The sequence below is a fragment of the Pantherophis guttatus genome, chromosome 1 (genome assembly GCF_059756535.1).
Source record: "Pantherophis guttatus breed Tessera chromosome 1, ASM5975653v1, whole genome shotgun sequence".
Classification (NCBI taxonomy): domain Eukaryota; kingdom Metazoa; phylum Chordata; class Lepidosauria; order Squamata; family Colubridae; genus Pantherophis; species Pantherophis guttatus.
In genome coordinates this window covers 163,949,313-164,526,028 of record NC_142063.1, presented here as the reverse complement: position 1 = coordinate 164,526,028, position 576,716 = coordinate 163,949,313, and the positions used below count along the sequence as shown (strand labels likewise).

Below are 576,716 nucleotides of genomic sequence, written 5' to 3'. Positions count from 1 at the left end.
GGTGCCCCTCCAGCACACACACAAGAGGCAGCTAGCACACAGAGACCAACGGTATCCAGCAGCAGTTGCAGTCTACCAGTCCCTTGGTCAGCACACTCTGGGGCTGCACATCATGCACAGAGCAGGTGAGTTAATTACCTGTCCAAGCAGCAAGTGGAGGTAGAGGTGCGGAGAGGAAGGCAGGTGATCTGGACACGCTGTGTGGGAAAGCTGAGAGACGTGAAGATGAGCTTCCCACAGCTGGCCAGCCACTCCAGCCCACTGACTCTCGGCTTCCCCATGGCCCGCACAGCGCATCCAGATCACCTGCCTTCCCCCTTCCCTGAACCTCTGCCTCCATCTGCTGCCGGTGCTGCTACATGAAGAGGAGCCTCCCATGGCTGCCCACCGCTCTGGCCCACTGATTCTCAGCTTCCCCGTGGCCCATGTAGTGTGTCCGGATCATGCGCCTCCCGCCCACTTTTGCCTCTACCTGCTGCTTGGACAGGTAATCAACTCACCTGTGCTGAGCAGGCTGTGGCTGCTGCCGGAAACCATCGGCCCATGCATTCTCACCACCTCCTGTGCTGGCCACCCCCACCCCCACCCCCTTCACTTAGGGCTTATTTTTTTGGCTAGGGCTTATATTAGGCACACACTTCAAAATCAGACTAGGTCTTATTTTCGGGGTAGGTCTTATTTTCTGGGAAACACGATACAGGTAATTCAGTTTCCTATATATACTTAATAGTCAATCCCCCAGACTTTGGGAATATTAATCTCCCAAAGTCCAGAAAACCTGACTTCTAAACTGATGTTGTCTCTCTCCTCTTTGGCCAATATTAATCTGAATTTTTGGTCAGAGGAAATGTCTCAGATGTTTGGAAGAAATGGAGATACTATTGCTTACCACTGTAAAGGCTACATACACACATCCTGTAAAATCCAACTGCTAATTTGCCAAATATTTATGTGTGCATGGATGTATTTCTGTATGTGTGTGTGAGAGAGAGTATTGATGAACAATCTCAGTAGTTGAGAAGCAGTGAAGGACATATGTTACATATGGGGGAGGCCTAACCAAGATCTGGAATAAAAACGAGAGAGAGATAATTTAAATAATTACTTCCTTCAGTGTAGTATGATCACCTCCTATATACTTTAAGATATTAGCCTTGTGTCTGACCACAACCCATTTGAAAGCATTTGAAGATCACACATGGCCCTGAACTGACTGACTGACTGACTGACTGACTGACTTGTTTGTTTGTTTGTTTGTTTGTTTGTTTGTTTGTTTGTTTGTTCATTCATTCATTCATTCATTCATTTATTTGTTCCGGAACTCAAAGAGTCATTGAGAGCAATCATTTCTCCTATTTTGCTCCACTACTTTAGAAGCCGATTTTACAACCCTGTGATGTAGTTGATGAGGATGAATTTGAACCTGAGATTCCCCACTCTTAGTTCAACTCCACATGAATGGGTGTGCATGCAAAAGGAAGTATAAAAGTGTGTGTGTGTGTGTGTGTGTGTGTGTGTGTGTGTGTGTGTGAGAGAGAGAGAGAGAGAGAGAGAGAGAGAAAGATTATTTGGAATAAAAACATAATATTTTCCCAATAAAATTACTTTATACCCTCACCAGACCCCACAATACTGTAATTCTATCACTTTTGTTGTGTTTGGAGATATCTTATCCTTCCCTTCCTTCCTCCCTTTCTTACTTCCTTTTTGCTAGGTAGAAAGCAAGCTGATGATGATAATTAATATAATAGTGATAGTATACTACTGACTTTTGCCTCCGTTGCTGCATATTTTTGGCCAAGTAATTGAAATAGATATTTCATTTGCATACAAAAAAAATTAATAAAGAAACTCCAACCGTCTCTGATTTTGCATATTATATGCGTAGAACTGTCAGAAATCCTGAATTTTTTTTCTCCCATTCCCACTTTGCCCACCTCCCCCAGCCATTTCTCTAGATGACGTCCAATGATAATAGCTATAACATGATGGGAAATTAATTGAGAGAACATTTGTACTGTGCCATAATTTTATAATCCATTTTACTGCCTGCTATTAGCAGGAATCCAAACCCCCATGGGTGCTTCAAGTGAATATCTCTCTCTTAGCAGAAGTTACAGTCTAGAGGTCAGAATGTTAGCTCCTTCCATCAGCCAGGTGTCAAATCACTGTCAAAAGTAAATTATTGGCTTTTTTTATTATTATTTTACCTTCCAGCCTTGTACTTTGGCATAGGAGTTGATTTGTAGTTAGCCACTGGGGACAAGAGAGTGCTGGTGGCCATTTGAGGCCTCTTTCACATAGGTACTTAGTGGGATCATTATGTGTTAACTTGAATCCATGCAGCTGTGTTTGTGATTGAGTGCCCCATTATAAACATTAAAATGGCATTATGAAATCATGGATTCTGAGTCATCTGTAGCTGTAGCAATAACTTACTATAACACCATATGTTTTCAAAAGGGAGAAAAGCAGGGCAGGGGGAAAAGAGCTGTTTGGAGTCAAAGGAAGCTTTTGCGAAAGCAAAACAAATATATCAATCACTTTATTGTCACTAAGATCACAATCACAGATTGACAAACATTCTTACATAGAGCTTCGGCATTAATAATATTACTGGTGCTGTAATGTTTGATCTTATATACTTGTGGTTGCCCTTTCTTCCTTGCCCAAGGATGTTTAAATCCATGCTGCAAGTTGTTTTAAGAGTGCTTGTCAGGTGGGATGAAAAGGCTGATATAAATATTTTCTCCAGATGTACTAAGATAATAGCTGTCTGATAGTACCATTATGAAAAACAGCTAGAGCTCCTTACAAAATTCTCTGGTACATTAATTTCAGTGTAGCATATATGAAGTTTCTCAAGAACTATAGGAGATAACAATGCAGACTTTCTTTGCAACAGCCATTATCAACGCAATGCAGATATATTTGACTACAATTTTTCTATGTTCCCTATGGCAGAGATAGGAAACTGATATCTTTCCAGATGTTGATGAACTAAAATTCCCAGTGTCCTTTACCATTGACAACCAGGTGAAGCATTTCTGGAATATTTGTTCAGCAACATTTTGGCGATACTTGGTGATTTTTCTGAAGCTGTTGTCTAATACATAGACAAGGTAGGGAATACAACAGCAAAAGCTATATTACAGGATTAGTGTGCATGTAAACTCTAGATACAATTTGAAAAGCTCTAAATTGTTGCTATGATTTTTTGTTCTTCTTAAGAGCTTTGTTTCTGACACCATCCTTGATTTATGTTTTCTTTCACCACATATAATATGATACTTGATGGCCAGTTCATTTATCCGACCATATGTTATAAATTACTTATAGCTGAATAGCTGTTTCCTGACTTCACTTTGAAAACCTTGAATCTTAACATTATATCATAGAATCATAGGGCTGGTGATAGGAAAGTATGTATTCTTGAGGCTGCTGGTGGTTTTAAAGAAAATAAAGGTGAGTTTTATTTAGTAAGTAAAGAAAGCGATGGAGAAGTTCAGCAGTTCAAATCTCACCAGGCTCAAGGTTGACTCAACCTTCCATCCTTCCGAGGTGGGTAAAATGAGGAACCAAATTGTTGGGGGCAATATGCTGACTCTGTAAACCGCTTAGAGATGGTTGTAAAGCACTATGAAGCGGTATATAATTCTAAGTGCTATTGGTATTGCTATTTAGATCTATCTACAACTAAGAGCCAATAGGGAGAAAAAGTACCTGAACCATGTAAATCCTAGTCAAAAGAGAAAGAGAACTGAATTGAAATAGGGAGGATGTAAGTCAGGGATCACCCAGTCTGTAGACAGGCACCAGAAACTGGGCAGTGTAAACAAGCAAAGCCCCATCCACGGGATGCAGGATGCACGCAAAACCACACCCAGTCTGGTCCGCAGAAAAACCTCTCTCCACAGAACCAGTCCCTGGTGACCCAAAGGTTAGGGAGCACTGATGTAAGTGATGAAAATACTATGTTTTCCCGAAAATAAGACCTTGTCTTATTTTTTTGAACCCCGGAATAAACGCTTGGCCTTATTTTCTGGGAGGTCTGATTTGCAGCTCTGCGCTTAAATATTTTCGGGGAGGGCTTATTTTTTGGGGGGGCTTATTTTAGCACATGCGCTCAAAAGGCCGATTGGGCTTATTATCAGGGAATGTCTTATTTTCAGGGAAACAGGGTATGTGTCTATTCTAGGGGAAGCATGTTACACAAAGACATACAAAGGAAGTTTTTAGACAAGGAATAGGTACTTAATACAAAAACAGAGTCCTGATCGTATTCATAATGTTCAATAGGTTTATCGATTGCATGAAACATTGAATTACAATCTCAAGTGCCAAATAAAATCTGGGACTCCAAGCTGTAACCAGCAAAATGTAAGACCCAGTAGCATTAGAAGTTAGGCAGTTCTTCTCTATCCTTGTGGATTTTCAAAGAATGACATATTTGATATTAATATATGCTTGGTATTAATTATGAAGGATGATGCAAAAAATACAGTATCTGCAAGTTGGATAAAGTTCTGCAGCGTCAGAATACAGTTTTAAAATGTAGCCATAATCAAGCTCAATCTCCCATCCACCTTTTTAGCATTACTAAGCACTATGGTCATTCTTCTTTGCAAAAAAAAGTGTCTATGAGGAAGGTCTGAAAGAAGGCTTCTAGAGTACATCTCAGGTTCTTACTTTGAAGCACATTTATTACAGTAGATATCTTTTTTAAAATGTGTTATTTTCCATTTGTTCTCTTCTTTGCCAATTTGTTATACCATGTCTTCAGAGAGGAAATAGAACTTTTGATGTATTCTTGATAGAACACAGCTTGAATGTAACTTCCTCTATGCCAGTTGGCAGGCAAAGACTATCATGAATGACAACAGACACACAATTAGCTGAAAACATCTTCAGAGCAAATGATCTTAAACAATAGGGGAAATATATGTTATTGCACGCAAGAAATCACTTAAATCCCTAGATTTTTCAACTAAATTTGGAAGCTGATTGGATTGGCCATCTGATTCAGTGGGTCAGGATAAAACAATCTTGCTGACAGAAAAGACATGGGGCATACAATTTGGTGCCCTCTAGAAGTTTTCCGTTGCAATCCCAATTAACATTTATTATTAGCTAGATTGATTTGGATCAAAGGCAGTTGCAGTACAAAACATTTGATTGGCTGCTTGACCTTAAATTTAATCAAACAAACAGAATAGAGCTGGAAGGGACAGAATAGAGTTGGAGGTCTTCTATTCCAACCCCCTGCTCAAGCAAGAGACCCTATACCATTTTAAACAAGTGACTGTTCAGTCTCTTCTTAAAACCCTTCAGTGATGAAGCATCTACAACTTCTGATGGCAAGATGTTCCATTGGTTAATTGTCCTCACTGTTGGGAAGTTTTTCCTTAGTTCCAGGTTGCTTCTCTCCTTGATTAGCTTCCATCCATTGTTTCTTGTCCTGCTTACAAGAGCTTTGGTAAATAAGTTGACCCCTTCCTCTTTGTGGCAATTCTCAAATACTGGAATACTACTATCATGTCAGCTCTGGTCCTTCTGTTCTTCATATGTTTTTGTCTCCAGGCCTTGAATCATCTTAGTTGCTCTTCTTTGCACTTTTTCCAAAGTCTCAACATCTTTTTTGTAATGTGGTTACCAAAACTGAATATTGCATCCACCTGTAAAACACCCCGTAAACAGGACAAGAAACATTAAACCTTGGAAAACTTCCAGATCTGATATAGGAAGACATAGTAAAGATAACCTGAATCTCATCTTTAAAGCAGCCTCTGGGACTCTTGAAAGCTAGACAAAGAATAGATTGATTAAGATGCAATGGTAATTACCTTAGGTACGTTTTTATTAATTTTAATCCCACTTTTTCATAGAATAGTTATGAACAGGTATCAATTTTAGGTTTTCCACTTAACCTCACTGTACCAAATTAATGAGACCACTCTTTTTCTCTTTTCTTTTCTTTTTTCATTATCCTACATTCTCCTTGCTCTGATGCCAGGCAATGAACTAAGAGCAACTGAACTTGATATTTCTCCTTTTCCTGTCATAGTGTTTCCCCATACCATTGTTTGGCTTCAGTCTTCCTTGTATAACCCTCTCCCAGTAGTAAATGGTTAACAAACTCATTCTTCCTAGCAGGGTCACCTGAACAACTTACTTCAGAATTATTTTGGAAACTGTCATTAGGCAGTATGCCTTCAGTATTCAGCTTTCCTATTAACTGCATTGCCAATTTTATTTCAAAATCAAAATTCACACAGAAAGAGTCTTCAGGAATATTGTTCTTTTCATCTTATGATGCGTAGCTATTTCAGACTATGTTTTTCTATCAGATAGCTATGCTAGCTTGGGATACAGAAAGCATATCCTGGACTTAATTAGCTGGTCCAATGTGATTCTATCTCCTTGCTCCATCTTCAAATAGGCATCACTAGTAATTTCCCAGCTCATTGGGTACACATTCATCTTAATGCAGCATCAACATTTTAAATGATGATACATTCCACTCATTTAATCCTCCAGAGACTGTACATATTAAGCACATGAAAGCAGAATGGAACTTTATTTCCGGAACTTCACTGGCAGGTGTTTCCTTCTTATTAAGAAGAGAAAGAGAGAAAGAAAGAGAGGGAGGGAGGAATGATTATTATAAAGTAGAATCTATCAATATATAATTCTATCTTCCTCTTTGGCTTTTCACTAAAGCAAAGAGCTGAGGGACTATTTCTTTGGGAGGGAATTTAGTTCAAAAGTTTAAGTCAGCTAAAAGAAAATATTTCTGCAAAAAAAGAAATTATCAAAAGGACAGCCCTGGTGGATCAAGGCAAGTAATTCATTATGCCTGCTTCTCACAGTGGCCAACTGGATGCTTCTTTGAGACCTTCAAATCTACCAGAAAGATGATATCCTCCCTTGTTGCTGCTTCTAGCGACTGCTTTCAATTACTTACTGAAGTTGCCATAAAGTGGTTGTGGCTAACAACCGTTCTCAGATTTATGACCCATAACATTTTTTTTAAAAAGGCACCTAATCTATTGACCATCAACACCTTTTTGTGCAATGAATTATTCCATACAAGGCAAATTTTCTTTGGCATATCCTGATTTTCATCAAATTCAACACGTTGTCCCTAGTTCAGGCTGCATCATGCTAGAGCAAAGAGAGAAAACACCATTAAACCATGCCGCGTTTCATTAACTTTCCTATGCTAAAAAGTCACGTCTGCTTTAGCTTTCACTTAAAAGGGAAGATATCCTTTGATCATTTAGCTTATCTTTTCCAATCCACATTTTAACGCTACTGTAGATAAGGTAGATGTTAATCAGAACACTGTACAATATTTTCAACATGATCACACTATAGATAACAATTTACTATCTTATATTATTAAAACTGGTATTTTGTAAAGGTTTAATTAATGCTAATGTTTACTACAAAAGTCATATTACCGACCACATTTTGAATCCTTTTTCTAGAAAATAAATCAGTATCCCAAAAAATTTCTCAACGCAGTGAGTTGATATTTTCAATTATCCATACATGGCCCTGAGTTTGCTTTTCTTTATTATGCAGTATCTGTTACTTATGAGTTAAGACGTTATCCCTCTGGATTTTACAAATGGTTTGGTTGCCTATTGATTGGAACTGGGATCAAGAATAGCTGTTTTATACTGAGAGACATTTACATCCTAAAATGTTCAACTAATGAAGACTGAAGATCCTACTATTCTGTCTCTCACAGTCACAGCCAAGATGTCAGAAACATTGATGACTCCGAGTTAAAGCTCAAATTAGAAGCTGTAGTGTTTATTAGACAATATAGGATTTCCTGACTCCCATTTGACAGTTATTAATTTTCTGTATCTACAAGGCTCTATTTTAGAACAACTTAATATCTACATCCCATCCTTTCCTCTTTTTTTTTTATTTTTTTATTTGATTTATATGCCGCCCTTCTCCGGAGACTCAGGGCGGCTTACAATGCGTTAAGCAATAGCCTTCATACTTTTGTATATTTATACAAAGTCAGTTTATTGCCCCCACAAACTGGGTCCTCATTTAACCTACCTTAGAAAGGATGGAAGGCTGAGTCAGCCTTGAGCCTGGTGAGATTCGAATTTACAGTAATTGCAGACAGCTGGTGTTAATCACAATGCTTTTAGTCTGCTGAGCCACCAGGCCCTCTTATTAGCAACATGCCTACAATCCATGAATGTGTATCCCTTCTACTTCTTATGCTTTTGAAGCTGGTTTGCCTTTGGCTATAACTCCATATTGACCTCTTTTTTTGTACATAATATACACAAGAAACACCCAGTCAGAGAAGCAACATGTTCTGAGGCAAGGTGTTAAAAGACCTCTATATTAAGTGCACCAAGTGAAAATATTGGAGTCAAACTCAGCAAACTCAGGTTTATGAATTATCACAGGATCACCCATCATTTAGGATGTCTGTAAGTAGAAGCAGTTATTACCTGAGCTGAACTGAGACATGGACGAAATGGACTTAATTTTCTCACCCATTGAAGAACTTCCCAACCAAAAAAAAAAACCTCTAGGTCTTTTGTTTGTGGCACAATTATTGCTATTCTACTAAGGAAAACTAAAAATGCCTTACTATTGCTATTGAGCAAAACAGTATATGGATGAGCATATTTGGTAGTCAAAATAATATCATTCATATTAAACATTAACTCCAAATTACAACATTTCTCATGGAATATTTCAATACAGCATTATCTTAAAACAGCTGTATATCGATGAGAATTTTGATCTACAGTACTGAATTGGATTATTCTCACACTCCTCCCTCCCCCCCCCAAAAAATTAAAAGAATATAGATCATATGGGTGGAAATTATTCATTCCATATGCCATTTGTGTTATTTTTGTGTTTCTATTCACAAGTGTCCTAATATACCATTCCTTAAGTAGCTACTCAATGGAAGGTTTCCCATTCCTCCACGACCATGTTTGGTCCCATCAACAAACATCTGTATTGCTTATTACTCTTCTTTGTTCTGTTTCACCAACCACCCAAAACTTGCACTTTTTGTGGACCTGAAACTGTTTTGAATACTTAATGAATAAATAAATTAAATTGTGTGATTGATTATATCCCATCAGGTCAGTGCTGACTCTTAGCAACCACATAGTTAGATTTTTCTCCAGGAAATTAGTTAAATTACAAATGGTAAATTGCTTTGGATGCTGAATAAATATTGTTAATTGCAAACTGTTCCTCTTAACACTTGAACCATAGTTATCTGCCAGTATCCAAAGTATTGAGAAGAGCTTTTGTTTAAAATCAGAAAGTGATGCATCAGGATGGAGTTCTCATTCCCATTTTATTTCTTAATCTTCATTGCAGGCAATACTACATACCCCACCCCACCCCCACAAAAAAACATGCCAATTTGAAGACAGGGTCCAATGTTTGCAAACTGCACTGGAATTTACAAAGTTCTTCATCCCATATTTCTGGGGTGATTACCACCCTAACCCATATATTTTGTTTCTGCAAAGCCCTCAACATTGCAAAATAGAACAATTTGTAGCCTCTAGAGAGCTTTCGTGTCAACTGGTGCTATATCATGTAGCCCATGGGAAATGGAACGGAGGTATTGCTGAGCAATAATAATAAAAATACAGCTACTGTTTAAAAGAGTTATTCTGATAAGCTATTCACATCATATTGTGACTCCATGCTCAAAATGTACCATGCACTCAGTGGCTATTGAATATATTGACCTATTTAAATGGTGGTCCATGCAACAAAAATCTACTGAGATTATTACAGTATTTCCAGAACCAAGGAAGTTGTGGGTGGGGTGGGAAAAGCATGGAGCATGTTACCCAGTGTATCAACAATCATCATTTATCATTCATGAGCTAACTCCCTCCCACAATATTGCAGCGGGTGCTACAATTTCTGCTTACTGCCTTCCCTGTCCTAAAGGATTTAAAAAAAAGCATCTTGTTCTTCTTTCCCCTGGAGATGTATTGCAGCATGCATCAATAAGCATGAGATTGCTTTCAAGCAATATCTGAGTCCCACCTACTGCCTACAGACATTATCCCTTTTTTTCATCCTTGTAGATACACTGTGTGAAATTCTAGGAACATTAGCTGTGTAACTTCTTCTCACATATATAGCTATTTGGAATACAACAAGATACTGTCCCTTAATGTCATCCTTTGGTTCTTCCATTCATGATGCCTAGAATCAACAGTTATGGCTCTACCAATTAATACAAGAACTCTTCCCATTAGAAGATTTAGATCATTCTTTTCATGTGGCAGTAGACAACATTAATAGCAATAGCACTTAAAAGATGTGGAGACTCTAGAAAGAGTGCAGAGAAGATCCAAAGATGATTAGGGGACTGGCGGCTAAAACATATGAAGAACAGTTGCAGGAACTGGGTATGTCAAGTTTAATGAAGAGAAGGACTAGGAGAGACATGATAACAGTGTTCCAATATCTCAGGGGCTGCCACAAAGAAGAGGGAGTCAAACTATTCTCCAAAGCACCTGAGGGTAGGACAAGAAGCAATGGGTGGAAACTAATCAAGAAGAGAGGCAACTTGGAACTAAGGAGGAATTTCCTGACAGGTAGAACAATTAATCAGTGGAACAACTTGCCTGCAGAAATTGTGAATGCCCCAACACTGGAAGTTTTTAAGAAGATGTTGGATAACTATTTGTCTGAAGTGGTGTAGGGTTTCCTGCCTAAGCAGGGGGTTGGACTAGGAGACCTCCAAGATCCCTTCCAACTCTGTTATTCTATTCTATTCTATTCTATTCTATTCTATTCTATTCTATTCTATTCTATTCTATTCTATTCTATTCTATTCTATTCTATTCTATTCCACTCCACAGAGCTTTACAGTGCTCTCTAAGCAGTTTACAGAGTCAGCATTTTGCCCCAACAATCCAGATTCTCTTTTTACCAAGCTCAGAAGGATGGATGGCTGAGTCAACCTTGAGGCTGAGTCAACCTTGATGTTGATTAATGTGGGAATACACAAATTTTTGCAGGCTGAAAGCAGACCTGCTCTTTGAAAAGTATGTTGGGGCCCACATTCTTAAAAATAAGTTAGTCCAGGAGCAAAATGTTTTTAATTAAATTATATTAATTAAATATAGCATGTACAATTATTAATCCCACATATTTAATAGTTTTTCACCTCTATCATTTTATAAAATTGAAACTTGGTGACAATTTAAAGAATAAAGAAAGAATGCTTTGAGGTGCAATGTTAAACCAAGAAAAAGCAGAGCTGTAGATATTGATGGGCCCCCATGACACAGGTGACCCTCAAATAAACTATTGGATCTAAAAATTAAAATTAAAATTAAAATTATCCTGTTTTGGGGTTTAAATGGCCAAAATATCACAACAGCTCCAAAATTCACTAACTGAAAATATCCATTTTGGGCAAGCACACCAAGTTCACACTGAATTTCAGGCCAGAATGTCAAAATCATTGCTAGTGCACGATACCGTCAAATAAGAGTCTGTTTTACTTGCTAATGGCAGTGGCAATTGAATATCTTTCCTTTGACCCAGTTCTACCTCATCTAGATCAGGAGATCTAGGGCAACTTGAGCCCTGCAAATTGAAATTGCAAATCCCATTATCCCACAGCACTAGCCTTATCAATTAACTCCTGTGGAAGAGCACTTTAGAAATACATAACGTTAACTAGGACTGATGGGATTTGAATGTCAACAAAGGTGACAGATTATCTAGATGGAGATTGGAACTCTGTACAGTAACAGGGAGACAGTTTTTTTGCCACTCCACCTGGGTCTAAGGTATCCATCTGGGTAGCCACAGATATATTGAACTATAACTCAACTGTGCTGGAGCTGATGGGAGCCAATATATCTTGCCATTCCTGGACTAGATATCGCTAATGTGATATGGAATTAGCCTTTGAGAAGTGAATTTAAACCTCTGAGTTACTTGTTTCTTTTTTTTTTTAAATGTATTTATTTACAAATCATGCCTTGCAAAATGTTCTGTATCGTGTAGATCAGTCAGAAATTTGCTGACCTTGTTATTTTTTTAATATACTTTACCTACATCCAATATTTCTATCACTTATTAATATTTGTTTTACAATGGTAGTCTTTGCACATAAAAAGGACATTTCCCAGAAGATTATACCAACCCATTTGGGGGAATTAAAATCTTCCCAGACCTTTAGAGTCTCTTGCCCAGTTTATAAAGTCACCTTTATTTCCATCACAGAAGAATCTTAAAAATAAAATGCATACTATAAAATGCCTTATTTAAATAATGCTCCAGTATGAGCTGTGAAATTCAGGAAACCTTCCTATATGCAGCCTAAAATCATTTTACAGAAACACGTACTGGAGTCACAGTTAATTCCTTCACAATTCAAGTTTACTATAATTTTTCGAGTTTTTTTAATTTTAAAGAATGCAATGGAGAGGAAGGTTTGCATTAGATAACAAAGCACTTTACAACAGGGATATCTGAAGAACTATATTACAGAGATTGTGTGCACAAAATAAGTGGAAATTTAAATTTTAAAGAGCAAGATTTCTGTAGCTGTTCACTAATGTCACATCTGAAACAATGATGTGAGGAGGGATTTACATTTCTTCAAATGTGAACTTAATTAATGCACTCCCCCCAAAAAAAAATTATATACAATCTGAAAAGCAACTATATATTGATAGTTGCAAGACACTCCTTGCCCAATAGCCTGAATCTGAACACTACAAGGATAGAAGACTTTAAACAGCTAAATGTTTAACAATCAATCAATCCAAGAATATCCAATCCAATTGGCAATCAATCCAAGAATATCCTCTAAAAGTACTGTCTTAGAAAGCTGCAGGTTGGACAATTAAATCCACAAATCCAGACTTCCATCATTTACTTCAAGGTATTCTGATGTTGCAGAACACTTGGATCTTGGCAAATCTGACATTGATGATTCCTAGTTTTGTCTTAATATGATCTTCCCAGGCTAAAGAGTGATAGAGCTAAGGTTTCTCTTTCTGTTTCTGTTTCATCCCTAGTCCCAGCTAATGTAGTCCAACTCCCTTTCATGCTGAGTGGGTGGCAGCTAACTTTGTAAATCTTAATCAACATGGAACACTGTGTACAAATCTGTTCTTACTTCCCTTATACCTGCAGAAAAACATTAAAACATTTTCCAGTGAGGCAGATGTATGTATTACCTATTGCATAGATCAATATCCACAGGCATATGTAACACTTGGAAGGAATATAATGATCACCTGGGAACCGATAAAGTTGACCTATGTGGTCACTTCCATCCATGGCCTGATGATCAAATGGGTTGCCCTGGACTCTCTGTGTAATTCAGCAGGCCTCTGTTTGGGGCAAATTTTCTTTAAACAAGTTTTCTGTCTATTAAATGATGTTGTTCTTGGATATCTCCTTACATTCTGGTCAGGGTCTAAATCAGTGATGGCTAACCTTTTTGCCATCGCGTGCCAAAAGTGGGGGGAGTGCAGAGGGGTCACACACATGTGTGCCCACACCCTTAATTCTATGCACCCTGCTCCCCCGTGCATGCGCGCACGACCCCCCTGCACTTCCCCCGCTTTTGGCACACAATGGCACTGTGGGCCCGGTAGGCCCATTTATCACTCTCCCCAGGCTCCAGAGCCTTTCTAGGAGCCTGGGGAGGGTGAAAACGGCCTTCCCCACACCCCTGGAGGCCCTCCAGAGGCCGAAAACAGCATGTTTCCTGACTTCTGGTGGGCCCAGAAGACCCGAAAATCAGCTGGCCAGAGCTGAGCTCGCGTGCCCACCAATATGGCTCTGCGTGCCACCTGTGTCACGCGTGCCATAGGTTCGCCATCACGGGTCTAAATCCTCATCATAGTTTGGCCATTTAACCATTTTGAAATGTTACCAAGAATAGCAAGGGACTACCTATATCTTAGCTTTTCCTATTTTATATAAATTTTATATTTGGCATGGTCTTGCCAAATCCTCCAAGATACTCCTTAGTTTTTACTAGTGCTGGGAAGCTGAGGTTTAAATGGAATAGACACGTGAGTCAGAAAATTACCAGCTGGCATGGCTCACAAAAACGCAACCACCTAAAGGAAGCTACCTTGCAGAACCCTATAGATCTCCACTGCATAGAAGCAGAGTTCTTAAAAGCATACGCCAGTTTAGTCTATGCCAGACCCTCTTAGTTAACTATTATAGAACAATCTTCCATCATGGGTACTTTACCCATGACTGTATTAGGGCCCAAAAGGGTATTTATTGATCATAAGAAGAACCCAACATTTACTTTCAGTCATATATTTATACACTCTAAAATAAATATTAAAACTTTCTATAGAAAAAAATAATGAGGATCTATGGAATCTATGGAAGAAACCTGACACCAATTGATACAGGTAGTGAAATTTAAGAATGCTCCTCATTTGGGGGGTGTCTGATTAGCACCCATTCAATTATGGGTTCACCTAGGAGTCCATGCTATATCCAAAAAGAGCTATGGGAGCTCCCATAGCAGTTCCTTATTCTATTCTCCAAAATATAGCCATATTGAAATGATTTGTTCTTTGCTGAGCAATGAGGAAGGAGTAAGACGATAAACCCAATGGTGGTTCAGTGGCTAAGACACTGAGCTTGTCGATCAGAAATGTCGGTGGTTTGAATCCCTAATATAGGTCTGCGTGAGCAGGGGGTTGGACTAGATGACCTCCAAGGTCCCTTCCAACTCTGTTACTGTTACTGTTCCCTGGTATTGTTATTATTACATGCTCCCCAACTCCCAACAACTCTAGGCAAGTACAAATAAAACCATTAAGTACAAGAAAAAAAAATACAAGAATAAAAATGAAGAGTAAAGAGGGCAAGAATGATAAATACACAACAGGAACAAAAAGAAACAAATCTACATCATAAGTGCAAGTACTGGGAGATGGGGCTGACAAAAATAATTCAGATAACAGGCAGGACCAGGACAAAGAAGGGATGGGAACCAATGACTTAATTGCCATGTTTCTTTTCTTTTATATGAACAAATATATTGTGTTTTTACCTCCATATCAGGTTTACCTTGTCTTCCAAAGTGAGCAGCAAAATTTAACAGGCTTTCCTGGGAAGGACTGGAAGAATAGGAACAGATATACAGTATTTGGGACACTGGTCCTGAAGAGCTCGTTGCCTGATTTATGAAACAGCCTTCATTTTTTCCCAAGGCCAAAAAAGAATAGAATAGAATAGAATAGAATAGAATAGAATAGAATAGAATAGAATAGAATAGAATAGAATAGAATAGAATAGAATAGAATAGAATAGAATAGAATACTGTACCGTACAATACAATACAGAGTTGGAAGGCACCTTGGAGGTCTTCTAGTCCAACCCCCTGCTTAGGCAGAAAACCCTACACCACTTCAGACAAATGGTTATCTAATCTTTTCTTTAAAACTTCCAGTGTTGGAGCATTCACAACCTCTGGAGACAAGTTGTTCCACTGATTACTGGTAATTGTTCTAATTGTCAGAAAATTTTTCCTTAGTTCTCGGTTGCTTCTCTTGTTGATTAGTTTCCACCCATTGTTTCTTGTCCTGCCTTCAGGTGCTTTGGAGAATAGCTTGACTCAGTGGTGGGTTTCCCCTGGTTCGCACCGGTTCTATAGTAAAACCGGGGGGACACTCTGCCCACCGACCTCGATGTCATCAAAATGCTTCTGTGCATGCAGCCCCGTTGCGAACCAGTAGTAAAGGTAAGTAGAACCCACCCCTGGCTTGACTCCCTCTTCTCCCTTGCGCTGTTTAGAGAGTCCATTGACTGGGTATATTGTGTCCGATTGGTCCATGACTGAGCAATAATTTGAATAAACACGCCTCCTCTTCCTGCTTGTCCCCAGTTCTTTGCTCAGTCTGATCCATGAAACTTGTCTTTCTTTCGCTCTTCATTTCTGGACTCTCTAAACCTTGCTAATTTCTCTAACCTTTCCCCTGCTGGCTAATTTTTCCTTTTTAGGATATTTTTAGACCATTTAGGGGAAAACTGAGAAGCCGATTCTACCGCTGCTCAGCTGAGCCGCGGTCTTCGCACTTACAATCGCCGGAACGCTTTGAATTTCAAGCCTTTTTACTGTGAATTGTTGGGCTGCACAGGGGGGGACCGTTTCGTTGGTCCTTGCGCTGCGGGGATAGAGGGGAGGCTTCGTTCCGACGTAGCCCAGCTCTCCCACACTTCATCCAAGCCGCCATTAACTGGGACTATTCCGTTAGCCCCTATAACTGAGGTGGAGCTGAGGGGAGCTCTCAACAGAACAGTTCGTCTGTTCCGGAGCTGATTACTGCCCTTATTATTATATTGAACTTGGCTGCTGAAGGTTGCAACATGGGATGTTCACTGATTATTTTTCTCTGCCACTACAGCCGCTTTCTCTATCGCCTCAATAGCGGCTGCCATTTTGAATCGCTCCACTGCTGACTCATAGTGGCACCATTTTGTTGCCTGTGGTGGGGTAGGTGGCTCCCTCATCCCTTGAGGCTATTTTTTATCAAGGAATCACCGCATGACCACTATTCCTTTGGTGCATTTGTTTCTCGCTTCTGATGTTACAAGCAGTATCACCTTTTAATTAAACTTCATATTTTTTTGTCTTCAGGCAGTATTCCAGAATGCCTAATCGCAGCCGTTCTAAAAAGTGCTCTCAGTCCTCCTCTCAGCAGAAGGGAAGCTCCAGGGGGAAGCTCTAAGAGACCAGCTTCCCAGCTTGCCTCCACTTCTTCTGCAGCTGCAGAGAGGGATGCAAAGCGAAGGCACCTGGCCTTAGACAAGCAATTTGACAAGGCCATAAGACAAACAGAGGCCATTGTTCATCCTCCACCCGCCATCATGCCCATTCAGTCTGCTTCCCCTCAGAACAGTCCATTTCTGTCCAACCACCTCAGGAGGTTTCTTCCTGGTCTCCCTACAGGTCTACCACTGCTATGGATGGCCAGTCCATTGTTAGAGAGGTCTTTGCTCAGGGAACTGATGTCACTCCACCTGTGCAAGCTCAAGTTTCTTCTTCTCCATCTCCAGCCACTTTCACTCCCACCTCTGCAGGTCTCCGCCCTGAAGACAGACCTCCATCATCCATTCCTCAAGAGATGTGTGACCTTATTGCTCAGACCGTAGCCAGAAGCATTGATTCTGCCCTCACTCAGAGAGGTATTTTGGCTCCTTCATCGGCTCCAGCTCAGCCACACCGTTCTTCCAGGGCATCTTCCCATCTGGACAGCGAGGTGTCTTCTGTCACCAGTTCTCCATCCCATTCTCACCACAGTGAACAGTCCATCCTCGAGGAGGAGGAGACCATTGACTATGATCTCTCTGAGGAGGAGGAGGAGTCCTTTCCTGAAAAAACCCACCCATTGGGTCTCTTTAAACATGAACTTTTCAAGACCTTGCTACACAAAGCCAGAGTCACTGCAAACATGGATGTTTCCTCCTCCTGTTCCAAGACAGCTTCGGATCAACAGGATTCCAACACTCACCTATTTTCAGAAGCAGTGACAGAGCAGGAAGTTGTTCCTTCACCCAAATTATTTCTTGACACAGTACAACGCCAATGGGCCCAACCTGGCTCCATTTCCACCCAAGCGGTTTAGACAAGAAGCTTTACTCCACTGAACAGGAATTCGAGGAACTGCTTAAGTTACATTCGATTGATGCCCCGATGGCCAGTCTCACCTCTTCCAGTCTCCTTCCATCGGATGCAGCTGAGGGTCTACATGCAGAGGATAAGCGGGAAGAAACTTCCACTCACAAGACCCATCAAGCCACCGCTTGGGCTATCAAGTCGTCCACTGCAGCTTCCTTCTTTGCACGTACATCACTCATTTGGCTTCGCCAAATGCAAAGTAGAGCATCCCCTGAGGACACACGGCTGCACCAAGATATCAACAAGATCATTGCCGCCACGGAATGCATGGCAGATGCCACCCTTTATTCTGCCAAGTTCGCCTCTAGAGCCATGGCTTCCAACATAATATCTCGTTGTCTCCTTTGGCTCCGCCACTGGCAAGCAGACATGAAGGCGAAGTGGCGCCTCGCAGCGGCCCCCTTCAAGGGTGGCAATCTTTTTGGCGAAGCATTGGACCCCATATTGGTGGAAGGTAGGGACAAGAAAAAGATTCTCCCCTTTTCTTCCAGGTGCTCAGACAGATGCTCTGCCTTCCCTTACTGTAGGCAGACCTTTCAGCCAACAGACCCAGGTTTCCATTCTCCAGCCCCCTCCCATTCATTCAACTCTACGGCCGACAGATTTCAGGACAGACAACAATTCAGGGACCGCAACCATCAGGCCCAATCCAAGCGGCCCTTTCAGGGTTCCACTTTTCGCCTCTATCGCAGAAAGTGAAACTCATAGCTCTCCGGACTGCATTGGTGGTGGTCTGGCCCTCTTTGCCCATAACTGGGGTTCCACGACCACCGATGCTTGGGCCATACAGTTTCCCTAGGTGTCACCTTAGAATTTGTTTACACACCCCCTCGACGATTTATCAGGAGTTCTACTTCTTCTGACCCGGCCAAAAGGTCTGCCATGGACACCGAGATCCAACACCTCCTTTCAATTCGAGCCATTGAACCAGTTCCTCCAGAACATTGCGGAACTGGTTTTTATTCTATTCTATTCTTAGTTCAGAAAAAATTGGGGGGTAACAGGGCCATTTTGGATTTGAAGCGCCTGAATGTTCACATCAAATATAGGCATTTCAAGATGCATTTCCAACATTCTATCCTGGCAGGCATTAGAATTGGAGACTATCTGGCATCCATAGACCTGCGGGAAGCCTATCTAAATGTTCCCATTCGACCATCCCACAGACGGTTCCTCAGGTTTTGTTACGGGGGGGGCCATTTCCAATACAGGGCTCTTCCCTTTGTACTCTCCTCCACCCCCCGCCCCCCCACCCCCGTATTTTTACTAAGCTTCTCGATGTGGTGTCAGCACATTTGCGGGCCTCACCCATCAGAGTTCAATGCTATCTCGATGATATTCTTATCCAGTCTTCATCATTTCAACAGGCTCATTTGGATCTTCAAGCCATCATCAATGCCCTTCACCTTCACGGGTTCACCATGAATTGGGAAAAGGGCCAGCTGCTACCGTCCACTGATCTGGTTCATCTGGGAGCGCTCATAGACACAAAGCGGGCCTCATGTTTCTATCACAGGAACGCCAAGACAACATCAGGGCCACAGTGTCACAGGTCAGATCACTCCACAAAGTTCCTCTTCTCCTCTCCCAACTGCTCAGCCAAATGATTTCCTGCCTCTCAATCGTCCCTTGGGCAAGGTTCCACTCCCATCCACTCCAGTGGCTCCTCCTTCCCAGCCAGAAGGCAGGCATCAGCAATTCCACCTTCCGCATCAGGGTTCCTCGGAAGATTGTCTCTTCTCTCCAATGGTGGACATCCATGGCCCTAAAAAAAGGGGGGTCCTCCTTCCTCGATCCACAGCGACTGATCCTGACAACGGATGCCAGCCTGTTCAGCTGGTGTGCGCACTTCAACAGTCGGAACACCCATGGTCATTGGATGCAGTGGACCTTCGACACGACAATAACTAGCTGGAACTACGAGCAGCCCATTTAGCCCTACGGCACTTCCATCACCAACTCTCCGGTCAGCACGTCCTACTCAGGATGGACAATGTCACCACCAAGGCCCATGTCAGCTGTCAGAGCGGGACATGGTCCAGGGCCCTCATGACCAAGGCCGCAGAGCTGGGAACCTGGGCAGAGAGGCCCCTTCTTTCCCTACAGGCGGAACATATTGCGGGCTCCTCGAACCTTCAAGCGGACTGGCTGAGCAGGACAGCCATCAACCCAGCAGAGTGGCAATTACATCCCGATCTATTCCGTCAGCTGGTACTCTGTTTTGGCCAACCTCAAATGGATCTGTTTGCCACTCCAACCAATACCCAGGTGCCTCGATTTATCTCCAGGTACTGGAATCCACAGGCAGAGGAAACCAACGCCCTCCGCTGCAAATGGCTGCCTGGCCTTCTCTACCCTTTTCCTCCAATTTCTCTCATTCCTCAGGTCATCTGGAAGATCCTGGAGGAGGAAGCAGAGGTCATCCTCATCGCCCCGTATTGGCCCCGTCGCCCCTGGTTCACAGATCTCAGGTCGGGCCTTGGCGAATTCCCTCGGATCAGGTATGTCTCATTCAAGGGGCAGTCCACCATCCAGAACCCCAGTGGTTACAACTAACCGCCTGGCTGTTGAACGGCAGATCCTGAAGGACGAACTTTTCTTCCGAGGTGATTTCCACTATGCTCGTTTCCTGCAGAAAATTTACCATTCAGATTTATGATGCTACCTGGTCTTCTTTTTGTAGATGGTGTGCCTCTTCTAACACAGAACCGGCTCACGCTTCCGTTCCACACATATTGGAATTCCTCCAGGCGGGTCTCAAGGGCGGCCTTACAGTCAACACTCTGCGACTGCAGGTTTCAGCCTTGACGACAATTCCACAGAACTCAGGAGATTGTACTACCCGATTTTTGCCCTAACCCGGTCCACGTTGGCACTCCCTGGATGTATGATGGGCTCTCAAAAGGTATCTACACAGGACAGCCTCCTTCCACAAAACGGAATTGTTGTTCATGTCTTTCCAACTCTCCTCTTCCACCATCTCCCGTTGGCTTAAAGTGTGCATCGCATTGGCCTATGAATGCAGGAACAAGGCGCTTCCTGGCCGTATCACAGCGCATTTGACACACAGCACTGCTACCACCATGGCTTGGGCCACACAGGCATCTCTTCTGGAGATCTGCAAGGCCAGAACATGGAGTTCCCCAACATCCTTCATCCGGCATTACAAAATAGATAAATTTGTCTCGGCCAAGGCCACCTTTGGTCGTAGAGTCCTTCAGCAGGTCCTCGATCCTGTAGATACGTCTGCCTCCTCTTCTTCTTCCCGCCCTAGGGATAGTTAGCTTGGTATATCCCAGTCAATGGACTCTCTAAACAGTGCAAGGGAGAATGAACATTGGACTTACCTGAAGGTTCCTTCTCCTTGCGCTGTGTGAGAGTCCATACCCTCCCTATTGTCATTCCTTCTTTGTCTATCCTTTTTTCTCTCTTCCCCTTTCGCTCAAGTCATTTGGTTCTTAGGATCCGGACTTCGCCGGCGAACTAGGGACAAGCAGGAAGAGGAGGCATGTTTATTCAAATTATTGCTCAGTCATGGACCAATCGGACAAGATATAGCCCAGTCAATGGACTCTCACACAGCGCAAGGAGAAGGAACCTTCAGGTAAGTCCAATGTTCATTCTTTGGGGCAGCCCCTGAGATATTGGAAGACTGCTAACATGTTTTCCCTCATTCTTCTTTTTCATTAAACTAGACATACCCAGTCCTGCAACCGTTCTTCATATGTTTTAGCCTCCGATCCCCTAATCATCTTTTTTGCTCTTCTCTACAATTTACGTACAGACACAGCCTCTTGCCCATTGATCCATTCTCTGAAAATGGAAACCTTATATTATTGTTTGGGAGCAGTGCATTAAATGCAGATGTGGGCAACTGAAAAAGAATTCACATCATGAATGAAGGCAAATATACGTGTCCCAGGATAATGTTGCAGGATTCAACCGGGACCAGAGGTTTAGCCTTCTGAGTGTTTGGACTCATGCTGGAGCCCATCTTCAGGGAATTTCTCTCTGACAAGGAAAACTAAAACTTCATTGCCTGAAGAAAGCTCAGAAGACTGAATGTCTGGTCCCAGTGACTGACCCAGATTGGACCCTGCAAGAATTTACATCACCAACAAAAGAGGAAAATTCAACTGAAAGGAACAGACAGAGAATACAGCATTTGTGGTTTCCCAGGGACCTGAATCCCATTTTATTCTTACCCTGGAGCCACAAATGCAGGAATCCTGTAGTCTACCATCCAGAGCTTTCTGTCCACAATTTCCAATAGATATCCAGTACATCCAGGACTTATGGGTAATCCTGAGGGAACCATTCTGTGTCTTTTATGGAATGTTATTATTTTGGTTTCGGAAGATTTGTTGGGATATTGCTTTTCTACACATCTCCCATTTGGCACATCACTTCCTTCTGTAATAAAGCAACTTTATTTAAGCGCCTGCCTTTCATTATTACTTTAGACTCATTAATTTCCTTTACAATAAAAAAAAAAGCACAGAAATGCAGTTATCAGAATCTTCTACTTGTCTTGGTTGGGTTATTGTCTTATTTCGTGTGCATGTCACTACAGTAATCTTCTTCTAATTAAAATTCATTTTATTTTTCCCAAGTTGTTTAAGACAAAAGATAAGCTAAACTGAATTAAAACAAAAACAACCCCCACTTCCAAACAGACTTATTTTTGATCTGACAGGTTTTATCTCCCTGTTTTGTATAATCATTCTCATTAGAAAACTCGATCTTCTATAATAACAGAGCTTTTTACCAGAACCCTTAGCAATCTCAAGGCCCTTGTCACGCAGCATTGAAAGCAAACGCTTCTTAGTAGTTGCAAAGCATATTTATTTGGCACTGTAACCTTTATTTGGAGTGAGTCATTTGTTAAGTCAGGCACAAATTCCGTGGACTAGACCTGAATAGATATGGCACAGACAATTGTTGTGTACAACAGATTTTCTTCCTTTTTTAGATCTGTTCTAAAACAAAGATTTCTGCTATTATTAAAGATGAACAAAAGCTCACAAGATGTTATTTTCATTACAGTTTGGGTACAATACATTTTTAGCACTGAAAGAGGGCTCTGTCAATAAGGAGAAAGTAGGCTGCGCATAGAGAATTTCCAGTACTGGAAAATATATGCCTATCTGTCTATAAACATGTCTGCTTCGTTTTGTCTAGAACTGGTTCAATACGTCTAAAGAAAAAGGATTGTGGTTGCCATAGCTGACAGCCTTTAGTACAGATTGAAAGGAACTTGTGGCTTCAGAAAGGACAGATTCTATAGCAACATACCACCCTCGGTCAAAGTTAAAGGAATAGATGGAACAAAACCTATCAAGAGCTATTGAGACATTTAAGAGAGTCAGAGAAAGGCACATAACTGACTGGTGTAACAGCTTTTTTTTTAAGTTCTTTATTTTTATGTTTAAACAAACAATACATCATTAATTATTCAGTGTGTTATCTAAGTACATATTTTTGTGTCATCATATTCCTTCTTCACCATCATTTTCTTACTACATTTCTATCTTACTTTTACATTTTAATTTAATTTATTACATTTTTCCAAGTTTCTTGCATTTATATTAATTTTTATTATATCTCATCTCTATCCATTGATAGAATTGCCCCCATATCCTGTAATACTCTAATTCTTCCTTTCCTTTAGTGTTAGTCTATTCATTTCTGTACATTCCAATATGTTCTTAATTACTTCTCCCTCTATAGGGATTTTTTCTGCTTTCCAATTTTGTGCAAATACAATCCTCGCTGCAGTTATTACATGTATAATCAGATATATATATTCTTTACTATATTTCTCTGGTAAGATACTCAATAGGAACAGTTCAGGTTTTAAATCAATATGTTGTTGTATCATTTCCTCTAACCATGTTCAAATTTTTACCCAATAGCTTCTCGCTTCTGGACATGTCCACCACATATGATTATATGATCCCTGGTGTAACAGTTTCTTGACTGTCATTTTTTTTTCCTGGAAAAGCTTCTAAGTCTATGGTGCATCATCAGTTAGTCATTCATACAAAGTGTTGTACAGTACAGTACCCAGGATATGCAGAGTTTAATATAAATATATATATCGAGTTCGGCTCTGTTCTACCAGGTCCATGGAAATTGGTTCAGCAACAAAATGAACAATGGATTCCTTTAAATATTAGTAACCTTTGGTTTTCCAAGGAATGCAGTAGATGTGGAAGGAATCCTCTTTCATGTAAGCTAGTCTCCAACATGGACAGCCTCCAGGCATTTTTATTATTTATTTACTAAATTTATATAGCACCCACATCACTATCCAAAGCAAGTTCTGGGCTACGTATCAGTACGGACTTCCAATTTCTCCAAAATTTTCAACCAAGGCCCAGCTAACTGGGAAATTCTTGCTTTGTTATGTCTGGGCAGTGCCCAGATTGGGAAAAAAAGCTGTTCTAAGCAACAGCAATTAATGTTCTTCCAAGAAACGGGGAGAATAATGAAAGCAATGTTGTATGATGCAAGTCCCAACCTCATGTCAATTTGCATAATGATATTACATGCACATGTACAGCGATGGTCCAATACTATTTGCAACATTTTGGACAAAAGCAGCCAATTCCTGTAGGCATCCTTAAATATGGACCATTTACATCTACTTCACAAGACAGACATTGTTCTCTGCACCATTTCACAAAGAACAGAAGAGATGTCTGAAAAAGAAAATGTAGAAATGTAAACAATATAAAGTAGAAACTGTGCTCGCACTCTGCATGCATAATCCAGATTTAATAATAACTTCTATCTTAAAATAATGCTAATGAGTACTGTTCCATGTCTTACACTGAAACATGATAAGAGTTAGTTAGACCTAAAGGTGCTTTTGCAAGAGGCAATGGGACATTTTGGTTTTTCTTTGAAGACGTTTCGCTTCTCATCCAAGAAACTTCTTCAGCTCTGACTGGATGGTGGGGAAGAGCTGAGGAAGCTTCTTGGATAAAAAGCGAAACATCTTCAAAAGAAAAACCAGAAAGTCCAGTTGCCTCTTGAAAAAGCACCTTTGGAACAGCCATGATATGAATGACTCTTATCTCTTATCTCCATATTATTTATTTATTTATTTATATATTAGTTCGGTTTATATGCCACCTTTCTCCGGAGACTCAGGGCATCTTACAATGCATTAAGCAATAGCCTCCATACTTTTGTATATACCTGCTTAGTAGGTCTTTCGCCCCCCTCCCCAGCAGTGTCCTTTTTTATACAAAGTCAGCTTATTGCCCCCACAATCCGGGTCCTCATTTTACCTACCTCAAAAGGATGGAAGGCTGAGTCAACCTTGAGCCTGGTGAGATTTGAATTTGCAGTAATTGCAGGCAGCTGGCAACTAAGTGCTACTTTAACAGCACTTAGTCCACTGCGCCACCAAGGCTCCATAGAGACTCCATAGATAAGAGTTAGAGCTACTCTTACAAACGTTATCTTTACATAAAGGCATTTCTTATAAACAGGCTGTGATGTAAAATGCGCAAAAACAGTGTTTCATATTATATTAGCGGTTAACTATAACTTTCAACAATGTAGACTCTGAAAGCTTTTATTTTTCAATAATCATTTCTCCTTAACTGCAGCTTTGGGGATGGAGATTTGTGTTTCTACTTTGGTATATATATAAATGAGATAACATGAAGGGGGGAATAACATTGAAAATGAGTTTAATTACAAAGCCAATTGGCTTCAATAGCATAAAAATTAATATTAAATAAATTTAAAGCATGTGGCTGCTAAGCTAAGTCCCAAGGAAACAGGGTGTCAAAAGCATGAGATGGACTGATTCTTCTCCCACAGGCAAGTGTCTCAAGAAAAGATCTTACAGCACTTAGTGCACTAAGCACTGTAAAATGTTCATAGAGATGCCTGGCAGCTTTGGGGAACAAGACGATTTGTGGCTGGTCACCCCTCTGGCTGCCCAGCAGGCAGTTTAGGGCAGGCAATGGCCGCAATGACTTCACTCCCCTGCAATGTGAGGAGCTGCCGCCTAAGCCCTCTGCGCCCAGGAGCCGAGCGAGCCGAACGAGAGCTCATAAAGAAAAACGCCCCTCCTTTCCAGCCACTGCTACCCGGATTCCCCAACACAATAATCAGAGCCACATTTCAGCTCCAATCCAGGAGCCCTCAAGCAGTCGCATTCACGACAAACCATTTTATATCAAATTTATATTTTGCTGATAAAGAAAAAAAGGGAGACTAGTATAGATCTATTTCAAGCTTTTTAGCTTTCATCAGCTAGCCATTTCTTTATCAGCAAAATATAAATTTGGTATAAAATGGTTTGTCCTGAATGGGCCTGCTTGAGGGCTCCTGGATTGGAGCTGCAAGGCGAAAGGGAGCAGAATGCCCCCTCCCATATGTTGGGGTAGACCAGGTGTCTCAATAGAAAAACACTTAATCTTTCCCCTGTCTCAAGCTGATGAAGGGAGGAGAACTGGTGGCTCAGGTTAATTCAACTGCCTAACATGCAAGTTTGAATCCGAGTAAGAGTATGGCTAGCTGATGAAAACTAAAAAGCTTGAAATAGATCTATACTAGTCTTCCTTTATTTCTTTATCAGCAAAATATAATTTTTTTTATTTTAGTTTTTTAATTTGATTTATATGCCGCCCTTCTCCGGAGACTCAGGGCGGCTTACAATGTGTTAAGCAATAGCCTTCATACTTTTGTATATTTATACAAAGTCAGCTTATTGCCCCCACAAACTGGGTCCTCAATTTACCTACCTTAGAAAGGATGGAAGGCTGAGTCAACCTTGAGCCTGGGGAGATTCGAACTAGCAGTAATTGCAGGCAGCTGAATGATAATAACAGGCTATTAGTCTGCTGCGCCACCAGGCTTTCATATATACACATACACACACACACGTGTGTGTGTGTGTGTGTGTATATATGTATGTATGTATGTATGTATGTATGTATATGTATGTATATATAAAGTTAAGTCTGTATTTCTATAAAATGGTTCTGTTTCTCCAGTCTGTATCTAGTAGCCCTAATGAAACAGGTTTTCCCATCCCATCCAAACAGATGCATTATTAACAATTACTGAAGCGAGGCTGGGAAGATACATGTAGTGATATTTTAAAATGATAAAAGAAAGCCAACCAGTAGGAGGAATGGGCAACGTTTGAGGCACAAAATGTGAATCAGTAATATCCTGAATATTAAAATAAAAGCTCTCTGTCATTCCTTCACATCAAGCTTTGTTTTGTGCATTGGATTTTCTGGATAAAAAAATAAATCCTCCAGAGATATCTTTGTGAGATAATTTGAATGAATTACCTAAACCTACTCCATTGCGGCACAGCAGGAGTATGAACACAATCTAATAGAACAGGGTCCAGTTTTCTTCCATTGAAAATCCACAGAAAATGCATATCTTTCTGAAAGATGTAATCAACCTGCCCTGCCCCCAATATATACATATGAGATTCAATTTAGAAATAAGGAGAAATTTTATGACAGTGAGAACAATCAACCAATGGAACAGCTTGCCTTCAGAAGTTGTGGGAGCTTCATCACTGGAAGCTTTCAAGAAGAGACTGGACTGTCATTTGTCATTTGTGTAGGGTTTCCTGCTTGGGCAGGGGGTTGGACTAGAAGACCTACAAGGTCCCTTCCAGATCTGCTAATCTATTAATCTGTTAATATTTAAAATTCCAAAGAACATTTGGGGCGTTTACATCTGTAAAGGGTAGTGTCATAACAATAAAATCCTTGTCCAGTGGTAGCCATAGCTATAGGATGGGAACTGGAAGTTTCAAGTTACTTCTCTCAGAAACTTTCTAGGTCTACCCAGTACTCTTGTCTTCTAACCGGTACCCTTATCTTCTAACCATCTCCTACCCTTTATCTTCTGGGGGAAATTCACCTGGTATTCTCCCCTTAACCCCAGTATGTGAGCAACAGAGATCTTACAAACTGTGTTGACTAATTAAAAAGGGGGGGGGTTGGGGAAAATGGAGAAAACCCCTCTAAACTACCTCCATGGTCCTGTCCCATTGTGATGTGTAACTAAGGGTTTTGGTGTTAAAACAGAATTTTTACAGTCATGAAAGTATGGTACAAAGTACAACCGAAAGAGCTTGGCAAACAAACCTTTGTCAATGCCAAAAGAAAATAGTTGTACTAGCTCACTTTTTGTGAATTCATTTCAAAAGCCAGTCAGTTGCAGACAATCTTATTTCACATAACTAAAGTGGAGCAGTCTTGAAGAAGGGACTCCAAGAATGATCTAAGCATCTACGCAAGTTCATGGAAGTACAAGCAGTCTTACGGAATTCTTAAATGATTTCGGAAGTCTTTCAAAAAATAGGACAGAAGCTGTATAGCTGTTCTGCAGCTGGTGAGAAATGATCAAAACACCAAATCTTATTTCAGTGCTGGGTACCAAAAGAAACTTCAGAACAATTTTAAAAAGAATTAAGCAACTGGTGTGTTTGTTCATCCATAGTTATCATTCAAAGACTCCAGTATCAAATGGTGACTCTTCCTGCTGTTTCAGGCCAGGATCCCAGATCACCTGGCAGAGCTCTCATATGTGGTCAAACCAAATACATTTGGCTATGATAAATCAGGAATGTTTTACAAACAATTGCTCTGAATTTTATTACTTATGGATTATACTACAGATTTTAGGACATGCTCCATATATGTACAAAAAAAGAAAGGCTGCTCTACAGCCTCAGGAAACCAATATTTTTCCACTCTCCCAACATCTCCACCATCCTGCTCCCTGCTGAAATCTACATAACGTTCTGTTTCTCCTGTACTTTTTTTTTTTACTATTATTGTTGAAGTGACTGTACTATGCCCCTGTCTTAGATTTCACAGACATGCAGTTGGTGGGGAAACAGCACTTGAAAGTACTTGTGAATTTTAGCCTGTAAAAGAAAAGCCGGCAAAAAGGGGTTGAGTTTATAATGCATTGGGAATGGTTTGAAATTGAACAAGTTGAGATGGGACAAAACTTGATGGTACTTATGGCAAAAATAAAATGGGTGGGGGGAAAATAAACTACAATGTCCAGAATGTTTGGAGAAGATGACACACATGTTTCTGTGTGTAATTTTCTCTCAAGCAGTCTTCCTCTAAATAAATAAATGCATTTTAGAATTAGAATAGAATCAAGCTGGAAGGGACCTTGGAGGTTTTTTAGTCCAACTCCCTGCTCAAGCAGGAGAATTTATACAATCTCAGACAAGTGACTGTCCAGTCTCTTCTTAAAAACTCCAGTGATGGAATGCCCACAATTCTGAAGGCAATCTATTCCATTGGTTAATTGTCCTTACTGTTAGAAAGTTTCTCCTTGATTCCAGGTTGCTTCTCTCTTTGATCAATTTCCAACCATTATTTCTTGTCCTGCCCTCTAGTGCTTTGGAGAACAATTTGACACCTTCTTCTTTGTGGCAGCCCCTCAAATACTGAAATACTGCTATTATGTCACCCCTAATTCTTCTTTTCTTTAGACTAGCCAGACCCAAAACCTGCAGCTGTTCTTCATATATGGTTTAGTCTCCAAACCTTTATGAAATTTTATGGCACACTAATTACTGTAACAATAAAATTATATTTTCTTGCCAGGATAGATTGATAGATAGATAGATAGATAGATAGATAGATAGATAGATAGATAGATAGATAGATAGAATTCTTTATTGGCCAAGTGTGATTGGACACACAAGGAATTTGTCTTTGGTGCATATGCTCTCATTGTACATAAAAATAAAAGATACATTCGTTAAGAATCATAAGGTACAACATTTAATGATAGCTATAGGGTACAAATAAGCAATCAAATCATACTAGGAAACAATCAATATAAATCGTAAGGATACAAGCAACAAAGTTACAGTCATACAATCAAAAGTGGGAGGAGATGGGTGATAGGAATGATGAGGAGGTTAATAGTAATGCAGACTTAGTAACTAGTTTGACAGTGTTGAGGGAATTATTTGTTTAGCAGAGTGATGGCGTTCAGGAAAAAACTATTCTTGTGTCTAGTTGTTTTGGTGTGCAGTGCTCTATAGCGTCACTTTGAGGGTAGGAGTTGAAACAATTTATGTCCAGGATGCGAGGGGTCTGTAGATATTTTCACAGTCCTCTTTTTGACTTGTGCAGTATACAGATCCTCAATGGAAGGCAGATTGGTAGTAATTGTTCTTTCTGCAGTTCTAATTATCCTCTGAAATCTGTGTCTGTCTTGTTGGGTTGCAGAACCAAACCAGACAGTTATAGAGGTGCATCATCTTATAGAGGGTCAGTCATCAAACGGGGGCTTTAGTAATGGTTAATTGTCTTAAATCTCAAAAAGCTCTACAAAAGAAGGTGAAGACAAGCAAACCAGATTTCCCAATATTGACATGTATGATCAGCTAAAATCTGAGTCTTTATAATATGGAAAGATATTTTTTTTGAAAAATGCAGTTTATGTGGAATATTGACATTCAGTGTTCAAATGTTTAGGACTGCATATTTTTAAACAGATTTAATGTTCACACTATAAGGATGATCATATTAAGACGGCTACATACAACAGCTTCAACGTTCCCTTTCCTATGCTGCATTTATCTAGAGATAAAGTAGACAAAATATGTTTATCCATTTCATCTCTACAGGAAGAACAGCAGGAAAAAAGTCAGACTTACTTATACATATATACTTTTATTTTGCCATAAAACTTCGCACATATCACAATCTTAGTAAAAGGCTCTGTTGGAAGAAATGTCCATCTGGTTTCAGTTCCAAGTGGGGAGAAAGATACTGGAAACATGGTGGCTGATTGGAAAGATGGTTTTTAATGGTGGGTAGGACCACGTGGTTTGAGGTCCTGGGCAAAAAAGGCACATGGAGTGGAGAGAAAGAGAGATTTACACCCTGTGTTGGGATTTGAATTTGAGCTTGTATTCTGATTGGTTGTCAGAGTCCCATGGGGCCATGCAGGAGTAACTTTGTAGGCTGTGTTTTTGAGTCCCAAGCTTGGTTGAGCCTTGCTGGGTGATGATGTAATGAAAGGGCATTGGGATTCCTATTATGATTCTGCCTGTAAAGAGGTAGATCTTTGTTATGTAGAATAGACTGGCCCAGGCATTAATGGCCCATTGACAAAGGTGCCGGGGGGGGGGGTGTCTCCCTTTTATGGGAAATATTCTGCCCTTTTAATATTTCCTAAAATATTTCATTTTTCTAGGAGAGGGGTGGGTGCTAACTTCCTACAGCTCTATGAAGCTTAGTTCCCACAGTTTGATCCAGATTAGAAGGAAAAAATGTTGGTAGATATTTCCACATTTGAGAGTGGTGGTGTTTGTCATGGAAGAGGAAGCAATCTGACAAAAATTCCATTGACCGACACCCCCCCATCAAGAAGTGTGGAAAATTCTATCAACATACAGCTGGCTCCAGATCCATCTTATGACCGTACTCAATAATAATAGCACTCACCCAACATTGAAGCAGTTCTGGATGAGACTCTCTGGAGAACTAATTTGAAATTTGAACGTGAGGCCTGGGATCCAAAGTTTATTTTATATGCCCAAGTGACATCTACAGGATGAAGTTTCACCTGCCTGACATCATCACCAAGACTGAATTATTCATTTCCCATTCCCAACTTTCTGTGAAATTTTTCTTTTATAAAATCAGAAATGTTTACAGAGTTGGTTGTGTTGTGCCAGTCCTGATCAGTAAAAAGTGTCAGAGATTATTAAGTGTTAATAGTGAGGAAACCACTCCAGCAGACAATAGGCTTTCTATTCGCACTGTTAATGGTGTGAAGAATTCATTTCAGCAGTAAAATGTCACTTCTATTAGGGAGTGAGATTACACTCATGAAAATAGAATGAATACAGTTGCCACTCATTTTCTCTGGGTAATATTTTGAGTCAGTCTATATAGACTGAGGCAAGGAAGAGGCAAGAACTGAAAACCACAGTGTTCTTCTTGTTTAAAGAAGCCTTGTTGATTTTTGTTGAATATAAAAGCTGTTCAAATCCAACCAAGCAAACCTTTCTAGAAATCCCCACTGCATACTCTTAAAATAGGATTCATAATTTTCTAGTGATTTCAGAAACGGGTTTGGTTTTGTTTCCTAAAGGAAATACTGGAGATCATTTCTACAAACCTCAGAATTTCTGCCTTCAAATGAGGGCTATGATAAAGAAATCGTCTAAAATGGATGTTTTTGTTCTAGCTTTTAAACCTTTTGTTTGGCATTTGTGCCTTTGCTAAAACTTTCTCTCTCTCTCTCTCTCCCTGCCTTTGAGACTTGGCTTTTGGCCTCTCTCTTCTTTTATGACTTCTGTCTCAAGTTAGCAATTCTATTCTTCCACATGCCAACTGGTAGCAAATTATATTGGGGGATTAAAGTGCTGGCACACACACACCCCCTCAAAAAAAGTATATTCTAAATTTACACTGCAGCAACGGGTTAAAAGTAAATAGCATCCTTTTGAAAATGGAGGCTTTGTAAATGATTTCAGCCTCAGCAGTGGCAACTTACACACTGACAATTGACTGGATGTGAATTTTATACTCTTATTTGCTTCCCTCTTAGAAGAGGGAAAGCACTGTTACCATAGCAACTGTCACATCAAAAAGAATTTGGACAGGAGATATATACACTTCTTAAAGTAAAGGTACGCACCAATATAGAGTGAGTTTTCCATGATTTCTTTATAGAAGTCAGCTTTCTCTAATAGAAATAATCTCCTTCATTTCTTCAGATCAGGTTCACCTTTAGCTTGTATAGACTTAAGCTTGGGATCCAATTAACCATCATTCCTCCTCCAGTGTAGCTTCTCAGAGGCATAGGAATGATATAGAAATTGATCACATCTTTCAGGACATAATATTTAATTCTAGTTAGCAATAACTGTGGTTCATTTCAGCTACAGTTAATTAATCTGAAATACAATAGAATCTGCTGTTTACCTTTTGCTGAGCTATGCTCTTTTCTGGAAATGTACAAAAAAATCAAATATTTTTTTTAACCAAGCCCTTGAGAAGTTACAGTAGTGGTGGAGGGAGATTTCTGAAAGGATGGTAGGAAGTTTTAGAAATGAATGCCCATAGGGTCTTCCTCACAGCCCAATGAAAGTGTTATTCACCAGTTCTTGAGTTGACAGATTAAACTATATGGGTATAAAATCTGCTGCTTCCATTGGTTAACACCTACTCTACCAGATCTGATAAAGTTTTGTTCTTCTTTATAATGTACAAGGCTAAGAACAGGAATTAATAAATTCCCCCTGCTTTGTTTCCCTACTCACCTATCAAATGTCAACAACTAGTAGGAAAGTCCCTCTCCTTAATATGAGATGGGGCTAGGATCAAGTTCAGACAGATGCATAGACCAGTAGATTAGTCACCCATCAAAACTGGCTGTTTTAATACAAGGGCTAAACAGATGCTTTTAAAGGGAGTCTGACTCTGCGGAAAGGAGTTGGTCACTGAATTTTGAAGGCACCTGTATAAAAAAATTCATGCCAAAGCAGGGTTGGTCATTGAGTTCCACTCACACACAAGCTTAGCACAATTCCAGGAGAGAGTTAAACCCATTGTCAAAAGCAGCCAAAAGACCAGTTGAAGGCATGGAAATAATTGCATCTGAAGCTGCTAAGATAGTTAGAGTTGAGGAGAGAGGGAGAGGGAGAGGGAGAGGGAGAGAGAATAAGAATAACACAACAATTACAGTGAGCAGAAAGGAGAGGGGTCATGTCTTCACACCAGTGATGGGTTGCCCCCAGTTCGCACTGGTTCTATAGAACCGGTAGTAAAACCGGTGAGAGGCTCCGCCCACCGACCCTGAGATCATCAAAATACTTCTGCGCATGCGCAGAAGAGTGTGCGCGCGCATGAGCGAAGCGAGAGCACACACATGGCCCCGTTGCGAACCGGTAGTAAAGATAAGTAGAACCCACCCCTGCTTTACACCATCCTAAATCCCCCAATAGGAGCTGGGCATTTCTGTTTTCTGAAGCCACCTCATTGCAACCCCAGTTGAATACTGTGAAGTGCAGTATGTCATCTTATAATCACACCTATGGTATGTTACTCTTAATAATGCCACCTTAACAGCTAAGGATATATTAAAGGTGCTTCAGGTGTATGTTAGAAATGACACACGGCAACTTCATGGAGAGATGGAGTAGAATAAACTGTGCAGTGATTTGATTCAAGTGGGAAAATGCCCTTAATCTGGAAAGTCCCAAACCATTGCAACACAAGCCAAATATTTCTCCAAATTTCAGCTGAACCTGGTACTTGTCCTCTTTTTCTTTCCCTCATTTTTCCAAGACAAATGGGGAGGGGAAAGAATGGAATTTTTGGGGAAGTATTTTTCCTTCCTTAGCCAACAGTGAAAATACTTCTTTAAGTCTTCTGAGTATGCTCAGTGTATCAGTGATGCCTTTGCTTATGGAGTTGCTACTATTAATTTGAAAATTTATTTTTATGAACACATTGGAGATATATGGAGAGAAAAAGTTAATCCATTCAATTTTGGGAACTCGGGAGATTAGTGTATTTGAAACTTACATTAAAACACAAAACTGTAAATATAGTTCAGTGACTTTGTCTAATTGTAAATGACCCCTAGATATTACTGTATAAGTTACCATTGTGTAATAGCCCATTGTGAGAATAAACACTTCGCTTTTTCAACAGGACATAAACTAGGACTACTTGATTTAAGTTGCAAAAATTCAGATGATCTTTACATGGCACCAAAGAGATCCCGGAAACATTAAGTCTTAGCTTCTGCCTAGTGATCTTCCAGAATTTCTTAACACACACTGATAGCCCTAACCTAAACAATTAGTTTTATCTAGCAATGCTTCCTAAACAGAACTAGGGTTTATCCAAGGCAAGTGTTTTAAATGATTAATGGGAAAATGATTTCCTATGGTCATTTTGAATGTTTACTTTAATTCAGTGTCCCATATGACACAACAGAATATAAAACCCCTGAACCTTTCAAAGAGATCCACCAAAGAGTAATGGGCAATTAGAGTTCTTTGTGTCTCTTTGCTACCTGTTGACTGGACCTTTGGAGCCCAGATCCCACAGCAATAGTTTTACAGGAGTGTTAAATCAGTTAGACTCCTGGATGGGTTCAAGAAGTCTTTGTGGGTTTATATCCATTATTGGGGTCTGACAGCAAAACTGTCCCTGAAACAGATTTCATTGTGACAGAAAAAAATAATCATGCCATACAGGGGTGGGTTCTACTTACCTTTACTACCGGTTCACAACAGGAGCGCTTGTGCGAGCTCGCTTCTACTCACTTTGTTCTCTCTCTCACGCACACTTCTGCACATGCGCAGATCATCCATTATGACGTCCGGGTGGGTGGGTGGAGCCTCTCGCTGCTTTTACTACCGGTTCGCAAGAACTGGACAGAACCGGGAGCAACCCACCACTGATGCCATCTTCAAATGGGGAAAAAAGCGATGGATGACATTTGTTACTTCTCAGAAAATATCAACATATAGGAAAAAGAGAGTAATGGAGAAGCTCCTTTAAGAGCTGAAATACATCTTTGCAGTGTTTGTTTAGATTGCTTTTGGTTTTTCTTTTCCATTTCCAAATCATATTTGAAAATGGACCTTTTGGCAGGCTCCTAGAAGAAGGCTTGTTTTGAGTCTAGGAAATGATTCTCAACATGCCGGTTCTTAGACAAAGGAATAGTTCATAGAGGGATAGTTTGCCAAGTACAAATGCAATTTTCATAAATTAAATTCTCAGAAAACACAACAGGATGTACTTCAGCTCATGAGAATTCAGTCAGAATATTATTTCTAAAGAGCAAACAATGATTATTTTATAAAAATGAAGCAGACTTTATGGAGAGTGTATGTGATGTATTAAAATCAAGTTGAGACAGATGCCAAGTGACCCTGGGATTAACTGAAATCACAGTGTTTTCAGGCTGCATTCACAACTTCAGTCCCAAAGTTGTTTTGTCTTTTGAATTATGATACTCTTCACAGCTTGACAACTTTGATGAGGTTCCAGATCAGTGACTTGAGATTTTTCATATGACCCATCACTGCATTTGGTCCAGAAATGATATTTAAACACATGAGAGTCTCATAGAATCAATGAAATTTTTTAAATGTTAGGAAATGGAAGTCTCAATGCATGAAAATGTTATTTGGAACATTGGAAAATGCTATTTGATAGTGTTTGAAGAGCCATTGGGCACAAGTAATTTTGTGGAGGATCTCCTCCAAAGGGACACTCCAAAGCAGGGTTTCTCAAACTGTGTAATATAAAAACTTCACTTGAACAAAGGCAATTTTTGGTCACTAGAACTTGTCCCTTTATCTTAATCAGAGTTTTTTAAAGAGGTTCCATGGCCTGTGAAAATGTGAAAAGTCATGCTGTAAAGTTCTCCCATATTATGTTAGATGGCCCTAACTCTTCTTCAAGGCTCCTTCATGGTATAGTATGGTATAACCCATCGGCACCAAAGCCAATAAGAGGTTTTTTATTATATACTAAAATAGGCCTGAAGGATATTTTTTCCCAACCTATTCTTTACTGGGTGAGCTGAGCATCTATATAGAGGAGATATGGATGCTCTTAATTTCAGATCTGTCATTATACTATAGGGAAGTTTATGTAAAGTTATAAATCATTTAAGAATTCCAAGAGTTGCTGAAAAGCCAAGAGAATTCCAGAAACTTGCCAACAAGACTGTGATACTCAGAGTCAAGGAAATCTTTGGGGGGCCAAATTTTAGTTTATGAGGCTTAGGAAAGTCAGGACACCATTGGCCACCAGGTGTAGTGAAGTAGATGCAGTCAGTTGGTTCATTGTTCCCAAATCTGGAATAGCATTCATTAGCACATATTTTTGAAGATACCCAATGTTTTGTAAACCGAGTAACTTTTTCTTTTTTTTTTACTTTATCCCAAGATTTCTTCATCCAAGCTATTATATTATCCCCAGATTGGGATGGCTGAGTCTCAGTGATACAAGGAAACATGATAGCTACACAATTAATTCTCTTGCAGACTTCTTATGTATGACTGAATAAAATTGTGATCCTTAAATTCTCATTTTTTGTGCCTTACCTTTTTTTTCTTCCTGCATTGTAACTGCAGAATGCCTAACTATACATGTGACATGAAGGTCTTAGCACCCCATCTTCTCTACAGCAGAACTCCATCCTACTTCCTGCCCCATGAAATCAATTTCCCATTAAGAGATGTGGGTTATCTACCAAAGATATAATGGGAGAAAGGTAAGAAGCATAAAGATTTTATCATTTTGATTCTCTCCTGTATCACTCACAACACACCTAAACCATGTTTGTGAGCCACAAGCTAAGTGATTTGCTGTTCTCCAAACTCTAGCCTGAATCAGCCTGAAGCCTTCCTAATTGGACAATAATAAGCTGAGTCATAGCCACATATGTCGTTTAGAGCGACACCTTTCAAATGAATATCATGGGCCAAATATATAATAAAAACAATAAAACTGGGAAATGCAATAAAAACAATACCTGATAGAAATTAGAAGAGGAGACACAGGAAAGAAAAGATAGATGGTGATTCTTTATCTGTAATGCTTGTCTTGTTAACTCTAAAGAACAGAATGTGTGTCAGTATAGGAAATCTTAGAACTGAAACAGCATTATAGCCCGCTATTTAAAAAAAAACCATTCTAACTTTATGGCAAGAAAGAAGTACCTTTTTCAAGCAGTTTGCCATCTACTTAAGTAATAAATTGTCAATGACGACCACAAGCAATTTTTCATCTAATAACTTCCATAATTTTCTTTTGATACGTTTATAAGCCATCTTCATAAGGACATTTGCCGCTAAAATTAATTAGCTGCCTTTTAAAATGTTGTATTATTCCCAAAGAATGTCCCACTCTTTAGATGTCCATAGTAGTGCATTCTTCTTGTAAGAAAGAATGTTAAATGATTCATTGACAATATTGAATTGTTAACTGGAGATTTGAAAATGTGACTCTTTAAGAAGCTCGAAGTTACAACTATATGGTCTATGTTTAAGGACTATGGATCACAATGCCATTGTAAACATTTTGGGCATGTTTTCCATTTAAAACATTTACTTTCCCATCTAAAATCAATCAACAAAAGCAGCCCAACACTGGGCTGCTTTTGTTGATTGTAGTGATGTAGTTACAGCAGAAATCACCAAATCTATATCTTGTCAGTGAAATGTAAAATAGGAAACCAAATGAATAGAAAGATCCAAGGAAATAAATCCTTCATTCATGTTTTTAGTGAATTTGTCACTTTAACTATTGTTTTTGTTTTGGTGCTTTGGGTGTTCTAAACTCAAATGATACTTTTGTAATTATTGACTTTTGAAAAGTCACTTTGAGCTCTATAGAGATAAGTTTTGATTATTTTTTGTTATGATTGTCTCTGGGTGTCTGGTGCATGGTTAGGTATGCATAATGTCACATATGATTATATTAATCTTTTTATGCAGACCCACTTTAGATTTTCTTTAGAAGTTGCTCCAGTAGAAGAGGTACAGCGATTCTGTGGAAATATAGCATCCTTGCAGTTAAACATTATATGTCTTCTCTCTGGCAGTCTGCAACATTCCTGACCTGGGTTCCAAGACACCAAGAGAAGACCTCAAAAGGAATTTCTCCTATGATTTTTCCCCACAAATGCAGAGGTGGGTTTCAGCAGGTTCTGACCAGTTCTGAAGAACCAGTAGTGGAAATTTTGAGTAGTTTGGACAACCGGTAGTAAAAATTCTGACTGGCCCCGCCTCCATCTATTCTCTGCCTCCCAAGTCCCAGCTGATCGGGAGGAAATGGGAATTTTGCAGTAACCTTTCCCTGGATTGGGGTGGGAATGGAGATTTTACAATATCCTTCCCCTGCCACACCCACAAGCTACACCCACCAAGCCATGCCACGCCCACCAAGCCACGCCCACAGAACCGGTAGTAAAAAAATGTGAAATCCACAACTGCACTAGTGGTATTATTGCTACCACTTATGACATTCCTCTCTTTGAGAAATTGTTGGAGAATTTCTCCTTTCCCTTCTTCCTCCATGACCAAAAGAGTTGATCTGGAGGCAGATGGCATCATAATAAATTAAATAAACAAGCAAACAAATAAATAAAATTAAATAAATATTTCTTATTAATTTTTAGAGGAAAAATCCATTTCTACAACCCATCCACTGTTATATAGCTACCCATTAAAATAAGAAAAACAAAGGAGAGCTAAAACTGGTTAATTTTTATTGTGAACATTTAGAATAGCTTCACAATAAAGCTATCTGCATACTGAAATTAACTTTTTAAATTATTAATGGCCCTGAACTTTCTCTTACATTAATTTTAGTTGTTTGACTGTATGTAATCATCTTGTTCATTAGCAGGTGGCTCAATAGGCTTTGATCTTTATCTAATGCTTCATCCAATAAACAAAAGTAAAAGAAAATAAAATTGTGGTCTTTTAATAGATCCAAATGCACTGTTTGACTTAAGACTTGTAAGAGCCACCACATGCAATCAAAAAAAGAGATTAAAAGCAGTGAAAGAGATGCTACTGTATGAAAACACCTCAGGAGTCTTGATGCTTGAATTCATTTAATCAGAATTCATAGAAAGTTACTGGAGGGAGAAAAGAGCATTAATCAGCATGGTGTAACACAGAGAGGTTTAGTCCCAGTTAGTGGTGGGAGCAGCAACCTGTTTAAGGTGCTGCACACTGAGAAAAACAGGGGATTTTGCTGTGAAATAAATGAGGTTTGAGACTCTCAGCTTGTAAGGTGAGTGTGCTATGGCTCTGCAGAAGTACATTCTTAAGAGCCAGATTGAATCTATTTATTGTGGCAACATTTAAAAAGCTTCTTATTCTTAAACAGAAATGCCTTCCATGTAGAAGTAGATAATGCCACCTTCACCCAGAATGTTTTAAAAGGAACCAATAGATTATCTACATGTTTGCCAATAGCAACCATAAATCACTGAGGCTGATACATTTTTCCATTTAGAAACATTGTTCTCTAATTACTGTGTTCTGACTCCTTAGTTTAGCACTTTTTTTTATTTATTAAGAAAAATTATAAGGCCACCCAACTTACTGACAGTGTCTTTGGGTGGCTTAGAGAAGTAAAACCCCAAATACCAAACTCAATAATAAACATTTATTTCATAATAAACTCTGGCAGCAACGATCAAAGAAACCATTTGATGAGTTCCCTATCACCCTGGGGGCTCCAAGCCCACTGGCAAAACAATGTCTTCAGGGCCTTTCGAAAGAGTATCAAAATGGAGACCAATTTTTAGCATGATATAGGAATTCCAAGAAAGTTTTATCATACAATACATTTGAACTACTCTCTTGCTTTGATACAAATGAAAGATTTAGACAAATCTTCCTTTTAATACTGGAAAGAAGATAAATGTAATTAAGATGAATTTAGCTCCAAGTTTGATTTACATTTTGAGAGGATGTCTTATGTTTATTCCATTCTGTTATTTAAAATGAATTTATAGGGTACTCTGCAAGTGTTTCACTGTGTAAATTGCAAGTGTCAATGGAAAAGCATATTTAACTTTCCACACTTTTGGATTTATTATTTGGAACTTACTGGTCACTGGCTGGAATACAAAAAATAAAAAACCAGCCCCTTTTCAGATGCAATTTCAGAAATATTAAATTCCTAGAGCTTTTCAAATGAGATTCCTATTTGTGCAGGATTTTCCCCTAATGTCATTATATATGTATGGAAAATATTGGACCACAAATATAATTTGGATCCTTTTATCCATGAAAATCTTACAGAATAATTCAATCTGAAATAAAAAAGATGAGAAAACCATTATTAAAATTTTTGCAGAATTAGTAAAATAAAAATATTTAGCTTGATTACACTTAAGGAATGCTTTTTCATCCTTTAGTCCACTCAGATACTTGTTATTTTTATTATTTGGTTGAGCTGCTTTTCAAGTTTGTCAGAGTTTGTTGCAGAAATTCAAATCCAGAAAGCACACATGGGTAAACTGATTCAGCAGGATTCATTAACTTCTTTATATACATAATAACACATGAAGTAAATTTACAATACCAACAGCAGATTCTTCCAATGTGGTAGAGAGGAGAAATGGTAAATTCTTAGTTTCAGTTCAGCAGACAGACAAGTTCAGACTTGTTTCAGTTCTCAGCACAGACTCAGATCTGCAGAGCCATGCCCAGGCTCCTTCCAGTTTCAGTTTCCAATTCAGCTCCCATTGGATGATCTGTTCTGTTGCCATGCCTATTCATTGGCTGACCTTGTTACTATGTCTTCCCAGTCATGAATATTTCTGACAAAGTTCCATAGTACTCTACATGGGACTGCTCAGAACTGAAGAAACTTCTTGGATGAGAAGCAAAATGTTTTCAAAGAAAAAAAAATTTTCTGAAATGCAACTTTGGGACAATCATGACCTGGATGATTGGCAATCTCCATACTCATTTGCCCTTGAAGTGAAGATTCAGCTGGTGCAGAATGTGATAGCAGAGGCAATTAGCAAGGGCTGTGCCTTGGTACATTTGACGCTACTGCTTTACATGCTGCATTGTTACTGGTGTGCTTCTGGATACAATTCAATGTGCCCAGTATCACCTTCATGGTTTTGAAGGGAACATCTCTTCCCACAGAGATGACCTTAAGAACTTCATCCAGTCTGGTAGAAGGAGCATACTCGGAATCCAACTAAGGAACGTTGGCTAGCAGGGCCAGGAGAAGAGCCTTTTTTAATTGTAGTACCCACCCTCTGGAATAGCATCCCTCCATAAATTAGATTGGCTCTGCCTCAGTTGGCCTTCTATAAGGCCTTAAAGATATAACTCTGTGTTCAAGCCTAGGTCTGGGTGTGGAACAGAGCCCATTTCTGAATGTTTGTTTATGATTTTTTTCCCAACTGCTATGATTTTAAAAAATGTACATGTTAGTTATCATTTTTAATATTGCTAGCTGCCCAGACTTATGTATGTGAGATGGGCAGCCATGTATATCTACCAAATAAATACATGTGTCAACCCCAAAGCTGTTCTGGCTGTGTGAGTTTTTTCTTTTTCTGTAGTTCAATAGGGGTTCTTTCACGTGGATTCCAGCCTGACGAAGCTTGGAGCTGAAGCGGGGTGGGGGGAGATTTCAACTGCTGGCTGGCTGGAGGTAGAGGATGGAGTTGCCAGGTAACCAGCCAGTGCATGGATTGGACAATGTGATTTATTGTTTTGGGAGAAAGTGAAACTTTCGGTTTTACTGAGGTGGGAAAGCCCGGGAAAACTCAGAGTTGGCTTTCCACCATTTGATGCCAAGATGATGTCTCCAAAATAAAAACTGTTCTTTGAGAATCTACCTCGGAGTTCTATTTTAAAATGTGGTCATTTCTTGGAACCTTGACAACATGAATACCGTATAAAAGAATTCACTATGACTCCTAAACAGTAGGCTTCATTCAAAGGAAATTGAAGGAAATAGATATTAGTTATTAATATGACCTCTGGAATAATGAGGTTGATAGCCTTAACCTGTTGTTAAACCAGTGGAAGTTTTCTTGAACTAATGTTAAAGATTTAAAATGGGGTTAACATCACAAAATATTTTTTGTACTTATTGAATGAATCTGATGTTTAATAAGAGTTTTTGCAATACATATGAGTGGATATTAATTCTTACAATCTGGTCTTTGTGAATAACATGCCCATTGGTTAATGTCCCATCCTTTGAATGAACTACCTTTTTTTAATCTAAAGATAGGGTAGACTTAGTAAATCTCTGCAAGGTGTGATGGACTGCCCAAGGGAACACACAGAGCAATGAAGCACAGTATAATCTTTTGTCAGGGATGAACTGCACCATTAAAGCAATCTGGGAATCTTTAATTCCCAGTTGCTCAGCTCCTACCCAAGGTTGAATCCTCAGCATCTCTGGGCTGATTAGGAACATCACATGTCAACCCCCCTCCCCCAGAAATGCTACTATCTGGTCAATCAAGGGATTTACTTAGCATAAAACAGTGTATGCCTCTCCAGATAGTTCATTCTCACAATTTCCACAGATTTAGTGAACCATGGTATGCAGTCTTAAATCATTCTAATCAGAAGCTGGTTGATAATAACTCCTCACTGTCAGCCAACCAACCAACAGAATGTTTAGACAGACAAACAAGTGATGCTCAAACTAGTCATATTAACAGATGTGTCAACCTAGCTGTTTGTCATAGTTTAATGTTTGAAAAAAGGCATCGCATTGCCACCCCACTATCTCACGATGTACAGAAAAAGAAGATGCTGAATCACTCACTAGGTTCTCCTTTTCTGTTTAATTCCTTGTCGGCATTGGGAAGGGAGGATGAAAAGAAAGACTGAACTCCAGTGTTTTCCCTCTCTGCAGGGAGCTTCGTTTCTGCTGAACCACTGAGACAGTTTAATAAGCTGTCATTCAGATTGTGATGAAATGGAACAATCAAATCAATACTTAAGTAAATGATCCCTGACATGTGGATGGAGAACAGTCAGGAGTTTAATATGATTGGCGATGACAATTGGCAAGGAGTTACTTTTAAAAAAAGAAATATGTCATTTTATTTCCAAGACACATGAATTTCTGCTGGTATGATTTCAAGTGTGAGAACATACGGCCCTTCAGGTATTGCTCAGTTATAATCCTGATAAGTCTCAGTCGGAAAATCCAGTATTGAGAGATGTTCAAACCAGTCTCTCAATATCAAAAGATTTAATTCCACAAATAAAGTTTTGAAAATGAACAGAACATTAATTAGTACAATATATCTAGAGTTATAGTAAATTCCAAATTGCCATGAAGTCCCACAAATTACATTTTGTTACAACTCAGCTTACAAATTCTGAGCTAGTCCAAAGGAAAAAAACCAGACCCTAAAACAGTGTATGCATTTCAGGGTTTTACTGAGAAGAAAAGAAACTTCTAAAACCATTTCATCCACTATGATTCCCAGTCTCTCACTATGGCAACCCTCTTATTTAGTAAAGTGCAATTCTGAAATATGTTGTGTGGGTGTATTAAAGATGTTAAAGACTAGCCTTTGAGCTTCTACTCAATAGGACATTCAACCTTCCAAAGCAGCATATCTTGCTTTGACATCCTTAATTGTATTCTCCAAGGCCCAGGGTGGTTATGTTTTGGGTGGTTATATTCTAGACATAGATTTTTTTTCTTTACCTTGAGTGAAGTGGCAACAAACCTATAGTCAATAACTCATTACTGCTAACAGACCAATTTGGAAACTAAAAAAATCCTCCTGAAATAGACGACACAGTTGTTGATTTTGCACCAATTTCCCAAAGAGAGTTTGAAGCGTCACCTTCTGCCTTCTGACAACTTTCTCTCACTGTTTTTCAGTTCCAAGATTGAAATGGTAAAACTTTTCTTTCTTTTCCTCCCACAAACTTTGAGAGGTGTTAGATCTCAAAAGCCAGAGCCACCAAGGAATATCCAGCCATTTTAATTTTTTTTTAAATCATCTCTCAACTTTATTGGGCAAAATAATCACCATAGGCACAGTTGGTACAGGTAGTCAAAATACTTTACCCATCAGAAGTAGAATTGAACTCAGAGACTTTCACACTTTAGATGACCACATACAATGCATTAGCTTCAGGAACTATCCAGATCCTCACACTCATTGGTTGTCAGAAGGAATATTTAGAAGATTGGTATGTATACTTCCATCTTCCTTCAGGAACTCATAGCACAGAGATACAGATGTTACATTATGGCTTCGCCTAATTATAGGGTGTTACACAACTTTCATACCTATTGGGCTATCTGCGACTGAGGAGTCCAAATAAGAACAAAATTGATCACAAAGTATCTCCAGCCAGTCTGAAAATACATTGTATGAAAAATAGAGAAATTCTACCCCCTCCCAAAGAAGTGAAAGTCTTATAAAACCCCACATGTGGAGGCATGACATAATGTAACATCTGCATCTCTCCACTATGAGAGCTCAAGGAAAACAGGATGAATACATCATTCTGAAAGTGGATCAAAAACAGGGCAGTTTCAAATCCAGCCTACTGAGATGTTGTTTTCCTAAAACATTCAACAAGACCTGAATTAGAAAGCTCATTACATGGTCTTCCTCTTCTCTGGTAAGTGTGCATGCTTGGCATATGCCTACATGCTTATTTGCTAGTACTTTTCACTGAGTTGCCCCCCCCCCCAATTTATCTGGAATGAAGGGAAAAGTACAGAATTCTGAGTGGGTTGGGGGGGGAATGCCACCTTCCTCATCTGCATGATGCTATTCAAGGCTGATGGTCTGAGACTACTGCATTCTGGAATCACCCTTTCCACCAAAGATTCATCTAGACAGCTATTTGATGAGTAGGTCGCTAAGTGATTGCCATGAGATACAGAAAATGTCATACCATTTTGCCACTGAGATAAAACCACATTACATCCTCAGATTGTTTTGTAAAGACAAAATAGGCAGATCTCTCCTGTGAACATATTTGCCAGGTGACATATGTCTACAATGAAATCATTAAAAGGTAATTTGCAAATTTAATAGGAATTACTCTGTCAAACATTAAGTTTTAATACATAGATTTCTAATTGCAATGTTTAGAATATAGATTTCAGCCTCACATAATTTATTGCATTTATATTATTTTCTAGAATCTTTATTTGCTTGCTTCATATTCTGCCTTTCCTCCAAAACCACAAGTTTACTTCCACAAGGATCCTATTCCATTTTTTCCCACCCAACATCAATCCTGTGAGGAAGGTTGGATTAAGAGATATGACTGGCCAATGAGTTGTCAAATTGGCTTAAAGCAGATGAATTAAAGTCTCCTGGCCCCTTCTCTGATTATTCTCATATTTGACTTGTAATCTACCAGAAGGTATTCCAGAACTGTTTGGGCCTAGTAACCCTGATTAAAAGATGAAAATGGAACTATTTATTTAAAACATATATTATTGGGGAGGATGGAGTTCCTATAATGCCCCATCCAGATCTCGGGTGAGAAGAGGCTTATCCTAATTGAGAATGAGTGATGGCAGCATAATTCTACCCAAGTAGAACTCTTTCATTGGAGAAATTAAACCTAGTCAGAACCCAGAGAATTAGGGTGGGAGGCGAGAGATCCTGGGAAAAAGACTGACAGACTAGCATGGGTATCAATGATAGACTATCCTTGCCTCCTTCTTCCTTGCTCCAAGGTAGATATTAAGATAGTTTAATTAATAGTGTCTTAGATACACATATCAAAGGGAAGCATGGTTAATGTGTAAGACTAGAGGGAGAAAGACCCAACTTTAAGTCCACTCTCAGTCACAGGCATTCTTTGGGTGATTTGGGGCCAGTCACTCCTTCCTTCACACCAGACTACCTCACAGGACAGGCATTAGAAGTTGGGGGAGATTGGAGGAGGATTATATACATCAACCAGAGCTCTTGAAGAAAGATAACAGTAACAGAGCTGGAAGGGACCTTGGAGGTCATCTAATCCAACCCCCTGCTCACGCAGGAGACCTGTACTAGATATTCGAACCACCGAACTGCCGACCTTTCTGATCGACAAGCTCAGTGTCTTAGCCACTGAGCCAGCTAGTCAGATAGGTCATAACTCTAACAAGGAAACAAAAAACACCAGGACTCTCAGATTGCATCTGGAGAACCATCTGCCCTGCGTCACAAATAAAGTTTTTGAATGAACAATAATAACAGTCAGCCCAAAACAGGAGATTAGTGGGTGAAGAGACATCATCATTTGGTCACTGTTAAGATCGTGCTTATACTTAAAGCAATCCACCCACCGAAGTCTCTCAAAATAAATGATACAAAATTGGCAGGAGGACTAAACAATTTAATGTTGTGTTGTTTTCAACTGCATAGACATTTGTCACCATATTCTGCATGAAGAACACATGCTGTGACAATATTTATTAATGCCTTCCATCACTTTTGGTGCAAAATGCTGTTGCTAGGGGTCCTCCCACCTTTTGTGTGCCTTTCTGTAAAGCACAGTGGCAGTCAGTGCATATTCTTACACTAACTGCAGTCACATATGTAAAACCTTAATCATTAAGATATTCCCCTATCTGTTGCAGCTTCTTCAACATTTTGTTTTACATCTGAATTACCTCACCTTGACCTCTTCACAAGGAACAGACAATATGTGTTCCTTAGAAGATAGTAACACAGTGAAAAGAATAAGAAGGCAGAGACAAAGGCCTTCCACTTGCTATTTAACAGACCCTATGAAGAATATTTATTTATCACATTTAGAGACTGTCCATTTAACTCACAGAATGACTCTGGGCAGTATACTACATTCAAGTGAATTGTTTTTCAAAGGCATGTCTGTCAAGATAGGAACAATCACTGTGTATTTTAATTATTCTTGAGTTTCTTGTAAAGAATAAGGCTGCTTTATTCTAGGAAGCTCAGTAACAGACTGAAGGAGAAAATGTATATATTTCTGCACTACAACTGAAATCCACAGTCTCTATTTTTGCCTTAAAAATATTCAACCACTCCTGAAGCAACTTACTGTATACTGGATCTGGAAGATTTCAACAACTATAATTGAATGATTAACATCTCTTGTTTTGACATCTCTTGTGGTATAAAGTATTTGAGAGAGCAGTGGCTGATTTCAATCAAACTTCACAGCTGACTTTGGGGCAGAAATTGGGGACACACTGTAAGAATGTGTATCAACTCTACAAGAGAGATGAGAATCAATGGCCAAGCCCCTTTTATCTGACCGTTGCCTTGGTAGCAGCTTTTCAGCTTGCCCTTCAAGGCCATTCCCTTTACCCTTTACAGCCTACATGTTTGGACAAGGTTGGTACTTGGCCTTTAAAAGCTCTGCAAGGGCCAGACTCTTTAAAAAAAAGTTATACACAGTTGCTATATGGCTAAGGACAACAAAACAGAGCCTTGGTACTACAGTGGTTTAAAGCACCCTGTTATTAACACAGCTGCCTGCAATTTACTGCTGGTTCGAATCTCTCCAAGGCTCAAGGTTGACTCAGCCTTCCATCCTTTCTAAGGTAGGTGAAATGAGGACCCAGTTTGTGGGGGCAATAAGCTGACTTTGTATAAATATACAAAAGTATGAAGGCTATTGCTTAACGCACTGTAAGCCGCCCTGAGTCTCCGGAGAAGGGCGGCATATAAATCAAATTAAATAAATAAATAAATAAATAAATAAATAAAATGTTGAAACCAGGTCAGAAGTCAAAATTGATTTCGTTTAATTTAGTTCTAATCCAACATAGTCAATATTATTATTTACTATGCAAATAATAGTCTTCTTAAGTCAGTGTTTCTTTATCTCAGCAACTTTAAGAAGTGTGGATTTCAACTCCCAATTCCCCAGCAGGTTGGCTGGGGAATTCTGGCAATTGAAGTCCACCCAAATTAAACTTATTGAGGTTGAGAAACATTGTCTTAGGTCATATTTAGAATTATAATTCTGTTGCAACTTTTAGCAGAACTCTACTTTGGGGAGCAATTTATGACATGGAGAACACTTTATGGGATGAGCTCCCATAAAGCAAGAGGGATGTTAATTTTTTTTCTTAACATGGACTTCTCAGCAGTTTTCATTGCTTGACCTTCTGATAGAATTTCCAAGTTGAGTATAGGAGATGGAGTTCCTGTCCAGTAGTGGGTTCCACTTACCTTCACTACCAGTTCGGAACTGTGAGCACTTGCGTGTGTGTGCTTGCTTTGCTCGCGTGCAGCGCTTCTGCGCATGCACAGAACCTTCTGCGCATGTGCATAAGTCTGTGATGATATCCAGGTGAGTGGGTGGAGCCTTCTGCCACTGCCACTATCCGGGGTGAACTGGTAGAAATCCACCACTGTTCCTGTCCTACCAAAAAGGGTAATTTCAGAAAGCGGCTGTGTGGAACTGGTGTTTTGCAGTTATGTTTTGAAGCTCTGAAGAGTTCTTGTTTGTCAAGTATCTCTTAATAAATAAATTGAACCTAGGGAGTGAAGGTTTTGGCAAATTAATTCAGTCCAGAACCAAGACAAGCTTGCCATATTGACAGTAAAAGAAGCATTTTAAAAGAACATAGAGTATATTGTGCATATTGCTGTACATACAAGAAGAAGCCTAATGCAAACTTCCTGATTTCCCCCTAGTTGCTATGCAACAGGTATGCAGAGCAACTAATTAGACTTGCATCAATTCCTGACACTAACTCTGTCTGAGGCTTGAAGGAGGAGCAGCCTTTGGGCATAATCCTCAGCCATCAACCATTCCAGGGTTCCCCTTGCTTCCATGTAGTTTTACCTCTAAACAAAACTGCACAATCATTCTGAGATGTTGCTTCATGTGGCCAGAATGCACACAAACCCCTGTTTTTCTTACACAGTTCGATGTTGGTAAATATAGAACTATGCCAAAATGAATCTATCTTCGCTCACAAGGCAAACTGTTTGCGTCCAATAGAATTTATGCTCAGTTAAGGGAGCATGGAATTGCAGCTTAAAAGGAATAGCTTGTAGGACTGCACAATAAATAATTTCATCCAACGTAGCTGCCGGAGGTATAAATCAGCTCCATTGGCTGGTAAATGTGGATTGGCTGGTAAATGTGACAATCCAAGCCCTTCCCTCACTGTTTATAAAAAATGTTTCTCAAATAAGGATTTGCCCAGACATTAGTAGTCCTCAGTTTCATATTATTTTGTATTTGAAACTAGATTCTTCTTTATTATGATTCAGCTTTGTTAAAACCAAGCATTCTAGAATCACCTCAAAAGGAGTATGTGTTCTAGTGGACAAATAAACAAAAGAAATAAAAAAAATCATTATCAATATGTTTCAGTTTATGTTCAAGATGGACTGTGCCTTTGAAAAGAGCCTTATTTTATCTTGTAATATTTTTAGGTTTTGTCTGAGCTATCCCTGCCTAAGATGTTATGAAGCATTTACTGCTCAGACCAGACCAATGCTGTTAACAGAAACAAAACCTACTGTTTGAAAGCTGTTCTTCCCAGACCTAAATAGAATTCCTTGCAAGTGCCGCACTCTTTTACCAGTGTTTAATAGGATTTAATGAATGTGGCTCAGTTTAAATTAATTAGCATATGTTACCCCAAAAAGCTATGAAAATTTATTGGGGCTCAAAAAAAAAAACAAAAAAAAAGCAGAAATAAGCCAGGGAATACTTTTACAAATAATAATACCAATTACCTAATATATGGTGTTAAATAATACTGAATTATGAAATGATTTAATGCACAATATCAATGCCACATGACCTGGTGGGAACTCTGACCACCTTGCCACCATACCTCTGCCTTTTACTATAGACAACCTTTCGCAGCTGTTTCAAAAGCTTAGCCTGGAGAGATAAGCAAGGATGAGGAAGAAATTCAAGATTGGCCTACCATGACATTCTTTGGTTTAAGAGAGAGGGAAGGAGAAACTCTGTTAAGCTTTCAAGGTTCTGTTATTATAGCCTACATCAATAAAGTAGAATTCTAAGTCTTTCTTCGTCTATCTCAGAGGGCTGACAACAATATTTGTGGCAGTTCCTCAGTTGTTCGCTTTTTCCTCCAGAGGGAAATGCCAAACTCCACTTTTTATGACATTTAGAGTTCTCCTGTGCTGCAGCCTTCAGCTGCTTGTTTCCCATGAATAAACCAGAATTGGAAATGAATCCTGCTTAAGCAATCCTTTTCTGGGATTTTATCCCCTATTTGTTTTTACTGGTTGTGATGAAGATTGAAAATCACTTCTTTCTAAATTTCTTTTCTAGAACATAGAAAACTGATGGCAGAAAACAATCCAGTGGTCCATCAAGTCAGTGCTTTGAGCTTTTGCTTGTTTGTTTCTGTTTTCTTTTTAATTAATTTAATTAATTAATTAATTGTTTTTAATTATTAACTATTCTTTTATTGATTTATTCTGTATTTATTTATTATTTTATTGTTGGGTGATGGACATGTGTTTATCCCAAGCATGCTTAAACTCAGTTACTGATGACTAATCTACTACCTCCGCTGGAAGTTGTTTCCAAGCTTCCACTATTCTTTCTGTGAAGTAATACTTAACATTACTTTTGAACTTCCCTTCTGTCTGTTTGAGATTATGCTCCATGTTCTTGATTTTTGCTTAATCTTGAAAATACTGCCTTCTAGAACCTTATTCACACCCTTAATATATTTAAAAGTTTCAGTCACATTCCCCCTTTCTCTTCTGTCCTCTAGGCTGCATATATTCAGTTCTTCTAATCTCTCCTGATATGTTTTGTCCCTCAGATCTTTTGTTGCCCATGTATGGACTCGCTCAATCTTACCAATATCTTTTTTTAAGTAAGATCTCCAGAACTGAGCACAGTATTCCAAGTGGGGTCTGACTGGAGTCCTATATAATGGAATTATGACCTCCTTTTTCCTGCGGATGATCCCTCTAGTAATGCACCCCAGAATTTTGTTTGCCTTCACAACTGTCCGGCCACACTGTTTATTCATTTTATAGTCATCTGCTATGAGCACACCTAAATCCTTTTCTTTTGCTATTGTGTCTAACACGGTACCCCCAACACTCTACTCTGTCAGAAGATTCCTTTGTGCTTGATTTTACATTTAGAAACTTTGAACTGCAGTTTCTGCATTTTTGATCCATTTTCCAGCAATGCCAAATCATTTTCCATGTTAAGAACACCCTCAGGAACATCAACACTATTACACACCTTTGTGTTATCATCAGCATTTCTTTTTATTATTTTCATTCTTTTTCTGCAGTTTTTCTCTATTCTCTTCTCCTAATCTAAGTTTAGTTTGTATGAGTTTTTACTATTGTAATCATAATTCTTAATAATAATTTTAAAGAATTTAATATTTCTTAAAAATTACATTAAAAAAATAAAACCACAGTAAATTCTCCATTCATATCATATGTGCCATCTTTACATCTCCAAGGAAGCATCTGATTGGTTTGTTTTAATGATAGGGACTTCTTGGCTTTCGCACTGCCTTAAGCAAATTGCAGGATGTAGTTGTGAAACAAAACATTTCCCATCACACCTTAATCCATGCTGACTCATTACTGCTGCCTACTTTGGGAACCTTAAATTGGCCAAAAGTGGGTTGGCACATATCTAGCAGCAACCCATTAGAAGAAAACAGATGACAGCTTCAAGTTTTCTTTTTCTCAATCGCAACAGGAAAAAAATGGTTTCTTTCTTGTTCTATGTATATCTAACAATGGTAAAAGAGATAGAGTTCCTCTCAGATCTCTGTCTTGTGCCAAGAAAGAAAAAGAGAAAAATGAAGGGCAGAGGGAGGTGGGAGTACATTCTTTCCTAGATGTTAACTGGGTTAACAACCCCAATTATCTCCCTTTCCTATCACACTGTCCTTGGAAATGGCTGGGATGCAAAATGATGCTAAGGCTACTGATACCTATCCAACTCCTTGAATGATACCCAGTTTTGCCTGAATAGGAAAAACAGTTATCAATGCTACACCTATACTCTGCATAAGTGATGGCTTTGGATCAGTTAACTATTTGCAAAATAAAAAGAACTGTTCCTTTCTTGATTGCTGTTTTTATTTCTCAGATGAGTAGTTATTTGAGTCAAGTCCCCACAGATTCTGTCCCTCCAATCTATTATCACCCACCAAACTGGGTTTTCATCTTACTCAGAGTGAAGTCTGCTTCAGACTTTCATTGGGGATCATGTACATTTTCAAATACAAGTTATTAAATGACTAAAAAACCTCAGCTCCTAGATATATACATGAACCAAATACCAACAGAATGAGAAGAGAGAGATTCCTCCCCCCCCCCATCATTATAAAGGTATGAAAAGAGCAGGGGTGAAATCCAGCAGGTTCTGACAGGTTCTGGAGAACTGGTAGGGGAAATTTTGAGTAGTTCGGAGAACCAGCAAATACCACCTCTGGCTGGCCCCAGAATGAGGTGGGAATGGAGATTTTGCAATATCCTTTCCCCAAGAGTGGGGAATCCTTCCCCTGCCATGCCCACCAAGCCCACCAAGCCACGCCCACAGAACCGGTAGTAAAAAAAAATTGGATTTCACCACTGGAAAAGAGAAAGGTTTCACTTTTGCATTTGGTTTGCAATTGGAAGACCTTCAAGTACATTATCCACCTAAATACCTTATAAAAATTCATAAACCAATCAGCAGTATTCTTACTTCAAACAGCAAATTTGGTGGCGTTAATGACGATGTGACTTTGATGCAACCCCTTGTATTGGAAGGGGTTTACTCAGCTTTGCTCAGTTCATGGCAAAGGTATATATAGAAAAGGGACTGTGCACACAATGCTAAACAGGTGACACCTTGAGCAGCAGACATATCTGGCAGGATAGAAAAGGAAGTCCAGTTCCAAAATGCAAGGGTTGCCCACAAGTGATGAGAGTAGTGATAGCTGAAGCCATTACTTAAGTAACAGTAACAGAGTTGGAAAGTCCTTGGAGTTCATTTACTCCAACCCCCTGCTCATGCAGGAGACCTGTACTAGGGATTCGAACCGCCAAACTGCCGACCTTTCTGATAGACAAGCTCAGTGTCTTAGCCACTGAGCCACCTAGCCAGGCACTTGTTTCATTTGAAATGCAACAGATTTTCAGATCCTGGATGATGGTTCAGTTCTTGTTTTTCTTCTTCTTCTTCTTCTTCTTCTTCTTCTTCTTCTTCTTCTTCTTCTTCTTCTTCTTCTTCTTCTTCTTTTGGCTTCTTCTTATAACCTTAATCCCATAGCCAGGCCTTGCTCACCCTCAACTCTATTCTACATTTTAAATAGGGGCTCGCCTTCGAGAAAATAATGACTTACATGCCCTTTATTTGAGTTCACTTTGTACATTGTGAGATCCACAAAATTCCATTTTCCTTGAGATAATGGCGTCTGAAATCCTGGTGCTTTCATCCCCCATAGACAAAGCTTTCTCTAGACTAATGATCCTCTATTTTTTAAAAAAATGTATGTTTTATATTTCTGGTTGTTCCCACTTTTATTTAATGGTACACATGGAAACCAAACCCTTTGATTGTTTTTCCCTTTCATGTTACCTCTACTTGTAACAAGTCAGATTCTTTTAATCTTTAACTTTCCTTCAGTGCAATTTCTGTGACTCGGGCACAAACTCACCCACTTCAGTCTGCTGAACCCTCTTCTCTGGTATTTTCTTTATAATGTTCCCTCTTTGATAGTCTTATTTACTGACTCCCTTTTCCGTGGCATAATATTTATCCCCATCTTGGATGAGTGAAATAAAAAATGTTTCAAGACTTAAGTCTACTGTTAACTGGTAAATCTGAACCCAGAGTTTTATATGTTTTAAATGTACATTTGTTCTTTTAAAACTTTTTCAGCTACTCATTAAAGAAGCAATATGATACTATTATCCCGCTAGTGTCTGTATGTGTCTATGTGAATGCATTTATGTCCATTTCTATACATCGCTTTTCCAGGTTGTTAATGACCTAATGGTATTTGATACATTTTTTTCACATTTCTTCTTTTCTTTCTTCTTTTTTCCTATCTATGGATCCCTATACAGTATTTTTACTACCTAGAGCTGATTCTTTCATTTATACAATGGTAAGCTCATACGACCAAGCTCAGGTTAAACTTTACGTGAATATATTGTACTTTTCAAAATGACAAAATAGTTTTTCAGAGTAAAGAACATTTCTCATTTTCTTAATTAACTTTTTTAATTGAAGCTTTAATGTCTGCTCATTTCATCAGCCTGCAGCTCTGCTTGGAACAGTGGCTGTAAAAAACTGGCAACATGGGATCTTGTGTTTACCATCTCTCCATGATTTTTGGATCAAATGTTCCCAATTCTGTGCTAAAGAGGTGATTTCCTGATATATGTGAGAGGCAGTCTTGCAAAGTCTGTCATCAACCCTAAACCAAACTGGCTGCTTAATTAATTTTTTTTCTCCTGATTAGATCTGTCTATTGTGAGTAACACACTTTTGTTGGAGTTAATGTGGCAGATAGGTGCTGTGTTGGTGAGATCAAGTGGAAGATGTGTATAATATTATCAAGTCAGCAGTGCAGTTTCTGTTTTGTTTTGCTTTAATTGGCTCACCAATGACATAGGAGAATATGAACTTCTACTTCTTGCTGCCTAGAGTAAGATGCATTATTTCTGTATTAGGAGTGGTGTGTGTATGTGTATGTACATGTATGTGCATGTATGTGTATATATACACATACATATGCGTGTGTGTATTCGCAATCATTCATATTTGGGCATTTTGCAGTGGTCTGTGGGAAAGATGTTCACTGACCTATCAGAAGTGCATATGGTTAGATCCTGCTCAACTTAACAAAATTTCCTACAACATTAAGAACATTTTGTTAACAGGGCAATCGGTAAAAGATCCATTGCTTTTATATGATGATGATAATTAAGGTGTTGGTGGCCAGAGAACTCACTTAAAATATTTTGGGGAGCATTAGAATCAGAGCACTAGTTGCCCAATCCTGATTTCAGTATCCTTCTTTCAGTGTGTCATTTGGAGGGAGGCATTATTCTAGGTTTTGTGCACATTTTCTACAGCTTTTACATTAGTCATAAACATCCAAGAAATCAGTTATTTAATCCAGCTGTTGTGGCACTGCTGCCATAGCTGTGACACTGTAGTGGCACCGTGCCATAGCTGTAGTAGCATAGTGGTTAGAATACAGTATTGCAGGCTGACTCTGTCCATAACCAACAGTTTGGAATTGATTGGCTCAAGGTTGACTCAGCCTTCCATCCGTCCGAGGTTGGTAAAATGAGGACCCAGATGTTGGGAACAATATGCTGACTCTATAAATCACTTAGAGGAGGCTGTAAAGCACCATGAAGCAGCATATAAGTCTAAATGCTATTGCTATATTCCAAAAATATAGCAAAAGCCCTTGAAAAGTACAATGTCTAAAAAGTCCTTTAAAGAATTGGTATTGAATTTCAGGGGGTGGGGGAGTGGGTGTCTTTAACACTTATCATCTGTGCCTGTCACACTTCATTCACTTTGTTTCCCTTTCCATAACACATTTTCAAAGATATACATTCTATTAGCTTGCAGCTCCATTAAACTTCATTATGTATGCCATATTGTCATAATACCTACATATTACAAGAGCAGTGAAAAACGGTTGTGTTTTAATTAAAGTGGGATATTTTTAATCTAACTAAATGACAAAAAAAAGTATCCTTTTGGTAAACAGAAAGACTCACATGAAAACATCAAAATTTTAATGAGTAAGTCACTTTCCCAATTCATAAGAAAAGTTTTGTTCATTTTTGTTACTTCAGTCAAGGGAGAATGTGAACTGATTAAGAAATTACTGAGTAATATCCAGTTTAGTTTACACCCAGCATTCACTCAACTAATCCTTAGGTCCAGATCAGAGTACACAGGCCATTCAGTTCAGGAACAAAAAAAATATAATGATCCTTATTTATTAAATATTGCTTAATGCATTGTAAACCGCCCTGAGTCTCTGGAGAAGGGTGGCATATAAATCGAACTAATAAATAAATAAAATAAAATAAAATAAAATAAATATCCATGAAACATCAAAAACATTTAAGTGGCAAAACTGAGATAAAGGGCAAGCGTGAGTGAGTGAGTAAGTGAGACAGAGAGAGAGAGAGAGAGAGAGGAAGGGAGGGAGGGAGGGACAGAGGGACAGAGGGAAAGAGGGAGAGAGAGAGAGAATAAAGTTGAGATTTACATTATCTACTGTATATATCCATATAGTGACTTTTAGTTATTCTAGCTTTAACTTTTTTAAAAATATATTTTTATTAAAGTTTTTTTAAAACAATGTTTTTTAGTTTTCTTCTTTACAACATTTCCACATCAGTAATCATTTCTTATATATCCATTTTTCTCCCTTACTTCAATTTACTATTTATACATATGTATACAAATAACAATGTACTAAATTTCAATCATACATTGTCAATTTCATTTCCATTTGTTTGTTACTATGTTTCAACTCCTGTATCTTCCTCATTTAATCTTTCCTTGCCTTTTATACCTCTCCTCTAACCATTTATACCATTTCTCCCATACCATGTAGTATTCCATTTCCTCATTATCTCGTATTTCTTTTGTGAGTTTGTCCATCTCTGCGCACTCCAAAACTTTTCTGATCAAATTTTCTTCTGTTGGTATATTATTATTTTTCCAATTTTGTGCATATATTATTCTTGCTGCTGTTGTAATATGTATGAGTAAGTATTGTATTATTTTTTTTTTGTCATATGTCCCTGGAAGTATTCCTAACCAAAATATGACAAAAAAAATTATACTTTAAACTTTTTATATACATAATTGTAGCATAGAGATGGAAAGCAGGACACCAGGTGAGGCCTCCTCTTTTCTGCACCATGAAGAAACTGGATGCTGCTAATTCCAACTCAATCATGATGGTCTTTTAGAATAATAAGCAGCTCTTATTTCTTTTTTACCCACCAAAATGTTTTTGCCTATGAGTGAGTTTTGTACACTGACCAGTTACATCATTATTTATTTTGGCTGTCTTGCACTTTTTTCCCCCCAATCACATGAGTTAGGGTTCCTTGGTGGCCCTATGAACCCATGCCATGATCACAAGGATATTGCACTGAGCAATTAAGTCTGCCGTAGGCAAATACTTTTTAACAGTACTGCTGAAAGGATACAGATAATCCCAAAGGTGCTTTTTTCAAGAGGCAACTGGTTTTTCTTTGAAGATGTTTCGCTTCTCATCCGAGAAGCTTCTTCAGCTCGAGCTGAGCTGAAGAAGCTTCTTGGATGAGAAGCAAAATATCTTCAAAGAAAACTTGGAAAATCCAGTTGTCTCTTGAAAAAAGCACCTTTGGGACAACCATGACCTGGATGACTGAGAATCTCCATAGACAGATACAGATAATCCATATTCTCAAAGTCCTCTGAAACTGCATTCTGATCATCTGCGCCAAAACTTTCCCTAAAAAGGGAACATTGGAAACTGGATGAATATCTCCCAGTTTCATTGGGTCCAGCAATGGTTTCTTGGGAAGGAGTGGACCAGCATCTCCTTTAATTGAAGATAGAGCCAATCATTTGATCAACAATAAATTAACCATTAATTGGACCCAGCCACAGGTGATCTCCTGGGCAACCTTGACCAACAGAAGAGACATGGATAATACTCAAAAACCACAATTCCAGGGATTCTGTTCACTTCCTCAAATAACACAGTTTTTCCTAGATAACACAGACAGAAATCCTTTGATCAAGAATTTCTCATTCAGCTTCATGGATATGCACAGGTCCTAGAATATTCCTCATAGTGTAGGGGTATCAAACTCACAACAACATGTTGTCATCACATGATATATTACAATTTTTCCCCATTCGCTAAAATGGGGGTGGGCGTAGCCAGCATGTGACACATCCAGCCCACACGCCACAGGTTTGACACTCCTGTCATAGGGCTTTGCAAATTGTCCTCCAGGCCATCCCTTCACAGAAGTGTCTGGGTTATCCTAAACAGAACTTCTAGCCAGTTACCACAACAAGAGCATTAAAACATTGTTTTTATGGCTCAAAATAATCTCTAATCAGAGCTGTTGCCTGTATTCAGTCAATTTCTTCATTTTTAGAAGAAGAAAATGCTGCTTCTATCATTTCATCTCTCAAATCTCCTTTAAAAACCACAAGTCAGTCCAGGATTCATGTACCAAGAGAAGCCACCTAGAGGTAATCCAATCTTAGGCTGTCATCAATACTGTCAGCTTTGGAAGCCATATTAGGCCGGAAGCTTCCACACTGCCACCTTCTCATGTGTGGGAAAGTAGTAGGGGGGAATTAGTAGAGGGATTGCCTTTAGACAAAATAGCATTCTTCCTTTCGATCAAGGTCAGGACGATCCTGCATCTGGAGAAGGAGTGGTTGGAGTGCTGTCTCGAGATGGGACAGATAGTGATTGGAGCATGTGATCGACTGATGAGTGAGGGGATGGTTTGGGGGGTTTTGATTTACTGAGGGAAAACCCGGAACTCTCAAACATCAGGGTTTTCCCCAGATGTGCCAGTATACCTACTCTAATAGAACTTTGAGAAATGCTTGCTTCAGCGTTTTTAAGTGGAGTTGGGGTTTTTCTGGAACGCTGATAAATACTTTATTCCAAGGCCAGTCAAGGCCTCTATTGAACTGCACATCAAAACTTCAGGAATAACCCTGAAATGCCTCTAAAACTCAACAGGATCCATCAGGCACCTTGAATAAACTGGTTAAAAAAACTCAGCAGAAAGAGGCAGCTCTCTCCCCAAAAATAAAATCCTTAGCTTTAAAAGGTCTTATAATTTCTGAAATCATAAGACACCTTTGAAACAAATGCAGTCTGTATATCCATCCTTTCAATGAAAGCAATTACACATCCAATAATCAGGGAGTTTAGGTTTTGAAATAACCTTTTTATCCCTACAATCCTATGGAACCCTTGCTAAAATGCTTGTGCCTAGAAGACTGTATTGACTAATTGGTATAAGTTTATTATGGCTATTTTTTGCTGCATTATGCACATTACCTTTCAAATAATTTTACTGCATATTATTTAAGTATTAATAAACTGAGTTTTCTAAAATTGTGGGATATTATCTCAATAGATTATTTATACCTTAATTAGAATATTTCTTGGCTAGGAACATTCCTATAGAAGGTCACTTGTGGAACTCTAAGCCTCTATGCATAGACTGTACCTCAGGTATTAGCTTTCAAGAAAGAGAGAGTAGAGAGTACGCACAAAGCAAAAAAAATGTTTTGCTTCGAATCTACAAAACATATCACTCTAAAAATTCTGCCCAACTGTTCAATCAGTTTGGCAGGACTAAACTCTGCACAGATTGAGTGTTCCGGGTTTTAGGGAAACAACGTCTGGAGAAATCCTATAGTAATTTAGATAGTGAGTAGAACATTGTACATTGCCACACCCTCAGCAACCTTCAGCATAATTTACTATATGTTAACTTTACTCTCATCCCTCCAGATTCTTCCTTCATCCACTGTACTAAATCTATGCCTAAATTAGTGCAGATGAAAATATATTCTCTCCCATTGAATCTTCTCACCATTTGTGGACTCCTCCAAGTTGAATTTTAAGTCCATGAAGCAGTGAATTATTGCTCTGTAAGGAAAGAGTGAATAATCTTTAGCCCCACTATTGCTTACACTCTACCATCACACAGCTCCCACAGACCAAAACTCCAAAATTGGCCATTAATGTGTGATTTTTTTTAAATGTGACAGTAAGAGATGATAATTGAACAAAATGGGAACAAATATATTGATAATTCCATTTTAGGTAAGTTAATTTAAATGTTAATGAATGTAAATTTAAATTAAACCCAATTTAATTCATCCTGACCAGATCACATTTTTGGAGCGCAGATCTCATATGATTTAAAAGTCAAGGGCAGCCCTTAGCCTGAAAAAGGTTGTGTTTCCTTACTGTTATGTAACTTAATTGTGGTTTAACGACAACAGACTTCACTGAAATTGTCTCCAAAGGAGGCAGCGAGTTCAGAATTATTGTCCTAAACATTTTTCTCAAAAGTTTCACAAAACTGAATGGATTTGTGTTTTTTTTTCCCCTCCCAAGATAAATGTATATTTTTCAGGCAAAGAAGCTGCTTTCCTGGTAAAGTTATTGCCCAATGCATTTTTCAGACAATCAAACACATTTTTATTTGAACCTTTAAAATCACCTCTTGTTTTTCTGCTCCGTAGCATCATTGCGCTTTGGGAACACAAGTGGGTCAGGAACAAAATGTCACACTATGAAGTACTGCTGCTTTTCAGAGCTTCAGCTAGGCCCATTCCAGGATATTCTGCTTTAATATCCATTCCTTAATATCAGCTTTTCTTAACAGCAAAATACAATCATTTCTCAAAAGGTTGTTTAGAAAAAAAATAAATCTAAGAATAAAGACAAGCCTTGAAATTTCTGCGACTCTATTAATACCCTCTTTTGCCTGGATGGCATTGCTTCTTAGTTACCAGAGAGGCAGTGGTGAAATCAATTTTTTTTACTACCGGTTCTGTGGGTGTGGCTTGGTGGGCGTGGCAGGGGAAGGATGCTGCAAAATCTCCATTCCCACCCCACTCGAGGGGAAAGATACTACAAAATCTCCATTCCTACCCTATTCCCAGGGAAGGATACTGCAAAATCCCATTCCTCCCCACTCCTGGGGGAAGGATATTGCAAAATCTCCATTCCCACCCCACTCTGGAGGTGGTATTTGCCGGTTCCCTGAACTACTCAAAATTTCCACTACTGTTCTCCAGATCCTGTCAGAACCTGCTGGATTTCACCCCTGCAGAGAGGTATCAGAGGGAGGGAGGGAGAGAGGAAGGAAGGAGGAAGGAAGGAAGGAAGGAAGGAAGGAAGGAAGGAAGGAAGGAAGGAAGGAAGGAAGGAAGGAAGGAAGGAAGACAGGCTTTAACCAGTGTTAGGATAAATCAGGAATGCTCCAAAAAATTTCCTCTGGATGAATTCTTTAAATGCTCCCTTCAGCTTGTCTATCAATACTGCAATGGATATATTCCAGTTCTGATAGCATTAATACCATCTCAGCTTTTTGTTTTGCTTGGGGTTGGAAATGATATTCTGATTTTTCATCTTTAGGAAACTTAAAATAAAGATTGAGCTTATACCTTGCAAATGGATTCCTTTAGCTCTAATGACAGCCAAGCCGAAGGAAAAATTTACCTAGCCTCAATTGTCCCTGGAAAAAGAAAGATCGCACAATATACATATTAGCAATATAGATGATGCATTAAGCAGAGACAAAAGTGCTATTTTGATATTTTTTATTTTAAAAAAGAGTGAAAAGCAATATAAAAAAGTAGAACCTTTTCCTTTTTTAAAAAAAAAACTTTCTTGTGCTATGAAGCAAATATGCTCAGCAGCATGCAGTCATTTTCTAAAAAGCTTTTTACTCATCGTTGTTCTAATTAGCCAAAAATTGACGGCATGCTCTCTAGTCATATTATTAAGTTGTAATGGAACAAAAGAGGTAACTGTGGGTAACTGTAAAGTCATTATCAGCTCAAAAGACTTTGCATAAAAGACTTTTAGTTAGTGGATTCTGTTCTATAGGTGGTGTTTTATTATCTAATAAGCAGAATATTGTAAAGCCAATAGAACAGTCAACTGTGTATACTTAGGAGACTTTAAGAAAGGGGATGAAGGTACATCACAAGGGGGGAAAGAGCTCCTGATGGCAGAAATTAAAAGTGAATGAGATTTCTGCCCACCAGTTGATTTTTAAGCGTTTCTGAATTAGGCTTACTAGTTTCAAACACCATTAAGCCCGAAAAATCATTTTCAAAACTCTGTTTGGAAACACAGTCATGTTCCTTTTTGAAAAAAAAAATTCACAAGCATTTTAAAAATAACCGGTTCTACAACCACAAGATCAAAGTATTCAAAATAGCTTCAAAATAAGAACATTGTACACCGTGAAGCATTCACATATTAATGCAACATGCTAAGGCCGTGATGGCGAACCTATGGCATGCATGCCAGAAGTGGCAGGCAGAGCCATCTCTCCAGGCATGGGAACCATCACCTATTGCTCTTCCGGCATGCTGGCCAGCTGGTCTTCACGCATGTGGGAGCACCAGAAACTGTAAGAGCAGCTACCTGGTACACATGCACGAACCGGGAAAATTATCTTCCAGTTTCCGGTGCGTGCATGCGCACCTGACAGCTGGTCTTTGTGCGTGCATGCACATCAGAAACCGGAAGACCAGGTGGCTGGTGTGCATGCGTGTGCCAAAAACCAAAAGAGCAGCTGCCAGTTTCCAGCGTGCACCCTCCCGTTTCAGCACTCAGTGCCGAAAAGGTTGACCAACACTGTGCTAAGGGTAAGTTTAAAACCAACTTATCTTTTTGTAGATTGATTGATTGATTGATAAAATGTATCTACCGTCCAGCTCACTGTCTAAATGACCCTCAGCTGTCACTTAGCTATATTAAGTTGTACAAGTCCATTCTGAACCATTTATGGTTCAACACATTGTATGAACCTGGAATATTTAGAGGTTCAGTATTTATACTGCATGGTTTTATATATGTCCTATTTCCATTAGACTTAACAAGATTGAAGATGCAAGATCTTTTTTCCTTCTTTCCCGCTTTTCATAACCCAGCCTTCATTAGAGAAAAAAAGGTTAACAGCAATATAAAATAATGATGTTTCCATTAGAATAAGTATATTAATGCCCCAAACTATCCAGTCACATCAATAAGAGGTTAAATAAAAAGCCACAAATAATATTGAATTTATTCTTTCAATGCCCCCTTTCAGCAACTAATTGCTGCAAACTGCCTACTGCAACAGATGATTTTAGGCAAGAGCCAAAGAGTCAATAAAGAGGGTTCTTCCATATTCCTTGGCTGAGGACATTCCAAATTTAGGACATTACCATGAAGAAGGTCCTATCTAGGTCATCAACTGGCAAGGATATCACCAGTGAGCAGTGGATTGAATTAGTAGTGGTATTCACTTACCTTCGCTACCGGTTCACAAATGTGAGCATGCGCATCACCTATACACATGCGCAGAGCCTTCTGCGCATGTGCAGAGCATCCGTAATGACGTCTGGGTGGTTGGGCGGAGCCTCCTGCTGCTGCTACCGATTTCCCCGAACCGGGTAGACCTGGTAGAATCCCACAACTGGATTGAATCCCTGAAATATTTTCCACTCTGCCCTCTGAGTGGAAATTTTCAGCAAAGGCTCAGAAAATCTACTTCTGGGATATCTCTGTTTGATAAGCACACTTTTTTACCCAAACCTATAGACATAGTATCAGATTGCTGAAGGCTAGGATCATATTTTGCCTTCTTGTCAAACTCCCAGAAATGGTTTTGGTAGACCATGTTTGAGAGTACAGGGTCTTCATCTCTTCAGATTTCTCTTGATCTGTTACTGGTCTCCCTACCCCATAGCCTAGACAGGAAGAGGCAAACATTTACATTTATTACATTATATACAATTATATAAATCCAGAGTAACCAAATCTTCACAGTAACTCTTGCAGACTGATAAACTGTAAACAGCCTAGAAAAGTTAGGTCAAAGCATTACATATATTTCATAAACAAAATTCAGATTCAGCCTCCAGGCCACAAGTGCTACCTGGATTAGATCCATAGGCACAGGTCCAGGACCCAGAATTATGGAGGTGCTCAGATTTCAGTTCTACACCTATAGCTTGTGTTTTGAATCAAGTAAAGGACTTCTCTTGTCTCTTTCTACTCCTGTCCACACCGAGTCTCCTGGGAAGGAAGGGAGAGGAAGAAGTGAAAGAAAGACAGATGGGGGATGCGGGGGGGAGAAATGAAAATATTCCAGAATAAAAAAAGGAAAGAGAAAGAGGAATGTATATGGGTGGGAATTTTGTCCACGGCAGAGGTGAGTTTCAACAGGTTCTGACCAGTTCTGGAGAACCAGTAGCGGAAATGTTGAGTAGTTCAGAGAACTGGTCCATACCACCTCTGACTGGCGCCGCCCCCATCTATTCTCTGCCTCCCGAGTCCCAGCTGATCAGGAGGAAATAGGGATTTTACAGTATCCTTCTCTTGCCATGCCCACCAAGCCACACCCACCAAACCATGCCACGCCCACCAAGCCACACCACAGAACCGGTAGTAAAAAAATTTGAATCCCAACACTGGTCCAGGGTCTCCTAAATCCCAACAGAGCTAGGAGTCCTCTGTCCCCAACATGCACTTCAATCTCTAATCCATTAAAAGGAAGGGAATAGAGCCGCAGTGTCCCTCAGCATTCAGGTACCCTGGTTTTTCTCTTATATTCCTGCCTGCTGGGAGGCTACCCAACCAATGATGTGGCAGGAACTTTGAGGTAAGAGTTTCACACTATGAACTGGAGAAAGGGAGGCTGAGCCAAAAATGAGAAATGAGACATCATAATGACAGAGGTTATTTCGTCATGACAAGCTCCTTGAAGTCCTTTGTTAATCTTTTAGACAAGTCTGCCATGTTAATGCACCACCTAAGAATAATAAAATGCCTTTTAGCAAGGAATAGAAGGAAAATTGATGCTTTCAAAATTTACAGCACAAGTTTCATTGTATACATGAATGGGAGATGTGTCTCATGGTAAATACAGATGTTTTAAAAAGCAGGGATAGGAAATAAGAATATACCTTTTGAGCTTTTTATTATAAAGGAGGAGGACTCTGATAATTTAGCATTAGTGTTAAATGCAGACACAGACTTCAACATATTTTTCTAAACGTATCACCCTTTTTAATCCCCAACTGGCAAAACTAAAATCCTGCTGAATATCAGTACAGTAGTAATAATAAGAATTCTCTCTGTTCCCCTTAACTTTTCCATCTCACATCCTTTCTGTTCTTCTCTTGTAGTGCCACAGCACTGGGATGCAGTCTTTAAATTTTTGAGGAATGCCTGTAGGGCCTATGTGTTGCCTCAAGGCATACTTGTAAATAAAAATATTGCTAGAAGCTGACACTTTCCAGCTTCCCATTAATGTCTTTAATTAAAAGAATCAGAAAAATATCATATACAAACATGGCACAGGAACATTTTATGGACACCATGGTGTCCATGGATACCAGCTAGGTGACTCATGTTCAGAGTTGCCCACTTGCAATTTCTTGATTGGTAAGTTGTGAAAATATCCACTTATAAATTACTTTTTCTTAAACCCATATTTGATCATTTTGTGGTGGTTGATGAAAAGCTCTTTCTTCACATGATGAGGGAAGCTCTTCTGTCTCTCAGAGCATCATTTGGGTTCATGTGGTTCAAAAAACACATGAAAGTAATTGCCTGGTGTTCAGCAACAACTGACAATGCTTTGCTCAGCCACAAGGTTTTCTGAGCGATCCTGAATAACTCCCCCTCTCTCATCCTAGGAAAGTGAATATTCACGATGGGATAAAATTCTAGAGCTTCCTTTGAGATCAAAACTGGGGAATGTAAAAAAAATGATAATTTTTAACTCTTGAATTAGACCTAACCTGTTGAACAGTCTCATGATGATTTTCTTTGCTCCCCCCCACAAAAAAACCCCAACTCTAAGTTTAAAACAGGACTAACAATTTCATTCTTTAAAAACGTGTCCTCTATATTTTAATTGCTTTTCCAGCATATAGAAGAGGAAAAATAGAGAAAGATTTCTGGTAGATATTCTGCAGGTAGGTTTTCGAGCAGTAAGAAATACTTGCTGGATATTCTGAACATCTTGTTGCTGTTGTTTATTTGATTGTTTATTTCTAATCCCCTTGAGGATTTATTTCAGAGTGCTTCTCATTGGCAAGGGCTATCAGGCACTTTGAAGCTGTGTACTGTTTCATTGGGATCTATTCAGTGACAGCACTCTCTTGGGAATCAACACTGAGAAAGCCATGATAGTGTTGAAGCCATTTGGTTCGTAGGTAATAACAATAAATCCTGGAGTTTGCTCAAGACAGCCTGAGATCTCCTGGGATAACCGAGCCACAACCAAAGTATACTAAAATACAGTAGAATACATCTTGTTGTCTGGATTGATGCTTACAGTCACTGGTGAACACCAAAATGCTATTTTTAAAAAAAGCAAGTAGAGGGGGGTTTTTTTTCTCTCTTAAAATTCTAACCATAAAGCTTCTTCAGTTCAGTATTCACATAGATGTTTTTAGTTTACCCTTCCCTCAGCTTCCTTGGGTTTTTAAAATTTGCTTTTGATGATTGTTCTTGCCTAAGTGTAAAACCTTACTTTTTTCTACATTGGATTTCATTTTGTTAGATAGGGCCCAATGTTCAAGTCTGTCGAGCTCAATCTGAATTTTGAGCCTATCTTCTGGACTGTTGGCTATTCCTGCCAGTTTAATGTTGTCTGCAAATTTGATGACTTTCCCTTCTATTCCCTCATCTAAATTGCTTATGAAGATGTTGAAGAGTACTGGGCCTAAAACGGAACCTTGGGGTATTCCACTGCTTCCTTCCTTCCATGTAGATGTAGTTCCATTGAAGACCACACATTGAGTGTGATTTGTCAGCCAGTTACAAATCCATCTGTGGAGGATTTTTTAACTTACCCACATTTTTTAGCTTACCCCAAAGTAGGTTGTTACATTGTATGTCCACCCACCCACAAACACAAACAATTGTTACCTGATTTTAAACTATGATCAATTTTGCATGCCATTTCACTTACCGATTATTGAGTCTTTGTAGATGATATAACACAGTGTTTCTCAATCTTATTAACTTTAAGATTTGTGGACTTCAGTTCCCAGAATTTCCCATTCAACATTCTGGGAAACATTGATATACAGCATATCAATTTGTTTAAACCTGGAACACATGTCCCTTCAGATATTGTTCAAATCTGAATTCAGCTAAATTGTGCACGGTTCAAAGCTAAATATAAAAAACCAGTGTTCTAGCATTTACACTTTAGATTATACAAATCAAATTTTGGTCAGGAGTAAATTCCTTGGAAATTAATAGTGTGAAACCTACGGGCGTTTACTCAGAAGGGTGTGTAAGATTTATTCCTGAGTAAAAATACCCAAGGTTCCTTTGTAATTCATGCTAGGATGCTGCAATAAAAAGTGCTTGAATATTGACAATGCAAATTATTTAGCCAAAGGTGATTGCCCAGGGCATATATCCCTAAAAATCATGACTTTCCTCCACTCCATTTTCCAAAAGAAAATTTGATTAATCTGGAGAGCAGGAGAAATCACAATATGTCTTACAAAAACTGAATGAGTAAGAATGTGTTTGTTCTGTTGCTCTAGAGATCAGGTAGGAAAAGGAACTTGTCAATCTGATTTGTTCAGGCAAAGAAAGTTCAGCATGTCTTGTCATATTGTCAAGATTTTCCTGTTATTCTTTCAGCAATATGGCTTTTTGTTGTTGTTTTCTTTTTATATCAGAGTCATTCAAGCCATGTATTCCCTATACATAAGAACTCTTTTTGCAGACTAAATATAAAATGGCAAATGACATGATAGCACTGCAAGGCATGTCATATAGTGAGAAAAATGCTGAAACTAAAATGTTGGCTGTGATCCAAAGATCATCTGCTGCTGCTGCTGCTGCTGCTGCTGCTGCTGCTGCTGTTGTTCTTTACCTTATGGAAGAGTGCAGCAAAAGTAATATTAAGAAAATTTGGTCTGAGATTCTATTCCAGATGAGCAATATACACTGTTACAATACACACAGTAACTGTTTCTACTACATTATTTCCATTTTTGTCAATGGAAATAATGTTGAAGAAATAGTGGCCAATCATATTTATCATGTTGAGTTATCCTGCATGGAATTGTCCCGTGGTGAGTTGTTCCATCGTGAGTTTTCCCATGGTGAGTTGGTTGCCATGAGATGGCCACAGTGTGATGGCTGCAGCGAGATAGCCATGGCAAGTGGTCCCATTCTGTCCAAAAAAGCTGTATGATCTCCAAGGCATGAGGATGCCCACTCAACGCATCATTCTTCCTTCTTTCTGCAGGTCATCCAAGCATGAACAAAATGAATCACCAGCCACATTTCTTTTCTGAAAAATAACATGTGTTGCCTACAAATCCTCATTTTTTTTCAATCTGACAACTATCTTCATGGGAATCAAGATGAGAGGAGATTTCTGGAACCCCATCATGTTCCATCATTTAAAATAATTGAAAAGAAAATGTCATCATTAAACTTCAGGTTTAAGAGTAAAATAAAAAATAACCACAGCTGATCCATTGAGGAAGAAAACGTTCCCCCTCTAGAACCACCAGTATGGTGTTGTATTAAGGAAAAAAAATGATGGGAGGGATGCATTCCTGGAATAAGAGGTAGAAACATACTACCTCTGAGAATGCTGAACATTCCCACATGTGCCCAACCTTTAGGCCAGCTTCCATTAGAAGAGCCCTGGGCATAATTTAGAATGCACAATAGGACAATACCAGCAAAGTTCACTATTAAACAATGTGGAGGCAAACTCACTATCTCAATCCTCACACATGTGGCATTAAAAGTGGATCAGTGGTTAAGGCACTGGGCTTGTTGGCCGGAAAATCGACAGCCCAAGTTCAAGACCCAAGCATCACATGACGGAGTGAGCTCCAGTCCTTGCCCCAGCTCCTGCCAACTTAGGAGTTTGAAAGCATGCCAGTTCAAGTAGATAAATAGGCACCACTTCTATGGGAAGGTAACAGTACTGCCTTGCTGGCCACATGACAGCGGAAATGTCTTTGGACAGCACTGACTCAATGGCCTTAAAACAGAGATGAGTACTGCCACCTATAGTCGGCAACAACGAACGGAATAAAATTTGCAGGGACTCCTTTCTCTTACCTTTTTTACACCACTCATTAGAGATATCACACTGAGCATCCTATGGGCATAGTTTTTTTGATTATCCTTCCAATAGGTTCCCAGTTGACTTGTCACAATAAATATATTGATCTGTCACTAAATTAAGGAGGATTTGAGCACTAGCTGGAATGAGAATTTGTAGTAGTAGGTGATGATGATGATGATGATGATGATGATGATGATGATGATGATGATGCATTTCATCCACTTTTCAAGGAGATGCTAAAATGGGATCCATGTTACAGGTTGAGCCCAACATACAAAAAACTGACAGCCACTTCCTTAGATTATTAGATGTGATTAATGTAATGTGAAAATACTGCTATAATCTATTTCTAAATAAGAAATAATGAGCAGCTTCAAAAAGCTTTGTCAATAAGAATCTTCAAAAAATGTAAAACATAACAGAAAATATTATCTCCTTACCAAGAAGACATTCTTCTTTGGCAATGAGCAAAACAAAAACAATTCATTTAGAATAAGAGGCATATCAATCTACTGGTAATTACAAAAGGCAACAGCAAAATTAAGCAAATACCTCAGAGGCTGTTGCTATGGGAAGAATTTTCCAGTAGAAACATGCTAGGAGAATAAAATATATATTGTTTCTGTCCACAGGCCTGATTAGTTGCCACATAAATGTATGTTTATGCACTCCTGCTAATCACATCGCAAGCACTTGTGAAGTAAATAAAATCTCATTCTGCTCCAGCTACCAGAACAAAGCATGGTACTAATCAAGCGAGATATTGGTTTAATTGGAGAGCAGGAATTGTCAGAGACATCGTGCATTAAGATTTGTGACTACTTTATTTTTAAAAGCCTGGGATGCAAATGGCTAATAAATTTCACTTAGGAATAACTTCCTTTTTTATTTTATGCTTAAATTAAGACAAGGTGCACTCGCGGCTTTGCTAGCAATTCTTTGCTATGTCTTGTATAACGTTGCACTCAAGCACTTCATCTGACACTTGCCACAAAAAAAGAGGAAGTGTTTGTGTCTGTTTGTGCCTTATTTAGATGCACATGGAACATGGCAGACATACCAACTTGATTCCTCAACAATAATTGTGGAGTTTGGCGACTGGTGACTACACACATCCACATAATTTTCTTGCTTAAGAATATGAAATTACCTTCATTGGGGATAGTTTTCTTTTTGTTTTCATTTCCCAGTTGAGCTAACAAGTTTACTATTCTCTGAAGGTCCCTCATTCAAATATTAACTAGATCCATCTTTGTTTAATCCATACGAGTTTTTTAAAAGGTTATTATTTCACTGCATTCGCTGAAATAATGGTCCTTATTGGCAGATTTTATGAATGACAGAAGTTAAACTGATTTTGACCCACATAATTAAAGTGAAATGAACCACTTACTTTAAATGATTTCTTTCTTATGTAAATGCCTGTGGGTATCCATAAATGAAGTTAAACCTTAATACCAAAACAGTATCTTCTTATTAATGATCTCTTGAAGCTGTTTAAATCACTGTCTTCAAAGAGTAGGATGAATCATTTGTTTAAGAAAGTAATGATCCAACTAATGGTGTGTTATACCATAGGAAAATTAGGCATTTGCCTAGCATCCCCTCAAAAGAGGACCCACCCACCCCCACCCCCGATCACAATTTTTGGAAAATTGGTTCCTCTGTTCCAGCAGCATCTTTCCCTGGTGAAATGGATGCTTCTTGCAGATGTCTTTTGACTTTTCAGAATCCACAGGGATTTCTGAAAGCAACTTCTGGGGCCTTGGATTTGAACAGCCTTCGTATAAATATGCCAGCTTTGTCCTCTGATGTTCCACAGCCACAGTGAATTTTTTAATAGACTGAGGACCAGTGGTGGAATTCAATTTTTTTTTACTACCGGTTCTGCGGGTGTGGCTTGGTGGGTGTGGTGTGGCTTGATGGGCATGGCTTGGTGGGCATGGCAGGGAAAGGATACTGCAAAATCCCCATTCCCTCCCCACTCCTGGTGGAAGGATATTGCAAAATCTCTATTCCCACCCCACTTTGGGGCCAGCCAGAGATGGTATTTGCCAGTTCTCTGAACTACTCAAAATTTCCGCTATCGGTTCTTCAGAACCTGTGAGAACCTGCTGAATAGCACCCCTGCTGATGACCAATTGAAAATTCACTTGCATGTGAGATCAGACTGTACCATTTTGTGAAAACTGAAAGGGGAGTTTAAATGCAAAGCCATACTGATGTATTTACATGCTAAATATTAAATATCGATGCCCATAAAGTAATAGAATTATATTTCTTCATGATTTCCTACGAAAACATGTTGTGCGCCAGTTGCAGCCTATCCTGGACCAGGATCCCCTGCGCTCAGTCATTCAGTCCCTAGTCATCTTATGATTGAACTACTGTAATGTGCTCTACATGGACCTACCCTTGAAGAGCATTCAGAAGCTACAGCTGGTGCCAAGTGCAGCAAGAATGGCCACCACTGCTCCACGAGCTTCATTGATTACCAGTCTACTTCTAGGTGCAATTCAAGGTGTTGATGGTCACTTTTAAAGCCCTTCATGGCATGAGTCCAGGTTACTTGAGGGAGTGTCTCACCCCACTGAGATTGGCCCATACCACTCGTGCCGGCAGAGGAGGCATGCTGCAGGTCCCATCAGCGTGATTATTCTGGCTGGCGGGGTCCAAGAGGAGGTTCTTCTCTGCTGTTGTTCCTGCATCCTGGAACATTTTATTAATAATTATATTTATTGATAATTTTATCAATTATCAATTCAGTATTCATTATTAGTAACTGTGAGAGATATCTAGGTGTCCACCACTTAAGTATGAGCCAGCAAGCTGCCAAAAGAGCCAATGCAGTCCTGAGCTGCATCAACAGAGGGATAGCATCAAGATTACGAGAAGTAATACCACTTTATACTACATTGGTGAAACCACACATGGAATACTGTGTCCACTTCTGGTCACTACAATACAAAAAAGATGTTGATACTCTGGAAAGTTGCAGAGAAGAACAATAAAGGTGAGAAGAGGTCTGGAGATTAAATTGTATGATGAACGGTTGAGGCAGCTAGATATATCTAGCCCAGGGCTGCCAAATTCACGGCCCGCAGGCCGGATGTGTCACACGCTGGCCATGTCCAGTTTAGCGAAGGGAGGGAAACAGGAATGAAATGTAAAATTTGTTACTACCGGTTCTGTGGATGTGGCTTGGTGGGGGGGTAATGTGACTGGGGTGGGCGTGGCCAAAAAGTTTTTTAAAAAAACTTTTCAAAGCATTTTTTCTAATGCTTTGAAAAGCCTCTGCCGATCAGGCAACTCAGTTGGGATCGTCAGAGAGGCTTTTTTAAAAATACCTCTCTGCTGATCAGGCAACTCAGCTGGGATCGTCAGAGACTTTTCAAAGCATTTTTTTTTACTACCTCTTCGGCCAAGAGGTTGCAGAAAAAAAATGCTTTGAAAAGCCTTTGACGATCCCAGCTGAGCCACGCGATCATCAGAGGCTTTTTTCTTTTACTTTTAAAAGCATTTTTTCGTCGGAAGAGGTTGTAGAAAAAATGCTTTTAAAAGTTAAAAAAAAAAAACCTCTGATGATCGTGAGGCTGAGGTGGGCATGGTGGGGTGGGGGGCGCAGGGATTTTTGCTACCGGTTCTCAGAATCACCCACCGCCATCGCTACCAGATCGAGCGATCCGGTCTGAACTGGGAGCATTTCACTCCTGGGAGGAAAGTCCTGATATGTCACATGACACCACTGTGACGACACAAGTTTTACACCCCTGGTCTAGCCTATCAAAGAGAAGGATTAGGGGTGACATGATAGCTATTTTCCAGTAATTCCAGCTGTCACAGAGAAGAGGGGATTGACTTATTCTCCAAACCACCAGAGGGCAGAACAAGAAGTAATAGATGGAAATTTATTAAAGGGAGATCCAAGCTAGAAGTAAGGAATTTTCTGACAGTGAAAACAATTAATCAATGGCATAGTTTGCCTCCCAAAGTTGTTGGTGCTCCATCACTAGAGTTTTTTCAAAAATAGACCAGATAACCATTTCACTGGGATGATATAAGACTCCTGCTTTGAGCAGGAAGTTGTATTAGAAGACCGCTAAGTCTCTTCCAGCCCTATGATTCTATGTTCATTACCTATAAACAAAGATTTACAACAAGAATAATATGAATATGTGCATGCATTTAACCAGGTGTTATTATTATTAGTTAACATTATTATTAAGCAAAAGCAACCTAGCTCTAAGTGTTAATTATTTTTTTAACCACTCTCTCTTACTACATTTGTCCATTTTGAATTAGGCCATGTTGGTTATCATTTGATGGCTTATGTGCCAAACAGATCCAAACAGCATGCTTCCTAGTTCCTTTCTTGCAATCTTTGGTATCCCATTGTTCCTTTGAAGCATCATTTCTGGACATTTCATGGTAGAAAACATGAAATTGTTGTATATGCTATAAAACAGGGTTATCACCATTTAAAAAGAGAGAAAGAGAAACCTCAAATATCACAGTCCTTTCCATATGTGAGATGTGATTCCATACATTTTGCAGGCCCAAGCAAAAAGCAAAATGTGGTCCCTGACCACTAAAATATTGCCCATCATGCTTTAATGGTCAATCAATTAAGACTTGGCAATTAGTAAACTAATTGATAAAGAAAGAAAAGACAATGCAGAACACACAGTTACTACACCTCACATCTCCCTCTAAATAAGGTGGAGACATTTCTGTAATGGAATGTGAGAGTGACCTTGGAAGGTAGGGAGAAGAGACGCTGCCTTGGAGACGATCAGGTAAAGGGGAGAGGAGCCCACAACTGAATAACAGGCAGAAAAAGAAACTTAGAAAGTACTTGCCCTACATTATCAGTCAGTAAGGGGAGACAGCAGGAGATCTGTACTTTCAGACTTCCAGAATTCTATTACTGTAGCCTTACAATAAAGTGGGATTAGCTCATCTTGTTGTGTTTCCTGTCTGGTCTACTTGGGAGCCTGAAAATCTCCAATTCTGGTCAAGCAACAGGAGAGAGAGGCTAACTTACTGATTTGGGTGAGATTCTCTCAAGGAGAAAATAAAACTCCACAGGCATCAGTCCATATTTTATCAGAGGGTGCCACCAAAACTAATTGGTTTCCCTCTATTGACACAATGAGAAGCTTTCATCAGCAGGATAAAGAGAAAAAGAATGGTTTGTGTATGTTATTTCTCCTCCTTCTTTAATTTGTTTGCTTTCTTCCTGTCAGGATAGTTGAGGGACCCTTTCAAACTGAGGAGACTGCTATGAAAGAAGGGATTGCCAAAAATAGCCAGCCTTCCTGTTACATTGACAAAAGCTTCAAAAAGCATTCAATCAACAGAGTGACATCAGCCCAATGTGATCCATTGATTTTTCTCTTTCAGTTCAAGGGAAGAGAAATTGCTTCCTTTCTTTCTTTTTTTTCCCCTCAAAAGAGGTGAACATTTTGGTTAAATCCTCATAGGTGGGTGTCAGATTCTGACAATTTAGTGTTCAGAAGTGTGATACAATCGTATGGATTGCTGATTAGAAAATATGTGTCTAAAGTATAGAAGATTGGTTTTTATCATCTAGATCCAGTGTTACAAATTGGAAGCAAGATCATGCCGTTTGGATGCATCTGTTCAGATATTTGTTCTTCCTATCTCAACCCTCTTCATTTGACTTTGGTAGGTACTTAGAAGTGTTTTGCAGAACATCCTGGGCACAGTTGGTACTTCCATTGATTAACGTTTTGTTCAATACGCAAAGCAGCAGTTTAAAATGCAGAGCTCATTCCCCGGTGAGAATGGACTGCCAAGAAATAAAAATATGCGCAGGCCACAAGATTCAGTGATTCAGAAAATAGTCAAATTAACCTCAGAATGATTAGGAGAGATCAGATGTAGATTCAGTCTGCTTCAGAGGAAGCATCCTCAATTGTCTGGACGAGCCCATTTCAGTATTTGGAATTCTGCTGAATCCAATATACTCTCTCAACCAGAAATCCAGTGGAGTAATCCTGCTACTGGGATTAATTTGGTTTACCCTTAAGCCTGTTAAAGTGGTGGACTAAAAGTTAGGATTCTCGTGCATCTGTCCTTCCCTAAGCCTGTTACTCCATAGACAATGTCATCGCCATGCTGGCTTCATGAATATTCAAACAAAAGTCATTCCAATATCCATATCCTTCTGTGTTTTCACTATAAAAGAAGTATGAAATGTTGCATTAGTTTTTGTATGTCAAAAAGGCATAAGAAAATGCCAAGAACGAGAGTTGCATAGCATTTTTCATAGTAATTTTATTAGCTTTACAAATCAAAAAATAAAAACTAATACAACCTAAAAATAAAAGAATAAGAAGAAATGTAGAAAAAATAGATAGAAAGAAAACTGGAGAAAAACAGAAAATAATATAGTAAAGAAAAAGAAAAGAACTATATAACTATATAAAGAAATAATTTCCCTTCATCACAAGTATAAACAATTTTAGTAAATTATCACCTCTTAAAATACAATAAATAATCTCTTCTTCCCATATCTGTTATCCATATACAAATCTTTAAAACCTCATCTTTAGTCCTAAAAAGTAAAAGTCCATTTAGAGTTACCAGAGATATTTATTTTAACTTCGATCAAATAAACACACTTTACATTCCTGCCTTTTACTTTTAACACACTTGATCCTTAATCTCTTCAAATAATTCCTAGAACTTTCATTTTTTTTTCTTTGTCCCTCCTCACAATGTTCTTCAAAACTCTAACAAATAAAAGAATGTAAATAAAATACAGGATGATTATCCAACTCATTATTTTATTTGTATACCCTTTTAATTATTAAGACATTTTAATTATTAGGCCAGTTTCTTTTGTATGGCCATTGTAGCATCTTTTTCCATGTCATTCTTGTTGCCTGTCATTTTTTAATCCACTTTCAAATCTCTCACCATCTTGTCTGGTAAAACATGTTCCTCTTATATAGCATCTTTTAAACACAGTCTATAAAGGCAAACATTCTTAAAATTAACTTCTGGGTCCATTGTCCAAAAATATCCTTCAATATGTCTAATCTTCAAATATTTTATTCCAGTGTGGATTAGCAAGTCAAATTTAAGCATTCTTCTCCTTTAATTAAATCTTCAGTTCCATCTGGTTCCCCCTAATGTCCAATTTTCAAAATCTCATCTTATCAAATTTTTTTAAGAGAATTCAAAACAAAAGCATTTTCCCAAGGGAAGGATTCTCATAATTAATTCTAAATCTTATTTCAAATTCATCTAGACCCTAGTCCATTGGTAATTTTCCAAAATCAAAGTTCTAATCACCCTTTTGCTGTTTATTCGCCAAAAAAAAAAATCTTTTTAAGTTTTAAAATTTATACTTAAACTTTTTTCTTAATGATTGAAGGAAACTCACCTGATACCATAAAAATTCTATCTATCTATCTATCTATCTATCTATCTATCATCTATCTATCTAAGATATTTGTATATCAGTGATTGCATGACCATTGTAGTTGCCAAATGCTAAATAAATAAATAAATCAGTATAGAGTAAATTAAAATTGCATGAGAGCCAGACCAAATGCAATTCTCCCATTAATTTTAGTGGGAAAAGTTCTGCCTCGTGTAAAATAGTGTACAAGAGTATTATCCAGGAGTGGGTTCTACTTATCTTTACTACTGGTTTGCAATGGGGCCCCACACATGCGTGCTTGCTTCACTCATATGCATGTGTGCTCTTCTGCGCATGCGCAAAAACTTTTGTGCATGCGCAGAAGCATTCTGATGACGTGGGGTCGGTGGGCAGAGCCTCCCACTGGTTTTACTACCGGTTCTATAGAACCGGTACAACCCTACAGGATCATAAAACTAAAGCCAGAGTCTGTCCTTTTTGTAGCCTGTCAGAAAAGTACTATGTAATAAAGAGTTTTCAGATGGCTTCCTAACAGTATTCTCTGTAAGGCGGTTGGATCATGTTATTATCCCTGCATCATTGGTGGAAAGCTTGGGGCTGATGGTGATGGCTTAGCTAAGGCCCCTGTTCAATCCATGACTGACAAGCGATGTGAATTGATGATACCCTAGTTCACATCTCAGTCGCACAACTCAGCATAGTACTTACAGTATGCTGTTGTATGCCTGCATTTACTTTGTTCCCATCCGAACCCATGACTGGGAGAGTCCAGTTTTAGTAGCTGCCAGAGCCTCAGCATTCCACAAAGGCCAGTCAGCTTTAACACCACTTTCTGAGACACCATTTGAAATGATCTCTTGGTATATCACTATTTTTAATTTTCTGTAGATGCTATTAGTTCTTGGCAATAAAAGAAAAGGTTTGCTAGGGAGCCTTTGATTGAAGCCAAACCTCTTCAAACAAAGCTAGCCTTGTTTGACAAACCTATAAATATATAGCTATATATTTACAACTTTGGGGAAGGGTATGGTTCTCTGTTATGAAACATCCTAGATGGATAAATATCCATTTAATTCAAATGTGAAGACTTAATTACTTCAGAAAGTATTGTTTTGACTGTAGCAAGGTTGTTTAATGTGTTGATAATTTACTCCTGCTTATTAGATGTTTCTGTGCTGTGTCGTGATGGTGAGTTACTTTTGTTGTTTATGGGTAAATAGTAAAAAGCAGAATACAGATCATAATCATCTAAAAGGGATGCTTGTATAAAATAACAGCAGTTTAATAATTATAATAATTTATTAAACTTTCATGTTGCCCAACTCTCAATAACTATGTGTGGCTCCCAACAATTGAAGAAATTACAATAATATCAATAAAAGTAGCAGTAAACAGTAGCAAGCATGAAGAAGCAAGAGGGCAGGTTCACCCTCACTCACATACATGCATACATACAACTATGTAGTTCATGAATATGATTTTTAAAAAGTCTGGACTGATGTCTAGAATAATATCTCTGTTGCTTTTGCCATCTCTTCCGTTCTTTCTGCATTTTGCTTATCTACCCTTAGTTTTGTAGATAACCATCACATTTGAGCATATTTGCTTTGTAACAAATCTTTACATTGCAAAGCAGTGACATTTTCACCACACTGTTCCATCTCTTTTTGAAAAGTCACTTCAACACACAAATTCTTAGGTCATTGTTTTCCAGAGAAGACGACAACAAAATAAATAAATCGAATAAGTCAGAGGATGTGATTGGCTTACAAGTCATATGGCACCGCAGCAGGAAATTCAATTGATAGGTGTGATGATTCACAAAGGGATTTTTTTTTATCTTACCCTTTTCCCACCCATAATAGAAATATTCAAGGCATCTCTCATAACAAAGCAGGAAGCAAAAAGAAACATCAACAGATATGTATCGCCATATATAAAATAAAAGGGTAAAATAAATAAAAATAATATTTTGTAAAAGCTAGTCCATAAACTGCCAATTTAAAAATAATAAATCTCTATATATTATAACTAAGAGTCAACACTAACTTGATGGCACATGATCAATCAATTTAAAAATAATAATTTACAGAACAGGAGGAAAATATATACCTACTACTTTCCCTACTACTGCCTACAAGGCAGAAGAAGAAATCATTGGGGGTTGGGGGGAAGCAGAGCATAAACACTGAAGGTTTATGAACTGTGGTTTCTTTAATTTAAGGAATAACTACTTATGGCTCACAAAAGGAGATTAATTAGCTCAAACTGCCATTCAAACACACAAATAGTGATTCATTATTGGGTGATTCTCATATGCAACAAAGAACAATGAACTCAAATAAGAAATTCAAAAGATTTATAACTATCTGAAACACCCAAGCCCACCAAAAGCATAAAAAAGCAATAAATGGCTTAATGAAGATGCCCTCTGTGTATTGAATGAACTAATGCTAACTAACTTGTGGGGTGAAGGAGGAAATAAAGAAGAATATTGAAGGGAAATTGAGCTCAATATAAGAACAGGAGCCTGGATAGCTCAGCAGACTAATGCATTGTAATTTAACTCCAGCTGTCTACAATTAGTAAGTTCGAATCTTGCCACGCTCAAGGTTGACTCAGCCTTCCATCCTTTCTAAGGTAGGTAAATTGAGGACCCAGTTTGTGGGGGCAATAAGCTGACTTTGTAAAATATACAAAAGGATGAAGGCTATTGCTTAACGCCTTGTAAGCCGCCCTGAGTCTCCGGAGAAAGGCGGCATATAAATCAAATTAAAAACAAAAAACAAAAACAGCTGATTGAAGGTAATCTAGAAGCAGGTGTCCAGGCAGAAGAAATCAGGAGTTAGGAAAGAATCCAAAAGTACTGAGAGTTTATTTCATGCTACCTATATGCAAGTTTCTGTTTGCTAGTGGTCAAGGTAAGCTAGCACTAGATAAGACTCAACTAAATTCAAGGGGAAGGCTGGACTTAGGTCTCCTGTGGGGGCGTAGTCAGTCCAAACTGATGATGCATTTGATCCCACCCTTGGGCTCAGCCTGGTTATCTCTTACATCAGTATGTAGAAGAAGAACAGAACATAGAACATAGAATAACAGAGTTGGAAGGGACCTTGGAGGTTATCTAGTCCAATGGTCCCCAACGTTTGCAACTTGGCTGCCCAGCTGTGTGGGAGGGGGGAACTGGGCTGCATGAGCATGCATGTACATGACTCTTGCGCAAGTGAGAGGCTGGCATGCACGCATGCAGCTTGACTTGCACGAGCAGCAAACCAGCCCTCACACATGTGAGTCCCCGCCAGCCCACCTCTCACACAAATTGAGCTGTACACGTGCACTCCAGCCTGCCATTTGTGCAATCCAAATCCAAAGAGCCCTGGTAGCGCAGCAGACTAAAGCACTGTTATTAACATCAGCTGCCTGCAATTACTGCAAGTTCAAATCTCACCAGGCTCAAGGTTGACTCAGCCTTCCATCCTTTCTAAGGTAGATAAAATGAGGACCCAGATTGTGGGGGCAATAAGCTGACTTTGTATAAAATATACAAAAGTATGAAGGCTATTGCTTAACGCACTGTAAGCTGCCCTGAGTCTCCAGAGAAGGGCGGCATATAAATCAAATAAAAAAAAAAAAGGCCATGGCCGAGTGGTGAGCTGCAGCCCAGGGGTTGGGGTCCCCTGATCTAGTCCAAATATCTTGCTCAAGAAGGAGAGTCTGTACCATTTCAGAGGAATGGCTGTCCAGTCTCTTCATGAAAGTCTCCAGTGATGGGGCACTCACAACTTCTGAAGGCAAGCCATTCCAATGGTTGATTGTTCTCACTGTTAAGAAATTTCTCCTAAGATGGGAGAAAATAATCAGAAAAATAGAAACCCAGATGATGCATAGGTAAAAGGAGAAAGTGGGTGGGGGAGGGAAAAAGTGAGGTTATTATAAAAATGTACACAAATGATCAAATAGATATAAATATTAATCAAATAAGAAATTGAAATGAGAATAGTGATAAATAGAAAATCGGGGCAGCTTGAATACCATTCTAGATTGAACTGAAAAGGGAAACAACAAGAGAGAGGGGAAGGCGTAGAGAGAGGAAGGGAGAAGAGTGGAGAGGAGAGGGAGAGAAAGAAGAAAGGGGAAAGGAGAGGAAGAAAAGGGAGGGGAAAGAGGAGTAGGAGAGAAGGTTAGAAGGGGGAAGAAGAGAGGGGAAGTAGGAAAGAGAAGGAGAGGAAGAACGAAGAAAGTAGGAGGCGATAGAGGAAGGAAGAGAAAGGGAGGAGAAGAAGAAAGGTTGTGGCAAAATAAAGAAGGGTAAATGGTAAAAGAGCAGCCCCAAATAAGTAAAAATTAAAAATGAAAGTTAAAAGATAAGATGAATGAAAAATGGTGGATAAATGACTGTATATGTAAATATGTTTATGAGAAATAAAAATAAAAACTTTTTCGAAAAGAAATTTCTCCTTAGTTCTAGTTTGCTTTTTCTCCTTGATTAGTTTCCATCCATTGATTCTTGTCTTGCCTTCTGGTGCTTTGGAAAATATTTTGTTCCCCTCATCTTTGTGGCAGCCCCTCAAAGACTGGAACAGGCACAGCCTGGGGGTGGAATCAAGATAGGACTCAGCCTAGAATCATTACATTCCCTCAAGTGATCCAAGTCCAGCCCCTTTTGGATTCTGTTAACTCTTATCTAGAGCCAATTTAGTGCTGACCATTAGCTGACCAAATTCTTGTGTATAGGCTTCAGCAATGAAGCATTTGGAACTTTGTGTGACCCTGATTCTTTGTGCCTGATAGAGTGATGATTAATTAAAGGATTTATTTCAGATGATTTGATGGGAAATAATTTGGCTTAATTTTCATGAAATGTATCTCAAATAATTATTTCTCATTTTAAATCTATATATCTATAAATCTGCATCCATGGCAGCACATGAAAAGTGGCTAGCATTTGATAGCTTTCTGTTTTACTCTGTTTGCTATGTACACCAATAGTTCTGGTATCAAAGCAAACTGTTAGGTTGTAATATATTCTCCAAAAACTAAGGATCATTAGTTTAACATTGCTCTAGGAGTTCAAAATATTAATATGATAATAGCACTAATCATAAAATTATTTGTGATTAAAGCAGAATGAAGTACCATCTAAGTATAATTATGTGAATGGGAAGTTCATTTGCTGCAGGGCCGAGATAATAGGAATCAAACAAAAAAGGTGGGAATAGATCAGAAAAATGTTTGCTATACTAGGAAATAGACCTGCACTCTTGAAATCTTGTTTTTGATAAAGTTTGTGTTTGAGTCACACTTCCAATTCATTTGAACAGAAAGTAAAAATATGTTTATTTTTGCTCTGGATCTTTTTAGAATTCTGCTGCCTGTGTGCTGACAGGAGACAAATGCAATTGGAAAAGAGTTTAGTGATAAATTAAAAGGATATTGAAATGCTGGAGATTTCACTATCAGATCCCTTCCTTACCCTTGTAGATGTGAAGCAATTTTGCACACGAAAAATAATTTTTCTATCTCAAAAACAATCATGTTTTTCACCGGAGACTTTTTTTTTTCACTATTGAAAAGATTTGAATCAAATAATCGTATAAAGTTCAGGAAAAGCATGTTATGACGTTTAAGCTCAATCCAGAGAAGATAACATGAAAGGTTTTCCTGTCAATCCATTTAGAAAGCTTAAATATTCTTTAGGGCCCAACTTTTACAACTTTCACTTTTGTAACAGAATTCATAAACCATTTAGACATAAAAATAGGTGTAACAAGAAAATAGAATATAATGGATAGAAAAAGGAAGAAGAACTGAGTTCGGCAATTGACAGGCCAGTCCTGAAATCACGGCTCTTTGTTATCAGACTCCATTTACAGCTTCTTTACCTGTGTGATCAAATTATGGGACCAGAACACGATTGGCCAGCATCTGATAGCTCTCTAGATGATAGATCAGCACAGAGTCAGATGTGCCAGATGAGAGGAATGGGCAATTTTCAGTTTAAATGGCAACTTCATAAGATTACTGTGAATGTTCAGGATGTTACAGAAGACATCTGAGCAAACAGCTGCTAAGATCTGGAGATGAAAGCCAGTTCAGTAGCACAGGGATTCTCACTCTGAGTCATGATCTCCCAGAGGATCACAAGCAACTTGGCAGGTTACAGATCTTTTAAAAATCAGGCTTGCACAGAGACCAAAGCAACTTTTACAGGACCTCTACTTTGCCTTGCACAAGCAAGATCCAGAGGGCAGAATAGAAGACTCTGTCCAAGCCAGGAAAAATCTCAAGGATGCTTAGGAGTTGGCTTGGAGTTGACACAGTCAAATTATGATGGAAATCGTTCCAACTCCTAATTGTTTTCAGGTAAAGGCTTTCAAACCGGGAATTTGTGCCACTGCTGGTCAGTTGTGATCACTGTAGGTAGACTGCTCAGGAGTAAGAACATGTTCTTAAGTAGATCATCACTGTCCAAGGTGTCTCCCCATAAAAAAATAATAATAATAACATTTTGCCAATGTTCTGCCCTTTGCCTTTTGATAGGGTTGCAGATTTGTGTGGAGTTTCATGAGCAAGGGGCAAAGTGTTTTCCTGTGCTTATACTGCTAGACTTGATTCCTTAGAGACCAGGTCTGTGAGGTAGTCCATTCAACATTTCCTCTGAGGAGATTCACATCATGAGGGCACAATGTACAACCATCAGCCTTTTTTTATATTTGATGGATTACAATGGGCTCTGCTGGAATTCTTGGAAAGAAAAGATGATAGAAGTGGGAGCTTTGCAGATAACCAGCTTCGCACATAATCATTGTATGTTTTTTGAATTAAAACTAAACTCATGTGTGATGTGCGCCAAGACAGATATCAAGGCAAATGACTATGGATACACTGAAGCCATAGAGAAGCCTAGAGCTGGAAAAGACCAATTAGCCCAAGTGCCAAAAAGGGAGTGCATGTGTGTGCTCGTCAGGGCCGCGACCAGGAAGAGGAGCTGCCCAGGGGGTATGCGTGTGCTGGATAAGGTACTTCTGGTTTCTTGCATGCCCATGCACACTGGCCAGCAAGTCTTCCAGTTACTGCCATGCATGCACATGTGCCGATCAGCTGGCCGGAGCGCATGCTGACACCGGAAAACAGAAGAACAGCTCTTCCGGTTTCTGGTACTTCCACATGCACAAAGGCCAGCTGATCATCAGGTGCGCATGTCCAAAACCCGGAAGAAGAACAGGCGACACCGCATGTGCCAGGTGACATGGCTCCGTGTGCCTCTTCGGGCACGCGTGCCATAGGTTCGCCATCCCCGAATTAGCCCATCAAAACTAATCTACTGCACGTTGTAAGAATTAAAACCTTCCTGATAGCTATCTAATCTTGTCTTGAATATTTCCAATGAACAGAAGTGCACTCCCCCTCCCTCTTTCTCTGGGTCATTGGTTTCGCTACAAAGTTGTTACTATTGACTGGCTCTAATCTACAGCAATTCCGTTTTGCTATGAAAGGAGAAGCATTTAAAGATAGGGGTTTGCCATATCCAGAACCTGCCAGGCTTACATCAGCAGGATGAAAATAAGAGAGGAATGATCCAGGGGTGGGTTCTAAAAATTTTTTACTACCAGTTCTGTGGGCATGGCTTGGTGGGGGTAATGTGAGGCGTGGGTGGGCGTGGCCAACTTTTTTTTTTTACTTTTAAAAGCATTTTTTCTACAACCTTAAGAGATTGCAGAAAAAATGCTTTTAAAAGCCTTTGATGATCAGGCAACTCAGCTGGGATCGCCTGAGGCTTTTAAAGGCATTTTTTTCTGCAATCTCTTAAGGTTGTAGAAAAAATGCTTTTAAAAGTAAAAAAAAAAAGCCTCTGATGAGGTGGGTGGGGTAAGCAAGCGGCGAGCGGGCTGGGGACCGGTTCAGGGGCGTGGCCAGCCAATGTTATGTCTCCGAACTACTACAAATTTTTACTACCGGTTTTTGCGAACCGGTGCGAACCGGGAGCAACCCACCACTGGAATGATGCTTTGCTTAGTTTTCTTCCTTTTATGAGTTTTTGCCCCTTGCCTCTCCACTTCTTTCCAGTTATATTATTAATAATTGTATTGCAGTTATTAAAAATTAATTCACCAATGATTGGTCTAGATTTGCTAGCAATTTAGGATCATATGAGAAAATGGAAATTGTTCCTTCTGCCAAACTACATCTTACTTCCTCTAAATGTTCTCTGACATATCCATGGAATGTCACCAGCCTTTCCCTTCTTCATCCTTCTTCTTTTAATTGCACGTCTGTTAAGCTCTATCATTGAGGAATGAACATCAGAAATTTCTGTGGTTATTTTCTATTATCATCACCACTTTCTGAGAGATTCTGAAAATCTCTCACTGCTTGCAGAGAGGGTGATCCAAAACACATTATGACTCCTTTCTGAGGATCACAGGATTATAGTCTTGTGAGATACCAACTGCCACATTTCTTGCTTTGTTATGAAATTCTTTCTTGCCCTATTTATATTGAAATAGAATGTATTTTATGGGATTTTTTTTGTTGCTACATCATGCTACATAAATATGGACCTTTAAAATGCAGAACATTTTAAAGGTCCATATTTAATTGATCCAAATTGATTTTTATTTTTATTTTTTTTGGTGTGGTATATTTGCATAGCTAGGGATATTGAAACCACTGGAGTAAATTAATATCTCATTTGTACTCCATTTTTGCACCCATATCTGCTTTACTAAGATAGCTCTTGTCTTGCAAGAGATCCTTAAATCTCATAACATTGCAATTATTTCAAATAAAACAATTACCATCTAACTGAACTTTATCATCAGTAATAAAAGATATAAAATATCTGGGTTTTCTGCTCTGCAATGTACAGATAGAATATGGGCAAAAAGAGAAGGGAGAAATGAGATTTTTAAAATCATTTCTTACTGCAAATAATATATAAGGATACAATAGAAGAAAATATAAGTAGGTCAGAGTCAAACTGTGGTTTCATAGTGCTGTCTGAGGTTGCTTAGGTTTAGGGCTAGATCTGATTATTTAAAAAAAGATGAAATTATATTTCATTCACTGTCACAGCATTCTTCATATCCATAGTTCCAGAATTAGTGAAGCAATCAATTGCAGTACTACACCACACATCTGACTTAACCAAATATACTAAGACCTAAATACCCCGACTTGTGTATATAATTTTATTAAGGATTTCAATTATAATAGTAAAATATAATACAAACTAAACTTAAAGAATAAAAATAAAGAATAGTAAAAAATACATAAGAAAGAAGAAAAAGAATCTGATAGAGAAAAAGAAATGAAATATATAAAGAAGTGATTCCCAACCTTAATTATAACAAGTATAGACAAATTTAGTAATTCTTCACCCCCAATATGGTGAACATTCACTCTTCATTTACTATCCCATCTCTTATATATAAGCAAACGCATAAAACATCAATTTTCAATCCTTTGGTATCTGCAAAAAGTCTGTTAACTGTTGCCAGAACTTTGCAAAAAGAAAAAGAAAAGAAAAGAAAAGAAAAGAAAAGAAGTCTTATTTTAACCTTGATCAAATCAAAGCAATTTTATATTCCTTCTTTATACTTCTAACAGACTCCTTAGTTCACTCAAATATTGTTATAGGATTTGATTTATCTTCAATTCTTCTTCATCCCCTCTCAAAAAACTTCAAGGGTTTAACAAGCCTCTTTTGTACATCCAATAAGAAAACATTTTCCAAGTTATTTTCTTAATTTGTCATTTATATTTCCTCCTTAATTTTTAAAATTTCCAGACAGTTTCTTTTGTATATCCAATAAGATAACTTTTTCCAAATCTTTCTCTTGACCTGTAATCTAAGGTTCCACTTTCAGGAAAGAAAATTGGCTCTCACACTTGCAAATTGGTAGCAAAGGTAAGTAAATACCACCCCTGATGTTTATACTTTTTCAGAATAATATTGCAATATATATATTGGTGAAAGGGAAAGAAAAATGTTTGTTTGTTTTTTAAACCTTGGAAAAATGACATGGATAGAAAATAGGTTATTTTTCCCTCCCCCTGTCTTGTAGCCAAAGTCTTATAGAGAAACAAAATTTTAAAAGGTTTTTTTAAAAAAACTTTTTGTCCCCATTTAGTAAGGCTTGAAACTGGATTTCTCTGCTGAACAGTGCTTATCTTGACAAAGAGAAGTGAAAAATGAGATTTGCACTGCCCTGACAGCTGCTTCTATCTGAAAAAAACCATTGTTGTAGTTTGTATTTGATACAACTCAGAACTAAAATCTTGGTTTGGAAGGAAAGCTGCCCATAAATAGGTCTCAAAAAGGAAAGGAAATTCACTGCTGACTCTGTTCAGCTACAGTTGTTTCCATAGATCCTCTGGTTAGTTGCAACCTATCAAATGCTGTGTTAATGAGCCAAATGTTTTCCCCATATATAATGCATTCATTGCAAACAACTTTAAATAGGAATCTCACAACTGCAGAGTGTCTACTAGCAGGGTGTTATGTGCTTTTGGTGATTAGTAGTTTGGATGTCTTAATTATGCAGTTGAATAATACCCACAAAATTGCAGTTCTTGCCAAAGCTAGCCACAACAGATGTCTCATTTCATGTCACCATAGGGGGCAAAACTATCTTCTTTAGATGGAAATTGTCCTCATGGAAATCTTACAGAAATGCAGAACATTTTCAATTAGATGGTGTCCATGTGGCAAAAAGTCATAGGGTAAAATGCAAACTTAATCATGCTTCGAATACAGCCATGGATATTACTGGATGTAACTCATTTTGCTAGGAGGAGATGATTTGCCAGAATATAAGAGCAAAACAAGAGGCAGAAATAAGTCCGCACACACTTCATTAACCAAATCTAACCATATATTTGCCATAAAAATGGTTTTCAGTCCCATTCCAGTTCCTTCCTCTTGCTGCAGAAGGAAATCAAAGAAAAGATACAAGATAGGAAGGGAAGCTGAGGAGGGTGGAAAATAGAAGATGCAACAGTCTGAATCCTTCAGACATTGCAACAGTCAATCCCAGAGTCAAGGCAGTTCCGTTACTCCCATTTGGAACCTTTTCCCATTTAGCCAAAAGTAAACATGCCAGGCTATCAGTAATTCAGTGCATGGGACTGTAATCATGTCATCTCATAGGATTTTTTTTCTCTCTGCTAAGTATTCACAATGTTTTAAAAATGCTCCAAAAATCCATGTTATTGTTTAGAACTGTTGGTAGTATAAGGATACATAGTTTCGTTTGCTGTGAATAGTTTCATGTTGTATATTGAGAGGCATATTGAGAGGTAAATATGGAGCCAGATCCTGGTGTTCTATTGGGTAAAAGTAATGTTTTAAAACCATTAAAACTCCGCCAAATACTGATGTTCTTCCACCCTTGTCACAATATATGTATTTTTATGAAGCCCAGTAACAAGCATTAACAGAAATGAGGCCACAGTAAGCCAGATCACCGGTTACAGCTCTTTTTCTAAGAAAAAAAATAAACTTGTCAGCAAGAATTTAAAATACAGTCAGATCCAGAAATATTGGGACATCGACACAATTCTAACATATTTGGCTCTATACACCACCACAATGGAGTTGGAACGAAACAAACACAATGTGCGTTAACTGCAGATTGTCAGCTTTAATTTGAGGGTATGTACATCCAACTCAGGTGAATGGTGTAGGACTTACAGCAGTTTGTATATGTGCCTCCCACTTGTTAAGGGACCAAAAGTAATGGGACAATTGGCTTCTCAGCTGTTCCATGGCCAGGTGTGTGATATTCCCTCATTACCCCAATTACAATGTGCAGATAAAAGGCCCAGAGTTCATTTCAAGTGTGCTATTTACATTTGGAATCTGTTGGTGTCAACTCTCAAGATGAGATCCAAACAGCTGTCACTATCAGTGAAGCAAGCCATCATTAGGCTGAAGAAACAAAACAAACCCATCAGAGAGATAGCAAGAACATTAGGCGTGGCCAAAACAACTGTTTGAAACATTCTCAAAAAGAAGGAATGCACCAGTGAGCTCAGCAACACCAAAAGACCTGGGAGACCATGGAAAACAAGTGTGGTGGATGACCGAAGAATTCTTTCCCTGGTGAAGAAAACACCCTTCACAACAGTTGGCCAGATCAAGAACACTCTCCAGAAGGTAGGTGTATGTATGTCAAAGTCAACAATCAAGAGAAGACTTCACCAGAGTGAATACAGAGGGTTCACCACAAGATGTAAACCATTGGTGAGCTTCAAAAACAGGAAGGCCAGATTAGAGTTTGCCAAACAACATCTAACAAAGCCTTCACAGTTCTGGAACAAGATCCTATGGACAGATGAGACCAAGATCAACTTGTACCAGAGTGATGGGAAGAGAAGAGTATGGAGAAGGAAAGGAATTGCTCATGATCCTAAGCATACCACCTCATCAGTGAAGCATGGTGGTGGTAGTGTCATGGCGTGGGCATGTATGGCTGCCAATGGAACTGGTTCTCTTGTATTTATTGATGATGTGACTGCTGATAAAAGCAGCAGAATGAATTCTGAAGTGTTTTGGGCAATATTATCTGCTCACATTCAGCCAAATGCTGCAGAACTCATTGGACGGCACTTCACAGTGCAGATGGACAATGACCCAAAGCATACTGCAAAAGCAACCAAAGAGTTTTTGAAGGGACAGAAGTGGAATGTTATGCAATGGCCAAGTCAATCACCTGACCTGAATCCCATTGAGCATGCATTTCACTTGCTGAAGACAAAACTGAAGGGAAAATGCCCCAAGAACAAGCAGGAACTGAAGACAGTTGCAGTAGAGGCCTGGCAGAGCATCACCAGGGATGAAACCCAGCATCTGGTGATGTCTATGCGTTCCAGACTTCAGGCTGTGATTGACTGCAAAGGATTTGCAACCAAGTATTAAGAAGGGAAAGTTTGATTTATGATTATTATTCTGTCCCATTACTTTTGGTCCCTTAACAAGTGGGAGGCACATATGCAAACTGCTGTAAGTCCTACACCGTTCACCTGAGTTGGATGTACATACCCTCAAATTAAAGCTGACAGTCTGCAGTTAACGCACATTGTGTTTGTTTCATTCCAACTCCATTGTGGTGGTGTATAGAGCCAAAGATGTTAGAATTGTGTCGATGTCCCAATATTTCTGGACCTGACTGTATCAGTTATACCACTTTGATATTTTAAAAGTGGAAATTTCTGGTGTCTTTCCATATTTACCCTAAACATGATCTATGCCAGGGTCACTTTCAAGTATTTGCAAGCCATTGGCACATGTATCATACAGACACTAGTGGAGGCAGGAAGTGCCCCCACCCCTATGTGGAGAGGAGGGGCTTACACTGAGTATAAAACCCCCTCTAACCTTTCCACCATGCTCTCTTTTACGTTTGTTCTCCATGAGACATGATCTTTGATAAGGGTAGTCACACACGCTGTGTGCCCCCTATCCTAATGGATATTAAGACAGCCTTTGTATATAGTTAATATGTTTTGTTATATGAATAAATACATTTATCACATTTATTCAGGCATCTGCCTTTGGACTCTTCTATGCTCCTGGGTGTTTCTACGATCCCAATTTCCACAGAATGGTAGCAGAGGATGGTTGCAGAACTCCTCTCCAGGAGCTGTTGAAAAGGCGAGCTGCCCTCCAAAATAACCTGTGAGAGAAGCTCCCCTGTTGTGACCAGAGGCCTTCAACGGAGGAGAACTTCACAGCAGCCCCAGTCTGAATCAACAATGGAAAACATTGAAGGGGGTTTCCATCCAGCTACACCCTGGCAGCCAGAGGCCACCCAGATGCAGCAAGAGATCCCAGGGGCTGAGCCAGGCAATGTTGGAGAATTGCTTCTTCAGCACTGACGAAGAGGGGGCAGAAGGACCAGATGAAAGCCTGGACAGGCAAGTGGCTGAGATGTCAGAAGAGGAGTGCCGAGCAGCGCTCGCCTTCCTCCTGAAGACAAGGGCAGCAGCCAGAAAGAGGCCTGGGGAGGCAGCACCAGAGATGCCTGCCATCCCGGTAAGGACTCCCCTGCCTGATCTCTCCAAGATGGCGCCTGCCGCCAGAGAGACTCCCCCCCACCCAGTTTCCCGCCAAACAAAATGGCCACCAGGCCACTTCCGGAGGCAACTTCCTCCAAGATGGCTGCTCCCCTGGGCACTTTGCGAGAACCACAAGCCAGGCCCTCCCCAGCTCCACAGCCCAGGCCTACAACACCAGCCAGTCAGTTCAGCATTCCAGCGGCCCAGAGGACCACTCTGAACCCACAAGCCCCTTGCCAGGCCCTGCCTGCCAAGGCAAACATCAAAGAGGCCATAGAGGCCCTGGTCGCTGCCCTGCAACTTATGGAGCAACCACCCACTGGCCGCCCCGAGGTCCCAGACCCAGCTGCCCACTTAAGGAGGGCCCCAGATCCAACCTCCCACCCCCGGAGGAACCCAGATGGACCTGCAGCCTCCCACCCCCCACTGCAGAGGCGCTCACCATTCACTGAATGCTCCACGGAGGCCCAGGCTGAGGCCCCCACACCTTTCCGGTCCTGCTGGGATGATCCGGAGCTGCAATCCTGCTCCTCTGATGGAGAAGAGGAGATCCAGAGACATTTCCAGGCCTACCCAGCCCATGGACCTCATCTGATGGGCCTCCAGTTTCCAGAAAGATCTCCAGGCCTTCTTCCCACTCCTCCAAGGTTTCCCCGCCACACAGATGATGCTTGGGCCTATGCTGAAGCTCCAGCCAGACCTGACTTCAGAGCTCAGAGAGGGAGATTGGAGCTCCAACAAGAAAAGGCTTTGGAGCATGCTCCATTTCCTGCACGTGCCCAGTTGCTTCAAACTACAGAAGGACTACAAAAAGGAGCCAGACCTAAGCAATCGATCCCAGGCTTAGGGATCCCAATGCCATTCACAACAGGCTCTTTTCAGCCATTTGAACAACTCTCCATGCAGTTTAATGGCAATAATTTTGTAACTTTGCCAAATAATTTTGAAAAATTACATTTAAGTGGTCAGAATTTTAAAAAATGGTGTAAAGAGATTCAGATAATTCTCTTAAGAGAAAATACTCTGGACATGATCAAAAGACCACCCCCTTTACCTTGGAGCCCTGAAATTGAGTTCCTGCATAAAAGAGCTTACACAACCCTGTTAAGTTCTATAGACACAGCTCTGTATGCCAGTCTTTCAGATGGCCTCACAGCTCAGGAAGTTTGGACTGCCCTATATAATTTGTTCCATAGTGACAATATGGCTGCAACCAGCAGATTGTCAAGAATTTTCCACAACTATAAACTCAAACCTGGTGTCAAAATGGGGGAACATTTGGCAACGCTTAAAGCCATGAGGGATGAGCTTATACAGAGCGGGGAGCCTGTTTCTGAATCCACTTTAATTAGTGTGATGTTGAACTCCCTAGACAAATCCTGGAGTCCCTTTATTATTTCTCTAGAAGGGGTTTCTAGGGAACAAAGAAATATAGAATACTTTTCTGGCCACTTTATTGAGGAAGATTTAAGGCGCAGAGATGAGGAACAACAAGAAATGAAGGAGGCATATCACAGGCCTAGGCCTCAGAGGAGGCGCCAGGACACAAGTGAAAGGATTAATACCCTTCCCACCTGCTTTGACTGTGGCATACAAGGTCACTTTAAAAGGGAGTGCCCTCACTCTAGGGCCAACACGGCTGGACTCAAGCACAATAAAAATAAAAGAGGCCGTGGAAGAGGGGGAGGTAGTCATAAAGGATACCAATTCTGTAGTGTCACTAGTGACAATCACACCTCCCAGGTAAAGGATGCTGAGGGGCTGTGGCTTCTTGATTCAGGTGCATCAACGCATATAGCCAACACGAAGCAACGATTTAAGGTTTTACACCCACTCAAGTCCTCAGTAAAAGTTGCCGCTGGAGACAAGGCAGAGGTAACTGGGGAAGGCGTGATCAATGTGCCTGGTATAGTAGATGTCACAGGGGCACTGTATGTTCCCTCAATCAAGAACAACCTTTTAAGCATCTTAAAATTGACTGAGGATAAAAATGTAAAACTGGTTTTTGAGAAGGGTGGAGGTTATGTTTTCGAAAATGGGAGTGTTGTTGGCGATATTGTAAAAATCAACAATTTGCCTTATTTTTCTCCAAAAGCAAAGGTCAAAAGGCACAAGAAACCTAACAAGAGGGCTCAGGGAGCTAACGCCCAGATAGAGCAGAAAGCTTCTGTGCCAGCCCCCAGGTTGTCTAAACTCAAGGACCCTGGACCTAAAACCAATTAAGCTTTTAAACCAGCTCCTAGGACATCCAAAGCCATTAAGGCTGAGCCCATTAAGGTCACAACTCCTCAGCCAACCCTGAGGAACTCTAAGGTGACCATTAACCTAGTGCCTACTCTCATTACTGAACAGACCAAGGCTTATAATGGTAAGATACATAAGGTTGACAAAGTATGCATGGATAAACCTTTACATTTGGATTGTGCTCATATATTACACCGCAGGCTCGGCCATGCCAGCTTCCCGGTTATTAAGAAAATGCAAGATTTTTCTGATGGGCTTAAGATAAAGAATTGTAATACCTATTTGGAATGTGCCATCTGTAAGGCAGCAAAATCTAAAACTGCTGCTATACCTAAGGTCTCTTCCCGTCATGCAAGGTACCCTTATCAGCTGGTACACATGGATTTGGTTGGTCCTTTTAGACCCTCCCTTGGTAGGGGGCGTTATTTTTTAACAGTAATAGATGATTACTCTTGTTATGGCCATGTATTTATTTTAAAGGACAAAACTGAAGTCTTTACCAACTTCAAATATCTTTACAACCAGATCCAAATGCAACACAAGGTGTGCATCGCTCAGGTGCAGAGTGATAGGGGGACTGAGTTTACATCCAAGACTTTTGAAAAGTGGATGAAGGAGAGAGGTATCCTCCATTTTAAATCATCCCCTCGAACTCCGTCCAAGAATGGCATTTCAGAAAGGAGAAATGGCATGCTGCAGAATGTCATGAACTGCCTACTTGCAGATGCTGACATGAGCCAAGTTTTTTGGGCAGATCAAAATGGCGGTCAAAATGGCTAATTATCTAGTCAACAGGACGTGGAGTAGTGCCATTAACCAAACCCCATACTTCCTGGTCCATGGAAGGAAACCTAGCCTCTCACACCTGAGAATTTTTGGTTCCTATGCCTGGGTCCATATTCCCAAGCACCTCAGAAGAAAGGCGGGCAAGGCATCAAGGAGGCTCAGATTTATAGGTTATGCAACCGGCAGCAAGGCCTCTAGGTTTGTAGACAAAAATAACCTTGTCATTGTCTCTAGATCAGCTTCCTTTGAGGAGGGGTCAAATTGGTCAAAAATTCATTCCAATGAACCCGGTTATTCCCCTATTAGAAGCGACACTGAACAAGCAGCACCAGCTGAAGAGGATGAACCAACAAACTCCAAACAACTGACCAGCGAAGATCCGGATGGTGATGAATCCCTACCTGACTCTGACAATTCAGACAAGGAATCCCTGGGTGACTTCACACCTCCTGCCTCACCTAAACGACCATACCTTCGCAGCGCCTGGGACAGAGGCCCGCCCCATTTTGATTGGAAAGATACCTCTGGCAGCTCCAATTCTGACACCGATGCTCCGGATGACAATGATGATGGTGAGTGGCAATTTCCCAGACGGTCAAAACGCTCCAATAAAGGGATGCCACCCAAAAGGTTGGACATTGGCTGTGTTGCCTTGGTCAACAGCGTTACCATGGCCCCTAAAACATACTCAGATGTCCTCCAGCTTCCTGAGGAAGAACAGCACAGGTGGGGGGTGGCAATGGAGCGGGAAATGGACAGTCTCAAAAAATTGAAAGTCTTCATCCCCATGGAAGTCCCCAAAAAGAGGAAAGCAATTGGCACCCGTTGGGTCTACAAGGTCAAGCCAATGCCCAACAACAAACTCCTCTATAAGGCCCGGCTGGTAGCACAAGGCTACGCACAGTGCTACTTGCAGGACTTTGATGAAACATACTCCCCCACCGTGAGAGCGGAAAGTGTGAGGGCTGCTTTGGTCACCGCAGCAGCACATGGGGAACACATTTTTCAATTTGATGTGCAAACTGCTTATTTACACGCACATCTAAAACAAGAAATTTATGTCAGAGGTGCCCCCGGATTTCAACGGCAGGAAGGCCACACCTGGCTTCTGAAGAAAAGTTTGTACGGCCTCAAACAATCAGGCAGACTGTGGTACAAATGCCTGACTAAAACTCTCAAATCACTGGGTTTCCATCCATCTCCAGCTGATAAATGTACCTTCACAAGGGATACCAAAGGGGGGCTGGAGAAAGTCCTGGTGTATGTCGATGACCTTTTATATATAGGGCCTGACAAGGGGGGATGTATTATATTTGCCAGGACCCTACAAAAAAAGTTCATTCTAAAGTCTTTAGGATATGTGGACAAGTACCTAGGCGTACAAATCATCACTACACCAAAAGGTTTTGCTCTCTCCCAAAAGGAAAAGATAGAGGAACTCTTGGTGAAATGTAAAATGGAAGATAGCAAACCAACGGCTATCCCAATGCAGACCGACTATTATGGATTGGCACACAAGGATAGCCCAGAGTTCCAAAATAATACTCTATTTAGGTCAGTGATCGGCTCATTACTATATATAAGTAACTGGAGCCGTCCAGATATTGCCCTGGCCGTAAACCTGCTATCTAGACAAGTGGAACATCCTACCCAGTTCCACTGGTTGGCCATTAAAAAGCTATTAAGGTATCTCAAGACCACAGCAGATTACGTGCTTCGCTTGGAACCTGAGAATAGAGACAAGGCCCAATTAAAATGCTTCGCGGATGCGGACTGGGCCGGAGATACCAAGACACGTAGGAGTACTTCGGGCTTCTTGGTACTATTAAATGAGGCACCCATCCATTGGCATGTGGGGCAACAGAAATTTGTTTCGTGCTCCACCGCTGAGGCCGAATATGCATGCTTATCAGAGGCAGGGAACGATCTGATATGGTTTGATGCCTTAATTTCTAGCATCTGGACACCACCGACTTTGCCCATCCAAATTATAGAAGACAACATCGGGGCCATAGGCATTGCCAAAGCCTATGCAGTGGGAAAAAGGTCCAGACATATCGATATCCGCTATCAAAATGTTAGGCAACTAGTAGAGATGGGGTTTATATCTTTATCACATTGTCAGACCAAATATCAAACAGCTGATATTTTCACAAAACCTCTACCAGCAGATAGGCACAAAGGTCTGTGTAAAAAGTTATGTCTCACAGGGTAAAATCTGTTGTGCATTGCATTTGTATGTTTGCATGCCATTGGCTCGCAAGGAGGGGAACTGTCAAGTATTTGCAAGCCATTGGCACATGTATCATACAGACACTAGTGGAGGCAGGAAGTGCCCCCACCCCTATGTGGAGAGGAGGGGCTTACACTGAGTATAAAACCCCCTCTAACCTTTCCACCATGCTCTCTTTTACGTTTGTTCTCCATGAGACATGATCTTTGATAAGGGTAGTCACACACGCTGTGTGCCCCCTATCCTAATGGATATTAAGACAGCCTTTGTATATAGTTAATATGTTTTGTTATATGAATAAATACATTTATCACATTTATTCATGCATCTGCCTTTGGACTCTTCTATGCTCCTGGGTGTTTCTACAATCCCAATTTCCACAGTCACCAACCTTTCAGACCTCAGGGACCACTAAGTTCATAATTTTAAATCCCGCGGACCACTAATACGAATCCAGCGTGCCTCTTGCTGAAGCGCCTGGACTCCCAGGGATGGGATGAGTCCTTCAGGCACTTAGCTTGGCTGCCTGTTTCTGCAACCTTAAACACTCAAAGAGTCATTTGGACCTGTTTCCCACAGAAAACAAAACACCGGGATCTCTCATCTCTCTCCCCACCCCCTTGTCTGTCTGTCTGTCTGTCTGTCTGTCTGTCTGTCTCTCTCTCTCTCTCTCTCTCTCTCTCTCTCTCTCTCTCTCTCATCTCTCTCCCCCTCTATCACTCTCTCCCCCCTTTGTCTGTCTCTCATCTCTCTCTCTCTTTCTCACACACGCATGCATGCACACACACACACAACTAACAAACATATATTCTTGCTCTAAGTATATTATATATAGTATGCAACTTTTTAAAAAGAAAAATGAAAGGTTCTATATGGGACAGAATACATTCCCCCCCGCCCGCCCCCGTACTTTCCTGTGCAAATTTTGGAATACAAAATAATGGATAGCAACTGCCAATTCACTCAACAACCAGAGTCTCCTTGGGAGATCTTACCAATGCTTTTCTTTTGGAATCCATGGTATATTTCTTTCCCGCTCCTAGGTTTAAGTGCACAGTTAACTCTCCATCACAGAGATCAATAAAAATTCAAGGTTGCAATCCTAGACACACATGGGATTAAGGTGCATTGAATTTAATGGGATTGACTGATGCATAAATAGGTATAAGATTACCCTGCAAATGATCTGAATTTGTAAGAAACTGGTACAAAAGAGAAGAGCAGCTGTGGAGAATTCTGGGTTTCTTTTTCGGATTCTGTCAAAACCGTAGCATTTGTAGCAAAGCAGAAAAATGCAACCTGGCCAGAATTCCTGTTTTAAAAAGACCCACTGCTAGTAACATTTACATATTGTACAGTTAGGATTTAGGTCTTCTACTTAGCAGAATAAAAACACACTGTTTCTTATTTTTTTTTATTATTGTAATAGATGATTATAATTTCTGATGTTTTTATGTCGTGCCTGCAGGCTTCCCGCTGGCATCAAGCTGGTCACTATGGAATAAAATGATGTGCTAGATGAGCCTTCAGGCTGGCTCAGTAGGGTACTTCTTATCTTCTTATGTTCAGATTGATTCCAGTGACCTTAGTTACTTGATTAACTTCCAGTGCAGTTGCTGAAAGTAATAATGCTCAAATCGCCTATTTGGTTAAACAGAAAATCTAATGCAATTCTTAACTTAGAAGGAATTACTTACTCACCAGGATTCTTTTTTTTTCCCCAAGTTTTTTTATTTTTTAAAAAAACATACCAATGCGTGAACAGTGTGGCACCTGAGTGTCAGACATTTTGGTACAAATAAAACAATATTGATTACATTTAACACATTTAACAAGCTTATATAGTTCTGATGCCTTTCAATTTTTTAAAAAATCTCTATCTTCTTTTTCTCTAAACCGAGAGGCTTCTTAGCTGTTTGCATCTGCACAGAATTTATGGGTAAACATCTACAACATGTTAAAATAGATTTTTTTTTTCGCCCTCAAGTGTTTAAGCCAGAAGTTCTCAAACTCTGTAATACTGCGATCTTCCACAATGATAAATAAATGAATGTGTCTAAGCATCCCAAGAAGATCAATGATTTAACTGCTATTAGGATCGAGCAAGGAAGAAATAGGAAGCATGTTTCAAATATCTACATTTTAATCTATTAATTTTAGATTAATTTTAATCTAAAATTCAATTAAATTGAATTTTATAAAGTAAAACCACTTCATTAGAAATTAAAAAAACAATAAAATGAAAAAAAACATGCTTTTAAGGGGGGAAATGGACCTGCTTACTTTAGCATATTCCTGAAATATGGGTTATATAGTAAAACTCCTATGTACCAAAATCAGGATATGAGGAGTGCAGTGGTGGGTTTCAAATTTTTTACTACCGGTTCTGTGGGTGTGGCTTAGTGGGCATGGCATTGTGTGGTGGGCGTGGCTTGGTGGGCGTGGCAAGGAAAGGATACTGTAAAATCTCCATTCCCACCCCACTCCAGGGAAAGGTTACTGCAAAATCCCCATTTCCTCCCAATCAGTTGGGACTTGGGAGGCAGAGAATAAATGGGGGCGGGGCCAATCAGAATGTTTACTACCGGTTCTCTGAACTACTCAAAATTTCTGCTACCAGTTCTCCAGAACTGGTCTGAACTTGCTGAAACCCACCTCTGGAGGAGTGAGAGAAAAATATGTTGCTTTGTCTTAAATTGGCTTCTTTTAAATGGCTCTTAAAGGATTGCTGCTTGCAGATCTCTGTCAGGGTACAAGTTACTTTGCTGTTCTTTCTCCCTGCCCAACTTCTTTTTTTCTCCAGTTGTTCCGGTGTCTTGCTCTTTCTATGAAAAACAAGTTTATTAAAAACAACCAAAACACACAAGTTTCACAGAGAGATTTAGGACATTATTTTGCATTCAACATATTTCCAATTGGGAAGTCTGAATGCAGAGAAGTGAGAGGATGACACTCTCCTTTAACCCTCTATCCCACCCCAAACATTGAGCATCTTACCCCTAATTTTAAAAAATAGTTAAAGAATTTTTTTTTGTTTTGCTGTTTATCTGGGAAAATTAGTCTTCTTAAATTAAATCTGAGTTGTTTTATACTACTGTACGTGATAGCAGAAATGAGCTCCTGAAACTATTATTGTAGTGTTAATTTATTATAGTGTGGTCATTGACCAAATACCTATGTAAAAAGATACATCATGCTGCACTCAGTTAAAAAAAAACAGGAGCACAACTATTCATGCCTACATAAGAAACACCTAGAAAAAAGGGGGCATTCTTCTTAAAGGGATAATGCTGGCTAGTTTTTTCAAGGCAAACATGTAAACAGGCAATGCAGTAACTGGTATCAGCTGAAGCTATGAATTTCATGAATGATTTACTGGAAAGCAAATTAAATAGTAACATCAGCCCAGATACAAGGCTATATATTGTTCTTGTTCCAAGCATGCAGATGGGTAATTCACCAGGAAAATGTCTTTTGCAGCCAGAATTTCAGCAACCTTGTTTGCCTTCAATTAATTTCTTCAGATAGGACTTTAAAAACAAAAAACCACCATTCTTTTCCTTCCCTCACCACACACACACACCCAATAATATGGGTGTTGTGGGAAAGAAATCAAGTACTCCTTTTGCACATGCTTCTTCTGTAATTCAAAATCACAGATTAGAATAGGCTATAGACCAGCGGTCCCAACCTTTCTGGCTCTGCAGATCGGCAATGGCGGTGGCAGCAGTGGCATGGGGGTGGAGGTGATGTGCATGCCCACTGGTTGCACAAATGGAGCTTCGCACACTCACCCGCCGTGGTACCAGTCTGTGGACCAGGGGTTGGGGATTCCTGCTGTAGACAAATATCAAAGTGCAAGGGGAAACAGCCAGCTGTAATCAGGTGAAGATTCTTCCCTGTCTAAAACCTAGCTTGTGATGTCTTTGATCAGGTAACAGAAAATGATCTTTCCTCCAAAGAGACTACCATTTTCAATCATTGTAAACAAGCAGAGGTCACAGCTCAGTAGGTGTGGTGGAATCTCCAGGTAGAGGAGTTAAGAGGGGTCTGAGTTTGCAGTCATATCACTGCAAGAAGCTGCTCAGGCCTGACCTTCCGTAGAATCCTTAAAGCCTTATCTTACCGATCTGAAGGGAATGCAGTAAAACAGACAAGATCCTTGTAACTGATTAGCAATAAAAGGACTGTTGAGGCTCTTCACTAGTGTTTCTGGTTGCTTTCGCCTGACAATAGGATGTCTAACCACTAATAATGGTGTTTCTGGAAAGATGATTAAGCAGGTTTTCTTAGAATTCCTGTAGAGAGCACTTTTGTGTACTTTCAAGAAGCAAATTGTATTATTTTCTATAGAAAGAACTATTGAGAGAAATTCAAATCATGATCACCTCTGACAGCTGACTTTTGTATACTGTGCTCTCGGAATAAACTTTACCTCTTATTCAAGCAACTGTCTGCACTCTTTATTTCCAGCTCAGAAATGAACCTGCTAAGATTCCTTTTTAACTGTGTAAAATAGGAGCAAGAAGAAACCTTTATACCCTTGTGCTTTATTCTGAGGGCAAGCAGTCAGCTGAAATTTGACCTACTCTTCCAAGTCAAGGCCGGCCCTAATGTAAGATAGGGGTACCTAAGGCATATACTGTACCTTGTTGTCTCCATCTTGCATAGTGTCAAAGCTCCATTAATTCAATGTGTTATTATTGCTTTTTTTACTGGAACATATGAAGAGAGGCACTTCTGGGGGTTTTTTTTTCTGCTGTCTTTGCCAAAAAAGGATTTGGCTGGTTTACAATAGTAGAGAGTATGCCTTATTTACCTGGAAATGATGGGAGTTGAGGGTGAAGACATTTGGAGGTTCCTGATTGCCCCCCTTGTCTTCCTCTAAAGCAACAAATGAAAATTCAAATCTTTGACCAGCTTACAAGACCTAAAAAGAAGCTGTCAGCCCTGGAGGCCATCTTTTTCTTTGGATCTTTAGGGCTGCCACACTTAGAGCTGTGGGAAATTGGGAGGCGGGATTGCATGGAGTTGCAGGGATCTCTATTTATTTATTTATTTATTTTATTTGTTGGGACTTGTATACCGCCCTATCTCCACAGGACTCAGGGCGGCTCACAACAATTAAAACAGAACAGACAAACCATTAAAAACAAAAGTCCAAGTTAAAATTAAGAAATTCAATAAAACCCAGATTAAAACCCCCATCAGTCCAAGGCGGCCAGGTGAAATAGCCAAGTTTTCAGCCCACGGCGGAAACAGCGAAGGTCAGGGGCCACCCGGAGCTCCAGAGGGAGTTGATTCCAAAGAGCGGGTGCACCCACAGAGAAAGCTCTCTCCCTGGGGGTCGCCAGCCGACACTGTCTGGCTGACGGCACCCTGAGTAGGCCCTCCCTGTGGGAGCGCACCAGGCGATGGGAAGCTGTTGCTGGCTGCAGATGGTCCGCCAAATATCCCGGGCCTAGGCCATGTAGGGCTTTATAGGTAATATATAGGGACTCCTCAGGGTGCCGTCGGCCAGGCAATGTTGGCTGGCGACCTCCAGGGGGAGGGCCTTCAGCACCTGTCCTTTGGAACAACCTGTCCCCGGAGATACGTAGGATCCCAGATCTCCGTGCTTTTCGCCATGCCCTTAAAACTTTTTTATTTCATCAAGCTGGGCTGGCTTGACCACCACCCCCTTAGATATTTTTAGATATTTTTAATTATAAATTGATTTTAGTTGGGGTGTTTTAAATTTTATATTGGGCCAAAACTTGTTTAATTCTTTTAAAATTAATCTTAAATTTTGCATGTGATGTTTTTATTCTTGGCTGTTCACCGCCCTGAATCCAGTAGGAGAAGGGCAGTATAAAAATCTAATTAATTAAATAAATAAATAAATAAATAAATAAATAAATAAATAAATAAATAATCAACAGCACCTTGAATCTCACCCGGAGGGCAACCGGCAGCCAATGCAAGTCACGCAGGAGAGGTGTAACATGGGAGTGTCGGGAGTGTCAGCTGGGCGATAGGTACGTAATCAGCAGGCCCAACTGACCTTGCAGGCCCCATCTCATGATGAGGAACTCACACCCGTCTATCTGTGGAACAGGGACCTCCCGTTAGCCATAATAACATTCTTTTCTCTGAGAGTCAAGGACATCCAGCCTGCACCTGGCATGGCACGATTGGGAGTCATCTCCAGTTGGGACGGTGCATTGATTGAACCATGTGATGGGCATGTGAGTACAGGAGGAAGGAATTTGGACTTTCTTTTGGGTGGGGAAAACCTAGAAGCTTTCAGATTCGGGGTTTCCCAGATGTGCCAATATGACATCTCTAATAAAACGGAACTTTGAGGAACTTCTGGCTTGGAGTCTTCTTTCATTGGGGGTGTTACTTGGAACCCTGACACAAGCTTTTCCTGGGTTTTGCAATTAATACCAACTCTATAACAATCTGTTTCCTGATGTTAGCTTTATAATAAAAATCTCTAAATCAGTGTTTCCCAACCTCTGCAGTTTTAAGTGGTGCAGACTTCAAGTCCCAAAATTCCATGCTGCTGAGGGAATTCTGGAAGTTGAAGTCTGATCTGAGAGATTGGGAAACACTGCTCTAAATTATCATCAGTATGAAACAAGTTCGTTCTTTAATTGTATACATTTAATAGCATTTTGATGTTGTCAGCAATCTTTTGAATTTGGTGCCTTTAGCATAATCTACACCCAACGTACAAAGATGAGTTTAGAAACCTGATCCCAAATTTCCAATTATACTAAAAAGAACAGGTAAGACTTGGCTGTATTTTTATTTTCCTTCAGGACATTATGGACACTTTTTTGAGCTGACCTACTCCTTTACCTGGGCCTCAAAATACCCAGACAAGAACCATTACTATGGCAACGTATTGCTCCTGCTGACCATGGAAATACTGATTAGTTGCCAGGGAGAATATCTTATATTTAACTTGAACTCATTGGGTCAGTAGTCAATTCTTGGTGAACAAAGGATAGCATAGTAGTCCATTAAGATAGACCAAGCCAAGCACAATCATAGTTAGCATTAACCAATTTGCTAAAATAAACATTCTAACACGGCCATGTACACTCTTCACTCTTCCCCTTTGGTGAAATTTGTTTTTTTGGCTTCTGATCTGGAGGAATGCACGTGGTTAATTAATCATTCACTGGACTTTTTCTGTAATAATTTCAATTAGATCCCTGTTTTCTAAGAATGGCATGACTCTTTAATAACACTAAAACAAATATCTTTCTTTGTTTATTTATTTCATGTATGAAATAAGTGGATAACAAAAGTAAAAGTATATAAAAGCACAGGATGCTGTGGTACACTTTTGATGGAAATAGGCAGGCAATTTTGTAAGGTATGAGGAATTTAAGAAGTTATAGATTACATTTTGAAATATGTTGGTTCATGAGAATGGAATAACTACTGTATATATTAATATCTAGGCCATTTAGCTAATTAAGCATATTAAGTTAGTTGAAGAAAATCTGCTTTTCCTCCTGTATAAGCTCTCAAATGGCAGCTGGTCACTATATGATCCAGTATCTGGCAAAGACCACCGCAGTCACATTCAGGGGAGGATACTCTGTCCCATTTAGATGAGATGCCATGCCAGGTGCAAATCCTATTCAGAGTTTTTTAGAGTTTTGATATCTCTATTTTTTCACTAAACGCCATCAACCAACTTATGTGGAGCTAGTTTGCCCCCTGTGGTGCACCCTGGATAGTGTGGAAGCGTGAACTAAACAAACTTGCAATTTCATGGAACCAAACTAATAAATGAGACTTCCTCTGTAGACTTCCTGGCTTCCAGACATGTGGATATGAACCCCTATGGTCCTTCTCAGATCCAAATGACAAGGAAGTTTGGAAACACAATTCGTGTCTTTTTCTTCAAATTATCATATATAGATTTGTGATTTCTAGATTCAGTGGCATTCCCACTGAACACCAGAAAATAGATAGGTCCATATAGGAATTAGTACATTATATCTATCATTGCCCCTCTAAGGTATTGCTTCATTAATGAATTTTCTTTGGCCATTTTGTCAACCAAAGTTGATCCAGTAATGATGTTTGGCTTTTCTGTTTTCAGACCTAAACAACATTAACAAATTGAACCTTGGCTGCCTGGAATGTCCCAAAGAAAGATGATCTAAGTAGGAAAAGAAGAAGATACGGTGAAGAGAAAGAATATCCTTGTTTTTGACTTTGCAGGTGAAGAATTAATTGAAGCCTGTTTGTTCAGGCCACTATTGGTAGATTTAAGAGTTGGAAGCAATTATCAATTTTCTTTGTGGCATCAAGAGGCTCAGACTGACAGAATCTGTCAGAGAATGACTTGTGTTTTGTTAGCTGTCTTCTAAATGTCCACAATGGGCATTGTAAGCATCAGTGAGATTTTCCCTTGTGCAGAGGTCATTATACACATATACATTAATGAGTGTGATCAATATAAGGGCAATGTTGCTTATTTTACTATCCCTAATTTTTCATCAAATTTTCTTAATGTGCAACATGAGCATCTTTAAAAAAATCTATTAACGATCTGGGTGGTACCAACACAGACCAAGTCTTAAAGGAACAAATTCCCATGTTTTCCTATCGAACATATCTTTAAATAGGATATTTTCTGGGCCATTCACTCACTCAGAAAACTGTAGATGTAGACTAAAAAGCTCCTCTGACATTTCCAAGACCATGTGTAGTAAAATGGTTAGTATGTTGTACTGGTGTTGGCTCGTAGTTATAAGAGCAAATTGGATAACTTTTTGCCAATAAAGGGGAGTATTTGTAGCCCAGGATTGAAATGAGGGGACCTTAGTGCTTTCTGAGTTCGGTTGGTTTTTTTGCAGATGTTTCATTACTCTAACTATATTAACAACTCTTGCACTGATGATGTTACCTAGTTTGGGTAATAAAATATCTACAAGAAAACAACCAAGCTCAGGGAGCACCAAAGACCCCTAACTTTAGCGACAGTGCCTCTTCTTCAGCCCAACATGATAGGGTTGTTGTAGTAAGGAAAAAGAGGGGCATTAGGTTCATCATCTTGAGCTCCTGAAGGAAAGACAACAAATATGTCCTTAAGCATTATTAAATAAATGTAGTTACTCATATGAGCCTAGGAATGGAAAATATTTCCAACTGTGGCAACTGGTTTTTGCTTTTTTGTTTTGTTTTGTTTTACATTGGGGAAACACAAGAAAATTTGAAGGGGCATTATGTTTTTGTAGTTGTCCCCCATTCACCATTTTCTGATACCTGCTATTTTGTTCATTTGTTCAAATGTACAATAATAACAAACATTCAGACTTGCCATTTGCATGCAGTTTTCCCAATCTGCTCGACTTCACTTAATGGCAGAATATCTATTTAGTCATTAAGCAGCCAAAATATTAGGGAAAGCATATAGCCAATCCGTTAAGGATTTTCCCAATTCAAATATTTACAGTTTATTTGCAGTTATAAGAACTAAATAATGGCTTTGTTTAAAAAAGAAACCACAACCTTTTAAGTCGTGCTAATGCCTCAAATGTGTGCCTAATGATCATTCTCTTCCTCATAATTTTGCAGCTACAGAAAGCATTAATGAGTGGTGCTCTCTGTACTATGAGTTCTCTGGATATTAGGATATAAGAGTTCACATCTGTGTTTCAAGTGTGTGTGAGGGAATCGCTTCTGAGTAATATTGCTCTACAGTTGGTGATCCCAATCTCCTCTTTGTTTTCAATCTGTGGTTTCAAGAAAAAAGGTGTCAACAAAGTGTAGCAGGACTGACGCATGTCAGGGAAGATCAACCTGTTAGAAAATTGATCTTCAAGATGTTATGCAGCAATAAAGGGCTCAAGAAAAACAGCATTGCCAAGACTCTCTGTTAACTTCTGGATTTATTGGTAGATTTTCACAAGCACCACACACTCACACATTCCTATCCACCAAGACCCGTTACAGTATTGGCCAGGTAATACAAGGGGTGTTGGAGAACAGAGAATGCCTGATAGATGATTGCATGCATGGATGGATTCTTCTGACTAATCCTTGTACCGCCCTTCTTTTTATCTTGTGCACACAACCCTCTATCTACCACATATCATCTCAGCTATCATTAGGCTGTTATTGGATAAACTATGACTTGCTGCTTGTGGTTATTTTAACTGCTTTATTCCTTATTGGTTGCTATAGTTTTGTCTAGTGGTGGGATTCAGCCGATTTGGGCAAACCAGTTGTTAAATTGCTGGCTGGTCCCTCCTCTCCCCGTCCCTTCCAGGAGTCCCCACGTGCCCCATTTTGGCTCCCAGGTAAGTGCAGGGAGGCCTACTAGGCCCAAAATGAGGTGCAGGGTGGTGGCATGGCCCCCCTGTGGCCTGTTTTTGCTCCCAGGAGGCTGCAGTGAGGCCTACTAGGCCCAAAACAGGGTGCGGGGTGGTGGTGCACCTCCCCACGGCCAGGGGTGAAATGTAAAATTTGTTACTACCGGTTCTGTGGGCATGGCTTGGTGGGGGCGGGGGTTAATGTGACTGGGTGGGCATGGCCAACTTTTTTTTTTTTTAACTTTTCAAAGCATTTTTTCTAATGCTTTGAAAAGCTTCTGCCAATCAGGCAACTCAGCTGGGATCGTCAGAGAGGCATTCAGCTGGGAGTTTTCAAAGCATTTTTTTAACCACCTCTTCGGCCAAGAGGTTACAGAAAAAAATGCTTTGAAAAGCCTCTGATGATCCCAACTGAGCCGCACAATCATTAGAGGCTTTTTTTTTTTAACTTTTAAAAGCATTTTTTCTTCGGAAGAGGTTGTAGAAAAAATACTTTTAAAAGTAAAAAAAAAAGCCTCTGATGATCATGCGGCTCAGCTGGGCATGGTGGTGGTGGGGGGGTGCAGGGATTTTTGCTACCGGTTCTCAGAACCACCCGCCACCATCACTACCAGATCGGGCGATCCAGTCCGAACCGGGAGCATTTCACCCCTGCCCACGGCCCATTTCTGCTCCAAGGGGGTGCAGGAGGCAAAGTGCTGCTTGTCACACCCTCTGGCCACGCCTACTATGGCCATGCCCACCAGCCGGTCATTAGGGCAGAGAACCAGTTAAATTATTTGAATCCCACCATTGGTTTGGTTTTTTTTTTTTTTTGTAAATATTTTATTATTTTTCATTATTATTTTATTTATTTATTTTTTGTCTGGTTTCAATTGATTTCAGGTTGCTTGCTTGGGTGCACGTATGCCACTCTTGCTGAGTTATTTTTGGTTACTGTTACTTCTCTGGACATGGCTTCCCTTTGGGTCTTATAACAAACATAGGATCATGGAGGAAGGGGAGAACAGTAAAAGCTGCTATTGCTTTACCCTTGCATATGATTCAGCAACAACTTCAAATCTACATGGTTGTCATTTAACGGCTGCTGTACAGATGGAACATTCTTCAAATAAACAAGGACAATGTAGGATGCTAATTAAGTGAATGAGTCATTCGATGGCTTTAGGTAAGTCCTGTTTTTCCTTGAACTCATCTGTTGTTTTAATATTATAAATCTCAGGAACGGAGAAAAGGATTATTCTGTCTAATTCTGCTCCTGCCCCACATGGTATACTAACACCTTGCATTGTAAGATAATTATTTAAATTCAGAATAGAGCTGGAAGGGACCTTGGAGGTCTTCTAGTCCAGCCCCCCTGCTTAAGCAGGAGATCATATACCATTTCAGACAAGTGGCTGTCCAATCTCTTCTTAAAAGCCTCCAGTGATAAAGTACCCACAACTTCTGAAGGCAAACTGTTCCACTGATTAATTGTTCTCTCACACACACACACACATGCAGAGAGAGAGGGGGGGAGAGAGGGAGAGAGGGAGGGAGGGAGGGAGGGAGGAGTGGGAGAGAGAGAGAATGAATAACTTTATTTTCACTTTGAATGTACACTAATCGGCATACATTAAAATGAAATTTCGTTGCATACAGCTCTTAAAGAGACTCCACTTCCAGTATACACTAGGAAGTTTCTTAGGAAGTTTCTCCTTAATTACAGGTTGCTTCTCTTCTTGATTAGTTTCCATCCATTGTTTCTTGTCCTGCCCTCTGGTGCTTTGGAAAATAAGTTGACCCTCTCTTCTTTGTGGCAACCCCTTAAGGTTCCCACTGTCCAGTCGTGTCTGACTCTAAGGGGCAGTGCTCAATTCCATTTCTTAGTGGAGGTTTTGTATTTCCCAAGTCTCCACACTTAGGTTCACACCTTTGAGCAAAAGGAATGCAGCTCTAATGTGACATTGCTGCATTGTGGATGCATTCACAAAAGAGGCTCTAACCCATTTTTCTGATGCGAACATAAACTCATTGAACAGGCCGGATTAGTACAATACACCAAAGCATCAATAAACTAGCCAAGGTTAACACAAGTTAGCATATTACACAAATCTAGCGAGAAAATGTGTAATTGGCCTGGTCTACCACATTATGTGAAAGGCTGTAAGTATCAAGTGCCATTTATCCATTACTAGTAATTAAATCTTTGTTTGGCCCATCTCTTTTTGATAGCAATAGCACTTAGACTTATATACCACTTCATAGTGCTTTTACAGCCCTTTCTAAGCAGTTTACAGAGTCAGCCTATTGCCCCCAATAATTTGGGTCCTCATTTTACCCACCTCGGAAGGATGGAAGGCTGAGTTAACCTTGAGCCAGTCAGGATTGAGGGAATCAAACTCCTGGCAATGTGAGCAGAATTAGCCTGCAATATTGCATTCTAACCACTGCAGCACCACGGCTCTGAAGTCAAAATGCATCTTTCCTTCTGCTGCCTGGTCTTTTGACCTCATCTTAAGTTGAGAACCCAGGGCTTGCTCTATTTGCAGCTCTCTAGCTTCCAATATATCTAATTCCAGAGTTAATCTAATACAGAGCTATCACAAAGGAAGGCTGTAAGGAACATACATCAAATAACTGTAATGCTTGGCCCAAATATGCCGTACAGATCAAACACTACGCTACTACTATGCTGCTTTAAAATCTACCTATATTCATCAAATTGTCTGCAGCTGCACCTTACATAAGGACAGAAAGTGATGGCAGCAGATTCTGCAATTCGCCAAAGTCAAGAGCAGAGATTTAATAACCAGAAAGGGCTTTTTTATTGTATCTGTCTATGCTTCAGTGTTCCTTAGATTATGTAGTGCTTCTTCACTTTGCACTATAACCAAAGGGTGAAAAGAAAAAAGGAAAAAAGGAAAGCTCTTCCTCAGAAATAGATAGGATAGGAAACATAAACCCTAAGAAACAAGTAATAATTTATATTTCTCAATTTATTATTACTTATAATAATTTATACATTTTAAGAGTTGAGCATTGTTTTTTTTAAAAAAAACCACACACACACCATGCAGCCAAGGATGGGGATGCTAAACCCCATGTTTTACACATCTAAAGCTGCCCAAAATTAATTTTTAATTAAGTTCAGAAATGCTGCCCTTTAAAATAAGAGGATCTATTCAAAGGCATTGCAGGGCATTACTGGGAGAATATGGTGAAGCAACAGAGACACAACAGTAGCGGTTAATATTTTGCCTATACCTGAACTTTAAGGTTGTTAATACATCTTCTGTGCCACAGAAAGATAAATGTACAATGTTAATAGTTTCATATGCCAGAACAATATACAACTGTGCTAGCAACTGCACATTTTTAAAAAGAAAAATGGGTTTTGTGTTTAGATCCGATTGAATGGCAAATTGCAGGATGAAAGGGTCATTAACAAAAATTAAATCAAATGCAAATTGGTAAGAAAAATGAGATCTGGGGTGGAAAACAGTTTGTTAAATTGATGTACCTATCTACTGGCTTTAATTTTCTGAACATTCTGAGTTGTTCATCACTCTATTTCATTTGGGACACGGAAAGTTATTCCTTACTAATCACACTAGTGTCTTAAATAAAACTTAAGAAGGGCAGAGCTATATAATGGAGAAAAGTCCATGCTCTGGTTGGCAAACTCTAGCGATTATGCATATTAATGACTCAGCCTTCCATCCTTCCGAGGTAGGTAAAATGAGGACCCGGTTTGTGGGGGCAATAAGCTGACTTTGTACAAAAAAGAACACCGCTCAGGGGGCCCCCGAAAGCCCTACTAAGCAGGTACTGTATATACAAAAGTATGAAGGCTATTGCTTAAAAGCATTGTAAGCCGCCCTGAGTCTCCGGAGAGGGGCGGCATATAAATCAAACCAATAAATAAATAAATAAATAAATATTCCCCAACCATTGTGTAAATTGTGCATGATACAGCAATATCTTTATTCATCCTTTTATGTGCCCCTGGAAATCCTCCGCCAATTGTCATAAACATGAACTGAAATATAAATGTTACCACTTCTAAAATATCTTCCCTCTCCTGCATAAACCTATCTAATTTGCTGGTGTTATATCTCATGTTATTTGTCTATAATCTGTGCTACAATCATGCTTTTATAGTTTTATTATAAGCTTTTCTGAGAGTTTTGACTGAAAAGTAGCCAATAAGTACAAATTAATATTAATATGCACCAAGGCAGCTAATTTTATTTAATTGTATTTTCACTTGAAGCCAATGGATAGGTTTATTTGCACAGATATACATCTGTATCAAGGGCTATGAGTCACTGCAACTGCTGATTCCAGAAGTAGCCATTAAGGCAGAGTAGGTGTCTAGTGTGTGTGCTGGCCTTCTCACTGAAAAGCTCTGGAGGTGGAGCTGAAGGAGGAGCTATCCAAGCATATAAGAATCAAATTATTCAAACACTTGGTAACTTGTATTTAGGGCAAATTTATTGCGCTTTTTAATGAGTAGATAAATAGAAGCGGTGCAATATGATTAGTGTTATGTCCTTATAAGAACACCCGCCGGGGATTGGCTAATCCTCCGGCGGGAAATTCAAAATGCTGTCTCTGGGCGGTGCGACTTGCCAGGAGCGCTTAAAAGGAGAGCTCCGGCAGCACAGCCGCCAGTCTTGTTCTCACTCAATAAAAGTGCTGAATGGACCACGCTGGTCGCGTCTTCTTTTCCTGCGCCTGATCTAACACTGGCGACGAAGGTGGATTAGCATGCAGAGAAAATTCCAGTCCTGTTTTGAGTTGTTTTTTTTAAACTCACTGGGTTTTAAATTTTTTAAATTACCTTGTAATATTTGTTAATCATCTCAATCCCCACCCTTTCTCACCATCAATCACAGAAACTGCTAACACCTTTGCTTGTGTACACTACATTTAATCTGATAGATGCCCTCTCTGATTTTATGAACAAAAATAAAGATCCTTTGAAATTCCAAGCAACAAAATCCAATTTTTGGAACAGTAATAGCATTATCCTACAGTTCAATTTATTTTTCTTTTAGCATCCTTAAACACAAAACACCCAATAGTCTGTTCATTATAAACAGAAACATGTTCTACAATATAGAAAGACACACACAATACTGTAAAGCCTCCTTCATTCTTAAGGGTTACTTTTTATATTGTCTTTTGAAAAACATAGTTGGCTGAAGAACATGCCAGATCCTTGAGGTGTCACATTTTGTTAGCAACCTTCATCCTAATTCAGTCATGAGTCTCCCTGCTCAAGTGGAGCTTTAGAGCATATAGTTTCTTTTGACACTTTTCATAAATCAGTCTTATTTCAATACTACTTCCATGAGCAGAATTATATAACAACTGGCCCAGACATGTATATTCTTTTTCTGTAGCCTAACAAACAGGGGTGAAATCCAGCAGGTTCTGACAGGTTCTGGAGAAGTGGTAGTGGAAATTTTGAGCAGTTCGGAGAACCGGCAGCGGAAATTTTGAGTAGTTAATACCACCTCTGGCTGGCTCCAGAGTGGGCTGGGAGTGGAGATTTTGCAATATCCTTCCCCCAGGAGTGGGGAGGCAATGGGGATTTTGCAGTATCCTTCCCGTGCAGTAGGGTGGGAATGGAGATTTTGCAGTATCCTTCCCCTGCCATGCCCACCAAGCCACACCACATCCACCAAGCCATGCCCACAGAACCGGTAGTAAAAAAAAAATTGGATTTCACCACTGCTAACAAGTATACAAATAGAGCAGGTATCTGTTAATAAACCTTTTCCTCATGTTTAACAATCTAACAAGACAGTTACGTACTGCAAATCTCAAGTATTGTTCAGAACTGCACCAAAAGAGCAATTGTCCAGAAAAGGATCAGTGCACCAGTACTTGAACTAAACTGGACACTGTAATCACATTTATTCTAAATGTTCTGGGAGAACCAAGTTGACCTCCATAATTTCCTAACTGAGGTGTGGCTTCAAGTGGTTTCTCCATCAACTGAGGTCATAGTACCCAATCAAATTATTTTGACACACAAATCAGAAACATCTCAAAGATACCTCTCCCCTTTTCAGTATAAGCAGTAACCATGAATTGAAGGACAATAGCTATGGGGTTGTGTTTTTTTTAACGGCAACCCAAAATATACTCCCTGAAGCAAATATTTCACTCTGCCAACCAATATAATCAGAATCCAAAAAACAAGACAAGCATAAATACAACTCCTTGCAGGAAGCATTAGACTATCCAACTGCAAGGAAGAACAGTCTATGATCCCAAATCCAATATTCACCTTCTTCAGCTCCTGGACCTCCATCTGACCATGATGGAAATAATGTAAGTTTTAAAATAGCTACAATGTTGTTAAAAATAAAAACAAGCCCCCAATTTCCACCCCAAAACATTAACCCTCTTTACTTAGTGACTTCAATATCCCTCCATTTAAAAAAGTTAACTCTGGCTATTAAATATTTTTCCATACTTATGAACAGGAACAAATGTCTTTTGTATTTAAGTGGCTTGCAATATTCACAGTTGAGTTGTCTGAAGCAAGGTCCCAAATGAAAGAAAGAAGTGAATTACACAGAACCAAAATATAAGTAACCTACAATGAGAGATATGCAGGTGAGTTAAAATCCAATTCTCATCTGCGTTCCCCTTTTTACATGCCATTTCACTGCAATTCCACCTTTTTACACACTCTCAAAGAGGCTGGAGAATCAGACCAAACTACTCCTGGCTACCAGCTGATACACAGGGCTCAGAAACATTTTCATATCTCACCTTGTCTCACATCAATTGTCTTGGAGATCACCCTCATTCTGTTCCCTACACTGTAGGGAAACAACGATGCATTTAATCTCATGCTCTCAAACATCTGAAATATAATAATACATAAAAGCTATGGACCATATTTTTTTAACTGATCTGCATACTTTTTCATGTTTCTCTCAAAGACACAGGTGATGTCTATGCTGAATAGAAAATAGAGTTTGGCAGCTGCGCTTCATCTTTTCTGACTGCACTAAATCAGGAGTCTGATCTGGGATAAATCCCTGGTGCACTGACATAAATACTCATACTGTTGCAGGGGATATATTAATTTCATACTTAATTAGCTTAGAGTAGAGACTATATAATTAAAGAAAACAGTGAAACAAATAAAGAAATCTTCATTTTGAAGATGTCTCGATTACTGAATACGCTGAGTTCTGTTAAGGAAAAATAACAATAAGGAAAGTATGAGGAAATCGGGGACTTGATTAACCTCTCAGCGGCAATGTTTCCAACACATTTTCTTTTTTATTTGCATTAGTAAGAGAAGTCTCCTGGCTTATAATGTGAAACCAGGATGTCTTAGTTTCCTAGGAACTGTCATGCATCCATTCCTGTGCTGACATTATTTTTAAAAAGTGTAGTTTTCATGAGAATCCACCAGAGTCTGAACATTTGCAGTTTACCTAGAGCAGCACTGATTAGTTTAGGGAAAGGCAATGACACATTTTGAATTCTGGAAATAGACTTCATTTATTTACTTACTTATTAATTTATGGAATCTGTAGGTCACCCCATTCCTGACAATCCTGTGCAAACCTCACAAAATTGACACAACAATGAATGCCAAATGACTCCACCAAGAAAAGCAGTACTGATTCAGGAAGCAACATACATGTCCCCATCATATTCTGCACAATTTCTGGCTTCCATGTGAAACGCAGTAACAGTCAACATTTTTATTGAATTATAAAGTATTATAAAATACAAAATACAAAGTAAATAGAAAAGCAGTGAGGAGCGAAGGAAAGGAGAAGTAAGGAAAGATAAGAAAAAAAGAAGAAAAAGAAGCATTGACTTCTGACTCTCTCAGTAAAATAAGGCATTAAAATTAATATATATCAGCTGGGCGCTAATGATGACTCCACGACAAGTTAGTAACGCCTGAGGCAACTTCTTTATTTAACTCATGACAGGAGACACGGAACACATTCTCCTCAGAACAGAACAGGGAACACCCGCTGACAGCTCTTATATACTGGCTGTCAGCCCTGCTTAACCAATCACAATGCTACAACCATTCCATACACTCCAACAGGGGGCACAACCCTCGCTGGCTCCTCGCCGCCACGGATACAGCGATTCCTGGGCTTGGATGGTCTTCAGCGGCTGCAGGTAAGGACCTCATTTGCTCGTCCATTTGGGTAGCAGTAGTTTCCGCTAGCGACTTTCCGGAACTTTGTAGGGTCGTGTTTTGGCCTTCGTCGGTTGGTTGTTGTGACCCGGCCTGCACGCGTGTATGGGGCTGTGCCACAGTCTGATGTTCTGGAGTATCAGGTGTCATGTTGTATGTGTTTGCGTCAGTTAACTCCCTTTCTCTCTCGACGCCGCTGATTCCAGCGGCCCGCCTACTTCGTAATTGGTCTTGGTGCCGTCTCCAGACCCTCCCACATCCCATGTCTATCTTGTAGGAGCACGGGCCCGTAACAGCTAAGATAACTCCTGGCACCCATAGTGGCTGGCCGGCATAGTTACGGGCATATACTAAGTCCCCTTGCTTAAAGCTGCGGTGGGTACTGGATGAGTCTAATGGTTTGCAAGGGATATAGCAGGGATGTATTCTGTTGAGCACCATTCGCAGCTGGCAGCCCATAAGGAGCTCCGCCGGGCTGCGGTTAGTCAGAGGGCAGGGGGTCAAATGTTGGATAAGTAAGTATTCTGCAACCCGGGTGGCCCAATTCCCTGTGCCCATTCGGCCCAGTGCGTCCTTTGTGGACCTCACGGCCCTTTCAGCCAAATCATTACTGGCCAGGTGGTAAGGCAAAATAAGGCAGTGCCGGATCCCCAACCCCGCCAAAAATATCTCAAAAACGGACGCAGTTAATTGAGACCCATTGTCTGACACAATTACGTCAGGCAACCCATGTGTAGCAAATAGCATATGTAGGGCCCGTATTACCACTTCAACAGAGGTTGAGTGCATAGGAACTACTTTGACCCATTTAGAAATGCATCAACAAGAATCAAGAACATCTGGCCCTGGAGCGGTCCCGAAAAATCAATATGCAGGCAGGACCAAGGCCCCCTTGGGTCCTCCCACACCCTGGGTGTTCCTTTAGGCAGCATCAGCCGGGTTTCTTGGAACTGAGGGCAGGTGGCCACCCAGCTATTTATGCATTCATCCAACTTAGGCCACCATAGGTAAGCACGTGCGAGGGCTTTCATCCACACTATGCCCGGATGGCCCACGTGCAGGGTTGCCAGGATGGATTTCCTCAATGGGGCGGGGATCACCACCCGATGTTCCCACAGTAAACACCCCTCTTGGACCTCCAATTCTGTTTTGCGGATAGCAAATGCTTTCCATTCGGGGCCCACCTCCCCCATAGGCCACCCCCGCAAGACCCAATCCTGGACCGTAGCAATTTCGTGGTCCCGACCAGAGGCCAAAGCAATGTCGGTGGCAGTTGTAGGCAGGGGAGAGTCGTCAATCAGGAGAACTGCAGATGCGGGCGCCGGATCACAGAGAAATGTTTTAAGGGGGCAGCAGCTCAAGGCATCCGCATGGGCCAAATGTTTGCCCGGTATGTAGGTCAGTGTGTAGTTATAGGCAGAGAGGAAAACTGACCAACGGGTAAGCCACGGAGGCAATATGTGAGGTGTTTGGCGGTCCCCAGACAAGATACCCAGCAGAGGCTTATGGTCGGTTACTAAAGAAAAATGCCGACCATACAAGTAATTGTGAAACCTCTTAACCCTTGAGATTAAGGCCAAAGCCTCCTTATCGAGCTGCGAGTAATTCCTCTCCGCCGGGGCTAGCGTGCGGGGAAAAAATGCCACGGGAGCCTCCCTGCCATTAGGAAAAGAGTGACTAAGGGCAGCACCTACCCCATAGGGGGAGGTGTCACAAGCAATGACCAAAGGGAGGGTCTAGGAATATTGGACAAGTACAGAGTTTGAAACAAGTAAGCGTTTGACAGCAGCAAAAGCGGCAGACGCCCAAGCATCCCAGGTCCAGGTGGCCCCACAATCAAGTAGCCGATGGAGAGGCTCTGCGACAGATGCCTTATGAGGCAAGAAAACAGCGTAGAAGTTAAGCAAGCCAAGAAAAGCTTGCAGTTCCACCTTGGAGGTTGGGGGGGGCGCTTCCAGGATCGCCTTGGTCTTCGCGGGGGTCGGGTGGATGCCCTGGCCGTCGATCAGAAAACCCAGGAATTCCACCTCCAGGACAGCTACCAGGCACTTATCCTTCTTGACAGTGAGGCCGGCATGTTGAAAGGCAGTTAGAACGCGGCGGAGGCATGACAGCAATTGTGGGACATTATCGGCGGAGACAAGGATGTCATTGAAGTACGGGGTGAACTCGGGGATGCCATGGAGTAACCACTCCATCAAACTTTGAAAAATCCCCGGGGCTACGGAGACCCCAAATTGCAGACGGCGGCAGCGGAAAGCCCTGCGATGTGTAACGATGGTCTGTGCGTCTGCTGTCATGTCATCCACAGGCAGCTGCTGATATGCCTGGGATAAGTCCAGTTTCGCAAAAACAGACCCCTGTCCCAGAGAGTGCAGTAAATGTTGAACAACTGGGATGGGGTAAGCATGGCTTTGGAGGGCGTGGTTTATGGCTGCCCAGTAGTCAGCGCAAATTCAAATTGATCCATTTGCCTTGATGGCAATTACTGTGGGGGTCTCCCACTGGGCGTGATCAACCGGTTCCAAGATACCCTGTTGAATGAGCTTGTCCAGCTCAGCGTCCACCTGGGGCCGCAAAGCAAACAGCACCCTGCGCGGCTTGAGGTGTCTTGGCGGTATGGCAGGGTCAAGACTGAATGACACTGGTGTCCCTGTGTACTTTCCTAATGTATCTGTGAAAACTGAGGGAAATTCTTTTGTCACGGCATCCAGTTCAGAGGAGTGGATAGCATTGATGCCGTGGATTGTAAGGCCCAAAGCAGCAAACCAATTTAAACCGAAAAGGCTCGGAAGAGGGCCATCCACAATCACAAGAGACAGCCGGCCATTAAAATCGTGGAACTTTACTCTAAATGTTCCAGTTCTCACTACCGGGATGAGAGTGCCCTGATAATCCTTCAACAGGAGTGAACAAGGCTCCAATTGTCGCTTGGAAAGCTTAGGCATGAGACGTTTGATAGTGCTCCAGGAGACAATAGAGGTGGCAGAGCCCGTGTCCACTTCCATTTGACACGGGCAGCCCTCAATATGGACAGTCAAGGTAACTTTCCGATTTTCCGCGTCTCTAGGCGGTGTTACTTGGTTGACAGCGGAAAACCCCCTCTGCGGCCGCGCATGCATGGCTGGCGGGCCGGACCGATGTTGCTTATTTCTCTCAGTTGGGAACTTGGAGTTCGTCTGCAGCTGCGCTGATCGGCACACTCTGGCAATGTGTCCTCGGCGTCCGCAACGCCTGCATACGGCCTCATTAAACTTACAAGACGCCCGTACATGGTCACCCCCACAACTGAGACACTCCAGATGCCTGTTAGGCAAGTTCCTAGAGTCAGGGATCTTATTTTTAGTCTCTCTAATGCGGCAAATTTCAATCTCTTCCTCCGAGTCAGAATAAGGCTCTGCTGTGATTTCGTTAGCGCAGTTTATCCCCTTCTCAGTCTTGGGCGAGCTCTGACCTCAGGGTAGTTCGGTATAGACAAGGCGGCTAATTCAGCAGCGTATGCCTCGTCCAACACCGCCTGGAAAGTTAATTCATGGTTGGCAATTAACCGCTGTTTCAATTTTTTTTTTATTAAAAAGTTTTACAAAGAAAATTTTTCCCCCAATATTCCCCCCACCCTTTTCCCCCCTTCCCATCCCACCCTCCCCCCCAGACTTCCCAGAGCAAAATACAGGGTATTTCAATTAACAATCATAAGCTAAATTAGCCAAACTATTCTTAAACTACCTAATCCTCCCCTGAAACCTTAACTCCACTATAGATAACATAATACTTCTAAAAAAAAGTTTAACATTCATTCATAAGCTATTTGATATTTTCTTGTCTGATACTTATTTTGAATATAATCAATCCATCTTCTCCATTCTGATATGTATCTTTCTTGTATATAGTCCTTCATATATGCTGAAATTTTCACCATTTCCGCTAAGTTCGCTACTTTCAATGTCCATTCTTCAATAATAGGCAAAGAGTCCTTCTTCCAATATTGCGCTACCAACAGCCTAGCTGCTGATATTAAATTCAAGATCAGTTTAGTCTCTAATACTGTACAATCCATCATTATACCCAATAAAAACAATTGAGGAGTAAATTTCAACCTTTTTTTCAGAATGTTCTGCATCACCCACCAAATTTTTATCCAAAATGCCTTGATTTTCTTACAAGTCCACCATATATGATAATAAGTTGCATCATCACATTCACATCTAAAACATTTAGCTTGCAAATTCGGGTACATACGTGATAATTTTTTAGGATCTAAGTGCCATCTGTAAAACATTTTATAAAAATTCTCTCTCAAATTTTGTGCTTGCGTAAATTTAACATTTCTAACCCAAATCTTTTCCCATGTTTCCATCATCACTGGTTCCTGAAAGTTTTGTGCCCATTTTATCATACAATCCTTGACCAATTCCGTTTCTGAATCTATTTCCAATAAAGCATTATACAACCTTTTAATATGCATCTGACTTTGATCTCTAATCAGTTTTACCAGGTTTTCCTCATTTTGCATGACACCAATTTTTTGATCTTCCCTCCATTTAGCTCAGTGGTTCTCAACCTTCCTAATGCCGCGACCCTTTATTCCTCATGTTGTGGTGACCCCCAACCAGGCGTGGCTTATTTTGTGGGCATGGCTTGGAGGTCATGTGACTCAGTGGGCATGGCTAGCTGGTCATGTGACCATGTGGCCATGGCTATGTGTATAGGGACAACTCAGAGGGCTGAAAAAAGTCATGTCTGACAGGTCCTTGGACTTTTGACTGGTCCTCACACTTATGATCATCCTCACATTTATGCCTGTGCAGCATTCTTAACAACCATGTCACTCATTTCACAACTGCTTCTCTTCAACATGGTGATAAGATAGGGCAAAAAACGTAAAATGTGAGGACAGTCGTAAATTCGAGGACTGGTCAAAAGTGCGAGGACCAGTCAAAAATAACTTTTTCAGCCCTCTGAGTAATCCCTGTGCACAAAAGGACTACCCAGAGGGCTGAAAAAAGTGATTTCTGACAGGTCCTCGCACTTTTGACCGGTCCTCACACTTATGACCATCCTCACATTTATGCCCGTGCAGCATTCTTAACAACCATGTCACTCATTTCACAATTACTTCTCTTCACCATGGTGACAAGATAGGGAGAAAAATGTAAAATGTGAAGTAGGGAGAAGAAGAAGATGGGGGGGAGAGAAAGTAAGAAGGAAAGAAAAGACAGAGGTGGTAGGTTTGAGGAGAAAGATTGCTGTACAATAAAAAAGATGAAAGGGAAGAAAGCCAACCCCAAACAAATATAAAGATATTAAAATAAAGAATGAATTGTTAAACTTTAAAGAATAAAAGAGAACAAATAGCAATAAATAGCAATAATTAGAAACACACATACAAACATACAATGTATTTTCTTTGAACAGAGTATTTGGCCAGTTCACAAATTTAAACAGTTGTAGGAGGTAGCACCTACCCCTTTCCTAGAAGAATGAAATACTAAAAAGGCAGAATATTATATTTCCCTGGATGAGAAATGGAGAAGCATATTTTATAGACAAAGCAGCTCCCACCTTCCTACCCCCACCACCCTTTGTTAATGGGCCAGAGGCAGAAAGTCAATCCTTTGTCAAAGGACATTTGCAACACAATAGCAACAGAAACTAACACAATGGGCCCCATCTAGCAACCGAAACTCACCACACGTGACCTGGGAAGCATGTGACCTGGGAAGCACATGTGACCATCAGCCAGCAAGGCTAGCTAAGACCCCCACCCCCTGGGAGTCTGACAACCAATCAGGATACTCTTTCGGGGCCCCAAGAAATGCAAAGCCAGAGAGAGCATAAAAACCCGAGGATTTACTGTATCTGCCCCTTTTCTGTTCAGGAACTCAAGCCATGTGATCCTGTCCACCATTAAACCATCTTTCCAAGCAGTCTCCATGTTTCCAGTGTCTTTTTCCCCACTTGGAGCAGAACCCAGAAGGAGATTTCTTCCAACACAGTGTTTAGTCATTTCAATTAAATTTACAATTTCTATATTTCCTTTTTACCATATTTATTCCTCTTCTATTTTTTAAAAAAACCAATATTACCCTTCATCCTCATCTCTAATCTTAATCAAATTCAATTTTTCCCTTCTATTCTATATTATACCCCTTCACATTGTCATCTATTTTTATATCCATCCTCACATTGGTTAATTATGTAATTATGTAATACAGTTGTTTAATACAAATTCAACATTTTAATATAAATCAATTAGTTATAAAACTATCTGTTTTGTATATTAATCAATATGAACATGAATATTCCAATTATTTCCATGCAATCCAATTTCTTACAAATTAATTATATTCACCAATAATAATAAACCAAATAATTTCCCCCATATATTCCTCTAAACCGCAACTTAATCATTTCTGTTTTCAACACAATATACAATTAATAGTATCTCAATTATTACAATTCCCTAGTTAAATAGAGCTTTTTTTCTTTTGTGTTTTAAAATCTTGAACCTCCTCTTTTGCCCTAAATTTCCCATTGTTTGCAGTTTTGCACCTACCTTTTTTGGTGAGGAAAAAGAAAAAGAAATCTCTCTGCCTCATTTTGTCACATTGCAGCAAAAACCCTGCTTACTTTCAATTTCACTTTTTCAGCATAGCTAGGGGAAAAAAAATCTGCTCCAGGAATTTACCTCTTTGCAGCTAGCTAGCAACAGAGCCCTCTGCAAAACAGCTGAGAGTAGGGCGGTTCTTTGAACCCCCGCAGCAAGATTTAAAGTTTTTTTCCCTCTAGCCATCAGCTGGGACTCTGGAGGCAGCAATAGATTGGGAGTGGGTGGGGAAAGCGAATGGCAACCGGTGATCCAACAGAGGCAGAGTGTGAGGGTGAGTGAAGGCGTGGGGGGGTGGGCGAGGGAGGGCTTTGCCGACCCCTGTGAAATGGCCGTTCGACCCCCAAAGGGGTCATGACCCCCAGGTTGAGAACCGCTGATCTAGCTTGAAGCTGACCATACTGAAACCAAGTATAAATTATCCCTTCTTCTTTCAGTACATTTAAAAATTTCAATTGCAGTTTACCCCTTTCCATAAAAAGAAGCTCTTTATAAGTAATCACCTCCATTTTCTGTATACTTATACCTATACCTATACTTGTTTTTGTTAAATCGTGGGCGATTGAAGGAAGACTCGAAACAATGTAACTGTAACGCTTTTATTTAACTCCAGAAACAGCAATGGCAATTCAAACCCCGGGCAACCCTTTATATAGGAAGAGGCTGTCCCCGGCTGCAACCACTGACGTGCCTTCTAATTTCCCGCTCTCAGGACTAATTCCTGATTGGCTCATTTGAACTGTACTTGATATCTAACACTCCTCCCCCCTAGTTCAGTGTCCGCCCGTCCGGGGTCTCTATGCTACGTAGTCGTGTAAGTAGGCGGGTCGCTTGGAGGTTCAACTGGACCTGCGCAGTTCAGTCGTTCTGGTGCCTTCGGGTTGAGAGGTTGAGGTCCGCTGCTCCTTCTGTGTGGGCTCCGGAACTCTCTCGAACTCGGTCTCCGGCGTGGATTCGCCTCCTTCTCCCACTTTACTTGGCTGTCCCCGCCGGCTCCTTTCGGCGCCTGTCACCTCCTCTGTGGACTCAGGTACATGCTCGCTGTTATCTTCTTCCGGGCTGGTGTTAGGCGTGTCCAGAACTGGCGTTTGTGTATTGGCCCGCTCTGGTACCGCTTGCGTGTCTTTTCCTTCCCCCTGGTTGTTGTGCTGGGTTTCCCTCTCGACTCTCGTTAATCTTCCCCTGAGCTGGTCGATGTGCCTTTTCCAGTGCTGGCCGTCTGTTGTCTGGACCCGGTAGGACAGGGGCCCCGTCACCTGGGTTATTGTTGCTGGTACCCAGAGTGGGTTTCCGCTCAGGTTTTTTGCGTAGACTCTGTCCCCTGGCTGGAACTCTCGGATTCTGCTCGTGGAGTCGGTTGGCTTCTCTGTGCTGTACTGCGGGTGCAGTCTGTCCAGAGGGGATCTCAGCTTACGGCCCATTAATAATTCTGCTGGGCTTCGGTGGGTCGTGGCGCTTGGTGTAATGTGCTGGATGGCTAATAGTTTATCTAATTTGGCCTGAATGTCCCCTGGGCCTAATCTCATAAGCGTCTCCTTTGTAGATCTCACCATCCGTTCCGCCAAACCGTTCGTCGAAGGTTTTTTTGGGGGCCGATAAGGCGTGCCTTATTCCTTGGTCAGCGAGGAACATCTCGAAGGTGTTTGATGTGAACGGCGGCCCGTTGTCGGAGACTATGAGGTCGGGAATCCCATGTGTGGCAAATAGGCGTCTCAATACTTTAATCACTGCGTCTGCTGTGGTCGTCGACATGAGCACTACTTCGAGCCACTTTGAATATGCGTCCACGATGACTAGGAACGTATTCCCTTTGCGCGGCCCTGCGAAGTCGATATGCAATCTGGCCCATGGTGTTCCCGGGTTTTCCCAGTCGTGGACGGGGGCTGAGTTTGGTGCCGCCCTCGACTCTTGGCAGTTTGCGCAGGAGGACACCCACGTCTCGATTTCCTTGTCCATCCCGGGCCACCACACGTAGCTTCTGGCCAGGGCTTTCATCCTCACGATCCCCGGGTGCCCGTCGTGGAGTAATCTGAGTGTCTGTTGTCTTAGTGTGTTTGGAACACTGACTCTATCCCCCCACAACACGCACCCCCTTAGTCCTGACAGTTCATTTTGCCTCCGTTTGTATGGCAGAAACTCTGTGCTTATGTCTTTTTCCTCCGGCCACCCCTTCCAGATCCAATTTAAAATTCGCGCCAGTATTTTGTCCTTTGCGGTGGCCCTCGCGATGTCGGCTGCAGAAATTCGGGCTTCCTCCATCGTCTCGATTAGCAGCGTGGTCATCGCTGGCGCTGGATCCTCCCCCGTTTCTGGAAGTGGGCACCTGCTGAGGGCGTCTGCATGGTCGATTGATTTTCCCGGGTGGTGGAGCAGTGTGTAGTTGTAGGCCGCCAGAAACTCCACCCATCTTAGCATTCTGGGCGACAAAACGGGGGGTGTTGGTTTGTCCCCTGCTATGATGCCTAACAATGGCTTGTGGTCGGTTATTAGTTCAAAACTCCGACCGTAGAGATACTCATGGAACCTTTTTATTCCGGCTACTGCGGCTAACGCCTCTTTGTCCAATTGGCTATAGTTCCGTTCAGGTTTTGACAAAGTCCGGGAGAAAAATGCAATGGGGGCCTCTGTTCCATTAGGCATCTTGTGGCTCAATACAGCTCCGATGCCGAAGGGGGATGCATCGCAAGTTAGTCTTATGGGTAATGTCCCGCTGTATTGCACTAAAACTCTGTCTGACGTTAAAAGGTTCTTTATGTCTTCGAACGCTTTCCTCTCTCGCTCCCCCCATTTCCATTCTGCCTTCCTGTCCAGTAGCCGGTGGAGTGGTTCAGCAGTGGTAGCTTTCTGCGGTAGGAAGATATTATAAAAGTTAAGCAACCCCAAAAATGCCTGCAGTTCGGTTTTATTTTTGGGGGGGGTGCTTCCTTGATCGCTCTCAGCTTCCCGGGGGTGGGTCTAATTCCCGACTCATCTATCAAGTATCCCAGGAACTCGACCTGAGTCTCTGCTAGTTGGCACTTGTCCCTTTTAACTTTGAGTCCCACTTTCTGGAACCTTGTCAGCACCTCCCTCAGTCGCTGCTTCAATTGAGTCGTGTCCCTTGCTGATATTAATACATCGTCGAAATATGGGACAACTCCCTCGATTCCCTGTAGGAGTCGTTCCATCAGGCTTTGGAAAAGCCCGGGCGCTACACTCACCCCAAATTGCAGTCTCTTACATTTGAATGCGCCCCTGTGTGTAACGATGGTTTGTGCTTCCGCGGTGGCTTCATCTACGGGCAGCTGCTGGTATGCTTGTGCTAAATCCAATTTTGCGAAGATTCTTCCCCTCCCCAAGGAATGCAAGAGGTGTTGGACTACTGGTACAGGGTATGCGCTTTGTTGGAGCGCCTTATTTAATGTACTTTTATAGTCTCCGCACAAGTGTACTGACCCGTCCGGTTTAATCAGTGTCACGATGGGGGTTTCCCATCTCGCGTGGTCTATTGGCTCTAACACTCCCTGCGCGACCAGTTTATCTAATTGTTCGTCTATTTTTGGCCGTAGCGCAAAAGGGACTCTCTGGGGTTTGATTTGGATTGGGGCTACCTGGGGGTCTAAATTGAATGAGATTGGGGACCCTTTGTACTTGCCTAGTTCGTTGTTAAAGACCTCTGCGAACTCCCTCATCAGGTCCTCCTCCCAGGTGTCGTTTCCGATGTGATCGACGCCGGTGATGGCTAGCCCCAATGGCTCGAACCACTCCATGCCCAGCAGGCTGGGCCGGTCTCTGTCCACAATCGTGAGGGGTAGCGTGGCTTTGAATGTCTTGTAGGCTACGTTGAACTTGCCAATGCCTACCACAGGAATTCGGTTCCCTTGGTAGTCGATGAGGGTGAGGCGCTGTCGTCTGAGGTCGCGGGCTGTGATGTGTGGCAGGAGCTTCTTGATTGTTCTCCAGGATACCATCGATAGGCTGGATCCCAAGTCCACCTCCATTCTGCAGGGTCTCCCCTCGATCAAGACTGTTGCCGCCATCTTATTTGCCCTTCCCGCGCTGGCATGGCCGATCACGATGGTTTGATGGGTCTCGCCTCGATCCGCCCGATGGTCATCGTTTCTTTGTCCTCGCCCAAACGGTTGTCTCTTCCCACTTGTCTGGAATTTTCTGTTGTTTGTTGGCGATCGGGGGCGGTTAAGAGGGTTAGGAATAGGGGGCACCGTTCTGCGGTGGTTCTCCTCCTTCCTCTCCGACCGCTCGCAGTTCGTGTTGGCAGGGGGGCAGAGGTCGACCTCGAGGCATCTCGTATGGGGAGTGCCACAAGGGTCGGTCCTCTCGCCCCTTCTGTTCAACATTTATGTGAAGCCACTGGGTGAGATCATCCGTGGTTTTGGGGTGAAGTGTCATCTGTACGCTGATGATACTCAGCTGTACATCTCCACCCCAGACCACCCCAACGATGCCCTTGATGTGATGTCTCGCTGCCTGGAGGCCGTACGGGCCTGGATGGGGAGGAACAGGCTCAGACTCAACCCTTCCAAGACCGAGTGGCTGTGGCTGCCGGCGTCCCGATATAGTCAGCAGGTGCCATCGCTGACTATTGGGGGTGAATCTTTGCCCCCCACAGAGAGGGCTCGCAATCTGGGTGTCCTCCTGGACGCACGGCTGTCTTTAGAAGAGCATATGACGGCCGTGGCCAGGGGGGCCTTTTATCAGGTTCGCCTGATCCGCCAGTTGCAGCCCTTTCTGGACCGGGACGCCTTGCGCACGGTCACTCATGCCCTTGTCACCTCCCGGCTGGACTATTGTAATGCTCTCTACATGGGGCTCCCCTTGAAGAGCACTCGGAGGCTCCAACTGGTCCAGAATGCAGCCGCGCGGGTGGTTATGGGCGCAACTCGTTGTGCCCGCGTGACACCCCTCCTGCGCGAGCTGCACTGGCTCCCAGTGGTCTTCCGGGTGCGATTCAAGGTGTTGGTTACCACCTTTAAAGCGCTCCATGGCATAGGACCCGGGTACCTTCGAGACCGTCTTCTGCCACCAATAGCCTCCCACCGACCAGTCCGCTCCCACAGAGAGGGTCTCCTCAGGGTGCCATCAGCCAAGTTATGTCGGCTGGCGACACCCAGGGGGAGGGCCTTTTCTGTGGGAGCCCCAGCCCTGTGGAATGAACTGCCCCCGGAAATACGCAAGATCTCCGACCTCCGAGTGTTTCGTTGCGCACTGAAGACCCTGTTGTTCCGCCAGGCCGGGCTATCAACTTAATAATTTTAATTGGGGTATTTTAAATGTTTGGGGTTTTAAATCGGCCAAATTTATGTAATTATTTTAATTTTTAATTATTGTTGTGTGTTGTGTTTTTAAATTGGCTGTACACCGCCCTGAGTCCTTCGGGAGAAGGGCGGTATAGAAATAAAATTATTTATTTATTTATTTATTTATTTAGTTATCATCTTTGTCTTATGTTGATTTACTTTAAATCCAGACACCTTACCGTATTGACCTATTATGTCCAACATATGTGGAACCGATTCTATAGGTTGAGATAAAGTAACAACCAAGTCATCTGCAAACGCTCTTAATCTATAATCTTGCTGTCTAATTACAATTCCTTTTATTTTATCAGAGTCACGTATCTTATTCAACAAAACCTCTAAAGTTAAAATAAACAACAATGGAGACAAAGGACAGCCCTGCCTTGTACCTTTCTCAATTTTAAAAGCATCTGTTAAGCCTCCATTAACTATTATTTGTGCTGTTTGCTCCTGATATATTGCTCTAATTGATTGTATAAAATACTCTCCAAAATGCATTTTTTCTATTATCTTAAACAAAAATTGCCAATTCAATTGATCAAATGCCTTCTCTGCATCCAAAAATATAAACGCTGCAGGGACCTGGTTGTTTTTTTCCAAATATTCCAATAAATTTACAATTTGTCTAACATTATATTTCATTTGCCTCCCTTTTATAAAACCTAATTGATCATTATGAATTGTTTGTTGCATAACTGGCATTAACCTATTCGCTAATATCTTGGCAAAAACTTTGTAGTCAGTATTCAAAAGTGATATTGGCCTAAAGTTTTCAGGTTTGGTGCAGTTTTGATCTTCCTTCAGGATCAGTGACACAAAAGCTGTTCTCCAAGAGGGTGGAACCCCTCCCCCTGATTGAATTTTACAAAATAATGCTCTAAGCGGTTCTACCATTTCAGACTGTAAATTCTTGTAATAAACAGCTGTTAATCCATCTGTTCCCGGAGCTTTTCCTGTTTTTAACTGTTTAATTGTTGCAATAATCTCCTCAGAGTTTATTGGCTGATTCAACCCTTCCCAACCCTAATATTCCTGTTAATTCAGGAATATTCTCTTCCTTTAAGTATCTATCTATATCTATACCTTGTATTGAATCACTAGCATATAACTTTGTATAAAATTCTAAGAAAGCCTTTTTGATCATATTCTGTTGATAAACTTCCTTACCTCTAAATTCTATCTTACCAATAACTCGTGATTTCTGTTTTTTCCTCAATACATAAGTCAACCACCTGCCTGGTTTATTAGCATTACAAAATGTATTGTGTTTAGCATATTGTAAACTAGTTGCCACTTGATCAGCTATTAACATATTGAATTGCTCTCGTAGTATATTTATTGTTTCTTTTACTTTCTTATCTCCTGGATTAAGTATGAGTAATTGTTCTTTCTTTTTTATTTCCTCCTCTATCTCTTTCCGTTTCTTTTGTTGTTTTGATCTATATTTATTATTCATATGTATTAAAGTTCCCCTCATATAAGCCTTACTTGATCCCAAACCATTTCCATAGAAGTACCCTTATGCATGTTAATAGCAAAAAAAAATTTCATTTGTTTTTTAAGCTCATTCACATTTTCTTCATATCTAAATAAATTTTCATTTAGCCTCCAAGACCTCCTTTCTCCCCTCTCCTGCTCCAGTTCCACCCAAACTGGACTATGATCAGTTAAAGTTCTTGGACATATCTTCGTCTTCTTCACCCTAGAAATAAAATCATTTGTAATTAGTATAAAATCAATCCTAGAAAAGGATTGATGTCTATCGGAAAAAAATGTGAAATCTCTCTCCTCAACATTGTGTTCTCTCCAAATATCTCTCAATTCCATATCTTCCATCATATCAAAAAAGGATTTAAGTAATTTTGCACGTGTTGAAATCTTTGATAAAGTTTTTTTATCTTTCTGTGTATCTATTACTCCATTCCAATCACCCATTAAGATAAAAGATTTATAGTCCCATTGTATTATTTTAGTGTGTAAAAGTTTATAAAACTTATCTTGTTGTTGATTTGGGGCATATTTTTATGTTTTTAATTCTGGCTGTGCACTGCCCTGAGTCCTCAGGGAGAAGGGCAGTATATAAATTGAAAATAAATAAATAAAAATAAATAAATAAATAATATATTCCAATTAAAAGCATTTTTCCAGTCTGAGTTAATAATTCAATTGCAATATATCTTCCTTGAATATCTGCCTCAATTAAATTAGCTGATAATCCTTTCTTTACATATATAACTAGCCCATTTTTCTTCTCTGGCGCTGATGCCACAAAGTGTGTACCTAATCTTGAATTTATCAAGTATTTTTGGTCTGATAGTCTAATATGTGTTTCTTGCAGACAAATAATATCATTCTTAAATTGTTTCAAATAATGAAATACTTTCTTTCTTTTTTGTGATGAATTTAAACCATTAACATTCCAAGATAGGAGTTTAGTTGCCATCTTTGGCCTTTCGAGCATCAGCTGAACATCCTCCTCTACCTTACTCTTTGGCCTAGCGCCCCCCCCCCCGCTTCTGTTTTTTGAACTTCTTGAGGTAAATCTTGAAGTTGTTGCACTTTTAGTTGTTGTTCTTGACGTTTATAAGTTGCTCAGGTCAATCGTTGTTCTCTTGGTTCTCCCTTCTTAAGTGGTTCCAGAGTTGGGGGTGGGCCCTCAAGATCCAAATCTTCCTCCATGGTGGTTCCTCCAGCTGCAACTTCAGCATACGTTTGTATCTGCTTTCCATCTTTTTCTTGTTGTAACATCTCCATTTTCTTTCTACCCCCTCCTGGTGAGGGTGGATGTCCAGCCTTTAAAACATTAACATAAAAATCTTTTGCCTTCCAAACTGTGTTTAACCGGTATCTTTCTCCATTATAATTCACTATTAGTCCAATTGGGACATCCCATCTGTACTGCACTTGTTGGTTTCTCAGTTCATTTACCAAAAAGCCAAAATCCTTTCTGCTTCTTAGCATTTTTGGAGGGATCTCTTTCAGAATCACCACTTCCTGTCCAGCCACTTGAACCTTATTCTTGTAGGAAGCTTGTAAAATGTCATTTCTGATCCTCCTGGTTGTAAAATAAATCACCACATCTCTTGGCAACTGCCTTTGTCTTGCCACCCAAGAATTAACCCTGTAGATTTTATCAATTCGACTTGCCACATCATCTGAACTTTCTTTGATTAGCCCTGCAAGTGCTTCTGCACAAATGTCCTTTAAATTTTCCCAGTTATTTTCTTTTAACCCTCTCAGTCTCAGAGCAAATTCCATAGATCTGTATTGTAACATTACCAGTTCATCATCCACCTTCTCTGTTTTAGTCATAATGTCTCCTACTTTGTTTTCCAGGTTCAGATTGGCTTCATTAATTTCTTCCACTCTCTCTTCCACCTGGATAATAAGTTTTGACAATCCTGAGACTGCAAAAACAATGTCATCTCTTATTTCATCATGCTTTACTTCAACAACTTCTTTAATTGACTTTATATCCTCCTCAAATTTCTTTAATTTCCCTTCCATAATTACTGTTAGGTTATTCATAGCTGCAGCTTGATTATTCATGGCTTCCTTTATAAATTCTTTGAGTTCATTAAAAGAAGCCTCCTGACTCTGTGAATCAGCCGGAAGTTGTGCTTTCTGTGTCACTACTGACACTACTGGAGAACTCCCTCCGCCTCTAGGAGCTCCTGGCTTAACTTGTTTAGAAGCCATTTTTTTTAAAAAAAATCTTTTTTTCCTTTAACAGCCACAAAATCCCTTGAACAGTTTTCAAAAGCTTGTAATTTATAGTCTATGATTTATCAAGCAAAATAGTCTTTTCTCCACAAGCTCTCAATTCCCAGCAGCTTTAATCCACTCTCAAAGTGCAAAGTTCTCAATAAACACTTTCGTTTCTGACTTTCACTTTCACACCCATAACAAAGGCACCATCTTCAGCCTCCAGCTCAAAGAGATTCAATTAGAAACAATGTAAATCCGGAGTTAAGCACAGTTACTTTTAAAGCTTGTTTTCCTGTTTCCGCTCTGCCTGCGCTTGTATTCAATCAGACTCACTTTTGACAGCAGGATCGGTTGCGGCGTCTGGCTCTGTTTAAAACAGAGTTGTCCCAGATCCAGAGCTTCTTAGTGGGCTGACCGAGGAGCTCTCACCCTCCAAGCCTCTGGAATCCTTCCAGAGGACTTTCAGAGAGTTCTACTCGTACCCACCGGCTCTCCTCTCCTTCTTCTCCCGATGGAGAGGTTTTTAAGCCTCCAGACAGCCGATTAGCACTGTCAAAGCGGCTTTTACGAGATCGCGGGGCTGGCGGTCTGAAGAGACTGTCCACGACACCTGCTGTGCCAACCGGAAGTCCCCTCCGCTGTTTCAAATTTTGATCTCGCACCCCGCTGACAAGGCGGTCGAGTAAGTAATCGTACAGGTTTATGAATTCACAGTGGCGGGCAGCCCTACGCAACGCCGTAACATATTGATTAATGGACTCCCGTGGAGCTTGGTCACAGTGATAAAAATGTTGGCGTCGGGCTATTCTGGATGGAGCTGGCATGTAGTGTCACTTAAGCTTGCCCATGAATTCCTCCCAAGTCCCGGAATGTATACATTGAGGGGCCATTAGTGTCATAGCCGTGTCGAATATCTCCGTGCCACAAAAGCTCAGGAAGTAAGCCCTCTTCCTCTCCGGCGACAAATTAGTGTAATCGTTGGCTATCAGGAAACAATCGAATCGGGCTATATAGGCATCCCACATTTCCTTTCCTTGATTGAACGGAGGGAAATTGTGCGACGCCACCATGGTATGTCTAGTTTTACAATTACCTTCGGTTTAGTTCATACGCTGCCGTTTAGTCAGTCAGGTTCGGCAATCCCATCCTTCGTTGCCAATAATATATATCAGCTGGGCACTAATGACGACTCCACGACAAGTTGGTAACGCCTGAGGCAACTTCTTTATTAAACTCATGACAGGAGACACGGAACACATTCTCCTCAGAACAGAACAGGGAACACCCACTGACAGCTCTTATATACTGGCTGTCAGCCCTGCTTAACCAATCACAATGCTACAACCATTCCATACACTCCAATAGGGGGCACAACCTAGGGAACCTGCTCAGTACACAACAAAAATCAAACCACAACTTCTTGCTTTTTCATAATAATATGAACAACCCATTTCTATAAAGATCTCTCAATCTAATCGGTAAAACCCAAACTCAAATTTTCATTCTTTTCCACAACAAGCACGAAGTTCAGAAGCGCAGTGGTGGGTTGCTACCGGTTCGGTCCGGATCTTGCGAACTGGTAGTAATGGCAGTGGGAGGCTCTGCCCACCCGCCCGGACATCATAACGGATGATCTGCGCATGTGCAGAAGCGCTGTGCGTGAGCAAAGCAAACACAAGCATGTGCGCGCTCCCATTGCAAACCAGTAGCGAAGGTAAGTGGAACCCACCCCTGCAGAAGCGGTCGTGTGGAAACAAATGTACTGATGTTCTTTTCTTTAATCAAAATAGTCAATTTTGCCATTTCAGCCAACTCCATCAACTTCTGCAACCATTTGTCCATAGTAGGAATTTTTGTGCATACAGTAGTCTTGCTGCAGTCAACATATATAATAACAAAATTCCATTTTTTCCCCCAATTCTTTTTCCATTAAACCCAAGAGAAAAAGTTCTGGTTTCATTTTTATCTCCGTTTTCAAGCACAGTAACAAAATAGTTACTTCTTTGAAGGCAAATGGTTAAAATATCCTCCTTTCTTGGTGCTCATTATTTTGTCAGCTGACTTATTTCCTTTTTTTTTTTTTTTTGGTAGGCATGCTCACTTCCTAACAAATATGGAAGCCACATGCCATGCCTATTTCCTAAGAATGTTGATACAGGGCTGATACAGAAATAAGGAAGATGTTGAAAACATGTCGGTTTTCCATTTAATCTTTTTTTTAAAAAAAAAATGTTTAAAATAAAATAAGCTCAGGTGAGTCAAAGAATTTGGCAGATGCTAATCATGGGCACCATGTTGCTTATCCTTGGCCTGCACTGATGTATTCTGGCTGTTAACAGTTATAGACAGGATTTTTCAGATGGCAAATTGAACCTTTGCATGCAAAGCATGAGTTCTGACCTTCTATACAGTCTTTTGTGAAACAAACAAATAATAACAAAATTGAACTGGCTAGAAATATAAAAAGGACAATCCAAAACTCAAAAACAAACCCCCTTAATCATGCAACATAAAAACAACAGACGCACAGAATGGCTAACAGTTGGTCCTTCTTTGCTAGACACATGGGCCCAAAGAATATAGTCATGGTTATTTTGAGTTAGGACTAATGTGACAATAATGCACGTTCACTAATATAGCTGAAGGTATTGGAAGGATATACATGTCCTTGCTGTCAAAATAAGGTTAGTTTTTGATGATGCAAGTTTTGTTTAACAATTCAGATTTTTAAAGGTCTCGGGTTACTTTTTCTTTTTCTCCTCCTCCTCCTCCTCCTCCTCCTCCTCCTCCTCCTCCTCCTCCCTTTTTCTTTCTCCATCTATAATTCTTAACGTATCCATGATTGTTCCTATGGTCAATGATCTTAGCCAAATGCAAGCATGTGCCAGTTAATGGCCAATTCAGCATCGACATAGCGCTTTAACCATTTCCCAGAACGAAGGATCTGAATTCAAAATTCAAGTGTATTTTATGCTCACATAAATTCAAAGTGAACATCACATATTTTCAAATTTCTGTAGAATCATATTCTGATCATTTCATAATATAGTGATATCACTGGCTAGAGTTCCATTGACCAGAAGAGCAGTTCTATAAATGTGTTTAATAAACAAGTATTTTAATGAAAGCCTTTTGTTGAGGTCTACAGGGTGAGCTCCAGATAATCCTTATAAGGAATAAAGGTTATTTCACTTCTATTTAATTGACATTTTTTCTAAGTTCAAAGGCAGAAAGACTTCATCTAGTCCCGTGATGGCGAACCTATGGTACTCGTGCCGGAAGTGGCACACAGAGCCATTTCTCTGGGCACATGAGCCATCACCCATTGCTCTTCCGGGTTCTGGCGCACTGGTCTTCATGTGTGTGGGAGCAACGGAAACTGGAAGAGCAGCTGCTGGGTACGCATACGCATACTGGGAAGATGATCTTCTGGTTGCCGGCATGCACATGCACACCGGCCAGCTGGTCTTTGTGCATGCATGTGCGCCAGAAACTGGAAGACCAGGTGGCTGGTGCGCATGTGTGTACCGGAAGAGCAGCCGGCTGGCATGCACATGCCAGCCAGCTGCTCTTCCTGTTTCCGGCACATGCACGCTCCCGTTTCGGGAGCCGAAAAGGTTCGCCAACACTGATTTCTAGTCCAACAACTGAACCACTAATTTATTTATTTAGCATATGGAAAAATGTTAAAAAACACATCACAATTACATTCTCAATGGGCAAATATAAAACTATTTACTCTATTTGCAAATTCAAAGGTAGATTAGTTATATAGTCAATACAAAGTGAAGTTGCATACAGAAAGTCCCTGGGATTCCCTATGTGCTCAGAGGGCCCTGTTCCACAATATGTCACACTGCCTGCTTTGGAACACCCCAGCTACGTGTCATAAAATTGAATTCAAGCCACTCAAAATAGAGTTTTCCAATAGTTGTTTTATTGTGTTATTCAGACAAAAAGCAAGGTAAGCGGGAAATTAAACTTAATTAGTTCCTTTATATTTCTATATATATATATACTTGTCTAATTCCAAAGTTATCCTAGTACAAAAAGTTATGTCCAATTTTTTTTTACTACCAGTTCTGTGGGCGTGGTGTGGCTTGGTGGGCATGGCTTGGTGGGCGTGGCAGGGGAAGGATACTCAAAATCTCCATTCCCACCCCTGTCCAGGGGAAGGAAACTACAAAATCCCCATTCCCTCCCCACTCCTGGGGGAAAGATATTGTAAAATCTCCATTTCCACCCTACTCTGGGGCCAGCCAGAGGTGGCATTTGCTGGTTCTCCAAACTGCTCAAAATTTCCGCTACTGGTTCTCCAGTACCTGCTGGATTTCACCCCTGCCAACAAGGCTATTCAGGTTACTATGCCCAACAAGGCTATTCAAATAACTGTGCCCAGCAAGGCTACTCAAGTTGCTGTAAGTATTGCTGCCCACGTAGGCTACTCAATCACAAAATGGTCACATACACTCTCAAGAAAGGTGATCAGGCTACATTAGAGTGGTCTGAGAAGCAGACTCAGGGTATCCGCTGCTCCAACAAGAGTTGCCTCGAACTTCAGGAATCTGGATTCATTCCAGTATTCACTTTATACTCAGTTTGTTTACTCTGAATCCATGTGTACCATACATATTGCCCCAGTCTTGTCCAGAACTTCACATTCTTACTCCATTGCATGAATCTACTACATTCCTTACGCCCACTAATGTTCTACCTGGTATCACCAACAATAAATCATTCACACATGCACTCAGAATCTTTCCTTATCCACATTCCAGCAAAGTGAGTTCATGAAAAAGCTAACTATGGTGGTATTACAGGCCTTCTTATTCATAACTTATATTTGTGATATATTCATATAACATCTAACATAAAATATGTAACACACACATTCCAAGGACAAGAACTTTCCCTGTTTACAGAGGAGGCTAGCACACCTGCCATGTTGACTCCGAATCCTATTGAGGCTTGACCAGGTCTTGCAGGATAGATTGAATCCTTTTGGTTCAGCTGTAAAGCAGGGAATGTTGTGACACTCCACAGTAGAGGGCCATTCTTGCAACCAGGCCTGAAGCAGGTTGAAGTTGTTATCCAGCAAGTTTCTGGCTGTCCCAGTAGGTGGATATCTGGAGTGAAGCCTATTATATATAGCATTAGTAATATCTGCATTGATTGGCAGGTGAATATTACTAATTATATTCTTATATTCTCGCAGTAAAACATTTTCTCTTCATAGATATGGTGGAAGAATATATCTGAAAGCTGGTAATAAAGAAGTGGGGGTAGATCTTATTGCACCCAATATAACGTGCATAGTGTGATTCAGCTGTGTGTCGATCAGGCTGGTATGGCTACTATTTATGCAGACTGGGAAACAATATTCTCCCATTGAAAAAACAAGGCCAAGAGCTGAAGGTGGAAGCTGAGGAACCCCAGACAGAACAACACAGCTTTTGCAAGATGCTAGTCCTTGGTCGCAGTTTGGCTGCAGTCTTTTTGAGATGAACTACTGAATTCCACAACAACATAGAAAACAGTAAAACTGTGCAGAGATTTGTGTAAAACTTTCCCTTTATTTTCTCCATCACCATAATTCTCTTGAGATCCCATTGCTTAATTAATTGCATTGAACAGTTGAGCTAAGAATCCAAAAACCCACAATACAGCTTTATAGACAGAAGAAAGAACATTAAAATGTTGTTGTTGTTGTTGTTTCAGGCTTATTTAGCTTCAATGAGTTTTTGTAGCACTTTCCAACACACATTTTTTTTAACAAACAAGCAAAATGAAGATAAGGGGATATTCATCAACAATAAAAAGCTAATTCCAGCAGGAAGCAAAGCTTCAAATTGATTAAGATGTGGGTGGAAAATAGAAGTTTATCAATAAATTGCAGGAACTTCTGCTTTAGCCAAAAGCTAGAAATAATTAGCTGCTAGCAGTAATTACAGCTAAAATAGGCAGATGCTTTAAAAGAAGGAAAGGCAACCTTTGCTCATCTAAGTGTCTTGCTGATACTGCTTAGAGATAAATTGTTATAAAACACGCCTTTGACATAAATGCAAATCAAATGTCAGGAATCTCTGGCCTGCTGGTGAGGGAACTAATGTGCTCCGGTATTTCTATGTAGAATTTAGGGGAATTCAGTCTTCTCATTTTTAAATCTTATATTAATTCCCTTTCTCTTCAGAAGAGTGAGCCATTTCAGAATTGATTTGTCTATCTTGCCCTTCATCTAAAAAGGCATATTTTCCATTGAACTGAATATGAATCTTGCAATTGCAATGCTCTGGGTGGCCCTCTGCAACTTGATGCCACTAGCTCAGGGCAGCTTCAACTTTTTGAATTCCCAATTTGCATAGTCAAAGGAGGCGCCAGAATAATAAATCTTGTTACAGACTTTAAAACTTCCAATGTATCTTATATTTTGCTTCTTCCTTAACAACTTATGTTTCATCATTCACAGTGGAATTATACCTTTTTTATTGGTTTCCCTGCCCTCAATTTGCATCCATGACTTTTCTTATTGGGAAGGCGACATCTCTGCTCACTCAGTTGTTCTGTCCCCTTTAAGACACTTTGGTTTCATCTGAAGGTCACTGCTTAGTATGCCTACACACTTGTGTATGTCCCCCCCCCAAAAAAATTGGATAGCAATAAGATAAAGACTCAAGTTGAATTTGAATCTAGTTGACCACATTGGGGCATTTATGCTGTTATCTTGAGGAGTTCTTGGTGCTTTCTGAGTTTGCTTGTTTTCTTGCAGATGTTTCATTACCCTAACTAGGTAACATAATTCCCCTGGATGGTGGGGAATGGAGCTGAAGTCAGAGCTGAAGAAGCTTCTTGGAGAAGCAAAACATCTTCAAAGAAAAAGCAAGAAAGTCCAGTTGCCTCCTGAAAAAGAACCTTTGGGACAACCATGACCTGGATGACTGAGAATCTCTATAATAGACTATCATCAGTGCTAGTAAGAAGTGCTGTTGCTGTCAGTTTATATTCTGGTGTTTTGTCTGTCTGTGTGGGTGGAGGCAGTGTTTGGGATTCTTTGTTTGGGCTGTTTACTGATAGCTCTTTGGCAGTTTCTTGATTGGAATACTGTTTACTTGATTGTTGGTCTGAAGTTGACCTCGGAGTTAATCTATGCTGATCTGAGTGATTACTAGTGGAGAGGTGCTGGAGTCTCTCTTTTGGGCTGGTTGATTGCCTCTTTTGCAACCTCTATAGATATTATTGTCTATGTGTCTATTGATGGCTAATTTGCCAGAGTGCCAGGCTTCTTGAAATTCCTTAGCATTTTTGGACTTGGCCTGGTCTAGGATTGTCACATTTTCCCAATTGAAAATGTGGGTAAATCTGTCTGTATGTTGTGCAATTAAAGAATTTTTGTCATGCCTCTGACTGCCAGTTGGTGTTCATGGATCAGTGGTGGGTTGCTCCCGGTTCTGTCCAGTTCTTTAGAACTGGTAATAAAAGCAGTGGGAGACTCCGTCCATCTGCCCGGACGTCATAATTGACGATCTGCACATGCGCAGAAGCGGTCTCTCTCGTTGCGAACTGGTAGTAAAGGTAAGTAGAACCCACCCCTGTCATGGATGCTTTCTGTCAGTCTTCTGCCAGTTTGTCCAACATAATAGTTGTTGCAGCTTTTCTGCAAGAAAACAAGCAAGCTCAGAGAGCACCAAGGACCCTTCATTTCAACCCTGAGCTACAAATATTCTCCTTTATTGGTTGTTTTCTTGGCAACATTGCTTCTCAATGCCATATACTAAGGTTTTTTGTTTTTGTTTACTTACCAGCCCACCCTATAATCTTGGGAGGACTTTGAGAAAAAACTATCATTTCCCCTGATGGTCTTCTCTCAAAGTACTAAAGAGCTTTGAGTTGGCTCAGTTTCTTGAGTTTCACTGAAGTCAATTGGGCTGTGCACACCTCCTGAGATTTTGTAAGATTGTGAAAATCAATTAGAAACAGCAATGAAGATCTCTTTCTAGCTTTATAGTGCTTCATAGAATATATGATGGATTGTTCTGTAAATTCTCTTTCTATTGATATTGTCCCCCCCTAAAAGCATGACCATACTTTCTTGGATGCATCACTAAAATCAATGGAATGTACTTCTATTTAGGAATAGATTACAGAATCAAATAGTTGGCAAGTAATAATTCCAATGTTCCCATAATGCACCCATGAAGGATTGGGTTAGAGAAGGGAAGGAGGGAGAGGAGAAGGGAAAGTTGCCTTTTTTTTAAAACTCTGACTAGATTTTGCCTTTGCTATTTCTGCCATGATGTCATATATCAGTCTATCCTTAAGAGCACGGGTGTCAAACTCATGGCGTCAGAGGACGTTTCGTGACTTTTTTTCCATTTGTGGAGCTGGGTGGGTGTGGCCTGCACATGACTCATCCGGCCTACAGGCTTCCAGTTTGACACCTTCTCAAGAGCATGATATCTTTACTAGAGAAAGAAATGACATTCCTTTTTCACAAGTGGACTACAGTTTCGCATTTGATGTCAAAGATCATTTCAAAGTATGTCTATTGTGATTATTAGATGTTAGAAGAGCCATGATGGCACAGTTAGAATACTGGTTAGAATGCAGTATTGCAGGCTATTTCTGCCAACTGCCAGCAGTTTGATCCTGACCATCTCAAAATTGTCTCAGCCTTCCATCCTTCCGAGGTCAGTAAAATGAGGACCCAGATTGTTGTGGGAAATATGCTGACTCTGTAAATTGGACATAGGCCACTTTCAGAATATATGCTTTTTCCAGATGTTGTAGGGCAATTCTCAGTTCAAAAAACATGCAGACAGGTGATTATATTTCAGTGGAGCTGAAATATCAATGATCCTTTTTGTTAAATTGCAATAAGAGACAAACTGAATTAATATTGAAATCCTGTGCACTTGGCATCTTAGAAATAGACTTCTCTGTCTAGCTTTTCTTGTGTGGTTCACAATCCACCTTTAAGCTCAATCAACCTGGTATTCCACTGCAAAGACATGAGCTGTAGTGGCATAGTGATTATAATGCAGTATTGCAGGCTATTTCTGCAAACTGCCAACAGTTCGATTCTCACTGGCTCAAGGTTGACTCAGCATTCCATCCTTCCAGGATCAGTAAAATGAGAACCCAGATTGTTGGAGGCTGACTCTGTAAACCACTTAGAGAGGTCTGTAAAGCACTATGAAGCGATATATAAGTAAGTACTATTGCTATCAGTCTCTTCCGTATATTCTAATTTCTTAGCAAAAGTTTATTGGTTTCTGTTACTCCCACACTGTTGTCCACAGACATATGTTAGTACTTTATTCCATATCCACTTACCCGCTACACATTCAAAGAATTAAAAGATAATTTTCAAATGTTTTCTCTGGTACTGCTTTGTGCCTTTGTCACAGTGATTGTCACCTTCACTAGGTAGAGCAGACCAGGAAATCAACTCTATAAGACAGCAAAAACCATTTTTATTGAGCTTGGCTATAATAGCACACTTGCAAGTCTGATTGTGCCGTACCTCTTCCTCCTCCTTATAAATCACTAAATTAGCCAGGTGTCTGCCTCAGCTGCTTATGACTGTTACCTTCTTGCTTTGACCTGAAAAATATTTCAATTCTTGTGCCTTGCCAACAGTTTCTGCATATTTCTATCAAGGTTATCTTCCTTACTCTTTAATATCAATATAATATTTGGTTCTGGGCTAAAATGTTTAACTTATCCTAATAGGGTGAAAAAAATTGCCTGAAATCCTTAAGAATCATTGCCATAAAACAGATAAGAATGATGGGCTGACTTAGTTTAAGGCCCCTTCCCATATTTTAAAGACAGATTTCTGTCTCTCAATCTTTCTATAACATCAGAAATCCAAAGATTTACAAGGGATCACAGGGGAATGTCCTTGTCCAATTCACTACTTAATGTACGCAGGGCTCAGCTACAGCTTTTGCAAGAGATGGGCCCTTTCTGTTTGCAAAAGAGGCATTCTTCTGAGATTTAGGCTGTCTTTGTATCTTTGCAACGTAATGTTGGATTTCTTGTCTTCTTAGAAAGCTCAGCCATATGTTCAGTTTACGTAAGTTTAATTTGTGTTCATACTTAATATTGTCACACAAGCAATTTAGAACAGTTACAACTGCATTCTTAAATGCCCTATAAGATTAAGTGTGTTTGAACGTATGTAAAGTACTATAATTCAATAGAGCTGAACCTGCCAGGACTCACAGCAGTTTACAACTGATTATTAAAACATTCATGAGACAAATGCAATTAAAATATCCACAGTAAATACACTCAGATTAAAATAATTAAATCTAAACATAGTTACAATCATTTGATGGAACATGATCAACAAATCTAGCAAAACAACCATAACAAGAAAAACAATGATGGCAAAAAAAAAAATCCCTTTGGAAAAGTTTTATCTTTGTTGTGTTTATAATAAATTCTTCACAATTTGAGAAAGGAAACCATAGTGTTTTATACAAAACGAATCAATTTCTACATTTAAACCATAGCAGTGAAGGACAAAATATAGATGTATAGCCTGGAATGTAATATAAACAATGCTTTCCATGCATTGTTATTTCTCCCATTCAATTAAGCCAGTTGTCTCTACCTTGTTGCCATTCAGATGTATTGGACTACAACTTTCATTTGCTATGCTTTGTATTCACCAACCATGAAAATATTCTATTGAGAAAGCTTGCTTTCAGCCAAACACTGGAGGTACTTGAAACTAACACCCCAACCCACCAAAAAAGCTGAAAATTCAACATATCTGGAGAACATTATAAAGTTGCATATTACAGTTGCACATCTTGCTTCCTTTAGTTGACTTTTGTGGCAATCTTCTGTTACTCCAACATTGATTTCATGCACAACAAGTGATCATGTTTAGTAATTCTTGAATGCATTGAGTCAGGTTTCAATAGTGGGGGGAAATCAGACAGAATTGACTCTTGATCACATGGAGCTAATCAATTGCTTAGATAGAGTTGATCAGCTTTAAGACAGCTCTTTAAATCTGAAGGTCCCCAGTCACTGCTCTCATTAAATGTTAATGTTACTTCCTAATTTCTCCATCACTTATGGCTTACAATGTAGTTGTACAATTAAACAACTGTAGGGACTATTCATACAAAATCAAAGAATTGTCTGAAGGCAAATGAGACAATTCTGTTGCTAGAATAAGGTATATCTGTCCCAGCAAGCTGCCCACATAAGCGACAATTCTGCAATGAATCTGATTTTTTAAAAAGACGTTACAAATTAAGATTTCTAATTCTGTAAGACTTTGCAACATGTTAATATCTTGCTATGGGTAGAGCCAATTCTTAGCTTGTAGACCACATTTTGACAAGAATCTATGTGTCAAAAAAGAAACCAGTAAATTTATTAAGTCCTGCCTTACATCAGAAGTCACCAATCCAAGCTATAAGTCCCAGCTTTCCTACTTAAACTGGGCTGACAGTGATGACAGCTGAAAAAAAAGTATCTGGATATTTACAGTTTTTCTCATCCCATCTTATGTTCTCATTCATACAAATTGTTCACATACCTGAAAAAGGTGGGGCGTAAAAATAAAAACAAGACAAGCATATCATGTTAATTGAATATGCTATACAAAATGTTTAAAACAGTTTTTTCCAGGTACTTAAAAGTAATTAAACTGAAATAACAAGAAACACTTTACAAAGCATTCATAAATTGAAATTGAAACCTATATTTGAAGATGCTTTTTATAGTGCCATATCCCTAGTCTAAAGATGCCCCCTGAATAATTTTTAATGCATTGAGAAAGGTGAACTGGAATAAAATTTATTATCCCATCCTGCATGAATGAAAATGGCTATTAAAAATGACACAATTATTGTTCAATACAACTTACTAATTTTAGTAGGCCCAAAGAATCTGTTGCAATATTTTCTGGATCAGACTCAATAAAGATGTTAAGAAGTAAAGGTTTAAATATATTTTCTTTTATTTACAATAGGCATTCTATATTCACTGAATATTCACAGATAGAAGCAAGGAAAAGGGTGAAGATGGCTCCTTATATATACAATGGGTGGAGCTATATGTGGGAGTGGTGAGTCATGAATACATTAAGGATTGAAGAATAAGTTAACCCCTGATATCCCATTCATATACTATTTACACATTAGAGAATAAGGCATTTACATCTGACAAATCCCCCTCTAAATGCCGATTCGTTATACAACACCAATTACATTCAGATTCAGGACAATATAAAATATGCAGTTTAGAAGTCAGATATTTGTGCTGTTTAGAAGGTAAGGGCTTTGTTAATATGTCAGCTAATTGTTCTGAAGTATCACAGTGTATTGCTTTAATAAATCCATCCTGAGACAACTGTCTCACATGTTTAAATTTTATATCTATATGTCTGGACCTTTGTCCAATGGCATCAGATCTAGATATTTCAATAGCTGCTTTATTGTCTTCATGCATGACAAAAGGCAAAGCAGGTTTTTTCCAAACATCTGAAATTAAATCGTTAAACCATACAAGGTTATTTGCAGCTTTGGATAAACAAACATATTCTGCTTCTGTCGTTGAAGTGGCTACTAGTTCTTGTTTACCAGTGTACCAGTAAACTGGACAGTCATTTAAGAGAAAAATATATCCAGATGTACTTTTTCTGCATGACGTGTCTCCAGCCCAATCTGCATCTGCGTAACATACAAGCTTTGGTTCTTTATTATCACTAGGTTCTAATACTAAGCAGAAATCTAGAGTACTTTTCAGATATCTTAAAATTCTTTTAACAGCTTCCCAGTGATACATTGTTGGTTTGCTGACGTGTCTGGATAATAAGTTGAGTGGTAAGGCGATATCTGGCCTAGTCCAATTAGATATATAGAGAAGTGAACCTATGATTGATCTATAAAATGTGTTATCCTTGAATTCAGGGGAGGATTCATCAGTATTTCTAAGAAAATCAGTTTGCATAGGAGTATCACAGGGTTTGGCATTGATAAGATTACATTTATTCAAAAGTTCTATAATTTTATCTCTTTGAGTAAGTTTGAATCCCCTTCTAGTCTTATTAATTTGGACACCAAGATATTTGTTCACTTTACCTAGGGATTTCAACGAGAAATGTTCATTTAACTTATTTACAAAAGTTTCTCTTCTCTCTTTGTGTTTTCCTATATACAAAATGTCATCTACGTAAATCAATACAAATTCAACGTAGTTGTCACCCTTTTTGACAAAAAAACAGTTATCAGCAGTGGTAGCATTGAAATCCATAGTCTTAAGTACTTTTACCAAACAATCATACCATCTTTTACCAGATTGTTTTAATCCGTACAAACTCTTATTCAACAACCAAATTTCATTTTTGTTGGTGTATTGACTGTGAGGTGCTCTTACATATATTTCCTTATCTAGTTTCGCGTGTAGATAAGCAGTCTGTATGTCATATTGAAATACATCAAGGTTGAGTGCTGATGCTACCACTAGAGCTGTTTTGACACTCTCTGTTCTTACTGTGGGGGAATACGTATCAGTATAGTCCTCCGGATATTTCTGTGCATAACCTTGTGCAACTAATCTAGCTTTGTATAGAGTATTGCCTCCTTCTAAATTCTTAATTTTATATATCCACCTGGTACCAATAATTGTTTTATCTTTAGGTGCAATTGCAGGTGTAAATACATTTAATCCTTGTAAACTTTCCATCTCTTTCTTCATAGCTAGTTCCCATTTTTCTTTTTCTTCACAAGGAAGTTTTAACACTTCTTCATATGAGTTAGGTGTTATTGATTCACCATCCATATGCATTATGTAATCCCTGTATTTGTTTGGCATTTGATTCCTGTTGTTCCTAATGACTCTTTCAGGTTTGCTATTGTTATCGTGTAAATATCTTGCTTCCTTTTTTGTCAGTGTGTCTGTCCTTATTTTGTGTTGGCTATTTGTCCAAGTTTTAGTTTTGCTTTTGTGTTTGTTGATATTTTGTTTTTCTATGGTCCCTTCCTCATGAGGTTTTGTTTCTTTACATTTATTTGGAAATATTTCATTAAGATGTAATTTAGACCAGTTGGCTTGTTCATGGAACACAGCTGTTCTGGAAACTATAAATTTGTTATTATTATCAATGAATCTGTATCCTTTGGTGCCAGTTTCATATCCCATGAATTTGAGTCTTCTGGATACATTTTCTCCCTTTCTTCTCAACTGTTTGGGTATGTGTACGTCTGCAGTGACTCCAAATATGTGCATGTGTGCTAATTTTGGCTTCCTATTATACATTACTTCGTATGGTGTTTTGTTTACAATACTGGACCAAGTTCTATTTTGTGTGTAATTTGAATAATGTAGGGCTTCTGACCAAAATTGTTTGCTTAAGCCAGCATCCTCCAATGTGCACCTAATCATGGTTTGTAATGTGGAATTTTTCCTCTCTGCAATTCCGTTCTGGAACGCAGAGAATGGACTAGACGTGTAATGTAGCATTCCTCTGTCCTTTAACCATTGGGAGAATTCTTTAGACATGAATTCACATCCCCTATCTGTCATAATTTGTTTTATTCTGATATTGTGTTGTGTTTCTATGCGTTTGTAAAATTCCTTAAATTTTTGAAATGTTTCATCCTTATGTTTTAGTGTATAAACAAACCCATAACGGCTATAATCGTCTACTATTGTCAGGAAGTAACGTTTTCTATAAGTGATTGATGGAGTTAATGGGCCTACTAGGTCCATGTGTACTAAGTCAAAAATTTTGTTAGTTGATCTAGTAGAGTTTCTTGGCCTGGGACTAGTTTTTAGTTTTGTAGATTTACATACTGAGCATTCCAAATAGTTTTCACAATTTTTTATTTTGACACCTTCTGCGTGTTCAGTCATTTTTTGTACTACAGGAAAACTGGCATGTCCTAACTTCCTATGCAAGATGTGAGCACACTCATCATGAATTGGCTTACCTATTTTTAGTTTTTTTTTATCGTGTGTATCTGTATGATTATGAGGTATTTTACATTCATCATTGTCACTGTTGCTAATATTTTCATCATCTGCTTCAATACAATCTTCTATATTTGAATCAATGTTATGCAACCATTCTTCCTTTGTTATCAAATAAGGTAGGCCTCCTTTAATCGTTACAGTGCCTATACTCGTTTTATTCTTCTCTAAAGTCGCTTTTCCCTTTGAGAAAACTATATTAATGTCAGAATCTCTACTTAGTTTTATGGCACTTAGTATGTTATGAGGTATTTCAGGTATTAATAATACCCCCTCTATTTTTCCTAGACCAGGCAAAGTTACATTCCCTCTGCCTAATACTTGAACCTTTTCTTGGTTAGCTACCTTTATTACAAATTTATCTTCTGTAAATGAAGACAATATATTTTTGTTATTAGTGGTATGATTAGTTGCTCCAGAATCAATAAGCCAATTATTGTTCTCATCTTGTTGTAATTTTGTGCTGTCTTGTTTATTTAGTCCATTCAGTGAACCAGATTTTCTATCTTTTGAATTTTCTCTGCCCCCTCTATTTTCTCTGTAATTTGGTGGGCTTCTATATCTATGTCTATCTATGGAGGACTGTCTATAATTGTATCTGTTCCTATATTCTGACCTGTGTCTTTCCTTTGAAATTTTGGGGCAATCTCTTCTATTGTGTTCCCTGGATCCACAATTGTGACATTTGTATGTTTCATTATATTTTTCTTGGAAAACTACTTTCCTAAAAGGTTTGTGTTCTGAGTGATTGCTAGAACGATTTTTTCTTGAATTGTCTTCTGCTATCAGTTTGTTAGATAGACTTTCTATGGATAAATATCCTAGATTGATAGTGTCTAAATGTGACATAAAGCTATCCCATGATGAATCAAGTGAGTTGATAATAACACTTTTCATTGTTTGATCTGAAATCACCTCCCCTCTCAAGTGCAGTTCAGCTCTTATTTTGTTTAAAGATATTAAATGCTCACTTATGGAAACCCCTGGTTTTACTCTAGATGAAAAGAAATCCTTAGACATTCTTGTGGTGGTAGCTACACTGTCGCTGTGAAACAAATTAAACATGCATTGGATAATTTCAGAAACAGTCTGATTTGGTTTGATGCTATGATACATTGCAGGAGACATACTAGATATTATTAAGTAAAAAGCTCTATGGTGTAAACAATCTATTTTTAAAGTCCAAGGTCTTTTTGGGGGACTAGTGATAAAGAATAGTAAGTTTTCCTTCATAAAGACCACCTGGAGCTGTTGATACCATTCTTGCAAATTAATGCCATTAACCCTTAGTTTTGGGAAGTCACTGGGTAAGTTTCCCACATTATTTTGTCCATTACTTACAACCTGAGGTAGTCCGTGGTCTCGCAAGTGTAGAAAATTGCAAAACGGCATGGGGATGCTCGCAACGAGTCTGCGTGGCTCTTTCACCAGTTCATGTCTTCCCGGGTCGTCTGCGTAGTTTCGCGCATGCGCGTTGTCCATTTCTTCTTTGACTTCGTTGTGGAAGGTTCTCTCCACCGCGGCTCGCTCGCGCTGCTCTTCTTCAGACGAGTCGGTCTCTGTTTCGGCCTTGGGAGCTCTGACGACGGCGGCTGCTCTTCTTTTCTTTTTGGAAGTGTAGTCACTTGCTTCGGTCTTTGGTGTAGGGCGGAATCGACAAGGCTCTCTAGGTTCGGGCGTCGTCGCTCTCGAAGTCAGGATGGGAGCGGGCAGTTCTTGAGGTATCGGCTTGTTCGCTCTCTTCTTCGGTGTCTTTTTGGTAATTTTTAGTTTTGGCCCAAAAGCAGCAAAAAGCGTTTTCATCGCTGACTTTACTTGGGATATTGTTGAGTCATCTTCACTTTCTGATTCTGACTCTTCCGAGGAGTTTGAATCCTCTTTTTCATCTTCGTTGTCTGATAACGTTTTTCGCGCCAGAAATTTTGAACTGAGCATTTTGATTGGCTCTGCTTCGCTCACCTTGGAGGTCTGTTGAAACCAAGATGGCTGCCATTCAAAATTTCGCGCGGGATCACATTTCTTCTTCTTCGTAATGACTTTCTCTGTAGTCATATCACTCACAATTTTTGGTTCTTTAGACTTCTCATTAGTGATGTTTTTCTCTCTCGCTGCTCCGCTGTTCTTCAGCATTTCTTGGAGGTTCGCGATGAGGCTTTCATCATTTTTCTGGCTTTTTAATAGTTTTAATATCTCTGACCTGAGTTCGTTATTCTTTATTTCGATTTCCTCCTGGTCATCGTTTTCATCTATTATTTCTTCATCTTCAGTGGTGTATTCTTCGGATTCTCTTGAAATTGCGTTTGTGGATTCGTTGATTATTTCTTGTTCTGTTTCCATTTCTTTGCTGTAGGCCCTGGTGTTGGGCCTATCCTTCTTAGACATTTTTAAGTTTTTATTGAGTCAATTAACCATCCTCTGCTACCAGCTTGTTGCAATATTTTCTGGATCAGACTCAATAAAGATGTTAAGAAGTAAAGGTTTAAATATATTTTCTTTTATTTACAATAGGCATTCTATATTCACTGAATATTCACAGATAGAAGCAAGGAAAAGGGTGAAGATGGCTCCTTATATATACAATGGGTGGAGCTATATGTGGGAGTGGTGAGTCATGAATACATTAAGGATTGAAGAATAAGTTAACCCCTGATATCCCATTCATATACTATTTACACATTAGAGAATAAGGCATTTACATCTGACAGAATCGTGTATGTTAATATAGCTCTTTGATAAGAATTCCTGGCCAATGAATAAATAAATCTTTAGTTTTCAAAACATTTTGTAACTATTTCAATTTAATATACTTCATTCATTAATTATATCACTAATTAATTTTGTGCAACAAGAATTTCTACCACATCTCCAGCTTGGGGTGCCAAATGTGTTAAGGGCCCCGTTTCTTGGCTTTATTGTTAAATGGCTAACTGACTCAGCTTCTGTGTATATTTGTGCTGGCAGAACGGGCCTACTAGGGATCCAAACAGACAAGGAATTGCAGCTGGTGGGGTCCAGAAAAGCCTTTTCTGTCATGGCTGCTGCCCTTTGGAACATCTTGTCACAGGAGTTGAGATCCACCCCTTCTCACTTGGCTTGGAGTCCCGAAGGAGAAACTGTTGGCTGGATATGGTTTGTAATAGAGAAGATAGTAATAGAGTAGGCATCACCATCTCTCTACTCCAAACTCAGGGTTATTAATTTGCGTTATTTTTTCTTTTGTATTTTAATCTGTTTTTATATTTATAATTGCCTTGATGTTTGTATATTTTATCACATTGTAAGCCACTCAGAGTTGCCTCAAATCGCAAAATGGGTAGCAAATAAATATAACAATAACAACAATATTAATTTGTTTTAGATGTTTTCTACTGTTTCTATACTTTTGGAACTGTAAGCCACTCAAGAGTGATTAAGTCATTGATTGAGATAGGAAGCTATAGAAATTGAATAAATAACATAGCAGTGGAGTATTTTCCATCCAACATCACTGTAATCTCTGTTTTTATTATTTGCATTTCATTTCTTATATGCATCTTCTTTAGACCAATATTTTCTCCTCTAAAGAGAAATAAAAAAATATTTCCCTGCTTTTAATTTTATTATTAAAAAAAATAAGTGTGCCAAAATATAATTATTTCCTTGTACTTTGGTCAGTGACTATAATAATTTTATCTCTTTGAATAATAAATTGGTGTTTACCAATAAGATATTAAACCTCACCCGATGCTGATAAACACAAAACAAATGCCTTGTGAGCGTCCTTCTTCCTGGTGAGCCCTGTAGTATGAAGTTTCCATTGGTTTTGGTAGAGGCACTTACAAAAACTAATAGAATTTTTTTAAAAAAAACCTACTCCTAAAGTAAAACCCAGAGTTACTACAACAGTGGACTTCTAGGGCCCATTTGTGCAAGACTTCATGCTTCCAGACTGGACTGCAGAGCCACTTCTATGCCCATAGATGAACTGCAAAACAGTGTGTCTTCTTTGAACCTGAAGGACTACCATATTTAGGAAGTAAACATAAAATTATGTTTGTCCTTTGAGTATGTTTCTCCATCCCATTCCTCTAGTCTGCAACTCAAATGTTTGATGCCACCTTTGAATAGCAATGGGGCATTGCAATGGATCGGTGGTTAAGATACTGGGCTTGTCAGCTAGAAAGCAGACAGCCTGGGTTCAAGGTCTGAGTGCCATATGATGCAGTGAGCCCTCCTTACTTGCCCCAGCTCCTGCCAACCTAGCAAATTAAAAGCATGCAAATGCAAGTAGATAAAAAGGTACCACTTTGGCACAACTGCATTCCATATTTTCCTGCTGGCCCCATGATGATGGAAGCATCTCTCAGACAACGCAGGCTCCCTCAGCTGAGAATTGGAGATGAGCACCACCCCTAGAGTTGATCACAACTGGACAGGGGAAACCTTTAAAACTTTCAACTGAAAAAGCTTGTGTCCCTCAGGTCTAGGAAGTGGAATGAAGAGTAACCACTTTCTGAAAGCAACAACTTCCCTGGGCAAAATCTGGGAGCAGAAATGGGAACAGCATCAAACATAGGAAGGCAAGGCAACATCTCACAGGCCAGATGGAGAATTGTCTGCCCAAAATGGATTCAGGCCATTCCCACAGAGCAGCAACAGACTGTGAGGTGGAGTGGGTGTGCTGTTCTGAAGCTCTACCTTAAACATGCTTCCCTTTTACATTTACCACATATAGCTAATTGGTTGTCCACCCACAGCCTTTCTGCCACATGGAGATTTATGATCTTTCTGTGATCATTCATTAGCCAGGACTGCAAAAATGAGGGTGGTACTGAGCACCTGGCAAGGCAAACCTTGTCATATTATGTGTCATTTAATATTTGTCTCCATTTAAATGATTATTTAAATGATGTTGAGAACCTGGTAGCCTGTACATGTTCAAGCTTGGTTTACTAGTTGGAGTTGCTGGGAATGGTTATCAGAATACTCCATTTCTAGGCCTATCCTAAACAATGATGCCATATCTTGTTATTTTGAATACTCTCTGATGTCAAAGCATTTGAAAGGCAATTCTTTCAGCAGTAGCCTTAATGGTACTGAGCACTACAACACTTAATCTAGTTTACATATGGTAATTGTTGGGATCAACACATAATGACTGTAGAGCTGGGTTAGTATCTGCTGTACTAAAAGGAACGACTTGCCTCCAGAAGTTGTGGATGGAGATTGGACAACCATTTGTCTGAAATGGTATAGGATTTCCTGGCTGAGCAGGGGGTTGGACTAAAAGATCTCAAAGGTCCCTTCCAACTCTGTTATTTTTATGAATTGACCTTCACTCCAGATAACATGGCAAGAATACAGAAATGGCCGTCACTGCTGCCTCCTGGGGTGAGGTTCTACTTCCCAATCTAAAATATAGCCTTGAGATTTTCTGGTGATTTCTCAGCCAAATACTAACAAGATCTAACCTTGCTTTGGAGATAAGTCTAAGCCAGATACATTACTGCCTGTGTTATCTAAACAGCATCCCACAGTGGTCTATAATCGTCAATAATGTAAGTATGGCAGCTTAAGTACAGATGAATGACAAGGCAGTAACAGAAGCACTCAGAACAATAACAACAGGCTGCAGGGACAAACTATTCACAGAAGCATGTACAATATTGTTCATACAGCATGCTAACTTGTCAGGGAGAAAAGATCTACTGTATTTGTTTTTAAATCCTTGAGCATGTTTCTTTTACCAAAGCTTCCTCTTCATATGTGTACTTACAATTATAGAAGCAGTTAAAGACTAAAAAAAGAGAGAAAAGAGTGGGACTAGGACTTAATATGTAAAGAAAATGTTTTCATAGCCGAAGGCATCCTCTGTTGGAAGAACTACTGTACATCTAAATATACATACATACATTATTCTCTTTTGGGATAGGCAACATTATGCAAAGCTCAGTGTTGAAAGAGCAAAGATGTAGTATGGGAAAAAAAGAATTAAGGGCTACTTGGCAGGAGGTAAGCAAAAAAGAAAGGAAATCTAGAAACTAATCTAATCTATGCCAACACCTTTGACTATACCTTTCAATTCCTTCCCATCTTGGCTTCTACTGCATCCACAGAATAATTTCATACACTGCCTTTGGCTCTTCTCACCTTCATTTCATGATCACAAAAAAGTGTTTCAAGAACTATCCAGACGGAATTCAAAAATGAAGAAAAACATTATGAAGGGGCAGGAGTCTTGATACCCAAATCACAGGCCAAACTTGTCCAGGGGGAACCTATCTGATCCTATTCTTTTTTTTCTCTTGTGGTGAAATTGGTAGTTTTTTTCTTTTTAAACAAGTTTTTTTAAAAAAAAAAATTGGAAGGAAAGTTCTGCATTTCTCCTTTTCTGCTGAACGCAAAGTTAATCCCCCACTTAAAGAAAAAGGTAAAGATTAATTTGGGCTGATTATGCCTGGGCAAGGGTAGTGGATAGAGTCACATAATGAGTGGAACAAGCCAGGAAGGATGTTAGTTCTGTAGATCCCATTTGTTCACAGGTTTGGATTTACTTTGTTTGTTTATCTTTGGCAGACCCCCATTCTAGTTCTTGTGATGTTTCCTATTTGTAATTGCTTGTGCCATTAATGAGAGATTGAGAGAGAGAAGGCAAAGGGGTGACTGCAACAAAGCTAAATAAAATTTGACAAGCCCTGCCTTGTGGTGGCACTGCTCAAGCCCCCCTTAGACGTCAATATCATACAATTTTAAGGTAGGACTTGCATAAACATGTCAGTATATCTGCAGATATTCAAAACATATTTGCTAACTGGCAAAAAGCAGATAACATTTTTTACTGATAATTGCCATTTACTAACCAAGAACCACCACCAGCATTCTGCTAGTGCTGGCCTGTTTTTGACTGCAAGGACTAATGATTTTTATTTATTTTTTTAAATTGTGCCACCCTCCACTTGGAATTTTTCTCCCCCTGGGGATCAAATTATGTCATCTGACTTCTTTGGCTATAATACAGAAACCCCTAAAGACATTGGAATGCACAATTAATGAACGAACTTGGGAAGAAGATGACTGGGCTGAAAAGGTCTCATAAAAGGAGAAACATCTCATAAAAGGGAGAAACAAGCTCAAGCTCAACCCATCCAAGACTGAGTGGCTGTGGTTCCCGGCATCCCGATATAGTCATCTCATCTTGGTGCCATCTCTGACTATTGGGGACGAGTCGTTGGCCCCCACAGAGAGGGCTCGCAACTTGGGTGTCCTCCTGGATGCACAGCTGTCCTTAGAAGAACATGTGACGGCCGTGGCCAGGGGGGCTTTCTATCAGGTTCGCCTGATTCGCCAGTTGCGTCCCTTTCTGGATCGGGACTCCTTGCGCACGGTCACTCATGCCCTCGTCATTTCCGCCTGGACTACTGTAATGCTCTCTACATGGGGCTCTCCTTGAAGAGCACCCGGAGGCTCCAACTGGTCCAGAATGCGGCCGCGTGGGTGATTATGGGAGCGTCATGGCGTTCCCATGTAACATCTCTCCTGCGCGAGCTGCGCTGGCTTTCGGTGGTCCTCCGGGTGCGATTCAAGGTGTTGGTGACCACCTTTAGAGCGCTCCATGGCTTAGGACCTGGATATCTATGAGACCGCCTTCTGCCACTGAGAGCCTCCCACCGGCCAGTATGCTCCCACAGAGAGGGGCTCCTCGGGGTGCCGTCGGTCAAACAATGTTGACTGGTGGCCCCCAGGGGGAGAGTTTTCTCTGTGGGAGCACCTGCCCTCTGGAACGAGCTCCCCCCGGAGATATGGACGATTCCGGATTTACGTACTTTCCGCCAGGCCCTCAAGACTTTTTTATTTCAACAAGCCAGGCTGGACTAATTTCTCTAATTGTTTAATTTTAATTTTAATTTTAATTTTAAATGGGGTATTTTAATTGTTGGGCCAAATTGTTTAATATATTTTAAATTGCTTTTAAATTTCTGTATTCTATGTTTTTTACCTTTGGATGTTCACCGCCCTGAGTCCTTCAGGAGAAGGGTGGTATATAAATTTAAATATAAATAAATAAATAAATAAATAATGAAGTAATTTTCCTAGTAGAGCATGGATTATGAGTACCTCATTTTGCATGCAATAAAAACATGAACTGTTAGGGGATGTGAGGGCAATCTGGCTGCGACATCTGTCACCCCATTGATCGCCAGGGTTGATTCGGCTGATCTGGCTGGCTAGGCGGGTATCCCCTTTCTCCCTCACCGCTCCATGTGCGTCCCTCCCAAAGCTGCGCACTCGGTGGAAGTGGACGACCATCCCAGATAGAAGGAGTGTACCGATCTTCGGTCAAGGGTATACGATAGCTGGGCTCCCCTGCTAGAACCTCCAAACAAGCTCAAAACATGAACTGTTAGGTATTATTGAAAGCTGTTTCATTACACAGAATGCCTCACAAACATTAATTTTCTAAGGTTTTTTTTTTTTTTTTGCGGGTGCAGTCATTTTTGCCCAGGACTTTAGGTAAGTGGAGTTATAAACTAAAATTAATACATGTAAAAATTACACCATCATGTTTTTCCACTGAAAAATCTGGTCACCCTAACCAAAATATGGTTGCCAGAAGAAAGAACAAATTATGATGAGCCATGGTGGCACAGTGGTTAGAATGCAGTACTGCAGGCTAGCTCACTGCTCACTCCAGGAATTCAGTTCTCACCGGCTCAAGGTTGACTTGGCCTTCCATCCTTCCAAGGTCGGTAAAATGAGGACCTTGATTGTTGGGGGCAATATACTGGCTCTGTAAACTGCTGAGAGGGCTGTAAAGCATTATGAAGCAGTCCAGGGGTAAAATGCTCGGACGTCTGCTACCGGTTCACTTTGCTACCAGTTCGCTTCGTGCGCATGTGTGGTGCGTGCCAAACACATGCATGTGTACCACAGGTGCTACCGTGCAGCACTGAAAAAGGAGGATTAAGAAGCCTTTTCTGAGTCTGCAAAGGTAAGTAGAGCAGTGCAGGGGAGGGAACAGCTGTGCCACGCAATTTAGATTCTCCGCTATATAAATTGCGCAGTACAGCTGTTTGTCGGAAATACCGGTTTGCCTGAACCAGTAGCATTTTTTACTACTGGTTCAGGTGAGCAGGTAGCATTTCAGCCCTGAAGCAGTTGATATATAAGTTTAGCTATTGCTATTGGCTGGCAATACCAAACTTATAAGAAAGAGAACACAACGGGCTGAGAAAGTAAAGTCAGCAGGACCCACTATTTTGTTCTGCATACTTTTATATATGGCTGGATCCTATTATGACCATTGCAGATATTGTTGGGGATGCTTCACTTCAATGGAGATATGAACAAAGCACCTACGAGAAGGCATTTTATGAAGCAGTGCACCCCTGATTTCCTCTCACTTCTAAGAACAAAGTGAATTAGTCCTCTTGCTTTACTTCTTCTGCCTCAATCAGGCAGCTGCAACAGCTGCAAGGCATGGGTGAAACACCTCAATCAAGTTAGCTTTTCCCCTTAACACTGAAAATTGTGTCACTTTCACTGAGTTCTTCACTGAGGTGAAACCAAACTGCCACAGGTTTAGATCCCATGTCTGTTCGTGTGAACATGGATTCTCTCACTGGATTTTTATGGATTCGCCTTTCATCCTGCTTTTCTCTCCTTTCTTTCCACTCCCCTTTACCATGAACAAATTCCATCCAGAAAAGACCTGTCACAGATTGTCCTTCATTTGGTTGGTGTTTCTGTATGTGTGCCTGTCTATCTATGCAATGATAGTATAAATGGTGTATCCTTCTTTCCACCTGTAATGGTGCAATTACTAGCCTCTGATTATTATTATATTAGAGTTGCACTCTTTAATGGTTCATTATGAAGCTTCTGTTTTTATAGAGCTATTGGACCTAATTTTGGTCTCAATTACACCAGAGTAAAATTCCAGTCGGGTCACCGGGTCACAACTATCAAGTAGATGAGAAGCAAATCAAGGTAATTGAACACAAAGCTGAGAGCCTAATGGCTACTTGGTTGAAGCATCTGTGTAGTTGCCACAATAGGATAAACAGTGCTGTAGTAGCATCTCATTCTTCTGGAGAAAGAAAGTAGCATTCCATAATATGGATCTCCTGCCAGTGGCAATAAGTTCACCACTGGAAGAGGTGGGTGGCCTGGTTAAAGGCCTGGTTAGAGTCAGATTGTTATATATATTGTCAAAATCCAAAAGTTGTACATGGCAATTCAAGCTTTCCATTTATACTGTACAGTAGTAGTAATAGCAACCATAAAATCTATATACTACTAGAACTCTTATGTCTGTAACCTTAAACTGAGTGAAACATCTCTAAATATATTTTACAAAATTTACAAGTACATTATAGTTTGTTGAAAACATTGAGGAATCTGTTAAGGAAATATCTCTGAAACTATAACCCATGGATTGCCTATTAATAATTAAAAGCAAGATCTGAAAAATTGGAGTAATTGGTACTAGAACCTGTTCAGAATCAGATATGAAACTACTTTGAAACACAAAATACCACAAAAGGGTTTGAAGGTTTGAGTAAACATTCTTTTGTCTTGTGCCACTAAAATGCCAAAGCATCAAGAAAGACTACAGTTAATAACAGTACCATTCTCAATCACTACTCAACTACCTCAATTTGGAAGAAAGACATGCAGAATAGGGCATAATTTTAGGGCTTAAGTGGTAACACATGGAAAAAGTCAGCATACAGGTGCTTGTTTATATGTCTTTCCTTCCTTTAGAAATTGTCATAGAGCAGGATAATCATAGCTCTGTGATAGACCATCTACTCAAGATTCAGTAATCTTGGATTCAGTCCCAATGGGATAGGGAGATATTATACTGTATATTGCAAACATGAGAATTACTAGTTGGATTATATACATTATATTAAATACAACACCGAGTGTTAGGTCCTTTCTTTGCAGATGTTCAGAAAAAAAATAAAGCTAGGCATTTTGTTTACTTAGTTTCAGGGTTGCAGGTTTTATCTTAAAGAATTGTGATGCCTAAAAAACTGTTCTGGCCAATAATCACTTGTTCAGTGACTATTCAAAGTTATGATGTCTATGAACAAGGGGGTATTAGTTGTCAAAATTGCAGCTTTTGCAACATCCCCAGAGACATGTGATCTGATGTCACAAGTTTCTCCCACTCCCACCATCATACATTTAATGCATTGTGTAAATTGTCTCTTTCATAGATAGATCAATTAAAATTCCTACTGTGCTATTGCTGAGTTAAAGCACCATAAGCATTTCAGAAGGCAAGGTATTCATTATGGACTGAGTTGACCAAATGGGTTTCCCACCAATTTAGTCAGATTGATGATCTGTGTATTCCCATGATAAAGCTTCATCCTAATAGATTTTCTGCTCTTTTATGCATTATGGCAATCTACTCCAGATATTTTGGATTATATTTCCCAAAATCATATGCCATCTAGCACTAAGTTAATTCAAGATATCAAAAGGACACAAACTTGTCGACTCCTGCATTATGGATGAAACTGTGTAAAACATTTGTTGCATGTAACCCAATAGCATCTGCTCAACTAGCAATAGTTCTCCAAAAGAGAAACCCTTCCCAACTCTATCAGCTTAGATTCTCTTAAAGAAAGCTGTATAAGGAACTTTAATCTTGACACCTTCTGCCTGTTAGGCAAGGGTTCTATTGTTGGCATCCAGTTTCCTTGTATGTAGGAAGGTGGTATTTAAAAGATATCCTAGTTTTATGAGCCGCCGCAGCAACTATTTTTACAGCCTGGTATAATTTTCTTCAGCTCTCATTCTATTATATCAACTAGAAGGAGAGCTGAAGAAACTCATTAGTAACATTCAATTCCTATTCTTTTTTTAAAAAAAAAACATTTATAAATAAATCCAGGGCCAGTTTGGTATATTGGTTAAGGCATCAGGCTTGAAACCGAGAGACCATAAGTTCTAGTCCTGCTCTAGGCACAAAACCATCTTAGTGACTTTGGTCAGTCATTCTCTCTCAGATCTACGATGAAGGCAATGGCAAATGACTTCCAAAATATTGCCAAGAAAAGTTGAGGGATTTGTCCTGGTAGTTGTCATGAATCAAAACTGACTTGAAGGTGCACACATGCATACACACACAAACTCCAGATCAGGGTAATTTCAAAATCTTTTGTTGAATCAGTTTTTTATCAAATAAGCCACAAGAGGTTAATGTAATTTGGGAATCCAAGGATTGCTTCAGATCTTTCTATCTTTTATCAACCTTAAAGCCACATAAATCATGTTGCTGTTGTTGTTTCTTCATTTAATTCTATAAACCTGTCTCCTTTTGGGAAGGTAAAGTTCCAAAAGAGATTTTTATATACAAGGTTTATCTTCCAAATAATATATCATACTATAACGTAACTTTTTTTAAAAAAAAATCTTTGTTATGGTTCAGTTTCAACATTACATTACATACATGCCATGTTAAATGTTGTACCTTATGATTCTTGATGAACGTATCTTTTCTTTTATGTACACCGAGAGCATATGCACCAAGACAAATTCCTTGTGTGTCCAATCACACTTGGCCAATAAAGAATTCTATTCTATTCTAAAAATAAATAAGCAAGTCTATTAAGGTGATCATCATTTAGTTTACAAATAATAGTTGTGAATGCAGTTTGGCTGAGATGCTAATCTGGGGAAGAAGTAAACTTATTTTTTGTTTTATCAAGATCAAGATCAATTCACAGGGCAATGAAAGAGATAAGCAAATCTCTGACTATTGCAATAAATCCAGTTGCTAGGCAGTAACACTAGATAAGTGTATTTCTTGAACATATTCAGATGTGTAACAGATATGCACAAACCACCACAGGTACAGTAGGTAAGATATTTCAGTAGATACAAGAAATGACATCAGATATTTGGGGATTGGTTCATAATAAAGTTATCCTCAAATACAATCTAAGGTGCCCCAAATCTCTTCTGAAACAGATGGCAGAAGTGGATTCTTCTTTCGTGTGTAGGCTGAGATGTGATCAACCTAATTAATGCTGCTGCATAGGTAGAACATCACTGTTCTGATCATCAGATCCTTTTTTTTTTTACATCTTTTGTGGCCCAGGGATATACTCCCTTGTTTTTTTTAGGGGAATGACTATGGAAATTATTGCTAATTATGGTGACATTTTTTGAACATCATAAAAAAAACGCAGTCCTTTTTCTTCCAATAGGAGTTTCAAGAGTTTCAGACTGGACTTTCAGACTGAATTTTGGGGCACAGACAACTGGATAACGCTGGGGTATTTCCTACTGTAAGTGAGGAATGAGAAACACTGATGTATGATAAGTTCTTGTCAAGATCATGTTCTATAAGACCAGCTTTCCTTTGGATAGCAAAGATGCTTTGCTGAATCTACCCCACAAGGCCATAATGAAATATGGAGAGATGTCTTGTTTCCAAGTTCTTGATCAGTTTTCCTTTTGTGGCTCTTAACAATCCATTTTAAAAGTGTTTACTATAATAGGCTTCTTAACACCATGGAGAACACTATCATTCTCGTAAAAATCAAAAGCATCACCTGCTCAGCGATAAACGTAAGGCCACCTTAATCAACCCTAGCTGAGAACTGAATGTGTACCATTAATCTAATGATGAAAGCTAGGAGTTTTAACAATTTATATGCTCACTATAGCTCCAGGGAGTGATATTGTAAGAGTGTTTTTCCCTTCATTTAATGAATCCTGATTCAAACAGGAAAGCACTTTCCTGACGTAATTAGTTGGTCAGCAGTCAGTCCTTTACTCTGTGATGAAAAAGACATGGAGATATGGGAAATATGAATTGGATAGGAAATACGTAATAGAGCGATTGGCTCCAAGCACCAGAATATACAGTGAGTAGTCCTCACTTACCAACTACCTCATTTAGCAACTTTGAAGATACAAGTGTATTAAAAAAAAAAGCTGTGTGACCAATCCTCACACTGCAGTGTCCCATGGTCATGTGATTGCTATCTGCATGCTTCCTGATCGGCTTGCAACAAGCAGTTAACGGAAAACATTGTACATTGTGGTGACATGATGTTTCACTTAACAACCATAGTGACTTGCTTAATGATCTAATGGGAGGTGATGCTTTAAGTCTGTCACCTGAGAAACAGAGCCCTGATTTGGATCATGACTACTATGTAGGGAGAGGGGGGTAATACTACTCCTTTCGTTTATTTTATTTTATTTTAATTTTTATTTTGATTTATATGCCGCCCTTCTCCGGAGACTCAGGGCAGCTTACAATGCGTTAAGCAATAGCCTTCATACTTTTGTATATTTATACAAAGTCAGCTTATTGCCCCCACAATCCGGGTCCTCATTTCACCTACCTTAGAAAGGATGGAAGGCTGAATCAACCTTGAGCCTGGTGATATTTGAACTTGCAGTAATTGCAGACAGCTGATGTTAATAATAGTGCTTTAGTCTGCTGGACCACCAGGGCTGTTTAGTCCTTTTCTTTAAAAAGAATCCCCTTTTTCTAAAATGTAGTTTAGGAGGGAAAAAAAAACCAAAAAGCAAGCTTCCTTTGGCGCTCATGGAGCCTTTTGTTTTAAAATTCTGTTCCTGCACAGAGAAGGTAAATTAAAAGCAAAACAAACAAAGGGGCCGAGGAAAGAGTTTACACTTTCCCTTCTTTATGCACATCCAGATTGGATCACCATGTGCTTACAATTAACTAAAATAGCCGCCAAAACTAGAGCAGAATGACAAGCAAGGACTCTTTATCACCGAGTTTGGCTGTAAAATGATTGACAGGAGCTGTGTACAGTCCGGGATCATCCAGTTAATTGGGAGACTTGCCACAGATTTCAGTGGATACACGGTATGTATATCTGGCAATTAGGGCTTTATTCACTAAAGCAAGTAACTCTACACTAAAGTTGTAAACTCTTAGGTTGCACTGTCAGTCTGCTTCATTTGAAATAGCAAACATTTGCTGTTGGGCTATTTAAAATCTAACAAACAGATGTTGTTTTTGTTAGGTGTTCCTTTAGGGGTACGATCTCACATGCTTGAGAAAACAAGGTCTAAGCCAAAAAGAAAGTCACCTGTCATTTTTAGGGAAATATGTTTTACTTCGTCCATAGTTTTTACAGTAATTGCCCAAGTATACAAAAAGGGAGAAAAAGAAGAGGACATATCCAAATCATGCAGGGCATAAATAACTGCCCAGTGCCTTTTTTGAGATTTTTAGAAGTCCAAATATCTATTTAGATTCAGAAACAGAAATATTGTTTGAGTTTTATTTCCAGCCTAAAATATGAAGCTTTGAGCATCACAGGAACCATGTGCGTATGTGCTGCTTTTTTTTTTTTTTTTAAAGAAAACACTAGCAAAGTCTGCATTCAAAAATAAGAGATACATGGAAAGCAATTTAAAAGAAGGTAAGAGATGGAAAAGAAGACAGACTCCTATGTGGGGTGCCTAGAGTTATAAAAGAAAAAAGGGGCAATTTTGCTTCCTGGAACTACACATTACTCAGACCAAAGTGAAGAAGCCATAATTATATGATACATCCAGACAGGTCAAAAATTTCAGTTCTTTTTTCTGGTTTGGGGGTTTTCTGCTTATTACTGCACTGTTCTAGATTTGTTAGGTATGCCCTTAAATCAAGTTATCAGATTTCCTTTTGTTTTCCAGAAAAAAAGGGGAGGGAATTACATATTTGTTTATGGAACAAATTTTAGTTATCTCGGGAGAGTTCTTAGAGTACAGAAAGTTCAGAAACCAAATGTTATCGTGATTATGGTTAATATTATGACTAACTTCCTAATATCCTAACATCTACAATACTGTAAAGCCTGCTAAATTGTCTAGAAATGTACTAGATGAATGTTAATAAATAACTAAGCATTAGGAAGAACTCTAACAATGGATCATTTTGATAGGTAAAAAACAAGATTGATAAATCAATCAGATTACCAAAGATAATTTCAACTAGTGAAGAGCTTTTTAGATCAGCACTCCCCAGTCTGTTGTCTCCAAATGTTATAGGTCTTCTTTCGAATTTTCCTTCTATGAAGATTAGAAATTCTGGAAACAGAATTTCTAGCATATCTGGAGTACACCAGACTGAGGACAACTGCTTTAGATAAACACTGGCTTATACTGAGCTAAATTCAGTGTTGTTTGGTTGAGGAAAGAGCTCTAAGAGATTCCAGCCAGAGGTCTTTCTTCCACAACCTGTGCACTCAAAATGTCAAGAATTAAGTGGAACCTTTGTATGTTGCTCTCAACTGTTTTAATTATCTCTCATTACTGCTATTTGTGATTTTCTCTCCAAAATTCCTGAAAGAGCACAGAAAGAAACAAGAGCACCAAGAGAAACAAAATTAAAATCAACTAAAAGGGGTGATATATATCATTTTTTTCCCCCAGGAAAAAGTTTTTCCATCCAGACATGTAAACCTGAAAAATGAAAACTGCATGAGGAAAAAGTTCAAGTGCCTTCTTCCAAATAAAATTTTAAAACAAAGGAGACAAGATATATTATTACATATAGACAATATTACATATTGTCAGTAATGATTCTCAAGGCTATACTCCTTTGTTTCTTTTTAACCGTTACTGTTACAATCTAAATTGGGCTTTTATGTTTAAAGTTCTGGAAGAAATGGACTTTGGGGAGAATTGTATCCGAAGAGTTAAACCTGTTTACATGTCACAGCAAGCAAAAATTGTTAATAACACTGATTTAATCAATTCATGTGAAATCCAAAAGGGTGAGACAAAGATGACCCTTGTCTTCCTTGTTGTTTATTTTGGAAGTTTTGAATAGAGATATCAGGCAAGATGAGAAAATAACAGGTGTAAGTATCAAGAAGGAAGTTTATAAATTGAGGGCATTTGCTGATGATTTGGTTATATTCTTGGAAGACCCCCAAAATAATATAGAATATTTAGTGAGGAAATTATATAAGTTTGAGGTTTTAAGCAAGTTTTAAAATAAACAAACAGAAAACAACAATGCTTACTAAGGATATGACCCCACAGGACTGTGATATATTGACTAAAATGTTTAGTTTTAGGATTGACAAAAAGGTGAAATATTTGAGGGTCATATTGACGAATATAAATAGAAAACTGTTTCAAAATAACTTATGTGCCTCTCTGGAATGATATTAAAAAGGACTTATTAAGATGGATGAACTGCATTTATCATTATTGGGTAGAAGTTCTATAATTAAGATGAATGTCTTACAAAGATGCAACTGATACTCAATTTAAACAATGGCAGAGCAATATTGCTAATATATGGCAAGGGAAAAAATCAAGAATTAAAGTACTTCAAGATGCTAAGGAAAGAGGGGGTTTGAGTTTACCAGACTTGAAATTGTATTTTAATACTTGTTTGGTCTGGCTAAAAGAGTGGGTGAACCTCCAGAATAAGAGGCTACTTGATTTATAGAGTCATGAATTAAGATTTGGGTGGCACGGTTATTTCTGATATCATAAGGTTGAAGTAAATATTGATTTTTAACAACCACTTTGTTAGATGTGCCACTCTAAGAGTCTGGAATAAATATAAAACAAAATATAAAACAGGTTTTCTACGAAGATGCCTCTTAGAGTATTCCCTCAATAAGCTTTTTTCAGAAAAGAAATGATGGTGAAGCCAAACCGGTGGACCTATGGTAAAATAATATAATTTAATCTTGGTGATCCTATCCTCAAGCCTAAGGAAGAACTAGAATCAGAAGGAGACATGTGTGCCATTGGTTTACGTATTTACAACTGAAAGATTGATTTAAATTAGACAAAGAGTTATGGGTTTGACCTTGTTAAAAATGAATTGGAAATCCTACTGTGTGGTAATGATGAACATATTGTTGCTAAGGTTCATAAAACGCTATTCAATTTGAATTTGGAAAGTGAATATGTAAAACATTGTATGATTCAGCAGGCAAGGAACATTCGATATAATGTAAAGCTTGAACAATGGGAGAATATGTGGATGAGAGGTTTAAAAATTACACTGAATTATAGTTTAAAAGAAAACTTTTGTAAGATAATATATTGTTGGTATTTAACACCAGATAAATTATCAAGAATCTATAAAGGTACTCCAAATGAATGTTGGAAATGCAAATGTAAAGAAGGAACTTTTTTATCATTTGTGATGGACATGTGATAAAGCAAAGAAATATCAGAGTGAGATTCATATTCTAATACAGAAGATTCCTAAAGTGAATATTAAGATAAAACCAGAAACTTCCCTTTTTGTTTTAATGGAAAAATACTTAGAAAAAAATTGGAACTTTGATGTTATATACATTGACGGTGGCAAAAATTAATTTATGCACAAAAATGGAAGGACACTTTGATTCCCACAGTGGACGAATGACTGCAAAAGTTTATGGAGTTAGCAGATATGGCTAAATTGACTGTTATAAGAAAAAGTTTCTACTTGGAAACCACTTTTACACTTTGTGCTTGAGGTGGGGGAAAAAATGAAACTTTGATTTTCAATTTTACCGATTAAATAGATTTGTTGGTATAGAAATGGCTACTTTATACTATGTAGAAGTAAAAAGTTGAGGTTTGATGTTACTATCTTATTTTACTGCACCAAAGGTCAATGCTTTTTCTTTCTTTTTCCCTTCTTTTCTACACTTTTCCCTTCCCTTTTCCCTCTTCTATTTTTCCTATTTGTTTGTGTAGTTTTATACTACAAACTAATAAAAATAAAAAAACATAAAAGAATTATTACTTTTATTTATCCACATTCAAATTGTTCACTCCTCAAAATCTATATCAAGCAATGAGAAAAAGAATGCTGAAATAAATTGACAAAAATGAATTTGATCTTGAAATGTTACTTTTATGGGTGGCTTTTATTGTTTATTTAGAAATATAGTGGAAAAGTATTTTGATAATGAAAAATCAGGATGCTATGTATGGAGGAAACTCATAGGTAGTCCAACCAGAAAACATTCACAGTGATTTGCTCCTCAGAACGATGAAAACTGAAATTTATTTAACTGCAGGGAATTTCAAGTCTGGAATTCAGACTTTGGCACAAGTTGCCTGGAGCTTAGCAATTATCACTCCCGGGGCAAGATCAAAAGGCAACATGAAAAAATCTGTGTGAGAATGTAATGACCATGGAGGCTCCTTTTATTTCATATGGGAAAGAAAATCTGTTCAATCAGATGTGGCTGACAAAGAGGAGTTGTAGTTATGGATGCAACTCTAGTTGCCAGTTGGCCACTCACATGCTACGTAAGATGCCGGATGGGTTTGGGAATATTCAAAAGGGGCAATAGAAGTAGTAGTAGCACCATCAAGCGAAAAAGAAAGTGGACTTATTCTATCAACACATCAGAGGACTGGAACCATTTGTGTAATTGACATATTTTATCCTTAAAAGTCACAGCTCACATCAAAGGCCTGGGGTTCAGGCACTGCACTCAAAAATTGAAGCAGCAAGACAAGTATTGGCTAAGTACTGGGCCAGATGGGAGCTCCTAAGGGCATCAGGCTGTTTGTCTTGGCATACAAAGTTGGGGTCAACTATTAAGCTAGAATTCAGATTTTGAATCTTCCGCAATGCTATTCAAGTTTCCCGCAGGGCAATCCTACCCCATGATGATTTTACTTTAGCAACAGAGCATAACCATTTTGTTGTTGCTTTCTTCAAGGGTTTATTTTTAATTCCCCCCCATTTAGTTTATATCCCATTTCCATGGGATTTTAGTGGTCTCTCATCAAAGTACTAACCAACATGTTTAGCTGGTTACCAACAAGCTTTTTTGAGATCAGCCAAAATTAGCTGAATTCTGCCAGTTATATATGCTACTATAGAAATCATTTTCTCTTAGATTTCTCTATCTCTTTCACAATGATGCCTTGATAAATAGGTTTTTTCCCCCCTTTCTGAGATGGTTACTGCCATGTATAACTATTCGTTGTTATGGTACTACTTTGGTCTGTTTAAGGAGCTGTGCTCCAGCCTAGCAATGCTGGACTCTTTGCCTATCTCCAAATTAGAACTAATTTTGCTAAAACCAATGGTTGCAAATAAATACGTATACAGCAAATCAGAACTTGTACATGACATGCTTTAATGGGATCAATGTTTTAATGCAGTGGCATTGATTTTGGTTAATCTTGAAAGATCAGCCAAATCTTGAGGTGAGTGGGGTGGGTGGGTCTAACTTCACTTCTCTACCAGCTCTTGAGCCTTTAATGTTTCCACCCATGTGAATAGGGATGGGCAACAGTAATACATCCAATACTGCTGGAGATGAATGTTTGAGAGGCTGCTTCTCAAAGCACCGCTAAGTGATTATCCCCCCCCCCACCGCTTTCTCTCCACTTGCTGGCAGCCTTTGACTTGTCAGAATTCAGGGAGAAGCCATTTCTTTTATTCAACTATTTCCAGTACTCAGTATCCAGTGACTGATGCGCTCTTGCCACATGGTGGAGCTTTGTGTGCTATGCTCCCTTGGTGGATTAACTCAAGTCTCCCTGTATGGGAAGCCACAGAAAGTGAGAGTGACTGAGGCCCAAATGTTAAAAAAACGTAACAATTCTTCCTCTGCCCAATACGGAGGAAGCATTAAAAAAAAAAAGACGATCTGAACGGATGCAAACGCACGCGTTAAAAACAAAAAACTTCGCAGCAAGATGATTTTAAGCAGGACCGCGAATTTACTGGAATGGCTTTTAAAGCTGCCAACGCGGACCCAAGGGCGGGCTAATTTCTGCCTCTTTCATGCCTCGCCCCTTTTCCCGCCCCGCAAATATTACCCGAGCCCTGAACTCCCGCTAGGTTCAGCTTTTTACTTGATCACCGCAATTGCTGCCTAAACACTTGCTAATGGGCTTTTGCTTTCATTTCCTTGAAAGCGCGGGTTCTCTCCCCTACGAGCCTGATTAAATTGCCAATCTGGCCGATTGGAAAGAACAGGGAACCCAACCCTGCCTGGCTCGCCTGCAAGTTCCGAGCGGTTAAAATCGCCGTTCGTGCAAACCGATGCCATTACTTCGGCTGAAGCAGCCTCCGAATCTAAAGGCGCGCGGGTGTTTGTGTGTGTGAATAGGATATATTTAATTCGTTTGTTTCTTGTTTTCTTGGATGAGGGCTGTCCCCGCACTCCCTCCTCCTCTCTCTCTCTAATGGGCATTTTTTTCTCCCCTTTTCCTTCGAAGACTTGATGCAGCTGCGTCTGCCGAACGCTTCTTCGTTGCCGTCAGGACTAATTGATCGCCGCTTGCTTGTCCGGGTTGCTTCCTGCGAGCACGCGCGCCCGCTCGCGCTAATGCAGTCAAGGAACTAGAGCCGCTGCATAGCGCAGACTTGAAGGGTCGCGGTTTCTCCGCTCGCTGCCACGGGGCGGACGAGCGCGCGAAAGAGTAGAGTGGGCGCAACGGGGAGGAGGGTAAAGGCAAGCGCGACTTCCGTGGGAAGCGGAGCAGCGGCGTGGGCGGAAGGGTTCGCAGAACGTTTCCCCGTGGGGAGCAATCGGGGCCGTCGGCCAAAGGCGTCGAGATTAAGGCAGAAACAAATTAAGCAACATGGGGCAGGCGGCGCCGATTAACACTTTTCGTTCTTCTCCCGCATCGTCCTCGGTTCTAGGGAGAAGCAAATAGGATTCCCCTTCTCCATTCTTGCGGACGCCTCCTTTTCTCTGGTGGGTTTTCTCCTCCGCTTTTTGACCAGAGCAAAAAAAAAAAAAAAAGTCAACACTTAAATTATCCGTTCTTCTTCTCCTCCTAATCCTCCCTCCCGGATTTTTCTCAACAAATACGTACATTTCCTACAGCAACATACACGCGGTTTTGACAGGCAAAAAAACCAACCCCGAGCCCGGTCCGGACGGGTGGGAGGAAAGGCGGGGGATCCTGCGTGCTGACCAAGTCCTTTCGACGACTTGAGGGAGCCCTGGCCAGGGTGTGGTTCCGACCGAGCCCTGGAGCTGAACCGGGGAGGACGACGACACTCCTGGTGAATTGACGCGGACGGCGGCTGCGGCAGTGCTCCACGCCCCCAGCGGCGGATAGTCCGTTCTTCGGGAGAGCGAGAGAGAGAGATTGAATTGTTAGCCGTTGCTCTCTCTCTCTCTGGTTTCTGTTCTCACTCCTCCATCTTTTCTTCTTCTTCTTCCCTTCCTCTTTCCACAACCTCCACGAGTAAACGGCGCTCCTTGGATTGTCGCGACGAACTTTCAAAACCTCGGGCTAAGAGGCCCCGCGCTTCAGCTGGGTGTTTTCCAGCTGCAAAACGCACTGCAGCCCAGTTTTCTGCCTGGTCACTTACGAAAGAAACATACTCACGAAGACTCTTGAAGAATGGCCCCTTTCAGGCGCGGCCGGCCGGCTGGCGAGAGAGAAAAACTCAAGTCACTCATCCAAGAACTGTGCAAACGGGGCCATAGTCTTTTCCACGACTCTTCCCCAGACCCTCCCTCCGCGCGTACGGACCCCATTTACGGATCTTTACCTCCGCCGCCTCTTCTAAATACAGCCGCCGCTGCTGCTGCCGCCGCTTCTTCGCACACATACACAACACACGCTTCCCTCATTCAGACACACACACACACTTACACATATAGGCAGGCGCGCGCGCGCGCTCGCGGACCTCCAGCGCTCGCACATGCGTAGTGACCGCAATTCAACTTTCACACGCCTGTGGTGCGCCTGGCTGGGACCTCGGCTCAATGAGCGCGTGTCTGCGCGCTCAGTCTACGGGAGGGCTCGGGAAAGCGGGCGGCGGCGGTGCGGACGCTGCGCCGCGAAAGCGCCTCAGCCCTGGAAGGATGCAAGGTATTCGAGAGGGCGCCGACGAAGCATCGCGCCGTAGATCCAGCTGGCGGCTCTTCCCGGCCAGGGGACGAGAAGAGCGAGGGGGTTTCTTCGTGCAGAAGACGTCGCCCAGTCCGAGATCCCCGACGCCCGAGTCTTTGCTGCGAATCAATTCGTCCGTCTGGGGAAGAAGCGGCTTCTCTCTCTCGTCCGCCACTTGCCGGCTGAGCCCCGCCAGCTCACAGGGCGGGGTAGGGTGTTGCCGCCCCCGAGCTTCCCCGGTGCGCCTCACAGAGAGAAGACCCAGCCCAGCCAACGTTAGCATCAGCATCTCTCGCTCCAGCTGCTGCTTCTGCTACCGCCGCCGCCACCACCACCCTGCCTCCCTCCCCCTCCTTCCCAGGGACCTGCATCCCGCTCGTCCAATCAGGGCCGGCTCTGCCTGCGCCACGTGACCCCGGCGGGCTGAGAGGACCTGCTGCTTTCCCAACGCCAGAGGGATGCGGGCGGCAGAGCAGGAGAGGAGGCAGCGGCGGCGGCTTGGCTGCGAAGCGCCTTGACGCTCTTTTCTCCAGCTCAGCCCAGCCCGACCCCTTATGGCAGCGGCTGCTCCAGCCTCCTGGCTCTCCTCCTCTTCCTCCTCCTCCTTGGCCGCCCTTGCTCCTGCCACTCCCTGGGCTGGGCTAGGCCCCCGGATATCTCTGGCGAAACTCTCAGGATCTTCACCATGCTAGGACTTGGGTGCTTCTTCTTCCTAGCTTCCTGTTGGCTGGGGCCCCCGGGATGCTAAGTCGCCCCCGACGCCTCTTGCTGCCCGCCTGTCCGAGACCGACCTGCTTTGGGGAGCTTCCCTCTCACGGCCGCTCTAGAGTTGACTCCAGAAGTCATGGTGTTGTGGGAATCTTCCGCAGCTCGCCAGTGCAGCAGCTGGACACTTTGCGATTGCTTTTGCTGGTTGCTTCTGCCGGTGACACTGCTCATCGTCGCCCGGCCGGACAAACTTGCAGCCTTCCCTACCTCCTTAAGTGACTGCCAAACGCCGACCGGCTGGAATTGCTCCGGTAAGCTTGGGCGGGAACGTGGGGCAGAAATGGAGTCTTTCCCTTTGCAAGCAGAGGCACCCTTTTTTTTTCCCCGGACGGGCGAAAGAGGAAGAGGGTTCGAGGGGTGGGATTGATGCGCTTCTGAAAAGCGGCCCACCGCGGGGCTGTCTGGAAATGTTAGACAGACTAACGAGCTTTTTTTGCTACTTCCATCCCGCCTTGAATTGCCTCTGTTCGAGACTGACTTTGGATGGTGAAGCTCGCTAGGCTTGTGTTGTCTGAACCGACCTGCCGGCAAAGGGTGGATCTTGTAAAATGATTCTTAGGACGCTTGCCCGCTATTCAAAGTTAGAGCAAGCGAGCAAGAGAGCACTTAAAAAGGATGATATTTTGTGCAGGAAAGTCTGGACTGCTTACCAAGAACCAGCAAGTCCAGAAAGATTATTTCCACCTGCCTTGTGGCTTTGGGCATTCTCTGGGGATTTTTAGTTCTTTGGGGTGACCATGAGTTCTTTGCTTCACACCCTCTTTCTCTTTCTCTCTTAACTTTAAAATATGAGATGTTTTCTGGAAAGGAGTTAAATTGGAGGAAAGACTTTATTCCCAAGAAGAAAAGCAAAGTATTAAAAATCGGGTCCAAAGCTGCCTATTGTTTCTGAAAGCTGCCATTAAGCAGGCTTCCTTTGCCTGATTTCTCTGGTCAGTCTCATTCCTGCTCAAAGTGGTTTTCCAGGCACCCTCCAACTGAAACCCTCTAATTGAATAAGGAAGAGGCAGCACCAGAGAGTTATTATTACCTCTCCCTATCAGTTGTCTTTTCCGATGATCAGGCTCATCCTCAAAAGGTTAATTGTTCTTCTGTCTGGAATGTGCTTACCAGCTGTGCTATCATGCTTCCCACATGAGCTTGACTTCCAAATGTTTCTGGAAGTACTTTCCCTTCCAGTGAAAATCTCTATATTTCTTATGTAAGGACCCATTTACAACTGTGCATCTATACATGCACAGTGAGAAAAATGGCAAACCACTAGAAAAATGCAGCTTCTCTTTCCCCCCATAAAAAGTGTGAAACTCTGAATCTGAAGCAAAAGCAGATCTTTTCTCTCTGTGTACAGAAGGTGGGGACAATACTTGCTGAATACATCGTTTGGTCAGCACTGCAGTTTCCTCATCTTCATTTGGTTAAGTCAAACCCAAAGCTTCCTATCTCAGTCACCTTTGCAGCATCTGTAGGATTTAGCCTGGTACTATTTTTCTGTAATGTTAAAAGTATTCCCCAAACTACTTCAGATACATTACAGGAATGGCATGGTTTGGTGGAGGCTGTGCCTCCACTATCCAAGTCATTCAGAGCAATGTTGCCTTTGCCCTAGAGTAATGTTTTCATTTTTAAAACACAGCCGAGCTCTACAACCTTAGAACATAAGGATCATATGAACGCTAGATGCAGAGCCTGAAAAATGGCTGTTTTGTTTAATCCCTTGCTACACACCCTCAGAATAGGATGGCAACTAGCTGAGGTCTGACAACTGACTAGGCATTTGTGAGCTGACTCGCTAGCCAGATCTATTAACCTGCCTATCAGAACTGGAGGAAAGGCTCTTTCAGCAGCTCTTTGCAAAACCTGCCCCCTCCCTCCTATTAACCTGGAGGTGATCAGTCTTCATTGGAACCAGGCAGCCTATCACAAAAATCATGCAGCTGGTTTATCTTTATTACTAGAGGAGCGTTGAAGAAATTCCCATTTTAGACTTAGGGACAGAAAAACTGTTAGGAGGGGCAGGAAATGTGTTGCTTTACAAGCAAATGTTTGATATTTGAGAAACTAAAATCTCACAGAGAAAAAGGTGAGGTGGCAGCAGCAAGGTGAGTATGCCGGAATAGCAAACTCCTTTGGAGAAAGGCTAGCCAAAGTGGGTATGAGAAAATAGCATATGCTTCTTCCACGAGGATTGTTGTGCTAGGTGCCTAAAAAAGCAGTTGCCCTGTTCCCGTCCCTCTGCCAGACTGAAGCTGACAGCATTTTTCTCTTCTGTTTGAGGTTATGATGACAGAGAAAATGATCTCTTTCTCTGTGACACCAATACTTGCAAATTTGACGGGGAGTGCTTAAGGATTGGTGATACCGTGACTTGCGTCTGTCAGTTCAAGGTAAGAAGATTGATCTCTCATTCGGTAATTCACTAATGAGGATACAAATCAGGAATCTTGCTTTACAAGCCATCACTTGGCAGTTTATATCTCTGCATGGAGAGAAGTCAGAAAGGCTGGCTGCAAGTTTAAAGATCTGGCAGGATAGCCAACTGGTGTCAAGAAGATAGAGTCTCTGGGAAAAAATGAAGACGTTGTTCTTCCATTGCTTCCTTAGAGTTAGATGCTTGCGGAGATGTAAGCTTGAACTGTGGTGGCCTTTATAAAATCAGCTGTTCTGTTCATTCTCCATTCTCCTAATCAAGCAGATCTTCAGTTAAAGATTGAGCAGGCCATATACTGATGTGATGGGTTAAAGAAGGTCTGAGGAAGTATGAGCTCAAATATTGGAAAGAAGAGAGAAGTGTATCTTGGTTGGCTGGAGTCGGTTCTCAATTCCAAATCCAAGAAAGTATAAATATTACTTGAATCGGTTTCCACTGATTTTAAGGGTGGAGTCCACATTGTCTGAAACAAAACTTCCTATGTGTTAATAAACCTGAAGGTGTCTCTCTGGAAGGGCGAAGGCAAAGCTATTCTTAGTTAAGTGAAATGCAGGAACTGCTGCTGCGTTAAACTGGCACTTAGAAGCAAACATTACTTGGAAATAAGTCCCATTTCTTTCACAGAATTCTGCTTAAAATGGCTTATTACAATCAGCTTCTCTGCCCTAAATGCATGACTGAAATCAGCAGTTTCCCTCAGAGGAGTGGTTTAAATTCAGATTTTAATGGAACATCAAGAAGGATAAATAATACTATATGTCTGCACAGATAAATTATTATTACATTTTCTTCTGCAAGCATTGGAAGTTCATATCTCAAAAGTAAACCCACCCCCACAGAATTTCATTCAAATTGAGTATCATTCCTAGACAACAGCTCAGTACATGAGTTTATGCCACATTTTGTTTTCTTTGATTGCATAAAGTCTTTTATTTTAATTTTATACAACTTGTAAATTAGAATAGACTTTTAGCATGGAAAAAATCATTCACTTTTAATTTATTTCATTTTATGATTTGTACTGTGCTGACCGTTTTTAGAATGTTTATGGTTTCCTTAGAGCTTAATAGCCATTTTTAGACCTTTAATACCATATAATATATTTAGCTATTCTAAGTCAATTAATATACTGGAAAAGTATAATCTTTATGACATTTGTCAATCCCTTATTTACTCCTGTATCTCTGTACCTTACCTTTTTTTAGCCCATTTTTTGTTCTTCCTCTTTCTCAATGAATATATTTTCTCTAAAACGTTGAATGAAATAGATGTTTACAAGTGGACAAAAAGGGAATAGAAACATTGTGTAGTATTTTCAAATTGCTTTCCTTTGCATATTTCATTGTGTACCGAAACTATATCAGAAGCATGCTTTAGAAGTAAAGACATCCTAGTAAAGGGCGGGAGGCAATGGGAGGTTGTTCTTTTATAGTCTTACTTCCTCTCGGATTCCATGAAAATAATCATAGTCGCAAAAATCATTAGTTTATCATCTAATAGTGTAGTAGTAGCAGCCATATGTGATAAGCCTTTAATTGAATAAGAATTCTCTAAGCATGCATGGCATTTCATAGCCAGTGCCTAATCAATCTTTAAATTAGGTATTAGGATTACATAATGCTTGCTAAAGCCATGCTGTGCACGTTGCATTTATATTTATGTTATCACTAAGCTTATAAATAACACTACATTCAAGTGTCATATTTCCAGACCCAAACACTTGCCAAAAGAGGAGGGGAGTGAACAAAGGTATTCTCTGCAAGTCTTAAATGAATCTCTTCCTTGAGTTCCTTGGAAGTTGCTTCTTCCAAGGCATTGATTTAATGCTTTGTCCTTGTATCACTGCCTGATGGGGAGCGGCAGCAAATTCAGCACCAACGGCAGCAAACTCAAAGCAAGCTCAGAGCACACTGACTTCCTCCTGTCTGGCTCCAATTGGGTTTTACAATTGGTTTAAATTTAGGGAACACAGTGGACTGAAACAGGGGCTTTCATAATAGCAGAGGCAACAGAAGAACAGAAAGGGCTGCTGGGAGTATATGGAGTCTATTGAATCTTTCATTCTCACGCTAAAAACAACTCATTCCAAATTCTACTAACTCAAAAGAACAAACCTTGCTAAGTAATAAATCATAAATGATTATAGATTCAATCAATACGACACTACCTGGGTGCAGTTATACAGAATCCAGTTAATGCAGGACCTCTGCAAGAACTGAATGTAGGGTTATTTTCTAACCCCAGAATCCCTAGAAATTCAAGCCCTCCTAAAAGCTGTGCACCATTTGGCTTGGAAACCGTTTCTCCTAACCCAGAGATGCACTAGCTATCATGACTCCCCATTGGGGTAAAACACATGTTCCAGGTAGGGTTGCTAACAGAAAAAGCTTGTTATTGTGCTTTTACTCTCTGTAGTAATCTGACCATGCTTTTCTGGGGAAGAACGGGTCTGTTTTCCCATTGTTACAGATTCAGACACAACAGCCGGGACCACTTTAAAGGTTGATCATCTAGTTCCTGGATTCATCCCCAACACAAAACCAAACTTTAGAGCTGAACCCTAAGGAGTCTTGTTGTGCTTTATTATTTTTTTTCTCAGTGGTACTAGGAAGCAAAGCATGATGAACATTTTGCTTGTACTTAGGTTTGATGGCACTTATGCAAGCAAGGATGGCCAGGACATCCAGAGACATCCCGCCCTGCAGTATGATCTCAATCTAATATTGGGGAGGGAATAGCGAAAGTTAAAAGTAAAAAGAGAAAGTAGATAAGGAATAAATGTTCTCTTTTCCTGGTAACACTATTTTTGGGGAGTTGAGAGGTAGGCTTTGCCACTCTTCAACTGCATCTTGGTCTTCAGCCTGTTTATTCTGTCACCTAGAACCTCACTTTCTTGGGGTGGTACTGGAGATTGTTTGAACCCTGTGAAGACTGATAGATGGATGGATGGATGGATGGATGGATGGATGGATATGGATATACTGTATATAAATCCTTTATATTCTTTCACACACATACATATGAGAGTAACTGTAGTCCATTTGACTGCTATGCCAGTAAGCCCCAAGACTGAATGGCAAGTTAATGCTGGTAAATAGGAAGGAAATGGTACTGCTGGGATCTAACTTCTGGATAATATTTGGCTGAAGTCTGTCTTTACAGTACTTCTGCTATGCTTGCTCATTTGGAATCTATCTTAAGAAAGATAAAAGTCAGTCTACTGATTGAAGGTAACCATTAAGCAATAATCCTGAAAGGCTGTGCCAAACATTTCTTCCTAAAATCAGTGCAAAGGCCATGGCACCACCCTTCCTCTGGTCTTGTTTTCATTGTTTTGTTTCCGTCCAAGGAAATACATTTTTGAAAATGCCTTAGCCTGAGCAAATGGTAGGTAGCCCGTTTGAAGAAATATGGCAGACATATCTATAAAAGGGCAATCAACTTCTTGGATGTGTGTCATCTTATTCATGGATTCAGTCTTAAAGGGTTTTCAGCTCAGTTTCCCCATCAACCTGATATTTCTTTTATGTATATGAATTATGCAATTGTTATTTATTGAATTTATATATTGTCAGATTGAGTTCAATTAGATTTTATATTAGACATCTACTGTGTGTTTGTAGACAGACACATCAGGATATCTGTGGCAAAAATGCATGTTTTCTGCAATATTTATTTATTTATATTTATTAAATTTGCTTGATGCCTATCTCTGCAAGGCGACTCTGGGCAACTTACAACATCTATCCATCTATCTGTCTATCTGTCTATTTGTATCTATTTGTCTGTTTGTCTCTCTGTCGATTGAACTGTCTGTCTGCTTGTCTGAGTGATGCGGTGGCTCAGTGGTTAAGATGCTGGGCTTGTTGGGTGGAAAGTCAGCAGCCTAGGTTCGATACCTGAGTGCCATGTGACAAGGTGAGCTCTTGTTCTCACCCCAGCTCCTGCCAATTTAGCAGTTCGAAAGCATAAAATGCAAGTAGATAAATAGATACCACTTCGGTGGAAGGCAACAATGATGTCATGCTGGCCACTTGATTGCGGAAATGGCTTCAGGCAGTACTGATTCAATGGCCTTGAAATGGAGATGAGCACTGCCCCCTATAGTTGGCAATGACTAAAGTAAAATCCTCTCTCTCTCTCTCTCTCTCCCTCCCTCCCTCTCTCTCTCTCTCTCTCTCTCTCCATATGCATATGTATGTATATGTATAAAATCACATTGAATTTGCAGTAAAATACAAGTTGTAAGTAACTAAAGATGGGGAGAAAGGGAGTAGAATATACTGCTATTACTTGATCAACCAACTACAGTGTGATAGTCTGCCATTAGGGACCCAAGCCAACTGGCAGAGTCATGTCTTCAGGTTCTTGCAGAAAGTTTGGAGGGTGGCATCCAATTTCACCTCAGGCGAAGATGTTCCAAAGCGCTGGGGCCACACCAGCGAAGGCTCTTCTCCTGGATCCCGCCTCTATATAACCATAATGTGAGAGTGTGGTCGCACGACAGTTTCCGCAATTCCTGGAGGAAACATCTTATCTAGATCCGTTCCAGTCGGGTTTCAGGTCTGGGCACAGCACAGAAACGGCATTGGTCGCGTTGGTTGATGATCTCTGGAGGGCTCGGGACAGGGGTTGTTCCTCTGTTCTGGTCCTGTTAGACCTCTCAGCGGCTTTTGATACCATCGACCATGGTATCATGCTGCACCGGCTGGAAGAGTTGGGGGTGGGAGGCACCGTGTTGCGGTGGTTCTCCTCCTTTCTCTCCGACCGGTCGCAGTTTGTGTTGGCAGGGGGGCAGAGGTCGACCTCGAGGCCTCTCATTTGTGGAGTGCCGCAGGGATCGGTCCTCTCGCCCCTTCTGTTCAACATTTATGTGAAGCCGCTGGGTGAGATCATCCGTGGCTTTGGGGTGAGATACCACCAGTACGCTGATGACACCCAGCTGTACATCTCCACCCCAGGCCACCCCAACGATGCCCTTGAAGTGATGTCCCAGTGCCTGGAGGCTGTACGGGTCTGGATGGGGAGGAACAGGCTCAAGCTCAACCCTTCCAAGACTGAGTGGCTGTGGCTCCCGGCATCCCGATATAGTCAGTTGACTCCATCACTGACTATTGGGGGCGAGTCATTGGCCCCCACAGAGAGGGCTCGCAATCTGGGAGTCCTCCTGGATATGCAGCTGTCCTTGGAGGAACATCTGACGGCTGTAACCAGGGGGACCTTTTGTCAGGTTCGCCTGATTCGCCAGTTGCGGCCCTTTCTTGATCGGGATTCCCTGTGCACAGTCACTCACGCCCTCGTCACCTCTCGCCTTGACTATTGCAACGCTCTCTACATGGGGCTCCCCTTGAGGAGCACCCGGAGGCTCCAGCTGGTCCAGAACGCAGCAGCGCGGGTAGTGACGGGAGCAGCATGGCGCTCCCATGTAACACCGCTCCTGCGCGAGCTGCACTGGCTCCCAGTTGTCTTCCGGGTGCGCTTCAAGGTGTTGGTTATCACCTTTAAAGCGCTCCATGGCATAGGGCCTAGCTATCTTCGAGACCGCCTGCTGCTACCAACGACCTCCCATCGACCCGTGCGCTCCCACAGAGAGGGCCTCCTCGGGGTGCCATCAGCCAGACAATGTAGGCTGGTGACCCCCAGGGGGAGAGCCCTCTCTGTGGGGGCACCTACCCTCTGGAATCAGCTCCCCCCAGAGATAAGGAGAATCCAAGACCTCAGTGCCTTCCGTCGCGCCCTTAAAACCCATTTATTTAAACAAGCCGGGCTGGCTTAAGATGAAATTTTTAACTGTTTTTAAATGTTTTAAACGTTTTTAATTGGTAAATGAGTTTTAATTGGGCCAAATTTATATATCTTTTAATTGTTTTTAATATTTGTTCTGCATGTTTTTTTAATCTGGCTGTACACCGCCCTGAGTCCTCAGGGAGAAGGGCGGTATAGAAATCCAATATAAATAAATAAATAAATAAATAAATAAATAATATACACTTTTTGAATGCAATTTTTCCCTAACATTTTTTTTAATGTAGTTTTCGTCTAACATTAGCTTTTGTGTCCCCATTGAGCTTAAAGTGGTATGGTCTGAAATATAATCATATTTTGTCCCACATATTTGTCTTGAAGTTTAAATTAGCTTTGTTGTTTAAAAATGAATGCTAAACAAATTTGTTACTCATGTTATACTCATATGAGATTATGCTATGTCCTAATAAACTTATACTCATGCTAATAAGTTTATTAGAACAACTAGTTTATTAGGGCTAGTTGTCTTAGTAAATTTATTATGTACTCCAGAGGTGGGTTCTACTTACCTTTACTACTAGTAAAGCATGCGCAGAAGTTGAAGCTTCTGCGCATGCGCAGATCACCGATCATGACATCCGGGGCGGTGGGCGGGGCCTCCCACCGATTTTACTACCGGTTCTTGCGAACTGGTCCGAACCGGGGGCAACCCACCACTGATGTAGTCCTTTTAAGACCTTGGGTCCACTTTGGTGCCCAAGGTATATCATCTGTGTTGGCAATACAAGGCATGTTTTCAAGAATGGTCACACAAGTTAAATCAGCTTAAATCAGGCTACTGTTTTTTGCCTTGGCTCGCTCTTTTAAAATCAAAAGCCTGTTCAACATTTCGAGTCGCATCTAGCGGCTACGTCTAATTATTTAATTTCCAACAATGTCACTCTAGGCTCATGGGTAAATGGGAAAGTTAAAAAGCTACAAAGCATGATCACACTGTGCTGCTGCTTCTACTACAGGTAAGGATAGGCAGATTGCTAATAATCCTGTCAATTATACCATCTTGAATCAGTAGGGCTGCTGATTTTTCTTTAGGCTCATTTTAAAAATGTAAGAAACTAAAGTGTGCTTCTAGTTTTTCATATGACATGGGAGTATTCTGTGAGTCATTTTACCAAAACTCAGAGGGTTCTTTGACATGTACATTTCTCTGACATAGACCTTTTTAAATCGAAAGTTCCTTTGTAATTTCTGTCGTTCAGTTGAGGAGCATTTTCCGTAGAGACGTTTCAGTAGCATACCTTTTTAGGTTTCTTTGCAAGAAGGACGTTGTTGTTGTTGTTGTTCAATTACACAATGGAATCACTGATGGAGGATGGCGTTTACTTGGGTATCTTTAATTTTGGAATGGGACTTCTTTGGGATACAGTGTTTTGTAGAACTGCACTGTTATTAGCAGTAGGTTCCACTGTTTCCGAGGTGGTTTATTTTCTAGCAGTTGAATTTAGAAGTAGAACTGGAGGCATTTGGGAAAAAGCTGCTACGCTGTGCCTGTGATGACCTGGGGTGTGGCACGAAAACAACACAGCCAGGGAACAGGTCTAATTCCCCTTTATTGCTCCAACGTTGCTCCCAAACATCCCCCAAACGTTTATTACAGATCCTGGAGCAAAGCTCTCACATGCACCTTCAGCAGCCTCTCCAGTAAGTCAGGTTAGCCAAACAGTAACCAGGGACAGTAGTCCAGTTAGCCAGGTTAGCTAAACAGTAACCAGAGCAAGAAGTTCAGCAAAGAAGGCAAACCGGACGAGCCCCACAAGACAGCACAGTAATCTCCAGGCGTCGGCAAGTGCACATGAGGCTCCACAGATTCAATGCTTGTTCCCGACAAATGCCCCTCCCACTGGCACCTCCTTACTGCCCCTCCCCTCCCACTAGCACCTTCCACTGGCACCTTTCAGTCCCCAAATATGCCTTGTGAAGGGGTGGGGCACTCTCCATTCTCATAGCTGGCTCAGTCTGTGTTGGTCTCGTCTTCTCTCTCCTCTCCGTGCTCTAGGATCAGGAGGGGGTGGTCCCTGCTCTTCGCCTGATTTCTGTCTCTCCTGCTTCTCCCAGTCTGCAAGCGTTTCTAATCCTGAAAAGTCTTGTCCAGACTGACTCTGACCTTCCCCAGTTTCCTCCAAGGCCAGTGGAGCCGCCCTCTTGATCTCTGTCGGCTCTTATTCCAGCTCATCTTTCTCCACAAATTCAGACTCTGACGGGGGCATGACAGTGCCATTGAGAATCAACCATTTCCCCATTAAATTTGAGTATCATAAAATGAGGTGGCACAAATGAGAGTTCGGCTCTACCTGCAGTTGGTGGATTGCTTGTGTGCCTGTGTTGGAACTCCAACAATCTACAAAGGATAGTATTTATGACATGCATTAAAAGTTTCATCAGAAGGTTTTTGCTTAAAAAAACTTTCTCGAAGACATGGGGTTAAGGTAGATATGTCCTTCCTTGCCAACTAGATATTTTGTTTGGAGTTAGAAGATCTAGGCTGAAATCATCACTCATTTTCAGAGCTCTGTGGACAATCTTGTACAAGTTGAAATTTCTTAACCTAACCTGCCTTTGAATGATAATTGTGACGGAGCTTCTACGGGAAAAGAGCGAGAACTGAAATGAATACATTAGCAATAGCATGATCTGGAGAAATCAGGGTTTGAAACTTCATTACAGGATAGAGTTTTTTTTTTTTTTAATTTGGTTACATAGGCCTGCAAATTAAGTTGCTGGGGAAGATCCAGAAGCAAGGAACAATAATTGTTGTTAGAAACCCTAAAATGAGCTGGCTGGAATCAATGTAGATATGTACAGTAAACTGACCTTCTTCAATTAATTTTAATAGATAGGCTGCAACAAATGTCATATAAATCCCACAAAGTCAAGAATGAGAGGGAAGTGCAAGTTTTTTGGATAGGGGCAAAAGCCCTACTTGAACTTTGAGTAGGTGACTATGGCTGTGCTTCAAAATGGAAGCAGGATTAGGACCAAGAAAACCCATGAAAAAAATTACATTTGATTTAGTTCAGTGTGAACTGAATTAGTAAGCATTCTTACGTTTACCTCTTTCACATTTATTAATTGGCCTCTAATGGTGTATTAAACATTTTACTCTGAAACAACTTTTGGAATGAGAATAATAGTAGCATTCAAGATTGTGGTGGCTCTGAGAGTTTACATTGGGTCTAGACTTTAGTGTCTTTTTTAAATTGTATTTTGTAGTGATGGGGTTGGGGAGAGAAATAACACTTTTTTTTTCCAATTCTGTCTTAGTTAAGTATCAAGTTTAGAAAATATGATGGAAATGAACTCTTCTCCTCCAGCCCAGTCATTTTCCTGATCCTAGCTGCACTTAGGGAAGAGAAAGACCTTCTTTCTCTTCCCTAAGTGCAGCTAGGATCAGGAAAATGAGAAGATGGCAGAGAGAAGAAGAAGAAAACAGATCAGATTGTGGTGATAGGGGGCTTTGTTTGCCGATTTGAATATAGATAGTCCTCGATTTACAACATAGCAACCGTTCAAAGTTACAGCAGCACTGAAAAAGTGACTTGTGACCAGTCCTCACACTTATGACCATTGCAGCATCCTCACGTGATTAAAATCCAAACGCTTGGTAAGCAGCATGTATTTACAATGATTATAAAAGCCCTGGGGTCATGTGATTGCCATACGCAACCTTCTCAGCCAGCTTCTGGCTGAGTAAAGTAAAGTTAATGGGGGAAGGTGGATTTACTTAATGTCATGATTCACTTAACAACTGCAGCGATTCACTTAAGAACTCTTTCAAGAAAAAGGTTGTAAAATCAGGCGCAACTCACTTAACAACCTCCTTGCTTAACAACAGAAATTCTGATGCCAATTATAGTTAGTTTTTTTTTTTTCTTTCCCTTCCCAATATCAGTTGGTAGTCACATTGCTTGGGACAATATGTCTCACTTCTGGCTCCTCTTTTTCCTTTCTCTTTCAACTGTGTCTGTAGGAAACCCCCCAATTCTTAACATCAAGCTTCTAATGTCAATCTCATAAACTACTATATATTATTCAGGCAATCAACCTAAGACTCGTGCAGGACCTGCAAAATCAGGAATCTGTGAGTACTGTCATACTGGCAAGGTAGCACAGCTCCGTCAGTTGATCTCTGTAGATACCCACCACATGGAGCGTGTAACTTCATTTTTGCTCAGGATAGGTAATCTGGCAGTGGAGGATTTATTCAAGGCAAAGATTTGTGACATCGATTCAAACATATATCAAAGTATATCAAAGAGAAGAGAACCCCAGATCTGCATTTGCTTAGTTTTGATAACAGCACTTTTGACTTCCCAAAATTTGGGCAAAGAAATAAAATCTTTTGATTTTCTACACCATCCGGGAAACAAAAGATTGTAGATAGAACTAAATTGCATCTCTTATGATGGTGTGACTAACCTCACTCTGTGCCAATTTAGCCACAATATTTATAATACCCTACCACAACCTTCACCACATTCAGATATGGTGAACAATACAATTTTTAACAGAAAATAACCCCCTATGTGCCTTATAAAGAACATTTAAGTCGTGGATATTTAATTTTTTAAAAGTTATTCTGTAAGACATTTTGACTTTAGCTTTTCTGCAACAAAGAAACACAACTGCTCTGGAGTTTCTCCATGATAATGATCACTGTGTATGCATCATAAGATTTAACAAAATAAATAATACCAGTTTGGTGTTCTCGTTAAAATGCTGGCCTAGAAATCAAGAAATTGTGAATTCTTAAAACCAGTTGGGTATCTTTGGGCCGGTCACTCACTTTCAGCCCAACTCATCACATACGGTTGCTGTGGGGAAAATAGGAGGAAGGAATATTAGGCATGTTTGCCACTCTGAGTTATTTTTAATGTAATAAAGACAAGATAAAAAATATCTAATAAATAAATGAAATAAAATATGAGTCAAAACATTTTGCAGCCTAGGATGAAACTCAAAATTTCCTTCATCTCAAAATTGGACAAAAGTAATAATTGAATCTTGTTTCACTGCTACTGATGGGATGGTGAATAGAACTAGGTAGAGTAAAAGCCACTTGGCCTGTGCACCTTCCAGCCTAATTTAGTCATCCTACTCAACTTAATAGTAGGGCCAGCCTACCTTAACCCTAACCCTTGTAGCCCTCCCCCCCCCCTTGCTCAGTGTATTGTGTTCATGCATTGAATGAAAAGTTATCATTTCCCCAAAGAAAATTCCAAAAACGTTTGCTATAGCAGAAACCGGAACTGCCTGAAGCTCCAGGTCTTCTTTCTATAGTTATATAAAATGTATTGGTAGTATTAAGTACAAGATGGAAAAATAAAATATCATCCATTTTCTCAAAGGGCAAGTTCAGATCAGATCGTTTGGAGTTGTGTGAATGCATTCTGATTTATTTCAGGAAGACACTTTGTCTTCAGAAACGTATCCATACTATTTGAGAACTCTGCAAATAAAAAGAGCACCAGGCACCCACCAGATACTCACGGTGAGGGACTTCTATTTCTCTACTGAGCACGCTTATTACACATCTGTTTCAAAAAGAGCAGACACTTTCTTCTTGCAGAGAGCAGTCCTATGTGCTCATTAGGGGATTCATTCTTAGTACTTTTCCCTTTTTTCTAGACCTTTACACCACCTGTAGTTTGGCATCATTCCTAGAGGAAACCAAATTATTTGGATAACCCAAAGAAAGTTATGTAGCCAAGATGAGCATAGCTAGTTAAAGTCTGCAGAAGCCTGGTTTTAAAGCATAGGTCATGCTTGGAGGGGCCAATTATTGCATGCATGAAGATAAGATGGGGGAGGGGATGCTTTAGTCCTTACCTCTTATTTCTCCAGCTAGAGACATTTGTAGAAGCCAGCAGGGAGAGAAATATCTGTTGGATGAGAATAAAGATAGAATTAAGCACAGAACAAAGGTCAAAAGTGGGCTTAAGTGAATTGCTATTCTGACCATGTGCCCAGGAATGAAAGTGATTGTAAAGTAGAACAATATCAGAGTTGGAGTCAAGCCAATAATTTTAGAAGCTCAGTGCCAGAGATGGTGCTACCATTGCCCTATTACCTCTGTTGTGACTGAAGACAGAGCCCTTTTAAAATATTGTCAAGTTGGGTATGTGGGTGCATGAAATCAAATATCCATTTACCTAGAAAAGCAAACTGGTGACGTTGTACCCAGCCAGCAATCCTTACCTCCCAATGCTACGGGGAAATTGTCTAGTGCCCCCAATCTCGTTTCCTTGTCTCTGGACAGATTAGCATCTTTCCAAAGTACTAGTTTGTAGTCCTCAAACCATCCCCTTCTACCCACCTGAGAGTATGTATCTGATCTCCAAAACATTATTGGAAATAAAAAAAGATGCCAGGTCCTCATCTATTTTTCTCACATTAAAAATGTCCTTTAAACATTGACAGATAAGGGAAGAAATGTAGTGAGCACCAAAGGGAGAACTCTATAGGCACTGATGTCTCCCAGAAGCATCTTGTCGGTGTTAAATGTACATTAGACATTTCAGGTGTTCCGCTACTTCTACATCATTTTTTTTATTATTGCTACTCATTATCCTGCAGAGTCAAAAATATAAATCTGGTTAAAAAAAGCTGTCATGTGAGATACATATGACTAAAGGGAAATAATGGATGCTACTTAAATTCTCTCAAGAGTGAAATTCATATTTTAAGCTTCTCTGTATGGGGTATGGAGCACATGAACTCTTACTGCATGAGGGTCAGAGGGACATATTAAACCTTGTAATTTGCCAGTGAGTGAATATCATATGAGATGCACATGACTGAGAGAAACAATGGCTCTAGTAAGAATCAGATATATGATACTTTTCTTTATGGAGCATACAGATCTGTGAAAGATCCAATGCCATTGTTTGACTTAGGCTGGCCTGGAGCTCCAACCACGTGCCAAAGAGGAAGTATTTTACAGATTCAGAATAAAATAGAAATACAAACATGAAAATGAGGATATTTCATGGCAATTAATTACTCTATTATTTAATCTAGTATGTATCTCTGAATATATATGTTTATACATCCATCCATACACAGAGAGAATGCTACTAGACCTGCATAGAAAGGAAGAGAATAGAACACATTGACCAATTAAATAATTAGAATAGATGAGAACCTGGCATCATTAATTATGATGAGCATAACATAATGAATTTTTTAGTGGCTTATTCTTGTTCCAGAGAATTTCCCAATTAACTTCAGGCTGGAAACAAATCCACATCTGGCATGGCACTATCCCCTTTGTATCCTTGGTCTCTACCCACTGTGGTTCTTGGTCACAAACTCATGCCTGTCCCTGAACTATCTTCTTTTTAAATAACATGATGAATTAATCTCGCTAATATTTGTAATGATTTGGTCCGAAATACGAGCCTTTACTTCCTGATATTCAGTACTGTGCAGAATTTCTGCCATAGAGCCTTCTCTCATCTGCACACAAGCAGCCGGGTGGTGAATAGCCCAAACTAGCTACTTTGTAAGCAAGTGCGGGTATTAGAAGTATAGAGGTAGTCTTCAATTTACGAGCCAGGAATTACAGTTGTAAGTCATGGTGGCCATTCAATGGGACACCACATGGCCATGCCTGGTTTTATAAACTTTTTTTGCAGCAGTTCGTTAAGAATACACAGCAGTCGTTAAGCAAATTCCACAGCTGTTAAGCAAATCAATTATACCCAGTGTGCAATTTTTGCTGGAAACCAGAAATAAATACCAGAAACTAGCAAAAAAAAAAAAAAATGTCAAAAATTGTGGTCATGTGATTGCCAATTGCTGAAAATGGCTGTAAGTGTGAGCCAGGTGCCAAGAGGCCAAAATGTGATCATGTGACTGCTGTGTGTGTGTGTGTGTGTGTGAGAGAGAGAGAGAGAGTCAGATCTTGAAAATCAAGTCGTAAGTGCCTTTTGAGGGGTAATTTCAAGCAGTTGCTAAGTGACCAATCATTGAGCGGTCATTGAAATTACCTGTATTGTTGTATCTTTTACTCTTGATAATCACCAGGGACTATTTACTTGATAAGCAGCTTTTCTATTTTTATCCCAAACTAATATGAAAACCATAAGGCTTGGGGCACTGATTTCTCTCTGCGTACAGTAGTCAGGTAAGTTATCTTACTTCAACCCTTGCAGTTGCGTCTTCCTCATCTAAAGATAGATTAGGAATACAAGGAAGGCTCATGGAGACCACCCCATCATCCACAAATATTTGGCTCCCACTTTCTATCCAGCTCTGTTTCAGTTTGAGACACTTTGCAGGAAACTGCTCATCTCATGGAGTCATAAGAGTCGAATGTTTGTTTGTTTGTTTGTTTTATTAGATTTATATACCACCCTACTCCCGAAGGTGAACAGGCACAAAATAAAATACATAAATACAAAATTTAAAAGCAGAAATAAAACCAGATTAAACAATTTAGCCTGAGATAAATTTAAAACATCCCAATAATTTAAAAACAGATTTAAAATTTTCAATTTAAAAGAAAAGAGGAAAAAGGTTAGGCCAGGCCAGCGTGCTGGAATAGGAAGGTCTTAAGAGCGCAGCGGAAAGTGTGCAGAACCGGGATCCTCCGTATCTCCGGGCGGAGCTCGTTCCAGATAGTGGGTGCCCCTACAGAGAAGGCCCTCCCCCTGGGGGCTGCCAGTTGACACTGTTTGGCCGACGGCACGCGGAGGAGCCCCTCTCTATGAGAGCGTACCAGCCGGTGGGAGGCTATTTGTGGTAGTAGGCGGTCCCGTAAGTAGCCAGGTCCTAAGCCATGGAGTGCTCTAAAGGTGGTAACCAAAACCTTGAAGTGCACCCGGAAGACCACCGGGAGCCAGTGCAGCTCGCGCAGGAGAGGTGTTACATGGGAGCACCATGTCGCTCCTATAACCATCCGCGTGGCCGCACTCTGCGCCAGTTGGAGCCTCCGGGTGCTCCTCAAGGGGAGCCCCATGTAGAGAGCGTTGCAATAGTCCAGGCGGGAAATGACGAGGGCATGAGTGACTGTGTGTAAGGAGTCCCAATCCAGAAAGGGACGCAACTGGCGAATCAGGCGAACCTAATGAAAAACCCTCCCGGTCACGGCCGTCAAATGCTCTTCTAAAGACAGCCGTGAATCCAGGAGGATGCCCAAGTTGCGAGCTCTCTCCGTGGGGGCCAGCGATTCGCCCCCAATAGTCAGCGATGGCGTCAACTGACTATATCGGGACGTCGGAAACCACAGCCACTCGGTCTTGGATGGGTTGAGCCTGAGCCTGTTTCTCCCCATCCAGATCCGCACGGCCTCCAGACACCGGGACATCACTTCAAGGGCATTCTTGGGGTGGTCCGGGGTGGAGATGTACAGCTGGGTGTCATCAGCGTACTGGTGGTACTTCACCCCGAAACCACAGATGATCTCGCCCAGCGGCTTTACATAAATGTTGAACAAGAGGGGCGAGAGGACTGACCCTTGTGGCACCCCACATATGAGAGGCCTCGGGGTCGACCTCTGCCCCCCTGCCAACACAGCTGCCACCGGTCGGAGAGAAAGGAGGAGAACCACCACAACACAGTGCCCCCCACCCCTAACTCTTCCAACCAGTGCAGCATGATACCATGGTCGATGATATCAAAAGCCGCTGAGAGGTCTAATAGGACCAGGACAGAGGAACAACCCCTGTCCCGAGCCCTCCAGAGATGTGGGCTTGCGATTTATTGGAATCTTTCCCTTCGTCCTGATTTTAAAATTATAGCTGGTGGCGAAACTATAGGCACTTGTATCATATCATACACAAACTGGAAACACTACAAATAAGGAAGAGGCAGAGTACGTTCCCCATCATTTTAAGCAGTCTGTCCTAATTGAAATTCCTGAAAAACTCATGTTTGCTGGAGGAAGGCAGCAGTAAGCACATGCCTTCCAGCGCTGAACAAGTAGCACGTTTGATAGATTGCACCACTTCTACGTATTCATATAAACAATCACAGGCAAGGCTGTTAAGACATATTTCTGATTAAGATTTGATCACTGCCTGAATATATCAGATTCCTAGAGACTGTGTTAATTGTGTTAGTAAATTTTTGCCAATTTACCCTCCAGCTCTGTTGGAAGCTTTGCTTAGACGCTGGATGAAGCCTGGCACTGCAGCTTTCAAATAAAATTCCACTTTGCAATGTATGCAGGCATTTTTTTTTTTTTTTTTTGTAAAATGGCAGGGTTTTTTTAGGAGATGGATGTTTGGTTTATTTCATTTCTTTCTCTTTTTTTCATTCTAAGTTCTAAGGTTGCTCAGGAGAGACCATTGGAAGCTTATCACATATTACAGAGGAGCTCAGATCAATTGGTTCTTGGTTTGTATGTAGTTGTGTCTTTCTTGTTCTTGTTAATATTATACTGATTTATTGGCTCAAGAAACCATTTTGTTTCAAAGCAGCAGGGCAAGAGATTTGGGAGAGTATTTGGAGCAAGAATAATACCTTGGATCATGTAAATGGGTTGAAACTTGATGGTTTATGTATTTCCCTCACTTTTTAAATTAAAAAGATACATGTTTTCCCCACCGATTAAATTAAAAGGAACTGTTCCTAGAAAACAGCCAATATGCAAATACTTTTTTGACTGTCAATCCTCTACCCACCAAAGGATTTTCAAATTGGTCAAAACCGTGATGGAGAAATGACTAATCTTGAAGCATCTGTGGGTAGCAAAAACCAGGACAAACAGTTGCCTTCCATCCAGTTGTCATTTTTGCAGCACAGATATGGTAGCTTCATTTCATCCTAAATTTAGTTGGCGGATTAATTGTACAGGTAGTCCTCGATTTACAACAATTCATTTAGTGACTGTTCGAAATTACAATGGAGCTGAAAAAAGTGACTTATGGCCGTTTTTCACACTTATGACCATTGTAGCATCCCCATGGTCACATGATCAAAAATCAGATGTTTGGAAATATAAATTCTTATTTATGATGGTTGCAGTGTTCTGGAGTCATGGGATCAGCTTTTGCAACCTTCTGACAAGTAAAGTCAATGTGGAATCCGGATTCACTTAACAACTGTGGCAAGAAAATTCGTAAAATGGGGCAAAACTCACTTAACAAATGTTTCACTTAGCAACATAAATTTTGGGGTCAATTATTGTCATAATTCCAGAACTACCTGTAGTATCATCCAACAAATTTGAATTACTTTTTGGAATTTAAATTTGTTCCATTATTAGTAAAGGAAAATCAGAATAGAAATGTTAAATGTATATCCCTGTTTGTTCTAGTATTGTTTACTCAAATAACAAGAAATTCTATAAGCTTTCATTTTGTACCCTTGGAATCATACTATTAACCAGTATTCTTAATCATCTTTCATACCCCTGTACTCCATGTTTGGGATTGTATTGTAAATCCATTTCTATCTGTAATGATGTGGGAAAGACTTGCAAAATTGATGTCAGCCTTACCAAGTAGAGACAGGAAACACAGTCAGATAAGATAATTCTACCTTATTGTAAAGCTACATTAACAGGATCTTTCAAGTTTGAAAGTACAGTTCCCCCACTATCTCCTTTATATCCCAAGAAACTAGGGAGGCCCTTTTTTGAGCCTCTTGGCCTGCCCACTATCTAGCTTCAGGCTACGCCATCTCTTATCTGACTGTTCCCTAGGGCTAGCTCTTTGCCCCATCTCCCAAGGTCTTTCCCACATACCGCTACACCTCAGGCATATTTCTGAGCTTTATTTAAAAAAAATAAATTAATTAAAATTTCAAGTCCCTTGTCAGTTCTTCATTAGCTCTAGCTGTGCTGTGCTCTGCTGTTTCCACTACTTTCTTTCCTTGAACCATCTGCTTTGAACATCCAGAGTTAGTGTTGAGTTGAGAGGGATAGGTTTAAATATAGAATAAATGCACTAGGTCTCACTGAGATTTTTTGGAATATTTTTGAAGCAAAAGAAATATAATATTATGCCACCAGATTTAAGAAATATTAACTAGGTTTTTATCAGGGGTCACTGATAAATGGATGCTGAATGGGCACAGAGAGCTTGCTGGTTGCCTATCACTAAAGGGTAATTTATTTAACTATTGCTTGTTATATGGGACACACTTTAACTAATCCTCATGCTTAGTGAAAAGGAAACAAGACAGCTAATTTGGATAATGCATATGCTGGAAGATAGAAGACTCCAAGTTCTACTTCTGCCTTAAGCATGAAGCCAGCAATGGCAAACGACTTCCAAACCTATTATAGACAAAATTGCATGGAATTGTCCAAGCAATAGCTAGGAATCAAGGTTGACTCAAAGGTGTGTGTGTATGCACATGTGCGCGTGCACACACAGGCACACACACACACACGAATGAGATCCAATTATGATTTCATATTATAACTGAATTCAGCCAGTGAATGGCCAAAGGTCAGCTAGTGTGTTTCCATTTGGGGCATTTGGCCCCAGATGTAGTTAGTACTTGTTAGCTTTGGACTACAGGTAATCATTATATCACACTGCATCTCCATGAGGCTATGAGACTACTTCAGCAGATAAATCAAAATGGAAAGGGTTATTGAGAAATTACCAATTTAGCAGAGAATCTTCACAGAGATTTCATTGGTTTGTAGAAGATAATATTGGACAGGTGATTAGTAAAAGTTAGATTTCAAGTCTGTATGATTGAATAAGATCAGAAGCATTGTGGTGTAAGGGATATGGGAAGATGTTTCATTTTTTAGCTAACTGAAATGCCACATTGCCCAAGTAGTAATAATTTTCTAGAATTTGCTTCTTTGTGGAAATGTCAACTAGGATAATTTTTCTATTTGCCTATATAATCATTCCTCTTTGGAGGCAGTCTGTGGTCTGTCATTTTTCCTCATCTCAATTGCATCATGTATATTCGCATGTCATGAGATATTTAAGTGTGGAACAACTAATTGGCAGTGTGACTTCTTCCTATTTTTAACTAGTTTTAAACAGAGCTTATCATTTGTAAATAATAATAATTTGATCATTACATTTGTTCTAATTAAACAATGAGACATATCAAGAGTACAGTAATCATGAGATAATCACATCCCTGGCATAATTATCTAGTACAGGGCACAGCCAAGTATCTCTAATGCCACTGAGTATGATTTTCTTGTGATAACTGCACCCGGTAGGTTGCCTAATTTTCATCATAAAATCAAATTATTTTTATTAATATGAACAAGGGTGGTAGTGGGGGAAGCTGCCCTTTTCTTCTGATGGAAGATGAGAAAGCTGATGGCCTCCCATGCCTGGCAGGATTTTCAGGTGGGCTGATAGAGTGTGGATTAATCATTAACTGCAGGTGCTCTCTTGTTCTCACCCACGTGACTTTGCCATGATATGAATAACTCTGGACTTAATATGTCTGGCTCTGCATGAAGTGGAAAAAAGAGGGTCAGATCAGCTGCACTGAGGAATAGTGCTGCATACAAGAATAGCTGGGACAAAATCTCTTTTATTATGAAGTTTGAGTTGGTATTACTTCTGTTGTCATTGCAGTAGTTTCCAATCAATAACACCCTTCTCGATATATCTACCGTATATGAACTTGCACAGCCTTCTGTCATTAGAACTGTCAGGTTCATCTTTGAAACTTTGGTTTACCTTTGTTTTATTTCGTTTGGCCAGGGCCAGTAATATTCTGCAGCTTGTTTAGATGCTGTCTCTTTAATTTACAAAAAACAAACAATAGAAGCATTGGTTTCTCTGCCTTCTGTCTTACATCTTACTGCCTGGTTAGGTCAGTTAGCTATTACATTAATGAGGTACCGCAGTTTGATGCCAATTTACCTAAGCAGATTGGTGTTCCCATTTAATAAGCTAACAGGAAACCACAATTCTCCATTTTAGAAGGAATAGCTAATTGTAACTGGAGGCAAACAGTTTTCTTCTTAATATGCACAAGGAGAAAACATTTAGCTCCATTGTTCATCCACAACTCCTAATGGTATGGCAAGTTAAGAGTGAACATCCAGATTGGCTAATACAGGGGTGTCAAACTCAAGGCCTGCAGGCTGGATCTGGCCCACAGGGTGCTTAGATCTGGCCCAAGGGACTGCCCTGGAAACAGCGAAGGACTGGCCCACAGTGACTCTTGCCAGTGAAAACAGAGGGCCCTCCTGACCTCTGTTTTCGGCTGTGACAGCCTCCTGCAGCTCTCTGCCAGTGAAAACGTAGCTTGGGAGGGCTACATGCAACCCTCCCGAGCTCTGTTTTTGCTAGCAGAGGACTTGGGCCACCACAGGCGCCCCCGACACGAGTGATGTTGAGTTGGCCACATCCACTCTGGTGACGCCCACCTGGCCCCCCAAGGTGAAACACAACCCTGATGCAGCCCTCAATGAAATCGAGTTTGACATCCCTGAGTTAATATGTAATAAAGCCCACCCCCTCATAGAATGACACTGTGATCTGCAAAACCCAGGACTGTGACTGGGTAGACTTTGAGGAGCCTACACACATTTATCTTCAAATTCCTCAGTGTAGTGATAAAGTACCCAGGCCAATCCTATTGTAAGGCAAGTGTCAGAACCAGAAGAGTTCTGACACTTGCCTCACAAGAGGGTATGCCAAGCAACCTGTTTTCAACCAACTCACTCAGCTAAGTAGCAATCCTTGGGTGCAATGAAAGAAGGTGTCCCATTGTGACGAATGGTTGGTTTTTGGCCATGAAATGAGGAGAGAGAAAGCCATTTTGTCCCACAGACTTTACTTGATTGGGGATGACATGAACCTTACAATGGAGAGAGCAAGTTTGGCTTAATGGTGGTCTAAATTATTCCTCTGTAACCACTGCCACCAAGCAGTGGAGCTATATATGATATCAGGACACATAATTAAGTGCCTAATGAAATACCCTATTAGTGGCAGTTGCAGTGCTTCAAGACAAGCAACAATTTAATATCTCTTCAAAAAGCTCTGAAGCAGAATAACATTCAGTGATTGTGCTTACTCTTCCATCATCTTCATAATCATTAGTACAGTGGTTAATCTTTTGGCTTCTTCAAGTGGCTTGCAAAGGGACCATAAAATGTGGTCATCTTGTCAACTTTCACTATGTCTCCCTTATGTCAAGGAGAAATTAGACAGAGTACTGATGTGTACACAGTAGGCAGGAAATAGTAGGCAGGCATAGGTATTTGTGCTTCCAAATACACCCCAGGCACGATATCAACTAGTCTAGATCTGGTCTTCTCTGTCCACAGCCTTGACCTGATTAAATAGGGAGTAGTAATAGTTTTAATATACTTTATTTTAATTTTCCTGTCTCACTAATAATTGATTCTTAGAAAGAGCATCTTTCTATGTCTACGTTACTTAGAAGGCCAGATCAGGAACCTACCACCACAGTTTGAAATCTTCCCATTCAGTCCCATTGATTAACATGTATTTAAAAAAAAAAAAAAATTCCAGAGATTAATCCTGGCTTTTGCAAGTCTTTTGCCTGCTCTATCTACAATACTTGCTCTCTTTTTTTTTCTTATACCCTTATCAAACAATATCATAAGCATCCTTGCTCGGTTTCCTTTAATTTTTAAATGAGTCTATTTGCCCAAAGGAAGAAGAAATTGAAAAAGAACGGAACGAGATTAAAATAGCACAGAGACACTGAGGGAAGGGAGACAATATGAAAGAACAGAGAAGGATAAATCCAGTAATGTAGGGTGGTTGGGTTGTAACTCATCCTGAACCCCTTAATCCTAGCAGAACCCTTGAAATATTATAGAGAACTGTGTCCCTTCCATCTGGGCAACCTGCCCATCTGGAAAGGTTTAGGAAAGTGAATGTTAATTGCAACCTTATAATTTTGTTCTTTAGCGACTATCTGCAGAAAGGGGCCTGAAATGTAAAGGAGAATGGGCTTCACGTCTGTGCACATCTTTACTAACTGCACTGTCTCTTGTTTTCTCTTTTGCTCATTAGTGTAACAGCGACTATGTGCCTGTATGTGGTTCCAATGGCGATACCTATCAGAATGAATGCTATCTGAGACAAGCTGCCTGCAAGCAGCAAAGTGAAATACTTGTGGCGTCAGAAGGATCGTGTGCCACCGGTAGGTACAGCAGGCTTTGTGCTACTTATTGTTATGCAGGAATCCGTTGACAAGCGAGCCCAACCAGTACTGTGTATTTTCATGAGTACTCCTTTGTGCTCCTGTCAGATTCATCCTAGATCAATAATTGAAAGCGTGCCTTTCATGCTGCAGCCCAATCAGTTCTGCTTGCTTTGGCATCCTCTTTCCTTATCTGGGAAACAGTTGCCGTTTGTTCAAGTATTCATTTTATTTATTCTGCAGTGTTTTGCCCAATGTGCACAATTAAAGATGGTGGAAACCAACCAGGTTTCCCAAAATGTTTGTTTGCTCAATATTAAAAAAAAAATATGGGGGAGTAGATCTGATTGTGGACAAATTTGTGTAAGATATTTTGCCACCTAAAGGTCTACATTAAGCAGTGATTTATTTATTGAGTAAGCCACAACTGTTTATGTTCATAAACAGCACAATCATACATTAATCATGGTGCAACACCCTTACAATTTACAATATCAAAGAAACCATATTATGTCTTAGTATGATGTATAAATCCATCTAAACAGTATTTATTAATGCAGAAGCTGCCTCTCCTAGTGGAGGAATAGGTTCAAGAAGGGCTGATCTACTCAACTTTGGTTTGTTTGTGGCAGTTTTTAGATGTTAAACTAGCTCTGAGGTGGTTAAATTAGAGTGAGATCAGCATAGATAATAAAACTAAAATATTTTAAAGCCATAGTTGGTGAGTTAATGCCACTATTGTATGGAAAGTTCATTCTGATTTCTTTCATGGCATTCTAGACCCGAGGCTGGTAACCAGAAATGGCTCTATGGCTTTTGTAGGAAGGAAGAGAACTAATGATTGGAGCAGAAATGGATTTGTCCAACCAGAGGAGGATAGGGGACTGCTTTGGGGCCAGCAGTCGTTATTTGAGGATATGTTTTTAGCCTCTGAAAATCATAGAGATAGGAGGGAATTCAGAGACAGTGTCACAAGGGAGCAAGGCAGATGGATTTGGATTTGGATTGGATAGTTGAGCTTCTCCTACCAGATAATTTGGAAGTGTCAAGTAGAATAAAGACTTTGCCCTTTGATGGTTTGCAGTTGAATGTCGATAATGTAAATCTAGCATTTGGAGGGTTAAGAAGAAAAGACTAAGTATGAATTTTAGATTCTTTTCCTGTTACAGGTGTCTGTTTAGTGCTAATGGGAGACCCAATGTTCTCCTTTTCATGTGATTGAATTAATGGGAGATCATCTACTCAGGGTGCCTATAATCATATATTTTGTTTCTTTAAAGCATTGTCCTCAATCTTTATAGTGAAATCTGGAAGTGGGTCTAATCTTTGAAACCATGTTATTGCAAATCACAATAACAGAAAGAGGAATATCCCCTGGTGGAAATGATGTGCCAAGTCATCTTTTAGGTTTTCCACCTCCCTCCATGTGTCTTTTCTACAACCCTGTGATTTCTTACCAGTTCCTCATCCAAATGTTTGACCCTGCTAAGCTAAAAACGAAAAAGTCTTGGAAATCTCCCAAATGGCCAGAATGCTTTTGGCCTTTGGACTAGATTATTCTCTTTCATATTCTCAACAGAGGGAAGATCTCACAGAAAAGTGGAGGGAATTGCCAACCAGTATGGGAGTAAAGTAAATCATAGGCTTAAAGAAGTAAAAAGGGTCTTATGTCTTGAGCAACAGCATGGCGTTTATTATAGGAATAGCTTATTTTGCCTCAGAATGTGGGCCACATGCCCACTAGGATGCCATAATACATTACAATGTATTATGTTAAAATGTGTGAGAAGCACTGGAGTCTTCTTCAAGTCCATTCAAATGTGCAACAATTACCTATCATTCTTCCTATGGAAGGAGGTAGTTTTTTTGACATCCCCGGGTCTAGCTATCTGTAAAAACCTTTTCCTAAGAGAGCTGATCCACGGGGTGGGAAGTAGCAGGGATGCTGAAGACCCCCTTTAAAAAAATTTGATGCACAACCAAGTGCTTCAGATCATTGCTCGGAAAGTTTGCAAGGGGAGCAAATGGGAGCAAACACAGATTCTTTAACAGCAGTTCTCCAATCCTGTAGCGAGAACTTCAGTTTAGGAACCATTCTCTCCCTTATCTTGCCAACCATCTAAGCAGATTGGGGATTTTCTGCTGGATCTGGCAGGGGAACTGGGGAGCGACTATGTTTTGATACTGAGGCAGGGGTGAAATCCAGCAGGTTCTGACAGGTTCTGGAGAACCGGTAGCGGAAATTTTGAGCAGTTCGGAGAACCGGCAAATACCACCTCTGGCTGGCCCCCGAGTGGGGTGGGAATGGGGATTTTGCAGTATCCTTCCTCTGGAATGGGGTGGCAATGGGGATTTTGCAGTATCCTTCCCCTGCCATGCCCATCAAGCCACACCACGCCCACCAAGCCACGCCCACAGAACCAGTAGTAAAAAAAAATCGATTTCACCACTGTACTGAGGGGAACACTCTGTTTGAAAGAACTGGATTCTCCCACTGCTAGAAGCAGAATGGCCCTGGAATACAATGTCGGGAAAGAGGAAAAGGAAAAGGAGGGGGAAGGGGGGAAACTCAGCAACTTCAATGGGTGAATGAGAGTTGGATCAAACCCAGATCTTGACTAAATCTACATAAATGAGGCATGGCAGACTGTTCAGTTTGTATTGGGAGAAAAGAGAAAATGCCGCTTTAATATCAGAACAGCTCAAGATGAATGTAAACTGCCTCTGTGGTCAGCAGGGAATGAGACAAAGGCTTTCTCTTGCGGATCAAGTTGCAGAAACAGTAATCTATGTTTCTTCCAGATGAGGTTGGGGTATACGAAGGCTAGTTCAGGAGGCAAGTAGGAGAGAGGGGCTAAAAAATATGAAATCTTGCTTCCCTTGCCAGATAAAATTAATGATTAAGCAGGTATTTCATAGACTTCCCATTCAGAAGGATCTGCACATAAGAAGGATGATAATCTCATTTGGAATCACAGAGGGCAGGCTACAGCTGCAAGGGATGTTTCATTGCAAATGGCAGTAATGTGGTAAAATAGTCCTTCTCTGGAAAACAAACAGCGCATTTAAAAAAAATGTATAAAATCATTTGCTGGCTTGCTCTGTCTTTTTTTTTTTTTGCTAGATACGTGATGAATGCTTTGTTGTGTTTGCCAAAACATAGCTATGATTTGAGAAGCAGTTTCATTTTAAAATGGACATTTTAAAAAAAAAAACCAATTAGAATGACAGAGGAAGATCACAGCCTGCCCTGAATTAACTGGATCTGACTATAAATAATTTGGGATATTGATTCCCAGCATTCCTTTACCTTCCTAATCATCTGCAACACTGAAAAGCATTTCTGACAAGAATTTCTCCTAAAGCAAGGCACTGATCTTTGTTGTTTGCCTTCTTTTTAGATTCATTAATAAAAACTGACTAAAATTCAAAATTTCTTTTAAAACTGTCTTTTTCATGCTCCTCAGATGTTGAATGTGCATTTGAAATTTAATTACGGGACTTTTTAACTAAGAGTTTTTCTTAACTAGTTATCTAGGCATATGCAAGTAGTCCTAGATTAATGACCATTTGTTTAGCGACTGTGTGAAGTTATGATGGCACTGAACAAGGAGTTTTATGCCAATGTCAAAGTTGTGTCAAAGTTGTGGCTATTGCAGCATCCCATGGTCAGGCACTTGATTACTGGAACACAATTTTCAAGGTCACAGTGCCCCAAGGTCATGTGATCACCATTTTCAAACTTCACTGCCAGTTTCTGAGAAGCAAAGTCAATGGGGAAACTAACAGAGGTGGGAAATTGAGTTTATGTAACATAGTACCTAACAACCATGTGGTTTCCACCTAATGACCACAGCTGGAACTGCCAGAACTGCCATACCAAGTCAGTGCAGTTATGTGATGTTATGCTTGTCACTTGGTGATGCAGTTGCTGGTCTAATTACTGTTATTCACCAAGGGCTACCTGTAATTGTCATATGCTTGAAGTCTCTGTTATATGCTGTAACAGTTCCAATTTGTTGGGATCGCTCCTCGCTTTCTGATACTGTCCCTAGTAAATTAATTCCTTTATTGTTGCATTTGAGGTCTGCTTGCTAAAGCTGTCATTCTTCCCAGTTTAGCTCTTGGATTAGTGTGTGTAGATCAGTGACTATGGAGATTCTCAGTCATCCAGGTCATAATTGTCCCAAAGATGCTTTTTCAAGAGGCAACTGGACTTTCTGGTTTTTCTTGAAGATGTTCACTTCTCATCCAAGAAGCTTCTTCAGCTCTGGCTGGATGGTGGGGAATGGAAGGATTTATAATCCTTGCAGGCAGCTGGTCCATTTGCATTCTTTTAGAGTAGTGGTTCTCAACCTTCCTAATGCTGTGACCCTTTAATACAGTTCCTCATGTTGTGGTGACCCCCAACCATAAAATTATTCCTGAAACCATTGAAAATATATGTTTTCCGATGGTCTTAGGCGACCCCTGTGAAAGGGGGACCGACCCAAAGGGGTCCCGACCCACAGGTTGAGAACCACTGTTTTAGAGAGTCCTTGAGACCACCTGGAGGTTTATCTATGTCATCAGGTTCACCTGAGTAGTACAAATGGGTGTGGAGCCTTCTTGGAACTGTTGAAAGGACTGTGTGTTGTAGGACTGTGTTTTTAAGAGTTAGCAATCTTAAGATATGTGGACTTCAACTCTCAGAATTCCCAGCCAACATGTTCCACACATCTTAAAGTTGCCAAGTTTGAAAAACACTGGTCTAGATTAGGTGTGGGAAAATAGTGGCCTTGGATCTCATGTGGTCCTCGGGAGAATTATAGCCCCCTCTCAAATCTTCTGCAATGAAAACTTTCCATCAATTCTGAGGTAGTGGTTCCAATGCTCCAATGCCCTTTTGCTGTTAGGACAAGATTTTCCAGCAGGCCAGTTCAATGTTTCATGGAGTCCTGGTATTGTCTCCATCTTCAGACCAAGCCATAGAGCAGAACAGGTTGCAATGTTCTGTCTTATGCAGGTTTGGAGGATAATACCCAATTTGCACCTTGATGATGTGGACAAAACTAGCATTTCATCTGATCATCTTTTCTATTGACCACTGCCTATCACAGACCTGAGCTGGTATTATGGGGATGCAGAACTCTGGTCAGTGCGTCAAAGATCACGGATGGATGGCCTTACAACTCATGAGACCTTCTTTTGATTGTTTTGAAAAATTGATATATTTAAAATACAACATATTTATCAAACATCATCAAGAAGAAAATGTAATGCTCATGCTTAATGTAACTTGGTAATCACTGGGTTGTGCAACAGAATTAAGAGCAGCAATAGTAGTAGCATCTTTAAGGCACTTGATAAGCACATATCAGCATCAAAAAGAGTATGGATAAATCAAAATACACAGAGTACAATGTATATCAATTTGCAGAGGAATGACATCAGAATAATTTGCTAGCAGACTTTTAATGAAGTGGAATCTGGCTTTGCAAACATACAAGCTGTTCTTAATGCAGATGTATTTTATTTCCTCTTTTTTTCCTTACAGATGCAGGCTCTGGATCAGGTGATGGAGGTAGGAATGTTTTCTTAAAACTGCCCCCCCCACCCCCTATTCCCTTGCAGACTTGTTACTGTGGCTTTTCTAGATTTGTTATTCCATCTTGTATTGCAATTGCTAAGATTATGTTTTCCTCTGGGAAGTGACATTTTGCATTTTACTCAAAAAAACTCTTAGCTGTTCTAAAATAGAAATTCAGAAAGATGTTTTACTTCTGGTAGAATTTTGTTTTATTCACTATTTAACTGGCACTCTATCTCCATCTGCTGTTACTACTATTGTTACATGTAGCTGATTATTTATGTTAGCATTGCATTCTCCAAAATGTCACTGTTGTTTTGGATCTCTCCTTCAGAGATCCCTACTCATTCTGAATATGAATTTTAGAACCAAAGCGTTGGAAAGAAAATTTATACCAAATTAAATAGACAAATGAAGGCTTTAAAAGTGACAGCTGAGCATGTTTATTTCAACATAATGCCATCTTAATTTGCTTATCATTTAGGTCTGGCCTTTTTACAAATAGTAAGTGCAAGCTATCCAGATAAATAATAGGTTACAAATAAATCCTATAAATAGTTATTAAAGCTACATTTTCTGTATATATGGGCCTTATCTTTGAGTGAATATGCATAGAAACTGGCTATACAAGCCCATGTATTCCAACAGAACTAAAATTCATGAGATTTAAATTAAAATCCAATTTAAGCATGTTATATTTGGACTGACTACTCAGAGAATATCTATATTGCTGAAGTCACTTTTTCAGGAACGGGCTAAAAATTGAGAATGCGTACATATGAATATGATCACGTCTCTCCCTTCCCCATCACACATGTATGCATAAATGTATTCCTACAGCTTGATGTAATCTTGATTTGTTTTTATGATTTTGTTTTGTTTTGTTTTTGACATCCAAATGAGCTTTACTGTGAAGTTTCATATTTGCCAATGGGATTTTGTTGTCTCATTCCTAATGAAGAGTTTTGATATATTTGTATGTTGCTGTTTGTTTAACTTAGATCCATAGGACTAAAGGAGGAGATACTTGGAAGGAAGGAATTCCTATGAGTTTTACTTATTTTGTTATAGTGTTAATGGACATTATTAAATGATATTTGGTAAAAGGAGTACATCTGGAATACCTAATCTTGCAAGATTACCAAAAGGGAATGAAGTGGTCTGTACTGACAGTAAATTCTCTTAAGAAGCAATGGTTGGAGACTAATCAAGCTAGAACTAAGGGAGAAATTTCCTGACAGTGAGAACAATAAATCAGTGGAACAGATTGCCCTCAGAAGTTGTGGGTGCTCCATCACTGGAGGTTTTTTTATGAAGAGATTGGGCAGCCATGTGTCTGAAATGGCATAGGATCTCCTGCTTGAGCAGGAGGTTGGATTAAACGTCCAAGGTCCCTTCCAACTCTGGTATTCTATTATGCTATTAAAATAGGTGTTGCTTGTGTGTTGATTCCAAAGTTGTCTAAAAAGCTGCCATTTGATTGCTCAAGAGGAATTAATAAGGTGACTGAATCTTGGGATTTTAACCTGATGTTTGAACTTTATACATTTTAGCACATTTTGCAGTCTTTGAGAAGGATATGTGTCCTTTTGGTATCATTTCCATGCAGGAGCTATGTTGATTCTCCAGTTTCTTTTCTCAGTCATGGTAGTCATTTGTTTCTCTACAGCAGGGGTGTCAAACTCGCATTGTCACAGCATGTCACGTGACGTATTGGGACTTTTTTCTCCTTCGCTAAACCAGGCGTGGCCATGGCCAGCATGTAACGCATCTGGTGCGCGGGCCGCGAGTTTGACAGCTCTGCTGTACAGTATCCACTATATAAAAACCATTCTGACCTGGATGATAACATTTATCATTTTAACATAAATGCTCATAATATAGTGTTTATTTTTTTCTGAAAATGACTTTTCCTCTTTTTCAGAACTCCACTACTGTATAGCTTTCTATTCATTTTCTCCTCATTGTTCACAGTCTTAGATTTCAGAGTTAATATTAACATTTCTCAAAACCATTATCATTTGTGATCTTTTATTGTCTGGTTATCAATGTTTTCCTTTGTTTGTATTTATGCTTTTTAAATGGGTCTATTCTCATGCTTCCAAAGGAAATAAATGGTTTTGAACTATTTCCATTTTTATTGGGACGCAAAAGAATCTCATTACCCAAATAGTTTCATTCATCCAAACTGGCTGGCAGATATCAAAAAAGATTGCCAGATAAAAGGGACTGTTATTAAGAATAGGGTTACTTAGAACTCAGATGCCCAGAAAACAAATAATTGGGCAGATGCATATAGCTAATTTTGACTAAGAAGGGGATTGTGTCATCAAACTACAACATTACAGATAAAACATATTCCCATTTTTCTAATAGTTTCTGAAGCAGCATTTACAATGTATTGTCCCCTAGATGCATGGGACTATAATTCTCAATATCAGCTCTTGGAGGCACCAGGTTGGGGAAAGTTGGTCTATAATAAGATAGAAGCAATTTCAATATCTATAAATATTTTGATACAATCACCAGCCAGGTATAATGGGGATATTGTTTTTGTTCATTTTTCCTTTTAAAAATTGTAATTATTCTTTTCCATCTCTCTCTTTCCTTTTCTATGATTATGGGCATTTAGTTTTAGAACAATGGAAAGTAGTATTATCAATATTAATATTTTGACTTTTGTAGACACTTTTGGTTATTTGTTAAAATTATATAATGAACCTGGTTCTATACATTATTTAATCAATGAAATAATATTAAATTTTATGATAATTGCATATCTTTATTGATAATGTGTCCTTCATTATCTGTGTCTTTTTCCATCTTTTCTTCTTTTTATTCCTTTCTTAAAGTGATTTAAACAAATTATTAATAGCAATAGCACTTAGACTTATATACCGCTTTACAGTGCTTTATAGCCCTCTCTAAGTGGTTTACAGAGTCAGCATATTGCCCCCAACAATTTGGGTCCTCATTTTACACACCTCGAAAGGATGGAAGGCTGAGTCAACCTTGAGCCTGGTGAGATTTGAACTGCCAAATTGCAGGCAGCCAGTAGTCAGCAGAAGTAGCCTGCAGTACTGCACTCTAATCACTCTGCCACCATGGCTCCTAATAAAACGGAGATTGATTTAACACAATAGAGTTACTAAGACTAAGAGTATGTGGGTTGGAGAAGAATGCTATATTCATATTTATTTCCTGGCACTAGATTGCATGATTACCATCAACTTTGTTTACCCTTGTTAGGAAAAGAGCAGTCCACTTCTGGGAAAATAGATGCAAAGGAAACAAAAGATTAATGCTGGGCAAAACCATTTCTCAGCTGTGTTGGTTACTGCATTTTGTTCACCTCTCAGCAGTGGTCCATGTGCCAGCTTGGAAGCCTGCAAGGGGAGCCCTTTCAAGCAAATGAGCAAAATGCAGCCACGGGGGTAGGACTATGGGGCAAACCCCAGAGCTCTACCTAAAAATGAGTGGAAGGGACCATTGAGTAGAAAGGCGTTTTGCTACAATATTAAGCTATTGTCATGTAATGAGGAGAGTCACAAAGATCATATGAAGTGGAATAATCTGCAGTAATTTGTATTACTGCAGATTATTTGATAACTGGAATTGGAGAAAAGAGCTGGGAAAATTATCAAACTCTTAGTATAGGTACTTTAGTCTGCATCAATATCTTCACCTTTTTGTAGCTCTGGAATGTGGCCAAAATATATCTTCAGAAAGGAGAGAGGATTATTTATGTTAGCTTCTTACAAGAGAGCTACATTAAAGTGGCAGCTATATTTTGCAGTAGAAGACACCAAACAAAAATGGGGAACAGATTAATGCTATTCTTAAATATAGAGATGGAAAAGAATCATCCATTCTCCTAGATCAGTGATGGCTAACCTTTTTGCCATCACGTGCCAGGAGAGGGGGGGCGGGGGAGGGTCGTGCACGCACGTGCCCACGTGCATGTGTGTGCAACCCCCTCCCCCCTGCTCCTGGCACAGGATGGCCTGGTAGGCCCGTTTTTCTTTCAGCCAGCTGATTTTCGGGCCTTCTGGGCCCACCAGAAGTAGGGAAACAGGCTGTTTCCTGCCTCTGGAGGGCCTGGGGGTGGGGGGTGGGGAAGGCCCGTTTTTCTTTCTTACCTGGTTCCAGATCCTCTCTGTGTATCTGGGAATGGCGAAAACAGCCTTTCCCACTCCCTTGGAGGCCCTACGGAGGCTGAAAGGGCCCATTTCCCAACTCCCGGTGGGACAGGAAGTGACATTTTTTGCTGTCCCCAGCCTCCAGAACCTCTCTAGGAGTCTCTAGGAGCCTCTCTAGGAGTCTCTGGAGGCTGGGGACAGGAAAAAATGTCACTTCCTGTCCCACCGGGAGTGGGGAAATGGGCCCTTTCAGCCTCCGTATGGCCTCCAAGGGAGTGGGAAAGGCTGTTTTCGCCGTTCCCAGATACACAGAGAGGATCTAGAGCCAGGTAAGAAAGAAAAACGGGCCTTCCCCACCCCCCACCCCCAGGCCCTCCAGAGGCAGGAAACAGCCTGTTTCCCTACTTCTGGTGGGCCCAGAAGGCCCGAAAATCAGCTGGCTGGCGCGCGCATGCGCCCCAGAGCTGAGCTGGCGTGCCCACTAATATGGCTCCGCATGCCATAAGTTCGCCATCACGGTCCTAGATAATGAATGCCAGACTACAGCAACTAAAGAAATGATTTCGAAACAATTTCAAATAAATTTTATTATTTTATTTTATTAGTCATATTTCTATGCCGCCCATTCTCCGAGGACTCTGGGCAGCTTACACCAAAGACAGTATACTAAATAGCATATTGCCCCCTAACAATCTGGGTCCTCATTTTACCCACCTCGGAATGATGGAAGGCTGAGTAAACCTTGAGCCGGTGAGATTTGATCCGCTGATCTGCTGAACTAGCAGTCATCTGAAGTAGCTGCAGTACTGCACTCTAACCACTGTGCCACCTCGGCTCAGGCTGACCTCAGCACAGGCTGACAAAAACAAGTAGAACAGGACCTCAGGGATTGACTTGGCAACTTGTAGGAAAGTAGAACTATGCAGTAGGCAGGATCAGATCATTGCTTTCCTTTTTAAACTCTGCAGAGCTGCCTGGCATGTTTAGAAAATTCATGATTGAATAGGCAACCAATGCAGTTCCAGGTGCAGAAGCCTGCTAATGTATCAGAAGGAGGGAAATAATCCCTGTCATTTAAACACTTGCTCAGCATCTTCCTTTAACTGATATAATGCTATGTAATAAAAACCATAATTTTAGTTGTCATTAATGAAAGTGTTGGAGGGGAAACAGATTACTGGCTGATGGAAGATGCTGGATACTTTCTTTTGCATTTTCAATGATGTGTGCCACTGGAATTATGATCAAGCCGCAACATTAGCTCAGTGATATAAAAACAGATAGAAATTGGGAAAGACTGTCACCCTGTGGGTTTGCCCAGGTTATCAGATCTGCTGCACTAAGCTCTGAGGATACAATGTCCACAACGGGAGTGTTGAGTTTACATGGCTTGCTGTTTTTCTCTATAAAAGCGTGAAGAAGGACGACAATAGTCTATGGTGTTGTGTTAATTTGATGGAAAGATGGGCTTTTAATCAGACTCATTGGTGGTCTTGATTGCTTTTTAGTTCTGAATTTGCAGCTTCCTTGGAGTGTGTGTAAATTAAACTATTATCAATGTTGTGAAGAAAGCTGGGCTACAAGGGTGATAAATCCATAAATGGCAGGGACTTTAGAAGGAAAAAAAATGTGTAACATGAACAAAACATATTGAAGAAATTCTGAGGAAAAAAAAGGAACCTTGGAATATTATACTGTCCTGAAAACTACCTTGCAATTTTTTAGAACTCTTCTTCTTTTTCATTTGTTTAGTTTGATTGGTTTTCTACCTTATTCTTGAGTGTGTTGTTTGAATTTCTGCTTGTGGTGTGTTTGAATTCACTTAGTTGCTAAAGTTGGCAGTGGCTATTATAGCTGTTCTGGTTATTTTCTGTCTCATATTGTTCATATGTCTTTATTCTGAAGTCTGTCTCACTATTGAATCTTTGCTGGATCTGAGAAGGCCCCATGAAAAGAGACCCTTGGGAAACCGCAGGCAGGTTCATTTTAATAATGTGAGTTGTGCTGTGTAAATTGTTTTCAACTTTTATGCAGGTTTTTTTTTTCCTTTCATAAGAAAGAGGAAAAATAGAAAGTCCACCAGTTCCTAGAATTTGGGCAACAATAGTGCAAGGACACTTTTTCCAAAAGCATCTTGTCCCAGAAAGCTATAGACAACCTGTCATATTGTACTGTAGTCAATGAAGTTAAAAACTTTGTTTTAATTTTTGGTGCCCCTGATACAGGGGTGAAATGTTCCTGGTTCGGACCGGATCACCTGATCCGGTAGCGATGGCTGCAGGTGGTGCGGAGAACCGGTAGCAAATATCCCTGCCCCCCCCCCCCCCCGCTCAGCTGAGCCGCACAATCATCAGAGGCTTTTTTTTAACTTTTAAAAGCATTTTTTTCTACAAACGCTTTTAAAAGTTAAAAAAAAAGCCTCTGATGATATCGCGGCTCAGCTGGGATCGTCAGAGCCTTTTAAAAGCATTTTTTTGGCAACCTCTTCAACCGAAGAGATTGTAGAAAAAATGCTTTTAAAAGTTAAAAAAAAAAAGTTGGCCATGCCTACCCAGTCACATTAACCCCGCCCAAGCCACGCCCACAGAACCGGTAGCAACAAATTTTACATTTCACCACTGCCCTGATAAATTCTGTTAGGTATTTCCATTGGGTCTCAGTTGGTATGAATTTTTTGATGACATTTTGGTGGGCGGAAGGGGGGGGGGCGTTTCCACTGCGCAACACGCATTTCTCACAAAAATGGAATATGCATCTTTTGCTTTCAGTATAGATGCTTAAATTATGCAAACATTGGTGAGAGTCCAAAAAAATGTCCCTCCGGGACAGAATAGCATTTGCCAGCAGAAAATATTTTTCCTTCCTTTTTTTTCCTACCTCTCTTGCCCCACTCTCCACATAGGGATGGCCTAGTTTCCAAGACAGATTCTGTTTTATTGGGAGGGAGTATATTAGCAGTGGAGTGTGGGGAAGAGAGGATGGTTCATTTGCTCATAGCACAGCCAATCCATTTTTGTTTAGCTCCCTGGAAAAAAAGAGATGTTACCATGTGTATATCTTTAAAGAGTGACTTATTTTCTGGACAGTAACATAGTGCTCTGTGAATAGGGAGCAGTTTAGATACACTGTACATGGGGAAACTTGCTGTTAATTAAAGCAAAGATCTTCCCTATTATTTTTCTAGTTCCCATTTAGAAGAAAGCCTAATTCAGCTCTGCTGCTGTGTATTTGGATGCTGTGGCAGTAATGTATGGCCATTGCTCCCATTAATTCCACATATACTCTTCTCTGCTTTTTTTCTCCTCTGCTTAAAAGTAACACACAAATGGGCTCAGGTGCCTCTCTCACACAAAGCATATAAACCACTGCCTTGGCCCACATAACGTGTATACCTATCTCAATGCTATTTTGGTGTGAATAACTGTTAAATCCAGCAACTCTGCTTCTTCTCACCACTGCTTTTTTAATCTTCACCTTACTGGGTGCTTGATTGATAAGCAGGGCTATAGAGGGCAAAATGAGTGTTACTGTAAACACCACCTGAGCAACAGTACTTCAGCCAAAATACTCAATAAAAGAACAAGCGCACATTGATTTGAATGAGATGATACCCAAATATGTTACAGGACAATAACTTCACGACAGACATGAAAATAATGAAAGCGGGCTAAGGCAGCTGGAAAACACTGTTTGATTCTGGCTTTCCCTTCCCGTCCATGTCAAGAGAAATAATCTATGGCGTGGGGCCTCAGAGGGCTAATCTTTGAGCTGTGTACGTTCCTTTCCAAAGTTTGACATATGAAAAGAGGGACCCTTGTGTATTTATAACAACTCTTCCTTACATCAAGGCTAGCTAACGGAGCACTTTTAATGTTCTCTCTATCTCACACACACGCACACACCACCATATTGGATGTCAGTTCCTTCAGTCTCCAAGGCTTCTCCAGACAATGTGTGTATGCAGCCCAGCAAACTTTGCAGCTCAGCCTTAATATTAATTGAATTGGCTGATCTAGAACAGCTGCAAAGAATTTCCTACCTGGCTGGGAAGTTACAAAGGGGATGAAAGGGAAACTCTTTGGCTGGCATTTGGTATCCAGATGCCCAAAGTGACGCTGCTTTGTATGGGCAAATGAAACCCCACCTCAGCATCCCTATCTCATAGCAAGCTTTTTTAGAAAGAAGTGTCAGCATGCTTCTGGCATTTCCCCCATCTTCTCAGCTACAAATTCCAGCAAGGGAATTCTTGATCATTCACATGATTTCCACATGTCAGAAGTTCTTGAAGGCTTAGGAAGCTCCTCACTTGGGTGGGAACTAGCAACAGGGGTGTGGCCAAGGGACTGTATGAAACCATCCCTCTTCACCAGCCAATCAGAATCTAAGGGAAAAGGTTAATTGGAACCAGGATTCCAGTTGCCTCTGATTCAGTGCTGATTTTTGTACCTTTGCAACAAAACAGTTATATGTCCTCTTTGAAGAGCAGATGGCAGATATGTCCAGGCGGAGATTTGCACATCGTATGTGACACTTGCACTCCTTCTTGGGCAGTGAGTAGCACTGCTGATAGCCACTCGCACTTTGACTACCTCCCAAGTGGATTACCTCAATATGCTCTAAATGGAGCAACCCTTGAAGATTGTCCAAAAGCTGCAACTGTTCCAAAATGCAGCAAGGCAGGCAAATTTAGGCACATCTCAATATACCCATATTACTACACTGGCTCCCAGTATGCTTCTGAAAATGTGATTATAAAAGCCCAGTCTAGCACAATGCCACTGAAAAAGAACAAGAGACCCCAGACAAAATCAGCATGGTTGCATAAAGAACTCTCTGATAAACTTGAAAGACAAAGAGGACAAGTATAAAAAAAATGAAAAGAGGGACACATAACTAAAGCAGAATACTGGCATATAGCGCAAATCTGCAAAAATGAAGTCATGAAAGCTAAGCCTTAGAATGAACTAAGACTTGCAACAAATATCAAAAATAATTTTTAAAAAGTTTATTTCAATGTAAACAGCAAGAAAAAACTCAAGGAAACAAACAATCCACTGATGGGAGAATATGGCAAAGAGATGACAGGCAGCAGCAGGGAGAAAGCAGAACTGCTTAATTCATTCTTTGCATCTGTCTTTACATAAGGAAAAAATAGTCCAACGTATCAAAAACAAAACTGTAGGTGACAGAATAAGGAATGTATGTCAAAATAGGTAAGAAAATGGTAAGACAACACCTATTGAAATCAGCACACCAGATGGATTACATCCCAGAGTTCTGAAGGAGCTGGCAGACATGATCTTGGAATCATTAACTATATCTTTCAAAGACCCCGGAGTACTAGGGAACTACTAGAGGACTGGAAAAGAGCTGATGTGGTTCCCATCTTCAAAAAAAGGGGGGAAAAATGGATCCAGGAAACAGTCTCACATCAATACCTGGGGAGATCCTGGAAAAAGATAAGCAATGCATCTGCAAATACTTAGAAACCAGCAAAGCTGTTATTAGAAACCAACATGGGTTTGTCAAAAACAGATCATGCCAGACAAACCTTATTGCATTATTTGACAAGTGACTAAATTAGTGGACTGGCAAAATGCTGTGGACATTGTATACTTGGACAAAGTAGGCTACAGACTACTTCTTGGTAAGATAGAAAAATATGGGATAGACAGCATCACCACCGATGGATTCGTAATGTGCTGACCAACCACACTCAATATGTAGTCCTTAATGGAACTACATCTATATGGAGGGAAGAATTCTGTCTTAGGCCTAGTATTCTTCAACATCTTCATAAATTATTTAGTTGAGGGGATAGAAGAGGAACTCATCAAATTTGCAGACCAATGCCAAACTCGGGGTAATAACCAACACTTTAGAACAGGGGTATCAAAATCGTGGCATCACGTTGTCGTCACATGACGTATCACAACTCCCCCCCTTTGCTAAACCGGGGGTGGGCGTGGCCAGTGCTTTAGAAGATAGGCTAAGGATCCAGAAGGATTTGACAGACTTAAACACTGGACCCTATCCAACAAAATGCAATTAAGTGATGAGAAAAGTAGGTTTTTACACTTGGGCAAGAAAAGGCAAATGCACAGGTGTGGAATAGGTGGTATCTAGTTCAACAGCAGTAACTGTGAGAGTGATCTAGCAGTCTAGTGGACAACCACTTAAATATGAACCAGCTGTATTACAGCTGCCAAAAAGCCAAAGTGGTCCTAGGCTTCATCAACAGAAGGTAAGTATCAAGATCAAATGGAATGTTAGTACAATTTTATATTGCACCACAATATAAGACCACGCGGAATATTGCATCCAGTTTTGGTCACCACAATACAAAAAAGATACTGAGATTCTAGAAAGAGTGCAGAAAAGAGCAACAAAGATAATTGGGGGACTGGAGAATAAAAAGTTTGACGAACTGTTGCAGGAACTGGATATGTCTAACCTAACGAAGAGAAGAACTGGGGTGACATGTCAGCACTCTTCCAACATTTGAGGGGATGTCATAGAGAAGAATGGGTCAACCTATTCTCCAAAGCACCTAAGGGCAGGACGAGAAGTAACAGTTGGAAACTTATCAAAGAGAGAACCTACCTAGAACTAAGAAGAAATTTCTTGACAGTAAGAACAATTAATCAATGGAATGGCTTGCCTCCAGAAGTTGTAGATGCACCACCACTGGAGGTTTTTAAGAAGGGATTAGACAGCCATTTGGTATAGGGTCTCCTTGAGCAGAGGTTTGGACTAGAAGACCTCCTATGTCCCTTCCAACTCTGTTATACTGTTACCATTACTGAATTCATGGTGCATATTAGATTAAACATTTTAAATATAAATGGTTTTACACAGTTCCGTTGAGTTTTGTTGACAGGAAAATAACATAGAAACAGCATGGAATGGTGAAGGCATGGGAAAATAGTATGATCTGGACATTAAAGGACTTTTCCTTATCCTGGTAACTATAACATGTTAAGATTTCATTATATATAGTCCCTAACTACAGATCTTTGTGCTGCCTAGGGAAGCCTCCTTTTCTAGAAATGGGAAAGTCTATATTACTGTCCTTCAGACTTCATAGTTAAACATCCAAGTCAATACTTTCCTGGTTCTTTTTGCCCTTTTCTTAAACTCTTTTTAAAATATATTTTGGGATTCCCCCCACTTGCCAAGAAGCTCCCCTGAGTTCTAAATGTACCAATATATAATAACATCATAGTCAAAAAGTCTTTTAAAATGCTCACATGCTGTTTCAGATTTAACTTACATTCTCCAGACTTCTGTTGGGTTTCAGCAAACTCTTAAAGGTTGCTCATCTGGCAAATATAGATCCAACAGAGTTGGCCTTTTCCTGTAAATGTCTAAAAGGAGCCATCCACATTAGGGAAGAGAGCAGTTTATTGACGTAATTACATATCAGCTGAATTCACAACTCGAGCCAATTGTATCAGATATATTTTCAAGCAACAATTTATTAGCATGGAATTGTCAGAAGAAAGAGGTTATAGAAGCTGAACTATTCGAATTAACCTGTTTTGAAATAGGAGTTTTGGTCAGAAGTAGGAGCCTAAGACGCAGGGATGCTGAAAAGTAAAAAACTGGATTCCAAGGGTGGAAAAAAGATGGCTTCCCCATGTTCAATTACATAAAAACCCAGCATGTTTTGTGCAAGTATTTTTTTTAATGAACCAAAGACATTTTGAATGTGGGAGTTTATCATGGCCATTTTTACCATGCAAATGCAACACGCAAAAGGCAAAATGATACTGGCTTCCATCTTCCCCTCTAGTTCTCAAGATGCTTCCTGCACATCGTCTATTCCCCCTTTTTTTCAGATAGATGGACATACAGTCAAATAAAAGGCTATTCATACCCACCATTTTTATTTTCTAAGCATAACTATATATCTATGAGAGCACAGTGGAACCGTGGTGGCACAGTGGTTAAAATGCAGTATTGCAGGCTGACTCTGCCCACAGGAGAATGAACCTGACTGGCTCAAGGTTGACTCAGCTTTTCATGCTTCCAAGCTCAGTAAAATGAGGACCCAGATTGTTGGGGGCAATAAGCTGATATTATAAACCACTCAGAGAGTACTGTAAAACTCTGTGGAATGGTATATGTGGAATGGAACAGGAGCCTTGGTGGCGCAGGGGACTAAAGTGCTGTTAAGTAGCACTTAGCTGCCAGCTGCCTGCAATTACTGCGAGTTCAAATATCACCAGGCTCAAGGTTGACTCAGCCTTCCATCCTTCCGAGGTAGGTAAAATGAGGACCCAGATTGTTGGGGGCAATACGCTGATATTATAAACCACTCAGAGAGTACTGTAAAACTCTGTGGAATGGTATATGTGGAATGGAACAGGAGCCTTGGTGGCGCAGGGGACTAAAGTGCTGTTAAGTAGCACTTAGCTGCCAGCTGCCTGCAATTACTGCGAGTTCAAATATCACCAGGCTCAAGGTTGACTCAGCCTTCCATCCTTCCGAGGTAGGTAAAATGAGGACCCGGATTGTGGGGGCAATAAACTGACTTTGTATAAAAAGAACACCGCTTGAGGGGGCCGAAAGCCCTACTAAGCGGGTATATACAAAAGCATGAAGGATATATATATATATATATATATATATATATATATATATATATATATATATATATATATATATATATATATATTTGTTTTCTCAGGTTTTCGCGGGTGTTTGTATGTAGGTCTTTGGTTATTCGGGTCTTCTCCCACGTAAAATTGGAAGTGTCTTGGCGACGTTTCGACGAAGTCTCATTCGTCATCTTCAGGCTGGTGTTATCGGCTTCGTGCTTCCAGGAGCTCCTTTATATATATATAAAGTCTAAGTGCTATTGACATCCATGTCTTGGGTGGCATGAAATATAATAGAACAGCTATGTGATGGATCCGGGGATTGATCATTAAATGGCTCCCTTGGGAAGTGTGGCACATTTGTCCTCTGATTTCTTATCTTACCGTTTCCCACAACTTTCTATAAAGTACAGCCACTCTGTGGCAATTAGTTATTGATCATGCTATTGATTTCCTTGCTGTCATATATTGCACCATGGAGACAATGAGTTGGGTCAGATGGAGGCCTCACTCTGCCTTCAAGATCTTTGGAGGAACAGGACAACTTTGAGCTGTGGAAATGACTGAAGCTCATGGAAGAAAATAAACATGCTAGTTTCTGTAGGCATTCTCATTCTCTCTCTCTCTCTTTCTCTCTCTCTCTTTCTCTCTCTCTCTCTCTCTCTCTCTCTCTCTCTCTCTCTCTCTCTCTCTGTGTGTGTGTGTGTGTGTGTGTGTATGCATGTAATATATAAGGTGTACCAAAAATCAGACCCCATGGGCTTAATGGATAATCTAAGAGACCATCTTACCAGAGTTTGCAAGCATCAGAGAAAAGGTTACTGTACTTAAGAATGTTCAAAGGTCATGTGTCAAATAGGTAAGAAAGCATTTAGAAGAAAATGGCAACCAATATTAAAAGCGAAGAGGAAGCTTTAGCAGCATGTGGTCTAGGCCAGTGTTTCCTAATTATATTATTAAATTACTACGCTTCCTTTTGCTAGAGGACACAGCTCCACTGTTTTATATCCAAGAGATCCAATTAGTAGCAAACTGTTAGCTCCTCTGGTAGAGAAAGCACCTGCCTTGTGTTTGGTCTCAGACTGCTGTCCTCTAGTTCATTTGGAAAGGGCATCCCACTGCTATCCTGAGAGACGCCAGAGAACTTGCTTTTCATTCAGAGTAATTCATCTTATGCTGTTGATGCAAGAAATCACAAAGACGTTTCCTATTGACATAGAGAGTCCAGTTTAAGCAGAGACTGTATTCAGAACAAGGGAGGGGGTCAAAACTATACTGGCTAAAGACCACTTTTGGCAATAAAAATGATTTCAGTATCTTGTACTTTACAGTTTTTGTTACATTTCAATAGCGTGATTTTTGCACTGGCACACTGAAGCTGAAAGAGGGGATCTAACTCACTACCTTGTGATAATTTCCCTAAGGAGACCTCAAACTCAGCACCGATATTTCTTCCGCAGAGGAAAACCCAAAGGAAAGTGTCAGTGGACGCTAAGATGACATTTCACAAATGTCATGGGTGCCAATAGTATATATATATATATATATATATAAAGGGGGGGGGAATCAACTCTTGTAAAAAAAAAACAAAAAAACCACTGCAGTTTTGCAAGTCTTGGCTGGTAAGAGTTTCTTTTTTTGTTGTTGAATTCTTAATTTTTAAAAAAGTGAAAGTGAGAGGGTGCCATCTAGTGGGCTCACAGATATCTCAATTCCTGCGGTAGCCATTTGGCCAGCTCCTGCCCTATTGTATTTCTATGTTTTTAATCCTCCCCCAAAAAATAATAATTTGAGAATGAGGGCATTGTTAATCAGGAAGTGGCGTTTTATGGAGAGAGAGGAGAGGAAGCTTAACCTTTTCCTCCAAGCCCTGTAGCCTTAATCCGATTACCTCCCTCTGCAGCTGCAACACTAAAAACATGTGGGAGACCTCCAGCGTTACATCTACTTACTCTTGTACTGATGACACAGTATTAAGAAGGGAACAGAGCAATGCTAAAAGCATTCACTTCTTCCTTCCGTCTCTGTCAGTCCAAAACACTTAAAAAAAAAATCCTAGCATATTTGGTACACAATACCTTTAATTCTGAATTAAGAACTAAAAGAAAGAAGAGGTCATATGATCCATACATTTATATATTTATTTATATGTTCACGTGTCTTGTGGTTGAAAGTAATAAGTCAGGAAACCTTCCTTTTCCACCACAAAAGTAAGGAATGAACTTGAGAAAATGTATCTTGTACTCAGAAGCACAGAGGTCTGATCGTATGCAGGTAGGCCTCTACTTCCGACCATTCCTTTAATGACGGTTTGAACTTACAAAGATCTTGGGAAAAAAGTGACTTATGGCCGTTTTTCGCATTTATGAATGTTATAGCATTCCCATGGTCACGTGATCAAAATTCGGACATATGGCAAGCTGGCATGTATTTATGGTGGTTACAGTGTTGTAACCGCCATAAATGGGCGGTTTATGGTGACCTTTCAGACCGTCTGAAAAGTCAATGAGGATGTCAGATTCACTTAACAACCATGTTACTAATTTAACAACTGCAATTATTCACTTAACAACTGTGGTAAGAAAAGACATAAAATGAGGCAAAACTCATCTCTCAACTGTCTCACTTAGCAACAGAAATTTTGGGCTCACATACCTGTTGGACTACCTGTATTAGAGAGGTTTCTTAGCAGGGAGAAGGGTTTATGTGTTTTATTATTATTAATTAACTTATTTATTACACTTCTATGCCTGATTCTGGTTTCCTGGTTTGTTGTGTTGCTCTGTGTTACAGACCCTTTCCTAGAGTCACTTAGATCAGGAAACAAAACAGTGAGTTCCAAGACACTAATTAGAAAAACAGTGTCAGTGAAAGAGTAGAAAATAAGATGTCAACTCGAAAGAAATGAGGAAAGGCTGAATTCTCTGTTAACATTGCATTATCATGGATTTCTTACAGAGGGGAGTTAGGAAAGAGGTTCACCTTGTTGTTCACCACGCAGTAGTGGCTATCATAAAACATTTGGATCAAAGGATCTTCTGATTAGGATTCCAGCAGCACTGTATCCAGCTGTCCTAAGTGCTTTTCATTTTGCAGAATGAATATTTTCATCTCGGGTGAGGGAAATCTTTGAGAATGAGGAGATCAGCAGGTGAATCCAACCCTTGGAGAAATGAACCCAAAGGATATTGAGTGTGATCTAAAATCACATTCTAAGTGCCTCAGATTACATAATGTCTCCTGGCATTACCACAAGGGAAGAGGCCATAGTACAGGGTTGTACAGGTAGCCCTCGACTTACAACAGTTTATTTAGTGATGGTTCGAAGTTACAACAGCAATGAAAAAATGACCTTTTTCGCACTTACATGGTCCTGTGATCAAAATTCAGATGCTTGGCAACCGACTCGTATTTATGATGATTGCAGTGTCCCAGGGTCATGTGATCGCCTCTTGTGACCTTCCCACAAACAAAGTCAATGGGAAAGCCAGATTCACCTAACAACTGTGTTACTATCTTTACAACTGAAGTGATTCACTTAACAACTGTGGCAAGAAGGTCGTAAAATGGGGCAAACATTAACAAATGTCTCACTTAGCAACAGAAATGTTGGGCTCAATTGTGCTCGTAAATCAAGGACTACCTATACTTTGTAGCTGGGATCTTTTGTGTGTTGAAAATCCCATGTTCAACTCTATATTCACCAGTGGGGTTTAGCTAGAATCATCTATCTTTTTCAAATCAGCAGCAAATATCTTGGACAACAGAGATAGTAGCACAACTTTGAAAGTCGCTTATTTTGGAGAGTCACTCTTGTTTGGTCTTTGAAAAGTCCTGTCTTCTAAGTGGATACCCCAAAATAAGTCTCCCTAATCACTGTCAGATTGGCCTCTGCATAGGCATCTGTCAGTGTATGGCCTTAGCCAGATAGCCAAGGGGCCCTTGCCTTAATTCAAAGACAGCTCTTGCTAGTGAATTTGCATTCATTCATTTACTCTGCTTTCCCCTTCATTGCCTTCCGTATTTAATCCACACAGTTGATTTCATTAAAAATACGTACATCACAAACAGAAGCATTTTTTGCAAAACTGGTTTTAATGCAACATCTGCTTATAGGCGCCCGGGGGGATCAAGACAGAGGCAAACTGCTTACTGTGTGAGAAATCGGCCTAGCGCTGCACAATAATGCTGTGATGTTAGAAGTCACAGAAGTGCTGGAGTCTGGATGTGGATCAAATTGTTGTGCTGGTAATTAGAAAACAATAAGGGTACACACAGCTGAATCAAGATGTATTAAAAGCTGGGTAGTAATTCTCCTTAATACTGGCTGGAAGAGAGGAAATGGGAGCGCATTATCATCTGCTCTTATTACAATGCTTGTTTAAGTTGTGGTGTGTTTCTAGGCCTTTTGAATTCTTTATAGAAACACCACCTACTGAAGAAAAGCTGGCCCAGCACATACTTTATACATAGTGTACAGTAAAATGTTGCTCATGGAAGGTGAGGAAAAGACAAGGGACGCCAGTGGTATATATACCTTATTATACTGTTTGTTTAATTGATATTAACCCCATAAAAAAGTGCCAGGCTTTGAACTACCACGTCAGCAATGGACAAGCCTGAATAGGATTCGCACCTCACACAGGATCTGCTGGGACTCTCTGTATAAACAGGGCATGGTATCCTCCCCTCAGTGTAACTGCAGGATCCCACATCAAACTGTAGATCACATTGTGACCGGTTGTAAACTGAGGGCATATACCAGTCCAGTACCTGACCTTTTTTAATATAAATGATGCTGCGCTTCAATGATTAAATAGCCCAGACGTTGGTATTTGAACATAGATCCTTTTAACATACATATTTTATTGGGCTGTACTAATCTAGATGAAATGTTCATATGTATTGCTAGTCCATGTATGATATGCCATACGCTAAATAAATAAACAGATAACACTGAGATATTCCCTATGAATGGACTACTTAAGAGTCTGTACTTTGAACATTAAGTGTGATTCTTACTTGAAAGCATGCTCTCAATGTGGCACTGCTTTAAGCATATTACAAGGATAGAATATTTGAAGAGAATTTGATGATCAGGAATAATTCCAGTTTCCCATGCTTCCAGGCCTCTAGTGGAAATATTATATACAAAAAGTATATATTGATACTCTTCAGAGGTGGGTTTCAGCAGGTTCTGACCAGTTCTGGAGAACTGGTAGCGGAAATTTTGAGTAGTTCGGACAACTGGTAGTAAAAATTCTGAATTGGGCCCTACCCCCATCTATTCTCTGCCTCCCAAGTCCCAGCTGATCAGAAGGAAATGGGGATTGGTGAGGGAATGGTGATTTTACAGTATCCTTCCCCTGCCATGCCCACCAAGCCATGTCCACCAAGCCATGCCACGCCCACCAAGCCACACCCACAAAACTGGTAGTAAAATTTTTTGAAATCCACCACTGATACTCTTGATCAAAGAGAATCAAAACATTGTCAAGATTATTGGTGGTGGGGGAGGTGTATCTTTCAGGAAGTAAATGTATTCTCCAAATGTAGATGTATGGGTTTTTTATATCCACAGATTACCTTTTCTGTTTATTTATTTTCTATTTAAAGTATGCATGAGTTCTGCAAAATGCAAAGTGCACACCATCAGACAGACTATAGAGCAGCATCAGGAAGAAGGAGTGATCTATATCATTTAGAGCAGGGGTGTCAAACTTGCGGCCCACAAACCAGATGCGTCACTTGCTGGCCCTGCCCCCGCCCCACTTAGCGAAGGGCAGTGGTGGGTTCCTCCCGGTTCGGCCCGGTTCTCCCGAGCTGGTAGCGGTGACGATATGATGTCACCGAACTGGTTTTGCCCCCCCCCGCTCTCCCCCACCCCCGCGTTATTCTTACCTTTTATTTGGCCTCACCCCCATCTATTGCTGCCTCCTGAGTCCCAGCTGATGGCTAGAGGGAAAAAAACTGTTTAAACTCTTGCTGTGGGGCTTCAAAGGGCCGCCCTACAGTTGATCAGTATTAAAAGAAAACAAATGAGTAGACAAGTGCCTGCAAAAATACATGAGTAGATCAGTGCCTGCAAAAATAAATGGGTAGACCAGTGCCTGCAAAAATACATGAGTAGATCAGTGCCTGCAAAAATAAATGGGTAGATCGGTACAGCTCTGCAAGCAGATAAAAGCCTGGTAGACCAGTACCTCTGCTAAATCCTAAATAATTGTCACATGACTATCAAGCCACGCCCGCAAAATAAGCCACACCTACAGACCCGGTAGTAAAAAATTTTAGAACCCACTCCTGGCGAAGGGGGAAAAAATCCCAATATGTCACCTGATGCTGCCGTGACAATGTGAGTTTGACACCCCTGATTTAGAGATAGAGATATTCCCTAATCTTCCCCCTCCCAGGGAATAGAAAAGCCTTTTGTTTTGTCCACCCTCCCCCCCAAAAAATAACAAGGGAGAAGTTCCTAAAGGAAAGCTGGAAAATAATGGGGTTCACCATTTCCCCAAACAACCAGATACCTGGCTAATCTCCAGGAATCTCTAGGGGAGTCCTGGTAAATTGAAAAGCAGAGAGAATCTCTTTACTTTCTGTATAAATAGGTACCAGGTTAACAAAGGAATTGACATTAAGATGTTGATTCTTTATTTGTATAAAGGAGGAAACTGGGTTTCTAATATCTGGGGGATGATGATGATGATATGAATGATGAATGATAAGGAATCAAGTCTTGTTCTGGAACTCTGGAATAGAGAAATCCTATTTATTCTTTATTTACTACACAATTTTATATACCAACCATTTCCAAAGAGCCTCAAGGCAATTGCTATACAAAACAAAACAGCAACAGCAACAATAATAACCTATCTAAAAAAACAACCCACACACCATTAGAGCATATGCTTTGAATGATTGTTTTTTTTAAAGAAAGAAAAATTAGGGAGTTCCATATTTGAAAAGGTCAGATACTCCAGAAATATAGAAGGCAGTTACAGAGGCAGCCAGAGAAAAGGCATATCATTAGCTGTGAGGCTCTTGGCTTGTACGGAATCATCTGCAAAGATGGGCAGAATGGGCCAGAATGGAAGAAATTATTCTGAGATCAAATTATGTACAGCTTTAAAGGTGACATTTAATTGGACCCCAAACCAAATCAGTATTTTAGTAACCCCAGTACCATTTTTTTTGTTTACTCGGAATATGACTCAGTCATTTAAATTTTCCTGTTTTCTAAGATGTATTTATTGCAAATTCTACAGTATTTGAAGATTGGATATTAAAAATCAAACAGGGACTTTTTTTTCACATTTGTACAGGAAAGCTTTGGGGGTTCTTTTTTATGCCTTTTCAAATTGGCCTGTCCCCAAGAATCCTTTAGCCATATCTATCTATGCCACACACCTAGGCCGCTGCATTATAAAAATTACTTCCTGTTTATATTTTAATCACTACAAAGCAGCTTCATTAGGGAGAGTAACGTCCGGAAGACAGGTGATAGTACTAATAGCAATAGCACTTAGATTTATATACCATTTCACAGTGCTCTCTAAGCGGATTACAGAGTCAGCATATTGCCCCCAACAATCTATCAGTAGGCCCTCATTTTACTGATCTCAGAAGGATGGAAAGCTGAGTCAACCTTGAGCCAATGAGAATCAAATTGCTGACTGTCGGCAGAATGCAATACTGCATTCTAACCACTACACCATCACGGTTTGAACTCCATAGTAGCTTGAGCTACTATGTCTCTAATCTAAAGCAGGAATACAATTGGACCTCCAACCTTCCATGTTACGGGCTCATTTATTGCTCTTCAACTATATATTCACCAGTTCTGTGAAGAGTTTTCAACTCCTTTTAGCAATTTCACTTACGATTCTGCAGTGTCTGAAAGAGAAGGGACAGGTTTGTGACAGACTATCCTTTTCTGTGAGTGATCTAAATTGAGAGCTGGTATGATGTCTCGGATAGTATACAGAATGTGGACCAAGAGATTTCAGTTCAAATTGTAGAAAAGATTAATCTGTCACTTTGATTGCTCTCATTTTTCCTCTTCCAAGTTCAGGTGGAAAAGAAATGTATTTGCTTTAGATATTGATGTGAATATCTTAGTTCCTGATTCAGAACATTTACAGTTGAAAATCCTTTTTTAAAAAAATTTGCAGAGCAATTTGTGAGTCAGAATAATGTGTATGAAAGCACGTGCATCAGAAAAGTGGACCAAAAAGCATTTCTTACAGCAATTGTTGCAAAGATTGCATTTATTATGAAAAAAAATTCAAGTAGTCACTAATGTATATATTTAGACAAAATAATGCATATTTATTACAAAAAAATTAATCATAAGGTAGAATGTCAAATTAAAAGATTTGCCCCTTCATGTTTGCTCAGTTCAATTTCCACATCATTATTCTTCATAGCTAAATTTTCATGCACATTGCAACTAACATACATTTATTTGTGTACAGTTTTGACTCATTTGTTATTTCAAGCAATTCCAAATTTATGACATGCATTTTTTTCAGAAATGCAAGGATTCCCATGGGTACTTTCTCCTAATGTAGGATGGGATTGGAGGTTCTCTTCTCTTTTTTTGTTATTCATTTCTTTATTTTGAAAAAAAAAATGAGAATGATGAAGGATAATTTTTTCTGATTTACATAGTAATTCAGGAAGTAAGGATTTGGCATCTTTTTATTAAAATGCAAATTCAAAATAGTTACTGTCTACTCCTACAAGCTATTATTTATGGATAAATTAAACAACCCAGTGATTGGTTGGGTCATCCTTTAAGAGAAATATAATACAGTCTAATGTGACCAGAATGAACATTAAATTTTAGGCTAACCGTAATATTTTACCCAATTGCTGGCTGGTCCCGTGATCATCTGAGAAGAATATATATCATAAATAGAAAAACATAACTGCAGTGGCAAATGAACTTCAATAACAAGCCAATATTTACTTACCTAAATAAATAAACAGAACGGCCACAGGCAGGCAAAAAAGTTGTGGGAGTCAGGAGAACTTTCCAAATTCTGCTGGCTTCCCCATTGACTTTCTTGTGGGAAGGTGGCAGGGAGCATCAGAAGATGAAATCACATGACCTGAGATGCTACAGAAACCACACTTTGCAAATAAAACTAGTGTGAACCTCATGGAAATTTCAATTCCGTAGTAACGGGTCTTGGATTTTATACTTTCTTTAAGTTAGCAGATTTTAGGTATCTTGGTTAAAATGTGTTTCAGTATAATACATCATCTGGCTAACTTGAGGGTACACAATGACAGGCTTAGTAGTATATAAACGTCAGAAATTCAGGAAAAGTATGCCAAAAAATGTCCTCGGTTTTGAAAACCCCACAAGTAAATTGTATGCCTCTGAGATCTCTCTTCAGCTGTAGGAGAAAGGGATCAATATTTGTGATTAGGTAAATCCTTATAAAGTGACTGCACAGATCATTTGATCCTTGCTTGGCCTATAGAGCATTATATTTGAATTGAGGCTAGCAGTTCAGAGTCCAGGACATCTGTTGTTTTCATTAACAACAGTATATTTTCATGCTAGAGTGGCAAGTTCCAGTAGAAGCTTCTGATCCTCTGTTTTGAACTCTGGTGCCAAACATGTTGCAAGAATGAACAAACTCTGCCACTGAGCATCCATGTCCCATTCAGTCAGTGAAGAAACCAAATATAAAAAGAACAGCTATGTTGGTATTAAGGGAAAGATGCTTGCAGCAATCCAGGAACAAGAAGGCCTTTTTCTCATGCACATTTAAATCCATGTTTTCAACTAAACAGCCCTGTCCAAAGTTCTGTACGGTGAACAATTTATTTACTTTTTTTTTTCTATAATCTCAACATTTCTAATTCCATTTTAAATGCTTTCTGGGTTAGATTTTCTTAATTATCTCCTGAAGGACTTTTTAATCAAATGCTCCCATAAATCATAGAACATAATATTCTTCTTCTTTTTTTTTTTACTTAACAACACTGCTGCACTCTGGGAAAAAAATTAATAGGCTTGAGAATTATAACATTTTAGAAAATTTAAATCAAAGGTGAACAACATATTTGCCCTGCCTATTGGTACAGGCTTGTATAAACATAAGATTGAAGAGGGGAAAAAAATCTGTTTTCTTCCCACAATTCATCAGTGTTGCAGCAGCAGCTGATTTTCTAAAGACCATAGAGTTCTCAAAAAAATAATGATTTCTTCAAAGGTTGCAAGGTCCAGCAACCTCACACCTATTCAGTACAGAAGTCAAAATGTCAGCCATGAGGGGCAGGCACGTAGGCAGAAATGGACTCCTAAGGGGTCCTTGACCCTAACCCTAACCATCCCAAAGATGCTGAAAGACCACTTGTAACTTCTCAAGATGCAACATGGTCATCCCCTGGCATAAAGGCCAATGGTATTGGTTAAATTTTCTTTTAATGCTGTTGGAAGAAATATCCAGGTCCAGTTCCAAGCCGGGAAAAAAATGGAGGCTGATTGGAAAGAAAGATTCTGTGTAATGGTGAACAAAATCAACACACACACAGAGTGCAGTTCTGGAACAGCTGACCAAATGGAGTTGAGAGTGGGTGGGTTTTTATATCTTCTTTGGGCTTTGTATTTGAGCTTCCTGTTCCTATGCAAGAACATGTCCTTTAATATGCTAATGGCTGTTGTCAGACTCCTATGGAGTCATGGCTGGCTCTATAGGCAGAAGGGAAAATGCAAATCCTTTGTCTGAGTTAATCTTGTCAACCTAATTGCTTATCTGAAGTTTCTGTCTGGCTCAGTCTTTCTGAATGGGTGACCAAAACTGCATTTCTAAAAGCTGGCCAACTCAGTTTCTGCTTGGGCAGGGAGATTGGTGCTGGTTTCTGCCTCCCTTAAAATATTTTTTTTCCATTTCTCTTTTAGGGGAAATATTCTATCCTGCCTTTTTAATATTCCCCAAAATATTTCATTCTCTAGGAAGGTGGGTGGGTGCTGACTTTCTACAATGCCCAAAGCATTGCTGCTACTTTGCCTTCTGGCAATATGATCTTTCCAAATGTTTTTCTTGAACTTGAAAACTGATTAGATTTTAGACAGAGTTTCCTATTTTATATATTTTTTAAAGGCATTCACAAACTTCCTGTCATTTTGAAGCATATGTTCTGGATCTGTCCTCTGAGAATTTTGTGGACTATATTCTCAATCAGTTTGTTATGCTGCACTTGTTTATTGTCAGTTTCATTCTACCCCTGTAAGAATGAAAATGATAATGCTAGAAACAAGTGGGGAAAAAGAAAAAGTGATTCAAAATCGAAAAGCAAACGTTGATTGGAAGTAAAAGACACACATTGGTCTAGTCTGCTCCTCCTTAAAGCAAACATGAGCTTAGAAAGATCACAACTTTTTTTAAGCATTAAGTGCAACATGATCTGTCTTGCAAGCCAGAAATCACATTTCCCCTTCCAATCAGCATTGTTTCTTATTTCCCCCCCCTTATACAAAAGAATAAGAAATAAATGGAACAACAGTCCTTTCTCTCCCCCCCTCCCCCCTTGTATTAAAAACAAATGGCCTCCTTTGTCAGGGAAAATACTTAGCAACAGGAACATCACAGTTTTATCTGCTGAGTAAGGATTGGATCTTGGGCTGAAACTACACAAAAATACAAATAGGCAAAATGTGTGCTGCTTTAAAAAAAATCAAATCAGAGCAAATACAGAAAGCTATATATAGCAATAGACTCTCTGGAACAGATATGTAAAACATGCACATGCACTCTGCAAATTGATGCTGGTTGTTGGGAGATATGACAAGGAAGAAGGATCTGTGTGAGATGGGAGGCTATATAAATTTGATAAATAGATACATAAATAAGAAGTAGCATTTTGGCCTTAAGAAAAACTATCATGAAAAGTATATTAATGTGTCTGGGCATTTAGGGGCCTAATAACATAAGACATTACTGCTTGTTTTCATAGTTAATCCATGTTCATATGCATTCTTGAATCTTCCCACAGAGGTTTTTTTTTTCTTCACTTAAATCTTTGGTTTGCATGAAAGACAATGTACCATAGGGCACTGCTGCCTTTCTTTCTAAAGCAGTATAGAGTAATTTCCTTCCCTGTATAAGTCTGAACCACCTGTGGCTCAGATAATCAGCAGAGGCTGTTATTCTTATGTGGACCATCACAATCTCCGAAAACATCCTTGTTCTTTTTTTTCTTTTCCCCCTGAAAATAAAAAAAGGCAAATTCTCAAGATTGTCAGGCTTGGTTTTGTTTGGAGGGATCAAATATGCCCAGTCTTGTCACAGATATTACCAGAGGGGTATACAGTATATCTAGTCTGAAGTCATTCTTCTTCTTCTTGTGCCATATCCATCATCGGACGTTGGCGATCATGTTGGCAATCCTATTTTTGTCAATAGCCTTTTGAAAAAGTGCTGCTGAGTTTTGTCCAAACCAGTCCCTAAGGTTTTGAAGCCATGATGTTCTTCTTCTGCCTGGGCCTCGTTTGCCTTCAATTTTTCCCTGGAGGATTAAGGAAAGGATACTGTATTTTTCTGGGTGTCGCATCACATGTCCAAAATATTCTAACTTTCGCTTTTTAATGGCTTTGATTATTTCCCTTTGCTTTCCCAGGCAGCTTATCACCTCATTTGTGATTTTGTTAACCCAGTTTATATGTAACAGTCGTCTGTAAATCCACATTTCAAATGCTTCCAGTTTCTTCAAGTGGTTTTCTGTCAGAGACCAACTCTCTACTCCATAGAGCAGGATAGAAAAGATGTAACATCTAACAAACCTAATTTTCAGTCTTAGGCTTATGTCGTGACTGCAGAAGACCTGTTTCATTTTGAAGTCATTCAAAAGGCTGAAGTTATTCAGCCTTGCAAATTATGTTCCCATGCTCTTGGATATAGCGTAATCTTGAACCATAGAAAGACCTTTTAGCGAACTAGAAGAATCAAGTTCCTCTAGGTAAGGGAGGGAGACTTCCTATGTGTAAATAGTAAGTAGTCGGAAAGCCATGTATAGCTACAAAGAGAGAAACTTGTCAAGCCATAGGGATCTCTGGCTAGTAGAAATGGATCACTTCCTTCTGCAATCACTAACATTAAGGACCAAAGGATCTGATCTCCCTCATTTTGTCTCCTTTGGCCAGGTGTTCATTGTTGGCAGCAAAAAATGTGTTATCTACAGATGAGCGGTCATTAGGAGGAATATGTGTGAAGAAATATAGCCCTCAGATTTTTGATTGGCTACCAGTATCACATTCAGGACCTGGTGGCCTGAGAAGCTACCGTAATCTGATTACTGAAACTAAAACCTCTCAGAAAACTAGCTCTCAATCTGAGAAATTTGCTGACAGGACAATACATTTTGGACAAGTGCCTTCACCTCTGTCTTCCACTTGCCAGCTTTAGAAACAGGCTACCAGCTTATTTTTGCCTTTCATCCCTTTGGTCTGCCCGTTTGAATCACACAATACTGTATAGCATGGACTAATTTGGTTCCAAATGTGTCAACTAATACATTATACACGTGTTATATGCAGGAGAATCATGAAGGGTTGGTGTTTTGGTGGGGAGAGGGAGAACTATGAAAGATTGATGTTTTGTGTGGGGGTGTTTTTGTTGGTCAGTTTTGGTTGTTTGTAGTTATAGTTATACTGAACTCAAATCAGAATGCAGAATGTGTTTTTTTTTTCCTACCACGGTCTTCCAAGGTTCTGAAAGTAGAAATTATTAAAATAGGCAAATCTGAGAGCATTCTTAAATTGTCAGGAAAGAAATTTTGGTGACTCAAAGGAGTAAATTGTCTGTAGTTATGGTGAGGCAAAAATTTAAAAATGAATTCCAGCTTAGAGGAGTGAAGAGGAAACACACTACAAAGTAATACATGACATTTAATTATTTTTCTGATATAGAGAGGTTATGCATGGGCAGGAAGGAATATTATACATCTGTATCATCATTAAAATATTTAGTTCCTCGGGTGCAGGAATTACCAGACGTTATAAGCAACGGTCCTTTAGCTGATCAAATAATACTGTAAACCACCTGGAGTAAAGTTGATGAATATAATAAAATACAGATGAATTAGAATAGGCAGACTTAAATTCTGCTTTTTTTTCCTGCTTCAGTGTACAGAATAAAAATGGATGGTTATATAAGCAGATGATGGTAATACTGGTGCTAATTATCAATATCCTGTTCAGCACATTCCCATGGAATATGGGATGGCCAAATATGTGGTTTACATAAGATAATGCTTTTCTGAGGATTGTAGTTTCATATCTGTTGGAAACATCCTCTGTTTGAAGGCAGTATGGTTCAAGAGTCATAAGAGAAGGTATAGGCTTTAGAGTAGCTTATCAATATGCTAAGATACATAGACAGTTGGATATGATGCTTTGCCAATGCAGTATGGTATATCGTCTTTTTCTTTGTATATTAATTTCTAAATTTGCATCTACCCATCTCTGATCTGTTGGGCACAGTTACTGATCATATGGCCAAGCAACAGGATTTTAAGAAATGTTCCCAATGAGATATCCCCTACCCTGCTTTAGATGTCCTAATTCATATTTTGTAAATCTTCAATGCCATATATTTATTTCCCATTTATTTTTTTAAGTGATTGAAATGAACCAACTTGAATAAAAAAATAGAGGGTTTGAGAATTGCTTGATGGGTTTTCAAAACTTTTCCCTGACAGTACTTTGTGGTATGAACACAAGTCCATGGCCACAGAGAGAACGGAAATCGTATAAGGGAAGCAATTGGTATCCAGGATTTTGACCTACAGTGAAAATTGTCAAACTCTTTTTCAGAGACAATATACGTGTCTGAATAATGGTAGCACTATCAAATATTTATAGCTTTTTTCAAAAACATGTTCTATCCCAGATCCCTCCTTAAAAAACAAATTCACAGTGTAAGGAAATGGTTCCTTTCTGTAGTTATTTCTCTACTCTCTCACACTGAAGCTATAAGAGACCTGTGTAATTCTATCAGGAGTAAAATGCACTTACCTTCGCTACCGGATCAGGAATGTGAGTGTGTGTACACTTGCTGTGCTTGCGTGCGCCTCTTCTGCATATGCGCAGAAGGTCAAAAACAGGATGTGATGACGTCCAGGCGGGAGGACGGAGCCTCCCACCGCCAGCCCTACCATCTTTTGCGAGCCGGATAGATCCAGTCGCATTTCACAGCTGAATTCTATGACATGTCACAAAAGCAGTATTGAATTAAGGAAAATATAATTTTCTCCCCATCTCCAGGCTGTGAGTGGAGAATTAAGGCATTGTAAACTTCTTCATTTTATGTCATACAAGGCTTAATCAATTGACATACCCATTCTGTCATTTAGTAGACTAGCTATTAGATGTCTAGATTTCTAACATAGTTTGAGCAAGAAAAGCAGGATCTTTTTTAGATCTCTCTACTAAAATTGGTAAAACAAGTAGTAGACAAACACAGCATGAAAATATTCATGGCTTCAATTCAGATAAAAAACCATTAATATTTGTTTATTCCAGATAAACTCTTTTAAGCTTTCTTTGTGATTAATGACTTCCAGTTTATTTCAGGAACAATTTTCAGTTCATTTATCTTGATAACCTCTGCTGTAATATTGAGAAATGCTATCATCTAGTCCACTGATCATCAAAGTAAGTATGACATAAACACTTGATGAATTTCCTCACTTCCCCCACTGGCCCTAATTTTCAGGTGAGGTTGAATATAGAGGTGGCTTTTGTTTTACCAATAGTTTTATGATTCTTCAGGAATAGTTTCGACTTGCATTCTCTTCTGCCTATTTTCAAGGAGATCTAGGAGGTCAAATTAAAATTTTAATTCTAGTGGAGTTCAGATTTTGCCTACTCCACTGCAAGATTTAACTCCTTCAGTTCATATTTTCTACCAAGTAATAAAGACATATGATCTAAAGTAAAGGTAAAGATTAAGGTTTTCCCTGTCCAGTCACGTCTGACTCTAAGGAGTGGTGCTCATTTCCGTTTCTTAGCCAAGAGACCCAGCAATGTCCAAAAATATTTCCATAAAGTTATTCATATGGCCAACATGACTACCGTGTTTCCCCGAAAATAAGACATGTCCGCATAATAAGCCCAATTGGGCTTTTCAGCGCATGCAATAATATAAGCCACCCCCACAAAATAAACCCCCCACCAACTACTTACATGCACGCGCAACTGGTCCCTGCCATTTCCTCTGGTTGCTTGCTGCGCAACCAAAATGAGTTGAGGAGGTAAGGCTGGAGGGGGAGGAAGGAGGGGGACATGCCCCCCCTCCTTGTTCTTTGTGCCGGCCGAGCAACCCAACATGTCCCACCCCACCCCAATGGTAACAGCTGCTTCCCTTCCCCGCTGTCTCTTTATCAAGAAGGGTGGCAGGTGGGGTGGGGGAGAAGCAAGACGTATGGAGCGAGATGTGGCTCCCCTTGCCATCTCTTCTTTTTTTTCCCTCGCCTGACAGGGCTCCTGCCCCTCACTTAGCCACCTGCCCCCTTTAGGGATGCAATTTGGGGGTGGCAGGTAGGGCGAGTGAGAAGTGGGATGTGCATCTTATCTTTCCAGCTCCATCGTGTTCCTCGCCGTTATGTCCAGAGAAACATGCCGTAAAAGAACGCCTTCTCGCAAGTTCGAGAGCTTGGCATAATTCTGTGACCAGAAGCTGGTCATTTGGAACTGTAAGATGGGTAATTTTCTTGAACAGGGCAAGTTAAATGTGGAGTACTGGCAGTGTTAGGAAGAAGAGAGTCAGAAATCTTGCATAGGTGACATGTAACTTTATTTCAGGAAGCCAACCTTCTAAATGTGATCCCTGTATTTCCAGCAAATGTTTTTCCTTTGTGTAATGCTGAGATGTCCCTGTATCACTGTACCTTTTGATTGATTTTTTTAACACTCACATGACATTTGATTTAATCACAGAATATGAGCACAGAGTGACTCTTGAAGCTATAAATCCTTTTGCAGGATGGAACAGCTTTTCAGTCCAAAAAATAATAGGACAGACTTTTCAGGCAACATCTGTCATGACAAAAGTAGTGGGTAGGTCAAGGTAGATAAGGATCAGAGGAAAATAGTTTTGTGGCTTTGTGATTACCTAGTTATGTTGTTTTTCTTAGTGTCTGGGAGGGCAATAATTTTCTGCTTCTGAATTTTAGTCTACAGTCTTTGATCTGTGGTTATATTACTCTTTTCTAATAAGTACAGATTCCATAGTAAGCATGGTTAGGGAAATTCTAAGAATATATTAATCAGTCTCTCTGAATTAATGATATCTGTCTGCTTTCTCTTGTTCTGACATTTCTTGTCTTTTTTTGCAAAAGGAAACTTTTTTCTCAGTGCAAATCTAAATAATTTCTATTTTATATGACTGCCCTTATCCACAGTGCAACTTCATAATAATCATAACAATTTATTAAACTTGTATGTCCACCAATTCTCAACAAGTCTGGAATCTTCTTTGTTCTAAAACACAGCTTTTCTTTGCAATTGGATTGTAAATCTGAATCATGGTCCCTAGTTGCCTATTTGGTTGAGTTCCATATCAATATTGCTCATTTTATCACAGCCTGATAAGTTAAGGCCTTTTGCAAAGGGCAAGACAGATGAATCTCACACTAGTGTAACTAGAAATAAGAAAGAGCAGATATTTAGAGAATAAGTCAACGGATTAATTTTGGAATTTGGCAGTATAGGAGCAGAAAGGTTGAGGACAATCCATATTGAAGTTGAAGTAGAAGGGAAATAGATTGCTTACTGTTGTAAATGTAACATATAACTTCAACTTTTGATGGGATTCCTTGCTTCTTTGCTTGCTAACAAAGCTTAGCTGAGGTTCAACTTCGTTGGTTGATTTCACTATTTGTACTGTCAAAAGCCTTTTGAAATATATTTGGGTTAGGCAGGGAGAACAACTACATTTTACCTCAGTTATTGTATCTTATTTTTTAAAATAAGACTTAGATATTGTTTTGCTTTTTTTAAACCTATGTTAACGTAACAGATGTGTTCTGTTAATCTCAGGAGAAATCTGTGATGCTTAGGAAAAATTTTAGTGACAAAAGTGCTTCTTTTAGAGCAGAGGAATATGGTATCTGGGATTGAGAAAAGCCTGAGAATAAAATTATGGGCCCTGGAGCTGAGATGGCAGGTCTAGGAATGTGTTGAAGACTCCTTAGAGGAGGAATGATCAGGGAGCAGAATGACAGTCATAGAAAAGGGATGATCATGATGGGAATGGAATGTTTTCAGTTTGATTTAACATGCCAGTCCCAGGGTTTTAAGCTTTGCCTATAGGCCTGGCCCTTTCCCAGCCTGCCAACTAATCCCTTAGAGATTACAATTGTGTTACATGTATTTCTCCATCTCCTCTGTACATAAGTAGCATAATTTCTTTTTATAGTACATTTCTTTCTCTATTCCCGACTACGATGTGTTGTGGCACAACAAGGATATGTGATTTTTTAAAATGTATTTCGGTGCTGCCCAGTCATGCCAACGCTTTTCAGGAATGGGACAACTGTAATATTTCAGTTATTGCTGCACTCAGCGTCCCAGTATTCTCATTGGTCATTATGGCTTATCAATGGTAAATTGTCATTTAACAAGATTTGGAGAGGCCTGGGGTTACCCCCTATTTTATGTGATGATAGGCAATCTGTCAAAAGAAAGGAAAAATAGAGACTTCCAAATGTGGCAAAAAACATTTACATTTTTTCAGATAAAATATTGAAAACCGTTCATAATTTAACCATATTTTAATGTAATTTTCACTGAAATTAGCAATGTAATAGCACACTGTTAGGGATACAGACACATATTCTATCCAACTCTTACCTCTCTAAGCGATATATATATAATCATACTACCTTACATTTCTCTTTTTTTTCCACTGAGTTTCTCTTTTTCAACTTCTGATTTGTTTGATAAGACATTTGTAAGCATAACCTTCACAAGCTGTAATCAAATATAACTTAAAAGCAACCTTCCCATGTTCAGTTAAGTTCCAAAATGCTGGGGCAGGGTATCCTTTTCATCAGTCTTGTCATTATTTTTTGCCAGTTAAGTGCTTTGGGACAGAAAACAAAAGATAAGCTGCATATGTCATTTTTTTTTTCCAGCAACCAGACAGATTTGGGATTTGTGTTTTGACATCTAATTTCAAGGAAGCTGGGAGTCAGCACAGAGTAGAATAAGGTGCTAGTTCCATACTATTAAGTAATGTAACTTCTAATGTATTCTTTAATGTTCATTCTCTCTCAGGATTTTGAACCCCAGATGAACACATGAAACTGAAAGATCCATGCTAATGATATAATGGAAAGCAATTAAAAATAAACCATCTCCGTGTACACATTAACAAATGTGCCTGAAAAGAAGCAATCAGAATATTAGTAATCTCATACAGAGGGATATCTGCCTTATTAATGCAGTAGTAAATTCGTCTAATATCCCACATGGCAGGACAGAAAGGCTTTTCTCTGAAAATAGCTTGAATAATATTTCAGCAAATCAAAGAATTACGTTAGCATTGATAACACACTTTGGGGAAGGATCAAATAATGCTTACATTAAAAAAAATTACAGTTTGGGAAAGATTCAACCCTATACTTTGAAGCAAGGTATGCTGTAGTCTTAAAAGTCACAAAAGTATCTCTTTAGTTAATGCACAATAAATCTGTGAAAGTTTAAATGGCTGCAAAATTTGTTAAAATTTGCAGTAATATTTTATCACTGACTCACAACAGAACATGTTACTTCTGTATTATTGCTTTTGAATTCACTTCTGCTCAGGTGTCCTTGAAATATTTTAGCCTTCTAACACATCCCTAATATTTTGATTAGAATGAAGCTGTTTGTTTTTGGAAATACATTGAAAAAAAAGTAATTTCTATCAGTGTTTTATTTGTTAATATGGCTGTTAATTTTGCTTTGTTTTGTTTGTTTATAATAGTACCCAGTAATGCAGTAATAATTCTTTAAAAAGGATATCTATCGAAATATATTTTCAGCATATTCTCAGTGCACTCTAAAGAAGCTGATATTTATGCCACTAATGTTATCACTTTTCAATTATTTGAAAATAAAGCATGCAAACGTTGTTGGAGTCCAGTGGATTATTCTTCCATGTACAGGTAGAAGGAAGGCTAAATCTCATTAACTTTGGAAAAATATTTTTTTTTATTTTTGACATCATGTTAGATGATCTTCACATGTTATAATATCTGATCTATCCTCTAAGGAGCAATAAAAGACCCAAATTTCTAGTGGTAATGCCCTCTTTCATTGACTAATATGGCTAAAAATAAGCATGAATTAGAGGTATCTTGAGGGCGTTGCAAGCCATTACAAAATATTTGGTACATAAAGGATTTCCAGTAGTACAAGCAACAATAATTTGTGACTGTTGTTTTATGGGACCTGCCCAACTCTTGGCAGTAAATTCAGTCATGAAATCTACCCAGATCTATCTGGCTCGCACGAACTGGTAGCACCAGCAGCGGGAGGCTCTACCCACTCACCGGGACGTCATTATGTCCCATTTTTGACCTTCTGTGCATGTGGAGAAGTGGCGTGTGCGCTCACATTCCTGAACCGGTAGCGAAGGTAAGTGCATTTCACTCCTGAGTAAATTACTTGTTATTTCTGACAAGAGAAACAAAGCAATGGTTCATAAATATGCTTGCAATCTTCTTATAGAGATGAAATCACACTCTACTTAACACTATACATATTGCAGTCACTTTGATTATTTGAGTAAACGAAATACTTTGAACTTGATAAAAGACCTCTGAACTCTTCAATATTGTTCTAAAATAGTTTTTAGAATATTCTAAAATAGCGACATTTATAATCTACAGTGGGGGAATCTGATTAAGATTAAAGTCATGCAAAAGTCAATAGATAAAACAAAATACTTGATTTTTTACCTTCTCAAAGACCATTGCAGAGAATGTGGTAAGATCAGGATTTTAATAAGTGAAAACCAGCATTATCTTGTTACTTCTGAATTGTAAAATGCTTGAGTGTCCTTGAAATATTTTAGCCTAACGCATCTCTAATATTTTGATTAGAATGAAGCTGATTGTCTTACAATATTTCTACTCAGGTAGTTATTACATTGACAGTAAATGTAAATCAAAGTAGCTTGGGAGACATTCCTTAATTTGTTTCTTCAAAAATAATACAATATTTACTATATGAAATGGAATAAATAAAATATGCAGATAGAATTTGTATTATTATTTGTTAACTGCAATAAGTGATTTTCAAAGTTCTTTGAAAATAACCCTTAATACTAGGTTATTTGAATTTAATTATTGGAAGCAACTTTGTAAAAAAAATTGTGTGCAGAACTTTTACTTTCTTTGTGTGCTTTTATCTTAACATCTACAAAAAAGGATCTCTGCCTTCAGGTTTCCTTCCCTTGAGTTTATTAAACTAAACTATTCTAAATTCCAATTCCTTCTCAAAATATATGTGTATTTTTCCATTTCTCAGTGCAGTACAATCTTTGTTAAATTACCCCAAAAAAAAAAAAAAAAAAGAATGAAAGAAAATTGTGCTCACATTTTCATGTGAAATTACCCAGTTAACATTTCCAAACCTCTATATCAGGGGTTGACAGTATTTTGATTATAGATTGCACTATAGATTGATAGAGGTTTTGTGGAAGTTACCCTCAGTTTGATTTGGAACTGGGTTTTTCAAAACTAGATGATTAAATCAGAAGAGAACTTGACTTTTCCTGAACTCCATCATGGTTTAGATAACATCCAAATGTAAAGAGATTTGACTTTGAGAGTTTTCCTTGCCATGTAGTTGGTCACAATGGCAGCGGTGACCATGAAAAGAGCCCTTATTCTTTCTCTTCTACATTTTCTTCTTGCCTCTCAACTTCAAATATGGTGTTCTGTGCCAACACAAAACAAAGCAGAAGAAAGAGGTTGATCTCCATTTCTGGTGCGACAATGACAACTAGGGAAATTAAGCTGACATGAGCAAAAACTCTTTTCCATTTTAGATTCTTGTCTAATAAAGATAGAGTGATAATTATGGATGATAGATTTATGGTCAGACATAATGAAAGAAGAAACAGCTTCAGAACTCTTTAGAGTAAGAAGCAGAGAGAAGCAACAAAATTTGACCATCTGAGTCTCAGACAGCCAGATCTTGCTATGGCAAACATGCTGTGGTTTCACTGGACAGGCCAATTTTTGTGAAGTAGTGTATCTACATTTTCCTTCCTGCCCAGAAGCTATAATTGTAAGGAACTAACTACCATGTTTTATATAGCTGCCAGACTCAGCCAATCCAAAAATGATTTCCCCTTCCCTGTCTTTATTATCACTCATTTTAGGCTTTCTATATCAGCAGGAGCACTGTTTGCTTCATCTGTCCATCCACCATCCAAGTGCATTGAAGGGCCCGCAGATCAGGCAGCAGAAAGAGATGTATTATCCTACATACACATCTTTTCATCCCTCAACAGTCATGCTAAGAAAAGTGTGGCAAACTTCATGACATCACCAATTCATATTTCAGAAGACTCTCATGATATCAGTGAATGAAGAAACTGAGATTACAAATGTGATGAGATTAGAAATGTGAGGTTAAACTGAAGTAATGCATCATGCTTGTCATAGATAGATATTTGTATAAGAGTGTATTCTTCTGCAGTTACATGGTACTATGTTTTCTTGAGATTTTGCCCTAACGCTGGAAAAAAAGGCAGCAGCACCATTTCAAAAGGAATTATGTGGAGTTTGGTGCTCTTCAATCTATTATTCTATAAAAAGCTCAGTGCTATAGAATTAAGAATTACATTATCACAAAGCTTTAGTGAAACTCACTGCTTTTTTTTTTTAAATGAGCATCTTAAGTTAATTAATCCAGCCTCTCTCCACTTCTGGTTTAACTTTTTCATTCCAGATAATTATGCCTGAAAGAACTCTAACACTAGGAATGATTTTATTTTTATAAAATAATAATGTAAAAACTACTAATAGCATGACAGAAGAGGAAAAAGGAGGAGAGGTTTCAAATTAATCTATGCAATATTTGCCCTCTTAATAATCTTCATTATTGCCCTATTGAACGAAACCTACTTAGAATTTATAATTTAGGAATCTGCCATCATATATTGGCCCTAACTTAGTTTAAAGGTATATATTAATGATTATTGGGTTAATAATTCACTGAGTTTCATTGCTAAATTCCAAGTCCCTGGAATTAAAAAAAAAATTAAGATTTACTTACAATGTTTTTGCTAAGCTAAATATAACTGCCATTTGTTTCCTAGACTATAAGAAATGTAGTTTAGTCTTAAGAAATTGAAGTGACTATTCAGGCTTCAGTAAATAAGCAAGGACAAAAATCATTTTGTAATTGAGAACTCCATTCTGCTTAATCTGATGGGAAGTAGAAGAAGGGAAGAAGGGAAGGAATGGGTTAGGGTTAGGGTATATCTTGTTTATGAAAAATAGGAAGAAATATTTTGCTTTTTCCATTTTGTCTGCATTTAACAATAGCACTTAGACTTATATACCGCTTCCTAGTGCTTTACAGTCCTCTCTAAGCACTTTACAGAGTCAGCATATTGCCCCCAATCTGGGTCCTCATTTTACCAACCTTAGTAGGATGGAAGACCTTGAGCTGGTGAGAATTGAACTGGAATTAGCCTGCCATAGTGCATTCTAACCGCTGCACCACCATGGCTCATGTCTTTGTAGTGGGATAGCAGATTGGTTGAGCTTAAAGGTGGATTGTGAAAGGCTAGCCAAACAAGTATATTTCTGAATAGAAGCCAAATGCTCATGATTTCAATATTAATTCAGTTTGTCTCTTTTCTTGTTGTTGTTGCAATTTAACGAAAAAGAAGATTGATATTTCAGTTCCAGATCAGGACCACTGAAATGTACCCATCTGTCTACATGTTTTTTGAGCTGAGAATTGTCCTACAACATTTGGAAAAAGCATATATTCTGAAAGAGAGCTGTGTCCATGTTCACTGAAATGGTGAATCAAAGTTATGATCACACCAACTCTTCCATTTTATTTTAACTAAGGAAGGCAGAGAGGAGGGACAAAGGAAGGATCGTTACTTATTTGAACTGTTTTCTCCATCTTCACAGGAAACTCTAATCTGGTTCTAGAACAGGGGATGTGATCATTATACGTGACTTCTTGTTTTCTGTAATTGTATCACAGCAAGTATTGTAAACCTGGAAGAAAAATTGTAGTGCTGCTATTATATTAAAGCAGAAAGCTTCTTAGCCATATTATCTCCTTTGAGTTTCAAGGAGAGCAATGCACTCAGCATTGTTACCATTCTCCCAGTTAAAAATAAATCTATAATTCATTGATGACTAGCACAGCAAATCTGATGTCTGTCCATTAACCAGGAGGAACCTTTTTGGCCCTCACAAGAGCTGATTAATAGCTGGAATAGCCAATATTCACTCTGTAAGTAGGACTGGGCTGCAGTGGAGCAAGGTCTGTGGCAAGCAGTGATGATCCATGAAAGGTTGAAAAGATATTAATGACGGAAGGGTTTGCTTAATTCCTTTTTGGGTGAGGTCCAAAATAGAGGGCTTGCCTGAAAGACGACCAAGATGTATGTGTCACTCCTTTGAGATATTTGACCTTTTGTCAAATTACTCATTCCCCACATCTATTCCCACACCCTAAGCATTTGGGAATTTCTGTCAAGCTCACTCACTCTCTTTGCTTTTTGCATTTTCTCCAGTGCTGAAGATTGTCTTTTCGGGGGGGGGGGGATCTTTCCTATGTGTCTTTCTCTCATGTAAGATCTAACCACAAAGAGATTTTCAGACACGTTAATAGCAAAGCTTGACTTTTTATGTATATATTCCTCCTTCTTGGACTCTCCAACCTTTGTCATGATTAGAGAGAGAAGATGTGTCTAGAAATTACAATAAGCGGTTCTAGTTCAGTACAAAATGCAAAATACTTGATCGTAATATTTTAAATCTTAACTTTGACTTGATGGTTTTTCTGCCACAAGTTCAGCTGCATTCATGCTTCCCTAGCTAGCTGAAAAGTTGGGAGGAATTTCATGAAACCTGTAGGTAGTTTCTTTCTCTCTTTTTCCCCTCCAATTTTGTTTCCATGAGAACTCATTATTTTTCCTATGTCTTTGATGAAATAATCTGTAATTTGAAAAGTTGTTATAAAATTGTACATAATTAGAACTCAATCCAACAGAGCTGTCAAAGCACTTAACCTAATATGGTTACAGGTATTTTCTTAATAGGGATCTTGGATTTTTCTTAGTCATTTTTCCTTTAGAAAAAACGTACAGATTTCTTTTACTCCCAGTACTATATCAGTACAGAAGCAACTCCTGGTCTTTTTCCTGCAGCTCCTGTCCCATCCTCTTACTATCATTTCCAGCCCATTTCCACCCTAATCTTCCTTTGGTGGGACACGTTTTCTTCTATCATCACTTCAAACCCACTTGATCCATTCAGCTAGGCTTCCCTATATTATCTTTTTACTGCCAACAATACATTTGCTGTTTTACAGATTTTAAACTCACTGACATGGATCAAAACAATCCCCCTGAGAGTAGAAAACACTTAAGCTTTTGCAGGAAAGATTGCCAATTCTCTTCTCTCCACCACCTTCCTCCCTCCCTCCTTCCCCCACTTTCCATTTGTTCCCTCAACAGCATCTGTTTCCATCGAAAGCTATAATGGAATATCTGAAGCCCTGTAGATCTTGTTTTTGATGGCATAAGGCTGCGTTTTGGCTGAGAAGAATTAACACATTCATTTGGCTTCCTTTTCTACTGAAAGAGTTAGATCCCTGGATCCAAGGACTGGTTTTGTACAATGCAATGCAAGTATACCAAGCAACTTTCCTTTGCTGCAAATGTATTAAAGAGTCTTTCAGCAGCCAATGTGTTCATAAAAAAACACACCAACTTGCACAGGATAGGAATTCTCACTCACTTTGCTGATCCTGTGCTATACACAGTTCTGCAAATGTTAGACTTTCCGAACTGAATAAAAAATGTGATACAGTATATAAACCATCAAATGGAATACAGTAAGAAGCCTCTAAGTCAATATTGCCATTTCTGCACATTCACAAAAATACTTCTTTGGAATTGATTTGGTAATGCAAATAAAATCAATCCAATTTGAGTTTTCCATTGGATATTCAACCAAATTGGACTTATTTTCCAAATTGATTTGAATTGTTGAATTTAATCAAATTTCCCCTGATTCGATGTAGGTATGCTACCTAGTACAGTTTCTTCTGCATCAAACATTTGAGCCTTAAAGGGTCTCCTAGCACAATGTAGAATAGTAACACAGAGAGCGGGTAGAAGTTGTATACCGAACACATGGAAGTACTTTCCAGCATTTGTTTTCAGAATCAGCCATCTGCTTTCTGGTCCACATGACAGGAGTAAGATTGGTTTGGCCCTCAGACAGTGTACGTGTGGTCTTTGATTTATGACCATAATGAAGCCCAAAATTTCTATTGTTAAGTGAGACATTTGTTAAGTGAGTTTTGCCCCATTTTACAATCTTTTTTGCCACAGTTGTTAAGTGAATCACTGCAGTTGATAAGTCAATAACCTGGTTGTTAAGTGGATGTGACTTCCCCATTGACTTCGCTTGTCAAAAGGTCACAAAAGATGATCACATGATCTTGGCACACAGCAATGGTCATAAATATGAACCAGTTGCTAAGCATATGAATTTTGATCACATGATTATGGGGATGCTACAAAGGTCGTAACTATGAAAAATCGTCATAAATCACTTTTTTTCAGTGCTGTTGTAACTTTGAATGATCACTAAATGAACTGTTGTAAATCGAGGACTACCTGTATAAGTTGTGTGTGCTCCCTAATCAAATCACAAAGCTTTCCTGCTTGATTCCTCTTCCCATCAATTAGAGTTAAAAAAAAATAGCCAGCCCCAATTGTGCTGGAAAGGGATTTCCAGTAACTTCAATGGAGGGTTTTCTCAAGGCTGCCACTGAACATTTTGGGAAAGTTTCTGTAGAAAGAGGAATTGTTGCCCCTATCATTTCATGGGGCAATTATTCCTAACTATTCCAAACATTTGGAAAGCTGTTTTAAGTGCAACCAGAAATTTGGGGGGCATATTGTATGAATATCTACGTTCTTTTGTTGCAATGTTATTGTTGTTTAACTTTGATATGGGATTTGTTGGATGTTGTACTTTTCTATGTGAATCATACAGTTTTTTTTATTGTAGTGGCATACAAATACGCTAAATCAATAAATAAATATACATTTATTCTGAATGGGATGTGGATATGAATGCGTTTGGATACAATAGAGAATGTAACTACAAGGGAGCCATTTCTGAGTGGATGTTTGCCTACAATTGATATGTAACCCTAGGGCTGAAAAAATTGGATAATCTTGGTAAAATCTGAATAGCAAGGGATAGATTGAGGACAATTTTCCCAAAGCTGCCTGAAATACAGTAGAAAATGTTGTCCTGCTTTCCCCATCCCTGATCTATCCAATGAACATCACTTTTAAAGCTAGCCACATTATTTTGTCACACATAACAATTAAACAACAAAACTGTGCAAACCCCTCTTCCTTTTCCTGGCATTAAAATACAGCAAGTTAGGTCAATAATTCATAATATGCTACTCTTTCATTGCACTGAATTTGCTACCTTGAGGCCTAATGATAAGGCCAGCCATTTTCCTGACATATTCCCAGTGATCAGTGCTTGACACTTCAGGATCTTGTAAAGATGCTTGACCTTTCCCTAAGGAAATAACAGAAGTAAAATAAATGTTATAGGCGCAAGATCTGCCTGCACATTCACTCTTCCCTGGGTCATAGACTGATGTTCTCAGTTGGAAGATTGTTCTGTAAAATCTGTATCTCCCATTAAATCCCAATGCGCACCATGGCCTCCTGCGGGTCAGTTGATGAATGGATTTCTACAATTAGAAATGGGGTTTTTTTTGTTTTTGTTTTTGTGACTTGAGGTAATTTAATGTGTAGAAAAGATGAATGCTTATTATAAATTAAGTATGGATAAAAATTTGGAAGCTAGAAGTTTTGAGTAGTGAAGCCCATAAGCTCTGTTTTTTGGGTACCATTTTAAAGAAACCCATTACCATAGTAATGCCTTCTTGAAAGCCTTTAGACATCATTATTCCATTAGAAAAAAATTAACATATTTTAGCTGAGATGCTTCTGGCAGGAATTTCATAGGGTGGGGGCAGACAGAAATAATGTTAAACTCTCTAAGCCTTCTCATTAAAGGTGACTTCCACCACAAACAAAATATATAAAAAGAAAAGCCATAATTAAAGTATCACATTAACTTGCTCCAATTTTGACATTAAATATACATTATCAGCATTATGACATTCAGATTATTATCAGGAAATGTGAAAGAGATTTTTTATTTTTGCTATTACTATTAACTGTTCACAACAAAGTGAAGTCACAGCTGCCAGTTCTTATTTTATCAGTCAGAGTTTATTCCTGTCAAAGATCAGTATAGAACAAAACAATTAATGAACTATTTAAAAATAAACAATGAGAACCAAATACAAAGCACAAGCTAAAGAAATGATATGGAATATTATTACTATTATTACCAATGTAATCTGTACATCTAGAACTTAGAAATATTATTTATCTAAGATTTAAAGACGGGGTAAGTTAAAATAAAATAAAAAGACATCTGTCTAGCCATATATATATATATAGGGTTAGTAAACCACAGTTATACTATATTACTACTATTTAGAAAGGCTATGAAATTCTAAGTTATTTATTGTAGTGACTCACTTAAAATACTGACACAAAAGAAAGTTCAATTAGGTTACTTCCAAATAGACTCACTTAGATTGCTCCTTCACTGTGGGCAAGGCAGAAAGAGAAATAGGTGATTCCCAAGATAAAATTTAGAAGATTATTTGTCTTCTCCACAGAATGAACACATGAATTTGAAATTTGATGAAGGTCCTGAGAATTTTGTTAGAAAGTCCCTCATTAGATGTAGGACGTAAATGTACAGTACATATTCTCGAATCTGAATGCTGAATTTAGCTATTGAGTTTAATGCTAGGTACCACAATATAAAAGTAACTTTGCTTAATATATTTTATATTTCAATTGAATTGAAATCCAGTAGAGATACCCTTTAGTTTTGCATTTGGTACTCTAAAAATGGTAGCTTAGTCAAACATATTGTGGGAGTAGCAGAACTTTTGTAGAGCTTTGGAACCTCATGTAGTTTTAAGGCCTTGAGTTGTGCACTCCTAGGATAATGAGGCTTTCTGGCTTTATTAACTGATAGTTTTAAATCTAAGCATGACAATTTGTCTTGATTTGTTTATTCATCTTTATTACATGGTTTTATATGCTGCACATTGTCATGGGATTTAAGACAGTTTATTATTCAAATAAAACAGAAACAATAATATCTAATTATCTACCATGTCTCACTGAAAATAAGACTGGGTCTTATTTTCTTTTGGGTCTCAAAATAGGCACATACATAAGCTAGAGCTTATTTTCAGGATAAGTCTTATTTTCAGGGAAACAGGGTACATCTCCAATACCATACAGCTCCCATCCCATTAGGCCCTGTTTGACAGATCTTATTAAGTAATTTATGAAAAGCAAGGAGAGTTGGGATAGTCTATATTTCAAGAGGTCAGGAATTGCGTAGGATGGAGCATCAACAGAGAAGGCATGTTGTTTGACTTCCTTTCCTTGACTTCACTTGCAATGGGGATCCTTAATTAGCCCTTCTAGAAGAACATTTGAGATAGAAAAGGTATCTGGGACCCAAGCTCTCCAAGGCCCTTCTCCATGGAAGCCATGGATTATTCACAGTTTCTGTGTTTTTCCTGATTTGTAGAGTGCTAATTCTCTGGAATGTTGACTGGGATCTACGGTAGACATGAAATCCAAAATAGGTTGGTAAAGGAACTCAGCTTCTTAATTTGGCCTGACATGTGTGGAGAGTGCAAAACATCACAATTTTTTCAAGACGTACATTTATTTAAAGTCACATTTTGGGAAAAGGTTGCTTGTCCACTGCTTTTATCATATAGAAATTAATGTTAAAACAAAATAGATTGTTTGGGTTTTTTTCTGGGGGCGGATGACTTTTGTTTTCTGATTGGTTAGCAATGTTGCAGTTGGCTAAAAATATTCCCACCTTGGTTGCAGAATTGCAGTTTTTATCTCCTTCCTTTCTCTCCTTCCCCCTTGCTATGCATACATAAGAGACGACTATTAATGGGAATAGTTCTGATTTTGTATATCCTGGATTTGTATATCTCAGGCTCTTGGCTTTGTGCTGCTTATTTTGGGTTAATTTCCTTAATTTCAGGTAGAGATGTCCAGATGGTTTGAAACCTTATTTAGTCATTACATTAATTTATTATCTTCACCTGTCATGCAGGACTAGTATCAGTTACCCCACCAGTGATGTCTATGGAGATTCTCAGTCATCCAGGTCATGGTTTTCCCAAAGGTGCTTTTTAGAAACTGAAGAAGCTTCTTGGATAAGAAGCGAAACAACTTCAAAAAAACAAACAAATCAGGAAGTCCAGTTGCCTCTTGAAAAAGCACCTTTGGGACCCACCAGTGATGCTATCCCTGTCATGTATAACCATGGCAAGCATTTGGATGCATTGGCAGATGTCCTAATTGAGAAAACCTGTGTGTATAGCTGGAGACACATTGACTTCCATTCAGTCCAAACTATAATAAAAGCACAAGGTTGCCATTCACATGGAAAAGTCTCCTTATACAGTAAAACTACCTATCTCCAGCCTACATTCCTACATGCCTCATCATGGGTGAGCAAGACTTAAAGCAACCACCTGATAGAATTGTTTGGAATGCCTGAAAAGGGCTCAAGTCATTAAGAGAATTGTAGAGGTAATGCTGCTGCTCATTAAAAGTAGGATACCAGCAAATGATAATAATGTGTTGGGAATTTGCTCCCAACTTCCAGTAAATAAACATAGCTTGCAGGTGTCCTACTTCTAAGGAACATTAGTGTTTTGGCAGAGTATCATGGAAGAAACAGGAAGGAAGGAAAGAAGGAAGGAAGGAAGGAAGGAAGGAAGGAAGGAAGGAAGGAAGGAAGGAAGGAAGGAAGGAAGGAAGGATTTTAAGAAGGCTATTGAGGAATTAGGGAGAAGCGTATTTTTGACATGAACTCAGTGTCTTAAAGGAAAACAAAGAAATTCCAGAGCCTTTTCCCAGATCCTATTAAATAAAAAGTCATTGGCAAACCTTGTTAATGCTGCATATAAATTGCAAGGATGTTATGAGAAAGTGAAATGGTGCTGAATGCTCTTTCTAGCCAATTTCAATGTTTTAACTCCTGTTGCTGTACAAATACAAGAAAAGCCACATCACTTTGCCTGTAATTTTAGTTACTCAGATTGACTGGTACTTTCTGGATGCTACCACAGAAATGAAAGAGTCCGCAGACAGTGGTTCTTGGTTTTCAGGGAGATAGAGCAGATAAGCTGGCACTTCATATCGATCCCTTTTGTGTTTAGGGAGAGCTTTCATAGATCATGTGTTATCTGGTCTGATGCTTGTATCTCTGGAATCAAAAGAATGGCCCTAGCCAAAATAAAGCATTAAGCTGTATAGTTTTATACTTGATAAAAACTTCTGTGATACTATTGGTTTCTTACTCAAATATTCAGTAATGCATTGTTATGTTCCACTAAGTGAATGGTTGTTGGATTCATTTCCAGGTGCAGGTAACATTACTTGGTACAACATATTTCATCCTTCCCCTGTTTACAATGTCTATTGTTTATTTGTTATTATATATTGAGGCATCTATTCCTCAATATCTTGCTAATACAAAAGCTATTTTGATATTTTTGGGGGGAAGGGGAATAGCTACATGGCCAGTCCTGGCCAATCAAGGAATAAAGGTGATAATGATAGAGGAATCAAAGTTGCAGGAACTGGGCATGGCTTGTCTAGTGAAGTGAAGGACCAGGGGAGACATGATAACAGTGTTCCAATATTTGAGGGGCTGCCACAGAGAGGAGGGGTCAAGCTATTTTCCAAGGCACCGGAAGGCCAGACAACAAGGAATAATAGATGGAAACTGAACAAGGAGAGATTCAACCTGGAAATAAGGAGAAATTTTCTGACAGTGAGAGTAATCAACCAATGGAACAGCGTGCCTTCAGAAGTTGTGGGAGCTTCATCGCTGGAAGCTTTCAAGAAGAGACTGGACTGCCATCTGTAAGAAATGGTATAGGATCTGCTTGGCAGGGGGGTTGGACTAGATGACCTACAAGGTCCCTCCCAACTCTGTTAATTTGTATCTATCTGCATCTAAAGTTGTTCATACATCTGAATTGTCTTCAGAAACCATCAAATAGATGCTACATTTAGGTTGTTTGCTGGCTTTGTTCTGACTGGTAGTTTTCAAAAGAAGAGCCTTTTTTTTTTTTGGCTGAGCCCTATTTTGGATTAAAACACGGTGATTTTGGAACAGTGGTCTAACAGAAGCAGATTGCAGAAGACATTTCACAGCACAGTAGCATCTGCTGCAGATCAAACCAGAAACGAATTGGATGCTAAATGCATATTACGCCATGTATGTGAACTCTAATCCAGACATTTTTAAAAACACAATAGTTTCTCACGTTGTCAGACATTCCGTTTCAAACCTATAGCATCCAAGGAAAATGGATATAAAGCATGTGCTTTGCTGTGGTTTTAATTAGTAACATTTGGAGATGGAAAGGCTTATTTTTGATTGCTAGATTATTTTTGATTTGTTACCTATGTTATACAGGCACAGCAATCCTAAGGAGACAAAGGAGATACCAAACTTCCTCATCCATCATTTTTAGAATTAGCTCAAATGTTGCAGACAGAATTTAGTGCATCATTTATTAACCAAGGATGCTTATTAGTCTGACCACAGAAAGTTATTTTAAAGGAAACAAAAATATTAAGACTGTCAAACCAAGCTGCTAAATTTAAAGCTTCTCATTTGATTATCAACACCAGACAGGATTTAATTTAAAATTTTTAAAAAACGGCACATCCTAACTCCCTCAACAGATTTTAAGTTTGAAATTAATGGCATCAGAGACATTTTTAAAAGTTAACAGTTTTTGAAATATTAACGAATAAAGAAAGAGGGGAGAACACTTATGGGACTTTTGCAAAAGGAATGATTTCACTTAGGAGGACATTATAAATGCTACTGTAATGAGGAATTATAAAAGTATTCTCAAAATAATATGATCTTGATTATTTACCTATCAGGCATATATTAGTTATCTCTTGGTGTGCAGAGTCAGTGTTTAGCTGACTAAAATTATTTTAAAATAATAGAGATATCTCTGGTATAAGGACCAACCTTTTTTTTTTTAATGATTTTAATTAGTAAGACGGTATTCCAGGTCATCATGAGCACTGATGGACTGAGTGAGACCTGATGATGGAGTCTCTGTCTTGCAATGTATCCAGTAACCACAAGGGAGAAGCAGGTTGGGAGGTTCAGACCCAATTGGCATTACCAGATGGCTCTCTGGGTGAGAACCAGGTTTGAGAACTATAATTCTTTCTTTTGTCTTCTTTCAGGGCACAAAGGAGAGAGAGACTTTGGCTCTTGCCCCCACTCTTTAGTTTTTAAATTCCATTTGCATATCCAAGAAAGCAGAATTAAGCTTCATAGCAAAGTTATTTGTAAGAAGCGTGGTTCAGAAACAAAGGAGCATAGTTCAGAGGTACTATAATAATAGAATAGAATAAAATTCTTGATTGGCCAAGTGTGATTGGACACACAAGGAATTTATCTTTGGTGCATATGCCCTCAGTGTACATAAAAAGAAAAGATACATTCATCAAAAATCATAAGGTACAACACTTAATGATAGTCATAGGCTACAATAAGCAATTGAATCATAATTCAATTTTTTTAATGTTAAAAATCGACTGGTGACCAGAGACATGCCTGCTCGGCTCTAAGCCGGAAAATATAAAAAGGGACTTATGGTATTTGGCACTACATATCATTACAGCGGCGAGACTGACGTACGCTCAACTTTGGAAAAATCAAAATATCCCAACAGAGGAGGCTATTATAAAAAAAATTTTAGAATGTGCGGAAGCAGATACGCTAACTAAAAAATTACAGGATAGAGTGCAAACACAAGTAGGTTTGGCTTGGGACAAATTCTATAAATGGTTAGAAAAGAGGAAATTATAACCCACATTAGATGAGGAATGGTATTTAATGAGAAATTTATATTATATAGGATAAGTGTGGTCGGATAGACCTAAGTGATGTATTAAGAAATATAAACTGTTCTGTCTTCTCCGGAATATAATTTAGAGCTATAGTACCGAATATTTGTTTATTAAGGTACTATATGGAAGTTCGTATGTTTATTGTTGTATTGTTTTTTGTGTGTCACTTTATGTTGTATTGTTTTTTCTTTTTAACTGAAATGTAAATAAAGATTATTTTAAAAAAAATCATAAGGTACAACACTTAATGATAGTCATAGGCTACAATAAGCAATTGAATCATACTAGGAAACAATCAATATAAATCTTAAGGATACCAGCAACAAGGTTACAGTCATACAGTCATAAGTGGGAGGAGATGGGTGATAAGAACGTGAGACGATTAATAGTAATAGTAATGCAGACTTAGTGAATAGATTGACAGTGTTGAGGGAATTATTTGTTTAGCAGAGTGATGGCATTTGGGAAAAAACTGTTCTTGTGTCTAGTTGTTCTGGTGTGCAGTGCTCTATAGCATCGTTTTGAGTGTAGGAGTTGAAACAGTTTATGTCCAGGATGCGAGGGGTCTGTAGATATTTTCACAGCCCTCTTTTTGACTCTTGCAGTATACAGGTCCTCAATGGAAGGCAGGTTGGTAGCAATTGTTTTTTCTGCAGTTCTTATTATCCTCTGAAGTCTGTGTCTGTCTTGTTGGGTTGCAGAACCAAACCAGACAGTTATAGAAGTGCAGATGACAGACTCAATAATTCTCTGCACATCAGAAACCCAAGACAGAATGTAACTTTATTCATTGTTATAATTAAGGTTTTAACCCTCTTTGATGGAGCTAGAAAAAAAGACTACACACAGCAGGCTGCATGCTTTGGGGATGCTCATCTCTCAGTCTGTTGAGATGAACAGCTGCTTCCAAGGAAACCTCACCAGAGGATCCTTTCTTTAGATCATTTGGACATGGAGGGCCAGAGACTTCTGCTTACAAAGCATGTTCTCTTTTCCACTCTGCCATGTTTCTTCCCAGAGTGTCCCAAATTCCCACTGTGACTGCCATTATCATCTGTATGTGGCCATTTGACTGATGGATGGACTCAGTTTGATTTATAACCCAACTTTTTACTCTAGTGCACACTTAAAGCTGGATTAAGGGAAAACCCGGACAGTTCCATTTTGTAGGCCCTTGGGTGGATACATTTTTATAATGACCTTAACTGATTGTTAATGAATAACAAAATGTTGTGAGTGACATTATATATGGAAGATTAAGATTAAAAACGTTACTCACTAATATTCATCGCCATTTTCAGTATGGATAATCCATGCTACATCAGATGAATGAATTTAGATAGCATCTTACAAACACAAGGAATAAAGAGTTTTGATCCCGGGCTTGCTCATGTAAGATATGTGATCCATATTGAATAATGGAAACTATTTTTTTTTGCCACACGCTCTTTAATTTCCATGGGCCCAAGTCACAGTGCTTAGTGTCTCTCAGATGATAAAGCTCCCCCGAAGAAAGCTAAAAGAATTTAAAACAAAACCAAAGCACAAAAAGTTAACAACATGAATAGAATCAATAACATTAAGTACTAAAGTAATCTAACAATTCAGTCCCTTAAAATTCCTGAACATTGAGAGAGTGGTGCCAAAGCAAGCACAGCTCCAGAAGGATTGCCTTCCATAGCCTTGGACAATACCGAAGAAAGTCTTCTCCTAAATGCCAAAAAGATCTGACCATCCTCTTCAGCTAGTCTTAACGATAGGTCATAAATATACCTGGGCTTATACAAAATAAAGTAAGCAAATTAGATCTGTATGCTTAGTTGTGTATTTTGCCATTTCAGAATGGAATAGAAATGGAGGGTTAGGAATAAAAAGACAGCCATATATGTGTAATACTTATTACACATTACGTTAGAACAAAGCTGGACAAAATATCCCATCTTTTTCTTCCCAAAGAAAATGGATAGAGTTCTTGGTATTATGTCACTAAAGATCAGTTCCCTGAATTATCAGAAAAACATAGAAGAGGAACCTTCTGAGTAGGCTTGCATTCTCTTGATAAAACAGCAGTGCCTTTGAGGTGGGGCTTAGTTCTATGATGTATTGGGCAGGCTGACTATCATGCTCCCATTTATCAATTCGTGATTCAGAAATCTAGCATGTTTCAGCTATCATCTTAGTACTAATCGGCTGATGCACACAGTTTCTTTCTGGCCTGTCGTTGCAAGGACATCATTGAGAGGAGGATGGCAGTCAATTTGAGGGCATGCTGTCATCTGAGAGGCTTGCAAAACTCAAGCAAAAAAAGAAAGAAAAAAACCCCAACCGCTATTATACTTGATTCATAGAAAGCCTGTGAACTATATTTATTGGGACAAGAGGATTTTTTCCCCCTCTTTGTAAAAGAATATGTATATGATGAGTTGGGAAGGAGAGAGGCTGATCCTCAGCAATATTAAATACAGTCAGAACCTATTAATTTAAATGCAACTGGCACCCAACTAAATATATTTAGGATCTGATTCTCGGTGTGTGTACAAGAGTTTGCAAACTCCTGGGTTCAGCGGAGCATGTATCTTGAATTCTCTGTAATTCAATAGATGAATGGAAAATTTAATTTGACCCTCACTTGCATACCTCCTCATTGTTTGATCAAGCAGAGGCAAGTGATGTCTTGAATGTTTGAATAAGTAATCACAGACATAATTCTGCAGAAAGAACTTTCAAGTAAAGTTAGGACACAAATATTTTTCTGCATTGTTCCTTCCTCCATTGTAGTCACTGGAGGTCTCATTGCTGTAATTTTCTCTACACATGGGGGTTTGATATATTAAATTCAGGTTTTCCTCATAAGGAGAACATGCAGTGCATTCCTATCCAGAATTGCTTCTTAAAATATGTACGGTGGGAGATAGAAAAAACTGAAGATCTGTGCTCTACTTCATCTTTGATATTGCACAATGGATAATGCCACCCATTTTCAAATCTTAGCCACCCAATGAGAACTGTAGCTATTAATTCTAGACCACCAGTTATAATGATATCAGATTTAACGCATCTGACTAGCTCTTAGAGACTTCTTTTCGGATCAGAGGCTAAGCTAAATCAGCCAACTGTCTGGCTTGATGTAAGATGGGGTCTTTTGTTTCAGTTGTTCCAATAAGAGATCTGATGTCTTCATCAGATGTTAAGGGGAATCCAGCTTTTAAATAAGTCTAAATGTTTCATTTGCTTATAATTTATATTCCTACATCTATCTCCTTGTTTGCAGCCTTTGTAATTGGACTTCAAATCCCAAAATTCCCCTAGATGACATAGCCATTACTGAGAATTCTGCGAGTTGTACTCCATACATCCGGAAGTTGCCAAAGTTGGGAAATATTGTTTAACTTATTCCAAATCAGAAAACGGATCCCAGAAGGGAATACAAGTGCAATTTATAGCAGAATTTTGCTTTGTAGCTATTAAGTCTAGGCCTATATGATTTTGGCTCAGTTCATTGCAGAATGTAGATTTAACAATCAAAGAGGACATGATTCAAATTGAATTTGTTATTAGAAAGAAAACCTGTTCAATAGTGTTGCTATTAGAAAAAGATACATTTATAGGTGTAATGAGGAAGCATTAAAACACCAGTAGCTGCTTCATTTTTTGAAAAATATAGGCTGAAAATAGCAGGGATGATAAACTATTTAGAGCACATTAATTCCGCCCAATTTCAGCTGGATATCTTCACCACAATAAATTGCTGAATTATTCACCCTGCACTTCTAAAATGAAGGGATAGTAGACACTGAGGAAGAACAGAAATGTCAGCTTCAAATTGTCCAACAAAGAGACTTAGTTATTCTGAACCAAGACAGCAAGAATTGTACCTTTTTTTAAAAAAAAAAATACTTTCAAAACTTTTCCATTTGCTTTTCTGAGATCAAGACTAGGTATGATGTTGAAGAAGAGCATAAGTTGCCTTTGTGGGATGTAAGGCTTGGTGTCTACAACTGTACAGTTTATTGGGTACCAGGAGGTTTTACAAAGTTAATTGGCAATATTGACCTGCCTAAGCAAGATCTCTCATCACCGACATCAGTGGGGTATCAAGCTTTGTAATTTTTATATTGTTTTCTTTGGGTCAGGAATTGAAAGAATGAGCATTAAGCTTGAGTCTTACACAGTGTCATTCCTTTCCAGTCTCTGATCATTGGATTTGGGGGGGGACTGACAGGCAGGATGGCAGCACTGGTTAACCATTTTGTCATCTCTTGGAAAGAATCTCATTGTTAGTCACAGGATTCTTCTGTGCCTGATGTTTGTTTATTTATTTATGGGATTTATTTACTGCCTCAATCCAAAGAACTCTAGATGATGTACAGAATCCAATTATAGAGGAAAATCTTGACAATTCAATTAATAATGATTAATACAATGAACACAAATAATATGAAGTCATTCCTGGTGCCAAAGGCTCCACATAGAGCTATTCCCCAACCCAGAAAAAAACAGGTTTACATGTTTCTGGAAGGCCTGGAAAATTACCTGTGTCTTGGTAACATAATCTTTTCCAAAGGAAAGCACCTTCATGGGGAATACTTGTCACGAGGACACCTCCCATCTCACCTTAGGATAGGAAGAGACCTTCAACAGGAGATGTGAGGCTACCCAGATTGAGCAAGCTGAACCTATTTGGGAAAGACAGCCTCTTAGATACTCAGCCCCTTGGAATTGCACTAAGAATTTCCTTTGCCCTTAGAATTGCACTAAGAAGGATACTGGTAGACAAGCCTGCTCTACAGCAGCTGTGTAAAGAGTCACATGGGCTGTAGCATTTTTCACTAATTGAATTTTCCCAGTGGTCTTCAAAGATGCAAAATGAATTATAGTTATGCAGTTGAATTATCACTGTTGTAGCATCATGGCCCTATTCTAGCTTTGTTAGCAGAGGTGGTGGCAGCAGACAGCCACAGTGAGAGGCAATGCTTCTGAAATAAGCAGTCACAGTGAAACGGACTGGAGAAGAATGAGTGACCTTTTTGCACCCCTTTCTTACAAATGCCAAATGTTAAGGCTAGAGCCTGTGTTGGCCTGGCATTTAGTCACCAACCGTCAAGAGACATGAACTATCACAGTCATGTAGATTGTATTTGCTTGGGTTGACCCGTGTGTCTGTCCAGGACCAACAGTCTGAAGCTCGTGTTCAGAAGGCTGAATTGCACTACCAGGCACATGGAGGAACCTGTCCAGATGTGTAATATTTTCTTGGAAGAAGAGAGCAAGGAAGTTAAACCTTGGGGCTAAATAAAATAAAGTGGCTGAGAGCTGGGAAAAGGAAAGAAAACCTAAAGGGATGTTACTTTGCTGCACCAAATATTCCTGGTGTGCAGAGATTTGAATAAGATGAGAAATGCAGTACATGGGCTAGCTCAATCACACCCTCTCCCTGAGTATTCTCAGTGAAGTTACAGCATGGAAGATAACTGCTATATTATTTATTTATTTATTTATTTATTTATTTATTTATTATTAATTTAATTTGTATACTGCCCTTCTCCCAGAGGGGACTCAGGGTGGTGAACAGCCAAAATTAAAAACATACAAATACAAAAGTTAAGATAATTAAAAAAGAATTAAATCATTAGCTTCCCAATTTAAAACCCCCAAATCCATAAAATTTAAAATCCCAATTAAAAACCATTTAGGCTAGGCCTAAATGATATTATATCAGTTATACAGTCCCAAAAAGTTTGGAAAAATGCAGTGTGGTTCAGAATCACTCCTTTCATCTTATTGCTCCAAAATGTTAGTGTGTCTTTCCATTTATGAATGGAAGCTGCCTCAATATGCTGATTTGATCCTAACTTTGTTGAATCGAAGCATCCTTCGACATTTCATGTAGCACAGGGGTGTCAAACTCACGGCCTGCAGGCCAGATGCATCAGGCACTGGCCACGCCCACACCCAGTTTAGTGAAGGGGGGAAAGTCACGATACATCACATGACGACGCCATGACGACATGAGTTTGACACCCCTGATGTAGCACATCTAGCACTAGCACTTAGACTTATATACCACTTCATAGTGCTTTTACAGCCCTCTCTAAGCGGTTTACAGAGTCAGCATATTGCCCCCAACAATCTGGATCCTCATTTTACCCACCTTGGAAGGATGGAAGGCTGAGTGAGCCTGGTGAGATTCGATCTGCCAAACTGCTGGCAGCCGGTGATCAGCAGAAGTAGCCTGCAGTACTGCACTCTAACCACTGCGTCACCACGGATCATCATTTCTATTCAATTATTGCATTTTTTTTTTCAATTATTGCAATTTATATGCTGCCCTTCTCCCGAAGGACTCAGGGCGGCTTACAAGATAAAAATTCAACAATATGAATTAAATATAAATTAAATATAAATTAAAATCCAATTAAAATTAATTAAAATTATAACAATGTTAATAATTAAGCTGCTTGGTTTTCCTTTCCCCCATAGTTTGCATGTAACTATTTAGTTTTTTCCCCATTGCTGCTATTTTGTTTATATGCACAGGTGATAGATAGCCTTTTGGCCAGAAAAGCATCCACTCTCAGAAGACAAGTATTTTGTAGTGCAGGGTACAACAAAACATAATGCAATGTTAAATAACACAAGGTCTGCAGATCTAAGTACATTTGCTTTGAAAGAAAGCCACACTGAATCTAGGAATACCAAGCCCAAGTGTAGCTGTAATGCAATAATCAGGAAAGAAGTCAACGGATCAACCCTAATTAGCATCAGCTTTAAGTCTTCATGGACAAAGTAGAAATCACAATTAGGCTTTTTATCAGAATTAAGGATACCCTGGACATATTTTCTTAGAAATCAGTCAGGCTTCATTTAATGAAGCGTACTCTCAGTTGAGTTGGTACAGGATTTCCATGGTTGTATGTAATGAGTAACTTTGAACACAACTTTCTCTTCTGATAACGAAGACTTGGTATTTTACAGAAATTACCCCGTAGTGGGGACCCCTGTTAAAAATATGTTGATCAAAAGAAAAACATGCTGAACTCCACCTCAGAGTGTTATAAAGATTAGGAAACTGAGTACCCCTTGAAGATCTTCAATCTCTTTATTAGGAAAGCTGTTAAAAAGGAGGGTTGGGGTACATGAGAGAACAAGAAAGCGGGAAAAAAAAATATGAAGTCTGCAGGGGTAGAATTTAAGATGTGGGAGAAGACTGCAGTAGCTCAGATTTGATTCCCCCTTAGTGCTGTTCTGTTTAAATTGCATCCAAGATGAGGTGGATTCTCCCAATGTGAAGGCAGGAAATTATTAGAATTCTTTAGCTTTTTGCTGCCATCTACCGGTCATTTGCATTTTTCGCATCCCATAAGCAGCAACTCTAATCCACAAACAGCCTCAAAGGCTACTAGGATAAAGAAGCTAGCACACTTGGCTGTTCTTCCATGTTTGAAAAGATCTTGTATGCCTGGAAAGCGAAGCAAATTTATAGTACAAGGTAACTAGTATTACAGGAAGGAAAAAGGTCATTTGTCCTGTATTCATCCTTCCACTGCTCGAAGCGGTAATTATTTCTAGAATTATCATCATTACTTTGAGTCAAAAGTTCCTTCTCTTAGATTATCCTAGATACATAGCTCTCTCAAGCTAAGGAATTTTTTAAACATATTCTCCCTCCCTCCCTCTCTCTCCCTTTCCCTCCCTCACTCCCCCCTCCATCTCCCCCCCACACACACAAAATGCCTATATTTAGTGCTAAACATACTTTGGGCACAGGGGTGAAATGCTCCCGGTTTGGACCAGATTGCCCGATCCAGTAGTGATGGCAGCGGGTGGTTCGGAGAACCAGTAGCAAAAATCCCTGCCGCCCCTCCCCCCCAATGCCCAGCTGAAGCTCACGATCATCAGAGTTTTTTTTTTTAAACTTTTAAAAGCATTTTTCCTACAACCTCTTCGGCCGAAAAAATGCTTTTAAAAGTTAAAAAAAAAAAGCCTCTGATGATCGCGCAGCTCAGCTGGGATCATCGGAGGCTTTTGAAAGCATTTTTTTCTGCAACCTCTTCAGCTGAAGAGGTTGTAGAAAAAAAATGCCTTTAAAAGCCTCTGGCGATCTCAGCTAAATTGCCTGATCGTCAGAGGCTTCTAAAAGTATTTTTTTCTGCAACCACTTCAGTGGAAGAGGTTGTAGAAAAAATGCTTTTAAAAGTTAAAAAAAAAAAGTTGGCCATGCCCTCCCAGTCACATTACCCCACCATCACCAAGCCATGCCCACAGAATCGGTAGTAACAATTTTTAGATTTCACCCCTGTTTGGGCATAACTTCCCTCGTAGAGGACGGAAACATTTCACAGTGAACCCTGATCCCTTTTCTTCTTCCCTTTTGCTTAAAAACATTCTAAGCTTTGCCTTAGAATGTATTTTTTTTTCTTGGGGTATAATAGATGATATTCTATCCGTAGCTCAAGCCTGCATCTGCCTGCTCACACAGAAATAAGTCCCACTGAATGGAGCCGGATCTCTTGGAAGGTGGGCACATGCAGCCTGACTTCATCAAATCCATTTTCCAGGGTAGTGTGGAAAGACAAGAAGTTTTGATTGTGCATGACCTAGTATATGTTGTTCCGTTATGGACTTCTCTTGGCTTCAATTTCCAGCTGCCTTTCCTCCACATAGCCATTTCTTGCTGTTTCTTCCATGGTTAACAAGCTGTTCAGATTAGGTTTCCAGTAGGCAAAGGTAGAACCAATGCATGCATACAAGACAAAAGATGACCAAATCTATGTAGGAAGGCCTATGTTTTGTCACTCTTCCAATGCTCCATTATGTTGTCTGTAAAGGATGCAGTTATAATTTTGTGTTTTTGTTTTGTTTTCTTCTAAAGTTTGAATTTACCAGAATTTATGGATTTTCTCATAATTTTTATTTATTTATTAAATTTATTGGCCATCCATCTTACTAAAATAAATGGAGTGCTGGCTAGGGAATTCTGAGAGTTGAAGTCCATCTATCTGAAAGTTGCTGAGGTGAGAAACTCTGACCTAGAGACTCTGGAATTAATTTAGGGACTTTTCTTCTTGTACAGTGGACATGGTTCTGTTGCTGTTATGAGATCGCCTTCTGCTACCGATAGCCTCCCACCGACCAATACGCTCCCACAGAGAGGGACTCCTCAGGGTGCCGTCGGTCAAACAATGTCGACTGGCAACCCCCGGGGGAGAGCCTTCTCTGTGGGGGCACCTGCCCTCTGGAATGAATTGCCCCCGGAGATACGGAGGATCCCTGACCTACACGCCTTTCGCTGTGCCCTCAAGACGTTATTGTTCCAACAAGCTGGGCTGGCCTAAACATGAATTTTAATGGTTGTCTTAGTTTTTTTTTAATAATATCGGGGCCAAATTATTTAATATATTTTAAATTGTTTTTAAATTTTATGTATATGTGTGTTTTATTGCTGGCTGTGCACTGCCCTGAGTCCCTCGGGAGAAGGGCGGTATAAAAATTTAAATAATAAATAAATAAATAATAAGGTACGACCCTTCCCCAATTCTAGAAGCAGAAAAAACAAGTGGTATTGTCTGTATTAAAGGATCTAATGGGAAATATCCAACTTTTATGTAAAAGCAAGTGTGGGACCAGATCCCTGATCCTGCTAATGAAGACTTGGAATCTCTCTTCAGCTCAGTATAAGAATTGCTTCAGTTTAACCAAACATTTTTGTTTATAGTACTCTACTGAGCTTTACAACATATGCTTTGGTTTGGTTAGAAAAAAAAAAGATGGCCCTCAGACACAGCTGCATTATTGATATGTCTCTAAAGGAAAAAATAGAATTTAAAGCTGCAGGTTTATTTTATTTATTCGTCCTTAGCTCCCATGGACACACACTATGCTCTGGCTTTTTAAATAAAGTATAAGATCTTTAGAAGACTGCGTGTACCCAATTTCTGAGTTTGATGGAAAATAATAACTCTAATGTATAGGAATCCTCCTGTTGCAGGCCACTCCAGTTAAAATTCCAGTTTCCTGGGATTGGATGATTTGTTTGGGACATGTTATTGGCCACCCCAATAATAAAGTGAGTGAGCTATTCATGCATTGTGAAACTGCATACACAAGGGGTAGGTCACTAGAATTTGAATGCCCACATGGATTTATCTGTTGCTTCTGGTGGCCAGCTCTTCTGATGTGCCTGCTCTTTCATCTGAAGATTTGACAAGGGGAGAAAAAAGCAGCTTACAGTGGATTGTGACAGTACAAAAGGACGTAAGCTGCCCTTTTTATGCTGGCTTGAAGTTGAGATTTCAGCTGTCCCCATTCTGGCCTTGTTTCTTGATGGCACAAGAAAGTCTTTATATCCGTGTGGTAGAGCTTTAGAAAGTTCCATCATGTTCAAAAGAGAATGAGAGAGGGGGTGTTTATCCTGACTTCTGAACTAAAGTAAATGCCAGACATTTAGCTGTTATTTTTCTCCCTCATTGCAATATTCTGCTGCCATGTTTTGAAATGCTCCATTGTGAAATTTGAAACGTATTTACCACAGCTCTCCAGAATTTTCATAAGAGCAAACAGGAAGAAAGGGTATTATGTATGTTTGCTGCTTTGAGTTATTTATATAAAAAAAATAAGGCGGGATAAAAAAAATCAAATAAGTTTGGCTTATTTTCATATGCAGGCTTTTGATGAAGACTGCTTCTTCTCCTGCATTACAGATCAGTTTCTCTAGTTGTGTAAATCATAGCAGAAAATGAGATACACATCGGAGACTGTGAAATGCACCACATATGAGAGTTGCTAAAAGATTTGCCCAGGTGTGAAATCCAGCAGGTTCTGACAGGTTCTGGAGAACCAGTAGCAGAAATTTTGAGCAGTTTGGAGAACCGGTAGCAGTAATTTTTAGTAGTTCGGAGAACTGGCAAATACCACCTCTGGCTAGCCCTAGAGTGGGGTGGGAATGGAGATTTTGCAGTATCCTTCCCCTGCCACGCCCACTAAGCCATACCATGCCCATCAAGCCATGCCCACAGAACCGGTAGTAAAAAAAATTGGATTTCACCACTGGATTTGCTCCACTGAAAGAGAGTGGCTCTTTGGATCCCAATTTGTGGTGTTAGGGCAAAGGTGGCACGTGATAATTTTCCAGGGTTCAATTTTTAATGTCCTTGCAGGGACAGTTTTCATCTCTGCAAATTATACATTTTGTTTGGATGTCCAGATCCCACTTTTCACTCAGAATGATTCCCCAGGCAGCTTTGCAAAAGATTGCATTGCAAAGTAACAACTACGGTACCAGTTCCTTTGCCTGGGGACAAGATGTCAGAGATGCCTCCTCTCCATCTACTCGCAGAAGAGGATTGAGACTGAGAGACTGGGGCTTGCTTAAGGCCATCTCATGAGTTAATGAAGAATTGGAGAAGGGAGGGCACGTAAGCACTCAAGCTCTCGTTTTATTTTGTTATCCATCCACAATAGCAAGATTAAGCGGCATTTTGAGTCCTAGACAATGCACGTACACATACTGCCCTCCACCCAGAACACCTCTCAGACAGGCATCTCGAAAATAGGAAGCAAATCACTTGCTTTTGCTAGTATTGAATCTGCTCTCGGGGGGGGGGAGCAGACAAGGTAATAGAAGCACAAGAATTTAACTTTTTGTGGTATGTCAAGCCTATGGAGGACAGGAACTCCAGAGGACACATGAAGGCTGCAGTCACCTGCACTCTAAATCTTTATTATTAATCATCTGATGAGTAGTACACTCTTCCTGCCAATCTAGGCCATTTAGGCCATTTGCAGCCCATTGGACTGGATATGCGTTGCTTTACCTCAATGTCAACTCCTCCTGTAGCTGTAGCCACAGGCCCTCAAAGAAAGTTTGCCAAGAAGCCTTTGGATCACTTTTCCTTTGAAGAAAGTGTGATCTATGGCCTGTTTCCATTTTGCAGAAACACCTAAAGTCAACTGATCTACAAAGCAGCATTAATATAATTTCTGTCAAGAGAAGCTTGACTGCATTCTCAGGTTAAGGTCAAGAAGCACATTCAAAAATGCTGAGTTAGGAAGGTGGAGGGAGCTATACATTGCTGAAGCTGAGGAAGTAAATTTAAAAAAAGCATGCATACATGCTTGGAGCACAAATCTTCCCTTCCCTTCTCTGTTTCTCATTAAGCTTAATTCATTTTCTTGAGCCACTTGGGATAGACCTTCTAATAAAAAGTCCGATACTTTGACATATGCCACACCTTTCATTCTGGTTTCTGCATGTTTCTTTCATTGTTCTGGTTTCATAATAATAGAGCAAATTATCTTTCAAAACTGTGTCTCTTCTGCTTCATAAAGATGACAATAGGGGTTGTTTTTATCCTATTTCAATTGATGAAAATAACACCCACGTTCAGCAATAAATAAGCTTGCATTTTGGGCAGAGATTGGAGTAGCAGAAACCAAGAGGGAAAAGGTAGAAGGAATGTAGGATCAAGAGCAGAGAAGGAGATTTATTCACTCATGTATCAAATATTTCTGCCCCTGGTGGCCTAGACTCTTTCTGCTTTCTGAATCATCCTTGATGAACACTCTAATATACTTTGCAAGCGTAAAGGTAACTAAAATCTTGGCATTCAAATTTGGAAAACTGACAATCTTCAGATGTCAAATTCTATACCATCCTCATGCAGAGGATCTACAGATATCTACAAGAGCCTTGGTAGTACAGTGGTCTAAGGCACCCTAAGGCACCCTGTTATTAAGCTGGTTATTAAGACCAGCTGCCTGCAATTACTGCAGGTTCGAATCTCGCCAAGGCTCAAGGTTGACTCAGCCTTCCATCCTTTCTAAGGTAGGTAAATTGAGGACCCAGTTGTGGGGGCAATAAGATGACTTTGTATAAATATACAAAAGGATGAAGGCTGTTGCTTAACGCATTGTAAGCCGCCCTGAGTCTCCGGAGAAGGGCGGCATATAAATCAAATTAAAAAAAAAAAGATATACAAAATGCAAACTTCCCTATGTGCTTTCAGGTCCATATGAACATGAGGAGCTATTGCCCAAGGCATTCTCATTAAGATGCTGCCTCCAAAGCTCTGGCAGCATAAGGAGTACAAAGCTCCAACACACAAAAGAGGGAGAAATTCATTGCTATCCCTCTCCTTGCCTTTTCAGCATATGTCAGTGCCATTTGATTATTTCTCCAAAAAATCTAAGAGGAGCATGTCATTCCCACTGAAACAGTAAGAGTGGCATGATACTGATGTTTCACAGCCACATATATTTTTCAGCTGCTGAAATCCAAGTTAAACTGGGGCTTGTTAAAATGGCTAGATAAAGATGGGGTTCCTAAGAAAGGCTGCTTGGAGACAGCCAACCCCTTTGTGGGAATGGAAAACTGACTTAAAAGGCTTAATAAACTCCAAGCTCCATCATAGAAAAGGAGGTGTGACAAGAAGCCTCCCTGAAAACAAACCACCTTCAAGCCCCACAGGGCTCAAGTATCTTCAGCTGGAAAACAAAGCTTTTGCAATTCTTCTTTTCTTTCAAACTGTAGCAAGTTGCTTTGCAGCCAATATATATGCCAGAACATGGAAATTTGGAGTTGCTTTCCAACTGGCTTGGTATCTTTCTATGGAAGTGCCCTTGATGATAGTAACTTGTCTTAATAGAAAAATTGGAATAACTTGTCTTAATAGGGGGGAAAAAGGAGGTCAGAGAAACAGCTGGTCCACTTTTATTTATTTATTTATTTATTGGTTCAATTTATATGCCGCCCTTCTCCGGAGACTCAGGGCGGCTTACAATGCATTAAGCAATAGCCTTCATACTTTTGTATATACCTGCTTAGTAGGGCTTTTGGCCCCCCCTAAGCGGTGTTCTTTTTTTATATAAAGTCATCTTATTGCCCCCATAATCTGGGTCCTCATTTTGAAAAATCCTAGATCATAGTTATTTTTCATCCTAGCAAATGTGCATGGTAACCCAATGGATTGAAAGACGCAACCAGTGAAATGCATATTTGTTAGTAAATGGAAGAGGCCTGTTGCTGTTCTTCACCAAAAACACAATAGATACTACATAGAGGAAAGGGCACCTTCTTTAATTATTCACAGCAGTGGTGATGCACAGATTTGAAAGCTAAAGCCACTTACACAGTGCCTGAGTACATGAGTGATTCAGATGGTACTTAAAAAACAGCAAGGAAACCCACTTCAGTTCTGCCAAAGCTGTCCTTGTGTAAGAGATGTAATAGGTTTCTATAATGCAGCTACTGTTTTTGACTGGAGTGCTCACACAGCTTGGGTTGGATTGTTATTCTACTTGAGGAGGAAGGTTGTTGCTTTTCTTTCCCATCAGAAATCAGAAGGAGGATTATTTTAAATACTTCTAGGCAGTCAAAGGCTGAATGTACCCCTGCTACTTCTAATGTCTTGCTGGGGTAATAAACTTGCGGCCGAAGCCAGTCCTCCATCAAACAGCTAATTCTGAAGGTTACACATTGTTTCCTTGATCAACAAGATTACCATCTGAGGTGAAAGAGGAGGAGATAGAATGGAAGGCTCTAGAAGAGACAGAAAAGATTGACCCACTAAAACAGTAGACTATTTCTCACTCAATGCAAATGACAAAGTGAGGAGTTGATTTTCAAAATGAGACTTCTCCTATCCTATTCTTGCAAAGAAATGATAATTTTGTCTCTGCTATCAATATAAAGGAGCTGGTGTTTGCCAGTACTCTTAAGGGCTTTCCTTGCTTCCTCCTACCTTGAATTTCTTTGAATTAATTTGAGCTTTAACTTCTTAACAAGAGGTCTCTACATCATTCACTTAGAGTGATAGAAGGGAACAGACATTCACCAGCCGGAGGGCTCCAAAGTAAATAAATAAATGTGCTACTGGCTTCCAGTGTTCTGTTTAATGAATCTCATTAAACTCAAGAATACTTTTTAATTGGTTGTAAATCTATTTTTAAATTGGTTCTAAATCTTAACTTAGGGAAAACTTAGTTCTGTATCACAGGTGCTTTTTATTGGCATTAGATACTCTGGCCAACCCAGCAGAATGCTGGGAAGAAAAGATGGGAAGGGACTCGGGGCTCTGTCCATCTGTCTGTCTCTCGGCCACTAACATAACTCTGCAAACAGAACCGTCTGGATCTAAGGGAGATACATCAGCAAAACAAAGAACAAGTTTGTATAATGGCCTGTCTGAACCAGATTTGTGGAGGGAAAAAAATCATGAAAAAATAATAATCCACAAACGCATCCATCTAGATGACACAGGTAACAAATAGCTTGGAAGTCTGCCAATAGCTCCCTTCTTAATCCCCACTCTTTTGATCCAGAAGGAAGCTGCTAGTTAAAGGAATGGAAACCATGTTCTGCACAATTTCCCTATCTTGCTTCAAGAGAGTTAGTTTTCCATTATCTGTATTATTTTCCTAAAGAAGCTTAAATTTAGACTACCTGTATTGTGTTAAGCTTTCCTTAGCACAATACTGATCAGTAATTTCAAATCCCTAACTACCCTGTATAGTCTATGAAAGGCTTGGTTTTAGCAAAATTGAAAGCTGGATTCTCTGATTCGTTAAAGTCCTTTCCTTTTCCACTTACCATTCAGTATTTAGTTCTCTGACAGTGGGAGAGGAATTCTAATGAAATGCCCAGAATCACACAGAATCTTGAACCAGATCCAAATTCTCAGTATGGAGAATGGACCAGTTTAAGCTTGATTTCATGCAAAATAAGTCATTAGTCTGCTCCACCTCTGCACTAATCAGTGGGGATTTTTTTAATCTGCGTAAAAGTTGGTATTTTTGACATTTTAATATATTTTAACACAAAATAAAAAGTCTAATAATCTTATCTTTCAAGGTACACATTTCCAAATTACATTTTTATAACAACTCCAGGATTTTCTATAATGAAAAGCAGCATGGAAAGACTTCATATGAATAAATTAGGGGCATTGTGCTTAAGTACATGTTTAATACTTAATTTCAATTTTTTTTTAACCAAGAACTTCAGAATTAATAGAATGATGAACGTTGAGAAATTTCTGAAGTGACTGTATTTTTTATCCGCTCCTCAGTCCAGTAGAACAAGTCACTTCATTTCAAAATCTGGATCATATGAAATCCTAAGACATCCCTGCCCAAACTTGAAAACCAGATTTGTACTCCTCTTATCAAACTTCCTTTCAGCTATACTACATTGTCCAGAGGAATGAGGATTTTATTTTCAGTAGCCATGTCAACAATGCCCAATATCAGTTGCTTTCTTGTATTTTTGTCTAATCTGATCATCAATGTGTAAATCACCAGCAAATAATTCAAGTTCTTGTCACCATTTACTTATTTAATATTGATTTGCTATGCTTTTTCCTATTTTGGAACTAAAGAAAAGTAATACCGTGTTTCCCCAAAAATAAGACCCCATCTTATATTTTTTTGAATCCTGAAATAAGCACCTGGCCTTATTGCCATGCGCTCAAAAGCCCGATTGGGCTTAATATCAGGGGATGTCTTATTTTGGGGAAAACAGGGTACGATAAAATTCATATAATAAAACATAATAGCAAATAAATAATTTCTTGGAAAGGGAGAGAAAGATTTGTGTTGGTTATGTCACATGGGGCTGTCTAGCATCTACAAGCATTGTAAAGGTTGGTAATAGTGTATAATATTTTATGGGCGCTAGACAGAAAGAAATGTGATGATGTGTGAATGATGGGTAATGAGGTAAGTGAACTTCTGCTGGAAGCTGGAGGGGGAAGTGTTTACCATTCCCTGTGAAGAAGAACTGCATATTGGAGAAATGAGAAATATAAATCTACCCTCTCTACTTCCCTTGATCAGGGATACTCTCATCCCATGATGCACTGGCTTCTTTGGCCTGCAGCAAAGTTCTACTGAGTTTGCTTACAGAAGCTGCACCAGTAGATGTCACTCTACAACAGAGATGATTGGCGCTCGGCCATGCACAGCTAAAGTAAATTGTACATTCAGTCTCTGCCATTCTTCACTTGAAGGCTAAACACCTTTCTTATCTGTACACACCACTGTTCCCAGACCTTCAATACACAATTAATTTGGAAAGCATAACCATACAAATCCAAGCTTATGTTGATTGGAATTGTAGAGCAGGAGAAAAAAGCAGCACAAAGTTTGTTAGTATTCTTGTGGCACAGTCGCGTGTCATTTAATAATTAAATGCAATAAATCTGATGCTACCTAACTACTGCTGTAATCCTTACATCTTAACAAAATGTATTTTTAAAGATCCATGTATCTTGCACAACCACTTCGGATGGATTAGGGATTTATTTGGCTGGGATGGAACATTTGTTCAGGTTAACGTCCAGATGAGAGGCAGCTTGGAAGCTGCGACTGCTATCCTGCAGTGATAAATGGCACTCATTGGGATCCTTCAGCTCATGATCTCCCTTAGGGGTTACAAATGTCTCATCTTGATTTATATCGTGGATCAAGTCAGATCTTACTTTCCTCAGCAGAAAATTGATCAGTCTTCCTGGCTGGACTTCAGACCTGACACCTAGGTTCCACCATGTCATAGAAGTTGCCCTTCAAAGGGACTATCCATCATGCCCCCTCTAGATAAACAGTTATAGGGAGAGAAGCGACTTCCTCCTGCTTGGCTCAGCTATTAATTCCTGTCATCTCTTAGGAGATGACTTTGCTGCCTGCTGGAGCCAAAGAAAGCACTTGTATTAAGCCCCACGAAGAGTATATCTGATTATACTGACTCCCCACTTGTCTAAAACTGCTTCTACTATGTTAAATACAGACAAGGATGCAAGGCTCAAGGTTGACTCAGCCTTCCATCCTTCTGAGGTCGGTAAAATCAGGACCCAGATTATTGTTGGCAATATGCTGACATTTATAAGATGCTCAGAGAGTGCTGTAAAGCACTATGAAGCGGTATATAAATCTAAGTGCTATTGCTATTTAATGGGCAGGAGGCATCAGAAATAAGAAAATGCACTTGGGAATGCACATTATAACCCCTCATATTACTTACCAAATTGGCAAACTAAATTGCAAATTCTCCATGCCTATCAATCACATATCTGATTGATTACTTAGCTATGACAGATAAGGATTTGATTCCTGATGACTTTGTGAATAAATTCATGCAACTTCCTTAGCAGCATACAGGAATGGTTTCCCACTATTTTCTTTCTTTTAGAGGGGGGATGTCCCAGTCTGGCCAACAAACTCAGAGATCTCCCCACCCAAATCTTAATCAAGATTCTGCTTAGTTTCTGAGTTCAAACATGTCACCAGATGCTGCTGGAGAATGACAGTAATTATGAGAGATATGCCATGCATATAATTGGTTTATGTTATAGCTTTATAAAAGATAGCGAATAAGTTGGGAAGTACAAAGAAAAAAAATCTCAGAAAAACACAGTGACAAACCATATAATAGCCAAGGAAAACTCCATGGAGGCCAACTCCAGGGGCCGAAGATTGACCTGAGGGTGCATTTATCTTTAATAGCTAGTAAGAGTGCCTTTGCAAATTTTTGTGGTAAACAGCTCAAAGTATAAATTCATGACTAAATATCAAAATATTCAGAGGAAGTCCAACAATGTATGTGCAGATATCTACCAAGTCTCAAGCAACAAATATTTTAGGGTGCCAATAAGTACAATATAAAAGCTATCTTTTCATGTTTCCTCTTGTTTCGTTAGCAAGAGATGGAAATGGACTCTATTGAATATACAACAGGAGGGAGTTATTTCTCTCCCTACAATTTATTCACTTTGCCAGAGGAAACATAACAGACAAGGATTACATTCCTAAAACTAGGATGAGAAAAATAGATGGGCACAAACATAGGAGTGGATAGTAATTATTACCATAAGAAATTTATTTTCATCATTTTTATTTTTATCATTATTATCCATTATAAGCCCTCAGGCTCCTGATATCTACATGAACAAACATTCAACATTTCAATCTGTCCCCTGCAACAACTCATAACTCTTCCAAGGACATTCTAGTAGTCATACCTACCTACTTACCTACACACAAACAGATATGTGTACATGTATTATGCCCATCATGTGTTGCATTACCATAATGATTAGTTTCCTTATTGTCAGAATCCATAGCTCTCAATTTAAAATCACTTGCATTGTCTTTCTGCTGTAATCTATATCTGTAACTATATAACTCTCTATGTCTTGTGGAAGGGGAACAAGAAGCTGAAATGTTTTTTGTAAACTGCATCTATGTCAACATGTAAATGACTTAATTGTTTCTTTCAGACATTTATTGTTTCCCTAGAAATACGTCTTAGAGATCAGTACTGTGCATGCTCCAGAACTGATTTATAAGCAACATTTGGAGCCCATGCAAGTACAGTAGCTCTTTGATATTCATTAAAGCAGCTAGACTTTTTCCCCCCCAGGTTTCTTCATGTGTCAAAAAAGATGCTCTGCTTACATAAAGTTGGAAGTACTTTTTCCCGACATGTTCATTGTGTGCATAGCTTTGTTATAGTATCTGTAGATTGGCACCAGTTAAAAGAAGAAGCTATGATGAGTTAATGTGTTCGTAAACTGCAGGCTGTAGCTTGTCTTTCTTTTGTTGGTGGATATGTTCATGCTTTAGAGAAAACATATCTCTGGATTTCAGTGAAAGTGAATTGATTTTTGGATTTACTCTTAAATATTCAGTAGGATCCTAATCCAGCAGTTTTTGCTGGTAGTCAATAGATTTAACTAAACAATACCTGGATATACAGTAGTTACCACTGTAAAGAGGGGAGGGGGAAGAAATGTAGGCAGTTACATTGTTCTGTTGAGAAAAGAAATGTAAATAATAGCAGGGATTGGGATCAATTTTTTAAAAAAATTATAAGTTCCTAGAGTATGTTAATATAAGCACTCCCAACAATTCCATATTGTTTCTTTAATTTAACTTAAATAGGAACCCAAGTATTCTTATTAGTGCCAGGGAAAGATTTTTCTCTCTACGTATTCTAAAAGAAAGTGGCCATTGATATTCTTTGGTGTAATCAGAGAGTTCTTCCTGTGAATACAAATCAGTCTAGTTGCTAAGATTGGTGCAAAAAAACCTCAAGGTCAGTTCTCCTACCTTCTGACAAAATCTCTTCAGACATTCATTTACCATAGTGGAAGCAATGATTCTTTGTATACAAGCCTTTCGGTGGTCCATTATGCTTCCTCATGATTTAAACATTATACTCTATTCCAAGTGGTACTTCAAATTCTTGTAAGCGTCCACTTCATACCTGCGTTTGGCAGTGATGAGGGTATATCCTAAATAGCAGCTTAGGTCAGAGAGCATGAAAGGATAGGAAAGAAGCAAGCTGGCAAGCTATAGGTCATTGGGCTCTATTCTAGCTAGAATCAGCAACATGGAGGGATGTTGATGAAGATTCTGAGAGGGGAAGGAAGGGAGAGCTTCAGCTTCAGCTTTACTACATGGAGCCCCATGATCATCAGATCAAAGGGTATCTCTATGCAGTTTGTTTGGTTTCTAATGGTTCCAAAGGTGTTCAGAACAAAAAGATCCCCCATTTGGACACCCTTCAGGTGTGCTAGAATATAGCTCTCATCATCTCCAGCAATAATAATAATAATAATAATAACAACAACAACAACAACAACAACATCATCATCATCATTATTATTATTATTATTATTATTATTATTATTATTATTATTATTATATTTGGGGGAAAGATGGATTTACAGCATGTCATTATACTTTTTAAAAACATCAACGTATTCCCACTGCTCTTCATCATCAAACACACACACACACACACACATACAGAGTTGAACAAAGTTTTTGTTGTTGCTGCTCTCGTTTTAATCTACTAATTCCCATCTGTCAAATGTATTGAATGCTTTAAAATTAATTTAAAAGAAAACACTCTTCCTCTTACAAACCGAGAATGCTATGTCTTTGGTTAATGTATTTCTGTTGGATTGGAGGTGAAGGGAAATTGCCAAGACCTTGTTAACAGGAGTTCATGTACTAGACTAATGAATTAAACATGCTTTTACTTCTGACAGTACTTTTTATGCTTAAAGTATTTAATAAGTGCCATTTGACTGGAGTAAGTTGAGGCAGCAGCATTTCAGCAGTGGAAAAACAAAGGCAGTCGTTTCTCCTCAATGAATGGTATGAGGATCAGAACAGGATTCAGAAGTGATTTTTTTGATGCCTAAACTTTACTCACCCATAAAGTAAAATTCTGTCTCTATAGCAAAAGAATGACACATTCGAGAGAGAAGAAAGAAATAATGAAGTTAAATTTGGTTCTGAGTTTTCCAAGGGACACAGGAAATGTTTTGCCCAGCATGTAATAAATATATTAAATAAGAAAGCAAATTAGCTAAATCAATAGGACCAAATTGCACAAATCAGGGATATGTAATTTAGTAGAAACCTAGGCTGCATGGTTCTCTTTACAAGTAATTCTGTATTATGCTGTCATTTTAATGTTTTTTTTAAAAAATCTGTCACTGTTTTATCAAGAACCTTGTTTCTTAATATCTGGAGGTTTTGTAATCCCTACTATATATACTCTATATAGGTTTGATGTAAATTCCCTAAGAAACCTATATTATTCAATTTTCTATAATTTTTAGTCAAATACATTTCTCTGGTGAAAACAGCTTTTATTTAATTATTTTGTATCCACGTTTATTAATTATTTTTACAAACAACTCAACATGACAAACATACCCAACACATCTTTATGTATATTCCCCCAGTGTAATTTTTTAAAAAAAATATTACACAGCTATCTAATTTTCAATTTTTTCCCCAAAAAATACAGGGTTTTTTTCAGGTACATCTAATCCAAACAAATGGGATTTATATTTTTTTTGTTTTAAAAAATTATTTATTTACTTACTTAATTACTTACTTACTTACTTACTTACTTACTTACTTACTTACTTGCTTATTTACTTTACTTACTTACTTACTTACCTAGCTAGCCAGGAAAAAACAAGGCACTGGTATAATCGTGCAGAGTTGCAGCACAAACTGAAGGTTTTTTGGCAGACACTCCCATAGAATTCTGTGGCAAATGTTGTTCATAACTTAATAAGAGCCGTTCAAATTATTTGTCTCTTCACAAATAATTCTCATTTAGTTAAATCAGAGAACGAGACATTTCCCTCAGTGCCAGTTTTGCAAAAATGAAATATCGGAATGTGATTTGTAACAGAGTAAATTCTCCTTGAGACAAAACTATTATAAAGCATCCCCTTCCCCTTCCAAATGTAGATTGCTATCTGTATGTTTGTGTTTCTTTTTAAAGAAAACAGTAACAAAGAACAAGGAAAGAACAAAAATAAGTTTTTAGAAATAGCTACACACTGCTGACTGATGTGTGTAGTCTGTCTCTTAGTTTATGAAACAAAAAAACCAAATGAAAACTAGTTTTTAGGTTTATCTAAGAAGATAAAATATATTTTGCTGGTAAATTGCATATAAGAAACAAACAGAATTCAGGAAGCCAGGTTTTGTGCCAAGTGATCAGCTTGAGGCAAGAGATGATGGCGATGGATGCAAGACCTTACTGAAGAAAAAGTAGCTGAAGAGGAAAATTATCAATCTAGCACTGAACAGAAGAAGTTTGAAACAGTGATGAGCTGTTCCAGTGTCAAACAAGTAGCTTACAGCACAGGGCAGAATGGAAGAGGAAGTCTGGGTTTGTGAAAGAGTAACTGTGAGTGATTTATATATAATTGCTCCTGAAAACTTGAAACCTAGGATTTAATAATATCACTACACGTTTTCTGTATATATGTGCATTTAGTTTATTTGTTTATGGTAGAGGAAGGAGGGGAGGGGAAGGGGGGAGGGAAGGAAGGAAGGAAGGAAGGAAGGAAGGAAGGAAGGAAGGAAGGAAGGAAGGAAGGAAGGAAGGAAGGAAGGAAGGAGTTTAAGAAGACTATGGAGGAATTAGGAAGAAGTGTATTTTTATATGAAACTGGAGAAGGGAGCAGAAGTTAAGAGCATCCTTCATGAATAGAGCCGGGAAAAGAGAATACTCTTGTATAGAGCATAGCAGTTTTGGTGCAGGGATTTTTCTATCTTACAAATTTGTGTGCTTAGGATTCCTTTATTTTGTCCTGAGTTTTGTTTCCCAGTCCACTTTATTGTTTTATCTTATATTATTTGAAGAAAATGTTTCTCAGAAGATGAAGATGAGGAATGAAAGCTCTCTGGAGATATTTAAAAGAGAGAGAGAGAGATTGAGAATTCATTAGTTCTAGATATTTGTGGTTTGCATTAAGAAGGTCTCACTGTCTTTATTGATACATGTGGTAGTATAATGCTGCATCAAAGCAGCAGTGTTAGTCCTGAAGAAGAAAGTGAAAATGTTGGGGCATCCTAAAAGCTAACCATATTTACAGTGGTGCACATTTCAAGGACTTGAGCTTGTTCATCAAGTGAAATTTGCAAAAGCTTGGGTGGTGGAAATAATTATTTTGGTTTTTCATTTTTCAAGATGGAATGAATGTCTTTTCATTGCTGCCACTATAGCAAACTCACACACAGTCCCTCTGGAATAGCCAACTGTATTCTCAAGACGAATTATGAGCCTAAGAAGCAGTTGGTTCAACTAGATCAGTCTTGGTTCTGACAGTGCAATTCATCAGTGTGTCCTCTTGTGTGCCATGCCCATTGAAGTGTCTGATTCACTGGGGAAGAAATAACCTTTCACGGGTCCACAGTTAGCTAACCTGAATTGTGAGAATGATTCAGGACATTCTTCATTCCAACCTTTTTTTTAATTACTGTTAGAGTGTTATATCCTAAAACTACCTTTGTATGATAAGGACTAGATAGTCCTTGTTATTTAGAATAGAATAGAATAGAATTTTTTATTGGCCAAGTGTGATTGGACATGCAAGGAATTTGTCTTGGTGCATATGCTCTCAGTGTACATAAAAGAAAATATACGTTCATCAAGAATCATAAGGTATAACACTTAATGATAGTCATAGGGTACAAATAAGCAATCAGGAAATAATTAATATCAATATAAATCATAAGGATACAAGCAACAAAGTTACAGTCATACAGTCATAAGTGGAAGGAGATGGATGATGGGAACGATGAGATGAGAAGATTAATAGTAGTGAAGACTTAGTACATAGTTTGATAGTGTTGAGGGAATTATTTGTTTAGCAGAGTGATGGCGTTCGGGAAAAAACTGTTCTTGTATCTAGTTGTTCTGGTGTGCAGTGCTCTATAGAGTCGTTTTGAGGGTAGGAGTTGAAACTCTTTATGTCCAGGATGTGCGGGGTCTGCTAATATTTCTACTAATATTTTTAATTGCTCACTATTTGTTATATTACAGTGAGTGTGTAACTGCTTTAATATCATCTTGATGAGATATTCCTTCCTTCCCATTATTTACATTTATTTATTTACATTATGGTCATTTAAAAGCAAAAAAGCAAATACGTTACTAAGCACCCAGGATCATTGCTGTTAGAATCCTATTAATAGCACCATCATGTATATCAACAGCTTTTTTTATTCTTCACTTGTAATTATCTATTTGGCCATACATGTTTCTACAGTATGTACCTCTTGTACCTCTGAGTTGCAGCTGCTAACCAATGCGGAAGATGAATAAAACTTTCCCCTTTCTAGGCTCTGAAAAGATAGTAAGATTCATCAAGCAAAAGTTCTGTAATAGCACATTATCACTAGGCCAGGATGCTAAGTAGTAATCTCTAAAGAGGTATACTTGGGTAATGTCTTTATTAAAGAGTTGCCTTAAATTCTACCGTTTTTTTCCCCCAGAAAGGATATGAAAGACATAGAATAAACAGATTTCATGGCTTGTGAAGCATCTGTTACTTTGGATGTGATTTCTTGTTCGTTATCCTGAGAAAACCTAAATCATTATGAACCCCAATAACCTGTTGTAATGTGTGTGCTTCAAATAGGCAGAGCTGTAAAATTATTACACAGTTTTGTTGCTTGTGTTTTTTATTTGTTTATATTTGTATTTCAATAAATAAACGTTCAATAAAAACTATATAAAAAAAAACAAATAGGCAGAGCAACAATTTAATTTTTTTAGTTGTCACTAGCCCAGTAACAATATCACTGCCCTGGGTCACACAAGTCTGATAAGTGTTAATAGAAATTTGATAATCAATAAAAAATTCCTGCCATGGAAGCAATGGCCTGCTTTCCACTCTGAAATACTTTCCCTTATTAAAAGATAGAGTAAGAACCAGCGTGTCTTAGAATAGAAAGTCAAAATATTTTGCTTTGTAGAAATAAATTTAAAATTACTTGCAAGGAATGAAGCAAGATGGGGGAGTAATATTGGCTGAATTAGGAAAAGGACTCAAGTGAAGAAATTTATTTACTCACCCCTTCAAAAATAATTCCAAATTATGCATTATCCCAGTTAATGGGGTTCGGGGTTAACTTGTTTATGCTGTTTCAGAATAAAGATCTGCTTCTCTGATTTGTATCTAAAGTAAAAGACATTGAATGATAACATGAAAGTGAAGCTTGCTTTAAAACTATCAAGTGAAGGTTCCATTTTGCACTTACTCTCAAAATGCACTTTAGAATCTTAGGACACAGCACGAAAGAATATTGCTTTGTTTCATTTTGGTGCATTGAAATCAGGCCTACCCTCAAAAACCCACTTGAACAACCAAGTTAAATTTCTTCAGGTTAGTGCCTAGGAGAAGCAGCCATTTTGCCCATCACTAAAGCTTAATCCTGGATTATGCCAATAATGGAACCAGTATGACTGTCTGGCTAAGAAAAGGAGGCATAGCTTTTTCTTCTGGAGAGAAAGATAGAAACAAGAAACTTTATTACCTATGTGAGAAAATAGGAAATGTCGGACTCTATGCCAGATCACTGGTCATCTAGATCAGAAATGACTAAAGTACTATGGTCTTCTTAAATTTGGAAAGCAAGAAGTGTGAAGTAGCTTGTTCATTCACAAAATGGCTGCTGCAATAACATTAGCCATGCAGAATGAAACATGTACAGAAGGCAAATACCCCGAGGCTGCCCTCCTGTAACTTCCCAGTATGTTTTCTGCCACCTCCACTTACATTTTATGTTTCTAGAAAGGATAGTAGGCTGTTCTCGTCTATTGTTTTTAATTCTTAGAAGAACACAATTCAAGGATGGATGAAACCATTTGAAGGCACTTATTTGAATGTGTTATGGCTCTTTACAAGATCTGAATCCCTAACAAAACACATTGAGACATGTATTTGTGTTTAAGTAAGCATACAAAAAAAGCTTTATATTTATGAATGTTGGGGATCATCATGCGTATCCTACTTGCTATCCAGTTTGAGGCCTGAAAACCTGAAGATGACTTCCTGCTCATACGAAGAAAAAAAACATATAATATGGTTAAAAGGAAGACCTATGTCGCAAGTCATGCATAAAAGTCCCAAACTTGAAAAAAAAATTATCCAAGAATCTCTTATTGTACTTTTTGCTTGATTTATATTACTAGGATGGCGTTTCCAAATAACCTACAGTGACAACCCTATCTGTAGCATATGCTGGTTGGTGAAGATTCTCCAGTATTATATAGGTTTAAACTGTAACTGCCAGAATTACTACTGAGTATAGATTGATTGCCATTGTACAAAAATAAACTCAACTTGTCATGTGCTGAGAAGAGATTGCACAGTCTAGGATTCCTTGAAAGGACTACTGCCAAAACCAGGAACAAAACATTTTTTCAGCAAAGAAAGAAGTGGCTAGAATTTGTCTACATGCAATTCACTTCTGCGGTTTATTTTCAAATTGCTTTCTCTTGCCCTATGTTTTCATGGTGAACTTAGAAGGCATTTCACTATCATTATTTCATTCCTGCTGCCTCAACTATCCCAAAATATTTTTGCTATATTAAATTGAAGTTTAAGGCATTTATAGCCTTAAAATATTTGTAACTTGCAGGATTTACTAGCACACACCAAGGAAAATTAAATTTGGGTTTGCAAATAGGAAATTTTAACGTACATAAAGTAAGATTGAACACAAAAGCAGGTAATGAGCTAGATAAAAGTCTCATTCATGTCAAGCTCAACTGGTGATGACAATAAGAAACTGGTTTACTATTGAATTTTTACGGAGCTTTTTTCTTTTTAAAAAAATGTCTAAGCTACAGTGTTGGTATTTCTTGGAGATTTCTGATCTAAGTGTAAAACAACTCCAACCCTGCTTAACCCTTTTAATAGATAAGCTGCCACCTAGGTAGGCAAAGCAAAAACTACCCTAATGCCAAACTGAAAATACTAGGAATGTGAGAGAAATTTGTGGTTATATTATGCTGTAAATTTTCTAATACCTAATATTGACACTTGATACTCACGTGACCCACTATCATGTTTATCTTAATAAATGATATTATCACTATCATATTATTTTTCTTAATATGTGGTATATTTTTTTCTGATAAATCACCTTCCACCTCCATCAAAAGCTTACAAAAATATACATTTACAGAAACTGTACAAATTGGAAAGAAAAATAACATAGACTTCTGCATATACAAATATATACAAATGAGTACTGTAGAATCTTAAAATGTATTTTTATGCTGAATTTTTTATTTATTTATTTGCCATAGTTAAGCATGGTGGGAAAATTGAAATATAAATGTACTGTTGAAGATAAGTAAACATGGCCACATGCCTGCTCTTTTAACTCTTTCCATTAGATTTTGCTGGAGTGTTCTGATCTTTGCTTGCAAGGGAGAATAAATTCTACCAGTCAGGCTCCTATAATTTTTCCAAAATTCCAGACCTGTGTGGAGGGAAGGAACAGAGAAACAGTGAATTCTTCAGTTCTAACACCAAGCTAGGCCCATACAACAGTCTCCGTTTTTTTATTTTGCTAATTTCAAAACATCAATGTCAAAACAGAAAGAGCCAGGAAGAGGTTTGTGAGATTATATCTTCCCTCGGGAGTGGCTATTCATTCTCATAGTTGGAGATCTCAAACATTCTGTGACCTTTGAGATACACAGAGACCGTTGTCCTATGGTCATCATCTACACAGAATGAGACTCTTAATCCATATCTAAGTGTTGTATGTTGTGGAAGCTCTTATCAATCTGCCAACTTCAAGGACATTTCTCCTACATTTAAAAGGGTCTAGGCTTGCTTGGAATCCAACTGCTGTACATCTGAATCCTTCTCCTGTAGGCATTTTCGCTCAACACATAAAGGTTTGCAGGCTGCTACCATGATTTGAGGGAATTGGTAGCTGTGGGACTTCTTTTGTAACAGCGTTATAGTGTTCTTTCTATCTAATTTCCAGAGCAATGTCTGTTAGTTTTTGCAGCAAAGGCACCTTAAGGATCAGCCTCAAGGATCCGTCAATTTATTAGCCCCCACTTACTTGAAATAAAATCTTGGTACCTTTCTCTCTCCTTCCCTTACTTTGGGTGGGGAAGAATGTCTCCTTTGCAAAGGGCAGTGAATTTACAATTATCACATCTAAGTTATCTTTCCCTTTTCGTTTTCTGATGTCTTTCCCCTACTTACTGGTATCTTTATTCACAGGGCCACATCTGCATATGGCAATATGTGTTGCACTATGGGCTTTAAAATGTATTCTTTTTCCTTTCTTTTCCTCATCATTAAAAATGGACAGCTTAATTACTTGAAGTACTTTTGATTAATATTGATAGCATGTTTTAAATTCTCAGTTTAGATTTCAGGAGAGACCTTTACATGTATTTTTGCACATTGTCTGCATACTTAAGCACTTCTACCTATTTCAGAACTGCAAGCTGATCAGTCATCAGAGGGAGGAGAGAAAATGAGCTTTAAACCACAACAACAAAGAGCTAAGAAAGTGACCTCTGAGGAAATTGTATGGAATAGAGGATGTTCTGAGAAGTAACTCAGTGGATCCTTTTGATTTTAGACAATTGGAATACTAAGTCAGTATGAGAGCCTCTTTGGTCTATGGTTAAGACACCAAACTAGAAAGTGGCAGACCATGAGTTCAAGTCCTACCTTAGGCATGAAAGCCAGCTGGATGACTTTAGGCCAGTCACTTTTTCTCAGACCAACCGACCTCACAAAGTTGTTGTTGTAGGGAAAATAAGGAGAGGAAGGTGTGTGGATATGTTCTCCATATTCAGTTATTTGTAAAAATAAAGCAAGGTAGTGAATTGTGATTATTTGGCCTAGTTCTTGTCTGGATAATGGCACTTGTTTTTATTAAATTTCTAGTGTCGTTCTTTCAACTGTTCCCAATGTTCTGAACTTCAAAAAAAGTTTTTTTATTTAAAGCAAACATTCTTGCAATAATATTCCCATCTCCTTTGTGTCCCCCTGATCTTGCTTCTTTTGAAGTGTGATCCTCAACTTGCCACACAATGTCATGGGTTGTTTAAATTCAACAGAAGTTATGCACTCCAATCTATAGGGCAGAGATGATCAAAAGTAGCCTCTTAAAATCTTTAGGTGCATTACTGAGATACTGGTATTTTTGATGTTCATAAGAAAAGCTGAAGAAAGTCCTTCTTTGAATTTCTTGATTTATGGTCAGAGATCAAAGAACATCAGTACAGTTAAAGCAGGGACTGGCAATTTCGAAATACAGGCTCCCCCTTGTAAACGAAGTACACCTTCAGTCTCATGAAATGGTCAGGTCTTGCAATATTTTGATTATCTTATTACATTATAGGGTCTCATTCAATTCCAGCATTCTTGCGTGAGATTTCTTTTTTTTTTTTAATTATTGAGGGGGGGAAATTTAAGCATTTGACAGTTACTGCTATTCATGAAAAAGGTGTGTTGTTAACTCCTAAGCTACAGAATATGATTTACAATCTCTCTATTCCTTTGTGTGTTTGACACTAGAAAAATTCCTTAAACAGTTCATAGTATGTCCATGTATTTGTGGGACAGAAGAAGGCACTGAATGCCTGCGATAGAATATTATACTGCAACCTCTTACCCTAGGTCCATGTGCAAGAAGCCACCAGACTGGCTTCAGTCTCAGATTTGGTGACATGGTTGCTTTGATCACATCTGCATTCATATCTTGGGAATGCATATCTTGGGAATGCAGTGCAATTATGTAGCTTCCATTATTCTGTCCTCACTGTCGTTCTCTAAATATCTGAAAATATATTTCAAGAATAGGTATTCTCTTCTCACACATATGGATGGCATCAGAGCAGGGGTGAAATCTACTTACCTTCCTTACTGGTTCGGAAGCGCTCGTGCGCACACACGTGCGTTGTGTGTGCACTCAGACCTTCTGCACATGCGCAAAACCTTCTGCGCATGCACAAAAGATAAAAAACACATTACTTCCTGGTTAAAATCAGGAAGTAATGACACTTAGGCAGGTGGGCGGAGCTTCGCTCCACCATTGCTACCAGATCGCCGAACCACCAGCCAAGATTGCTACCGGACCTAGCGATCTGGCCCGATCCGGGAGCATTTCACCCCTGCATCAGAGGTGGGATGCATTTACTTTAACAAAGATGTTGCAATATTTTCAGGATCAGACTCAATAATAATAATAAGAGTTAGAGGTTTAAATATATTTCTCTTTAATTATAACAGGCATTCTATATTCACTGAATATTCACAGATAGAAGCAAAAAAAATGGTGAAGGTGGCTCCTTATATATACAAAGGGTGGAGCCAAGAGTGGGAGTGGTGAATTATGAATACATTAAGAGTCAAAGAATAAGTTAACCCCTGATGTCCCATATATACATTATTTACACAATAGGGAATAAGGCATTTACATCTGACAAATCCCCCTCTAAATGCCGGTTCGCTATACAACACCAATTACATTCAGATTCAGGACAATATAAGACATACAATTTAGAAGTTAAATATTTGTGCTGTTTAGAAGGTAAAGGCTTCGTCAATATGTCAGCTAATTGTTCAGATGTATCACAATGTACTGCTTTGATAAATCCATCTTGAGACAATTGTCTCACATGCTTAAATTTTATATCTATATGCCTGGATCTTTGTCCAATGGCATCGGATCTAGATATTTCAATGGCTGCTTTATTGTCTTCATGCATAACAAAAGGCAAAGTAGGTTTTTTCCAAACATCTGAAATTAAATCATTAAACCATACAAGGTTATTTGCAGCTTTGGATAAACAAACATATTCCGCTTCTGTGGTTGAAGTGGCTACCAGTTCTTGTTTACCAGTGTACCAGTAAACTGGACAGTCATTTAATAGGAAAACATAACCAGAAGTACTTTTTCTGCATGATATATCTCCAGCCCAATCCGCATCTGCGTAACATGTAAGCTTTGGTTCTTTATTATCACTAGGTTCTAATACTAGGCAAAAGTCTAATGTACTTTTCAGATATCTTAAAATTCTTTTGACGGCTTCCCAGTGATACATTGTTGGTTTGCTAACGTGCCTTGATAATAAATTGAGTGGTAATGCAATATCTGGCCTAGTCCAATTAGATATATAAAGAAGTGAACCTATGACTGATCTATAAAATGTATTATCCTTGAATTCAGGGGAAGATTCATCAGTATTTCTAAGGAAATCAGTTTGCATAGGAGTGTCACAGGGTTTGGCATTGTTTAAATTGCATTTGTTTAGAAGTTCAATGATCTTATCTTTCTGAGTAAGTTTGAATCCCCTTCTAGTTTTGTTAATTTGTACACCAAGATATTTGTTTACTTTACCTAGAGATTTCAACGAGAAATGTTCATTTAGCTTGTTTACAAAGATTTCTCTTCTCTCTTTGTGTTTTCCTATATATAAAATATCATCTACATAAATCAATACAAATTCAATATAATCATCACTCTTTTTGACAAAGAAACAGTTATCAGCAGTGGTAGCGTTGAAATCCATGGTCTTAAGTACTTTTACCAAGCAATCGTACCATCTTTTGCCAGATTGCTTTAATCCGTATAAACTCTTGTTCAATAGCCAAATTTCATTTTTATTAGTGTATTGACTGTGAGGTGCTCTTACATATATTTCCTTATCTAGTTTTGCGTGTAGATACGCAGTCTGTATGTCATATTGAAATACGTCAAGATTGAGTGCAGATGCTACTACTAGAGCTGTTTTAACACTCTCTGTCCTTACTGTGGGGGAGTACGTGTCAGTATAGTCCTCCGGATATTTTTGAGCATAACCTTGTGCAACCAATCTAGCTTTGTAAAGAGTATTGCCTCCTTCTAGGTTCTTAATTTTATAAATCCACCTGGTACCAATAATTGTTTTATCTTTAGGTGCAATCGCAGGTGTGAATACATTTAATCCTTGCAAACTTTCCATCTCCTTTTTCATAGCTATCTCCCATTTTTCTTTTTCTTCACGAGGGAGTTTTAATACTTCCTCATATGTATTAGGTGTTATTTGTTCACCATCCATATGCATTATGTAATCTCTGTATTTATTTGGTATTTGATTTCTGTTGTTCCTAATAGCTCTTTCAGGTTTGCTATGGTTGTCATGCAAATATCTTGCTTCCTTTTTTGTTAATGTGTCTGTCTTTATTTTGTGTTGACTATTTGTCCATGTTTTGGTTTTGTTTTTATTTTTGTTGATATTTTGATTTTCTATTGTCCCTTCCTCACGAGATTTTGTATCTTTGCATTTATTTGGAAATATTTCATTAAGATGTAATTTAGACCAGTTGGCCTGTTCATGGAACACAGCTGTTCTGGAAACTATAAATTTGTTATTATTATCAATGAATCTGTACCCTTTGGTGCCAGTTTCATATCCCATAAATCTTAGTCTTCTGGATACGTTTTCTCCCTTTCTTCTCAACTGTTTAGGTATGTGTACGTCTGCAGTGACCCCAAATATGTGCATGTGTGCTAATTTTGGTTTCCTATTATACATCACCTCATATGGTGTCTTATTCACAATACTGGACCAGGTTCTATTTTGAGTGTAATTTGAATAATGTAAGGCTTCTGACCAAAATTGTTTGCCTAAACCAGCATCCTCTAATGTGCACCTAATCATGGTTTGTAATGTGGAATTTTTTCTCTCTGCAATCCCGTTCTGGAACGCAGAAAATGGACTAGACGTGTAATGTAGCATTCCTCTATCCTTTAACCATTGGGAGAATTCTTTAGACATGAATTCACATCCCCTATCTGTCATAATTTGTTTTATTCTGATATTATGTTGTGTTTCTATGCGTTTGTAAAATTCCTTAAATTTCTGAAAGGTTTCATCCTTGTGTTTTAATGTGTAAACAAAACCATAGCGACTGTAGTCGTCTACTATTGTTAGGAAGTAACGTTTTCTATAAGTGATTGATGGAGTTAATGGGCCAACTAAGTCCATGTGTACTAAGTCAAAAATTTTGTTAGTTGATCTGGTGGATTTTTTTGGCCTGGGACTAGTTTTTAGTTTAGTAGATTTACATACTGAGCATTCTAAATAATTTTCACAATTTTTTATTTTGACACCTTCTGCGTGTTCAGTCATTTTTTGTACTACAGGAAAACTTGCGTGTCCTAACTTCCTATGTAAGATGTGAGCACACTCATCATGAATTGGTTTACCTATTTTTGGTTTCTTCTCATTGTGTGTATCTGCGTGATCATGAGATATTTTACATTCATCATTGTCACTGTTACTAATATTCTCATCATCTGCCTCAATACAATCTTCCATATTTGAATCAATGTTATGTAACCATCTTTCTTTTGTTATCAGATAGGGCAGGCCTCCTTTAATCATCACAGTGCCTACATTTGTTTTATTCTTCTCTAAAGTTGCTTTTCCCTTTGAGAAAACTATATTGATGTCAGAATCTCTGCTTAGTTTTATGGCACTTAGTATGTTATGAGGTATTTCTGGTATTAACAATACCCCCTCTATTTTTCCTAGACCAGGCAAGGTCACATTCCCTCTGCCTAATACTTGAACCTTTTCTTGATTAGCTACCTTTATTACAAACTTATCTTCTGTAAATGAAGACAATATATTTTTGTTATTAGTGGTGTGATTAGTTGCCCCAGAATCAATAAGCCAATTATTGTTCTCATTTTGTTGCATTTTAGTACTGTCTTGTTTATTTAGTCCATTCAGTGAACCAGATTTTCTCTCTTTTGAATTTTCTCTGCCCCCTCTACTTTCTCTGTAATTTGGTGGGCTTCTATATTTATGTCTATCTGTGGAAGACTGTTTATAATTGTATTTATTCCTATATTCTGACCTATGTCTTTCCTTTGAAATTTTGGGACAATCTCTTCTATTGTGTTCCCTGGACCCACAATTGTGGCATTTAAAAGTTTCATTATATTTTTCTTGGAAAGCTACCTTCCTAAAAGATTTGTGTTCTGTGTGATTGCTAGAACGATTTTTTCTTGAATTGTCTTCTGCTATCAATTTGTTAGATAGACTTTCTATGGTTAAATATCCTAGATTGATGGTGTCTAAGTGTGACATAAAACTATCCCATGATGAATCAAGTGAATTGATAATAACACTTTTCATTGTTTGATCTGAAATCACTTCCCCCCTCAAATGCAGCTCAGCTCTTATTTTGTTTAAAGATATTAAATGCTCACTTATGGAAACCCCTGGTTTTACTCTGGAAGAAAAGAAGTCCTTAGACATTCTTGTGGTGGTAGCTACACTATCGCTGTGAAACAAATTAAACATGCATTGAATTATTTCTGAAACAGTTAGATTTGGTTTGATGCTATGATACATTGCAGGAGACACGCTAGATATTATTAAGAAAAATGCTCTATGGTGTAAACAATCTATTTTTAAAGTCCAAGGTCTTCTTGGGGGACTAGTGATAAAAAATAGTAAATTTTCTTTCATAAAGACAACCTGAAGCTGTTGATACCATTCTTGCAAATTAATGCCATCAACCCTAAGTTTTGGAAAGTCACTGGGTAAGTTTCCCACATTATTTTGTCCATTACTTACAACCTGAGGTAGTCCGTGGTCTCGCAAGTGTAGGAAATTGCAAAACGGCATGGGGATGCTCGCAACGAGTCTGCGCGGTTCTCTGGCCAGTTCAAGTCTTTCCGGACCGTCTACGTAGTTTCGCACATGCGCGTTGTTCATTTCTTCTTCGGCGTCGTCATGGAAGGTTCTCTCCATTGTAGCTCGCTCGCTCCGCTCCTCTTCAGACGAGTCGGTCTCTGGCTCGGTCTTAGGAGTTCTGATGGCGGCGACTGCTCTTCTCTTTCTTTTGGGTGCGTTGGCACTTGCTTCGGTCTGCGGTGTAGGGCGGAATCGGCATGGCTCTCTGGGCTCGGGCGTCGTCGCTCTCGAAGTCAGGATGGGAGCGTGCAGGTCTTGAAGTATCGGCTTGTTCGCTTGCTTCTTCGTTGGCGCTTTGGAAATTTTTAATTTTGGCCCAAATGCAGCAAAAAGCGTCTTCATTGCTGACTTTACTTGAGATTTTGTTAAGTCGTCTTCACTTTCTGATTCTGGTTCTTCCGAAGAGTTTGAATCTTCCTTTTCACTTTCGTTGTCTGATAACGTCTTTCGCGCCAGAAATTTTGAACTGAGCATCTTGATTGGCTCTGCTTCGTTCACTTTGGAGGCTTGTTGAAACCAAGATGGCTGCCATTCAAAATTTCGCGCGGGATCACATTTTTTCTTTTTCATAACGACTTTCTCTGTAGTCATATCACTCACAGTTTTTTGGTCTTTGGGTTTCTCTTTAGCGATGTTTTTCTCTCTCGCTGCTCCGCTGTTCTTCAGCATTTCTTGGAGGTTCACGATGAGGCTTTCATCATTCTTCTGGCTTTTTAATAGCTTCAATATCTCTGACCTGAGTTCGTTATTTTTTATTTCGATTTCCTCCTGGTCATCATTTTTTTTTTTTTTATTTTTTTTTATTTTTAATTTGATTTATATGCCGCCCTTCTCCGGAGACTCAGGGCGGCTTACAGTGCGTTAAGCAATAGCCTTCATACTTTTGTATATTTATACAAAGTCAGCTTATTGCCCCCACAAACTGGGTCCTCATTTATTAATTCTTCTTCTTCAGTGGTGTATTCTTCGGATTCTCTCGAAATCGCGTTTGTGGATTCGTTGATTATTTCTTGTTCAGTTTCTATTTCTTTGCTGTAGGCCCTGGTGTTGGGCCTATCTTTCTTAGACATTTTTAAGTATTTATTGAGTCAATTAACCATCCTCTGCTACCAGCTTGTTGCAATATTTTCAGGATCAGACTCAATAATAATAATAAGAGTTAGAGGTTTAAATATATTTCTCTTTAATTATAACAGGCATTCTATATTCACTGAATATTCACAGATAGAAGCAAAAAAAATGGTGAAGGTGGCTCCTTATATATACAAAGGGTGGAGCCAAGAGTGGGAGTGGTGAATTATGAATACATTAAGAGTCAAAGAATAAGTTAACCCCTGATGTCCCATATATACATTATTTACACAATAGGGAATAAGGCATTTACATCTGACAAAAGAGTTCACTGGTTGTGAGCGCACACGCGCCCCTTTGGGAGAGCAATGGAGCTTCAAACATGCTCCTAATCAACTCAGGCAGCTCTGGTGAGTACAGAAGGAGTGGTGCGGATAACAGCTGGGCCAATCAATGAGCCAATGAGCCCGAACCCTTGTGACCATGCAGCAGCCCACCACTGGATGTCATGCATCTTCCTCAATCTCACATCATGTACCATAGATCTAGGAGCTGAGGGTTTTGTTTTGTGCAATTTCTTAGTGGTTCCTAATGCTGTACTTCTTCTGGACAGAGAACTCTGATCTTGTTCCTGGGATCAGTTGAAGCCTCTCTGCCAGCTTCGGAGTCCCAGTCCCAAGTACTCAAAGCTGGAACACTTTGGCCTTTACTTTAACACACACACACACACACACACACACACACACACACACACACACACACCCTAGTGATCTTGTTGGCTTTGGTAGAAACAGCTAAATGTGCCTGCTAGATATGCCAGTGGAGATTATATCTGTGGGAGTTCTGCTGAAGTAACTACCTCGCTGCCTTAATAATGTGGAACATTGTTTTCCACGTGCTCAGATTTTTCAAGTAGGGAAAGGTGAGTACAGTTCCTTGCCATGTGATACTTAATTAAAGAATTTGGAAAGACCATTTTCTTGAATATATCTCTTCCACGTTCTCTACTCTCAGCGGAATAAGAATTCTCCAGTGATTTCTTGGGAAAGGAGCTCAGCAATAATTATGACAGGAAGATACCTATTTCCTTCCCTAGAGACTTATTCCTGACAACAGTAACAATGACAAGTTGGCCAGCAGCAATTTACAGCTAAAGCATCCTTCTGAAACATTCTGGGAAGAAAATGACCTCAGGTCACCACGACGTAAGGAGAGCCACCAGTTTCCCCAGCTCTCTGCTCTACTGTCTCCTTATAGAGCAAATAATTCCTCTCCCCTCCCGTTTTATAAGATGCATAAGCAACATGTACGCATAAGGATTGCTTACTGATGCAAGCATGTTCCTTCCATGCCTCTTGCAGGATTTTAAGGATTTTCCTAAAGAGATCTGTTCTGGCTACATTCTGTTCCTGCTTTATAAGAGCTCCATGACACAACAAGGGATAACAAACACCGTTTAAATGACTTTATCAGTTTTATTCAACTTGTGGAATGATGGTTATTAAGGATCACACACTTAAACTGCCCTTTTTCATGGACGGGATAAAGACAGGCATAGGAATACTGAGATATTTGTCACTAAGATGAGGCTGAGATGGATTCAAGAATATTTAGACAACATTGGTAAAAAGGTTTCCATTTTCAGGAGAAGTGAGAAAAAGAAAACCTCTTCAAAATATTCTTAGGAAAATCTCTTCTGAGAAATTTTAGCTCACAGCTAAAGCACATTGTAGATGTAGAGAGCGTTCCCTCAACGCAATGAAGTTATTTTTCCAACAGGCCTGCCAGCAACTCTTTTATCAAGACACCCAGAGAAACACTGCCAGCTGGGTAAAGATGGTAACAAAAGACTTTGCAAAGTAATTTGTTTTATAAAATGTTCTTCCACATAACATTCCGGCAGGTTGAGGCATCTCCATTATATTCAGGTCAAGCTGAAAATGAATGCGGACCTTGCATAGAGAATAGACACTTTATTTGAGAAGACTCTTTGGTTGAAAAATCTGGCAAGAGTCTGTAAGTCAGTGCTGCTGTCACTCAATAGCCTTGTAGACAAATTGAAAGCCAAATTCAGGTTTTCTAAATACTAATCCAGAATCCACTACACTAATCCACTATCAAAACTAGCTTCTTCATCCTTCAGTTTTTTTGGTGAAGGATTTATTTAAGGGGAAGAGAAATTCAATGTGTTAGGTGATAACTGAGGAGCATATGAGTCTCCTTTCTTTCACTGTGCAATCATCCCTGCACTTTCCTTGGTTTCCCATTTCTCACTTAAATCCTAAGGAAAGAAAACAGATAATAATTCCCATTTGCTTTTTAGGATAAAGGATCATGGGTAGCCAAGGAGGCTTTAGAGATGGGATTCAGAACTTCTATCAACCCAGGATCTGAACTAGGCTATACCCAACATATGTCAGGCACAAATAACCAGGAGCATTCATTGATTTCAGAATATAGAAAAGTTTATTATTGCTACTTGTATGCAAGAATCTAGTCAATTAATGGTCAAAGTTAAGTTGGCACCAGGAATTCACAAGGCTGGAGTTGGGTCTCTTGTGGCAACACAGAGACTCCAAACTGATGACATATTTAACTCTGCCTTTAACTCAGCTTGCTCTTCTCCTACACACAGCAAGGATGACATTCCACGGTGGGATCAGCCAATCCCTAGTTTTCGAGGTGGAGGATTCATGTTTAATGTGTAAGTGATAAAATGAGTGCTTAAATATCTGTGAAGTATAAAGCACCCATTCAGTTTTTGTTAACTTGTCAAAACCCCCAACAATTAAATTTTTAAAAGGCCAAAAATTTGGGTCCTCCCCATTTAGGACATGAACTACATGCTGCCCCTGGACAGCACATAAAAGAGAAGTAAATTACATTCAACACAAGTATGAAGTAAAAACAGCATCAAAAGAAAGAGAAAAGCAAAATAATGGTAAGAAAGTAACAGTCTTTTTTGCGAAGGAAGAAAACTTTCAGAAACTGGGGGTTGACTACCCAGCCCATGATTACTGCAGTATTACCAGATTTTGATTGGGGGTTTAAGTTGTCTCAACTCCACCACTAAAAATAAAAATATTGTAATTGCAGTTTTCCCTGGGTGAGGTCAAACCCTTTTCAACAAACCCTTGACCATACATAACTTATTGTATGAGGACCCAGATTGTTGGGGGCAACATGCTGACTCTGTCAACTGCTTAGAGAGGGCTGTAAAGCACTGTGAAGTGGTATATAATGCTATTGCTATTGAACCAAACTCTGTAGGGAGTATATTGCAAGGGACAAATGCTTTACATACTCTTGTACTTTGGTTCAAATGGCTAATGGTGGCTATAGAAGGAGTGAATTATCTCCTTTGATTCTGCTACCCAGTCAAAGTATCTCAGTCCCTGAGTGCTCATTTGACAGCTAAAGCAGAAAGTTGTCAACGAATCTCTATTTAGGAAGCAAACCTATGCACTTAATTTAAGCATGGATCAATAATAAATACTTTCAGAGACTTTGGGACTTCAAGTCACATAGAAAGTTCCACAGCAGATTTCTAGTGGCAATGGCAGACCCTCCCTTACAATAAGAGATCTTGACCATACAATAACTCATTGTATGAAGTTTAAAATGAGAATGCATTTTCTTCGAGAAAAATCATTGCATTCAATCAAGGAAGCCTTTGTTTTGCTTTTTTTTAATTAAAATCTACTGGGGGTGATTTGAGTGAAGTATAGCCTCTAATACAATAGTGATTGTTTTCTAAGCAAATCCTTTATAAAAAAAAAAAAACAGACCAGCTCAAGCCAGACATCAAAGAAGGCATACTTCAAGGGGGTTTATCAGCATAGATGAGACTATGTGATATAGGAATTAAGGAGGGAATAAAGCTGGAATTACTACTAAATCCACAGTAATATTCTGTTGTGAGATGCCTCAACCTGTAGTTCTTTTCAAGTCAAACTATCTGTGCTTGAAATATGGGGGCAGTTGGAAAGAAATCCCAGCAACATCTATTTAACTTTATTGCATTTTGTCAAATTCACACTGCATTTCTGCCTCTTTTATTCTAAGCTCTCTGCATTTTCCTCAAGTGTGCCTCAGACTGCAGCTCACATTGAAAACTAGGCTTTGAATATTCCAGTAGGATCATTAACAGTTTGAGGTGGAAGGCAGATGGATAATGAAAAAGGCAACACATAATGCACAAACTCATCTTAAATGCCACACTTACTGCAGCTGTGGCAATTCTTTCTTCGTGTCTTCTACCTTCTCTCCACATCCCCTCCCTTCTATCAGAATTGTAAACTTTGTTTAGCTAAAGGATACTAAAGATGATCTCACTTACCTTGGCCTTTGTTATGCTGGGGAATTTATTGAAGAAAGCAATTACGTTTGGAAAAGTTAGCGGTAGAAGGAAAACAGATCATCAAAGAACATATTGAAAACAGGCCATCAAAGCTGACAGCAGCTAGAGCAGTGTGTGTGTGTCAAACCCCCTGGCCCATGGGCTGGATGTGTCACGCACTGGCCACCCCATGCCTGGTTTAGGGGGAAAAGTCCCAATATGTCACGTGATGCCACCGTGATGCCATGAGTTTGACACCTCTGAGCTAGAGCATAGAAAAAGTCAAAGAAGTAGTTCATATTGGAAGATTTAAAGAGACCTGGCCCATAGAATCACCAAAAATCAGACACGACTGAATGGATAACATCATCATCCTCATTGAAGATCACCAGTATCTGCACTCAGTCATTTCCATTTTGGTTCCAGGAAAATATACATTCAAGTTAAAGAGGGGGCAACAGAGTGTGACAACTTCATTGCACTCTGTCAGTGTTCGTTTTATTCATAAATGTATTTTTCGAGACCTCTTATGTCCTGTATGAGATTAGAAAGAGCATTGGCTTCTTTAATGAAGCAGTGAAAATTTTAGTAAGGGCATCCATGTTTCTTCCAAAGGACCTTTTCTGCTTCAGGTATTAATACCTGCATATCCTTATTCCTTTATTAATATCCACATAGTAGAACCAGCTCTGCAAAATAATTATGCCCTCTCTGCTTTTCCTCCTTTATGTTTGCCAGTTGGCCTCCATGGTTGGTAACTGCTGAGAAGGAATATGGCCAATTGCTCACTATGTTGTTACTATTCCAGAATGTTCTTTAGGGCCAGAAACAGAATGGTGGAAATCTATTCATCCTTCCTTAAAAACTGTCTGAAAACAGATTTTTAGAAGCACCAAGGATCATTGCCAGCCTGTTATTGAAGCTTTAGAAAATTCCAGCAGTGAACTATTTAATAACCGCTGGCATGAAGGTTTGGATTATGTTCATATTCACATGTTTTTGCAGAAAAATCTATAGAGCCAATCCAAAGGCTTCAACTGATAGGGAGTCACAATCGACTAACACACTGAAAGTCATGTAGAGAAATCCTGATCTGTATGGTCATTGGACATTTAGATTGTAGGCCATAACCTAGCAGGATATTTTCATTTAGATTTTAATTTCTAAATAGATCCTGCGTGAAATAATTCAAGTGGATCACAGAATGATTTTGAAGCAGGATATATCTATTTCATTAACTATTTATTTTTAAAAATTAAAACTGCTCATGTTCCCAGGGCAGTTTGCAATGTGTTAAAATCACAGTTTGAAGAGCAGCTAGCAGTACGCACCACATAAATAGAAAGCAGTGAAACAGCAGAAAGTTAGTTTAAAACGCCCACCTTCCATCTCAGCATATTCAGTTTCAGTGGATGAAATGTTCCTGTTGCAATTATGAAGTTCAGAACCAATTTAAGCTCTCCTGTTTCTGTTTTCTACAGCTATTTAGAGCTCCAAACACTGATATTCCCACTTCCCATTTCTTCTACCTAGGCTTTGTTGCTATTTATGGTGTGCCTTGTTTCTATGTGTTCTGTACAATTCTAGACCTTGCAGAAAGCTCAGTTGATGCCTTCAAAGTTCTCATATTATACTACCTCTGTGGTAAATAAGACTGGTTTAAGACTCTGGGGGCAGAATACTCAATTTAGTCTCCCTGTTTGTGGAAGACTATGGGGTGGCCAAGAATGGGATTGAGGAGAATGCAGACAATAAGCAATACTCTGAAGAATGCAAGTGAGTTGATATGTCATAAACAGCAATTCAGCTCAAATGTGAAGGGAAGAAGCAATTCAAAGAGGCCACCTTAATGAACCCACTACAAATGAGAGCAGGATGTTCTTAGATTCCAAGACTTACAGTAAGATAGAAAGCCAGTTTGGTATACTGGTTAAGGCTTCAGGATAAAAAACAGGAGATCATGAGTTCTAGTTCTGTCTTGGGCACAAAGCCAAGCAGGTGACCGTGGGCCAGTCATTCTCAGTCCTAGGAAGAAGGCAAGAGCAAACCATTTCTAAAATCTTCCCAAGAAAACTGCAAGGACTTGTCATACCTACCTACCTACCTACCTACCTACCTACCTACCTACCTACATACATACATACATACATACATACATACATAACCAGGGGTGGGTTCTACTTAACTTTACTACTGGTTCGCAGCGGGCCATGCAAGCGCAGAAGCTTATGCGCAGAAGCGTTCTCTATTGTGGGTGGAGACAGCAGCCAGGCATGGGTTGTACTCGTCTGTTCAGATTGATGGACTAAGTCTGTCAAAGTTGTTAAGTCCCGCCCTTGTTGCTAGGGGCTTCAGCTTTTGACTCAGTCGGTCAGATTGGATAGTCATGTGGGTTTGTGTCTCTGGCTAATTTGCCTTTCGGATTCATCAATTATCCTGTTTTTTTCCTTTCTACTTCTGCTAATTGATATTGGACTTTGACTCTGGATTGTTATTGGACTTTGGCTTCTGAGCTCCTCAAATTCACTTGTTGTGGATTGCTTTTCTCAGCAGCTGGCTTTGGCTGGTCTGCTGAGGTATCGTTTCAGCTCCTTACTTTTACTATAGTGTTTTATTCGCCCCGTTGATTGAACAACGTTTCGGTGCGGTGTGGAGCTTCGCGCTCCCTCGAGGAGCTGAAATTTATTGTTGGTGGAATTTTTGCGCTCCCGACGGCCAGTGGAGTTCGTGTGGAGCTTCGCACTCCCAGGAGAGTTAGTCGGGCAGCCATTTTGTGTATCTGACAGCTGCTGTCCGACTGTTTCTTTGACAGAAGAGCTTCGCGCTCTCCAGGCTTTCGGATTGTGATTGCATTGCCAGTGCTATTTACTTACTCTCCTCCCCGGCTTTGTGGCTCCAGGCTTGGAAGCTTCGCGCTCCAGCCTGCAATTGATCTAGTGGTGCATGGCCATTTCATGGAGCTTTGCGCTCCCGTTATGATGCCCTTCGCGGCCGCCATTTTACGTGCCGCTGGAGCCACCTCAGACAGGGTGATTTTGTGGATTGGCCTCCAGGCTTCTGCCTGTGCCAGAATTTGTTTCCGCCCGAAGCCACCTCAGTTAGGACAGCTCGTGGATTGGCTTCTGTCTGTGCCAGAATTTGTTTCCACCCAAAGCCACCTCAGTTAGGACAGCTCGTGGATTGGCCTCCAGCTCGTGGATTGGCCTGCACCAAATATTGTTTACCACCCGAAGCCGCCTCGGATAGGGCGGCTTGTGGATTGGCCTCCAGGCTTCTGCCTATGCCAAAATTATATTTCAATTCCTTTGCAGGAATCTGATTGTTTATTTTGCCTGCTTGCCTGGCCACTGCTCCTGTCATTGTGGCTGCATTACCACACCTGGCCATCCAGACTATTTAGCATCTCATTTCTGCACTGTGCCTGTTCCTGACTATTGACAGCTTTGAAGTGGCACATGTATAATATACCAACTGCAGCCTGCTTAATTATGCCTAAGGCATTAGCTAAGTCAAAGCATGGCCGGAAGGCCGTGGCAGAGGCCCAGTCAGCTTCTCATATACCACCATCCTCTTCGGAATTGGCCCAGAAAGATGTTCCACCGGATCCAGGCGCCAGCGGTCAATCATCAAGCTCTCATCACAGACTGCACAAGCAATCCTTGACATCTTCCAAGGATGAGAGGTGCAGGCACAAAACGCTCCAGAAGATTTGTGACAAAGCTACTTCTAAGGCTGGTTTTTCTTCACGAGCTAAGGAAGGACCTGGACCTTCCAGAGTGGTGGAACTCCCTAGAGACCTGCCAACAGCAGTATCCCGGACCAAGAGTCCCTTCAGGACTGTCCTGTAACCATCCCAACAGCTGGGTTATGGGGTTCCGTCCTACCTGCAGAGCCAGTGCCTGTTGCAGTGGTTCCGGTGGTTTCGGATAATGTCGTTGGCCCGCATTCTTCCTCGGCGCTATTCTGTTGAATAGCAGAAGTAATCATCTGTTGTAACTGCTCAGGTCCCAGATGCTGATGACACACACAATGTTATGAAAAATCGACTGCCATGCTATGCTATGGCAGTCGATTTTTCACAACATCGTGTGTGTCATCAGCATCTGGGATCTGAGCAGTTACAACAGATGATTACTTCTGCTATTCAACAATCTTTGGCTGCAGGTCTTTGTCCTCCATGCAGAGGCTCTTCAGTTCGGTCCTTTGTGTCAGTTTCACCTGAGAGAGATTACTAGGAGGAGTCTTTTTCTGCCGGAGACCCTGGTTCTCCGACTTCATCTCTCGACAGCCACCCATCGATTCTTGTGGCAGGAGAGTCCCGGGAGCCTGAACTTTCTGAGGATGAGGGACTTTCCCCAGAACAGCCTGCCTTCCCTCTGGCCCTGTTCAAATCTTTATTGTTTAAGGCTGTCAATATCGCCCGACACAGCTCTAATCCCGTGGAGTCCCAAGGGGGTCTGAATCCAGTATTCGCTGAACCCACCAGACCAGTGGATTCCATTCCAGTGCCACCTTTGTTCCTAGACGTTGTCAGGAAACAATGGTCTTCACCTGGTTCTGCCCCGGTGCCATCCTCCACTGACCGCAAGTATTTCAATGTGGCTCCAGTCCTGGCGACTCTTCTGCAAGTCCCGTCCGTGCATGCTCCTGTTGCTGTGCTTCTGCCCAATGCCGCCATTCCGGATGACCCAGAGGAAGGTCTTCACCTGGAGGAGCGTCGTTCAGACCAGGTCCTTCAGCAGGCGCATCAAGGGTCGGCCTGGGCAATTCGTTCAGCAACAACAGCTTCATATTTTTAATCGGACAACTTTGCTTTGGTTATGCCAATTGCAAGATAAATTGTTGCCTGAGGACACGCAACTCAGACAGGACTTGAATAAAGTCATCGCGGCAGTACAATTCTCAGCGGATGCCACCTTGAATGCTGCTCGTTTTGCCGTGAAGTCCCTGGCATCTTTTTTGGCCGCTCGCCGTTTAGTCTGGCTCTGTCATTGGCAGGCAGACGCTAGGCACAAGTGGCATCTAGCGTCTGTCCCCTTTATGGGTTCCAAATTGTTTAGGAAACCTTTGGAGTCCTTTCTAATTGAAACCAAGGACAAACGGACAATCTTACCCACCACTTTGTAGTGAAAAGTTATAACATTGGAATTAGACATTTAATAATTACTTTATTAAACTATATAAACTCAATAACATATATTCTGTTGATGACAAAAGCGTAAATGTAAAATGTTAGGTGGGTTTGTAGGTGGTGGGTTTTTTGTTTGTCCTTGTATTGTATTGTATTGTATTGTCTTTATATCTGTGTTTATATTTAATAATAATAATAATAATAATAATAATAATAATAATAATAAACGCTCAACTGCCTCGTTATTTCTCACGATTTCCAGCGCTGCAAGCAGAAGCTGTGGATGCTCTTCGTATCGAGTGGCCACTAGGCCTCCTGTATTTGTTTCCGCCAATATCACTTATTCCAAGAGTCATACTCAAGATCCTGCTAGAACGGGCAGAAGTCATTTTCCTGGCCCCTCATTGGCCGTGGAGGAGTTGGTTTGCAGATCTCATGACTCTGTCTGTGGCACCTCCGTGGAGGCTTCCCCCAGATGTGGACTTGCTCAGCCAGGGGGCGGTGGTCCTCCCGGATCCCCAATGGCTCCGACTGACCGCTTGGCGATTGAGCGGGGCGCTTTGAGGAGAGACAACATTCCCTCCACTGTAATTCATACCATTCAGGCGTCACGGAGGCCATCCACAAACCGCATTTATTCTGCCACGTGGCAGACATTCTGTGCCTGGTGTGACCGTGCAAGAATTTCTCCACTCCATGCTTCGGTGGTGGATGTTCTAATTTTTCTACAGGATGGCAATTTTTGACAGGGGTCTTTCGCCCAATACACTTCGGCGGCAGGTGGCCGCTCTTTCCACGGTCCTGGTTTATGGGTCCCTTCCCTCCTTATCAAGGCACCCTCTGATATTTAGGTTCCTTAAGGGAGCCAAGAACTTATGTCCTCCTGTGCTGCACAGGTATCCTAGCTGGGACCTGTCTCTAGTTCTTACTTCACTTACAGGTGCACCGTATGAGTCCCTACGGTCCACCAGCCTAAGGCTTCTATCGTGTAAAGTCTCCTTCTTAGTGGCATGGAGGATTTCAGAGATTGCTGCACTCTCTGTGAGAGATGGCTTATGTGTATTCCATGCTGATCATGTAGTCCTGCAGCTTGACCCTACCTTTGTTCCAAAAATTAACGCCATTTCACCGTTTGCAGAAACTTATTCTCCCCAATTTCTGTTCTCACCCTGCTCATCCTTTAGGATAGCGGTGGCACAAGTTGAATGTCCAGAGAGTGCTCCAAATATATCTCAAGAGAACTGCTGATTTCTGCAAGACGGAATCTTTGTTTGTCTCCTTTCTCCCTGTCTCCTTAGGTGGCAGAGTGACTTCTTTGACCATCGGTCGGTGGATCCGACAGACAATTGCCAAGGCATATGAACTGCAATCCTTGCCCAGGCCTTCTCATTTGACTGCGCATTCTACCCGCAGCGTGGCGACATCTGTGGCTTGGGCCACGCAAGCTTCTTTACTGGAGATCTGCAGGGCTGCTACCTGCACTTCCCCTTCCCCTTTTATTCAACACTACAAACTGGATAAATTTGCTTCAACAGAAGCTGCTTTTGGGCGGAGAGTGTTACAAGGGGTTCATATGGAAGGGGAGTCTTCGAACCAAACTGGGCCCACCCGTACCTAGGGACAATGATCTTTGGTATGTCCCATGCCTGGCTGCTGTCTCCACCCACAATGGAGAAGGGGCATTGGTCCTACCTGAGACACACCTTCTCGTTGGGTGGAGACAGCAGCCAGCCTCACCCTTTTCTCAGTCTGGTATCTGTCACTAACTTTTTCATTTTCTCCCACACGTCGAGTCTGTTTTTTCCGTCTTCACCAAAAGCTGGAAGCCCCTAGCAACAAGGGCGGGACTTGACAACTTTGACAGACTCAGTCCATCAATCTGAGCAGACAAATACAACCCATGCCTGGCTGCTGTCTCCACCCAACGAGAAGGTGCGTCTCAGGTAGGACCAATGCCCCTTTTGATGACATTGGGGTCGGTGGGCAAAGCCTCCCTCTGGTTTTACTACCAGTTCTATAGAACTGGTGCAAACTGGGGGCAACCCACCACTCATACATACATACATACATACATAGTTTCCTTGATCTTAATCCAGCTGCAGTGATAATCACAATTAGTACTTTTTTGTTATACTGATCCTATATATTGATATAAGAATTTTCTGTCTTAATTGTTTTATCCATTGAAATCAGTGGCTCAACAAACAAAAGTATATGAGGAAACCCCCAAATACTGAAATAGCTCCTGAACTTATATTTTGATTGAATAGCATCACTGCCTGAACTATTTGTGGGATGGAGCCCCTTCTAAATGTGGAGCCCAATTCCCTTGTAAAACATATTTAGTTAATCTATTATAGGCTATGTAGCAATATTACTTAATGACTGGTGGTCTTCAAAAGCAGTTTATTTCATTATATGTAATTGCTTGTCTGACAGACTTGATTTGCTTTTTCTGTTTGCAAAGTCTTTGCATCAAGATCATGATGAAGGATTTGTGTAAGAGTTATCTTTTGGACAACTTTTTGAAAGTTCTATAAATCTCTGGCTAAGATTCAAAGTATTTGGCCATTATTTCCCACAATATTATGACTTCTGTTGGTGCAGATTTTCTCTGTGTTGGTATTTCATTACAGTCCAACAAAAAATAGTGCTTTTACAGGGTTCATTGGTAACCACTACTTTGGACTCGACCAGAAGTCCTGATCACCATTATTGCTTTCAGCTTCTTTGCCATGCATCCACTTCTCCTCTTGAATTTTGATTTGATCACAAGATTAAGACCTTTAAATAGGAAAATCATAAATGTAAGCATAGCTATCCTTTTCAGCAATCATTTTCCTATGTGATGCTACCTTAGTTCAAATACATGTATTATGCACTCTAGGCCAGATTTGTTCAAAGTTTATTTAATATGCTATGACTCCAGTGTTCTACAGGGAAAAATTGTGGAAAAAGGTTTCTGTATTGTCAAATGCTAAAGCCTACATGATTTCTTTGTTATATGATTAACTCTTTTAAACTGTATGTAAACGTCAGGAATAAATAAATAGCTTTTTTTCAGCATTACAATTTTCTTCTTTCTTCTTGATTATTTTTGTTCTAAGGAAATGAAGTTAAAATTGTTTACTCATGTGGGCATATGCACGCACACTCACACACACACATACACACACAGAGTGCAATACACTTTTATAAAATGAAACCATTGTAAATGAATGGGATTAACTTCAGGGGTGAAATCCAGCAGGTTCTGACAGGTTCTGGAGAACCGGTAGCGGAAATTTTGAGTAGTTTGGAGAACCAGCAAATATCACCTCTGACTGGCCCCAGCCGGAGAGCTGATTGGGAGGAAATGGAGATTTTGCAATATCCTTTCCCCAGGAGTCAGGAGGGAATGCAGATTTTGCAGTATCCTTCCCCTGCCACGCCCACGACAATAGTCGTGTCTGTTCCTAAATCTTACATTACTATGATTTGATTATGTGTCATCAAATCAATGTCAACTCATAGTGACCACATAGATGGACTTTCTCCAGAATGAACTGTCTTCTTCATGTTTTCCAATAATGTATCCATTGCTGCTATAATTGAGTCCATCCATTTTGCTGCTGAAGACTTTCTGTAATCAACAAAGCACACATATTGACTTCTTGGTGGTATTCTTTAGCTCTCTCAGTTATCCAGCATGCATCAGCAACAGAGGTGTCTGACAGGTTCTGGAGAACCACTAGCGGAAATTTTGAGCAGTTCGGAGAACTGGCAAGTACCACTTCTGGCTGGCCCCAGAGTGGGGTGGGAATGGGGATTTTGCAGTATCCTTCCCCTGCCACGCCCACCAAGCCACACCACGCCCACCAAGCCATGCCCACAGAACCGGTAGTAAAAAAAATTGGATTTCCCCACTGATCAGCAATAATGTTACTTGTTCCTTGGCCTTTTGTGAAGCAAACATAAATATCTGACTTCTTCATTTACATAATCTCCATTAGGAGAACTTAAGCATTATTCTGCTAGCATGTAAAAATATGGATATTATACAATAGTTTGCATATTTTTATGTCTTTTTTCTCTGGTATCGGTATATAAACTGGCCAAGAAGGGGAAAAAAAGACTAAGATACTGGCATGAGAATATTGGTATCTAGTAGTGAATGTGTAAGAAAGTAGTAGATGAGGCTTTGGGTTTATCTGACAAGAGGCAACACAATCCTGATGAAAGAGAAATGGAAAAAAGCATTTCAGCGGTCACTATATCTAAAGCTAGGATTTTATTCTTATAAGACTTTTGCTGATTCCTTGGTTTTACCAGCTACATGGGGCCTGTCAACAACCTTGAAAACCCCTTGCTCTCTTACAAGAGAGATTCCTATGTTCTGGATGTCCATTGACCCACAAGGGACTCTGTTGTTGGCAGAACATCAGTCACCAGTTTACCTAATCTAGTGATGGGGATAGTACAGCAAATTATTGTTGTGAGCTATCCAGAGTTGAATCTGTAAGACAAACAGCCAGTTAGTTGTATGCATGCAGATTTTACCTCAGTCTCAGGAACTTCACCACTGGCTGCTGTGCCGTGGTTGCTACTCCATCCACCAAGATACTGGAGAAATTGTTGGGGAGAGCTCAAGACCAGTTCCAATTGTTTACTACAGCGTGTAAATAGTGTGTGTTATACATGGCCAGAAGACCAATGGAATTCCTGATAGATAACTACCATTATTATCATTCTCAGCCTTCTGAAAGAAGGGGGCTGCCAAACGGGCAATTCCATTCATAGACAACAATGATTCTATACTGGATAATTATGCCAACCCTATGCAGACATTTAAAACTGCTTTCAGTTACACTGCCAGAATGTCTATGGCTAATTGATAGATTCATAAATTACTCCAAAGGAGCTATTCAAGAGCACATGTAGCAGAGTTTCAATTGTAGCCAGAGATGTACACTGGAAAGATTTCCCTTTGACTGACCAATTTTGAGAGAGACTTCCTAATGAATTATAAGATGAATTAGTTTTCAGGGCACACCACAGAAATTGATTTAAATTTGCCTTTTTTCCCCCCCTACTTTGCTTCTGACATCTCATTTGACACAATGTAGAGACTTAGGGTTACTATAAATAGGCTGCAATGAGGTACAGTACACTTGAAATCATTGCTGGTTGGATAATTTATCCAAAATGCTAAGACAAAAGACTTCATTTAATTTAGAACTTTCAGAGGAGCACATTATACATCTACTATAACAAAGGGTAGAAAGGATAACAATCATACCTTCTGCAGCCTGAATCACTGTGATATGGACATTAGTAGAAAAGCAAAGGATTCTCTTCACAATTTTGCTAGATAATAGGAAGTTACTAAGCAGTGCCAAGAAAGATATAAATATTGAGACTTCTCTGTATTGAGTAGTTGAGGATGCATTTAACCTTTTTCTTTATTGTAAGGTTGGGGGGGGGGTTACTTGAAAGACTTTTGATTGTTAAAAAGAGATAAAACCATATCACTTTAGTCATATCTTCCTTTTTTATCTCCATTTTAATTCTTTCTATCTCCAAACATACTATCCTTTAAATTTATTTATTTATTTATTATTTAAAATTATATACCGCCCTTCTTCCGAAGGACTCAGGGTGTGTACAGCCAAAAATAAAAACATAAAAATATAAAATTTAAAACAATTTAAAAGTATATTAAATAAATTTGGCCCATATTGATTAAAAAAAACCCTTTTTTAAAAAATGAATTAAAAACAATTAAAAGAGCTACGCCAGCCCGGCTTGCTGGAATAGAAAAGTTTAGAGAGCACGGTGGAAGGTGTGTAGATCTGGGATCCTTCATACCTTCAGTTCGTTCCAATGGGCAGGTGCCCCCACAGAGAAGGCTCTCCCCCTGGGGGCCGCCAGTCAACATTGTTTGACCGACAGCACCCTGAGGAGCCCCTCTCTGTGGGAGCGTACTGGCCGGTGGGAGGCTACCAGTGGCAGAAGGCGGTCTTGTAGATACTCAGGTCCTAAGCCATGGAGCGCTCTAAAGATGGTAACCAATACCTTGAAGCGCACCCGGAAGACCACCGGGAGCCAGTGCAGCTCGCGCAGGAGAGGTGTTACATGGGAGTTGGCGCCTCCAGGTGCTCTTCAAGGGGAGCCCCATGTAGAAAGCATTACAGTAGTCCAGGCGGGAAGTGACAAGGGCATGAGTGACCGTGCGCAAGGAGTCCCGATCCAGGACTGATTTATTTATTTATACAATTTATATGGCTTCCCAACTCACAAATAGGAAGTTTGGCAACTGGCATATGATAAAAAACATTAAAACAGAAATGTGAGATTTTAAAACATCCAAAATTTATACTCGCTAATTCGACAGACAACTCTGATGTACAAACAAAGAAGGTTTATTGAATTGTGTTTGCGAAGGCAGGCCTCCACGTCTCTTCCCAATTTGGTTTGAGATCATGAAGCACACTTTTCAAGTTTCACACCATGCATTTATATATTTCCACACAATATACATGTTCCACTGTTCTGCCCCGTCTATGGACCCCAAAGAACGCAGCACACACAAAGTCCGTTCAACTCTTGGTTTAATAAATAAATCAGTCTTTTACAACAACGGCTGTTAATTAACTGGATTAACAGCCGCCAAGAATTCAAAGAATAATAACTGAAAGCTTACTGTGGTTGGCAGAATGCCCAGAAGCAATTTTCAGGAAGCTGATAAGATAAGCAAGACAAGACACAAAGGAATGTGAACGAAGTTGTTCCCTGCAAATTACTTCAGTCGGCGTTCCTCCTTAAATAGGCTAAGGGAGTGGCCAATTAGCCCCAAGCCTTACTCTCGAGGAGACCTCCTCCTGAGGAGCCACTCCTGCCTTTTGGCAGCTCTGCGCGCCCGTGCATCGAGAAGAGGCTCCTCCTCTTTGTCCTCTTCACTTAAGGGAGCTTCTGGAGGTTCTGAAGGCCCTGGCTGAATCCCCGCCTCTGGCATCACATCTTCTCCAGCCTCCTCATTGTCCGACTCGAGTGTCAGCTGCACAGGCTGCTGGCGCAGCACCACACCACCCTCCTCGCTGTCTGAATCAGCTACTAGCTGCACAGGCCACGTACGGGCCACAACATCCACACAATATACATCACACCTAAGATCCCTTACATTCTGTGTTTATAACAAACGTGATTACCCCGCCTTGTTACAACAGGATCTATCTTATCTTGTCTTTTACCATTTGTCCAGAGTGTGAGCTTACTTCCTTGAACATTCAGATCGAGCTGACACACAGCGATTAGCTCTTTATCATTTGTGGTTTTTATTTGGCCTTGCTACTGAGGCTTGCAGTAAGAGTTATTGACTTAAAGTATTTTATAATTCTTCCAATACATTTTATAAAAGAGTAACTTTCCATCCATTCTCACAGAAACAAAACAAGACAAGACAACGAAGTATAATACAGGTAGTCCTCAAGTTACAACGGCACTGAAAAAAGTGATTTATGATCGCTTCTCACACTTATGACCATTGCAGCATCTGCATGGTCACGTGATCAAAATTCAAATGCTTGGCAACTCGTTCATATTTATGACATTAGCAGTTTTCAGGATCACGTGATCCCCTTTTGCGACCTTCCGACAAGCAAAGTCAATGGGGAAGCCAGATTCACTTAACAACTGTGTTACCAACTTAACAATTGCAGTGATTCACTTAACAGCTGTTGCAAGAAAAGTCGTAAAATGGAGCAAAACTCACTTAACAAATGTCTCACTTAGCAACAGAAATTTGGGGGTCTATTATGGTTGTGAGTCGAAGATTACCTGTGTTGGATAATTGAAGCCAAGCCATAATACATTCTAATTCCAAGTCTTTTCAGTCTGGGCTCATCTGATACTCCTGCCCAATGCCTAAAGAAAAGAGAAAAAAACTGGTTTTCAAGGTCTTAGGAAAGGTCAACAGCATCATAGCTATCTGAACCTTGGGGGGAATCCAAAAGGCAAATGCTGTGAAAGTTTCCTAGCTCCTGCTAAGTGATATTACTTCATGGAAGGACATGAAGCATCAGATCTTGTCACGAGTGTTTCCAGGATTGCTGTGGCCATCTGCCTACTCACAAACAGTATGGTTTTAATCAAGCCATCTGCTGTTGGCAATTACCTGCAAGCCTTCCCCGCCCTAGTTAATTGCAGGTTGACTCCCTATATAAGCAAGGACCTTTTGCTTGCTACTCGGGCCTAGTCTGATCTAGGCCTAAATGCACAGCTCCTGCAGGAAGCTTGTTGCAATGCCGCAGATGGGAGAAGAATGCAGATAAGGACTCCAGACGCCGCTACAGAGAGACTCCCACGGATGCTTGCCTTTTGCTGTTTTGTAGCACGCAAGCTATCATCGGGACTGCTGTTGCTGGACCTTCTTCCTCCCACAAGCTTCAAGCAATGTTTGCTTTTTGAACTGTTTTTACTTCAGGTGACTTTCAGCTGTGAAGCTCGTGCTGCTCCCACTATGATGGCCTTGATGATGTATCGACGCCGAAGCTGCTTACCTTCATGCTAGCTTTATTCTTTTGTGAACTGCTTTGGTATTGTGGAGAGGGATCTAGGGAGATAGCCTTGTTTCACATACCCAGATAAGACTTTGTTTTTAATGTGTTTTCTCAAAGACATAGTGCTTTTTAAATGTTTTAAAGTAAATTATATTTTTACACAAGACGCCTCTGTCAGAATCATTTCAGTCTCAGTGTGTTTACTCATGAGCTGGTTCACGGTCCGGGGTACCCCTCAACCCCATTTCGTCACAGTTGGTAGCAGAGGATGGTTTAACGAACTTAAGCTCATGTGGTAACGCGCTAGACTGAATGTCTGCAGTTGAATAGATGTTGACTAGGGCAGCAGCAGCAGCACAAAGTATGAAGTCACAAACTGGACTGTCTGGGGCTCAGGCCAAAAATGTTTTGGCTGAAAACCCCCAAACTCTAATTGATTTAGAGAATAGTGGAGCTATAAGTTTTGGAGCACAGGCCTCAACTCCTGAAGGGCCTAAGATAGTGAATAAACCATCATCACCAAAAGAGGTAGAGACTGGAAGAACGCCACTTCAGGTCTTGAAAACAAATACAGAGGTGGATGATGAGTTTAGGAAGGCAATCCTTCAGTTTTTAGGTTTGCCCACAGTAAGTCAGAACCCGACTGCTGATTCTAGTGAATTATTAAAGAATTCAGCCGTGAAAGGAAAGAAGATCGAAGTCCTACAAAACACCGGATCGGTAAGAGACTTTCAATCTTTTCCTAAAACCCCCACCCCAGACCACAAGTGGGTAATGGGGGATAACAGACTGCCTGATTCAAATGTTCCTGCTTCTTTGTTAAACCAGCATGGCCAAGTTGACATTGCGCCACCTGCTGTTGAAGCCATCATAGATCAGGCTATAAAGACTTTAGCTCCCTTGATGACATCAGTGACTTCTGCTAAAAATTTAAGAGACTCCCATGTTGAGCGTAAGGTTGCAAGTGTGATAGAAACTTTGGCAACCATGTTAGGCGATGGTTTGCAGGCACCATCGGCTCAACAAATAGGAGCTGCACATCCCAAACCCCCCCTGATGTCTGCGACTAATTCAGCGCACACCACGAGTGGGATATATCCATCCGTGACGACATCGACATCCAGGACGGTTCCGGAGGCTACTTCAACTGAAGATAGGAATTTGGGAGCGCGTCCAAAAATTCCTAGAGATGTGCACCAGAGAGGACCCTCGAGTTTTTGTGATCAAGCCAGGATGAGTTTTGCATCCGCACAACATGAAGTTTTAATCCCTCCCATTGGGGAGGAACGATCGTCAGAATGCCAGATGGAAGACACTGTGCTGTGTGCTTCCATTCCAATGCCTTATTGCCCGTTCCAGGACGGACCACATTTTGAACATCAATTAATGTCTATTTCCATGTTTAATAATGTACAGGTCCTTCCTCCTAATTTTAAAAGTTTAAGTGTGGGTGGAGGAAATTTTAAGGAATGGGTTAAAAGTATTCAAGTAATTTTAATGAAGGAAAATGTTTTATCGTTGCTGTTAAACCCCCCACCTAGACCATGGTCCTTAGAAGTTGATATTTTACACCATAAGGCCTTTTGTATTTTATTGATGTCCATTAACCCTGCACTATATCCCAGTATACCTAGTAACCTGACCGTAACAGAAGTTTGGGTGAAACTACATAAGCTATTTTGTTCAAAAAGCTCCCATGTTACAAACAGAGTTTATAGGGAGTTCTATTCCGCAAAGTTGAAGGCGGGAGTAGATATTAATGAACACTTATGTGAGTTAAACAGGTTAAGGCAGGAATTGATGTTGAGGGGGGAAACAGTGTCTGAACAAACCCTCATTACTGTTATACTCAATTCCCTTGACCCCAGCTGGGATAATTTTATATCGCAATTGGATAATGTTAGTTGTAATAACTTATCTTTAGAAGTGTTATCTGGCAGACTGATTGCTGAAGATAACTTGCGAAAATGCAGGGCGGCTTTTCACAAAAAGGAAAAACCTTTAAGAAGGCCCGATAGTTCAGATAGAGCATATACTATCGGAGAATGCTTCAATTGTGGTTCAAGAGAACATTATAGAAGGGATTGCCCACAAAATGTGAATGCTAGGACATGTTTAAAGGCACCTTCTGATAATAAATGTAAAAGGAGGCCATTGCCTCCTGGTAGAAAGCCAAGTATAGATGTTCCTAACCACAGAAGGGGTAAAAAGCCAAATGGAGGCAACAAAGGGAACAATCCCAGGCTTAATGATAGCTCTGTAGGTATAGTGGAAACTACTGAGTCAGAGCTTACAAGGGAACAGCGAGAGCAACTATGGTTAATGGACAGTGGAGCCAGTAACCATGTTGTCAGTGACCGAAGGTTGTTTGCTAATATGAGAAGGCATCAATCCATGGTCAAAGTTGCAAACGGTAAAAAGGTGAATGTTGTTGGCATTGGAGATGTTTATATCCCTGGGATAGGGAAGATTCACGGAGCATTGTATGCACCAGAGATAGATCATAATCTGCTAAGCCTGATGAGGATATCTGAGAACCCTAGAGTGGAGATTCTGTTCTCAGGAGGAACAGCTGTGATCAAAAACAACAAATGTGTGATTGGGGAGGTTTTGAAGATAGGTGGCTTGCCTTATTATTCCCCCAATACGAATGCTGAGTCCTGCAGTGATAGCAATTATGTTATCTCAATTGGTAGTAACAATGAATCACAGTTAGAACTAGGTGATGAGGATCAGGACTTTCACCAGAGGAAGCCTTGTAAAGACAAATGTAAAGTTAATAAAAAGTTTTTAAATTTTAACTTAGAGTCAGATAGTAGGAAACCTGAAAATGCTAATGCAATTGCTACAGGTGAGCCGCTACATAATGAATGTGCTCACTTGATGCATCGTAGATTAGGTCACGTGAGTTTTCCTACAGTAAAGAAGGTGACCGAACACTCAAGGGGAACCAAGATCAATGACTGTAACACATTCCTAGACTGTTCAATTTGTAGGAGTGCAGAGTTGAAGGCGAAATCTGCGCCCGAGAAGTCTCAGAGGTACTCTGAACACCCGTTTCAGCTCGTCTACATGGATTTGGTGGGTCCATTTGCACCTTCCGTGGGTAAGAGACAGTACTTCCTTACCATAGTAGATGACCATAGCAGATTTGGATTCGTTTTTCCCCTAATGTCCAAGAGTGAAACGTTGACTAAGTTTAAGGAATTTTGTAACTTAGTCCAGAACCAGCACCAGGTCAGAGTTAAGAAGATCTTAACCGACAGGGGGACTGAATTTAGTTCCAGGCAGTTCTCCGGCTGGTTAAGGAGTAAGGATATAGTCCACTTACGCACCGCGCCTTACTCTAAGTTTCAAAATGGCGTTGCAGAACAGCGCAGCGATGCATTACAAACAATGATGCGGTGCGCCCTACAGGATTCCGGACTAGACTTCGCGTATTGGGTAGAAGCGGTTAGATACGCGAATTACACCCTGAACCGTGTGTGGTCTAGCGTGGTGCAGAAGACCCCATACGAGGTGCTATACGGCCATAAGCCTAGCTTGGCACACCTCCACGTTTTCGGGGTGATGGCCCATGTCCATGTCCCGAAGGAGCTCAGGAGAAAGGGAGACCCAATCTCTGTTAAACTGAGATTTGTTGGTTATGAGCAGGGCTCCAAGGCATTTAGGTTTGCCTACCCTAACGGGAAATTAATGATATCAAGGTCTGCCACTTTTCACGAAGGGGCCAACTGGAGTAAAATCCATGCCAATGAGATTCTTACTCGGAACCCTTCCCGTAGTCGTCATAGGCAATCGGAGGATGTATCGGAAAACCTACCCGAGGATAGGTATACATCTGGTTCTGGGAAGCGTGCATCCCAGGCACCCTTGAAAGGGGTATTGGAGCGCAAGATGGGGGTAGCCAGGAAGGATAGGCGCCCAGCTTCTGAGACGCATAGTGATAGTCACGAGGTAGATGACTCATCGGACGACTCTGATGTAAGTGACTCCCCTAAAGGCAGACCAGTTAGGGTTACCAGGGGCAATAAGCCTAAGAGGTACGACGACTATGTTACCTCAGTCGACCAGGTTTTGGCCACCCCTCAGAGATATGAGGATGTGTTGGCCTTACCTGACCATGAACGACAGAAGTGGCTGGCCGCCATGGATACAGAATTAGACAGCCTGAGAAGGCTCGATGTATTCATGCCAACAAGATTGCCCAAGGACAAGAGGGTGATCGGCACCAGGTGGCTTTTCAAGCAAAAGCCCATTGAAGGTGGGGGCTTTATCTATAAGGCGAGACTAGTGGCGCAGGGATTTTCGCAGAGATTCCCTGACGATTATGAGGACACCTTCTCGCCCACGGTGCGCCCTGAGAGCGTGAGAACAGCTCTCACCATCGCTACCATGCGAGGCGAACATGTATATCAGTTCGATATTCAGACCGCGTACCTGCACGCCCAGTTAGACAAAGAGCTGTACGTGAGGATTCCTCAGGGAGTAAGCCATCGGGAAGACGATGTGTGGTTGTTGAACAAGAACCTATATGGTTTAGAACCATCTGGTAAGCGATGGTACGAGTGTCTCACAAAAAGCCTGAGAGAGATGGGCTTTTTACCATCGTCGGCTGACGAGTGTGTTTTTGTCAAGGAAGATCAGGGCATTAGGGAAACAGTACTGTTGCACGTCGATGACATACTATATATTTGTAGATCAGAGAACAGGCTTAAGAAGTTCTCTGAGGACCTAAGTAAGAGTTTCGCCCTAAAACCATTAGGTCACATTAGCAAATTTTTAGGGGTGCAATTCGTAAAAACCGAGAAGTGGTTTCGGCTCTCTCAGGAAGATAAGATTCAGGAATTGCTTAAAAAGTGTAGCATGGTAGAGGCGAAGCCATGCGATACCCCTATGGCAACAGACTTCCTTAAGAATATGTACACTGAGAGTACGGATTTTGAGGATAAGACCCTTTACAAGTCCGTGATTGGGTCGTTGTTGTACATTGCAAATTGGACTAGACCGGACATCAGTCTAAGTGTAAATGTGTTATCTAGACATTCTGAACATCCCACACAGTACCATTGGAGCGGAATCAAACGACTCCTGAGATATTTAAAAGGTACTGTGAACTATTCATTGTTATTGGAACCAGAAGCAACTAGAGAATTAAGATTGAGTTGTTTTTCGGATGCCGATTGGGCAGGGGATGTTAGATCTAGAAAAAGTACCTCGGGGTACATTGTATACCTAAATAGTAGCCCCGTGTGTTGGTACTCTGGGAAGCAGAAGTTAATTGCAACCTCCACAGCGGAAGCTGAGTATGTGAGTTTGTCCAAAGCTTCCAATAACCTAGTTTGGTTTGACGATCTTCTGGTAAGCTTATGGAGGCAGCCCATGCAACCTATAAAAGTCTATGAGGATAACATGGCTGCCATTAACATATCGGAAGCCGATGCTGTAGGCCAGAGATCACGCCATATTGATATACAAAACAAACATGTGAGACAATTGGTGAAAACAGGTTTCATTAAGACTGTGTATTGTGAAACCAAGGAACAGGTAGCGGACGTGTTTACCAAACCGCTGCCCCGTGACCAACACCTCTATCTTCTGGGAAAAATGTCGATGGCTATGTGAATGTACTTACCATTGATGTATATATGTACCCAATGTAGAATGTATGTTTGTTAACCAGCCAAATAACCACAGAGAAGGGGATTGTCACGAGTGTTTCCAGGATTGCTGTGGCCATCTGCCTACTCACAAACAGTATGGTTTTAATCAAGCCATCTGCTGTTGGCAATTACCTGCAAGCCTTCCCCGCCCTAGTTAATTGCAGGTTGACTCCCTATATAAGCAAGGACCTTTTGCTTGCTACTCGGGCCTAGTCTGATCTAGGCCTAAATGCACAGCTCCTGCAGGAAGCTTGTTGCAATGCCGCAGATGGGAGAAGAATGCAGATAAGGACTCCAGACGCCGCTACAGAGAGACTCCCACGGATGCTTGCCTTTTGCTGTTTTGTAGCACGCAAGCTATCATCGGGACTGCTGTTGCTGGACCTTCTTCCTCCCACAAGCTTCAAGCAATGTTTGCTTTTTGAACTGTTTTTACTTCAGGTGACTTTCAGCTGTGAAGCTCGTGCTGCTCCCACTATGATGGCCTTGATGATGTATCGACGCCGAAGCTGCTTACCTTCATGCTAGCTTTATTCTTTTGTGAACTGCTTTGGTATTGTGGAGAGGGATCTAGGGAGATAGCCTTGTTTCACATACCCAGATAAGACTTTGTTTTTAATGTGTTTTCTCAAAGACATAGTGCTTTTTAAATGTTTTAAAGTAAATTATATTTTTACACAAGACGCCTCTGTCAGAATCATTTCAGTCTCATTCAGAATCATTACTCATGAGCTGGTTCACGGTCCGGGGTACCCCTCAACCCCATTTCGTCACAGATCTCCTGGAATGAACAGAGGTAATTCAAGATGGGGATACCAACAATAACCCAGCCTGGTGCCATGAAGGGCTTTACAGGTAATCACTAGCCCTTGAATTGCACCCAGAAGCTTACGGGAATCTGTAATGGGCTAAGAGAATAACCTTGAGGAACAGGAAGAAGAGCTACAGCCAGGATAATGGTCAGATAATAGAAATCTGAGTCCAAATCAGGAATGTAATTTGAAATCATCTCAGACTTGCCTCTCCCTAGTTCTGAACTAGGAGGGAAGGCTAGGAGGGAAGAAGCACGTTTGTGCTTGCAAAATTCTGTTATTGCAACCTTATAATAAAAGTATTATTAGCATTTATAACTTTGGACTACCTCAAAGGGCTGACAGAGCTATCATAGCTCACATAAGGGTGCCACGGTATGCCTGAAATTACCTGCAGCTTCTAAATGATCTTCAAGGTCATGTTGCAGCAGCCCAGATGGGAAATGGCCAAGGCGTGAGGGAGTATGAGTGAGAACTACTGATTCTGGAATGGTACAAACATTGCGCAGGATGGATTTGTGCAAAAGCTCTCTTGGTCACAACTGCCCTCAGTTAGTTTATTTCCTCTAGGATTCTAGAATGGCAGTCACCTTTCCTAAAAAGGGAAGGCTTCTTGGATTTAGGAATAGTTTTTGGGCCATCACCTCTTAAGAGCCAGAGGAGACCTCTGTCTCCTCCTTCCTGCAAACACGCATTTACCATTTCAGGGACCCAATCATGTGAAGTCTCCTGAGAAGCCTTAACCAACCAGGATGGAAATGGATTTAATAAACAGTCCCAAGGACTCTGCCCAGCCCACTTCAACTATGTAAAACAAAGCCTGGTGATTAAAAATACGAGCAAAATGACAGGAGAATAATATAATACAAAGGAAGGGATTCAGTTATTACGAAGTTTCTGTCTTAATTCATGTATTTTGACACATAGAATGTAATGTTTGCTCCCATGGGACAGTCTCACTGTGTTTAGGATCTAAAAGAAGCATAAATTGTTATAAGGAGATAAAACTCTTCAAGGTAAATGAAACCATACGGACATAAAATAGAACTATCTTGTGCAATTGAGATAAATATACAGGTAGTCCTTGGTTAACAACTGCCCACTTTAGCAACTGTTTGAATTTACTACAACACTGAAAAAGTAGTTCTACAACTGGTGCTCAAACATAAGGACCATCACAGTGTCCCTGAAGTCACATGGCCATTCAGATGCTTCGCAACCAGTGTGCATTTACGAGGGTTGCAGTGTCCTGCTGTCATCTGATCACCGTTTGCAAGCTTCACGGCTGGCTTCTGACCAGCAAAGTCAATGATGAATCCAGCAGTAAGTTATGGCCGTGCGATGTCTTTAAGTGAGGATTATCTGTATGTCTATGCTGGGGTTCCACTTGCCAAAGTTTTTCCTACCTTTACCATCACCCAGGTTACTTATATGCTACATATTGTGCTGTAAAGTTTAACTTTCCATTGTTTTTTTGCTGTTTCTGCCTTCAATTGTCAATCTTTCTTTGTCTTCACATACAAATAGCGTGTGTATGTGTGTGTATCAGTGGCGGAATGTAAAATTTGTTACTACCAGTTCTGTGGACGTGGCTTGGTGGGAGGGTATTGTGACTGGGTGAGCGTGGCCAAATTTTTTTTTTTTTACTTTTTTAAAGCATTTTTTTATAACCTAAGCGGCCTGCTGAGTCCGGAGATGAGAGACTCCTTCCTGGAAGATACTGTGGTGGCTGCAGAGGACCTGGAGGCCCCCTATGGCATCTAATGGGGGCTGGAGCTCGGAAGCAGCTTGGTATCCCGGAAGAATCTGAGGAAGATAGGGTTGGTGGGCAACGGAGGGGTTTCTCCCCTTTGTACGCATACCAACCTCCTTCCTCCTACCCCCTCCTGGGACTTTGTTTGCCAAATAAAGGGCCTGTTATCCGCCCTGACTGAAGGAGTCCGCCCCCTTCTCCACCCCGTTTTCCCTCCTTCCCCTTCCCTTCTTTTTTTCTCTTTCATCGGGACTGACTAGGATACAATCTGGAGCATAAAATCTTACCAAGGATTTCTGTCTCTGCCCCTGGCGTGACTCACGGATTGACTGACTGATAAACTATCTCCTTCGGACCATGGGTCAGTTAATTGATGCAACTGCTGAGGGGTTCTTTATCACATCAGGACTTTCGCCACTGGGAGAAGTACTTTTCGATCTATGACCCTTTGAGGGTCCCGCCGTGAGAGGGCGGATTGGACGCTTTCCCATTGGCTGGAATTGTCAGAACCCTCCTACTGTCGTGGGAGGACAGTAGAGATACCAATGGTACATCATTGAACAATATGGCCCCATGATACATCTTGAGACCCCTGATTAAGCTCCCTTCCTCCATCGCTGCACTGGGAGATGTACACGACTGCGGATTTGCTTGCGCTGCGAGATTCCCCCCTCTCGCAGATGTGGCCCTCATCGTTATCGAGGGCCCACCTCAATGACGGGCTTTGGGACCCAGAGAGGTGGCATGTGAAAACTAGGGGGTTGAGGGTTTTTTTATCAAATTTTTTAGTTAAATTTTTAAGGGGTCTCAGGAAGGGGGAGGGTCAAATTAGAACTCAGGTTGTGGGTTTGGGGGAAAACCCACAAGGGGGAGGGTCAGGGTTGGGTCTGGCTGCGAAGCACAGTGGGGGGGTGGGCCCGGGATCGAGGGGGGGGGTTAGGGCTCATCCAGATAGTGTTTTGAATATCAATACTGTGGGTGGGAGGGGTAGATATGGCAGGAGCAGGGGGCCACATCGTGTTAGGGGAGCGCGCACTCGCTGTTTACGAGCGATGGCGTGCTCCGGCCCCCAAAGCTCCACCCGTTTTCCAGGTTGCACAGACCCTCAGGGCCCGGGCCTTCGGCTGATGGTGTGCAATGCCAGATCCGTAGTAAATAAAGCCCCCCTCATTTGTGATCTTATTCAGGAGGGGGGTGCGGACCTGGCAGGTGTTACGGAGACCTGGTTGGGCCATGAGGGGGGGTTCCCCTCATTGAAATGTGCCCTCCAGGTTTCCTTGCCTTCCATCAGCCGAGGTCACAGGGGAGGGGCGGGGGGGTAGCGGTTATCATTAAGGAAGGTCTGAAACCGAGGGAGGCCACTGTCCCTCAGACGACCGGCTGTGAATCCCTCCTCGTGAAATGGGGCCACGGGGTTCAGATGGGTTTGCTGATCACGTACCTGGCTCCCTGCCACGTGGCAGCAGCCCTGCCCGAGCTACTCAACGTCATCGCTGCGGTGGCAGTTGATACCCCCAGGCTTATGGTCATGGGGGATTTCAACCTACCGTCCGTGGGCGAGGCGTCTGAGGTGGCTCGGGAGTTCATGGCTTCCATGACAGCTATGGACCTGACCCAGTTAATTCATGGCCCTACTCACACGGGGGGAAACACGCTGGATCTGGTTTTTGTCTCTGGACAGTGGTTGAGTGATTTCGAGATAGGGGATATAGTCACCGAGCCCTTGTCATGGTCTGATCACTCTCTCCTTCGTCTCGACCTTCGAACCGCTACACCCCGCCGCAGGGAGGCGGAGCCGGTAAGATGGTTCTGCCCCAGGCGCCTGATGGAACCTGATAGGTTCCAGATGGAGCTTGGGCCATTCCCTGAGGCTCTGGCACACGCCCCGACTGGAGACCTAGTGGCCGCCTGGGATAGGGCGGCCGCTGGAGCTCTGGACCGGGTCGTGCCTTTGCGGCCTCTGACCCGGCGCCGATCTCATTTAGCTCCTTGGTTTACCGAGGAGTTGAGGGAGTTGAAGCGCCGGAAAAGACGCCTAGAGAGTAGTTGGAGGGCCAGCCGTTCTGAATCTGACCGGACACTGGTAAGATCTCATATTAGGAATTATCTAGTGGCAATAAAAAGCAATAAAATGTAGCTATTTTGCTGCTCTTATTGCGTCATCAGATAATCGCCCGGCCGCCCTGTTTAGGGTGACCCGCTCCCTGCTCCATCAGGAAGCGCGGGAGGACCCCTTGGAGGGTAGAGCCGAGGATTTTGTTCAATATCTGTATGACAAAATCACTCAGATTCAGGAAGATCTGGACTCCGACTGGGTAGTCTCAGGAGGAGGAACAGGGGCAGGTCTTGAGAATGTTATCTGGGATGAGTTTGATCCTGTGACCCCTGAGGATGTGGACAGGATTCTGGGTAGACTGAACGCGACCACTTGTTTATTGGACCCGTGTCCCTCCTGGTTAGTGCTGGCTTCTCGGGAGGTGACACGAGGCTGGTTCCAGGGGATTATAAATGCTTCGTTGGGTAAGGGTGTCTTTCCTGCCGCCTTGAAAGAGGCGGTGGTGAGGCCTCTCCTCAAGAAGCCATCCCTGGACCTGGCAATGTTGGTAAATTATCGTCCGGTCTCCAACCTTCGTTTTGTGGCGAAGGTTGTTGAGAGTGTGGTCGCGAAACAGCTCCCCCAGCACCTGGATAAAACAACGTATCTGGATCCGTTCCAGTCGGGCTTCAGGCCCGGGTACAGCACGGAAACGGCATTGGTCGCGTTGGTTGATGATCTCTGGAGGGCTCGGGACAGGGGGTGCTCCTCTGTCCTGGTCCTGTTAGATCTCTCAGCGGCTTTTGATACCATCGACCATGGTATCATGCTGCACCGGTTGGAAGAGTTAGGGGTGGGAGGCACTGTGTCGCGGTGGTTCTCCTCCTTTCTCTCTGACCGGTTTCAGTCTGTGTTGACAGGGGGACAGAGGTCGACCTCGAGGCCCCTCATATGTGGGGTGCCGCAAGGGTCGGTCCTCTCGCCTCTCCTGTTCAACATTTATGTGAAGCCGCTGGGCGAGATCATCTGTGGTTTCGGGGTGGAGTACCATCAGTACGCTGACGACACCCAGCTGTACATCTCCACCCCGGATCACCCCAACGATGCCCTTGAAGTGATGTCCCGGTGCCTGGAGGCCGTACGGATCTGGATGGGGAGGAACAGGCTCTGGCTCAACCCATCCAAGACCGAGTGGCTGTGGTTTCCAACGTCCCGATATAGTCAGTTGACGCCATCTCTGACTATTGGGGGCGAATCACTGGCCCCCACGGAGAGGGCTTGCAACTTGGGCGTCCTCCTGGATTCACGGCTGTCTTTAGAAGAGCACTTGACGGCCGTGACCGGGAGGATTTTCTATCAGGTTCGCCTGATTCGCCAGTTGCGTCCCTTTCTGGATCGGGACTCGTTACGCACGGTCACTCATGCCCTCGTCACCTCCCGCCTGGACTATTGTAATGCTCTCTACATGGGGCTCCCCTTGAGGAGCACCCGGAGGCTCCAACTGGCGCAGAGTGCGGCCGCACGGGTGGTAATGGGAGCGTCATGGCGCTCCCATGTGACACCTCTCCTGCGCGAGCTGCACTGGCTCCCGGTGGTCTTCCGGGTGCGCTTCAAGGTTTTGGTTACCACCTTTAAAGCGCTCCATGGCTTAGGACCTGGTTATCTACGGGACCGCCTACTACCACCAATAGCCTCCCACCGGCCAGTACGCTCTCATAGAGAGGGACTCCTCCGGGTGCCGTCAGCCAAACAATGTCGGCTGGCGACCCCTAGGGGGAGAGCCTTCTCTGTGGGGGCACCTACCGTCTGGAATGAGCTCCCCCCAGAGATACGGAGGATCCCGGATCTGCGCACCTTCCGCCGTGCTGTGAAGACTCTTTTATTCCATCAAGCAGACTTGACCTAATTTCCTCCCTCTTTTAATATATAAATTTTAAATCTGTTCTTAAATTATTGGGGTGTTTTAATTTGTCTGGGCCAAAATGATTTAATTTGATTTTAACTGGTTTTTTAAATTTTTGTATTTATGTATTTTATTGCTTGGCTGTTCACCGCCCTGAGTCCTTCGGGAGTAGGGCGGTATCAAATCAAATAAAACTAAACTAAACTAAACTATAAATGCTTTTAAAAAGTAAAAAAAGGCTCTGACAATTGCGCGGCACAGCTGTGATTGTCAGAGCCTCTTTTTTACTTTTAAAAGCATTTTTTTAAAAGCATTCAGGCGAATAGGTTGTAAAAAAATGCTTTTAAAAGGTAAAAAAAAGGCTCTGACGATCACAGCTGTGCTGCGCGATTGTCAGAGCTTTTTTTTTACCTTTTAAAAGCAGGAAGTAATGACACCTGGGCAGGTGGGCGGAACCTCACGCCGCCATCGCTACCGGTTCTCCGAACCACTGCCACAACCGCTACCAGATCACCCGATCCGGTCCGAACTGGGAACATTTCACCCCATATATATAAGTTTTATATATATTATGTAAGTTTTGTAAAAAGTTAAAATCTTGGGTGTTTTCCCGTGTCATTAAAAGTCTGTTAGTTGTAATACTTAAAATCCTGGCTAAAATCCCATCTTAAAATCCTCCAAAATCCCAACAAAACACTTTGTAAGGTCTTTTGAAACTCTGGCTAAAATCCTAACCAACACTTTAAAAGTTTTCTTTTTGGCAACATTTCAACAAGCTCTCTAACTTATCATCATCGGGCCCCTACTTTCAGTTTAGAAGCTGTGGGTCTGCTGCCAGATCGGAGTTGTTGCTTTTCTATGTTCGCTGCTGCTGACATATGCTGGTTAACCTGCAACTCTGTGTCCTGATTGGAGGGCAGCAGTTTTTTCTCCTGCTTCATTATCCTAGCTGCAGCCTGACTGCGTGTTAAAGGCCCAGCTTTCTCTGGTTCCCTATTACTAACTGTCAATTGCAAAGAAGGAAGGATTCTGGTAGGCATCACAACACCGCTGATTGCCTGTTGAGATCTCAGCCTATCTTCTGGCTCGGTTCTTTCTCTCTCCCTATTGCTAGCTATCATCTGCAAAGAGGGAAGGACTCTGACAGGCATTACAACACCACTGGTTGCTTGTTGGGATCTCTGCCTATCCTCTGATGTTAAGACTCGAGTTTCTCTCAGTGCAGGTCTCCAAATACTTGATAACCTAGAAGCGTCATCTCGTCTATTCATATTCTGCGGCCTCTTTTCAATTTTGATAGCCTCTCTAATTATTCTCTTATTAAGATGTTCCTCTTTCACCACTGTTCTAGTATTGTTGAAGTCAATATTATGTCCCGTGGCCTTCATGTGTTGTACCAAGGAAGAAGTTCGTTCTTTTTTTTTTTTTTTGCGTTTTTGTGTTCTTCTAAATGCGCACCTATTCGTCTATTCATCTGTCCAATGTAAGATGACCGACAGGAGGCACATGGCACTTCGCATACCCCTTGATTTTCCAGCTCAATTTTATCCTTGGGGTTTCTTAACATCATCAATATTTTTCTAACTGTGCAGAACACTGTTTTTATTTTGTGTTTCTGTAATATCTTACTAATTTTATCGGTGGTTCCTTTTATATAGAGCAGGATGGCTTTTCCCATATTCTGTTCTTCTTCTTGGGTTTCGCTCTGTCCTAATGTCCCTTGTCGGATTATACTTCTAATTTTATTTTCGTGGAACCCATTTGCCATTAATACCTCTGTGAGAGTCTGAAGCTCTGTTTGTACATGTGCCTCATCTGCTAGACGTTTAGTTCTAGTAATTAAAGTTTTTGCCACTGAATTTATTTGCGAAGGATGATGGTGTGAATGTGCGTTTAGGTATCGATTTGTGTGTGTCTTCTTTTGGTAGACACTATGTCCTACAGTGCCATCAGTTTTCTTGTATATTAATACATCTAAGAATGGGAGTTGATTTTCAATCTCCATTTCCATAGTGAACTGTATCTTTGAGTGCATGTTATTCAAGTGTATAGAAAATTGTCTAGCTTGTCTTTTCCATGGGGCCAGATCACAAAACACCTATCTAACACCTATTTCATGTACAAAGGGCAAAGATACAAACAAATGCAAGGGGCACCAATGGGATCACCGCTCTCCCCAGTTATTGCCAATCTGTTCATGGAGGGATTAGAAATTAGGGTGTTGGAACAAACTACTTATAAACCAAAATTATGGCTCAGATATGTAGATGATACGTTTGTCATCTGGCCCCATGGAAAAGACAAGCTAGACAATTAGGATTTTAGCCAGAGTTTCAAAAGACCCAATAAAGTGTTTTGTTTGGATTTTGGAGGCTTTTAAGTTGGGATTTTAGCCAGGATTTTAAGTATTTCAACTAACAGACTTTTAATGATGCGAGAAAACACCCGAGATTTTAACTTTTGACATACACACACCCGCGAAAACTTGAGAAGACAGATATATAAGTTTTATATATATACATACATACACACACACACACACACACACACACATATACATACATATAGATATAGATATATAACTTCTTTTGGAAGTTTCAGAGGTAATTTTTTCAAAAAAGAAAAGCATTTTTAAAATACTTCAAAGTAGGTAGTAGAAGATTACACAGAAATCCACAACTTTACCGCAAAGGTAATATATCTGTATTTCATTGTGGCTCTATTCTGTCTTCTGTAAGAACTCACACAATAATGTCTCCAAAATCTATGCAGCTGTACATTTGGATGTCATTATGGCTGGCTCTAATTTTAACTGAAACCGCCATGAGGGGATTTCAGGAAAATTAAGGTCAGAATAACTTGCATTAGTCTGTTGTGAAAGGAATGGTTAGCTAATATGACAGAGGTCTGCAATTCATCGTGCAGTTATATAGCAGCGTCTGCCTAAGGAGATCTTTGGGGACAGTTCATGTTTTCTATCATTTTTTTTTCAAATAATCTGTCAAGATCTTACTGTGCTAACAGCAGAAGTATCCAGCTAAGTGCTCAAACCATCCATGCAAATGAGTTTCACAGATAATTACCCAGGTTTGATGGCAGTAGAATGCTTATTTACAAAATAGTAAAAACAGAGTAAACAGACATTTGGTGTGAACATGATAAGCACCAGCTTCCTTGAGTACTTTGAGTAAGATGCTAAGTTACCAATCAAATAAACAAGAACTAGTAGATTAATAAAATAAGTAACCAAGAAGTAGTAGGAATAAACCTATTATCTCTCTTCTGTCTCCATCTTCCAAATACCATCAGAAATTTTTTTTATTGTATAGTACCTATAAATCCAATTGCTCAATCATTTTATAATTCCATTTGTCAATCCTGCTATGAGTAACCAACATCCCTGAAGCTGATTTTAAAACCTGTAAGTGATGAATATCTGGCAAAAACTATTCTCCCTCCTCAAGCATTAGAGCTGTGGTGGTGCAGTAGTTAGAATGCAGTATTGCACGTCTAACTCACTGTTCACTCCGGGAGTTCGATCCTGACTGGCTCAAGATTGACTCAGGCTTCCATCCTTCCAAGGTCGGTAAAATGAGGAGCCAGTTTGTTGGGGGCAATATGCTGACTCCGTAAAGCATTTAAGAGAGGGCTGTAAAGCACTATGAAGCGGTATATAAGTCTAAGTGCTATTGCTATTGCTATTGCTATTGCTATTCCATGCAGGATGCAAGTTCACCGCATACAGATATGTTCCCCATGCTTCATTTACCTGGAACAGCACAAAAAAGAAAAAGAAAGGTGGACATAAGATAAGTGAAAGAGACATTTGCACCAAAAGGAAAGAAAAGATTAGAAAACTGGGAGGGGATGAAAATAATAGAAGAGCTAAGTCAACCAGGAAAGGGGGGGGAGTAATGAAGCCCTATTTAGACATTATAAAAGGTTTTCATGTTGACTAACTAAACAGCCTCCATCAAGCACCAGCTGTACTTCAAAGGCACCCGTGTGCTTTGGGGAATAATGTAAAAAAAAAATCAATAGTGACCTCTACCTTGATATTTCTTTGCTATATATCCTTCCCTAAATTCTATCCATCATTTGAAGCATCTTCTAAACACCATGTTGACAATCCCCAAGTCCTTGTACACTTGTTTGCATCTCTTTTGAATTGGATCACCCCAGACGTGCCAAGGTTAACGGCCTTAGTGAAGTTCACACTGTTATTTTGTTTTGTCTTATGAATGCCTTGTATATGACACTTAGATAGATAAGAAAGGCGCTGTTTTGTGCAGTATTGTTGATTGTATTCTTCAGTAAAAGTCCCAACATCGTGCAGACCTTTGAATCGATTTGGTTTATCCTCATCGTTGGGCTGGGAAATCAATGGAAAGTATTTCATCAGCAAAAAGCTATTTTTTTGGGGGGACGTAATACTCCCCTCCATATAGGAAAGAAGACATTGTTAAGAGTAGGAGGACCTAATTTTACCTAATTAAGATAAAAAGGGCAAAATCCCATCACCTTATTGAACTGAACTCTTTTTCCATTCCATCATCCTCGCCTATTTAAATTCATAGAGTCTTTTCCTTTTTCTGGGGGAAAAGTAGCATCTTGAATCCAGATTGAATTTCTGAGATTAATTAAACTGGGCATTTTCAAGGCACAGCTGAAATTCATTGCTGTAACCAAGTTAAAAGATGTTGAGTCATCCTTAAAGGATCAATCTGCAGCTAAACAAATAAAGTCTTCACAGCACACACATCACCACAGACCTAACCCTTTAAACCGACCCAGTGTATCATAGAAGCCTCCATAAATCACTCGCTTCTTGCTTTAAAATCCCTCATTCCTATTTTAATTGCTCATTACAACAATGACCAAACATTCACATGGCTCACTTACATTTATTAGATGTGACAGATGGCTGTGTCTGGATTCCTGATTCATCATCTCAGATTTCCTTTCTGATGGGGCTGTGTAATCACTTGGCAAATAAACTGAAATTGTACTCTGGGCTTAACAGCTTACAAAAGGTAGGGCAGAATGGTCCAGCGGATAATACTCTGAAGCAGCACTAAAGATGAGACATTTGTAACGTAAATGGCCGTGAGGCAAGAGCCTTTCAGAAAGGAAGAACAGGGACAGAATGATTCCCTCAACAAGTGATGACTCTGCCCTCTGTTTGGAGGATTGAAATACAATTGTTAGTTCATTCACACAAACACACACATATACATCAGAGGTGGGTTTCAGCAGGTTCCGACCAGTTCTGGAGAACCAGTAGCGGAAATTTTGAGTAGTTCGGAGAACCAGTAGTAAAAATTCTGACTGGCCCTGCCCCCATCTATTCTCTGCCTCCTGAGTCCCAGCTGATTGGGAGGAAATGGGGATTTTGCACTAATTGTCCCCTGGAGTGGGGAGGGAATGGAGAATTTACAGTATCCTTCCCCTGGAGTGGGGTGGGAATGGAGATTTTACAGTAACCTTCCCCTGAAGTGGGGTGGGAATGGAGATTTTACAGTAACCTTCCCCTGCCACGCCCACCATGCCATACCCCCTGAGCCATGCCACGCCCACCAAGCCACACCCACAGAACCAGGAGTAAAAAATTTGAAACCCACCACTGATACACACACATACACACGTGTGTGTTTGTATACGTGTGTATTTTCTTAAATTAACTGGAGAAGTGAGGCACTGTTTTCCCATATACAGTCAGGACCCAACTATTTTGGCTTCTTGAGCAGAAAGTGATTCCAAGTATGGAAACCGATTAATACTTAATCAGTTAATTAATTATTAATTTGATAATAAAATGAATACTTTTTAATATAATACATTTTAAATACTTTAATACTCTTTAATACTAGCAATGAAATGGTCTTCTGAGGTGCACAGAGCAAGTTGTGGGATTCTAATTTGCTCTGTCAGCCAGTGCCTCACCAACACACCCTGCCCTCCTCTCAGATTTTGCCCTCAAGAGGTTGCCATTTCACTTTTCCTAATGGGAAGGAATGCACACCAGCTGAAACTTCATATGGCTTGCTTCATATGCAGTTCTTCTAACTAGAGATAACCTGTGCATGCAACAGTGAGGTGTCACGTAGCAAGAAATCTAGCAATATATAGGAATGCGCAAACTGGCCCCTCTTGCCCTTTAATTTTCTATTCTCTTGGGGTATGTTTAGTAATTCTCTGCAATCTTTTGCTTCTGCAAAGCAAAAATAATAATAATAATAATAGATTAACCTGAAAATTTGCTCATTATTTATGCCACCGAGTATCCTTTGTGAAACTGGTAGGTTACCCTGAGGGTATAATAGCCTGTTTTTATTAATTGCACTTTAAAAGCAAATTTAGTTGACTCCAGTTTGCTCATACATTACAAAAATTATACCAGATTGCTTTCTGATTAAAAACGCCATCATTACCTTAAAGTACTCAGACATGTGACATCATAAAGCATACCAACACTGTAGCAAGTGGTGGAACAATTATTAACGATCAAACTGAGGGTAAGTGCTTTAAATTTTATGCACGTCTCTGTTCATCCACTTGCTCGGTGCCATTAATGGCGAATGTGAACGTTCCCAATGAGTGGAATGATGTTCTGTATAAGGCTATTATTCCTTCAATCTGTAAGTCTTCAATCTGTTGTCATGGGCCCCTCCTGCCCAGCTCAACAATTCATAAGCAAAGACAATATTTTGTGAAAAGCAACTCCATAGCTGATGGTTTTCTAAGTGAGCATGATGTTGTTCACTTGCACGTAACGACCCAAAGGGGGGGAAAGGAAAAAAGGATTTCTGCTCCTCTGCATTTGCCTTCCACAAGAGAGTTATCTTGGCATTTGTCCTCATCATAAAGTCTATTTGAGGTTTGTTGTTGTTGCTGCTGCTGCTGTTTTAAAGTTAAGGTTACCTAGATTACCACAAGGGAAGTCATGCTGCAGGCCATTGGTAGGTGATTGTTTTATCAAAGGGTTAACTCTGGGAAACTGTAATGTTGATACAGGGTTTTAGTTATTTTTTTTTCTCCTGATTGGAAATTGGCTAAATGAGATGTCCATGCTCAGAAGCAGTATATGAACATTGCAAATGCAGGAAACAAGAAAAGGATGTTCCTATCTTTACCTGAAGGTTGTCTTGAATGTGCATCACTGAGCCAAAGCTGATTTATTTATTTATTTAAAGCATGTATACAGCTTCCCATCTTTCACTGGTATAGGATCTGCTTGGGCAGGGGGTTGGACTAGATGATCTACAAGGTCCCTTCCAACTCTGTTAATCTGTATCTATGTTGAACTCGGTGCAGCTTCCAATCGACAATTAAAATAACACAAGTAAAAACAGCATAGTACATAAATTCATTAAAACCATAAACATTAAAAAAAAACATCACCCTGGCACCAGAGTTGAACTTCCAGCCTCCTTGTTCAATCCGCTCATCCGCCTCACCCTATCCCAGGGCTTGGGAGGAAAGCCAGGCCTTAAGTGCTTTTCGGAAAGCTAGGAAGGTACAGCCTTGCCAAACATCAAGGGGAAGAGTGTTCCACAGTGGAAGGACTGCCCCAGAAAAGGCATGCTTCCTAGATCCCATAATATAGCAACATTTAAGAGAAGGGACTAGAATGTGCTTAGTCTCTCTGATCTGGTAGGACAGGTAGATGTCTTTCAGGAGAGGTGATCCAGCAGATAACCTGCTTTAAGGGTAATAATCAGAACCTTGAATTGTACCTGGAAAGAAACCGGGAGTTAGTGCAGCTCGTATAATTGAGGTGTTATGTAGGTAAACCTAAGGGTGCCCATCACTGCACATACCACTGCAATCTGGACCAGTTGTAGCTTCTGGGAGGTCTTCAAGGCATGATCGAATTAGTTCTAGCTGATAGTGATAAATCAGGGGGCGAAAGAGGAGGGTTTGATGTAGCCAGCTTTTTTTTTTTTTTATGTATCAATATGTTAATCTTCTTGTTTTTTCTGCGTGACCATGAGGTTTCTTTCTTCCATCCACAGCACCTCAGAATTACTCCATGACTTTATCTCACCACTTTTTCTTACCACACACTAAAAACCTGCCACCCGCAGCACTTCTTTCCAAGGCAAAAGCTGGCTAGCGGGGGAGATACTTTTTTGGGGGGAAGAGCAAGCGTTAATAACAGTGGAACCAACTCAACATTTCACCATTCTTCTGGGGTCCACAGGCCTGATGACACCCCAGGTCTTGAGGGGCTTTGGGAAAGTAAAATGGATAAAGTCAGCCTTAGTTCAAGGCAGAGAATGTTCCATAAAGCAGGCGCCACAGAAGAAAAGGCCTATTCCCTAGGACCTACCAAGTATAGCTCCCTAGTTGATGGGACCTACAGCATGCCCTCTCTGCTGAATTTGGTGGGGTGGGCAGATGTAATAAGGGAACTATGCCCATCTCTTGAGTTTCTGACGTCAGCAGCTTCCCACAGCTGTGAGATCTCTCCTGGTGACTGCTACCATTTGATTGCAAGAGTTCAGGGAATTTCCCTGATTATAGATTATAGATTATAGAACAAGGAAAGGTTTCCAGGTTAGCTCAGAGGTATACCTGCTATATCAAATCAGATCTAGTGTTTGCTATGAATGGCCTGTCTCTTGCATCTCACAGAATGCAGATTGGCATTGTGTGAATTTTTATGCTTTATATTGGCCTTATATAAAGTTCCCTGATTATAATATGTGGTAATATCATGCCCTGTCAAGAGAGAGTCCAGAAACATATTTCTTAATATGTCATCACGGTGTTAGAAACTCTCCCACTCCGATTTACGGTGAAACAAACCTGGCTTATCTTAATTTATTGATCAGTTGGGGATGAAAACTCTTTGAAAAGCTGGTAAAGCAAAATCATGCTTTTTAAATGTGCATTGAACTGATTTAGTTGAGAGACTGATGCCTTGTTTTTAGATCATAGGCAAGGCTACACCAATGCATTTTGTTGTCTCTAATGATGGACGAGACAGATCCATTTGGACTGCCCTTGGAATTAAATTTTTTGGCAAACACTAACAATATAACTGGTTCTTCCATTGCACCTAGAGATAGAGGCATAGCCCACTAGTTTAGGAGGCAGAGGTTAGGTTGTGGTAAATTTTATACCTCTTTCCTCCATCTGATTGACTTAGTAGTCATCTTCTATTCCCTGAGGCAACTACTTCGCTCTGCCCAGACTATGAACATTACTGTATAAAGTTGCATATAAGACTATCCACAGAAAAGCCAACCTTCAAATTTTTAAGCAAAATATTGAGAAAATTGCACCACCTGTGAATAAACGAACTCTCAAAATATTGGTTATAATTTTCACAGTCAGTTTGTCTGTGTGTGATGCAGTCTTCAAGGTATTTTGGTTTAAAACTCGAGTGTTTGCTCATCCATCGATGGACATATACATGAGTATATATGGGATATTATAATTTCTTATATTTTAAGAAAGTATTGCAGTATATTTTTCAAATATGCCCGCCCACAGATAAGCCAAATCCAATTTGGGAGGTGTATTTTGACAGCTAAAATTCTCAACCTTGTACATATGTATAATATATATCAGAATATTTTAAAATGTACAGTATATTATCAATGATTTTGGAACGGTAATCAAGTGGAGCTTAGCTAAAATTAAAAACTGTTTATCCGGATTTAAAATTAAAGTATTCCATACTTAGAGTTTGAAATAACTTGCCTTTTTTCCGTTTCATCTCTCAGATAATTTTACATATCCTTAACTGCTTTCTTCTTCAACCTTTCCTAAGCCACAGAGTTCAGAAAATCCTTTCATAGCTGCCTTTGTTATACCTCTACTGTTGCCATGATCACAAAGTTATTTTCACTTTTCCATTTAATAGCTCGATCTAGGAGCTGGGAGATGTTAAACAAAGTATGGAATGAAATATGAGTTTTATAAAAGAAATTCTAGGGAGGGGTGGAAAAGTGACAGTACTTTAGCAACCTTGGTTGATCTCAAAAAAGCTAAGCAGATTGGCTCTGGTCAGTATATGTATGGAAGACTACCAGAAAATCCTAAAATGTATAGCTAAGTGTAGGACTTTCTTTATTTAAAAAAATCCTAAAAGAAAGTGATGTCATACTGCTCCTGTACTGTTGCCAAGAAATCAAGCTTAACTTGAGAGACCCTTCTTTAAAAAAAAAAAAAAAAAGTATTTAGCTATGCACTTCACAATATGTCTTTTAATTTTTAAATGTCGGGTTGCAAAACCTGGCATCCCCAATAATGAAATGCAAATAAGGACCATGAAGGAAAAGGAACGACATAGCCAAATATATAGCATAATGGCTAATATAAATCATTATTTTGAATCTGGTAATTTGTGGATAAAGGAAACAGAATATTTTAAGGATACAGGGTGAATGAGGAGTGACTGCTGTTGCTGCTTAACAAAATCCTAATGCTGGGCTTCTGACAAATTCAGTAAGAACTGTTACTTTTATGTTTCCTCTATTATCATTGGCTTCCGTGTTGGCAAAGCCTTCCTTCCTCCTCTTTGTGCAACTTGATGCATGGTTGCACCATGTTTGTAATGGAAACTCTCTCCAGCTTTCTAATGCTTTCATCTGGAGGAAGTTGCTTGCTATTTAAATAGGAGAACTCAGACAAAATCAACCTAAGATTTTCCTCCTTCTTAAGTTATTACTATCAGTTCTTTGTCAGTCTTCTGCTCTCCCTTGTTTTGAATAAGACTATGATTTATCCAATAGAAGAGAGTATCTGTAGCTCAGGATTGAACAGTGAAATCCTTGGTGCTCTCTTGAGCTTGATGCTAGTGACAGTGGAGTTTGCACTGTTTTTAATGTAAATTAAATTAAATTAAATTAAATTAAATTAAATTAAATTAAATTAAATTAAATTAAATTAAATTAAATTAAATTAAATTAATTCAATTTATATGTCGCCCCTCTCCGAAGACTCAGGGCGGCTCACAATACATTTTTAAAAATCATTATAAAAAACATTTAAAAATTAAAAACATTAAAACATTAAAAACTCATTCACGCCACTCATGGCCGGATCTCGCCAGATCACAAAAGCGAGATCAATGGCCCCAGGCCTGCCGGAAAAGCCAGGTCTTCACTGCTTTTCGGAAGGCCAATAGGATGGGGACAGTCCGGACCCCAGGAGGTAACTGGTTCCAGAGAGCTGGGACAGCCACAGAGAACGCCCTCCCCCGCGGGCCCACCAGCCGGCATTGTTTAGCTGACGGGACCCAGTGGGTAACTTTTAGGGTAACTTGTCCTGTCAGTAAAGCAAGGGTATGTGTATGATTTTCTTCTTGGTAGTTCCCGGGGGGGGGGGACCACATCCCCAATAGCATGGCAAGCTATTGTATATAAACAGACCCCGCACTCAGCAGCACTGTTGGTGTTATATAGTTGGGTAATGAAATGTCTGCAAGCAAACAACCAAGCTGAGAGAGCACCAAGGATTCCACTATGGTTTATTGTTACAGTGAGAAACAATGGTAATAATAGCATTTCTCACCTAAGAGACTAAGCTGAAAGCTTGTTTCAATAAGGAGACAGGAAAGAGACTGGAGGGTGGTGACAGGAAATTCCTGCTTCAGTACTTCTGTGCTGCAAGGATATGATTAGTTTGTTAGAACTGAAGAAGCAAGAGAAATTCAAGAGGTCTTGTGTTGCTTGCCTGGAGTAATATGGAGTTGTAACCTCATCAAGTAAGAGGCTCAGTTTTGGTCCCATGAATATGACTTAAATATTTCTTAGCTTATTTCTATTGAAGACTATCAGGACTTACCACAAGTAGTGCAGAGTTCCATTGAATTGATGTAATTTTACTTTTAAACTGCTTTTTAACTAGCTTCTTTAACACAGATAGTTACAAAAGCACAGGTTTGTTTCTCAAAGATTCAGGTGAGTCAATAAATGTGGGGTTTTGAATGCGTTCAGCTATGAATGGGAACCCAATGCTATCAGTCGGCCACTAACTTTCATCTTCAGATTGCCCCACAGTGCATATTGTAGGTAGTTGGCCAATGAAAACCAAACTTTCTTGTAGCTGCTGGTCGCAGTAGGATTATCCCATTTCTGACAATAGAGTTATTTTACTTTTCAGCTTGTTTGGTGTAATGGTTAAGGCATCAAGCTAGAAACCAAAATACTGTGAATTCTAGACCCGCTTGTACACAAAGCCAACTGGGTGGCCTTGAGCCAGTCACACCTCTGAACTCTAGGCTGGAGGCAATGGCAAAACACTTCTGAAAAACCTTGCCAACAGAAGTACGGACACTTGTCCAGGCAATGTCAGAATTGGACACAATTAAATAGAAGGAAAAAAACCTCCCCAGGCAGTTCAACTATGTGAGGGTACCAACATTTCCTCATTAATATTTCACATCATAATTCTGCAAAAAAAAAAAATGTTGCTTAGGATAATCAAATTCCAGCTTCTTTTCAGGATCTGTTTATAGTCACCATTGATAATTGTGAGAGGCATGGATCTTTACATCCAATTAGGGTTGGCATTGAATCAAGATTAATATAACTCCTAGTTTCTGCTACAAATGTGCAGAATTCATGCACCTAACCAGAACAGATGGCTAGAAGGGATTTTTTTTTGCAGAGGTACAAAGATTAGATATCATAGCCAAAGATTATGCTCTGGGGTTTTATAGCTCATCTTTCTTCCTTTTTTCCTGCACAAATCCCTGCAGTTTTCTTGGCAAGATTTTGGAAGTTATTTGCTTTTACCTGTTTGCTAGGGCTGAGAGGGAAAAATTGGTCAAGGTCACCAAGTTGGCTTTGTGTTTATGCTGGCTTTGTGCTTAACCACTCCATCGCCTGGTTTCCACCCTTGTACTTAACCACTGCAGCAAACAATTTACTTCCTGGTTTATTTTGTCATTTCATTTATTTGTGAGCCATTTATGAGCAGGAATATATTACTGGGGACAGGGGAAATGAGAATTCTCACATTAATAACCTGAGGATGACAAGTATTAATAAATAACAATAATATAAACACTGAATGCTTGTTTCCCCATGAAGAAATTCTATCTCACAGAATGAAGGTAATTCTCTGATACGATAGAGAGCACTCTGGTGTGAGTTTAAAAGAACACGTGATGTTCCAAGCAAAGACTTACATTCGTGACACCCTCTTAATGTAATCTCTCCTCCTATTTGAAGAAAAGAATAGAGAGAACAGGGCTGTTACACCTATAAGCTCCTAATAATGGAGAGGCTGATAAGACTCACTCTAATCACTCTGAAAGTATATTTAGCTAAACATGAATACAGAAGCAGTTTCAGATTTTTGCACTGAATGGATGACAATTTCAAGCACAGTCCAGGCTCGTAGGCATGAAGGTGGAGGAGAATTACATCTGTATCCCAGCAGATACTTTATGAGGCTAGAGTGAAAGTAGTTTTTTATTGTTGTTTTTCCATTTTCGTTCTGCCACACAACATGTGAATATATTTCTCTGCAAATATAATCACTTATTTTCTTCTGAGAGAGGTGAGAAAGAGGCTGCTTAAAATTTCACCCAGATGCTTGGCTAATTGATTACGTGTGTTAGTTTTTTATTTCAACATAGCAAACAGCTCTCCTGAGCACTAGGCTCATATTCCTCGATGTAGAATAACAACAATTTCTCCCTCTTTCTTTCTCTCTTTCTTTTTCCAGTTTGACCAACAATGTTTGCTATGGATTTCTTTTTATAAATGTGGCTTCCTTCAAAAATACTGCAGGCAGCACAAAGAAAAAAAAATGCTCCTTCCATAGGAACTTGATTTTAAAAAATGTTTTGTGTCTTGGTTTGATTTTTATTTTTATTTTTGCTTAACAATAATAGTAAGAAAGAAAATTCGGGTTTTGAATCCTTCGGAATGAAACTTTTGCTTATCATTTAATCAAAGGTGGGATACAGTAATTACTAAATATAACTTAAGCATTCAGCATTTTTGAAAGCATAATTCAAAATGTCCCTAATGCATTTTCCATTCCCTTAGGCCTGATCATATGATCAATTTTATTGTTCTGGCCTGACCTAATTATTTGAAGCTAATGAAGAGAAATAGAAGAAAACATGGCTTAGGAAGTTTAGTAAGCCACTCAGAAACCAAAATTACTATGAACAATTCTGAATTCTGATTTTGCATAATATTAGATTACCAGAGAAAGCATTTCTGTGGAAGAGAATGTAAATGAATTTTATCAAGAAAAATTAGTTTTACATAAATTTCATTGACTAAGCCATCGCATCCAGTAGAGAAGAGAGGCAGTTCTCGCAAATAAAGATCTGTTAATAAAACATAATAGATGAATCCCTTTTTATACAGCTAGACAAGCTTGGCAAAAGTATAAATAAGTGAAAGAATCCCCGTGTACCAACAAATATTTGAAATGTGCCACACAAGATGTGCTGAGTCGTAGTCGTTCTCATTTGGTTAATTTATGTTCGGATAGAGTACTCACATCCAGTGGCTTATGTGTTATTTCATCCAGGAAATGCTGGTGTTTGTTTTCTGGTGAATGCCTAGTGGTCAGTAGCAAGATGCTATCTCCTGGTTAGCTATTCACAAGCAAGAAGACATGAATAGTATGATTTAAATGGCTGAAAGGTTCATTTAGATTCTTAAGCAGATTGGCTCACGCCGCCAACTGGCATGTTCCCCGTTTTGTCATCCAGACAGGATATGCCTCCTGTTGCAATCTATTTTCCATTTCAGCGTCTGTCACTTTTGGTCTGCTATGTGCCCTTATATTCGGATGCTGCAGTGCTAGCAGAACATGTTGATTTTGATTATAGCAGTTGGCTTCAAACGTGTATATGTCAGTAACAAATTGGATGAGTGGCATCGTGAAAGAACAGGAGCCTAAGTACTGTTTATTTGGGTTGGCAGCATTTGCCCTGTGGTTTGCCAGATCACAACTCTGCAATATGAATTAGTTAATTACTTGTCTGGAATCATAATTCGGTTGGAGGACGTCTCTCCTGAGATGGAGCTAGATTTGTGTGTGTCTGAATATAGCCACACAACTTCTATAGGTAGGGAAATATGCGCATTTGCTTGCTTGATTTGAGATATTGCAGCTATCTGAAATGTTTACTAACAGTGGGATTTAGGGACACATGAAATGGTAGCAGAGGGTACAGACATGAGTAAATCACTTTTCACTATGAAAAGGTAAGCCAATTTTGGTAAGCATGTTTTTGGCACACAGTTATTTAAAAAAAGACACACACCAAGATTTCCTTCCATTTAATAAATTGATCAGAACCTTAGAATTAGAATAATTTACATACAGAAAATTATTTGTACTGCATATGTAGTTCACCAAAGCTTATGGTGCATGGGGAGACTTTTGCCTTGTCTATATCCTTTTTCATTCATTCATTCACATTTCTATACTTCCCATCACACTTAAGTAACTCCCCTATCCTTCCACCATTTTGCATCTGGCTCTGACCTGTTGTCTCTCATCCATCTATTTTGTACCTGGCTCTATCTTTCACATTGCAGTCACTGTTTTGCATCTGGTTTCAAGAGTTAGTAAAAAAAATTCAAGGAGATCCCACAATCTTGAATCATACCCATATCAAACCCAGCTACAATGTTTGCATACTCAAATAAGTTCCACAAACTAGCTAGCTAGCTAGCTAATATTTTTGAAAGAAACGGTGTGGAATTTGCAGTATATATTCTGGCATTTTAAACAGGAGGGAGTGTACAGTCCCGTTTTTGGAGAAGGGATCCAATAATTTTATTTATTTATACTATTTACTTTATTAATCTAATTTATACAGCTATCCAAGAAACTCTGGGCAGCAAACAACAAAAACAGAGGATTACATTAAAACAAAAAACAACTAAAACTGCATCAAGGCTCAATAAAAACACAATTGGACACACATACCCATAGCAGAGCTCCCAGATAAATATCCTGCCTTGAATGGGCAATGCCAGAATGGAGAAGGCATGTTTCTGGGGATCTGCTAAATGACCATGCTTTATTGATGATACCTGGAGCTTGCCAAGTCTGCCAGGCCTGATGGGGCAGACAGAAACCCCAGGGGAAAGGTGATTCCACAATTAACTTCAAATCTGCTTTCCCCAACAATCCATAAATTAAACAAGATATCAACATATGCAGTTAATAGCTGGGAATTAGACAAGGACCCAAAGAGTAGTTTACCATGTCATGTGAATCAGCATCACACAGATAAGATAGGCATTAATGTTTTTTTCAAGGGTAAGGTGCTCAGCAATTCCTCCGAATACAAGCTTGTTAGGGGAAGACAAGTTTATTTCTAAAAGCAAATAATCAAGAGTGGAGAGAGAAAATGATTTTCAGCAGTAGAGCATGACCAGTAGGCTCCATTTGTGCCAAGAAGTGAGCTCCGCTTTACCATCATCCCCCTGAAAATAGTGCAACTTGAAATACGTTCATTTTTAATGCTGTCATTGATTTGTTTATATTTGCTTGTATATAAGGGGAAAAAACCTTAAGTTTCTTGCAAATCACTCAGCCCTTAAAATAATTCCTGGTGTGAGCTGTTAGACTTATTGTTCTTCTGCTGGCCTCCCTAGTGCAGTGCGCATCTTCATTTTGAGCGTCATGTGTTTCTTGTGCCAACAATAAAATGGTGCAATTTGAAATACTGTTATTCAGAAGGTGAACCAGAAAGCTAAACCCTATTCCCTCCCCCTGCAAAGTTATTCCATTCCACCCAACTCCGTTTCCCACTTTCCCTCTTCCAAAGTTTTCCTTTGGGAGATTATCAGAAAAGGGCATTTCCCAGCTAGCGAACAACTAATTAAGTGCAAAGTCTCACGATCCATTTCTGAGTCACAGAGGACAATGCCAAATGATTGCCCTGGGCAGACTGTAAAAATCAGAGAGAAAGTGTAGAACACCTTGGTCTCAATCATTTTGAGTTTTATAGGTCAAATTTGGCACCTCCACATTCTGGAAGGCAGCAGAAACTCTCTTGGGTAACTACTTCCCAGTGACCTGATTCCAGAAATCCACTGGATTCATTAAGGAAGCGCACAGACAAATACTTAATCACACTCATACCTATCCAACTCAGTAACCAAAGATCATCATAAACACACAGTCTAAACAAGATTTTGTTGTGAGTAACCTAGAGTCACTGCTGTGCTGTAATCAAATGTAATATATTTTGCATTTGTAAATAAGCAGATAGTAAAACTCTGAAGCTTCTTGCTATCAATGTTTTTTTTAAAAAAATATTTATTTATTTATTTACTTACTTACCTTTATTATTAAAATTTCAGCCAAAGGACAAGCAGCAATATTAAAGTGATTTATAACAATAAAGCTGTCTACAGTCTCATGCTCAGATATCTAGATTTCATCATTTCTAGATAGGTCCAAAGGAAAACCGGACAGGAGAACAAGCCTGACACTTATGTTTTCTTGTATTTCCCAATGCTTAGTAGTGAGAGGCACAGTCCTGATACTAAAAAGAGCAGACATCATCTGGGAGGTAGCTCCATTCAACCCAGCAGAGTTTGCCCACCCCTGCTCTAGTGTATCCAGTCAAAGATAACATGTCTTTCTAGGAATCAACTGTTAATTAAAACATCTGAATCCATTTGGAAATGATTGATTTGCCTATGAAGCTAGGGGTCTTGTTTCGACAGAGACATCTATTCAAGCATCGTATCTAATGATAGCTTTGCACCAGTGAAAACTATGTAAAATGGACATCTGATTTGTGTCAACCCCACTTTCTCCCTGAAAAGCCAATCCCATTTGCCCCCAGCTGAGCTTTTGCTTTGTTTATTATAGTTATTAAACTAGTGGGCATGTGTGGGATACAATCAGTTGAAACCAGAAAAGTAACCCAATTTTAAAGAGTCTTCACACAACTCTTTAGAAACCTAGCACTTTCTATAGAAAAATATGTCTACAGGATATCAAGACAGAAATCTGAAAATTTTTGCTGAAAGATTAGAAGACCCTCTTGCACTGTATTGAACATAATGAAATTCTCAGTCATGGAGATAGTGAACATTAAATATCCTGCTTTGAGCATCAACTATTTCCATTTGCACAAAGCAATATTATGTTTCCTATGATGGAATCCGTCTCCCAAGGATTGCTGTTTTAATTGAAATGATTAGGTGGGGACAGGCACTGAAAATTACACTGGAGCACAGTGGAGAGAGGAAGGGTGCAAATCCATTATCCACAGTTCATTTTTCTAATTAAAAACCCCACACTTACACAGAGAGATTGCTTTCCATTGTGGCAATTTCCCCTCTATTATTTTTCCCCAGGTGTGAGAGGAAGGGTAGGAGAGAGGGAGGAAGGAAGGAAGGACAATCAGTTTGTCTCTAAACTGATCCCGTTTTCTGTGATAATTCCTCAGCCATGAAAGTTGTCTACAAGAGGAGTCATGCCAAGAACACAAAAATGTAACTCATTGCATAATTATTGTTTCAATGTTAAGCATGCAGGTAGTTCTCAACTTTCGACCATTCATTTAGCAGCTGTTCGAAGTTCCGACGGGACTCAAAAAAAGCTACTTGCAACTGGTCTTCGTACTTATGACTATTACAATGCCTGATTACAGAGTCATGTCAAAATTAAGGCACTTGGCAACTGGCATATATTTACAGTGGATGCAGCAGGTCACATGTTATCATTTGAAACCTTTGCAGCCAGCTTCCAACAAAGTAAAGTTAATGGGAGAAGCTGGTTTCACTTAATAACCATGGGATTCATACAATGACTGTGGAGATTCACTTAACAACCACAGAAAGAGGTGATAAAATTGGATGTGACTCACTTAACAATCACCTCTTAGGACTGAGGTCCCAGGCCCAATTGTGGTTGTAAGTCAAAGACTAGGTGTATAAATAAAAAAGCCACATGAGAAGGGTCATCTTCCTGAGTTGTCACCCCACTGGGACTCAAGGCAATTATTAGATAAGAAAGATCTGTGAGATTGATCTCTTAAACTTAGTTGCTACAATCATGGGGGCATCCCCAAGTCCCTTTGCATGGTGGGAATGGGGATGCCCTCACACCAATAAACCACTGCTATAGTCTCAGCATTTTGTTCAAGTGTTTTCCTCTGCAGTAACCAGATCATAAATATTCAACCTGACTCTGACCAATATGGCTTAAGGTATACCAATTTTATTCAGTGTATTTCAGGATATGTGTGAAAAACCTTTCTTCAAAGCAGAAACATTTTCTGGGTAAACAAGAGTTTAGGTCAGTCAGCTCTGTAAAAGTTTAAAGGCAGCTATTTCTTCCACAAATTGGCATTTAATCAAGGGTCATTGTGGCATCTTCAGATTAGGTGATCTTTTGATTTGAGTTTTGTGGATAGCTTAAATGGGTTTAGTGCATTATCTTTTCTCTATAGTCTGTCCAAAAGATAGATTTGATGCCTGTGAGTAAAGACATAAAATTGCTATAGGCCTGCACTCTTATAGTCTGCCACTTATTTGATTTATATGATAAGTGATCTCTGATGACCCTCTGAGGTACTGAACCATTAGAGAGCTATGTTGTGTGCTGATAAGAAATCTTCTGAGATACCTAAATGTTCCTTCTTCTTTCCTTTCTCTTCTTCTTTCTTAGACTTTTTTTTTAATCATTAGGAGTTTCCTAATGTGTAGTGTTGCTATCTTGCAAGCCTGAATAATATTTTGAAAGATAAACACGTATAAATCAATGGTACTCTGACAAAAACTTTAAAACCAGCATATATACCAAGCACCAAGGTCCAATTGCTCTTTGTTCTTTTTTTTTTTTAAGTGTGTTTTCCCTTGCAAAGTTTTCCAACAGTTGAATGATGCTGCAGTGTTAGAATAATGGAGGATCAGGCTCTTTAATCCTTCGACTAGATAGCAGTCTAAAAAGCATTCTCCCCATCTCTTACTCTAAATAACAATACCTCTGAAGTGTGAGTTTCTTATAGGGAGAAAGGGGGACAAATGACATATTGCGCATTGTGACATTGCAAATGCAAATTCCACCCTTCTGTATTTGCATTAGAATTTATACAAGGGGCAGAGTTTGCATTATGATGTCACAATACATTCCCATCATCTTGATGAAGTCTTTGCTGGGTACAACCTTGGTCTTCAGAAACAAGAGAGGGCTAGTATTTAGGAGCAAATTGTGCAAACACATCCTTGTATATATTGTTTTGCTCTACCCATTTGCCCGCACACATACGGTACATGCTGGTGTAACCCTTACAGTAAAATCTAGGTATGTTTTTTCAGGCGTCAGGTATCTTGGGCTGAGTGGGGTCCATTCTTAAGTAAGTGGGCATAGAGTTGGGGAGTGACTCATGCAGAACTCCCAGAGGCGCATTCACACTCTGCATTCTTGTGTTTTATTTATTACACAATAAAATGTTTTATTGTTCAATAAAATACTATGCTCTAAGGGAAAGTTCACTTTATAGCATTATGATTGCAGTTCTGGCAAGGAGTGTGTTTATAAGCAGCGGACGAGTCCCCTTTTAATGATGTTGCTGCACAGCCTCTCCTTCCAGGTTGCTTTGTGTGTGTGTGTGTGTGCTCAGCCAATATGTTTATTGTTATTGTAATGTTTAATCATCCATTTACTTTATATTATTTTCTCTTAAAAGATTCCAGAACAGTGCCCAAAGCAATGTGTGACAATGATATACCACTATTAAAAACATACATTAGACGATACTAAAAGTAAAACACATATACTGATTACATGCAGTAGGCATCAATTCTGAGAAGAGTTAATCTAAAGCAGTATGATTTCACAAACACCTGGTATATAGATAAATTGTTGCCTAACTTTTGACAACACAGAAACCAACCTCATTTGTCTCAAGAAAGGATTCTGTAATTGGGACACCACGGTTTAGAATTCTCTGTCCTGAATCACAGATATTAGATCATTCTCAGAGAGGGAATCTAATCAGGGCCTCACAAGTTTGTGTCCAGCTTCAGTTTACTGATCTCACACCACCCATCACTGCCTTCAGGCAATCATCCAGCTCTTCTTCTGATGCCAGTGAAATGGAGAGAGAATGCTGAGTCTCCAAACTACTAATGTAGATGACAGCTGGCAGCAGAAGAAACATTCCAGGTTGTACTGAATAGCACTGCCTAAAAGCAAAAAAAGAAAAAAAAAATCAAGTGAAGAAGAAGATATCAAAAGTGAGCAAGATGAGGTAGAGATGCAGGTGTGAAAAGGGACATATTTGAACAAGAGTGGTATCATCGTACATAGGTCCTGAGTCAAGTCCAATATCTACTCACAGTCTGGTGTTGTGGGCCACTGAAGAAAACAAGTAGCAATAGCAGTAGCATTTTAGACTTATATGCTGCTTCACAGTGCTTTAGGCCTCTCTAAGCGGTTTAGAGAGTAGGCCTATTGCCAACAATCTGGTTCCTCATTTTACTGACCTCGGAAGGATAGAAGGCTGAGTCAACCTTGAGCCGATGAGAATCGAACTGCCAAACTGTTGGCAGTCAGCAGCAGAATTAGCCTGCAATACTATATTCTAACCACTGCACCACCTTGGCTCTTCAAATACACTATAGCTGTGCTGGCAAACCTATGGCACGCGTGCTGGAAGTGGCACATAGAGCCATCTCTCGGGGCATGCCAGCCATTGCCCATTGCTCTTCCACACACGCCAGCCAGCTGGTCTTCACGCATGCATGTGCGCCAGAAACCGGAAGACCAGGTGACCAGCGCGCATGCACACGCCAGAAACCAGAAGCTCAGACTGTTCTTCCAGTTTCCGGCGCTCCCGCATGTGTGTACCAGGGAGCTGCTCTTCCGGTTTCCGGTGCTTCACACACACATACACACCCGTACGCCCCCGCTCCTGTTTCAGCACTTGGTGCCGAAAAGGTTCACCAACATTGTCCTATAGAAAACTGCCATTGAAAGTAGTTCACTCCAGGCAATTGAGCTGTCCTGAATAATGAGATTTGTGCATCCGTTCTCAATAAATTTGGGTAATTTGTTCAAGGGTTTGGCATGGATAGCAACATCATGTCTTAAACTTGAAAAATGTCTCTATAATCTTATGCATACTTCCTTGGAAATAAATGCACCTGGGCCTATTTCTTAATAGAAATAAGGAAAGTGTCTATTAGTCCCCTGAAGGTCATAGCATTGTAGAGATCTTGATGCATGTTTATGAAGGAACAACAAGAACAGAAAAAAAAGTCTATTGACACCATTGAGAGTAATGTCCAAGGAAGTGTAGATTGAATTGCAGCCCATGTTCCTAGATTGCTTTTTACTAAGGTAATGTACAAATGCTTTCTAATATGGTAGCAGAACAGCAATGACAACGAAGCAAAGAGCCAATACTTGAATCAAAGGCACATTTGCCAATTTCACATTTTTTTATTCAAATGACTGACATGGGAAATTTTTAAAAAGCCTGATGTAAGTGTCACTTTCAAAAATGAACAGTCTCTCCTAATTTGTGGCATAATGAAACCCGTATTAAAGTTTACAACTGCTCCATATGGTCTTTGGAAGTTCCTGTGTAATGAAGCCATTTCCTTTTAAAATAAAATTAAAGCAACAACGAAGATGTAAGAGTTCCCAACATACTACTTGACCATTTTCCCTTCTGCATTTTATGAGATTTAGCTCTTGGCAGATTTAAAATGAACTACTTCTTTTTTGTTAAAGACTGGCAGCTGCTAAATGGTTTCAAATATTGGTATATTGTTCACACAGTACATAAGAGTCGTGGTGGCGCAGTGGGTAGAATGCAGTATTGCAAGCTAATTCTGCTTACTGCTAGCACACCTGAATCGCATAAAAAGCATTTTTCGAGAGCACGGAGTGAGCAGGAGTGAATGAACTTCCTGCCTTCCTTTTATTTCTGTTTTAACCACTTAATCAATTAATCATCTTGTAGCAGTTAAAGTTACAGTACATATTATCTACCCAACCGTAGGATAAGGATCCAACAAGAAGCCTAACGAGTTCCCAGATATTTTGAGGTGAAGCATACATCTCTAAAGGAAAGAAAATTCTTTTAACAACCTATCTAAACTGGCGTAGATTTGGCAAATCTCAAATGAATGAAGAATTTTGTTAAGTGTGGGGCCACAAAAGTCAGACAGAAAACAGAGAGAGAGTGAGTGAGTGAGTGAGTGAGGGAGGGAAGGAAGGAAGGAAGGAAGGAAGGAAGGAAGGAAGGAAGGAAGGAAGGAAGAAAAAGAAAGAAAGAAAGAAAGAAAGAAAGAAAGAAAGAAAGAAAGAAAGAAAGAAAGAAAGAAAGAAAGAAAGAAAGAAAGAAAGAAAGAAAGAAAGAAAGACTCAGCCTGGGGTTTTTTTTAGCGGAAAGCCCAGTAGAGCTATAGTACAGATTAGGAAGGCTGGTATTTGCAACTACTCTCTCAGGTATTCTGGATTACACCACCGAGGGCTTTTAAAATCAGTAGAAATTAGTTTGGAGATGGGGAAGCTCTTATAAATGAGATGGATGCCTTAGGTGACTACAAGAAAATGGGAACAGTCTTGCAAATGCCATACCCATCAGCCTTCACCAACCCTTTCCTGATATCCCTGACTCAGGATGCAGTAGAGGAATTGCATACCTTAGGATGCTAGACAAAGCTGTAAATAAGCAAAGTGGGGTATTTGAGTGATGTTTTTAAAATAAATTCATTACTAAAATGCCAACAAGTTAGAATACTGCTCTATTAATATAGACAGTAAATCTAACTGATTTGCCCTCAGGTCATAATTTATACAGAATCTTCAAAACTAGCCCTGGGTAGAAATGGCTTCTGTAAATGTATCTAGTGCAGGTTGCTATCATGCCCATGTTTTTTAATAAAGTCCACAAATAAACTATGTCCTGTGCGAAGAAGTGTTCCCTTTGGTCTATTATAAGTTACCTTCACTGGAAGACTTGCACATCTAATGTTTCATATGCAACTCAGAAGAGCTTCAAAAGAAACTTGGAAAACTTGGGGAAAAAACGAATGTCCTTTATCAATCCGAAAAGAGGTCCTTCCTTTCAAAGGAAATTCACTGGGTGAATTAGGACCAGTTGCTCCCAGCCCAACCTATCTCACAGACTAGCACTGATGATGTTACCTAGTTTGGGTAATGAAACATCTGCAAGAAAACAACAATGCTCAGAGAGCACCAAGGACCTCTCCTCACAGAGTTGTTGGAGGAGGAGTTGGAGGATGGCGTGTCACGTAAAATGTCTAACTTACATATGCCCCTATTGTTCCATGGTCTAGCAAGGGTTAACACTACTACACAACCCATCATTCCCACTATCCCACCTTACTTTGACTCCTCCCCCTGGGTACAAAAGGAACGTCCACATAGGTACCAGACCAGTTCCAGCCATATACCTGAGAAGAAAGGACATAGGTCAGTTACTAGTGTATACTTAGGCCTGTGGTATATTTATGACTACAAATAAATAAACTGCAACTATTACTACTTTGTATTGAGAATTATTGGGCTAGATCCTCCCAATTAACAAAATGGTAGCAGAGGATGGTTGCCCATAACTCCCAGCCATGTCTGAGCAAGCTGTGTACTCAATGAAGAAGAGCAGAATAAATACCAGAGCTTTTACCAGGCAGATGGCAGCGCAACTAACACCCACCGGAGCCATACCAAAGACCACCCCGACTGGAGACGTGCGGACCATCGACTTAAACATCCCATCCAAGGGTGAGGAACAGCGGGAAGAAGAAAATGATGACTACAGAGACACACCACGAGAGAATGATGACCTCAGGCAAGCCATATTGAAAATAATGGAAATGCCTGCCACCAACGAGGACCTCGTCGCTAACCTCCAGAGCCTACTCGAAAGCCGTGGAGCAGCGATCAAAGGACCGGAATCAACCCAAGAAGCCACCACCCCGGTAAGAGAGGAGCCATCCCAACCCGGCACACCAGAAGCAGCCGAGTCTATTTTCGCGCCCTTTTTGCGGCGGCCATCATTGAATGACCAACAGCCAATGGGAGGCCTGGATTCAAACCTCTTGGCACGAAATAGCCCCAAACTCAAAACAAATAAGGGGCCATCCAAAAAAATGAAGAAAAACGGAAACAAGTCACCAGGAGCTCACCTACTGAGCTCGAAATAGAAAGGTCCATCGAGACTCTCGCGGCGGCATTCGGCCCCGCTTACAAGCCACCCACAGTTCCTCCGAACCACGAAACGATGCCCGAGGTCTGAAGAAACACCCAAGTGCCCACTGACGCCAAGACACCAACCGCGACACGCCAGAGGAACGCAACACAGCCACCAACAAGCCACAGCCACCCGCCATCAATACACTGGCCCCATGGCACACTGTGAACCAACCAACACAAGACCCGAGGCCCAGGGGCCAAGCGGACCACTCACCAGCACCAAAACCTCCGCAGGGCTTCCTGTCCCATGACCAGCGTCTACAGACCAGAGCTGTTCGCCGCAACCACCGACCAGCCGATCTTCTGGAGGCCCCACCTGGTGAACACGAGTCTTCCAGGCCTCCCGCCAACGCTCGATGATCCCGCAGCCCAGGGCCAGTTCTGGACTTCCACTGCCCAGCTCCGAGTCCCCAGGGGTGAGACCTTCCCCTGGCAGGGCTGGGCCTAGCTTCAGGAGCCACAGCTGCGAGCTCCTCACCCGACGGCTCCCAGCAGAGAATGAGCTTCACGCATGCTCAGTTTCCCCCTGTTGGAAGTGAAAAAAAAATGACTGCTTGTTTTTTAACCTGTCAGCCTGTATACCAGTCCCTTACTGTGAGTTTCCACACATCCAGGACCATGGACAGCTGCCTTTTGTAAGTAGCAGTTCTTACAATTCTGGGACTTTACCCAATGGCTTCCCCAAACTTCAGTTAGATGGGAAAAATCTCCTGGAGTGGAGTCAACAACTCCAAATAATATTTATGAGAGAGAATGTACTTTTTCTGATTTCTAAGCCACCCAATAAGCCATGGTCTTTTGAAATTGATTGTATACGCCACAAAGTGTTTTGTTTCTTGTTAGCAAGTATATCACCCACCATGTATCCCAGCATAGGTAATCACCTGACTGTGTATGAGGTTATGCAGAAACTCTATGGCTTATTCTACAGTAGGAGCAGGGCCACCACCACAAGAATATTAAGAGACTTTCACTCTGCCAGACTCAGGCCGGGGGTGTCCATGAGTGAGCATTTACTAAAACTCAATGCCACCAGGGCTGAATTACTACAGAGAGGTGAGAACATCACAGAAGAAAGCATGATGAGTATAATCATAAATTCGCTAGATCCCAGGTGCGATAACTTTGTCACACAGTTAGACAGCCTGAGCATAGGGCACATATCATTAGATAGTCTCACCAACAGGTTGATTGCTGAAGATAGTTTAATAAGGGACCGCCACCTGTCCAGAAAAGACCTCAGACCAATAAAAAGGGTTGAGTTTCAGGACAGAATAAATAGCATCCCTGAATGTTTCTCATGTGGTTCCAGGAACCATTTTAAAAGGGACTGTCCCAGAAATACCAGGGACAAGGGTTATAATGAGCGCAGGGAAAGGCCTGAATCCGGACAAAGATACCAAAGGGGACACTCTCCAGACCACAGACCCACAAAGGAACGAGGACGCGGATGGTGTCCCAACCCCAGGTGAGGTAGAGAGCACAGGGACAGCTCCTGAGACAGCAACACGGGCTCTGTGTATGGTTTTAGGTACGGGGGACCAACTGTCAGTCAGGAAGATGAGAAGAATATCTGGCTCATAGATTCATGAGCCACCAACCACACAACATACAATGCCAAATTATTCACCACTTTTACTGAGGTGAACTTCGAGATAAAGGTAGCCAACCAGAGCAACGCCAGAGTAATTGGAAAAGGAAGCATACACATCTCAGGGATAGGAGAAATAGAGGGGGTGCTGTTCGTACCTGAAATACCATACAACATACTGGCCACCATAAAGTTAAGTCGGGACACTAACATTGAGGTGGTATTCAGGGAAGGTAGAGTGTACATGTCTAGTTATGGAGAAAACATTGGGGAAGTAACAGTACATGATGGCCTACCATACTTCACACCGGACGAGGGCGATCAACAGTGTGTAAACGTAAACATGGCCAGTGAGGGAAGGGAGAACGGAGAAACAGAGGGGGTCAATTAGAAGACCACCAGTTGTAAGTTATCCGGAGGTGACACAATTTCCCTAGGGAAACCCGTCCACGACAATTTTGCTCACCTCCTCCATAGGAGACTAGGCCACATTGGGTTCCCGGTCGTCAAAAAAATGTTTGAATGTACTGAAGGTTTGAAAGTAAAGAGTTGTGAAAATTACCTTGAGTGTTCTGTCTGTAAATGCTCAAAAATCAAGGCTAGGCTGAGACCAAAGAAATCAGGGCGAACCACTGACTCCACTTTTCAATTAATACACATGGACCTGGTAGGGCCACTGAAACCATCTATCAGGTACAAGGAGAGGTTTTTCTTAATCATTGTGGACGACTTTAGCCGCTACGGTTTTGTATACACATTTAAACACAAAAACGAGGTGTTCCAGAGATTCAAAGAATTCAAAGAATTCTATAAGGATTCTTATAGAAGGGTGGTGGTTCAACACGATACCAGGGTCAGACAGATAATGACAGACCGTGGTTCCGAGTTCATGTCCAGGGACTTTTCAAAATTGAAAGAATTGAAGGAAAATTGAAGGAACGCTGCATACTGCATTTCACCTCCTCCCCATTTTCAGCCTTCCAGAACGGTGTGGTACAACGAAAAAATGGCATCCTCCAAACCATGATGAGATGTGTTCTAGAAGATGCAGGGATGGGCCAAGCCTTCTGGTCAGAAGCTCTCCATTATTCAAATTACACATTAAACAGACTATGGTCCAGCATAATTAACAAAACACCGTATGAGATGATGTACAAAAGGAAGCCCAACCTGACACATATGCACGTGTTTGGTGTTCCAGCAGACGTCCATATACCCAAACAGTTAAGAAGAAAAGGAGACAAGGTCTCCAAGAGACTAAGGTTCATGGGATACGAACCAGGAACAAAAGGCTTCAGATTCATAGACAGCAACAACAAATTTGTGATGTCAAGATCAGCAGATTTTCATGAACACTCCAACTGGTCATGGAGGACTGCTTTATGCCTCTTTGAGTTACTGGAAAAAAGCAGAACATAAATCTAACAAGAAATAAAGGATGTGTACAGCTCTTCTTTACACCACTCTTATGCATATAAATATAAAAGCAGCAGTGAGAATTCTGCAATGGGCAGAAAAGGAATTTAGGTTTGTCTGACAAAAGTCAGAAAATTGCCATAAACATTCCACATCCATGTGCAGACACATGCGCACAAACTCTGTTACTTATGTCCAAAGGGAATTCTTTCCTGAGATAAAGTGAGGCATCTATCTGTATGTGTTTCAGGACTGTTAAAATTGTGGCTGTAAACTTCCTTTGGCCTTTTCTTCCATGATGCGATCAGTTCCTCCCCCTCCATCTCCCCATTATATCACCTCAAACCAAATGTCCTTGTCTGGGAAGGAGGTTGGTTGGTTGATTGAATTTATACACTACCCATCTCACAATTGAAATTAACCACCTTCCTATCCTGGGATTTTCCCCTTCCCCCATCTACGATTACCTGAGCTGAAGTGTCAGGGTATGGAGAGGAAAGAGAAAGAGCAACAAATGAAGTGCATTGAAAGAGGGGGACAGGACTGCAAGGAGAAGAATTTGTTGTCTCTGCTGAAGAGCTTGAAATTGTTCTGCAGCCTGAGATCTGACTGTCTGAAGAGCAACCTGCTCTCTATGGCTCACCTGTCTGCATGCTATTCGCTTAGCATTTGATCTGGGGTCAGTGGAAAAGGAGGGTCCTTCCCCCATCCCCCAGCCCAGAACAGTGTAATCAGAGGGAAATGGCAAGGAGGCCTCTCCCACAGCAGGTGAATCAGTCCTTCTCAATTGAGCCACATGAAAAGGACGCTTGGGGCATAAAATTGAGAGCGCTTGCATCTCAGAATTACTTCACGGCCCTGCTGAGACCCAGCAGTCTCAGTCTTGAGTGCTCATTGAGATCAAGGATAATGTTTCAGCCCACGTCAAATGGCTTTTGATCAGGGTCAAGTTGGCAATGGAAATTGCAGCTAATTTCCCTTTGTGTAAGTGCACGTGGGACGGGTCACTTCTTCACGGAACAAGGAGGCTGTGTGCAACCCAAGGAGCCGAGCGGTGTTACATACTTGGTATTTATGGCAGATGGAGTTGTGAATTTTCTTTTCATCTTTCCTGTAATGTTATTTTGAGCCGTTCCCAGAGATCTGAGAGGATAGCTACTTCTGTGCTAGCCCGTTATTTCACGCCCATTCATTTTTCTCACTTTGCAGCTTTCACCTGAGCAAATGCTATTCAGGGGGAAAAAGACTTATCGATTACAGAGGAAAGTTACTTTCAGCATCTGAACCTCTCTGGCCAGTTTGTGCCAGGGGAGATTTTTATTATAGAATAAAATATATACCAGTACTGTTTGCAAAACTTAGTCTCACACTTTTTGCAAACACCACTGACTTCATGTATTCCAGAGTGGCTTCTCACTTTCTCTTTTGTCCTTTAGACCTACTTCCTTTTGCTAAAATGACATGAAAACACATGGTGTGATCTCTACGTGTGATGTTCAAAACATCACACCCTTTTATTTGGAGTTTTTTTTTTAAAGCATCCATCTATTTCCATTTTTTTACTCGTTGTTGTTGTTTTCATCTACTTTATTTGAGCAATAATGAAACTGCATTATAGTTTTCTACTAGGGGAGTAATTTTCCAAAGCTCTCATGGTAAAATTGCTAATAGCAATAGCACTTAGACTTACTAGTATATACTGTTTTACAGTGCTTTACAGACCTCTCTAAGCGGTTTACAGAGTCAGCATATTGCCCCCAATAATCTGGGTCCTCATTTTACCGACCTTGGAAGGATGGAAGTTTGAGTCAATCTAGAGCAGTGGTTCTCAACCTGTGGGTCGGGACCCCTTTGGGGGTCGAATGACCCTTTCACAGGGGTCGCCTAAGACCATCGGAAAACACATATTTTCAATGGTTTTAGGAATAATTTTATGGTTGGGGGTCACCACAACATGAGGAACTGTATTAAAGGGTCGCAGCATTAGGAAGGTTGAGAACCACTGATCTACAGCCTGTGAGATTCGAACAGCCGAATTTCTGGCAGCAAGCAGTCGGCAGAAGTAGTCTGCAGTAGTGCAGTCTAACCACTGGGCCAATGAACATGAAATTGAACTGAACATAAAATTGAATTGAATATCCATAGTCTGTCATGTTGGTCCTGAGCAAAGGACATATTTACTTCCTTGTTCAGGGCGGGGGGGGATTTTCCATCTCTTTCTGAATGATTTTTTCAAACAATTTATCTTCACCTGTCCTTCAAAAGAGATTCTCCCCCCACCCCCATGGCTTTCCCATGGAGGATAAATATATCCACAGAATGTAAATGTAAATAAAATCTAGACCAGAACAATAGACCCTGCAACATTCCAAGTCAAAACCATTAAAAGGTGTAATTCTAAATATCAAAAGAGCAACATGTCCAGGAACACATTAAGAGATATTTCATACTCCATAATATGGACTTCTCACATGCTGCATTGATAGTCCTTGTCTTGCATATGGAAATAAATAAATTCAACCCTTAATCTCAATATTTAGGAAATTTAAAAAGAGTGTTTGCCTGAGACTTTTAAAAGTAACCATAGTTAGCCGAGACAAAAGTTTATGAAAAGAAACATTGATTTAATAGAAATATTAACTTGGGAAAGGACAATGAATTAGGAAAGGACAATGAATTATTAGCTGTCACAATATATGAAGCCATACAGAGATTGATTATCAGTTATTTTACATTTTCTCTAATATCTTTCTTAGGATAGTCATAAATGAATCTGTGTGGAATTCATTGAAATTTGAATTTTCCTGGGATGGATATATAAATTCAGCTTTTTCAATGAATCTACTAAAACACTTGCATGCTAATCATTAATCAGTTATGTTTTCACTTTGCTTCCATATATTCAATAACCACCGAATTAGAAAGTTTAGTTAAATGTGTTAACATGAAACAAACAATCGAAATGGGATTCTTGCATATAGGTTAGATCCTTCCAAACAGTCTAGAAAACACTCTGCACATACCCTCTTTCACAACTTTTGCTAATAACACAGGGGTCAAGGTGGAACCTCAGTATGAAATCTCTTCACACATTCACCTATAAAGAAAAGATGAGTTTAGGCGTTATTTTAATTTGATATCATTGTAAGGATGTGTTAGACGGGTAAGAACTCTGCCTCCTTCTTTAAAGGTGAATGGGGCCAAGAAAAATGTTCACATGGTGGAAGTCATAATGCTGTGCCATCAATAAGCAGAAGCATCTTTAGAGTCAAGGATACCTGGGACCAAAGCATTGGACATATGATATTAAGGAGGTCATGACTGATTGCTGACCCAACACAATCAGAGAGGAACTTGTATCAGTCAGGAGGGAACCATCAGCTGTTTATGTCTGGTGGAGCTACCCTGAAAGGGAGTCAAAGTTCATTGTCTTTAGTATATATTGATTTGTAGCTCAATCTCACTGATTCTTGACCACAGATGATCACATGGCTTGACTGACCCTTCTCTCTCTCTCTCTCTCTCTCTCCCTCTCCCTCCCTCCCTCCCTCCCCCCCTCTCTCTCCCCCCCACATCTTTCCCCTGTTTATAGAAATGTAGGTAGGATTTTCTGAATGTATTAGGGACGCTGACATGTCTGTTTCTTTCTCTGTAAGGACTAATCCCCCTTTTTTCAGTCAGGCTTTCTTCTGACAGGCAAGGGCAATTTAGAAAGCTGTGGGGGAAAAAGTGGGAGGGGAGGAAAACCAGCCACCCTTAGTCACCTTAGAAAATGAACATCTTATCCTCCTGAAGCTTAAATAGCAGCAGGAAATCGGGAGAAAATAACTCTTTCTGGGTTGTCAGCTTTTATCAAGGCACTCATCTATGCAGTAGGAGAAAAAGAAAGTGGGGGGAGACAGGAAGAATTCACTTTAAACAGATTTTATCACCAGGCAGTATTGTACAGACCAATGACAGGGGGAAATAAATAAATAAATAATAGTATAAAGGGTCCTATTTTTATTTAATGTCACAGAGTCAACTGAATAGATGGATTCTCCCTGGTCAGACTTGTATCTTCAATCGCTAATGGTAACTTAAAATGAAACAAACTGCCTGGTCATTTCTGATAAAAAAATGAGGAGAAATGCTTCACTTATATATTTAACAAGTTTGTTTCCACAGTGTCTATTTAGTATTCAGACTATACATCAAGGATCCCGAGTGCTTTGAATGCAGATCTGAATTCTGCCATTCTTGAGAATGTGCTTAAAAGTAGTGATGAAAACCTACTTGCTAACATTATAAGTGGATATATTAAGGGGAGCAGAAGAAAGTTAGATGGAAATACATTGCAAAATAAATGTGTAAGGATTCTTTTTCTTTTTTGAACAACAATAAAATACTGGAGTTTCTTTCTTTATACACTTTCTGACATGTATACAAAGGCAAAGGTTGATAACGTTTTGATGACCAAGGACTGCATTTAATCTTGGGTGTGGGGGAGAATGCCTCACAATTTTGATGCAGAAAGCTCAAGACTGTGGCATACCATTTTATTTTGTAATTTGATAGGGAAGAACAGTTCTTACTGTACTGAACAGCCTTATCTCTGCATTAAGATGTCTGTTAGAGCCCCCTTTTTAAGGGCTTTCTTGGAGGCTGAGGGATTGGGGAAATCCTCCGACAGTGGAATGCCCTTCCTTTAGAATCTGCCTCGGCAAATATTCTCACCAAGACTAAAACATTTCTCTTTGCCCAGGCGTATTAACTTGTACACAGTACTATACATATTTTTCAAGATTTCAAGGGTTTCACTAATATTTAGAGTGGAGTGGAATGGAATGGAATGGAATGGAATGGAATGGAATGGAATGGAATGGAATGGAATGGAATGGAATTCTTTATTGGCCAAGTGTGATTGGACACACAAGAAATTTATCTTCGGTGGATATGCTCTCAGTGTACATAAAGAAAAATAAAATATATTCATCAAGAATCATAAGATACAACACTTAGTGATAGCCATAGGTTACTAATAAGCAATCAAATCATACTAGGAAACAAACAATATAAACTGTAAAGATATAAGCAGCATGGTTATAGTCATAAGTGGGAAGATATAGGTACTAGGGAGGATGAGAAGAATAATAGTAATACAGTCTTAGTAAATTATTTGTCAGTGTTGTGGGAATTAGTTGTTTGGCATTCGGGGGAAAATTGTCCTTGTGTCTAGTTGTTCTGGTGTCATTTTGAGGGTAAAAGTTGAAACAATTTATGTCAGGATGTGAGGCTGTGTTTTCACAGCCCTCTTTTTGACTCAATGGAATACAGGTCCTCAATGGAAGGCAGGTTGGTAGCAATTATTTTTTCTGCAGTTCTAATTATCTGTTGAAGTCTGTGTCTGTCTTGTTTGGTTGCAGAGCCAAACCAGACAGTTATAGAGGTGCAGATGACAGACTCAGTAATTCCTCTGTAGAACTGAATCAGCAGCTTTTTGGGCAGTTTGAGCTTCCTGAGTTGGCGCAGAAAGAACATTCTTTGTTGTGCTTTTTTAATGACGTTTTTGATGTTAGGTGTCCATTTTAAGTCTTGAGATATGATAGAACCTAGAAACTTGAAGGTCTCTACTGTTGATACTGTGTTGTCTAGTATTGTAAGAGGTGGTAGTATAGGAGGGTTTCTCCTAAAATCTACCACCATTTCTACGGTTTTGAGTGTGTTCAGTTCAAAATTGTTCTGGTTGCACCACAAGGCTAGTTGTTCAACCTCCCATCTGTATGCAGATTCATCATTGTCTTGAATGAGACCAATCACTGTTGTATCATCTGCAAACTTCAGTACTTTAACAGAGGGATCTTTTGAGATGCAGTCATTGGTGTGTAGAGAGAGAAGTGGAGAGAGCACATAGCCCTAGGAGGCTGCTATGCTAATTGTACAGGTATCTGATGTGATTTTGCCTAGCTTCACCTGCTGCCTCCTGTCTATTAGGAAGCTTATGATCAATTTACAAGTGTGGTCAGGTACAGCTAGCTGATTTAGTGTAGTTAGAATAATATCTGGAGTGATGGTATTGAATGCTGAGCTAAAGTCTACAGAGAGGACCCTTGCATAGGTCTTTGGAGATTCAAGATGTTAAAGGATGTAGTGCAGAGTCATATTAACAGTATCATCTGTCAATTTATTTTATATATATATATGTACACACACACACACACACAAACACACACACACACACACACACACACAAAACATAGTTGGCAGATTGTGTTTTCATTATTTGTAGAAGCATTTTTATTGCTTCCCTGAATAACAAGAACCTCCAACTTACATTTGTGTCTATGTATCTGTATAACATATATTGCCCAAAAAATCAATTGTGGAGCAATATTGCAGTGAGGACTTTACAGGCAAAAGAATCAAAGCAAACTCCAAATAACATAGAACAAAAGAAAGCTTTTGCCCACATAATGGGCAAGTCTCTCTTTCTTTGGATCAATATTTCATAATCAGGATACTAGTACAGGAAAGGCCCTGGCTTATACGTCACCTCAATTGTCTTCTATTGTTTGGACATATTTCACATCATGGTTATGATGGTCATAATATTAATCTAATGGATTAGACACTTAATGCAGAATTTTGAACAAAATGAGCACTGTAAAATGGTCCTTTAAATAATGCAATAAAACTGTGACGTAACAGATTGTTTGGGGAAAGGGGTATTTGTTAAATCTGAATACCTGTTAAATCCCAAATAATTTCTGTTATTTGCATAAATATATAATTGAAGTTTTTAGATCATTTGTGAGTCAATTTCTGCCATTTGCAGATTGCATAATGACACAAATTATGTAAATGGGCATAAATGGAGTAAAATTGTCATTTGCATAATTGCTCAAATGATATAATTGGCATAGATGATATAAATTGCCTCAGCTGTCTATATGACTTCAGAAACAATGGACTTTGTTTAGGAAACAAAGTCCAAAATAACATTTTAAAACAACATTTTAACTGTTTTCATTCAAATTCTGATGAATATACATACAGAGGAAAGCAGCGTACTGTAAATCAAATGTAGGTAAACAGGTTCACAGCCCAGGTAAAGCCATAACAGGCATCATAACACTGAAAGAGCAGCATCTTTGTCCTGTTGTGTAGCAAAAGATGCCACCATGTTTGTGCCATGATGTTTTAACTAGAAGCCTCAGAACCAGATCTGGCCTCTGTATATGGATCTGAGATTTCCCTAAAAACAAGGGATTCCTCTTCTGGATCAAAGGGAGAATGGCTTTTAATGCCACAAGTAGTTGCCATTTTTGTGCCCCCTTTTAAGATTTTGATTGGAATTAAGATGTTTTACTGTTACAGTGTCTGTACATCACAGTCAAGTTTGGTAACTCTATGAAAATGAACCAGGTGCAGGGGATTATATAACCCATTTCTGTTTTCATAATTTTAAAGACGAAAGAGAATAAATCACAAAATGCTTCTGATCTAAGAATATCATCATAAAGAAAACTGTTTGTCTTTTCTTTTTTTGTGTGTGTGGCTGAAATTTATAACTGGATACAGACATTTCTTTTGATAAAAGAGAGAGAAACGATGCAAAGAAGGAAAGGTTCCAAAATTATTTTGCAACTCGTCCAAGATTGGCTGCAGTCCCTACTGAGCTCATAGCAACCATAAGCAAGTGAAGCTCAACAATATTTGGTAGTGTTCCAAGAATCCCTAGCTTTGGGAGGCTGCTGGAACATTTGGACTTTGGAGATAAAATTGTGGCTGCTTTGACCAAATGACTCCCATGGTGGCTGTGGCTATTTCTCAGTTGAACCGGTGAGACCAAAAGAAAAGTGGCTTTTCCAAGAAGCCAGAGGAGGCTATTGGGCTCCAAACTACAAAAACCACTTTTGATCCCAAAATTCAGTGTAGAAGGAAGAGTGATTTAGGTTCAAAAACTAATCATTGCTAGGAGACAGAGTAGAACACAAAATGAGATTTGAGACCAAAATGCCAAACCGTATCCTTGTTCTCACAATACACAACAACATACCAATTTCAAAGAAGGCAGACTGGTTATTAAAGCTGAGCCAGATCAAATGTACCTGTTAATCAGAAAAGAACACTGAATTCCAGATACATTTTTGGAAGCAAAGGTGTGGGCAGGTAATGAAAATATTTTTTAAATTTTTTTTTTATAATTAAGTATATTATTAAAATATTTTAAACATTAAGTTCTTGAAAAAAATTAAATGTTAAAATCAGACGTGAGAGCATCAAATACACTATAGGAGGTATCTGCAGATATTAGCACTGCTGATGGGCCCTCCTTTAGGGATCTGGTTCAACTCTATTGGAACTGTTCCCCTGCTGATAAATAATGTCACAGTTTAGCTAAAACTCAAAGGACCTCTTTGCTTGTTTGTTTCTTTTACATCATATCATTTATAAACCATCTCCATCTGGCCAATTCTGGGCAGCATTTGTGAGTAAACTAAAATGAAGTATACCTCAAAAATTAAACAATACAATATAAATTTATCATAAACAATACATGAACATCTTGCACGCATCCCATGGGGTTTCCGCTAATTTTAGAAACGAATACAACATCTAACTTAAGAGCCATTTCTCCTCTTTTCTTTTATGTAAAATTGCTGAGGGCATCTTGCAAGAGAAAATAGTCACCAAAGAGAAAAAGGGCGAGCATCACCTTAAGACTCAGGATTGATACTACATTAAGGACCAGTATCTAGAGATATAAGTAGGAGTATGTGTATGACCCAGGCAAAACCCACATGCAGGACCATAGTGTGTGCTTTTATTTTATTTTTTATGTATCATTCATATCTCTGTACTGGTCTAGTCCAAATGGCTCCAAGTGCCTCACCAACATCTCCGTCCTTCTGCATCATTAAGAGACCAAGATCAGCTTTCATTAAGTGTAAAACACAAAGCTACTGGTATCTTGATGGAATGTGCTGAACAGAGACCAGGGGATTCCATCATCGTCCACCAAATGTTTAGTCTTCTCTGCTTCTATATGTAAACATTTCTCTATAGGTTGGGTTAGCCCTGTGAGATATGCCAGGTCCAGGAATCTACTGGAACTCTTTTGTTGCAGGGTATAATAACCAATCTTGAAAGCTTCTCTTTCTCTCTTTTTACACTCAAGAGAATCAAGGCAGAGTATTCTGAGTTCCTTCCTCGTTCCTTCTCTCCATCTTCTTTTCAAGACTTAGCTGGTGTTCTGTTCTTCAAGGTTATCTCCTCTACCTTGGTAACTTTTGAAAGCCAGAACTACCAGCTGCATACAGAGGTGCCTGAATTAGTATAACCCAAACACTGAAAATTAGGATTATGCGGAGATCTGAAACTAAAGGTCAAAATGTGATACACACCTTGCATGGCCACACACATAGCACCTATCAGTCTTTTCCTAGCCTTGTTTATAGGTGCTGCAGGAAAACCAACATTATTTCCAAATCTGTTTTTGTCTTTCAAATCTGGATCTCTTTGCCCAGTCTACTCCAATCCACAGTCAGAGGTTGCAGCTGAACATAGACATGCCTGTTGTCATTTGTGTTTACAAAACTTTCTGTATTCCCAAAGATGGATATGAATGATGATTTTGTGCCCTTTTGAAAGGCGTGAGCATTTTTTTTCTTGACTTCTGTCTTTCTCTCATAGGGAGTGAAGGTTCGGGAGAAACCATTCAAAAGGAAACATCCACCTGTGACATTTGTCAGTTTGGGGCAGAGTGCGATGAAGATGCAGAGGATGTTTGGTACAGAAACATACTTACATATTTATTTGATTGGGAAAATATGATTTCTTTGAATGTGACTATCCTAGCAATTTAGGGGAACAAAATGTGCTTTTTCTGCTGTATTAAGACCAATGAGGTATTAGACTTAGAAGTATGCATTCTTTTTTCTGTGTATAGTTTCTAAGATGATTAGCCGCTCAATATTGCTTGGAGTTAAATGCTGTTATAGAAATTTATCTGAAAAATAATATTAATGAGGGGGAAAGCACTAGGATTTGACACTAGCCTCTTCCATAATGAGAAATACAATATATATAGTTAGTTAGTTAGCTAGCTAGCTAGAAATGGAATATTAATTCCAATTCCAAATCATTGATGGATTATTTGCCAAGAATTTTTTTGATCCCTAGCAACCACATAGATTGATTTTCTCCATGAATATTAAGTGACAAAATGTATGTGTTGAAACAAACACCAAACAGAACATTTATGTAGCATAGTTGTGAAAATGTTGGAGAAGAAATGAGGAGAATCGATCCTCCCCCATGAAACATGCTGGGTGAATTTGGATCAACCCTTACATTGCTGTTCTAGGGAGAAATTGGTGAATTGTTATCTTGAATAATTAGAAGAAATGCAGGATAAATCTAACAAACGAATATGTGAATAAATATCTTTTCAAAGACACCACGTTTTAATGGAATGTGTTTGGTGATAACAAAAACACAGTACAGAATAATTGGAAATAGACAGGAGGATCAGCCTGTCCCTAACCCTAACCCTAACCTTAACCCAATGTATATATATTGAAGATTTAGTATATATACACAAACTGCTACTCGTTAAACACATTGTCTTTTGCATGAGACATACCCCATACACTTAGTGGTTGAGTTTGCACAACATTCTTAAGCAGGTTAACCAACAATTTTTTGTCTATGTTTGCACCAGTGCTCAGGTTGGTTGTTTTCACTTTAATGACTTAAAGCAGAGACCCCCTAAAGGGTCAATGGGATTATCCAAGGGATCAATAAATGGCTAGAGTCAAATGGGATTCAGTAAATATTTGGGGAGTCATTCAGTGGTTGATAAATAATGGATGCTCTGTTGGGGTCAATTAATTTGGGGAGGTCTTTGTAGCGCTCCACACCAGTCCTTAGTCTTGAAGATAGGGCCTGGCTAGTGGTGAGGCAGTGTTACCAAGGATTGGATTGTCAGCCACCAGCAAGAGTGGCTCTGAGTTGTCTCTATTATTGTTGTTATAGTCATTGCTTGTAGTACTTTTCATCAAAGTAGTATTTATTGAATTATTTTCATACAGTAAATATTTGGGATTGATGAACAATCTGTCATTTCATGCAGGGATGGATAAGCTAAAGAGTTTGGGGACACCTGAGTCTTACGTGAAATCTGTCCTTATAATAAATGTAGGACCCTGTATATGGAGTGTAGCTAAGAAATGGGTTAAATGCCTAACCAGTTTCCACAAACCCAATCAACAGCTGCACTGCTGGAGGTCAAAATCAGCAAGATGGCAGATGGAGCATCATAATGCAAGCACCACCCCTTTGGAATATTTGTTCAATGACTTGCATACAAATGGAGCAGGGCTTACTTCATAATGTTCTTTCTGTCCTCTTGCCAATGTTGATACTATCATCCCCTGTGGATTCAACTGCCAGCTAATCATTACTATATGAACTGTCCAAGGAAACCATTGAGATTTGGGGTACAAGGAATTGAAGCTGGGGTCTTCTGCATACCAAGCATATGCTTTACCATCATGTTGTATAACACTTCTATGTTAGGGAGCCACCAGGTTCCTTTTCAACAATGTCTGATTGTCAAGTCTATCAAATCTCTTTATCAAATCATATTGCACTCATTGTTTGGATTTCTTTCCACTGGGGAGGCACAAAAGTAAAAAAAAAAAAAGTCTGATGCTTGATAACAGTCCTGTTTTCTCAATCATGGACAGACAGCACAAGCAGTAGAATTATCCAGCCCCAAATGATTCATAGGTAAGGCAAGCCTTACGTTGAGGCTCTTCAATTGAATATTTTTCCACCTTACATTCATGGTCTCTGCCAACCAAACTCAGAAAGCTTCACTGTTATTAATTACTCTTCTATCAAGACTAATGAAAACTCTGTCAAAGAAATGTATCATTTTTGATTCAATATATCTCCAGGATATTCCAAAATGAAAAATATTTAATTAAAGGAAATATTTACTTAAGTTACCGTAAATAAAACAATGAAAAATATCAGGTACTCAGAAATCAGTGGCCAATTTCCTTATGCATTAGGGGACAGATGAGAATTAAATATAACAAAATTGATATTCAATATGTTGGAAAGCAGTAAAATGTCCCAGTTTTCCCGCTGAAGAACATGTTCAACTTTAAAAATATCTGATGGAATCTCACCAGCTAATTGTGACTAGTCACTCATTCCCAGCCCAGCCTAGCTCCTTTAGCTCCTGGATAGCAACAATTGGAAAAACACTGCCTTTGGAAACAAGGAGAAAATACCTCTAATCCAATCTATATGTCAACTGTGCTTTAAATGTATTTCACAGCTTGGAGTTCCACAAGACTTCCTTCCCTTCATGTAATGTAATCTGTTAAATAGGGAGATACTTAATACTGAGTATTAAGGGAGCAAAGGGAGAACTCAGTGGTGGAAGCAGTGATGCAGAAGAGCCAGGGCTGCGCTATAGATGGGGCTGGATTTTGCATTTTTCCAGGGTTTGGAGGGGGTTAAGTGATTTCTTGTCTATTTTAAGTCTGTTAAATATGGGGGGGGGGCTTCCATCCAATTTGTATGCATTATGTCATGGATAGTGAAACACCTTTTACTATCAGTGACAATGTTACTCTTGAAGTAGAAGGCTCAGAGGTGTTTAGATTGAAATATATTGTTATCTATAGCCAGGGGTAGACTATAAATCTTTTACAAACTAGCAGCTTTAACGGATTTATCTTAAAATCTGAATTATTATCATTCCATATATTCCTGTACTATAACTCTAAAAAAAGGGGGTCCATGGTTGAAGCTTGATGACCTATTATAGAGATAGTCTTCAGCAACAACAACACTTGGTCTAAAATGTAGCAGGCCTTCATTAAGTTCAGCTTCAAGCTACATTGAATCAACCCAGCATTACAATTAAAAGAAGAGATATTATTTTTATACTCTGGCATATGGCATAACAACATTGCCAAATGACCTCACAAATAAAACATTTTTTAGATTCCCATGAATATAAATATACATCTAAGAAGCTCCACCATATTAAATCAAAATAGTTTCATTTCATTCATTCATTCACTCACTCACTCACTCAATCCTTCATTTATCTGCATCCAGTGTATGGGTTGCATCCTGTGCATTCAAAGTAGGGTCTCTAATTTAGAAACTATCCTACAAGCTAGTATACCATTGCCTACATCTCACCAACTAGGAATTATAGGTAACATACGTATGGTTAGTAAAATGTAGCTAATAGATGATTACACTGGGATTAACAGTGGGCAAAATAGGGGATAGAAAAAGAAAGATAGAAATGAGAGAAGAATATGCTATAGATACCTAGACTTGAAATAAGGATTGAAGCTAAAATATATGAAAATTAGATTATGTAAAAAGAAAATATATCAATGGATATAATGAATTAATTTTTATTGAGATATTGGATGGTACTATCTGAGAAAATTGATGGCTATAATAATTGGGATATTGTTTAAATACCTATAACAATTGTATTAATTTGAATATCTTCAACAATACATTTATTTAAGCAAAAAGAAAAGAAAATTGAAATGATACAGGATTATGATTTACTAAATAAGACTTATTTAAATTGGCTTTTATATAAATGGTATTGCTAAATAGACAGAATTTAGGGAAATAGTGATGAATTGTATTATGTTGTGTTATTTAAATTAAGAACTTTGTTTAAATGTTAAATTGGTATATTTTCAAGATTAGAGATAAGATTTAAATTTGATGAAGTAATAATTAAATAAAGACTTAATGAATATTATATGAAGTAATAATAAATTGTAAGGAAGTTCTAGAAATGGAAATAAGATTTAGTATTTGGGGTAAGAATTGTGAAATATATTATGAGGTATTAATTGAATCAAGATTTAAGATTAATAGAAGGGTAATTGCTTTGATCAAGTTAATATGAGTTAGCTTTCTATAAGATAGTAATAGTTGAGATATGTGATAAGTGTTATGGCAAAAATAGAATATGTTAAATTCTGATAAAGATGAACAAAAAGTTGTATAAATTTAAGACCGGATCAATGCTCTGTTCCGAAAAGATGTATTGTATGTTTATTTGTGTGTTTTAAAAAAAAAAATTTAAAAATTGCAAAAAAAAAAAGTAAGATGTAGATAATAATATATTAGTTTGGCGAATAATCTCTAGATTAAAAATCCTACCTTGCATAAGAAAACATGAGCGTGATTGGGGCAAAATTGGAATTTGGATTTTGATTGTGCTTCTGACATACTGAGCAAAATGTGCCAAAATTAGCTACTGTTTTTTTGTGTGGGTTTTTTTTTTTTTTTTTTTTTACTGTTAGCAGGATGGGTACAACTAAGGCTTAGTTACCCAATCTTTGTTTTTTTTCTCTTTTCCACAAGGGATTATGTGGAAAGCGATTGACCAAAGCCATTAGGGGCAGCAGAGGTTAACATCTATGGGGCCATCATCCTCATCTAACATCTATGACATGAGCAAAATTGTGACTTGGAATATAAACACAGGGGAGGGGCGGGGGAGTAGCGGTTATTATTAGAGAAGGCCTTAGGCCGAGGGAGACCACTGTACCTCAGACAGCTGGTTGTGAGTCCCTCCTTGTGAAGTGGGGCCACGGGGTTCAGATGGGTTTGCTGATCACGTACCTGGCTCCCTGCCACGTGGCGGCAGCCCTGCCCGAGCTACTCAACGTTATTGCCGCGGTGGCGGTTGATACCCCCAGACTTATGGTCATAGGGGATTTCAACCTGCCATCCGTGGGTGAGGCGTCTGAGGTGGCTCGGGAGTTCATGGCTTCCATGACGGCCATGGACCTGACCCAATTAATTCATGGCCCTACGCACACTGGGGGAAACACACTGGACTTGGTTTTTGTCTCTGGACAGTGGTTGAGTGATCTCGAGATAGGGGATATAGTCATCGAGCCCTTGTCATGGTCAGATCACTCGCTCCTTCGCCTTGACCTTCGAACCGCAGCACCCCGCCGCAGGGAGGCGGAACCGGTAAGATGGTACCGCCCCAGGCGCCTGATGGAATCTGATAGGTTCCAGATGGAGCTTGGGCCAATCCCGGAGGTTCTGGCTCACGCCTCATCTGGGGACCTAGTGGCCGCCTGGGATAGGGCGGCTGCTGGAGCCCTGGATCGAGTCGTGCCTTTGCGGCCTCTGACCCGGTGCCGATCTCGCCTGGCTCCTTGGTTCACCGAGGAGCTGAGGGAAATGAAGCGCCGGAAAAGATGCCTAGAGAGCTGTTGGAGGGCTAGTCCTTCTGAATCTGACCGAACACTGGTAAGATCCCATATTAGGAGTTACCTAGTGGCGATAAAAGCAGCAAAATGTACTCATTTTGCTGCTCTTATTGCGTCATCAGATAATCGCCCGGCCACCCTGTTTAGAGTGACCCGCTCCCTGCTCCACCAGGAAGCGTGGGAGGACCCCTTCGAGGGAAGAGCTGAGGATTTTGTTCAGTATCTGTATGACAAAATCACTCAGATTCGGGCAGGTCTGGACTCTGACGGGATAGATCCAGCGAGGGTGACGGAGACAGGTCTTGAGACTGTTATCTGGGATGAGTTTGATCCTGTGACCCCAGATGACGTGGACAGGATTCTGGGTAGATTGAACGCGACCACATGTTTATTGGACCCGTGTCCCTCCTGGTTAGTGCTGGCTTCCCGGGAGGTGACGCGAGGCTGGCTCCAGGGGATTATAAATGCTTCGTTGGGTGAGGGTGTCTTTCCCGCTGCCTTGAAAGAGGCGGTGGTAAGGCCTCTCCTCAAGAAGCCTTCCCTGGACCCGGCAGTATTGGCTAATTATCGTCCAGTCTCCAACCTTTGCTTCGTTGTGAAGGTTGTTGAGAGTGTGGTTGCGCGACAGCTACCCCAGTACCTGGATGAAACGTCGTATCTAGATCCGTTCCAGTCGGGCTTCAGGCCTGGGTACAGCACGGAAACGGCATTGGTCGCGTTGGTTGATGATCTCTGGAGGGCTCGGGACAGGGGTTGTTCCTCTGTCCTGGTCCTGTTAGACCTCTCAGCGGCTTTTGATACCATCGACCATGGTATCATGCTGCACCGGCTGGAAGGGTTGGGGGTGGGAGGCACCGTTTTACGGTGGTTCTCCTCCTTTCTCTCTGACCGGTCGCAGTCTGTGTTGACAGGGGGGCAGAGATCGACCCCGAGGCCCCTTATATGTGGGGTGCCGCAGGGATCGGTTCTCTCGCCCCTTCTGTTCAACATTTATGTAAAGCCGCTGGGCGAGATCATCCGTGGTTTCGGGGTGAAGTACCATCTGTACGCTGATGACACCCAGCTGTACATCTCCACCCCGGACCACCCCAACGATGCCCTTGAAGTGATGTCCCAGTGCCTGGAGGCCGTACGGATCTGGATGGGGAGAAACGGGCTCAGGCTCAACCCATCCAAGACCAAGTGGCTGTGGTTTCCGACATCCCGATATAGTCAGCTGGCACCATCGCTGGCTATTGGGGGCGAATCATTGGCCCCCACGGAAAGGGCTCGTAACTTGGGCGTCCTCCTGGACTCACGGCTGTCTTTAGAAGAGCACTTGACGGCCGTGACCGGGAGGATTTTTCATCAGGTTCGCCTGATTCGCCAGTTGCGTCCCTTTCTAGATCGGGACTCGTTACGCACAGTCACTCATGCCCTCGTCACCTCTCGTCTGGACTATTGTAATGCTCTCTACATGGGGCTCCCCTTGAGGTGCACCCGGAGGCTCCAACTGGCGCAGAGTGCGGCCGCGCGGGTGGTTATGGGAGCAACATGGAGCTCCCATGTAACACCTCTCCTGCGCGAGCTGCACTGGCTTCCGGTGGTCTTCCGGGTGCGCTTCAAGGTTTTGGTTACCACCTTTAAAGCGCTCCATGGCTTGGGACCTGGTTACTTACGGGACCGCCTACTACCATCAACAGCCTCCCACCGACCAGTACGCTCCCACAGAGAGGGGCTCCTCCAGGTGCCGTCGGCCAAACAATGTCGGCTGTCGGCCCCTAGGGGGAGAGCCTTCTCTGTGGGGGCACCGACGATCTGGAATGAGCTCCCCCCAGAGATACGGAGGATTCCGGATCTGTGCACCTTCCGCCGCGAGTTGAAGACGCTTTTATTTCATCAAGCTGGCCTCGCCTAAATCTTCTCCCTTTTAAGTGTAAATTCTAAATTTTTAATGGATTTTAAAATATGGGTATTTTAAATTATGGGTATTAATTCAGCCAAATTTATTTAATTCATTTTATTCGATTTTAAATTTTGTATATCTATGTGTTTTATTTCATGGCTGTGCACCGCCCTGAGTCCTTCGAGAGTAGGGCGGTATAGAAATTCAATAATAAATAAAAATAAATAAATAAACAGAATAAATGGGAAGAATAAATGGAGTTAAGACGGTAGTTTGTAGCAATGCAATTGAAGTCTTGTTCCTTTTGTACATATATACGAAGGGGCAGAGTATCGATCATAATGCCATGACCACTGTCTTGACTTCTCTGACTCTTCAACCGTAGATACCACTAATAAATAGCATACAGTATGAATTAATTAAAGGAAGAAAAGTAGATATGTTATTTGGAAAATTAAGAGGAAGAATAGGATACAATCGTTCCAAAGGAAGGTTTCCTGATCTTATGGAGTAGAATTGATAAATACATGCAGGGATAAGAATATGTAGGTTTAATTATGAATGATGAATCAAAAGGTTAAAATGTATGCCAGAAATAATTAATTGCTGTCATATAGATAATTGTGTTGTGTACAAGTGAACTATTGATCCTACTTTCAACCCAAAATGAGTTTTGAATGAACAGTTTAAGGGAAAATTTATTCAGCTAACTTGAATAGATGACAAAGGTGTATAGGAAAAGCGACTGGATCGTTTGGAAACCCACAAATGAAAAAGAATGGTGATTGGTATTTTTTGAAAAGCCTGTTTTAAATATGTGGCTTATGCAAACAATAAGTCAATTTAATCATAAATGGTGGCAGAAGAATTACTGTATATTTCAAAGTTTGGTTGATTTGATCTTTGGTGAAAGAATATTTAGAAAATTAGTAAAGTTTACAAGGGAGATGAGAGGTTCTAAATGTGTGACTATATATGTGTGTGTATATATGTATATGTGTATATATATATACATATGTGTGTGTGTGTGTATTCACACATTTAGAACCGCTCATCTCCCATGTATGTGTATGTGTGTGTGTGTGTATACTGATATATCTTAGTGCCAAGAGTGAATTGTAGGAAAAAATAGATATGGAAGAAAAGGAAAGAAGTGAAAGAAATTAGAATAAAAGAAGAACTTAAGGAGGTAAAAGCACAATTTCTTTACATAACAGTATTACAAGATAGATTGATGGCTGAACAGAATTAATTGATAGAGTGGACATAAGACAAAAAATAAATAAAAGCTTTTTATTTCATTCTAACAGAATGAAAATAATTATGTTATAGTGCCACACAAGTGTGTGGAGGTATGCTAATCGGAGGTAGGAAAGATTTTTTTTTTTTTCTGGAATATTGAAATGAAAGAGACCCTAGATGAGAGGAGATTAGAAGAGGCAAACACAGTACAGAATAAATTCGAGGGAGATTAGAAAAAATGTTTTGGAAATGTGTGAAGAAGCCTCCAGCTAAGTGAATAGAGTTAAAAATAAAATAAAATTGTTTGGTATGAAACTGTAGTGAGAGAATATTGAGAAAATGTTTTAAAGATTTGTGATGTGAAGGATAGAGTTATGTTGATGGAAATGAATGTTATAAACATTTCAGTCCAAGAAAAACATTTATGAAAAGGAAATCATAGACGCTTTAAGAATGTTGCAAAATGGTAAGGCTGCAGTTATAGTTAGTCGAACTCAATGTTTCTCAAGCATGGCAGCTTTAAGATGGGTAGTAGCTTTGCTGGCCAGGGAATTCTGGGAATTGAAGTCCACTCATCTTAAAGTTGCCAAGTTTGGAAAACACAGTCTAACCAAAGAAGAGTTAAACTATGAATGAAATTTGCTTACAGAATGACTGTATGTCTTGTTTAATATGTGTATGAAGGTTCTATAACCAACATTGGGAAAATCTGTTCCAACTGCTGGCTATAGAACTGTTTCTCTACACCCAGGACAAAAAGAAAGAAAGAAAGCAATTGTAAATGCCAACACTGTAATAAGATTTGGGGGGGGGGTGCTTCCTTTGAATCAATTTACATTATTTGCATGATTAAGTTATTATGCAGAATTCTGAGTAAAAATTGGAAAGTGTAGTGCAGAGGATATGAAGACCAACTTTTTGCTCTTCTGTATGTCGTGGAGAGATGTTTCAATGTGAGAAAGTATATTGTATATTTCTTGCTTTATAAAAAAACATACGATAAATGGAATTGGGTTGAAATACACGATTTTTGCCCAAACCTGGAATTGGAGTTTGGTTGCTGAATATGATAAGTGATATATGATGGAAATGGAGCAGGTGTGAAAATAAATAGAATGTTTACTGAATGGCTCAGGAATGATCAGGGAGTGAGATAGGGGTGTGTAGTGCCCTTTTGGTAATTTATTATATTTATGATTAAATACAGAATGAATGCTTGCAATGACATTAAAGGACTGCTACTTGAATATAGTTATATATGCAGATTATGTCATGATGTTGGTTGAAACCCGGAATGATTTCTATCAAATTATATTTTATGATGCAATGAGCAGTATAGAACTGAAAATGAATTACCAAAAACTAAGGAACTTGTGTTTGACATGGAAAATAGAGTGAACAATTTCAAATTACATAAATGGGAAAAAGAAAAAAGAAAAACCTTAGTGGATGAATTTCTCTACTTTGGTAGAATGTTTACAAAGCAGGGGGAAATGAGTGGGCAAATTTTCAGAGGTAAGACTGATTGAAATGTATGGGACATGGGAAGTTGTAAGAAACTGAATGTTTGTTAAAAGAAGCAAAAATGGCTGGGTATCAGAGTGTGTTTTTGCGTACTTTGTTATATGGAAGTGAGTGCTGGATATCCCAGGAGAAACATAAAAGTAAGTTGAATGCAGTGGGAAGAAGTGTGTGGTGTGTGGATTGAATACAAAATGAATGACTACTATGAAAGAAATATATTGTGAGGGAGTTTGGTTGTATAGAGAAAACGAATGAGAGCTGAATAGCAAAACAAATACATGAAGAAAGAGTGAATGGGTTAAGAGAAAGAAAAGACAGAGAAAGTCATGGTTGAATGAAATTGATAAGATCAGGGCAAAAAGAGATGTCGTTATTTCAAAAATCAGAAGGCAATGTAGGAAGTGTAGTGTAGATGAAGCAGGAGAAATAATTCATTATCTCATGCCTTTCCTTAGCTTACAGTTTCCTATTTTGTTTTTGCACAGGCATCAGTTCTCTGAAAAAATAGTGTGATGAGTATGTATATATGTGTGTCTTTTTTTTTAATTTGCTAGATTTAAATCCAGCAATTTCTCCAGGAGGAGGAACTTCATAGCTTCCTCCTCTAATCTTTCCCCACAACAAAAATCCTGTAAAGTATACTAGCCTGAAAAAGAAGGATTTGCCCCAAATTATTCAGTGAGCTTCTTGGGCTAAAGATGGACTTAAAATCAAGTTTCCCTAGTCCTATTTCAACACCACTGTATTAGGAATACTTAGTTTGGACTGTTAAAAACTTCCTAAGAATTAATCAATCAATCAATTCCCTAAGAATAATCTATATGGATTGTTTGCTTTCTAGCTTTGGGTCTTAAGAGAAATACTAATGGGATGGTTGCAAAGCAAACTTTCATTCATCAAGCTGTAAACAAATTTAGGTGAGTCCTACACAGTGAATATAGAAGACCCCAGGCTCAGTTGCCAGCTTTTGCAGGTTGGGTATGGTAGGCTCCTGCCTGCAATTCCACTACCATTAATAAAGAAAACACTTGCCAAGAAAAAAAAATATAGTAGAACGCTATTCCCTCTGTGCCTCGGGAATCATCACAAAGAACCTTATGAGACCATGAGTATTTGAATGTAACTTCATTACCAGTATTGGGATTAGCATCCTGTACTTCATCAAAAATTGGAGATAGTTTAGGAGTGAGGGGTCCTTGGTGCTCTCTGAGCTTCTTTGTTTTCTTGCAGACATTTCATTACCTTAATTAGTAACATCATCAGTGTTAATGATAGTTTAGGAGGCCAAGAGAGGCTATGTTACCCACACAGTTATTCTCTCTTCCACTGTTGTAAATAGTCTTCATCATTTTAATTTGATACAAATCGCAAAAGCATATGTTCAGAAGCAAGAACTTTAGGCCTGATAGCAGATTGATCTCTGCTTTCCCACATACACCAGACATGAAATATAATCAGATGAGCTAATTCTGCTTAATTGTAAATGTTGCAAGTCTGAAAGTACAATTACCCACTGTCTCTTTTTATAGCCTGATAATTTAGGGACGATCCTTTCAGTGTTTCTGTGCCTCTTATGCAGCTGCAAGCTATGTCATGCAGCTGCCTTCTAACACGATCATTCCCTAGGCACATCTCTTCCCCCCATCTCCCAAGATCATCCACTCAAACCACATTATGATTGCAGTGTGGGTTCATCAACCTGGCCCTGGATGACCCATTCACTAAGGGGAAATATCATAACTCCATCAGTCATCCTCCCATCATCCTCCAGGATGTTGTGCATTAGACCCAGGCTTTGTGGAAGCCCAGGCCCTTCCATCTCTGCCCCTTCTTGTTAGCACATTTTGTTTTGGGAAATGTGTATCTACTACACATAGCTTGGCATCCATTAGTGAACATCCTTCACTTTCTTGAAAACGAAGGCTCCTCCATTTAAAGTCTTTAACGTCTCACTTGTTTTAATTTGTGAAAGCTTCTTGTCTGTAAGGGGATCGTATATTGGCATTATTCCCACATTTAATGCATTTTCAACCTGTATAGGCTTCATGAATATTTGAAAGCAGGCCAGTGGCTGTGCCCATTTATTAAGCACTAGACTGCAATCTACTGGTAAATCAGACATTCACTGTTCCTGGCTTTGGGGCTGATTTCTGAGCTAAGAAAACAATTGCCTTGGAATGACCGGTGTGATTCATTGTAACACCCCCTGAAAAAAAATCAAAGGTGAAAAAGAAGCCTTTAATGTTCTGAGCAAAGAAAAGTGTTCCAGAGGTAGCCCTCCCCACCCTTCCAAACCTAAAAATATGTATTTTAAAAATCATCTCAGAGCTCCTACAATGGGTATAAATAGAACTATATCAAAGAAAGTGTCCTTTCATCTTAGAAAATGTCTTAATGTCAGAATAACAGAATAAAGAGTTGGAAAAGACCTTGGAGGTCTTCTGGTCCAAATGGCTGCTCAAGCAAGAGACCGTGTACCATTCCAGACAAGTGGCTGTCCAGTCTCTTCTTAAAAGCCTCCAGTGATGGACAACTTCTGAAGGCAATCCATTCATTTCAATGCATGGCTCGCTCAGAAAGTCACATCTGGAAGCCTAAAGGATTGTCCTATAATTCAGTAATCTTTCTGATTAATTATATTTTATAATAAAATGCTCTTTGGCTATAACTCTATAATTATAGTAGTAATTAAATAATATAAATGCATTTTTTTCCTTTAAAGGAAGTAGTAACATAATGGATGAATATGTTGGCTTAGATGGACACACATCTATTTTATAGCATTACCAAAAACTTCAATATACTGTTGAAGTTTTACAGTGGTTCTCCTCCTATCTCTCTGGTCGCCTGCAGTCTGTTTGGGCGGGGGGTCAGGGATCCTCCCAGAGGCCTCTCACTTGTGGGGTGCCTCAGGGATCGGTTCTCTCCCCTCTGCTCTTTAACATCTACATGAAACCGCTGGGTGAGATCATTCGTGGTTTTGGGGTGAGGTATCATCAATATGCTGATGATACCCAGCTTTACATCTCCACCCCTGACAACCCTAGGGATGCCCTTTCCCTGATGTCCCACTGCCTGGAAGCGGTGCGGGTTTGGATGGGGAGGAACAGACTTAGACTCAACTCTTCCAAGATTGAGTGGCTGTGGATGCCGGCATCCCGGGATCTGGAGGTTCCATCTTTAATGATCGGGGGAGAAACTCTTGCTCCCTCCGATAGGGTCCGCAACTTGGGTGTCCTTCTGGATTCTTGGCTGTCCTTAGAGGACCATCTGACGGCCGTAACCAGGGGGGCCTTCGCACAGGTGCGTCTTGTGCGCCAGTTGCGCCCTTTTCTAGACCGGGATGCCCTCGCCACGGTCACTCATTACCTCTAGGTTGGACTACTGTGACACCTTCTACATGGGGCTGCCCTTGGGATGCGTCTGGAGGCTCCAGCTAGTCCAGAACGCAGCCGTGCGGGTAGTTACGGGGGCGTCTAGATACTCCTGTGTAACATCCCTCCTGCGTGAGCTGCACTGCTGCCGGTGGTGCTCCGGATACATTTCAAGGTGCTGGTGCTCACCTATAAAGCCCTTCATGGCTTAGGCCCGGGGTACTTGCAGGACCATCTCCAGCCGCTCTCCCACCGTCCTGTCCACTCTCACAGAGTCGGCCTCCTCAGGGTGCCATGGGCCAAACAATGTCGGCTGACGGCCCCCAGGAGGAGACCATTCTCTGTGGGAGCCCCGACCCTCTGGAATGGATTGCCCACCGAGCTCAGGACAGCCCCCAACCTTCTTTCCTTCTTTCCGTCACGAGCTGAAGTCGTGGCTCTTCCGTCAATTCAACTGATCCGTTTGGGGGTACATTGTCATAATTTTAAACTGTTTGTAATAGGGTCGCTGATTTTAATTTTATTTCATTGTGATTTGTATTGGAATTTGTTATTTTGTAAGCCGCCTTGAGTCCCCAGGGAGAAAGGCGGCATATAAATCGCAATAATAAATAAATAAATAAATAATAAATAAATAAATAAATAAATAAATAAATAAATAAATAAATAAATAATATAGTATTTCTAATTATTGATAGCCCATAAACATATCTCTTTTTTAAAATGGTTTGAGTGAAGCATCAGAAAACTAGATAAACTTGCAAAGAGTGCCAATGAAAGCAAATATAACCAGAAAATAAATATATGAGCCAAAATGCCAATACATACTATTTATTACATCATCCTGCATTCTGCTTGCAATCCAGAGGGAGTAGTAGAAAAAGCATATGGGTGGAAAAGAGCCTTGGTAGCACAGTGGACTAATGCAATTACTGCAAGTTCAAATCCCACCAGGCTCAAAGTTGACTCAGCCTTCCATCCTTTCAAAGGTAGGTAAAATGAGGACCCAGATTGTGGGGGCAATAAAATGAGTTTGTATAAATATACAAAAGTATGACGGCTATTGCTTAACGCATTGTAAGCCGCCCTGAGTCTCCGGAGAAGGGCGGCATATAAATTAAAGCAAAAGAAAAACCTATGTCATTTCTTTCCCCTAGTAATCATTAACTCTGGGAACCGTATTACTGATATATTGGAAGTATCAGAACTCTGATCTAGAGTGTTGATGGAACATGCTTCTCCAAGAAGTTATCAACTGGACCTTTGTAAAACATTATGGGCTGATTTAAGTACTGTTTCCAGTTATTTAAGCATCTGATTCAGCATCTCTCCCATCACACCTCATCATTAGATGAACATATTATATTTAGAGCAAGTGATGTTGTAGTTACCAGGTTCCAAGCCATGTTGGACTTTATAGCATTGCACTGGTTCTCAAGAAAAGCTGTGACTAAGCCAAATCCGACAGTACAAGTGGTACTGAGGCATTCCTCTCTGTATGCAGGCTGTTGCATTCTGTACAGCCTTCCAGGGCAGTCTCAAGTACGACTGTGATATAGAAGTCAGGAAGTGACAAAACATAATTAAATAGTGGAGAGGATGTGAAAACTACCATAGGTAGCTTCATCTTGTCTGTTTCATTTGAGTAGGTATGTGTTATCTCCCAACAGTAATAGAAGCTATTTATGTTTGATACCAAGATGGCAATGTACCTGGAGCACAAGTTTCTTCTGGGATATTGAAATTGAAAGCTTATATAGTCAGTGGAGAATGTGTAGAGCCAGAACAAATGTAACTGGCATTGCCCAATTCTCTTTTTTCCCCCCCTGAGGCCTTCTATCCCCCATGTAGCAAGATTAAGGAAGGAATACTTAGCTCTGAACTGATTTTTGCACTGAGAATTTCAATTTAATCTGATGGCCACATGCAGTTCTCATGGCAGTGACTTCATGTCTTTAGTTATGTATGGAGCTGCTAAGTCTCTGAGGTTAGTTCACTCAGCCTGTAGGAATAACTCACCAATAGGAGTTACCAACAGGATTTATTTCAGCTTCATATTTCTTTTCTAATTGCAGGTATACATTATATGCAAATTTTGTGGCATACCGATTCAGCAAACAAAACCTCACATCAATACACTCAAACTGAATTCTCATGCAAATATACTCCATTTTCTGAGCACAGAAATGTGTACAAATCATATAGCTGTCAGCAGCAACTCCCCCTAAAATCAATGTTGCTCAAGTAATCAATATTTATCTTTATTATGGTTCAAAATATCAAAAATTGAGCAAAGGGAATATTAGAAAAGAAAACCTGATATATGTATTTTTTTTCCAGCTTCCCTTTATCCTGTGGCAGTTAGATCAGTAAAGGGTCATATATATGCTCTTCTTAGCTAAAGCATTTAAACATAATGATGAAGTGCCATAATTTAGGATAATATGATTGCGAGATAGTTTGAAGGCTCTCCTATACTATAGAAGTAGAAGCTATTGGATGTTGAACAGTGGTTGCAGTCATTATATTACCTACTTGCACTATGGTCAGAACATTTTAGCTATGCAGCAAACTTCATAATGCTCTGCAACTGGCATAGATCTAAGTGCTAATTTATTATCTCTACTTTGTACAGAAAAAAAGTGGATAGCTGTGATACTTGTCACCCTTACTCTTTCCCCAATCTTCTTGAATATATGGGATACACAAAATCTAAATGTGCATGTGTTTTTAATGTTTTAAAATGCTTTTATAATGTTTTTTTTTTTAAAAAAAATTATGTTCACTGTTTGTATTATTTCTGTTATAAGCCGCCCAGAGTCCCTTGGGAGTTGGGCGGCATAGAAATATGATTAATTAAATTAAATTAAATTAAATTAAATTAAATGGTTGGTTGGTTGGTTTGAGCTTTATGTGGATTCCAGATTTTAAGAGATTGACTTAGAACTTGATTGACTTCTTTTGATGGGAATCAGAATGCAAGCCAATTCAGCTGAATTCCAAAGTGAAGTATGACACTGGAAAGAATACAAGTGAGTTTATGAGTTTAAGCATCATCAGCAACCAGAGCGATCCCATGTGGGTCTCCATGGGCTCTTGAGATGGAATCCCAAATTTAATTGTTGGGAAGATGATCATATCTACAATGGCAGAAAAAAGCCATGGTGAAAGTGCTATCATGCAGTCCCAGAGGCAATTCAGAATATATTTGTGCACATACCTTAACTTTATAAGTGATTATGCCATCTAAAAATGTGTGAGGTTGGCGGAATGACACATTAGAAATATGCGATACAGTAGTTTAATTTGGTCCAGATCAATTGATTTGGCAGTCCTTAATGCTGCAAATACTGTATTTTCCGGCGTATAAGACGACTGGGCGTATAAGACGACCCCCGAATTTTCCTGTTAAAATACAGGGTTTGGGCTATACTCGCCGTATAAGACTACCCCTCTTCCAACGCACACCAAATAAAAATTAAAAAACATCAACTGGCTCACCCACAATGTAAAAGCAGCTGTGCTAGACCCAAAATGGCCCCTGCAACAAGCAGGAACCTCACACAGCCACAAAAAGCCCAAAAAAACAACTTTCACACTTTACACACACACAACACAATACAACTGGCTCACCCACAATGTAAAAGCAGCTGTGCCAGACCCAAAATGGTCCCTGCAACAAGCAGGAACCTCACACAGCCACAAAAAGCCCAAAAAAACAACTTTCACACTTTACACACACAAAATTCCACATACAGCTTTGTGAGATTTTGTGTGTTTGTGTAGTTAGAATGAAACCCTACAGAAACACACTAAATCTCAGAAAGCTGCACAAATATTATTTTATTTTATTTTTATTTTTATATGAAAGCTAAATTTAAAACTTCCTAAACTTTAAATGGCTAGGTCTAAAAAAGAACAACTAAAAAAAATCCCCAATTAGCTATTTTTTTTAAAGCTCCCAAAGGGGAAAAAAACTTACCCAATAGAACAGGGGTCTCCAACCTTGGCAACTTTAAGACTTGTAGACTTCAACTCCCAGAATTCCTCAGGCAGCTTTGCTTTGCTGGCTGAGGAATTCTGGGAGTTGAAGTCCACTACTCCCTGCCTGCTTGATTGCAGGCAGGGAGTTGCTTGCTGATGGAATGGATTCAGGCAAGCAAAGCAAGGCAAGCGTTGCGACTAGCAATTAAGGTAAGCAAGCTGGAGGGGGAAAACTTTTTTCCTTTTACATGGCTCTGGCGATCCCAGCTGAGTTGCCTGATTAGCAGATCATCAGAGCTTGGATCGCCAGAGCCATTTAAGGCTCGTCAGAGCCTTTCGGGCTGGTCTGCCTGGTTACAGGAGAATGACACCCGTCGTATAAGACGACCCCCGACTTTTGAGAAGATTTTCATGTGTTAAAAAGTCGTCTTATACAGCGGAAAATATGGTACATCTCATTCCCGCTCTGCTTTTTGGGACATATTTCAGATGTACAACCCTCAGAGTCACTCTGGGACGTCTGGCATTATTATTCTTCATGGAAGATGACTCAAACTCTGTAAATGTGCAAGGATTTGAATCAGTATGCATTAGGATTTCAAAGGAGGTACCAGATCTCCTTCAAGCATCCATAATTCCAGAAATAGTCCAATCCACTGCCGGATTTATTACAATCAGTTTGATCTTCCCTTCTGAGCACAATTCAGGAAACAATTCAGAGGTGGGTTTCAGCAGGTTCTGACCATTCTGGAGAACCGGTAGCAGAAATTTTGAGTAGTTCGGAGTAAAATTCTCTGACTGGCCCTGCCCCCATCTATTCTCTGCCTCCCAAGTCCCAGCTGATCGGGAAGAAATGGGGATTTTGCAGTAACTTTCCCCTGGACTGGGGCGGGAATGGAGATTTTACAGTATCCTTCCCCTGCCACACCCAAGCCACGCCCACCAAGCCATGCCACACCCACAGAACTGGTAGTAAAAAAAATTTGGAACCCACCTCTGAAACAGTTCCTTTTCTTTTCCCTCGATACTCCTTGTTGTATGAGGGTAAAAAATCCCTTTAAGATGTGTTTCTTTGTATTTTGTTTTTAATTGGAGATAAATTGAATGCAAGCTAATCAATTAGCTCAGCATTCCTTGGAGCAATAAATCAGGACCAGAGCTTTTCTGGGATTTTCATTCAGAATATAGAACCATTCACTCTGAACTCACGTGAATAGGAGTCCAGCCCTGGTAGACAGACACACACACACACACACACACACACACACACACACACAGGCAGAGGGTTGGGTTATTCACCATATTCTCTCCGTGTGTGTGTGTGTGTGTGTGTGTGTGTGTGTGTGTGTGTGTGTGTGTGTTTGTAATGGTTGAGTGGTATTTATAGTTACCCTTATTGATCCAGTCTCTGAGGTGAAATGTACAACTTCTCACTTTACACAAAACTGAAGCCTCACTTCAAATTGGTATCAGATTATGTGACAATGATCACCATTGAAATTCTTGTTTGTACCTTTCTATAGTCTACTGTGAAGATTTTGTTTGTTTGTTTTTAAAGCATATGGATGACAAATTATCTGCTAATTTTGTTTGCTTAATTTCTTTTCTTTTTAATGGAAGTACATTAATAGCAATACTATTGTTTTTGGCAATTTTTTTTATTAAAAAAGGAATAAAGATTCCTAAAATGTAGTCTTTTTAAAATCATTTACTTTTCGTTTAAGAACAAGCTTTTGAATCTGGAATACCTCACACATGAACACATGCAAACTTCCTGATAGTTTGTATCTAATGATTATAAATTATCTGCTAAATTGGGCACAGTCAAAAAGAAATAATTTAGATGTCTGTGTACTAATGCAAGGCAATTGGATAACAATACAGAAGAAATTAAATGATTTTTCCAAGATGAAAAGAAACAGGTATTATAAGAAAAACCTAATGTAACAGAACCCATATCTGAAATTGCATCTATTGATGTGGATGTACTGGATAGGAAAGGTTAATGGCAAATAACTCAGAGTTATTTGTGTATTAACAAAGGACTTGCTAGCTAGTGATAAAATAGAGAATGAGGAGGGTGGAGAAAGATCTGTTTTGAGCAAAGGTGATTTTCAGCCAAAGACTCAAATGAGGAAGATTTCCCAATAGAAGAGGGCATGGAATTATAATTGTGTACAAGTTGCACATAGTGCAATTGTGTACAAGTTGTACATAAAAGCACAAGTTGTTACCTATCATACAATCCTAACCAGAAAACAAAGATCCTTCCGAGCTGCAACAACTAAAAGAATAGAACCCCTTCATTGATTTCCTGTTCTCATTAGCATTGAGTTAGTGGCTTGTGGGGAAACAGTGTTGTGTGAATGAGAAAAGGGGAAGAAGTATATTTAGATGCATGCCTACATGTGCAGAGTCTTCCTCCCTGATACAGCACTGAAAGGATTTTTTTAAAAAAATGTCTACTCCAGTGGATTATTTAAAGCTTTCCATTTTAGGAGGTCATAGAGTTGTCTGAACAAATTGCTACCATACTTTTGCCAGCTTTTCCATGTTTTTTTAATTGATGTACAAATCCCATATTTACACAGAAAAAACAAACTAATGTCTTCTCCCAAAGGAAGATTAAATAGTATTTAAAAACCTATCAGTCTTTATTACTTCTCAGCTAACTTAAGCCACCTTAAAAGTAACACCTTTTTGCAGGATGGAAACTAATTTTTGTTTTATATCGATACTATAATAGCTTTGTTGACTTCATAATAAAAACAAACTGATAAGTACGATACATCTTGATTATTACATCACAATAGGATATTTCGTTCCATCTATCATTATTATCTCCAAAACTGGCACAATAATGTAGGTAACAATAATAGGACAGCACTGTCTGTTCACCAAATTGTCCTTCAATTCACAAAAAGGAAATACTATGTTGGTGGGAGATAGTGGAAGAACTATAACCGTTCCCAACAATCAAAGGGAAATTGGGGAATTGAAATGATGTCTATGGGACTTCTCTTTGGGAATAAAATATTCATGGATCTAACTTTTTTTTTTTTTAATGGTATTGACAATACCTTAACAGACTAGGTATTGCTGCTAGGTGTTGTATGGATTTGGATTTGCTGATTGCTGCATATCCAAAATAGTAGATAAATTCTGACCAATATGTAGGCATAGTCTAGTATATCTGAATCGTTCTCAGTATATAAACATTTCTGGCAAAGATCCCCTCTTTGCCCAGAAAGAAAAGAATCACTTTTTTTTCTTCCTTTTTTTAATATTGCTACCAAGGAGAAGAGAGCAGCATCCTTGCACTCCCACAGGTCTTCCTGTCACTGTACCTTTATTGAAAACTGGCAGATTTTAAAAAAATGATCCAGAATCCCAAAACAAATCAATTGGCTATTTTTGTTACGTGGTTCAAAAATAGTAGAACTTTGTATATATACTATACTGTGTGTGTGTGTGTGTATGCAAAAAATTAAAATCTCTGTTTTCCTGCGTCATGTTAAATAAGTTAGTTAAAATGTTTAAAATTCTGGTTAAAATCCTAGCTTAAAATCTTCCGAAAATCCTTACAAAGCACTCTGCAAGATCCTTTAAAACCTTAGCTAAAATCCTACCAGTATCTTAAAAGTTTTTCTTTCTAGCAACGTTTCGACAGGCTCACAACCCTGTCATCTTCAGGCTCTTGTTTAGTTTAGAAGCTATGGGTGTGTTGCAAGGTCGGAGCTGTCGCTTTTCTATGTTTGCTGCTGCTGACGTATGCTGGTTAGGCTGTAACTCTGTATCCTGATTGGAGGACAGCAGTTTTTCTTCCTGCTTCCTCATCCTGGCTGTTTGGCTACGTGTTACAGGCCTAGCTTTCTCAGGTTCTCTATTATTATCTGTCTGCTGTAGAGGGGAAAGGATTCCGGTAGGCATCCCAGCACCCTTGATTGTTAGTTGAGATCTCAGCCTCTCTTCTGGCTCAATCCTCTCTCTCTCCTTATTGCTAGCCACCCTCTGCAAAGAGGGAAGAATTCTGGCAGGCCTTACAACACCACTGGTTGCTTGTTGTAATCTCTGCCTCTCTTCTGATGTTAACATTCGAGTTTCTCTCAGTGCAGGTCCCCAAATACTTGATAACCTAGAGGCGTCATCTCGTCTGTTCATATTCTGCGGCCCCTTTTCAATTTTGATGGCCTCCCTGATTATTTTTTTGATGAAATGTTCCACTTTCGCCACTGTTCTGGTTTTGTTAAAATCAATATTGTGTCCCGTGGCCTTCATGTGTTGTACCAAAGAAGAAGTTTGTTCTTCTTTCCTCAATGAAACCACATTGAAGCTTACAAGTAGGTCAACCTGCTCTATGCGTTGGTTTCTCAGAATTTCTATGAGATGATATGAGTTCTGCACATTGGAAGCAATCGATTCTGCAAATGGTTGTAGTTGTTTGGCTAAGTATCTAGCCAAGTTTTGTAGCAGAGAGCCTATAGAGCTGACTATAGGTCTGAAGGGTATGCCCTCTTTATGTATATTTGGAGGCCATATAGTTTAGGACATTTCGATGACTTCTCTCTGGGAATGATTGTTTGTTGAACTTCTTTATCTATGGGACTGGCCTTTATCTTGGTTTTGGTAGTTTTTTCTAAATATGTGGTTGGGTCAGTGCTTAGGTGCTCATTGTTCACCCAAGTACCCGTTACAGAAGCTCTAGCAACGATCAAAAACAAATACCAGCCACCAAACCACATCATAGAATTGGCAGAGCATTGACTATCTAACACCTACTTCATATACGGAGGGCAAAGATATAAACAAATGCAAGGGGCACCAATGGGGTGACCGCTCTCCCCAGTTATTGCCAATCTGTTCATGGAAGGATTTGAAATTAAAGCGTTGGAACAAACTATCTATAAACCAAAATTATGGCTCAGATATGTAGATGATACGTTTGTCATCTGGCCTCATTGAAAAGACAAGCTAGACAATTTTCTAGCACACTTGCATGCACCTGAAGATAAAGTTCACTATGGAAATGGAGAAGGAAAATCAACTCCCATTCCCATATACTAATATATAAGAGAACTGATGGCACCGTAGGACACAGTGTTTACCAAAAGAAGACACATACAAATTGTTACCTGAACGCACACTCACACCATCATCCCTCACAAATAAGTTCAGTGGCAAAAACTTTAATCACTAGAACTAAACGTCTAGCAGATGAGGCACATGTACAAACAGAGCTTAAGACCCTCACAGAAGTATTAATGGAAAATGGGTTCCACAAAAATAGAATTAGAACTATAATCCAGCAAGGGACTGAGCAATGTGCTCAGCAATGTTGCTGAGCACATTGTAAGCCGCCCTGAGTCTCCGGAGAAGGGCGGCATATAAATCAAATTTTTTAAAAAGGGGGGGGGGGACAGTAGGACAGAGCAAAACCCAAGAAGAAGAACAGAATATGGGAATTGCCATCCTGCCCTATATAAAAGGGACCACTGATAAAATTAGTAAGATATTACGGAAACAAAAAGTAAAAACAGTGTTCCGTATAGATAAAAAAATATCGATGATGATGAGAAACCCTAAGGGTAAAATTGAGTTGGAAAACCAGGGGATATACCAAGTGCCATGTGCCTCCTGTCAGTCATCTTATATTGGACAGACAAATAGACGAATAAGTGTACGTTTAGAAGAACATAAAAATGCAGTGAGGAAAGAAAAGCAAACTTCTTCTTTGGTACAACACATGACGGCCACGGGACACAATATTGATTTTAACAAAACCAGAACAGTGGCGAAAGAGGAACATCTCAACAAAAGAATAATTAGGGAGGCCATCGAAATTGAAAAGAGGCCGCAGAATATGAACAGACGAGACAACACCTCTAAGTTATCAAGTATTTGGGGACCTGCACTGAGAGAAACTCGAGTGTTAACATCAGAAGAGAGGCAGAGATTCCAACAAGCAACCAGCGGTGTTATAAGGCCTGCCAGAATTCTTCCCTCTTTGCAGAGGGTGGCTAGCAGAGTTACAGGCTAACCAGCATACGTCAGCAGCAGCAAACATAGATGACAGGGTTGTGAGCCTGTCGAAACATTCCTAGAAAGAAAAACTTTTAAGATACTGGTAGGATTTTAGCTAAGGTTTTAAAGGATCTTGCAGAGTGCTCTGTAAGGATTTTCAGAAGATTTTAAGCTAGGATTTTAACCAGACTTTTAAACATTTTAACTAATTTATTTAACATGACACGGGAAAACACCCGAGATTTTAATTTTTTGCGTGTGTGTGTGTGTGTGTGTGTGTGTTTCCTCTAGCCAGGTTTTTCCTACGTAACCAAGGTTTTTCTGCAGCTTGGTTACATAGGAAAAACCTGGCTAGAGGAAAAACACACATAAATCCTACGAAGAAGTAAGAAAATATATATATATATATTTGTTTTCTGAGGTTTTCGCGGGTGTTTGTATGTAGGTCTTTGGTTATTCGGGTTTTCTCCCGCGTAAAATTGGAGGTTTCTTGGCAACGTTTCGACAAAGTCTCATTCGTCATCTTCAGGCTGGTGTCTTCAGCTTCGTGCTTCTAGGAGCAATGTGTGTGATCGCAGCTGTTTCTTCCTTTTAACTGCCAATGGGGGTGTGAACTGATTGGGTGGGAGCTTGGCTGTGTTCTGATTGGGTGGAGGTGTGTTCTGATTGGTTGGGGGTTTGGCTGTGCTCTGATTGGATGGGGGGTTGGCTGTGCTCTGATTGGATGGGTGTGTGTTCTGTTTAGATGGGGGCTTGGTTGTGCTCGGGTTAGTCTGAGTAGCAGGGGGATTTGAGCTGGTGAACTGTGTTGCTGTTGTTTGGCTTCGTGTTCGTGGCCATGCTACCTCTTCATGGTGGGTGTCAGTCTGCTTCATGTATGGATTGGAGGGATTTAAAGGGGCTAATGATGCAGCTGTGGTCTGGCTTCTGGTCCGCGGTCGTGCCTCATCATCAGTGTGGGTTTGAGTCTGCTTTCTGCGTGGATGTGTGGTGGTTACATCCTGTGTGGCTCTCGTGAGTGTGGGTCTGGTGTCATTCTTTGTGTTAGGGACTCGTTTGTCAATAAGGGCGGGTTTCCAAATGGCTGGTAGGCGGGAGGTATCATTTCATTTATTCATGCTGTGTGGACGTTTTTCTATCTCGATGGCTTCTCTGATTATTCTGTTGTTAAAGTGTTCAGTTTTGGCGATAGTTCTGGTCTTTTTAAAGTCAATATCATGTCCTGTGGCTTTGAGGTGTTGGACCAGGGAAGAAGTTGGTTCCTCTTTTCTGACTGAGTTCTTGTGTTCTTCAATGCGTGCACTTATTCTTCTGTTGGTTTGTCCGATGTATGTGGTGGGGCAGGCGGTGCATGGGGTTTCATATACTCCTTGATTTTCTAACTCAATTTTGTCTTTGGGGTTTCTTAGGATGGTGGATATTTTTCGGTTTGTGCAGAATGCTGTCTTGATGTGTTTGTGGAGGATCTTGCTGATTCTGTCTGTGGTGCCTTTTATGTATGGGAGGAGGGCTTTGCAGTTTTCTTGCTCTCTGTCTTGGATTTTAGTGGGGGTTTCTTTTTGGATTAGGTTGGTAATCTTATTTCTTTGGAATCCATTGGATGTTAGTACGTTAGTGAGAGTGTGTAGTTCAGTTTTTAGGTGTTGTTCATCAGCTAAGCGTTTTGTTCTGGAGATGAGTGTCTTGGCTACAGAGTTGATCTGTGCTGGGTGGTGGTGTGAGAGTGCGTGCAGATAGCAGTTTGTGTGTGTTTTCTTCTGGTAGATGGTGTGTCCTAGGGAGCCATTGGATTTTTTGTAGACTAAGACATCCAGGAAGGGAAGTTGGTTGTTCACTTCTGTTTCCATTGTAAACTGTATTTTGGGGTGTAGGCTGTTGAGGTGTGTGAGGAAGTTGTCCAGTTTTTCTTTCCCATGTGGCCAGATTATGAAGGTGTCATCTACGTATCTGAGCCAGAGTTTGGGTTTGTGATCAGATTTTTCTAGAGCTTGGGTTTCAAAGTGTTCCATGTAGAGGTTAGCAATGACAGGTGAGAGGGGTGATCCCATGGGTGCTCCTTCTATTTGTTTGTATTTTTGTCCGTTATAGATGAAGTATGTGTTGGATAGGCAGTGGTTGGTCAGATCTAGGATGTGCTTGGTTCAATCAGTTCACACCCCCACTGGCAGTTAAAAGGAAGAAACAGCTGCGATCACACACATTGCTCCTAGAAGCACAAAGCCGAAGACACCAGCCTGAAGATGACGAATGAGACTTCGTCGAAACGTTGCCAAGAAACCTCCAATTTTACGCGGGAGAAAACCCGAATAACCAAAGACCTACATATATATTATGTGTGTGTGTGTTTTGTGTTTTTTTCTTTTAGCCAGGTTTTTCCTATGTAACCAAGGTTTTTTTGCCCTTCTCCTTAGACTCAGGGTGGTTTACAAGGCGTTAAGCCTTCATACTTTTGTATATTTTATACAAAGTCAGCTTATTGCCCCCACAATCTGGGTCCTCATTTTACCTACCTTAGAAAGAATGGAAGGCTGAGTCAACCTTGAGCCTGGTGAGATTTGAACTTGCAGTAATTGCAGGCAGCTGATGTTAATAACAGTGCTTTAGTCTGCTGCGCTACCAGGGCTCTTTTTTATATATATATGCATATCAATGGTGAAATCCATCCGAATCTATCCGGCTCACACAATCTGGTAGGGCCGGTGGCGAGAGGCTCCACCCTCCTGCCCGGACATCATCACATCCCATTTTTGACCCTCTGCACATGTGCAGAAGTTTCTTTGCATGTTTGGAGGAGGCGTGTGCGAGCATTTGCGATCCGGTAAGTGCATTTCACCCCTGATACATATATTGCTCAGAAATCTTGATTGCTAATCTATATATGTATAAGCCAAATACCACTCACTCATCACAAAATCTCCAGAACGGTAAAGCCTACAAACTTGAAATTTGGCACATATCTTGGCTTCTAGGTGCTCGCTAAGAAAAGATTTTTCAAAATGACCATCAGATCATTAGTATTTCATATACAGTATTATATTAACACACTCTGATGCTAAGGAGTTAGACATTCCAGTCCCCCTCCCCACCTGAAAGGAACTCTGCCCCAACTGCCAGTTGCCTTATATTAATGCCTCCCCACCTAAAAAGAACTCTGTTCCAACTGCCAATTGCCTCACATTCTGTTACCTCAGTTCAAACTGGCAGATGTTCCACTCTGTCACTCAGGAGCTGTCTGGGGCTCCTTACAGTACTGAATGTCACTACCTCACCAAAACGTCTATGCCTTCCAGCTATGGAAGTGCTTCCGAATTAAGGCGCGGGAGAGAGATTCCCTTATGAGTTTCAATCACCGACCAGCACAGAGCCAACGGATTGTGAACCGAATTTCTCCTGCATAGTGTCCCAGCCCCAAATCACTTCTTACATTGACCTCCTCAGTTCAGATGAATCTGTTCTTTCTACTGTAACACCAGTTAAAGGGAAAAGAGGGAAAAAATGCAGGAAAAGATTTACAGATGCAATTAGGAAAACACAAGTAAGGGAAGCTGCAAAAAAGTATCATCAAAGTCATCCTGAAGTCAATAGAAAGGCTGTAAAAATGTATGCATCTAATAACCCCTACGTTAATCAGGCAGCTACAGCTAAATACAATGAAAAGATATCACAGATCAATGCCTTGGGCTAATAAGTATTTATCTGGTTTTAAATATGAACCTCAGATTGATTACTCCAGGGAAAAGGTTGTTGATCTCGGACCTTGGTTATCCTGTGTCCGGTGCCGTGCCCTGAAGTGGCAGGACGAGACTCCCGGGATATGCTGCAGGGGCGGTAAAGTCCAGCTCCCTCCCCTTGAGCCCTACCCTGAACCCTTATACAACCTCCTCACCCAACAACATCCAATGGCAGAGCACTTTCTTTCTACTGCCCAGAAGTACAACAGTTGTTTCCAAATGACATCTTTTGGAGCCAGAGCGGTGAAGGAGGGAAATTTCATGCCAGCATTCAAAGTGCAGGGATAGGTCTACCACAGGATAGGGAATATCATGGTGGGGCATCAGCAGCAGCCTTCATTTCTCCAGATATGTGTCAATTTATCAAGCCCGATCACATAGTTTCGTAGCGAAGCATGGGTATCTGTTTTAGCATAGCATCTTAGCATCTTCACCAAGCTATAATAGAAGAGTCAGTAGAGAGCTAACCAAGGTCTACTAGAAAATAGTGACATGACTTGTAGTCGAATCTCAATAATTTCTGTCTGCCATGTTGCTTAAAGTAGAGGTAAAATTATTCTCCTACTTCCTCCTCCTTTTCACATTCAGTGAAGAAATGAATTTAGGTGTGGAAAGACTGAATCTGGCCAAGTCGGGTGCTCAGTCTGGGAGCTGAATGCTTTAATTCTAAACAGATGTTTTTGGGTTCTGGCTCCGATTGTGTGACACTCAGTTTTGTTTTTTTAAAAGTAGCTGCTACATGCCCAAAATGTGAACATCCATGCTGTAAGAAGTGCTTTTAAGAATTGTTTACTGTAGAATTTATCCAATCCATATTTTGAAGGGATCATAGAAGAATATCCCTGGTCTGTATGAATGCCTATAGAAATAAGCATTCTGGTGTGGGGTGTCTTGTTTGGTTTTCATTTAATTGTTTGACCAAATTTTCCCCAAATTCATGTTTAAGAACATGGATATGTATATAGATTTATCTATATTACTCTTTTCCTTGTCTAGCTTGCCATTCCTTACAGCAGTTTGGAGGAACACTTGAAATAATGTTCAGGAAACCCTGCATAAAATAGCAAAAACATGTGAAAGCTTCACATTACAATTAACTTCTAACGTACAGTTTTAGAGCATTTACAGAGTAAGAAGCAAAGTACCAGTCTGGTAACTGAGTCATGGCAGACTAAAATTCTTGGCACTTTGAGCACTACCATTGTGCAGCATTCAAAGTTCCAAAAATGATGTAAAGTTTATTTTTTTCCCCTCCTCACAAGCTCTCGCAGAGCCTCAGTTGAGAAAGGATACCTTGAAGAGCTTAGGACGGTCCCCTACCACCAGTCTTTTATGAGTCTGAAAAATAACTTGAGCGGAGAGTTCAGTCATTCCAGGGGCCTCAGGTTAAATAGCAAATGCAACCCAGATTTCCTTTTTTGTTATGTGAAACAGAACTGTTCAGCTGTCCTGGCTGTTGTAAATATATACCTGTTCTTCAGCCACAAAATAAAGAATTGTTCTAAAGGATGCAAACGGCAAAGAAGTATCTTAACAAAAGTCAACAAATTGTCACTCTTGAGGGACCAGATGGGATCAATAGGATCACATCAGTATGATCCTTAGCACACATTCACTCAGACAGGATAATAAATGGGCTGTAGCATTTTTCTACTAATGTCCTTCATAGTGACAGTGCTTGTTTATGAGCCCTATTGAACTTCTTGCTGTCTGAGTTTTCTATTAACCTGTTTCCTTCATGGTGGTTATCCTGATTTTTCCAGTTTCCCAATGAATACCATCTACAGTGTCAGTTATTTGCCGTCCTTTCTACATAAAACATAAAACAAGCTTTCTCAGGAATAGTTTTGGTTCCATCAAGCCTGGAATGCAGCAAAAAGGATAATTTTATGTAACTGGAAAGAAACTTAACTTGGTTTTAAGGAATGGATGCATGATATGAGCCATTACATACTTCGAAGAAGTCTGGCTTTTCATGAGATGTGAGGTGTAAAATGATAGTGAGTAGTTTCACTTACTTTGCACACAGCACACACTCAGTCAATCCCTATATCTGGATCAGAAGATACATGCCATTCAGTTCAGTTTGATATTTATTTTTGAAACATCAGCAAAGAACAAAACAGTTAACTAGCAAAAGGGGATGAAAGGTAGGCTAAAACAGGGGAGTGGGAAAATGCGAGAGATGTGATCAGCAGACAATTTTTTTTTCTTCAGACTGAAAAAAAGCTACCTGGATAAGCAGCAAAACATTTCAAATCAAAAAGAAAAAAAAGACCAGTTGCCATGACTCAGCTGCCACACAACTCTATCCAATAACCGAGAACCTTCATCAACATATTGCTATCTATAGTTTAATGTGCATCTTTTTTCTCTTTTTTCTGTTAATTTATTTTCTTTTTTGTCACATAGAGTTTATTTTAATCATTTTATCTGGGGGTTTATTGTGCTTATCTGCATAATCAATAACTACCATACCTTTTTTTTGCCTGCCGATTTCAGCAATTTTGTACGTCACTGACTTTTTTTAAAAAAAAAAAATGAACACAGTTTAGAGCAACTACCAGCATCCTATGAAAAATACAATTGAAAACTGGTAGCTTGGCTTCTTTCCAAGATTGATTGATTGATTGATCAAATGCCATCAGGTTGCTGTTGATTATGACCACATAGATAGATTTTTCTCTTTGATGATCTGTCAAACAGAAATTAATAGTATTACAGGCTGTAGCAAAACACTTCAGTGGAAAGAAAATTTGCTTCTGATGAATCCCATATTAATATTAAATGAATGGGTTGTAAATTGGTCTTGCACATTGGCCCCAAAGTTGTTAATAACAGCAACATTCCTGAATTGTATTTACTTTCTGGAGGGATCTCCTCCAGCTCTGAGCAATGGTAGGATATGTTTGCGGTATGTATGTGTTCTGAAGATTACAGTAGACAAGAAGAGATTTGCTGCTGGCACCATAGGTTGGCCAAGGTATGCCCTGATGCAGACAAGGAATATCACTCCTACGTGTAGCATTCATTAATTGACTGTGGCTGTGGAAAAAAAATTCTTCATCAGAACCAATGTATAGCTAGCTGAATGTCTGTGGTGTAGAAAGAATTTCTAATCCATGCTGGCTGCCCGAGTATTCAACAGCTTTATATTGTTTTTACTCTTAAAATGTACAATAACAAAAAGGTATATAAACACATTTTTGAATATCCTCTTTTTCAATATACCTTGAATATATGCTTTCCCCAGTATTTGTGCTTGAAGAATATTAGCTCAAAGTACACACTGGTGCCTAAGTATTTGGGTGAGTGTAGAGCAGCTATTGTTCATTCCTATAAAACAATGATAGATTCAGGGCCACATGCAACCAGGCTGTCAGCACAGTTATTTCTATCTAAGTAAGGGGAAAGAAATAAAGGAATACAGGAAGGTGCACCATCACTTTGACATACACCATAGATGGGGCATGGTGACAAGTTGTTGGAAATCACGCAAGCTGCTTGGGTTTGTTGTCAGTTGCAAAAGAGAAGACTGCCTCTACCCGGTGTTGAAATATGTTTCCGCTGGCCATCTGTTCAAATGTTTGCTGCCTGTCTTATTTTATATAGACAATGGGATTAATTGCCTCAGGCAGCACATTGTCATAGGCCAATCCCAGCTGTTGTTACTGATCAGCTGCCTACATCAAAGGAATTGTTGGAGAAATTCTCCTCACTCTGGGGAATATTTAGCAAAACAGTATTTCTCCCTCCCCTTGGTATTGTTGTCTGCAGTTTGCTTGGGGAATTCAAAAAGCACATTTAATACTCAGCTATGACTTACTGAAGTATCCGCTGCCGTTGCTAGAGCAGATGAAATATGCAGAAAAGGCAGGAGGTTAGAAATGGTCCAGGAAGATAATAGGGAAAATCAAAAGCTTTGGTTTTATACAGGAGCAACTTTAAAGGGTGTCTGGAATAGAAGCATTGCAGAGCAGCACACACAGAATTTCTACCCTACATTTAAATTTAACTCAACACTCAATGTATCAGGGGAGGAGACAGTCACATTTAAATATTGAGTTGAAGATATCTGGATGGAACTTGACGGTTAAGAACTCTGCGTGTGATAGAGAGAGCATGTCTTGATGAGCAATAGCACAAACTTTTGATGTTTCTAGTTTCTCAAAGCGTACTGTGCTGCATCTACTTAGTCCTACTCATGGTTAATTCACTTTTCGGCTCTCTCTAGATTGCGGTGATTTTTAAGAGAGGAAAAACTGCGACTTTTATTTTGTCTCACGGTGCTGTAGCATGCAGCTAATACAGTGTTGAGGTCTCCAGAGGCAGGTGTGTGAGCTCAATGAAGGTTGTATAATAATTGAACCGAAAGTAGAAGAGGGTTAGAGGTGGGCACAGAATGAAAAAAAAAAAAGGATGGCAAGGAATTTTAATAAGCAATGAAGGAAAAAGGTGACAGTATGGAATCTACTATTGCCAGCTTGCTTGGTGGCTTTGTTTATCCTAACTCTGCAGTTGTTTAAAAGTCTGTTCTATGGTCTGTGAAAATTGCTATTCTTCAGTGCAAGACTTCGAAACTACTGCTGTTCCTAGTCTGTATGACCTCTGATAGTCATGGATGGGTCATTCTAATTCCAATCTACATCTGGCTTGTTCCACAGATGTGCACATGGATGCAAGTTGGGAGCATACATCTCCTGAAATATGACGAATTTTGTATGTGCTTCATATTTTCTAAACAAGGAGCTTTAGTGATAAATTTGGGGAAATAATCTAATGAACAGTTGACTCCACTCTTGAAACAATCTAAAAAGGATGAGCCAGATCTACCCATTTTTCAGAAGAGGTAGACGTAATTCTGCAAAATTCTATAACATTCTATTCTCAGTTTGATAACTGGTTTGAAGAAGACAACAATTAGAGAGGAACAAGCAACTATAACAAATGGAATGGAATGGAATTGAGAGGAACAAAGGAACTACTTTATATGAAGGTTCCAAAAGTTGTTTCATTCCATCTTGCCATCTGATGCCTTAAAAAGCAATGATAGACATTCTTAGTTCTTTGTATAAGCACATGCAATACACTGATAGGCACATTAACCCCAAATTAGAGGTCTGGGTATCTATATCAAAGTTCTGAATTGGATCAGGATGATGGTGCTTGACTTTCTTACGGGGACATTTTGCCGATCTATACCTCTCCTATCTTGCTCACAGAGCTATTTATTAAAGAAAGTCCTTTATCTTACCTGCTGTCCAATAAAGATTTTTTATTATTCATATTTAAGATGGAATCTGGAAATTGCTGGAATTCAATAAGAGTAGCACAATCTATCTGTTTGCATCAGTCCAATTTTGCAGTAATTACTAATGCATATCTGGATTCTTCACTATTCCTTGTATTGTAGTATACTGTGGCTAAGGGAAAATATAGGATGGATGGATGGATGGACGGACGGACAAAATGGTGTCTCTTATTTATCTGGCCACTTATTCGAAGGTAAAACGATAATTACAAATAGCAAATGGCAATTTTCATGGCAAGAGAGTGGTAATACTGCATAGAAATATAGTAAATAAATACATTTTGCTCTTGGAACTGCAGGTATATATTTCAAGTTTGGAGCTGGATATCTAAGAAACATAAAAATGGTTATAGTTTATTTAGAAGAAAGGCAGTTAAGTGGAGAACTGTTAACAGTGGCCCAGTTCAAGAAGCTCTTGTCCTTAATGGGCACTGCAGCATTAACTTTTTAACAAAAAAAGTAAACCCAAAACCAAAATAGGAACAAGTGTGGTCCTGACAAATGGAAATAGTTGAACTGCCTGTCATTCAGAATTAACCTCATAAAGTTCTAGAATATATATATAATTAACTTTGACAGGAAGAAGGCAATATTTATATTTAACCCTGAGATAAATACGGGAACTTGGTAGTAAAGCTTCTTGGATCCAAAATATTTTCCCTATGAAAATCCTCCATTCCCCAAGTGTTGTTCCTATCCTTTTCCTTTTCTTTCCTCCAATCTACAAAAAGCCAAAAGTTCTCATTCCCTGTTCTTCTGAACAGAAGAAAAATACCATCAAAGACAGCTTGAGGTCAAGCCTTTCCAGGACTACAAAATGGCAAGTCATACCTTAGCCCAGGTTCATTTACCCACCCCGGTCTCAATTAATTTGAACATGGCAGCAAACACATTAACAGCAAACGTTCACCAGCTAACAAGAATGGTGCCTTCCATTGTGAAGCAAGATGTCCCTCTCCAAAATTCCTACTAGCTAGCCAATTATGCCATTCTGTGGCTACTAACAGCTAGAAAGCAGTGCAGGAAATCAAATTGAGTTCCTTCTCTCTGGTTTTCTGCTTGTGTTCTCAAGACAACTTCCCTAGCCCTTTGCAATGGGAGATCATAACCGGAAGAATTTTGGAAAGCGGGAAGAGTGAGGATGCGCTTATATGAAGTGGAGGTGGCTTACCTGGGATGGCGTGAAACTCTATGTCCACATGCAAAGAAACACAAGGTTGGGGGCAGGGGCTTCCCAGAGCACTCTTGCAGGCATGAAACTGGGACAAAGGACATTAAGTGGAAGTGACCTGCCTATAGGGCTGAATTAGATGGGTATGGTAGTTGAAACCTGGCACTATTTGTTAAGCAGATACTCACATCTTCTTTGAATAGGTTTCCACTGATACATTATCATCAAGACATATTTACAAAAGGTATACTTGCATTGCTAGAATAGATGCAAAGAGCCAAAGCCTCTTATCACTTCTCCTGGGATGTCAAGTCCACTGAACTCAAGAGGATCTTTTGGGTAAATATTGTGCGTTCTTTACCACCAGTGTGTATTTTCACACATTGCCATTAAAAGGCTATAGCAGAGGAGCTGCACAATTAGATCCTGACCATAGGCTCATCCTCTGGTAGGGCATATTTAATATGCCAGTCAGGACAGCAGGAAATGCATTTACCTCTTTAGTGCATTTGGGCTTAACATTTGTGTCCAGTAAACAGCATTTCCTTCTATTGTGTCTTTTGAAAATCACAATGATGATTAAATATATCAACTAATTATTCAAAGTTTTATTATATTATGAGGCTTTGGAGCCTTTCAATTTCTTTTCATTATGCACTATGTAATAATAAAATGCTCTAAGCAGCACACAGCTAATTCTTTGCATGGTCTTTGTGATTTCTAATTGTTTGAATAAAAGCATGTGATTGAAATGCCATATAGATACATGGCTGCGCCCTCTGAGAATGAAGCTTTTCTCCTCTTGCTGTTAGCAAAGACAAACATTTGAATATGGGGAAGAGGTAAGACAATTCAGGGTTCCACTGCAGAAATTAGACAAACTTAGCCATTTAATATTTTTTAAAAAGCTTGAAGAGGCAGTAGGAAAAGTAAAATTTAAAAGAAACACATGACAACCTGAATAAATATCTGAAAAACCCCTTTGAGCTTCTTGTGAGGTTTTTTTGACCATCAGGAAAGCAATGATAAGTCAAGATGGTATATGTACCTCCTCCCATTTTTCCTCACTGTCTGCAAGGATCCCTACGGATTTTATTCCACTAGTCGTTACTGACTATAGGGGGCAGTGATCATCTCCATTTCAAGATGTCAGTACTGTCTAAAGAGATAGTCATATGGCTAGTAGGACATCACGGAGCACTGTTACTTTCCCACTGAAATGGTACCTATTTATCTATTCACATTTGCATGCTTTCAAACTGCTAGGTTGTCAGGAACTGGGGCAAGGATGGGAGCTCACCCCATTGCATGGAACTCAGGTCTCGAACCTGGAATGCTAACTTTTCAGCTGACAAGCCCAGCATTTTAACCATGAGCCATCGTACCACCCTTTGCAAGGTAAACTACAAATAACTGGTCCAAGACAGACTTGAACCTGGGTTTGTCTCTTAAATTCCATTTTTTAACAATTGCATCACACTGTTATTTTCTTGCTGATTTATAGTAGTCCAGGAATAAGAACAATGCATTGATAAAACTACAGTATAAAGGTTGCCACAGGTAGAGTGATAAAGCGGTCATATGTTCCTATTAATTAAAAATTGGGACGCATTGAAGCATCCTTGGAATGAGAAAAGCCAGCTGTCACTTGCTTCTTTAAGCAACTGTAAAAATAATTCTTCACCTTGAAGGAAACTAAATTTTCAGAGTTTGTTTATTTAGATACATTGCCATTGGAGTCAGACCAGGAAAGAAAAAACAATCTGTCATTTTTCTTTTCAAAATGCAAAGTGATCAGCTTTGCATTTTGATTCAGGTCTATTCCAAGGACTAGGATTCTGTTGAAGAATTTGGAATTTAGAACATCACCTCTCGGCTCTCAAATACCATCCAGGATAGCTATCAGATTACATGCAGATTGTTTCTTGTCTTGCCTTCTGGTGCTTTGGAAACTAAATTGACTCCCTCTTCTTTGTGGCAGTACCTAAAATATTGGAATACTGCTATCATGTCACCCCTAGTCCTTCTTTTCTCTAGACTGGCCATAGCCAATTCCTGAAACCATTCTTCATATGTTTTTGTCTCCAGGCCTTTAATCATCTTAGTTGATTTCTTTGCACTTTTTCCAAAATCTCAATATCTTTTTTTGGTCAATGTGGTGACCAAAACTGGATGCAGTATTACAAGTGTGGCCTTACTAAGGCTTTATAAAATGGTACTAATACTTCACATGATTTTGATTCTGTGCCTTGGTTTATACAATACAAGGATTGTATTTGCTTTTTTGGTGGGTGCTCCACACTGCTGGCTCATGTTTAAATGATCGTTCACTAAGACTCAAAGATCCCCATCACAGTTACTGTTTTTGAGCCAGGTTTTGCTTACTCTGTTCTTGTGCCTTTGGTTTTTCCTGCCTAGGTGTAAAACCTTGCTTTTGTCCACATTAAATTTCATGTTGTTGGATAGGGCCTATTGTTCAAGTCTGTCTTCTGGGGTGTTGGCTATTACTGCCACTTTAGTATCATATGCAAATTTGATAAGTTCCTCTTCTATTCCCACATCTAAGTCATTTATGAAGATATTAAAGAGTACTGGCCCTAAAATGGAACCTTGTGGTACCTCACTGCTTACATTCCATGTAAACAGTACCATTAAGGATTACTTGTTGAGTATGGTTTGTCAGCCAGTTATAAATCCATCTGGTGGTGATACTATCCCACATTTTTCTAGTTTACCAAGAAGTAGATTGTGGTCTACTTTGTCAAATACCTTGCTAAAGTCTAAGTATACTATGTCCACAGCATTTCGCTGGTCTACTAATTTAGTCACTTTGTCAAATAATGAAATAAGATTGGGTTGGCATGATCTGTTTTTAACAAACCTATGCAGGCTACTACCGGTAGTTATACATTTATTTGTTTCTAGATGTTCACAGATTTGGTTTTTTGATTATTTTTTCCAGTATCTTCCCAGGTTAGGCTGGGTTGGTCTGTAGTTTCCTGGGTCTGGGGTTTTTGTTTTTTTCTTCTTCTTCCTTTTTTGAAGATGGGAATCACATCAGCTTTTTCCAATCCTCTGATAATTCCCTGGTGCTCCAGGATTTTTTAAAGATATGGTGCAATGATTCTGAGATGACATCTGCCAGCTCCTTAAGAATTTTGGGATGTAATCCATCAGGTCCTGGTGATTTATATTCATCAAGGTCAGGCAGGTGTTCTCTTACCATTGTCTTGCTTATTTTAATTTTTATTTCTAGTCTGTCTTTTAAATTATGTTTTTGGTACATTGGGCTATAGTTTCTTTATGTGTGAAGACTGATGCAAAGAATGAGTTAAGCAGTTCTGCTTTCTATCTACTGCCTGTTACTTCCTGGCCTCTTTACTGGACCAACAGTTTCCTTGATTTTTTCCTTGTTATTTATATGTGAAATAATTTTTTTATTATTATCTTTGACTTTTGTTGCAAGTCTTTGTTCAACATTCTGAGCCTTTGCTTTCCTGACTTCATCTTTGCAGATTCAGGCTATCTGTTGATGTTGTGCCTTAGTTATGTGTCCCTCTTTCCATTTTTTGTACTTACCCTTTTCGTCTTTCAGTTTATCAGATAATTTTTTGCGCAACCATGCTGGTTTCTTCTTGGATTTCTTGTTTTTCATTTTCAGTGGTATTGTATTTGCATTGTTGTGAAACACACTAAAGCCCATTTCGAGTAAGGTATGAGGCTTAGATTTAATTTTACAATTAATTCTCTCTGCTCGTGTCTGAAGATCAGTGGGTTCATAAAAGCATCATGTAAGTCAAACACACTATCAACCATGCAGATTACATACCAAAATGTATGAGACTTATTTTAAGTTGAATAAGTTGAATCACATAGAGCTAATCAGGTTCTTCCATGGAAATATGAAATTCTTTGACACAGATTTTCAGTTGTCAATAGTGTGTGCTAGGCTACATTCTAAAGTACTGCTATGTATCATTAGGACTTATGCAATATTTTCTGCTATACAATATATTGAGAGGAAAGCCAGTTTGGTGTCATGGTTAAAGCATCAGGCTAGAATCTGGAGCCTGTTAGTCCTAATCCTACCTTAGGCACCAAAGTCAGCTGGTGACTTTGAGCCACTCACTGTCTCTCAGTCCTAGGAAAGGGGCAATGGCAATGGCAACAGCAAGCCACTTCTGAAAAATACTGCCAGCAAAACATCAGGGACTTGCACAGGCAATCGCCCTAAGCCAACTTTGACTTGAAAGTGCCAAAACAAAGTCATATTGAAGACCAGTCCTAATAACCCCAGGACAATACACCATTTCAATGGAAATGTTGTATACTTGTGTGACAGCAGTGTCTCAAGCACAAATATGCCTCTAAGACATGCCTCTAAGATCACTATATATGCCAGCTTCCAGGATTCATAATGGATAAGAGTATATGCAACAAAAGAGATGCCCTGCTGAAAATCATAAATAAGTTCTCATCAGTTTCACTAGGATCTAAATCTGTTGGCTTTAATAACCAGCACCTTAAAATTAATTCAGCTGGGCATTTGCCAGATGCTGGGAGACTGTTTTGAAATTCTATGCATAGTAGATCCTGCCTATTTTTCTGTGGTTCTCTAGAGAACCTAAAACCCTATGGTTATCTGAATTGGAAATGGAAATGGGAACTCTGTACACAAGGGTCACTTTTCCTTCTGAAATCTCATTCTTTAGCTGCCCTTTCACAAGCCTCCATTTCGTTATTTTGCTCCTAAATGTGCAAATAGATATTATTATCCCTTCCTCTTTCTGTTCTTTAATTTGTTACTATTTACACCTGGAAATGAGTTCCATAAATTATATAGGAAATGCAATGCAGTGAAGTTAATATTGCTGCTGATTTAGCATTTCTTGCCTTTTTAAAAAAATTTGCAGCCTTGCAGAGATTTAAATAATACATATACACATACAAACACACAGAATAATTAGTCTGAATTTTCTCAAAATACATCATAATAAAAAAAAATACATCATCATAATAAATAAACAGAGATGACCATTCTTTAATTTTGTTACATTTTTGCTTCTTTATAGCAATTTTAGGTTGCAGGAGATTTTTTTTTCCTATGGACATATTTCTTTATGCTTCTCTAAAGGAATAGTTATGGCAGAAACTTTGCTTATAAACCAGAAAACAGGAATATCATGTTGTAATTGGTGCATATTTTTGCTGAGGTTAACCATGTATAAAATTTTAGTTATAAAGGACATTCAGTAGGTGCTCTCCATTGCAACAAAAGTATAAAAATCATCTACCATTCATAAAATCTGGCATTGTGACCAAATTAAATATCTAAATAGGTCCTCTATTGTATAAATCAGCATGTACCTTATGTAATTATGCTATGTATGTACCAGCATGTAATTATGATATGTATATTAGTGTATTTTATATGTGTGTGTGTGTATTAGTGTGATAGATAGATAGATAGATAGATAGATAGTTATAGATATAGATATAGATATAGATATAGATATAGATATAGATATAGATGATATGGATATGGATATGGATATGGATATGGATATGGATATGGATATATAGATATAGATATAGATATAGATATAGATATAGATATAGATATGTGCATAATCCAGACAATCATCAGATAACCATTCCTAAATATGTCCTAAATAAACAAGACGGTATTAAGTGTTGTGAATGTGACACAAGAAATGTGATATACGAAATCTAAACTAAGTGTGTCTTCCTGTATATTATGGTTCGTTGCACATTAAGTCAGATATTCAGACTGGGTTTGACATGCTTGTCTACCTATAAAGTCATTTCCAAGGACCTGGGATAGGAAGATGTGTTATGAAAAGTATTACCGGTATTGTTTCAAATACTTCTACCTTTCATCCAAATTTGCAGCTTTTCAAAAGGCTCTTCACAGCTTTCAAAAATCCAAACTGAAATTAACTAACAACCCCAACAGCAATTACAAATTCATTGGATTGAAGTAAAAGAAGGGAATTGAAATGGGGACCTCCAGAAGAAGGGAGATCCAGTGTCTTGGCACAGCCATGGGAATATGCCAACTAATTGTACTTTGGTCACAGAACACCAACCATCCCCAAAGATGTTGGTCAGTGTGAAAAATTCTATGAACACAATGAAAAACTAAAATGGGAAAGAAATCCATTTGAGTTCATAATTTTAATGCAAAGCTGCCTAATTTTATTCTTTCAAATCGGTACAGTTATCAGAATTTAGCTACCCTTTACAATTTACATATTGCCAAATTTTATTATGCTGTTCTATCCCTAAAATTTAGACTAAAATGCATATTTGGGAAAATATGAAACACTAGAATATTTTATAGGATAGACATGTGCATACAAAAAGGTAATTGAGAAATAAACACAAAGAAGTATATGAAATGTCATTCCTATGTTTATAAAATAAAATTTCAGACTAATGAGGGAAACAGAATAAGTCAACTGGAAAAATATAAATGGGAAAAAATAGAGAAACCAACATTGACAGACTCATTTTTTTAAATTTTATGTAGAGTGAGTAGAGTAGAGTAGAGTAGGGATAGAGAGAGGAATAGGGATGAGCAGAACAGAACAGAACAGAACAGATTTAGCCGTTCTGTTTTAGCCCTGATAGTTTTGAGGTTTAAAGATAATCATGAAATTTTCCCATTGTTTCCAAACAAAGGAGGGAACCATTGCATCTGTTATTGACCCAGTATTAGTTGAATCTCAAAATAGGGAGCATACGCATTTTTCCACTGCCACAGTATTCCAAACTCTTGGTTCATATTTCTTTCAATACCTTTCAATACCTAAAGGGAGAAAAATAGCTGGAGGAATTGTGATGCAGAAAAGTAGATGGGAATTTGGAAGATCTCCTCCCTTGTACACACTTCCCTCCATCTGACTTCTATGTGAACAAGACAGGCATTATGAAACATAATTTTGGCAGGTTGGTCAAAGGATACCATCAGGTTAATCCTTACAATGATATAAATCAGGCCCCAGCAGTGCTTGCAGGCTCTGAATATTTTGCTATGTCCCCTCCAACAAAACACATTGCTGAGATTATTTTTCATTATATGGCAGAGAGGTGCGTAAGTAAATCTGGCTTCTCTATTGACTTTACTTGCTGGTCAGAAGATCACAAAAGGTGAACAAATAACTCCAGGACACTACAACTGTCATAAATACATTGCCAGTTGTCAAATGTCCAAATTTTCATCACTTAACAATGGGGATGCTGCCATGGTTGTAAGTGTGAAAAACAGTCATAGATCACTTTTTCTAGTGCCATTGTAACTTCAAACGGTCACTAAGTGAATTGTTATAAGACAAGGACTACCTATTAAAATATTTTCATTTTAGCTTTCTGTTGTATTCTTTTCTAGACACTCGTCCTCTGCCAGCCCTCTCTTTCATTTTATTCACATTATAATTGCAAAGTCCTAGCAAAATCTCGGCGCTTCTTCTTAATTTATTATTGGTGTCATTTATTTTTAAGTGAAAGCACGTCCTTTTATTGTTAAAGCAATGCGTTTTATTTTATTTTTTTACATGAGTTATTTTTTTTTTTCAGGTGTGTGTGCAACATTGACTGTTCACAAACCAACTTCAACCCTCTCTGTGCTTCCGATGGAAGATCTTATGATAATGCATGTCAGATCAAAGAGGCATCATGTCAGAAACAGGAGAAAATTGAAGTCATGTCTTTGGGCCGATGTCAAGGTAATGCTCCTAGCAAAATTCAATTGGAAGATAGCTCTCCATTTTTACTCTGTTACGTTTAAGAGAAAGAGAACTGGGACAGAGGGAGCTGGCATGAATTCTTACGGTATTAGACATTTCTTATGTTTTCCATAGATTTTCAAGCTGTGAACAGGTGTGACCCTAATGGTCGTTTTATTATGGCTCACGGTCAAGGGTACAGTTATTCAGCATCCTTACATTCAATTGAAACAGAAGATAAACAACTGCATTGCTGCTATGTCTTTGTACACTAACCTAGAATTTTGACAGTACTTACGATATACCCAAACAGTGTAAGAAACAAAGGAAGAAGATGTACTAGGGTTTTAAAATTAAGCTGAAATCTACATGCTGGGTCAATAGGTTCTGCATATCTTGAGCTGACTTAAAAATATTCCATGAACACAGAAACACACACACGTGTATTTACAGGGCTTTGCAGAAAGAAAGCTTTATTTGACAATACTGAGAGGTGATAGAGCAGCAGCCCCCAACTTTCCTGGCAACAGCGATCGGTTTCGGGGGGGGGGAAATTATCTTCCATAGACAAGGGAGGGATGGTTTCATGCACAACCTACATCCTGTGCATGCACAGATGATGCTTCACTCACTCGCCCACCACTTTCACGGCCTGGTTCCTAACAGGCCAGGAACCAGTACTGATCCATAGCCCAGGGGTTAGGGAAACCTGTTCTAGTGCAATTGGAAATGTACTGTATTAGTGGTTGTGGTGATTGCAGTTCTCTTCCCATTCCCACTGTCTCCATTGAAAGTGCCTTGTATCACCTTGAGGTTTCAGTCTGCCTTCCAGTTTTGTGCTATAATCTCTTATCATTGGCCTTGGTGGCTGGAGAGAATAAGAATCTGGAGAGCATCAAATTATGGAAGATGGTTATAAATTGTGGGAGATGGAATACTTTGATTCCAAGAATGTAGGGTACCCAACTTTATTTCTGTAAGATTCTAAAAATCTTCAATTTTTCTGACAAATTTGTACCTCTGAAAATATCTATATAGCTACGCTTTTCTTCATTCCCCTTTCTGTTGTCACAGAAAAACTCCATTTAGGTTGTTTGTCATTGTTAAAGAAAAATCTGAAAGGAACATCTGGATCAAGGCCCTAATCCAAAGTTCTGTCAGGTAATATCTGTACGTAAACAAAGCTTCCATTAACAGTTGGCAGCAGTTGATCGTAACAGAGCCCAGTTCCAAGCAGAGCATGGTGAGACCAGGATTCGGGTTCTCTGCCTTAATTTGGAATTGTACTATTAACATATGGAGAACATAAAGTTGTGTAGTCTTGCATATCTCTATATAAAATGTGTTCAAGTCCAAAGTGGATTCTGGCAACCAGACATTAGCTGCACATATGTTCTGGGTACAGCTGTGATCCAGCCATAGATCTAGGAATAGTGTGTTTATTTTGCAAGGAAATATTCAACTGGCCCAAAAAAATACCCTCAAAGACACACAGATTGCCTTTATTATCACAACTCTGTTCAGGCACAACAGCCACCCAAGAAAATTTAAAACAGGGGTCTCCAACCTTGACAACTTTAAGATTTGTGGACTTCAACTCCCAGAATCCCTCAGCCAGCAAAACTGACTGAGGAATTCTGGGAGTTGAAGTCCACAAGTCTTAAAGTCGCCAAGGTTGAAGACCCTGTTTTAAAATATGTATAGGACATTGGACTAGGAACAGTATTTCTTATGTAGAAATTCCTGACCTCTCCAGAATGAACTGAGAGATCTGAAAGGGCTTTTGATATGTCTCCACTCCAGTGTGAATATAATCATCACCGATAAACTCCACTGTTTTACCTACCAAGACCAGAAGCTGGAAGGTTTAGGGGGTTTTTTCATTGCAGTATGTATAGTTATATCACTTTGGAATCCAGCTGGATTCTTTGTGACTTCATGAACACAATGCTGTAGTTTTCCTATTAACAGAATGAATTTGTTTGCCATTGCTGCCTTCAGAGAAGTGTTTTTGATAACCTACAGACTTAAGATCTTCTTTCTAAATACCGACTATTCAACTGTGCTGGGCTTCAGAGATCAGGCAAAGCCAGGCATTTCTATATCTTGGTCAGGCACAGATGGTTCATCAACTTGATTTCCTGCTCTCCAACAGAACAGAGACCCTATAAGAAAATAATTTGTTCTGACTATTGACTTTCATTTTTTTCCAGTATGCAATAGAATGATATGTGCAGTAAAACTCCAACAGCAAAAAGATTTACTTTCCAGGGTTTCAATATAGCCCATGCATGTCTGTTCAGAAATAAGGCTGATAGTATAGACTAGCAAATATAGTTTTAATCATTTCATACATGACTACTGTTTCTCATTTTTCCTCCCTGGATAATCTACTTTGGATTTTTTTAATTCTAGAGGGAAAAGCTGACTATCTCAAATATAACAAGTTCTCAAAAGCTCCCTTAATTAAATTAATTAATTAAGGGCCAGAGCCTTCGGCTGATGTTATGCAATGCCAGGTCCGTTGTTAATAAAGCCCCCCTCATTCACGATCTTATTCAGGAGTGGGAGGCGGACCTAGCGGGCATTACGGAGACCTGGTTGAGCCAGGAGGAGGGAGTTCCCCTCGTGGATATATGCCCACCAGGCTTCCGTGCATTTCATCAGCCGACGGCTCAGGGTAGGGGCGGGGGGGTGGCGGTTATTATAAAGGAAGGTCTGGATCCAAGGGAGACCACTGTTCCACAGATAGCCGGATGTGAGTCCCTCTTTGTGAAGTGGGGTCGTGGGGTACAGATGGGCTTGTTGGTCACGTACCTGGCTCCCTGCCACGTGGCAACGGCCCTGCCCGAGCTGCTTAACGTTATAGCCGAGGTGGCGGTTGATACCCCCAGACTTGCTGTCATGGGGGATTTCAACCTGCCATCTATCGGTGAAACGTCTGAGGTGGCTCGAGAGTTCATGGCTTCCATGACGGCCATGGACCTTACTCAGTTAATTCATGACCCCACTCACATAGGTGGACACACTCTGGACTTAGTTTTTGTCTCTGGTCAGTGGTTGAGTGGTCTTGATACAGGGGATATAGCCATCGAACCCTTGTCATGGTCTGACCACTCGCTCCTTCGACTGGACTTTCTAACCGCTGCACCCCGCCGCAGGGAGGCGGGACCGACCAGGTTGTTCCGCCCCAGGCACCTGATGGACCCTGATAGGTTCCAGATGGAGCTTGGGCCATTTCCTGAGTCTCTGACTCATGACTGGTGAAGACCTGGTGGCCGCCTGGGATAGTGTGGCCGCTGGGGCCTTGGACCGTGTCGTGCCTTTGCAGCCTCTCACCCGGCACCGAACTCACCTAGCTCCTTGGTTCTCCGAGGAGCTGAGGGAGATGAAGCGCCAGAAAAGATGCCTGGAGAGTAGTTGGAGGACCAGCCGCTCCGAATCCGACCGAACACGGGTGAGGTCTCATATTAAGACCTACCTAGTGGCGATAAAAGCGGCAAAATATAGCTATTTCACTGCTCTTATCGCGTCATCAGATAATCGCCCGGATGCCCTGTTTAGGGTGACCCGCTCCCTCCTCCATCTGGAAGTGCGGGATGACCCCTTGCAGGGCCAAGCCGAGGATTTTGTGCAGTATCTGTATGACAAAATTGCTCAGATTCGGGAAAGGCTGGCCTCTGACTGGGTATGTCCGGACGGGATGACTGAGGCAGGTCTTGAGAGCGTTATCTGGGAGGAGTTCGATCCTGTGGCTCCTGAGGACATGGACAGGATCCTGGGACGGCTGAACGCGACCACATGTTTATTGGACCCGTGTCCCTCCTGGTTGGTACTGGCTTCCCGGGAGGTTACACGAGGCTGGCTCCAGAGGATTGTTAATGCTTCTCTGAATGAGGGGGTCCTGCCGGCCGCTTTGAAAGAAGCGGTGGTGAGGCCCCTCCTCAAGAAGCCCTCTCTGGATCCGGCTGTTTTGGCTAACTATCGTCCAGTCTCCAACCTTCGCTTTGTTGCGAAGGTTGTTGAGAGTGTGGTGGCGCAGCAGCTTCCCTAGTACCTGGATGAAGCTGTCTATCTAGACCTGCTCCAGTCCGGCTTCCAGCCTGGGCACAGCACGGAAACGGCATTGGTCACGTTGGTGGATGATCTCTGGAGGGCTCGGGATAGGGGTTGCTCCTCTATCCTGGTCCTGTTAGACCTCTCAGCGGCTTTTGATACCATCGACCATGGTATCATGTTGCACCAGTTGGAGGGGCTGGGGGTGGGGGGCACCATTCTGCGGTGGTTCTCCTCCTACGTCTCTGACCGGTCGCAATCTGTGTTGACAGGGGGGCAGCGGTCGACCCCGAGGCACCTTGCTTGTGGGGTGCCACAAGGATCGGTCCTCTTGCCCCTTCTGTTCAACATTTATGTAAAGCCGTTGGGTGAGATCATCCGTGGCTTCGGGGTGGAGTTCCATCAGTACGCTGATGACACCCAGCTGTACATCTCCACCCCAGGCCACCCCAACGATGCCCTTGAAGTGATGTCCCAGTGCCTGGAGGCCGTGTGGGCCTGGATGGGGAGAAACAGGCTCCCGACTCAACCCCTCCAAGACCGAGTGGCTGTGGCTTCCGGCGTCCCGATATAGCCAGCTGACGCCATTGCTAGCTATTGGGGGCGAATCACTCACCCCCACAGAGAGGGCTCGTAACTTGGGCGTCCTCCTGGATGCACGGCTGTCTCTAGAAGATCATATGACGGCCGTGGCCAGGGGGGATTTTTATCAGGTTCGCCTGATACGCCAGTTGCGCCCCTTTCTAGATCGGGACTCCCTACGCACGGTCACTCAGGCACTCGTCACCTCCCGCCTGGACTACTGCAACGCTCTCTACATGGGGCTCCCCCTGGGGTGCACCCGGAGGCTCCAGCTGGTCCAGAATGTGGCCACGCGGGGGATTATGGGAGCGACGGGGCGCTCCCATGTGACACCTCTCCTGTGCGAGCTGCATTGGCTTCCGGTGGACTTCCGGGTGCGCTTCAAGGTGTTGGTGATCACCTTTAAAGCGCTCCATGGCTTAGGGCTGGGGTACTTACGGGACCGTCTTCTGCCACCAATAGCCTCCCACCGGCCAGTACGCTCGCACAGAGTGGGCCTCCTCAGGGTGCCGTCCGCCAGACAGTGTCGGCTGGCGACCCCCAGGGGCAGAGCCTTCTCTGTGGCGGCGCCTACCCTCTGGAACAACCTTCCCCCAGAGATACGTACAATAACAGACCTCCGGATTTTTCGTCGGGCCCTGAAAACTTATTTATTTCAACTAGCTGGGCTGGCTTGATCCCACAGTTTTGAGTTAAATTTTAATTGATTTTAAATTGGGTTGTTTTAAATTACGGCCAAAAATATTTAATCATTTTAAACTGCTTTTAAATTTTGTATGTTCTGTTTTTATTTCGACTGTTCACCGCCCTGAGTCCTATTGGAGAAGGGCAGTATATAAATGGAAACAAATAAATAAAATAAATTTGGGACTTCTATGAGATTTTGTTTAGTTGGAAAGTTCATTTATTCCCAAGAACTTCTGATTTGTTTAACTATACTTTAAAAAAAGGAAATATGTTCATAATTTACAAATTGTTTATTCATTTATTTATACTTTTAAATATTCTCGGAATGACTGGGGGAAATCCACAGATATAGCCTGACTGTATAAATGGTACATAATAATGCTTTACTTTCACAGTTTTTGATAGAAGTGTGTGTATTATTAAACATTTTATATAATTCTTTTGAGCTATTCTTATGTAGCCATTATGATTTACAAAATGCAAATAATTAAAAAAAAACCCAGCAATATAACATACATACAATGCAAATTGTCATTATTAAACCTATTATCTTAACCATTGATTTTTCTTCTAATAAACATTCAGTCAGTTATGTCTATCAAGACTTCCATTCAAATGCAAGTAAAAGCCACATTCCTCACTGCAATTGGGAAATTATCCAATTGGGAAACTATCTGTAGTCATTCCGTTGAACTCCCTCAGATATTCAGTACATCCACACAGCTTTCACAAAACTGTTCAGATATGTAGATTGAGAATGAAATAAGACATAAAGTTAAAATGTTCCTGTTCCAACCAAGAGAAATCTAACCCTGACGCACTTCAAATTTAAATCCTCTACAGTTTATCTGAGGTGGTGCAAGATGTGACAATGGCCACTAAATTGATGACTTTGAAAAGGATTAATGAAAAATTAATGAAGGAGTCATCTAGCAAAGATTATTGGTCTTGAAAGCTCAATATGACTTTTGACTTATATTATTTCCTGGTGCAAGAAAGTTCTACCTCCTTCTCTTGTATGTGAGCACTTTACTGGGTAGCTATCATGAGAAACAGAAGGATGAACTAGGAAGAATCTCATCCTAATCCAGAAAGGAATTTTTTTATGATTTTATGTACAGTCCTGTAAATTCTTGTGTACTTTTCTACAAGCTTTGCTCAAATGATTGCATTGGCTTTAGAAGAAAAGCAACCAAAGCGTTTTTACATTTCATCACTGGTATAAAACTAAACTGTGAATCACAGCTGCGATTTTAAAATGCAAGAGAACCATATAGGGATTTGATTTCAGTTTGCAACCAAAGTAAACAAATGCAATGTCTTTCAGATAACACAACTGCCACTACAAAATCAGAAGATGGACATTACGCAAGAACAGATTATGCAGGTAAGTAGTCCCACCAAAGGTAGACATGGTTTTTGAAAAGCACGGGGAAAGTGTGTTTGAAAAAAATGAAGTCATAAATGAAGTCTTCTTTCATTTCCCAAGAGGGAAAAATAGGATTATCCTCAATATTCAAGCTTAAATCAATGAATTGGAGTCATTACTATAACTACAGAAAAAAAATCCTTATCCTCATTTTTCCATTCCCTCCCTGTAAAATTAATAGGTGAGATTGAGAAAGCAGATACTCCTCAGAAAGCCCAAAGACTTTACTTAGGTGCATAATACATAGATTTCCAAATTTCACCTACTTGGCACCAAATGTTATTAAAATGAATGGGTAAAATGGATTGAGAAGAAATGTAAAACAGGATTTTTGCTCAGTCTGTATTTAAATCTTACAAACCAATCTGGGAGTTCATATTCTACCCAGCACCAGATGTATTATACTTTTGCTCTTTGCTCCAAGAATGACTGAGAATTCCATTCAGAAGATGGAATTCATTAGCTTTGAATTGACATGTATTTTATTTATTTTGCTTTCCTATACAGAATACCTAGTTCTCATTATAGTCTTCTTCTAACGTTAAATCTGTAGAGGTCTGATGATGAGAGAGCTTGGTTAAAAGAGACTCACTTGCTTTTAAATCTAGATCTTTCATGGGCTTTGATTTTTATGAACCATTATGGTTGCTGTATATTATCAATGGACTACCTTCCCTTTTAGATGAAAGAGAATGTAATGAAAGTACATGTGATATGTTTCTTGGCCTAAATATGTTAGCCTTCAGGATAATTGTACACTTCCTTCAGAATTCCTCCAGATATGTTTTTCTTAAGCTAATGATATTGAAATCAATATCAAATTCAAATACTTCACGATCAAGGTAGCTCCCCTGCCAGATAAATATAGTATTTTAACAAAAGGTTGAAATAAATGAATCAGTTGATGTTACTGCTTTTAACGTTGACACTTCTTTTCATCTAAATGAGTGAAATCTCCCCCACATCCCATTTCTATTACTGCCAGCCTTCACGTTAATCATGGTGGCATCCACTGTGTTTAAATTTCAATTAAAAAAAAAACAACATGTCACAAAGCTGGAACCAATAATTTTTTACAGCTCATTTCTACCTATTCTCTGGTTCTAACTGGGATAAACATTGCACCATACTTACACTTGAATGCAAAGTTAATTAGGTATTTTAGAACAGGTTTTTTTTTAAAAAAAAAAAGATGATAAATGGCTTTAATTTATTTGAAAACGCCAAACAAAATATAACCTCACTTCTTGCTCAATATAGCAGTTTGAAATATAATATATATGTAAATGTTATTTAAGGTTTTATCAAACATTGTTTGGTGAGGTGGTACCTTCAGTTTATTTTTATTTTTCAAATCTGCTTTACTAGGAAGATTAAGTTTTAAGGAGTCTTTAAATGTTTTGTGTAAATTTTAACAGCTTGATTTAAGGATTGAGAATAGGAGTGCCAGGAATGTAATCATTTTAAAAATAAGTCAAGAAAGGTATTTTTCTTTCCACTTGCAATTTTCTTTGAGATGAGTAAAAAAGAACTTAATGAAGGAACAGTCATTTGAGTGCTTGGTTTATGGCCTTGTTACACTAAATAAGAAATGGTGAAGCATCTTTTATTTATTAAGATTTTACTATCCTTACTCGACAGCAAAATGTTCCTTGCTTCCCTGCAATGCATAATGTGAATTAAGAATAAGATACACCGGTGCACGCATAGTGGAACTTTTTAAAAACTGTTTTTTCATTTTGAAACATCTTTGCCTTATGACCACCTGATGCTCTATATGATACGGAACCAAGTTGACGGAGAGCAATTATTGTAGCCTTCCTCTAATCTGTTGGTTTCCAAATACGTTAGGACTAAAGGGGCTATCTGAGAATTCTGGGATTTATAGTCCAAAGATATTTTGGACCATAGGTTAGGAAGTCTGCATTATAATATCAATAGGCTTGATTCCTTGAAAGAAAAATTCTATGGCTTTTATAGGGGCATTGCCAAAGTGAAACTCTAAAAAATGGTATATATGGTTAGCAGTGAGTTACTTTCTTTGACACCACACAGCAAATGTAATCCTGTTAAAACTCATGCATGGCTTTGGGGTACTCAAAAGAGATCCTAGTTTGGTTTTGCAAAATACAGGTATTCCTCAATTTATGACCACAAGTGAGCCCCAAATTTCTGTTGCTAAGCAAGACAGTTATTAAGTGATTTTTGCTCTATTTTACTACCTTACTTGAACAATTGTTAAGCGAGTCACCATAGTTGTTAAATTAGTAACTAACACAATTGTTAAGTGACTCTGACTTTGCTTGTCAGAAGATCACAAAAAGTGTTCATATGACACTCCAACTGTCATAAATAAGACTCAGTTGCCAAACATCTGAATTTTGATCAATGACCATGGGCATGCGGAATGGTCATAAGTGTGAAAAACAGTCATAAGTCAGTTTTTTCAGTGCCATTGTAACTTTAAACAGTCGCTAAATGAACTGTTGTAAGTCGAGGACTACCTGTAATAAGATTTTTGACATGGATGTGCCCTAATTGTTTTGCAGAGATGTGCAAAACATTTTCATGTCACTCTACATTACAATGCTCAAACATTCCATTCCAACTTTAAGCATCCCAATGTTGAAATGGGTGCTTTTGATTTTATTAGACTTTCTGAAGTCAGAACATCCCATTTCAGACACAAAGGTTTTGTGATGAGAAGCATGGGGGCGCAGTGGTTAGAATGCAGTACTTCAGGCTACTTCTGCTGATTGCCCGCTGCCAGAAGTTTGGCAGTTCGAATCTCAGTTTGGCTCAGCCTTCCAAGGTCGGTAAAATGAGGACCCAGATTGTTGGGGGCAATATGCTGACACTGTAAACCACTTAGAGAGGGCTGTAAAGTACTGAGAAGCAGTATATAAGTACTCTTGCTATTTTTCTTCAAGATCCAGGATTTCCGAAATAGTTTGGCCTTTGCAGACTTCTGGTATTTTGCTCATTCGTTTGGAACTGAGTGATGGATGGGGCGGGCGAGAATGGCTTTTCATCTTTATATAGCTTCAGCTGCATCAGCTTCTCCAGGTGAAGGAGAAACGTGTTATGGCTTCAACCCAAGCACATTTTCACCACCTCTCTTCCACTTCACCGCCTGCTCTTTGTTTATAGCCAAGGGGAAAAAAAGAAAAAAGATCCAGATCAAGCTCACATCTGGAAAAGGAACCAATGTGACTATGAAGTGAACATCACCCTCTGAGAACAAGCAGCCCTAAAATGACGGGTTGGCAGGTGGAGAGAGGTTGGGAAAGAAAAGCCAAAGTTTTAAAGCAGCCTAGTTTTTTCAAAGGGAAGAGAGAATGAATTACCGTCCTGGTAGACTTGAAATAGCAAGGGGAAATATAAGTCAAGGGGATAACCTGTCAGCAGATCCCTTCGCTGTGCTTTTGCTGGCATCAGCAGAAGACTCTTCCACCAGCAGTGCCCTATATAAAGCTGGGTAAGGCAGAACTGAAAGTGCTCCTACAAGAACTTATTTTGCTCAACAATTCCGAAAGAGACCTATACATATGTAGACACACACAAATACTGTCACGCTGTAGTTAGAAAATTAAATTTCCCAAGTTTTAGCAATAGGGAAGTTGGTCAGATAAGCTGGCCAAGTTTTAGAAATATAGCTATCATTGAATTTGTAAAAACTTTCAGGACAATTAATGTGTGATGACTGAGTGGGAATGGTTTTGTTTTGTTTTTTAACTTGTTATTGTTGAATTGTCAAACGTGTTAAGTTCAGGCCTAGAGGATTTTTGTGGAGGTTTTATGGTTTAGGTTTTATGTATTTTTATGCATTCTTTTGTCAAGACTTAATAAAGGTTTGAAATACCCAAATAAGTAGTGAATATACAAGTCTGGTATAAATATTGAGTATTCCTTCTTTGTTTATTTTTCCGTATTCTAAGATTATGATGAAGAAATAGCAATCATGACATCCTAGAGAAATCTGGCTGCAGCTTCATTGATCACTAGGGAGAAGCAATAATCTTCCTTAAATTGAAGTTTGGGTAGATGTTTGGGAAGAGCCAAAATCAGTTGGAAAGCAATAAGATTTCAATTGTATTATTATGTAATACAAGGTCTTCCTTGTTCCCCACGCCTAAGCTTTTACCTTCAAAGTACAGCAATGATTCAATAAAATAGCCAACTACCCAACAGCTGCCACCTGGTTCTAATCCAGAAATCTTTAAGCATTAAAGCATTAATATATTTGAGATGTTCTGTCATTGCATAACACTTTCCAAAAAGTATTAACATCTCCAGTCTTTTCCAAAGCACCCATTAGCCATGATTCTGGCAAACAAGTAAAAAAAAAAATAGGGAAAAGAAGTCCTTGAAGTACATTAGTACAATTGCATACACAACTCACCAATAAATCTGAAAAATCGCCCACTCAAGGACTTGCCATTATTTAGGAATTCTAATCTCCAATTCTAACCTCCGCTGTGCTTCTAATTACAAAGCTGTGGAATCTGTGACTCTGGATGATACTGACTTCAGCTCCACTGTTTCTCACAATTAGTTCTGTTGGCTGGAGCTCCTAGAAGCTGTAGATAAGCAACATCTGGAGGGTCAGTTGTTGTTGTTTTTTTCCTCAGCTCTCCTTTACCGAGCGGTCTCCTGAAAGTTGGAGGCATTTATTTTGAAAGCATCTAGAACACTTTTTCCAAACTATCAGTCAGGTAGCAATAAAATTCAAGTTCATTATAAGTTCATCCCTGGATTTTGGAAATATATATAAAACTCTGCATGCTGTTCTGCTTACCTGAAGTGCTGTCTTGACAATATGTAGAGATTATTTTACAGTTTCTGTCTGCAGTCTTTGGCTCAGTAGGTTTTAATGGGGCCCTACTCGTGGTCATTCATGCCCTGGTCACCTGCCAGTTGGAGTATTGCAATGTGCTTTACATGGGGCTGCCGCTGAAGAGTACTTGGAAACGAAGGCAAATATACATGTCCCAGGATAATGTTGCAGGATCCAATTTGGGTCAATCATTGGGACCAGAGGTTTTGGACTAGTGCTGGAGCCCAAACACTGCTAGAGAGAAGTTTCCTGAGCATGGGTTCCAGCATGAGTTTGAAAATTCAGAAGACTAAACTTCTGGTTCTGATGACCAACCCAGATTAGATCCTGCCGTACCTGGAAACTTCAGCTGGTGTTTCTGGTTCAGTGCACATTATACCTTTGTTATGCAAATTCCATTGGTTACCAGCTTGTTTCAGGGTTCAATTAAAGGGGCTGATGTTGACCTTTATAGCCCTACATGGCATGGGACCCGATTATTTGAGAAACCTTTTTTTTAATTTCATCTGCCCATCCCACCAGATCCAACAAAATGGGTATATTATGGGTTTCTTTGTCTAGGAACTATATTTGGCAGGCTCTAAGTGGCAGCCTGGCGGGCCTTATCTACTGTGGCTCTTGCATTATGGAATCTTCTCCACCCCCACCCCACGCCCCTCCAGAGATGAAATCAGCCTCATCATTCCTAAACTTTCTAAGTTGCCTCAAGATATAGGTCAAGGGACCTCCAGGGTACAAGTGAACTTGTGAGTTGGCTTCATTATGATTAACACCCTTCTATTATTCTCTTTTCCTGTTTTAGTTCTGCTTTTATAATTTTTAATCTCTTCTAATAATTATTATATAATAGTTTTAGGTAATTATTGTTTTGCTTATTTTACTATCATTGTATGCTGCCCAGAGTCACTCTCCGTAAGATAGGCAGCCATATAATTTTTTTTAATAATAAATAATGCCTCTTAGGTTGTTGTTAACAATGTGAACAATTTTCCATTTGATAGCTTCTTGGAAACACTGGGCTAAGTTCACATGCAATAATTGTATAAAGATGTTCAAAGCAAAGAGTTGGGGTGCTTGTTCATTAGCTGTTGCCTCACCACCTCATCCTCCTCTTTTTTTCCTTCTTTAACTGAGAGTTTAAGTTCATCTTAGCTCAGAGTTTTAAGCCAAACCATAGCAGATAGGAATAACGTACTCTGAAAAATACAAAATATATCACTGATACATATCCTTCATACAAAGCAGTGGTGGGTTTCAAAATTTTTTACTACCAGTTCTGTGGGCGTGGCTTGGTGGGCGTGGCAGGGGAAGGATACTGTAAAATCTCCATTCCTCCCCAATCCAGGTGAAGGTTACTGCAAAATCCCCATTTCCTCCCCACTCCAGGGGAAGGTTACTGCAAAATCCCCATTTCCTCCCGATCAGCTGGGACTTGGGAGGCAGAGAATAGATGGGGGCGGGGCCAGTTAGAATTTTTATTACCGGTTCTCCGAACTACTCAAAATTTCCACTACCGGTTCTCCAGAACTGGTCAGAACCTGCTGAAACCCACCTCTGATACAAATGTTCCTTCAAAAGAGCATGAACCTCTATAACTGAATTTAGGTATAATGTAAGTCATTTTCATCCACCCCTGCACATTAGGGAACTTGAGTGAATTAGCTCCAAAGAAGCGAATCCTGCTAGTAAAAAATTAAGCAGACTCCTGAAGACATAGCTGTTATTATCAGGGTCTGGATTCTCCATTAAGCAACCTAGGACTGGAAGTTCTTTATTCCAGTTTGCCTCTACTTGGCCTTCCAGTTGTTCAGCAAACAAAGGCTGTGGAAATCCCTGATACATTCTACTGTGTTGTCAGTCTTGTAGAGATCCACAATAGCCAACTAACCTCCAGCACGCCCACTGCTCCAAAGGAAATGCTGCAAAGATAGTTTTCTGGCATTTTTGTTAAGTTCTGGTGGAGCAATTTTTCATTGGTGGGATTCTAACTTTAGCCCTCATTTAAGTGGCTTCTTCCTGAAGACAAGGCATCATTATCTGCCTGGACTTTAGGACCGGTTCTGCAGGACCACTGTGCATTCCAGGGAATACAAAATATTTCAACTATATTTCTCCATCAAGCTTGTTGTTTGATGCAGACCAATGTTTCTCAACCTTCATAAACCAATGTTTCTCAGTCTTGGCAACTTTAAAATATGTGGTCTTCAACTTCCAGAATTCCTCAACCAGCATGCAGATAGGGATGTTCTAGGACCGTGATGGCGAACCTATGGCACGTGTGCCACAGGTGGCACGCGTAGCCATATCAGAGGGCACGCAAGCTCAGCTCCGGTGTGTATGCGCGCGCCAGCCAGCTAATTTTCAGGCCTTTGGGGCCCACTGGAAGTAAGGAAACAGGCTGTTTCCTGCCTCCGGAGGGCCTCAGGAGGTGGTGGAGAAGGCCGTTTTCGCCCTCCCCAAGCTCCTAGAAAGGCTCTGTAGCTTGGAGAGAAAGAAAAACGGGCCATTGCGTGCCAGGAGCGGGGGGGAGAGGTTGCGTATGCGCCCCACCCTCGCATATGCGCACGCAACACATACACCCCCGCTTCTGGCACGCAATGGCAAAAAGGTTCGCCATCACTGTTCTAGGAGTTGAAATCTACACATCTTAAAGTTGCCAAGATTGTGACAACACTGGGCTAGGTCTACAAACATCATAACTGTTTTTGTTTTAAAAGGGTTTCAAAGGAAAGGATTCCCATTCAAGCTTTAGTTGAAAAATTCAAAAATTTTATCACATTCTGTTAGATAGTTCCTATTTAGAAAATTGCAAGGAAGAGCCTACCCTGTTTATAGGGTAGGGTAGGGTGCCATCAATTCTATAAACCTGAAGGAAAAGCTTATGGTTTCTTTTAAGTTCAATTATAATTCTTCCATTCATTAATTCAGTCCATGTTTTTCATCCATCTAGTTCATTCCACTTATGTAGAAACATGATTATGTAGGAATGAGCAATGAAATGAAAGCGCTTGATTTGTTCACCATGACATTGCTGGAAATACTATTTCTGCAAATACATTGATCTCAATGAAAAATAAACAAGGGGAAATGCAGGTTCCAGCTTGTAGCCCTGTTATTAGTATGAGTAGCATAATAAATAAATTGCTGGCTTGAGCTATTACATTGTTGCCAGTCTCCCAGAAAAATGCAAGTCTTAGAAACAGATTAAAATGTCAAACCTGTTCATGGTTTGGGGCAATGAGGTGGAGGCAGGGAGAAATTTAGTAATACATGTGTTTCCCTTTTGGGATTTACATTAGGGAAGGGTCATTAAAACAACTTGTGACAAACTATGGTTTAGAGTTTCATACATACATATACACAGTGTATATATACACACTGTATATACACACGCACATACATACAAACACACACATTCCTCTAGTACTAGCCTGCTTTACTTGTTTTCCTATAATATCACATAGCCAGTCATCTGTGACATTATGTTATGTTAGCAGCAGACGGCTGTGAAGAAACACAGAAATTGTATTTGCAGTGCGAATAAAGGTTTTGTAGAGAAAAACCCTGAGCTGGCATGAACCAATTCGGCACATTTATGCCCCAGTTCATAAATATATCATGCATCATTTATATTTCTTTCTGCTTATTTGAAATTCAGATATCCCTGTCCCAGAGTAAATTAGAGGCTTTTTAAAGCTCAGTAATCCCTTTCTTAGTCCCTTTACCAATGCTCAGAATAGTGTTTCTGCCCGACTGAATAGGATAAATTAGCTTAAATAAGATGCCATCTTCATTATAAAATAAATTTGGGGAAAAAAGAAAGAGAGAGTTTCCATCTTTCACAGGCCACTTAATCCCATAGGGTTTAATTATGTGCACTGGTGTTTTTCCTACATTTTAAAGCAAGCTTTTCAAAATAAATAAATAATCTTTGTATCATGGGATTGCTGCAGCTAAAGAGAAATACTGTAAAAAGAGATGAATTCTAATTAGAAGTAGATCGATCTTTTTCACTTTCCATTCCATCCCCCCTCCCCCCCATCATTTGGTTTTATCTTGCCTTTCATCTGCTTTCTGATGTTACACAGAGAATTTTTTATTTATTTATTTTGGACATAGCACAGGTACCACATGTTCCCCCATATTCTTTCCATTTGCAAAATCCCTTTCTAATCATCACCCTTCATTTAAGAAATGCAACTGGTCCTGCTGCTGGCTTTTTTTTTTTTTTAATGAGAATGGTATCGTGTATTTTTAGTTGTCAGATAACTGGGCATTGATTTCATTTATTTAAGAATTGGAGAGAGTTCTAGGGAGCAGAGAAAGAGAGTCATATTTCCTCATTTAATATTTGTTCAGCTTGCTGTACATAAGGGGTGGGCAGCTTGAGGGTCTTCCAAATGATGCTGAAATATTGTTCCCAGAAGCTCCAGCCACCAAAACAGTGATGAGGAATACTGGGTGTTGCAGTACAGGCCCCACTGGAGAGTCTGCATTCCCGAACCTGGCTGTCTATCATCCTCCCTGCTCACATGACACGACATCTGCATGGATTCAGCAGTGCCGAAGTGCATGTAATGATACATTACAATACCTTTGAGAACTTTACACAACTTCCCATTGTGTGGGAAAACACACAATGTTGAAGGGCTAGGAAACAAACAGATGGTTGTGAAGGAAGAGATCCTTCACTTTCACAGTCTTCTTCAGCACCACAGCGTTGTCCCTTCTCATTTTTTTTCTTTAAAAATCCGTGGACCCTGAAATGCCAATGAGAAAGAAAACAATAGTTCTTATTGCATTGTTGTACACGCTTCAAAGTCATTTTCCATGAAGATGGATGGTTATATAAATTTTATCAGTTAATAAATAAATAAAAACTGGTCTAATTTACCTGAAATCATAAAAGCAAAAATGTGATGGAATGTGCACCTGCAGAAGCAATGGGGGACATTTTTGGTAATGCAGAGCTTTCCCAGAGAGAAACCAGGATTTAGAAACTGCATAGGCCTGAACTAGATAGGGGGGAGTGGGGGAAGAGGTTCAGGGTAGCCACACTGAAGAATTTCTGAGGATATACTGTATCTAGTACAGACCTGGGCATTTTATAACTCCTAGCACACATCCGTCCATTTCGCTGTCCCTGTCTAGCCTGCGTGAAGTCAATTGGAAATTAGAAATCAAATATAAATAAGTGTACAGTATGCACACAATTGAGTTCAGCCTATTAATTCGATCCTCCACAACAATTCCAGTTTCTCATGTGGTCACTTGGGAAAATTAATTCCCCACCCCCTCATCTAATAAGTTAGAAGGTTATAGTTTGAGTTTGGCCAGATTCTCTCCATTAGATTTAAGCTCATAAAAGATCAAACTCAATTGGATCTTGCTGTCTTGTCTTTGGGCTTGGGCCTAATAAATATCACAGTGGCTTTTTTTATGCTGGCTATTATCTTTATATAGAAGTTATGATTTGGGTTAGATTCTCATGACACAGAGCAGTGCAATTACAGTTCCCATTTTAAGAATACATCTAGATCAGATCTTTGAAATTATGTGCCTATTCCCTTCTGATTATTATTGATAAATTACACCATGCTTTTGAAGTCAGGGCATAAATGGAAGGTTGCCATGACTTGCCCTATATTTTTCTGGTCTTTTTTTTTTTAATCACAATGTTTGCTTGGGATGTAAACAATGACTGTAGTGTTTATTCTAAAGACATCACGGCTCTGTAAATTTTTCACATTTTTATTTTGCATGAAATATACAGGTAGTCCTTGACTTATGACCGGTCAGTTAATGACCAGACAAAGTTGTAATGGACCTTCCTGAGGATATTCATAATCCAGTTCCAAAGTACTGACGGCCGTTGCCACCACAAGTCACATGTCATCATTTCGGGCAACAGGCCCACATTTATGGTCCTTTGCATCATCCCTCAGTCATGTGACCACATCTTATGGCATTTTTGCTGAAAACTTTGCATTTACTTCTGATTGTCATCAAAACCAGCTCATAGCAAATAATTGGTTCACTTAATGACTATGACGTTGGCTTTATAACTATGGTGTTCACTTAACGACTGCTGCAAAAAAGTGCTGTAAAATTGGGTTGGTTGTGTGGGTGACTTATTTTCCAATTGTCACAATTTACAACTATAATGGGCAAGCTCCATTCTTGTGCCTGACTATCCATCTTGTGCATGAATTGTGTGCGTCATTAATAGTTACTCGGGTTAGAAAGTACTTCTGTTTCACTACAGGGCAATATTTTTTTTGACCTGGCTTTCTATACATGTTGACTCTTAAGCATCTAAAATCTACCAGACTTGTAACCTGTCAGGTAAGGGATGTGTATTCTCTTTTATGGAGGGAAAGGAGCCTAATTGCCAAAGGAGAATCATCCATTTAAAGGTGCTACTTGAATGAAGGGGTGTCCATTCTAAGAGTAAAAAAACCTAATCGAGCTAAGCAAGGATCTGATGTTGCTTAGTAACAGTGAATATCTGGGCAGCAGTCCTACAGTCCCAGCTGGGCTCAGCTGTACTATGGCATGATGTGCTATAATTACACCACAGTCATGATTTCTGTATAAAAGACACAGAATTGGTCATCATACTTTAGTCCCTGAGACAAAAATGCCTCCTTTGACCTATGCAAGCTTAATAACCTTAGAAACTTTGAGTACCACAGTACATGATAACACGTTGACCTTGGCTAATGAAAACTAAGAGCTTTCACCTCTGACATAAGAAAACTTACATCTCTGGATCATTCAAATCCTTTGTTGACTGGCTTGGGGTCCATGTCCAAGTATTTAGAGCAGGAAAGCATCTTTGCAAAAGGGCAGGTTGAAAACACTGTTAACAGGTTCTCTGACTATAACAGGCTGTAGCCTAAAGGTTCCATCATCAAGTGATAGCTTATTTCCAAAAGTTATCAGCCGATTGAATTAGAACGTAGACCTAGTATGACAAGTTTTATCAGCTCCTGTCAGTATTGCATAAAAGGAAAATATATTTCTGGCTTGATGAAAAAAGAGGAGGAGGAGGAGGAGAGGAAGAAGGAGGAGGAGGAGGAGGGAGAAGGAGAAGGAGAAGGAGAAGACCATTTAATAATAGAAATGTGGCTCTCTTGAGTTAAAATGAGACTAGATTAAATAAGAATCAAGGAAAATAAGCCAAATCTGCAGCCAAAGGCTGCAGAAGAATTTTTTTGAGGAAATCATAGCGATCCTTTGCAATATATAAAATTATCATCTTTGTTGCTGTTTAACTGAGGGCTATGGGAAGGTTTCCCAAATCCTCATCTTCCAAAAACAGACCCTTTCTGTAAGACAAGTTATTATAGTAATTGTTCCCAATTTGCATTTTCTCTCCTTTCTTCCTCTCTTTTCATAGCCTTGGTCACAAGGCAAAATATCACCTCCCTCAATTTATTGTTAATAAGAGTCCCAATCACAAGTTTCTCCAGGTTGATGCCTGAGGACAACATTGGAACTACAGTTTTCAGAATCCCTAATCAAGAATTATTGCACTAGCTGGAGATTATGAGAGTTTATGTTCACAACACTCCTGAAAGTTATCTGGAGACACTGTTCGCTAATGTTCATTAACAACTTGTCTCCAGAAGTTGTGAAAGCTCCAACACTGGAAGTTTTTAAGAAAAGATTGGACAACCATTTGTCTGAAATGGCATTCCTGCCTGAGCAGGGGGTTGGATTAGAAGACCTCTAAGGTCCCTTCCAACTTTGTTGTTCTGTTCTGTTCTGTTCTGTTCTGTTCTGTTCTGTTCTGTTCTGTTCTGTTCTGATGTCCTGACTACCTTTACTATCCTGAATGCTAAAGTTTCACAATTGGTCTCTCTGCTTTGCTGTGAGCAAATAGAGATATACAGGTGAAACTCGAAAAATTAGAATATCGTGCAAAAGTTCATTTATTTCAGTAATGGAATTTAAAAGGTAAAACTAATATATGAGATAGACTCATTACATGCAAAGCGAGATAGTTCAAGCCTCGATTTGTCATAATTTTGATGATTATGGCTTACAGCTTATGAAAACCCCAAATTCACAATCTCAGAAAATTAGAATATTACATGAAATCAATAAAACAAGGATTGTACATAGAACAATATCAGACCTCTGAAAAGTATAAGCATGCATATGTACTCAGTACTTGGTTTGGGCCCCTTTTGCATCAATTACTGCCTCAATGCGTCGTGGCATGGATGCTATCAGCCTGTGGCACTGCTGAGGTGTTATGGAAGACCAGGATGCTTCAATAGCGGCCTTCAGCTCTTCTGCATTGTTCAGTCTCATGTCTCTCATCTTTCTCTTGGCAATGCCCCATAGATTCTCTATGGGGTTCAGGTCAGGCGAGTTTGCTGGCCAATCAAGCACAGTAATCCCATGGTCATTGAACCAGGTTTTGGTACTTTTGGCAGTGTGGGCAGGTGCCAAGTCCTGCTGGCAAATGAAGTCAGCATCCCCATAAAGCTCGTCTGCGGAAGGAAGCATGAAGTGCTCCAAAATCTCCTGGTAGACGGCTGCGTTGACCCTGGACTTAATGAAGCAAAGTGGACCAACACCAGCAGATGACATGGCTCCCCAAATCAACACAGACTGTGGAAACTTCACACTGGACTTCAAGCATCTTGCAGTGTGTGCTTCTCCATTCTTCCTCCAGACTCTGGTCCTTGGTTTCCAAATGAGATGCAAAAGTTGCTCTCATCAGAAAAGAGGACTTTGGACCACTGAGCAACAGACTAGTTCTTTTTTTCTTTAGCCCAGATAAGACGCTTCTGACGTTGTTTGTTGTTCAGGAGCGGCTTGACAAGAGGAATACGGCATTTGAAGTCCATGTCCAGGATCCATCTGTGTGTGGTGGCTCTTGATGCACTGACTCCAGCCTCAGACCACTCCTTGTGAAAGTCCCCAACACTTTCGAACGACCTTTTCCTGACAATCCTCTCCAAGCTGCGGTCGTCCCTGCTGCTTGTGCACCTTTTTCTTCCACACTTTTCCCTTCCACATAACTTTCTATTAATGTGCTTTGATACACTTTGGGAACATCCAACTTCTTTTGCAATTACCTTTTGCGGCTTTCCCTCCTTATGGAGGGTGTCTATGATGGTTTTCTGCACAACTGTTAGGTCAGCAGTCTTTCCCATGATTGTGAGTCCTACTGAACCAGACTGAGAGACCATTTAAAGGCTCAGGAACCCTTTGCAGGTGTTATGGCTTAATTAGCTGATTAAAGTGGGACACTTTGAGCCTAGAATATTGAACCTTTTCACAATATTCTAATTTTCTGAGATTGTGAATTTGGGGTTTTCATGAGCTGTAAGCCATAATCATCAAAAGTGTGACAAATCAAGGCTTGAACTATCTCGCTTTGCATGAAATGAGTCTATCTCATATATTAGTTTCACCTTTTAAGTTGCATTACTGAAATAAATGAACTTTTGCACGATATTCTAATTTTTCGAGTTTCACCTGTATAGTATAGCATAGATATATAATCCTCAGCAACTCTTTGTTTAATAACAATTCATAGCCACAACGGGTATGGAAAAAATTATTTATGACCTTTACTCTTAACAATCATTAGCAACCATTGCACTACCTTCAGTACCCTTTTTTGGCAGCTTCCAGCAAAAAAAAAACCTATTGGTAAAACTAACTTGATCACTTAATGATCAAGTGATTCACTTAATGACTGCAGTGATTTGTTTTATGACCGTAGTAAAAATGACCATGGGGACTCAACTTACAAGCACCCTAATTTACAACAGAAATTCTGGTCCCAATTGTGATCTTAAGTCGAGGATTACCTATAACACAAATGTGGATAAAGTAGATACACCATTGTTTCTTTTGTGTTTCCAAATTTTGTACCCTCATCTTTATTTCTGTGCCAAACAATTGAAATAATAACTACATATTTGTATTGGTCAAATATTCAGATTCTGTCTAGAATTATTTTCACAATTCCCAGTGTGTTTTTCCAACATCCCTGCCTATCTGTGGGTGTTGTCATTCCCATTGTTTCGTTTTGTGCATTATTCTAAAACTATTTCCTGTAGATGGGAAACACAGAGCCTAGCAATAAAAGTAATCATGTCTGCTGGCAAATACAATTCTGGAGACGATTCTCGATAGAGGTTTTGTGGCTTGAACAACCACATGACAGTCAGAAATCACTGCAGCATGATGAAATGACAACCCTACAGGTACAATAAAGGCCAAGAAGTGGTGGGTGGTAATAGTGAGGACTAAATTTCCCATATTTGAACAGCTAACCAATTCTTTGGCTACAAGTTTATGATAAATCTATATAGGAAATCATCAACATTGATTTTAAAAAGTAAACCTAGAGCCCATACATTAATGACAATGCCACCTAAGGTACTCCATTAAGATATTCAATGTTCATTACATTAGTAAGTATACTGTATATAAATAGATTTTTTTTATTTATTTATATGCCGCCCTTCTCCGGAGACTCAGGGCGGCTTACAATGTGTTAAGCAATAGCCTTCATACTTTTTGTATATTTATACAAAGTCAGCTTATTGCCCCTACAATCTGGGTCCTCATTTTACCTACCTTTGAAAGGATGGAAGGCTGAGTCAACCTTGAGCCTGGTGAGATTTGAACTTGCAGTAATTGCAGGCAGCTGATGTTAAATAACAGTGCTTTAGTCTACTGCACCACCAGGGCTCTCACATGATTTGCCTCACATGGTCTGATTAGCTTGTCCCATTATATCTTTCGCCTTAAATGTGATTTTTTTTTTTAAAAAAAATGTTTAATTTAATCATGAATGTTTTGAATTGTTATTACAAAAGTGACACATCGGTGATTTTCCAATTCCAAAAATATGACAGAGGTTATGAAAATGTCCTCCACCCCACTTCACTGCTTTTCCTTCTTTGCCAGTCTTCCTCACTTCAGATAAGACAGCGATTTCAGGAGGGGGTAGTGTTTAAAATATGATCCCCTATCCACTCTATTCATTTCTTGTTCCTGTGGATTGTTTTTTTAACAATTTTAAATATGGCATAACTGAAGTAAGAAATCAGAACTCCGGAAGATTATCTTCTCAGCTCCAGGCATACACATAAAACATACTGTTTCCCTCCTAATTACTGCTGTTTCCAAGCAGTGCTCACATTGCTAAGAATTTAACCTCTTGAAAAAGCACACCGAACAAATAGGACAATAAAAATGGAATACTCCGAATAATATTGTCAGCTTATCACTTTTTGTAATAGAACAGGGTGCTGAGAGCAGATTCTACAGAGCGGAATCCAAAACAATTTTGAAGATGATACTCCTAAACCAAAGGCACTAATATTTCAATGAAATAAATTTGAGATTTGGATTAGGCATCTACAGTTGTGGCCAAATTTAATTCAAAAGCAACTTGTGGGGCAATGAGGTTGAGAAAGGCACTAACATAGACTGTAGATCACGGGTGTCAAACTCAATCACATCATGTGACGTCACGTGATGTATCGCAGTGTTTTTTGCCTTTGTGGATCCGGAGTGGATGTGGTCTGCATGTGATGCATCTGGTCTGCGGGCCACCAGTTTGACACTGTAAGGACTTGCCTCTCCTCTCTGCTCAAGAAAGTAGAACTCTTGAAACAATTGGCATTTCAAAAGGAAGCTTTTATTGATGGAAAGCAAGACAAAGAAAGCAGGATCTGAAGATTCCTGTGCAATTCCATTAGGTAAAAACAGTTAGAAACCCCTCCCCTCAGTCTGGTGTTGAATAAGCCAATCTGCAGGTGTGAAGTTGTTTTGAGAATCGTAGGCCAAGAAGGTGATAAGTTGTTCTCAGGCGTTGCTTGCTGGAGGCTCTGGAGCTGAGACAAAACAGATGGCCCTCCCCATTTACATTCCCAAGAAGGTGATTCAAAGTACAGGATAGATAGGCACCAGGAAAAAGGCTATAAACTAAAGAATACATCCAGGCCCCCTCCCCATCAGAATGGCAGTGTCCCGACAAGAATCTATGGGACCTGACAGACACCCCTGCGTAGATTAACACTTTGATTTTTATATGCAGAGCTGCTGCAGCCCAATGTCCATTCAAACAGCTTTTGAAGCAAGCGCTACAGAAGTTGCAGCTGTTTTAATGCTTCAAGGAAAGCTTCACTCACTCACCTTCACATTTTTTTTCCAAAAGAACGTCTTTTCATATTCTTTGCTGAGAATATTTTCCCAGAAATGTACAACATGTCATTCATTCTCAACTCTACAGTTTTGCCCCAATTTTCTTTGACATTTGAGATAATGTATTTTACCAGGTGCTCATGTGGGGTTTTTCTCTATAGCTTATAGTTTTAGGTACAATTCCGGGATTGTACTGCTTTCAGTTGTGCAGAAGCCAGGCTGTTGAATGAATTGCTCTTGCTCAGGAGCAAAATTATCCCTCTAGCATTTCTGCATGCATGTCAGTCAAAATGTTGTATTTTCCCCAAAGTCTTTACTTCGAGTAGAAAACTGATCAATATGCTGCTTAAAAAGTGGTAAATTTCTGAAATCCCCATGGCCTTCATCTGATATGATATTCTATCTATTAGGATGTCTACAGTTAGGAACAATTCAGGTTTGATTCGTAGCTCTTAATGAGAGCATTAAGGAGAATTCCTGTAACCTTCCTTTGTTAGCTTTGGAAACCTGCATTTGTTTGATTGATTGTGTCTTCTCATTAGAAGTAGTAGCTCACATTTTCCTAGGCGACATTGCCAATATCGATCAGCAGTGAGCATATCTGCTACAAAACCTAGTTGATCTCTGTGTTTACAATGAAAATGAAATAAGTACCAAAGTGGAGCTGTTACTCTTTGCTTCCGAAACCCATACTTTCAGAGAAGCATTTGGGAGAGTACATAAATATATATGGTGATAGTAAATGAGCATACCATACAGCCGTGATGGTGAATCTATGGCATGCGTGCCAGAGGTGGCACACAGCGCCCTCTCTGATGGCATGCGAGGCATCACTCCAGTTCAGCTCTGCTGCACATGTGCACGTGCCTTCCACCGGCCAGCTGGTTTTTGGGTCTCTGTCGCACATGTGTGGGGTGCAGGGCACATGCGGGGGCTGTGCATGCACATGGACAGGGATATGCAGGGGTCTGTGCATGCATGCATGGGGGTGGGGCGCGTGCAGGAGGGCACACGCAGGCGACCACACATGCATGTGTGGGGTTGGGGCACATGTGCGGGGGCCATGCGTGCATTGCATTTTGGGGGTTCAGGCATGCGTGCCTTCACGCATATGCACGCGCACTTTGGACACTCGGTCCGGAAAAGGTTAGCCATCACTGCCATACAGTGTTTGAAAGAGTGTGGGTAAGCACACAGATAGTCCTCGACTTACAACCACAATTAGGACCAGAATTACCATTGCTAAGCAGGGCAGTTTTTAAGTAAGTCACATCTGATTTTGTGACCTTTGTTGCCATGGTTGTCAAGCAAATCACTGCAGTTGTGAAGTGAATAATTCCCTTGTTAGACCAATCTCACTTTCCCCATTAACTTTACTTGTCAGAAGCTGGCTGGGTTTAGGTCACCAATGGCAATCACATAACCCCAGCATGTTGCAACCATCATAGAGCCGTGGTGGTGCAGTGGTTAGAAGGCAGTACTGCAGGGCTAACTCACTGCTCACTCCAAGAGTTTGATTCTGAGCAGTTTAAGGTTGACTCAGCCTTCCATCCTTCCAAGGTCGGTAAAATAAGGACCCAGATTGTTGGGGGTAATATGCTGACTTTGTAAACTGCTTAGAGAGGGCTGTAAAAGCACTTGGAGCTGTATATGAGTCTAAGTGCTATTGCTATAAATACCTGTTGGTTGCCAAGTTGCCAAATTTTGATCATGTGATTGTGGGGATGCTGCAACAGTTATAAGTGTGAAGACTGGTGTCTATCACTTTTCACCCACAAATCTCTGCAATTAAAGTTTTCTAATTATCCATATTGAGGACATATTTTGTCATTCGCCCACTTTTCATTGTTTCGTTGTTGTTGTTTTTCATTTTTATTTGTATCTGTTAACTTTATGTCTCCCTTGAGATGGCTTATATGATTTCAGTTTTATCTCCACAACAGCCATCTGTGAGGTAAGTTGGGCTGAAGGAGAGTGCTGAAACAAAGCCATCTAATGAATTTCCATAACTAAAGTTGGACTTGAACATGGGTCTTCCTGGTTCTAAACCAGCACAACCACTATACTACTGTCACGAGTGTTTTCAGAATTGCTGTGGCTACTTGATCAGTCACAAACAGTATGGATCCAATCAAGCCATCTCCTGTTTGCAATTAACTGCAAGCCTTCCCCGCCCTAGTTAATTGCAGGTTAACTCCCCATATAAGCACGGACCTTTCTGTTTGCTATTCGGGCCTAGACGCTGTTTAGGCCTAGATGCAGAGCCAGTGCTGAAGCACCTGGATGCAGAACCCAGAGCAGAGCTGCAGAAGGGAGGAGAACTCAGATAAGGAGTCCTGACGGCTGCAGCAAAGATAGCAGCAGAAAAGGAGCCGAAGAGCTGTGTAAAGATACTCCCACGGAGCTAGCTACAACTGTGAGTTGAGATAGCTGGGAACCTTTTGAAGTCTCCAATTTCGGCTTGCCTTTTGCTGAGTTGAAGCACACAAGCCAACATCTGAACTGTTACTGCTGCTGGAACTACGATCGGAGGGAGCACTGGACAGTTTCCCTCCCTTCAAGCCACGTTTGCTGATTAAACTATTTTTCACAAGTGACTTTTAGCTGTGAAGCCTATGCTGCTGCCCTTCTACCACCTCAATGATGTATCGACACCGAAGCTGCTTAATGTCATGTTAGTTTTTTTCTTATGGACTGTTTCGGTATTGTGGAGAGGAATTTAGGGAGATGGCCTGGCTTCATTTAACCAAGATAAGACTTTGTTATTAATGTGCCTTTTTAAAGATATAGTGTTTTTTAAACATTTTGAAGTAAAGTATGTTTTTATAAATAAATAATAATAATAAATAATAATTTTATTTCTATACCGCCCTTCTCCCGAAGGACTCAGGGCGGTGTACAGCCTATTTAAAAACACAAGACAAACAGCAATTAAAATTTAAAATGATTAAATAAATTTGGCTCAATTAAAACCCCAGAAATTTAAAATACCCCAATTTAAAACTATTATGTTGATAGCCCGGCCTGGCGGAACAACAGGGTCTTCAGTGCGCAGCGAAACACGCGGAGGTCGGAGATCTTACGTATTTCCGGGGGCAGTTCATTCCACAGGGCTGGGGCTCCCACAAAGAAGGCCCTCCCCCTGGGTGTCGCCAGCCGACATAACTTGGCCGATGGCACCCTGAGGAGACCCTCTCTGTGGGAGCAGACTGGTCGGTGGGAGGCTATTGGTGGCAGAAGACGGTCTCGAAGGTACCCGGGTCCTATGCCATGGAGCACTTTAAAGGTGGTAACCAACACCTTGAATCACACCCGGAAGACCACCGGGAGCCAGTGCAGCTCGCGCAGGAGGGGTGTCACGTGGGCACAACGAGTTGCGCCCATAACCACCCGCGTGGCCGCATTCTGGACCAGCTGGAGCCTCTGAGTGCTCTTCAAGGGGAGCCCCATGTAGAGAGCATTACAATAGTCCAACCGGGAGGTAACAAGGGCGTGAGTGACCGTGCGCAGGGCGTCCCGGTCCAGAAAGGGCTGCAACTGGTGGATCAGGCGAACCTGATAAAAGGCCCCCTTGGCCACGGCCGTCATATGCTCTTCTAAAGACAGCCGTGCATCCAGGAGGACACCCAGATTGCGAGCCCTCTCCGTGGGGGGCAAAGATTCACCCCTAATAGTCAACGATGGCACCTGTTGACTATATCGGGGCGCCAGAAGCCACAGCCACTCGGTCTTGGAGGGGTTGAGTCTGAGCCTGTTCCTCCCCATCCAGACCCGCACGGCCTCCAGGCAGCGAGACATCACATCAAGGGCATCGTTGGGGTGGTCCGGGGTGGAGATGTACAGCTGAGTATCATCAGCGTACAGATGACACTTCACCCCAAAACCACGGATGATCTCACCCAGCGGCTTCACATAAATGTTGAACAGGAGGGGTGAGAGGACCGACCCTTGTGGCACTCCCCATGCGAGACGCCTCGAGGTCGACCTCTGTCCCCCTGCCAACACAAACTGCGAACGGTTGGAGAGGAAGGAGGAGAACCACCGCAGAACGGTGCCCCCTATTCCTAACCCCCTCAACTGCTGCAGCATGATACCGTGGTCGATGGTATCAAAAACCGCTGAGAGATCTAATAGGACTAGGACAGAGGAGCAGCCCCTGTCCCGAGCCCTCCAGAGATCATCCACCAATGCGACCAATGCCGTTTCTGTGCTGTATCCCTGCCTGAAGCCCGACTGGTACGGGTCTAGATAGCTTCATCCAGGTGCCGGGGAAGTTGTCGTGCCACCGCGCTCTCAACAACCTTCGCCACAAAACGAAGGTTGGAGACTGGACAATAGTTGGCTAATTCAGCTGGGTCCAGGGAAGGCTTCTTGAGGAGGGGCCTCACTACCGCCTCTTTCAAGGCGGCAGGAAAGGCACCCTCACTCAGAGAAGCACTTACAATCCCCTGGAGCCAGCCTCGTGTCACCTCCCGGGAGGCCAGTACCAACCAGGAGGGACACAAGATTATACAAGTCTTATACAAGACTCCTCTGCTAGTTTTATTTCAGTCCTAGTGTGTTTGCTCGTGAGCTGGTTCACGGTTCGGGGACAACCCTCTACCCCATCCTGACAACTACACTTGGTCTGAAGACACTGAGAGGAAAAGAACAGAACTTAGTTTTTAAAAAAACCTAATGTAAAGTTAAAAGATGCTAAAGAAAAATACAATCATAAACCAATAAAATATGCCATAGAATTTTTTTTTAAAAAAAACTGAGAGTCCATAAAGACCAGGCAATACTCTCAGCTTTACTGCCAGTATTTGAGCAAAGATCTTTTTCTCCCTGCTTTACCAGGCCTATTCCGTTTTGTCATCCTCATCTGACTCTATATAGATGTTTAGCCCCTGAACCAAGATACACTCAAACAACCTCATCCACAGAAATTGTCTCCAATCTACGTATTCATCTAATCCCCACTGTTAGCTATTCTTTCCTCTCTGTCGCTGTCTGAACTTTCACTTAATCCATTTTCAGGGGTCAGTCACATGATGGTCTCTGCCAATGATTACTTCACCACAATGACATTTTGTCAGTCTGTCTTGGTGAGCTGAAGCATCTTCAGTCAACCGATTCATGTGGGAATACATTCATTTCTGATGTTGCCAATCCATCACAGCTGTTCTGATTGAGTGCCTATTGGGATGTAAACATTTACTGTATTTCATTAGTCTTATTGAATTCCTTTTCAGCTTCTTTCAGGATTTTATTCATTTACTATTACGTTGACTCTTTGCTTATGGGTCCCAGATGCAGAGGATTGATGTAGCCTTCCACAGCCCAATAGGATGTGCAATCATAACTTGGCAAATAGGAATAATATGGTAACTCATGGAAGCAAGTTATAATTTATGGAGACAATAAACTACCACACAGATGTCTGAGTACTTCAACCTGTCCACTGTGGCAAGCAGCAATGAATGACCCTCACTCTCAAAATGCAGAATAGAATAGAATAGAATAGAATAGAATAGAATAGAATAGAATAGAATAGAATAGAATAGAATAGAATAGAATAGAATAGAATAGAATAGAATAGCTTTATTGTCACTTTGAATGTACACTAATCTGCATACATTAAAATGAAATTTTGATGTTGATGATATCAACTCCATATTTCCATTTTATGATGTGCAAAACATTTATCAACATTTCTTCAGGTTAAAATTAGTTCCCCTAATTCTGTAACCTTTACTCCTTATTGCTGCAATAATAACTCATATGCCTTTTATAAATACAGTGTGTTGATGTTTCTGCTGTTTCCAGAGTTAAAGAGAGAGTACTAGTTAAATTCAAACTTCCCTTTGGCCAAAACTGAGTGATAAAAATTGTAGTATTACACGATCCCTGAAATAAGAGCAAATCCATACTATTCAGGAAATGAAAAAGAAGCAACACCCATTCTCACCAGAAGAAGCTGGGGAAAGAAATATAAAACCCTAGTTCTGTTCATGTATACAATGTGACTGGACCCATTTTACATCATCATTCCGTGCAGTGCCCTTTTTTCCCCATGACAGAGAATACCTGTATCCTCTGAATAGCAAAATCTTAATGTAAATCCTGTAAAACTGCTTCCCCCTCCACCTCAGTTCTGTAGTCCCAGATGTGTTAGGACTTTAAATCCAAAAAATTTCTAGCCAGTTGGCCAAGCTGAACAGAGAGAAGTAGTCCCAAAACATTGGGAAGGCATTAGTCTCAGGTCACTTTGAATGTACCACAGAGTCTTTGAACTGCCAAGTACCGTTTTTTGAAGTTCACCAACTTGGCTTTCAAATTCACAATGCAATTTTTGTGACCATGGTAGAACTATTATCATACGCAAACAGAATCCTTTTGGTCCTTTGAGTCACGGGTATCTTTTGAACTCCTGTTTTTTTCCCCAGTGTAAAAAAAGAGCATTTTTCTTTTAAAAGAAGGGCCATTTCCCCCTCTCATTCAAAATTACTTTGTACCTTCAGGGTGACAAAAGTTCATCCCTTCTCTTCGCCCTGGGAAAAACGAAGCCAAGAAACATCATTAATCATGCAAACCATCTCCTGCAGTAGTGCCAGCCAAATGATCTTCCATACTCCACACATCAATATTCTTGACACTTGTCTTAAAGTTAGGTCATGCATATCCATCTGCCATTAAAGAAGTGTCAGCAAGCAAGCATCCCCTTGCTATTTTTAGGGTCATATCTAAAGAGTTCATCAACTTTCTGTCTGCTCAGCCAATTTGTCACAAATGATATTATCTAGCTGCACTCTTATTGGCCAGCCTATTCTTTTTGTCTTCCCTATTCTTTTTTTGTAAACTAAATTCCCATTTGGAAATAAAATGAAAGGCATTTGAGAATGAGTGAGATTGAGATGTTTATCATAGTTTCTTTAAGAGTTCTCATTTCATTTCTCTAATTTCTCTGTTTTGTCTTAATCTGAAAATATAGAAACAGCTGTTTAAAGTACCTTTGGTTGTTTCAGTGCATTTAATTGTTTCTTGTTTCCTCACATCAGTTTTAGATCCATAACTTAATCTGCAGTTCTGTATGTACTTTGATGTCCAAAACTGCTATGGACACATATACTGAGTGAGCATTTTGACAGGTTGATGAGATTATGCTTCATTCCCATTTCAAAGATGGGATATTCCATCTTTATTTATTAGCTCTTTAATATCTTTTAAAAATTGGAAATAATGGAAGAACATAATTGGAAGAGCACATGTATATCCTATAAGAGCCATTTTGCATGTCTGAAGGTGCTCCTTCAATCCTCCTAAGAAGGTTAAATGGATGTTGCTGAAATAACCACCTCTTTTCCCTTGTATGATTTTGATATACCCTAATCCCAGTGTTATATCCAGGATAGGAATTATGATACAGTATTAGGTTCCTGGTTAACAAACCAACATCAAACTATACTAGACCTTCAGTACTATCATTTCCTAGTACCAGCATGACAAACTCAGTGTAGGTAGGAAAAAATAAAAGGAATCATATGGACCCAGAATTTACACAGTATCTAGAAAGTCATAAATATTTTGTCCCAACCAAACTGTATTTGTCTTTTCCACTTACTGTGTTTCAGATACTTCTAACAAATTTCTTCAACATTGTGCAAGAACATGTGGAAACTGCAGTATTGTCAGAATATAATTCGTATTCTTTAAGAAAGGAAACAAACTGAAAAGTGGCTTTGCAATCAAATTTATCTCGTTGAGGACAAATACCAAGACTTTAATTAAGAGTATGTCTACTCCCACAACCCAGAAAGAAAGAAAAATCTGCCTTCTTATTTAAATGGCTTTCACTCATAGCCTTCTAGGTCATCCTGAAAAATTTCATAATGTGCTCCAAACCTGTTTTGTAAATATTGATTTATTTTACAGATTACCTTTATCCATTTTTTGTGACATCTTCAGGTCATGCTCTCTCTGAACTGCTTGACATTAAAGCTATGATCATCAATCAGAATGACAGGCTTGAAGCCATCATTGATAGCAATAGCTTCAGTGAATTAATATTAATTATCATCATCATCAGTACTAGTATGATCACTATTTTATACCTATTCTTTTCAGGTTTTGGTCTGAACTCTATGAAAGATTCTTTCATAGACATTCTCTTGGAAACTGTATCAAAATGGGGTATGTTTACTTAAAAAGGGGTGGAGGAGGAAGAGGGGGAGACCATCATATGCAAATGTATGGCATTTGAAAATGTCATATAGCTGCATCTCCATATAAATAAACAGGGTTTTTTTTCAAATTCTACAGCAGCCAGTCTGTTTTGATACAGATATTAGATAATGCAGCGTGAGAGGTAAAACCTGTGGGATATTGTTGAGCAAAATTACAGTTGCTGATTTCCTTAAATGAACATCATCTAATTGAGTTAACTGTGACTCCTTTTTGATTATGTAGATAGGGGACACAGACCTTATTGCCTATAGAGTGTTTCATTTATGTCTTTACACATGTTGCGGTGCTGATAGAATGTGATCTTTGAAAATTATCCTTCATTATGTTCGCGCTAAAGCAATCAGAAATTGTAAACATGATGCATGGATCAGTTCTCACATTAACAGTTTCTAGCTAACTCTTGCAAATGCGGCCCACAATGTTTACTTTTTATGCATTACATTTGTATCCTCAGTGGAACTTGAGGAAAGTTTCCTCCATATATTTGACCCTTACTAGGCCGGGTAAGAAAAGTGATGGTTATCTAGTGAGCTTCAACTGGAGATTTGAACTACAGATTTTACAGTCCTTATCTGACAATATCCTTCTGGCTTCCTGTTTTATCTCTATGAACATTACAAAGCTGAAGTTAGTCCCTCCCTATGTTGGAGATTGGGGATGGTCTCTGGGTTTTTCTGGATGCCAGGGAAGAAAGGAATGTTCTGAAGTACTGCATTGCCAATCTGATGTTATAGCATCAGCCTGCAGAAATTCTGAGAAATACAAAATCCTGCATCTTTAGAGAAACAGCAAATCATCATCATAGTGGTGTAAGGGTTAGGTGCAGAACTAGGAAAAGGAAATTCTAGAGTTTACTTGGGCCACTTAAAATCTTTTCTTTTGACCTGCCTCACAATCACAATATGGATGCGACAGAAACTTCTTCCTTTGAATGGCAGCTTTGTGTTCCAAGGCTGGGATAGAGACAGTGGTGGGTTTCCCCCAGTTCGCACCGGTTCTATAGAACTGGTAGTAAAATTGGCGGGAGACTCCGCCCATTGACCCCGATGTCACCAAAATGCTTCTGCGCATGCGGCCCCATTGCGAACCGGTAGTAAAGGTAAGTAGAACCCACCCCTGGATAGAGACATAATATTTTTATTTTTAAGTTACAGAAGAAATTGTTCAAATAATGCATTGATGTAGCAATTACTGAATATAGGGTGATGGTAGGAGGGAAAAGAAGGTGGGACAAGAGAATGGGAATTACTGGGTGGAAGCCTGAACAAAATTCTCCATCTCAGAGAAAGAGATGGTACACTGCAAATTAGATTGCAGTGCACAATATGTGGAAAAATAGTGTCAAGAGAAGACTCAAAGACATTTTGGGGAAATGAAGATAGTGGCAAGGTGGGTGTCATCCACCTTCTCTTCAAAGCACCAGATGGTCTACAACTGCCTGCCTTCTAGCCCTCATAAGGTTATTGCTGCAAAACATCAGAGTACCCTTTAAATGGAGGACCTAAACTTTATTATATGAAGCTTCCATTATATGGAGCTCCACAAACAATAATGCTTAATAACTTGACTGCACAACTGGTCCGTCACTTATTACCACAATTGGGACCGGAATTTTTGTCGTAAGTTGGTACAGTTGTAAAGTGAGTCATTACATGACCAAACCAATTTTTACAACCATTTTTACTGTGGTCATTAAGCAAATCAAAAAGTCATTGTGAATCACACAGTCATTAAGCAAATCTGGCTTTCCCAATTGTCAAACGCCAGCTGGGAACGTCACACAAATGGTGAGCCCATGACCACAGAACACTGCAATTGTTCGGTTGCCCAAATTGTGATCACGTGATTGTGAAGTGGTGCAATGGTAATAACTTCAAGGATGGGTCATAAGTCACTTTTTCTAAGGCCATCATAACTTTGAACCAATATTAAATGAACGGCCATAAGTCAAGAACTATCTATAGTCGGTGTAGATCTGCAGGAAAAAAAAATGGAAAACAGGAGTCATGTTCTTTCTCTTAGCTTGTCACAGTGGCTTACCAGAGTACCATTTTTAAGACCAACATTAATTTCAACAAATTATGTGGCTTGAAACAGAACAAAATATGCTTATCTGCTGTCTGATAGTGCCCTGGTTTAAGGCTGTTAACTGCATTACATAGTCCTATTTTCTGCATTTTGAATTCTGAATAATAGGAACAAATAATTTGCTCTCCTTGCTGATAAGGAGAAGCCTTTCCTCACGAGACCATGCTTAAAAGTTAGAAATGACTCCTCCTGCCAAGCACGTGAAGTCTCGACTGACTATAAAATGCCCATTTATAAATTTGAAAGTGGTAAAAAGGTTAAAAAAAAATAAAAATAAAAAACAACAATAAATTATTGTTCACTCTATTTTCACTGAAAAATGGACCTGCAGTGGGACAAGAAAATTTAAAACATTTAAAAAAAAAAAACAACCCTGTAAAGCAGAAGTATGCAGCATGAAGAATACTGTATATATAATCGTTATTCATATGAAGATAAAGGGGACAGGAGACATTTTTTAATATGCCTCACAGAGGTAAGAATCTTTTGATAGTATAGATATAAGTCTTAAGTTATCAAAGGTGACATATACTCACGTAGCACAGTACAGTAAGAGCTGATTTTTCCCCGTAGAATCATTGAGGTAAAAGAGACCTTAGACATAATTTAGAAAAATTATTACTCCTTGCAGGATCCATAATGCTGGATACAACAATATCCCTGAAAGATATTAGCCCCCTGCCTGTCCTAGAAGTACCTACAACTTATAATAGTCCACTACTTCTTGAAAGACATAACTATTTTGAAGGATTTCTGGTTCTGCTTAGAATCCATACCAACACAAGGGAAACAATGCCTTAATCTTGTTAAGTCTTGTTAAGAATTGGATCTTGGGGGCGGCAGCAAGCAAGGTTGAAGATTCACTGTGTCCTAAGTCTCCCTGGTCTGTTGCCAGACTTCTAGATGCTAAATAAATTTCATCGGGAATCTTTTTCACTAAAAAAGGGAAGGATTTTCTCATTGGCAGTTTGTTGCCATCAGAGGCACCTCAAAATCATCAGACTGTTTCCAGATGAAATCTTCTAGGTTAAGGTAGAAGGAATAGAGAATGGCTTTGTCATGGTCCAGGCCTCAGCCTCTGAATAGGAAAAAGCTGCTCCAGCTGAACCTGTGAAATGTCAGTCTCAGGAGGCACCAAGCAAAGAATCACATGTTCAAATACATCTAGACAGCTGGAACAGTCAGATGAGAATGACATAAGGTCTCCCACCTCCTACACCAGTCAAGTAGAAATCAGAGCAGAGGTTTCTTGACCTAGCAAGGGAGTAAATCTTTTGATTAATGCCAGGTGTGATTTAAAAGCAGCTCTGACCCTTGTTCCTTTACTGGAAACAAGAGTCTGATCTCCTGTTCTGGTCTGTTATTCCTGTGATTCTGCTTGTGATTCTGGAAACCTGATCTTTGGACTGACTGACAAACCTGATTTGGCGCTCTGAACTTTGGACTGGATTTTGACTGTTCTTCTGTATTCCCCTGTTGAAGGTAAAAACATTTAGGCAAGCTTCCATTTTTTCAGAGAATCTGTTTTATTTTATATTCCTTACTGTTATTTCTTCAGCCATGAGTAAATTGCTAATCTCCATAGCAATTGTGTTTAAGTGTGTAATCGAAACCTGAAGCAGGACATGCTTTGACAGATAGAAGGAAGACCCACAGCAATCAGATAAATGGGACTTAATGGATTTGTTTCTTAGTCTAGTTTATCTTGTTAGGCTGACAGTTAATGACGTACATTATATGCTGAAAATAGCTATGGACTGGTAGAACCTCCAAAATATCAATACTGATGGAAGTAATTCTATTTGTATTCTGAACTCTTGAAAGTTTCTCTTAATATTAAAAAAAATGGCTACCATAAAAATAATCTTTTGAATATAAAAATAATATAAAAATACTGTGTAAATAGTGATTTACACAAAAGATTATTTTTATATTCAAAGTAACAGAACAGAATAAGAGAATTGGAAGGGACCTTGGAGGTATTCTAGTACAACCCCCTGTTCAAGCAGGAAATGGGGAAATATTTCAGACAAATGGTTGTCCAGTCTCTTTTTTAAAACCCCTAGTGTTGGAGTACCCACAATTCCGAGTACTTTCAAATACTTGCTACTCTTTTATTTAAAAAAAGGGTTGAGTTGGTTTAATTTTATAAATGTTAGCATTAACCATCAATACATTGGTTAATGTGCGCCACTTAATTAACAATAATCAGCTTTGTAGTATTTCAGCTTCTTTAAACATTATTTACATATTAAAATCATGAAACTATACTTTTCTTATAACCATGGATCAAGCAGCTTTGTTTACATCTTTGTTAATGTTCCCTGAAAACATTAACATTTTCAGGTAACATAAAGCACAAAATAGTCTTAACTGTTTTTAGGTAAAAACCCTCATTGATCCCCATAAATAAAATCTTGCTAAATTGTTTTCAGTCTACCAACTAAAATTGTTGTGAACAACTTGTAGTCTTTATTCAGTATCAGACTATAATTTCTTGTTAAAGTCAAACCTGTCCCTCTTTGGATATGTTGGCCTCTTTCCAACTCTTTAGTATCTTTCTTCCCTGTAGGATTGAGTTCATTGTGTTTTGTAAAGATTATAAAAGTTCGTCCTCAAAACATTTATAATAAGAACCTGATAATCCATCTGGTGCAGGCAACAGTCCTAGTTTAATCTTCTTTATAGCAACAGAAACTTACTTTATTGTTATAGGTCCATTCATTAATCCCTCTCTGTTCCTCTGTAATCCTTGGTAAATTTGGTTTCTTTAAATATTCATCTAGTTTCTCTAGAGAAATGTCACTTCCTTTAACAAATTGGAATAATAATGACATATTTTTGCATGGCCACATTGTCCATGAATATTTGGAGCAGCATAATGAAGAAAAAAGCTGCATTGATCATTTTAGCTGCAGAGAAGGCCTTTGACAATTTGAACTGGGTTTCCTTGTTCAAAGTTTAAAAAGATATGATTTTTGGAGATCACTTTATAAAATGGGTAAGACCAATTTATAATTTACAGGCTATAAATACAAGGACTAGTCATAATTACCACTCATTCAGTACATCTGGAAAGAGCTGTGGTAATGCAGTGGTTAGAATGCAGTATTGCAAGCTGATTCTGCCAAATGCCAGCAGTTAGATTTTGACTCAGGTTGACTGAGGTTGACTCAGCCTTTCATCCTTCCGAGGTTGGTAAAGTGACGACTCAGATTATTGGGGGCAATATGCTGACTCTGTAAACTGCTTAGAGAGGGCTGTAAAGCTCTATGAAGTGGTATATCAGTCTAAGTGCTATGCTATCGTAAATTCAAACAGTCACCAGATGAATATCATTACCAAGAACTACCTGTATTATTTAATTAATTAATTAATTAATTAATTAAATTTTTATACCGCCCTTCTCCCGAAGGACTCAAGGTGGTGTACAGCCAAAATATATATATATAATTCAAATTTCTAAGTTTTTTGACTCAGTCAGCCCGATAGAGATGTTTTTTTGTGTGTGTGTGCTCTGCGACTGTAGTGGATCATTCCTGGACTATTTCAGGTCCTAGACCCCTTAATTTTTTTCTCTCTTTTCTCTTACACCTTTGGATTTTTCTTCTTTGAATTCTTCCTCAGGTGGCTTTCCTTCGTGTGCTGGCTCGTTCAGCTTGTCTGACACTGCTGCTGCTTTTCAGGCCCCCTTTACATCAGGCAGGGGCCAGATTCAGGTTCCCATGCTACCAACGTGCTAGGAAGCCTCACCGCCTTGAAACACCTTGGAGCACTTTTGAAGCGCCTTGGAAGCGGCGCTGCCTTGTGGGACATCGGTGGGCAGCCTTTTGACCAGGGCTGTTGTTCAGCACCAGACTTAATAGAAATTAAATGAGCCCACAGTAACTTTCCCAGAATTGGGGTAGTTTCTCTACCCAACATAAGGAAAATTAAATGGATATCCATCCCTTCTGAAGACTCTTTCTGTAAGACTGAAGAGGCAAGAGGTTTGTGGGGTTGGGCCAGATTGTTCCATGGGAGGCAGATTGATTTAATCCTAAATATGTTGGCAGGCTATGTCCATACTTACATGTTAGATTTAAATTTTAAATTCTTCTTTACTGTGGAAAGAGTATATTCTGTTTATGCATGGCTTATGGTGATGTTCTTAGCTTATTTGGTGGCAAAGCTGCAGAGCCAGCATTATTAGGCAGAGTGAAAGTGTCAGCTTGGGTAGGCTGAATGTCTGTTATTCTCCAATCAGCTTTTGGAGACAAAACGGAGGATGGAGGCATCATCTTTTCTTTTTCCCAGGCTGCACAGTATATCAAGCTGACCATACAAACCTCAGTTTTACTTTGTAGTAATACATAAAGAGATCTTCTTTCTGAATTTTATCTGTAGAAGCAACTGGAATGAAAAATTGATACCTATGGTTAATCAAGGACTATACTACTGAAAAAATTGTGATTTCCCAGCCTCTACAGAAAGTTTTGTCGAATCTTCCACTTGTTATTGCGCAAATAATCTACTCCATCCTGCAATGCTGACATAAAGTCATAAAACAGAAGCTGTACTTATTTTCCAGGGATATGGAAAAGTTCAGGTAATTCTGGTTAAATTGTATTTTTCAGGCAGTTCCTAACTGAGCAGAAGCTGATGATATAAAGATAAACATGATATTTGCCTCCTAATCTGAACACATGCTTATTCTTTACATGCAGTTCTTTATAGATTTGAAATAAGAAAATTGTGAATGTGATAGGTGCCCAATTTTGGGTATCCTTCCAATCACTACTTTGTAATACTTTCTTTGGCCGAAATGGCAGCTTCCAAACCTTTCCTGTGGCCAACTAAGAACCTCTGTTCTTGTTTTTGGAATTTTTCCCACTTTCTTTGCAGAATTCTTTTCATTCAGGAATAGTCTATGGCCTTGCCTGCCTGATTGAAATCATCCCACAGATTTTCAATCACAATTCACATCTGAAAACTCTGGAGGCCATTCCAAACCCTTCATCTTCCTTTCCAATAAGTACTTCAAGAGTTAATTTGAGGTTATGTTTTGGATTGTTGATATGCTGAAATAATCACCTCTCTTCAGCTGCAATTTTTCACAATCTAGATTACATTAGCTTCTAGGATATGTTGATAAGTTGAATCCATTCTTCCTTCTAACTGTGTGGTATTTCCTATGCCATTCACTATCAAAACAAATCCCAAAACATAACAGACTATTTCCTGTATTTAACAATTAGTATGGAGTCTTTTCCTCAAATCTTCACCTTTTTCTTCCAAATGTATCTAGTCCAAGGCAAGGGTCCCCAACCTTTTCGGCTTAGCAGACCAGCAGGGGGGGGAGAGGGAATGGTTCCATGTGAGAGACAGATGTGTGTGCTTGCACATGCAGCTCTATTTATGCGAGCAGTGGGTGCTCGCACACAACTGCATGCGCCTGCCACTCACACAAGTGGAGTTGCATGCGCATGTGCACTTGCCCGCTTGTGTGGCCTGGTTCTGAATGGACCATGGCCCAATAGTGGGCCGCAACCTGGGGATTGGGAACCCCTGGTCCAAGGGATTTATCATTAATACAAAACGCTTTGTTCCAAAATATTTCAGGTTTATCAGTGGGGAGGGGGGGGTTGAAATTTTATTATATTACATTACAGTACAATGCAAGTAAAATCGGTTAGACAGCGGTATTTTCTATACAGATTAAATTCATTCTTTTGTTATAGTGCCTCCTAATTTACCTATTCATTCTGATATTTACACTGTCTCTTATCTCTCCCTTATTCGATTATCCATCCATCTATACCAAAGTTCCCACACCATATAGTATTCCGAGTCCTCTTTCTCATTTAGCTCTAATGTTAGTTTACTCATCTCTGCACACTCTAGAACTTTCTGGATTGTGTGTTCCTCCAGTGGTGTCTCCTTTCCTTTCCAGTGTTGTGCGTAAGCTATTCTTGCTGCTGTGATAATGTGTACAATTAAATACCTCTTTTTTTTCTCATATTTCCTCTTTAGTACTCCCAGGAGAAAAGTTTCGGGCGCCGGTTCAATTTTTTCTTTAATTACTTCTTGTAACCAATTTTGGATTTTTTTCCAATACCTCATCGCTTCGGGACATGACCACCACATATGAAAGAAGGTACCCTGGTGGTATCCACATTTCCAGCATTTGGGACTTATGTTTGGGTATATTTTAACTAGTCTTGCAGGGGCTAGGTGCCATCTATATAGCATTTTGTATTGATTTTCCTTAAATGATGCTGCTTTTGTTAATTTGTAGTTTCTATTCCAGATTGTCTCCCACTCATCCAAATTTATGTTGTGTTCAATGGTCATTGGTTCTTTTACCACCTCTTCTATCCTGTCGAATTCTAATAGATAGTTGTATAATCTGGCTAATTTTTTTTTCCTGGGCCTATCAATATCTTATCAAATCTATTTGTTTCCACCTCTATTCCAAATTCTTCCTTGTCTTTTTGGTACCTGGATTTAATCTGCAGGTATGGCCACCAATCGATATGGATGCCCTGTTCTCCTAGTGTTTGATTGGTTTTGAGATTTCCTCGGCTATCCAAGAGCTCTTTATACCTAAACATTTTGTTGGTTTCTAGTGTGTTAGGGTATATCATAGCTTCCATTGTCGAAAGCCAGTTCGGAACCTTCGTATATTGTTTATATCTAATTTCCTCCCATGTTTGTATTAGCGTATCTCTTATTTTATGTCTGTGGAAGTATGTTTTTTTTCTTTTTTTTCTTATCCCATAGGTAGGCATGCCATCCTTTTTGTAGGTCATGCCCTTCCAGAGTTAAGATTCTTTTATTTTTTAGGGTGATCCATTCCCTTATCCAGACTAAGTTAGCTTTGTAATAGATTTCCCACTCTGGGAGTCCAAAGCCTCCCCTACTTCTACTATCTTATAGTGATTGAAGTGCAATTCTTGGTTTTTTCCCGCCCCAAATAAATTTCCTGGTAATTTTGTTAAGTTCTGGAAAAAATCTTTTATCTAAGGTGACTGGTGTGGTTTGAAATAGGTATAATAATTTGGGCAGAATATTCATCTTTATCGTTGCAATCCTGCCCAGAAGTGATAACTGCAATTTCCCCCATTTTTCCAGATCCTGTTTAATTTTTTTAATCAGTGGTATATAGTTGTCTTCTTTCAGGGCCAAGCATCTTGATGCTATCCAAATTCCTAAGTATTTAATTTTTTTAACAATTTGTAAGTCCAGTTTCTTTTCTAATTCTTCCTTTTGCCTTTCTGTCAAATTTTTGACCAACATCTTAGTTTTTCCTTTATTTAATTTAAACCCAGATACCTCGCCGTATCTTCCTAATTCCTCAAGAATTCTTTGGCCCATTTCTAGCGGTTCCTCAATAATAAGCACTACATCATCAGCGAAGGCCTGTGTCTTATATTCCTCTCTTCTGATCTTTAGAACTTTTATTTCACTATTGTTCCTAATCCTATTTAACAAGGTTTCTAATGTCAGAATGAACAATAATGGTGATAATGGGCACCCTTGTCTTACTCCTTTCTTGATTTGGAACGTTTTGGTCATATCTCCATTTATTATTATTCTTGCCCTTTGTTGATTATAAATTGTTTCTATCATTCTCTCAAAGTTCATTCCAAATTTCATTGTTTTAATTTGTTTGATCATAAACTTCCAGTTAAGATTGTCAAACGCTTTTTGGGCATCCAAAAATACTAAGGCCATTTGCTTTTCTGGGTGGGCTTCATAATATTCTAACATGTCTACAACTATTCTTATATTATTCCTAATTTGTCTGCCGGGTAGAAAGCCATTCTGGTCTGAGTGGATCATGAAATTTAATATTCTTTTCATTCTTTCAGCCATTATATTCATAAAAATTTTATAATCCGAATTTAAAAGGGTCAGGTTTATCAATGTTATCTCTTAAATTTTTAGACAGGTGTTTCTTAAACTTTTTTCTCTTTTTCCCTTTCCATTTTTTTAAAAAAATTATAGAGGTCCCCAAAAGAGCTATTGTTTGTATGGGACATATTTGTCCATATTTACCATATTAAAAATTAAAATAGATACATTTGTTGTCAGTATCACTTCTCACGATAGAATTTTAGTACTTTAGTACTATTATTTATCAACATAGGCTGGTAAATAATTTTGATTTCACAAATCTCTGAGAGGATCGTGAGGGACCCCAGAGCTCCTGGGACCACACTATAAGAAAACAGTGCTTTAGAGTATAATGTTTGTAACTAGGTTGGAGAACAGGTTTCTTTCTGACAGCTATTCCATGCAGCCATTTGTTGTATTAACATTGTTGTATGGTGGACAACTTCTAGAGGCATGTCAGCTAAACTTTCCAGAACATTTGTAAGTCACCTGTCCGGTTTGGAGGCAGTTCTAATAGAGATTTTTGCCTTGATTCAGTGGTTCCATTAATTTCCATTTCTTAATAGTCTTTTTCGCAGTTGAAATTGCTAGTTGAAAGGATTAATATATTTTTTTATAAAACTCCCCTGCTTTGTAAATTATCTTCATTTCCAGATGCTGAGGCTCTTGCTTAGAAAGCTGTTATTAAAAATAGACAGAACCACAGTCTTAACTTGCAAGGATCGGAGTTTTTCTTCACCTATGGAATTGTCTTTATCTGACTGATTATAGGTCTAATGAATGAATCAACGTTTGGGGGATGTACTAACAACATTGCAGTAAAATAAAACAAAGTGGCATTGAATCAACTGGAAGAATATCAAGGCTTCTACGTTTGACTTATGCACTGTAGTCTTATTTTGAATCTGTAAACAAGCACACATATATAGTAACTATGCCCTCAAAATTGTAGAAAGGTGTTAAATTCATATCATGTAGAAGTGGTATCTATTTCTGCTCACTTAGAATTTGTTGAAACAAATATTATGATTATAAGTATTTAAACCTCTGCATACAGCTGTGTTATTACTAGATATTTTTAGTCTTCAGTAAAGAGTTCTATTTGTGAAGTCACATTCCAACTGTTGAACTGTCATTTTGTTATCTCTTTGAAAAGCACCGCTACATAGGCCGCCTCATGCTATAACGTTCTCTTGCACCTGTTCATTGCATAAGATTAATAAGTGGAGAGTGATAAAAGGAAGTAACGCTTTTTCCTTCAAAATCCAAACATAAGGTAATTGCCTATGTGTCAAAAATGACACAATTTAGATAAACCTGTTTTTTACAGCTAGAGACATTTTGTCACTAGGCTTTGAGATTTCTGTGTTCCATATAAATTTGGCTATACAGAGCAAAGGATGAAAAAAAAGAGAGGAAAAAACTTACCTCAATAAGGCAAAAATAATTCCTTCCTATCTAATAAGTACAGTGAGAGTTTGGTATTTGAAGATGAGCTGTCAAACATAATATAAACTGCAAAGTGATTAATGTTGAAATAATCATAATCTGAAGCATTACTCTATGAATAATTACAAAACTGTGCCATAAAGAAATAGCCATGGTCTTTCCTAACATGATTATCATACGGGAAACCAAGGCCTTGGTCTAATAATTAAAATATATTGCCTGCAGAATCTGACTTTTGGAATTATGAGATTATGCGAAGGAGCAATTTGTCAAGGTTTTGGGTTGAAATAAAAATGCTGAATGTCTAAAATTGCATTTTGATACAAATGTGAGGGAACAAAATCCCTTGATTTCAACATGACCTGACAGGTTTCCGGGAAGTCCAAGAGCTGGCAATGGCCATGTATCTGAAGGTCCCCAGGTTAAAGAAAATTGATAAGAGAAGTAGAGAATATGATTCTGTATAGCATCCAAGAAGCCCAAACTTGAACACATTACAGGTTCAGGGTAGCTTTGAGAAACTTGTGCTAAAATTTGATAAGGGAAATTCATCTTGGGGCGCACCAACTGAGTCCTTTTTTCCATTCTAAATTAGTTGCACATCATGAAATGTTTTCTTCAATATTTACAGAAATTTTTTGCTTCCATTACTACAATGGCTCTGGGTTTTGTTTTGTTTTCTGGTAGATGTTAGTTCTGGAGAAAAGAGTTGCAGAAATGAATAGGTATTTAATAAATCTTTATTATGGCCCTAGAACAGTATAATGAGGGTGGGTATAGACCATTTAAAAACATAGTAGATACATGAGAGTCTAAAATTTTTTGAAAAGCTGGAAGATGTGTAGGTATTAAAATAGAAAGTATATATTCAAAACCAAGAGGCTGAAAGAATCTTAAAGAAGGGGTAAGAGCATTAGATGGGTATAGGAGAATATCAAGGTTAGTATGTGGAAGAGTATATCAAATTACAGAGCACTTTAATGTAGCAAACAAGGGGCTCATTAAGTCTAGTTTATGCCAAAGGTCATCATCCTCCAACAAATTTTGAGCACTGCTGCGCAGGACCTGGCAATATTTTATGTTGTAGCATGGTTGATATCTGAAAGCAGCAGGAAAGTGTAAAATTATCCAGTGTGCCCTGGGTATTTATGCAGTAATGATGAGATGAGGCTAGTACAAATGTATTTGCGAGATTTAGAAGCCGTCCATCTCCAGAATTACTCTGGGCAGCTTACCCTGAAAAAAAAAAGAAAAATATTTTTTAAAAACCTTCATGTCTGGACAGACTAAATAGCAGCCAGTCTCTAACCACCTTACTCCAAGCCTAAATAAACCTCTAGGGAGATATAACTCCACAGAGCACAGAGCAGGCATTACAGCAGGGAAGACATGCTTGCCAGGTCTTGATGAGATGGTATTGCTTGGTTGAGGAGACCCATGTTTCCTTGATTGAATCAGAGAGGGAGAATTCATTGGAGCTTGGCAAATCACCTGGCCCTATTCTATAATAAGCAGTTTAAAGATAGAAGGTTGCTCTGTGAGTCAACCAGTCGGTGGTGTCAAACAGCAGTTGGCTCTCCAGTTAGCAGCCTAACCATGTTCAAAAGACTGAGGTGGATTTCATTCCAGTGGCCCTTGATGTAGAACTTTTTAAATAGCAATAGCATTTAGACTTGTATACCACTTCATAGTGCTTTACACCATCTCTAAGCAGTTTACAGAGTCAGCATATTGCCCCTAACAACCTGGGTCCTCATTTTACCAACCTCAGAAAGATAGAAGGCTGAGTCAACCTTGAGCTGGTGAGAATCGAACTGCTGGCAGTCCGCAAAATTAGCCTGCAATACTGCGTTCTAACCACTCTGCCACCATATTAGCTATATGCTGCTATTCTGCTTTCTCGGTTTTATCTAAAGTATTTTGAACCCCTCAAAACATCCATACCCTCCAGCTTATATGTTAAACTACCCAGAGTCAACTCCATAGTGAGTCAGATAGCATATAAACTTAATAATTATACAGTATGATCAAATAAATAAATAAATACAGCTAAACATTACTGCAAATGCATTTTTTTAAAATCACATTTACATGGATGCCCATCACACAAAGAGCAACTCTGGGCAGTATACAAGAATCATTGAAAATTTTACAAATTATAATGGTGTTAAAAATAATTACTAAAAAAACCACAAAACCCGCACACCACACAGAGCTAATAAATCAGCCAATACCTAGACTTCACCCCAAAAAAAGTTTTTAAAGCCACTTGAAGGATTAGTGGTGTATGTGAGTAAAGAGTAGAGTTTTAAAATAGATTTTTGGGGATAAAAATTGAATTGAAATAAAAGCAAATCAAATGAATTAACCCTAGTTATGAATAAAGACAAATATACATGTCCCAGGATAATGTTGCAGGATCCAATCTGTGTCAGTCACTGGGACCAGAGGTATTTTGTCTTCTGAGCTTTTGAACTTGTGATGGAGCCCATCTTCAGGGAACTTTTCTCTAGCAAAGTGTATTTATATGGGTACCCACAATCATTTGTTACAAGATGCTTGCAACAGGGGGGGCAGAGAAAGGAAGAAACAAGGTACAAGACGAACCACATGGCACAATACTTCAAAAACATTTCAGAAGCTATAGAACACAGCTTCTGAGATCTGCAAGTAGGCATCTCACACCACCCAGAGATTATCATACAAAGACAAATTATGCATTGTAAAGATCACTTGTAGGTGGGAAATACTTCCAATGTAATCTACCGAATCCTCTGCATGGATTGCTCCTGTGACTATGTAGGGCAGATGGGGAGAAAGCTAACCACCAGATTGCAAGAACACAAGTGTGCGATAAAACAAGGAGACCCAAACTTGTTGGTAGCCTCACACTGCAATGACCAAGGACATACATTCAATTTTGCAGCTATTAAGGTTGTTGGACGAGCAGGCACAAAAACAGCCAGGGAGGTGATTGAAGCCTGGGAAATGGGCAGTGCTGATTTATCACCAGCTTATCAAGCAGTGGTGGGTTGCTACCAGTTTACCCCGGATCGGGTGAACCGGTAGCGGTGCCAGGAGGCTCCGCCCACCCACCCGGACACTTCTGTGCATGTGCAGAAGTGATGCCTGTGTGGGCACGGGCGCGCGAGCACCCACAAGCAAACTGGTAGCGACAGGTTTTGAAACCCACCCCTGTTATCAAGCACTTAGAAGGTGAGGGCTTAGCACAAGCCAACGACTTAACAGCCAGCCATCAACACCCCAATCTAAAAAGTCACATACAACAGGCATCATATAAATATCACACATAGACCAGCACACACACTGCTAGAGAGAAGTTCCCTGAAGGTGGGTTCTAACATGAGTCCAAAAGCTCAGAAGACAAAGCCTCTAGTCCCGGTGACAGACCCAGATTAGATCCTAAACCTAGTTATAATGTGTGTTGGCTCATATTTTTAAAAATGTGAAAAATTGTACCTCCATTTGAATTTCAGGCAGATAATCTGAAGGGACACAAAAAAGGGCCTAGGGAGCTAGGCTTGCAATTGTAGGTTGCCTATTCTTGGTCAAATGTTGAGTCCTACAATTCTGGATGAAGTCCTGCAATTTTGCTTGTTCTCACTACGAATCTAGAAGGATAAGCAGATGCAAGGAATCTGGCTATCACCTTCAGATTCAGTGAAAACTACAAACCAAATGGGGTGCTTCAGAGGTGTTGAATATGATATGCAAAAAGAAAAAGAAAAACCCCAAATAGCAAGGGAAACATAGCCTTTTGGGGTTGGTCTATACATGTTACACTTGAATACCAGGCTTATTCCAAAGTAAACTGCTGACCAGACTAAATGTTTCTTCTGGATGCACAACATTTGTCTCCAGTTAGCTAAATACACTTTATTATGCTTCCATAATAAATATGTAGTTAAATGAGAATTGAAATATTTATCCCTATTCCCACCTCTGTGTGTGTGTGTGTGCGTTTGTGTGTGTGTGTGTGTGTGTGTGTGTGTGTCTGTCTGTCTGTCTGTCTGTCTGTCTGTCTGTCTTCTGGACAATTCTACACTGTAAAATAAACCTATCATCGCTTTTAACCAAGAGTAATGCTTTTTGATTACATTTAAGAAACATAATTATCAATTGTTTGCTTTTCTGAAATGAGGATAATTTGTTCCTTCAAAATTTAAACAGACCCAATCTTATGTATGCATTAATCAGCTGTCTCTTTCTATTTCTATCATATTCACTTTTTTGTTTGTTCTTTTCCATTTTTGAATTGGTTCCACGTGAAAATCATATACAATTCATCCATATTCCCATGTGCATAGTTTGAACGTGAAGCCTCATATAGCATATGCTGTTTTTTCTAAAATAGCAGTAGCACTTAGACTTACATACCGCTTCACATTGTTTTACAGCCCTCTCTTAAGACATTTACAAAGTCAGCATATTGCACCCAACAATCGGAGTCCTCATTTTACTGAGCTCGGAAGGATGAAAGGCTGAATCAACCTCAGTCAAAATCGTATTTTTGTCTTTACTTTCCCTTAACATATGCTTTTTTGTATGTAATTTCTATACAGAATTTTGTACAATGTTTGCATATTTGCACTCATTTTCTACATTGCAGAACTGCCCTGCAAAACTCCAAGAACTGTAACTATCAAAAGATAATTGTATGAGTTCATATATTAATTTGGACATGGAAATTAGCTTACACTAAAATATAAATAAAATGAGCAAAACTAAAAGGACAAATTATTGTGTGTGATAAGTCCACTTGTCATGTTCTTGTGTTATTAATGACTTTTCCTGCTTGCACTATCTAATTTAGGGTAAAGACAGAGGCTTCTTTTAGTGCTAACAAAGAGCTAATAAAAAAAGAGCACTTTTCTCAGAAGCCTCTGTGGGCCACAGTTCTGCAAAGTGGTTAAGCTAATCTTTAATTAATAGTATACATCCCAGCATTTAGAGGAATGACTTGTTAATTATTTGTAAGCGTCAAAGACTCACACACCTAGATTGAGGTTATTTTAATTGTTATAATTTTTGCTATTGCTACTTTGCAACGTGGATAAATCACTATGAGCTTTGGACGCAGAAGGTGTCCCCAAGCAATCAGTGAGGAGGCAGCGGAATCAGCCATTTCTGTACCATATGAAATAATATGAGAATGTCAATATTGCAAAGAATTGCAAATAAGCTTCCTATCATGCATATTTTTTGGTTTATAAATCATAGCTTTGCCATTTAAAGACTACTTTGCATGGAATGCAAAAGTAGTATTGCTTTGTTATTTCTTCCCCTTCCTCCTCCTCCTCCTCTTCCTCTTCCTCCTCCCCTCCTCTCTTAGCAATGCATTTACAGACAGATCTTCTTGTTCACAGAAAATGCAAACAAGCTGGAAGAAAGTGCCAGGGGAATCTACATTCCGTGTCCAGAACACTATAACGGTTTCTGCATGCATGGAAAATGTGAGCATTCTGCTAATATGCTGGAGCCATCTTGCAGGTAACTTTTTCTTCAAACTGATCACCTAAATAGGAATACCTGGTAAAAAGAAATGTGTTTTTTTCAATGCATTTTTTTTTAAAAAAAACAATAATTGCTGAACCCTCATCTACTCTAGATCTAAATTATGTACAGAGATACCTAATGTATGTAGCCAAGCTGCACTGAATTATGCAGCAGCATTAATCTGTTTATAAAAGCATTCCTGCAAAGTCTGTCAATACATTCCTAACTAAAAAGGCATAACAGAGCATAGGCTGGCCCAGTGGGTATTTGTTGTTGATTTTTAGCACATGGCCAACAGCTTTTGTCCCAGGAAATCCCACAGTGAGCAAATGTCAAGAACTATGTCAACATCAATTTCTCCATGTGGGAAAATGGCTGAAGACAGAAGGTTTGCACTGATGAGGGTTGAAATAAGGTTAGTTTCAGAAAGGAGCACTGCACTGCACGTAATGGAGTTTAAGTCAGTCTTGTCTTCTCTCACTTAATAGCAAAGTTTGAGGGCAAGCAGGAAGGTAGATTGTTGGATTTCCAGCCCCCTAAGCTGCCAGACTTAGGACTTTGGAGCCCCTCAGAGGAACTCCAAGGTATAGAAAAAAATAAATTGTTGAGAAATATAGGAAGTGCCTTTTGGGCAAGGAATATCCAAGGAAATCCAAATTAACTGCTTGAATGAAAACAGGCAGCATATGGACAATCCTTCAGACAACTCAAAGAGGTTGGACGGGGGTCCTGCTTTTCAGCAAATGTTCCTGTTATGCATCATAGATATAGAAATATTGGAAATTTGCTATAGATAAGAAATATCTGCTATTGCTCTCTGTGATGCCTCTCTGATGGATGTTGATATCATGGGTAGCAGCTACTTTCTGCCTCTTCTTTGCTTCACCGGAGTATTCAGAAATATATCAGTTGTGTATTAGTTCCTTCTCCTGGCATGCCACCTCAGGTCTCCCCAGCTTTTCCCATCTTAAATGATGAGATATAACTGCTGTGGGCTCAAATAAATTAATGCTTCCATGCCCGGCTTGCGAGCTTATCCTAGGCTTCTTGTAGGCCAGTTGTAGAACACAATCCTTTACAGACTTCAATGACTCTGATTCTATGACTGATTCAACAGAATTCCAAGTTGCCTTTTTCACTCTCATCCAGCATATGAAGCAATGGAGACAACATCGTCCTCTTAAAAAAAATGTTAGAAAGCTAAATCAAGAATCACAATGGATGTACTATGATGGTACTAGTTCTACTTTGTGTAAATACAGATTTGCCTCAGATATTTATATATTCATTTATTTTCCTTCCATTTATAGAATGCTGTAATTCAAACATTATTCCCAAGAATTAACATAACTAGACCTAACATTTAAAATTTCCGCAGTCAATTATGAATAAAACATCCGCAGCAAACATAGCAAACTCAACAAAGGGTGCAATGATAATGAACTAATCAATGGCATATAAACACCTTCCTTAATCACACGCAACCAATTCAATGCATGCAGTATGTTGAAGGCTGAACAAGAGTCCAGATTTATAAACAAAAGATGCACATGGCTGAGGGTGGAAGAACCCTCATTCTTTTAGAATAACTCCTCAGGTGGATTACTTTCACTTTAAATCAGCATCGGATCTTAGCTGAGAGAAAAAGGATGTGGAGAGATTATGGTTAAGTACAGTACATTGCAGGTGAGGAAGAAATTTGTACTGGTCTCACAGGGATCTCTTCCAGGGACTTCTTCTACCTTATGTACAGTAGTAGCTGATCTACATTTAAGCCCAGGACTCTTCTATGGTCACATTTAGTCTATGCTAATGCTAGAGGGAATGGCCTAATTGTTGGTTCTTTGTAAATCACAGAGTCCCATTGATGCTACTCCTCACAACTATGGAACAAGCTATTCAAAGGCTTAAGACAGGTGTCCTTTCAAGATCTCTGGGATGTGTCTGGTTCCAGTGGAGATACTTTCTCCACCATGCATTCCAGAAAGTCCTTCAAAGGACCTCAAAACAGCCTAACTCCTGGAGTGCAGTTCAGCGATATCATCCAATTGAAGCAGATTCTCCACCATGCCCGTGCTCGTGGAGCTCACAAATTAGGAATAGCTAGAAGTGATAATGATATGTTGAACAGCAAGCCTTATTTTACCTAGAGACGGCTTCATCCAGAACAGATTAACAGTGTGGTTGGTTTAATATTCTCCTTTCCTTTAAGATGCCAATGCAGTATCAACTTTGTCCTGGATTATTTGATTTAAATAGAAGTATGAATCCCTTCAATAAATGAAGTAATTTAATAACGAGAAATAACAATTCACTGACCAACTTTCTTCAAATACAGACTCTTCTGATGTGGTAGACTTCTAAAATCCTCAACCATTGTGCCCTTTAACTAAGAATTGAAACTTGGCACATATGAAAGCCAACATGGGGAAGGGTGACCTAGAACCAATAATCTCTCCAAGAAGACATTTGTTTGAATGTTTGTTAGCCTATATTGAGATAGGCAGTTACCTCTAACTACAAAAATCAATTTCTTCTGTTGAAAGATATAACTGGACTTTTATTTATTTATTACTTATTTATTAATTTTTCATGCCATCCATCTTCCCTACAAGGTGTCTCTGGGGGGCTTACAAGTCATTAGAAAGGCCTCAGAAAGTTACTATACCAAGCATGCCCAACAACTGTCTTTTGATCCAGTTATCAAACTTCTCTCTTTCGCCTACTCTTCTGTTTGAAGCTGAATTAACCTCTGCAGACAAAGGAATGAAGGAATCTGTACTTTCTCATTGTAGATGTGACGCGGGCTACACTGGACAACACTGTGAAAAGAAAGACTACAGCGTTTTGTATGTGGTTCCAGGCCCAGTTCGATTTCAGTATGTCTTAATAGCAGCAGTGATTGGAACAATCCAGATTGCAATCATCTGTGTTGTCGTACTCTGCATTACAAGGTTAGTCACAGTATTGTCGTTTTATGACATTCTTCCAGAATATGACATCTCAGTGTAAAGACATAGAAAGGCCAGCATGCAGGTCTGATGTATTCCCTCCTTTGGTCTAATCCAGTGTTTCTCAACTTTGGCAAATTTATGATGGGTGGACTTCAACTCTCAGAATTCCCCAGACAGACATGCCGGCAGAGGAATTCTAGGAATTGAAGTCCATCCATCTTAAAATTGCAAAGGTTGAGAAACAGTGGTCTAATCAATAACTAAATAGAAGCTGCCTGAAGACACTGAGAAACAATACTAATTACAGATAATCTTTTCCTGTTTTCAGTGTTTTGGATTGGCTCATGTATTACCTCTGAGTTACTTAGAACAAACTAAGAACATCAAGAAGGTTTTTTCCTCAGATGTTCAGCTTAGTACAAGGCACAAGAGGCAATCATATAAAACTGCAAAAATTCAATGTCCATTTATATCTTAGTCTTTGAATTATAAACCAACCTTCTCAGAGCCCTTTTTAAAAAATACAGTCACCTTTAAAAAATGAGTTGATTTTCATTTAGATTAGTGGGGTTTTTTTCTAAGTCATGCTCTAGGGAATCCTTGATTTCTTTTGAAATATTAATGGCTGTAACAAGCTTCATTGAAAGTCTCCTAGTCTACAAATGTACCAGTCTTTCAATACAATGTTCACTTGCCATAGGCATCCTGGCTACCTCTAGGCCGGGGTGTCAAACTCAATTTCATTGAGGGCCCCATCAGGGTTATATTTGACCTAGGGGGGGTGTGGCCAGCTCAACATCACTCTTGTTGGGGGTACCTGTGGTGGCCTGAGCACTCTACCAGTGAAAACAGGCTCCCAAGCTCCATTTTTGGCTCTGACGGCCTCCTGCAACCCTCTGCCAGTGAAAACGGAGCTCCATTTTCACTGGCAGAGGCACTGCAGGCCAGTCCTTTGCTGTTTCCAGGGCAGCCCCATGGGCCAGATCTAGGCACCCCGCAGGCCGGATCCAGCCCCTAGGCCTTGAGTTTGACACCTCTGCTCTAGGCAGTCTTTCTCACTTTTTGCAACTATGGACCACCCAGAAAATGCGAGAGGGCCCATCTCCCTCTAAGTTTTCATCTTTAGATGAAAGCCCTTTAGAAACATGCTTTTTGGTGAATAATAAGGAATATTGTTTTCTGCCCAGTAAAAACTGAGATTCTGTAGCAGAATCTTCTCCACCAACTGTGGTCTGATCATGAATGTTAAGGTGATCCAGAGGGCTCCATTTGTTCATGCTTTACTATAACTGACATGGCTGAGATGCTCCAGGCCCCATCCATCAAAAAATGTCATCTTGTGAAACCTGGGAGTCATGCCTTCTCTATTTTAGAACTTGCCATATGGACAGCATCTCCCCAGAAATCATGCTGTCCTTGATCTTTCTGGCCTTCACAAGATTTTGATGTTGGATGTTCTCTCACACTTCGGTTGAGAAGCTGACATAGCCCTGCTAGTGGATTAGTTTGTTCTGATTTGGATTTGGACATAGATTGAAAATGGAATGTTTTAGACTCCAACATATGTTATCTTTATTGACTATCATTATTATAAATTTATGTTCTATTTTGGTGTTCTTAATTATCCATGTGCTGCCCTGTGTGCTCATTGTTGTGAGATTAGAAGCTAGCTAGCTAGATAGCCAGGTTAGTTTGCTAGTTAGTTAGTTAGTTAGTTAGTTAGTTAGTTAGTTAGTTAGTTAGTTGGTGAGGCTACAAAAAAAGAAAAGGGGCCACATTCTGTTGGGGATTGGATTCTGTGATTGGATTCTAACAATCACATAAAATATATGGGGACTGTGAAGATGGAGCTGCTTTAGACAATTCAGAAACATTCCGTGTGGAGAGACGAGGATTATAATGCATAAAGATGATTTTCAAATAATAGAATGGGATTTGTTATCATTGAAACAGTTCCTCCAAATGCATTCTTCCAAATTCAAAATCTTTGAAACACTGTTGCTCTATTGATCAATAGTTAATTTTCAGTACCAAATTTCATAACAAATGTCAGATAGTTAAAATATTAGACTAGAAGTTAGGAGATGGTGAGTTCTAGTCCCACCTTAAGCCAGCTGGACCAGTTCCTCCCAGCCCTGGAAAGCAGGCAATGGCAAACCACTTCCAAACAAACTTGCCAAGAAAACTGCAGGAATTTGTCCAGGCAGTGTCCAGAATTCAAAAACTGTCTTAAAAACACACACACACCTCTCAAAAAAATGTGTACAACCACTTAGGGAAGAAAAGTTTCAGTTTCTCTCAGCATCACAATTTCTTCAGGCTTTTTTCCAAACATCAGAAAGCGATTCAAGTTTCCTGCAACTATTCCTATAAATCATATGCCTTTAAAATAAAAAACCTTTTCCAACAAATGAGAAACAGGGGAAAAAAATACATAGCAGTTTCCTATAGAAAGTAAAAAGAAGCTCCACTATATCTTAAGCATCTACATCTCACGTTCAGATCAAGAAAAGATACAAAGCAATTCATAAATCCTTTCCCAACCTAAAGGCATAATAGAAAAATGTCTGCTGAATCTTGGAGAGGTTGTCTACCAAGCTACGTTCATCAATTCTTCCCTCAAGAGTAGACCCTCCCCTACCGAAAAAGGGCAATGTATTATATTAAAGTGGGCTTCAGGAAACACAAAAATAACAGCCAAAAATACAGCGTACATAAAAGGATGGAGATGAGAAAGGAACTGCTAAACTGAAAAATGGTGCTGCCTCATGTTCTTCAACTAATCTTCCTTCCAGCTTACAAATTCTGCCAGCCGTAGGCCATAAAGCAAGCTAACAGTTTGCTTAAAAGATTAAAATATATATACATATATTAGATGAACACATTTTTTTTTTTTTTGGTATTTTTAGATTCCATGTTCATTAAAAACTTGCATATTGCTTTTCAAAATCACATCTACCCAAACATATTGTTGAAAGGCATTTATACATTAAAATCAAACATGAGTCCCCAAATCACAAAAATGTGCAAATGCAAACTATTGGTATTCAAGACAGTGTAGGTTTATTTAAGATGCCAACAGGATATAGGAACAAGATATTTCTTTTTTCAAGAGAGATCTCTTCAAGCAACAACTTCCAGAAACATTATGCTCACAAATAATGTTTGTCTGACTTGGCCATTTGGAACGAACATGTTAGAAAGTGCCATTTCTTATCAGTGCTAGTTGCCGTTCAGAAAATTCCTACCGTGTTTCCCTGAAAATAAGACCCTGTCTTATATTTTTTTGAACCCTGAAATAAGCGCGTGGCCTTATTGCCATGCACTCAAAAACCCAATTGGGCTTATTATCAGGGGATGTCTTATTTTGGGGAAAACAGGGTACAGAATTTCTTACCCTGGAAATCTTACATAATGTATATTATATCATTTTGCCACTGGCATGTATTTTATTTTTCTCCTAGGAAAAAAGGAGACAGGAGGAAGAATCAGGACATAAAGCAAAATAAATAAATACTAAGATATAATGTTGGGTTATCTTATAATGTTCTAAGTGAGGACCACTTGTAGCTCCCAAACATGGCCATTGGAGTTCAACAGACCATGTCTCAGAAAAGTTGCAATGTGCATTCCCATCCTTTTGAGCTAGGAAATGCATGAAAACTGTAAAAAAAAAAATCCTTAAAATAGGATTTTCACAGTTTTTTACAAAATGAACCTGACAAAACCAGGTGACCTCCAGCACAAATGCAGCTGCCTAGGGGATTGTGAAATTAAAAATGTCCACAGGTGAACTCTAGTTGCGCTGCAAGAAATCACGTATTTTCTATTGATGTGTCCATATATTTCTGGTTTTCTTCTTGAATGTCCTTTCTACAGGGCCCTTAAATAGGATCCATGTATACAAAGCGATACATTTTAACGAGCTTTCTGCTTTTTTGACTCAGCACTTTGTTTTTATATGGCTACCCCATTCTACGCTTTCTAAACCAACTGTTAAATAAAACAGGATATCTGGAGATTTCTTTTTCTAGATCCTGTATAATAGATGGGGAAGGAGACCCAGAAGAATGGAATTAATTAATTAAAATTTAAAAACATGGGAGGAGGTGAGAAGAAATTCAGAGCTATGTTTACTGCTTGACCCAAGGCTTTTTTACTAGCAGAGAAGATGGGAGACAAGGGTTTGGTCAGGAAGGCAAATGATACAAGTTGTGATACAAGCCCTACCTCTTTTGTAAGTGCATCATGACAGCGAGTGTGCACACACTCACATACATATATAAGGAGCAGTGCCGCAGTGCTCATTTCAACATCCTGATGAAACAGTCATTCTGTCAACATTTCTGATAGAAGACCCCGTCTTTGTTCACCTTTCTTTTTCTCCCCTTCTGGTGCCTGGATATAAATGTGCAGACAAGTTAAGTCATTAGCTACAACAACCCCAGGATTAATATACCAATATTACAAATCTAGCTCTGTTTATTTAGAATTTAAGTCCCATTGGTCAAGATGTAACTGATGAGCTGCACAGATTCAACTATAAGCATCAGCAACTTCCCCAAACCTATTTAGACTATAATATAAATATTCATAAACTGAGTACTGAAATTGTAGAGGTTCAGATAATTAAAGAACATAAAGTTCATTTTTCTGTTGACAAAGAAAAATCAAAACAAAAACTAAAAATGCAGCATTCAAACTGAAAAAAACAATGAACATTGTAGCAAGAAGAGCGAGAGAGAGAGAGAGAAGCCCATGAATATAAAGGGCTGTTCAAATAATTCAACTTTGCAAAGGTCACCATATAGCTGCATTGCACAAGCAAAACATCCCTCCAAATCCACTTCTCCAAGCATTACAAAGGCACATCATCACAATTTAATGACTCCTCGTATAGAAAGGAGACAATCCTATCTGGATAGCACAAACCTTCTTCTGTTATGTATCGCAAAACATGTGTGACATTAAAGAAAAATATCCATATTCAATATTTCTATCAAAGTAGCAATTGTTTGGAAAGGGAATAATCTGGTAGCAAAAGCATTGTTAAAAATATTGCTAGAAAAAAAAGAGAAAACTTGAAACAAATGCATTTCAAAGCTTTTTGCTCTTGTGATAGAGTATCAACCCAACTATCATTGATCTGCTTAAAGATGTATTTTAGTTTTTTCAATGGTTTATGATAATGCATGTAGGTACTAACATCAGGAATTGAATCCATTCTTATCTGCATCAATTTATATGCCTTAAGAAATACAGACAATAAACCAAGGCATAACAGGGTTCATTGTGAATAGGTGATTTTTCTCAGCAACTTCAAATCTCTCAACTACGAAGTATACATTACCACCAAAGGTGATAATATATGCTAACCCTTAATATAACCTACAAAGGTTACAATTTATGTAGTGTAATTTTAACAGGGTGCTGCATATGTATTCTTTTCAGGATCAATTCCTGGTGTCTTCTTAAAATCAATTTAAAAGAATTTACATGGTATACAGATTTTTAATTATATTTATTAAGTTCAAACTCCAAATCATTCTCTAAGAAGACTGTCTATTTGAAAACCTATGAGGCTTAGTATAAGCAAATATTTTTGTAAGAGAGATTCACTGAGTTTAAAGGAAGTAGATATACACAATCTAAGATTTGAAGATTTGAAGATAAGCCACAATCTAGATTTGAAGAGAAATAGATGGCCCACAATACATCTATATGAGCATGAACTACCTTGTTGGGACTTTCTTGAACTATATTCATCTTCATTTGGGATTGAATAGCAGTGATCTGAACCTATTTCTTGAAGAACATGCCCACAGGTGTTCTCTGAGCACTTTTGCATACTGAATTGTGTCTTTTCCCCATTAATGCCTATGGGGATTCTCAATCATCCAAATCATGGTTGTCCCAAAGATGCTTTTCAAAAGGGAACACAACTTTTTTTTTTTTCCGGAGAAGTCAAATGTTTTCAAGGAGGAAAAAGCTAAGGAAGTCCAGTTGCTTTTGAAAAGCACCTTTGGGTTTTCCCCTTTAAGTCCCAATCACTGCATAATCTCACCTAGTTCATATTTAAAATGTTGCTAAAGGTTATAAAAAATCCAAAAATTTTTACTACCGGTTCTGTGGGCATGGCAAATCTCCATTCCCACCCCACTCCAGGGGAAGCATACTGCAAAATCCCCATTCCCTCCACACTCCTGGGGGAAGGATATTGCAAAATCTCCATTTCCACCCCACTCTGGAACCAGCCAGAGGTGATATTTGCCAGTTCTCTGAACTACTCAAAATTTCCGCTACCGGTTCTCCAGAACCTGTCAGAACCTGCTGGATTTCACCCTGATTATAAGTAGATGTTTTAGAGAGGTATTGGACTGAAGGAGGAGTAGGAGAAGAAAAGAAAGATCAGGACCAGCGTTTCTGCCTTTTTCAGATTTCTGAAATAAGTTATAGATCTGAGATAATAAGTACTAATTTCATAATATTAAGGAACAATTTTATTACCGTACCTAAGAATCCAGTGTCATCTTGATTTATACCCACTATCACTTGAATTCCTTATTATATGAGTTAATTGAAAATGCATAATATTAATTGAATTCATAATTAATAATTGAATAACATTTTAGATTTAGTATGCTTCAGCTTCCATTATGCTTTTACTTATATTTAGTGATTTGACCAATTAAATTTATTTAAAAAAAAATAATTAGCACATTTTTATTTATTTATTTTATGACAACAACATATTTTATTGACCCAACATCCCATTCCAACGACTCAGGGCACATATGAAGGGGAAATTCTTTGGAATATATGAAATGAAATAGCAAAGGAAGAAATTGGCAGTCTTGAAACAAAAATAGATTTTAGGGAGAACAGTAATTTTGAATGCAGCTATTCTCCCAATCCATGATAATGGAAAACGGTGCCATGACTTATGCCATTTCAATCCTTCACAGAAGAAGACTGTAATTATGTTTCTTGGGTGGTGGGATTTGATGGTTGGTCCTGATGGCATTTCAAAAGACTAGGGTCTGTGATGCACTGATAATATCTAGCTCTATTCAGAAGCCGAAAATAACGAGTGCCATACAATATTGCGCTGTAAACATGGAATACAAAATCTTCTTTTGACATCTATAATTCTTAACCTCTAAAGTTGTTATTTTATTCCTCCAGCAGAGCATCTGATGATTAAAAATGTGTATAGTTTACATTGCACTGCTTGGACATTGTTACAGTTTTTATCAATTGCGGGTGGGAGAACAACCTGCTGGTTTATTATTGGCATTGGCAAATTAAAGCTAATGTGAGGATGATCTTTATTCCTCTTTCATGTTCCCCAAGCTGGCTAAAAACAAAGACAGTATGATCTCCATGGTTTTCTGTACATCCCTTTTTCGACGGTTACAAAACCCCTATTGCTTAAGGAAGAGATATAAACCGGGGTTGAGAAACCAGACCTTACATGCAAGCCAGGTCCTAGGAGGAATGGTTTGGCATTTCCAAGCTCCAAAATTAAAGCTGGCTCCCCAGGGTAAGCAGGAGGTTGTCTTCCTTTACTAGCTCTGTTGCTGTGCAGTCAAGAGAAGATGAGCTAGAGTGACAGGTAGAATCTCCAGTTGCCCTTAAATAGCTGCAATTCTCGGCTGTCATTTAGCAAAGCAAATTTCATGCCTTTCCCCCCTCTTTTTTCTCCTCCCTTTTCTTCCCCCCGGCTGCTTTCAGGAAATGTCCCAGGAGCAACAGAATTCACAGGCAAAAGCAAAACACAGGGCACTACAGTTCAGACAACACAACAAGAGCATCGACCAGGTTAATTTAAAAAAGAGCGCATGTTTCCACAATGGCAAAAGTAAACTGCAGAGAGCTTGGACTTACAAAATACAGTATTATAGACAAAAGTTCTACACATGTTGCCTTGCATTTGTGGTAATCGACACCAATGAAAACAGAACGAAACATGTACTACAGCTATATTTGATTATGTATGGATATATTTGAAATAGTATACATTGTCTTGATGTTTTTTCTGTAATGTAAATAAACTATTTATATCACACAATATAGTTTTTTCTTTTTCATGTATTTGTTATATATAATAAATACTCAGTGATGAGAACAAAAAAACCCTACTTTTTTTTTTGCTTTCTTAAATTTGCTGTATCCTAACCATTGCATTCTTTTTTCCAAGGTGCTTCTATTTCACAGTTACATACCTAGTTTATAAATATATACACACATATGATCAACGCTTGATGGGCTTGTTGGTGGGGCTCCTCTCGTTAACGATTTCAAAGGTTTTTGGCATAGAGCTCCTTTTCTGATTTTTTTAGGAAGTCTCACTCCTCCCCAGCCAAATGTCCATTAAATCTCTTTCCCATTTTATATTTGTGAAAAGACACCCATCTGGTCTCCATCCCCCAGATCTCCAACAATCTGCCACTAATCTTCCCATCATCCAGCCCTGCCCTGTTCTTCCCAACATTCAGCCCCGTCTTCCTACAGCACACTGTCAAACTTCGTAGTGCTTCCTTCCCCTCCCGTCGGCCTGCCCACCCCCCTCAGCCTTCCCAGTTTATCAGATTTTCATTTGAAAATGAGTATGGGGGGGGTTGGACAGCAGTCATCTTTTTAACATCTTCTCACACCCCCTGGATTTCCCTCATGACCCCTACTTGGAAACCCTTACCTTAAGGCTTCTTCTTCTTTTCTTTTTTTTAATCCTTTCCAACCCGATGGAATATTGGAAGTAATTTATGTGCAGGAGCTCAGGACTTCCAACTCTCTGTCCATCAACAGGGCAACATTCCAAAAATGAAACAGAACGTGGGAGAAGCCAACAAAAGAAAAATCAAGTCTGAAAATAGCTTGGATCGGGCCACAGGCTGGAGAGAAAAATGTACTATAAATGTGCTCCCCTTCCCATGCATCCTTTTGAGAGAAATAAATGGGGCATGGCTCAGAATATTGGTGTCTCCTCCATTCTAGCCACCCACAATCCCTTCCTTCTTGATCATGTGAGCTTTTCAAACACTATGACTTTTCCCAAACAGAAATCCTCCTTTTCTTAATCAGAACCGGAGGGAAGGGGACAGCAATTTAGTCAGTCATAGGAATGCCCCGTTCAACTTGAGTACTTTGCTGCAGGTGCCCTCTGCAGTAGTCTTAATTCAACGTCTAATTAGTCTGTCAAAATTACTCTGCTTAAGTGTTAGGCACAAATAAAATTGTTTGCCTTCACTTCTCCATCCCTCACACTCTATGTTTTGATTCAAAGTTCTTGCTGCCCATTTCTTCGTTGGGCAGCTGCTATTTAGTTACCACCTGTTCTTTATTTATTCATTAGATGCATATCCTGCCTTTCTTCAATGCTGGCGGCAAAGTACATGGTGCTCTCCATTCCGCCCCCCGCCCCCCTCAATAACACTGGAGGAGGAAAGATTGCAGAGAAATAATAAATGGCTAAAAGCCACCCAGGAATCTCCTATTGTGGAGCATGGAACTGACCTTCAAAAGCAAAGAAACATACATAGAATGGATAGCAAGTGGCAGGATTTGCCTGTTCACAAAATCACTGCTATCAAATACCTATTTCTCCAAAGTCAAACAGGTGAAATATCTCCCTACCATCCCATCAAGTACCCCAGGATGCTTTTTGCTAAAGAATGCTCATACTTCCAAACAGATGCCATCCACCATTTTGTTTGCAAATAAAGCCAACATGAGGACTGTCTTTTTGTAAAAAAAAAAGAGAGAGAGAGAGAGAGCTATGCATGCCAATTTCTCATTTGTGTACTTATTTATAGTTCAATTAATTTTGAATTGAAGAGTGGTTGCTGAGGGTTGTTCCAGATGTCCTGCCTACCCAGGGCTTTAAAAAGAAAGGGAACTTTATTTTGACTCAGGCTCCCCTCTTGACTGAGGGGGTGGGCATGCTGATGGGAGAGAAGGAAGCACTACAAAGTTTGACGGTGCGCTGTAGGAAAATGGGGGTCACTGGTGGGTAGAACAGGGCAGGGCTAGATGATGATAAGATTGGTGACTTCATGGATGCTTCCTTGAGGTTCTCTTGGCAACATTGAATGATTGCTGTTGCTTTCTGAGTTCTTCTCATTAGAATCTACATTGTTCTATACACACAGAGAAAAACTAAAATAGTAGAATTTATTTCATCTCCTATACTGAGCTTCTGAATATTAATGTTCATTTTTACAGCTGCGACCAACAAAAGATGCATTTACTGTCAAGAGTCAAAGCAAGGTATTTAGTAGCCTTGCTGATGTAGGATAAGAGAAGAAACAACCTTTAATCATTTTGATTTCAAAGGAGCTTTTGAGGTCTTTTGAAGACAAACCTTTTTTCCTGAGATCTATTTGAATTTTTTTTTTAAGGAAAAAAAAACCAGAGATAAGGAGATTTCTCCCAAGTCTCCTTTTATCCAGTCCTGCATCTCTACGTTAAAATAAGCAGAAACCTACAGGTAAAAACTGAACTGTATGAAGGCTGTTGCTGGATTGAAAACAATCAGAACTGGTGATTTGGCACACCGTCAAAATAGCACATCACTTTTGTGGCATTCAGATAAGATGTTCCCATTGCAGTCCAGAGAAGATATGGATGGTATATTCAATCCTTGGGCTATGCTTGGCATGCAGCGCAACAGTGGCCCCTAGCTTTCACTGAGCTGAGAATTTGATGTCAAGAGGCACCTTTGGATAGAGTCTATATGACAGAAATGAAAATAGTCCCCATCATTGCAAGAGACATAAGATGAGAGTTTGACCTAAACAACAGAGGATTCAAACTAGTTTCATTTTGGAATTGGATAAGAACATTAAGAGCTGATTTCAGAGTGGTTTCCTTCATTTGGTTCATGGCATTTCATAAAAATTGTAAGAAAATGAAACTAAGTTGTAGTTATTGAACATGCTCAATTCAGATCAGTAATAATTTGATTTGCTCCATTTGGGAGGGGGGGATGCACATTTTTCTCTAAAGTAACAAAAAGCAGTTGAATTTTGCTTTTTTCTTTTTTTTTTTTTTTTTGTCTTATTTAATGGTCAGGTTTAATAAAAGTGTCTATGACCAAAAAAAAAGAAAACCACCACCTTAAATTGTCAAGTTTTATCTATTCTAGTTTCAGGTTTTCATCACTAATGGAATATTGCAAATTTAAAAAATCAATAGTAGTATTTCAGTTCCCTGTTGATACATGAATATGTAAAAGTGACACAATTAGCTCTTGATTGCAATATGTGCAGGTGGGCCATAGATGAATGTATATTGGATAAAGTATAGGGTAATGGCACCTATTTGGAAGGTAAGATGTTTCTATAAAAATATTAATTTCTATAGAAATATCATGTCCATGAGAAAGAAAATGTGTGCATTATAGCAGCATAATGACAGAAGTAACATTCTTCGTAATAGCTGAATCTATTACTGATGCTCCACATATAGTATGTATGTGTGTATGTATCAGTGGTGGGTTCGGCCTGGTTCGGCCGAGCCAGTAGCGGTGACGATATGACGTCAGCGAACTGGTTCTCTTTGTTCGGGAGCTGGGCCCTCCCGCCCCGCCTGCGTTATTCTTACCTTTTATTTGGCCCTGCCCTCAATTTATTCGCTGCCTCCCGAGTCCCAGCTGATCAGCTAGAAGGAAAAAAACTGTTTAAACTCTTGCTGGGGGGCTTCAAAGGGCCGCCCTACAGCTGATCAAGAACATTTGCTCCAAGAGCAAATGGGTAGACCGGTACAGCTCTGCAAGCAGTTAAAAGCTTGGTAGACCAGTACCGCTGCTAAATCCTAAAGAATTGTCACATGACCATCAAACCACACCCACAAAATAAGCCACGCCCACAGAACCGGTAGTAAAAAAAAATTAGAACCCACCCCTGATATGTATATGTGGAGAGGGAGGGAGGGAAAGAGAGAGAGGGAAAATATAGTTCCTGGAGACTCATTTGTTTGTTTGCTTATCAAATTTATTGACTGCCCATCTTACCACAAGATACCTGTGCGCGGTTTACAACATTAAAAATATCACAAAACCTATACACAATACCAGCTAGATAATATAAAATATAAATACTCAACCCTAACTCTCATATCCTCCCATATACGATATGATATGCTAGTGAGAAAAGGCACAGCCCTTATGAACTTATGACACAGTGGACTTTTTGGCCATCTTGCAAGACCCAAGCTAATTAATTTGGCAAGTTAATTGCTCAATTATAACTCTAAAAGAAATGCTTTGCAGCAATTTTAGGGAGCTACAGGGCAAGCAACTCCCATTTCCTCTTTCCTCCCTTCTGGGATTTCTCTAACTGTTGGCATGCTCCAAGCCATCCAACCCTCTCGGCCTTTCCTGCCAAACAGAGTGGCCATTTTGCTTTCCCTTCAAAATAAGCCATTTTCTTTTTCTTTCTTTCTTTTTTTCATTCTTCTCTTACTGTGAAAATACAGTCAGTTGGAGACTGCAGCATTGGCTGGCTGGAGGAACATCAGTGAGCCTAAGGGGAAGAAGGAGAGGATAGCTTCAGGGCAGTTATTAAAAATTGGGAGACAATAACTACCTCAACAGCAGCAGCCAGAACAACAATATAGCCAAACATGCACAGTTGAGAATTAATTAGATTAGCAAATTCTGTTTTCTGGTGGGCAGCATTGCCAGACATGGCTTCTCCTTACTTTCTTCCTAGGGCTGAGAGAACATGAGCAGGTTCCATATATGTGTGTGTATGTATGTATGTGTGTGTGTGTGTGTATACATATACATATATATATATGAACCTATTTTTTCCTAATCATCATCTTATGACTATACACACACACACACGCACATTTCATTTCTTAAGAAAGCCAAGAAGTCAGATTTGTGAGATATATCAATCAGTCTACCTTAAACCTTCATACGTTTTAATAAAATCATGCAATTGTTAGCTAATATAAACTTACTTCAGAAAAAAAAAACCAGGGAAATAAAGTTCATTATTTTTTCTTTCATCGGTTTGCTTGTAGCTATAGATTGTATAAACTACATGTAAAAATTATTACTGGGACGTTGCCAGTTTAATCATTTGTAAAGGAGTGAGCACTTCAAATATATTTTATTACATATTAAAATGTTTTTTAACGATATTTTATTATACTCATTCCATGTCCCTCTAACCTGAACTCGGTAAATTGGGAAAAGTTTAAAATTCAAATGCTCATTTTGAAGCTAGGAGGGTGAGGGGGTGGGGGAGAAATCTGGGAAAAGAGTCATTTCTAACAGCCCTGCCCCGATTAAATTAAAAATGCAAAGAGGCCTTTTACTGAATAAATATAGTTGGTTCCCGACTCTTATCATTAGGTCATGCAAATATTTTGCCTCACTTTATCTGTCTTATACATGCTGAAGCAGCTTGTCAAAATCACAAAGCCTTCTGCCCTTTTCTGTGTGCTATAATAACAGCAGTGTCACCACCTGATGCTTTCCAGAATCCTTGTGGACTGAGCCAGGAACAAGGCCATACTCATAGAGACTCTCCCCATCTGAGGGAATGGCTATCAGCACCAGAAGCAATGGTAAAGGGGTCTTCTTCTAGAGAACTGAAGACTGAAGTGGGATAACCATTCCGGTCTCGTCACTTCACATTTTTCCATTTCTGTCTCAATTTTGGTCATTGCTTGACATGGTACATGTGATCTGTGCGGAAAATAAAATGGTCCCGAAAGCAATTAATGCAAAACGCAATATAATCCCATGTGACATCCAGGGAAGAGGTTGCCCACCACCAAGGAATGAAGTCTTTCGCAAGAAAATAGAGGGAAGAAGAAAATACTTCTTGCTAAGTTCTCCTTTCTTTCTTTCCACCAATGTCTTTGGAACCATGGGCTTTATAACCTGGCCCTGCTCAGAGAAATTATGTTGTTGTCCAGAATATCTGGGTTTCTTAAAACATTGCAATCTAAAGCTTTTTTTAATCATCTGAAAACTATAAGAAAGGACTACTCCTACTAAAGATTGTCTGTGATATGCTAAAACAGACACATGTATAAACTATATGTGGCTCATTGTTTGTTTGTGGGGTGAGTTTGGTATTATTGAGCTATAAAGAAACTTTTAAAAAATGCTGCAGTCTTGTACAATCATAGCGGGGTGAAATACTCCTGTTCGGACCGGTTCGGGCGATCCGATTGCGATTGTCATGGTTGGTTCGGCGATCCGATAGTGATGGCGGAGCTTCAGTAATGTCACTACTGAAGTGAAGTAATGACAGGAAGCAATGTGGATTTTTTTTATCTTTTGTGCATGCGCAGAAGGTCCGCTGGTGAAGAAGTGATGTGATAGGCGCAGAGGCCGCCAGTGGGGAGAGGACCAGGCCCAGCTGCGCCACTGCAGAGCCTGTAGCACTTTCCCTTCGGTCTGGGTGGCGGCGCTTACCTGAGCAGGCCAGTGTGGGTAGCCCTTCATTTTGGTGAAGACCAGATTGCCGCACTTGTAGTTGCATGGCCAGCCAGAGCGGGATATGGCACGGGCGGAGAGGCCAATGCAGCCCCCGCCAAGGCTGCATTGCCTGCTGCCTCTGTGCGCTTGGAGCTTGGCTTCTCCTGTCCTGAAACAAAAGTGAACAGCGGTGGAGGGAGGGAAGGTCCTTCTAAGCACAGCACATGGAGGTGGCGGGCAAGCCTGGAGAGGTGCGGTGATCGCACAGCCAGAGCAGCCTTGCCATTCGCTTTCTTCCTTCTCCCACCATGAAATGAAAGCGAACTGTGGCGGCGGTGCTTCGGGAGGGCACTGCATGTGCAGCACTGTCTGGGACATCAGCTTGCCCTCCTGGAGCATTGCCGTAGTGGCAGCAGCCCTCTCAGCTGCTGCATCTCCACCAAGGGCCACCCGACGTCAGCCTTAGCAACACGCTGGCTCTGTTGGGATGATGGGCATGCTGAATATGCCGGCAGAGGATCTAGAAGGTAAGGCCAACACTGACGGTGGGGAGAGGAGAGAGGGAGACCCGCTGCACTCAGCTCCTCAGAGGGACATGGCAAGGCTCGCTCACCTTTTGGGTCTGGCGCGCTCAGCTTCCGCGTGGCCTTTGGGCAACTGCCACCTATTTGCCTTCCCCGCTGCCTGCATCCAGCCCATGACAGGGGACACACCACTTCCGGGCCGGGCTGCCTGCCTGCCCTCCCAGAGCACTTTCTTCTTTCTCCCACAGCAGCTGCTGGAGCTGAAACTACTGCTGTGCTAGGGTGTGTATGGGAAGCCCCGGGAGGGTGGGCAGATGTAAGGCCAATGCTGGCAGCAAAGGAGACCTGCTGCATTGAAGAAAAGCTGCCTTGGGGGAATATGGCGAGGCTCGCTCGCCTTTTTGACCTAGCGTGCTCGGCTTCCACGGAGCCTTTGGGCGACTGCCACCTGCTTGATTTCCCGTCTGCCTTGCGTCCCGCCGCCTGCATCCAGCTAATGACAGGAGATGTGCCCAGTGCGCCCCACCCCACTACTCCCCCCCGACTCCAACCCCCAGCCATGCAACTGGCACACAGATCCAACTACACCTCGTCCGGGCTAGCAAGCCTTAATTAATCCTGTGCTGCCTAGGCTATCAAGTCCTGATTACTCTTCATAGGAAGGAAGAAGGAAAGGAAAGGAAAGGAAAGGAAAGGAAAGGAAAGGAAAGGAAAGGAAAGGGGTAGGGGAAAGGAAAGGAAAGGAAAGGAAAGGAAAGGAAAGGAAAGGAAAGGAAAGGAAAGGAAAGGAAAGGAAAGGAAAGAGAGGGAGGCCCTGTTTAATTTTATAATACTTAGTAGGTGGCATTAACTGAGCTTATAAAAACTGTGTTGTAGAGTTTGAATGAGGAAGCCTCTATTCAGATGATCAAATCCTGGATAAGGCCTTAGTGCTGACCTTTGCTTGCTATAATTTTTCTCCCAGTATAGCTTATCAGTGACCTTTACTGGTAGTAGGTGAAGTCATTAAGAGCTTATGCAAATGCAAGAAGAGAAACAGTGGCAGAAGGAGGAGTGTGAGCTAACAGCATTTCCAATAGTCCCCAAAAACAAATAAAAGAAATCCATCAAGTGAGAAAGCACCAGATTCTCCCATGATTAATTCTATCAGTTTAGGCATCGGAACTTCATTTATTTTCCAGGCAGATATGAAACAAACAAACCATTGTTCAGGGTTGAAGCTCTGGTCCTTACAATGTGTTTTGAATGGCTCTGCTCATATCTGATCCATCATAAAAGATGTATAATTGGGCTGTATCAGTCCCTCATGTTTAAATTGCAAATAAACCTAATAGGAAGTAGATGCTCAGGGTGGCCAGGACAGAGTCTTATTGCAACAAATGGAGGTGGTGAGTTGGGAATGTTTGATGTGTCCCGATTTAGAAGTTTCTGATCCTGCATGTTTTACATTATAAGATTATGGCATTCATTGATTTATAAAAATGATGTGGGTTCAAAGGGTTATGCTAGCCGTAAAGTAAACAAGATGGATAGGTCTACAGAGTCAATGTTGTTGCTTAAATAAATGCTTCTTATTGTGCTTTTGCCTGTTTTCTTTCTTTTGTAACCAAGCAGCTGATTTTCCCAATGCAAATGGAAGATGCAGATAGGTTAAAATGAAATCTATCGACTTATTTTGACTATTTCTAGGCTGGATGAATACATTATCGGATGAATACATTATCAAATGAAAGGTAGCAAGTTATATGAACTCTGAAGAAAGGGCTGTGAACATCTCACAAGCTTAATGAGCGCCTCCAGAATGAACAGATGTTAATAGGCATAACCCAAACAAGGACCATTTAAGCTTATTGATCCTTTTCATTGATTTAGAGAATCCCTCTAAATATTAAACTAATATATTTAGAACTTATAATGTACTCAGGGGTTCTCCTAGGCAAATTGGATTACATTCAATATAGGGACCCTGACTCACTGGGAGCACCACAAAATCACAGGAGCCTGTTGGATCAGCTCACTTATATTAACCTACTCACCATTCTTGTTTACATGAAACATTAAAACACAAACTAACCAGCTACTTTCAAGCATGTGTCTAATTCAATATGTTGTACAAAGTATATGTTTAACAAGTAACCTTAGGTAAATCTCCAATCCTAAATAGGCGGGTGGATCTTTTTCAAAATGTTTGACTTATGGTTTAATGTGCTGTTGTTGACTCAAATTAAAAATAGGCACACACAAAGTAAGATAGCGGAGTTTATAAAGCAAATAGTTTAATACACACACATATTTTCAATATATATAAATTTGTGATGTGGGGAAGCATAATCCAAATTCTATATCCAAATTCTGAATTCTGGGAAATAATTATACAAAGCAAACATGTTTTTAAATTAACTGTGCAATCTTGTGATATGGATGATTCATGATTTCCTTGTTACAGGGAGAAAAACAAGAAACTAGCAAGATTAGTACTGAAATCCATTGCTGGAAAGTTTTTTTTCAGACACTATTTTGATTCCTAGTTTCCACAGCTTCTTCTTACATAACTTCTCAGTCCAAAATGCTAAAAGTCTGCTTTTTTAAAAAGATTAAGGTTCAGAGTTAAATAGGTGGCACAATACATTTTAACTAGAATGAAATGGATTTATTTAGCAACCTTGAGTGCGACCAAATGTACTACAAGCTTTAATTTCTCTCCAGCCAAACCTATAGTTTAAGGAGAAAGAGGATGCAGAGAATGTAATCATTTAGAAGCTACCGAGTGACTCAGAGACACCACCTTTAATGAGAGCCCTTCCGCTCACCTTCATGTTATCTCTAGGCTCCAAACTCTAGATACTGTACATGCACTGACACAACTAGCCATTGTTTCAGTTTCCTACATGCCCCTGGGGCTCTAAGGCATTATGAGAGAGAGAGGACAACTGAATGTAATTTACCAATGTGGCTAAGAAGTCAAAGCCAACATCCAATAGAAATGTCACACATATGCACGCACACACATACACATGCACACATACACCTACAGTATTTCAGCTTCTTGCAAAGCTGAAAGTATCCTAACCACAAAGGCATATATTCTTGTTCTCCCAAATTAACAGTTGCAATATAGGAAGGGGGGGGAGGGGGAGATCAACCTATGATGCCTGAAATATATCATGTATCTCCAGAACCACCACTGGATTGGATTAATCTCCAACTTGAAACCAAAAGTCATGGTGTAAATGGTGGCTCAGTGGCTAAGATGCTCAGCTTGTCAATCGAAAGGTTGGCAGTTCAGCGGTTCGAATCCCTAGTGCCGCATAACGGGGTGAGCTCCCGTAACTTGTCCCAGTTTCTGCCAACCTAGCAGTTCGAAAGCACGTAAAAAATGCAAGTAGAAAAATAGGGACCACCTTTGGTGGGTAGGGAACAGCGTTCCATGCGCCTTTGGCGGTTAGTCATGCCGGTCACATGACCACGGAGATGTCTTTGGACAGCATTGGCTCTTCGGCTTTGAAACGGAAATGAGCACCGCCCTCTAGAGTTGGGAATGACTAGCACAAATGTGCGAGGGGAACCTTTACCTTTTTAAATGGATAAAAGAATGATTACCTTGTTTATAATTTCTCCATTTAGTTTATTAAATGCTATTTGTGGTACTTGAGGACCTTTGACATTCAGTACTATAAAATATCAGTGATAACTATTGCATTTATCCATGTTATTCATCCAATATCTAGATGACTGTCCTTCACTCATCCATTATAAAATCAACATCAAGTTATTATGATATAAGATTTTGCTGTTACCTTAAGTAATGCAGGCAGGCAGGCAGGCAGGAAGGAAGGAAGGAAGGACAGACTGAAAATTCAGTGAAACGTATAAAATATTTCACAATTATACAATAAAGATTTAATTAAGAGAAGTGTAATGAATCATTGTCTGGAACAGTGCAGCTCACTAAAATATTAATCTTTAAACTTACTTCTAATAAATTAGACACAAGATTAGGTTATTCAAAATTATACGGCTATATTAAGAAATGTTTTATTCCTTTTTTAGTACATACGTTTTTATAAAGGATTTTGATTATAGTGAAAAATAATATAAGTTAATTTAAAGAAAGAAAAAGAATAGTAAGAAAAAATAAAAATGCAAGAAAAAGAGAAAAGGAAAATATGATAAAAAAGAAAAGAAATATATAAAGACAGGACTTCCATCCTTGATCACAAGTTTGGACAAATTTAGTAACTGTTCATATGCTATAATATTACAAATTGATATCCCTTCATCTTGTATCCCATCCCTTGTATATAATTAAATCTATCAAACAACAATATTTCAACTCTAGTATCAACAAAAAGTTTGAAAGATTGCCAGACTTTTGTTAACAAATGTCTTATTTTAACCCTAATCACATTAACCAACTTTATATTCCTTCCTTTCACTTCTAACAGTCTTAATTTTTACTTCATTCAACTATTGTCATGGGATTTTATTTCTTCTCACTTCTTTATCCCATCTCAAAGATTCTCCAAGGGATTAACAAGCCTTTAGCAAGATCCAGTAAGAAAAAAAAATAGATCATTTCCTTCATTTGTCATTTCTATTTCCTCTTTGGTTTTTAAAACTTCAGCCACTTTCTTTTGTATATCCAATAAAACATCCTTTACCCAGTCATTATCATGGCATGTCATCTGTAGTTCCATTCTCAGTACTTTATCTATCTTGTCAGACAAAATTTGCTCCACATCTATCATTCCCTCATTGACATCTTTTGGACATAATCTATCCACAAACTCAAATATCATAAGGAGCAGATATCCAAAGGACACATTTGCAATCTTCCTTCCTCTTTTTATCCAGAGAGATTCCAAGGAACTGATCTATTCACTGGTTCTTTGGTCTTTGCCATGGGTGTCAGCTTTGCTTTTGCAAAGCTGCCTTCAAGTTGCCATTCCTCCCAAAGGAGCCCAGGAATGCTTTAATCCTTAAAAACAAGAGCAGTCCTGCAAGATATAGCTAATGATCCATTTAAACTGAATTTCTTTATTCTACAATGGGTAATCAGATGGCATTCAGGAAGCTCATAAAGGTATATAAGATCTCTTGGCTGTGATCAAAGATGTGAAAAATAAATGTCAAGATAGTTCTTGAAACACAGTGAAGTCTCTACTGGACTCTATGGAAATACATTCCATTTCAATCCAAGATGCAATCCTGTGTTCGCTCACTTGGAAATGAATGCAGTACATATCTAAGAATAGAAACAAGTGTAAAACCCAAACAGCAGAACCTCTATTTCCTCCTTCTCTCACTTCTATCAGCAAAATCAAAGTCTTCTGTGCCAGGTATCTGCTGAGTGGCTGGATAAAATCTATTCCCATGATACATTTAATTAGCTCAACAGGGGGTTGAAAATGTGATGGAAATAACAAAGGAGTTAATAGCATAGGGTTTGATTTCCTTTCAGTTCTTTCTCCCAATGGATTTCAATTTGAACCAAAAATGAAGCAGTGTTCTTTAGCAGTTGATAAGCCAAAACAAGCTCAGGGTTTTGACTTCATATAGTTAGAAGTGCCATGGAACATGTAAACTCAGTCATTTTACTCAGATTGCTAATCTAATCCTTCAGAAACAAACCTTTTGGAAAGAAAAAATGATCAAAGCAGTTTTGGGTACAATTCTGAAAATCTCCCCGGTGCTGGGACATGGATGGCCACTTTCATCACCGTTATTCATTTTGGGTCTTGAAGTTTTGAATAGAATCATAAGACAAGATGAAAAAAATGCTGGGTTGAAAATTAAGAAAGAAGTGTATAAACTAAGAACACTTGTTGAGTTTAATTTTCAATTAATTTTGAACATTAAACTCAACAAATTTTGTCTAGGAGAGATAGATGTATTAATGGAGAAACTAAGAGAAATTGGTGCATTGGTTGAAATTAAAATTAATAAGATTGGCAAAAAAATATGAAGATGGAAGACCAAAAAGAACTGTAAAAAACAGATTTCAGATTGAGAAAAAAAGTAAAATATTTGGTTATTACTCTAACTAACATGAATTCCCAATTTATTAAGATGGAAAAAATTACAATTGTAAATGATGGGAAGAATTTGTGTGAAAAAATGTATGTGTTAACTAGTATGCTGTTCTTATTTCAAACTACCTATTTTAAAAACTGATGCACCTTTTAAATAGTGGCAAAAGACATTTAAATGGCAGAGGAAGAAACGAAGGATTAAATATAACATTCTCCAATATGCAAGGAAAGAGGAGGATTGGGATTACCTGATTTTAAATTGTATTTTTCACCCTTCTGCTTGGTTTGAATGCAGGAATGGCTATTGTTAAGAAACAAGAGACTTTCAGAATTAGGTGGTTATAGTCTAAGGTTTGGGTGGCATGGTTATGTATGGTATGATGAAATAAACATAAATTTTAAAAATTGTCATATCAGGAATGCCATATTATGAAAATAGAATAGATACGTTAGGTATCAGAGTGCCTAACGTCCCTGTCCTAATGTTCCCTTTAATTGTATACATTTTATGTATTCAATTCATGCTTATACTTATATATATATTATCTAATACGTACTCGACAAATAAATAAATAAAATAAAATAAATAAAGTGATGCCTGAAAACATTTTTGTTAGCCTCAGCCCCAGAAGTATTTTACAGAAAAGTAACCATGAGCAAAGAAAAATGGTTATCATATTAACATTTGCCTGTATAACAAAAAGAAGAGCTTAAGATGAAATCAGCAGAACAATTGACTGCAGAGGGGTTTAGTTTTCAACAACTCATGACCTCTTGGGTCAAGTTTTCAGAGATTTTTTTTTTAACCTGATTCCTCAATGCCTTCAACAAGAGCAGAGTTTCTAATCTACTGAAAGGTTTATAAAAAAATTCGGGAAAATATTCACAGATGCTTTGAAAGTAGTCTATGTTTGATTGTATAGCACAATCAAACATCAGGAATTAATCAAAGGAAATGTTTTCACACTTTTTGTTATATCATAAAATGCTACATTAAAATGTTTTTATATATGCCACATTTCAACTCCACAGCAGTCATGGGTCCTGGATTTTGGAGGCATTCTGTAAGGTAATCCATATGAAGAACCTTGATTGAAAAAGTTTTGCCCTATGATGCACATTTCAGCCAGTTAAAATTATAGACATGAGAGTTTTAGTAGAATGTAGATAGTTTCCATATGCACAAGTAAAGGAAAGATTTAATATGGATAAAAAAGTACCAAGAATAGCATATCATAAAATAGAATTGGAAAACAAATTACATACAAATGATGAACACGTGATTGCTAAAACGTATACACTTTTACTGAGATTTGAAATAGAAGAAAGTTAAAGAATGTATAGTAAAATGGGTCAAAAACTTTGGTTATAATATTTAAATAGATCAGCTGGACAAAATTTGAAAAGTTTTTAAATGTCCATCATCTTACAATTTAAAAGAGAACTTTTATAAAATAATGTATCATTGGTGTATAACACCAGAGGAATGCCTTCAGATGTATACTTCTTTATTTGTAAAATGAAAATTAAATGCACACATATAGAATGAGGGAATAACCAGTTTGGTAATGAGAATTATGGGGGGAAAAGTCTTGGATTAGTGTTGATTGTTAAACTAAATATGAACCAGTAATGTGATGCAGCTGCAAGAAAAGAAAATGTAGGTTTAGCCTGTAGGAACAGATGTATAATTTCTAAATCACATAATTCCTACTTATTCTGCTTCGATCAGTCCTTAGATCAAGAATTGTGACTAGTGCTGCTTGCAGAATTTTAAGAAGGATTCAGAAAAATTTTAATAAAGAAGGGAAATATAGTGATCAGGAGACTAGAAATTATAAAAAGAGAATGAAGAAATTGTGTATGTTTAGCCTTGGCTAAAAACAATTAAAATAATTTTCAATAGCAGTCTGCAAATGCCTGAAAAGATGTCGTACAGATACATTCTTATTGCAGAATTCAGGACCTAGAATAATGAATTTAAGCTATTCTGATTAAATGTTTGTACCGGGATACAAATGGAGCAGGATAGGATGAGTAGCAGATTGATGGGAAGCATTGAAAGGGAAAGAATGAATGAAGGGAAGACTGGTATCTGGGTTTAGAATATTGCCATTCTCGGATGGTATTTTTCTTCCTTCTCCTCTTCTCCCTATTTCCCCCTTCTCCTTTTTTTCTTCCCCAGCAACCACTGCTTGAGAGACCAAAAGGCAAGATATGATGGATCTTTGCTAGTAATTTCTGGTGCAAGTATTTATGGGATATCAAGAACTTCCTACCTACCTCTAAATAACTTTCCTTACCAGTTCTTACGGCACCATACAATCTAATGAGGAAACCTCACTTAACATGATGGTACAGAAAAAAGATGAAATGATTTGGTTAGTGACTAGAGGGGAAAGTCATGCCATAGCAACAAGGGAATATTCATACCAATCTGTATCCACATGCAAGTAGTAATTTGTAAAGATGCTTTCATCGGAGCCAAAGGCTTTTGTTATATGAAACAGTTCAACATGCATAATAATTTATCATTTGAAAATACAGTTATTTCACCTTTGGATGCACCCCAACCATCACAGTTGTTAGACAATGTAGATGCAAATCAGGATGAATCATAACACCACTATTAAAAGTAATTGCATAGACAGCAGAAACACAGAAGCTTATACCTCCTGCCTATATCCTCCCATTTAAGATTCTGTGCCATTGTGGCAGAAAAGAACTCACCACAAAGTGCCAAACAGCTAGAGAGTTTTACTGTTTTACTGATCTAAAGTTAACACGTTATGGTACATGCATGCCAAAACAACTAGACACAAAGATAGCTTCTTCCCTCATGCCCTCACTCTGCTAAATACCTAACTCCCACAGCACTGCCTTATGCCTAAAGATATTTGCCTATCTAATAGGTTGTATTACTATTATCCTTGTCATCTTCTCATCTTTCTCACCTCTCCTCTTTCCTACTACCTTCTCCTATTGGTGTAATGATTTATGAATTGTTGTTTGTATCTTATGATTTATGATCTATGATTTATCACTCTGTTGTTTGTACGTACACTGGGAGTTTATGCACCGGAGATAAATTCCTTGGGGTCCAATCACACTTGGCCAATAAAGAATTCTATTCTATTGTATTCTATTGTATTCTATTGTAGTCTAGTCTAGTCTAGTCTAGTCTAGTCTGAACTCAGGCAAGAAAAAGCAACAGCACCAGATTATATAGCTTTTCTATAGAATGTGAGGATGGAGCTTACATTGTATACACTGGCAGAAAATCCCAAAGACAGAAAGAATTACTTTACAAACTGATAAAGAAACAAGATAATCACAACAGAGGCCTGGTATCTTCTATAGTGTAAAAACATTACAGACACATTCTTTGAAAGGAAACATAGCAGCTTTGCTATAGACTTCAGCTCCAATTGTTATTCTAACGAGCAATCTGTGTACTTTACTGTAGAAGGGAGTAAGATAAGGAAATGGCTTGAATTTACGGCCTCCTTTCCAGGCAAGAATTCTGGAGTCAATTAGCAAATTCTGTTCTTACATGAAAGGTACAGTGAAGAACATTTATATTCCATATTATATTCACATAAAATGCTACATCAGTGTAAGTAAACATAAGCAAGATTTTACAACATTTTAATCTAGATGAGCAGGTAGAACCTATCCACTCATAAACCAAGAAGCTTATCTCACGTCTGAGTGTTTTTGTTCTCATTCAGCTATAGAGAACTGAAGTCAAGGCCATCCAGACCTCAGGAATGCTGCCGGCACTAGTAGAAGGTCAAAAGATTGCAAGGTGGAAAAATGACAGAAGGGAAGGGAAGGAATCTGACAGAAAATATGGCTTTGCAGATTCTGTCCTCTGTCAGTCTGAATGCTTCAACCTCAGCTGCCTTGGAAGATCTCAAGTACTTCTGTAACGGTCCTTACATTAACAGCTTGTTCTGTGGCTCCTTCTTGCATTCCTTGAACCGGATCTCTTGAACCAGGCTAATTTATTTAGTTTGCTTCCTTCCTCTCCCTTCTGCCATTTTTGACTCTTAGTTTCCCCTCAGAACACAAAGGTTCCTTAGCCTTTGCAACTGGGACCTGGTTTGTGACTTGATGTTGATGCAATCAAGTATTTACCACCAGATTTTAGCAGAACCATTTGGGGATGAAGTTAGGGATACCAGATCTAGGCTTCAAAACTTTGGATGGTCACTAGAGGGTAGCAAATATACACTGAAAACTCAGAAATTTGTGCTGCTATCTAGAGCTAATTTGGATTTCTGCAGTCCAATCTGGCATCTTTGTATGAAATAGGAGACATAAAATGAGATCTGGGGCTGCACTCAAAGTCCAAAGCCCACTGCTTGCCCATCCATGTTCTAGATTATCATTTTCATGATGGAGAAGAATTGAAATAAATACTTTAAAATACTCTATTTCAGAATAATGTAATCCTTTGCTAGTACACTTTTCTCACAAATTGGTGTCCTCTAGATATACTTTAATTACAGTTCCAAAAAGTTCTCAACAGAGGGGGAAGGACACAGTCTACAACACAGTCCTTTTAATAGTTCCAAGAAGGCTCCACACCCATTTGCACCACTCAGGTGACCCTGATGACACAGATAAACCTCCAAGTGGCCTCAAGAACTGGCTAAAAGAATGCAAATGACCAGCTGTCTGCAAGGAGTAAAAATCCTTCCATTCCTCACCATCCAGTCAGAGCTGAAGAAGCTTCTTGGATGAGAAGCAAAATGTCTTCAAAGAAAAAACAAGAAAGTCCAGTTGCCTCTTGAAAAAGCACCTTTGGTACCGTTCCAAATGTTTCTTGGTAACTTGGTCCTGCCAGAGTAAAATCCAGTTTTATCACATCTGGGGGGAAACAAGGCTGAGAAATATTTAGGCAATGCCAGTAAGATATATTTTATTTAAAAAAGAGGCAACAAATACAGTCAGTTCCTTGGAAAACTTGATTGATATAGAAGTATGTTCTGTATGCACACCTGTGATGAACTCCATTGAACAAGCTGTGAGCATCCATGCATACCATGAGAGTTCAATACATCTCATTGCTGCAAATGAAGTCGACCACAACCTGATGTATTTCTGTAAGAAGACTGTCCCTGGCATAAAGGTACTGTAATGAATCTGTCAGGTTTGCTTTCTCCTACTTTTTTTTCTCTTGAAAAACTCAAGTTCTTGTCACTACATTTATGAAGACATATGGAAATTTAATTCTTACCCCAAAACGATCTGAATTTTGACTTATTCTTGGCTGTGGACCACCTTCTTAGAACGTGTCTTAAACATTAGCAAGAGATTGGGTTTATTAGGAATGGCCTGATTCAGCAAAAGCCATTGATATAAGGCAGTTTATCTGATTGTGATATTAGGGGAGTTCCTAGTTGGCAAGTCGGATTCCTGGAGTGAAAGGACAACCTGAGATCTTTATGTAGCAAAGGCTCCCTTCTTACATATAGAAGATACAGTATATTACAGGTAGAAGATATATTTCAATGACTTCAATGGCAAAGCCAATCCAAGTCATTTTCCATCTATGGCAAAAGCTGAGGTGCTACTCTTTCTGCAATTCCGTGAAGAGAAGATGGCTGGACTTTTAGTGGGGTGTTTTATATCAACAGTACTAACAGGATATGATTGTACACTGTACCTGAGAAAGAGCATATGGTATACAGAGATGTTTCCTCAAATTCCAGTAAAAGAAAAGCACCCCAGGGCTTGAAAGAAAAATGTGGGTTTATGATTGTCTCTCACCTATCCAAATTTGCATGGGGTGGCACAGCAGGTTAGGCTGACCCTATTCAGAGGGCCTTCCTTCTAGCATTGGAATGTAGGAAGTTTGGCCTATCCCACAACCAAAATTTAAGGTTATAAAGAAATGGTTACATCCTGACAATCAAAACCCCACAAGTAAGAGGGGTTTATGGTAATATCATCTTAGCTCTCTTCTGCTATTCTTCATTGTTTCACTGCCTATTTATGACCCGTCATAATCATGATGGAACTTGTCTGACATTATCAAGACAATACAGTGATTTTATAATGAAATCCCAAAGTAATTTGGCTCCGGTGTGCTATTTTTAAATGCCATTAAATACTATATCACCATTACTAAATTATCTTGGTTTGACTTTTTTTTTTGAATCAGCTACCCTTCTTTATTTTGCTGTGCTGTTTAATAAAACATACTTTCTTATTTCAAATTCTCCTTAGCACTGTCAACTTTGACAGCATCAAAATATACAGATAACTGAAAAAGATTTGATGACAGGTTTTCTCTTTGTTACTGATATTATGGTACAAGGAAAGAGGTGGCTTCAGTTTGTCAGATGTAACAGCGAAGATAGTGAGCTTATGTTTATGTTAGTAGCAAAAGATAGAGAAACAAATACTTAGGAAATGCCATCTATGTGTCATGGCAATTTTCTTCCTTATGACTATAACGGATCCTTATTTCTTCCCCGCTCAAACTCATACCAATGCATTTATAAGCATACACTTATGGAATCTTGTGGATTTAAAATGCACACAAAAAATCAAAGTCTTGTTAAAACTAAAACAAGAATAGCAGGATTTTCACATGGGGTGAAGAAGGAAGAATGTATTGTACTCTAATTCAAATTTGCCTACTCTTTTCTGGCTTTGTTAGCAATAGATATTATGCGTACTGAGTACTGTTGTGCACAGACCAATCACAATTGCATATTTTTCAGGATCAGCCACCACAAGAGAAGAAACGGGTTCCTTGATTACTCACTGTCAAACTGCCATTCCCTTGGACCATTATCCAAGGACAGAGTATGCTTGTTATTGAGTATAATCTCTCACGTCACCCCTTGTTCCTTCCCTGTCCCTGTGACCTATCATTTTTGGATACAGGTTTAGTAGTCTTTCAGAAGCATACTAGAACCTGCTCAAGAATAGCTTGATGGGCCATAGGCATGGAGCATCTCTGAATCAGCAACCAGTTAGTCATATAACCTGATAGGTAGCTAAATACTGTATACAGTTCTACACATACTTGTCCAACCTGCCCAATTCCACATTTAGAGGAGTAAATGGTAGTTGTTTTTCCTCAGGTGCAGGCAATGCTTGGAGTGAAGAGAAATGAAGTCAGGGAATCCAGTCATTTTCCATAACTTATCTGCATTAAATCAAAAAGGACAGGACCAGTTGCCAATCTTGTATGTACATACATACTGTACATACATACATACATACACACACACACACACACACACACACACACACGAAGTATGGCAGCATAAATTGTGTGTGTGTGTCTATGTATATGTGTGTGCATGTAGACACATGTGTGTGTGTGTGTGTCTTGTGTGTGCGCGTACACAAGCGCACATTCAGCAGCTAGGCATAATTTTCAAGAACAACCTCCCCCTATGCTGGAAGAGAAAAGTTTTCAATCAGTGTGTGCTACCTGCTCTAACATATGCCAGTGAAACATGGACACTAACCTCACAATCGATACAAAAGCTAAGAGTGGCACAAAGAGCCATGGAAAGATACATGCTCAGCATTACAAGACAAGATAGAAAGACCTGCACATGGATTAGAGAACAAAGGAAAGTATACGATGTCATCAAGAGAGTAAAAGAATTGAAATGGAAATGGGCTGGTCACATAGCAAGAAGAATTGGTGGCAGATGGACAAAGGCAATCAGAATGGATCCCACTTGATAAAAAGCATCCACAGAAGAGACCTAAAACAAGATGCATTGATGACATCAGCAAGTATTGCGGGCCCAATTGGCAAAAGGAAGCTCAGGACCATATTAGTTGGAAACATGCGGAAGAGGCCTTCATCCTGCAGTGGATAGACAATGGCTAAAATGATGATGATGATGATGATGATGATGATGATGATAAACATTAAAATTATATATACATATATCTATATATAAATTGTAAATACATACATGACTCCGCATTCCTAGGACTATAACTATTTTGTTTTGGATTTTGCTGGAAATAGAGTACCACCAATACCAGCTCCCCATACCAAGGAAGAATTGGGGAATATTTTTGTTTTTTCCCAATTTCTTATTTTTGTAAATATGTAACATTTCTGAAATATGTCACAAGACATAGTTCACAAATTGTTCAGAATGTATAAAGGTATTTCATATTTCTGTGGAAATGTGAACAAGAAGAGAAATTTTATCATGTCTGCTGAACATGTAAAAAAAGTTAGAAAATTCCGGATTCAAATAAGCACACTGATTCAGAGGATTTTGAAGAGTAACGTACAATTGAAATAAAAGGTTTTTCTTTTGGAATTGATGAACAGTTGAAAAAAAGTCATGGAACTCTGTTTTGGTATACAATAATTGCAATGAGATTGTTATATGAACAAAGATGGAAAGATTCAGCATTACCCATTATGGAGGAATGGTTGGTGAAGATGATGGAACTTGCTGAGATGGCTAAATTGATCAGAGAAAGGACAATATCTATGTATATTGCTACATGGAAACCCCTAATAGATTTTTTGTGTAAAACAGAAAAAAATGAATTTGTGGTCTACGATTTTGATGATCAGATGGGATAGATTATGAAAAGAACTCTACAGAGGTTAATATATATTTGTACTTATAACTGCTGTGAAGAATATCAGTAGCCATTTTTTATCTCCTTTTTCTTTCCTTTGTGTTTTTCTTCATTTTTTCTTTTCTCGCATGTTTAGCTTTTTCTTTCTTTCTTTTTCTTTTTTTCTTCCTTGCTTTATATTAGTAAGTTAAGTTAGTGTAGTGGTATTAGATTTGGAGAGATAGATGATAGATAGATGATAGATGTAGATTATAAATAAGAAAAAAACTGCAGAAAGAGAAAAGAATAAGAAATATTTTAAAAGTTTCCAATTTCTTCTACAGAAAATATATTTACAATATTAACTCTTACCCTATGATTACAAAAAAAGAACTTACTTTTTATTATCCAGTTTTTTAAATAATCAAAACCACAAATTGTGTGTATTTTTTATATTTCATGAAAAGAGTCTATAAGGGGATTGCAGTCAACCATAAATATTTTTTCTCTAATCAAAGAAGTTAATTTAGTCATTTCTGAAGTTCCATCATCTTCACCAGCCATTCCTCTGTTGTGGGTAATGTTGAGTCTTTCTATTTCTGAAAATATAAGAGGCTCTCTGTGGTTACCACATATAAAAGTAAAGTTCAGTGACTTTTTTTTTAGTTGTTTGTACATTAATCTCAAAAGAAAAGTCTCTGAAACCAGAGTCTCTAGTTTCAATTAAATTTAAACCTTTAAAATCATCTGGATTGACATATTTGCTTTTTTTTAAAGCTTTTTACATGTCTATCAAATATGGTAAAATGTCCCTTTATGTTGTTTACATTTACAACACAGATCCAAAGTACCTTTGTACTTACTGTACAGTTTCTCCGATGAGAAACACTGATACATCTATTTATAAAAAATCTCTTTAAAGCTAGAACATAAAATAAATTTCAATCACATGCTTTCCCATTGATCTATTTGTATATTGTAGCAAAACTTTTAGCTCATTTTATATATTCTTTCATGTCTTCTTCTGTTTCATATTTCAACAAAAGTTTATACATTTTAGCAATTATATGATCATCATTAGTACATAATTCTATTTCAAAGTCAATCTTACTTGGTTTATAACCATAATGTTTTTTCTCCACTTCAAACCTTTCTGATAATTGTACATAAAAAAACCATTGTCATGAATATCCTTCTGTTATCAGATCTTCTCTTGATTTCAGTTTACAATCCCCTTCAAAAAATATCTGTTTTATTCATCAATTCTATTTTATCTTGTATCTGCATACTTTTGTTAACATCTTTGTCTTCTGTTTATTAATCTTAAACCCTGCTAAGGCCCCAAATCCTTTTAATTTATTCATTAGGAATTCACTTCTCTTCAAGGGATTTACCGAGACTGAAATCAAATCATCTGCACAAACTCTTAACTTATATGACTGATTTTTAATTTTACATCCTTGATTCTCTCATCTTGTCTTATATCTCAGTTCAGTATTTCAAGAACTAATACACACACACACACACACACAATAAACAAAAAAGGAGACAATGAGGCAGCAATCTTGTCTTGTTTCTTTCTGAATCATTGGTTTTTATTATATGTTATTTTCTTGTTCAAAAGTGTTTTTTCTATATGTGTGTGTGTGTGTGTGTGTGTACTCATACACACACACACACATACATAATAAGATGGGACTCATCTAACTTGACCCGATAATGTTGAATGAGCAAAATATTTATACATACATACATACATCACCCAGAAATTAATATTAAGGTTGCAACCTTTATCCTGATAATGTATTGGACTTAATACCCAGAACGCTATTTATCCATGTTACTTGAGGGCACATCTGGAGGGCAGCAGGTTAGAAATAAGCTACTATGTATACTTAGGAATTAATGCCTGAGAATTAAAGCCACTGCAATCAATAGGATTTATTTCTGAAAGCAGACCTTGCCTAAGAAAGTTTGTACTATGTCAACGTTACTGATAAAAGTGAATGACACATTGCTTCTGATATGACACATTGCTTCTTAAATAATTTGCCCAGATAGCTGTAGTGTTCTCATGGACTACAGCATTATATTTTTATCATGGCTAACGAAAGCAACCAGGATACACAACACAACCTTCAGGCATTATAACACTACCCATTTGGTTTTACAGAACCATCTATTTTTTTTTAAAAAAATTCAGTAGGATTTGGTTTTAGCAGCCACCCGTTGAAGCCATAGTAGGAGTAGAAGACACTGCCAAAACTTGGAGGCTGTTCTTGAGCAAATGAAGGACAACTTCCAGCTGCAATGCAAGATAGCTGCACTTTAAACCATTAAGAAGTTCAGTATTATTTGCCATAAAATAATCAACCCATCAATGCAAGAATGTCCTTGTTGTGCCTAAGGACTCTTTTACAAAAGGCCACCATCAAAGCATCATTATCTATACCTTCCGTATTTAATTTTCCTTAACCTCACTGCTTCCCCAATGCCAACACATCAGAATAATATTCTCATGCATCTAATGAAGTGGATAGTCTAAACCGTGATGAGAATGAATGACTTTTTGTAGCTATTTCTTTTTCTCTTGGCCCTCTCTTTCCTTTTTTTTAATTAATTCATTTGTTCATTGATGCATTTCCATTTCAAAAGGCAATAATCAGTTTACTAGGAGAAAAACTGATGAGTTGAAGGAAAAGGATAACATTGCTGCCTATATAATTAATATAGACAGTTATTTTGTGATGATTTCAGATTTCTCTGAAACACGGAAGAAAAGGGAGCACGGGGTGTGGGGGGAAAAGTGGTCCATTAAGAGGTATACAGGAGGTGTCTCGGAATATGGCTTCATGTGCATGTAGTTCTTCTATGATTCATTTAACCAGGGTCTAAAAGAGGATTCCCTGCATGTACACCTTACTCTTTTTCACAATCTCATTTTGACTTGGCCAAGATCAAAACGGACAATCTTATCTTCTGTCAAAACCTGCATTCCATCACATGAAATGTGTTGCAAGCATGATGATATGGAAGGAAGTAATGAACAGCTGAGGCCACCTATACTTTCTTATTCATGCAATCTTTTATCTACCAACACATCTCTATGGAGATTCTCAGTCATCCAGGGCATGGTCCCAAAGGCGCTTTTTTTTTTCAAGAGGCAACTGGACTTTCTGGTTTTTCTTTGAAGAAGTTTTGCTTCTCATCCAAGAAGCTTCTTCATCTCTGACTGAGGGGTGGGGAATGGAAGGATTTATACTCCTTTCAGACAGCTGGTCATTTGCATTCTTTTAGCGGGCCGTTAAGGTCACCTGGAGGTTTATCCAGGTCATCAGGGTCACCTGAGTGGTGCAAATGGGTGATTGTGGCCCGCCAGTGGATTTGGCAGCAGATTCGGACTGTGAGGAGGTTGGGGAGGAACAAGGGCCAGTCCTGGAGTCTGGGGAAGACTCTGATGAGGGTTCTGTGTTGGAGGCAGAGAGGGGGCCAGAGCCGTATACCAGTTATCTGCTGCCTTTGGAGTCAGACATCAGTGAGGCAGATGAACAGCTGAAGCTTGTTCCCAGTGTGTGCATGCACGGTTGCCAGACGAAGGGAACAGCTAAAGAACAAGGGTCGACTTGGGAGTAAGGCTACAGGTGGACGATGAATGGCCCCTCCCAGAGGGAATAAAAGAGGAGCGAAAGGGGAGTGGAGTTTGCAGGAGAAAATCAGTTCATTACTGCATTCTTGCCATGTATTGCGGCATCTGAAAGATATCGGCCTGGTCACTCTCCAAGCCTGATAAAGGTTGATAATTGTGAACTATCTTGAAAGACTGTGGGAGAGGAAAGACTTTGCTGGTGAGGAATTCACTGTAAATTAAATAAAAGGGGTTTATCGGGACAAGGACTCGGCTTTGTGTTGCTGGGGAAGCCTAGGTTGGAACAATGGGTGTGGCTGTGGCACCTTCTTGGAACTGTTAAAAGGACTGTGTTGTAGATTGGAGATAGATGATGTCATATCCTGACATCATCTATCTACTGACACTCTATCTTTCCTATGCAACAGGTTGCCTGGAATGGAACCTATCCTTCTCATCAGAGGTCTAATGTGATACCTTGCAAAATTATTGCCAAATGAGATCAAGGATTGCATGTTGCCCTTGCATTACAGGCTGCCTGCCCAGTTAGTAGTTAGTTAGTTAGTAGTTAGTTAGTTAGTTAGTTAGTTAGTTAGTTAGTTAGTTACTTACTTACTTACTTACTTACTTACTTACTTACTTACTTGATTCAGCAGTTCTCTGGAGGTGGGATCAACCTGCTTTGAATCATCTGCAACTATCTGCATTAAATACTTGGTTGCCCTACATACTGTTAAGTCTAATTTGAAACAGATCAATTCCTATGATCTAAAGATGAATAGTTCTGCACTGGTTTGACAAATGAGAGATAAAGAGGGGAAGCCTAAAACCTGCGCAAACTCAAAAGGCAGCAGAAGGGAGGGAGTGTGCGTGTGTGTGTGTGTGTGTGTGTGTGTGTGTGTGTGTGTGTGAGAGAGAGAGAGAGAGAGAGAGAGAGAGAGAGAATTGAAGCAGTACAGTTCAATTTATTAATTTATTCAGAGCTGCTACTTCAGTTGCACAGATATTTTAACTTTTAATACAAGTTAATTTGGAGGGTTTTAGAGTATTCCCTGATAAACAATGCTTGAATGATGCTTCACAGAAGCCTTTAAAAGTTTATTGACCCTAAATAATTTAAATCCATGCATTTGCAAATTAATCTCAAGCAAAAAGTGAAGATTACACTTCATAAATGTACCTTTAAGAGTTTAGAACTGGATATAACAATCTCTTCCCCCTCCCAGCCCAGTTTCCTAGCAACACCCACTCGTTTAAAGGGAGTTTGGCCAAAACAGGAAAGCTTGATTGCTGATGAATATATTCACTTCATGTACTCCGTCTGTAAACTGCCTTTAATTAATGGCTCCATATTTTACCATACTTTGATGGAAGCTTAACCATTTTGTCTTTAAACTTCGATTTGATTTCCAGAAACTACAGAAGGAACAATACCCACTTTGGATGCCAATGGCAAATTGAATATTCTGTGGCATCCTATGGAATGAATCCACAAATTGAGACAAGTGGGATTTCCATTGTTTTCACAGTTGACATAGAAGATTGAGTTTTTGGAAGTATACATTTACACCCATACACACACTACACAAAGACAAACTTTGATTAGAAAGAGAGAAGACAACGATTACATAAGGGATAGCCTAGGGCTTTTTGGAGACTGTTTTTTTTTTAAACTTTTTAAACCCAAGGTAGGCCCCATGGCTAAAAACTGGTTGACTTTCATCTAATTCCCTATTACTAGATTGCACTACAAATGGCTTTGTAGTGGCAGATACTGTATTTTCCTCTATCTAGGCATTCATATTTCTGATGGGCAACCATGTTTGGGTTTCAAAAATCTTCTCCATCATTACATAGCAGCGAAGTAACAGTTTGCTGCCATCTGGTGCTTGATTTCTAATCCAAATCTGACCACCTTATAAAATGGTGTCCTTGCTCCCTGCACCCAACCCTCACCCAGTGTGATAGGATGATATTTGGAGCTTGGCTCTACCTCCTCGCTCTTGCCACCTGTCACCAGCCAGCTGCTTTCTGCTTCTAACAAAAATGGCAGGCTAATACGCTAACCAAATGTATTAGCCCTTATTTTGACAGACAGCTCTGAGTGGAGGCCTGAGGCAGTTGGGTTCATTATGCCACTGCTGAAAGCGCCGCTAATTCACAAAAGGAGGATGACAAGTGTGTGCAATCAGGAAAAATTAGACCTTCTGCCAACGGCGGAGGCTGAGCATGCAAGATGACTGCCAGCAAACCTTGATTCAGATTCTGGCACTGACGGTTGGCTTGGCAAATACAATGGCAATGTGTGAAACTGGAACACTGGGCAACAAAGCTGCTCTCTGAAGCAATTATTGTCCACGGCTACAAGAAACGAGATGAAAAGACTTTGGGGAACGCAATGTGGTAAGTGACCTTTACCTACGTTTAGCATTCCTGCAATATGTATTCATTGTCCTGGACTTTAGCTCTGCTGCTACGAGGAGTAGCAGAAAGGAGAAGGAAGTAAACTATCAGACAACATGGTCAATGCCATGTGAAAATGGAGTCTAATAGTTTTGAAATTAACCATTAATTAATTAACCACTGGCAATATTCAATCCTATATTTATACATATACCAATTGTGTGTGTGTGTGTGTGTGTATGTGTATTGGTTGGAAACATGCAGAAGAGGCCTTCATCCTGCAATGGATAGACAGTGGCTAAAATGATGATGTATGTGTATGTGTATATGTTTGTGCACATGTGTTCAAATGTAGTTGGTGCTCTGAAACATTAAAAAAAATCTTTAACAACCACGTCTTTAAAAATGATTCATTTCAAACTGGTGAAGGAAACTGTCATTTAAAACAAGGGTCCTGAACCCCTGGTCCACAGCCAAGACTGGGTCCACAGCCCATTGGGAACTGGGCCACACAGGCAGCAGGCAAGCACAAGTGCACGAAGCTCCATTTGTGTAACCAGCATGACACCATCCTCTCTCCGCCATCAACACTGCCACTAGTCCGCAGAGCCAAAAAGGTTGGGGACCTCTGATTTAAAACATTTAATCAAGTTTATATTTTCATCACATCAAATTGGACCTGCCTTTAAAGAGAGAAGAGTCTATCCGCCATCAAATCTGGAAGAAGTGAAGGCTGGCTGGTTACTTGTGGAGCAAGGTTCTTGCATAATGAAGTGGGTACAGCTGAAAATCTCCAACTGTGGGGACTCTCTATCCAAATTGCAGTAATTGGGGCAATCAGAACCCAAGAGGTAACAGAAGAATGAATTAAAGTTCAGTGTTTCTAATGACTATCCAGTATAACTTGGCTGGTCTTGTCAGCATCATTTCTTCTCACTTGAATAGTGGAGGTAGACAATATAATGTGGTTTCCAAAATATTGTTCAGTTGTCATAGATGTGGTACTGTCACTTTACCTATTGTTATTATGAGCCCAATGATACTGGAGTTAGGAAACTTCAGTAACAGAGTTGTCAACACCTGGAATGCACTATCTGACTCTGTGGTCTCTTCCCCAAATCCCCAAAACTTTAACCTTAGACTGTCTACTGTAAACCTCACCCCATTCCTAAGAGGTTTGTAAGGGGCGTGCATAAGCGCACTAGTCTGCCTACCGTCTCTGTCCTAATGTTTTCTTTTATTTGTATCCTTTTCATGTATTTATAATTATGTTTATACTTGTATCTGTCATAAAATACATGCTTGACTAAACAAACAAACAAACAAAAAAACAAACAAAATCAATGGACTCTTATCCATTTTCAATAGGCACATCTCTGTCCCAATCACTGATCCATGTGTGCATATCCTAAATCTGAATGAATGTTAAATCAATCTTGGATACTGCATCTGATAATTTTTCTCCCTTCTTCACATCCCCATTCTGAATATATGAGCCTTGTTTTCAGGTGACAGGTAAAAATGTCCCCAGGTGGAAATAAGCATGAATCCCATGACACCATCATTTGATAAAAAGACAAGACAGGGATCATCTGCAAAGCATAGCTTCTGGAACTCCTTTAAACTTCTTAAAAATAGCTCTGCTCTAGAACAAATGATCAGGAAGGAAGGGGAGGGGACTTAGACTGGAGGAGTCTGCAACCTTCTGAGCCCTGGCCTAGTACCTTTTCCATAAGATGCAGTGGGAGATTTTTTTTTCTAGTATTGCTTTTTTCTGAAGCCCCTTGATGGATCTGACCTATTTCAACTCAGACTTTCTTTGACCAGCTTTTGCACATCTCAAACATGATCCCATTCAGATTAGCTATCATGTGGTCAGACTGACTCCTTCCTCCTTTTTTACATTGTAAAATTGATTTGTATTTCAAAGTGCTCTTTGAGTTAGAAAGGATAAAAGGGTATGAAGGAGTTTTTGGCTTCTCCTAAAATTCTTCTCTTATTGGAATTTCTCCTTAGATTGTAATAGTTCATGGAAGTGATATGTTAGGAATATGCTGTTTTTATTTTTAACCAATCAACAAGAGAAACCTATTTTTGTAGTAGGCATAAAGAAGAAAGTTGTTCAGCTCATATTTTTATATAACCTTTCAAAAATTTGCTCTTCCCAAACTTAGAAATAAGCTAGAAACTTGTAGTACTGTTTGCAGATCAGAAAATGCATACAAAACCAGATGTATTACAGGAAAGAGTGCATACATTGGAGAAAATCACATGCAAAAATGTGTATATTAGAAAATATGTAAAAAAATCATAGATAAGGGAAAAATACATACAAAATATAATGTTATGAAAATGTACTTTAATATGCATACACAACTTCTTGCTGAATGATGCAGAAATGCTATGGAATGGGTATGAAGCAAATACAGAATTGGAATGGAAAATGAATAACTAAGCAGAATCAACATTGATAGATTTGCCCATCTCTATTTTTGTCATCAAGTAGATATGAACAAATTGCTGGAGCTATTGATTCTTCAATTGCAGGCTTCTGTGTGCTGTCCTACCAATGTACAGTGGTTTATCAATGTGCAGAAATCCATGTGCACATCAATAAACTTTAGAATCTGGATAAACTCACACACTCTTATGTCATGAAAACTGTTTTTGTGCAACACTCAATCAATGTATTTGGTCTTTAAATAATGATAATGAGGTGAAACCTGTAGCAGAGTGGCACATTAATTTTAGAAATCCTTCTAACTGAATCAGAATTCAGGATAAATGAAAGATGGGGCAGAGTAAACCATGAACCATTAAAGAAAGGAACAAATATATCTTAATTTCAGTATGGACAATTCAGAAGATTCCTTTTTCTTCTTCTATGTCTAGATCAAACTTCAAACTGCCAGAATGAAGCCACCTTCTTGACTTTGTTGTTAGCCAAATGAGGTGATTCCTCATAATGATAGTCCTTGACTTACAACCACAATTGAGACCAAAACTTCTGTTGCTAAGTGAGACCGTTGTTTAGTGAGTTTTATCCCATTTTACGACCTTTCTTGCCAAAGTTGTTAAGTGAATCATTGCAGTTGTTAAGTTAGTAACACGATTATTAAGTGAATCTGGTTTTCACATTGACTTTGCTTGTCAAAGGACATAAAAGGTGATCACATGACCATGATCACATTGCAACCGTCATAAAGATGAGTCAATTGCCAAGCATTTAAATTTTGATCACATGACCATGAGAATGCTGCAATTGTCGTAAGTGTGAAAAATGTCACAAGTCACTTTTTCTAGTGCCATTGTTACTTTGAATGGTCCTTAAATGAACTGTTATAATTTGAGGACTGATTGGAATAGAGAAAGAACAGAAAAAGTACATAGTAAAACCAATGATTCTGAATAGTTCGGTTTCTTATTGGTCTCAATAACCCACTTGATAAGCAATCCACTCAACTTTTGCTTTAAATACTTCCCAATACTTTTTAGAATAAAACTCAGAAAGCAGCATTAGTTGACATATATCCTCTAGAATATTTCAAATCTAAAATCAAACAGGATCCTAGTTAATGCTGTTGTTTCTGTTGGCCAGTTAAAGCAGAAGGCAGGCATCTTCTTCTGAGCTATCCCATCATAGCTCCAGATCCTTTGTGTGACTTCATGGGAGTTAATGTGAGCCTTCTTGTGTATCACCCCTGCCCTATGGAACAGCTTCACAAGGCCCCAAACCAGTGGTGAAATACTCAAAACTCTGTTACTGGTTTGCTGCGCACACGCATGCGCAATGCGCATGCGCAGTACGCACCCAACGTTCACTTTGCACGCATGCACACCGCAGGCACTATCGCACGGTGTTGAAAAAGGAGGCTTAAGAAGTCTTTTCTAAGGTAAGTAGAACAGCAAGGGGGGGAACAGCTATGCCGCGCAATTTAGATTCGCTAGAGAGCAGGATTTCCTGCTTTCTAGCAAATTAAATTGCGCGGCACAGCTGATCGTCGGAAATACCAGTTCATCTGAACCGGTAACATTTTTTTACTATCGATTCGCCCGAACCAGTAGCTTTTATTACTACAGGTTCAGGTGAACCGGTCCGAACTGGTAGCATTTCACCCCTGCCCCAAACCTCTTTAGGAAGCTATTTCCTCAAGTCAGGATGTTAATGGAGCCCAGTTTTACCGGCACTGATTGAAGACTTGAGTATTTTACATGGCCCCTGTTAGTGTCTTTTATACATATATTTCTGTTTTATGCTTTGTCAGTCACCGAGAGTTATTTCATTAAAATAGGCAGCCATATAAATTCAATCAACCCATTAGTCTTTGGGGTAAGAAAGGTGATAAATAAATACAGTTAAGCTATACTGTTTTAACCAAATGAAAGGAAACATTTATAAAAGTACCTTTTTTCCTTTAGACTAACGCATACCTCCAGCTTCCCAAATTTAAATATATGCTAAGATCAGAACCCCCTGGAACAAAATGTTCAATAAAAGGGAGAAAAGCAATGAAAAAAGGTCTATAAAAAGTTTTAATGGTATCTTCCAACTTGGAATGACATTTTAATGTGATGTCTTAAATGATTTTTTTCAGCATTCAGAAAGACTATTAATCTGAAGAGATTCTTCTCTCTCTCTGCTGGAAAAATAACATTTCAAAGCAGAATTATTTCTGGTGGGCAGAATCCAGAATGTAGCTCATGTTTCAGTAGCTAATAGTGTATATTTTTTTTAAAAAACCCACAAACCAACGTATATTTCATTTGTAAACTTGAAAGGCCTTACTAACTTTGGGCGTAAATGCATTATTTGTAAAAGAGGCACATCAGAAAGGACTGCTGACAATGCCAAAATTTGTGCTTTTCCTTCATAAGGTAAAGGTAAAGATTCCCCTCGCACATATGTGCTAGTCGTTCGCAGCTCTAGGGGGCGGTGCTCATCTCCGTTTCAAAGCCGAAGAGCCAGTGCTGTCCAAAGACATCTCCGTGGTCATGTGGCCAGCATGACTAAACGCCAAAGGCGCACGGAACGCTGTTACCTTCCCACCAAAGGTGGTCCCTATTTTTCTACTTGCATTTTTACGTGCTTTCGAACTGCTAGGTTGACAGAAGATGGGACAAGTAACGGGAGCTCACCCCGTTACCTGGCACTAGGGATTTGAACCGCTGAACTGCCGACCTTTCAATCGACAAGCTCAGCGTCTTAGCCACTGAGCCACCAGATCCCTGTTTTCCTTCATAGCACAGGTCTAAGATTGGTGACCTAAGGGCAGTGGCAGATTAAGGCTCACTGGTGCCCTAAGCACTGACAAATCTTGGTGCCCCCCCTCCTTTGTACATACTGTACAAATCTTCATATATTTTTTTTCTTTCTCAGCTTCGTGGTGCCCTCTTTGGGCCTGGTGCCCTAAGCACATGCCTAGTCTGCTTAATGGTTAATATACCACTGTCTAGGGTTGAAAAAAAAAGATATTGTATGAGGGGTGAGGTTTCTAAGACATTTGTTAGTGGTAACAGATTATTACTGCTGCTTTCACATTTTCCTCTCCATTTGTAATGCTCACTTTTTTTTTTAGTAATGGTATTGTTTCAATAGGCTGGAAGGAACATGAGGTGGAGAACCTACTGAAATTGGGATCCTATAGGATTTCAATAGGATTTACTTTAATATAGAAATGAGAAGAGTTCTGCTTTTAACAAATAAGGGGAGGGCCTTTTTGTAATGCAAGTTGAAAAATAGCTCACATCTTAAAAGCCTACATCTAACTCCCCTAAAGGCTCCAGTCAAAAGTAGACCACATGCTTTGTACTATATACAAAAAGTTCAGTGTCACAATACCTTTTCGAAAAGCAATTTGATTCACATCTTGTCTCCTCAAACCTTTAAAATTATAGACCCGAATAGATTATCTGCTATTCATCGAGCTTTTCCAGACCCCACATCCAAGGAAGAAAAAGGCTGCATCAGCCACCAGTAAAGCACATATAGCAACCTATTTGTTACTTTCACACACACACACACACACCCCACATAGGAATGGCCTTGAAACATCCACGTGTGAGGAGAGTTTTAAAGCACTTTCGTCTGAAGAGCTGATGCTGCACCAAAAGAAATCAATAGGAACTCAGCCCATTGACTTCAAAGGGAGCTGACAGCTGTTGAGAGGGAACGGTCTGCAAGGAGAAAATAAAGAGGCTACAGGATGCACAAGGATATTGCCAAAACCGGAGAAGCAATGAGAAATACACTTGTGGCGGAGAGTGCAGCTTATATTTTTATTCTACTAACTTTGTTGGTATTTGATAAGCTGAGAAACTGATTGCTTTCTATACATGCTGAGGCACTGTCAGAGCCTCTCGATGTATGTTTAAAACATCCATGGCCCATTGTTCCCCCTTCAAAGTCCCTGGAACAGGCGTTTTTATTTTCGCTGATGTGGATGTAGAAAATTCTGACTAAAATTCCAAAAGAAACCCAGGAAAATAGATAAGCAGACTTAATCCTTCAACGTATCAAACCCTTTGCTCTTATGAGCTGCAGTTCAAGGCGTTATGCAGCAGCCTAGATCAGCAGTTTTGACGGCTTTTATCTCCGTAGTGTCGGCTACGGCTGCTCCGGGGATGGAGCAAAACAGAGAAACGTTCCTATTTTCCAAAAAGAAGAAATAATTTTACCACAGAGGCTGATACCACAGGAAAAAAGTCTTACTGTTTCTGCATCTTCTTTGACTTTCAAAAAAGGCTTTCTCAATTCTTCTGGAAAAGAAAAGAAAGATTTAAGGTTACACAAACACACAGAGACATCACATCACTTATGGCTTTTACCATCATAGTTTTCTGTGCAGTCAGTGATGCCTTTCATCCAGTAACAACTAGGAAAATGGCAATATTACCTAATAAAGGCAAACCATTTGCAATGCATCCACACAATGTGGATAAAATGGACCAGTGAGAGCTACCGTGGCGAGTCCAGTTTTGTTAAAAGTAAATTTGAAAGAGGATGGAGAGGAACAACTGTAGAAACATTGAGCTTCCTATTGAAAGGACCCGGTCTCACTTTTATGAGCGTAGGAATGCTATCAGTTTGTAGAAAGGAAAAAAACCACAGATGTTTGGCCAAGAACCTATTGCAGGTGTTTGCTAAATGCTTAGAAAGAGGGACGAGAAAAGTTAAGATGTAAGTGACAGTGAGAAATTGCATGGCGGTTGAGAAAGGAAACTAAGGAAAAGCAAATATGAATAATCAAGAGGTATTAGGCAAGTCTGTTGACAGCTTAACTCATAAACAGCAACCCAGGTGGCAAGCAATCTGTGAAGAAGCATTTCACATCATTCCAAGAAACTCCACCTTAATGAACCTGCGATAAAGGAGGGTGAAAATTCCTCTTAAAATCCCCAGGCTTCTATATTTGTTCTAGGATACTATTAAAAGGACTACTGAAATTTCTGTAGGCATGTTCACCACCTTGAGTTATTTGTAAGAATAAATGTGGGAAGTAAGTAAGAAAGTAAATACATAGATACACAGATACATAATTACATAATTACATATATACATATATATATATATATGTTTTCGTAGATTTTCACGGGTAGAGGTATGCAAGTTTTGGTGTATTCGGATCTTTTCCCGTGTAAGATTGAGAGTATCTTGGCGACATTTCGACGAGGTCCCACTCATCATCTTCAGGCTGGTGTCTTCGGCTTTGTGCTTGTGCGAGCAAAGCGTGATCGGAACTGCCGTCTCTCTCTAAATACTGGCGGGGAGGTGTGGGGTGCTGGCTTTGTTGCTGTGAGCGAGTTGGTTGCCTGTGTTGTTACATCTTGATTAGTTGATGGAGTATTTATAGAGAGTATTTATAGAGAGACGGCATCTCCAATCACGCTTACATGGGAAAAGACCCGAATACGCCAAGACTTGCATACACACACACACACACACACACACACATCAAATTTTTTTACTACCGGTTCTGTGGGTGTGGCTTGGTGGGTGTGGCAGGGAAAGGATACTGTAAAATCCCCATTCCCACCCCACTCCAGGGGAAGGTTACTACAAAATCCCCATTTCCTCCCAATCAGCTGGGACTCACGAGGCAGAAAATAGATGGGGGTGGGACCAATCAGAGGTGGTATTTACTGGTTCTCCGAACTACTCAAAATTTCCACTACCGGTTCTCCAGAACTGGTCAGAACCTGCTACATACATACATACATACATACATACATACATACATACATAACCTTTCACTGCAACAGCCATCATTATTGTGCCAATAGCCATAGACTTCATTATGTTAAAGATTACTTGTGGCTTGCTATATTATTTGACCAAAATCACACTTCTGATTAGGAGGTTACTAAAAATGTTTCTGAGGTGAGGAACAGAATGAAACAGGCACCACAGTAAAAAGGGGTAGAGTTTAAAAAAAAAAAGTGAAGGGAGGCATTCTTTGGGGCCAAACTTATATATATCTTTTTAAATTGTTTTTAATGTTTGTATCTATGTTTTTTTTTTACTTTGGCTGTACACAGCCCTGAGTCCTTCAGGAGAAGGGCGGTCTATAAATTTGATAATAAATAAATAAATAAATAAATTTCTCAATCAATGGAGTCACAATGAATGGGATTCCATTGAGGTTGAGGAGTCTCAGGTCAGAGTGATTTTTAACTGGGGTATTACATGGGATCTGGGAAAAGTTAAGTGTTGGCCCTCAGAAGTGCCCTGGAACTAGGCAGTTAGCCAACATTTAGGCAGTTCCCTAAATTAGAGTGAATAGCCTATGAGTTTAATAGTTGGGAACAGGACTGGGAGGCCTCAGAGGAAAATGAAAAGAGGGTTATATTACCACACGGTATTGACTTGATCATTGATTGCAATTTGATTCTACTTCCTGCTCTCACCCCAAATGTGCTAGCTCTAGGTCCTAGATTCCAAATTTCTGGAAACATTAAGCTCATGTTACTTGATGGCAGAGTACTGTGTAATAAGACTCCTCTTCTACATATTCTGGAGATGAAATGAGCAGATATGGCATACATTTAGTGAATATAGAGAGATAACCGTGAAAGAGAGATGCTTCCTAGTTATACTGGGGTTTCATCAGCCAAAATCAAGGTGGAAAGGGGCCAATGGTTCAGGATATCTGCTTTACAGGTAGATGGGTATACATATTGTTGTCTCTATAAATGCAATCTAGAAACATGTTGAGAATACTGCTGCTAGGCCATCCATTCTACCACCAACTGGAACCTTGCCTGACCTTCTAGATCCCATCACTCCCCAATTTTAAGTACTAGAAGACTTCGATCTCATAAAATACAGTAGCATAACCTTCTTGCAGGTGGCATTTGTTGTGATTTATATTGATGATCACATATTGGGACTAAATTTTCTCTTGAAGAGTTTATTCATAATCTGAAGCTGGATGCTACAATGATTAGTCCTTTGTATAATCCAATCACTTTTGCAATATATTTTGTAAATTTGTGGAATGCAATTCAGAAGCAGATCTATATAAAATTGGATGCATAGAATAAATGTAAGTTTGTAACAATGAAGACCTTTTTTTAAACTCTGGAAACATGCCTATTTTTAGCTAGCAAAGAGAAAAAGTATTCTTCCTTTTTTTCTCTCTTCCAATTTAGGGTCCACTTTTTCAAATCAACTAAATGATGGTTGGTTGTTGACAGCAGTTGGCCGACCAGCTTGTTATCCAAGCCTGACAATTGTGGGTGAGAGAGAGTGACTGGTCCAAAGTCACCCAGCCAGCTTTCATGCCTAAGGCAGGACCAGAACTCACAGTCTGCTGGCTTCTAGCCTGAAGCCTTAACCACTAGACCAAACTGGCTCTTGTATAAATAAATATATATTTGTAATGATGTATGATTTTTTTTTTTTTTACTTTGGAGCCAAGCCTATTTTTAGCTAGCAAAGATAAGAACATTTTTCTTTCCTATAGAGTACTAAAAGCAAGTAACAACTTGAAGTTTTTTCTACCCACTCTTATCAAAATACATATGCAATAATGGAAGAGTTTTTTGTCCCTCACTAGTAATAAATGGGAAGTCATTTCTTCTTCTTCCCTGTTTGGGATCTGGAAGGCGTCCTACACCAACCTGGCAGCCAAACTGGGGTGTGATGGGGGAGTCCTAGGAGGGGAGGGGCTAGCAAGAGGTGGGATTAGCCAGTTCTCCGAACTGGACAAAAAGTTAACAACCGGTTTGCCCAAACCGGTGTGAACTGGATGAAATATACAGTATAATACTATTGTGTTCTTTGAATTTCAACAAATATTATTCAACAGACTGCACTACATAGGATAGCGCCTGTTAAAGAATTCCACTGTGAAAGCTTTGGAGTCCCTTATGGGATTACTTTATGCCTCATAATCAAAAAATGTCTTCTTTGGTGATGTATTCTTAAACCAGTGGACAAAAACATCAATATGACATTCCTCTGCCAATTTCTCTGCATACTTCAGAATAATTTCAAATCCCTTCGACTGTGTGATATATAATTTTGTTCAGTTGTTTAAGAAATATATCAATGACCTGAAATCTCTTGCTTACAACATCTTTTTAAAAGAGTTTATCATGCCACAATACTAAGCCACACAGAAAATCAAAGTTGTGTATATTTTTAATGATTCCTTCTATTGTTCTTCTACAGCAGGGCTGTCAAACTCATGGCCCACGGGCCGGATGCATCACGCCCTGGCCACACCCATGCCCAGTTTAGTGAAGGGGGGAAAAGTCCCAATACATCACATGATGCCACCATGATGATGCAAGTTTGAAAACCCCTGTTCTACAGAGAATTCCTGTCAAAGCACAGGCAGCAACTATTGCATCAGCCATGCTCCCAATTTGGCTTTTTTTAAGGTTTATCACTTTAACTCCATTGTTTTAGTGTCTTGGAGGATGTTCTCAGGTGTTGCTTCAAAATTTTCCCTGAGTTGATTGAGGAAAAAACACATAGATATTTTGAATTATGTTTTTAAAATTAAGCCTAAATTGCAGTGGTTGCAGAACCACTGATCACCAAGTACAGTAAAGAAGAACCATATGGAACACACAGAGAGAAGGGGGGAGAGGGGGAGGGGGAGGGAGGGAGGGAGGGGGAGAGAGAGGGAGAGGGGGGAAAGAGAGAGAGAGAGAGATCTTGTGTATCTATATTTCCATTCTTCTGTCCTTGCATTTCATATTAGATCTGTTATTGCACTCCTGGCCACTGTTGGCAGCTATTGCAGTTTCTGTATCTTCCAGCTTTTTAAGAAGCACATTTGTCATACCAATTTCTGTAGTACTATCAGTATTCATAAATTCTAGGAAATACTCTCTTGACAGTCAACATTAGAAGACATTTTATTATATTCCCTTGTTGTTACAAAATGAACCTTTAAAGTGATGTCCACAGTAAAAGAGTAGTATCTTGCTTACTTCAGATATGTTACAATCCTCAGTTTGAGTTTGGTTCTAGTCACTGTATGGACTCATTTCAAGTCATTTTTTCCCAAGGTCTTTGTAGATTTCTCAGGTATGGAACAAAAGAAGGATGCAACAGTCCGGATTTCTGAGTACATAAGCTATATACTCCCCCATCCCACATGCCATTTTTAGTGATTTCACACTTGCAATGTGTTCAATGGGACCTTCAATTTTCTTTATCTTTGAAGAATATGATGCTTTTTATGTATTGTGATGAGGAACTCATTCAGGCTACTGCTGAAGTGGATCCATAGTCCTGAATCATATAATCTTAGCAGGAAATTGCACTTCTACCACATTTTTCTGATTCATCCTTTTCCTTAGGAATGTGCAAGGTTCTTCTACTTGAGATGGAGATAGGGATGCTGCCATAGCTATCAGGTCACCTGGCTAGTAACTACGGTAATTGGAAAATCAAGTATCTCCTTCTCACATCTTCTCTAAGCTATATATCTCAGTGCCTATGTATCTTAGTATAGCTCCTTCCTTCTTAGGTAAAAAGTTTCTTTTTTCTGAATGCTGTTCTAGAGGACTGTCTTCTTCTAATGATCACCACTCTATATCAGCTACAGTGGCTCTCAACATCCAGATGAAGAGTACAAATAAGCAGATAGATTGAAGTACTTGAGTGAGGGAGAGGGATGATATCTGTGCCTTGTGGACTATGGCTCTTATTAATATCATCTGTCTCTGCACAGCAGCTTCTTCAGCTCAGTTTAAGGAGGTAGCAGGAAATAAGAAGCTCCTGGAGAAGGTAATGTTAATCTGCCCAGGTTCTTAGAGAGGTTCAATACCGGTGATTCCTCTCTCCAGCTGCCTTCTCTTCTTCCCTCTCACTTCATCTTCTGCCTGTCTGTTCTGTCCCTTGCAACTTCCTTCCTCTAGCATTTCATCCCATGATCCCTGTGCATGTAGATAAAGTAGGTAATACCAGAGGGCACCCAATTTTCTACATTCTGGGTGTAAGTAGGGCCCTCCCCCATCCTCCCATTCACAAATGGGCACCTAAGGCTGCCATCTCAGTTTGCCTCCTAGTAAGACCCATTCCTGCTAGTGTCCTTCGCTGACACTGTTCCCAGCCTAACAACCGGTCTTTAAGGAACTGAATTCCAAGAACAGCACCACCAAAGGCTGCAATAAACCCAGTTAAACAAGCCAGTGCTTATGATTCCAGTCACTGTGAGGCTCTATTTCTACAATATGGTTAACTAGGTCAATGGCAGGGGAAGATGAGGAGGATGGGGAGGTAAGGAGGAGGGGTGAAAATACCGAAGAGGATTTCAATTTAGCCGAAACAGATCTAGTCATATGCAAAGTCAATTGGCCTTAATGGATTACAACCAATCTACAACCAATCTACAATGGGCTAATAATGTCATCACTCTCCTAGCACAAGAGCTCATGGGATGTCAAGTACTTCTTAGGGAAAATATCTCCAAGATGGTGGATGTTGACCCAGTTAATGTGAGTAGGTACTGCCAGAACCATCAGTGAAAGTTTTGACTGGTTTAAGAGCAGATAGAAGTGTATTGTGTAAATGGGGCCTATGTGTTTTGCATACGTATGATCAGGAAAGCAAAAGTTGTTTCTTAACGGACATGAGGAATTCAGCCATGGAATGTCCCTCAATAGTTGTGAAACCATCACAGAATCTAACCAAGGCCAATAAAAATGCTAGCTAATTGCTACCAGTCTCTCTTAGGAGCACAATTGATGTCTTAATGTTCCTGAGAAAATCTTTATAAAAGGGACTTTCCCCAGTTATTTTATTATAAGATCTGCATTCACAGTGGATGTTTAACCCAAAGATGCTTTTTCAGGAGGCAACTGGACTTTCTTGCTTTTTCTTTGAAGACGTTTTGCTTCTCATCCAAGAAGTTTCTTCAGCTCTGACAGGATAGTGGGGAATCCTGTCAGAGCTGAAGAAGCTTCTTGGATGAGAACCAAAACGTCTTCAAGAAAAAAACAAGAAAGTCCAGTTGCCTCCTGAAAAAGCACCTTTGGGACAACCACGACCTGGATGACTGAGAATATCTACAGTGGATGTTTAACTTACATGGGTGGAGACCAGTAGCATACACAGGAGAGGTCTACGAGACTGTGAACATAATATTGCAATCTAAGCAATATTAGATACTGTATGTATAATATGTATTGTATTTCTACACATATACAAAAGAACCAGGGCTTGGACCTTGATGTTGCATTCACCATCTTGCAGGTATTGCCACATACTCCCACATGGATGCCTGATATAGACTGAAATAAAAAAAAAAATCACAGACAGGATGGGATATATTAGATCAAAGTGGGCCTTTAAGCCCCAGAGGGATATTATATTAGCATCCAGAGCATTATAATGAAAGTGAGATCCAGACAGAGTAAAATATTCTGTCACCGTGAGTGCAGATGATCCCTGATGAATAAATGAGGATTAATGGAGTACAAAATTTCTAAAGAAGGAAAAGTTGCATTTTGTTCTCAGCTAGTAACTCTGTTTAACTACTGAGCCCCTATCGGACAATATCAACTCTGCAAATGAATTTCAGCTCAATATCTTGTTTTTATTTGTGCTCGCTGCATAATAACACCGATAGCTCACTGTTTATATGCAATGAGTTGTTTTGTGGATAAGAAGGGATTCATCTGTTAGCGGTGTCTGCATAAACAATGCAGAAATTGCACAGCTTTCTTCACAGTTACAATAATGTTGGGTCCATAGCTTGTCTTCAATCAACTCTCAAGATTAATATTCAGAAATATGCAGTATGTTCCTAAGGCCATTCCTAAACTTTGCTCTACCTTCATCCAATGTTCAAATCACTGCAAACATGTCTTAATGCCCCTGCCTTGTCCGTATCTTAGATACTGCCAAGTGTACTTAAAGCCTTGGTTGTTGCTGTGAAACATGAGCTGGAAAGTACAGCCTACTTACAAAAGAGGCTTCCAAACATAGAAGTGTGACTTGAAAGGGGTGCTCTGTCCGGATCAACTGAGGTGAAGAGGAAAAAGGCTGCTGTCTTAGCAATAGCCACACACCTACCTTTAGGGGTGTTTCAAATTCAGTCCATCCAGCATTGCTTTCTAGCCCTTATTCTGTGATTAGCAAGTGTGTGTCTAGCAGCAGACACAAATCCCTAGGTCATAGGATTCCAAACAGGCAGAGATTAATCTTGTTGGAGTTGTACAGCCAGGGTACTTCATGCAACAGAAGAACAGAAAAACTCCAGTTGTTGTTTTTTTATGATATTCAGTGTAAGTCAAAATGGCTTGATAATTAGTAACATATTTGCCCACAAGAAATACAGTTTGTTCCAATTTTACTGCAGAACACTGATGGTACTAGACAATCAATGACAAGGGTGACAAACCACAGCGAGATGACATATGTATCATCCTTTGCCCTCCCCTTGCCATGTGGACAATACTGCTGAATAATCCATGATGTACATTTGGATTTAAATATCTCAGCTCTCTCTGAGATACCTGCCATCTAGTGGGCAGATCCTGAGCACGTAGCATACAATTATAAATCAAATCCTTAATTTCTCTGCAATTGAATTCTGCTGCTTTGGCAATCAAGATTAGATTCATGCTTCAATCATGGGTGTAAAGCAACAATTGATGGCTTAATTTAAACATCAGAAAATTGTACACAAGGTGGCTGTAACACCACATCCAGTTTGCTTTTAATCTATGTCTTTGGAAACGAAGGACAAACAAAGAATCCTTTTTTAAAGAAAGAATTAAAATGGTAAAGCATTGCCACTTGGACACAATGTTAATTTAAAATAAGACTGAACTTTATTTCATTTGGCATAACTTCCCCTATTTAATATTAAAATATACAACAAATTTGAGATCTGCAGGAACAGGAGAGATGCCTAACACTGAGTCAGACTATTGATCTATCTAATAAAATATTGTCAGTAGTAACTAAGAGAGTTTCAAACATGATTTTTTTGGTAGCTCTATTGATTAGAATACCATATACGTGCTTCAAAAAGCTAGGCAATCATTAGATGAAAGCAAAAAGATACAGAAACTCCTAACATTTTGCTGCAATCTGGTAGTCCAAATTTTTGCAGCTAAAATACATTTGCTGTTGGACTTGAGCCTTTTGGCATGCTAAAATATGAACTCTACCACTGAGCTGTCACCCTTGTCTGTGATGGGAATTTGTAGTTAAATGTGCTTATTTCCCCTTATATTTATCCCAAGATCCTAGAATACCTGATTTCCAGATTAACACAACCCACATCATTCAACACAATTCCTCTCCATCTTCTCCTCCCGTCCCCCCATGCACAGATACACAAGGGATTACATTTGCAGCCAGCATGCACTGATGCTGCAGGGACCTGTCTTCTCTGTGGGAACATTAGCTACCAATTGCTTTGCTTGTACTGATTCGGTGCACAAGTTCCACCATAAAAAGGAGCACAGAATCCCCCATGGCATATCTGCAGTCCTTCTTAGCCACTCTTGCTGATATTGTTCCAAGTGAGAATTAGTCTCTGAATTTGAGATGGATGACAGTGGTTGAGCAGGGGAAATAGGGCACTGTTAAACTTCTGGTAGGATTTTTGCATCCAACGCAATGATTTACTCAACACAATATATACTCAATATTTTTGATTGTGTCCTCTTATTTGTTTCTTTTCACTCTGTTTATTCGAATATTTAAATTTTAACTGTAAGAATCTAAGAATATTCGTTTTTATTCTATTTTAAATTTTTGTATTTATGTGTTTTATCCTGTGGCTGTTCACCGCCCTGAGTCCTTCGGAAGTAGGGCGGTATAGAAATTTAAATAAATAAATAAATAAAATATTTTCTTTTTGTAACCGGATTTTTCCCCACAGGAACCTTAAAATGTCTCCCTTTGGTTGCTAGAAATAGGCAGAACTGTTTGGATTTTATTATGATAATTTTGGATAACATAATATGCAGATATTTCCAGGATGCAAAAAAATCACAGGGATCAACAAATGAAAGCAAAGAGTTTGATTTGACTGATCTTTGGAGCTCAGGTATGATGTATCTCATAAATCTCACAAGGATGATTAAATGACTAGGTGATTCTGCTAGATACTGAATGCATAACAGCATATAAGGGAATCCTAGGGTATATCTTCCTGCTCAATTTTCCAAGTACGAGCAGTCCTTGACTTATGATCACAATTGAGCCCAAAATTTCTGTTCGTAAGCAAGAAATTTATTAAGTGAATTTGACCTCATTTTACAACTTTTCTTGCCATAGTTGTGAAGTGAATCACTGCAGCTGTTAAGTTAATAACACGGTTGTCTCCATTAACTTTGCTTGTCAGAAGGTCGCAAAAGGTATAACCATAATCCTGGGATACTGCAACCGTCATAAATATGACTCAGTTGCCAAGCATCTGAGTTTTGATCATGTGACCATAGGGATGCTGCAACAGTCATAAGTATGAAAAATGGTCACAGGTCACTTTACTCAGTGCAGTTGTAACTTCAAACGGCCACTAAACAAACTGTTATAAGTTGAAGACTACCTATACCTATCATCAACCAAGGTTCATATCTCTTTGGTTCCCAACTTCCTATTTCTGTATCTATGATTTTCCTCCTCCAATTCTCTCCATTTCACCCTTGGGCCTGACCATTGTCATCAGCGGTTGAACTTCCATTGCCGCACAGCTTTCTAAATTCAATATTGCCCCTCATCTAACAAGCTTTGGTTTCCTTCATGTCTCTTCATCTTCACCCTGTGTGAGGACATTTAAAGGTAGTTTATTGGTTTATGCACGGCTGGCATGCTATCCAATATATTTTTCTCTTTCCTGTGATTTGGAGGGAAAATAAGTAAAAGCCTTTACTTTGAGTTGAAATGCTGAGGTAATCATCCCTGTTTTCAAAAAGCGATTGCCTGCTCTTTTTTTTTTTTTTTGAAATACTGCATAAAAAGCCACTGGGTGCGTGCCACATCCTGGGAAATTTCCATTTTGGCATTTGTCACTGAACCAGTTGATATGAGAGTTCATGTAGGCTTTCAGTAAGAGGTGCATTTGTGAGATGAGGTGGCAACAGACTTGCATTCTTACTTCCAGCAAAGAAAAGCCTAAGGCTGGCCTTGAGAATCTGTAATTCAGAGCTGATGCAAACTGTTGTGGCACGAAGACAAGTGCTGAGACAAATTGTGAATTGCTTGAGGAGAAAACTAGCATTTGGGAGAAAGGGAAACAGCGTTTCGTTATCCCTCTGCATTTCTCTCTTTGTCATACACACATCCCACACACAAACACACAGGGGTGAATGGAATAATCCATGCTATCTGAAAAAAGCTAATCAGTAGAATTTGAACAGTTTCATCCCTGCTCAGTAGTCCAATGCTACATCATCAACACCTCCCAGTTAATTGCTGGTACATTAACTGTGCCTCATTTGCTAAATCAAATAGAAACTCTGAGCAGAGAGAAACAGCAGCAAGTTAGTAATGTAAAAAATGACCAGATTGTTATATACATAGCTACCAGATCTAGGTTTCAAATTCTGGTAAACAACTAGATAGGGACAGAGTGACTTGTCAATAGACCACTGCTGACATTTAATAGTTGTGAGTCCAGATCTGGTAGACCTAATGTATCTACAGTTCAGTTAACACTACAAAGATAACTTAATTTATTTCAGGAGTTGTGAAAATGGCCACTCTACTGTGAGCCATTCAGAAATCAGTGTGACTTGACCCAGAACAAAATCGAACTTTATCCTTTCATAGTCCAGAATGACAAGAGCACACAAACAAGTGTAGCTTTGTTTTTAAATGGGCAGAGAAACTAGAATGTTGTCAAATTTCACAGAAACCTATGAAGGAATTTTTCTGTAGCTGTTCTCCTTCTAAAGGAGTTTGGTTACAAAGAACGCCCATACATTTTATTGTTTTGCAGGAGAATGTGATCACATTTGTAGGAGGGATAGCTTCTATATTCTTATAAATGTCATGTAGAGCTGTTGGGTGGCTTTATGCAAAGGGGGAAGATTTTTATAAAATCAATGGTGCCATTTTTTGAGTGAAAAAATATATCACATACAGCAGACTATTGTATAAGAGATTAACTCATTGGTATTTTTCCATAAAATCAATTCATCATGACAACAGATCATCTCTAGAAACCACCATCATTGAACTATTACGGGTGAAAAACTAAGTGACAGTAAGTTGAAGCAAATAATAAAATTAAAAATATCTCTCAAAATCTTTCTTATATGTACAACCCCCCCCCCCAAACTGTGAATCATGGATTGGTCACAATAATTTAAGGACAGACCTGTCAATTATTGAATTCAATACCCTGCCTCACTCACCCCAGTGGTGGGTTGCCCCCGGTTCGGACCAGTTTGCAAGAACCGGTAGTAAAACCGGTGGAAGGCTCCGTCCACTGACCCGGATATCATCATGATCTGCGCATGTGCAGAAGAGACCGCATGGGCATAAGCAAAGTGAGCGCGTGAGCGTGGGCGCGATGCAAAACGGTAGTAAAGGTAAGTAGAACCCACCCTGACTCACCCCATTATGGCCACTAATGATCAAAAGTGTAGCATTGTGCTGCAAGAAAAAATAAATAAATAGTATTCAGTTTTTAAGAAAATGTTTTAAACATCAGAAGAATGAAAAGGCTGAAAGGACTGTTAAAAGATTTCTGAAATATTTCATGACAGCACTAATGGCATGATCTACTGCCCTGCCAAATCTACCTCCTGCAGCCCTGCTGTTACATGGAATTTTTTTTTCAATCAGCCCCCCTACAACAAATCCCATTCACAGAAATAATTAAATGGCAAAATAAGATCAGGTAGCACTCTGCTGATCCAAGACTGGCTGCCCAGGAAAATGGTGCATAATCTAACATATTTTAGATTAATTAACCATACCATAATGGGCTATTTTAATTTTCATCTCTTAATTTCCTTATGACTTTCTATTATTTGATCATAATTGATTACAAAGGCAAAGTAATAAAGAGGCAATTGGAAAAAAAGAGAGAGGCCCTTCTCTTTGCTCCCTTCAAACTTCCTAAAATATGGAGATGAAGTGAGAATGAGAAGCAAGCAAATCAATTTAAATTCTTCATCTTTTTTTGTTAATAACAATGAGTGCAAAATAGTTCCAAGAATAGAAGAACATGGCTCCAGGGCTGTAATTGGTTCTGGCAAACAGATGTCCACAACAGCCTTGTTTACAATGGTTGGCTCAACCTTTGTCTTCCTCTTATTGGTGGAATGAATTGGATTTCTCCATACAGCACAAAAATTATGGAAGAACTGACTTCAAAAGAGACTGTGGGCAGAAACAGGTATGTGTTCTCTATGTGTGTACTGTGAACAATGGCAAGGATAGCAAAATCCTCCATCTCCAATCAGATATACCAAATATGCACTATTTATTTATTCATTCATTCATTCATTCATTCATTCATTCCTTTATTCCTTTCTTTCTTTCTTTCTTTTTCTTTCTTTCTTTCTTTCTCTCATTCACACCCTCTGTCAACTTGCAAAGCTTTCAAGTTGCCATGAGCAGGAGGGAGGGAGAACTGAAGTGAATTCCATACAATCTTTCTGACCGCAATCAGAAGGAGGGTGTTAGGTTTCACAGCCAGCCAAAGTGGTTAATTGGAGAATGTGATTTATGACATGGCCAGAGAGGAGGGGAGAGACAGGGTCATAGGGGAACGTAAATCTTCGTAGGATCAGTCCTAACTGCATCCCAGTATTGCCAGAATGTTGCTCCTAATAAATGACTATATTTCCTTTGAAGTTTGGATCATGGCTCATGAATTAATTAGGGCATCTTTTGGAAACTTGACAGACAGTTAGGACTCCTTTTAAAAATCTGTAAAGATTATCAGGTTTCCTGAATCCTGGACTCTCCAACAGTTCCCCGATGTCTTGGGTGCTGGGAGGGAAAATCAGGCAACCATGGCCGGAGATGAGCTATCTGAAGAGAGCCTAACTGCAGCCAGAGTGCAGCCTCCCTCGGACATCAAAGCTGAGATGCCTGCTTCAGCGGCGGAAGCAAGAAAAGATGAGTATTGGGGGGAGTTAATCTCTAATGCAGCTGAAGTCGAGTTTCCCCACCCCAATGCCCGGAAAAAGGGAAAGCCCCTGAGCAAGCTGGGAAGAGTGGAGTGGAGATTAGACTGGAAACAAGCCAGGCTCCCAAAGCCCCTGGGGAGTTCCAGAGAGCAGCCGAGGAAGGAATTTGACCAAGCCACCCTTACCAATGAGGGGCCGTCATGCAGGCCAAAGGAGAGGGGAGGAGCAGTGGATCCCTTTGAAGTGAGGAGAAGCAGACAGGAGCACAGCCCCCCTTCTCCACCCATCAGAAAGAAGCCGCAACCAGTGTCTTTCCCACGCAGCAGGCAGGCTGCCCAGGGCAGACAAACCCCTCTCTCCCTCCAAACTAGAGCTGAGGAAAAGGGCCAGCTACATCAAATGCCAGCATACAGAGGCCAACAGGGGGAGAGAGGAGCAGTGCTGAGTGAACTGCCCCAGTTCAGAGGAAAGTTTGATGGGGACTCAGACCAGCTAGCTCTATTCCTTGATTCAGCTGAGATCCACCTAGAATGTTATGGACACCTTTACCCATCCCCCAGAGCTATGGTGAATACCATTGCAGAGGGGCTAGAGGGGGAAGCAAGGGAATGGCTAGCAGCCCTCCACAAGAGGAGAGCCCCCCAACTGCAAGATGTAGATGACTTCCTACGACTGCTAGAGGCCATATTCGAGGAGGCAGAGGAAGACCTGTATGCAGAGGATGAGCTCAGCTATCTAAAGCAGAGGGGCCGTCCCATTAAAGAGCACATCCACGAATTTAGGAAAGTTGTTGGGAGGCTACCCCCTTTGCCAGAGTGGTTGCTAGTGCACTTTTTCAGAACAAGCCTGGACATTCAAATTGCCCAGGTAACCGCTTACTTGGACATCCCAAACCAGCTCTCTGAGTGATTCCGAGTAGCAATAGAAGTCAACAGTGGATTGCGCGCCAACAACATGAGAGAGCGACCAGACACGAAAGAGAGGGAGCAACCCGACCTGAAACCAGCCCTCCCTCGAAGGCTGCTGAAGTGCTACAGATGTGGAGGGAAGGGCCACATGGTATCTGCGTGCCCGACCCCAGCCCCAAGGCCTAGGCCAGAGCCACCACCCAGGGCACAGCTGGAACAAGGCCCCAAACAAGCCACCAACAGGTCCCGGAGGGCCCTCCAGGCTGAAGAGGTCCTTTCCCACCCAGCCTGGTAGGGGGTAACATCCTAAACTCTGCATCTGTACTCAAATTGTTTTGCTTTGTGCAGGTCGCCCTCGGGAAGTGAGGGGAACCGAATGTCAACTTGCAAAGCTTTCAAGTTGCCATGAGCAGGAGGGAGGGAGAACTGAAGTGAATTCCATACAATCTTTCTGACCGCAATCAGAAGGAGGGTGTTAGGTTTCACAGCCAGCCAAAGTGGTTAATTGGAGAATGTGATTTATGACATGGCCAGAGAGGGGGGGAGAGACAGAGTCATAGGGGAACGTAAATCTACGTAGGATCAGTCCTAACTGCATCCGAGTATTGCCGGAATGTTGCTCCTAATAAATGACTATATTTCCTTTGAAGTTTGGATCATGGCTCATGAATTAATTAGGGCATCTTTTGGAAACTTGACACCCTCCTTATGGTGGTCTATGACCATAATAAAGATTTCATTTGCTACAAGTATTTGAAAATGATACCTGTGTCTCTCTCCAGCCTCAGGTACATAGATAATACCTGTAAGTGAAACGCATGGAGTGTTTTACATTTAAGGCTACAGTAGGTAGCCAAACTACCTGGAAGCTACAGGTAGTCTTCAACTTACAACCGCAATTGGGACTGGAATTTCCTTTGGTCAGCAAAACAGTTGTTAAGTGAGGCACGCCCAATTTTACAACCTTTTCTTGCCAGATTTAAGTAAATCATTGGAGTTGTTAAGGGAATCACATGATCATTAAGCAAATTTGGCTTCCCCCCATTGGCTTTGCTCGTCAGAAGCCATCTGGGAAGGTCACAAATGGTGATCTCGTGACCCTGAGATGCTGCAACCATCATAAATACATGATAGTTGCCAAGCACCCGGATATTGATCACACACTGCTGTGACTGTCATAAGTGTGAGAACTAGTCATAAACTACTTTTTTCATTGTCACTTCAAATGGTCATTAAATTAACAGATAGGGACTCTGTAATAGAAAGGACTTGTGAGTCTTTCTTTGGATTGTGACACAGCCTACACAGGGCAGCCAGGAACAAAGAGAGAGTTGGGACTTATGAAGGTTTTCTTCAAGCACATTTTCTTCAGACAGATCTCCCGATGAAGATGCTTTTCTTGAAATATTCTAGTTGCCTTTTCTTTCTTTCACACACCCCATCCAACTGTGATGCTGCAAAGGAGAACTCAGGGAAGCCTACTTTTAACAATTCAGTTAGCATGATCCAGTTATGAATACAAAATATTTGAAAAGTGAAAAGGCAGGGGTGGGCTGCTGAGGGTTCGCAGGGGTTCTGTGCAGTTTGGAGAACCCCCAAATCCCACTCCTGGCTGGCCCCACCCACCCCATCCCGCCTGTCCCTGGAGTCACCACGTGGACTGTTTTGGATGCAGGTAAGTGCAGGGCGTGCGTGGAGGCTCGGGGAGGGCAAAAAACAGGCCCACTGGAAGTTCAGGAAGGCTGGAAACGGACACATTTCGGGCCTCCAGAGGGCCTGGGGAGGCCATTTTCGCCCTCCCGGAGGCTCAAGGAAAACCTCCGGAGCTAGGGGAGGGCAAACCCCCCCCCCCATGATGCAGGAGGCCAACTAGACCACGCCCACCATGGCCACGCCCATCTACCAACCGGGCAGAGAACCCCTTGCTAAAATTTTTGAAGCTCATCCCTGTGAAAAGGTTACAGCACAGGTTAATGAGCATCACTGACCAATGTGTGAAAAAGTGGCACTCAACCATATAGACAGGGCTATGACAAATAGTGAGCAGGACCAAAGCAAAAACAAGCAAACAAACAAAACCAATACAGGCTCACCCTAAAATCTGAACGAATCAAATTTACCACTTAATTTTGGCAGAAAAACAAGCCACTTTACTTTGATAGGGTTTTTTTTAGAATTGTTCATTATCAACGCACAGAAGTCTTTCACTTAAAAAGAGGGGAGGCCAGCTTTGGGCCCATAGGTAGATACTGTAACATGTAACATCTACCATCATTCCACTGACAGAATCCCAAGATCCTGCTTTCAAAATGTAGTAGCAAAATAGTCACATAGTTTTCATGGAATTTATTTTTTTTAATTAACCTTGAAACTAAGAGAGAGAAGCCTCCGATACCATTTTCTCCCCCGCTTTATTTCTTCTTCAAATTTCCCCCCAAAGGCTCTAAATCAAAGATCTCCAGAAGGCGAAGAAGGTGAATTGCAGTCTATGACCTCTGAAACATTGTCCAACCCCTGACCTAGAACCAGAGCGATATCATGCTCCTGTGGCCAATTTGAAATCAATGGCAAAAAGTTCAGTGAGTAGGACAATGATATAATATGGCATGGCCAGGTCCCCAAGTGGGCATTTCACTTTTCCTCTGCTTTTAGAGGGAAGTTTTCTTTTTTTACTAAAGCATTATTGGAGGACCTACACAATAGTTTTCCTAACTTGCCTACCTTTAAGAATGAAAGATTTTAAGAATTAAATTAAGAATTAAAAAATTTAGGGTAGCTTTAACAGAACTCCACTTTACACAGTTTATTAGACCCACAGTTTATTATCATTTTAAATTTTAACTTTAAACTGATACAAACAATAAAAATATAGTATATATTAAAAAAACAAATGACACCTAAAGCTAGTAAGTTTTATTCACACTAGAACTAAGGAGAAATTTCCTTAGTGAGAACAATTAACCTTGCCTTCAGAAGTTGTGGTTGCTCCATCAGTGGAGGCTTTTAAGAAGAGACTGAAAAGCCACTTGTCTGGAATAGTATAGGCTCTCCTCCTTTTAGCAGGGGGTTGGAGTAGAAGACCTCCACATTCCCTTCCAACTCAAGGGCGGGTTCTACTTATCTTTACTACTGGTCTGCAAGGGGGCCGCTCGTGCACACGCGCGCTCTTCTGTGCATGCGCAGAAGCATTTTGATGACGTCAGGGTCAGTGGGCGAAGCCTCCCTCCAGTTTTACTACTGGTTCTATAGAACCGGTGCGAACGGGTTCCAACTGTTCCAACTCTGTTATTCTGTAACTTTATAGTCTACACTAAATAAACAAAATGCTGGAAACTACAAAGAAAGAAAAGAAAAAAGAGTGGCTAAGCTAATAACTCAAGCTGCAATCTAAGAAAATGCATCCAGTCGTGTATAGATGATAAGAAGAAGAAAAACAAATTAAACATGAGTGAACTTAGACATCAGTGTTAAGAATGCCCAATAACTGATTTGTACATGGCTTAGGTGGCTTACATGCCCCCATAAGCCACCCCAGGAACATACTCAACCCAGTGATCTCAGGCACTTATAAGAACTGAATATTTCTTTTCACACCACATCTTCTCCCATCAACGGCGAAGAACAACTCAGGTAGGGATTGTTCCTACCAGAAAAGCATTATCCCAGGATAATCCTAAATACCATCTTTTAAGGAACAACCAATCAGCTAAAAGCAGGCACTGCCTGGAGCATGCTATGTCCCATTGATAATGCTTCCATTTCCTTTACCTTGGGTTATGTCCTCTAATATCTTCCTGGCATTGCACAGCAGCACCTCACCATGACAGATGCCATGAAACTGAAGAGAAGTCACTACCTCTCTCCAGTGCCCGTTAGATCACTTCTAGTATAAAGGGCAATAACAAAGAGGAAGCATTAAGAAGCCTGCTGCTGAAAGTAGAGGCTGAGGCATGCTGAACTCACAGCAGCTTATCAAGAAACACATTATGTTCAAAGGCTATTCCTTAGTTTCATTTTTGTTTAGGTTAAATCCTCCCTTTCTGTTCATTTCTGCAAGAAGCCTGTCATTATAGCTGTTGATAGCAATGACAGCTTAAAAGAATGTCTTGAACCAAGACAGACTCTTTGCTTTGTTTGTTACAAAGCCCCAGGCCTCCAAATAAACACACAATTTGGAAGAATACAGATTATTTCACTACACATTTGATATGTTTCCGGAGCTGTTGTGTGATAGAATGCAGCTTATCATGCAGCAATGATGTTTATAGTTAAATATTTATTTACAGCTAACTTCATCATTCCACAGAAATGGTTCCCAAGCTTACCCAGGAATAATGATACAAGGCAGAATCCCTGCCTAGAGGCTTGCAATGCAAAAGATGGGATCCAAAAATAGCAATAGCAATAGCACTTAGACTTATATACCACTTCACAGTGCTTTTACAGCCCTCTTTAAGCAGTTTACAGAGCCAGCATATTGCCCCCAACAATCTGGGTCCTCATTTTACAGACTTCGGAAGGATGGAAGGCTGAGTCAACCTTGAGCTTGGTGCAGTGGTGAAATCCAAATTTTGTACTAATGGTTTTGTGGGCGTGGCTGGATGAGCATGACGTGGCTTGGTGGGTGTGGCTTAATGGGCATGGCAGGGGAACAATACTGCAAAATCTCCATTCTCACCCACTCCAGGGGAAGGATATTGCAAAATCTCCGTTTCCACCCTACTCTGGGGCCAGCCAGAGGTGGCATTTGCCGGTTCTCCAAACTACTCAAAATTTCCGCTACCGGTTCTCCAGAATCTGTCAGAACCTGCTGGATTTCACCCCTGGCCTGATGAGATTCAAACTGCCAAATTGCAGGCAGCCAGAAGGAAGCAGAAGTAGCCTGCAATACTGCGCTCTAACCACTGCGCCATCACGACTCAAAAAGGAAATGAGGTGAGGAGGGAAGGGGGGGTGGGGGAAAGGAATAGGCACCAGTCTTAATGTTCTGTATTTTTTTCTACACTGACCATCTGGACTGATCATTAATATTTTCATTTATATACACATACATTATAAAAATTGACATACTTTTTAAAAATTTAAGGCAGTTTACAATAATACCAACAAAAAAATAACATATAAACAATCCGCCAAGAAAGGTGCCTGAAGGCACCTATATTGCTATCAAAAATCCAAATGCACTGCAGAATAATAAACAAGGAACTTCCTCAGGACCAATACCAGAGATACTGAAGTGGTTCGGGAATAACGAGAGGCACAACCAAGCAAGTGACAACAGCTCTTTAATTTACAGTGAGACTTCAGCAAAAACTCAGAGGCTGCAGCCCTCCTTATATACAATCCTGGAGAGACTGTCAGCCAATCAGAAACATAGGCAGGTTTGAAACTCCCGCTTAAAAGTATCAATACATAGCACCCCTCCCTTCCCAGAAGGCACTAACATTCAAATATTTACATAAGTACACACAAAATCTCGCAGGTGCCCAGGCCGAGTTCTCGTCCTAGTTGACCTGCGCAGTTCAGTGTTTGGCGGGGCGTCGAGCTGGTCGGAGGGACTTTCTGTCTCTCCCGGCTCCGCCAATGGAACCTCCTGGATTTTGCCCGGGGCGTGGTTATCCCCGGCTGGGAGTGGTGACTTGCTGGGGCAGCGCTGGAACCAGGGCTTGTCAGCTAAGTATTCTCGCGAACCCGGCTTGAGTTAGCTGTTTTGGGAAAGTTGTTATAGTTAGGCTCGGAGATGTCTAAATTGATGTTTGCTTCGCCGACTACCCTTTTTCTCAGCTGGTCTATGTGGCGCTTCCAGAGTCTGTCTACCCCTACGTCTACCGTATAAGATTTCGGGCCCGTTATGCCCACTATGGTTCCTGCAACCCATAGTGGTCCGCTGGCATAGTTTCGAGCGAACATCGGGGACCCAACCTGAAACTGCCTTAGTCCAGAGGTCTCTCCCTTGAAATTTTCGTGCGAGTAGTTAGGATGAAGCCTATCTAACACGCACCGAAGCTTCCTGCCCATGAGGAGCTCTGCTGGGCTTCTCCCTGTGGCTGTGCATGGTGTGGCATGCTGGACAGCTAAGAATTGGTCTATCCTGGCCTGCCAGTCCCCGTTATCTAGTCTCAATAGGGCCTCTTTGGTCGTTCTTACAAAACGTTCGGCCAATCCGTTAGAAGCCGGGTGGAACGGGGCCGATAGGGCATGGCGGATGCCCAGTCCGGCCAAGTAACCCTCGAACAGGGTTGCTGTGAATTGAGGGCCGTTGTCAGATACTAGAGTATCCGGTAGGCCATGTGTGGCAAATAGCTTGCGAAGGGCTTTAATGACTGCCTCGGCTGTGGTAGAGGGCATTAGAATTATTTCGAGCCATTTCGAAAAGGCATCCACTACAATTAAAAATGTTTGCCCATGGAAGGGGCCAGCGAAATCGATATGGATCCTCCCCCATAGCCCTTTTGGTTTCTCCCACTCTCGGATGGGCGCTACTGGGGGATCGGGGCGAGACTCCTGGCAGGGTCTGCACTTCCCCACCCACTCAGAGATGACTTGGTCCATGTTGGGCCACCATACATAACTGCGGGCTAAACTTTTCATTCTGACAATGCCCGGATGCCCTTCGTGCAGCAATTCTAAGACCCTTGTTCGTAGTTTCGTTGGCACTACCACCCTGTCACCCCACAACAAACAACCACCTTGCGTAAACAGTTCATTTCGTTTGGTTACAAAACCTTGGTAGTCCCCCCCGTCCACCTTGACCGGCCACCCTTTTAGCACCTACCCCATCACAGTGCGAATGATCGGGTCCCTGGCTGAGGCTTTTGCCACTTCGACAGAGGAAATAGGTCCCAAAGTTAATGTGTCCAGTAGAAGGACGGAGGCCTCTGGTGTTGGATTGGTCAGTAAGTCAGGTAGGGGACAGCGGCTGAGGGCATCCCCGTGACCCAGGGTCCGTCCGGGTCGGTGTACAAGCTGGTATGAATAGGCCGAAAGAAAAATAGCCCATCTAGTCAAACGTGGGGAAAGAGCAGCGGGGGTGGGCCTGTTGCCTGCCAAGAGTCCTAGCAAGGGCCGGTGATCAGTCACAAGTTCGAATTGCCGGCCATAAAGGTATTCGTGGAACTTTTTAACCCCCGCAATTGCAGCCAGAGCCTCTCTGTCCAATTGACTATAGTTCCGCTCTGCGCTTGACAGTGTGCGAGAGTAAAACGCAATGGGCGCCTCTAGGCCGTTCGGCAGTCTATGGCCCAGGACGGCACCAACTCCTACGGGGGAGGCGTCACAAACCAATACAAGCGGTAGCGCCGCGTTGTATTGGATTAGGAAACTGTCTTCCGATAGAAGTCTCTTTACAGCCTCGAATGCGGCTGCTTGTGGTTTCCCCCAGACCCATGGTACATTCTTCCCCAATAGCTTGTGTAGGGGATCTGCGATGGTAGCCTTGTCTTTCAGGAACATTGAGTAAAAATTGAGCAGTCCAAGGAAGGCTTGGAGCTCGGCTTTGGTCTTGGGGGCAGGTGCGCTCTTAATAGCTCTCACCTTGCTTTCGGTAGGGTGGATGCCTGTGCCGTCCACCCTGTACCCCAAAAATTCAACGGAGGGGACTGCTATCATACACTTGTTTTTTTTTAATTTGAGTCCCGCTTCCCTGAATCTGAACAGGACGTTTCTAACTCTGTCCCCAAGTTGTTGTTCGTCCTGAGCGCTGACTAGGACGTCATCGAAATATGGCACCACCCCGGGAAGCCCTTGCAACAGGCGCTCCATGGTGCTTTGAAATAGGCCGGGTGCTACGCTCACCCCGAACTGGAGCCTGGTGCATTTAAATGCACCCCTATGGGTTACTATTGTCTGTGCCTCAGCCGTGGCATCATCGACAGGAAGTTGTTGATAGGCCTGGGCCAGGTCTAATTTGGCAAAAAATTTTCCTGGCCCCAGGGAGTGTAGTAGATGATGCACGATCGGCACCAGATAGGCGCTCGGCTGCAAAGCCTTGTGATCGTGCACTTGTAGTCGGCGCAAATTCTAATTGAGCCGTCCGACTTAACTGGGGTCACTATGGGGGTTTCCCATTTTGCGTGGTCAATGGTAACCAAGATCCCTTGTTTAATTAATTTGTCCAGTTCCGCATCGATCTTTGGTTTCAATGCAAAGGGCACCCGTCTCGCCTTGAGTCTTATTTGGGCTACGTTGGGGTCTAGATTAAGAGAGATAGGGGTCCCCACATACTTGCCCAACGCGTCCCCGAAAACGTCCTGGAACTCGGTCAGGAGACTGTCTTTTAACGATGACTTGAGCATCTGGTGGACGCCGGTGAAGCCCATGCCGAGGGCTCGGAACCACCCCATGCCGAGAAGGCTGGGAAGCTGCTTCGTGACAATGGTCAGTGGCAGGTCTCTTTCGTAGTCTCCGTAGGTGACTCGGAACGTGCCCACGCCCTCGAGGGGGACTCGGTTCCCCTGGTAGTCTAGGATGCGCAGTCTCTGTTTGGAGAGCTGGTCCTTCCGGAACGACGGCAGGAGGGTCTTTAGGGTCGCCCATGACATTATGGAGAGAGCTAATCCGGTATCGATCTCCATCGAGCATGGCTTGCTGTTGATTTCGACCACCGTGCTGACTTTGTCCTCGATTTCCGCGCTGGCCTGGTCGATGTGAATGCTGCGGCCATCTCGAGGTTCAAATTCGCGCCATTTTTTCACGCCGCCTTCTCTCGTTGGTTGTTCCTGGCACGTTGATTCTGGTTGGCTGCAGCGCTCACGTGGTTGGTGTTTTCTGGGCAGAATGGCTCTACAGACTTGCGCCAAGTGCCCTTTTTTCTCGCAACGCCTGCAGATAGCCTCCCTGTATTTGCAGGACAGTCTATCATGGTGCCCTCCACAGCTGGGACAGCTTCGCCGCGGGCTGCCTGTGTCCTTTCTCTGGTGCTCCGTTCGGAAGACGTCCTCATCCGACTCGGACTCCGAGCTGGATCCGGCGTCTTCTCTGTGCACCGGGGCAGACTTGGTGTTGTCTTTGCTGGTCAGCGGACGCTGCAGCGTTTCTGCGGCTTTTGTGGAGGCTTCATGAGCCCTAGCCTCGTCTAGGGCTCCAGCAAGCGTCAAATCAGGCTTGGCGAGCAGGCGCCGTTGCAGCCTAATGTCCCGGACACCACAGATAAGTTGCTCAAGCAACGCATCGTCCAAGTCTCTATAGTCGCAATGGGTTGCGGCTTTTCTCAGGCTGGCCATGTATGCGCTGACCGGTTCTCCCTCTCGCTGCACGCGCTGTCTGAGTTGGTATCGTTGCACGAACTTGGAGGGCACGGGAGCATAGTGAGCCCGGAGCGTGGCCATCAGGGTGTCCCAGGAGACGGTCTGGACCGGCGTTGGCTCGCACAGTGACTCTGCCATCTCGAACACGTCCGGTCCACAGTGGCTTAGGAAGAGGGCCCTCTTCCGATTAGCGGAGAGCCCTTGCATGTCGCTGGCTTCAAGCGAGCATTCGAACCTCGTCAGGTACGAGACCCATTTTTCGCGGGTCGGATCAAAAGGCTTGGGCGGAACGTAGGCAGACATGTTCGGTATGCCTCCTGTAGTTCGCCTCGTCGCCTAGCTGAAGCTCGTGGTCTCACTGGTTCGCTTCTTGTGACCTCTATCCCACCTTCGTCGCCAATGAAGTGGTTCGGGAATAACGAGAGGCACAACCAAGCGAGTGACAACAGCTCTTTAATTTACAGTGAGACTTCAGCAAAAACTCAGAGGCTGCAGCCCTCCTTATATACAATCCTGGAGGGACTGTCAGCCAATCAGAAACATAGGCAGGTTTGAAACTCCCGCTTAAAAGTATCAATACATAACAGATACTGTACTGCATACTTCAGGAGGCAAAATGTTCCAGATGTGGGAACAGCCATGGAAAAAGCATGTTGTGGGCTCTCATTCCCTTCACTTCAGATAGAGTGGTCAGCATTCCCATGTTGCAGCCTAATATAATATCTTCTGCCTTATGACAGCTGGCCATGGTGGCCAGGTATCTCAAATCCAATCTAGGTCAGTCAACTATCCTGGGACACGTATATTTGCCTACATTCGTGAGATATCTCAAATGTTTCCCTCTGTTATGACCTAGGCTTACTGAGTCATTACAAGACACAATTAGTCCCCCAAAAAACCTATTTTATTGTAACAGCTGAGAATTACATTCATTCCCAGCTGAGTCCCAATTAGTCGCAAAACAAGTCCTTCGGAAGAAATTCTTCGGAATTATCACCAACCTTTATCTTTTTTGACACCCTGCCAAAGGCCTTACTTGGCAAAGCCCCACGAAGTTCAGAAACAAACAAGAGACGTCACAAGAGTGCCTTTGTTTCTCTTTTAAGCCTTATGGGAGAGGCCAATCATCTCCTGGACTTACTCCCGAGTCGTCCCTTTTGCTTTAGTTGCTCTTGCCTTCTGGCAGCTCTGCGCATGTGTGCACTAGGAACAGGCTCCTCCTGTTCCTCTGCCTCTGTCCAACTCTGGGGGCTCCGGAGTCCGTGCATCACTCCCAGATGGTCCTGGCCCCATCTCTGCCTCCGACGCAGAGCCCTCGTCCGGGCCTTCCCCAGACTCCAGGACTGGCCCATGTTCCTCCCCAGCCTCCTCACTGTCTGATTCTGTTGCCAGCTCCACAGGCTGCTGGCGGACCACAACACCCACCCTATTTATTAGGGAGGGCATCATTATTTTGATATCTGTCCTTTGCAAATCATTGGGAATCATTGTCTCTGTTCTGGTATTTGGAGAAGAATAAACTAAATTCAGACTTCGCGAAGAAAGAAAAAGTGTCCTTCCTATCAAGCTAGCTCCTGGTGACCTCCTCAATATATCCTTGTAATTTTCTTGGCAACAGTGAAGTGCAGAACTGGATTGTCACCCTTTTCCCCAAGTTGTTTTTCTTCTCTCGGCCAACAGGCTTGGAATTTCCCAGAACTCTCCCATCCAAGTACCAGTGAGGACAAACCTCGCTCAGCTTCCAAGCCTAGACAATACCAGGCAGTTACTGCCATCTGCTGGAACAAGATTTGTCAACTAAATTCAAAGTGACCTAGATGGTCCCAGCCTTACATCAAGGCTTGATCCAGGAAAGAAGGAAGAACTGCTCTCTTTTCAAATAGGCCAGACAACATGTTCTTTTTCTTGCAGTTTCACCCTAAATCTTCTGCATATACTGGTCGTAATTCTGGCACTAGGGCTAGGCTTGTTACATGTAGCGCTACGTCAGTCCATTTGGGCTCAACAAATACCAGCAACTACTTCTTTCAGTTATGAAACTTTTTAGCCAAAAATGCAAGGTTACGTCTCATACTATTAACATTACATTTTTTTTATGATACAAAGAAGCCTACACCTCCGCCCCTTCTACAAAAAATTGATTTTGCCTCCAAAATGAAAAAAACCAGTTTTTAAACATTGAATGTCCTTCAAATATGTGAGAAATGCCCCAATAATAACTGAGGTGTGGATGCTTATTTTAAAGTTAGTTTTGTCTTGCTTTTTAATATATCCCCCATACTACCTTGAATTATTGTTATAAAGCAGGAAGCGAAAGGGAACTCTCCTGCGGACTGCGTGATTTAGTCTGGTTGATAAAGTGGAATTGCATTGCTTCTCTGCATATTAACTTCTAGATGGCAGACTTACCATAGAATAAAACTATAGCTTCCCATCCTTTAAACATCATATATTTCATGTCATACAAGGCCTATCTCTTTTGTTTTAAAGTTTTCAATTTCCCCTCAGTGGGGAACCTTGCAGTATTAGTTTTGTTTGTTCTGCTTTCAAGAGAGATCTTTTACATATTGCAAGATGAAGGTGCTCTGGTTTCAGAATCTATACTTGTAGTTTTGAGCTGTTTCCAGAGGCCATCACATTCCCGCAAGATCTGTTCACATATTAATGTTGTTTCCCCCACCCTTAATCCTTTTTCTTTTGTACTCTGCCTATCAGAGAATAAGCCTGCAGGCAGGGACTGTGCTTTTTAATCTTTGTGCAGGGTCTTAAAAAAATTAAATGCAATCAATCCTTCTGATAGTGAATTCAGTGCCAGCAGAAACAGAAACAAACAAGGCAGCTTAGAAACAAGAGGATGCTTAGAGCAAACCTAGTTCTACAGTATTGTGGAAGAACAGGCCTGAAGAAAGGCAGTAACAGGGAGGGAGGCAGGGAGGGAGGGAAGGAAGGAAGGAAGGAAGGAAGGGAGGGAGGGAGGGAGGGAGGGAGGGAGGGAGGGAGGGAGGGAAGGAAAGAAAGAAAGAAAGAAAGAAAGAAAGAAAGAAAGAAAGAAAGAAAGAAAGAAAGAAAGAAAGAAAGAAAGAAAGAAAGAAAGAAAGAAAGAAAGAAAGAAAGAAAGAAACCACCCTATTGAGGGCTGCAGAATCATGCAGCCTTTAAAGTTTCAGATTGGTGACCCTTCCTAAACCCAGCCGGTGTTTCGTTTCAGTCCCAAAAATGCTCCTTCTCTCTAGGAGCCCAAATTGAGCCCAACCTTCAATTCTGGATTAATACTTCTGCACCATTTCACTCTTTGTTCTTCAACGGGGCCACCTCTGTCTTACATTGGATCACAAGCTATTAAACCAGATCAGAACCAAGAATCGTTGCAGTTCTGTAGATGTAAAAGAGACTGGAGACCTTACAGCCTTCAAACAAACCCCAGTTCAGGATTGCAGGCAAAACAGAAGCCTCAGGCTCAATACTTTTATCCCCTGACACTCATACCCAGATAATTATCTCCTCCTCCTCCTCCTCCTCTTTGAAATGGAGATCTGGAGCTATGATAGCATAAAGTCCAAGTTCAAATCTACTTTATCTGGCCAACTTGATTGATTTATTTGCTAGATTTACACTCTGTTACCTCCAGGAGCAAAAAAGCCTCTGGCAAACATAACTACCATTCCTGGCTATTTGGGAACCGGTGGGAGACTCTGAATAAGCAGACAATTTAAAATGCAGTGGATGTTTTGTGGTTCTCCAAAGAGCTTGCACATTGCATCCCCTCCAATGAAACTTCCTTTGCAAAGTCAGTTCACTTGTACTTGCATTGCTGAGGTAACGGAACATGATACCAATGGTAACATTTATCTTTTAATGGTTCGGGTGAACAATGACTCTTTCTCTTCATTTCTGTCTCTGTATGTGGCATTGTTGCGGAGAACTTAAACAAAACAATCTTTACAAGAATAATAACATCTTTAGGAATGATCCTTTCTTCAAAAATCAGTCATTAGGAACTGTGAACAGGGAAACTTTATTATTTACTTAGACTCTATATAACCTCAAGAATTCACCTGAAGGTAATAATCAGGCAACCCAAGACTGACAAATCAAACTTAATGACTTCCATGAATGCACACAAAAAACACTTCAGAAATGTTACACTCAAACGTCCCATGCTCTTAACGAAAATGAATTTGTAGCACAGAAGGGAAACTTCCAGATTTACGGCTATTGTAAACAAAAGGTTCGTAATGCAACCAGGATCGGATGCCTGTATGCTGACTTTCTATATGACCCCATTATTCCTTCCATCTCTGTCACTCTGGGGGCAGCCACCCCTTCCTTCCCCTGCAGCTGCTCTGACAAAGGTGAGAAAATAAATTAACTTGGGAAATCCTCAAAAACTGCCATAATTATTTGCCTCACCCAATTATTTCCTTTTAATTGTCAAGTGTCTAAAGCTGCACTTTAAGCATCCAATGAGTGAATAGGTCTTCGTGTTCTACTAACACAACCCATTTGGGAGTTTACTTTTCAAACCAATTATTTTTTTTCCAACCCATGCAAGAAGAAATGAGGTTAGGCTGGCCTTGACCCTACTGGCCTTTCAGAAGGCTCTTTAAGAGACTCATCAGGCCTGGGCATCCAGTGGTGGTATGCAGCCTGTCAGTTGGTTATATTTTTAAATAATATATGGATTGTTTTCTCCTGCAAATTAAGTTTTAAACTGTTTTAATTGGCTTTTCTAATGGTTTTTTATAATTTTTCATTTTTTGTAAGTGAGCCATTCACATACACACATGGGAGATGGACAGTTGAATGAATAAATTGAATGAATGATCTGTGCACACTGACAAAGCCAAGATTATCACCCAATCCACATAGAATCAAGTGCATTTTCTGCCAAAACCCAGGAGTATACTATGGCAGTTCCCCATGTTGAAGCAGCAGTAAAACACTTTTGTCCGGGCACAATGTTTGGTGTGGACATATTCTAGTATGTTTCCTTAATGATGAGGCAGATAACATAATCAACAGTTGGGTTCTGCCCAGCTCCTATTGGCCATCTTTTACATAAATATATCCCCTTGTACCTAATTATTAATAGCTGCTAACCATAGCCATTTTGGCATGGCTTACCGGAGAGACCAGACACTTTGCTTCCACTGAGACATCTATATGTATATAGATATATATCTATATCAGTGGTGGGTTGCCCCCGGTTCGGACCGGTTTGCAAGAACCAGTAGTAAAACCAGCAGGAGGCTCCATCCACTGACCCAGATGTCATCATAGGTGATCTGCACATGCGCAGAAGAGCGTGCGGACGGATGCGAACCAGTAGTAAAGGTAAGTAGAACCCACCCCTGATCTACATATAAATATAGATATACATCTAAAGAGCTGCGGTGGTGCCGTGGTTAGAATGCACTACTGCAGGCTACTTCTGCTGACTGCCGGCTGACTGCAATTTGGCAGTACGAATCTCACCAGGCTCAGGGTTGACTCAGCCTTCCATCCTTCCGAGGTGGGTAAAATGAGGACCCAGATTGTTGTGGGCAATATGCTGACTCTGTAAACCACTTAGAGAGGGCTGTAAAAGCACTGTGAAGCGGTATATAAGTTTAAGTGCTATTGCTATTGCTAAATATAGTAGATGAATTCAAGGAGGGCTGGACTTAAACCTCTTGTGTGTGCGAAGGGACTCAAGATCATGATGTGTTTGACCCCTCCCTTGGGTTCAGCCCTGGCAAAGCCAGCAGCCTCCTCGTGAAACGCCAGGTAGGGCAAACTTCATCAGATGCAGTTGGAAGAAGATAGTGAAGATGAACTGGGGTGGCAGAGAGCAGGGCACCAAGACCAGCAGAAGTGGCAGAGTGCAAGGTGGCCAAAAGGACAGAGATGGGGTGGATGAAAAGCTGGTGGAGGGAAATGGAGCTTTTCCCCAAGAATCTGGATTTTGAATTTTGATCATGTGATCATGGGGCTACTGCAATGGCTGTAACTTTGAAGACCAGGCATAACTACCATTTGTTCAGCAACCAATTTCAAATGGTCAAAGACTACTTGTATACTGTATGTGTGTGGGGTGTGTGTGTGTGTGTGCGCGCATGTGTGTGCATGTATGTGTGGGTCTTGAGCAATTTGTGTCTTGAGCAATTTGCAGCCCTTTGCTGCACATAAAGGTCACCTCAAACCTGGAAAAAAATGGTTGCATACACAGTTCACTGCCGACTCTTTCATTATTGCAATTTTCCACTGTTTTATCCACACAACACTTTAGATGGACATATTCATTACTTTGGTGGGCAGATGGATTGTCTACTCTCTGGTGAACCTTTGGGCGGGGTCAGCCATGTCCACTTGCTGTCAGCGCTGCTGTTTCCTGCAGCATTAGTTGAGGAAAGGGCTCACTTGTAATTAGTCATCCCCACCTGCTTCATCTTGGGCCTTTCTCCATGCTGTCAGCCTTGCTGTTTCTGGAGGTAGATTTACTGCTACCTCAGGAGCAAGAAGTAATCCAAAATAGTTCAAAATTTGCCCAAGAAATTATAGGTGTGGAGCACTTCCTTGGCTATGACCAGTTAGGCAACTACTGCTTCAATTCACCAGACCCGCCCCTCTACCCATTAAGGAGAGTGATTGGTGGGTTCTTATCCACCTGGAAAGTGACACTTGGGAAATGAAGCCAGGAAAATCCAATCATTTTCCATAATTTATCCTGCATTAAAACAATAAGGACAGCACCAGTTGGCTAGTTTCACTGCTGAGGCAGAATAGGGATCGGTAATGAGGGCAGCACAATTTATGCTGGTGAACTTTTCTGCCAGCTCACAGACTGGAGGAAAGTGCTTTAACGTGACTGTCTGGCTGTGCTCTACAATCTAATTCCCCAAACAAGCTGCTCTTTTTATTATTCAGGAAAGATAATCATAAATCTCCCACATTGTAGGTAGTTCAGCCTTTAAGAAGGAGAGAAGAAAGGCATCCTTTCCTCTTTCAAGCTTTCTCCAACACAGGACAACTAAACTGAAGGCTGGTGACAACCACCAAAACCACCACCAAATAGCAGCGTATCTGCTGTCTGGCCATTTTCCATAAAAATCCAGAATGGCCTGGTACAGTTAAGAGATATGTTGGTTTTATGTAGTAGCGTGAGTGCTATTTACAAAGAAATGGATGCCTCCAGCCTTGCAAAGGATTTGAGAGGAAATCTAGGTGTTCTAATACTGGAAGTATGTTAACTCTAAAGCCCAAAGGCAAATATCCTCTGCCAAAAGTTTGTGCCAATTTTGAGCTGTTTTGTTTTGACAGAACTGACGGGGATCAAGCTAACAGTCCCATTCTAATGCAGAACTCAAAGCTACTAATTTGTACGAGGAATGTTGTTACTGTTCATCCTGTTGCAAAAAGCAAGCATGGAAACGTGATGGATTCAAGCTCATTTAAAAGAAGCATGAAACCCAAAGCAATGTTCAAACCAAGATGACAGACAGACATTCTGCTTAGTTTTGTCTTCTCTTTAATTCCTCCCGCTAAGGAAGAAAGGCAAAGCAAGATGACATCATACAAGATGCTTTATTAAACGAGGCCTCCCAGCCGATATGACGAGTGGTCCTTTCCAGTGCTATGAAGTTTACGTAAGTAGCTTTATCTAATCATGTTTTTACTGCCATTATAGCTGCAGTTGACCCAGATAAATGTCTCACTAGTACTGATGGTGTCAGGCAAAAGCCTTAGTTACTTCTCTGCTCTTTATGCCTGAAGTCAAATTCATTGACCTAACGAAAGAAACTGTCTTCTCTCTGCTTTTTGTCTACTAAACTTCTGTCAGTATTCACGGTTCATTCAACAGCTTTTATGGAATACACCCGGTTTCTGGCATGCTGCGGACTAGTGTCAGTCCATGGACTGGGGGTTGGGGGCCTCTGGAGTACACTACTACAAGTCCTGAGTTTAAACACTCACTCCATCAGGAAATTTTGAATGCTTACTTTCTCACACAATAGAAGATGACTTTAGTTGAAGCCTAGCTGCTGCCAAAAAATGTTCTGCAATCCAAGAAGAAATGAGAAAAAGCTTTTGCTTCAGTTCATGTCAATATAAAGTTGAGGTGTGGTCCTCATGTCTATTAAAGCTTCCTCCACTTGCAGCCCTCAAACATGATGACTTTAGATAATTTTAATTGTTTAAAACACAGCCCTCAAAATCTAGAGTCCTGCAACTAGAGAACTTCAAAAGTTGTATATAACAGACAAAATAGGGAATTGTTAAATACATGACCACAGGATGATCAAACCAAATATATTTCATTTATATTTAATATTCATTATATTTCGATTTACTGCAAATAAAATTTAGTTTTTGCCCTAGCTATACCCAAAATAGTTTTCAAGGCAGCCCTTGGCCAAGTAAAAACTGTACACCTATAATTAGCAGGACTCCTGATCACTACCTTAAAATCCTGATTAAGGGGATTTTAATCTTAAAAGGGTTATTCAAAATGAGTTTTCAGAAATAAATGGATGGATGTTTGAGAAATTATTTTTGATACCATTTCCAACCCTTTTGATTCCCATTTATAATTCTTCAAACTCTCATCTCGTTCTAATGTCCTGTTCACTTTCTAATATATTATCAGTAATGCTCTCACATAAAACATTTATTAATCCAAGTATCACATGATAAGGAGTAGCTGCAGAGTTTGATCAATATAAATCTATAGCAAATTGATGTCTCAGGGAAACAAACCTAGCTTATTGTACAAGACTCTGATCAAATAAATGCACTGAAAGTATACAGTACTTCCTAGACATGCCTCCTCAGAAGTAAAACTCACTTCCCTCAGGTGCAACAATAGAGGATTATAGCCTTACTGCTTTTTTCCTCCTCTTTCTTATAGAAAAAAGAAGACACAGTTTGTTGGTTGTGACATAAATTTGAGTTTATATCACTGTGTAACCCGAGCTGGCATCAATGGGCAATTGTCAAGATCCAAGAGCCCTTTCGAGCAGAAGTTCATCCTGACTGTGGCTTCTTCACCCAGCAACTAAGTTGCCCCAGGTGCAGCTGTGTATATCTCAGAAGAATTAACTAATTATCTTCTTACTCACAATTTTCATGAGCTACCGTGAGCCTTTTGGCCTGTCAGGATTGCAAGCCTTCTCTTGCAGCAGCATCTATTGGTCTCTTTCAGGAGACAAAACTTTTTGAAGCCGCTAAATTACCTGCTTGCCAAAAGGGGAACTATACAACAGGAGGTACCAGGAATGCTTTGTTTGAGTCTTCCCTTCTCTCCCATCCCAGCTGGCATGACTTGTGCACTAAGCATTGTTTTTTCCTAAATCACAATAGCAAGAGCAGCTTATGTGGTCAAATGGAATTCCACCTACTTCACCCACATAGGAAACTGTCTTAATGCATCAGTTGCAAAATTCTATATGACCACTAGATGGCAATGAATAAATACCAAAAATTCTAATTCTCTGATGTCATCTACTGGATCACCAGATTTTTGCAGCCAAGTTGTGATTATCTTATACTTGATCTGAGTATTTTGCCCATTTTGTCCTATCTTCAACTGCTCAGAGATACCTACTCCAGCTGCTCTCAATGCTGCTTTCCAACTAGAGATGCCAAAGATCAGATTCGTGGGTTCCTGCCTGCAAAAGGCATACTGATATATGGCTCTTCAATCCACCTGCCTATTTCCTCCCAGAAAATACACTCGGGCAATACAATTAATTAATCCTCCTGATTTTGGCAGGAAAATCGAGTACATGCTGACATCAATTGGATTTGGGAACGCATAACTTTGGCAGAATTTTACCCACTAATTTGCAAGAAAATGTGAACCAAGGACATCTTGGATAGAACAAGACTCATTCATTAGCCCTTGGCTGCATGATTAAGGGTTAAAGAAGTTAGCTTACAGCATATGCATAATAAGGGAGATAGTCTTGAGAGGCAACAGCTGACAGAATGAGGAAACTATGAGCACCAAAGGACTTTAAGATGAAATGGCAGAGTGAAAGTCAGGCTGCCTAAAGAGACAGAGTTCTAATCAGGCTGTCTGGAAGGCAGTCAGTCAACAGGGACTATAAACTTCATTCTTGCTCCTTTTGTGTCAAATAGGAACATAAAGGCAAGAAAGGTAGAATACACTATGCATGAAAAGCAAGACAGGAAGAAAATCAACTCGTTTGAGCTGTGGTGCTGGAGAAGGCTCCTGCGTATTCCTTGGCTAAGGTCACTGACAAGCAAGGACTGGAGCGCATAAACAGCAGACATGTCACTAGAAGGCAAAATGACAAAACTGCTTCTCGCTTATTTTGGCCATATGATGCGGGGGAATTTTATTTATTTTATTTTATTTTATTTTATATTGGATTTCTATACCGCCCTTCTCCCTGAGGACTCAGGGCGGTGTACAGCCAGATTAAAAAAACATGCAGAACAAATATTAAAAACAATTAAAAGATATATAAATTTGGCCCAATTAAAACTCATTTACCAATTAAAAACGTTTAAAACATTTAAAAACAGTTAAAAATTTCATCTTAAGCCAGCCCGGCTTGTTTAAATAAATGGGTTTTAAGGGCGCGACGGAAGGCACTGAGGTCTTGGATTCTCCTTATCTCTGGGGGGAGCTGATTCCAGAGGGTAGGTGCCCCCACAGAGAAGGCTCTCCCCCTGGGGGTCACCAGCCTACATTGTCTGGCTGATGGCACCCCGAGGAGGCCCTCTCTGTGGGAGCGCACGGGTCGATGGGAGGTCGTTGGTAGCAGCAGGCGGTCTCGAAGATAGCTAGGCCCTATGCCATGGAGCGCTTTAAAGGTGATAACCAACACCTTGAAGCGCACCCGGAAGACAACTGGGAGCCAGTGCAGCTCGCGCAGGAGCGGTGTTACATGGGAGCGCCATGCTGCTCCCGTCACTACCCGCGCTGCTGCGTTCTGGACCAGCTGGAGCCTCCGGGTGCTCCTCAAGGGGAGCCCCATGTAGAGAGCGTTGCAATAGTCAAGGCGAGAGGTGACGAGGGCGTGAGTGACTGTGCACAGGGAATCCCGATCAAGAAAGGGCCGCAACTGGCGAATCAGGCGAACCTGACAAAATGTCCCCCTGGTTACAGCCGTCAGATGTTCCTCCAAGGACAGCTGCATATCCAGGAGGACTCCCAGATTGCGAGCCCTCTCTGTGGGGGCCAATGACTCGCCCCCAATAGTCAGTGATGGAGTCAACTGACTATATCGGGATGCCGGGAGCCACAGCCACTCAGTCTTGGAAGGGTTGAGCTTGAGCCTGTTCCTCCCCATCCAGACCCGTACAGCCTCCAGGCACTGGGACATCACTTCAAGGGCATCGTTGGGGTGGCCTGGGGTGGAGATGTACAGCTGGGTGTCATCAGCGTACTGGTGGTATCTCACCCCAAAGCCACGGATGATCTCACCCAGCGGCTTCACATAAATGTTGAACAGAAGGGGCGAGAGGACCGATCCCTGCGGCACTCCACAAATGAGAGGCCTCGAGGTCGACCTCTGCCCCCCTGCCAACACAAACTGCGACCGGTCGGAGAGAAAGGAGGAGAACCACCGCAACACGGTGCCTCCCACCCCCAACTCTTCCAGCCGGTGCAGCATGATACCATGGTCGATGGTATCAAAAGCCGCTGAGAGGTCTAACAGGACCAGAACAGAGGAACAACCCCTGTCCCGAGCCCTCCAGAGATCATCAACCAACGCGACCAATGCCGTTTCTGTGCTGTGCCCAGACCTGAAACCCGACTGGAACGGATCTAGATAAGATGTTTCCTCCAGGAATTGCGGAAACTGTCGTGTGACCACACTCTCAACAACCTTCGCCATAAAGTGAAGGTTGGAGACAGGACGATAGTTGGCCAATATTGCCGGATCCAGGGACGGCTTCTTGAGGAGAGGCCTCACCACCGCCTCTTTCAAGGCGGTGGGGAAGTAACCCTCACTCAACGAAGCGTTGATAACACCCTGGAGCCAGCCTCGTGTAACCTCCCGGGAAGCCAGTACCAACCAGGAGGGACACGGGTCCAGTAAACATGTGGCCGCACTAAGTCTCCCCAAAATCCTGTCCACATCATCAGGAGTCACAGCATCAAACTCCTCCCAGATAACATTCTCAAGACTATTCCTCGTCACCCTGCCCTGATCTACCCAGTCAGAGTCCAAATCCCCCCGGATCTGGGCGATTTTGTCATACAGGTATTGTCCGAAATCCTCCGCCCTGCCTTCTAAGGGATCCTCCCGCACTCCCGGATGGAGCAGGGCGCGGGTCACCCTAAACAGGGCGGCCGGATGATTCCCTGATGACGCAATAGAGGCGGAAAAGTAGTTAGACTTTGCCGTCTCTATCGCCACTAGGTAGGCCTTAATATGCGACCTTACCAGTGTTCGATCAGATTCAGCGAGACTGGCCCTCCAACCGCTCTCCAGGCGTCTTTTCCGGCGCTTCATTTCCCTCAGCTCCTCAGTAAACCAAGGAGCCGCATGGGATCGGCATCGGGTCAGAGGCCGCAAAGGCACAACTCGGTCCAAGGCCCCACCAGCCGCCCGATCCCAGGCGGCTACCAGGTCCTCGGCCGAGTCATGTGCTAGATCCTCAGGAAATGGCCCAAGCTCCGTCTGGAACCTATCAGGATCCATCAGGCGCCTGGGGCGGATCCATCTAATTGGATCCACCTCCCTGCGGCGAGGGGTCGCGGTTCGAAGATCTAGGCGAAGGAGTGAGTGGTCAGACCATGACAAGGGTTCCATGTCTATATCCCCTATAACAAGACCACTCAACCACTGGCCAGAGACAAAAATCAGATCCAGAGTGTGACCTCCCCTGTGAGTAGGGCCATGAACTAACTGGGTCAGGTCCATGGCCGTCATGGAAGCCATGAACTCCCGAGCCACCTCAGACGTTTCACCAACGGATGGCAAGTTGAAATCACCCATGACTAAAAGCCTGGGTGTATCTACTGCCACCATGGCTATCACGTCGAGTAGCTCAGGTAGGGCTGTTGCCACGCGGCAGGGAGCCAGGTACGTAAGCAACAAGCCCATCTGAACCCCACGGCCCCACCTCACAAGGAGGGACTCACATCCGGCTATCTGAGGCACAGTGGTCTCCCTCGGACCCAGATCCTCGTTAATAATAACCGCCACCCCCCCGCCCCTCCCCTGAGCCCTCGGCTGATGGAATGCTCTGAAGCCTGGTGGGCACATTTCAACCAGAGGGACGCCACCCTCCGGGCCCAACCAGGTCTCCGTAATACCCGCCAGGTCCGCTCCTCCCTCTTGTATAAGATCGTGAATGAGGGGGGCCTTATTGACCACGGACCTGGCATTGCACAGCATCAGCCGAAGGCCCAGCTCCTGAGTATCTAAGCCACCTAGTATCCGAGCAGAGCCTTGGGGACCGGGGCAAGCAATTGCTCTCAGACAGCAAGTGCGAGCCCCCAGCACCTGATGTGGTCCCCTGCTCCCGCCATATCTGCCCCTCCCATTCACCGTGCCGATGGTACAGCCCTCATAGATATCGTCCCCCATCCCTTTCCCAATCCCTCGTCCGGTGCCCCCCGGATCGTTACCCTGGAGAAAGCAGTTATGTTTCGAAAAGTTAAAGGAAACCAGGCCATCAAAGAACACGATAGCTCGACACCGAAAAAGCTGACACCAGTTAAGAGTGTAGAAAAATTCAAAGAAATAGTACAAGATTGGAAGATGTGGAAAGACCTGGCCCATAGAATCACCAAGAATCAGACTCAATGGATAACGTCATCATCAACTCTGCATGACTTCAACTGTAGTAGTTCTGCCTTTGAAGGCAGGATTGATTGCCACTTCCCCATTCTGGGAAATAGGACCAGTGAGAATCCCAACACAAAGAGGCTTTAATCTTGAATTTCTTGGTGGAGTCAGTTTCACACACACACCTTTTCTAGGCACTATATATATTTGTGTAATTTGAAACAAGGACTTCTGATTAATAAAGACCATTTGTTTGTGAGAGGGAACCAAATTGGGACAGCAGTGGGGACAAAAATATTAGGGTTGAGACCGGGGTGGGTTCTACTTACCTTTACTACTTGCTTCGCTCTCGCGTGTGCACTTCTGCACATGAGCAGAAGCTTCCTGATGATGTTGGGGTTGGTGGGGGAAGCCTCCTACCGGTTTTACTACCGGTTCTTACGAACCGGTCCTAACCGGAGGCAACCCACCACTGGTTGAGACCATGATTGCTCCCATAATCACTATGCGTTAACATTCTCTTTATTCATTTTCCAAGGTTTGCTTTATTTCATCCAATATAATATTGGGAAGAGATGTTTGCAGTTCTTCAGCTCTTTGCAAAACTTGGTCCATCTCAAACAACTGTAAATTTTTCACAGTATGGTCAATTATTATGCTCTTAATATTTTTTTAAAAAGTATATTTGTTCAGAGCCCACTTTATTTTTTCATCTTCTTTACAGGTTGGCATATGGTTGTGTGTTGTTACTAAATATTTTTCTAGAGACTCATATTCTAGAAGTTGCTAAAGTTGGGTGGACACGTTTGCAGCAAGATACAAGTATTTCTCAGAGCTGCTGACTTCCTTGTTTTGCCTTCATTTCCACCCCTACTTTTTTTTCCACTCCTGATAAAGGATCAGCCAAGTTATCCCCCTCCCCCCATGGTCCTACTTGCCTCAAGAGCAGATACTAGATTTTGCTCACTCTTTTATCTATCCAAGAGGGCATGTTCACCTTGACCTCTCTAACATATATCTGAGCAACATGTTACACAGTGGAATTCTTTGCAGGTCTAAAGATTTGGAATTGCCACAAGCAAAGTGGGATAAGTGAGAGAGAAAATATTCCAAAAGTAGACTGCCAAAAGAAGAATTTATGTATACAGTCCTGTACTCAAAAAGGGAAAGATAAGGAATGTTCACTATGTAAAATATGAATGTTTTAAGTCCATTAATTTGAAGTTTGGGAACATTCTTTAACTGGGCCAAGAAGAGAACTGGAATGATTTGGGCTTCCTCCCCTTTTCTTTTTTTTAAAAAATGCCCATGGGTTTCGTTCTGAAAATCTCAACATATTTTCCATAAGTTTATCAAGTTTGGCAGACTCGGTGAATTCCTACCTTGACAAACATTTTCCTAACCTCTTTTTATTGGATTGCTGTTTCTGAAAATTGGACTTCATGAATGCTCTAAGACAGAAATAATTGTGTGTTTGTTTGTACCACTGAGCCTGTGTATACGTTAGTGTATTGGTATATTTTTACTTAACAATAGAGGCAGTTACATGGAAAAAAAATTTTTTTTAAGTTTTTTAAAGGCAAGTTACTTCCATTTTTCCATATATTTTTATTCTATTGGTCTATAATAGCATATCTTATCAGCTGCAGCTATAATTTTAGTCTTAGTCTTATTTTAGAACAGTCTGTTAGACTTGAGATGTTAGAATAGATTAAGTACAGTGGAATATCTATGCCACTAATTTAAAAATTGCAAACTTTGGGCCAGCATCAACTAGTTATCTATAAGGGATAACAGCAAGTAAAAAGTTTCCAAGCTGTATCTTTAAAATATAGTGATTTATTCAGTTATAGACGAACAGCTAACTCAGCTTAGAGGAAAAAACAAGCTCATCTCCAGTTACTATTTTTTCTCCTCTAGTTGTGCCACAAAAATAAGGGACACAGTTTCCTTTTTTGAACGTCTGTAGAATTCATTTAAAGCTATCTATGATATTGTATTAATTTTCATGATATGAGCAACTAATCAGAGAGCCAGATATTCTTACTCAGAACAGAGAGTCATTCCAATATTGTTTTAATATTTGCCTTAACCTCTCTAGATTAGGCAGGGGACTACACAGTGGAAGAGTTTAACACAGATCCATACTCATAAATAATTTTCCCCAGGCATCAACAAGAAGATATGATGCTCTGTGAATCATACTTTCCTAAAACAGCAGGAGAGGTCCAGAGCTGGTTTGCAATTTCCAGCTGGATTCAGTGGTATCTCCTGCCATCTACTGAAAAATGCAAGAGCAAGCATATAAGCTACTTTTATAAAAAAAAAAAAAAACATTTTTTTAATCAGGCCAAGTAAGCAGAAAGCCATTTTTTCTGCTATAAATAACCTAGTTTTACATTATACATATTATATTGATTCATATGGATATTATTTTCATATCCTAGCAGTTCAGATATTCTTAAGAACTGGAAACATTGTGTTTTAAAGAAGAGTTTGTGCAAAAGCCAGTCCTAAAACGTCTTTGTGTGGAATAAGTAGAGATGAAAAGAAGAAGAAGAAGAGGAAGAGGAAGAGGAAGAGGAAGAGGAAGAAGAAGAAGAAGAAGAAGAAGAAGAAGAAGAAGAAGAAGAAGAAGAAGAAGAAGAAGAAGAAGAAGAAGAAGAGCAAGAAGTTCTGTACTTTGCATCTGTTCCTCTCACTAAGAAACTAATGAAAAGTTCCAATCTAAATTGGACATCAGGAGTTCAGTTAAAAACGAACAGCCGCAACACATTGCAAATGACTCTGGAGTTTCTGGTTCCCAGTCAGAGGTTCTTTAAATACAATTGAAAAACTGTACTGACCTGGACCGTTTATACATAATGCTTAACCAGCAAGATGAAGGCCGCATGCAATTGCCATATTAACCACAGTTTCATTTTAGCTATATATATATATTTAATTCAGATAAAATCTAGTCAAATTCAGTTTTGGCCAGGCCTCACCCACAGCCCCTTCATGCCATTTCAAGGCCGACTGCAAAGAACCTAAGGAAAGTTACTTCTTCACTAAAACTTATTTAACAAATCACAAATCAGCTCTGCCACCGTTACAAAGTTTTTAAATCCCTCACAGTCACTCCCGAAACTAGATACTGTTTCTTCTTCGTCTCTTCTTTATTGTCTCCGCACCACCTTCTTTTTTTTTAAATAAGTCCAACACTTGGATCTGTATTCCTTTCCCCAAATGAATAATCTTTGTCTATTTCCCAATTTCTGTCTGGTAAATTTATAACTTTGTGTTTTATTTCCAATCCACACCTCTCCGTTGCACTTCCTCAAAATCGCCTCAGCTCCGTTGCCTGTCAGTTTCGCCCCCTCACACTTCAATTAGCCTCGTTAACTCACTCCGTTATATTTTCACTCCGTTTCTTCTTAAAATTCTGCTTTGCCGATCAGTTTCTCTTTTTAGTTATGTATCCGATGTTTTAAATATTTAAATGATTCAGAATAAGAGTAATTAGTTATTCTTATTGATGCTGTTTGCTCGATCCTCGCTTCCCTTTTTTAAAAGCAACCGTCAGCGTTCTGGCCAACCGACAAGAGGTTGGTTTTTTTCCGGGCTGAATTAAGGGACTTTCCTTGAACCTTCGGGGCAATTTTTGATACTCCTGAGGTCCTCAGGATTTTCCCTTTTATCTATTGACCTCTTCGTGGTCAATAGAGCTAAAAAATTCAGCTTTCAGACCGAAAATTGGGACCTAGGAACGGAGCGCTGTCCCCGCGGTTCCTATCACGCTGACGTCACCAACGGATCTCTCCAACAAATCACAACGATTTGTTAAGTTCACCCAATACACTATAATAAAAAACATGCCACATGACTGTTTATCCTTTGGAATTATCTTTTATCTTTAACGCAGCTTCTGTTTATCGTAACATTTTAAGTCGGATGAAAAAAAATATTTTTATGCTGAAGTAATGTCATGGGAGATCATGGTGTGTAGGACACACTGCCTATTCCTTCACTTAGTGGAAATGATTGCAATGTCTCTATGCTCATACACCATGCATGTATGCATCGAAAAATCCACCATGGTGATCTGTCCCCATCCACACACACACACAAACACAGCCAGCCGAGGGTTAAGAAAGTACTTGGCACGCACACAGGTCATTATCTCAAACTTGGCAACAATATAAGCACCTTCTGCCAAGAGCTTTACTGCAACAGATAACATAAAATTACATACGCATTGCAAATAGTCCAGCAAAAACAATATCCCTTCGGCAGCTTCAGACGTTGTTCAAGTGACTAGCCAAAGTTAGTTTTTGTTCGTCACGGAGTTTTACCAGCCACCACCCTCTCTTATATAGTCTCTGGGGTGTGGTCCAGTGACTCAGTTCTAATCCCTAGCACGCCTCCTTAATTGCTGCAACTGTTTATCACGCCTTCGTTGGCGTGCATCCAGGAACGACGGCTCTCCTTCTTCGCTCTCATCAGAGACACCTGGCTCCTGGCTAATCTCCTCTCCCTCGGCCGGCACCTGAGACAGTGCCAGAGGGGAGGGGCCTGGAGAGGGAAGCCTGGCTGACTCCTCTCCCTCATGTTCAGAGCTTTCTTCCTCCGATGAGATAGGCTCAGAGGGCGGGGCCACAACACTTGGTATCTACAACAAAAACAATCTACTTGTAAAAGACTCTACCTGAACTTTACTGAAAGTGCCTTCCTATAGATTCCTTGTTCAGAAAAAATGGAGTGACAATTCTGAATAATTTAAACCTACATACAACAGTATTCATCATTGTTTAGTTGTGGTTTTGTTTGGTTTGTGATTTGGTCCGGGTGCTTTAATTTACTTTTGGTTTGGTTTTGCTACTGGCTTATTTTAATCCCCTTTGCCTGCTTTCATCTGGAAAAGATGGTTCCCGAATCCCAATTATGATCCCAGATCATAAATGGCAAAAGGGCTCTTGGAAAGCACTATGAATACCACATTTTGATGGGAGTCAGAATAGTGACTTATCAAAAGCTGCAGCTATAACTTCACTAAGAACAGTATTTGGGCTTACAGTGGAGGCCCATTTTTTACAATGTAGACAAAATATATGAAAGTGGGCCTCTCCTTCCCACCTGATCTGAAGATCCTGGACATAAACTGTTTCAACTCCTACCCTCAAAACGATGCTATAGAGCACTGCACACCAGAACAACTAGACACAAGAACAGTTTTTTCTCCGAACACCATCACTCTGCTGAACAAATAATTCCCTCAACACTGTCAAACTAGTTACTAAGTCTGCATTACTATTAATCTTCTCATCGTTCCTATCACCCATCTCCTCCCACTTATGACTGTATGACTGTAACCTTGTTGCTGGTATCCTTACAATTTATATTGACTGTTTCCTAATATGATTTGATTGCTTATTTGTTCCCTATGACTATCATTAAGTGTTGTACCTTATGATTCTTGACGAATGTATCTTTTATGTACACTGAGAGCATATGCACCAAGACAAATTTCTTGTGTGTCCAATCACACTTGGCCAATAAAGAATTCTATTCTACTCTATAGGCTCAGAATATTGCAGGCTGGAAAAAGAGCTCAGTGAAGAAACTATTGGGAAAAGGCAGATATAGAGGAAGGAAAGGACAAATGACTGGAGATATTGATGGGTCCCAAGATGCTCACCCCCTCCATTTCTGATGCTTCTCTGTCTTCACAGTATAAAAAGGACCTTCACGGTAACTCACGTTGTGCCATTTTCTTGCAGCAGAGACAAGACATCTGAAATGAGGAGATATCAGCACTGTCCCTAAAGGCAGGATCTTGTATCAGAGACGACTTTAGTGCTTCTGGAAATAATATTCTGTAGCCATCTCTTCGTAAAGGACATTTTGGCTCAGGCATTATGAGCTTAGCTTGTAATGTCTAACAAATTAGGACATGTGGCAGCCCTACAAAAGTCTTGTCAGGGAGAGTTATTGTCAAAGGCAGCCAAGGTGGGTATGCTTTTAGTGTAGTGGTCTACAGTTCCTTGTGCATGGGCTTATTTTGTGTCTTCTAGGCTGCTGTGATGTATGCCTTAACCCATCTGGAAATCATGATCAGGGAGGTCTTATGAACATGGTTAAATTGCAAATATATCTATATCTATATCTATATCTATATCTATCTATATCTATATCTATATCTATCTATCTATCTATCTATCTATCTATCTTGATGTCATCTGTCCTACTCAGATAGACTATGATGGCTGATATCTAATCCATGCTATACTTTCTCTAGTTGATTTTAGGTCTTGGGCAGAGGGAAAGGAAGGAGGTTCATTCCTGGACAAAGTGGAAAACTAGTTGGATGATATAAAACTCTTTCCTGGCAAAGAACATTATCTTTGACACTTTCCTGCCAATATTTTGAATTTTAGGAATGTTACTTTCCATATTAGGTACTCCACAGATGAGTCATGCAAGAACTCACACAGGAAATTAGATTAAGGCTTTGGGCATGAGCGGTATGTCCCACAATGGATACTGGTATATGCCAGCCAGTGAGAAACCCACTCAGGAATCTGTTAATGTGAGAGGATCAATATTCTCTAATGTTACGTGTAACGATAGGGCAGATACTGGTCTGCAGCAGGTACTTAGCTGCAATCTGTTGCCTAGGTCTACCTGTAGAAAAGCAGGAATCGGGGCTTCAGAAATGCCGTTCTTTTTACTACCCAAAATTCATTTATGCAAACAGTGGAGACTGCAAAAAGCTAAGACAAACTGTATGGATTTGTTGTCCTATCCTGAGTAGCAAACTGATCCTATTCAAAAGCCACGTGTGGAGTTGTTAGCAGGTGAGGTCAGGATAGCTGAATCCCCTTGGTTCTGATATCTGGTAAGGATACGAAGCTCCATGATCAGCCTGCTTCCCAGTCCTGCACTAGCTGAAGGAGCTCGGAGATCAGTAGAAACGGGGGGGGGGGAAGGCTTATAGTAGAAATGGGGGGGGAAGGCTTATAGTAGTGCTTTAGTCCCAAAGATGCTTTTTCAGGAGGCAACTGGACTTTTCTTTGAAGTTGTTTCACTTCTCATCCAAGAAGCTTCTTCAGCTCTGACAGATAGTGGGGAATGGAAGGATTTATATTCCTTGCAGACAGCTGGCAATTTGCATCCTTTTAGAGGGTCTTTGAAGCATTTGGAGGTTTATCTGTGTCCTCAGGGTCACCTGAGTAGTGCTCCTGGTTCCTGTAGTCTGCATTTTTTTTCCTCTGGAAATCCATTCCTACTCCCACCACCTTTCAAAGGGTGTTCATCCCAAATTGTATAGCTAAAAGTCTGTAGAGATTCTCAGTCATCCAGGTCATGGTCAATTCTCAGTCATCCAGACCAATGGTGGGATTCCATTTTTTTTACTACCGGTTATCTGGGCGTGACTTGGTGGGCGTGGCATGGCTTGGTGGGCGTGGCAGGGGAAGGATACTGTAAAATCTCCATTCCCTCCCCACTCCAGGGGAAGGTTACTGCAAAATCCCCATTTCCTCCCGATCAGCTGGGACTCGGAGGCAGAGGATAGATGGGGGCAGGGCCAGTCAAAGGTGGTATTTACCAGTTCTCCGAACTACTCAAAATTTCTGCTACCATTCTCCAGAACTGGTCAGAACCTGCTGAATACCACCTCTGATACAGATTTTTTAAAATGCAGGAACCAGGAGCACTACTCAGGTGACCCTGAGACACAGATAAACCTCCAAGTGCTTCAACAACCCTCTTAAAGGATATAGATTACCAGCTGTCTGCAAAGAATATAAATCCTTCCATCCCCCACTATCCTGTCAGAGCTGAAGAAGCTTCTTGGATGAGAAGCAAAATGTCTTCAAAGAAAAAACAAGAAACAAGTTGCCTCCTGAAAAAGCACCTTTGGGACAACCACGACCTGGATGGCTGAGAATCTCTACAGACTTTTAGTAGTGTTTTAGGTGAGTTGCTGCTGAAAGCATTTCTTGTCTTTTCCCTTTTTGCTGGGACTTATGAGATGAAGCCTCTTGCTTGGCAATAGAGGATGCTGCAAAAAGGTCTATTACGAGCTCTTTTTTTCTTCTCTAAAAAGGCAGGGTTTTTTTTTTCTTTTATCATGTTATCAGGTTGGTTTGAACATAATTCAAAACAGTCAATTTTTTTTTATTGAAAAGTTTTACAAAAAAGAAAAAAAATCAAATATTTCCCCTTCCCCCCCTCCCTTCCTCCCCCCCCCACCACCCCCATCCCAGACTTCCCAGAACAAAATACAGGGTAAAACAATTAACAATCATATGCTAAGCTAAGCTAACTAACTACAGATTCCTATCCCCCCTTGACATTTTAACTCGCCTTTTACTTAACTAAATATACATACTCTTAACTTTTCTATTCATTCATAAGCTATTTGATACTTTTTAGTTCGATATTTGTTTTGAATATAATCAATCCATCTTCTCCATTCCGATATATATCTTTCTTGTGAATGATCTTTCAAATATGCTGAAATTTTCACCATTTCACCATTTTCACCAAATTTGCCACTTTTAATGTCCATTCTTCAATAGTAGGCAATTCTTCCTTCTTCCAGTATTGCGCCACCAAAAGCTGAAGTTATTAAATTTAAAGTCAATTTAGTCTCTATAACCGTACAATCTGTAATTATACCCAACAAAAACAATTGTGGAGTAAACTTTATCTTCTTTTTAAGAATATTTTGGATAATCCACCATATTTTAATCCAAAATGCTTTAACTTTTTTACAAGTCCATCATATGTGATAATAAATAGCATCGTCACAATCACATCTCCAACACTTAGATTGCAAATTCGGATACATACAAGCCAACTTAAAACAGTCAATGTTTTATCAGGTCAATCTGCACAATCCTGAATTTAACCAATGAAAATTCTCACAATAATAATGGCCTTTCAGCCCTTGATCCTTTTTGGAAACAGCCTCTCCCCAGCAGTAACATGTAGCACTGTTATTCTAAACACACAAGCTTCCTACTTCAATCATTTCCAATCCCATGGGCCATGCATGCTTAGGAACAGGCAACATCAGAGCACGATTTTGGCACAGCAGCTATTAAGAGACATAGACTTAACACAGGAAGAAAAGTGGGAGGTGAAGGAAAGATGGATAGGATCAAAGTGTCAGGCAAGGCTTCTAATGATAGGTCCAGAGATAAACACCTACCCTGGAGGGATGGGTTTGGGGATTAGCAATTGCTCTTTAGGACCTGTAAGGACCTGTAAGTGCTTGTGGTTACAGAAAAGAATGACCTTCAAGGCATCTGTAAGATACAGAGACATTCTTCAATGTCAAAAGAGCTAACCAAGCCAAAGAAGATGGATAAGGAAGGCCTAAGAAACAGGTGAGATCAACCTGAAATCCCAGGGTCTCATCTGCCTCCCTCCAAGATTTTAATGTGGTCACAGAAGGCTCCAAAAGTTACATTTTAATGTTTAATGCAACAGATGGAAATTACTAAATACATGGGGAATTTATCTCTGCCCTTTATTTTATTAAAAATTGTTACATTTAAATGAATTGTAGCTATTGCTCTAACCCTACTGCTTTTTGCCATGTGGCCCTCAGCATAAAGAAAGGCTGCATTCTCCTTCCATAGGGAATGAAAAGCCAGGATATAATGAGAAAATCAAGTTTCACCTGCTTTGGAATCACAGTGCCTGCACTATGACTGCCATGGGCATTTGTTTGATTTCAGTTTGGCACATCAACACTTATTTTTCTGCCAAGAAACAAACAAGTGTAATCAAAACTTGTTGGGAACACACATTCCAATAGAGAGTGTAGCTATAAACACCAGTGGGTGGGGCGGATGGACAAAAAATGGGCGGAGTTTCAGGTTCGACTCTTACCATTGGTTCAGTATACCCCCAAAAGGAAGTTTGCACTTAGATATTTCCCTTCCCTGACTGTTGTAAAGTTCCCTGTAACAGCTTTATATTTAAGGAAATAAGATCAAACATAATGGAGTTGCCACTTCCAATGCAGATATGGAGTTCTTGGAGATGCAATCACTACAGAAGATTTCATGTTGGGCAGGATTGAAGTATTGAAGGATTGAGCCTTGATAGCTGTTTTATTTTATTTTCTTAAAAAACATGGAAGAGATAAGAGTGGGCTTGGATTAGCCCAGCAACATTTGGCAGTTCACCTGCTTACAAATTTCCCTGCTGTGATGAAATGATGATGTCACTTCAGCTGATCCCATCATTTCAAAGGATTTCTCCACTGATTACTCCACTAGGATGAAATCCCTACAATACTAGTTAAGCTATAACAAATCTATATCCAGGGGTATCAAACTGGCACCCTGTGGGCTGGATGAGTCATATGCAGGCCACACCCACCCCAGCTCCACGACTGGGGAAAATGTCACAAAATGTCACGTGACAGCAACATGACGCAGCAAGTTTGACATCTGTGCAAATCTATACAGTATAAATGTTCTTTATGTAGAAATGATCATACGTGGATTTTATGCAGAACAAATTCCCTTTTATAATTTCTGGGGGATGAGATTCCTTTTTGTTAATGTGCGACTGGCCATCCCTGATGTCACTATGCTCATCTACGCATGGAGAAGGTTGAAAGCCAAAGGAATGTCTCCAGATTGATTCCTTTTTCTGCTCATTCCTGTCTTCATTCTCATTGCTCTGACATAATACTTCCCTATACTTAGTTAGCCTTGTTTAGCTGAATTCATTGCATGCTTACCTCAGTATTAAATGAAGCTTACACTAAAATATGCAACATTGTACCCTATTTCCCCAAAAATAAGACATCCCCTGATAATAAGCCCAATCGGACTTTTGAGCGCATGCGCTAAAATACCCCCCCTGAAAATAAGCCCTCCCCAAAAATATTTAAACACATGCACAGCCTGCCGTTTCCTCTGGTTTCCTCCACACGCCCCAAAATACTAAGACCTCCCTGAAAATAAGGCCAAGCGCTTATTTTGGGGTTCAAAAAAATATAAAACAGGATCTTATTTTCAGGGAAACACAGTAACATCTCCCCAAAAGCGCCTGCAACTGTATAAATAACAGTAATATTTAAATAATAATTTAAAGAACGAAAATATTGAATTCCAGCAAGAATCTCATGTGAAGCTGTCACTGTCCTATCTGAAATTTTCCAGAACCTTGGAGTCTGACCACCAAAATCCTATGAGATTTGCCAGCTTCCCAAGACTTCATGCAATTTTGGAGGGGAGCTCAAGAAAACACAGTGGGTGACCTGAACTGATAAAGGTGATCAATCTATTCTTGCTAATGACTCCATAACAGCAGCTAAATCATGTAGATGATTTACCAATAATAAGGGATATTGTTGTCTTTTAAAACACCGGCTTGATTGCTGGGATCATGATAGGAACAAGGCAGCAAGAAAAGCATACGGTACCTATCTCTGGTGCAAAGGACAAAAACATCCCTTCCACGTACTACTGTTTAGAAAGCAGAGGAAGTTACAGCAAATTCCATCACAATGCATACTTTCCAGGGCTGGACTTCAAGGAGGCCTAACGCCCTTTCTGGATTGGACAAAGCCCAAACAAATTAATTCCCATTATGCAGGATCTTGATTTTGCGATACCATTCTTTTAAGCAAAACACTCATCCTGAAAAGAGTTCAGGAAAAAGAAATGTATTCCCCCTGAGAGGGGAACACTTTCAAAGAGATATGCAGGCGCAATGAACTGAGGGAGAGTTCAAGGAGAAGGTTCAGATTCTAGGAATTTATCAGGACTCCAGGGTCGTGTTGTGCAATAGGTGGAAGTTGAGTGAGTCCCCCATTCATTTTTGGCATCCATGATTGTTGAGTTAAGGGATACAGTTGGGATTGGATGTACCTAGAATACAAACCGGTTCTACATAACAAACTAAGCTGCATTCACAGAGCGAGTTGAAAGAAGCCGTTATAAATCTAACCAGTACACAACTGATCAGGAGAACAGAACCGGTGTTGCTTGGAGACCAATCCATCTGCAGTCTTACAAAGTGTCTTCAGTGTGTTCATTTGAAGGTTATTTTTCTTCTCCCTTTGTTGCCTCACTTACAATGAAGACTGTCATGTCTTCGGAGCAAACCCAACCAAATTTGGGTGGTGTTTTTTTTTTCCAGGTTCTTTAGAAAAGAGCCATGTATACTAATGACATGGTGTGAATCAATGAATTCTTAATGTTAAGTAAAACAACAAGAAAATCACTTGCGTTTGTGGACAAGAGTGAGGTTGTAAGACACTTGCGAGAAAGGATTCCCTGCAATGGGGAAGGAGGGGGCAAGAGCTAGTGTGGAGATCCAACTATCCTCCTCTTCCTCACATGGTGGTGATGATGGCGATTCTGTTGCTTCAAAACCTTCTACCTACAAGATTAATGGCCTGCAGTCCTGAGCTTCTCTCCATTTTCTCAGGTCATGAAGGGAAATGGCACAAGACCAACAGGAGTTCTGCCAAGGACGGCAGGACTTGGCCTGCGCTATGGAATCTTCCAAGGCAACATTTTCTGACCTCCTCTTCTCCCTCCCTGGACTAGCATGCACAACACTCGGATCGGATGGTGGTATTGTTTCTGGGCTTGAAACAAATCCAATATTTGGGCTTCACTTCCCAACAGCTCAGGAAACATTCTGTTCTCACACTCTAATGGCTTTTCTCTAATGAGCACATAAAAACAACAAGAAGGCTACAATCTTAAAACAATTTGAGGAGAGGGGATTGTGCAGACAGAATGATTAAAAATATAAAGGCCTCTATTCTCTGATTCCGCTTTTAAAAACTGTGAGGATTTTATTGTTTTTTTATTATTATTATTATTATTATTATTATTATTATTATTATTATTATTATTATTATTATTATTATTATTAAAAAAAGAGCTCACCTTCTAAAAGGGTAAGTGCTGTAGTCTGGTTCTGCAGGATAGTGATTTCCTTTTAATTAGATCTTTGTGGCACAGCTCACAGAATACAGGAGATGTACAGGAGGCATATGTAAAGAAAGTGACAAGGGGCATGGAGCGTATCTTTGTTCCCAAAGAATGCTTCTGCTAAAATCTAGCTACAGCTGGGGCTACTGCCCTTTTAAATTCACCTTTGCTTTGTCTTTCAACGGCAGCTAGTGATCTGTTTCCTCTACGCTAGAAGAGCTTTCCCAGCTGATTTCTGGAGATGTAGCTAGAGTTAAAAACAGCCATGGTTTTTTTGTTTCATTTCACAATCCATTAGTAACATTGGTTAACTGCTTGTGTCTACCCCAAGTCTTCTTGTTTCAGCCTGACTGTCTTGGGATGAAGCCAATCTGTGAAGGACTACAATTATTATTATTATTATTTATTATTTATTATTTATTGAATTTGTATACCGCCCTACTCCCGAAGGACTCAGGGCGGTGAACAGCCAAATAAAATACATATAATACAAATGTTAAAAAACCATTAAAATACAATTAAATAATTGGTCCGGAAAACAAAATTTAAAACACCCCAAATTCATAAGACAAATTTAAAATTTAAAAATTTTAAAAGTTTTAAAAAACAGTTTAAAAGAGAGGTTAGGCCAGATTGGCCTGCTGGAAAAGAAATGTTTTGATGGCACGGCGGAAAGCGTGCAGGTCCGGGATCCTCCGTATCTCTGGGGGGAGCTCGTTCCAGATGGCGGGTGCCCCCACAGAGAAGGCTCTCCCCCTGGGGGCCGCCAGTCGACATTGTTTGGCCGACAAAACAGAAGACAACAAGGAAAAGCCAAGTAAGGATTCCAACTCAGCCAGTATCACTATCGGGATCCTTAGGCAAACAGCCTCCAGATCTTGAGAACCCAAAACTACAATTAAGCTCTTTCTCTGATCTATCAAGAATGTAAGTAAAGTTCTAAGTTTCTCACCAAAGGGAACATTCTGGCCCCACTGTTCCTGACCAGAACCCCAAGAGAAGTCTACAATCAGGACATGAGAAGAAATAGTGGTTTCTCCTTCGTGTTGCTGTACATTGAAAAAAAAACCTCAACCAGAGCTGCATTTACTTTCTCTGTTCTGGAGTAACCAGACATGTAGTTGTTGCCTATAGGATAAATCACATCTAGCAGGAGTTCTCAATCAGCAGGTCATTAATGCCCCTGTGGGTCATGATTAACAGTGGCTCATCCAAATTACTCAGGATGCACAAAAAAGTTTGTCTCTTTGTGTCAATCTGCTGACAAATTGTTGTTATGGATCCCAGCAGCTCTTCCAGGTTCCAAATCATGAATATTATACAGAGAGCTCAGCGGGAATAATCCATGAAGAATTATTCTAGGATTGCCAGGTTAATATTTCAAATGCAGAAGGATATCATGACTAAAATTAAATGATCTCCCTACTGACTGACATAGTAACGTTCTTAAACTAAGTGCATCTCATTAATTAGCAACCTGTGGCCACTCTGTTACAGAATTCTAGAAAAATCTGTGCGCTCAAGGAGATAAAGATTTTAATATAACCAAAATACAAATAAATATGAGGTCAGTTGGCTAGTATCCTTGATTAACCTTCATGTGTTACCCTGGAAAAATATGGAAGTTTTCATTTCCTTTCCTAGAACGATACAATAAACATGCCCAGCTGAATGGCCAAATGCCAAATTTCCAGTGTTTTATAATTAAATAAGCTTTCATGTCAGGTCTTTCATGTCAGAATCATAATTTTTATAGTCAAAGATCTAACCTATAACACATTTTGAGGGTTATAATGTGTGATCCTTAACTTAGCATGCTGGAGTTTGAGTCAATGTATACCAAGATTCAATGAAAGCCTGAAGTTTCTTTGACTGGCTTTTAAATTGGTTCAAACTCTTAATAGGCTAATTGTAAAATTATGGATAAATTGGGACAGATTCAGAACAGAATATTTACACAATTGTAAATTGTTGGGAGCATATGAGTTTAATTGATGATGATGATGATTTGGAAAACACCTCTGATAAAGAGAGGAAGTGTATATTTTTTTAGACGGGAAAAAATATTTGGGTTGTGGTTACTGCCTTTTGCGGAAGACAGTCTGCAATGTCCAAAAGTTACAGAAAAATGTATTCATTAAACATTTGGACCAAGACTTGCTAAATATGATTTCACAAGAGAATCAATAACCTAAAGTATTGATAGCAATCTCTTCTTGAAAATATAAGCAGACAATGGACATACCTGTGTAGAAATATTGCAGGTTTAAATTTTTTGCGCAGAGCCTGAACTTTTTTTAGATGGCTTACAAGGCCCTCTCATACTCTTTGATAAAGGCTTTTTTTTTAAAAAAAATTAAATTTATTTTTTGATTTATATGCCGCCCTTCTCCGGAGACTCAGGGCGGCTTACAATGGGTTAAGCAATAGCCTTCATACTTTTGAATATTTATACAAAGTCAGCTTATTGCCCCCACAATCTGGGTCCTCATTTTACCTACCTCAGAAGGCTGAGTCAACCTTGAGCCTGGTGAGATTTGAACTTGCAGTAATTGCAAACAGCTGGTGCACTGTAACAGTGCTTAATCAGCTACGCCACCAGGCCCCCTATCAGGTAATCCCATGGCTATCAGCCTTTAAGAGGACAAAATGCAAGGTATTAAGGTTCTAAAAGCCTTCATATCTATGTAAAAGAGAGAGTTTCTTATCATTTCCAGATATAAGTACTATTGTGTGCTAAAATCCATTCTAGATAGAGAGAAATTCTACTATAAGCAATAGAAATTGGAGATTGAGTAGTAGTAGTAGCAACGAGTTGTTGAACTATGTGTTTTCCTGATAGAGACAGACAAGCAGATTCCAAAAGTGGAGCCCTTGGTGAGCCCTTTGAACTCATTTGTTTGCAGACGTTTTATTACCCAAATAATAACACAATCAGTGTAACTAGGTAACATGACGATCAGATAACATCATCAGGTTCTAAAAGCACACTCCCACTAAGTTCCTGGTTAACTAATCTTACATCTTCCCCTTGTGCTATTGCTAGTGTTGTTCACAGATATAGCAATGTCTGTACGAAAAACTAAAAAAGCCAACATGGTAGCTGTAAACATGTGACCAAAGTCCTGCTCCTTATTTACATGTGTCACCTATGATCATTGCTGCTCTCTTGATCTTTTTGATACCTCTCTCTGTGGATGCAAGGGATAGCTCAATGAATCTAGAATTGGTGGCAAATATCCTTTCTGAGTTGCAACGGCATACCAAAGTCTTGGGTACAGATATGGGCTCAGCAATATTATCTCTAATTTTCTTCCCAACAATCCTAAACCTGGAATTTACTTTTTGCCACACTAAGGGCTCATCCATCCTAGATATAGCTGGAAGACGCCTTGCTAGCTTTTCTTCAGGGTATGATCTCATGATTTCATCTCCTTCACAAGTTATAGTGGAGGGCACTTAATTTTATATTCAGCTGATCTTAAAGTGATATTATCTAACTTCTCCCAGCACAAACCCTGTCTTTAGCTGGTGACTTAATGGTAATATGTTCAGGGTCTGGCTCCCTGTGCAAATTATATTTTTTTTTCTCATTTGATACATGATTGCATCCAAAGGTTCGCTACACATGAGAACCAGAATAGTGCAAGAGGCACATACTTGTTCCCTTTTGCAGAATAAGTGATGGTGCCGCTTTTGATTGCCATCCTGATTATGATGGGAGTGTCAAAGAGGACCAATTACTGGGCTAGAGATGCTGGAGGGGGATAGGAGAAAAAAGGGAGTCTACCCACATGATCAGTCAGCAGCCCAGTCAGCTGTTTTTTAGAGAGAGACAGAAACAGAGAACAAGCAAGCAAGATCAAGAAAGACACAGATTGAGGAAAGATCAAGCAAGGAAGTGACAGAGTGAGACAGAGCAAAGGAGAAAATGAGGCTGAGAAATGCAAGTGAGCAAAAGCAAAGTATGAGAGATACAGAGAAAGAGAGAAAAGGAGAAATATTGCCCACCAATCATCTGCAGGTGGGGAGGGGCTGCAGCCCAATCCAATAGGTGTGTGGGAGGATCCTAGTAAAGCAGAAGAAACTGAAAAATCCCACCCTCCTTGTCAATCAATTTCTGATAAAAGTTATGACTCCCAACTATCGTTCATCATTCATCTTCTTTACCAGCCCACTCCACATAAAACAAAGCAACCAATGATGTTTCACTCACTGGCAGAAAATCTGCCATTTTCTTTTTTTTTATCCCACACAAAAGCTCTCTGGATATGGCAAATGATGGTGACATATTTTTGGGCCACCTTAAAGTGACTATCTTTACTCAATACTGAGTAAATGTTTTAGTTGAAGTAGACCTATGGAAGTCTCTTTTTTTACTGCTGTTGTTCTGTATATTCTGTCTTTATTGTACCTTGGACCGATTTCCTATCTTGGGTAGTTTTTTTTTTAAAAAATACAAGCAAAGTAAAAATGTTTAAATAAATATAAATAGCCCCTAAGCTCTTCTGTATTTTCAGCAAATAAACAGAACAACAAAAATAATAAAGCCATAAAGCCTACAATATATCGCAATCGGGGTGAAATCCAGGAGGCTCTGACAAGTTCTGGAGAACTGGTAGTGGAAATTTTGAGCAGTTCAGAGAACCAGCAAATACCACCTCTGGCTGGCCCGAGTGGGGTAGAATGGAGATTTTGCAATATCTTTCTCCCAGGAGTGGAGAGGGAATGGGAATTTTGCAGTATCCTTCCCCTGGAGTGCGGAGGGAATAGAGATTTTGCAATATCCTTCCCCTGGAGTGGGGCGAGAATGGAAATTTCGCAGTATCCTTCCCCTACCATGCCCACCAAACCACACCACACCACGCCCACCAAGCCATGCCCACAGAACCAGTAGTAAAAAAAATTGAATTTCACCACTGATCACAATATACATTTTTATAGGCCTTCTCCCAACTGGTGATGCATTGATTAAGGAAGAAAAATGGATTAAGAGACATCTAAAAAGATATGATGACTCTGTGGGATGAGCAAGCCACTCCCAAGCTTGAACTCATGCCTAACGGAATCAGAAACATGTATGATTTCCATTCAAGATGTTCTTCTTTTAAACAGATCAACATTGCGGGGTTTGGCTGGTTTTTTTGCTTTTTGTTTGCAGAATGTTTAGGAAGATTTTAAATGTTCTGCCCATGATTAATAATATATCAAATTTTTGGCATGTTTATTCTTCAGTCTAATTAGGGCAGGAATGAATAGAATAGACTTTACTGCCTGATGAGAAATACAAACATCCCTTTGTTTCACATTCCACGAGTAAATTCTAGGGATTTACAGTTCAGTCTATAACTTGTCCATTTTAAATTTTTACATGATTTGTCATAAACTTTATGACAATATTATGCATTGTTTTAGAAAAAAAATCCCTACAAAGTTTGTATCTACTTTAAGAGAGATCTTCTCTAACATGCTGTTTATGCCTTTATTTTCCTAATGAAAACATTTAAAAACAAATGTCCTAACATACACTTTTTTAGACAGTTTTTTTAACCAGCAACTGCTTCACAAAAGTTGGAACTTCAAAGAATCACTGTGTCCCAATCTGTACAGCAGCCCAGGAAGTTCAAACTAAGTCAAGTCTATTTTTAAACCTGGTCAAATAAAATCCTCCATGATCCTTTTAAACAAAACTCACATAATATTTCTTTTGTGCTGATGATGGAACTGATTTATTATCTCAGGTCTTTCTAGGAAGCAGAAGTTTTCTGGAATGCAAGTTTTCTGCAGTACATTTACTCAAGAGGAAGTTACTTCAGTTTGCATGTACATATTTTCAACAAGAATTATTATGTATATCAATGTTACTTTGAATCGGTTTGACATTTTTCCATCCTTGAATCCATTTCAGCTTGTTTCCACATCAGGAAAAAAAGAAATCCATGTGAAAACCTGTGCAATATGTTGAAAAGCTTCCAATGATGTGCACTCTAAAGTGTATCTTTTCCTTAGTGTACATATTTTGCAAGCAATTTTCCTTCCTTTCTGCACTTCCCTTAATATACACCTGTACGTGTGCATTTTATATACAGTAGAGCGGAGATTGAGAGAACTAGCTAGGTATCAATTTTTGATAAGGTGTTCTTGGGTCTGAACTGCATTTTTCAAGTAACTGAATAACATCTCAGAAGATCAAGGCTGGTTCTGCCCTTCAAAGAAGAACCCAGAACAGTGGTTCTTAGTTATAGGAAAACAGATTTCCGATTCCATTTTGAGTACCTCAGAAACATAGATGGCTTAATCTCTTTCTCTGAATGAGCAAAATAAAAGTCTGGACAGCACCCTGTTAAGGAATTTTAGCTGGGAAGAGGGTTGGACTCAACAACTTAAGTAGTGTCTTCCAACCGGATGACTCCTTTTTTTAAAAAAATCATTCTCAGCATGATTTCTTAATATCTTTTAAGACTCAAATTAATTGTTTTCTAATTCAAATAAGAGTTCTCTGGGCAAGACCCGAAGGAGTGAGCTTTCACAAATGAATCTTCACCAGAGGTGGTATTCAGCCAGTTTGTGGGTGCCCCCGCCACCCCGCTGCTATGCTGTCCTATTTAGCCACGTTTTCAAGGTCGGGTGCATGCATGGAAGGCGTGCATGTGAGCAAAGCACATGCACAGAAGGCTGGGCGCATGTGTGGAAGGTATGCACACACAAAGCAAGCGTGTGCGCACACGGCAAACCGGTGGTAAAAATATGTGGAACCCACCTCTGATCTTCACCCAGCCAGGTGTTACCATGATGTCTTCCGAGTTAAACGTTGTTCAAAATGTCTATCATGATTGCAAATAAGAAGAAGCAGAACTTTAAATAGTTTAAGCATAATTTTATAGTTACTAATGGATCTAACAAAGATTATTTTCCTGCTGCATATATATACTTGAGAAAATATTCAGAACGAAGAACACTTTTTCATTAAGTTTCCATTTTAAAAAGTCCCCTGGAGGAATTGCCAGGACAACTCAGAGGCCCCAAACACCAAACAAAACAACAAACAAAGCTAGACCTACATTCCTTTGTAGAAATCTGCAAAAACAAGCAGAACAGCTTTGACATGAAGAATGTCATCAACTTATTGCCTCATGCAAAGAAGCATTTGATGTTATAAAGATATACATTACCATCTTCAAATGTTTTGGAGATTAGTCAGTGAAACTAATATTAAGCTTTTTCAACTGTTTAAAAGGCAGTCTTTAAGAAATACTTTTAATAATGTGCTTCTAAAAATAAACAGGCAAATGCCAGATTTATCACCATTAGCAGTAATAGTAATAGCCATACAAGATGCAATCGTTTTGTAAAAGCTGTAGAAAAATACTATCAGTCAAGATTCCCAAAATATTCACACCATGCAAAAATCAAGCATTTTGAATCTAGTGCACTGTCAACTAGTGCACTGACTAGATATAGTTCAACTCAGTGGTGAAATCCAATTTTTTTACTACTGGTTCTGTGGGCGTGGCTTGGTGGGCGTGGTGTGACTTGTGGGCATGGCTTAGTGGACGTGGCAGGGGAAGGATATTGCAAAATCCCCATTCCCTCCCCACTCTTGAGGGAAGGATATTGCAAAATCTCCATTCCCACCCCACTCTGGGGCCAGCCAGAGGTAGTATTTGCCGGTTCTCCGAACTGCACAAAATTTCCACTACCGGTTCTCCAAACTACTCAAAATTTCCGCTACTGGTTTTCCAGAACCTGTCAGAACCTGTTGGATTTCACCCCTGGTTCAACTACCTACACATTTCTGAAAGAAACAAAAACTCAGTATCTACAATTGCCAAAAGACAAAGGGGTGAGGAAGTAAATTCCTACATTCCTGCTTTGTAAATCATTTTTAAAGGGCTTTTTACCCTATAAAGCAGCTCAAAATAATTTAGATGCACACATTTATTAACCTAAGAGACCAGAGGGAATCTAGGTTATCTTCAAGAAATAGTACAAGTTGTGCATAGGAAAACAAACGCCTGCATGTTTTTCCATGCACAAGACATACAGTATGAGGTTGTTATCAGAGGAAATACAAGCTACCGTAAGTATATTTATTTATTACAGTACTATCTACCCTTCAGCAGGTTCCCAGCAAGATAACTTATAAAAAAGCTAAACTAACTACAGGTAGTCCTTGATTTACAACCGGTTACATAGTGGCCCTTCAAAGTTACAACAGACACAGACCAAAAAAAGTATTTATGAACCAGATTCAAAGTTCTGATGGCCAGGGGGGCATATGATCATATTTTGGGGGCTTAGCAACTGTCCTGCATTTACAGAAAAACAATTTTTTTTTGCCACAAAAGCCTTTACTTGACCTTTACTTGCAACCAACATGATCTATAACCATAATTCCAGGCTCAACTTCAGCTGTAAACTGAGGACTACCTCTATCGCCTGAAATTTACAGGACATTCCCTCACCAAATAAGCTCATTAGAAAAATAGTTGTACCAAATGCAGCGTAATTACCTGCAAAATGTCAATTGACCACGATGTAACAGCATAGAGTAGGAATTTTCTATCTAAAGTGCCATATGGTGGTGATTTGGACTTCTGAATCCCCAATTTGGTAAAATTTACAGCTCCGTTGTTTCCTTCAAAGAAAAGTAAGCTTTCTATAGGAATCCTGGAGATGCTGCAGTACATTCCTTTGGGTATCTACTTCCACCAATGATAACTTGCCAGTTATTCTGTTTGTTTATATGAACTCAAGTAACTCTCAGTTAATTCCAATAGCCTTTTCAAAGGATCTATTCTTTTCCAATTTGCCAACAGATTTATTCCAGAACAGGAATGTACAGAAATTTGGAATAGGGATAATTCAAGGTGCAGTCTACTTTCATTCAACCGATCAGGTAAAGATACCATACACTGAGTGTACCAGGGATTTATTGGACTGATGAAATAGAGAACGTAGCAGATACAATTCTATTCTATTTAATGAGTGCCCTCTTATGAACCCTTCAGTAGGCTAAACTATTGCCTACTACAAAATCCAGATAACCACTAAACTACAAAAATCCAGATAACCACTAAAATTGTGGCAGAAGATTAAGAATATACACTATCTCTTTACTGCAAATCAACTGGACTGTTTCAATCCAGATCAACTTTGAACACAAATCCCACTGACTCCTTGAATTCTTGAGGATTCTCAAACAGGCAATACTCCTGATTGCATGGTGGAGACTTCTAATAGGATGCCTGGATTAGCCAGGTGCAAAAGCAGGCCTCAGTCCTTTTACAGTAGTGGCCAAAATTGTGGAAACCTTTTGGGAAAGTGTAATTTCTAAAACTAGCTAATAACACCACTTTTTTGTAGTAGTACCATAAAATTATATATCAATGGAAAGATAATTTAATCAAGAACGTAATGCAATAACTTTTATGAAGGATTTGCTATTAGAATAGCACAGTATAAAAAAGAAAAGTGAAACATATAGAAAGAACGAGATATACAAAAATTATCACCATAAAAAAAACGAGATATACAAAAATTATCATGTCTGTTAATATTTAGTTGGTTAACCTTTAGCATGAATTACGGCCTTACAATGTCTTCCCATGGAATGAACCAAGTCTTTTAGTTCTGCAGCTTTTATAATGTGAAACCAAGGTTGAATGATTGCTTCTATTAATTGGGCTTTATTGCTGGGTCGCTTCTGACTAACACGTTTCTTTAGTCGGCTCCATAGATTTTCAATTGGGTTAAGGTCTGGGCTATTCCCAGGCCATTGCAGCAGTGGAATATGATTATCTTGAAACTCGAAAAAAAAAAGTGGTGTCATTAGCCATCAAACCTCAAAAATATACTTTTCCCAAAAGGTTTCCACAATTTTGGCCGCTACTGTATGTTTGGGATGGTTTGCTTAACTGCTTTTAGTCAAGTCGGGGTGCACTTGTCCAAACTGAAACGCAGGCGTCGGTATCCACCCCCCCCCTCCCTCCAAGGTTTTTCTTTTCCACCTTTGGTTTGTATTCTTCATGTACTTTCAAAATGTAATCAACCTGAGCAGGAAGATGATTGATGATCCTCCACCCCCTCTTCCCCCCCCCCCACACACTCCTTAGGCAAAGGGGCAGTTTTGATAGGATCAGGAATAGCGGGACCGCAGTTCATGTTCCCATTCGAAATAAATCCTCGTCGTCTCCCCACATAAATCATATGTTCTCGTGTTGTACTTTCCCTCGGCCATTTCCTTGTTTTCTCCCAGAGAAAGGGCAAACGCAAACAATCCTTTCTATAAAGTCGTTTAAAAAAAAAAAAAACCTACACACACACACACACCCCAGGAAGGGAACACTGGGAGGGGATCCCTTGCGCTGTCTCCGCAGCAGAGCAGCCCGCCCGAAAGTTTACACGGCTGGCCTTAACCAATGGCGGGTTGCGGCGGCGAGCCAGGCCTGTGGAGGTTTTTTTTTTTCCCTCTTTTTTTTTTTTCCTTTTTTGCCCCCGCCTTTGCCAGTGAACTCATGAGTGAAATATGACATTCCGCCCGTAAAGAAAAGAGGGCGAGGAGGAAAGGGCGAGGGAGGGACGGAGGGGGAAAATTTAAACCTGCAGGCGACGAACTCCGGGCTTGAACCCTTCCTGGTTTCAGAATCTGGGGATTAGAAAGGGCGGGGCCGCGCCGAGCTTTTCTCAAGTTTTCGGCTACTGCAAAGAAGCCTTTGAGGAGCTCGGCGTTGGGGCAGATTGCATTCCTGCCCTCGAGAAGACACTGCGAAAGATCGCAGCGGCCCAACGTCTTCTAGCCTCGCCGCGATGGAGGAGGACGGAGTGCAAGCGGAGAAGAGCAGCGCCTACGTTTCCCCCAACTCCGATGGGCCTCTGGATGCCAGCAATCCCAGCCCGGTGCCCTCGGGCAGCCGCAGCCCCAGCTTGCTGCCATCAGCGCCGGGCGAGGCGATTCGGGACAGCTCGCAAGTCAACGCCATCACGGTGCTGACTCTTCTCGACAAGCTGGTGAACATGCTCGACTCGGTGCAGGAGAAGCAGCAGAAGATGGAGCAGCGGCAGATCGATCTGGAGGGCTCGGTCAAGGGCATCCAGAGCGACCTGAGCAAGCTGTGCAAGAACCACACGTCCACCAGCAACACGGTGGCCAAGCTGCTGGAGAAGTCGCGCAAGGTCAGCGCCAACACGCGCGAGGTGCGCGATCGCATGGACCGCCAGTGCGCCCAGGTGAAGCGCTTGGAGCACAACCACGCGCAGCTTTTGCGCCGCAACCACTTCAAGGTGCTCATCTTCCAGGTCGGTATGCGCGAGAAGCGAGGGGGTGGGGAGAGATTGAAGGTTTTGGGAGTGGTGGGTTTGGGACGGGCCTAAAGAAATTCTTCCCGTTGAGCTTTTGAAAAAGTAGACTTGTTGGGAATTAAACGCGGAGCAAAGTGGGGACGGTGGGATATCTTCTTCCCTGAAGGAAAAGTGGACTATAAACTTAAGTACAAATAGTCCTTGACTTACAGTTGAGCCCAAACTTTGCTGTGAAACATTGGTTAAGTGAATTTGCCCCATTTTACAACCTTTCTTACCACAACTAAGTGAATCACTACAGTTTCTCAGTTAGGAACACGGTTAAGTGAATCTAGCTTTCCCATTGACTTTGCTTCCAAAAGGTGATTTACATGACCGGGACACTGCAACCGTCATAAATATGAGTCAGTTGCCAAATGTCTGAATTTTTATCAGGTGACCATGGGGATGCTGCAGTGGTCGTAAGTGTGAAAAATGGTCATAAGTATTGGTAGTACAGTGGACTAAGTACATGGTTATTAACATCTGCTGCTTGCAATTACTGCAAGTTCAAATCTCACCAAGGCTCAAGGTTGACTCAGCCTTCCATCCTTTCTAAGGTAGGTGAAATGAGGACCCAGTTTGTGGGGGCAATAAGCTGACTTTGTATAAATATACAAAAAGTATGAAGGCTATTGCTTAATGCATTGTAAGCCCCCCTGAGTCTCCAGTGAAGGCCGGCATATAAATTAAAGCAAAAAAAAAAAAGTCACTTTTTTCAGTGGTGGTGTAACTTTGAACAGTCAGTAAACAAATGATGTACTTCAAGGATTACCTGTACTGCAATCAGTGCAGCTCTCACACTTCCCCCTCATTGCATATTAATAATTCATTCATTTTTAGTATGTTTTGAGTATTATTTTCTCCTTGCTGACAACTTTACACGTAGAACATACACAAAATATCTAATAAATTGGTACAATTTGAAGCCTTGCTGAAATTCATTATCCCTAAACTGAAAAAAATACATGAATCAACATAAATCTAGGCTCCCAAATTCCATCAAGAGCTGCATTTATAGGCTCTGGAAAAAATTATTAGTTACTGCTGCAGCCCCACCCAACCTAGCTGTTGGCAAATACTTCCGGCTGAATTCTCCCTCTAAAATGATTCCTTTTTCCAGCAACATCGACCGCAGGCAACAACAACTGCCTGGTGTATTGAAGCCAAAGTATGTCTGTCTGGACTCAGTGGAGTTTACTCCCAAGTTACTTTGCTGGGGATTGATATTTGACTAGCATCTTCTCAATTGCATAAGAAATGAATCACTGCCCCTGCATTTGTTTTCTAGTAAAAGTAAAAAAAAAAAAAAAAAACCACTTTGTATTTTTCCTGCGTGGCAATGCTGTCTATATAGCTTTTCATCATATGGGTAACACAAAGTAAAGATAGATTTACTTCCTAAAGTATTTGCCCCACCTTCCATAGAAATAAGATCAGCAAACAAATCCAAGCTTTCAAGCTGTGCTAGGTTGCATTTTTTACATGAAAAATAAGGCCCAATTTAAAAGATTGGCAGTGTTTTCTTCTTCATTTTTTAAGATTTTCTTCCTTAACTCATGATTGGAGTTTAAATTTCACGCCTCCTTGTTTAACTGTTGACATTAATCTGTATATTGGGGCTTAAAGCACACAGAAAGTTGTTCTTAGGAGAGAAATATTTGACGTCTTCGTTGTCCTGAGCAAATGATTCCAACTCTTTCTGTTCTTCTAAATTGTTATTTTTAAAATGTTTTGCAATAGTATTTCTATGCATTATCCTGTCTTCTACAACTTCTAACGGTATGTCTGTTGATGAAACCCAAAGTCTCCATCATACATATCTGAAGTAAAACATCTTGGACGTGTGTCTGCAATTTAATGTTGTTAATTATGTTAAGCAACATTCTTTGATTAATTGAACGGTAAATAAAGGCACTACAGGTGTGCCCCTCCTAAAAGTTTTCCTTCTCCTTATGCCATCTTTCTTCTTATATTGTGATCCTGATCCATGATGAATTTTTTAAGGAGTATTTGATCCTTTGCATGTTAAAAATATCTACTGGGCAGAGTGGGCCTTGTTCCCTTTTTTAGCCATCGGAAACACAGTTTCATAGGCCAAAGAAAATTGCTACTATTTAGGGCTATCCAGTAAATAAATCAGGATTGAGTGACTGGTGGGCTTTCAGGTATGCATTACATACCTGAATGTATGTAATGCATCCCTTAATATTGGACTAAGGTGTTGATTGGGGTTGCATAGGGTGGTAAAAAGAGCCTTGGTGGCGCAGCAGACTAAAGTGCTGTTAAATAGCACCAGCTGCCTGCAATTACTGCAAGTTCAAATCTCACCAGGCTCAAGGTTGACTCAGCCTTCCATCCTTTCGAGGTAGGTAAAATGAGGACCCGGTTTGTGGGGGCAATAAGCTGACTGTATAAAAAAAAGAACACCGCTTGGGGGGGGGGCGAAAGCCCTACTAAGCAGGTATATGCAAAAGTATGAAGGCTATTGCTTAATGCATTGTAAGCCGCCCTGAGTCTCCGGAGAAGGGCGGCATATAAATTGAATTAATAAATAAATAAATAAATAAACCCCAATCAGTTAAGGGAGGAAGGATACAGGTATTATTATAATAATGGTGGGTGAGAGCAAAACAGGCTGAGAAACATTTTTTAAAAGCTTGGGGACCTCGTCTAAACTTTTTTTATTATTATTAAAAAGTTTTATCAAATATTACAACAATTTTTCCCATCCCTCCTCCACCCATCCCTCATCCCCCTCTCCCTCCAACCCCCCTCCCCCCACCCCCCACCCTGGACTTCCCAGAGCAAATACAGGGTATAACATTTAACAAACATAAACTAAAATAAGCTAACTTTCTGTAGGCTCCAAACTCCCTCTTGCTCTTTAACTCCCCTTTCAACTAACAAAACATAATTCAAAAAGAAAATTTTGGTTTCATTCCTCGTCTAAACCTCGTCTAAACTTTTGATGGGTTACAGATGGTGCTTCTTTTATTTAACTTAGAGAATGAAAATGCTCCAAAAGCTTTGTTCCCACTCCCTTTACCTGCTATATTATTCTTCCTTGGACAAGAGCATCCTTAAATTAAAAAAAGGCAAATTAATTATCTCATAATTAAGGAACACATACATTGTGTTTATATTAAAATCTTCTGGGCAGAATGATATTGAGATCTGTGTAGCATCTCTACATTTACACAACTCTCTTTTTTCCATTCCATGTACAGAAGCCAGCTGATGTAACAATTGCATGTTTCAATCCCAATGAAGTAATAGGATGGCACTTGAGGGCAGCAGACAGGGGTTGTGGTTAGTCCTTATGACACCCATGATCTTCTGTTGCCAGTCATTAAGCAATCTGCCTGATCCTTAATCACTACTTGTTTCAATTCATTTGGTGATTTGTGTTGCATAAACAAAGTGATGCTTTTTCACCTACTGTATATACTGGAGTCAAACTATATGAGAGACGCCTCTTTTCCTGGCAAGGGCTCTCTCTCTCTCCCAGCATCTGGCATGTCTATTAAAGCAAGTTAGACAAAATGTAGTCAGGAGACAACAAGCAAATGTGGTATGAAGAACAGCTGCAGGGGTGGGATTGGCCAGGTGAGATCTTGGGCAGAACAGCTGGAACAAGACCAATATCATTCCAGCGTCCATCATCTCCACTTGCCTCCAGAAGTTACGGGTGCTCCAGCACTGTGGAGGTTTTTAAGAACATGAATTGTAGGGTGGAGCATGCATTCAAAATGTTTCAGATGAGTACTTCACAGAAGAATGAGCAGAGCATAGTACTTATTCAAGAAGTCCCATATTTTCACAGGTTCTGCAAGAGGTTCTGAAAAAACTGCTGTTGCTTTTGAGTCCTTCAAGTACCTGCAACTTGTTTTTTCAGAGCCACATGAAAGCCTGAAAAAGTGGAGCTGGTTGGATGAAGGGAGCAATTACAGGGTCCAGAGCAATTATTCTCAATACCTTCGGAATACCTAATAAGCATCTATATGCCAGCCCCAGCTCTATTTTAGAATAGGCTAGAAAGTTCAATATATTTTGCTCCTTCTGTCAGAAGTCATGCTGGAAATGGTAAATCAATCCAAATGGTTAATTATGGATTTTCAAGGCAAGAAACTTTTTTTTAATTGTTTGGAAAGTAGCCAACTGCTTGAAACAAAGCAATTAATTAATTGAAGTCATTAAAATGGGAAGACAAGCCATTTTACAGCTGTTCTTTTGTGTAATCTTTCCAGAAAAAGCAGGGATGGTAATTTCCAAATCTAGTTATATGGTACTTAAATGATAAGCAGTTTTCCTTCAGCTCATGCATGAGGCACCAATTCTCATTTCAACCCAAAAAGGAGGGTGACTCACACTTTCTTTTCTGATTATCCAGCACCAACACTCCAAGCAGGTTGCCAGAGAGATTGCAATGGGTGTCTTGATCTCAGTGTGTTGGAGGGGCATGCTTAGGATTCTTGACATTCTCCTAGCAGTGAGAAGTACCAGAGGGAAACTACTATCAAGAGTATACTTGGAACATATTGACCTGAAGTCAATGGGCTTACTTCCAAAGAAGAATGCATATGGTTTGGTGATTGGTTGACTCTCTCTAGAATTACATCCAGCATTACACATTTAAGAAACAGAATAAACCACAAAGGTCATTTTCATAGATGAAGAGCAATTTTGTCCCAAAGTATAACATACGCCACTATCTGTTCTATGTATACCCCAATGAATTATAAATTTGAAAAGCTACATAGTTTTAGGCATTATCTTTGAAATAGTCAAGATTAGTAGTCCTTCAGATAATATGTGGGTGTCTTTAAACAGAGTTTAAACAAGTATTTAAACAGAACTTTATCCAACTAGCACTGAAGACCTTACCTAGTTGGGTAATGAAATGTTTACAAGAAAACAACGAAGCTCAGACAGCACAAATGATTCCACAGTACTTTATTCAATTTGGCACCCTCCAACAACTTGGTGTTAAAACTACAGCTTCCAAAATTTCTAGTTTGTGGTTCTTCATTGACCAAGAACATGGAGAGTTGTATTTTCAATGCATCTGAAGGACATCAGATATAGGATTCAAAAGAGAGGACAGCAGTCCCTTAATGTCTCCATTTTGGGACAGTTATTTCATTAGTCACCAAAATAATCTATTACTCTCTATGTGTTGATCCCCTCCAGCATCTCAAACTATCGAACTATTGCTGAAGAAACTACAATACAGTGTCAGATGCCTATTTTACAGAATCAATAAACAATGTCTTGAGTTCCCATTTCTTATGTTGGTATCTGTGCTTTATTTGTTCATTCAAAGTTCATTCTAAAAAGCCAAAGAGAAGGAAAGAAGGGAGAAAAAAGCAAACATAGGAATGAGTGTATAAAGTTAAATCATATTTTGATAACTAGCTAGATAGAATTAACTCAGTCATGGGGACAAGACTCAAATGAGTTGTCTACCAGAGATTATATAAAATTATTTTATTTTTCCAGGTTTATCTGCTGCAACCTAATGGAATGTGCTAACTTTTCTGTGTACATTTTTATCACTGTATACATTAGTTAGCCTATCCAACTCTAGCTGATTTGAAGGAAAAAAAGCTAAGCGGGATGATCATACATGGAGAAAATATACGTGGTCACTGAAAGTCTACAAACTTGGTTTAAAAAAGATTTTACTACATTGCTTATCTCCAATAGTAGTTTTGAAGTCACATGTAATGTCTGTTATATTTATATAGTGTTTTAAAATTGGTATAATTATTTATTTTCTCCATGGTCTTTACAATACCCATTAATTTGTAAGATGGTAAGAAGCATTCCAGATCAAACTAAAGCAGTGATTTTCAAACATTTTGTCTCAGGACATCTTTACATTCTTAAAAATATTGAGGACTTCAGAGAGCTGTGACTGGTGTGGGTTATAGATATTGATATTTGCTATGTTAGAAATTAAAAATGATACATTTTAAAATACTTAATTAATTTTGCAGAAACCCCCCCCCCAAAAAAAAGGTCTCAAGGACCCCCAAGGGCCCCAAATCACACTTTGAGAACCACCGAACTAAAAGATAAGACCCAATGTTCTGTTCTGACAAAAAGTCTATTAGATATACATAAGAACCTCAGAAGCAGGTCCTTAATGCACAAATACCATCCTGCTCATATTTGCCAGCAATCACAATTGAGAAAGCTGACTTCTTGAAATTGAAGATTTCATACCAGTACTAAAGCCACCAAAGAGGAAGAAAGGTGTCCATGTATACTTTTTCCATGCCAGGTATAATTTTATGCAGATCTGTCTGATCTTCCTTATTCTCCCCACCTCCCCAAAAGGTAAATAACCTGTTCATTGCAATGTGTCCTCATATAGGTAGTCTTTGCTGAACAATGATAATTGGGACTAGAGATTCTGTAAAGCACAATGATACTGATCATGCTGCTTAACGACAGTAATTCCAGCAGTCCCAAATTACCATCATTAGGCAAATTACAGCAGTTTTTTAAGCCAGCACCTCATATGACCACAAATTCCGACTTCCTGCTGGCTTTCCCATTGACTTTGCTTGTGGGAAGCTGGGAGGGAAGATCTCAAATAGCGATTACATGACCGTAGGGCACCACAACAACCAGAACTTCAAGGAATGGTCATAAATAACATCAGCGCCATTGCAAGTTCTGACAGCCACTGAACTAGTGGGCATTAACCAAGGACCACCTAAAAGAATTGCTCCAGCCCCCTACTTGATAACTTCATTGTCTACAATTATTTAATAAGTTGACTGGATTCACTTTTTTTTCTGAAAAACAACTTTCTCACCATGTAGCTGGTGATTAGTCAGCAAGGAAATGTATAAACAATCACTTTTCACCTCCATCCTATATCAGAATTTTACCATGCTTCCATAGAAATAAAACTCCACATGCAACTCCTGATCAGTCCAATTGTACCAACAGCATCAACATTGAAAGACATGTTCGTGCTGAAAACACTTCTTCCTCTTCCCAGTGGATGTTGTTCAGTTTCTACATCACTGCTCACACACAACAGCCACTCAACACAGTTTGTGTTAGAATGTAATCATGGATATACATTTTCTAGCTCAGAGCTATGTCGGAATCTGTATTTGTTTCCTCATATGACATTTTCTTCTAGGATGCATAGCTTTTAGAGGAAGTGCCTATGCCAAGTTGCTTTATTGAACATGCAGAGTATAACTTCATCAGATAAACAGCATTTTGTTTTATCTGCCCCAGTGGGCAGGAATGAGAGAGTATGCTGGGAGATTCCTTTGAGCTGTTTTAAGTTCATTTAATTCTGGAGTAGGATTTAGTACACGGGGAATATCTTGCTTTAGTTTTAAAAAGATTGTGCCTTTTTCTCTTAAAGGCTTTCCGGAAGCATGCACTCCGTAACTCTAGAAGATGGGAGAGGTTGAGAGATTTTGAAAAGGCTCTTTTCATGCTATCACATAGCTACCTTCCGCTGCAACACAATCCTTAAGGAGCTTAAAGGCATTGAGGAAGGTGCTACAGGTGCATTCAGGTATGGCCCACAGCACCTTTACTCCTTCAAATACAAACTGTTGTGTGGCCTTAATATCTTGGCATATTGTGCAAGTGGATTGGTGGGTGGCAGGCAAGCAACTTTAATGTAAAGCACTGTCCATCTGGTTTCACTTTAAAACATTTACCATCTGTTTCCCGAACACGCATTCCAAATGAGAGGCACAGCAGGTGTGCAGCTTTACTGCACTTTTTGGGTGTGGCTAAAAGGCCACCTCAGTTCCTGAAAGTATTTCAGGTATAGCCACTTTAAAAGCAGTTTGAAAAGAGGATGGAAATTTAAAAATGAAGTCTTTTAACTAATTTTATTATTATAAAATAGTTCATCATAGTTTATATTATTTATAAACCATGATTAACTATTTTATATTTTTTAATTTGTTCATTAGATCAATTTATATGGTGGCTTGTCTCGTAAATGTGGCTCTGGCCAGCTTGATCGATTACATCCCATCAAGTCTTAGCGACCAACCACATATTAAAAACAATATAAACATAATAAAAGCAGAGGCATAAACATTCATGTTAGTTAATAACTGACTCGATTTAGTTCATAATTTAGCTAACTATCTCAACACTCTATTATTAGTTAATTATTTTTTTTAATTTGATTTATATGCCGCCCTTCTCCGGAGACTCAGGGCGTCTTACAATGCGTTAAGCAATAGCCTTCATACTTTTTGTATATTTATACAAAGTCAGCTTATTGCCCCCACAAACTGGGTCCTCATTTCACCTACCTTAGAAAGGATGGAAGGCTGAGTCAACCTTGAGCCTTGGAGAGATTCGAACCAGCAGTAATTGCAGGCAGCTGTGTTAATAACAGGGTGCTTAGACCACTGTACTATCAAGGCTCTTTAATAAGTAATTATGATTTATTAATACTGATCCACACCATTTCATCTCACAATTGAGTTACAGCTTTAAAATAAATTTAGAAAATTACGATAAAAATAAAATTCCTTCCTGTGTGTACTCTTTTGTGTAAATACTAGTGATCATGGAAACACCTGAGACTCTTAGAGAAACGAAGCAGCAGACAGAACTGTTGCCATGGCAATATCTTGATAAGTGGCAACCGAAGCTGGAAGGATCTAGCAGGCTGAGGCTGACCCACTGTAGACTACTGGACCTCAGTTTACAAAGATGCTTTGTAGAATAAAGTTGATAATCTGCAGCCCTAGAGTAGGACTAGAGGTAGATGAAAACCTTTAGTCTTTGCTGCCATCTAATGACTGTTTGGATTTTTGCAGCCCCAATACGTATGGCCTGCAGAGTCATGTGTCTTTCAACCTAATTAGAAAAGTCCTACAGTACAAGGCATTAAATACAGAACTTTGATAACTTCGACCTATCCCTGGAAACACGGATCTAGTGTTGGAGAAGCAGGGGGAAAAAGAAAGAGAAAAAGAGCAGCCCAACCAGCAGCTCAGGAAAAAAAAAAAGTTTTCCCATTTCTGCTGTAAAGTAAATGAATGGACTTAATGCCCAGGCACTCCAATTTTTTAGAAGTCTTTTGAGAAACTCCGCTGTGTTAAAAGATCTGCTTATAAAAGCCAACTTGGTGCGGGTTTTTTTAATAGGATCAACGGTTTGCATACCATCCCCTTTTTTAGCAGTAGTCTGGATTATGCAGAATCTAAATTTGAATCAAGTTTACAAGACATTCCGCTTAGTTCTGAAAAGGGGAGGGAATTTGGAAGGTTTTATGCAGATATGATGTGTGCATAGCTTACATTTGTTTTCCCTTTTAACAACTTGTGTTCCCTTAGATGACGATTCTTTAAATATATCAAGTGGGCCCCATGGAAAATGTTTGGTGTGCTGACATGCTAATCTCTTGTCCATTCACCCTGGAAGGAAGAGCCCCTGCCTTGCTTTTCATTGTTCTCCTCACCCGGTTTTCTCATTTAAACCCAAAGAAAGAGGATAATCTCTTTATTTATTTTTCATTTTTTTGCTGGGCTTTTCCTAAGGGCAAACTATAAGTTTTCAGCTATTCTATATAAACTTTTTAAAAAGAATAAAAAGAACCAGCCAGAATGTTCACAATTTCTTGCTTCTTTGTTTTGTTTTAAATCCAGAAAATAGGGATCTATTTTATTGATTGATAGGAGAGAGAAGGAAAATTATTTCAATCAAAATTTCTGACAAGTGGACAGTCACTTGTCTGGAATGGTATACGATTTCTTGCTTGAGCGGGGAATTGGACTAGAAGACATCCAAGTCCTTTCCAACTCTGTTATTCTATTATCTGCTGTTTCTTGATTTTGCTTAGGTTGTAGCCATTGGTGGGATTCAAATAATTTTAACAACAGGTTGGCTGTCATGAGAGGCGTGGCTCATCCCCGTCCTCCAGCTCCACTGCACACGCAGAACGAGCCTCCCACGATGGCCAACCTGACCCTAGGTGAACCAGTTGTTTACATTACACACATATACATGCTATCAAAGTGGATCCGTGGCGCTGCACTGTGCTGCAATGGAGAAACAGGCAATGGAGCAACCAGCACAAGGGAAGGAGGAGGAGCAGGGAGAAGAAAGAGAGAAAATGGCCTTCTCCTTCCCTCGCACCAGCCGCTCCGTTGCCCATTTCTCCATTGCAGCACAGTGCCCAGGATCCACTTTGATAGCGGGGCGGGTGGGTAATTTAACAACTGGTTCGCTTGAACTGGTGTGAACCGGCTGAATCCCAGCACTTGACTTGTAGCCTAGCCTAACCTCCTTGGTTTTCCTGTGTATTGATGAGAAATAGGATGTACTGTAGGTCTGAATATATATCTGGAATAAAAGGGGCAGAGTAGGTGGCCCACTGCCTGACTAGGTGGCCCTGAGGCTAAGACACTGAGCTTGTTGATCAGAAAGGTCGGTGGTTCAAATCCCTAGTACAGGTCTCCTGCCTGAGGAGAGGGTTGGACTAGATGACCTCTAAGGTCCCTTCCAACTCTTGTTACTCAGTAAAATTCTTACCATTTGGCCAATTCAGAGAGTGCCTTTGGCTGGTTGCATAATGTGCACTGAGATTGTATGAAAGTTCAGCATTTGGGATAAGCCTTATATGATAAGAAATACAGACTCACACCCCAGCTATTGCAGTCACTTTGGGGCATCCCATGACTCGTAGTTTGAAACCTTTATGGAAGGTGAAATGGCTCCATCATGGTGGATGGAGATGTAAGAGACAAGATCCTGCTGCTGTTCCCTTTCTTCTAAGCCTCTTCTGGATAAAGGGATATCCCTGCTTTGCTACTGCCTCAGGGCATTTTGTGAGATTAGGGTCAAGACAAACCCATATAGCCAAGTAGGGGCCCAAGTGGCTAAGCACCTTTTTGAAACTTTAGCTTTGCTCCTGTATGAGTACAGCTTTCCCGTATCAGAATTGTTATGGCATTTGAGCATACACATGAGTGTTTTAGCATACAGTAGATAAGCCTTTTTTGGACATCTCATGATACATGCCAAAATTACAGGAGTGACTGATCTATTTGGTTCCCAGAGTTTACAGTTTTCTCTTCTTAGTCTGTCCAAAGAACAGTCCTGCCACACCCCAGAAAAAATGATAAACATTGCTATAATGTTCCAGGCCCTTCTCCTTCCCCTTCCCCTTCCTGTTCCCTTTGTCTAAAGGTCTTCCCCAGACCAAAACTCTTGCAGTGATCGCTGTTACTCCGTCACATAAATCTAGTTTGAAAAGGCTATTAAGTTATTTAGACCATTGTCTGATATAAAGAAAAAAACACCTAAGGGGAGGTGGAGAAGAAACGCTGAAAGCAAGCACATCTAGTAGGTTGCAGTTTCATTTCGGAGTCCTTTTGAAATATCTGAAAAATAACTGACACTTTTTCTCTTCTCTAAACAGTTCTAAACTCTGCTGGCGAGGACAAAGAACCTGTGTCTGCTTAGTGTGCGGTTTCAGTTTAGCTCTTGATTTTTTTTTTCAAAAGCTCATTAAATGCGAGACTGTGTGTTCCTCCAAGGCCCTTGTTTAGCAACAAATGGATGTGGAAATAAATATGCATACATTTCGTGCTTGTAAGGAGCCACTCCTCTAGTTAGTTCATGTGGTTAGAGTTTACTGCTGGTGGTCAGTGAAATGTTGAGATTATGAGATATACAAAGGAGTGAATTAAAGCTTGTTATTTCTCATTGTTCTGACGCATGCATCTGGAGGTTAAGAGAATTCTAATCTGCCTTTTCTTGGCTATATACAAGCTTCTGTTATCTTTCCCCATTTACTTATAAGGAGAAAGATCCCTTCATGAGACACAGAATGAGTGATAAAATGATCCACATATTTTTGAAACAGCAATTGCTGTTCCCGAGTCCATGTGCAAAATGTTATTGTAGGGTGTCAGTGAAGGCTCTTAGTGAAATCAGCCCATTGACAAATACTTGAAGCTTATTTTGATACGGTGAGGAAATATGTGAGTCTTCTTCCTATTGACTGCATCCATATCATGTTTTTGGCATTGTTACCTAAATAGCTTGTCATTGCTTTCTTCCCAGAAGTTTTCTGGATCTAACTAGTGTCTGCAGTGTTGGGATTCCCATGTAGTTAGCTCTCCAAATTTTGAACAGAGCCAATCGTGTTTAGTTTCAGAGATCAGTCAGGATTGCTGACTGATCTCTCCTTTTTCTTTTGGATTAATGTAACTCATTCTGAGTTACATTACTCATAGCTACCCATAAAAAGTAGCTGTTATGGCTCTTTTAATATAGGATGCAGAAGACTGTCACAATCACTTCCTTTTAGTTCTTCTGAGTGGGATATTAAACACAAGCTGTGAAAGGAGAGCCCCTCTCAGTAGTTCAGTCTAAGCTTTCAGAATGAGGTGAGGAAGGAGATAGTCAAACACTTGTGGCAGGTGGGAGCAGGGGTGAAATCCAGCAGGTTCTGACAGGTTCTGGAGAACCGGTAGAAGAAATTTTGAGTAGTTCGGAGAACCGGCAAATACCACCTCTGGCTGGCCCCAGAGTAGGGTGAGAATGGAGATTTTGCAATATCCTTCACCTGGAGTGGGGTGGGAATGGAGATTGTGCAGTATCCTTCCCCTGCCACACCCACCAAGCCACACCATGCCCACCAAGCCACGCCCACAGAACTAGTAGTAAAAAAAATTGGATTTTATCACTGGGCGGGAGGGGCTGGATATTATGGCGGGACATTGTCCTAACCTGCTGTTAGGCTCCCTCCCTGGGCTAGCTCAACCTGGGCTGAAGCTTCCTAGAGCCACTTCCTACAGTTGACCCTCTCTTCCTTCTTGTTTCTTCTTCAGTTTAAGCTTGGCAACTTTCCTATCGTGCAGTGGGCACCCTTCTTTGCAGTTCCCAGGTTTTGTGCTAGAGAACAGCTGGCTGTTTTCCATTTTTCTTTCTAGAGTTGCTCTTGCCCTTGCTTTCCTTCCCTCTCTACTGACTGAATAGGATGACTCGCCATGTCTGGCGGTGGGATTAGATCTCTATACATATTTTTATACATAGCCAGAAATGTTGTCAACTTACTGAAGGCAAAAACTCCTGTTATGCTGGGAAACATGAAAAAGACATGTTCTTCATGCATTGGTCAATTATCTTAAAACACCTAGATCTCAATCACCATCACCCTAAGAACACACTAAAAAAAGATTTTTGCATTTAATTTGTTTGCACAGATAGATATGTGTGTGCACATACTTATGCTTCAAAATCATTCCGTCATCAGTATAGTTCATGTCATCATGATGATCTGTTCCATCTACGGGTACCTTTGAGACCGACTTTTGCCACCAGTAGCCTCCCACCAAGCCAGTCCGCTCCCACAGAGAGGGGCTCCTCAGGGTGCCATCGGCCAAGGTATGTCGGCTGGCGACACCCAGGGGGAGGGCCTTATCTGTGGGAGCTCCTGCCCTGTGGAATGAACTGTCTCCGGAATTGCGCAAGATCTCCGACCTCCGTGTATTTCGCTGTGCCCTCAAGACCCTGCTGTTCCCCCAGGCCGGGCTATCAATGTAAATGATTTTAAACTGGGTGTTTTAAATTTTTGGGTTTTAATTTGGGCCAAAATTATTTAATAATTTTAATTATTTTTTAATTGATGTCTGTATATTTCTGTGTTTTTAATAGGCTCGAGTCCTTCGGGAGAAGGATGGTATAGAAATAAAATAATAATAATAATAATAATTATTATTATTATTATTATTATTATTATTATTATTATTATTATTATTATTATTGTTATTACAGCCCAGGTGTTTCATGATAGCCTCTGCTTTGCCTTCTTATGGTTCTTGACTTGAATTGCCATCAAATAGAAAAGTGCCCTCTGTATAATTGGACACCCAGGCCATTGTATAAACTAGAAAGAGAGAATAAGGATTTCAGAATGATGAAATGAGGGCACAAAGTGCCATTGTAGGGGTTTATTGAATTTCACTGAATCCCATAACCCTCCCTATGCCCTCACAATAGGATGGGATACAAAACAGTAAATACTTGAGTCCCCTATTGGTGTGTGAAGCTCAGTACATCTAAAAGGCATTTGTGCTGTTGAAGCACCTTTAGGAGATAATGTCTGTTTTAAATAGATAAAACCTCAAAGCCTTTCACTTTTCTTTTGTTTTGATTTTCTGGATTGTTTCCGCTTATCCTCTTTTTCTTTAGTCGGTGACTGCAGGAGTTGTTAGAAATGCAAGCAGCCGAGAATTGACTGTTTGCAAAGCCTTTTTAAGCTTTGGCATCATTCCTTCCTGCTTTGAGGGGATCATGTAAGTGGCATGATTTTTTTTTTCCATTTGGGATGCAGAAGAAACATTATTCTGCTCATCATATATCACTCAGTGGATGAACAAATTTAGGAGGCGACCCACAATAGGCAAGTATTGTTGGGTGTTTGAAAAAGTACACTTTTAATAGAATATGGGGGAACAGAAATTTCCAAGTAAATTAAAGATGGGGCGTCTAACCATAATCAAGACTATTCCAAACAATGTTTGCTCTTGGAATGAAACACGCAAGAAGGGAAGAAAATGACAGAAATTCAATTGTTTCACTGTATTTGGTGCTTGGAATTAGAATGAAACAAGATTTGACAAAACAACTGCACGCTCAAAAATCAAGACAAAGTGAGTTAGGAAGGTAAAGATGCAGAAAATTATAATGGACTATGAAAGAAATTGATAACATAGCACACAAGACCATTAAATCTTCTCACAGTGCACCAATTTGCACATATTATTACAGCGCTGCAACTGCAGAACTTTTTGACACATTGGCTTTTTTCCTCTGGGAGGTAGCAAGAAAGAAGAACTCACAAATGCTTTCTGAGCAAATATTCATTATGGGCAGGAACCATTAGGACCATTAAAACCTCTCTTTTTTCCCCCCTTCTAAAATCAGCACTAATTCAAATGTACTTCCACTACTGAATTAGAAAATGGAAGCGTACCGTATTAAATCTGGAAATGGAAAATATATTTTCATCACTTTTCAGTATGTGTAGCTTCCTTCTGATTTAATTACGGCTAATAATTTGGAGCATTTAAAAAAAGCCTTTGCTGTGAATCACCCCCTACACACACATCTGCCTTTATATATTATTTATGTAAATGTATCCTAAATAGTCACTAATATTTAACTCAACTAATTGGAATAACCTTTGTTTTCAGCCTGAATAAATAGGCAATTCATATTCTATTTTTTTTAATTTAAAGGTTGTTGGGGTTTTTTATTTTTAAATCCTCATTTGAAATCAGTTTGTTTTTAGTTTGCAGAATTTGCTCCCAAGGAACATGCCTTTTGATTAGGGGCAGAATGTTCTCTTGTAAAATACCTACAGCTTGAGCAGAACAGCCATTGTATTCGGCTCTCTCTCTCTCCAGGGCCATTTTATATAAATAGGAAGGGTTTTTAGAGGATGTTTATCCTTGGTCATTTTTGACTTTGCAGTAGTGGTGGGTTACTACCGGTTCGCCCCAGATTGGGCGAACTGGTAGTGGCAGCAGCAGGAGGCTCCGCCCATCCGTCCGGATGCTTCTGCGCACGTGCAGAAGTGTCATACGTACGTGAAAGCATGCGCCCCCGAGCAAACCAGTAGTGATGGGTTTTGAAACCCACCCCTGCCCTGCAGTATGTTCTGTGGGAATTGCATGAAATGCCAAGAGAAGATTCATATCATGGAGATGAATGAACCTCAAGTCTATCATCTACTATTAGCCTATTCATATCCGATGTTTGCTGTGCCATGTTTTAAATGGGTAGCCTAATACTGATGACAATCATAACAGTTTATGGAAGAAACCACAGTTGGTTTTACATCCATACAAATGCATTACTTTTCCAGGGATTCAGAGGTACAAACTATATTGTGGTATTCTAATATTTTGAAAGTGAGAATGCCTTGATACTAAATTTTACTTGCTTGTGTAATGGTTTGCTGAATCCGACTTTCTGCTAAACAATATTAAAGAAAAGATACGCCATGTTCTTTTTATTTAATTATCCATTTATTTATTAATTATATTTTTAAATCACTGCAATTGTGCAAGTTTTAAGTGAAATATCCATAATACAATAACCATAAAAATAATCGTAACAGTATCAAAGTATCTTAAAACTAGAGCACACAGAAAATTCCACTGCAGTATCTTAAATTATTTTTTTAAAACCCTTATTTCATATAAGATGTAGTATACAAGAAGAACTGAAATTCACATTCTGTAGTTTGTTCAGCTAATTCTAATAGTAGTTGTCTACTTTGACCAAGGATTGTTTTCTGGGATCACGAGCAACATATGATTTACGTTTGAATTGGAATTTATTCAGTTGTTTGCTTATTTTAATGGCAGATCTCAGCAAAAAGCAGAGAAGGGAGACATTTTAAGAGTGAAAGCCATTTTGAATTTTCTCAGGGCAAAACACAATGGCAAAATGTAGGAGGCAGATAAATCAGAGTCCACTTTCTAAGATGAGTGTAATAACTGGCAGAATCCGTAAGGAATCCTTGATTCTTTTCCCTTCCCTACTTTTCTCTCTTTTATACTAATGCCATTGTAGGGAGAAGTTTAAAAAAGGAACCAATATTATTCCTTACTTTCCCAAATTGCAGGGCAGATGAGAGAACGTGGAAGAGATGCCACATTGTACAGATGCTTGGATGAGGCATGTGAAAGCAGGAGAAAATCCTGCTAATTGCTTGTTTCCCCAAATCTGTCCCAAAGTGAAACAGGTTTTCTCAAACAGGAAAAAAAAAGGCAATCATTTTGCCGTTCCATAATTTAAGTAAGGAAATAAAGTGAAAGAGAAAACCCCATGTTTTCCCTTCTCTAAACATAAAACAAATGAGTGCCCGGGGTTCCGTTTCACAAGAAGATCAGGTGTTCACGGCTGGAGAGCTGACAGGAAAATTAAAAATATGCTTTTAGCATTTATTTTTGAGTCGCATAGTTAACAAACATAATTCACAGCCACAGTATGTTTTAAAGCGGGTTGAAAATTTTGTGGAAGACATTTCCCTTAACAGCTGTTCCCAATGACTGCCAAGTGAAATAACTATGCTCAGAGCCCGTAAACTTCCAAATATTAAACGATAGGTGTAAACCAAAGATAGTATTTGGATCCCAAGTGGGAAAGGTGATTTGGATCCAGGATCAACATGATCTTGTACCTGGCTGCGACACCCCAGAGAAATACTATTTATTAGTTTGATTTATATGCCGCCCTTCTCCGGAGACTCAGGACGGCTTACAATGCTTTTAAGCAATAGCCTTCATACTTTTGTATATACCTGCTTAGTAGGGCTTTTGTTCCCCTAAGCGGTGTTCTATTTTATACAAAGTTAGCTTATTGCCCCCACAAACCGGGTCCTCATTTTACCTACCTCAGAAGGATGGAAGGCTGAGTCAACTTTGAGCCTGGTGAGAATTGAACTCGCAGTAATTGCAGGCAGCTGGCAGCTAAATACTACTTTAACAGTAGTTTAGTCCACTGCACCACCAGGCTCCTATTGAAGTCCCAGGAAAATGTGTATGTGTGTGTGTGTGTGTGAGAGAGAGAGAGAGAGACTTCAAGGCATTACAGAGATAATAGCGTCAGTGATGGGTTCCACTTATCTTTGCTACCAGTTTGCAACTGTGACTATGTGTGCACGCACAGTGCTTCTGCGCATGTGCAGAACCTTCTGCGCATGCACAGACAGTCTGTGATGATGTCCGAATGGGTGGGCGGAGCCTCCCGCCGCCACCACTACCAGTTCGCGGGAACCAGGGCAAGCTGGTAGAAACCCACCATTGGGCTGCGTCCCCTTGTCACCTCTTCCTGAGCACACACACATTTTCCTGAGATTGCAGGGTAAGCTCCAGCTTTCCAATAAATTCCCAATAAAAATTGTAAATATGTCAGACAGTTAAACACATTCCAGAAAGAACTGGAGTTTGTATGAAGAAAAGTTTCCAGGCATGGTTCCTTTCAGATGTCCCAAATCTTCTCCTCTTTTATATTTAAATTTTAAATACAAATTTTAATTTGTTTAATTATGGGGTATTTTAAAATTCAGCCAAATTATTTAATTCGTTTTAATCTATTTTAAATTTTGTATCTCTGTGTTTTATCTTCTGGCTGTTCACCACCCTGAGTCCTTCGGGAGAAGGGTGGTATAGAAATTTAATAAAATAAAATAAATAAATAAAATAAATGTCCTAGATCTAAAGCCCCATCACACTCAGTAGAATTGTTATTCATCTTCTCTAGAAGACTTCTCTTAGTTCTTCAGTGATTTCAAGAGGCATTCTTCACACATGGGCATACTAGACGTACTCTTAACTCACCTGGGATGACAAGCAAGGAGCACAGGTTTAACTATAGTAATTGAGTGAGATTCTTAGAATAATTTTCTCAAAATTCCTTACAATCCACTACGACTACGACTGGGGGAAGAGCAGGGAGTCCTCAGGAGAGGTGTTTATATAGCTCTGAATTCATGAATATAAATATAAATTGACAAACAAATACAGTGCCGGGGCTGTCCGAATGGCTGTGTTTTGGGTCCTCTGTTTCTTTATTAACCCTTGCTTCTGAAAGCAGAACTAAACATTTCCGTTTCCCAGCAAATTGCTTAAGGAACAAGCAGATTATGGGAAAAGCAGATCCCCAGAACAATAGGTGTTGTTTCTTTACTTGGGGGAAAAAACGGTGCTTCATGAAAGAAGTTCCAAAATTTTTACAGTGTATCACATATATTTGAAATTCTGACCTGGCATTTTCATTGGCTTTATCTGAAAAGGCCCAACTGCTTAACCAAGCACAAGATGCAGTAAATTCAAGATGCTCACCCTGAGATAGCTGAGGCAGTGACCTTTCTTCCTAGAAACCATTTTTGGCAAGGGAACAGCACTATCTAACAGGCAAATGCAACATTATAACTTGCTGCATTTTGCGATTAGTTTCTCCCAGGGAACAGAATAAAGTAATTGCAACATTTTGCTTGGCATACCTATCTTGTTCTAGGTCAAAAGATACTCTCTCTCCGTGTTCTTTTCCTAACAACATGAAGGGGGAGTTTTATCTGGTGAGCATTATCTGGCTGGAAATGAACAGAAGCCAAGAGAGCGACAGAAGTGTATAGGAATGAGTAGATAATGCAGGTAGCAACTTCAAATATAGCCCTGAACTTGCTGGAAAATTCTAGGGCTCCAAAGCTGTGCAAGCCTACTATTAGTTCATTGATGGTTTCTGTAACGTGCCACACAGAAATAGGTTTACAGGTACATAAAGGCAGATGAGCAATATAAGAACTTCACTCTTTTGTAGCCCATTTATTTGGTGGAGAATCCTTTTAGCATATTCCTGGCATTTTCTTCCTTGGACTGCAAAAATTATACACATAGTTTTCGACTTACAACAGTTCACTTACTTCAAAGTTACAATGGCACTGAAAAAGTGACTTATGACCATTTTTCACTCATGACTTGCAGCATTCCTATGGTCATGTGATTTACAGTCAGCTGTTGACAACTGATTTACATTTATGACGGTTGCAATGTCCCAGAGTCACGCGATCCCCTTTTGTGACCTTCTGATAAGTAAAAGTCAATAAGGAAACCAGATTCACTTAACAACCATGTTACTAATTTAACAGCTGCAGTCATTCACTTAACAAACGGGGCAAGAAAAATTGTAAAATGGGGCAAAACTCACTTAACAAATTTCTCACTTAGCAACATAAATTTTGGGCTCAATTGTGGTCGTAAGTTGAAGACTACCTCTAGTTGCTTTTCATGCCATACTAGTAAAGCATTACTACTATTTCTGCTATCTTTTGCTGAATAACAGAGTTGGAAGGGACCTTTGAGGTTTTCTAATCCAACCTCCTACTCAAGCAGGAAATCCTATACCATTTCAGACAAATGGTTGTCCAGTCTCTTCTTATTAAAAGCCTCCAGTGATGGAGCACCCACAACTTCTGGAGGCAAGTCGTTCCACTGATTGATTGTTCTTTCAGGAAATTTCTCCTTAGTTCTAGGTTGTTCCCTCCTTGTATGGTTTCCATCCATTGCTTCTTGTCCTGCCTTCAGGGGCCTTGGGGAAAGTACATTTCCTTTTCACATTTGTCATCTCTTTCCATTTATAGCTTCATTTTTCCTTAAAAGTAGAAGGATTTTCTCCAAATCAGTGTCATGGTTTTAATATATCTGGTCCTTGGTAAAAGCCAGCTCTCTTTTGAACCTCCTCCCTTGTGGCAGGGAGATTCAAAATACTGAATACTTCGTTATTTTATTTTATTTTAATAAAAAATGTGATTGCCCTGTTTAAATTCCTAAGTGGAAGAGGAGAGCCATTATACACCTTTTATTTCCTATATTCTATTTTGTCACAACTCCCCCCAAACATATTAAGGCTCAAAATGGCTTCCTCCCATTTCGATTCTGTATCATCTTTCATTTTCAACATTTTATGAGTTTTATCTGTACTAGAGAACTTGTTTAATAATTATTTTGTTGTTTGGTGGGGCTTTGCTTCTATAATATTCAATTTAAAGCAAAATAGATGATGTTAAACTGTCTTGTGGACAACTTTATTAGATGGATCTTTTCCCCCATAAACATTCATTCCCGAAGCCAAGGATATTCTCATAGAAATATTGAGCCTTTGGGATTAATGCTAATCTCCACTCAAGATGCTAGTTTGAAAAAGATCCCCATAAACTCAACTCTTTATGTATAAGAACACTATAAAAATATTGAGGAAATTTGAGGATGCTGATTAATGAAAGTTTGCGATTTAACCATCCTTCATCATTATTCAGTGATTGCACTTAAATTTTATATTTGTATTTTTTTTCTGTTCTGGATTGTTCCACGTGCCTGACCTATATTCACATCTTGGCACAAGTATCCATGACCCTCCCAATATATGTACAGGAGCATTCTAAGCAGTTCATGTCCTAATGTCAAGGTTCCATTATTGTTAAGCCTAAATTGATTCCATTGTTTTCTGCCGCAAAATTTTTCAACAGTGGTTGGCTAATTTATAATCTTCAAGGAGCTGACAGCAACAGAGTGTTACTCAGCTTTTTTTCCATCTTGAAACTATTAAGAAAAAAAGCAAGAAACAAAGAATAAATTAATGTGCCCAGTTTTATTGTGTCGAGTGTGGCAAAAATTAGAAGAGAATGCAAATGTTTCAAGGTCAAATTCATATGGTGTTTATCTTCCTTCCTCTTTAAATTATCTTTAAATTCTAATGATAAGTAAAGGAAAACTTGTTTATGGCCATTGATCAACCACATATAGAATTTCAAAATACAAAAAAGCACCATCAATAATAATATGACAAATGAGTGGGAAGAGAGAAATAGCATTGGCCTACCCAGGAGTGAAATGCTCCTGGTTCGGACCGGATCGCTCGATCCAGTAGCAATGGATGTGGATGGTTTGGAGAACCGGTAGCAAAAATCCTTGCCCTCCCCACCCCCTACCCCCATGCCCAGCTGAGCCGCACAATCATCAGAAGCTTTTTTTTTTTACTTTTAAAAGCATTTTTTCTACAACCTCTTCGGCAGAAAAAATGCTTTTAAAAGTTAAAAAAAAAAAGCCTCTGATGATTGTGCGGCTCAGCTGGGATCGTCAAAGGCTTTTAAAAGAAAAAAACCCTTTTTTTCTTTTAAATGCCTCTGACGATCCAAGCTGAGTTGCCTGGCCCGGCAGTGGCTTTTTAAAAACCTTTTGAAAACATTTTTTTACAACCTCTTTGCCGAAGAGGTTGTAGAAAAAATGGTTTTAAAAGTAAAAAAAAAAAAATGGCCACACCCATCCAGTCACATTTCCCCCCCCCCACCAAGCCACGCCCACAGAACTGGTAGTAACCAATTTTAGATTTCACCACTGGGCCTACCCCTATGATTTCTCCCAACCCCTGGGCCACAAACTGGTACCCGTCTGCAGCCTGTTAGGAACTGGGCCATGCAAGTGAGTGAAGTTTTATCTGTGCCTGCACGGGATATAGGTAGCATAAGAAACCATTTCCCCCCACACACACACACATACACACACACACATGCAGCCACTGGCAGTCTGAGGAAAAATTGTTTTCCCCAAAACCGGTCCCTGGTACAAAAAAGGTTGGGACTGCTCTCCTAGAGATCTACACATATTCAAAAATGATATTGGTATTCAGTATTATTTTTGGTTGTTGTTCAACAGGGATATGTGGATGATGGATGGATATATAGAAGATGGTACCTTCCAGATGTGTATAGACCGTACTATTCTGGGAGGGCAATTTCAGTCCTTGATGGCTGTCACCCATCAATACCACATGTTGATGCAGCCCATGCTAGATAGAAGGTTGTAGTCCAAAATAACTAAAGAGGCAGAACTGGAGAAAGTTCCATGCATAATATTGATGTTCTGATAGGTCAATGTTTTGTCTTTGTAAAAATCAGATGCATAAGTTCTTGATAATTAGTTTCAAGGTCAAATTTCTGTTTGTAACCTATTTTGAACAATGCAGGCATGGGAAGGGAAAACCAGTTAATCTGAAAAAGTACATAAGGAAACTCACTCGCCACAAACCCACATATCTCAAAGTAAAGGTTATACTTCTCAGGTCAAAAAAATGCACTTATTTTAGCAAGTTCAAAGTTCTGATACTCAATTTGGCAAATCAGTGTTACATCTGTTGCAGAAGCAAAAATCAAGAGCAATTTGTACCATTCTGAATTATTTCTTTGGGGAGTAAAGCCATGATAGACAAGTAATCCTGAATCCATATCAGAAGAGTAAATTGAATCCAGTACTGAGAGAATAAATTATGGCCAGGGAACACTTGTTCCCAAGTGTTTAAGTCATGTCCACCAACCACATCTGTTCATTTCATATCCTGAGCTAAGCAAGGAATTTTGGGTAACTGTTTAACATTTATATTGACATATTGTTGATTGAAGTTCAACCTAAGAGGAGAGGATTTCTGTTCCAGAAGAGAAGGGATGATAGGGAAATTGGAAGTGATCCTGCATCCTGTTTTTAATGATGTTAAGATATTGGCACGATTACAGCTGCACTATTCTCTAATAGCAATGTTGACTAAAATGTATTTTATTCTAATAGTAGATGACAGCTCATAAACTCATTACTTTTGTGCAGTATAAAAGAACAATTCCATAGGAAGTAAGTGATTGTTACTGGTTGAATATATTGTGGCACAAAAACAACTTCCTTTACCTCATTATCCCAAAGAAAAAAATATTGATGTTATTCAGGGCTGTGCCTTGTTTATCAAGTCTGTGTCTTGTGAAGCTTGAATAAACACATATCAATTCTTTACAGGAAGAAAATGAAATCCCTGCCAGCGTATTTGTGAAAGAGCCTGTTCCCAGTATTACTGATGGGAAGGAAGAGCCTGTCGATGAGAACAAAACCTTGGAAGAAACCTTGCACACTGTGGAGTTATCCTCAGAGGATGAGGTGCCCCACGATGACCTTGCAGAAGACAGCATGGATGAGAAAATAGAGGAGTCCAGAGCTGAGAAAATCAAGAGATCGAGCCTTAAAAAGGTCGACAGCCTGAAGAAAGCATTTTCCCGCCAAAACATTGAAAAGAAGATGAACAAGATTGTCTCTCCTGAACGGAGAGAGAAGATCAAGAAGTCTTTTACCCCTAACCATCAGAAGTCTTCATCAAAAAGCTCATCTTTCAAGGTCTCTCCCCTGACATTCAATGTGAAGAAAGTCCGTGATGGAGACACATCTATAGAAGTAGAAGATAAGCCAGTGGAAGCCACTGGCAGTGAGCATGCAGCCAGTGAAGAGACCACCCTCACTTCAGATCTGGTCTTTTCTACTTCTCCAGCAGAAGAAGGAAAAGCCTTTGCTGATTCCTTGGAAAAAGAGTCGGGAAGTGAAGGAGAGGTGGTGATCAACAACAACATTGAGCTTGCAATTGTTGAAGAAGATGATGACTATAGAGCTTCATTAGAAATCAGACAAGAACTTTATGAGGAAAGAAGCAAGCCAACCAGTGAAGAAATGGAATATTCTGAAGAATCCAATCAAGCAGCTGTCCTCCACGTAAACCAAACATCGTAAATTGCCTGTGTCCTTTCTACAAATGATATTTTTAATTATATCAGTCACCAGAATATGTCTGGTATACTATAAATGTGGGGTCTCATAGTGCATCACAGTGGAATTGTTGGTTTTAAAGCATAGATTTCCTTACAAAACTGTTTTGTTCACTCAATTAGCATTGACTCTCACAGTCAAAAGTAGGGCTGTTCTCCAAATAACACGAAAGCAGATTTCTTGGCATTTCATGACCAGCTTTAACCTCTTTCCATCGCCACTTCAACCCTCTTCCTACTTTCTAATGTTTCTTCACTTTACCTAGAATGTGTTTAAAAGAAGTGTTCAAGACAATTAAGCAATTTGATAAAAGACATTACCTATTCAGTCTCTTTTAAATTGTAGTTAAGAATATAAGCAGTGCCCTGCTAGATCAGACCCGTTTGCCCCATCTAGTTCAGCAGAATGTTCTCTGGCCAACCTACTACATAAGGAAGCTCATTTGTCTCCCAACAGATTCAGGGAGGTCACACCGCTATCAATTCCATGATCCCCAAGACTTCCATGAATTGATCCAACCTTTGTTTTTTTTTAAGCCAGCCAAGCTGGTAGCCAGCACCACATCTCATGGTACTGAATTCCAAAGTGTAATTACGGGTTGTGTAAAAAAAAAAAAAAAAAGTCCTTTGGTCAGTCCTGATTCTTCCAATGTATTCAATTTGGCTCTAGCATTTTGGGAAGAGGAAAAGAGCTTTTCCTTGTCTACTTTATCTATGCCATGCATAATTTCATAGTTAAAGAGTTATTGAAGATTTGCATAGATCCATGACCCTCATCCCCATCTACAATCAGCTCTCAGTGGAGAAGGCATGACTATTAAATGGTGCAAGAATGATCTTATTTTTTCAAATACAGATCCCATGTTTTCTTCAATCTAGACTGTGAGCTTGCATTGAAAAGACACTTTCCTGCATTCTGCTTGGCTCATTGTCCTGGAGAAACTGTCTCTTTTAGAGGGAACTGTAAAATCCATTGCAGTATCCTCTTTGCCTGTTAACTTTCTCTTACTAACTGCTTTTAAAGTTACAATCCAATTATAAGCTAAACTCTTCCCCATCTATGCAATTCATCGCCTTTTCCTAACCTATGGAATCCTCAAAGTTTGTAATTTCCATTCTTGATGTGCTGTGACTATCCCAGCACAAAGTAAGTGTGAACTTCATGTGACAAGAGCTAGTACTGAAAATGCAGGAGTGAATTACTGAAAAGTACAGCTTTTGACAGTATACTTATACACATTATGTGCAAATGCACTGGAAAAGATATTTTTAGCATACACAATTGATTTGAGAAACAAATTACCGTGAGGAGGCTGTACCTCAACAAAAAATGAAAATGGGATTTTTACTTCCTTATCGTTGTTAGGTCCCTTACTTAATTAATAACTGTTGATACAGAACAATTAGGCAGTTGAGTTTTCTGCCTAATAGTGTCTGCATCAGCCTATTTTGTTTTATTGATGTTGAGAATATTCCTTTATCCACCTCAGCTTCTTGCAAAATGAGCTTTAGTTTTGTTTTGTCCTTTCAAATAAAAGGAAATCAAGTTCTTGTGAAACTACAGGTAGTCCTCGAGTTACAACAGTTCATTTAGGACCATTCAAAGTTTACAACAGTGTTGAAAAAAGTGACTTATGACCATGTTTCACACTTATGATCCCCATAATCATGTGATCAAAATTAAAATGCTTGGCAACTGATCCTTATTTATGACGGCTGCAGTGTCCAGTGGTCATGTGACCACTTTTTGCAACCTTCTGACAAGCAAAGTCAATGGGTTTCACCTAACTGTGTTACTAACTTAACAACTGCAGTGAATCACTTAACAACTGTGGCAAGAAAGGTGTACAGTAGAGTAAAATTCACTTAACAACTCTCATTTAGCAAAAGAAATTTTGGGTTCAATAATAGTCGTAGGTCAAGGACTATCTGTATAGTGCAGTCTTATAGTTTATGTTCTGAAGTCAATCCTACCAAGTCTGTTTGGACTTACTTTCAGATGTAGGATTACAGCCGTAGTGTAGTAATGAAGTAGTAGTAATCAAAGGTAATATATGTTAAGATCTATTGTAGATTTTTTTTTCATGTGTACCTTCCCATCATGGAACAGCATTTTTCCCCCTCAATTGGTGGAGTGATAAGATACATGTCTAGACATAAAACTATGAGATCAGTAAGATGCATATCTTGTCTTAGTGTCTAAATTGAAAATAACATGGTATGGTTAGGGTGTGTCTGTGCACCGCAGAAACTGATGGTCTACAACTCTCATTAGACCCAGCCAGAATAGTCAGTGATCGGGGTTGATGGGAGAATATCTTCTATGTTTTCCCCGACTGACATAGGGCAAACTATGTTGAGGAACACACAAAGGGAAATAGGATCTCTTACTTCCTTATCTAGTTCCAACATAATGTTCAAAACGAGGAGGGGATTCTATTCTTTCCTAGTCAAGAAAGTTGCATGTACTATTTTGTTCATGTGCCAATACCGGCATGCCACATGAGCAAAGTAGCAAGGAGCATTCCTCCTTCCAAACATGCACCCTGTGGTCCAGGTCAGGTTGCACCATATCCGAAGTCAGCAAAGATATTCTAACCCAAAAGAATCCCCTCATGTAGTTCTCCACAACCTTGGCAAGTTGCTTCCCTTTCAGAAAAGCCAGATTTGCTTCCTGAGGCAGACATGCCATCTCTTGAAAGACCGGACTGTTCCTGTGAGGTGCCATGTTGCTTCACAACTATTATGGAAGGCAACATAGGTGATGGGTGGAGTAAGCAGATCAAGCAAACTTACAATGGAATGTCTGTATAGGTGCTTAGGATAACTTGCTTGCTTCTGTTCCATGCGGCCTTAAGTTGATCATTAATGTATATAGATATATATATATGTTTTATGTTAGATTTATTTTAAGAGAGAATACATTTAAAAGAATAAAGAAAAATATTGTTTGCTTAATAAAAACAATCATGTTTTAAATGGCCAAAGGGAGATATAAGGATATATATATTGTAATCTGAGTAGTTCATAGAAATAGATGATCATATAGATCTATGCACCAGACTACTGTATTTAAGAGTGTAGGGTGAGAGATGGCTTGGCATATTGCAAGATGATCAAGTGAAAGTTCAAAGAATATATAATAAAATAAGAGAGGGGCTAGGATAGTAAGATATGTATTTAAGTAGCCCAATATATTATCCCGGGAAGATATATTTTTATTCTGGGTCTGCACAATGTTACAGAGAAGACTATTTTGAAAAGTGTATCCATGGATTATTTGTAAGCGTATATTACACACACACAAAAATCACAGTTCCCATTAGCAATATGAATCTTAATTTCCTTGTTTGCTATAGGTGTTTAAGTCTGCATAGCCACACAAATCAATGTCCAAATGTGGAATATATATACATCACCTAGGAATTGTCCAACAATATGAAATAATCCTACTGAACATCAACAGTGCCCATCAGACTATAATTTTAATTGTCTCTGTTTTATTTTTAACATTCATCAGCTGCACGAAGGATTATTAACATCACCTGGTCATTTCTGTGTGGTTTGAATATTCCATGTAATGTGCTTGGATTAGACATATGAGAACAGTTCTAAAAGTGGAATAAATTATTCCATTTTTAGCTGGTGACATCAGACAATTTGATGCCATGTTGGAATTTTTGTTTGAGATTTTTAAAAATATTGACTTGAGTGATAAAAGGCAATGAATGTGATTCTGAATGGATTTCTTCTGTGTAAAACAAATATCAGCTCTGCCTGTGGGCAGTTATGTTTCATTTCAGGAGGGTTTTGTACGTGAAAATTTCCCACTGAACAGGATGGGGACGTTGCATCCATCACATTGGGCACCCTGCAATACATAGTAGATTTCACAGCCATGTAGAACCTGGAAAAATTCTGCATACGAGAGGCATTGTGACCAAACTATTCAGAAGTGAAAGTGCATTCCTACAGCATGTATTCATTCTATTTGAATTCTTCATTCCTCTTAATCAGAAGTGTAATCCAGCAATATATAAATGCCTGACAATCTTATATCAATATACATATATATATATATACATATATAATATATAATTCCCCTTTTAATAGATATACTTAACTTTTGCATAAATTGCACTAGAAATTTGTGGGTTTCCCCCAATATATTTAACACTGCGGTTTTGTTTCAAAAAGTTTTTTTTAAGAGACTATATCTATGTTAGTAAGCAATTCCAAATGGAGTATCTCATACAGTCATTTAATGTAGTATCACATTAATGGATAATGGAGTATCACAGTCATTTAATATGTCTCTGGATGTTGATCAGAGTTTATTTCCAAGGAGGATTTTTTTTGACAGTTAAACTTTTTTTAATAATTGCAATATTATGAGAGAGTTACAATCAATAGAAATAACTGCAATATAATTACACATTTGCCTTCATTTGATTTAATATCAGTGCCTGTTACTAACTACAGATGTGTTCAGCTAAATAAAAAGCAAACTGAATTACATTGTATTTGTCTGAACAAAATTATTGCAAAGCAAGAGAAGAAAAACATCCAATGCAAAATTAGACATTAAACGCATTTTTGCTTTCTATGCTGTTTTTAAAAACAACAGACTGCAAATAACATCAGCTTTTGGTTGTCAAGACAACCCCAATTTCTTCGGGGTTTTGAGGTGTCTAGTGTGCTGCTGTTTTCCAGATGCATATTTTTTCTGAGATTTATTATTTTTATTCAAGCTTCCCTGGGTCTGTAGGATAGAGTGTCGAAAGCACATGGATGAAAGTGACATTATATACCGTACTTGTTTTTTTTCAAAAAATCTGTTGATAAGGTGTCTTGTGCAAAGCTCTTAAGCAAACTGAGCAGTCAGGGAACAAAATTGTCAGCCTTTTATAAATAGCTGATTGGTTAAACAAAAAGCAAAGAGTAAGAATAATTGAGCAATTTTCTCAATGGAAGGAAGGAAGGAAGAAGTGGAGTCCCTCAGGAACCTGCGTTAGGGATCTTTAGCTTGTTTTAAA

General features: G+C 40.0%; 2 protein-coding genes, 1 long non-coding RNA gene and 1 pseudogene across 4 annotated transcripts; 3 read left to right on the top strand and 1 right to left on the bottom strand.

The window, feature by feature from the left end:
• The first annotated feature begins 15,839 nt into the window (after window positions 1–15,839).
• LOC148116610 (uncharacterized) lies at window positions 15,840–18,492 on the top strand (annotated as a pseudogene). The gene has a single exon (XR_015733690.1). The product of XR_015733690.1 is annotated as an uncharacterized LOC148116610 (transcript).
• Window positions 18,493–163,687: 145,195 nt separating this feature from the next.
• LOC117672780 (uncharacterized) lies at window positions 163,688–167,599 on the bottom strand. Its single transcript, XR_004593362.3, has 2 exons — window positions 167,438–167,599; window positions 163,688–167,314 (listed from the first exon to the last, which is right to left on the bottom strand). It is a non-coding gene; the product is annotated as an uncharacterized LOC117672780 (long non-coding RNA).
• Window positions 167,587–451,290, top strand: TMEFF2 (transmembrane protein with EGF like and two follistatin like domains 2). Its single transcript, XM_060688080.2, has 10 exons — window positions 167,587–168,800; window positions 170,824–170,933; window positions 192,715–192,844; window positions 198,381–198,407; window positions 349,675–349,771; window positions 391,117–391,265; window positions 397,918–397,977; window positions 440,071–440,194; window positions 442,996–443,154; window positions 450,889–451,290. The coding sequence occupies exons 1-10, from the start codon at window positions 168,626–168,628 to the stop codon at window positions 450,983–450,985; spliced, it is 1,128 nt and encodes a 375-aa protein (XP_060544063.2). The 5' UTR covers window positions 167,587–168,625; the 3' UTR covers window positions 450,986–451,290.
• Window positions 451,291–546,527: 95,237 nt separating this feature from the next.
• CAVIN2 (caveolae associated protein 2) lies at window positions 546,528–576,198 on the top strand. The gene is made up of 2 exons (XM_034429732.3): window positions 546,528–547,472; window positions 570,887–576,198. Exons 1-2 carry the CDS (start codon window positions 546,984–546,986, stop codon window positions 571,643–571,645), a joined length of 1,248 nt encoding a protein of 415 aa, XP_034285623.2. The 5' UTR covers window positions 546,528–546,983; the 3' UTR covers window positions 571,646–576,198.
• Window positions 576,199–576,716: the final 518 nt, after the last annotated feature.

What these genes read in the sequence shown, in the direction of transcription:
- TMEFF2 (XM_060688080.2), top strand. Translation starts at nt 168,626, where the DNA reads ATGGTGTTGTGGGAATCTTCCGCAGCTCGCCAGTGCAGCAGCTGGACA. An exon ending in CTTGCGTCTGTCAGTTCAAG is followed by an intron (nt 170,934 to 192,714) that starts GTAAGAAGATTG and finishes TTTGCTCATTAG; the next exon opens with TGTAACAGCGACTATGTGCC. An exon ending in GAAGATGCAGAGGATGTTTG is followed by an intron (nt 349,772 to 391,116) that starts GTACAGAAACAT and finishes TTTTTTTTTCAG; the next exon opens with GTGTGTGTGCAACATTGACT.
- CAVIN2 (XM_034429732.3), top strand. Translation starts at nt 546,984, where the DNA reads ATGGAGGAGGACGGAGTGCAAGCGGAGAAGAGCAGCGCCTACGTTTCC. An exon ending in TCAAGGTGCTCATCTTCCAG is followed by an intron (nt 547,473 to 570,886) that starts GTCGGTATGCGC and finishes AATTCTTTACAG; the next exon opens with GAAGAAAATGAAATCCCTGC.